The sequence below is a fragment of the Anthonomus grandis genome, chromosome 4, assembly GCF_022605725.1.
Source record: "Anthonomus grandis grandis chromosome 4, icAntGran1.3, whole genome shotgun sequence".
Taxonomy (NCBI): domain Eukaryota; kingdom Metazoa; phylum Arthropoda; class Insecta; order Coleoptera; family Curculionidae; genus Anthonomus; species Anthonomus grandis.
The window spans coordinates 9,505,636-10,077,807 of NC_065549.1; the positions used below are offsets into that span (position 1 = coordinate 9,505,636).

At 30.9% G+C, this 572,172-nt stretch overlaps 16 protein-coding genes and 1 long non-coding RNA gene across 73 annotated transcripts; 7 read left to right on the forward strand and 10 right to left on the reverse strand.

Moving 5' to 3' along the window:
* The first annotated feature begins 2,647 nt into the window (after positions 1 to 2,647).
* On the forward strand, positions 2,648 to 34,740 carry LOC126735204 (piggyBac transposable element-derived protein 4-like). Its single transcript, XM_050439157.1, has 3 exons — positions 2,648 to 2,803; positions 3,030 to 4,645; positions 34,557 to 34,740. Exons 1-3 carry the CDS (start codon positions 2,648 to 2,650, stop codon positions 34,738 to 34,740), a joined length of 1,956 nt encoding a protein of 651 aa, XP_050295114.1.
* Positions 34,741 to 55,896: 21,156 nt separating this feature from the next.
* LOC126735159 (uncharacterized) lies at positions 55,897 to 61,797 on the reverse strand. The gene is made up of 2 exons (XM_050439108.1): positions 56,112 to 61,797; positions 55,897 to 56,019 (listed from the first exon to the last, which is right to left on the reverse strand). The coding sequence occupies exon 1, from the start codon at positions 60,256 to 60,258 to the stop codon at positions 59,104 to 59,106; it is 1,155 nt and encodes a 384-aa protein (XP_050295065.1). The 5' UTR covers positions 60,259 to 61,797; the 3' UTR covers positions 55,897 to 56,019; positions 56,112 to 59,103.
* Positions 61,798 to 63,136: 1,339 nt separating this feature from the next.
* Positions 63,137 to 64,342, forward strand: LOC126735207 (uncharacterized). Its single transcript, XM_050439159.1, has one exon. The coding sequence runs from the start codon at positions 63,137 to 63,139 to the stop codon at positions 64,340 to 64,342; it is 1,206 nt and encodes a 401-aa protein (XP_050295116.1).
* A 1,403-nt stretch (positions 64,343 to 65,745) lies between these two features.
* LOC126735164 (uncharacterized) lies at positions 65,746 to 66,439 on the reverse strand. Its single transcript, XM_050439113.1, has 2 exons — positions 66,294 to 66,439; positions 65,746 to 66,174 (listed from the first exon to the last, which is right to left on the reverse strand). The coding sequence occupies exons 1-2, from the start codon at positions 66,383 to 66,385 to the stop codon at positions 65,760 to 65,762; spliced, it is 507 nt and encodes a 168-aa protein (XP_050295070.1). The 5' UTR covers positions 66,386 to 66,439; the 3' UTR covers positions 65,746 to 65,759.
* A 289-nt stretch (positions 66,440 to 66,728) lies between these two features.
* Positions 66,729 to 71,225, forward strand: LOC126735163 (deoxyuridine 5'-triphosphate nucleotidohydrolase-like). Its single transcript, XM_050439112.1, has 3 exons — positions 66,729 to 66,838; positions 70,551 to 70,790; positions 70,848 to 71,225. The coding sequence occupies exons 1-3, from the start codon at positions 66,775 to 66,777 to the stop codon at positions 71,051 to 71,053; spliced, it is 510 nt and encodes a 169-aa protein (XP_050295069.1). The 5' UTR covers positions 66,729 to 66,774; the 3' UTR covers positions 71,054 to 71,225.
* Positions 71,226 to 107,095: 35,870 nt separating this feature from the next.
* LOC126735123 (serine/threonine-protein kinase dyf-5-like) lies at positions 107,096 to 117,311 on the forward strand. Of its 2 annotated transcripts, none has more exons than XM_050439054.1 (10): positions 107,096 to 107,514; positions 107,568 to 107,735; positions 108,544 to 108,716; positions 108,775 to 108,940; positions 108,991 to 109,182; positions 109,245 to 109,395; positions 110,136 to 110,487; positions 110,540 to 110,661; positions 116,996 to 117,140; positions 117,198 to 117,311. In XM_050439054.1, exons 1-10 carry the CDS (start codon positions 107,359 to 107,361, stop codon positions 117,217 to 117,219), a joined length of 1,647 nt encoding a protein of 548 aa, XP_050295011.1. In that variant the 5' UTR covers positions 107,096 to 107,358; the 3' UTR covers positions 117,220 to 117,311. The 2 variants fall into 2 exon arrangements, with proteins under 2 accessions (XP_050295011.1, XP_050295010.1); XM_050439053.1 differs by having other exon boundaries at positions 107,097 to 107,514; positions 116,996 to 117,148.
* An 11,433-nt stretch (positions 117,312 to 128,744) lies between these two features.
* LOC126735062 (uncharacterized) lies at positions 128,745 to 138,506 on the forward strand. 2 transcript variants are annotated; one of them, XM_050438954.1, is made up of 12 exons: positions 128,745 to 129,031; positions 131,325 to 131,562; positions 131,614 to 131,700; positions 132,190 to 132,213; positions 132,250 to 132,315; positions 135,514 to 135,771; positions 135,839 to 136,135; positions 137,546 to 137,788; positions 137,846 to 137,959; positions 138,014 to 138,070; positions 138,125 to 138,338; positions 138,396 to 138,506. In XM_050438954.1, exons 1-12 carry the CDS (start codon positions 128,777 to 128,779, stop codon positions 138,403 to 138,405), a joined length of 1,863 nt encoding a protein of 620 aa, XP_050294911.1. In that variant the 5' UTR covers positions 128,745 to 128,776; the 3' UTR covers positions 138,406 to 138,506. The 2 variants fall into 2 exon arrangements, with proteins under 2 accessions (XP_050294911.1, XP_050294910.1); XM_050438953.1 differs by having other exon boundaries at positions 132,190 to 132,315.
* Positions 138,487 to 212,265, reverse strand: LOC126735060 (piezo-type mechanosensitive ion channel component-like). 3 transcript variants are annotated; one of them, XM_050438951.1, is made up of 42 exons: positions 212,125 to 212,265; positions 207,610 to 207,815; positions 207,461 to 207,554; positions 207,262 to 207,408; positions 206,855 to 207,110; positions 206,645 to 206,804; positions 198,832 to 198,915; positions 198,646 to 198,777; positions 198,364 to 198,580; positions 198,135 to 198,308; positions 191,988 to 192,172; positions 191,789 to 191,934; positions 191,548 to 191,738; positions 183,105 to 183,406; positions 182,743 to 183,048; positions 182,183 to 182,384; positions 181,765 to 182,029; positions 174,636 to 174,821; positions 174,466 to 174,582; positions 174,194 to 174,411; positions 173,974 to 174,138; positions 173,801 to 173,925; positions 173,652 to 173,747; positions 166,599 to 166,671; positions 166,389 to 166,543; positions 166,246 to 166,334; positions 165,933 to 166,191; positions 164,751 to 164,914; positions 164,585 to 164,692; positions 164,441 to 164,533; positions 164,190 to 164,340; positions 160,487 to 160,701; positions 160,288 to 160,431; positions 160,097 to 160,238; positions 159,799 to 160,046; positions 147,017 to 147,198; positions 146,705 to 146,959; positions 141,910 to 142,045; positions 141,702 to 141,797; positions 141,394 to 141,511; positions 138,784 to 138,899; positions 138,487 to 138,654 (listed from the first exon to the last, which is right to left on the reverse strand). In XM_050438951.1, the coding sequence occupies exons 1-42, from the start codon at positions 212,186 to 212,188 to the stop codon at positions 138,585 to 138,587; spliced, it is 6,852 nt and encodes a 2,283-aa protein (XP_050294908.1). In that variant the 5' UTR covers positions 212,189 to 212,265; the 3' UTR covers positions 138,487 to 138,584. The 3 variants fall into 3 exon arrangements, with proteins under 3 accessions (XP_050294908.1, XP_050294907.1, XP_050294909.1); XM_050438950.1 differs by having other exon boundaries at positions 141,702 to 141,854; XM_050438952.1 differs by lacking the exons at positions 191,548 to 191,738; positions 191,789 to 191,934; positions 191,988 to 192,172 and having other exon boundaries at positions 141,702 to 141,854.
* On the reverse strand, positions 148,706 to 150,728 carry LOC126735063 (jerky protein homolog). The gene is made up of 2 exons (XM_050438955.1): positions 150,045 to 150,728; positions 148,706 to 149,981 (listed from the first exon to the last, which is right to left on the reverse strand). Exons 1-2 carry the CDS (start codon positions 150,325 to 150,327, stop codon positions 149,932 to 149,934), a joined length of 333 nt encoding a protein of 110 aa, XP_050294912.1. The 5' UTR covers positions 150,328 to 150,728; the 3' UTR covers positions 148,706 to 149,931.
* Positions 212,266 to 214,600: 2,335 nt separating the features above from the next.
* Positions 214,601 to 215,329, forward strand: LOC126735209 (piggyBac transposable element-derived protein 2-like). The gene has a single exon (XM_050439160.1). It carries the CDS (start codon positions 214,601 to 214,603, stop codon positions 215,327 to 215,329), a length of 729 nt encoding a protein of 242 aa, XP_050295117.1.
* A 10,700-nt stretch (positions 215,330 to 226,029) lies between these two features.
* LOC126735304 (SCY1-like protein 2) lies at positions 226,030 to 411,290 on the forward strand. Its single transcript, XM_050439254.1, has 15 exons — positions 226,030 to 226,142; positions 252,082 to 252,420; positions 314,220 to 314,345; positions 314,399 to 314,614; positions 319,835 to 319,955; positions 329,496 to 329,591; positions 363,921 to 364,066; positions 364,777 to 364,907; positions 365,079 to 365,193; positions 382,237 to 382,786; positions 382,845 to 382,981; positions 383,036 to 383,249; positions 390,588 to 390,838; positions 405,514 to 405,870; positions 410,962 to 411,290. The coding sequence occupies exons 2-14, from the start codon at positions 252,253 to 252,255 to the stop codon at positions 405,787 to 405,789; spliced, it is 2,547 nt and encodes an 848-aa protein (XP_050295211.1). The 5' UTR covers positions 226,030 to 226,142; positions 252,082 to 252,252; the 3' UTR covers positions 405,790 to 405,870; positions 410,962 to 411,290.
* Positions 397,069 to 399,335, reverse strand: LOC126735302 (uncharacterized). 2 transcript variants are annotated; one of them, XM_050439252.1, is made up of 2 exons: positions 398,983 to 399,335; positions 397,069 to 397,993 (listed from the first exon to the last, which is right to left on the reverse strand). In XM_050439252.1, the coding sequence occupies exons 1-2, from the start codon at positions 399,310 to 399,312 to the stop codon at positions 397,982 to 397,984; spliced, it is 342 nt and encodes a 113-aa protein (XP_050295209.1). In that variant the 5' UTR covers positions 399,313 to 399,335; the 3' UTR covers positions 397,069 to 397,981. The 2 variants fall into 2 exon arrangements, with proteins under 2 accessions (XP_050295209.1, XP_050295208.1); XM_050439251.1 differs by having other exon boundaries at positions 398,983 to 399,327.
* Positions 411,291 to 418,776: 7,486 nt separating the features above from the next.
* LOC126735523 (uncharacterized) lies at positions 418,777 to 423,429 on the reverse strand. Of its 2 annotated transcripts, XM_050439564.1 has the most exons (3): positions 423,033 to 423,429; positions 421,639 to 422,443; positions 418,777 to 419,827 (listed from the first exon to the last, which is right to left on the reverse strand). In XM_050439564.1, coding segments are annotated over exons 1-3 (1,158 nt in total). In that variant the 5' UTR covers positions 423,385 to 423,429; the 3' UTR covers positions 418,777 to 419,826. The 2 variants fall into 2 exon arrangements, with proteins under 2 accessions (XP_050295521.1, XP_050295520.1); XM_050439563.1 differs by having other exon boundaries at positions 418,777 to 422,443.
* A 21,728-nt stretch (positions 423,430 to 445,157) lies between these two features.
* LOC126735513 (peptidoglycan-recognition protein LC-like) lies at positions 445,158 to 456,670 on the reverse strand. The gene is made up of 5 exons (XM_050439551.1): positions 456,225 to 456,670; positions 455,811 to 455,999; positions 455,542 to 455,716; positions 445,468 to 445,593; positions 445,158 to 445,412 (listed from the first exon to the last, which is right to left on the reverse strand). Exons 1-5 carry the CDS (start codon positions 456,532 to 456,534, stop codon positions 445,220 to 445,222), a joined length of 993 nt encoding a protein of 330 aa, XP_050295508.1. The 5' UTR covers positions 456,535 to 456,670; the 3' UTR covers positions 445,158 to 445,219.
* A 1,216-nt stretch (positions 456,671 to 457,886) lies between these two features.
* Positions 457,887 to 486,046, reverse strand: LOC126735095 (uncharacterized). Of its 46 annotated transcripts, none has more exons than XR_007660279.1 (10): positions 484,942 to 486,046; positions 480,778 to 480,892; positions 478,361 to 479,257; positions 475,621 to 475,828; positions 471,781 to 472,584; positions 468,030 to 468,743; positions 466,510 to 467,016; positions 464,486 to 464,991; positions 462,461 to 462,966; positions 460,446 to 460,940 (listed from the first exon to the last, which is right to left on the reverse strand). It is a non-coding gene; the product is annotated as an uncharacterized LOC126735095 (long non-coding RNA). The 46 variants fall into 46 exon arrangements; XR_007660290.1 differs by lacking the exons at positions 480,778 to 480,892; positions 484,942 to 486,046 and adding exons at positions 483,721 to 484,227; positions 484,734 to 484,862 and having other exon boundaries at positions 478,361 to 479,164; XR_007660285.1 differs by lacking the exons at positions 460,446 to 460,940; positions 480,778 to 480,892; positions 484,942 to 486,046 and adding exons at positions 457,887 to 459,264; positions 461,289 to 461,446 and having other exon boundaries at positions 478,361 to 479,331.
* Positions 486,047 to 488,620: 2,574 nt separating this feature from the next.
* Positions 488,621 to 507,560, reverse strand: LOC126735039 (peptidoglycan-recognition protein SC2-like). 3 transcript variants are annotated; one of them, XM_050438915.1, is made up of 6 exons: positions 497,552 to 497,993; positions 497,389 to 497,502; positions 497,163 to 497,328; positions 496,983 to 497,108; positions 490,050 to 490,068; positions 489,134 to 489,260 (listed from the first exon to the last, which is right to left on the reverse strand). In XM_050438915.1, exons 1-6 carry the CDS (start codon positions 497,829 to 497,831, stop codon positions 489,255 to 489,257), a joined length of 711 nt encoding a protein of 236 aa, XP_050294872.1. In that variant the 5' UTR covers positions 497,832 to 497,993; the 3' UTR covers positions 489,134 to 489,254. The 3 variants fall into 3 exon arrangements, with proteins under 3 accessions (XP_050294871.1, XP_050294870.1, XP_050294872.1); XM_050438914.1 differs by lacking the exons at positions 490,050 to 490,068; positions 497,552 to 497,993 and adding an exon at positions 507,441 to 507,560 and having other exon boundaries at positions 488,621 to 489,260; XM_050438913.1 differs by lacking the exon at positions 490,050 to 490,068 and having other exon boundaries at positions 488,621 to 489,260; positions 497,552 to 497,992.
* Positions 507,561 to 523,134: 15,574 nt separating this feature from the next.
* On the reverse strand, positions 523,135 to 563,146 carry LOC126735041 (peptidoglycan-recognition protein SC1a/b-like). 4 transcript variants are annotated; one of them, XM_050438919.1, is made up of 4 exons: positions 562,730 to 563,119; positions 538,101 to 538,345; positions 533,016 to 533,257; positions 523,135 to 523,863 (listed from the first exon to the last, which is right to left on the reverse strand). In XM_050438919.1, the coding sequence occupies exons 1-4, from the start codon at positions 562,860 to 562,862 to the stop codon at positions 523,611 to 523,613; spliced, it is 873 nt and encodes a 290-aa protein (XP_050294876.1). In that variant the 5' UTR covers positions 562,863 to 563,119; the 3' UTR covers positions 523,135 to 523,610. The 4 variants fall into 4 exon arrangements, with proteins under 4 accessions (XP_050294876.1, XP_050294877.1, XP_050294878.1 ...); XM_050438920.1 differs by lacking the exon at positions 562,730 to 563,119 and adding an exon at positions 557,999 to 558,165; XM_050438921.1 differs by lacking the exons at positions 523,135 to 523,863; positions 533,016 to 533,257; positions 538,101 to 538,345 and adding an exon at positions 545,666 to 546,470 and having other exon boundaries at positions 562,730 to 563,146.
* Between the last annotated feature and the right edge of the window lie 9,026 nt (positions 563,147 to 572,172).

The following is a 572,172-nucleotide window of genomic DNA, read 5'->3' on the forward strand; positions in this document are numbered from 1 at the left end:
TTATAAAATATATAAGATTGTAAGGAAAAAATACATAGAATATAAAAAGCACGTAAGACTAAATGGTAAGTGATAAAGATAAAAAAGTTTAAAATTGTAAATATAAAATGGTAATGATAATTATAGACTTTAAATTACACAAATTACAAAAGCACTGACGAAAACAAGAATAAAATAACTAACAAATTATTTTTAACATTTATCTAAAACAAATACTCTCCGTTTGAATAAAACAGTGTCGAAAAAAAATTACTTTAACTGCTTATAAGCTGTAACTTTGGATAGATTAAATAAGCTGATATTCCTAAACGACTATTATCAGAGACCGTCACCTACTGAGTGAAAGCGATCTAGTAAAGGAAGAAATACGTTTTTCAGGTTAATGAGTTTAAAAGTTTGTGAGGTTCATAAGGGCAAAAAATCAGCTAATTGCTCCACATTTTCTGTTGATAATTTTTTGTAATCAATTATCCAAATTATGTCAAAAAAATTGGGACAAATTTAAGCTGAGATATGCATAGCTTTGTTTTTTGAAATTACTCGAATATAACTTAAAAAACCCTTTTAAGTTATATTCTTTAATTAATTAATTTTTAATAATTAATGATTTGAGCATGACGTTGAGTGACTTATTACAGAGAAAAAAGTAGAGGGCAAATGATTAATTAGTATACTCCAGAATTCAAGATTAGAAAAAGTTTACATACTAAAAATTAAATTTCTATTGATCTATAGTATTGAAAAATCAAAATATGCTATTGTTGATAACTTGTGACCAATTTCAGTTTTCTTGAACCAAGTAAATCACATAAACAAACCTTTGGAATCAATTAGTCAAATAAAATTTTTGCAAAATATAAGAAAGATAATTGAAAAAATTATAAACAAAAATAAAGAGGTTTGTGTTTTAAATGTAGGTACTTTAAGCCTTTTTGACAATTAAATTTTTGTCCCTTTTTTCCATTTTATTAATTTAAAAAAATACATTAATTAGTACGGCATTAAAAGGGAAAAGTTGAGGGCAAAAGATCAATTATTAGACGCTAAAATTTAAAGGAAATGCACAGGTTTTTTTGTTAATTAATTTAAAACCCCTTTGAGAAATGATAAATAATTTAGCTCTGTTTTTTTTATTTATTTAAAAAGAATAATAATGCTGATTATTTTGGTGAAATATGTAGGTCTATATAATGGACAAAACGTGGTTTTTTTTCAGCAATCTTTGACCAAAAAGTCTCTTGAGTCTAGTTAATCGTTTAAAATCAATCAAATAGAATTTCGTCATTTTATTTTTATAGAAAAATATTGACAAATTGTAAACTGTGATGTATGGGATTTTTTTAAGTCGTTTAGTAGTTTTTTTATATACATGAAGTTGTATATACATACAATATTAAAAAATACATAAACCGTTCATCATTTTTTATTTATTTATTTTTTTGATATCAAATGGCTTAAAAAGAAGAAGACAAGGAAAAAAAAGAAAAAAAAAAGAAAAAGAAAAATAAAAATAAAAGAAAACGAAAAAGAAAAAGAAAAACTTTTACCAAATTGAGTTTCAACCATTGAATCACATTAAACAACTTACTTAAATCCTTTTTGAGATGCATTAATAATATTCAATTTTTTTTTAATTGATAACAAGACTAGTTGAATCTAAATTCAGAAAAATAGGAAAATACACTAAAAAATTTAACTTCTGTTTGTAACTTTTTGATAGATTTAAGTTCGTGTCAATCGTTAAATAACATATTTGTCAATAATCCTACTAATCAAAGTAGTGATATTTTCATAATCACTACTTTGAATTTGTAACTTGTACACTAAAACTATATTTGTTTATATAAAAGTAAATTGTTTTATAAGTGCTATTACCAAATAATAACAAAATAAAAACATAATTTAAAACATATTTTAATTATCAACTTTTTAATAAATTTTCTTGAATCCAATCAATCACATTAATTATAAGCCTTTGGAATCAATTATCTAAAATCTATAAAAAAGTTGGATGTAGGGTGGAGCGAAAAAAAGCCTATATGCGGAAAAGTTGCGTTTTGTTATTACAAATTCTTTTGCTTCTATTGCTCTTACTTTAATAGAAATATATTATTTTACAGATATGATTACAACATAAAAAAATAATTATGTGTTTATCATGCTTCCTAAAATACTTTTTATTGTCAAATTCTAAATTAATTTACATAATAAATATTCAATATAAAGTGAAAATACTAAAAATTTATTATTATAATAGTAAAATTATTATTATAAATTTGACATAATTAAAAACACAAACAAATGTATATTAAATAAACAGAAACCATATAACTATGTTACTGCCTAAAACACTAAAAATCACTTTATTTTCCATCTCTAAATTTTAAATTGATTTACAGAATAAATAAAAAAACATTAAAAAAAATACTAAAAACTCACTCTTTAGTATAAAAAACAATAATTAAAGGAATATTTCAAACTAAAAATATCCGATAATTTTTTTTGTAGCTCTCTAAAATATTTCAAAGAACAAACAAATTTTCCAAAGTCCTTTAATAAAAAACTTCCGTTTCTAACAAACTGAAATTTTATTTAACACATTCACTGCCAGCAACGCCTCAGAGGCGTTCATGCGCACTTCGTAAAAATGCCGGGACCGCCCGAGCGGCGTTCTCGTCTAACGCTTATTCATAGGGAGATAAATAAGCACGGTCAGTTTGAATTCGTTCACTATTATGATCGGATGTTTTGTGTACCTTATTTTTACTACGTGATGGCTTTGGTTTCTGAAAGTGTTAATTCTGTGTGTTTTTTTTATCAGTTTTTTGTAAAAGGTAGGTTTTTAATATTCTTCTAGTTTTTTTATTATTTTATTAGTGCAAATCATAGAAAAATACCAAAATCATGTTATTCTAGTAATTTTTTGTTAGATATATGAATATATAAACACGAAAATTAAATAATGACCGCCCGAGAGGCGTTCAAGGGCACAGGCAAATTTATGATAGTTTTAATGAATTTTCTTACAGATTATTATGGCAGACGAGCCTGGACCGTCAAAGAGGGTGAAGTATAATAAAAGGGAAGAAAGACTAACTGATGAAGAGTTGTTAGCTCTTTTAGAAGAGTCGGAAAGTGAAAACGATCCATTTGAAAATAGCTCCGACGAGGACCCTGATTACTCAACCGAAAACGAGGTTAGCGAGTCCGAAGATGAAGATCTTCCTTCTTTTCCAAAAGTCCTTCCCCCTCCTCCTGCCCCTGTGAATTCTCCTCCACCCTCTTTACCAAATATTCAAGGAAAATCTATGGATTTTTGGACTTTTGCTGAGGTTCCTAGTCAAAAGTTTTCTTTTACAAAGACACCAGGATTACTAGTCAATGTTAATTCCAACGAGCCAATAGACTATTTCAACATTATGGCCCCAGACGTTTTTTTTGACATGTTATGTAGTCGAGCCAATAATCATGCTATCGACCTAATTTCACTGGGCAGAGGTGATGAAGCGCGAATTACTAGATGGGTTGATGTTACTCCAAAAGAAATGAGAACATTTTTGGGTTTACTTTTTCATATGGGCACAATTAAAATTAATAGAATGAATGACTACTGGAAGAAAAACTATTTATTTAACCTGACATGTTTTTCATCATTTATGAGTCGCAATCGATTTTTGCTGATTTTAAGAAGCTTGCAGTTTGAAAACACAGACAGCAACGAACCTCGAACGCAATTGGGTAAAATTATGCCGTTAATAAATTATTATAATAATAAAATGGTAGAGATTTATTACCCAACTAACGAACTGTCCATTGATGAATCTATGGTGCTGTGGCGAGGCCGTTTAAAATTTCGCCAATACGTCAAAGGAAAAAGGCATAAATTTGGCATAAAACTTTATGTTTTATGCGAACCTAAAGGCATCCCACTGAAGATGCTGGTATATGCTGGTTCAGCAGATACAGAGTTATCTGGTGAACGGCATACAGAAAAAGTTGTGTTAGCTTTAATGGCGGAGAAATTGGACAACGGTCACTCGCTATATATGGACAATTTCTACAATAGTGTAAAACTTGCCGAGGAGTTGCTTACCCGAAAAACATATGTAACTGGAACACTCCGGTCTAACAGAAAAGGGAATCCTCAAGAAATAATTAAAAAAAAACTAAAAAAGGGCGAGTTAGTTGTTCAGCACAATTCGCAAGGGATTTGCGTGGTGAAATGGAAGGACCGTCGTGAAATTCTGGCTATATCCAGCCAATATGGTGGGCAACTTGAAAAAGTGACAACTCAGCGTGGTCAAGAAAAATTAAAACCTGCAATGATAAATAAGTATAATCAATTCATGGCAGGAGTGGACCATTGTGACCAAATGCTTTCTTATTATTCTTGTGAGCATAAAACCCTCATATGGTACAAAAAATTAGCCATACATATATTTCAAATGATGTTGCTCACTTTATTTTACCTTTACAAGCAAGGACATCCTAACAATAAGAAAAACCTCTATGACTTTAGATTATCTATAATTGAAAAACTACTAGGACCCCTTCCAACAGAGCCGTTGCCAAAAATTAGAATAACACATCTTCCTGAATTATGCCCTAAACCTGATGGAGAGAATACTAGAGTCAAACGGAGAAGGTGCGCTGTGTGCTGGGAACAAAAAAAACAAAGGAAGGATTCAATTTATTATTGTCCTTTGTGTCCTAACCAACCTGGGCTTTGCTTGACTCCATGTTTTCGAGTATTTCATTCCACAAAATAAATTTTGTTCGTGTTTGTCTCTATTTGACTATGTTCGTTTATTTGATAGAGTGATTTTGTATTTTGTTTTTGAGTTTTCATATTTTTCAACATAGAATTTTATTATGTTGGATTTGAATAAAGTTTAGTTTCAGTTTTTTTGTTGCCATATTTGTTTTATTTTTCTTTTATTTTCTGTGTTTTATTGTTTAACTTTAATATTTATCATAAATTAAAATATGTATGTGTATCGTCTTATTATTTACTTCGACTTTTTCGAAAAAGGATATATTATATGTCAATTGAACGCCGCAGAGGCGGCATCGGGCACAAGCTAAGTAGTTGGCTTGCCCTGTGCCTTGCCCGCCCCTAGGGCGGCCTTGTTTTTTTTACAAAAAAATGGCCAATATCAGCTAAGGGCACTAACCTAAACCTAACACTAGCCTTAAATTAAAAAATTATTTTAAAAAAATAGGCGGCACACATGTGACCGCTAGGATTTTTTTGGGCAGTGAATGTGTTAATCACCGGGTCCGTTTTAAAGCGAAACTCGGCAATTCGGAATAAAATTCTTTAGCGAAATCTGAAAGACACAAAACACAGTTAAAAGCGAATTGTTCAGCCGTAATTCCAATGACACCCGGAGGAGCTTCGATTGTAATGCAAATTTTAGAAATGCCACCATCCGTACAATGCGCGTGGGGATTTAATTGAATGATTTGTGTTTTAAGCGCACGAAGATTGAAAATTTGAAAACAAAAATTAAATATAGAAAAATGCCCTTTTAGACTTTATTAGTATTTTTGTTTAAAGCAATAAATTTAAACATTTTAATTTGGAGGAATCATTAATAATCAAATTGCCAATCGCCAGACCCTTCTATCAATTTACAACATGAATATAAATTCTCTGAGTGCCGCTTTTAGGCAAGAGTTCATTAGTTTTTTTCGTAATTGATTGAACTGTAATGTTTTTAGCATTTTAATTGAGGAGCTTTGAATAATGGATTGGTTCAGTTTGATTCTTGACTTATTCGTTTAATGATTACTGTATTTAGTTGTATTTTGATTTCTTCTTGATGAAATAAACCAGAAAACTACCCATTTAAAAACTGACACTCATTTAGAAAAATCTCTGTATATCTAAAACACGTTTTTTTTATAAGATATACTGTAAATTGTTTGCTTATGTAAATTTACACTAAAATACCTCTTAAATGGTCATTTTACCCATTCACACCCTTAACTTTTGGCCATTGCAGAGCAAATAAGCGAAGGGTTTCACAATATTAGTCAACAAATATTTTGAGGGTAAGCGGCAAGGATCATGAAGGTAATTTACTTGCAATTTGCCGCAAATTGCCCTCGGGTAGGGCGGGTTTCATTTTGACTGTGATATCGACATTTCCAGACGATATAACCTTATTGGTGGAAAATTTAGGGAGGTAAAATTTAGGATTCAATCGAGTATTAGGCAGTTAAAGTTTCAAAGGAAATATATCAGCGCAAATAGCAAAATAATGTGTTGTTGATTAGTGGCTTCTTTAAAAGAAAGGCACAAAATGACGAAAAAATACATAAGAAGTCTCCTAATCGTGATTTATTGTATATATTTGTTTCCTGTCTCTTCCTTTGGTTTTTTGGTTGCTAGGCCTTAAAAATCCAATAGGCAGAAATACGAATTACTTTTATTTTTTCTGCAGTCTATCTTGACAAACCTATTTAATAAATTTTAATAAAAACCGTTTTAAAATAATTAAAAAAAATGCATATCTGGATTGCACCAAAAATTATAGCCTATTTCTTTAACTTTTCACGGTTTCTTCATACTCTCATTTTTATTAATCTTATTAGACTACCCTCAACTACCTATCGTATGGTCTAAATAATTTGAGGAATTTAATTTATAATGTTTCGAATTCTTGGAATAATTTTTTTATTCTACCAGAAGGTTAGAAATCAATTTCTAAATTTCCTGGAAAAATTTTGAAAATAACCCTCAACTTTTTTGAAAAAAAAATTAAGTAGTTTTCTATAAATTTTAGGTTTCTTGGAGTAATGTTTAATTTCTTCCAGGCAGTTGTGGTTATTTTTTAAAATTATTTCTGGCAGGTGAAGGTGAATTTTAAATTTTTTTCAAGAAGCTTAGATAGTTTGCAATACCTTAATAGCATGTTATTTATCGTATAGTCTGAATAATTTCAGAAATTTATTTTATTTGTTTCGAATTTCAGGAATATATTTTGTTTCTTTCAGAAGGTCGAAAATAAATTATTAAATTTTTTGGCAAAATTTTAAAAGTGAACCTCAACATTTTGAAAAAGAGAATTAAGTAGTTTTTATGCATTTCAAGTACTCAGAATTTTTTTTAATTTCTCTTAGGTAGCTGTGTCTATATAACAAATTATTTCTGAATAAATTTTTTAATTAAGACTACCCACAAGATTGTAACTATTATAGTGTCCAATATTTTGTATTTTTAGATTACTATTGACGATTTTGGGATTAAAATAATAAGCCGATTTTTCTTCTACCTATGGGATATCATATTTAAAAAAAATATTTTGGTTAAAAAAAAAATTATGTTCGCAAGTACGTACGTGAGAGTACCCAAAAAATGAAAATATATTAAATTTTGAAAAAACGATAACTAAAAAAAGCATGGAGTTTTTTTTACATTCTAATGGTTTTCTCATACTCATTTAAAAAAAAAAACTTAATGCCATAACCCCTTTATAAGCTATTAGGACCAGGTTTAATTTGTGGTAAATATATTGTGAAATATTTTTTTTTAATTTTCAAGGAAATTTTATAGGCCTAGTTATGCATTGAATTATGTAAAATAGACAAATATGCTCAACTACTTAATGGTTAGACCAATCTATCAAATAAATCTAAAATAATATAATTTAAAATAATTTCAGGTGAACAAATTAAAAATTTTCAATAAGGTAACATCACATTTCTGTATTTTAAAATTAATTTAAATTGCGTAAAATTATTGATATCATTTACTTCCTTAGCTATAAGATAAATCCCTGCCAAAAATGTTGAATATATTTCAAGAGAATTTAAAAAAATAGCTAGAAATATGTTATATAAGGTTATATATAAAGTTAAAATTATGTGAAAGCATAACTTAAGTGCATGTGATGTCTCTTTTCTTCTTATAAACATATGTTTAAAGTTATAATGCAAGTTTAATTTGATTATTTAATGCAAAATATTACTCGCTCTTAAATTCCATGATAGTAGGCCAAGTCCAATTTTTTTTTTATTTTTGAATAACGGAGAATTAAGTGTAAGTATTGATTTTATTAATAACTAATTATGAATTTGGATGTTCAAAAAAATTGTTTTCTTATGATATATTTATTTAAGCTTACAATATAAGTTTTTATTAAGTTTGGAAGACGTACATCCAAGAAAAGCTTCTATGCAGAAAACGCCTTAGTAGTAAAATTTACCTTGCAATATTTCGGATAACTTACGGTTTTAAAAATGCTCCAATATTCCTAAGTTTCTAATATTTAAAAGAAAAAATTAGGGTCAAAAATTTATAACAGTTTGGTTTCGTTGAATACAAAAGTCAATAATTGTATAAAATAAAATATAGTATAAAATATAAAACTTGTAAAAATATTTAAATCAATTGGGATAATAATTTGGTTCAAAGTTGCAAGGAAGTCAATAACTGCCTTATGACATACAAAAAATTTTACTTATTTTTATTTATAAATTCTAGCTCATATATAAAATAATAATCGCTCTTATATTCTATGATAGGAAGTCAGAATTACAATTTTCTGTATTGTTAAATAAATGGAATTTAAATGAAAATATTGAATTTATATGCTCCGTTAGATATAAGTTGGAATCCTGTCAAAAAAATTATTTTAAGGGAAATTATAAGAACAATTACGTAATGCATAATTTAAATGGATGGGATATCTGTTTTCTTCATATTTTTTTAAATATACCTATAATTCAAGTTTTTGTTCAGTATTCAAGGAGATTATTACTTACAACAATTGTTTTTTAGAATCATCATAAGCTTTTTGTTTAATTGTAAATTTTAAGGTCTGTTATTTTTTGGTTTTTAATGGGGTATAACACCTGCTTTAGAAAAAGTTGAGTCCAAAAATTAAAAACTATCATTTTGCTTTATGTCATATAGAATTTGTAAATATTCTCTATAAAAAAATTTTACTTACTTTTATTTATAAAATATAAAATCTTTTGAGGAAATGGAACAGTTTTAAAAATTGTATAATATTATTTTTCAGAATATTCAATTAAAGATATGACAGAAAACAAAAAAATACTAGATATAAAACTCATGTTGAGCTAAAGATTGGATGATAAAAAAATATCCGGAAAACGTCATTATTTTTGTTTATACAGCCATGTACCAAAAAAATTATGGAAAATGTTGCAAAATTTAATATTCTACTAAATATAAGGCAAAGAAAAATACTAACATACTAAGAAAGATGTTAAATAAAGCCGTAAGACGTATGAAATAAACATATTAAAAAACCTGTAAAGCTATGCAAGAATTAGTAAATTTTATTTAGGATAATTCGAAGAGAAAAAATAAAATTTACATACAATATTAGAGGCTTAAGTAATTGCTGTAAAATATTATGAAGAGGAAAAATTCAGGAAAGGCATTGTCAGGGTAGAAGAAGAACTCTATATCAGAGAAACCTTAAAGGTGACTTTTAATAAAGGTCAATGAATTGTTAAGTGCAGCTGTAAAGAAAATGCACACCTATGTTGATAGTCAACCTCCGCTAAGAGATAATTATAGAAATTATGAAAAACCTTAAAGAATTGGTAATGCTATTCAAAAATAATGCAGAAAATAATGTAATAATGATGCTGAAATGGTCTCTGAAAGACGTCAAATTTAAAATATATGAGAATGGCGAAGATATACAACTAGACTCAATTTATGCATGAACAAAATAGTAAAAAAGGTTCTGAGAGATCTTATATTTTATGAATATATAACTTTGGATGAAAAATATACTACATATAGATAATAAACTACTAGAGATAATTTAACGTTTTTAAACCAAAACAAATTCAGATTTTTTTGAACATTTTCAAGATTGAAAAGAATAAATCCAAACAAATTTAAAATCCAATACCCTAAAACACACTGTCTTATATGTTTATAGGAGGAAAAAACGAAAAAGGGTTTCAGTCAATTCACACTCCGTTCCGCGATGCAGTCAGACAGAAAAACAAGCAAACGAAAACCGAAAATGGCAGCCGTGTAAACTAGAGAGTTCCCAAGGCTGAGCGAATTTGTCTAGGGAAAACAATATTTGAAATAAACTGATTTTTCAGGCAGTTCAATTCTCTTTAGGGGAATCGGGGTTTTACGGGCGATTCTCCATTTTATTGGGACACGTCCGTCGAGATAGCTTCTTTGGCTACTTTAATTTTATGCTTCACGAATTGATTTATTATTCCGAAACGTAAATGTCCAAGATAACCAGGTATAATTCTTCCATTGTCTCCACGGGTTCGACGTAAGATCAATATATATTATACCCGGGAATTAAAGTGTCAGATCAGGAAAATAATTACTCTTGGAACGGAAACGAACAATAGAGACTAACGCGGAAGCATCGGGCGTTCAGGTTAGTAAAAGGAAATTTATTAGGGATATAGAAAAATTGTTAAAGGCACGTTTAAGGCGGAAATTTAATTAGGGTCTATTATTATTTTATGAAAAGCACTACAGAGTGTCTTACTAGTATAGAATCTTAAGAGTATATTACATACAAAAATTGTTATATTTAGATCAAAGGCAAAATTAAGTAAGCAAATTGGATTTAATAATTGCAAGTATATCAATATTTTTGTATTGAATATGTTTTAGAATAATTGATTTAAAATACGCTAGTAGGAACCCGAAAAATTTTAAATACTAAATATGTCATTTTATTTATAATTTAAATTATTTTACTTTTAGAAAAGTAATTAATTATAAAATAAAGCTGACCAAAACGCTAAAATTAATAAAATAAAAATCATATGCAATTAAGATATGCACAGATATTACTTAACATGTAAATGAATAAAAATCAAAAAACTCTTTTTTATTTTAAAATAAATAAAAGAATTAACAATAAAAAATATTACTTTAACGGCTTAAAGTATTTAATTCTTAAAATTTTATAGATAGTCAATTATGAAAAAAAGACGTTAATTAAAATAAACAAAATCAGGAAAATAATAAGCTTATGCAATAAAATTATGCACAGATATTATTAAATGAATGAATGTAAGTTAAAAAGCTGTTTTTTAACATATCAGGATTTTTTTTTAAATAAATTAGATTTTAATACTCTGTGTCAGATGTTAACAAAAATTGAAAACAATAAATAAAAAAAATTAAATGAAGCATACACGTGATTGTAAATACTAATTATTTTTGTTAATGGTTTTATATTATATTTTGGGCAATATGCATTTAATTTTAAATTATTTATCTCTAATAGAGATTATATAATAAAGATTTTAAGAATTGTTAGCAATAATAAAAAAACTAACTAAAACATACAAAACTACTAAAATTAAATTCATATGCAATTAAATTATGAAAAGATGCTACTAAATATTTAAACGAATGTAAGTTAAAAAATTATTTTTTAACATTATAAGAATGGCAAGTACAAAAAAATTATGCATATATATTATTTTAAACAACATAAAAAAAAATTGAATTTGGGTTAAAAACAGACGATTTCTACTTATTTCTTTATCTAAACATAATTAAAAATGTTAATCGTCGTAAATAAAAAAAATAAATATAGCAAACACGATATTGTAAATATTTATATATGTTTCAATTATTTATTATTGGAGATTTAAAAAAATACACAATTAATAAAATGACAAACATATGCAATTAAACTATGCACATAAATAATTTACTATTTAAACGAATGGAACTCACAAAACAACTTTTTAGTAAAAAAAGAGTTTTTTAAAATATAAAAGTAAATAAAATAATAAATAATATTTTATCACCCTAAATTATTTAAATCTAGGGATTTCAAAAGTATTATTAGTATATCAATAACAAGCAATTAAGTTAATTTAAACTTACAAAATTAAGAAAATAATAAAGATATGCAGTTAAACTATGAATGGTCAATACTTAATATTTAGACAAATTTAATGTAAGTCAAAACAGTGCCTCTTTTCATATTAAGATTTCTTTTTAAATAATTGTTAATTAATGCTAAATAATTTAGATTTATTGGTCTATATATTATTAACTTTATGTTTGCTTGTTTTTTTATTTTTCTCACTTATAATTTATTATTTTTATAATTTTTATTGCAGTATATAATTTTCATAATTAAAGTTATTATTCCTAGTGAAAATTTAACAGAAGAAGCTTTTTAGAATTCTCTGTCAGAACTTCTGTATAGTTTGGTTTATCAGTTTTATCATTTGTATTATTAAATTACTTACAACATAAACATTTATTTCGTTAACAAAAAAAACATTTTTTTTCAAATCAAATATGTTATCTTGTTCTAACTTATTTATAATTTACATTTTTTTAATGTTATTTTCGTATATGGGCTGTTTAAATTTTTATTAATTTAATAAAAAAAATAAAACTCATTACACACTTTGAGAAAAAAACAACAAATAAATCAAACATTTCCTTCGTGTTTCAATTAGGTTTAAAATTTTTCTAGTTTAAATTTATAATAATACTTTTTTTCTCTAATTAAAAAATCTAGTTAATATTAATTAAATACTTAGAGAAAAAGTATTACATGTGCATAATTTAAAAGTATATGACTCCTTTTTTTTAATTTTTTGTTTTTTTTTCCTGTAAATAATAATTTGTAATTTTTATCATCATATAACTCATACTATTCAAATTGTAATATTTTAATTATCTGTTTTAGTGAAAATCAACATAAAAGGCTTTTTACAGTATTATGTCGCTTCGTAGGCAAAGCAATAAAATATTTTTTTGGTTTTTGATCCTTTTTAATATATATGTTTCTATATTTAATAAACTTGAAATTAAATAAATTTTAAAGAAATTAGTCAGAAAATATATTTAAAAAAATTAAATTTAAATCTGTGCATAATTTACTTGAGTTGGCTTTCTATTTTTTCTTATTTGATTTGCATAAATTTGCAGAGGATATATAAATTTAGATGCATAATTTGCTTTTCTTTAATAATTTATTGTTTTTACATATTTATTAATAAATACTTATACTATAAATATTTAAATAATTATTTCATTTTATTATAATCAAAAACAAATTTTAAAATACAGTGTAAGCTAAACTCCCCTAATTAAATTTCTGAGCATAATTTATGAAAATGTATTTTTTTTTTAATTTTGAATAACTTTATATTTAGTAAGTGATTTATGGCTTAATATTATTAATTTAAAAAGAAAATTCTTAAATCATATAAATGTCTAATTTTTACATTTACAATTGCAGGAAATTATAAAATAATTGGACCTTTATAAACAAAAGAACATCCAAAAAGAAATAAAAGATTTCAGAATGATCCGTTACAATATTTCTTTGGATGTTATTACCTTTATAAACTCCTCTAAACACAAAAACAAAGAGAAAAAAAACAAGAAAGACATCTCAGTTCCCTTTTAAAACAGACAAAAAAGAGCCAACCATGACAACGCCTTTGGGGACTAAAATCGATGAAAACTTCGTAAAGGAGCGATTAGGCCACGAAAGAGTAGTCATGTACACAAAATAAATTATCTTTCAGCTAAATATGGACAAGACAAGGCAAGATAGATGGACGGGACGCCACTTTCACAGTGATTTCTTTTGGTTTGGTTGTGTCCTTTTTCTTGGTCCTCTCATTTTTAGCTCGGGGTTCGCTGGAGCGAGATCGCTTAGGGCCTGTCACGTTTTTTTTATATGTATGGCCTCATTTAATTCAGTTAATTTAGGATTAGGGAAAAAAAAGATTAATTGATAGATTTTATGAGTTTTTGATTTTAGTTTTTTGATATCCTTTACAACGTGTTATAAATATGAAAAACAAAATCTGCTGCTGCTTTTATAGTTATTTATTTCACTTTATAGGATGCTAAATCAGGCCAGATTTAATTAATCCTTTAAATCTTTTTAGCAATGTATTGTATTTTTATATTAGACATTTTGAGAATAAAAATTTATTTATATGGAAAAATCTTTGATTCATCTCTCTCCTTCTTATAATGATGAAAAGTGTCGGGATAATAGCATAAATAAATATAATTGCTATATATAAAATCTCATGTTTGGTTCATTTAGAATTGACATTTTTATTTGTTTTGATATACAGATGCATATGGAAATTAATGGAAACATGCATTTTTTTATTAATTTGATTTAATTAAATTAAAGTGAGAAAAGGAGTACTGTGAAATAGTTTCATTTATTTCTATAAAAAAATTTTTTTTAATTAAAATTAAAATAATCTATAATATTAATAATAAAACAAATAATAATAAATTGTATTAGAGATAAAACTAAATAAAAACGCAATTAAGAAAATAATAACATATTTATTTAAACTGTGAACACTTTTTTCTTTTTTAAACACTAATTATTATTTCTTAAAAATGCATAGAACCTCATATTATAATATTTTAAATTGATCATATTATTTATTAAAAATTATGTTACTTAGTAAAAATTTTGCCTTTTAATATTATATAATGTATTTTACAATTATCTATAATAAGCTATAAATAAATAATTTAATTTATATTTATTCAAAATTCACAAGCATTTAAATTTTAAAAAAATAAAATTTATAGTAATATCTACATAAATTATGCATAGATCATCATTTAGGTGAACTAAATCAATTTAAATAATAATTAAATTCGGATTTTTATAAATTGTTGTTGATCACAATTTAAATATGTTTTCAAGGAGATAGATATAAAAAAATAAGCAAAAATAAATTAATTATATTTATTTTAATTATGCACACGCATTGCTTATCCTAAAATATGTTATTTATTTAAATTAGAATTTATTAAATTAAAGTAAGAGAAGCAGTAATAAAAATTTTAACAAAATTAAACTTAACGGAAATATTTAACTTGCTTTTCTGAGATCAACTATACAACTTTAAAGATTATTGTTCATTGCAGTAATTTAGACCAACAAAATAAAACCAAGAAAACCTGAAACTAAAATATTAATAATTATCATATCTATATCCTAGTTCAGAAATAAAAAAGCTATACCAGAAATAAAATTAAGAAGAGTATTTAAAATTATAATTATAATTAATTTAAATTTTGCAAATTTATTTTTTTAATACAGCATTTTCTTAAATATTTAATATATATGAGGGGTTTTATTCAAAAATTTGCCTTGTCCGCATTAAATTAAATTTTACAATTGACAAAAAACGTTTTATAAGAGCTATGAGTCTGATTGCAATTATTATATCTATAGAACTGCTATAAATTACGATAGCAATTTTAGCATTTACCTAAATTCTATTTCGTCAAAAATTGATAAAATAATAAGGATAAGGCAAGTTTTCGCATGACTGCATAAATAATTAAAATTTCTTTCAGTATTTAAAAAAAAACAGGACTCTTAAATTTTCTGGGATATATTTCTTAGAATTTAAGAGACAAGATATATCTCCATCGATTGTTCCTTCACAAAACTCATTGACTAAATTCTCTTCATTTATTATCCTAATACCTTCGTTAATAAAAAAATAAATGATAAAATCCAAAGATATTTCTCTCTTCCCAGGTGTCGCCAAAATAAAAGAAGTATAATTTTCTGGCTTCCGGGATTAAACCTTTAATAATTTAATACACCTCTACTGAACTATTGCTATCTACATTTAAATTTATTTTAGTTCTCCTAGGTCACTGTTGTAATATCTTATCATAATCGACATTCTAGAAGAATCGGCTTGTTTGCTTTTGCTCTCAACGAGACATTAAAAAAATATAACAGAGATAAAGCCAGGAAAATCATTTTATGTTCATTTAACTTATAGGTTATTTAATCTAAATTAATAGAATTAAAAAATAGATTCATTATACCATAGAGTAAACAAAGAAAACACAAAATTAAAAAAATATTTAACATGTGCATTTAAAATATGCACAGGATCTGATATGAGAGGAATCATAAAACTACTTTATATATAATGAACAAATTTAAAATTAATAAATTCGTATTCTTAAAAAAATGAAAAAACCATAGACAAGCTACATTATTTAACTTAAAGTAAATCTGAAAGTTTAGTGGTCGTATACAGATTATTACCAAAAAACACGTTTTAGATAATTTATTAATAGAGATAACAAAAATCATAAACCACAGAGAAAATAAATTGAAAACGTGACAATCTTATCCAGTTAAATTATGCCCAAATGATATTACTATCAAATGAAGTTCAAAGATATGCACATAAATATTCAGGAAGGCAACATGTTTTATCTTAAGGGCATCATTAGACCAGTCAACAAACACAACAATTTAGGCCTTTGACGCAGTAATTTTTTAGAAACTATTAATTCCTTCTAAGCGATGCTTTTTGTCCTTTTTACTCTATAACTTTAATTCCAACTTATTATTCAAAATTTATAAAAAGCGTGCAATCAATTCTTCATAAAATCTCGCCCTTTTCAGACGAGTGCATTTAAATTAGACGCATAGGAAAACTTAAACTTTGAAAAAATTCCTCGTAAACTCGGGTCCAAAATAAGTCTCGGGCGCAACTTATAAAGTTTCAAAGTATCGGATAACAAGTAGGGGCTAAAAAGTTGTTCGTTTTATATGCATGAAACGTCGGGCCAATGTTTTACGCCCGCCCGAGAATTTGTCAAGAAAGTTTAACAAAAAAAAAATAAAAATAAAAATAAGAAGAGGGATGGTGCTAAAAAGTATTAAAGCCAAACATGCTTTGAATGTTATATATGAGGTGTTTGGGTTGCACCAAGGAGCTTATAGATAACTGAATATTTGCAAGGTGTCGGGTATCCAAAAAACTTATTTTACTGTGATAAATAAAGCTCTAGGAGGATAAGAATATGGAAATTCTTATTCCTGAAAACTTAAAGGAGTATTCAGATTTTTTAAGGAATTTTCAAGCTCTCTTTTAATGTCTTATTAAAATATTTTAATCATTTTATTAACATTACTTTCCATATTTTTAGCCTTAAAAAAGGCAAAAACGTTAAAAATTCGGCAAATTAGAAATATCTGTTTTTTCTTTTGCCCATAAAAAAGTTTGTTAATTTTTTGTTTTTTTTTAACTTGATCCCATAATCAGAAATATTTCAAAATACAGACTATATATTGGGGTAGAAGGTTAAAGGTTTTTTCAAATTTAAATACTTTCTTTAGATATCTTCTAAAATAAAAGTCGAAAACGTTTTATTTAAAATTTTACATTTTGTTTATACATCCTCATGAGAAATTTTGTAAGTTAGGACATTTACGTCAGCAATAAAATAAGTATGAAAGCATAAATATCAAAATTATACCGCACAGCAATAGAGTTATTTTTATAAGCACAAATGTTGATGTTGTCGAAGCACTAATAATGCAGAAGGATAAGTCACTCTGGAACTGCAATACATGTATTGTGTGTGTGTGTGCTCTTTTGATAATTAGGACCCAGCTTAAAGGAAGGCATACATAAGGAATATGTTGTCAGAAAGGTATTTAGCGACAATAAGGGCGACGTTGAACCTTTGAACTCAACCTAATGAATATTGTTATAGCAAATCTGCAGCTGGAAAACTATGGTTTATTTGTACGGACAATATAACTCTTGAAACTTGAAATGAAATATATTATATTAATTGTATATCAAAATTTAAATTTATTCCAAATTTTCTGAGGCAAGATTTGTAAGGATAATGACAATGTCGTAAAAATAAAAACAGCAAACCATTTTAAACCTGTATTTTCTTTTCATTTACCCACCCATACTAATCAGTGGCAGCCTCTTGATCAATTTAGCCTTTAAATAGAATTTTGTCCTTTACTTTAAAAATACTAGTAATAATCATAAATAATAAGTAAAAATGATTGTGAGATACTTTATTTTGTTAACTAATTTTATTGCATTAACAATTTAGCCTTAAATATATTTCTATATACCTAAATATCCAAATAGTTCTTAAAAGGCAAATTGCTATACAGTTAAACCTGCTTAATATAATTTGGTGTACAATGTTATAGGTTCTTTTCTCTAATTAGTCTACTTACTACTCAGCATTTTGGTACCTCTACTTGGTTCAGTAGAGTAGCAATTGAGCTAGACTAAAGGTACGACATACACTGTGGTCCTAAAAGAGACAGATCCACTTTAGGGATGCGACCCTATCTACGCGAGACCTGAAATATCTCCCATACTTAAATCGAGAGATTTATAGATCCTAGCCAAAATATTTAATTATCCTTTCCTGTATCCTATAACTGCGTCACTTCGTCCCAAGAAGGTGATATTATGTTCAAATTACGGTGATGTAGGAGATCAGGCACATCATGGAAACTGGTTTGTGTTAACAACCATTGTTGTTATGGAACATTGTTGTTATGGAAACGTTTGAATTAACAAATTTAGAATATCTTTAAAGTAGGCATGTGGTCTGCTAGAATCGTAGGCTTATCAAAGACATACTGGACCAAGAAAGGACATTTTACCTCCAAGAATTACAATGACATTTATTTTGCTGGAAATGATAATCAATCCAGAAATAAAGTGACAGTAGTAGTTAACAAAGATACTAAACATAGTGTAAAAATGTACATAACAGTTAGTGATCGTAATATTGTTGTAAGATTTAAGGCTGGTCTAATTATTATAATAAATTTGAATGAAGTACAAATATCTGCACCAACAAGCAAAGCGAAAGAAGGAGAAATTAATGCATTTTATATTAAATTAGAAGAGACACTAGAAAAACTACTAAATAGAAAAATCTTGTTGGTATTGGGTAATTTTAATACTAAGAATATATGGGGAACAGGCAGGTTGTGGCAAGTTCTTTCCAAAATGTGAGTGCCATTTTACATGATTCTGGTTATCAGAAATCTATATAACGATGATGCTTGAATCAGAGTGAACGCAAAGCTAAATGGAAATTTATGTGTTAGAAAGGAAGTAAGACAAGATTATATACTGAGTTCAATCCTATTCAGGATATACAGCGAATGGATTATGCCAAAGGCCACTGATGGGTTGATAAGCGGTATCAATATTGGTGAACGGGAGAATTTCAATCTTAGATATGCAGATGACACAATCATTTTTGCTTAGTCTAAAAAAGAATTTTATCAACTATTTGATTGCATAGAAAACATTAACATAGAAGAGGGTTTTAAAATAAACAGTACAAAGACAAGAATCGACGAATCGAGGTAAGTTGAATTTATGATATCCCGATACCTGTATCAGGTTAGCGACTAAGAACAAAATACTATTTATTTAATTATTGAATTAACGGGTTACCACCCAATTTACATAAACATACAATTTTCAGGCTACTTTTGAAAAAAAATATTTATATAGCACTATAAAAATATTGGACAAAATAAAAAGCCTAAACACAAGATAAAAGAGAAATAAATAAGATATAAGATACAAGAAAAAAGAATAAATTACAATTTCAAACAAACTAACATTGGTACCTAAAACTTAAGTAATAAATTTTTATTAATAGGTACTAGTTACAATTCGGATTTTAATTTGCTAAGAGACATATTAAATATATCAAGTTTTGATTGATTTGTATGTGCATGATATCATTTTATTAAGAGGAGACAGTTAGACCATACAAGCTTCGTTAATAATTTGAGTAAAAACTATTATTTTCTCTAATATTAACCACAGGGGCATAAAGGTTTATACGGCATAACATATCTGGTGATTCAGTAGTGTTAATAAGTTTAAATATAAAAATTACATCAAGTTAAACCGCCGTTTGCAATTTAAGAAAAACAGACAAGTCCCCATAACTAATATGTTCCTTAGCAATGAAAAGTTTGTATCCAATATATTGCAATAACTTTTTTTAAATACGCTTAATTTTTTATATGTAGGTCAAATAATAAGAGGACAGATACAGGTGCAGTTATTTAATTATAATCTTACTAAACTGTTGATAATTATAATAATATGATGATTTTCAATCTTATGGGAATGTTCCTGAAGACAAAGACTAATTAAGCAGGATCCACAAAGGCCTTGACAGGACAAACGAGCAATTTCTGGAAAAATGAAGAAAGGAATAATACCATCAGAACCTAGTCCTTTAGAAATGTCGGTAGACGAGAGTTTTACAAAATATTATTAGATATTTTTAGATTTAAATCGGTAGTATAGACAATGTTTTTAATATTATCAGGCATAAGAACAGTGTATTCTCTATCTTGAAGGTTTTTATAAACACTTAAGTATAAACACCTGAAGTGATCAGGAAAAAGTTATGAGACTCCATTTCCGTCAAACGTAATTTTGTCATTAAGTGTTAAGACAGCAAAGATATCATTATTGTTTTTTTTTAGAATTTACATATTTCTAGAATCCATTGGGGTTAGTTTTAATGTTATCTTCAGTATATCCTCAGCTACACATAAAATAAAAATTGTTATACAGTTAAAATTGTGATAATCCTCAAAAGGCCTATTTTATATATTAGTATTTACTTCATTATCAAACTAGCATGGAATTTTAAAGTTATTTTTGCCTCTAGAACACATAGCTCAATGCCCTCATGTCTTAAAAATTAAAACATCAGCATTAACTAATGCCAGTTTCTGCAAATCACTACCCATTTATTCCATTGTAATATATTGTCTAAAGTTAGAAATAACACCTTCAAACACTATTACATGGGTTTTTCAAAAACATAATTCTAATAATAGAGCATGATGGTGGCTTTCACATATGATTAAAAGGTCAGTGGCTGCAGTGAGGCATCTTTTTCATCATCTGCAAAGATTAAGTCAATACCTCTCGCATTTAGAATCTGATTTATTTGGAACAGATTAATTAATAAAAATGTTTCAAGTATATTTGTTGCTGCTGTTGTATAGACATTAGTTATCAATAGATCATTTGAGATTTGGAGGGTTACTACCAGCTATATAGAAGCTGAGGTGTCTATATCTCTGATGGGCCATTTCTAACGCAATACTACCTAAATTATAAGTTCAGATTTTGATTCAGGTGGTAGGTAAAAGCAACAGAACTTTGTATTTAGTTTATTTTTTAGCTTAATTGATACCCAAATTTTTTCAAATAGCTCATCTGCAACTGTCACTAAATGTGATTTAATATTATTGTCAATTGCAATCATGACTCCTCCAATTTGGCTTTTATTAGTGGCTAACGTATTTCGATCTTTGCGGTATATGCAGTATGATTCCAAACCCAATTTAAAATCCATAAAATTAGGTGTGAGTGAAGTGTTAGAGAACTTATTTACATATTCTGCTAAATGATTTTTCCTTTCTTACCATACAGACTGACAACAAACATAAAATTCTGCAGTAACAAATTAATTCAAAACCTAATCAACAAAGTTTCATACTCCGATTCGTATTACGATAATAATTTCACTTCTAAAACTGGGTACGAGCCGGAAATGGAAATGGAAAGGCATCATGCGACAGTTCCGGACGAATAACTCGAGAGCCTTTCGAAAAGTTCATAATATGACACCGAGAATAATTGCCCCGTCATCGTCATGCGGGATGAAATGTTTTTCGGGCAGCACAAGTTCGGTCCGTCGCGACGCCGACGTCCTACATCCCCTCTTCCCCCTCGTACCCTTCCTCGACATATACAGTCACAAATATGTCGGAGTTTAAATTTATATCCGAGCATTTTAGTGTTGCTGACTGGCTGGATGAAAGTCAGCGATGTGTTTTGGACCGGCGAGAGAGAGGAATACGAGAAATTAAAGTTGGTTTTTCGGATCGGAAATTTATGTATTTTTGCTGGACTTTGCTCGGGTAACCTTTGAGGAAAATGATAAAATGTGCCAAGTTAGATTGTTAGTAAAGAAAAAGGTCAATAACGTGCTTTCTTGTGGCTGTTAGCTCTATATTGGGGCACAGATTGAAAAAGATGGAGTGAGAGAAAGATAAACCAGTTCAACAAGAGCAATAGAATCTTTACGTGATAAGCTTTTAGGCATTACGAAACCTCAATATTACTGCAAACCTGCTTAAAAGTGAGATGATGGCATTTATGTCCATCTTTACGCCAAATGTCCAGTTAGAGCTCCAGTACTATCTTGTAGAAATCACGCAGGGAGATTAGAATAAGCCGAAAAACGTTCCAATTGACAAAAGCATAAACGTAAATACATTATTTTTACAGATGAATCAAAGTTGGGCTGATTTAAGAAGGCTAAGGGTGGGGAAAACACCGGACAATGCCTCTCGCTTGCAAACCATTCAAGAAGTTGACAGATAGCATAATGGAATACTAATGATTTGGGTTGTGATGATGGAGTTTTGATAGCTTTTTAAACTAATCAGGTTCCCATTTAAGAGTTTTTACCGGCAATGGAATATGCATGGGAACTAAGGTGCTACAAAATTTAATGCAAATTTTGTACATAACTTCAATTGCAAGAAGTGGTACCTGGTAGTGGTAGCGAAGCTTATTGTGTTAGACAAGGGACCACCGCATCGGATTTAGGGGACGCTTAGAGCATAAAAAACTAGAATCAATAAACAATACTTTTGAGTTCAACACGTGTTTGCAAAAATATTTATCGATTCTCTGTTGTCAAGTTCACACACATTTTCAATAACGGAAATTTTCAGCTATATATTAACACATATAATAATGTTAAGTTAACTTATTTATGTTGAATTTTGGATTAAAAATAATAAGTATAAATAGATATAACCTACTCAAAGTAAAAGTAACACCTTCAAACAAAAAAAAAATTATTAAAATTTTTTTGTGCTTTTACTCGGCTGTGAAGTTCTTTGTTTTTTTCTTTAGATTATGGTTAGAAAAAAAATAGGTCTCATTTGAGTGATTTTGTGAACTGTTACGATGGTAAAAACATCTGTTGTTTGTGCCGAACTATGGAAAAAAGGCGAATCAAGCCGAGTTTTTTATAAGTAAATACACATACTATCATAACATCATGTCAAGGGAGTACCGTCCTCATAAACGTACAATAGGGGATCATAGTAATAAACTTAAATAAAACCTTGAGTGTAACGTGTATGTAAAATACAGGGTACTTTGTATTTTTAAACTTAAACCTTAAAAAAAAATACTTATTTTTTAATAGGCAATCAAGATTAAAAAACTCGAATTATGTCCATGGTTTTATTACCAGGACTAATTTTATGTTTTTTGGCAAATTTGAATAATATTATAAAGTGTTTCTTTTTCATCTCTATAATAAACAGGAAGTCCCATTTAAAACACGCAATATTTATGGAGAGAGTCTTTTATTTTTCGTGCAATTGTTTTTTAATTATAATATATATAAAATAATAATTTTTAGCTAAGTATATATAAACCCTTTAAATTAAAGTGATCTAAGTGCTTAATTAATTATTTTCTTCTTAAAGGTAGGTAAGAATATTATGTCAGAAATTAATAGCGAAATCTCTGCTACATAAGAGCAATCATATATTTCAGAATATAGTAAGTAATAAAACAATACACTTAGGAATAACCAATGAACGAGAAAATGGAGAAATCATATCTGAGCTTAAAAAAAACTTAGTTTTAGGGTATGATACTGCACTTTAAGGATGTGCTCAACTTTAAAAAAAAAATTAGTATAAAAACATTGATATTCCTATTAAGTGATGCGTTTATTTCGAAGAACTTAAAATTAGTAAAGCAACACCAATTTTTAAAGCTGGACAAAGTAATTGTTTAAATAATTACAGACCAATAATAATTATATATGTTTTTCCCAAAAAAGTAGAAAAAGTAATTAAAGGATTAAAACTTTATAAAAAAAAACATGTTAAAGTTGACCAGTTTCGGTATGGATTTGTTTAAAATAGCAATAGTCTTGGTACAGTTACGAACTTATTAAACCACATATTAGAACCACTTCATAGGAAGTTATTTTTTGCTGCGGTCTTCGAGGATCTACAAAAAGCCTTTGATGGTGTCCGCATTGTTACATTACTACAAAAACTACAAACAATTGATTCCGAAAGGACTATATATAACCTAATCATATCTTATCTAGTGGAAAGAAGGCAGTATGATAAAATTAAAATATTCATAGCGAAGTGATTTTTAATAAGTTTAAAGTATTTCAAGGTTCCAAATATGAAACTAAAATACTTCATTTTATAGTGCAGAAATCAAACACCTGAATATGCAATGCATTTTTTCTCTCACCATCAATATTTGTTTCTTCAAATAATAATTGGCAAAACTCAAGAAATACAAAATAAAATCTTGAAAGTGTTATATAATATTGTAGACAGACTCATACAGAGACTTTATATAAAAAAACTCAAAATACCAAAAATGTATGCAATATTTAATTTAGACCAAGCAAAGCTAATTCACACAATTTTATATAAATTACAAAAATTGAATGTACACTCCTATGTCAAATACTATTTATGACTATAATATAAAATCTCATCAAAAAATATGTATGGGGTAAATAATATATAAAAACGAATATATACTTACTGAATAATCGAGTGATACAAGCCAGTAAAGCATACAAAATTATAGTTAATTTATAAAGCAGTTAAATTTATATCTTAAGATATTCTAAGGAACTATTAAAGTTAAAATAATAGAGGGCATTCTTGAGATCAAAGCTCAAAGCACTACTTAGGGAATAAGTTTCATTATTATAGTTTGTATAGTTTAATATAAATAAGGGATGTTTAAAACAAAATTATGTTTTTCATATCAGTTATCGAATATGTATATTTTGGTCAAAAAGACTCAGTATACAAGTGTTGTTAAACTTTAGAATTCTCGTGCAGAAAAATAAGTGAAAAGCATTTTCTGGCGATAAAATTTCAGTGCTTCTTAAGAAAAAAATAATTTTTTTTCCGAGCATTCGCTCTTCTTTTATAGAATATCTAGGCGATGGAAAAGAAAACAACATTATTTAGTCTAAAATGAAACTTTTAGTCTCTGACAATACCTTGACGAAATTATTCCCTTATCAAAGTGTCCTTATCTTGACATTCATTTACCTTCCCTTAAAATTCTTCAGCAAACAGCAGCACCCTCATAATATATTCCTTAGGATTATTATGATTTACCCGAAAAAAAAAACAACTGAAACGATGCTATTTTCCCCCCAGCGGAAAATTTAAAGTCATCCCGAACGAAAGCCGTATTATACGAAACGATGTTTACCAACTTTGGCTTCTTTCAATTTAGGGAATTGTCTAATTTCAACGCCCCAATTTTTATTTTCCTACGGTTTATTTTCTTGCGCCAGTTTGTCGCTTTACGTCTCCCTCTTCTTGTTACGAAAGAACGGTGTTAAAGTCGTATTTTTCCGAATAAATTGTCCTTAAGTGGCTTTTAATGGCATTATATTTCTTTAAACTGATGTTTTCATATATACAGCTTCGTTAGAATTTGACCTAGTTGCATGTAATCCGCTTTTCTTGTGAAACAATATAAATCGGATCTAGTTAAGTTATGCATCATTTTTCCAATTACAAGAAGCAATCGAAACTAAAATTATATTTAATAATATTCCTTGAAACTAACTTTTTAATGCATATAGCTTTAATAAAACTTAACCCAATTGCTTTAACGGTAAAATAATTTCAAATTTAGTCAGTTAAGTTATGCATCATATACAATAATTGTCTTTTTCTCCATCAAAGATTCTACCAATTACAAGAAGCAATCTAAACCGAAATGTGACGAAATTATCTCTAAAACAACAAGCAAACAGAGTCGTGTAATTTCGCAGAAGCACCCGCTTGCAATAAGGGCTTTTCTTCGTCGCCGAGTATTTAAGTTTAACTCACAAATAGCTTTAGTCATAAAATAATGTCTTTACCTTTAAAAGTCGCAGATAAAGGTTTGCTTTTTGGGAGAGTAATAAAAGAGGAAATTAGTATTAATGTTTTTAAGTAACATTATTTTATCACTAGCTTTAGGGGTTTTTGGAATTAATCTGTGTTTTCTTTTAATTTAAGGTTCATATTTGTATCAACTGATGTGCTCCTATTGAAGCGAGTTAAACACGTCATTAGACAAAAATAATATTGCGGGTAAGTATTTTTTAGGTAGGTTAAATTGCCTATCAGTTCTACTGCTCCAAATACATTAAAAAGTAATGGATTATGGGTTATAAGGACATGATGTTAAAAGATTGTAATGACTTATAAGATACGCGCTGCATTAATCTTAAAAAAATTAGTGCATTTTTCAGTTCATAAAAATTTACTTTCAAGGACACCACCTCGTGTGGTATCGAAAACCTTGCTACAGTCAAGCATTATTTATATAGCAAGACAAAAACAGTTCTTTTTATTGCAAATCAGAATAATGTCATCAGTTATATGTAGCAATGCTGTTGTGGTTGTGCTGTAGCTTTTACGAAAGCCTGATCGAGTGTATAGAATAGTTTTAACAGAATTGCAGTATAACGTTATTTGGACTCCAACTGTTCTTTGAAGTATTTTTGCAAAATAGAGCAATATGCTTATATGGCAAAAGTTCGTCATTTGCTCTTAAAGATCTATGCCCTACTATTTAAATTAACCTCGTCATTGGATTTTAATCCAGAAATAATTTTTTCGATACCCTTATTCGAAACTGGAAAAAAAGAAATTACGTTAGATCTAAAATTTATGAGCATTTTTTTAAAAATAACGAATACATTATTTTATATGAATACATTATTATTTTGAGTATGCTGGTGGAAATACAACTAAAAAAAGAGTCATTGAAGACACTAGTAGATGTGTCAACCAGTTACAGATTATCTTTAAGTTTAAACATAAGCCTAAATATGGAAGCTATCAAGAACAAACAGGACTTATGTGTGTATGTATTTACAGAATATTATTTAATATGAATCTTAAAATCAGGATGCAAATAATCACCCCCGTACAGTGTTTATAGTGTGAACACATGTTTCCTGCCAATAAACTGAGCAATAGACATCGACTTCATTAACGTTTGTACCTCAGACGTCGTGGGAATTCTTGTTTGGGGTGATGTAATCGATGCAAGTCGCGTTTCCTCTATTCAAAGAAGGCAATAAGAATTCTTTTAAATTTAAATTTTAGGGAAGCATATTGACTTTTATTGTCTCTTGCATGTTAAGACGAACATTAATCTTTATGCACCTTTTGAAGACATACATATCCATTTCAAAAGAAATAACAATATAAATCTTGCATTTCATAGGAAACATCGCACTAACTATACAGGGTGTCCCATTAATAATGAAAAAATATTTTCACAGCAGATTGCTTTGAAAAAAAAAAAGAGGTCAAGTTAAATTTTTCTAATCCAAAAGTTAAAGACAACCAAGATACAGGGTGATAAACTTATTGTTTTTTTTTTGATTTTTGAATAAATTTAGCATTTTTATTGTTCCTTTTTACCAAAATTTGAAATAATGTTTTCTTTTTATATAAAAAAATTTTTCAAATTACCTTTTTTTTAATTATATTAGAAAGCGCGCCACTAGCAATATTTTGACTTTTTTCAAATTTACTAATTTTTTTAGGCTTGGCATAATTTTATTTTTTATTTAAAATATTGTGCAAACAGTTTTACTTGAAAAATTAGTAAGGTATATTTCAAAATTAATTGGCCTTGGCTTGTCTAGAAGACAATCTAACACCTAGTAAGCATTAAATTTACTTAATATTACCTAATTTAAAAAATTTGTAAGGCTTTAAAAGAAAAGAGGTTATTTTAATTAATATTTTAATAATTAATTAAAGAAAAAAAACTTATTTCATTATTTTTTGAATATAGTGAATTAATACTAAGAGAGGACTTTTCATCTTTATAAAAAAGAAAATTGTTTTTGTACCTTGTTTATCAGTGTTAAATAATTGAAATTTTGAATATTAAATTTCAAAAGCCTCGCTGCTACAACTAACCCTTTTTGAGACATTTATCTCAGTACATTTTAAAATTCTTTTACTAGCCAAATTTTAAGAGATAATCGCTCATTTCGAAATGATTATTTTATTATTTTCGTAAACAATTAATTTCATGTATTCCTATATCTAAAAATTCAACGGGCTAAAATCTGGACTTCGTGCGGGCCAAGATTGACTTCCACGTCATACGCAATAAATAGCAATAAATAACTATATTTGACAAAACTAATAATAGGAATGCAATAAAAGGTAATAGATATCTTACTAATTATAAAATAATTCTGTGAATTTAATTTTTCATAACCACTTATCAAAGTAACTGATAAGAACTTAAACCCTGATAGTGAAAATGACATTTATAGTAATTCATCTTCTTGTCAGTCACGACCTACATAACAATTATTTTAACTTGAATTAAATTTTTTTTAACGTATTGAGAACTTAAAATGTAAATAGCTTGAAACGGGTTACTCGTACCGAGATTTTTAAAGTATACTTTTTATACTATTAATAATGGGACACCTTATATATAGCATAAGACTATATAACGCATATAAACTAGTCTTTATTTTTATGGGTTACTGTTCTACAAATTGCCACTTTGTAATAAAATGTCATTTTTTAGAAGAAAATTAACGCAGTACTTTTAGAAATTAAAGTAAGAGAAAGGCAATATCACATCCACTAAAATTGTGCATAAAAAAACACCAAATCTGCAAAAAAAACATACTGTAATATTGCGTTACTTTGACTGTTTATCTTAAAGCAACCATGCAGACACCGACTAATCCTTCTCCATTTAACAAAGGTATATCACAGAAGAAAATTGTCGGGCGTTCATCTGCCAGGCTCCATGCCGTTCCCCATTAATGGAGCACCCCTATACTCTCTCTCTAACTCCACGCTATCAAATGCCAAAAGTGGTTTGTGTTAACCAGAGCAGTAAATTAGTAGCATTTGGGGGGACGGAAACTGAGAGAAAGATAGGTGTAGGGGCATGTGCATGTGCATCTCGCTTACATGTTAAGTATGTGCCGTTCTGTGTCACACATTTTACAATAATTACCGGCTCGGTTCGGTGGACATTGGGCCGGATTTCATTGCCCTGCAGGAAATGGGGCGTTGGGGATTAGTTATGGCGATTTTGGTTATTAATTTTGAATTGTCGAGTATAACTACATTTTGGTTGTTTTTGAGTAAATAGTATCCTTTTTTTTATCTAAGATGTATGTATCTACAAATATCAATTTTTTATGCGCTTTTTTACTATTTTTTTTAAAGGTTTATAATTTATTAAGCTTGGATGTTCAGCAAAAATAAAGTGGAGTCTGAATCGATTATTTCTATTGGTTTTTCTGAGACGTTGCTAAAAGGGGGCCTTTTTCTGAAGTTAGTATTAAAATTCCTGGTAATTCATTACGACGAAATGGTCGTTATGGCAGAGGAGCAAGGGTTGCGTTCTATACTAAATCCTAAGACTGTCAATTTTGCACCTACAATAAGCGGTATAAAAACATTTTGAGTTAAAGTAATTGCCGTAATAAAGTAAAAGATGCCCGAATTTAATAAACGCCTTCAATATTAAATATTTCTCACTGTTTTCAAGACATTTTACATAGGTACAACCATATTTATTTTGGTGAAGATTTTAGTGTCGATCTCATTTCTAATGGCAATGTAAAAAGTCTTGTTTCTGTACTGCTTATTAAATACGGGAAAACTAACCACAGAGCCTACTAGAGTAACAAATTCTTCAGAAAAACTCATTGATATTATTGTAACTAATTCTAATATCAAACTATTTGACAAGATGTAGTTACTAAAATGAATAACATCTCGGACCAGTCGTTGGATTTATGTACCTCCCACACCGCCTATATAAGTAAATTGTAGATAGATTTTTGATATTTTGATTATCACCTGTTTATTAAATACCTGTATATTATTAATTGGGATTATATTTATATGATAAATAACGTTAATTAAGTTTTATATTCTAGATATCGAAATTTATTAAACATACATGTTTAATAAATTTCGATTAAGACACCAAAATTTACTAAGGCACCTGCTCCATGAATAACCGATGACATAAAGTTACTAACAAAGCTTCGTAGGAATGCACTATCGTAATATAAAAATTAAAAAAAAAACTCTGGAAATTACTAAAAAAGCTTAGAAAATCTATTATTTGAAATCTATTCTTTGTCCTATAATGGGCGCTTAATTCGGACTAGTCTTGGACATATTTCCTCAATGGGTCCAAACCTGGGAAAAATTTAAAAGGAAATGAATTTTTTTTGGTAAAATTTAAATACTTTACAAGTAAATCTATAATAAAATATTTATTTAGGAAAACTCCATATATTAAAGATAAATTTATTCAATAGAATATGAGTTTTCTATTTATTGATAATATTGCTTTATTATAAAGTCAGGTATGCCATCTTTATCTGCAGATTTTTTGCTATTAGAAACATAATGATTTTAAGTAGTTCATCTTCAGTTATGCTTCTTACTCACCTAGTATTATCATGCCCCTGAGACTTGCATATTAGTATATTAATGACATATCCTGTACTGTTTTCCATAAAAAAATTATTAAACTCATTACCAACATTCGTAGAATAATTGAAAATAACACGCAGATTTATATATTTTTTTATTTAGCTACATAATATTTAAAACAATTTAAATGGCTATAATGACAATTTTTTAAATATTTTCTTTTTTAGTAAAACTCTCAAGAGATTCTTCGAAGATATAATTGAAATTGGTTAAATTTGTATAGTGTACAGACAATTTTTAAATATCATAATATTTCCGTATCAAATATATCATATTAAATTTAACAATGCATAACTTAAATGGCTATGATATACTTTTTTTTTAGTATTTCCGTATTAAGTGAAACTCAAACTCTGAATATTTATGGTTTAAAAAATTGTGTATTTTTCGGGGTATTTATTTATATTTTTTTTTTTAGTTTTTTGCACAAAAATAATTAATATTAAATCTGTATAAAAGGATCGCTAATTTTAGAGAGTTCTATACATTAACTAAATTAAAATGGTATTTCATATATTGTAATAAAAACTTGTTAATATTTACTCAAGATTTTTGACTTCTTACAATTAATAATTTTTTTTTGACGGGGTAAGAGAGATCAAAATATTATATAAAAATAACTAAAATATTTTTTAATTTTTTTTTTAATTTAATAATAAGATTATTTGAAAATATCAAATTTGAAATTTAAATTGCAAATAACACTTTTATAATATTAGGAATTTATAGATTTTTTTACAAAAATGTTTATAGGACGTTTGTTTAAAAAAAAAGTTATAAATGTTTTTATATCTGATTCGTTATTCAGTGACAAATAATTAATTGTAAAGATTTTTTATAGAATTCCTTGAGAAACATTCATATAACTAATAAGGTAAACTAATACATTAGCATAATTATTAATATTATTAAAAGTTTTACTATTGGTAGTAAAAAAAGTTATATTATTTTTGAATTATTCCATTTAAGATAAATTATAAATCAGTCGGGTTTTTTAATACAGTATATGTTATTATTAAATTGAATTTGTAATATTTAGAGCCCAACTTATAATTAAATTTTAATATTTAAAATTTTCTCTATGCATGGTCGTGCAGGAAATAAAACATAAAATGAAGCTTCTACTATAAAATGTATTTCTGTTTGAAACATAACAGTAATACTCCTTCAAAATCCATTTAGATAGTAATGTTGCAACTTGACTTTGAACATAACCATAATATGAAATAATAGATTCGCAACATTTGCAATAATATAGCAGTAATATTCCTAAATCCCAAGCGTCGGATTTAGAGAAGGATTTCCTAATAAATGGCAACTCGTAGAATAACTGGAATAATTCGACTTGGTATAATTGGATTAACAGATATACTGTTTTCGTTAAGTTTATTCATTATTTTTGATAGAACAATTTACTCAATAGTAAGTGTTGAAGAAGCAAAGTTTTACTAGTGTAACGTGTTATAGACGATCGTCTATTCCCTTAATAAAAACTATATAAAAATGCATAAATTTCATAAAAGTCTTAAAAATTCCCTCTTCCTTAAAGCACGAAAAGAAAAATGCAATAACAATCATCCCTCCTTCTAGAAAAAAAAAAGTTATATTTCGTGCAACGGTCCGAGCAAATGGTCATTACATAAAGAAAAAGGCTCAATTTTATGACCGTAAAAGAAGCAAAAACATAAGCTTTTGATGGTTTTCATTTATTTCGCCGCGTTTGTCCTAAAAGATGAGACGTTGCCATAAAAACGGAAGGAGAACCACCCCGGAAAAGGAATCGGACCGAGGTTCTAACGATATGCGCTGTATCATTTGTCATAAAAAGTTCCGAGGGTTTGACAATAAAACTTGATTCTTGCTAACATAAAAACTTCCTGATATGGCGAGCAACGAGGGATCGGCGGATGGGGATTTGGTTAAGGGTTTTTCTCGGAAAATATATCGAAGGGAGGAAATAAGATGTCGGTTTTTAAAAATCTATTGGTACGAAAGTATATGTAATAGTTCCTGCAGCTTGAGAAAAAATTTTAGAAATTTTTTGAAAATTTCGTTAGAATGCAGATTTTTGGACAAATTAGAGGAAATGCTTGATTAAGATCAGAGGATGAAGGAAAATAATTGAACAAAAAAGGAAGAGGACAAAAGAAAACTATATATCTTTGACATACTTAAAACTAATTTAAGAAAGAATCCGGTTTTATCATCCTTTTTCATAAAATAGTATAACCATATTTATACTGGAAAATAAAAATAACTGCCGTATTCTTATTTTGTTTTCTGGATCAGATATTAAGTCTAATTACTTATAATGTTAAGAAAAGAGAAATACTAATTGTTTGGAAAAATACTTCTCTAAAAAGACTTCTTAGTAAGTTCTTTAAGAGATGGAAATATTTTCCAGATAAAGTTAGTTGAACAATTTAAAATATGATATAGTTTTACAGCTTCGACTGAAATAAACTTAATTTATAAGAAGAAATATACTCAAATTACAGCAGCTCTTATAATAATAAACTTTCTAAACTTAATGCATAACTTAAATGTATCGGATTCGCCTTTTGTCATAAAAACGTAATTTAATTAACAAGAGCATTCACTGCTAAGAAAATGTAGGTAATGCCATGTATTTATAAGGATATTAAAGCATATTTAGACTTTAAATTTGACATGTTGCTCCTTATTTAATTCTTCTTTAAGAAACGATATTATTTGCCATATTAAATGATTCAAACCATCCATGACATAGGTTTTAAGGCCTAATTAAAACCAAAATATTTTATAAAAAAAGACATACAAAAATTATGAAAACTTCTAGGTATATAAAATAAACACTATAAACCTAATGCATAACTTAAATGTACTCAATACATATTTTGTCATTAAACAATAATTATGTATTTGGAGGAAACAGTACACCTGTATCCTTACCACATTTATTATGTAAGGAACTATTACAAAAAAAAAATAATTTTAATAACAATTAGATATCAAATAAAGCTAACCAACCCAAGGTAATTTTTAAGATATTTTCTAAGTCTATAAATTAATTTGTAAATTAGTAAGCAAATGATTTATTTAAATAAATACAATACTAAAAATATCGAAATAAAATTACTATTCAGCATCTAGATGAGTAAATACTAGTATATGCAAAAGAGGTACAATAATTAAATAATTTTTCTAACCAAACTAATCAACAATCAATCGCAAATTTCATTCCTACAATTGATAAAAAAAAATCAAGTCTTAGCCCCTTACCGCATAATGGGTCATATATAACACAATTACTATTCCTAAGTCTCACCCTTATTAATAAACCAAACCTCAATTTCATAAAACCGGTCACGTGACGCCATCTCAATACAGCAAGTTGAAGTTTTATGAAATTTTGCAAATGGCCGTTGTATTGCCAGGTGCTTCTAAATATAGTGAAATTTGATCTTCAATCATCAGAGTTTCTATTGAATATTTAAAAAAAAAATATCCACATAAAGGTGAGGCTTTCAAGAAAGTGATCCTGTGAGTATTTTTAAGTATTTCCTTATATTTTGGTATTTTTTTACTAAAAAATTATTTGTGCCATATATGCAGTTTTGTGCAAAACTGTCATGGACATATATAGCACAACATGCTTTCTGAACTAGGTATTATTTTATTTTTTCTGGTATTTTAGAAAAATTCATCCGAAAAACTTTTATGGCTCAAAAAAACTTGTGGTTATGGATAAACCACACCTTGGAATTATGGCGTAGTCTAATAAAGAATAGAGGTAAAAATCATCCAACAACTTGGAAACGAGGTCATTTGGTAACATCAGATAAAGATATAAAATTTCTCGGTTCTACTAACCTGCAACCTCAATTGAAGCAAGCAGATTTTCACATTTTTTGTAAGGGATAAAATCATAAATGATATAGTTTATCAAACTATTTTCTATGCAGTTGAAAAAAGTCCTCAAAAACCTTTAGATCTTCCTGAAAATAAGCTAGAACAGTTCATAGGAACCTGTTTTTATATGTCAATAATGCAATTGCCAAACGCTAGTAGTTTTTGGAACTCCAGACTGAGTCACCAATTGATATCAGATGTTATGTCATGTAACAGATGGAAGGAAATAAAACATTTTTTACATTTCGCGAACAATAACGATGCTATGGCTGCCGGTAATCCTAGTCAGGATAAAATTTTCAAAATCAGCAGAGAGCAGCCACTCAAAGTTTCAAAAGAGGAGTTTTTAGCTATAGATGAGCAGATAATTCCTACAAAAGCGCAAAAACTCCACAAATGAGGATATAAGGTATTTGTTCTTAGTGAATTCAGCGGTTTTTCTACGATTATGAAATTTTTGCTGGAAGTCAAACCAATATTTTACCCGAACGGCCGAGGAGTCATGGTAGAGAAAGTTGCCACAATTGATGGTACCAAAATATCTGTTGTTGCATGGTATGACAACAAATTAGTCAACCTTTTATCAACATATGCTGGAAGTATGCCAATAGTCCGAGATGAAGCGCTTTTTAAAAAAGGATAAGACACATAAAATGCTTCCATGTCCAAGAGCTGTAACGATCTACAATCAGTATATGGGAGGTGTCGACCTCCTGGATTCGATACTAGGATACTATAGGATCAAACTCAGATCCAAGAAAAAGAAAAGGTACATGCTTATATTCTTTCATATTATTGATCTAATGACTGTCAATGCATGGATTCTTTGTAGAAGAGGTGGCAATGAGCATAATTTAGCTCTGGCAGATTTCAAAATGGCAGTAACGGAGTGTTTGTTCAAAGTTAATAAAGCTGGTTCTACTAGAAAGCGAGGTCGTCCAAGTGGAGCTATGGAAAATTTCAAAACAAGAAAAGAAGGGGTTTAGCAACTGATTTTCCAATGCAAGATGTTAAAGCAGATAGATATGATCATTTTCCATTATTGTGTAATAAAAAGCAAAAATGCAAATATCCCTGTGGCGCAAAAAGCTCCATAAAATGCGAGAAATGTAATGTTTTTCTCTATTTAAACAAAGTAGGAACTATTTTTACAAGTTTCACACTGAATAAATTTTATTATAAAATAATAAAAGTATTTTTTACAATTTTTAAATGTTATTTTAATACATAATGTGTCATATCTGAACCACAAAAAAACAATAAAAAAATATAAAAAACTATTGAAAAATGAATGATTTAAATATTTTTAATGTAATCTTGAGGTCAAGTCTGTACTAGAAGATTTTCTTTATAAAATACAAAAAATTCATGCAGTAAGGGGTTAAATAAATCACAAAAGAAAAATCTATAACCACAATAAATCGAAACTAATCATTAGCATATGTAGTATTTCTTAAAACAATTTAGAAAACTTGTGCTTATTATGATAAGTATATGGAATTTCCTTTATTTTTTTATTTTTTATTTCCGCGTTTGTATCTTCGGTTTTATTTGTAGTTTCATAACTATGGTCATTATTTGGACAAAGTCCCTTGTTCTTATAAATATAGTGACCTAACATCAAAAATTTTCTTTGTATATAAAATGTTGGTTGGTAATTAATTAACCAAAGTCTTCATTAAGAAAATATAAATATTGCCACGCATTTTTAAGAATAATAAAGCGTATTTATTGTATTGTTTCTCAAGAATATATTATTTATTAATTAGGAAGATTCCAATACTCAAAATATGAAAGAAATGATCAGAGTTCATAGACTCATATTTTATGAAGAAACATAGAAAAAATATGGTTACACCCAATTATGTGAAACAATCTGAACTTAATATGTAATTTAAAGGTAACTGATGCACCTTTAGTCATTTAAGTGATAATTTAAAAATGACAGTTTTCATTGACGAGAACATATAGACATTGCTGTGTATTTGTAAGGATATTTAAGCATATTTTGACTTTATATTTTTTATGCTCAAACTAGTTTACTTTCCTACTAAAAAGATTCCAACAATCTAAAACCTGATAGAAATTATGTAGATTTATAGGCTTACCTAAAACACAAATATTGTATGTAAAAGGACATACAAAAATTATGAATACTGGCAATTATATGAAACACTTTAAACCTAGTGCATAACTTAAGTATATCTGATGCATCTTTTATTACTACAGTAATTATTAATTAGCAAAAGTCTTTCCAGCTTAGAAAATATAGATATTTCCACATATTTCTAGATATATTAGAGAATATTTTAACTTTAAAATAAATATGTTACTACTTGTTCATCAATAAACTATATTATTTGCCATTTAAAAAGATCCAAGGCATAGGAGAAATGACACTGGTTTATTAAGACAAAAGTGTCTTGTACAAAAAAGCATACAAAATTTAGTATGTATTTTCTACTGATATTGTTATAACAACACAACTAAATACTAAGTTACTAACGTCAGTTTTCATTGTTGTTAAAATATATGAGTTTTCCAGATAATTAGCTTTATTTTGACTTTAGGTCTAAAATATTCTTTCTTATTGAATTATTCTTCAAGGAATGATATTATATTCCATTTAAGGCATTTTATCAGTTTACACTGGAGAAATGACACAGGTTTTTAAATATAACTAAAACAATTTTTATTATGACAAAAGGCATACAAACATTATGGCGACTACTTATTATATAAAACTCTCTGAGCCTAGAGCATAACTTAAATGGACCTGATGCACCTTTCAATGATAAAAGTATAATAAACAAAGAATCTGCAATGCAAAGAAAACCTAGATTTAGCCACGTATTTCTTCAGATATTAAAGTAGGAAGTTTCGTAGATTCAACTAAAATAAAGTTATTTTCTGGCAAACTGCCTAAAAAAACTACATCTACTGCTAAAACCTCCCTGAATCTAGTGCATAACTTAAGTGTACTTGATGCACCTTTTATTATTAAAATTTTAATTAACATATTTGGAAATTCAGTGAGAACCCTTACCCCATAATTAAAATAACAGACGTACATTTACCCAATACCTTGAACGTTTAGGGAAATCCCAACAGATGTTTCTTTACCGTTTGCTACCATGTTATGACAGCCATGAGGCGCGCCATCGTTAATGCTCTTATATAAAACGACAAGCGTGAGTTGTTATGTTTGTAAATTGCTCAAAGGTGGTGCAAAATTATGGTAATATCTGCGGTAAGTAAACTAAGCGAGTGGTTATTGTTTGTTACGACGCGTTTTGAATAACATTCGGAAGGAAAATGGTAAATCGAGGGCGCTTAATCAAGATTATAAGGAGCTTATGATGAAAATGTTTATGTATGGATGAAATAATTACTGGTAGAGCTAGAGGCGGGCTTATACTGTGGGCGAAATGAAGAAAGATGTTTTAATTAAGAATTTAATGAAAGATATAAAGGACACTTCCTTAATTTTTAGGCCATATTTAAAAAACACCTTGTATATTTTTAGTAATATTGGATATAAGGCAAGAAATTCCTCTATAACTTTCCTAAAAATTCTGTGAAAATTTTTATTGGCCTTCCAAAGCATCTTCAGGTTTAAGTGGAATTCCTTCAAAATTTCCTTCTGCTCTAAATGAAAAAAACTACTTGCAAACACGAAACATCTGAATGAAAATACACGTGTATATCACCGCTCTAATTGAGCAAACGTTAGCTCGGCGATATCATGCCATAATTTCCATGTTTATTGTCCAATTTGTCTTTTGTGCGTCTTCCTTATTCACGATTATGATGATCCCCTTTGTTCTAATTAGTCTGCTTGATGATATATTGTGCCGTGCCATTAAACCGCTATACACTCGTGCCGCAATTAAGATACCTTTTGATTTGTGTATGCACCAAGCTGATATGATTTAGTTTTTTCCTAGACTAATAGAGTACAAAGAGCAAAAAAGTGAACTGCGCAATTTTCAAATAAAATCCATCGTTAAAAAAATACCCCAATTACATCCTTTTTATTAAACGAGCGTTTTCGAAAAAGCACTTAATGTAACAAACGTCCCTGCTCTCAATATATCAGGTTCTCTATCTACCAAAGCTCATTTGGAAAGGGTGCATATTGATGGTTTTAGTTAATTTGCACCAGCTCCCGTCGATATCTTAACGAGAATGTGATATTCCGAGCCTATCTGCCGTGTTTTATGACCTCCCATTAGCAATTTAACCGGAGAGCTACATTATGTATGTGATATTGAGTGTGTATTTACAAGGGGATTGAGCATCGTATAAACAATTTTGTGCGGAATAACCAAGTTTCGGAACGCTTGTGCATATAAGCGTTCCCTAGGACGAGGGGAGGAATTGGATTTTGAATAGTTAGGGTGGTGGAGTTAAGTGTTTTATTAAAGGGTAGTTGGCAATTATTTAGAACAAAAATTCACTTACATAACAGGTTTTTTTTTGGCGTAAATGTTAAATAATTATTTTACTTATTAGAGCAATTTCTTTACTCCGCTATGGCTTTTTAGAAATATTATGTGGTTCATGTATGTATTGTACTTTTGTTAAAGTTGGTTTGTGTCTGTTAGTTTTACTAATTATGTCTATTACTTGCTGAATTTTTTCTTTAATTTTGAATTATATTATTATTTATTAACTTGATACGTTTTACTGTCATCAGTTTAATTAAAATACTTTTTTTGTCAATATTTAAGTTTGTGTAAGAGTTTGTAATTTTTGGCACGAATAAATAAATAAGTGACAAATAAATAAATTGTGTAAACTTCCTGGTAGCATAAATGAAATTCCATAATATCGGCTAAAGTCTATAATGGAGTAGATTCAGCAACAGATCAGAAGCCAGTGATAGTAAGGTTCAAATATTCATTCGTTTACGGAGAACGGAAAATATAATTTTTTTGAAAATTTGGCATCATGGGTTTTAGCTAGTGATCTAGCAACTAAAAATATTTTAAGCGATGCAACGTTGCCGCTTATATGAAAAAGTAGTAGCAACTTTGTTATTTTAAGTAAAAAACCCTATATATTATTTTATTTTATGATCCGCTATCACTTTATAATTGTTTTTGTATAAGGTATTCCTATACCTATGTTTAGTGCTTTTCGAGAAATTAATTATTTTCTTTATTATTTGACCAAAACATAGCTCCAAATAAATTTTTATTATTACGGCACTGGAATGAGCAGAAAATTGAAATTATCTTGACTATAAAAATTTGTTCTACATTATACAGGGTTCAAAATTAGTTATTCTACCGCTAGATACTAAAATTGGGAAAATGCATTTTTTTAAATGGATTACTTTGTATATTATAACATATTCTAAAAGGAAAAAAAATTAAAATTGAATAAGTGGTTCGGTTTCTGAAATAAAAGCAAGTTTCTGTAAAAATCGAATTATTTTGATATATTTGCTTTAGGTCGCAATGAAACGTCATGATCAACTAATGCTATACTATTGACGTTTGACAGTTACATTTAGTTGATCAATAATAGTAATACACGTGGGTGTTTCTTTAAAATAATTTTATATAAATTAATTAAAATGGAAAGAAATAGTTATTCAAATGCAGTTTTGACGAATCTATTTATTATTCATGGACAATATGACGAAATTGTAGCAAGAACATGCCAAAAGTTCAACAAAATGTACCCTAATTTACAAAAAATGGATAAAAGAAAATTTGTGCAAATACAAAATAACAATTTGTTTCATACAAAGCAAAATAATAGACGAAGGGTCCTGTTTACTCTACAATCTTTATTTCAAAAATCCCGACGCGTTTCGGTTGTTAAACCATTATCAAGGGAAAACTATGTAAGTAGAATAAAAAAGGTTGTTATTAAACTAATAAATTAATTAAAAACATAGTAAAACTTACATGATATTATCACAAAATGTCCATAAAAAGGTTAAAAAACGGCAGACACATGGCATTAAAATAAATACAAAAACATCTTAGCAGACCGTATTTTCAGACAATAACGGATTTTGGTTTTTTAAAAATTCCATCTGGGTACCACATTATACACAGTTATTATAAGAGTATATATTATAATAGTACTTTACCCTGGAGAAATTTATGGTAATCTTAATTTGTTTCATAACCTAAGAATGATTTAATTAGTTATCCTAAGATCATAAGTAATTTACAATAAATTTTCAAAATGAGTGCCATTGACTTCTAAGCAGTTCAAAATCCTGCGTTGTACAGCATGTGTTGTCGCTACTTGTATTTTAGAAGGATCTTGTTGACCAATGCAATTGATAAGTCAATGACGTGGTTCCTCTTTACTATTTACCGGTGTATTGTATACCACTTGCTTCAAATTGCCCCAAAAGTAAAAATCAAGCGGTGTAAGATCAGGTGATCTCGCAGGCCAATCCGATGGTCCCACGCGCCTAAACCAGTGGCTATCGAATTTCTTAAATAACTCACGTATCACTCAGTGCAATGAGCGGGTGCCCGATCCAATTAGAATTAGCAAGTGCGATAATCTTCAAGCGTTAAATTTTCCAGGAAATCTTCTACTGCTGAGCGCAAAATTTCAAGGTGTTTATGTGGATTTTGATTAGCCTAAAAATGTTGATTTCTTCTTTTAAAAAAAACCCTCTCTAGAAGACTTTGCTTCATCTATCTATATTATTTTTTTTAGAAAGTTTGGATCGTCTTGAGTGCATGTCAGAAGTACACTCACAATATCAAGCGCGACGTTGGTAATTATACAGTTTCAGCTGATATACTTTTAAAAATTTAAAGAGATGCATATTATTGTCGTCCAGAATTTTTTGCAAAGAAAAATAATTTAGGCCTAAATTAGGACGATTAAATTAATGTAAGCTTGCGGATGTGCGTAAAAAAAGGCTAAACCATTCACGATGTTGTCCTCATCAGACGTTACGGGCTTGGGTAACTACTTAGATATAGGAACATGATACATCGTTAGAATGGGATTTTAATTTCCTTTTAGAATATATTATAATATACCGTGTGTTCCTTTAAAAGAAACGCACATATCACATTTTTTGTATCTAGCGGTAAAATCACTAATTTTGAGCAACCCTGTATAACGTAGAACAAGTTTTTATAGTGAAAACTAATGTATAATACTTCTGTAAATTACGTTTATATTTTCAATTTTCTGCGCGTTGCAACGCTATAGTAATAAAATTTTATTTGGAGCTATGTTATGGTCAAAAAATAAAGAAAATAATTAATTTCTCGAAAACCACTAAAGATAAGTATAGGAACAACTTACACAAAAACAATCACAAAGTGATAGCGGATCGGCAAATAAAATAATATATAGGGTATACTATTTAAAATAACAAAGTTGCTACTATTTTTTGGTATAAGCCGCAACGCTGTATCCCTAAAAATATTTTGAATCGTTAGATCACCAACTAAAATTCCTGATGCTAAATTTTCAGTTCTCCTTAAACGTCTAAGGTATCATCATAAATATATATAAAAAACAACAAAAAAAATAAGTGAAGCTAAAAATAGTTGCAGAAAGAAAAATGTACAGAATTTGAAGATTTATTAATAAAATAAATATATTAATAACCATGCTTACCATTTTTATCAAGACAAAAAAATTAAGGATTTAGCTGGTATAAAAAGACAAAACTAAGGCAATATCTTGATGATCACTTCATCCTTTTAAGTGAGTATGGGAAGAATGAATATACTTTTTGTCCATGTATATTATGTTGCGACATTCCTCCCTATACCGACGAATCCGTCACAAAAAAATTCTATTCTAAGCAATCTAATAGGTTGACTCTTCATTAATATTTTCCAGTTTTTGCTAAATTTTCTCTTTGAACAGTTTTCTAAACTCCTCTAAATTCGTTGGCCTACTATTATGCTGTTTATAGTCTCCTTAAGATAACCCTACAAATAAATGTCATTTGATGACAAATCGGGAGATCTTGGAGGCCATTTATTAATGCCAGTTCCACTAATAAAGCTATTAGGAAGAGTATTTGTTAAAAATTCTTTTACTTTGATCGCATTTTGGGCAGGACAGCCATCTTGTTAAAAATAAACTGATCCCAGGTCTATATCAGGAAGGAGTTGCACTGTAGAAAAAACTCAAGGTATTTTTCGACGTTCAAAGTACCATCAATGAGAAATTGCCCAATAATAAGGTCACTCAAGATACCAGACTTTTCCTCTTTATCACTTCTGCTTGACCAAGGTGAATCCAAAACTAAAGCACTACAAATCATTTCTCTCCGCCGTTCTTCATCTCCCGAACCCATATAATAGGTTTATCTTGAGTTTTGATGTGACAATTTTCAAATTCTTGGAAGCAAAAAGTTGTCTAAAAATTTGACAGGAGAATTAAAATAGTTTCAGTACAGAAAATTGGTCTATTTTCAAAATTTACTGAGAATAAATCTCTGCATTGAACTGCCGAATTGTCTCCATAAAATCATTAAATTAATTAAACTTTTTCGGAAGAGGTATAAACAGACATAATGATAAATGTGCATCTCAGAGGAAAAGTGGTATATGTCAGTATTTTTTAATTTTTGAGTTACGCCATTAATTATGTTTCTACTGGTCTAATATATTCAGTCGAAAACTAGTATAAGTCAAAATTTTAACTTAGCTGAGATAAGAGCTTCCTAACGTTATTCCTCTCAACATAATGGATTCGTTCGCTGGAATAGTGGTATAAGGCAAGGCATTACGATGTTCCGATGTCGCGCCAGGTCCTATTAAACTCGCGTTTTCTTGTTTAGTCAGGTTTTTTTAGTGTTATGGTACGTAGTATCAGTTACTGTAGGTAGCTAAGAAAAAAGATGTGATAGAACTTCTTCAGTGGATTCCCCCGATTTAGCATCAGTTCTTCCTGAATTTACTGACAAAAGAAGATGCTGTTGACAGTGGTCCATTATCCGATTCTGATGAAGATTAATTTGTTTAATAACTTGTTCTTACTCTCCTTACTGTAAGTTTAATATGTAAGATAGGTAGTAGAAATGTTTTGCTTTTCAAGCTCTATATTTTTTGAATACTTTTATCAGTAATAGATATCATAGTAAACATACTACAGCTATTATTTTTCTTTGGTTCATCAGTTTTGTGAAATTTGGTTAACTTTTACGAGGAAAAGTGATATAACTCTCCAAGTTATACCATTTTTCCGGTATGTTTTAAAAAAAAAACTTACTGGAAGAATGACATTGGGCGGCAAAAATGTAATTAATGAAAAATGTTTACCATATGAAATTTTAGTACAGGGTTATTAATAGTACAAAAAAGTAAAGAATATGTTACTGTGATTTTTTAATTCATCCAGATGCAAAATATCAATTTTCTAAATTTCTACTTTAAGGAAGTTGGACCACTTTTCCGCTAAACGGCTCAAATATTGAAAAAATTAAAATAGCACTTAAAGACTCAATAATGCAGTATGCAATCACACATCAAAATGACGTCTGCTGATTGTGCCATAACAAAAATACCAAATCAGACGTACCAGAAAGTAAGCGAAAAGCAGTGTTGTCGTTTATGATTCCTATGTGTAGTCTTTTATTCGCCAACCTGTATATAATGTTCATTCAATAAAACTTATATGAGTATTTTGAACGTAACAATATTACAAGAGAACGAAATAATGTAAAAAGTTTGGTTCTGTACGTTTGGCACCGTGACTGCGTATAAAATTACTCATTACGGTCTTGATTTATTATTCGTTAGGAATAGATCCGATCCCTAATTTTTTTAATACGCTTTATTAGCTCGGGTTGTATCTATGTATGTATGTAACAAAATCTTTAACCCAGATACCCCTAAAACTCTTAACGTTTGTTTTTTGTTATATACTTTTGTAAATCTACTTATTGGGTTAAAATAAACATATTTTTCTGGTAAAATTTTTTAGTTCTGCTTTTAGGTTTTTCTGTAAAAGCCGTCAATTTAAATATACGGTAGCAATATAAGGTACTAAAACTCAATTATTTTTTTAAACTTATAAAACTTTATTTAGAAACGAGATTTTTTTTAACCAATAATAATAGATTAGTTTTTTATATGGTAATTTAAAAAACACATTTTTGGATAAAGTGCAACATCACACTTCTGGCATCTGAATGCTGCTTGTTTATGGCAAAATGCGGAGCGGGTTTGCTTTTCCTGATAATTCACAAGATGATCCATCCGATCATATCTGGACTCATAATGCAGGTATTTGCCTGGTTTAGATGGCCCCCGTTTTGTTTTTTTCTTATATGTTTCTAATAATCCCGCAGTAATGCAAATGGTTCATTTTCCGCCAGAATGTTTATGAAGTTGCCATTCTGCCATATCCAAAGCATGTGAAAACAAGCAAAAATACCACTTCTTTCCTCTGATTCCTACGCGGTAAAGGCTTATATTTTGATCAGCCCTATCATCACCGCCCATGTTTTCATTGTATTTTTTGATCAAACATGGCTGCTCAACATGTATAATTTTCTTTTCTTTCTGAGAGAAGCGTTTGATTTGCTGTGTCGGAAAAGGAGATGTTACATTTGAGGCGATTGTAACAACACTATTGTCATTCCATTTACATACAATATTATTTTAGTTCTTCTCTAAAAGATAATCAAAACTACCACCGGATTTTTTCTTGAACATACTGGATTTTTCAAGAGGGCAGTCTGTTTTCTCGCAGAGTTCCTGTACATTTGAGCCCTCTGGAGGTCAGCTCAGTCAACAGACGTAATGACGTAAAAAAATTGTCACAAAAGATATGGAAAAGAGCTTTTTCACAATGAAACTGAATAATATCTAATAGGTACACTTTCGTTTACCCATTCTGGAAAATCTTGGTTGATGTCACTTTTTTCCAAGAGTAATTTGGTTTTGAGGTCGATAATTTTGGTCGTTTTTTTCGTAAGAAAGGTAGACAAAGGTAGGTCATCGTCGCTATTAAAATCACTAACTGTAGTTCGGTTAGATCCCTTGTTTTCAAATATTAGCTCAACTTCAGTCATCAGCTGACTTCCAGGGAGGTTGTTTATATCCACTTTATTTTCGTCGCCGGAATCTTCATCAGTGTTATATTCATTTGCGTTAACTGGCGGTAGAACGGCAATAGCATCAGGAATCAACTCATCGTCATCAAGGTCTTCAATTTCTGCCATGAGTTCATCAGTTTCAAGGGCCGCTTCCAATAACTGCAAATATAAGGAAAAAATCGAATAATACCGGATTTTCCTACTGTCTGTTAAAACGGACATCGGTATTTGAGGTTATATTTTTGACGGTGAGATGAAAATTTTTAACTTATTTGTTTACAAGTATAAAGATTGATGTTTTTCAAAGTTACTTATTTACAAGATGGAAAAATAATCTGAATAGTTTATCAGTATATTAACCTATAATTATCCATTATTTACAAGAAACTAAGCACCTGTTATTCCAAACACTTTCTCGCATACAGAACTCTCCCTTTAAGAGGTTTTTTAAGCTAATATTTATTATATAATTGGTGTAATAGGTAGATAATTGCACTCTGTTAATTTAAAATGGCAGTAAATATAAGAAAATAATTAGTTTCTTACCAACTCTATCGATTTGGCAGACAAGGACAATAAGCCCTAGGGTCAAAGAAATAAACGTTTCATTACATATTAAATTTTTTTGCTAAAAAAAATGCAATTCAATCTAAATCAAAATAAAAGACACTATACCGACACTTTTATCACAAGACGCATTAAAACCATATTTCCTCCACCGCAGGTATTATAATTCCGGCGCAATCAATCAAACCGATTTTAAAACGAGCAAACCATAAATTCCCGAGCCCATCAAAATGAAAAATCGATTTTTCTTCGGGAAACCTCGCCGATATATCTTTGTAAAAACAGGAATTACCTCGGATTAAGGGTAACTCGACAGCGATGCGGCGAAGCATCTCGCCGCGGCAGATGTTCCATTTATTTAACAAATTACCAAAATCAATTCTGACAAGCCGCAAAATGAGCGAAGAGACGACGGTCCTTCTATCCGGATGATATATTGCGCGATTATTCGTAACCTCTCCTCCCCTCACCGACACCCCGGGAAAGCATTTTGTACTTTTAACAACCGCCACCGCCGCACGTCGAATTTTATTTTTCGGGGTGATACCCCGTCTCCTGTTCACGTCTGCTACATTAACTGTCACCCGATGATTTGCGTGAATGATGGTTTCATTTTGAGGGAGCGTACTCTGACAGCTTGTGGAAAATGCGGGACGGAATTACTATAGTAAATTTACCGTTTTCCGCAAGATGGGAATCATAATAAAGATTTTTTTTTATTACTGTGGAGAAAGTACTCATCAGTCATTTACTTACTACTTAACCCTATTCAAATAGCTAATGAAAATTGGATGCACAGTGGCAAAACCCCTTGACGAATATTTCCTCATTTACGGAACTTGTAGAGGCCTGTTAGTTTACATCGCAGTGTTATAGCCACGTATTATAATCGAGATAAATTAAGTGATAGTGAAAAATGTTTTTTGGGAATTTTTTAAACTTACTAATTTTAAACGTCTCCTAAAAATAAAATAACTTAATAATTAGTCAAAGTCGTGAGATAACTAGCAATTTATTAAATTTTATAGAAATCAAAGTAGTGGCTAGAAAAGTCATCCACAATACAGTCAACATCATTTTCAACTTCCAAAAGAAGAAGCCGAAACAGAACCATTAAAACTCATCTTGATGATACAGATTTGGAAATTTTGCTTGATAATCATAATGTGAATGCAAAGGGATTTTTACGTTAAAACCATTAAAAAAAATAGTAATGAGATAAACTTTAAGTCACAGATCTCAAATTTATTAAATCAAAGTCAAAGGATTACATGTGTTTCGCCCATACTAGGCATCATCGGATCCACTATAAAAAGAACAAAAACAATAAGGTTTATAAAAACTTACTAACTAAACCTAATTTACCCTAAATTATAAGCTAGTAATTTCCTACCTTGTATAGATATAAATAAAACCTGTTATTACCGAAAATAATACCTATTTTAACTTAATTTCTACCCTTGACTTGTATCATATTATGTTGTTCTCTGCTTCTTTTTTGTTCTTTTTATTAGTGAATATACAAGGTGGTTACTAGCTTGTAATTTAGTTTTAATTGGTAAGCTTTTATAAAGCTTATTGTTTCTGTTTCTTTTTATAGCGGATCTGATGATGCCTAGTATGGGCGAAACACATGTAGTCCTTTGACTTTAATTAAGAGTTTATTTCATTACTATTTAATGTAAGCCAGTCTCTTTGAGAAATAATGGACTATTTCTTGGAACATTAAAAAAATTGTTAATTGATACTGGCTATCAAGTATGTGAAGAGACTCTCCGTAAGGAAATCTACAAAATTTGTTTCCATTGTGCATTGAAAAGTGCTAATGGAACATCAATTAAACAAATTGCTAAGAATTGAGTTTCATAGAAAAATGCGTCAGTATAGAGAAGAAAAGCGCGACATAATATACATGGACAAAACTTATATTAATTCATCACATACCCACATTAAATGCCAAAGTGATGAGAGTTTGGAAGTTATTATAAAACTGATATGCAAAGAATTACTCCTTATTATAGTGCATGCAGGTGGTGAAAATGGATTTGTTTCTAACCCATATGTATGTGTTAAATCAAATACCATAAGTGGCACATAACTTTTTTAAGAAAAGAGGAACTGCAAGAATGGATTTAATGGAAAGCTTCACAAACCAAAGAAAAACTGTGCTTGGAAAAAGATATGTGGCAAACAACAACAATATAATTATTGCAAAAAAACACTAAAAGATATTATTGTGAATCAGCTTCTTATAAAGGTAGATGTAACTGATAGCGAATCAGGGAGTAATACAGATTTTAAACAAAATTCTGAATTGTCTGGAATGCAGGAATTACATGAGCAGGATTATGGAATACAAAACTTAACCGTCGAAGAGCACAAAATCTATATTAATTTATAGATAAAGATTTGACTATAAAGTATATATTATATTTGTAAGCAATATTGTTTTGTTTTTTATTGATCGTTATTTTACTTAAAAATATTATATGTGTTAATAATACAAATATTATTAACTAGATAAATATATTACATTTAAATTTAGCATAAGAAAATTCAGTACAAACGAAATAAGACCTGGGCAAATACTACGTTATAGAGTTACCTGAAAAAACAGAATTAAAGAATTTAATATTAAAGGAAAATCGTTATATTAATTTAGTAAAAAAAAAGTAAGTGTTGGTTTTTATAACTTTGATTTTTTCCAAATAAACATTTTAAATAAAAACTTTTTAGTATATCTTGTATCTATTGGGTTATTAAAACCGCTTTAATTCTTAAAAAAAGTAAAAGTCGCTTTTTCCTGATGCCCAAAAGTCAAAATTAAAAAAAAATTAATTATATAACCTGTATTTTATTTCAACATAGCATTACTAAAAATTACGAAAATCCTAAAATTTCAGGGCTAAAATATGCCGAATATAAACTCAGTCAAAACGTGAAAACCTAAATTTGTATATTAATCTATTTATCGTTTTTTCTCCCTCTTGCACACTGACTTCTTCATTCTTTCATCTGCTTATTTTATTGGCTACTTGGATATGGTTAAGTTGTAATAATTTATCAAAATTATCAACGACATACAGTTTACTTTAATTTTATAATAGTTAAAAAAATTACACAATATAGTATTCTTATTAAATTACACTCTTATATATTTGACTTGGATCGTTATGGTTTAAAGGGCGCATCAGCATCTGCGGCCCTATACTTTTTCTTCATCCTTTTATGCTTGTAACATTTTTATATTTCATTATATAAATTTACTTATTTTAAAAACTTTATTATATTCTATTGTATTTTCTTTATTTCGTTTAACTATGAGTTTTAGGTTAGTGGTTATTGCTAAATGGTATTGCAATATGCAAAAATATGTTTTATGATAAGATTAAAGTTGTTGCAAAAGGGGTACATTGGTTGATGTGTGGATGTGTGGTTTTTGCGTCAGAATTCTGAAAATTCTTATTTGATCTTTGCTATTTAAATTTACTTATCAGTAAGGCAAAAGTTGTACTTGGGTTATCAAGAAGTTTATTATCGGTTTCGTTTAAATCTGGTCTGATTTGAGTAAATTTCTGTATTTTATATTTCTTTGCAGGAGTAAAAAGTATTTGATAATCTAGAACAAACGCTAGTTGCATTTTTTGACATGTAATTATCTGTTTTATTTCCATCTATACCTATGTTACTGAGAATCCAGAAGAAAGGCTTCTCGTAAACTCCTATTTAAATTAATTTGACAAGTTTGTGAAAAATATCTTGAAAAAAAGCCTGAGCTGGTATGCAAATTTGCCTTTGATCCATCTGTGAAAATAATGTTATGGTCGAAGTAATTATTCTCAATAATGGTGAATAATTTATTTCTTATAATTTTGTGATATACCAATTATTTATTAAATTCAGTTAGATTTAAGCGTATATCTATAATATTATCTATAATGACCTACTTCAGAGGGTTTTGTATCATAGATTTTAAGTAACTTCGACAGTATCATGTGGAATAATTTCATTGTTTTGAATGTATCAATCTTCTAGTATTTGTATTTGCAAATACTTTTTATACAATAGATAATAATAATAATGTTCATTTTCAAATGCAATATAACAAAAAAAATACAAGTAAATTTAATAAACATCGGCAATAAATACATAACGCCCCCAGCCCTCAGGAGCTAGTACGCTGTGCGAGGACTTGCTGGTATTTTTTTTCGCCTTAATATAAGCCTAAATAGCAAAACAAAACAAACAATCTAAACTATGAATCTATTGCAATTGCAGTGCTATTTGCAACGCATAAAAATTAATTAAAAATCATAAAACTAATCAAAACAAACAAAAAATCAAGCAATTCAACAAAACATTTTTATAACAGGATTACCAAACTAAAGACCTACTATAATTTGTAGTTCTTTGAAAAACTGTTATTACCGTACTGCACCAAAGCAAGACACAGATCAAGACTAAAATTAAAGGTCCATATAAGTGGACATGATAATTTCTCATATTTACCAAACCATCAATAAGCTGTCTATTTTGAAGAATAATAAATTTTTTGATCCTACTTATAACCAATCCCAATGAGTTGCTACCTAGAATAACACCTCTCATTTCTACTGGTAAAAAATTATAACATCTGGCAAGAAGATAAGTTAAACAATGTTGCTCTATTGTCTTCCTAGCTCTAATGGTTTGTGGGGAATTGTGTTGACGATTTCTTGTATTATACTGATGGGTATTTAATGAAATGTTTGACTTATATTTGTGTAAATATGTTAAAATATTATAAAAAAATATTTCACGAATATCGAAAATTTTTGTTTCACTGTACAGTAGATCTAAGGAATATAGTCTAGGTTTTTTATAATTTTAATGATAGTCTTCTGAGCAATTTCTAGGCATTTTAAAAATACGTCTCTAGCCCCTCCCCATCCTAAAATTCCGTATTGAAGACGAGATTCTACCAAGGCATATGAAATTATTTTTAAATGCGAAATGCTTAATATTCCAGCTAAAAACTTAAATCTACCCAATAAAGATCTTAAGGTATTTGCAACGTTTTGAATATGAATATTCCACTTAAGTTTTTCATCTATGGTAATACCTAAATATTTTATCCTAGGTACTGCTGCAATATAAGTTATCTTATCGTTCAATTAAATATTTAACCTATCATAATTTGGAAGACCATCTCTGTATAATGAAAAACGCAGAAATTTAGTTTTCATAAATCACACTCAATTTCCTGCTCGAAAACCAATTAAAAACATCCTTTAAAACCTCTTCTGAAATTCTTTTTACAATTTCCCAGTTTTTTTCGATAAAAAATAAAACTGTATCATCCGCGACGCTAATAATATCTGCTGAAAAATTTGTTTCCAATAAAGAGTTTAAGTAAATTATAAAAAAAAGGTCCTAGTATAGTGCCCTGAGGTACACCGCACTTTACAATTCTTGTTTCGCTAAAAATATTTCCTATGGCAACTCTTTGGGTGCGACCAAATAAATAATTTGTGAATAATTTATGCGGTATTCCCCGTATTCCAATATTATCCGAGTCCTCCAACAGTTTATGGTGGTTAACTATATCGAATGCCTTAGAAAGATTTAGGAAAACACATAGACAAGGATTACAACCATCGAGAGATTTGTAGATTTTTTTAGTTAAATTGCCTATTGCGTCTTGGGTACTAATGCCCTCGCGAAAACCAAATTGTCTGTTTGATATCAAGACGTATTTTTTAAGGTAGATAGACAATCTATTTTTAATTAGTCTTTCGTAAACTTTTACTATACTATTTATTAAAGAAATAGGCCGATAATTAGATGCTAGTTCCATATTTTTTTTTTTTTAAATCAGTTTTATTTTAGCTGTTTTCAATTCCGTCGGTATGGTACCCGTCTTAAAACTAAGATTAAAAATATGTATTAGATAGGTTCGGATATTAACATTTTTATTTCTTTAAGAGTCTTAGCTTTTATTTGATCATACCCAGGTGCTTTATTTGGTTTTAATAGAGTTATTTCTTTTTCAATTTCTGTCTTATTTGTTTCCTCAAGAAAGAATAAATTAGCAATTTTTTTTAGTTTGTTATGATTTGATTGACACCATAGTTTAGTTAAATATTTTAGAAGTAACTGTGTACATCTGATGTCAAGATGGCTGATTCCTGTTACACAGTTTAAGTTGGCAATTGTACTAGTTGGGAAAGTTCCAGTACATAACCATAAATTTATTATTGGTTTTCTTGCAGATATAAAAACTATACTTCCATAGTCCATTTTTGGTCTAATAATGGTACTGTATATTTTTAGGAGGGTCTTAAAACCATTCCGCCATTTTGAGTTTGCTAACATCTTTATTAGGTTTAAGATTATAGTGATACAAAGTCCTGCCCTGATTATGGTACCCGATTTGCACGGTAACGGTCTTATGTCTAAATCTAGCTGTATATATAATTTTTTTTACAATACTAAAATTAAATTTTACTACATATAGAAAATTAGTAGCGATTAGTGGTTTGTAAACTAAGAAGAATAAAAAAAGACATTACAAGAATTTTGAATATTACTTGCTTAAATTAATAATAAGGGCGCTTTTCTTTTATTTTAACTCAAAAGTCAATTTTGAGTTAAACACTAGTTGATTGATGATCAGTAAAAAATAACACACAACACATCACACATCACCCTCAGGATGCTTATATTTTTTTATATACATATTTTTTTATAGACATTGAGATATTTAAAGTCAAATTTAAAAAAAAATGTCATTTAGAATGAGGAACAGATGGTAAAAATAAGTTTTCAGAAAAATCAAAAAAATATCAAACTTCCGGCAATTTTCTACATGCAAATCATATATACCTTTTTACTGAACTTAACTTTAGCATATATCTTTATATCTCTTTTACTTCATTAAATTAAGAAATAAACATTTTTTTTAATAACTTACGTAAATATATTAAATAATCAGGAACAATGGAAATATTTCTGTAAAAAGTCAAAAATGATTATTCTTCTCTGCCTTTAGGGCTGATCTATCAGAGAACCTAAATTATTTAAAATATCATCAGTTTATTAATGATATGCAAGCATTTTATTCACTCTCTCCTATTAACGTAAATGTTGCAGTGTCCTTAATAAATCAAGAACTGCAAGTTCTAAATAAATGTTCGTATTGAGGCCACAACTCAGCTTGTGGTCTTGGAGAGTTAAAGACATGATGTATTAACTTAATTAAACTTTAAATTTTTAATTATTGGAAGCTTGTTAAATTTTTTTAATTGTGGCAGAAATCTAGAATTGATTACCGACAGTGATTTGCGCTTTTCAAGACTTGTCTCCAATCTCATGCAAAGAAAACTTAAGGCATATTAAAACTTTTTTAAGTAGGAACAAAACAGTTATTTTGTTGTAAGTTTTGACATATACTCAAGCCCTGTGTTCCATTAATGATAGGTTGTCCGAAACATAATGCGAGTTTTCCGGTCAGGTCCCTCTTTTTTACAGAAAGAATACAGAACTATATTTAAAATAAACGAGTTGAAGTACACTGTACGTTTTTCATTTTGTATGAAAAAAAACCTCGATCTAAATTAAACCATCTTCAAGACTGAGTAACTAATTTATCTATAAAGTTCCGTCAAACTACAAAATAGATGAACTGAATATTATCTAAAGTTGCATTAAAATTAATGCTTTATTTACATTTTACGAAAACCTTTCAGGGCATAGAGAAATGGATACATCGGTGAAAGAACATAGTGATAATATACAATATTTTAAGCGATAATCGGATATATTTATCTGCCAATATAAAATACTTGTTGTTGTAGTTCTTAACCTATATACGAATATATACGATATTCCTTTTCCAATATACACTTCTTTAAACGTATGTCAGAAAAACTGCTATAACATAATAATGGCATCGATAATAAAGCCTAGCTATATGTGTTCTGCAAACTCTAAAAACCCTAAAAGTTTCACATTTTAAAACCCATTTACGACCCGGAAAAAAAAGTACGTTTCGGCTTTACAGTCGTAAATTCTTGAAATGCACGCGATTCAATCGGATCTGAATCTCATCATTTCTCGCAACTTTAAAGCCATAAAAAATACACACCATTCCGATAAGCGTTAATAAAACGTCAATAAAAGGCTTATATGAATCTGATTTAGGGTGCGATAGCCGCGACGCCATTTTGGGGCAAAGCCGTTATTCCTAAACATTCGCTGATTTATGGGCTAAAGTTTAAATTTACCTTTTTATGGGCTTTGGGATATAGGTTAAAATCAAGGTGGGTACTTAGGTGTAGTAAGCTTGTGCTTTTATTTTTAACTTAAATACACTATATTAAGGATTAAATTATTAATAAGAAGTCCATAAAACAATCAAGATTATCGTAGTTTTTTTTTTAATATAAAAGAAGCGTCTATGTCTATCCCAAAAATTCACCTATGTACCTATAAACTTTTAAGACATATAAAGAACTCACTTTATGCAGTAATTTTAAATTATTACACATATTTTGCCATATTACACAATGAGAATAAAAGTTTTTACAACAAAAGTTACGATGTTTTTATTAATATACAGTTATGCTTCTTGGGCATAACTTAAATGGATACCAAATTGCTTTTTTTTTATTTTAAAGTTCATTTACGTTTTTCTAGGAAATTACATTCGGTAATATAAGCCGGTTATATGTATGTTTATGCCAGACCAAGAAGAAATTAAAATTTTACATGAATAAATATGTTGTATATGCATATATCCTGTTTTATAAAATATTATAAAAAATTTACTAATTTTAGCTAACTAAATAAGCCAGATATTCCATATTTTTTAGGTTTTTATATTTCGAATTTTCTTTTTAGGTTAAGAAATAATAAAAAATAAGTAGAAAAAATTAAAAGAAGTAGAAAAACATAAAAACTAATAAGAAAAAAACTTTTTTTTGTAAAATATCTAATTTTTCTTTTTAGTTTTTACACATATGAAGTACTTAGATTTTTAGTTTTAAAGGTTTTTAGAATTATCAGCAGGAACGAGTACTGAACTGTCTTTCCTCGTTGGTTTTCCCCAGAATTAAGAAATCTTGTTCTATCAAAAAAGGCTGCTCATGCTAAATTCAAAAATACTAACTTAGCTAAAGATTATATCCTGTTTGCTAACCTACGTACTCAATGTAAAGTTCATACTGAGCAATGCTATAGATCTTACATTGCTACCTTAAATCAGTCAATTCAATCTGACACCACACAATTTTGAAATCATATTAACTCCCTTAATAAAAGTCATGGTATCCCAAATGCTAGGCATTTAAATGATATTTCAGCAGATTCGGGGGAGGATATTGCAAACTTATTTTCTAGTGTTTATCACTCTGATGAGGTTGATCTCAGGAACTTTAATTTTCCAATAGCAAATTCTGTAGACATGCCCTTTATCCAGTTCACCCTGAGTAGTTATCTTACCACGTTTCTGTGACACATGCCATCCACATCTGAAGAAGTTGATGACACATGCCATCCGCATCTGAAGAAGTGGATGGTATTTGTTCTTGAGCTGTGCCGTCGAGGTCATGCAGATCTGAAGAAGACACAATATGTCGTCGACAGAAGTGCCCTTTAGGTGTAGCCGAAGAAGTGATGACGTAACGCTGAAGAAGTAGTAATAAGAAGAAGAAGAAGTTATGACTAATTGCCAAAGAAGTAATTATCTAAAGAAGTCATCAGCGTGTCTCATCAATTTCTTCAGATGTGGATGGCGTTCCGTAGCCGAAGAAGTTATGACGCAACGCCGAAGAAGTAATTAGCATAGGGTGTGGTCGGTGAGGGTGCCTGAGGCAACATATCACCTAACTTAATATGAAAACTCTTTGTGGCAAAGCCACTTTTTTTACTATTTGCGCATATTTCTGTTAATTGCCAAGGTTAAAAAAACCAATTTTGGTCTACCGCGCACCTACCAAAACGTCCGTACCGTTTTAGTATAATATTATTACAATCATATTTTACCGTCGAGTGCGAGCAACAAAGCGGTATCGCGACCTTGCTTAAATGTTAATTACTAATTTATATGTGAGTAGTAATACTACTAATAGGTACATACTTTTGATGAATACGTTTAATACCGAAACGACCTTGCTTAAATGTTAATTACTAATTTATATGAGAATAGTAATACTACTAATAGGTACATACTTATTTATTGATAAATACACATGATATTTATTATTCTCTTAAATTAAACGGTGTACATTTTGTAATTGTTTTTGTTGTTGTTGTTCTCCTAAATTATACAACATTTTACATATTATATTACCTAAAATTAGTATAGTAATTATAAAAATGGTCTGTGTTACATACATAAAGACATGGAAATTTGATCTTAAAGTATTTAACTCTAAGTAATTACCACTAGTATTAGAATTTAGATTAATAATTATAGAATTTTCTGTATTTAATCCTTTACTAAAAGTTGTCCAGTCCCTACTTTCAAGTATTGTTCCATTAATGAATCGAAATCTTAACCTATAGTGAAGTCTATGTCTAGAGGTCATTGAGATGTTAGTTGGAATCCATGTAAAAAATATTGGAACTGATTCATTATGAATGCGTTTGTATAGTAAGGGTATCCATGAATTATCACTTGAAAAATTTTCACCTTTCAGTTGAACAAATGCAGACACTATTTCCGGAGGTTTATGAACGTAGAAAACATTTTGTACTACTGCAACTAGTGTTATAAATGTAGGACTTAACCAAATCATGGTTTATTGTTGAATATTGGTTAATTTTGTTTAGCAAGAGCTTTAATACAAAAACAACATTTATTTTGTGGTGAAGGAGGTCCATCTACGTGTGTTCGCCAATCTGGTCTATTATAGTGAATAAAACATGGTAATTTTATTTGTAAATCAAACTCTTGTCTATAGTTAGCAGGTAGTTTGTTCCAAATAAATAATAAAGTCATGGGATCCACATATTTTAAAAAGAAATCCATTGGTAGATTTTCTAATTCCTTTGCATTCAATTCTCGCACATTTTTCTTTCCACCTATAATTTGTAATAATTGTTCACATAATATATTATGTTTTTCTTCATTATAAATGTTTGTCACACTATCACTATTATTTTTCACTACACACTTTATTCCAAATAAATATTTTAATGAATTTAATATTTGATTCAACATCTTTTGTGGTTATAGTTGATCTACTCAAAACCAAAGAATAATTTTGCTTTTAACAGATTTTATTACATAATCTTCTACTATGTACATGGTTTGGTTTAAAATTAAAAATTTAATAATAAAAAATATATTTAACTTAACTAACATTTTACAAAACATCTTTTTTTAGAATCCAAGAATTATGTGTCTTATCCATTCCCAACCATTTTACGTAAACTTGGTTCCCTTTACGCCGTAGAATTTTTTCAACCAAATAAACGTCAGGATGTTTTACTTTTTGCAACTCAGCCCCATAAAAACCACCTTGAATTTCCACATTATTTTCATCTTGTAGTAAATAGGTTGTAGGATTTGTTAGATTAATTTTTTTCACTTGAAAGATTTCATTTGACCAATTGGGTGTATATCCTTTTGTGAATGCTTCTCTTTGTTTACTTATACGTACATGATCACCAATTTTAAATTTAGGAATTTTTGGATCAACCATTTTTATATGGTTAAAGTGAAACTTTAAAATGTCTTGTTCATTTTTTTCGTTTACTTCATTTGGTTTTTTTCCAATGCTAGAATGTCTTGTATTATTATATTTTTGCACAATATCATCCAAGATATCGATCCACTTATAATTTCCTCTCAAACTAAATTTTTTCCACATTAAAGTTTTTAAAGTTCGATTTACTCGTTCCACAACACTAGCTTTTACATTTGAAAATGTACTATAATGATTTATTTTAAATTTTTTCATTAATTCCTGAAAATGTTTACCGTAAAATTCCGATCCTCTGTCGGTATGTAGGTTGTTTGGTGGTGTTTTAACATTGCTAAGAATATTTGCCATTGCATCAGCCACATATTTAGCAGTTTTTGACTTTATGGGTTTTGTCCATACGTATTTTGAAAAAACATTAATAACTACAAGTATATATCGATAACCTTTATTGAGCTTATGATATGGAATCATTTCCACTAAATCTGCCTGCCATAAATCATTAAGTCCTTTAACTATAACACGTCTTCTTGGATATTTTTTCCTACTTAATCTATGCAGCTCATTAACAACATCTTCTTTTATCTTGCTCATGGTTAATGTTTATTGTTCTATTAAAATAGGACATTTTATTATTAATTCTCCATAAAATTGGTCTATCTGAGATTTTGAATCCCGTCGAAATGCAATTAAATCACCTGCCTTTAGTTCTCTTCCTTCCACTCCACCTTGTTTACCATTTATTAATAAATTTACATGTTGTTTTGGAAATTTGCCGGCTATAATAACACCAGAGTCAGTTGGAAATCGATAGGAAACTCGTTTATCTTGGGTTAAAACAAAATTTTTTTCACTTGGGTCATGGTGACCAAGAAATGGCAATGTTATATGGTAAAATAATTTTAAATTTGCAATGTTGACTAAATTAACTTGATTATCATCATCAATTCTGGAATATTTATGAAATATGTGAGATCCAAACTTGTCTAAAGTCATCTTTGAAATAAACTTTATTTGTACTTATTTATTGTTTTATTCTACTAAAACGGGACATTTTATTATTAATTCTCCATAAAAAAAGTCAATTGAGGATTTTGGCTCTTTACCAAACTCAATTAGATCTCCTTCTTTTATTTCTCTTCCCTCTAATTTTCCTTTTTTACCATTAATTAATAAGAATATTTCTTTCTTTGGATATTCAGCCCCTATAATAACACCAGAACTTAATGGAAATTTAAAAAATGTTTTTTTATCAAATATCAAAGTAAATTTCTCATCGTTTGGAAAGCAGTTTCCCATAAATGTTAATGATATGTTGTAAAACAACTTTAGGGGCGTTAATTGAATGAAAGTAATTGTATCAGTTTTACTATAGTTTTTCCTATTTAAGTGAAGATGAGAACCGAACTTGTTCAAAGACATTTTTAAAATACCATATAGTGGTTTAAACAGTCTATAAAATAACTTTTGCTTCCTTTAGCTCTTCAATAATGGAGACTATTTCATTATTATGTCCGGTATGCCCTGCCATTTGTGATGATATAAGTAATTTTAACCGTTCTACTAACTCATTAGGATCATCATAATAGACATAATCAGTTTTTTTATTTGTTAAATTCATCATCATTCCTCCCCCCTTTTTCGAGGTTATTCTAGTGCTTCTCGGGCGTGTTTCTGACGGTGGTTTAGGCTTAGAAAAAGGAATGGCACTAGATGTGGAAGTAGATCTTAAAATTCCCTTTTTTATCAAGTACGGTTTTATTATTGTTAAGTATTTTGGGTCGGTAGTGCCTTGAATCTGTGCCTTTGGATCATAGTTTCTTCTATAAGCATTGCTTCTTTGCAATATATCCATGTAATTGTTAAGATCTTTTGAGGTATAACCGCGAGGTTCTTGAAAAAATAAAAGTTCATAGAGACCGGGTGTACCCTCATAGATTAAATCCTGAATCTTAAAATTTTGTTGCACAAAGTCAGCTTCACTGTCGCCAATTTTCCACTTTTCATTTTCTGCATCATGAAATAGGCCATGCGTATTATCTAAATCTCGTTCACTTTTTAAAGATGCATCAACAAAACCTCTTACAAGCGGATGAAATGCTTCAAGATATTGTTCGTATGCCGGACTTCTGGTTAACTCAAAAATACTCTGTCTAATTTCTTTTGTTGTTGGTTCAGTAATGGTAGATTCATCTAAATTATCTCGTCTCGTAGAACTTAGACGAGGCTCCCTTAAAGATGATTGTTGATTAAAAAATACATCATCGTCATTCTCATCGTTTATTTCAAATGTATCTTCTCTTGTTAAAAATGATGGTAATTCCGAAGGTAGATATTTGTTATAAATATTTGTTTGACGTCTTTTTTGCGGTGATAAATCGGTTTTAAATTTTTGAGGAGTAGAAAATGCTGGCGGTGTTAAGGGTTCTGTTTTAATTTTTTCCTCCGCTTTTACAGCTTTAATTAATTCTTTTAAGGGTTCTGTAATTGGTTTAAATTCTTTTTCTTGTCGAAACTGAGACTTGGCCACATCTGTTTTTAAAGATTTTAGTTTTCGTTTTACAGCTTGACGGGCTTGTATTAATTCTTTTACTAACTTTTCATTCATGTTCGCTTCCAAACTATAGGCTTTAAACTAATTAACTCCTTAGTGATATATCTTATTTATTTAAATGAATAAACTGGTCAAATTTATTTCGATACCTTCCAGTCTCAACACCACAATCTTTATCAATAACAATAAAATCAAAATCGGATCGCCAGCAAGTGGAACAGAGATCTTTAAACTGTTGAAATGACATGTCCATATTTACATGATCATCATAGATATGTTTTAAATTGGTTCCGTCTTGTTTAAATATAATTAGTAGGTTTGCATTATCTCTGATTAATTGTTTAGGAATCGATGAGTACGTTTGACATAGGTAAAAACAGTCCGTATATTTATGTCTACCAAAACAAAAATAATCTCGCATAATACTTTGATTACAGCACACAATATCATCAAATATTATTACTGAATTAGGTTTAACGTCAACTGGTGGTACAATATCCTGCTCAAAACACGACTCAAAATAACCTATTCCCCTAAGTGGTTTTAATAATTTTCTTAGAAATTCATATTTTGGTTGATATAATGATTTAGAATACACATAAACATTTTCAAATCGTAATCCGTTGGGGTGTGTTAATAATGTAATCATTACATTAGTTTTTCCACAGCCAGATGGACCCACTATGATTCCCCGTTTTGATTCACCTCCAAACAACTCCCCATGTTTCTTAAATATCTGCCCATTACTGATATTTAGGTCATAATTTTTCACTGGTAACGAAAACTTTTGTTTTTCCAACCACATATTCGAAGTATAAAAGGGTATTAACTATTATATAAAAATCTATTATGACACTAAAGTTCACACCGAAAGGTGGCTCCTTAAATACTGTAATTAATAAATTACCATTTGAATTACACATTCCTGGTTATAATTTTTGTGGGCCCGGTACAAGATTGGAAAAACGTTTAGCTGCCGGTCATCAAGGCGTAAATAAACTTGACGAAGCGTGTAAAAATCACGACATTGCATACAGTAAATTTTCTAGCGTAAAAAGTCGTAACAAGGCCGATAGGATATTGGCTGACCAAGCAATCAATCGGTTTAGGTCAAGTGATGCAGGTGTGGGTGAACGTTTAAGCGCCCTAGGAATTGCAGGTATAATGAAAGCAAAATCCAAATTGGGGATGGGTTTAACAAAAAAGAAAAATAGAAAAAAAGCGTCTGCAAGTAAAAGAAAAAAAGGTATAATCGGAAAGTCTTATAAAAAGTTAAACGTTACAACCAATGGTGCTTTAAAACGTCTTAAAAAAAGGAAAATTTCTTCAAAAAGAATAATTCCTATTCCAAAAATCAAAGGTGGTGTCCTTCCTTTAATTCCAATATTTGCAGGGCTATCTGCCTTAGGCGCTTTAGGAGGAGGGGCAGCAAGCATTGCTAAAGCCATTAATGATACAAAGGCAGCACAACAAAAATTAGAAGAAAATAAAAGACATAATCGTGTCATGGAAGAGATAGCTATTGGGAAAAAAGGAAGTGGTCTTTACTTAAAACCATATAAAAATGGTTATGGGTTATATCTAAAACCAAAAAACTATTAAATATATTACCTCACAATAAGCCATTAACAAACCTAGATATAAATAGGTATATTAAAAAATTAAACATTTCTCATTTTAGAGGCATCTTCATGCGAGATAAATTACCAAAAGTAATTAGAAAAATTGAAAGTGGAATTATAAACTTGGATAGTAATTCTGGTCCAGGTACACATTGGACGGCATACGTTAAAAAAAATAAAAAAATAAGTTATTTTGATAGCTTCGGTAATCTAAGGCCCCCTAAAGAAGTTATTGCATATTTTTTAAGTGATGGTAATAAAAATTTAATTAGCTATAACCATGATCCGTATCAAACATATGATAAATCTAACTGTGGACAGCTATGTCTACATTTCCTTTATAATAATAGGTAACCAAATTGTTTAATCCAGATAAAAAATAAACAGTTATCAAGAAGCATGTCATCGTTTACCATAACACTTTCAGCTAAAAGTAGCATACTTTCGGCAAATTTTAATCCACCTATTTATTTAGATGATAATTCAGATTATGTTGTGGGTTTGACAAATTTTGAGACATTTTATACAATTCCCAATATTGATTATTCAAATAATAGGGTTTATTATGGAAGTAAAGGAGATTTCATAGAAATACCTCTGGGAAGCTATGAAATTGAAGATTTAAATCAACTACTACAGGAGAAATTTGAAGAAAGGGAAATATCCTTTCTTTTACGTGCAAACAATAATACCCTAAAGTGTAAAATTAAATCATCTACAGATATCGTTTTTAAAAAGGGAACTATTGGAGAGCTTTTAGGCTTTAAAAGTGACCAAACAATTAAGGGTGATAAGAAATATCATGAGTCAGATTTTCCAGCAGAGATAATAAAAGTAAATTCTCTTTGTGTGGATTGTAGTATAGCCGAAGGATCATACCTGAACGGACAACCCGTTCACATTATTCATCAATTCTTTCCCAATGTTCCACCTGGATATAAAATTATTGAAAGTCCACAAAATATCATTTATTTTCCAATCGTTGTAAAGGTGATAGATAAAATTATTGTAAAAATTATAGATCAAGAGGGAGACGTAATCAACTTTAGAAACGAAACCGTTACCATTAGGCTACACATTAAAAAATTGGAATAATGGCTATCTTATATAATAAAAAGGAAAATGGAATGTTTACAAATAAAGTATATAAAGTTAAACATAAAAAAAATAAATTTAGTTATAACTTTAATTTGAAACCGTTAAGTAAGTCTAATAGAAACTTTTTAAAATCACTTGGATTTATCATATTGTAAAACGTAAATTAAAAAAAAAAAATGTCCTCAATTCTTAATGTTACGGAAAAGCTCATAATGGATAATTCTATTACACATTATGAAACACATTCCTATGAACCATACCTACCAACAAAACTGGGAAATAACGATGAAATAGTGATTCCCGTTAATGAAGTTGAAAAGTATACTTTACCTGGAGAAAGTTCACTCTATATAGAGGGAAAATTAACCAAGAGTGATGGAACAGTTTCAAAAAAAGCATCATTTATCAACAATGGAGTAGCTTTTCTATTTAAAGAAATGAGGTATCAGCTCAATGGTGTAACAATTGATTCCGTGCGAGATGTAGGTATGACATCAACACTAAAAGGATACCTATCATACAATAATAATGAAGTAAATAAGCTTGAAAATGCCGGATGGTATTTGCCAACAACAACTACTACTACTACTACTACTGAAAAAAAATCAATAGTGGATGAAAAAACGGGTTTTTTTAATGTAAGCATTCCATTAAAAACTCTCATGGGATTTTTTGAAGATTATAAAAAAGTGATAATAAATTCTAAACAAGAACTGATTCTAGTTAGAGATCATACTGATAATAATGCTGTTACGACTACGGAAGCAAATGAATCATTAAAGGTAACCCTGAGTAAGGTATCCTGGAATGTACCTCATATTTCTGTAGGAATATCACAAGAATTGCTTCTTACAAAAATTATTGATAAGAATGTCGACATCGAAGTTGGGTTTAGATGTTGGGAATTAATTGAATACCCAGAGCTTCTTAAAACTAATAGACACAATTGGCCAGTGAAAACATCAACTAAGATAGAAACACCCCGTCACGTAATTATTGCATTCCAAAGTGGTAAACGAGATCAGCTTAAGGAAGATATGAGTAAATTTCATGATATTAATTTAAGGTCTATAAGAGTATTTCTAAACTCTGAACGGTACCCTTATATAGACCTTAATTTAGATATCAAACAAAACAAATTTGCAACCCTCTATGAAATGTATTCACAATTTCAATCCACCTATTATTCAAAGACCGATGAACCGATGTTTAATCCCGAACAGTTTAAAACCATAGCACCAATCTCTTATATAAATTGTATTCATCAAAAAGAATTGCTTCAGTCAGGTCCGGTAGTTATGCGAGTCGAGTTTGAGTTAAATAGTGATTTAGACAAAGATACTTCAGCTTACTGTTTGGTGATATACGATCGCGTATTTACCTATAACCCTCTTACAAAAATAGTGAGGCAAATATAATTGTTTAAAAAAAAATATGAATTTTTTAATAGTGGATGTTCAAGGTTTTAAACTTGAAAACCAAAAGTTTCTTCCTAAAGAATTGGCTGTCTATGATGGAGAAAAAATAAGCCATTTTGTGTTTAAGCCACCATTTGCATTGGATCAATTATCAAATGAAATTATTAAAGAAGCCAAATGGGCAATGATAAATCAACACTGCATTCCTTGGTACGAAGGATATACCCCAGTTTATGAATTTTCTGAAATATTGAAAAATCTTACAGATAAAGAAAATATACATAGGATATATGTAAAAGGAAAAGATGCATGCAAATATGTAGAAAAGTATTCACTGAAACCTGTTATCGAAATTAAAGAGAATGTCGAGGAGAAGGAAAAAGAAGTGGAGATGGAAAAAACTGAACCTCTATGCTTTTATCACTCTCGATCACATTGTTTTTGTGCACTTGTTAATGTATATTCTTTATATAACAAACTAAAGCCTATGTGTTATTAAAAATAGATTTTATGATTTAAATAATGCATGTTGTATAATTTCTAACTTTAGTTTGCTAAAAGTTATAGTGAAAGATACACGCACGTTGTCCAAGGTAAACAACTAGCATCATGTATATTTTAGACGTTCAAGGATTTCAATATAAAAAAAGTCCATTTCTTTGTAAGGAGATTGCTATAATTGATATGGAAAATGGTGACGTTTTTCATCATTTTGTTAAATTTCCATTTCCATTTCACTGGTTTCAACGGTTTGATGATAATGCCAGTTTTGAAGGGAAACAAATGGATTGGATAACAAGAAATCTACATGGATTGCCTTGGGACTTTACTGACGTCAACTATTTACCCTTGGAAGGTCTTTATGCATTTTTAAAAGACACTATTAAACCAAATAGGACAGTGAATGTTAAAGGTTTGACAAAAAAAATGTGGTTAAGTAGTATAATTCCAAATAATATTATAGACTTGTTAGAGTTGGGTTGTTTAAATTTAAATTGTCTTATTAGTCAAAGTGGTCGTAAATACCACTGCAAAAAACATATTTATAATAATTTAAGGTGCGCCAAGGAAAATGTTTATATTTTAAGGGATTGGTATATGAATAAAATTGATTAAATTTCAATTATATACTTGTTTTATTTATTAATTTTAAATGTAAAATTAAAAACGTTTTTAATCACTTGCTGTTTAAAATAATAGTTAATATAGGTACACTTGTTTTATTACTAATCAAATAAGTACATAAGAAAATTTTTGTTTTTTTTTTTTTTTTATTGGTTTTATGTCAAGCCATTTTAAAAAAATAAAACAATGAATTTAATATCTCGATATTGGATATCTTTACTAGTTAGATTAATAAGAATTTATTTTTAGAAACTCAACCATTTAAAATAAAAAACTGATTTTAAAATATATTTTATTTATATTCATTTAAGTCAAATACAGAGTATTTTTGCGTCTCAAACTCATCTGCACCTTCATCAGGTATTTCAATTAATTGGGATGGTCCAGCTGTAGTAGTAGTAGAGTCTCGGAATGTTCGGTTTTCCAAAATTTTAATTTTTTTTTTATTCGGTTCCTCTTTATCTCTACCGTCCGTTAAAGCGTGACGTTCATCCTCTTCCAGTTCCACAGCTCGGTAAAAGTTTACCTCTGTAAACTCCCGCATAGCCTTGAGGAACAGTTGTAGCTCCTCTTCATCACTAGCTGCCACCCGTAAATATTTTACGGGTAAGCCCTTCACTTTTTGTGCAACTGTTTCGTTGCGGGGCGAGTAAGAGAGGTAGAGGTGAACTCTACCCTGTACTATTTTAATATCCTTCTTTCCAAATCTATGAAAAAAAAAATCAAAATTTTTATTTACAAAAATAAAAATATTAACTTTCAATAATAATAATAATAATAATAATGGCTAAACATTTTCGAAATTTTAAATTAAAAAAATACTTACTTGAACAAATTTTTTAACATCACCACTAATAGTTTATTGGATAACTTTTTTCGATCAACAGATTCGAAAATGAAGGTTGATTCTACATTCATTGTAGTAGTTAGTTGATGAAGTTGATGAGTTGATAAGATTAACTTTATGTATAAAACGATGGTGCTTTTATACTAGAAAATTTGCCTAAGCGAGTAATTGGTAATTATTCTAATAAGGTTTTACATGTTAAACAACATTTATGCATCTTAAAGATAATTGGAATTTATAATTATTGCAGATTTATTTATGTTTGCAAAATGACCTTAACATTTAGCAACGTGATGCAATTATTATAATAGGTGTGTAATAAAATAATACCCGTCTTGTTAAATGCGAAAAAAAAATGTAAATGGAATACATGATATTAGTATATTTATACGAGACATATGAAAATATCTGATTCAATTTAATTCTACAACGTAAACTTATAACACTTATTCTCATCATAATGTCTACTACAAAAGAAGTTAGCGAGTTGAGTGAAAAAATGTTGTTAAAAATTGGCGAACTTGGTAAGCTTATAAAAAATAAAAATGATTATTGCAAGTGGATAAAATTTTTAAATAAAAATATTTTAATTTTAAAAAAATTTTTAAGAAGTCAGGAAAAAATAGATAGAAAATCTATGATTAAATTAGAATCAAATTTAAGTATTTTTAAAAATTATCGAGAACAATTTAAATACAAAAAGAATAATAATAAAAAGGGGAAACAATTAGTTTGGACTGCATTGGAATCATGTTTTAATAATCGTATAAGAACTGGAGCAATTGTTAACTTTAATATTAAGGACCCGCTGATATTTTTCAAAAAAGCTCTTAGATCATTTTTATGTCAAGTACGAAAGGAACTCAAAAAATCTTTGTTAAAAATAAATGTTATATTTTTATGTAATTTTATTAAACCTCAAACTGGTGAAATTGAATTAAAACATTTTACCACCAAAAATCAAATAGTTGATCGTAACACCGATTTGAGAAAATTTTATAATGATTACATAAAAACTAATATTTTAACAAAGTTAGAGGAGTTTCAAGAGAGAGATTCCGGTTGGGCACTGTATGAAATTTTACAATTAAAAATTAATTTTAATAATTATACCCCTATAAATATTGGCTATTCTACTTACATTACGGTGCCGAAATTTATTCAAAATACTAAGGGGGTTCTTAATATTAAAAATAATGATAAATACTGTTTTCTCTGGTGTATTGTGGCCGCTCTTAATCCCTGTAATACAAATCAAAATCCATGTAGAACATCTTCATATCCTCATTTTAGTGAAATTTTAAAATATGACAATATTAGTTTTCCAATTAAAATAAAAGATATAAGTAAATTTGAGAAAATGAATAATATCGGAGTAAATGTATTTAGTTTGGAGAAAAAAGAAGTTGTACCTGTATGTCTGAGTCAATATGACTTTTTAGTTAAGGTTAATTTATTAATACTTTCTATAAATCAAGAGGATAATTTTAATACAGATGACGATGATGATGATGATAATGATGGTTTAGGTCAGCATATCTTACAATTTCATAGAACATATCATTTTGTATTAATTAAAAATTTATCAAGATTATTAAATAAGCAAATTGGTGATATTACTAATAAAAAAGTTTATTGTGACAGATGTTTAAATTATTTTTATTCTGAACAAGTTTTAAATAAGCATATGTTTGCCTGTAAAAAAATGAATAAAATTAAAGTATCACTTCCATCTGAAAGGGAAAAGAACATATCATTTTCACATTTTAAAAATAAAGAAAAAGTTCCATTTGTCATTTATGCCGATATTGAGAGTATATTAGAAAAATATGAGGATTTAAATGTTAATGAAAATAAATATCAAAAACATATTCCATGCAGTATTGCTTATTATTTATTATGTAGCTATGATAATTCTCTATCAAAATTTGAGCTATATACGGGGCAAGACTGTATAAGTTGGTTTTGCTTAAAACTACAAAAATTAGCACATCAATTAAATCCTATATTTTATAATATTGTTTCAATGTTACCCTTGTCGACATCAGAGCAAGAATCATTTAACACATCTACTATGTGTCATATTTGTCAAAAGCCTTTTAGTGAAGATGATATAAAAGTTAAAGATCATTGTCATTTTACGGGTAAATATAGGGGTAGTGCTCACTTTTTATGTAATCTCAATTATAAAGATGATCATATTATACCTGTAATATTTCACAACCTTTCTGGCTACGATAGTCACTTTATTATACGGAAATTGACAACCGAAATACCGGGCTCGGTTACCTTATTACCTGTTAACAAGGAAAAATTTATATCTTTTTCAAAATATATAGAAAATACAAGTATTCAATTTAGATTTTTGGATTCTTTTCGATTTATGTCTAGCAGCTTAGATCGATTGAGTTCCTACCTAAGTTCTTCTGAAAAATATATTACTAAAAGTTTTTGCAAAAATGAGACTGAATTTAATCTTATATCAAGAAAAGGTATATTTCCATATGATTATCTTGATTGTTGGGAAAAACTAAAGGAAAATAGCTTACCATCGATTGATGCTTTTTACTCCAAACTTAAAAAATCTAATGTAACACAGACTGATTATAACTTTGCTGTTAAAATTTGGGAATCATTTCAAATTCAAAATTTACAAGAATATTTAGAGTTATACTTAAAGACTGATATTTTACTTTTGGCAGATGTTTTTGAAAATTTCCGAAAAGTTTGTTATAAAACATATGGTTTAGAATGTCTAAAATATTTTACTGCCCCTGGATTGGCCTACGATTCTTGCCTTTTAATTTCAAAAGTTACATTAGAATTAATTACCGATATTGATCAAATAATGATGATTGAAAGCGGAATTAGAGGTGGAGTATCTCAGTGTAGTAATCGTTATGGTAAAGCTAACAATAAATATATGGGGAATGAGTTTAACCCCGATCTGCCATCATCATATTTAATGTACTTTGACATTAACAATTTATATGGAACAGCAATGAGTGAATCGCTTCCTACTGGTGATTTTAAGTGGGTTGACATAAGTGTCTACTATTCGGAAAATATTATTAATACACCAGACGATTCAGATGTAGGGTATATACTTGAAGTAGATTTGGAATATCCTAAGGAACTCCACGATCTACACAAGGATTTACCTCTATGTCCAGAACGCTTAATACCACCTGTCACATCATCAAAACAACCTAAATTATTGACAACACTTTTTAATAAGAAAAACTATGTTATTCATTACAGAAGTTTAAAACAAGCTTTATCTCTTGGTTTACAACTTACTAAAGTTTATAAAATTTTAAAATTTAAACAATCACCTTGGCTAAAAACTTACATTGATTTAAATACAAATTTGAGAAAACAAAGCCAAAATGAATTTGAAAAAAACTTTTTTAAGTTAATGAATAATGCAGTTTTCGGAAAAACTATGGAAAACGTGAGGAAATACAAAGATGTTAAAGTAGTAACTACTTGGCTCGGTCGATATGGAGCAAAAAATTACATTTCAAAACCTAATTTCCATAGTTTAACCATTTTTGATGATGACATGGTTATAATTGAAATGTCAAGGTTAAATATTAAATTTAATAAACCTATATATGCGGGTTTTAGTATTTTAGAAATTTCTAAACTTTTTTTATATGATTTTCATTATAATTATATTAAACCTAAATTTAATACAGATGCCAAACTATTATATACTGACACTGATTCTTTAATTTACCATTTTCACGTGGAAGATATCTATGAATTTATTAGAAATGATACAGATAGATTTGACACTTCTGATTATCCTGTAGACAACATTTATAATATTCCTTTAGTTAATAAGAAAGTATTAGGATTAATGAAAGATGAGAATAATGGCAAAATTATGAGTGAATTTGTAGGTCTTAAATCAAAAATGTATGCATTAAAACTGTTTGATTCAGATAAAGTTGTTAAAAAGGCTAAAGGTATTACTAATACTTCAATGAAAACAATAACATTTGATGACTATTATAACTGTTTATTTCATAAAGACACATTTTATACACAAGAACATTTAATTCGAAGTAAAAAACATGAGGTCTACACAATAAACCAGAGAAAAGTTGCTCTTACTCCATACGATGATAAAAGAATTATTAATTATATATATACCGATACACTACCTTGGGGTTATAATCAATAAATTTATTTTATCCATTTTCAATAAAATTTTTTTATACATTTAAGCCGATCAAGAAGTAAGTCCAATTTTAAAATATACAAAAATCACACCTCACGCATATACACCCGAAAAGGGTAGTAGACTGGCTGCTGGATATGATTTAAAAAGTAATCATGACACAATAATACCAGCTAAAGGAAAAACTCTAATATCAACTGGACTTAAATTTGAGCTACCGAAAAACTGCTATGGCAGGATTGCTCCAAGGTCTGGTTTAGCTGTAAACCACTTTATTGATGTAGGCGGTAAGTTTTATTTTTTTTACAAAAATATATTGTAATAATGAAATTTTTTTTAATTAGCTGGCGTTATCGATGAGGACTATCGAGGTGAAATTAAGATCCTACTGTTCAATCACTCGGATGAGGATTTTCACGTTAGAACTGGCGACATGATAGCTCAAATAATATGTGAAAGGATCTTCTATCCAGAACTTCAAGAAGTCAACAACATGTCCAGCACAGAACGTGGAGAAAAAGGATTCGGCTCCACAGAAAAAAATATGTAAAACAAATAAAGTGATTTGTTTTAATTTTTAAGAAATGATTTTTATAAAAATAAATAAAATTGTTGTTATTATTATTTTATTTAAAATTATAGATATAACTTAAAAATATATTTTTTAAATATCTAAATTCTTTTACTTAAATTAAATAAAAATATATTTATTTCTACAACAATGTGTTTTATTAAACGTGTTCATCAATAAATAAGTATGTACCTATTAGTAGTATTACTATTCACATATATAAATTAGTAATTAACATTTAAGCAAGGTCGTCGTCGTCTCGGTTACCGATACCGCTTTGTTGCTCGCACTCGACGGTAAAATATGATTGTAATAATATTATACTAAAACGGTACGGACGTTTTGGTAGGTGCGCGGTAGACCAAAATTGGTTTTTTTAACCTTGGCAATTAACAGAAATATGCGCAAATAGTAAAAAAAGTGGCTTTGCCACAAAGAGTTTTCATATTAAGTTAGGTGATATGTTGCCTCAGGCACCCTCACCGACCACACCCTATGCTAATTACTTCTTCGGCGTTGCGTCATAACTTCTTCGGCTACGGAACGCCATCCACATCTGAAGAAATTGATGAGACACGCTGATGACTTCTTTAGATAATTACTTCTTTGGCAATTAGTCATAACTTCTTCTTCTTCTTATTACTACTTCTTCAGCGTTACGTCATCACTTCTTCGGCTACACCTAAAGGGCACTTCTGTCGACGACATATTGTGTCTTCTTCAGATCTGCATGACCTCGACGGCACAGCTCAAGAACAAATACCATCCACTTCTTCAGATGCGGATGGCATGTGTCATCAACTTCTTCAGATGTGGATGGCATGTGTCACAGAAACGTGGTAAGATAACTACTACCCTGTCTGAGGTTTTTGAATCTATATTTGGTCTTAAGGACAAACTGAGTTATGGTCCTGATAATGTTCCTACCTATTTCCTAAAAATATGTGTTTATAGTTTGTCTAGACCTTTGTGTACCTTATTTAATTGGTCTTTAAAATTACAAACTTTCCCTGAGAAATGGCGTGACAACTTTATAACTCCTGTATTCAAAAATGGTGACAGGGATGATATAAAAAATTTCAGGCCCATTGTTATGTTATCTACTATCCCTAAGCTTTTTGAGTTTATCCTAAACAAATATCTTACTTGGCATTGTAGAGGTCTCTTGATCAACGAGCAACATGGGTTTAGGCAGGGTAAATCTACTTCTACAAACCTTGTATTATATAATGATTTCATTGTCAGGGCTTTCGAGAAGGGTTATCAGGTTATCCATCTATACTGATTTCTCAAAGGCCTTTGGCACAGTCATCCACTCATTGCTAACCTACGTACTCAATGTAAAGTTCATACTGAGCAATGCTATAGATCTTACATTGCTACCTTAAATCAGTCAATTCAATCTGACACCACACAATTTTGAAATCATATTAACTCCCTTAATAAAAGTCATGGTATCCCAAATGCTAGGCATTTAAATGATATTTCAGCAGATTCGGGGGAGGATATTGCAAACTTATTTTCTAGTGTTTATCACTCTGATGAGGTTGATCTCAGGAACTTTAATTTTCCAATAGCAAATTCTGTAGACATGCCCTTTATCCAGTTCACCCTGTCTGAGGTTTTTGAATCTATATTTGGTCTTAAGGACAAACTGAGTTATGGTCCTGATAATGTTCCTACCTATTTCCTAAAAATATGTGTTTATAGTTTGTCTAGACCTTTGTGTACCTTATTTAATTGGTCTTTAAAATTACAAACTTTCCCTGAGAAATGGCGTGACAACTTTATAACTCCTGTATTCAAAAATGGTGACAGGGATGATATAAAAAATTTCAGGCCCATTGTTATGTTATCTACTATCCCTAAGCTTTTTGAGTTTATCCTAAACAAATATCTTACTTGGCATTGTAGAGGTCTCTTGATCAACGAGCAACATGGGTTTAGGCAGGGTAAATCTACTTCTACAAACCTTGTATTATATAATGATTTCATTGTCAGGGCTTTCGAGAAGGGTTATCAGGTTATCCATCTATACTGATTTCTCAAAGGCCTTTGGCACAGTCATCCACTCATTGCTCATTTTTAAATTAAGATGCTATGGTTTCCCTAAGTCGTTTCTTTCTCGGCTAAATAGTTACCTACATAAAAGGATAAAATTCGTTAATGTAAGGGGTTCACTTTCAGTTCCTATTTTGGTTTCTTCAGGGGTGCCTTATTCTTCCATAGTCTGGTCCCCTTATTATGCTAACTATATTTACAGTCTTGATAAGCTCCAAAATAAATTTCTCAGGACTTGTGCCTGCAGATTGAATGTGCGAGATGAGTCTTTATTGGAACTTAAGTCAAGGCTAAATATGACTTCTCTTGAGGACTATCGAACTAGGTGTGATATGATATTTCTTCACAATTTGATTAATAATGCTACTGACTGCCCTGAATTGTTATCGCGGATAAACTTTAGATGCAATACCAGAGTCCTTAGAGAGACGTCCCTTTTTCGGGTTAAATATCACCATCATACAAACTATGGTAAATTTTCTCCAATTAATCGACTCCACATGTTGGGAAATAGATTTAATCAGGCTTTTGACTTAGTGGATTTAAAGCGTATCAAATAAATTTAATTGCTTTTACTTTTCTTATTTTGATAATTTTAATGGTATGTTTTTAGTTGCTTTATATTTTTGTTTGGAAGTTTTATCTTATTTGTATATCTTGGGCTGCTACATATTTATATACATTTAGATAGATTGAATTGATTTATAGAAAATTTGGATATTTAATAGATTCAGTTCATTATACAATATCTTATTAATATATTTGTTGATGGCAGAATATGTATATACATTTAGGGTTAGGATATAATTTATTTTGTAATTTTGTTAGAATAGGGACATCCCGTAAATAAATAAATAAATTTATTACACAAATTGCTTTTCTAATCAAAAAATTCTTATTGGAGGATTCATTTAGGTTATGCGTAAGAAATATTATTAAACTTTAAAATATAATAATAAAAAGCAATGGGTTCTTATAAAGAAAAGTTTTTTTTGTCAATGTTATAATAATTGTATATCTTGATATCTTAGAATATAATAATATATAAAATTTGTTAACATTAGAACATCGTCAGGTCCTCATTTGAAAACAATCTTTTTTTATAAACAATTGAAATTTAATAATCAAACTAAGAAGAAATTTATTATTATATATCACATTATTCCTCAAAGAGAAAATATACTTGAGAGGTTTAACCTAATATAAAATAATAAAAATTAAAGAATTTGTACTTATATAAAAGCAACTCTACATTTAAAAAAGTCAAATTTAATTTATTTAAGTTTAGTTATATAAATCCATAATTTCTCTGCCAGTTTTCGATTTACTTCTAGTTTTTTACATACTTCAATTTTTATATTATGATTTATTTGATAATTTGTTTTTGCAATATGTGTGTTTTTAAATAAATAAATATATCTTTTATAACATAATTTTCGTACTACATAATTCTTTTACAAGTGATAGCCTGAATACTCTTAAACACAATAGTAACAAAAATATAAATTACTATAAGAATCAGATTAAAAAGATTATATTATAATAAGTATTTTTACCATAAAATTAAAGATGTTTCTTTTATTATCTTTATATATATGAATATTTAAAATTTAAAATAATAATTAATTTAAGTTCTGTTAATTTTATATGCATTCATTTTAAAATGAACCACCTTTAATAAATATGTTAAGGTGGACTTGAGGAGGTTTTCATTAAATGCAAAATACTAAATTAACGTATTTCTTTTAATTATTAAAGGTGGTTCGTTTTGAAATTAAAGCACTGTATCCAAATGGATGGTAGTGTGCTTAAAATAAAATTAAAAAGTAAAAAAAAAAATAATTATTCGGCATGCATGGCAAATCTAGGAATATTCATTATATTAGAAAAGCATACAATTTATTACATTTTTCAGTTAATCAAACAAATTGCCAAAAAAGAAATAAATTTAATTAACGAATTATTATAAAAACACCATTTAAATCAAATTAAAATCGCTTTGGTATCACTTCGAATTATGATTTTTATGTATTAGCATTTAGAGAAGAAAAAAAAAGATAAAGTAAGAATTTAGTACCAAATAGACTTAAAATACGAATATATGAACAAATTACTTAGAAATAATCAAAAAAATTTACCTTAATTGCATTTCTAACCTAAAGTTATAAAAAAAACCTATCGTATCCATTTATGTTATGCCTAAAGAAATAAAAATAAAAGTCCAAGAATGACCTAATACGAGAACATATAGAAAACAATTTTCTTTTGTTAATTTCTTAATAATTTATCATAATCCTAATAAGTTAAAATATGCTAAATATTTATTTAAACAAATTCTTTAATTACAATAATTATTTAAACAATATTATATTTTACATTTATATATTTTACAAAAACTGCTTAAGGATTTATTATTAAATATGATTTTTTTGATCCTATATTTCGGTTATCATTAAAACATTGTTAAGGCAACCATTTCTTTTAATCAAAAGTATTTCTTAATAAACAATTGAAATTTGATGACCAAACTAAGCAATAATTATAAGATTTCAAATAGTAGCAAAAATAATATTTAAAGTCGAAAGTAAGGTTAACATATGTTAAATATAAATAAATTATTATTAAGTAATTACTGAAAAAGTTTTATTTGTAAAGCATAACCTAATTTTAAAATAAGAAGAATTAAGGAATAAATATTGATACAAAAATTAATCTGAGGTATATACAGGGTAGGCTTTAACTATTGCATTATATCTAGTTTAGTCTTGTTATAGTGAACATTTTAAAATGCTTATTGTTTCTAATAAGATCTCAATGCTGTAAAGGTTTTTTTCGTAATGTTTGCAAAATAACTAATACATTTTAAATTTTACAGAACAATATCTATATAATATAATTCTAATATAATATGTTAAAAAAAGAAAACGACAATACTTTACTAATTCCCTAATTTAGTTCTTAAAGATGCGTAACCCATTCTTTTTAAATTCGATATTCCAAAAGATAATTAAAACAGAAATCGGAAACAAAGTTTCATAATTTGATTTTTATAGTTGAATATAAATTCGCATATATACACAGTTGTAACCCAAATTATTTCAAAAAAGTTGCCCGCTATAACTGCTCGTAAACCGCTTGGCAGATTATCGTAAAACGAAGAGTTACGTCTCGAATTATGGCGTTAAAACAGTAAAATTTATGTCATTTCACCGGTCAAATCTGATTAAAAACGAATTAGATGTTTCCGTTATTTCCAAAAAGTTATTATCATTAAAATTATTATATTTTTACAAACTCATTTGGTGAATTATAAAAAAAGGAGGGCGTTAATAATCTTCCATTAAATGGCACTCCATTAGCCGCAACTCGTCACATCGAAAATTGCCTATCAAATTTTAATACCTAAATAAAAGAAACCTATAAATAAAGTTTTCTATTTAAGTTAAGGCAACCGTAGTTCCGTCACTTGAATCAGAGCTATAAAAAATATACTGGCTATATAAGGGGCCAATAAAACGATAATAAAACGCTTATATGACTCTAATTTAAAGTTAAAACTACTCTGATATTGTGCTCTTTAATAAAAGTCACGCTTAAACTAATTGGGAATTTAATTATAAATAAGATTTATTATTTTTTATGTTTTACTTTATAGTCGAATTATTATATATAAAATGGTTAAGTTCACTTTAATTGCTAAAATCAAACTACTTATGCTGTACCTGAGTAGCCAAACTTCCATATAAAAGCAATAAAAACAACACCGAGCATGAAACCCCAATAAAGCACTTATATGGACCCAATTTAACGTTGGAAAGCATAGCAACTAAGGGCGGACCGTTATGCTTAAATAGCTTCCAATTTACATCTAGTTTGGTGCAGATTTATGTTGATGCTTAGCAAAATTTTATCCTTACTTTAAAATTTGATTATTTTTTGAATGTTTCAGGTAGAGAAACCAAAGAAAACCAATTAAAATGGCGCAGTACTGAAGAAGAATATTAATAAGTTTTTTGGCGTTGATTGTCCAAACGCAATTCTTGGTATATTTGAGCAAGGATTGTGCTAGGACGTCATTGCTAGGAACAGAGGTCATCATATAGGAATATAAGTTCATATGTCGTATTTATGTGAAATTTGTAATATTACAAGTAGAATAAAAGAATATCTTTATAAAGTGACGTTTTTCTTGTATAATTTGTGGAGGCATGTCAGAAAACCACAGTTTCCAAATGATCCAGACACTATTTAGGTAGTAGAACTATGAAATATAAAAAAGGTGAAAAGTTTTAGTTTATATACCCTTGTCAAGGAATAAAAGAGTATTTTTATTAAGTAATGTTAGTCTTTTATAATTTTTCAAATAACGCCATAAAAAAACTAGTTTTAAACGATCAAAAGTCTATTTAAAAAATAGAACTATTATATAGGAAAAATGTAAAAAAATTGAATTATAATTGTTATGGCCTAAAAAAGTATAGAGCAGGTCTTATTTGGCAAATTAGGCTAGAAATACACTATTTCCAGATGTTCCAAACACTACGTTGGTAATGATAGAATTTGCGTTTCTACGAATCGTCTAAGAGAAAATTGCAGGCTTTGTTACATGTATCCTGCAAGACCACACCTGTACTACCAAGTATATTAAATACTGTTTGTACATACTTTCTGTGTACTGATACTGAGAGTGTTTTTTATTTGTTTATTTTTCTGAAGAAAATAGGTTGTGGTACGTTTACTAGAACTTGGGATCTTTTTTAGCAAAGTACGACGTTCTTTAACTTGCTGTGGATGACGGCTTTCACCTGAGGTGATAAATAAAATAATACAAAAATAATTTGGCGCTTTTCTTCGGTTATCTTTTCAAAATACTGGATCATCACTGTCATATTGTTCAACCAAATGTCTAAATTTCTAAAACCTAAAATCTCCAAATTTCAACATAGGTTTATAACAGATAAGTCCATTGTAACAAATCTACTAAATCTAAGTACTTTCAGAACATATAGCTGAAGCCATATTAAATAAGAACCAATTAGATGTTATTTATACAGACTGTGAGAAGGCATTTGATAAGGTTAAACATGATCTGCTGCTGAATGAACTGGTTAAATTAGGCATATCTGAGGATGCCTATTGTTTTTTGCGATCTGATCTGTTGGACAGGGTACAGCTAGTAAGAGTGGGAGGATGTGTGCCTGAGAGCCTTGTCCCCAACTCGGGATTGCCCCAGGGTAGCAATCTAGGGCCTTTATTTTTTATAAGCTTATTAACTCATTACCCGACTGCCTCTCCTGCTCGGCTGGCTTATTGTTCGCGGATGATTTCAAATTCTTTAAGACTGTTGCATCACGTGAAGACTGCGACAGCCTCCAGTTGGATATTGAGAGTATTAGTAACTGGTTCAAAACCTATGGAATGTCATTGAATGTTAATAAATGTTCTTGTATCATATATAAGAAAAAAAATCAATCCAGTAGAGTATAACTATCATATTAGCGGCATTAAATTAAACCGTTCCATTCAAACCAGAGACTTGGGTGTTGTTTTTATTTCGAATTTCAAGTTTAATAATCATTGCATGTACATTATACAAAAGGCTCGTAAATCTTTGGGTTTTATAATTAGAAACAGCAAGAATTTTGAAATACCAACTATAATAAGATTATATAATACCTTGGTGAGACCGCACCTGGAATATGCGTCACATATCTGGATGCCTATGGCAATAACACATATTGATCAAATTGAAAAAGTTCAAAAAAGATTTGCCAGGTAACTCTATGTCAGAAAGCACAATGAATATCCCTATACGATCTCATATACGAGTATACTTAAGACTTTTATGATGGAATCTCTTTTGGATAGGAGAAAACAACAAGCGGTGATATATTTGTTCTTTATTATAAATAACATTAAAACTGTGATTTTATAAACTTCATGAAAATAAATGTACCAAAAGTCAATTTAATGATTTGAAATCCACACAACTTATTTTGTGTTATTTCTGATAGTGTGTCTCCAATGAATAGTGTGATGGCAATTACGAACCAATTCCTTAATCAAGTTCATGTGGATTTATTTAATATGTCTTCTGCAGATCTAAGGCTGATCCTTAAAAATACATATAGGTATGTTATATTTTAATTTTGTTTTTCGTTGTATTTTGTAGCATTTTAGGGTTTTAATTTAATTTTTGTTGCTGCCTTTACATGTAATTACTGTCTACTCAGTGTTTGTAAAGAAAATCATAAATAAATAAATAATCTAGCGCAAAAGGATCCGTTTCCGATCAAGATGATGTTTCTTCATCAATAATTTCTTGCTCCACTCATTTTAGCACATTTGATTGACTCAAGGTATTTTGTCGTTCTTTAGGTCTTTCATGTTATTTTGACAACCATCGGAAATCCTTGTTTTGTTATTCAGTAAAAGCTGGCTATCTGGTAGATAGATATATTGATATAAAATAACTATTGCTCTTTAATAATATGTAAATTGTGTTAAACGCACGTGGTAAAGATGTGGCTTTGACTTTATAGTTGCGTCTCCATATTGAGAACAAATTCAGGTGGTTGCATATGGTTTGACATTAGGCTTAGATTTCTACTGTAATTCTCATCTTTGAAATTTTCAGCACATTTGGGGGCTATTTCTAAAATAAATTATATATATTTAGTATTGTAACTATTATTATTATTATTATTACTATTGATATTATTATAGTCTGATAAGATGTAGTTGGTGCTAGCTTCTAAGTAACTTTTAGACTAACTTTTATGCGTAGAAATATGACAAAAAAAATTTTATATAAGTAAACTTTTACAATAAATACTAAATAATACCATAAGTTTCCAATAAATTCTACATAGCCTGGAATTCATAAAAGAATAATCGAGATTCAACAAAAATTTTGAACCAAATTATAGATATTATGTATATACTTTAGTTGTTTGACTGGTACGTGGAAATAACCTTTTTTAAATTTTAGTGTAAGTTGGGTCAAAAAATTTCAAAATATTAAACTACATATATACAAGTATGGTTCGATTTAAATTTTTCCAATATTAAACTAATAAATAAAAATATTTAATTTTGTTACAAATTGCGAAAATCTTTGACATCGAGAAGAATACTGGATTTATCGGTGTTATTATTATTTTTTATTATTAAGGTAAAAGTAATTTTTTTATACATACCTGTTAATTTTTTCCGCAGCATATTAAGTTTTTCCTGCTCTGCTTAGTGTCATATTAAAAAAGTTCGATATAGCTTTTAGCAACAACAGAAAAGTTGTAAATTATGCAGAAGTATTTTTTCGCATAAATGCATTATTTAATTAAAGAATTTTAATATTTGAGTTATTTAATTTTTAAACGCTTATAGATATTTAAAAAAATCATAAAATGTTGATTTTTTAATTAATTATTTAATAATTACTTGATTACTTTTGAAACGCCATAAAAACCGCTGCGAAAAAAAAAACCTTAAAAAAAGTAAATTACAAAATAAGCCCTTACTCTTGCAAAAACTACTCTTCTCGATTTTAAAAATAATTATTCAGTACCAGCATTTGATTTAGGGTCAAATTCATAAAAGACATTTTTTTTTAGAGACTTTATCTTGTTTTTTAAGCCTACAATTTCAAACAACCTGTTTTTTAAACTCACCCTTTCAGTACCCTTAACTTCCTTAAAATGTATTTGCCGCCGTATGATTATAGCAACTTTTTTTGCTATTGTTAAGGGTACTATCATTCCCCGATATTTTTTATACCATTTCAATGACACCCTGTACAAACTAAATTGCATTCAAATTTTTGGATTATCTTTTTTAGGTCAATTGGAATATTTTATTGGTTTACTAGTTGTTTTTCAGGTAAAATTAACTTGACTATTGTGGCACTTGTGTTATTTGCTTCAATAGTATTTTGTTTATTGACTGTTGAGATATGTATTTTTTTTAACCTATCAAAATGGACTAACCCGAAAAATTCAAGCTGCTTATAAATTGGTTTAGTATAGTAGCTGTCAGGAAGCTACTAGACTGCGCCCGGTATAAGTGTCCATTGTTTTGCTTATACATTAATATTGTAAAAACTTTATGAAATTAAAAGCATAATTTATTTATTTACTTAGAACCCCGTTAGAATTACGAAAATACCGACCATAGGTTTTGAGAAATAGACCATCAAAGTTTGTAATTTTTGTTTTGGCGTACCTCTGGATATGGATTTTTTCATTAAAAGTTGACCAAAATTTCTTCTAAATATCAAACCAAACTAAAACCAGGGCTATTTTATGTCGTTAGGACACGATATAAGCCAATATAAATAACCAATAACCAATTAAAATTATACATTAACAGATATTATATAGAAATAATCATTTTAGTATTATACTATTCCAGTTTATACTGAGAAGTAGATATTATAAATATTAGAATTTAGCATATATCAGCATTTTATTTATTTAATAGTATTTAAATTATTTAGAAAGTATCGTAATTTTTTAAACCATACAATTTTATTGCTGTAATCTTTTATTACTCAGACTGCGATGATGATATAAAAATGAGAATTTTATACCGAATGCTGGGATTGCAACGGACTAAAGGTAGGCGGTAGATTTATTTATTTATCGAAAAATGAATGTCAAACAGACCGAGGAATTCTAAAATATTTATAACCCGACTCGTTATCGTGATTCCAATTTCCTATTCAGGCCGATCGAGGAACTGGTGGACGGACGGCCAAGCACCGAACCGGATCGAAACTTTTTTGTTATTTTTTTATATTTGTATTTTTATTTTAAATATTGCCTTTCATTGTGAAATGAAAATTAACATTTTTCTATGCCCAGTGCGCCGCTTTTTTAATTAAAAATTTTAATAACTTTGTTTGGTGTGAACGCGGGTTTATGCGGGACCCGGTTCGGTTCTCCCGCCGTTTTATATAAAATAAAAAGATTTAGTCGATTAGAAATGAGGTTTTTATTTTTAATATATTTCTCTCGCTTATTGGAGTTTTCAATTATTTTTTCAATATAAATATATTTTTTTAAATTTGGGACTAGGTTCTGAGTTAAATTTATATTACTGTGAAGAATGACATACATTTCTTTTAGACTCAGGCATGATACAACAAAACAATAAGGAAAAACTTGTTTTTGGACAAAAAATCGTATTTTTTTATGACAATGATTAAATATCAGTAGTGATTTAAAGGCAGCATTTTTTTAAGCAGGATTTAATATTTACTTTAATAAAGTTAAACAAGTTAGTTGTCCAAGTGACAGACAACTCGACGTAGTTTTGACACCTTAAAGAGTATAAAATATTTACCGTGCAGTGATTTTAAACATTTGCTAAGCATCAGAAATATTAATTGTTTTTTAACATATAGGCTTAAATGCTATAAAATGTTTATTTCAAATAAGATTTTTTAAAGAATTCGTTTACTTTAAACTAATAAACAGATTATTTAGTTTTTACCGACGTATAAACAAGATAAAAATTTAATCACGTCAGTGATTGCCACAGATCATAGATACAGATCAATTAAAATAGTTTTTATAAATCATCTTGAAAATTATATAATATTTATCTAAGCAGTGTTTTTAGCGGTCTCCTAAATACCTAATTAGATATTTATTTTACCAGTTATTTTGGAAAATTTATCAACTCAAAAGTTTATTTTTGTTTAGATTACTTTAATGAAATAAAAAATTAAGGTGATTTAAAGGGTAAGTGTTCTGAAACTAGTTATAACATATAGAAATAATAATAATAATAATAATAATAATAATAATAATAATAATAACAATAAAATATTTAACATAACAGAGCTCTTAAGGGTTTAATAAAGTTAAATGTATTAATCAAATTGGTTTTATTACAATAGTAACAAGTGTAACATGCACTTATATGCGTAAAATCCTGTTTGTGCATAAAGTTAACTATAATTTTTTTTGATATGTAACCCAACCAAAATCTATAACTAGTTACAACCAAGATCGATATTACTTGACCTATACTATTAATAGCAGTTATAAAAAAGAAAAAAAATTCAAACAACCCTATCGAACGTATATTAAATATCTCTTCAGAATAAAGCTGTTGAATAGAGATTTTTTTGGTCTTTTGTACATAACCTTTAAAATATATAGTTATATATATATTTTTTTTTGTATTTTATTACTAAGCAGGTCATCTAATTTAAACTAATTTTAAATTTTGATTTTGTTTTAGTGCAGGGTTTTATTGTAATTACGTGTGTTTTTCAATTTATTATAGGTCTAACCTCTTTGATGTCAATTGATTGAAGTTTAATTCTATGAAAAGTAGGTCGATTCGCAGCTGTAATTAAAAATTTAATATAGTTTATTTTTTGAATGTTTAGACTCAATTTGAACCAATCTAACCAATTCTTAAGTATCTCTAATCCAAGCTCTGTAGTATTTTTTATGTCATTTCAAGGAGTTTCATGAAACATCGCAATCGTATCATCTGCATGATATTAGTAATCCATTATAAATGTTAATATTAGTCAGAGCATTAATCTATGTTATAATAAGTATAGGGCCAATAACTGTTCTAACCTAATCTATACTAAGTTTTTGACCTCTCAAGTGCCTAGCAAATACCCTTATCACTTGACCCCTAATACTATATAATTCTAAAGTTTTTAGCAAAATTTCTTACGATACCGTGTCCAAGGCCTTTGCCAGGTCCAAAAACACTATTAAACTTTTTCTATCCCTATTTAAAGCTCATTTGCTTGCCTAATTAGTCCACAGATGGCTTGAGATATACTGAGCCCTCCAATAAAACCAAATTGATTTTGTGTTTCTTTATAAATACTTTACAAGTCTATCCTTTAAATATTTGTCAAAGAACTTGGCAAAATTATTGATTATGCTTATAGAGCGACCTGATTTATAGATGGAAGTAATTATTGACACTTTAAATTAAGTAGGTGCTATTACTATTTTAATTATTAAATTTATAATATAAACTAGTGGTTTAATAATATAATTTTGAAAATCTTATATAAATTCTAGGAGTGGAGCTGTTTTTCATAGAAAATGTGTGTTTAATTATTTCATTTTGACTAGTTGGCTGTAAGAACATTGAAGACACAGTGTTGTGATTAACTTTAAATTGTTGGGTTTTCTTATTTGATTTAGCATATTTACTGCAACATTTATAAAATATTGATTTCAATAACTTGGCATGTCCTTGTTATTTAAGTATTTTTATCATTTTTTATTTCTGCTATTTCTTTACTCTTTAGAGTAATTTGATTTGTAGTTTCATTTATAAGTTTATATATCTTGCGCATATAATTTATACATTCTTAGATAATAGTCAATTTATATATTTATTTATTATTTTATTCAAATAATTTCAGTATATTTTATATTATCCTTCTTTCTTCGAACTATATGTTTTAATTTTTTTTTCATTTTGTCCTATGTTTTATTGAGCAAATAATAGTAGAAGTTATCCAAGGTTTTATAATTTTAGTTTTTTTAAAGCTTTGTATAATATTTTCGACGATTTTATAGACATTTTTAGCAGCAATTTTTACATAATCATTTTTGAAGTGATACATGTAGGACCAAACAAAACAAAATTTTCTCCAAAAATCAATAAAAATGTAATTTTTTTTATTAAGTAACAAAAATGTTTATTAACAAGGTTTTTCAAATTTGTTGTTCATGTCAAACTTTATATGTGTTTTTTAAATAAAAATGAAAAAGTAGAAAAAAAATTATCGTAAAATAAAAAAAAAAACAAAATAACCGTATTGGTCACATAGAAGCGATTCCAGAGTGTAGAGTTCAGATAAAACAAATTTAAATTTAAACAATTTCTCTACTGTCAGATGGTTAACGAGGCTTAATTTGATCATAATTGCATGAATATTTTTTTTAATTTTCATATAATATTATGGAAATACTTTATAACGATAAAAATTACATATATTTATTTTAAGTCATTAATTGTATTTATTTAATGTTTTTTTATTGGTAGGAGTATAGATAAAAAAATCAAATTATTATACAAAGTGTCTACTATAAAAACCGCCAAACTTTAAAAGGTGATTAAACAACTCATTTGCAACAAAAAAAATGTATAACATTTTTTCGAAAAGTTGTTAGTTCTTCTGGTATTTAACATTTTTTGATTTTATCAAATTTCTTTATTTTTTTTCATATAAACAAGAATATCTCCGTTATTCTTACCACCACCTAAAATTTAGATATACCTTCTGAAAGAGAATTAAATTTGCTATAAGATGAGTATATTTTTTGGTAATTTTTTATACCGGGGGTTATCAGAAGTTAAATGTAACATTTGGAAAATGTGCAAAATTAGTGGTATCTTCTTCGTTGTCGTTTTTCTAAAATTTGGTATATAGGGACATGTTTTTTTTTCAGCAAAAACTACTGCATTTAATATGATTTCAAATGATATAATTACTTTTAAGATAGCTATTTATTTTCACAGCAATATCATGGGCAAATAAAAGAAAACAACAAAAATTTTTAAATTTTTTCTTGATTGACCAAAATTAAAATTTTATTAAACAAACCTTAAATTATAACAATTGTTCAAAATCTCTTTCCTCTTATTCAATACATTTGATACATTTTCTTCTGACACTATCAACAACCCGTTCAAGTTCAACGCGTTTTTATCGCATTTCATTGCAATACACACTAATTCGATTAATTAGTTCGTCTCGAGTATTAATGTTAATACTATAAACATTAGATTTTAACGTGCCACAGACATAAAAGTTAAGGGGCGTAAGGTCAGGGCTTCTGGGCGGCCATCTTACCGGACCGTATCTTCCGATCCATTTCTCCCCAAAGCATTGATTCAAGGAATTTTGCACAATTCTGCCATTATAGTTTTATAGCTGGGCATCCGTCCATTTGAAATCAAAGTTCCTGTCTAGCGGCTAAGGGGATTTCTTCCAGAAAGTCAACAAGGTCGTTATTTAATAAATTTGAAAACTCAATGGAATTGAGCCGATCAGGAAGTATTACAGGCCCGAAAAGGCGACTTCTTATTACTCCTATCCATACGTTGACCCTTATCTCATGCTGAACATATGAAACAACAGTCGCATGAGGGTTTTCGGTATGCCATAAATGGTTATTTCTTAAATTCATTATTCCGGCTCTTGTAAATGTTGCTTCATCTATCCAAAATACTTGAACTATTCCCCACTCTTGCAACTTATTCAAGTACCACCTACAGAATTGAAGCCTCACCGCACCATCCACTGGCAATAAATCCAGGACTTTTTTCAAATGAAACAGATGCACATTTTTTTTTTTAAGAACTATATTTACAGTGGAATGGTGAATCCCTAATGCAGCACCAATGCGGCAAGTACTTCTAGATCTATCTTCTGTAACAACTCTGATAATCGCAGGTTCTTTTCTCCAGCGTTGACCATTTTGACCACCTTCTCTAATCCGCAAACCTCGAAAGGAACCAGTTTCCCCACAGCGTCTAAACACTTCTGTAAATGTACTTCTATGGGGTTGCCGTCTATTAGGAAAACGATGCTACCTCCCGCGAGTTTCCATTTGCGATATCGTAAATAAATAAGATGTCCCGATATTCAATGTTTGTGAAACTAGGTATTGTTTTTTTAAGCACGTTTAAATCAAACTACTTATTTAACTACTTTAAGTCGAACTGAAAACTTAATGACAGTTCTTGTCAAATTGTAAATATCTATGCTTTTGTTTTAAAAGCAAGTAATACATGGTTTGTAAATTTCCTTCTTTTGCGGATTCATTATCATTTACAAAAGAAGGAAAACCTGCCTTTTTTCTGAAAGAATGAATATCGCGATACGTTATTTGTTTACGGCTTCTCTAATGGAAATTTGTGGAGTTGTTGCGTTAGGGAAGATAGATCTACAAGTACTCACCGCATTGGTGCTCAAAAGATCAAGAAATATAAAAATTGAAAATTTTCAATTTTTGTGGTTTTTTTTATGTTGCCCATGATATTGCCGTGAAAACAAATATCTATCACAAAAGTAAGTATATCATTGGAAAGAATATTAAATGCAGTAGTTTTTGCTGAAAAAAAACATGTCTGTCAAATGTTACATTTAACTTCTGATAACACCCGGTACAAAATTACTCAAAAACTTAAACATCCCCATCTTATAGCACATTTAATTCTCTTTTAGATGGTATATCTAAATTTTACATGGTGGTAAGAATAACAAAGAAATTTGATAAAATCAAAAAATGTTAAATACCACCAGAACTAATAACTTTTTTATTGCAAATGACTTGTTTAATCACCTCCTAAAGTTTGGCGGTTTTTATAGTAGACACCCTGTATAGTTGTGGTCTCCATATCTTTGACGTTAGAAAGCTTATGGAAAAAATGCTAAAAATAATGAAAAGCTTAATTAAAAGTAAGATATTTTGAAAAGAAGTAATACTTTCTGAAATATCTATTTGTAAAAAACCTAAAATTTTAATTATCAACAAATTAATGGAAAAACATAATTAAAAAGTATGTGTCATACGTAAAATAATTTAAACGTGCTCCCCTGCTTTTCAAAAAAAAAACAGTAATAACAAAAACTGTGGATTATCAAAATAGGATCGCTTTATACGTAGAAACTCGTACCGTAAAAATTGGATTAAACAGCTTAAAAATATCGCATTAACAAGGATTTTAGACGGACAAAAAAAGTAAATTATGATTTATCCCCGCGGAGCGCTTTAATTAATAACCACGGTGCAAATGTGCGATATGTCTTATAAATGTTTGGGAAAATGCTTGATATTTTTTTTTTTTTAAAAGCGAATTTAATTTTTTAATGAAGCTTACAAAGTGACCTCGATTAAAAATATATATAAAACCAGTTCTGATTATGTTTAACATAAACCAACCCTTCGTATATCATGTTCATGAGTCAGGTTAAAATTTTTGACGTTGTCAATAAAGATGTATTTCTGGAATAAGTATCTTCCACAAAGGAATGTGTTCCTGAATTTCCTTACAATTGGTGTCAGATGTAAGACATTAACTCTCTTTGCTTCGTCTCAAGATTTCTTCGAAGTTTGTAAATCTCGTTCTTGTTGTCGGTCCTATAAATTGTTCCTTAATTTATCCAAAATAAATTATATTGCATTTTCGCTAACAAGCACAAGTAGACCGAATTTTACTGAAATTCAGACAAGTGACGAAAACCACTATTTTATACCAGAGGTAAAGAAGACTAAATATTTAGGAATAGTTATTGATCAGCATTTAAAATGGACAGAACATATATCATATCTCACAAAAAAAGTTCGCACCTTAATTCATAAATTTGATCTTCTTAGAGAATTTCTCAGCATCAAACTGATCAAATTAGTATACAAATCTCTGGTGGAATTAAAACTATAAATTGGATTAAGATTGTTAATTAAAGGTGTAAAGACTTTATTGTAAATAATTATAAAAATTTTTCTAAACTTATGTCATAGGGTAGAAAAATAGGATTTACTTCCACACTTGTAAATAAATAGGAAAATGAATGATACATTTACCTTTTTAGGAAATAGTATATAAGTAATATTTCAGTGCACATATAGGGTATCAACCTCTAGGTGCCAATTGAACAAAATTTTTGATAAAAAAAAAATGTATATGAAAAACTCAAATATATTGTATGAATATTTAAATTTGAATAAAATTTGATTTGATAGTATGCCAGTTAATATCAAATAGGTCCCGCAAAAATTCCTGAAAGTTAAACTGTAAATAATCTCTGTATGTTCGATAATATATCTCTCGTTTAGTTTTGAATAAATTTAACTCAGTGAAAATCAAGCAGTGATCCGAAATATCCGTCATATCTAAAACGCGTGCTCTATCTAAAATATTAGGGTCCGATGATATAAAAAAATCAATTAGGCTAGCAGAATTTTGCGGTATTCTAATAAAGTACTTTACTAAATACGAAAAATTGTATTTGTTTAAAAATCGCTGAAAGTTATTACCTTCTAGATTTTTATTTAAGAGTTCCATATTAAAATCGCCATGGTCAAGCTAAGGGACAAAATCTATTAATAAGTTTTCTAAGCCTTCAATAAAAGATATCCCCGGTATGAAGGTGCCCCAACCCAGCCCAAGATGGCCGATTGATTTTGATTGACTAATTTTTGACGTACATCAAATATGACAATAGTGACATTTTAACTGTTGTATTTGACGATTGTCTTTTTTAAGTTCTCTTTGGGTGGAAAACAAGCCAAACCTCATGATTTTATTCCAATTTAAAGTTTTTAAGTAATTTTATAGCTTTTTATAGTTTTTTTGAGTCATGGAGTCATAAATTATTTTACAGATGTGCCAACATTAAATTATCGTGTAACTACATAAAGCAGGAGACAGGTAAATTTTAATTATGACATACCCAAGTATTTTCTAATAAAGTTGAGGTGCATATAGTACATCATCATTTTCCAGGGTATATTTATAGATTCAATCCTATTTTGGATATATCTATGTCAATGTTTTCAATTTAATATTCTTTTTACAAATCAGTTTTATTTCTTGGACCTCCACTCGAAAAATTAAAAATGTCTTCATCTAGATTAAGATATTCGTGCATAATATATTCCTAATATACAAACTTTATGCACTAGTATGTATATTAGGAATTGCTCAGACAGTCAGAAAAATCATAGATTTTTTAAACTTTCATTAAATCCATCTTTACAAAAATCTTGGAGGAAGATCTGTCATGTAAGTCCGACTAAAAATATCACCAATTATCGAGTTTGCTCCAAACACTTTTCTGGTTCTGATTTTAACAACCCTGATAATCCTGTGCGACTTAAATGGGATGCTGAAGTAGAAATTATATTTACATAGAAAGGATGACCAGATCCACATTAATATATCCTTCTCAAAAATGGTTTCTCTAATCGACTTAATCCACCTTAAGTTATACACATTTTTGGATATATTTATATTATATTTATATTATGCACATTTTCATTCTATTTAGTCAATTTAGAGAACTTCTCTTTTTGTGATCAGCATGACATTCTAAAACAAATTGTTCAAGGTAACACTAGCTTAATAATGTATAAATATTTAAAGGATGAAAATGAAAAGCCAACTTCAAAACCACAACAACAATCTTTAAGTGTTGGCCATTTTAAAAAACAGAAAAAGTTTCGACAATCTAAAATGTTTTCAAAAAAACAAAAATCTTGAATATCCTCATTTAATACTCATGATACACAATCAGAATCATTTTGTTTTTTTAACTTTTCAGCTAATAGATAGCACTAGATATTAGATAGATAGAGCTAGATATTACTAGATAATATCTTATTTTAAAAAAGTCAATTCCACTTTTTGAAAATCACTGAATTTAAATTATTTTAATTATCTTTTTAATATTTTAAAAATACCTAAGGTAAATTACTTGAGACATTTTGATAGTAAATGTTATGCTTTTTACTATGCTATTTACTTACTATGTCCTATTTTATTTATTAACCTATAACTAAAATTATGTTATTTGCTTAAAGTAAAATTATAGACTAATATAAAACCCTTAAAGTATTATTTAGAACCTTAGTTATAATTATAACTACTGTGATAATCAATACTTACTAATAATAAAGAGTTACATATTTTGGATCATTAGGATAAAATATTTATTAGGATAATTAATTTTAACCCAATTTGGATATAATATTGAATATACAATATACTGCCTTAATCTGTTTTATTATGTTTCATGTTCCACACTTACTGGAGACAACCCCTCTGACTTGTGACATCTTTACCGGATTGTGACTAACCAAAAATCAAAAGTTGTATTTTATTTTTATTTGCTTATTCTAAAAAAAAAAGGAAAAAACCATGCATATTAACTTATACCTTGTCATTATTAATTAATTTATTCACAATGAGAAGCTAGATTTATTTCTAGAAATAAGTTTAGTTCTTGTTGTTATTAGAGTTTAGATTTTATTTTCCATATGTTTTTAACTCTTATGAAAACAAAAAAAAGCAGGTAATTTTTTCTGAAAACTCAGAAATTATTAGGATTTTTAGTTAAAATATGCTTTATACATGCCACAATTCTATTTTTTACATAAAAGGTCTTATTAATACCATACTTACAATTTACAGTATTTAATTTATAATATATTGTAAAAAAGTTGCGTTTTAAAACCCTTTGTTAAATTATCATAATGTAATTATGATATTTTCTTTTAAGATAAATTATATAAAATATATAATGTAAATTTGGTTTTTTTTAAATTTAAAATTTGCTCCTATACCTATTCTGCTAATTTATAATTCTTGGTAAGTATCTATATCTAAATATCTTAACTGTCCTAAATAAGCAATATCTTAAAGATTAAATTTAAATCAAATAATATTTAAGTTGATGTATTAATTCTTAAATAAAGTGATGAGGGATGTCTGAGATGCAATATTAACTTTTTTATCAACACTTAAAATTAACAATTTTAATAAAATGTGGGTATTTCTAAACTGATAAGCATATTGTTAATTTTAAAATAAAATAAAATTCTATTATTTTTCTCATCACTCGTCAGTTAACACATCAATAGTCAAGTAATAGTACTTCTTATGCTCAAGAAAAATATAACAAAAGTAATGGTTATTAATAAAGTAACATTAGTAAAAAAAAGAGTTATTAATTAGAAGTATTTTAACATTGTAATTACATTTCATTCAATAAAAATAACGTATATATATATATAAACTAAATTCAACTACTTCAGTCGTTGTCGACAGCACCTGTTACATTTCTTTTAGCTATTACGACCTTAAATAAGATGATAAAATAAAATATTCCCCCCACGGATTTTTCATTAAACGGCCCGGGACCGTTACGGAATTCCATCCTCGTCCGGCGAACTTTTCAACTCATAAAGGAACAACACTTATTTTTTCATTATCACACTTGTCCGCACGTGTCCGAGTAAAGAAACTGGACTGAAGTTTTCAAACTTTCGAACGAACGCGGACATATTGTGCGAATCACCCAACTTTTAATATAAGATCGGAGGGGGTGTATTCTTTTTTGCGGAAATTACTTTCGGTTTTTATCTTCTTTTGCGCCGTCGGCTTAGAAACTCATAAAGGAGAGATTTCGGTAGAAGGAAGGGGCAGAATTACCGAAATATTGGGATTAGGTAAAGCCGCTAAACTTTTTTGGATTATTATTTTCTTTTCTAAGTAAAGAATACTAAACTCAATGCAAATCTATTACTATAAAGATTTTTGAATGCTTTCCAACTTGCTTTGTCATTTGCAACTTTATCTGTAAAATTTTTAACGTCAAAATAAAAGAAACATTTTAATAGAATAGAACTATACTTTGGACATACCAGTTGGATAATGTTGTACAATAATTTTGATTTCTTCATGAGATTTACTTACTTTTACTAAAAGAAAATTATTTCTAATAAGCATCGATGGGGTACAAACATTTGAATTACTCTTATTTGGAAATATATATCAGTTTAAGTAACAGCGAAAGTTAAATGATGAAAGACATTATTTTAATTAATGATTATATCAAACAAAAAAAAAATCATTTAGTAGGACTTTCAGAAATAAACTCAGGACACTGCTAAAGATGATATATACATATTTTTAATTTTTCAGTGTTTTATTTATACGGTAATAATAGCAATAAATGCTGAAGGTAATCGATTTTTCTAACTATTGCAGTAGCAAGCCATTTTTAAAATATCTTGAAACCTCTGATTCTTGATATGCTTTTAAATTGATATATTTTTTTATTATCTCATTTAATTGACTGCGATAGCTTATATAAAATTCATGCAACTCTGGGTTAAAACCTTTTTGTAGTTGCTTTTTTAATTTGTCTCTATTCTTTAGGGAATCTATTAATCCTATGGTTATCATTGTTATCAAGTAAATAATTTAAAAAATATAAGCATAGTAATTATTATGGTATTTAAGAAAATGTATAACTGACGACTTATTTTAAAACCCAATTTCCAAAAAATAGTAAGAATATTTTCATTAAACAACAAAAATAAAATTTGGAAAAATATTCTCTTAGGCAACCTTAAAAAGCCAATTTTAATTAAAAATTTCTCATATCCATTTAAGTTATGCATGAATAATATTAATTTGTTATTCTTGTTTTTGCTCTGGAATGCTCTATTTAGCTCATTATAATACAAGCAAATGTTTTAAAAATAAAAGATATTTTGAAGCTGATAATTGACTTAGCAAAATATAACAATAGACTTTCCAATATCTAAAAAACTGATAAGAATATTCTCTCATTCAATACAATGTACGATTTAAAGGCAAATGTTTTCTCCAAATAATCTATTAATATTTTAAGGTGAATATTCTTTATACATACTTTATTTAGCTTAAGCAAATTTATGTAGCAGTTTCATGAATATCAGTTTTTTTTATAGAACAGTTTCTGGTCTTCAAGGTAGCGAATCACATAAAAAATCAATATCTATGAAACTACTGAGAATATTTCTATGAAATATAAAGCAAAAGTTAAAATGTTTTTAAGAAAAAAATTATGTATACATTTCCTGTTATTTATTTAAACGTTCTATAAATGAAGTTACCTTTTATTACTTCTATATGCTCTATTTCATTAAAATAATTATTACATAAACAAAAAAATATCTTTACGGTTTTAATTTGTTTCTTATAAAATATTAACAAGAAGATAAAATATGTGGTATCTTTAAAAAGGTAATTAAAAGACCTTTAAAATATGGTATCACTGGACTCCCCTTTTCATTTAAAATTTTAGAGGTTATGTCCGCCCCGTTAGCGAGCTGCTGCAATTTGATTAAAACAAACCTACAAAATGTTCTCTCAAAAATAAATTTTACGTGTTTTTAGAAATTGTTAAATTCTATGCAGGATTTATACCCTGTATGATGTACTCTAATAAATAAATGTTCTATAGAAATACCCTACAAAGCCTAATTTTGTCTAGGTAAGTATATTCTCATTAATAAGTATATTCTCATAAAGATAACTTTAAAAAGAAAATTTTAGTTAGAAATAAATCATGTCCAATTGAGTTATGCCTGACTAATATTAATATATTCTTCTTGTTTTTGCTCGGCAAAACTTTATTAAGCTAAAATTTATTCATGCAAGAAATGTACATAACTGATTTTCTTTTTAAGCTCTAAAAATTTGGTAAGAATATTCTCATTAAATACAAAGTACGATTTTAGGGCAAATATTCCTTACAAATATTCCATTAAAATTTTTCGGTAAATATTTGTTATACATATTATATTATTCTTTATTATCAAAAATTGATTTACGGGGTTGTCATATTAATATCTCAGCCTGGTAAACTGAATTTACACTAAAACTAACATTAATTCTTGGTTAAATAATTTACGTTTAGATCAGAGACATTGATAGAATACAATTGTTTTTGAATATTTAGTTTTTACTAAGACTTTTGTAAAATGAAATGTTCTTACACAGGATATCTAAATATACCGTTATTATGGTATAATAATACATTAATTATTTGTATTACGCAATTTCTAAGCTTTCAATACCCTAAATATGTTAAAAGTAAAATATTTTACTAAATGTATGGCTTAAAAGAAAAGCAAGCTAAAAAAAATTTTACTTGTCATTTGCAATTTTATTTGTAAAATTTTTAACCTCAAAATAAAAGAAACATATTAATAGAATAGAACCGTACTTTAGACATACGCGTTGGATAATGTTGTACATTAATTTTGACTTCCTCATGAGGTTTACTTACTTTTACTGAAAGAGAATTATTTATAATCAGCATTGATGGGGTACAAACATTTGCATTACTTTGAGAAGATAAACGCTTATTTGGAAATATATCTTAGATTAAGTTACAGCAAAAGTTAAATGAAGAAAGGCATTTCTTTCAATTATTAATTAAATCAAAGACAATTTATATAAATAGCCCGTTGCTTAACAAAAGAAAATCATTTAGTAGGAGTTCCAGAGATAAACTCAGGACTCTGCGAAAGGTGATACATACATATTTTCCATTTTTCAGTGTTTTATTTAAGCGGTAATAGTAGTAACAAATGCTAAAGGTAATCGATTTTTCTATCTAAAACTTTTTGTAGTTGCTTTTTAATTTGTCTCTATTCTTTAGGGAACCTATTAATCCTATGGTTATCATTGTTATCAAGTAAATAATTTAAAAAATATAAGCATAATAATTATTAAGCTATTTAAGAAAATGTGTAACTGACGACTTATTTTAAAACCCAAATTCCAAAAAATACCTTAAAAAGCCAATTTTAATTAAGAATGTCTCATATCCATTTAAGTTATGCATGATTATTATTAATATATTCTTCTCGTTTTTGCTTTTGAATGCTCTATTTAGCTCAAATTTATTCAAGCGAAAGTGCTAAAAATAAAAAATATTTTGAAGCTGATAATTGACTTACCAAAATATAACAATTGACTTTCCAATATCTAAAAAACTGATAAGAATATTCTCATTAAATATAATGTACGATTTGAAGGCGAATATTTTCTACAAATATTCTATTAATATAATAAGGTAAATATTTTTTATACATACTCTATTTAGCTTAAGCAATTTTAGGTAGCAGTTTCATAAATATCAGTTTTTGTCATAGAACAGTTTCTGGTCTTCAAGGTAACGAATCACTTCAAAACTCAATATCTATGAAACTACTGAGAATATTTTTATGTGAATAATTTTTAAGAATAAAATTATGTATAAATTTACTATTATTTATTTAAACATTCTATAAATGAAGTAACCTTTTATTACCTCTATATGCTCTATTTCATTAGAATAGTTATTACTTAAAAACAATAAATATCTTTACGGTAATTTGTTTCTTATAAGAAATTAACAAAAAGATAAAGTATGTGCTATCTTTAAAAAGGTAATTAAAAAACCTTTAAAAGCAGGTATCACTAAACCCCCTTTTTATTTAAGATTTTAGAAGTTATGTTCGCCCTCGTCAGAGGGCTGCTGCAATTTGATTAAAAACTAAATCAAAAAATATCCCCTTCAAAAATAAATTTGACGTGTTTTTGAAAACTGGTAAATTTTATGCAGGGACAGAAATATAGAGGGTGAAACCTTTTCAAATTGACACCCTGTATAAGGTAATCTAATGCTACTAATAAATAAATATTTTATAGAAATACCCTATAAAGCTTAAGTTTGCCTAGGTAAGCATATTCTTATTAAATAGAAACTGTAAAATTTATAAGAATATGCTCTATATAAAGATAACTTTTAAAAAAAATTTAATTAGAAATAAATCGTGTCCAATTAAGTTATGCTTGACTAATATTAATATTTTCTTCTTGTTTTTGCTCGGCAAACCTTTATTAAGCTCAAATTTACTCATGCTAGAGTTGTAGATAACTGACTTTATCTTTCCAGTGTCTAAAAAACTGGTAAGAATATTCTCATTGAATACAAAGTACGATTTTAGGTCAAATATTCCTTACGAATATTCTATTAAAACTTTTCGATAAATATTTGTTATACATATTATATTATTCCTTATTATCAAAAATTAATTTACGGGGTTGTCATATCAATATCTCAGCCTGGTAAACTAAATTTACACTAAAACTAACATCAATTCTTGGTTAAATAATTTACGTTTAGATCATAAACATTGATAGGATATATTTTGTTTTGAATATTTAGTTTTTACTTAATCTTCTATAAAATTAAATGCTCTTACATACTTAATCTAAATATATCATTATTATAGTATATTAATACATTAATTATATGTATAACGTAGTTTTTAAGTTTTCAATACCCTAAATATTCTAAAAGTAAAATATTTTACTAAAAGTATGATTCCATAGGTTTTAAATTTCTTCATACAGTTTACAATTTACACAGTTTTTATTTAATAAATATTTGTTATTGGAATAAATAGTCTTAATATTCCTCTGACGAAGTAAAATCCAGTATTTTCAAGGTATATTCTTAATACATTTAAATATAATGCATCCTAATTGATTCAATGTATTAAAATATGCTATTAATAATATTATAGTAATATCTTAGGTCAATAAAGGTTGGTATATAAACATGAACGTTTTCCTACTATATTGTGACATCCTCAGATAAAAAAAAATTATTTAAGTAGCTTTAACAGATAGAGCTTTAACAATAAGAGCTAATTTTCTGTCTCTTTAAATTGATTAATAGGATCAGTACAAAATAATTTATTTTCTTTCAAGGCTTTATTGATTTTTAATGATATCAACTATTTATTTCAAAAGTGATTAAATTAATAAGATAATTATATTCTATTTAAATAAATTAAATTTTAAAAACTCGTCTTCTATTAAATTTTGTTTGCAAAAAAGGACTGCAAAATAAATAAAAAAATTAAATTTGAGAAAATTATTAAAAAAACTGTGAATTTTAATTAAGAAAGACTTTTTATTAATAAATATTTTTTTTAAAGCCAATTAACAAAAATTTGAAATTTTGCCCGTTTAAGTAAGGATTTTTTTTTTATAAAAGAACTATGTTAATATATTTTAATTAATAGAAAATTTAATTATCTTTAAGTTTTTGCCTAAAGCTTTCAACTAATTATATCCAAGATTAAAAAAATTAAATAAAAATGTTATTTAAAATTTAATTAAATAATGGATCTTAGGCTTTAATTAAAAAAAAACATTTAATATCTTCAATTTGTTAAATGTGATCAAAATCACTAAATATTTTTTAACATTAGTAAGTAGTACGCAAGAGCATTACGTAAGAGTAAATATTTCTGGAACCTATAATATAGGGTATACGAGTACAGGCCAAAGAATTAGTAACTACAGAAAAAGTTACCTTATCAAATGAATGTGGTTATAAAACATTTTTATTTTACATGTCAAAAAAATAACTGTACTTATGTTAAAGATTAATGTTTTAAAAATATTTGCAAGGACTACATTTAATAAATATAATAAAAAAAATATGAAAACATTTCCTTTGAAGGGAATAATAACTTTTACAGCTAACTGCTTCTGCTTGAATAAACTGTAATATGTTCTGACTTGGACCTGTACAGTAACTTGTATATTGTATTACAGTGTTACCACAATAGAATTTCGGTTTAATTTATGTTATTTTTATATTAAATTTAATTCCAGTTTATCATCATAATGTAGAGATCTAAATCTAAAGAATAATTTTATTTTTACATAGAAATACCGTATTAGGTAAAACAACTGCAACGTTATCGTCCAAAAGTGGCTAATAAATTGGGCGTGGTGAAATTTTAACATACAATATTTAACTTACAACAAAATTTGAATAATATTTTATTAATATTCCATCAATAATGTATAATAGTATCATTACAATCTTAATACTGATACAGTTCAACTAACAATGTTGCCACAACAGAATTTGGGTTATTTCTATACCAAATTTAACTTCAATTTATTAATATAATATTAATTATTTTATTTTTCCGACGGTAGAAAACGTAAATACCGTATAAGGTAAAGGTACTGCAATATTATCATCTAAAAGTTACCAACAAAGGAGGCACGATGATATTCAATCTACTTAACTTATATCAAAATTATTGTAAAATGTGATCAATTTAGGTTACTTTTTCAAAAATATAAATTCTGCTAAAAGAAATTTTCGGAGAGTAATATAGAGAATATCTCACTTTTGCGACCACTTGCTTTGAAGTTCGATAATTAGTACAAATTTAAAATAAAATTGGTAAATATATAGTACAAAATAATAATAGAATTTTGTACTATATAAACAAAAAATACTAAATACACTCTGTCTTGCAGTTCCTCTAATTATTGATACAAATTACATTTTAGATACAAATTGAACTACTTTAGAAATTTATTTGTGATACGAACACTCTACTCCGCCCAAGATATTTTTAATTAAATAATATGCTTTGCTTCTTTTATAACTTTTTATAAAAAAAGGTATTTGAAGATATTTGAAGTCCCTATTATTGTTTTTATTTATATCACTGTTGCTATTAGATTTCATTTTAATCAGAAAAAAAACATTTTTTTCACACCCAAAATATCCATTGGAAAATTACTAAAAAATATATTTTTTTTAATCAGGCATTACTTTAAAAATTTATTTAATAAGGCCAAAAAAATTAAGTTCTCTTTTTAAGCCACAACACACAACTAAAAACAATTTTATATATTTATTTACATTCTTCCTTTTTCTTCATATTCCTTTACGATTAATTTATATCACATGCAAACAAGAATCAATTAAGTTCATAGAAGCAGAAACATTCTTCAATAAAACACAAAGCATCCCTATGCCCTACTCAGTTATATATACACACGTAAACAGGATAATTTTCCAGAAAAACAATCCTCATATTGACCGCTACAATCCGCAGTGCCCTCTGTAGTTACATTTTAGAATTTTATAGAAGTGCGCACGTTATTGATTGCTTATTGGGTTTCTCAATAGCTCAATGGTATAGAGGCTCTATCTAGTTTAATTTCTTTGTTTTACCGTTTATAGATTTTAGGAAATCTATTTCTAGATTGATAAGAAGATGTTAAAGGTTGAGTGTAGAATCGATGAAAGATGTAATGAAAAATTAGTAGTCTTGCAGTATAGATGGCATCAAAGATAATAATTAAAATTATATAAACACAAAAAATAATAGCGTACAATTTTACTTAAAATAATCCTATATAATATGAGAAATTTAAGAAATATATCAGAAATATAAATTATATAAGTGCCGTCTAATATCTGCAAATAAATGTTTAATAAACCTTTTCCGATTTAAATAACAAGCGGTGATTAAAGCGTTTTGTTTGTATTTTAAAAGTCGCGATGCGTAAAAAGTAGGAAATAAGGTCGGGATCTTATACTTTTGTGTTGGCGTAGTCAAACCCACTACTTATCACGAATATGTTTAGTAGGGGAGCAACAGACAAAAATTACATAAAATCAATGTTAAAAAAATATTTTTTAAAAGCAATCGGACCTAATAAAGTCCGACATTAGCACTTGTTCTATTGTTGGCCTTGGTAAGCGCAGTTTGACGTAAAAAAGGCATCACTACTTAAGTGTTTTGAAAAAGAAAATATTGATTTATTTATTTGCCTAATATAAAAGTCCAATTATATAGTAAAAGGAGAACTAAACTTAAAAATAAAAATATAATAATAATAATAATACTAGTAACTATTAACTATATGACACTACCATAATATTACTACCGAAAACTAACAAATACAACGAAAAAAATTAGTTTTTAGAGATCGCAGCTATTTGTCTAAAAGAGCAGAAGTGTATTTCATCATTTAGCTAAATAAATCTTCATAAAATAATTAGAATAGAATCTTAATTGCCTGACAATAAGAAGTTTCTTGTAATCATAAAATTGCAATGAATTGCTGAAAAATGTATCATTGATAAAAGGTATGAGAATCAACAAAAATATGAACCATATTATACAACACTTGTTTCGTCCTTTCTCCTTTTGTTACTTTTTGCTAATTTTACTTATTTTTAGTTAACATAAGTTTTATTTAATAATTAGCTCGGCAATACTTTGTTTGTTTTGGTTTATTTACATTGATTTTGCATATAAAAGTTCACCCGGTATAACACACGCGATTCTTGGTAAATTGTTAATATTTAAACTCGACCTATCTTACATTTCCTTACTCTCTTACTCCAATGGTCCTTCCATAAAGCATTTTATCCTACTTTACCGTATGGACCCCTTGGGGCGAGAAGAGTAAGCTGTTTGACCGAGGTCATCCGCCAATCTTAAAATACGGAACAGGTGTGCGATACCGGAAAGCCGTAGTACTACGGCAATTATTGAATCGGTACCTAAATCTCATGCGAGATAATACCGAAGTGCATCACGTCTTTGTCGATTTAATGAAAGCTGATTGGGGTGTTCCTTATATCAACATCCTTTACTTCATTTATTACTAGGGTAAGTCGAGTCATTTTTTTTTCTTTCACGTTAAATTGTGTCTCTTTTTATTTTGTTTCTATTTTATTTCACTCAATACATAGTCACTAAGGGTGTGCGTCGAAAACAGAAGGATCACCTTATTTCAGTGTGACTGTAGCAGCGTCCCTATTTTTTTAAAGTCTGGCCTTGATAAATTGATAAATAATTAAGATCGAAATAACGTTGATTTAAGTAATTAAACATATAGCATAAACAGGCCCGAAACCACACTTTTAGAGAGATGAGGATTCTTTTAAATCTTAGTGATTGAATACTGAATAGTGAGTGATAGCAAAACACCATTAATAAATCCCACTTCTGGATAGACACTAGACTTTTTAAGCTATTAGAAATTATACTATCCAGTGCATCACTCGATATTTTAATAATTATCTTATTATTAGGATTTCTTTTCTGTTGAACAATAAAACTTTGAATTTAAAAACCTCGTTATTTGCGGTTTGGATCTCCTCGGACTTTCTTGAATTAATTTGCGAGTTTACCAAATAATTTTACCTTTAGATTAAAAGGTGCGGACAAACGATAACATAAGATCCACACATGTATAAAGAAATGTTTTTTTACTAATAGATTTGTACTGCTTACTAGTACCTTTACAACAAGCGCAACATCTTATGTCCGCATTTGATTGTTCGACTGTCAGTGAATCAAAAAGCGAAATTTGGAACGCAGCAGCATGAAATTCTCAAGTAACCGATATAAATAAATGTGGCGGCACAATTTATGTCTTTTTAATGCGAAATACAGAAAATTTCTGCAAAAATTTATTAACGCAAGATACCAAATACTCGGAACATCTGTATCACATAACTTAAGGAATTTAATTTTAAAACAAAATTGCTTAAAACGAATTTTGAAGCGCTAGCAAGCGAGAGGAATATGTGTAGAGACTACGTTCACGATTTTAAATATATTCAATAGTAAATTATTATTATGAGTGAATTAAATGAATTTGATTGTTCACTGGTTTATTGCCGGCTAGGCCTTATATTTTTAAAAAAATCATTCAAAAACTATATCAAAACATAAATTTTCTATTTAAATTGTATTAACTATTAGGCTTTAAAGCGAGTGTTCGCTGTTAAATGAGACATTCTACGTGATATCAAACCTAAATTGACGTTAATTTGGGTATAAAGTAAGTTAACTACGTTAAAATATTGACCTGCCAACGTTACTAGCCACTTTTGGATGATAACGTTGCAGTACGTAAATGGTATTTGAGTATTTTATCATAAAATGTATTCGTTGTTAAATTTCGTATACTAAGAAATTCTGTGGTGGCAACGTTGTAAGTAAATGTTACTTTAGTATTAAGATAATAGTGATACTATCAAAGTATATAGATTTCAACTTGTTAGGCTGTGATACTATTATAATGGGTCTACCAATAGAAGTGATAAAAGTTTAGTGGGCCATGTACGCAAAATGGTATGTTTCAAAACGCGGATCAAGCGTCAGTTGTGTTATACTTTGACATTTCATTCAAGGACCGCTGAGAATATCGCCGCTGCAAGAGAAACTGTTGACGCGAATAACAATGTGTCTGTTTTGCGCCGTTCTCAGCAATTAGGCATTTCACCAATGTCTTTGTGGCGCATTTTGAAGAAAGACTTAGGCCTACATCCATATAAGATGGTTCTAACTCAAGACTTGAAGCCTGCTGACCATGGTTTGCGAAGAACGTTTACCGACTGGGCCCTGTTGCAGTTGGAACAAAATGCCGATTTTGGGAAACAAATCATCTTTTCAGATGAAGCCCATTTTTCTCTTAGTGGCGTTGTTAATACGCAAAATTTCCGCTTCTGGTATCAGAACAGTCCCCAGAAATTAGTACAGGTGCCATTACACCCGTTAAAAGTGACTGTGTGGGGTGTGGTTTGCATGTCGGTGGAATTATCGGTCCATACTTTTTTGAGGATGCAGGGGGGCGTACTGTGACAGTCAACGGAGAGCGCTACCGCGACATGATAACAAACTTTCTTTGGCCTGCAATTGATGGTGGAGACTTCGAACAGAATTGGTTTCAACAGGATGGAGTAACATCACACACCGCCCGAGCCACAATTAATTTATTAAGAGAGCGTTTTAAAAAACAAATAATTTCGCGACATGGCAATATCAACTGGCCACCAAGGTCCTGTCATCTTACTCCCCTGGAACTTTTTTCTTTGGGGATATGTGAAGTCGAAGGTGTATTCTAACAATCCTCAAACCATCAATGAGTTGAAAGTTAACATAACTAGGGTTATTCGCGAAATTCATCCCAACTTGTTAGAAAAAGTAATTGAAAATTGGGTTCATCGTCTAAACCTCTGTCGCCGTAGCCGAGGTGGACATTTTAATGATATTTTGTTTAAAACATAATGTTACATAATAAACTACAACTTGAAACATCAATCATAGAAATTAACCAATTCGTTTTTATTGTTTAGCAATTTAAACTTATATCATTCTTATTGGTAGACCCTATATTAACCTATTTGAGCGTTAAAAGTAGTAGTTGACGAGATACCGATTTTGATTTTGCCGTAAGTTAATTAATGTACGTTGAAATATCATCGTGCTAACAATATATATTTTAACTTAAGTATCATTTATTTGGCTTTGAACATTGCAGAAGTGTTTAAAAAATAATTATAATATAAAAAATGTATAAAAACTATAAAAATGGGATTTCATATATCAAAAAAAAAAAAAAAAATTAGTATTCTTCACATTTTTGTTAACTTATATCAGCCTCTCAGTCTAAGATATGACTTATGTTGTACTAAAATGATGGATTTCGCATGTAATCGGATAAACTACGTGAATTTTTCTCACGTAACATTTCTAGAAACATCAGACAGCAATAGAAAAGGGAGAATATGTATGTAGCTAAAAAACTTAACAAATATATTTTTTTTATCGTATTAACCTTCGAGAATGCAACTTTTTGTACTAAAAATCAGCAAGTAGGCTTAATTAGAAAAATGCTATTTTTGATAGGATGACCTACATTAAAAATTAGTATGGAAACGTTTATTACACAGGTGTATACAAACTGCATGAGTGGAATGAACATGAATAATGTCACCGTTTTTTTAGATTCTTTACGTGAACTTTTCCCAACACTACAAAATAATTAGATTTTTAATATAAACTCAGTTTATTATTTATTTCAGATACTTTATGGTATCATCTGGAAACACACTAGACTTTATTTAAAAAATTTGAAAACTACATTTCAACCTCTTATCAAACATTTTTTCATATAAGCCTTTTATTTCTTCCCAAAATAAATCTTAAAATTTCAGGTGCGTGTAAAAACCATGAATAGGGTTGAAAGCTAAATTTTAACTTTTTAAAATTTCTTTTTATATGAATCTTTTGAATTTATTTTCTGTTCCTATAAAAAAGAATTATTAAAAAAGAATTTATTTCTGTATTTTAGACAATCTAGGATGTAGATTAGAAATATGAATGTAGAATAGAAAAACTGGTAGAGTTGATAAGAAAAATATTATTTTTGCTATAACTCAAGCCAAATCTAAGAATGGAAAAATTATTGAATTTTAATGATTTTAATGAATTAGTTGTTTTAAGTAAACTTTTAAAAATAATTTTGCTTCCAAATGAAAAAAATATTAAAATCTTAATAAAACCTATTTATTTTTTTACCTTAGACTTTTAACGACGGCAGGCTGAAAATCAGTATAGTTGATAAAAATTTTACTCGACTTAAACTAAATGTGACAACGTTTAAAAAACAGAATCATGCAAACTGCATGAATAGGATTAAAAATTATGAAACCTTAATGTTTTCATAAATATTTTTTCATGTGAACCTTTAGAATTCATTTTCACGGCCTAACAAAAAATATATTAAAATTTAAGTGAAAACTTATTTATTTGTTTACTTTATATACTCTATGACGTTATATAGAAGTTCAATAGAGTTGATAAAAAATTGTACTTATTTTGTGATCATATAAAATAAAACTAAATAACGCAGCGTTTAAAAAGTAGGTGCGTGCCAACTGCACAAATCAGAGTAGCACAAAAAAAACCTTAAAAGATCTTATGTCATATAGAAATCCAGTGAAGTTGACTAATAAAATTACATAAATCAGAAGTAAATGTAGCAACGTTTACCAAATAGACAAATTGCATGAATCGGGCTTAAAATAAATATATTTCAACCTTTTTTTTTTTAATTTTGTCACGTTAACCTTCTGAATTTTTATTACTTTTTAACACCAAAAAAATAAAATTTCAAGGAAAACATATTTATTAATCAAGAAAAAAAGTGCAAACTGATGACATGAATAGTGTAAGGTTGTAATGCTAAAATTCAGTTTAGAAAACGGGTTTAAACTGCATGAGTAGGATTAAAAATTATTAAATTTTAACCCTTTTGCATAGATTTTTTCACGTGAATCTTTCAAATTTGTTTTTTACAATCTAGCAGAAAAAAATACTTAAAAAAATTTTAATAAAAATCTATTAATTTATTTACTTTATATCCAGTAAGGATGAAAACAAGGGTACTTTTGCTATGATCTAAACAAAAACTAAAAGCGGCAATGCTCAAAAAATAGGTGCATGCAAATTGCACAAATCAGATTAAAATAAATACATTTTAGCTATTTATAATGATTTTTTTACATTAACTTTTAAAAATTTTTTTTCTAATAGAAACAAAAATTTAGTTCAAAAGACCTAACGTCGTAAAGAAATGCAATGAAATTGATTATTAATTGACAGTTAAATTTTTGACCTAATGACCTAAATTAAAAATAAATTCGGCTAAATTAAGTAACGCAGGGTAAGTACAAATTGCATGAATCAAGCTTCTGAAAAAAATTACTAAAAAAAATACATTTCAAGCTTTTTTTAAATTTTTTTTTTATGTAAGGCTTTTCAATTTCTTTAGCTTTTCAACGCAACAAAAAATCAAGTTTCAGAAAAAAATTATTTATTAAACCAGAAGAGGTGCGTGCAAACTACATGAATCTTTTTGGAGATTAATAAATTTTAAATCTAACTTTCTAACTTTCAACAATTATATAACGATTTCTTTTCTTTTCTAACAGAAAAAAAACATTTATTTATTTTTTATCGAAGTCCATTTATTTATTTACTTTAGAATTTATACAACGCAAATGTTCGTACATGTTGAAAACTAGTCGAGTTGATACGAAAAATAGTATTTTTGATATGATGACCTAAGCCAAAACTAAATAAGGCTACGTTAATAAGCAGGTGCATGCAAACTTCATATATAAGTCACAGAATTAATGAATTTAAATCATTTAGGAATGTTTATTGTATTAAACCTAATTAATTTTTTTGGCTTAGACACTTGACTGTATGTTGAAAACCAGTATAAGTAAAAACAGATCTTAACTGCACGTTGAAAACCAGTTTAATTGATAAAATTATACCTGCACTAAAACTAGATGTAGAACAAACTAACAACTAAACTAAAACAATCGGGTTTCATTTTTAATCTTACTCATGCAAATTCCATAAGTAGGATTAAAAATTAATATTTAAATTTCAACCCTTTTACACAATTTTTATGTCAACCTTTAGAATTACTTTTGCGTTGTAACACAAAAATTTATTGTTATAATAATAAATATTTTTTTATTTATTTGCTATATATACTCTTATTACATTTTTCGTATAACGACCCAAGCCAAAACTAAACGTGGTAATGTTGCAAACTGCATGAATCAGGTGGAACTTTTGTCACATGACCCATTTGAATCTCCTTCAATTTTTAGCACAATAAAATACATAAAACTTTTATAAATACCAATTTATTACCTATGCCTCCACACTATACATAATATTAAGGGCAAATTTCCAAGGAAACTGAATACAAACAATGAACGTCTAAAACTGTCTCAGTTCTTCTTAACCCTGTTTAATAAAACAGTCTATGTATTCTTTTTTTGAATATACACTTATAACATTTAAATAGTGATACCTAATACCTAAATATACCTAATGTGGCATCTTTGTCTGGTATATACCAACCCACACAGGATTTTCACTCTAATACAGCACCCCATTTATCGGTATTTTAAAGTGACATTTTTAAATTGACACTTGGGGAGAAATGTACTGTGAATGTAAAAGATGAACAGATACACGATATTGCACCAACTTGGTGATGGTACTTATGGTTCGGTGGTGCTTGGCCAAAGGAAGGATACTGGCGAAAAAGTGGCTATAAAAAAAATGAAGAGAAAGTACTACAGTTGGGATGAAGCTATGAATTTAAGGGAAGTGAAGGTTAGTTAATTGATGACTAATAATTTTTCATAATATGCATGATCATGTTTTAGTCCTTAAAGAAACTTCACCACTCAAACGTTGTCAAACTAAAAGAAGTGATTAGGGAAAATGATGTTTTGTATTTTGTTTTTGAGTATATGCAGGAAAATTTGTATCAGCTTATTAAGGACAGGAGGGTACCTTACCCGGAAGCTACTGTTAGAAATATGTTGTATCAGGTGAGCTCATAATTACTGCGATGCGGCAACAATAAACGAGCATATGATAACAAAAGGATAAAAAGAGATAAAGAATACAGTTTAGGTGGGCTCGTAGACAGTCGTGCTGGCATTGATGCCATATGGTGCAAAAAGTACGCAAATAAATATTTCGTATCTCAAAGTAATTTTCTTAATAAATTCTGTTAATATTTTAAAAGATCATATGAAAAGTTGATGAGATTGTAGTTTTCACTCAATTGAAAAGTCTTTTTCGAATAATTAGGTTATGTATAAACTAGTTTGGGTCTAAGTCTGAGCTAAAGCAAGTTTTGTCCGCCAAGTTTTAACTAATTATTAATTGGAATTTCTTGCTTCACCAACTGAATAATGTAAAAATTAGGGACTTGATAAATATCCGCCTAATGCTTCTACGTCGTTAAAACTGCTAAGCGTCTAATCTAATTTTAATGTTCTTTGGAAACAGAAAACTTTAATAGTCTAGTAACTTGCAAATAGAACTTGTTGTTTTAAATATTAATACTTAAATTGACCCTTTTCCATATCAATACCGACCTAACTTCCAACCAAATTATATACGATAAACAAATTTTTAATCCCATTTTTTGCCTCGATTACTTTATATCTTATTTTCTACCTATAGATCCGCCCCTCTGTCAGTTCAAATTCCTCTAATATATACGATAAAATATTCAAAACTCAATGAAACTCGTCTTAACTTTCGGTATCGATCGACCTATAACTTCGCTGTACTTTTATATCAGATATTTGAGCCATGGCAAAATATTAAAAAAAGCTCATTTTGTAGATTTTACAAGGGTTGGCTTTTATCCATCGGCATGGTTTCTTCCATAGGGACCTTAAGCCGGAGAATATCCTTTGCTCAGGCCCAGACTTAGTGAAAATTGCTGATTTCGGCTTAGTAAGGGAAATCAGATCAAGGCCACCATATACTGACTATGTTTCTACCAGATGGTACAGGTAACTCCGAAAAAAAACCTCAACTAACTAACTTATTGAACAAATCTCATAATTGTAGAGCCCCAGAGGTTTTACTGCATTCAACAACTTACAGCAGCCCAATAGACTTGTGGGCGGTAGGCTGTATAGCAGCAGAAGTTTATACTTATAGGCCTTTATTTCCTGGTACTACAGAAACTGATCAGCTCTATAAGATTTGTGCTGTTATGGGAACTCCTGATAAGGTATATTGAAACTTACTTAATTTAAGAATTTTCGTAAATGTTTTTGATAGAAAAAATGGCCTGAGGGATACCAGCTAGCCGGAGCTGTAGGCTTCAAATTTCCATACTTCTCCAAAACTCAGTTGAGTGAGGTGGTGCCTCAAGCCAGTAGTATAGCAGTGAGTCTTATGGACCAACTAATGGAATGGAATCCTGCGCATAGGCCCACTGCTCAAGGAGCTTTAAAGCATCAATATTTTCAGGTCAATTTTCAGCTTAAATGTCTAAAAGTTAAAGAGGAGGAATATGATTATGTTGCTTTTAGGTAGGACATCATTACAGCGCTACAACTCGACAAGTGTCAATTCCAAACTCTTTACAAGACAATTTTAAGAGTCAAGCTCGGATACACTTAATGCCTCATCCGATTCAAACAATTCATCCCTCTCCAGGGAAAAAGAGGAATGATATGGAACGTAAGTATGAATTACAACTATTAAATTAGTATTTGATAAATGCAGTTTATATCTATATAAAGAAGACTAAGTTTTATGGAGCCGTGCTTAAATACAGTCATTTTGGAAAAGTTTTTCAATGGATTTAAAATATATATTGATATTATCAAAGACTTTACAAAAATCCAGATATTTTAAAGGCTCATACATGTAACATTTTCAATATGTGTGGTTTTATAGGATAGTTGATGAGGCTTTTTACCAAAAATTACACCGAAAACTTTTCTTGTAATCACAACCGTTTTTGGGTTATCGGGTAGGGTTGCAATGGATTAAAAAAATCATGATAATGTTAAATGGTTAACATATATCTAAATATATTTTTTTATTTCATATAAAAGTTAATGACAATATTTGTCAATAATGTCCTTATAAAACTGTTACATTACTTATATTAAAACTCTTTTATAATTAGTAAGTAGCTTTTTGGTATTTCGAGTAAATATTAATGCAATCAAAAGCTTTACAAAAATCTAAATATTATTAGAGAACACCCTTGTTATTGCAATTATTTCAAAAGATTTTAATGGTTTTTCTAGTAACTGCATATTTGTTAGCCTCATCGGTATCTTCGTCATCACCTATTTGCTACTATTCTTCATCTGTTTCATTATTTCTGTATTTAATATCATCAAACACTTCCTACATCACAGAATTTTCTTTAGTTATTTCAAATATCTGCAAAAAATTGTATTTTATAGCTTCTTCTTTACAAATCCAAGCAAACGGCCGGAACATATTAAACGACATCCAATCCAATAATAACGGTCCAATGCCACCCAGTGTCCAAATTAACATTCAATCTCTGATCAAACCAATGAAGTCGCCTGATAAACCCCCACCTCAACCCATAGTCTACTCCTTTGGCCAACCAGAATTCGGCAAAAAGTTAATCATAGAAAATCAGAAGTTGTTTGAAAGTTCTGAGTACAACAGTAAATATTTACCGTCGGCTCTGAGCGGGGTGGCTCAGAACAGGAAGAAAATTTCCTGGGATTTTGGTATCGGGGGTAATTACGAGTATGCCGAGGACGATTTTGCTGATATCTTAGGGTATGTTTTTGTGAGATCTCTGGATGAATGTTGCTTGATTGCTGATTTTTAGGAGAAAAATCAAGTTGCCAAATCAAGAAAAGCAGTTGAATAAAGATTATCAACAGCAGAAATTGAACTTAAGCCAGTTTAATTTGGAGGATTTGTTGGAGCCGTTAGCCAAAGCTAGTGCAGGTAACATAGTTTTTCAGTAAGATGTATAAGGACGTTCCTTTAGTAAATTAAGCTTCAAGCTTAAATTAAATTTTTTGAATTCTTTGATTAATTGATTCTATCTAAATTTCTACAGAATCATCATTTGCAGATATTTTTTTCATTTCCTGAGTAGACCTTTAGGCCTACTTTCTATAAAAGCTCCAAAAAGTATACCAACATTTTGCTTTTTTTAATTTTCATCTTCAATTCACATTCTCACTCTTCACCATGCCAGTGGTCCCCAAGATTTATCTTTAACATGCCTTAACTTCAACCTCTGACTCTTTTGCTAAATGTTTTTGATGCTATAAATTGATTCTGACAAATAAACTTTAACAAAAATACTCCAATATGTCATACAGCAAGCTCTTTAAAAGAAAACTCGTTATTATAAAGCCTAATGCCTTTAAACGGATATTTAGTAGATCTCCTTAAACACGATCAGTTCAATAATTGAAGAAAAAATGCAATCTATGTTGCATACTTAAAGAGGATAAGTCATCTCTTTTTAGTTGCGATTTGTGTAGTGGAGTAATATATCAGAGATACCAAGCCAAACCCGAACACTAGTACATCTGTAATGATTGATTTTAGAATTTTGCCAAAGCTAGGTAAATCCCTCGGAGCAGAGATCAATGACCTTAGGGTCAAATTAGCAACATTGGAAACAAAAAATGATGCAACAAATCAGAACAGGTATAGACTACTAGGAATGCCTCTCATTCAGATGCTGCCATCAAGGAAATTGAGGAGATTACTGCTGTGATTAAGCAACAACTAACTGAACAATCTCTATAAATAACAAATAGACTGAAGTCTGTGTTGGGTGATATGTAAGGGGTGCAAATAAGAATCTTGTAAATTTTTTATTGATTCGGGTGTTTTTTCAATAAATAAGCAATAGCCTGAAAGAAATATACCAAGTTCATTGGAGAAAAATGTGCAAACGAATATAAAATTGCAATCTGTAGTAAAGCCCAATTTAAAGGGAATACTCTCTACTACTGGATCCGATGGTAGAATGTGCTTTAGTCTTGAGTGTCTTCTGCTAAAGGTTACTAATAAAAACATAGGTGTGAGGATGGTATTCTGAGTTTTTGAATGTCTACCAAAGTCATAAGTTAAGCTCATCAACTAAATTTTAATCAGGTGGTTATGTTGTTAAAGGCCAAGTACAGGATGGATGGTCTAAAATGCTTAGGGCATATCGCAAAAATTTTTCACATCCTACACACCATCGACACTGAAAGTAGATTAGTCAACATATGGTATTAACGACATTGGCCACAATATAGTACCTACTATAATTGTTCATCCAAACCCTTTGTCAGTTTGTAATAAGTCTTCTAATATTAAAGACTGAGATTTCTTAGTCGAGTTTGGAAACCTGGATGAACTGCTGGATGAATGCCGATGTGGCCTCTGATTTATACAGGGTGTCCCGAAATTACATCGCAATATTTTACCTGCCGCATCTTTGTCTTAAAATAAAACAAAAACTTCATATACAAGAATCTTGAAAATTGAATCGTTTTCATGTTACAGGGTGTTTTATAATTCCTATTCAAGATGTTTTTTTGTTAATATTTTCCTGGTCGTTATTTTTCGAAATTTTTATCGTATACTATTGCTATTGTTACTAACTGATTTTATAAAATTTTATGCAGGATCAATTAAAATTGGTGGTCAGCAAGGTTAAAAATGTCAAAACTTTTTTTCTAGGTACTTTTGGATAATTTTGATAATTCAATTAAAAAGAGCCTATATTTTTAATTAAAAAAGGTGCTCTTGTCTTACTTCGATAGGAGCGACTGTTTTTGAAATAATCAGACACAAATGTTTTGCAACCTACGCTCATAAAGTATTTTTGATCACGCTACATTAAATTAATATATGTTACAAATCATCAGGTATAAATATGACATAAGAATATTACAAATACTTAGTTTTAATCAAAAATTGTTTTCTTTATTTCAAAATTGTAAATAATGTGTAAATAAATGTGTAAATAATTAACTTATTAGCTAAGAAAAAACATTGAAATAAATTATAGCAAATGTTCGAAGTTGTTGCCATTTTGTTGGAGATATAATCTTACCCTACACCTTATTGCCATTTAAATGATCCCATAAATAGTAATCTACTGCAGTTAGATCTTGAGATCGAGCAGGCCAATTTATAGGACCACCTCGACCAATCCAACTTTCAGCAAAATAGATATCCATCCACTGACGAACATTACGTCCAAAATGAGCAGATGCTCCGTCGTGCTGAAATATTAAATTATATCGTATGTTAAGAGGAACGTCTTCCAAAAGCTGTCCAAAACTATGTTCCAGCATATTTAAATTTATTGAAAACCTGAAATATAAAATCCTCATCCATTTTCTGTAAAAAAAAACAAGAGACCGTGATATTGTTTTTTGTTTGTGGGGGATATGTGTGGCTCGTGACACTGTTCTAATGCTTGTTCCAGGATTTTCTTCGAAATAGTTTAAGACGTTTTCCAAGTTATGATTTGCTTGTGGCCTGCCTTGTCTATGAGCTGTTCGAAAACTTCCATTTTCACATAAGTTACGGTGGATGATAACAAAAACTTGACGATCTGGAATTCGTCTGAGGGGAAATCTTCGGTGATACTCACTGGCAGCAGCTAATAATTTGCCATTAGACAAACCATATACAAAATGCATATCGCTCAACTTTTGATTCTTAAATCTATCCATAGTTTCAAAGAAATAATTTACACAAATAACTATTTAACTTTAATAACGTAAATGTAAAATAATTAAAATGCCAATCGAAACATTAAACAAAATTCAAGCAATAAACAAATTGTCAACAAGCACTGTAACTATTCAATAAAAAGTGATGATTTACTTAAAACTTAAACATTATTTTTCTTGAAACCGGAGGCTTCTAACGAAATAAGACAAGAGTACCTTTTTTATGTAAGAATGTTGGTTTTTTGAAATTTTATGATCCAAATATTTAAAAAGTAATCAGAAAAAAAGTTATGATATTTTTATCTTTGCTGACCACTAATTTTAAACTACCCTGTATACAATGAAATTATTGGAATGCGTGCTTGTGTCCATATCGTTTATCGTCTGTTTTCTGTTTCATATGAAAAGTTGCGGTTCCTTTCTAACCTGTTGCCTAAAGTAAGTTTTAACTGTAAAACCGTGACTTAAAATTTTTGTCGCGAGACAGTCTGGATTCTAGGTTTATAAATGACATTTTTAATTCGTTTAATTTTTGTTAATTAGTTCCTATTGAGATCCTACTCAAATAAAAAGAAATAATCAGTCTTTCATAAGTTTAATTTTTGTAAACTGACTCGATTTGGTTATTGATAGTAGTATGTTACTATGTGAACCCTGTACAGGCTATTCATGAGGCCGTTTCTTACATTTTAAATTTTAAAAAGCCAAGTGGAAGGCGATTCTGGAAGATGGTGTTGTTTACAGCATACTAGTATGTTAAAAGACGAATATGCCCAAAATTGTCTAGCCAATGAGGGCATTTCGGCACCGCAGAGGCGTGACTTGCGTACCGCCAAAATTCAAAATACGAATTTTTCAATGCATGTAGTTGAACAGCGAGATTTGGCATCTCTTACTTATATATTTGCTAATATAGCAATTTGTTTTGTTAGACATTTATATTTTAGATGGAAAAAGAAAATGCGATATGGATATTAAAGACGCTCAATAAAGAAATATATATTAAATAAAGAAATAAATATGTAGCTGTTATAAATTAGTAAATTAATGATTTTTTATACATATTTACAGCGTGATCAAGATTTTTAAGGATATGCAAAAAGGTAATTTATAAATAGTTGCCAAATTTGATTTTTATAGATATCTATGTAGTATTTATTGAAATCATTTTATTATGATAGCGATATGAAAGCAATAGCCATTATTACTGGAGATAGTAACAGTAAGTTGTTGGATGGGGTCAGAAATAAAAAAAAAACAGTAATCTGTCATCCTTAGGACGCAAAGTATTTCTAGGGTTCTTTAGTTGAATTTTAAAGGTGGGTAATAGGGAACTGAGTACGGTGGGGCTGCTGTGTTAATTAGTAAACTAGTACAAATGCATGAGTGAGTACGGTATATATAAAACATTTTAAACAATCCAAAAATTATGGCATTATAATTAATGCTGACACTTCAAAGTTTGTATTTTTGTTTCGTATTTTAGCTTGTTTTAAAGATCTTTTTTAGTATAATATTAAAATTTGGTGTGAAAAAACCTCTAATATCATAGAAATATGTCATATTCCTATGATAGGTATCTATAATTTATAATTATTATTATATAATAATTGTCAATGAACGTTAACAATTAAAATCAAAATGTATATTACGAATAATCCTAAAAAATATGTGTGTAATATATATAATTTAAAAATTAGTTAAATCATTGTGATGACAGCGATATTACTTTGAATTTAAAAATTTCTCATCATATTTATCAAATATCTTAATGCCGACTAGCTTACTGAAATTTTTAAATTTTAGCAATATCGTATTTTATAATAATAATTTTTAAAATAAACTATACTATGGACACTATATTATATTAAGATTAATCAAAATGTATTATATAATATCAACATCTTAAAACTAAAACCGTAGAAAAGAAACTAAATCCAGATATCATTCTAGGTCTGTAGACTAGCACTTCTTTAGCTAGCATTGTCATCTCTGCTGGAAAATTTACTAGAAGTTGAAAGTCAAACACTAAAATATTTGTTTTTCAACTTAAAATTAGCGTAGAACCGAATATTATAGACAACGGAGTCAACACAAAACACTATCATTGTTGTGAGCACTCAAATAGTCGCAAAATCATTACAATAATAATTATCGATGGTAATTAGATAATTCAGGAATCAAAGCAAATAAAATTTGCAATCTAGGTTAAAAAAAACAAAATAAAAGTAATATACCATTCGCGCGCGAAATTTCACGGATGTAAACGAAAGGATCAATCGGTTTTCCGTCCCGTCTTCGATTATTATTGGATAAGCATATTTGTCTTTTAACGTATGCTGTTGTTTACTCCATTGCCGAAGGTAAATAATACATAAAATTTAAATGAGTTGAGGCCAATAAGTATATTAAGTATTAAAAGGTGGTAAGGTGTCAGATAATACAGTTTCTCTCTGTGAGGAACATATATGCCACAGTTTCAGTCAGACTCTAAGTCACATTACAAATTTGCTACCGCTCTATTAAGAATCACTAGTGAAATTTCCACTGCTTTTAACAATTTACTGTGCTGTTCTTCAGTGCTAGTAGATATGATTTAAGGTTTTGACAGCTTGGATCTAAATCTTCTGCTAGAACATCTAAAGCTTCTGCTTCCACTCCGATTTACTGTTTTTAATCTGGACCTTATTCATCAAATATCCTACTGTAAGTACCACACGTATGCTAATGACCTCCAAGTGTATTTACCTTCGTATCCAGTTCGTCTTTGTAAGACTGATAATATGTTTAGTAAGGATTTGCAGAATATACTAGACTGGGCAGTTAAGAATCCCCTTCTTAAAAATCGTAATAAAACACAAGCTATTTTATTGTAAAGAAGCAATATTGATGTTTCTTGCTACCAGGTAATACTTGACAATACTGCTAAGGTCAGGAATCTTGGACATAATATAAAGAGACTTTCATTTAGCCTACACGTTGGTAATGTTTTTTAAAAAGTATACTATAAATTAAAACTAATATATAAATTCACAAATACTCTTTCACCAGAAATTAAAAGATTCCTCACAGATAATATGGTTTTGTCTGTAGCATATAGGCCATTACTTACAAATTGTAACAAATATAGAGTGCAAAAGGTGCAGAATGCATGTGTTCCTTATATAAGACGTCTCTTCAGAGGTGAGCATGTAAGTATGTATGAGACATGAGACTGTACATTTATATGAAGTCCCTAGTTCATAAAGTCCTGAAGTCTAAGGAACTCATTAATTAGGCTGACCTAATAAGTTGCAGAGGGGACACCCATCAGCTCAATGTTAGTTTCATACATAACGTATCATATCCATACCATAACGAATAATTTTTTATATACCCAGTTGATTGTGATTGTGTTACACTATGATGAACCATTTTTATGCAACGCTGATTGCGTGTTTTATTAGCTTTAACCTATTTTATTTTATTTGAATTTAGGGGTGATTATTGAAATACGCTTTGCGGCGCTTTTTACTTTTGGAATACATACATTGTAATTTAAGAACATACAATAAAATGATTATTTATTTATATACTTATTTTTGTAGGTACAGCGAGGTCCCAATATCTAAGCGTATCCAGATACGTAGCGGGTCATCCAGTTTCTGGAACAAGAAGAGGTGATATGGGTTTGGGACAAAATTTTCCTCATTCGGGCCTTAATAGTGGAATCTATAGGAAGAAGTCTGGAGTGTTAGAAGGTAACTTTTATAAATTTAATCTTTTTTTGATAATTTGAATTTTTTTTAGGGTTATATCAATATCAAGGTAACGAATAAGGAGGGCTTTAATAGACTTTATAACCTAAATAACCGGATGTTAGAATTAATATTATTTAAATAAATTAATTATTTGTGTATCTAATATTAGTGGGTTTTATTTCATTTAATTTTATCTTAATATCTGAAATTATGTGCTAAAATTATTGGTGAAGGAGCTGGAAAGGTTTGAAAAGTTTGTACAGAAAATAAAGGCTTCTAAGATAGATAATATGTCTTTTATAGTTAAAATCTACTAATTTTGAGTTGCTAAGCACAAATAAAAAAAAAAACATTTCAAAGGAGTAAAATACTTATCCAATAATCATTGTACTAAAAAATATATAAAGTTTTTTCATTCAGGTAGTTAATTATCGACAATTGACGCAGTTCTCTTGTATTTCTAGAAAATTGAGGCATGACAAATTTTATAGAGCTGAAAAAAGTAAAATTTTAGGTGATCTAACGTAACAAAATTAAATTAACTAAATGAACCTATTTTAATAATGACTTGAAATTCGAAAATTATGTTACTACTGTACAAGAAATGTTTCTAAACAATCAATCCAATATTAAAATCATAGATAGCAATACAAACTAAGCCATTAAAGAAGTGGAAAAACAACTACAAATAAGAAAAACAAAAAATAATAAGCATATAAGTAATAAATTGAGGACAATTTTCAATTTTTTTACTGTAAACTTAAAGTCATACTCAGCTTTTTCATTTCTTATAAACATTTAAGATGTTTCCTCGGTATTTCCCGAGAGTTAATTTTTTTTGGATTTTTAATTTTTTTAGCAGTAATTAGAAAACCATTTCAAGGAAACTTTTTTAAATTTTCTATTTTTCTTTCAGGAAGTTAAACTCCTAATATTTTTTTTCCTTTTAGATAGTTCAAATGCTTCTTTTCAAAATTTAAAGTAATTTTTCATCACTTAAATTCATTTAATATATTCCATTTTTCAGCAGAAATGATTAAGCTTAAAAGTAATTTTCTATTTTTCTTTCAGGAAGTTTAAGTCCTAAAGGTAGATTAATCCAACGATCGTTTTCAGATAAAAATTAAGCAAAACTTTACAATTATCTATATTCCCAAACCTTTGTGTTAATAAAGTTGATGAAAAATTTTCAGCATTTTATTACATTATTCAGAACGCTAACCATCATACTTTTCCTCAGAAATAAACCTAAAAAGAAAATGCACGAATACACAATACGGATTTTCGACTACCTTCACCTAATGTAAGAGTATTTTATATTGTCAAGGTATTTTCAATTTAAGGCTCCAAGGAAGTTAATTTATGGTTGAATTTTAGTAATGTTAATTTATACTTTTTATAGAAATTACATTTACTGGCTCTATATTCTCCAAATTGTTGTCTCCATTTTAATTTATTGGTATCCTTAAAGCAAGGAAATATGTCATAGGATTGTAATCCATGAATATCCAGTAGCTTCTTTAGCTAGATGGCCAACAATTTCATTTTCTTAAATTCTAAAACGTCCTTTAACCCAGCAGAATAATACTCTGATGTAATTTTTTATTAGAGTTTAGACTTTTTTTAAGATTTTAACGATGATTGCATTTGTATAATACAGGGTGTTTTTTATATATTGCGACAAAATTCAGAAACGTGTTCTTTGGACAAAAATTCGCAAAAAAGTTCCTATAAATATAGGTCCTAAACCTTTTAGATTTTCAGCTACAGGGTGGTAAAGTTTTAACAAAAAATGATTTTTTTTTCGATAACTTAAATACCCCTGTAGATATTTGTCAAAAAGATTGGTATGCAGGTTCTGTGTATCCAGAGCCATTTACCAACATACACTCTGGCAAACGAGTTTGCAACAGCGAAAGAAATGTGTACCAAAGTTTTAAATGGCCAGATTTAGGTGTAGAAAGGCAATATTGCTCGGCATAAGATTTAATTTAATTTATAAACCTATTTATTAATTAAGTTTATCCTTTGCTGGGAAATATTGCTTTTGTCTACTTAAATCTGGTCATTTTAAATTTTGGTACAAATTCATTTCGCTGTTGCAGACTCGTTTACCAGACTATACTTTTAACATTTTTAAGTTCTCCAGTGGCGTGTGTGCGGGTTTTCCGCTGAATACTTTTATAAAGAAAAATGGTACGCCACCGGTTTTTCTTGTATTAAAAAATATTTTTAAATTCCTTGTTTCTGAATTAAAAGAATTCAAAAAAAATCCTTAAATTGAAGAACAGGTGCTCAATGAATTCGAGGAAGATCCCACCACAAGCACTAGGAAAATTGCTCAGATGGTACACATTAGTAACTAACTAACCGTATCATATTCAGCGGGTGCAGGCACTTTTGCCAGGCGATTTTCCGAAAAGAACGACTTTGTGTCGTTGGATGCAAGAACGCATAAGGCAAGATGCACATTTTATAAGAAAAATACTTTTCACCGATGAGGCTAATTTCTCTAGGGACGCAATTATGAACTTCCACAATAACCACATATGGCATTATGAGAACCCACATGCTGTGGCAGAAAACCGTCATCAGCACCAGTTTTCACTTAATGTATGGGTCGTCATTATTGAAAACTTTCTCATCGGTCCATTTTTTTTACCACCAAGGTTGACTGGACAAGTGTATCAAGAATTTCTTGAAAATGAATTACCAGCGATGCTAGAAAATGTCCCCATTCAGCTGACTGCAAATGTTTTTTTTACATGACGGTGCTCCAGCCCATTTTAGTTTAGTGGCTCGGCAGTATTTGGATATTACGTATCCAAATCGTTGGATAGGTCGGGGAAGTATTCACCCTTGGCCTCCACGGTTTCCCGACTTGAATCCGCTGGATTTTTTTTTATGAGGCCACCTTAACGTTTATAGAAATCCAATTGATAATGTGGAGGAATTGCGTAATCCCATTATAACGTCTTGTGACATAATTCGGCAGACACCAGGAATTTTTGAACGTGTCCGCCGATCAATGCGACGTCGATTAGATGCTTATATTGATGTCGAGGAGCACACTTTGAACAACTTTTGTAAAAATGATAATATTACTTAAATAAATGATAACAAATGAAATATTTTTTTATCACTTAAAAACTTGTATTTTAAATTAAAGATTGTAGAAGCAAAAGTTTTAAATCCTCAATTACATTTTTATTAAATTGGGCTGGCTTTTGTGCTAAATTAATTAATAAAAAATTTATTATTTATTATTAAAATTGTAATAAATTTAAAAAAAAAACGAATAATTACTAGAATAAAGAAAGTCTAATCAAATCTGAGCAACATGTCCATGGTTTTTAATTTTTTGTGCGAAAACCGTGCATCTAACGGACAAAGTCCAGGGGATCAAAAATGTTGCAAATAAAACGGAAAATTTAAAAATATTTTTTAATACAAGAAAAACCAGTGGCGTACCATTTTTCTTTATAAAAGTATTCAGCGGAAAACCCGCACACACGCCACTGGAGAGCATAAAAATGTTAAAAGTATTTTGGTAAATGGCTCTGGATACACAGACCCTGCATACCAATCTTTGGACAAATATCTACAGGGGTATTTAAATTATCGAAAAAAAATCATTTTTTTGTTAAAACTTTACCACCCTATAGCCCAAAATCTAAAAGGTTTAGAACCTATATTTATAGGAACTTTTTTGCGAATTTTTGTCCAAAGAACAAGTTTCTGAATTTTGTCGCAATATATAAAAAACACCCTGTATATTAGGTATATTTTTAATTCTATTGTTTAAGGCCTTTAAATAGGACATTGAATCTGTAAATAAAAAATACTGTCTAGATACTTGATGTTGAGTAATATAGTCTGGGGCATCAATAATAGCATAATAGCAAATCAAAATAGTTAAAAATATAAAATTTATTTCAGAATTATTAAAAATTAGGCATAAAAGAATTTTGAATTGAAAAAAACAGAAACTTAGTTTTTTAGAAAGAACCTTAAAATCACTGTTATTTTTTGTCAAGTTTCATTACAAGCTGATTAGAGAAAAAAAATATTTTAAGAGTTATAGGTTAATAAACCTTTAAAACAATTGCCGGGAAAAAATCACGGACTCTAATTTAACCATAAGACTACAAATTTATTTTGCTATTATCTTAAAATAAACATCAATACGCAGAACTTAAAATCATCATATAAAGCACGAACAAGACAATAAATACCGAAAACAAATTAAATAAACTATCGGTGTCCAAGTGAACAATAGATGGTGCTAAAAATCGCTAATTAACATTTTCAATTTGCATATAAACGAAACCGCAGAAATTGTATAAGACGTTCTGGCGATGATTTAAGTGCAGTTAATTGTTTATTTAAATGTTAACTTATTTAAATGATAACAGGAACCCATTTGTTTGTTTTGCGTTTGTTCATTTATTTTATAAAATTGCTTTTAGATATATGATGGAGATTCCCGTTCAAGGAAATGTACTTTTAATTAAAATTATATTTATAAGGTCGAATTTTCCCATTTTATATCCGTATAAGAGTCATTAAAGTTTTATAGTTTAACAATTATTAAATACATTATTGTTTTAGTTCCTCTTGTTTCGGTAATAATATAATGACATCAGTAATATATAAAGCAGATTTAATGATTGTTAAATACAAAATGATTTAACGTGAATTACTAACTATTAATGAGATATAAATAGATTCTTGTTCTATTAAATATTTCTTAAAATAAAATTTCTTGGATGCGGTCAAAAATACAGGGTAAGCAAATAAGCGGCTGTATTTCAGTACCTGTATGTCTGGCAACAATGGAGTTTTTTTAATATTATAAAAGGGGCCATTAGAAACTTCTGTAAATTATTTTTTAGTTATTAAAAGTGCAGGTGTTTTGAATATCTGATATTATTATCACCCTGTAATTCCTAATAAAAGAGTTAAACGACACGTTACTCGAAAAGTTTTACTACTTTATTAGATGCTATATTGTTGACATCACATTTCAACAGTAGTTTATATTTATAAAAATACATTTAATTAAGATTAAATATGCTGCTGGTTAAACCACTTATTTACCTGAGATAGACTAATATAATGTTGTTTATTATTACTATCTTACCAGTAAGTATTAGTGAAAGATTCAATTTTACGGGAGCCGTAAATTTGACCACATAGCTCAGTTATAATTATCTAATGGCCAATTAAAATCTAACTATAGTGTCAAACTTTACTTTTCTTTATTTATGAATAAGTTTATTTTCTCTATACCTGTCGCAATTCCTAATTCGAAGAAGTTATTTACATAATTCAAAGCATTTTAATTCAACTTTTCATATTCCTGCACATTATCGAGTTTTAAAGCTGTTTCACATATAGAGGTATTAAATTTCTTTTGAGATGAGTTTTGCCAACTAATAGGTAGTTCTAGTCAATATTCCTTTAGAACAACATTTTTAAAAATACTAAAACAAGACATACTATCGAGAACAATTTATTAAGGCTGCATTAGGACAAATTTGTATGTCTCTTTCCATGTAAAAGTTTAACTTAAATATTATTGTATAAGTTTTAACCTTTTGTGTAAGATTTTATGTATATTTTTTTAAATGTATTTTGTTTAAACTGGTGTTATGGAAGAATGCTTTTAGTGAATGTGTTTTGTATATTTATGCTTTGCACAATAAATATTTCTATGACTATGATTATGACTATTTGGTTACCTTCCATTTTTCAAGCTTATGATAAATTTTTTCTAAGAGAGAAATACTTTTCCTCTAAGCTAATGAAACTCTAAAATTACTGATAAGATTTTATATTTTGAATTTGATCAAAAATTATTTTTTAAATTGACTTCCATGTTAATATTTTTTTAATTTCTATGTACAGGGTGTCCCAAATTCGAGAGTGACCATTGGGATCTCGAAAACCGTAAGAGTTACGGGGTCGGTTAAATGGAGGCAAAGTTGCGTAATTTGGAGTTTGATAAAATGACGTTTAAAAATTTTAAAATTCCGGATACTTCCGAAGATATCCAAAAAAACCGAAATTTCTCAAAATCGTTTTTACCTTCTACCGACTTTATTTAAAGAGATAACTAAAACCAGTTTTTTTTGCCCCTTTTTATGCTCTACAACATAACGCAAAAAAAATAATCCGACGTTTCGTTTTTTTTCGATCATCATCAACTTTATTATTTCTTATATATATTGGATTTTCCCATTTTTAAATAGTATTTTTAATTGACTTTAAAATGAGGTATCGCACTTGCATGTCCGATTACTTCTTCTAGTACTTCCCATAAGCACTCAATGGGATTTTTTAACAAGTTTATCTAGGAAATTATCATGAACTCTGTTTTATATATGAACCAAAGTTATGAAATACCCTGTATTCAATTGATACATTTTCTATGAATTGGTTTAAAAAAGACTATATAAAATACAAAGTATAAGTAGTACAAAGTATTTTATAGCTTCAGTTCATATAAAATCAATTTATTTGGAAATCCCATTTTCAATTATTTAACTATAATTTTATTTCCAGATGTAAAGAAGCAGTACATATTGTGGACGCATTTAGCTCATATGGTCTTAAACTAGTTTTTTCTGAACCTTCTAGAACTCAAGGATCATCCGGTACCTTGATTGATAGTATATTCACTAACGCTGGCTCCTATTTTGTTCAATGTTTTCCTTGCGGCACTATCGATCATTGTTGACAGAAATCTAACTGCTAGAGGGATTGGAATCAGATATAGATATGATGGAAAGCTTTTCAATTTAAAACGTCTTAGAGCTAGAACAAGAGTGCGTTATATCACGGATCTTCAATATGCGGATGACTGTGCGCTGATTGCGTACACAGCAGAAACTCTTCAGGAAATTCTTGCTTCTTATGCCTGGGCATACCAAGCCTTAGGGCTAAAACTAAACACGTCAAAAACCAAGCTTCTTATAACTCCTGCATCAGATAATCCTTAGCTCATACAGGTCAATGGCGAGACTTTGGAGCAAGTTGAACGCTTTAACTACCTAGGTAGCGTATTTAGTACAAAACTAAACATAGACGACGAAATAGCAAACAGAATTAGCTCTGTATCAAAAGCGTATTGGAGTCTTAACGATCGAGTATTTTACAATCATAATCTGAGTCTTAAAACGAAAACGGCAGTATATAGAGCAATAATTGTACCACCGCTATTATATGGCTGCGAATCATGGATCCCATACAGACGACATATAAAGGCTCTTGAACAATTTCAGCAACGGCAACTGCGACAAATGATGAGAATCAGATGGTTTCATAAAATTTCTAATAATGAGTTTCTGCAAAGATCAAACTGTATCTCTGACACTATGGTACGAAGGGCAAGAATGAGATGGCTGGGTCATGTATACAGAATGGACGAACGGCGCTTACCAAAATCTCTTTTGTATGGAGAACTAACAGAAGGTGCAAGGAGGCCGGGAGGCCAATACAAACGCTTCAAAGATGTCGTCCACGATGATTTAAAGCTATGGGAAATTGAAAACAACTGGGAAGAGATAGTCAACAATCGTGCCCAATGGAGAAGAGCGACATCCGTTGCTCTTCAACCGACTAGAAGAACCCAAAGACCGGCTAAATATATATATATATATATATATATATATATATTCACTAACGCTACACTGTTTTCAACGGAAACCTTTGAAGTCGCGTTTTCTAGTCACGATTTAAGCAAATTTTCTATGAGTTCTAGATCCTTTTCTGATGAAATCATACGCTATTTTAACAACTTGTTGTCCAAAGAACATTGGCTGTCAGTTATTGAGACTCTGGATTTTGAAAGTAAATTTTCTTACTTCTTTGACACGTTCTCCAGTTTATTTATTATGAGCTTTCCTTATGTAAACAAATTAAAGCCATATCACAGAAAGTCTGATTAGATAATTAATGAGGGCAAGCAATTGAGGCTACTTCATACTTAACTAAAGACCGTTCATGACCATGAGTTACTGACATCCTATAGAAGGAGATTGAAGGTATATAGAGAAAATATCGTAAATGCTGAAAAAGCCTACAATTCAACAAATTTGCTTACTTCTAACAATATAATTCGAGCCTCATGAGAAATTATTAACTCAATCACGAACTTTTCAAATCACGGAACAAAGTGTGTTCCTAATTTGGTTACTGATAATGGAAAGAAAGTTACTGGCAACATTGGCATATTGCTAATACATTTAATAATTTTTTTGTAGAGTCAGTGCGAAAGATCACAGATAATTTTCAGGCACCCATGGGAATGAATGTGTCTTTCAACAGTTTATCCCAATCTCTTCTTCTATTCCCTATCACTGAAGGAGAAACACTTGAGATTATAAAATCTTCCTCTAGGAAAAAGTCATCCGGTGTAGACGAGGTACCTTGTTACTTATTGCTAGCATGTGCTAAGCATATTATCTCTCCACTTACCTATCTTGTAAATTTATCATTTCAGTTTGGCTATTTTCCTAAAGAGCTAAAATCAGCTGTTGTCTTATCTCTTCATAAAAAGCGGGAAACAGCGGAAGTGAGTAACTATAGGCCTATTGCTCTCCTCTCTGTATTCTCAAAGATCTTTGAAAAATCTTTTAAAAGAAGACATTGCATTTTTAGATTCTTTTGCTAAACTGTCATGTCATCAGTTTGGATTCAGGTCTGGACTCTTTACATCAGATGCTATAATATCTCTTTATACAAATATATTGAGTAATTTTGAATTGAAATTAAAATCTCTTGGTATCTTTTTTGATCTTACTAAAGCATTCGATACCATTAATCATGCTTTACTATTAAATAAGATCTTTCATTATGGTATCAGAGGTCCAACTTATAAATGGCTTGAATTATATTTGACAGGTAGAACCCAGGCTGTTAGATTGAGAGTTAGTGGTCAGGTGACCATATCTGATTGGGGAACTGTCGTCACTGGGGTTCCACAGGGTAGTGTTCTTGGGCCCATTTTATTTTTACTTTTTATTAATGACTTGCCTCTTCTGATTAATGACAGCTACATAACACTTTTTGCCGACGATACATCAGCAGTTGTCTCGGGTACTGACTATCAGTCTATCCACTCAAAAGCCACCAAGTGTATAGCTGATATTGCGAGGTGGTGCCAGAAAAATGGTCTTTGTTTGAATAGTTTGAAAACCAATTTCATTGTTTTCACTCCGATTCGAGCTATTCAGAACCGGAGCTTACTCCTTAGAAAGCAGTCATCAAGTAGCCTCATCCAACAACACTCCACCAAGTTCTTGGGAATTGTAACTGATCGACATCTATCGTGGGATCCTCAGGTGGAATCTGTGTGCAATAGATTATCCCGCAGCAATTATGCCATCTTGCAGCTTCGCGACTATGTGGATGCATATATACTTAAAAGCTTTTATTATGCCTCAGTTCATTCCACTCTATCCTATGCCTTATTAACTTGGGGTAATTCCTCCAGTATTGGGAGAGTGCTAATAAATCAAAAGCGCATTGTACGTATGATGTTTAGACTTTCCTTTAGAGAAACTTGCCGTGGTACTTAAAAAAGAAAAAAATCCTAACTATAATTAACTTGGTGTGCGCATGTCTAGTACATAAAAATCTTTCAAACTACATGAGATCTGGAGATCTTAATTTTTATGATACTCGAAATGCAGATAAATAATACATCCCTTTTACCCGGTTGTCGCAGGTACAGGATGGTCCGGAAATTACATCTCTCAAAATTTTTAATCATCTCCCATGTAGAATAAAGAGAGCTAAGACTTTTCCAAATTTTAAGAGGGCTCTTAGAACCATGTTAGCTGACTGTCCTTTTTATTCGTTGACAGAGTTCTTTAACTGTAGATTTATTGACTAAATTAAGTTAAATTTGTTTCCTTTCATATCTTTGTAATTTTATACTATTTTTATTAGCATCGTAGTTTTTTATTGACAATTCCTATACATTGTTATGATGTCGATGGCAATAAATGATTTGATTTATAATATCTTTCTCTCTTGCACTCATGGAGTTCTTATGGGAACTAGTAGAAGAAGTAATCGGATATGCAAGTGCGATACGTTATTTTAAAGGCAATTAAAAATACTTTTTATAAATGAGAAAAAATAAACTTAATGCTGATCGAAAAAAAAACAGTCGAATTATTTTTTTTTACGCCATGTTGTAGGACATAAATAGTGGCAATAAAAAACTGTTTTTAGTTTTCCGATGTCTTTTTAAATAAAATTGGTAGAAGGTAAGAACGATTTTGACAATTTTCGATTTTTTTCGGATAACTTCGGAAGTATCCGGAATTTTAAAATTTTTTAAACGTCATTTTATTAAGCTCCAAATTGCGCAACTTTGCCCTAATTTAACCGACCCTGTAACTCTTACGGTTTTCGAGATTCCAATGGTCACCCTCGAATTTGGGACACCCTGTACAGAAAAATATGATTTTTTAGTTTATTGAATTATTAACGTCATAAGGCCTAAAAATCACTGCTCACTTAAAAAAAAAGTTTTTACCTACAAATTTAATCCCAGCACCAAAATTAATTAACAAATAATTATTATTACAAATATTGCCTATATAAAAATATATTAATAAAAATATAAAATATCTTTTATTTTAACAATAAATATTTTTTTTTAATATGAATCTGTTATTAGAAAAATCTCGAAAGTTCATTCATCTCTATTATTATAGGTTAGAATATCACCTTTTACTATTAGTAGCAATTTATTAACGTATTTGACCTTAATATGGTATGTGTGGCACATTCTAAGCATAAGCAAGTAAATGCCTATAAATAAACCCTAATGTTTTACAAATATTAAGACAGGCCTGTAAGACAATAACTAAAAATACTTCAACTTTTAATAGACATTAAGAAAATATTTTCAAGTTAAGCACTTAAATATTACTAAAGTATATTTTCTTTATTGCGATATTAAATCATGAATTTTATTATTCTTTTTATGGTAATATTCTATTTTCTTATTAATAATAAATTTAGTTATTAAAGTACTTGAACGCCATAGCCTACACAATGAAAAACACAGTTACAAAAATCAATACACAAAAAGAATCTCACGTCATCCTACTAAATCTCTGCCTTGACTTTGGCTCTTGGAAATACCAGCGATGCTCATTATTCTCCTTGCTTACGTTAAAAACAATTATTAAAAAAAAATACTCACAAAAAACTTAACACAATAATTACTCGTTTGTGAATTATTATTAATTGTTAGTCAGCGTTTTATTGCCATCTCTTTTATTGCGAATAAGTGCGTTTGTTCCCTAATTTATAACAAGCAAAGAATACGACAAAAGCCATTTTTAATAACAATTAAATGTGGGTGGCTAATTTATTTATCAGCTTAAATTGGTTAAATGATCGAGATAATCAGATTGCATCTCTTATCAGTTACATGAATAAGACATATATTAAATGAAAACCCGATCAAGTAAACCCAGCCAATGTAGAGTAACATCTCACAATACAAAATCGTGACCAGACCATCTCAGCAAGCGGTACCGGTTTCTAATATAAAAATCGCCAATTCTATACTTCATACTTGTAGTTTAAAATTATATCACGATGTGGTACCATCATTACCTAGTGGTTCTAGTACTAGTGCCGTCGATTCGGTTGGAAACGCTCCCAAGCAAACCCGGATGGATACCTGTGTACCTCATAGACGATCTTAGTGATAAACCTCATAAACCAGTTACTACTGAGGATGGCAAAGTGACGAAACGAGGTACTCTTTTACAAAATCCCGTGAATTTCGATGATGCAGGAGACGGAGTATATTTTAAGCCCGCGGATGGAAAAGCTGTTCCTGAAGGAGAGGTAAGTGAACATTTATGAACAATACCCACAAATTAACTTAAAAGAAAGGCGCACAACTTGGCAACTCTCTCATAATATTATGAGATGAATCAAGATCATTCAGGTTTGTAGCAAAAGCAGTTAGTCAAGATTTCTGTAGGTGAAAGATTCCACCATTGACTAGGGAAGATGATTCCATTGCAATGATCGCAATGGACCAGGAAGTCTTGCTGGGTCAGATGTTTGCATCAAAGTCTACCGAAGACCGTAGGGTCTGCCAACATGGTTTTTGAGAGCCCAGGTTTACTAGGCTCTGAATTTTTCACAGGCATTCGATAGGTTCTGAATGAATCATAAAAACCTTTTAAACAAGTGGTATTCTTATGATTTTCGACCTATTCTCGTTACTTGGCTTGGAAGCTTCTTCGAGAACCGATCCATCTAGGTTATCGTTGATAGACACACCTCACAGAGGTTTCAAATTAACGCCGGTGTCCTTAGGAATACATCTTGCTCCTTATTTTTTACCTGTTATATAACAATGACCTTCACGACAAGACTTTTAGTCCAATTTATAGCTTTGCTGATGAGAGTTCATTGCTGTCTTCCTTTAAATCACCCAACCAGATGACTTCAAGCCTTATTGTGTCTGGGGTTACTATACCGCACTCTTCGTCGGTTCGCTTGATAAGTCTGATGGCTGGAAACTATCTCTCTTAATATGAGCATGTAGCGGTCAGAGATAAAGTAGCATCTCAAAAAGTTGAGGCTTTCTTTCACACGAAAAAGCTGTATGTAGCGCAATAGCATTGAATGCTTTACAAGGCCCAGATTCATCCAACTCTAAAATATTGCTGTTACGTACAGTGCAAATCTCTATCTTGGAATAAATTCACTCAATCAAAGGTGTTTTTTTTTTACAGAAATATGCTCGGCGACGTTTTTCACTAAAAATTGATTTTTTTCGAAATAGATCTTTCCCTACCAGTGCCATGCTCCCATCATCTACATCCCGAAAACGTCGGCTTATACCGAGATTCGAGGAGAATAAAGGGAATGACAGCACTTTAAAAATTCGGAAAAAGTCATTTTTCGACCTCGTTTTTGAGCCCTAATAATGCAAGATCTCGGCTAATATGAAAACTACAAACTTGCTGATAATCTTGTTGGATTAAGAAGGACAAAGCTATGTCAACGTTGTTGGAATTTTCCTGATAGTGTCCATAGAAGCCGAGATATCGCTCTCCAGAGTTTGGAATTTTTTATTTTTCGGGTATACCCTACCTTATCAAAATGTTTCACCAAAAATTGATTTTTGTTTAAATTGATCTAACTATACCAGCGACTTGGTCCCATTATCTTTATCACAAACACAGGGCTATAACGGGATTCGAGCAGAATTAAGGAAATGAGAGCACTTTAAAAATTCAGAAATAGTCATTTTTTGACCTCCTTTTTGAGCATAAAAATGATTCTTAAAAATGCGGGATCTCACCTAATAGAAAACTTTATCCTTGCAGATGATCCCGTCATCAGTTGGTAGTAGATTAGACTTTTGCGAAAAATTTGTACTCAATTTTTAAGAAAATTTGCAAGATAGTTTGTTCATCAACTGCCTGGAATAAATGAAATCCTATTGGATTCAGTACTTGAAAGGCCTGGAATCAGTTAAATGCTGCTTTTCTAGGTATTTGTAGATATTTTGTTACTCAGGTGCCTAGCGGTTTTCTTAAAAAAAATCGATGATGTTGAGACCGAGCATATTTGCGAAAAAAAGAACACCTTTGATTTATTCCAAGTTAGAGACACGCACTATATAGACTGCATGCAAACATACTTTGAAGCTGCTTGATTTCATCTAGAAGAGGGCCATACATCTTTTGGGAGATCCAGAGGTCATTGGAATCTTGGACAATTTGACGCATAAAAAAAAGGTGGTGGACCTGACTTTTTAGAATAGATTTACTCGAGAGGCAGATGCGACTCATAAATGAACGTCGCTATATCGAGTCTACAACTTGCAAAACTTTAGTAAAAATATACACAGACGCCTTGGTAGTACTGGCGATAGTTGTGATACTCGAGTACCATAGGGCTTGCCCTTTGGTAAAAAAGAACATGGTACTGCACAAAACGAATTTACCATGATTAAATCATCCTTCTCTATTGCAAGATGTTCTTTGTTCATTTACCCCATTCCTAGCATCATTACCATATATTACAATATCTTCAACAATTAAGGTTTCTTCTATGACATTTTCATTTTCCTAAACTAACTAAGAGAGAAAAAACTGAGACATATAATTTTTTATAGCATCTAATAGCATCTCGCCCCAAACGCTCTCCATACGGCTCAGGAGGCTCTGGAGCATACGGCGGTGGTACCGGAGGAGGCTTTGGAGGCGGGGGAGGAGGCGGAGGTGGAGGTGGTGGAGGCTTTGGTGGAGGTGGTGGCTTCGGCTTTGGAGGCGGAGCTGGAGGTGGTGGAACCGGCCTCTTAGGTAATCTAGGTGGTCTTTTGTCTGGGTTAAAGAGAGCTGGAGCAGGAGGAGGTAAGAATATCATATTTACTATACACAAAGAATAATATTAAACAATTTTAGGCGGTTCTGGAGGAGGTGCGTATGCTTCAAGCAGCAGTGGATCATTTGGTGGTGGTAGCGCCGGTGGAGGCGGATTTGGAGGCTCTGGTACTTTATTTCTATAAATTACATAAGCCAAGTCTCAAAACAGTTTTACCACTAACAAAACCAAACAATACCAAAATTATATTGCTTACCATAAACCTGGCAATAAAGTTAAACCAATTGTCTCAGATCCTAGGATTAGACCAATTATCTGGCCTCTCTAGGATCTCCAACTTACATTTTAAACTTTTTGGTGCAGCAATTTGAGACATTAAAATCACCTTATAAATGTTTTCAAGTTATAAACAGTCAACAGTGTATTTCAAAAGTCAATAATTTAATTTAAACTGAAAGTGGAATTTTGGAGGAGGGTATCTTCTTCATTCTTAAACTTTCCTATACCAGGGACTTTCGAATTTTAGTTTTAGAATCTGCCGAAGATGCTAACATGTTTTGGTTAGTGTTAAAACTGTTTTTTGATTTAAGTGTCACACTAAAGGTTCCAACCAGAGGTCTATATAAGCCAAGTTTGAAATAAATAATATATTTCAGGTGGGTCAGGTGGTGGCTTAGGAGGTGGTTTAGGAGGAGGCTCAAGTGGTGGCTTAGAAGGTGGTTTAGGAGGAGGCTCAGGAGGTAGCCTAGGAGGTGGCTCATCAGGCGGATACAGCGGGTCAGGTAAATAGTCTTTACATTGTTTACGGCACCTCTAAACAGTTCGGTCAATGTTAGTCCGGATCATTAGTGTAGGTTATGCATCCATGAGTGTCCTCTTCTTGTGGATCCCTTTGTACTGTCGACTCTTCCTTGAACTATTAACTGTAGAAGGTGAACTTAGTAAGCCTCATGATATGTCCGGGGTTTTCAAGCTTCAATTTTTTACAGTGAAAATTATTTCTTTGCTTTTGTCTGTTCTCTGCATTACTTTCATGTGAGTGATATGGTTCGTCCAAGAAATCCGGGAAATGCGGCAATATTTCCACAGCTCTAAGGATTATAATTTCTTTAAGGCAGTGTCCTTTGTTTGGTTGTTTCATGATAATTACATCCAAGGTGATTGTATTCTGGTGATGAGAATGCATTTAGTTTTGGTTGTATTTAGTTTAGTAAGAAGTTAACTTGACTTGCTGTATGTATGCTTTGCATAAGTCTTTAAAACTCGTTGGAGTTATTTGCGATAATAACTTATCATCAGCATATCTAATATTATTGGTTATCTCTCTAGTCAAAGTGATCGGAAACTTCTCTCTTGAAAAAGGGCTTCTCTGAAGATCAAAGTACCCCACCTCAAAATAGCGCTTTAAAACAATTATGGATCCGCACTAAAGTTAGTGGAAAAGTGCTATGTTTCTTAAAAATTCTAGTTACTAAAACTAAGGCACCGTGGATTACTGATAGCATTCGGTTTATGATGAAATTATGGCAGAATGAACTGAAGAATCACTTAATGAATAGAAACAACATCGTAACTTTGTAACTAGCGCTATATGTAATGAAAGGAAAGCTTATCTAAATCATAAATTTCAAGTAGACCCAGCATCATTTTGGAAGATCTTGAATGGGCGTAACGTTACTTCTAAAGCATCAAATTCTCTTGCAAATCATAAGCTTACAAACGCCGAACATTTTAATTATTTTTTTATTAATAGTATTTCAAAAGGTAATGTAATTTCCATAAATAATAAAATTAAAAGTAAATATAAAAACATATATGAATGCATTATGTTTATATTTAAAGCAATTGGTGAACAGAAAGTTAAAAAAATGATATTTGCCATTTCCACGAGACTATCATGGTTTACATTATCAAACCTTTTAGAGAAGTCCATGAAGTATAAGTGGACATCCTTGTGCTTAGACCATTAGATCGTAGTAAAAGATCGCGTCTTTTATGCTTAATGCGCTTCGGAATCCAAAATGTGACTTTGATATATTTGCTTGGCATTTGTTACAAATTCTATTGTATACGGTTTTGGTGGAAATTTTGATAATGAAATTTATCGGGCCCCCTTTGCGCTTGATGTTTTAGGCATGGCTACTAACTACTATTAAAGAATGATCGTAGCCATTCCTTTGGAATCTTCCCTTTGTCGTAAAAGGCAGGGCAGAAAATCGAGTTGGCGGTTGTTTTTGAGCGATAAAAAACCTTTTTCCGCCTTAACCCTTAGTATTTAGGGTTCAGACATTGTGGTCTTCTGTCACTCTATGTTCATCGTTAAAAGTCCTTCTACGTAATCCTTCCATGTATTAATGAGATTCAAGTCGTCTAATATAATGTTTCCGTCTTCATCTATTATTCTCAGGTGGAGATTATTGTTTTTTCTTTTAGTTGTTAACTCTATGATCCTTTAATATGTATTTTTTAGTCATATCTTCTATCACATTCTTCGATTTCACTGTATGTATTTCTCTTTTAGCCAACGTTCCTCCGCTTTCTTTATCGTTGTTTTTATATTATAAACTGTTTATTATTTATTACATTGAAGGACTAGAGTTAGTAAACAACAACTTTGTTTGAGTTTAACATGTGCTCAGGGACAAGAGGGTATTTTGTCTACAAAAATTAATACTGATTCTTTGTTGTCAAGTCTACACACATTTTCAAAAATAACATCTTTAAACCAATAAAAATTAATAACACTTTTAGGCCTAAAAGCGCTTCTAAAAAAATTGTAATGGCAACACCACAAAAAGCTCAACGATACGCGAAATGCCATGTTGTCTAATGTACACGCGGCATTTTTGAAGTTCTATGTTTTTTCTTAATTTTTTGATTAAAGAAAAAAAAAGGTCTCATAACTGTTACCATGGTAAAAACCTGTACTGTTTGTACCACACCATAAAAAAATGTGATTCAAGCTGATCTTTTTACAAGTAAATACCAATACTGTCTTAACATCATATCAAGGGAGAACCGTCATCATAAACGTAGAATAGGAGATCATAGAAATAAACCTAAATAAAAACTTAAATGTGAAGTATGTGAGAAATACAAGAGTCTCTATATTTTTAAATTCAAATATTTTTTTAAAACTAATTATATATTTTAATTGGCTATAAAGAATAAAAAACTCGAGTTTTGTCTATAGTTTTATAACAGAACGGATTTTATGCTTTTTTGTTGTCTTAACCGAAAAATGGCATATTAACATGTTAAAAATGTGTATCTTAGAACCTAACTTATTAAAAATATTATAATAAATATAAAATATTTAATTTTCGTAAAAATGCTTTTTATTAGATAATCTGTACGTTAAAAAAGAGCATAAAGGGTTAATAAACGATAATATTGTTTAGATTTAAAATATAATTTATTATTAATAAATATTTTTTGACGATGCCACAGGTAAAGATTCCTTGTGTCGATAGCATCAGCAATGCAATTAAGCGGCGTTGCGATGTTGTTGCACTTTTCTCTAATATAAGTTATCTACATTTATTTAGCTTTGTATATTGACTTTTGTTAGAGGGGTTTTAATTTACTGGGTTTCGAAGGACCACCTGTTCTCTCACACAACTTAAATACGATTGTTAAATGATATACATTGATTTGTTTTTGATAATTAGGCTACTAAACGTTTACGTTAATCGATTATATATAATCACTTCGCTTTCTGACAGACATGTTCTAATGATAATGAAGTCTCCCGTCTCCCTTTACCTCTACCGAAATTTTGTACAGGGCTTAACAACTTCTTTAGAGGGTATCTGATCATATTGTTTAAAAAAAATGCATCATATTTTACTAAAGAGTTTGCATCAGAGATGTTGCAAGCAAACAAAGTGAAAATTACCTTTCAATGTTCTAAGGTTTTTTGCTTTATACAGTAAAACATATCCAACAAATACGACAAACTATACTTTGATCTTTATTAGGTGGTGCAGGAGGTGGTCTCGGTGGAGGCGGAGGTGGAGGTGGTGGCAGTGGATTCGGAGGTGGCGCTGGCCATGGTACTTCTGGAGGACTTGGAGGTAGTGGTGGTTACTCCGGCGGAGGCCTAGGAGGTAGTGGAGGTCATGCTGGTTCCGGAGGTTATGCAGGTGGTACTGGCGCAGGCTTAGGAGGAGGCGGAGGATTTGGAAGTGGAGGCGGATTAGGAGGTGGTTTAGGTGGTGGAACTGGAGGCGCCACAGGTAATAATCCATGAAATTCTCTACAGCATTTTTTTGCAAAAATTCTTAATTTATGTAATTTTTTTAGGCAATATAATTATAACCGGAGGCAAAGGACATGGAGGTGGCGCCGGTAGCGGAGGCGGTTTTGGAGGTGGTCATGGCACAGGAGGCGGATCCTCTGGAGCCTATAGTAGTGGAGGCTCCTCTGGAGGCGGATTCGGTGGTTCTGATGGTTTAGGAGGTGGCGGAGGGTATGGAGGTGCCGCTGGTAAAGGAGGCGGATTTGGTGGTTCAAGTAGTGGTGGATATGGAGGATCCAGTGGCGGTGGATATGGTTCAGGAGGTGGAGGAGGATTGGGAGGCGGAGCAGGAGGCGCTACTGGTAATTACTTTATTTCTTATTTAATAATAAGAGAGAAAAATTAAGTGAAATAAATTACCATTTTTCAATATTTTCCAAAGGCTTAATATGAATATCTAATGTTCCACCCCACACTATTATTTCATAGGTTATGTGAGGCTAATAAGAGCCAGGTAAAGTATCTTTAGATAGGAAGGTTCAAAATATTTAATCGGTTCAACAATAGACTTCCTAATTGGTTTGTTGTATGCTCTATCTATATTAAATCGCAATTAAGTATATAATATAATGAATTTTTTTCAATAATAAGCTCTTGGTAGTGAAGAAGAGAGTCAGCGTAAGGTTCAAATGCTATAAAATATTTTTTTTTCAAACTTTACTGTCCAAATATGATGTTAAACCATTTAAAAATTATAGGTAGGTCTTGTTCAACTTTTACAGCTTTCCAGTATTTACTTCTACATAATATTTCAGTGCCATCAGCAAAGCAAATTAATTTTCCATTGGATATAATATTAAATTAATTAATTATATAGAACAAAATCATCATTGCCTTTAATGTTTACTTATTGGGTTCGCTCACAAAAGTAACTTTCTAGCGGAATAAGTGTAATGTGTAACCTCTAATGCCAGTCCCTTTCAGTATTTCCAGTATTTTAGGATGATCGACAATGTCGAATGCCTTGGCTAAATCCACAAAGACAGACAAAGCTTCTTTCAAAGAAAAATATTTATGTTATTCGTATGGTTAAGCAAGGCATCTTCCGTTGACTTGAAATCTTCTTTAAGTCTAGAAAATTTTTGACCAATTTTTCCTGGCTGTTTTTAATAATTAATAGGCTTGAAGGGTTGATGGAAGGCTTAGCGGTAGGTTTATGGATTGTTTAAAAATTTTAAGAAGTTTTCCTGTTTTAAAACATTCATTTATTAGATGTAAAACAGGAGCAGCTTAAAAATATTAGGATTTTTTAAAAGTTTCACGTCTAATTCCCTCGCTTTCAGGATTTTTGCCTTTTTTTAAATACTTTCCTCTCAACCTTTTTATTATAACGATATTAAATACAATAAATGACTATTGAAAGATTTTTGATTTCTTCTATTTTTCCTTCGCACCTCAATACCAACATTCTTGAAATATCCATTAAAACATTCTGTCATATCTTTTCTATTTGACAGAGTTTGCGCATTAATTTCAAGATCACATAATTCTTCTATTTTTTTTTCTCATTTAAAACCTTTTTAAAATTCTTCCATAGTTTATTGATTTTCTCCATATTTTTGTGCAATTTACCTATATAATATGTTATATAAGCCTGGTTCAGCACATTATTTAAAGTGTATCGGTAATCTTTATATTGACGCATATAATCTTGATTCGTTGAAATTTTTTTTGTTTTATTAAAAATATATTTTCTTTATATCGTTTGGTAGGTTCGGTGAATATTATAGGAGGACCCTCAGGTAGTTTGGGTGGTGGTGGAGGACACGGGGGTGGTCTTGGAGGTGGATTTGGTGGTTCAGGAGGACATGGTGGTAGTTCAGGAGGTGGCTTTGGTGGCTCAGGAGGTGGAGCAGGAGGTGGATTAGGTGGTTTTGGAGGTGGAGCAGGCGCAGGATTAGGAGGAGGTGGAGGTTATGGAGGTGGACTTGGTGGTGGACTCGGTGGAGCCACTGGTAAGGAATAAGTAAATTTTTTAAAAGAACATCAATTTACACGCGCTTGGTTCGTAGGTTCAGTGAATATCATAGGAGGACCCTCCGGAGGTGGAGGTGGTCATGGAGGTGGATTCGGAGGCGCTACCGGTGGCGGTTCTGGAGGTAGTGGTGGTTTTGGTGGCTCTGGAGGTAATCAATAAAAATTCCTTTAGGTGTAAACATTTTCTGAAAAAATATCTTTAGGATATGCAGGTGGTAAAGGAGGCGGTAGCGGAGGCTTCGGAGGTGGTTTTGGAGGAGGTTAGTCTCACTTAATCAATATAAAATAACACTTTTTAAAATAAACAATTTTAGGTGGAGGTTTTGGAGGTGGTGCAGGAGGCGGATTAGGTGGAGTTGGTGGCTCTGGAGGCCATGGAGGTTTAGGCGGAGGCGGTTTTGGACACGGCGATGACTCCGGAGGGTCAGGCGGATGCTCTGGAGGTTGCGGAGGAGGTGGAGGTGGTAAAAGCGGAGCGTATGCTTCTGCCAGTGCATCAGCTTCAGCATCCGCTAAAAGTGGAAGTTAGTAAGTGTAGGAGTTAAAATTATAAGGAGCTCTTTTTATTTATGTTCTTTTTTTTAGTGGAAAGTGATTCCAGAGCCCTACTGAACTTTAGGGATATAGCTTTAGTTAAATAAGATATTTTTGCTTTTGTGATAAATGGGAACTGACATTATAGTTTTTATATAATAATCTTAGAGTTTTATTTTCAAAAACTTTAACAATTAAACTATTATTTATAACATGAAAATGAAAAAAAAACTTCCTGGTTTATTTAGGGCCGGCTCTTCTAGTTCCTTTAGTAGCTGCTGGAACGATAGAACTCTCTTCGCTCTTTGATCTACAAAGAAAAAATATTCTGTTTATATTATTGCAGTGACCTATCCCAGAAATTCTTCTTAACTGAGATGAGGCAAGTTTAACTTAATAAAATAAAACAAGAGTGAAATAAAAATTTTCTCTTTAATACCTTGACATCCTTATAAGGGTTTCTCGGGAACGCATTATGAATACAAGTTCTGCGTAGAGTAGTTCTTCTAACTCGTAATATCCCATATCTCTTGCTATACACACCTCCATACATTTCTAAAATAAAGATAGACATAGACTCTTATGGTACAACTAAGGAGCTAGCGGCAACCCTGGATTCACCACACTAAAAAACGAATATACCCGAGCGATAACGGTAGCAGCTGCTCCTTCACCATTCTGTCCAGATGAAGCTTAGACAGGTTTTATAAAGAGACTATTTTAGAGTATATAAAAGGACAACGGTTTAGAATAAAGAACAATTATTTAGAATGTTTTAAGTATCTAATATGACCAGTTCAATATTCTGAAGCTATGTATAGTCTATCCGCAGCAGCGGTGTAATTTTTTCTATCATAATAAAGTTCTTTTTTGAAGTTTTAAATTAAATTATCACATAAATAAGTGAACTGTTTAAAGTATAAAAAAATATAATAATGAAATATGAATTAAGAAGAAGAGGAGAAGAAGTCAAAACTCTCACGTATAAATATGATGTAAGTGATGTTCTGAATATTTGCTTTAATACCGTGACATTCTTTTAAGGGTTTCTTGGGAATTTATTTTGTATACGAGTTCTACGTAGAGCAGTTTTTCTAACTCGTAATTGCATAAATTTCTTGTAATAAACACCTCCATACATTTCTAAAATAAAGTTGGACATAGAATCTTACGGTACAACTATAAATCTAGCGACAACCCTGGATTCGCCACGCCAAAAAACGAATATACCCGAGTGTTAACGATATTAGCAGATCCTTCACCATTCTATCCAGATTGTTCTTATAAAGCTTAGACAGCTTTTGTATAAAGACTATTTTAGAGTATAATGGTCCAGAATAGAGGACAATGTTTCAGAATAAAGCACAGTTAGTCAGAATGATGCGCAGGTGTTCAAAATGGATTTTAGTAGTAAAAGAAGATAACGTTGTAAGGATCTAATATCACTAGTTCAATATTCTGAAGCTATGTAAATAGTCTATACGCAGCAGGAGCTTCATTTTCTTTATCATAACAAAAAATTTTCTTGAAATTTTAAATTAAAATTTCAATTGAATTATCACATGAAAAAGTGAATTGTTTAAAGCATGCAGGACGAATATGATTATGATATATGTGTTAAGAGAAGAAGAGAAGTAAAAACTCTCAGGGTATTAAGATAGTATTAATGATTTTAAAACCTTGACATTCTATTAAGGGTTTCTCGGGAACGGATTATGAATACGAGTTCTTCCTAAAGCAGTTCTATAAACTCGTATATGTCTTTATTTATTGCTATAAACATATATTTCTAAAATAAAGATAAACATATATTATTATGGTACAATATGGAGCTAGCGGCAACCTTGGATTCACCGCGCCAAAAAACGAATATACCCGAGCGTTAACGATAGCAGTTACTCTTTCACCATTTTGTTCAGATTGTTCTTATGAAGCTTAGACAGGTCTTATATAGAGACTATTTTGGAGTGTGTGAGAGTACAATGGCCCAGAATAAAAGGGACAATTGTTTAGAATGATGCACACACAGATGTTCAAATCTATATCCAAGCTTTGTAAAGACTGTCCAAAGTAGAGGCTTCATTTACTCCATTATCATAAAGTTCTTTGTTAATTTTTTAAATAAAATTTCATTTAAATTATCATATAAAAAGTAAATTTATCAACGTATAAAGGACGAATATGATAATGATATATGGACTAAGAAGAAGTAAAAGCTCTCACGTATAAAGATATTTTTAATATTGTTCTTAATATCTTCTTTCATAACTTGGCATTCTTTTACAGTTTTCTAGGGATTGCATTATATTATAAAACGAGTTCTGCATAAAACTAGTTCTTCTAACTAGTAATTGACAGTATCTCTTACGGTATCTGTGTACGATAGAATCTTACGACACAAATATGGAGCTGCCAACCCTTGATTCGTCACTCCAAAGAACGAATATACCCGAGCGTTAACGATAGCAGTTGCTCTTTCACCATTCTGTCCAGATTATTCTAATAAATCTTAGACAGGTTTTATGTAGCGATTACTTTGAAATTTGTTTTAAATTTAAGTAAAGTTTGTTCACAGCACTTAAGATTGATGCTTAATAAAATTTGCTGTAACTTTTTTACTGGTGTAGTTAGGTACATGATTTTAGTAAACCTGAATAACCCAACATTTATCTGCTCTCATAAAATCCCCTAAAAGCTTAGTAAATTCATGTTAAAATTCAATCATATGAGCAACATAGTTATTTCAATTATATACGATGAGTATGATAATGATAATATTTAATTTAAGGAGAAGAAGCTCTCCCATAATAAAATATATTTAATAATGTTCTCAATATAATAACCGACTAAATTAATATATTAAGATCAATAATTTATGTTTATTACTACCTAAGATCAAACAGACCGATAATGTTTACCCTTTAATCCGTCTCTTGCCCTAATTACTATGTCGATAGATATGCAATTATTAACCTTAATAGGTTTACATATAATTATATTACATCTGACAAGCCTTAATTAAATTATTTTAAGCAGAAAGACTACTTACATCCCACAAACCGACCGAATCGGGTAAGTCTTCGACCCAAATCTCATCCACTTCTATCCTGAATCCTCTTATTACTTCTATGACCAAGAAAAAATAAATCAGGTATAGTCCTAAGATCCTAAAAAGTGATTTGTTGATATGTAATAAATATTTACGTATTGGTTCAAAGAAACCACCAAAAGCAGAATAGAGATTAAGAGAAAAAAATTAAATTTTTCAGTTGTTTTTTTTTAAATTTAATATCTCACAAAGAAATTATTATTAAAGGAGATATAAAGATAATGCAAGAGAAAAAGTAAAAAACTTACCCACTCTGTGTTAACCAATTCAAAGCATCACTAAAAACCCTCTCATTAAACACGTAAAGGACTATAAGATTGTCGCACCGATTATGCACAAGATCCCTAAGATAGTAAAAATAATTATTGTCAACTGCGTGACATTCTTCTCGTAACTCCCACCTGAGATAAAAATTAATATTGAACCAACTATTCAAAGCGTTATATGATTATTTACCATTTCTCACCAGTTGGACTAACAGAGAGTTTAAGCAAGAGATGTCTCATAACTCTGGGATCGCGTAATTTTTTATTGGCATCTACATCATCCAAATCTATTATGAGGTCATTTTCTTCATCTATTTGTTGGTCACCTTAAAATGAAGAAACATTAGGTTCAGTTTTTCTATCGAAGTTACAGATGGAAACTGTAGATTCTGGAGAAATCCATCTTAGGGTCCCAATGACCATGAAGAATCTTGCACATAACAATATAGAGATGAATATTAGGAATCAAAGAACTCTTTCAGAAGCTTCAAAAAAAAACAATAATATAAGGTAATTCAAAGGTTGATTGAACGAAAAAACTCGTGGTCAATATATTTGAACCTAGCGCAAATATTGTCATTGAGCCAAACAGATTTTATATGATCCAGAAACCTCTACAGTCCAAAAATATTGATTATTAAGGTTTTTTTTTCGTTTTTTAGCCTTGTGCTTGGCACATTTAGCCACGTGTTACAATATAAGAACTCATACATAATAGAACAGGTTGCTAATATAGTATTTAGAAAATTATACCTTTGGGTAGTAAGACATTGTATCTAATAAAAGGAGTATAAAAGAAGGAAGAGGTTATTAAGGTAATTATAAGAATAACTATCTACACTCTGGGATCGTCCTAAACCAAAAGCAGTTAGGGGCATCTAGATTTTAAGCTCTTTGCTTTGTCTTTCTCTCTCTCTCTTTCATCCAAAAGAACCTGCAATCAAATTTCGTTAGAGATGTGAGAAGTATAGGAAAGCTACTGTGGTCTTTGGAAACTTAAATTAAGAAGAATAGTTTCACCTAATTTACTCATACGTATTTTTTTAATCTACTACCAAGCTAATGTATCAAGAAGATGGAAAACTTTAGTCTTTTTTTCCAAACTAAATACTATTTTTCTTTATTTAATTAGAATCAATCAATCAATCAATTAATTAAAGGGTGATTAATTTTACTGTAACTAAAGGGGTCCATTCACTAGCGAGCGCGGTTGGACAACGAGGTTGGCCCAACGTTGGCGGTTATGGCGACTCAGTGGCGATCCACGCTGGCCAACGAAGTTGTGGTTATCTATTCTGTGATTGTTCGTATACACAGTGAAAACAAAAGTTTTGTATTATCATCGATTTTTTTATTGAATAAAGTTCTTTTTGCGAATCATGCCACTAACAAAAAAGCAATTACTAGCTGTCGTGTTAATTATGGAAAATGATGGTAATACTGTGAAAAAGAAAAAAAAAGTTTGGGTGAAAGAATGGTTAAAAAACAGAGAGCAATGTTCAGATTTGAATTTATTAAGAGAGTTAAGAATATCACACTCTGATGACTACCGGAATTTTCTGAGAATGGATGAAAACACTTTCATCAAGTTGCTGGAAATGGTAAGACCATTAATATCAAAGCAAGATACAAAACTTCGTCAGGCTGTATCAGCCGAGGAAAGCTTAATTACTATTTTAAGGTAAAATAATATTATCATTGTATGTAGTATACAAGTAGATAGCAGATTAAAATTTTAAGTTCGTAAAATTAGGTTTGGCATTTTTTCTAAACAAATTTCTTTTCTCTCAGATTTCTGGCGACTGGTCGATCCTTTGAATGTTTAAAGTTCTCAATGAGAATTTCTCCGCAATTATTAGGAAGAATTATTCCAGAAATATGTGAAGCTATATATCAGGTTTTAACAAAAAAATATATGAAGGTGAGATTTTTTGTTTATAATATTTTTAATACACATTATATTCAGTAACATAAATAAAAATTCTTATAATCTGTTCATAAGTCAAACTTAAATTATCTTCTATATTATATATATATTGTCATAAACTACAACTTAAAAAAAACGAAATTGCTTTTAGCACTAAAAGAATTCACAAAACAATTAGAACTTTTAGAATAACAAAAAGAAAATTCCGATCACTTCATTTTATGGAGTGAAATTCGTTAAATATTGTGTCACATTATGGAAAGTTTGGGATTGGGAATTGTCACAGTTTGAAGAATGAGATGAATTATGGTTCGGAGATGGTCGAGAGTCGTACATATCGGAGTCCAAAGATCCATAATTTGGGGATTCAGGGAAGATCATAGCTTTTGGGTTGACGAAAGTTATTTTTTGGAAATTGGATACCATCATTACGTTGCGATTGTGGAGAATGGTTATTTTGCTGGTGAGAAGAGTAATAGATATTGGATTAAGGATTTTGGGTTCTGGATTGTAAAGACCCATAACTTTGGTTTTGAGAAGAGGTAAAATTTTTAAATTTAGAAGAGTTAGGGTTTTGCGGTTGATTAAAATATTTTTTTTGAGATTGAGAGGAGTCACAAAGTTGCAGCCGTAAAGGATTTCCCAGAATGACGTGATGTGGGGCGATTTAGGGTTTGAGGCATGTCACAGTTTATATCTTGGTTTTGGGTTGAGGCCTGTCATAGTTTTGGGGAAACGGTAAAGGTGTCAAAGCAATAAAAGATTTTGGATATGAGCTGACCTGGCTATGCAAAACTGAATTGACATTAAATGTTGAAAACTGTTGTTTTGGAATATACGGGTTTTGAGGTTGAGTTTGTGACAATGTTGAATGTTCGCTAAGTTGATTCAAAGCTGCTTTAAACAGTGCCGTATTTATGATATTTTCACAATAAAGTCTTTGTTCCTCTGAAAGTTTTTTTAACTTGGCTGCCACAGTCACTGCATATGCATCATATTCATCTTCATTAGCTAACGCAGCATAGGCTCTCTTCAGAATCACCTTTTTTTTTATCTTTTGACCCCTTTTTCACATTTTTTATCACTGGCGTTTCTTCCGAATAATCCTAAAAACATATTTTATTTTTAATTTCCAAATACAGAAAACGAATGGATGGAAATCGGAAAGGAGTTTGAACAAAAATGGAATTTTCCAAACTGTGGCGGTGCGATTGACGGGAAGCATATTTGAATCAAATGCCCACCCAAAAGTGGATCATAATACTACAATTATAAACATTTTTTTAGTATCATATTGATAGCTATCGTAAACGCAAATTATGAGTTTAATTACGTGAACGTTGGAACAAATGGACGAATGTCCGATAGAGGAGTTATCGAACAGACATCATTTTATAAAAAATTAAACGAAGAAACCTTAAATCTACCAAAACCAGAGGAAAATGTTGAAAATTTGAATTTATGTTTTTGTTGCTGATGATGCATTTGGACTGCATAAGAACATCGTAAAGCTTATGAGCAAAGAGTATTTAATTACCGTTTATCACATGCCAGGCGCATTGTGGAAAATGCTTTTGGGATAATGGCAAGTAGATTTAGAATGTTGTCAACAGAGATAAATCTAATACCTGAAAAAGTTGATAAAATTGTACTAGCTTGTTGCATACTTCACAATTTCTTAAGGAGAGAAAGTAGTACTTACATAAGCACTTTGTCTGTTGACTATGAAAATACAGAAACAGGCGATAGTGTATATGGAGAATGGAGGAATGAATCTAAGTTAATTCACGGGCTAAAGAATACCAACAGCAAGAATTGCACAAAAGATGCCAAACAAAATAGATGTAATTATATGAATTATTTCAATACAATTGGTATTGTACCTTGGCAAAATAAAATGTTGTAGAAATATATATAATTAATCAATAGGTACCTCCGTCAAGTCTTCATCTTCATCGCCTATATCATTCGAAATGTTTTTCCTGGTTTCCTCCTGATCTGCTGTGAAGAGAAGTAAGTTTTAAAACCATAAAGTTGGTTCATTTTGTTCAGCTTCATCACCGCCCATTCCGGATTTAACATATTTTATTTTTTTCAACTCTCTTCGGAAGGAAGAACGTTTTGATTTTTCGATACCAAATCGTCCCAACCCAACCCTTCTCTTTTAGAAGTCGATTGGAATACTCAGGAGTCTTGATTTTCCACAATGCATTATGTTCTTTATAAATATTAATAAACTCTCTTATAAATTCAACTTCATTAAGTTTTTTTTGAGCCAACCGCACTCGCCAGTGAATGGGCCCCTTAAAACATTGCTTGTGCCTTGATTACTTTCGTATTTCGACGTAATATAATTAAATGCAAACAACTAATTAATTAGCTTTATTTCTGAATACATTTATTTCTGATTTCTGACTCAGCTAATTCATGTACGATAATAATTTAAGAACAATTAATTAGGTAAAAAATGATAATTTTATTGCAACTAAAACATTTTACTTGTTGCACTGCTTTCGTTGGCATTTGGACGTAATATAAATTAATGCAAATAACTAATTAATTAAAAATTCTGCTTCATAGCAAAACTAATTTATTTAGGGTTTTTTGTCTAGCTAATTCGTGAAAAATAATTTAAGAGTAATTAATTAATTAAAAATCATTAATTTATTGTAACTAAAACATCTTGCTTGGTGAACAGATTTACTTAGTGTTTAGACGTAATTTAATTAAACGTAAATAACTAGTTAATTAATGATACCGTTGCATGGCAATATTAATTTATTTACGGTTTTTGGCCCAGCTAATTTATGTAAGATAATTTAAGAATAAATAGTTAATTAAAAATAATTAATCAATCAAATGTCGTTAGAGATCTTGCTGACGAGTATCAAAAGGGAAATGTAAGGCCATCGAATAATTCAGAGACAAAAAGTAAAGAAAGACTGGATTAATCTACAGGAACATAATCCAATCTTGAAAAAAATAAAATAATGAATAAGTTCGATGAAAGATGAGCAGGAGCAAAAATTTTGTAATAATAATTTAGCATTTTACTAACTATATGACTCGGCCATAATACTCAAAGCCTCAGCCTCCCCCTCTTTAGTGATCAGTAGAAATTTGGGAAATGTATAGTCCAACCAAAGCTCAGAGTCTGCAGTTACGTTTGATTCTAACATTTTTAACAGCAGCTCTCTTCGTTTATCTGGTAGAGGATGAATTACGCTTCTTTGTCTGAATATTCCTTCCTTTACCTTACCGCCGTGACCCACGTGACTGAAGGTTATTTCTATCAACATCACGTAAGGTTTTTCTATAAGAAATTCGTGTTTGTTAGTCAAAGTATTATTAATTTTTTTTTTAATTTTACTCGATAAAAGTTGGTCTCTTAATTCCTTGAATGCTCCAGGTGATATTTTCCATGTGGTTAGACTTTGTGTGGACCACTTCACTGCTATTACGTCCTCTGCTTCATATCCACCGAACATATCTTGGGCGAAAGGAATGTTATTGAAGATGTTAGTAAGATTTTTGTATTCATCTGTGGTAAATCTATGGATTCAAGAAAACTGTAATTAATGAGATTTCACACTAAATTTGCGATGCTATTTTTTTTTTGTAAAAATTGGCTAAAGGCTTGCTAAGTAAATCGATTAATCCCTTTTACCTTCTTTTATATTAAAGACCAAATCAATATCACCCAAGATAACTAGATGATTATCAAACTGAAAGAATTTATTTGTGCCTTTTATTTTTCTCACAATCTAGATCTAGATTTTGGGAACGATGAATGATCTAACGGCAATTGATTAAATAGGAAGAAAAATTAAAATCGTTGAAATTTTATTTTAATTTTAAATATTCCTATTTTTATGAAGTTTGCATCAAGCGATTTTGATTTTTTAGTGATTTTAAAGAAAAAAAAAAGGAATAATTTTAAAATACATGAATTCAAATAAATAAATATAAAACAGTAAACATAATTTAATTGTAATTACCAAATTAAATTTGGTGATTTAAAGATAATGATAAAAAATATTATATTTTAAGTCATAATGAGTTTAACTTTTATTAGGAATTTTAATAAAAAAACACATTGTTAAAAAAATAATACTAGTTTAATGAAAGAAAATATATCAAGGTGATTTAAAAGATGGGATTTGTAAAATATTTATGTTTTAGTTATAATTATTTTTTTAATTAAGACTTTTTGGTCAACTTAATTAATTTCAGGTATTTTTTTTATTTAAATAAATAATTAATTTTCAAATAAATACTCAAATGAATATTAAAAAAGTTCAAAAGTTTTTTAAAAATTCAAATTGAATCAGAAAATTTTTTTTCAAAAATATTAATAAAATTATTTTTTAAAAGATATAAACTAAGAATTATTTAAAATTAAAAAAAAAATTAATTTGGGCATATTTTAAATTTTTTTTAATTGAATTAAAACTGACAAATTCAGTTTAAAAAAGAAATTCGAAGTTTTGTAAAATTAATGAAGAAAAATTTAAAAAAAATTACTTCCCAAATAAAAATCCTTATTATAAATCAATAATCTAAAAATAGTGTTATTAATAAATTGAGAAATTAAAGAAATATTTTAATTAAAAAAATTACCTTATTCAATTTAAACATATTTAATCAAACTTTCTACATATTAATGTAATAAAAGAAATAACTTAACAATATAAGCCTGTTAATTACTTGTTTAATTTGATCTAGAATTTTTTTAAATTAAAAAGAAACTTGATATTGATATATAATAATTAGTTATAAAAAATATTTTAAAGGCACAGTGAAACCTCTCTTGAGTGGACACTCATGGGACCTTCAAAAAGAGTCTGCTCAACGGAGGTGTCCGTTCAAGGTAAAAAGGTCACACAGAAGCAAAATTATACAGCATGTTATTTTTTTAAACAAGTTTAATATTAATTATTTAATGACAATAAGTATATAATTAGTGTTACAAAATAAATATAATTATGCAAAAAAAATAAACTTAAAAAACAAACCAAAACAAAAACTTATGAAATAACAAACCGAAAATAAACTAAACTAGTACATACATACATATCAAGGTTTTTGTAAGAAATACTATGTAAATACTGTGGAACACATGTACAAATTAAGATCATTGTTTATGTTTAAAATATTCTAATAAAGACGTTTGTCGATTTTTTTGTTGAGCAAAGTATCTTGGAAATGAAGATGAAGCTTAGATAGTAAATCTAGAGCAGATAGGTCACCCCTAGCCAGAGTGAAGCGTTTTAACTGTTGCGTCATATTAAAAGCCTGTTGATAGGTAGTCAATTCCTCTTCTTCCTCAACGTGTTCGTCTTCTGACTCATCGGATGATACCACTACTTCCTCTTGATTCGAAACCTCTAGAGGAAGTTCATCAATTTGCTCCAATATTAAATCATTGTCTACATTAAAAAATTCGTTGATATCATTATTGTTTATCATTTCAAAATTATCTTTATTCCTCAACATTTGAGCTAAAAGTGACAATGGAATGTCGTCTTCATTTTCCCAGATTTTCTGCTCTATTTTCTGAACCATTAGAGTGTGTTATAAAGCAATTTTGAACCGTTTTTTTTTGTCACTTGGTTCCATGCCATGTTTATAAAGTAAATTGTATCTAGGACGTGTAGTTTTCTTGCTAATTCTTGGGCTGATTCAGCGGTATTTATGGCTTATAAAAGTTTTTTAATAATGATTGTCCTATAAAATGTTTTAAAACTCCTAATAATGCCCTGATCTAAAGGCTGTACAATAGAAGTGCAGTTTGGAGGCAAAAATATCAATTTATTAGTTTTCAATCTTATATCCTTTGGGTGACAAGATGCATTGTCGAAAAATAATAAAATTTCTCGTTTTTCACGCATAATTTTTTTATGAAATTGATTTAACCGTTCGGCCCTTAGTTCACCGGTCATCCAAGCTTTTTTATTCCACCTATAAGTAACTGGCAATTCTTTCACATTAATATTTTTAAATGCTCTTGGTTTGGCCGTTTTTCCGAACACTAGAGGTTTGTTTTTGTCCCTCCATATTTACACAAAAAAGTATAGTCAGTCTCTCTTTTGAAAATTTACCTCCAATACATCTTTCTCGTTTCAAATGTAGAGTCCTGTTTGGCACTGCTCGGAAAAATAGCCTAGTCTCATCAGCATTATAGATATTTTTGGGAGCATAGTTCTTAATTATAGATGGTACTTTCTCCCAAAATGTCGTGACATCGGCAGAGTTCACACTTGCGGCCTCCCCACTCAAAGTTCTTTACCCCAAACCATCAGCGATTTCTTTGGCTTTCGTTTTAACAATTGTACCTAAAAAGAAAATAGGCACATATAAAATATATAGTAATATGTGTAATAATTGAAGTATATTACCTGATAATGGAATATTTTTGCTCCGAGCTCTAATGAACCACTCATAGCACTGTCTGTCAATATTTCTGCCCTTTTCTCTTAGGAAGCTTCTTTTTTCATTCACATTTACATTTAAGTGGAACTTACTTAATAAAACATCCTTATTTTTAATAATCTCAGCTGCCTGTGTTTTTCCCATTCCAAACCGTTTTGCTAAGTCGCGTACGCTTAGTTTGTCTTTATTAAAAATCTCAATTACGTCAACTTTTTCTTTAAGAGTTAGCCCTTTACGTTTCGACGACATATCGGTTGTTACGCTAATAACGCTAGAAGATACGACAATAAACTAAAGCTAAATGCATTAACAAAACAGTCAAAACATAAAAACATCCCGACAAACCGGCGCCATGCGAGGAGTACCGTCGTATCGGGGAAAACCCAGGCTCTGGCGCCAATGCAATCCCCGATTGCGTGTTTAAATTTTTTTTGTGTCCGCTCAAGAGAAGGTTTAGCGGTTCTTCGGACCACTTTTAGGTGTCCGCGTCCGCCCGAGAGAGTGTCCGTTAAAGCATATGGGAATTTAGTGTATTTGCAATGGGACGAAAAAAAATGTCCGCTCAAGGGAGTTGTTCGTCCATTGGAGGTGTCCGTATCGGGAGGTTTCACTGTATTTAAATATTGTGAAATTTATAGTAACTTAATGTAAGTCATAAATATTTTTTCAATAGGGTCTAATTGTTTTATTAAATTTACACGAAAAATTTAAATTGATAAGAATAATTAAAAAAAACAAGCTTCTAAAAAATAAATAAAATAAAAGTAAAAAACCTAAAGAAAAGAGAAATATGAGGCGTTCTAAATAAGAATATTAAAAAATTTTTAGTTTTGGCCAATTTAAGTTAAATATTTTTTTAAATAATTAAAAAATAACATCTAAAGAAAAAAAAATTAATAATTTCTTAAAAAAAATCAGAAAATAAAAACTTAATTTTATTAACGAAAAATAAATCAATTTTACAAATTGAAGAGTTGGCTCGCACAACGTTGTATAGTCCAGTTCAGAGATCTATTAAAATCTTTGATATGTTGCAGATGCCGCACTAACTAGTCCGTGCGCCTATGTCATATTTATTGTTGCATGATATATATGTTTAAATGGCAAAATTTTATATTGTCTATGAAATCATTTTAAATATACGTAAAACCCCATGTTTTATACTATTTTTTATTTTTCTTTTGAAAATGTCAATTTTTAGAAAGAAAATAATATCACAAGAAAATAATATCAAAAAATTGAACGCGGACTAAAATCCAAGCATCTTACAAAATATTTTAAACACTTCCAGCACTCACAGACTTGTCACCTCTTTTTAGCCATTCTATTAAACAAAGATAAAATACCTGCGTTCTGGCGATTCCTACTTTAGGCTGTGCAAGTGATTGTGTATCTCTCTCTATCCCACTGATTTTAAGAATTACGGGGCCGTACCCAAATAAATTTTTGGGCAGTTTTTGTATTACTTTCGACGTGTTTTTAAAGAGATCTTTAAGGATGGGTCTATCCCCTTTAAAATAGTTGTTGGATGGGTCTATCACCTTTAATAGTTGGGAGGGGGGCCATGTGAGGTTATTGTTTGATGTGTTTTGCCGGTTATGCTTTTTACACGTTTATGAAAGTAAAGAATTTAGAATTTGGCCTGTATTCGTCTAAATTTTTTGCAGTTTTTACTGTGAGGAGAGTGTTTTTTTTATTTGTGTTTGTGGATTTGTTTTGGTATTATACCTAACGACCTTAAAATGTTTCGACCCTGGGAAAATAGGCAGGAAACTTTGGCAAATGAAGAGGAAAGTGTGTGCGGGCTTATGGAGACCGTGGGTGTACAAGAAAGACAATAACATTTGTGATAAAAACAACAAGAGTGATCTGGTCAGTGATTAAGACATACATATTTCTGATAGTTCATTTTCTAGTATTGAGGAAGCAAAAAAAAGCAAGGGAAGTAGAAGCTACAGATGAAATCAAGCAGTTTTAAAACGTATTTGTTTAAGTACAGACGCCAAACAAATTTATCTAAATATCTATAACAATCTAAGGAATGATCCTCAGTTCACAAATGATTGTAGTGCTTTGCAAAAAACAGCGTTTTTAAAGGGGTTTCCTATAGTACAATATGCCTGTAAAAAAAGACACGGATATTGCCAAATTGCTAAGGGAAGTTGTGTATTCTAAATACAAAAACAATGAGGTTCTGACCATAGAGACACCTTATCGGCAAGGGACAAACATTTCTCAGTCTCAACCTTGCGGAGATACCTGATAAAACTTGGATTTAATCTTAAGATGGTTAACAAAAGAGCTGCTGTAAGGGAATTGTCAGGTGGTGTATAGAATATTTGAGGAAAATTAAAAAAATTTAGGAGGAAGAAAGATCCATATATTATTTAGCCGAAACATAGTATGATACATTTATGATTGATGTATGATTTCCATTCTCTGGGAAAAAAGTCCCTTCTTTGCCATAGTAAAGAAACCATATTTTTATTAATAAAACAAGTTTAAAATTTTGTTTTTTACAGCTTACTGCCCCTGTTTGTCCTTCAGTGACACAATAAAGACTGCTTCTTCCACTATTCTCTGGAAAATCTCTTTTTTGATATGGTAAGAAAAACACTGTTTTTATTAAGAAAACAAGTCTAAAATTTTTTGTTTTTACAGCTTACTGCCCCTGTTGTCCTTCAGTGACACAATAAAGACTGCTTCTTCCTCCATTCTCTGCAAAAAAATTCCCTTTTTTGCCATAGTAAGAAAACCCTATTTTTATTAATTAAACAAGTTTAAAGTTTTGTTTTTTCAGCTTACTGCCCCAGTTTGTCCTTCAGCGACACAATAAAGTATATATAATGTAATGCTTTAGTATCCATATGCTGATGTGCAAGATGAAGTTGGAATCCATAGCGGCAACAGAGAAACTGTTTCCTTCCTTAATGGAAGAAACTGCTAAAGAACAAAGGAAAAAAACACAATTTAGAAAATTGTATTAACTTTTTCGGCCAGAATCAAAAAAGCGGTTAAATTTATAAAAGTATTTAGTATCCTCACTGTAGTTTTAGGATCCAATATACTTAAAATATAGTGTTTTGCATATTATAAGCATTTATTTTTGTTAATTTTTATCTTTATCTAATCTCTCCTAATATGCATAATAACTAAATATGAGGCAAACAAATTAATAAATATTACATTCAGAATGTAAAGTGTGTTTTTTTTTATAACTAAAACTTGTGTCTTTTAAACGCATAAAGTATAGACAGCTATACTCTATTTCAGAAGTGTATAGAGCAATAAACTGGGGAATTCCGTTCTGTTTGGCTACATTTCGTGGTAGTTCATAGGCGCAGGTACTTATAATATTTATGAATTTAATTTTCACGAATTAAATGCCTTTATTTTGAAAGAGATTAAATACTAAATAAATACTTTTAATCCTTTTGTATAGGTACCTATCTTTTAACGCTTTGTAACATGCAAAAATGGGGTCAGGTAATATATACAGACTATAAATACTTTTAAATCATATTTTAAACGTTAGTAGTCACTGCTACGCTGTAGTGTAATCACAATATTATTATCCCAATATTTAAAAAATGGAGGTATTCAGTCCAACGAAAAGATTAACTAAAAATTCTCCACTATCGCTGAGTGAAAAAGTTATTATTTTAAATGTACATGATTGCATAAAACACGATTACCCTAGTTTTACTGTGCAAGAAATTGTTGAAAAATGTTCTCGAATGAGTGGAATTGGAAAGTCCACCATTTTCAAATTGTTGCGGGAAAGAAAAGTAGCAGGTCAAGTGGAATCTCCCAAGCAAAAGCCAGGACGACCTACAAAAGTCCTTGATGAAAATGCTAAATGTATAATTCGAAGAAAAGTTCACTCTTTTTATTTTAAAAAGGAAATACTTACCCTAGACAAAATTTTAATGGAGCTTGGCCGAGATGACAGTATTCCGTTGATAAGTAGAAAACTTTTATGGAAAACTTTAAAAAATATGGATTTTGCCTGGGAAAAGCATAACCGCAAAGCACTTTTACTGGAGAGCGACGAAATTGTTTGTTGGAGACGACAATACTTGAGAAGTATCAAACAGTACCGCAGGGAGCAAAAGAAAGTTTTTTATCTTGATGAGACGTAGATTAACGAAGGTTATATAGTCCAAAAAATGTGGCAAGACAAAAATATAACCAGTCCTCGCCAAGCTTTCATAGAAGGCCTGTCTACGGGTATTAAAGTACCTTCGGGAAAAGGAAAAAGACTTATAATCACACATATTGGAAGCGAAGAGGGATTTTTAAAAGAAGGTCTGCTAACCTTTGAGTCGACTCGCACAGGAGATTACCATGAAGACTTGAACTCAGACGTTTTCGAGGACTATTTTGGTGAAATGATAAAATTTCTTCCGGCTAATTCGGTGGTGCTTATGGATAAACCAAGCTATCATTCACGGCGAATAGAGAAGACGCCAACTTCAAGTTGGAGAAAGCAAGAAATTATCGATTGGCTGACTGCAAAAGGTATTGCGTTTGACGCAAATTTGATAAAAAAAGAACTGCTGGCAATAGCAAACTTACACAAAACTCGTTTCATGAAATACGCCGTGGAAGATATAGCCGAAAAATATAATATAACTGTACTGCGCTTACCGCCATATCATTGCGAACTAAATCCTATAGAACTGATATGGGCGCAGGTAAAAGGATTTGTAGCAAGACAAAACACGACTTTTAAAATGAAAGATGTTAAGCTACTGTTTGATCAAGCCATTACGGAAGCGACACCAGAGAATTGGCGAAAAGCAGTCCAGCATGTAATTAAGCAAGAGGACAAAATGTGGGATCTTAACAACCTCATCGATCAGACAGTCGATCCTTTAATTATAATGTCAAGAGGTGATGACAGTTCGTCAGATGACGAAGAAGACTACAATCTATTATAATTTAAAATTGTTATACACTGTTCAAAAAGTGCCAGATCCAAAAGTGACATTTTCAACTGTTTTACTCTACATATTATGTTCAATAAATTTGTGAAAAAAATATATTATTCCATTTAAACAAAAGTAACTTTCTAAAATAAAATAGCATTTAAGTACATTAATTATAAGGTAAAAAACAAGTCCCAGTTGCACGCCTTTGGCGAACCGTTTTCAATGTTTATCAGTGGGTAACAATGGGCAAAACTCATAAATTGACCCAAAACTGGGTGGCACTACCTGCAATCAACGAAAAGAAAGAATTTTACATTGAAACTAATACCCAACTAAGGTAGTGGCATAAAATATTGGTGGATCACCAGGTACCACTTTTGCATACCTAATGAGGTTTTATTGCTCTACACACTTCTGAAATAGAGTATAGATGATTTTTAATGTAAGTTGGTACTAAATAAATATATGGGGGATTTTCATGAGTATATTATTATAATAATATATCATAATATGTATTAATTAAAAAAAAAAAAAATAATAAAGGACATTGAATATGGCAGCCAAAATCCCCATTAATAATCACCACCATGTAGAAATAAATCTCAATTCCCAAAAAAAGGAAATATATAAAATTTAAAGACAAACCAAAACATTTTACACTTTTGTGTCAAAAAGTAAATATTTAATGCCTTAATCCACAGAATAAATCAGCCTAAGTAATTCGTATCACCTATTCTCTCATCACTTGTTATAAGGGACTGATGGCGCTAAAAACTAAACTTATTAAATTAAAATTTTTGGTTAAACTCATTTTACGTACTTAAATCTTATATTTAAATTAAATATTGTCTTGCTATTAACTATCCTGAATTGCTAACTTAATAAAACTAGACCCAAAAATCCCGAATAATAAAGTTTTAAATACAAATAAATTTTAAGGCCGGACCTGTTCAACTTTTCACACTTGAGTGGCTGTGACTAAGGTCAGGCGTTTAACAAAATAGTACGTGGGCGCATGTAGTCAAATTATACGAATCAAATGTATAAATTCTTAAAAAAATGCTTAAAACATTTATTTATTTAATGAAATGATTAAATATCGTTTAGAATATTACTTTATGACTCTTTCCACATAAAATTTTGCGATTTAAACATGCATGTCATGTGACAATACAAGCAACACCGGCACACGGACTATTCGCGGTACATCAAAGATTCTAATAGATCTCTGAACTGAACTATAACTCGCAAATTTTATGAAATCGACTTAAGCATGGAATAACGTTGTATGGCACCTAAAGCAACTGTATAATAGAAGAACATCTCTCTCTTTTTAAATATCCCCCCTTAAATCAAATATTTTAGTTTGCCATTTTGCCGAATTCCACGGTAAAAAGTTGTAGTGTACGAGATTGTTTGGGCGAATATTGTTACATTTTTGACGTCATGTCTGTGGTAAATTTATCGGATTCGTTGCAAAATACATTAAATCGTGGTAAAAAACGCAAATCTAACATTGCTTAGTGGCAAAACAATAAGTCAAAGTTAGCTAGAGACAAAGGAGAAGAATATCTAAGTAAAAGAAAGAAGATGATACCGACAATGGTCCCGACTATGCAGACAATACAGACTATGTACTTAAGAGTTTATCATTTTGTTGGAAAAGTTACTACCTACATATTTAGCATTATAATTTTTTTAATGTCCTTATGTCATTCATAATATTATTAGTACCATATCAATTTTCATCATCGTTTCATTATTGCCTTCATATAGACATATTCTCTTGCTTTTCAGAATGTTGTATGCCGCTGTAAAAGGGGATGTTTTGCTGCAAAGCTAGAAGGCAATAAACGTACGATTTTTTCAAAATTCAGAAGTCTTACTTATAATGAACAATCCCAATTTCTCGCATACCAATGTATTAAGATACGTGAACCGATAAGGCCAAAAGTAAAAAATCAACCAAATCCACGCCGGAAGTGTACAGTTTTTATTATTTACCTCTTGAGCAAGATAAGATACGAGTTTGCCAAAAAACTGTCACAGACACCCTTAGAGTAACACCCCGAAGAATACAAATGTTAGTAGAAAAATTAAAGAACAATATTGACATTAAAGATTTCCGAGGACGTCATACCAATCGGCCACATGCTATTCCAGAAAATGTCAAAGAGTTGATCAGGGAACATATTTCGTCTTTTCCTAAACAGGAAAGCCACTACTTACGATCAAAAACTCATACAGAGTTCCTGTCCGAAGATCTCAACTTAAAAATAATGCATTAGCTCTTTTGTGAATAATATCCAGAGCATAAGAATTTATCAATCAGGACATACAATAATACATTTTCGAAACTGAATCTAAAATTTGGATTACCTCGTTCTGATACATGCACATTTTGCGACAAGCATTATATTAAGTTATGTGCTGCTAATACTGAGGAAGAAAAACAGAAAATAACACACGACATGCAAATTCACCAGATGCGTGCTAAAGCAGGGTATGCACAAATCAATGAAGATACACAGCTGGCAAAAAGCAATCCATCTAATATTTTTGTTATATTCATTGATTTGCAACAGGTCTTATTCTGTCCCACTTTACATCAGTCCAGCGTATTTTACCAACGCCAGTTGTCAAATTATAATTTAGATATACATGATGCGACATCTAACGATGCATTTATGATGCTGTGGAATGAAACAGTAGCAAAACGAGGATCCATAGAAATTTCATCTTGTTTACTGAGGTACGTAAAACAACATTTCCATCCATTGCAAACAGGCGAAAGAGAGCAGCTAATAATATGGTCGGATAGATGTGTGGGGCAGAATAATAACTGGCGAATCATTACAACTTTAAAACTTTTGGTGGATCAAAAATATTTCACAGAAGTGCATCAAAAATATTTGTCAACTGGACATAGCTTCCTGCCCTGCGGAGAAAGCTGTAGAAGAAAAAAAGAAAAAAACTACGAAGGTTTTCGTGTCATTTGATTGGGTGCCAGTCATTGCCAATGCACGGGAAAGCAAGCCTTTTTATGTCTTGTGCATGCAAAGGGAAGATTTCAAAGATTTGAGAGATTTGGAAAAAGCGCTTTACAAAAATTCCAAATTTAAACTTACGGAATCACTATGGAATAAAATTAGTTCTGAAGACCCAAATACATTGTTTACAAGAGAGACTCATAACGTCCTTCGACCATGGAAACATATTACCATCGTGAAAAATATTGCAAAATATAAGGCTACTACTTTACAATAGTCTATTATATGCCAATGGCAATTTTTCCAGCATGGCAAATTTGCCGTTGGCATATGATAGACCAATACCCTATTTCGGCTGCTAAAAAAGGTAATTTAATAGATATGTGTCAGAGTATGAATCCAGTTTATCATCCTTTTTACGAAAATTTGTTAACAGAATGAGTATTATTTTCCCTTATATGTTTACATTTACAACATAATATACTATCAGTCTACTTTTAGTATTAAGATTATTAATGTATTTTTTGTTTTACTGTCATTTTTTCTATATTATAGATATTGAAGTAGGATACAGTATAGATTTAGTTATTGGTCTTACAGTTAGTTTTGTTGGTTTTTACGTAAGGCAGACTAAAAAATAAAAATATATTAGTTCACCACGTTTTTTATTTTGTATCCCAGACTTGTTGTAAGTTACAAAGCAGTTACAACGTTATTCCAAATTCTTCTTGTATAAAAGACTCTATAGCCTAAACTATGGATAAATCGTTTAAATTTAAGCCTAACAGCATGAAACAACGTTGTTACTGTCATGATCATGTAACGTTTTTCCATTTTAAAGTTAAAAAAAAAGGTATATAGGTTTTTGCTCCTCCTGAAAAGTTGAAACAATGTAAGTTACAACGTTGTTCGAGCCGACTCTTCAATTAACGAAATATTATTAAAGATTCGGAAACTGTAAGAGTATGACAACTGAGGCCGTTCAAATCAAAAAATTATATTTTAATATTTAAATCATTTTTATCATTAATATTTAAAAAATTTCTAAATTTTAAACAAAATAAACTAACTATTATTTGTTTTGTAATAAGAAAAATACATAAAAACTTTTAATACATTACAATATTTTAATGTGATTTGAAAATTGTCAATTTTATTATATTATGAACTTAGTTCTGAATATTTCAAAATAATTATATTTTTTCGTGAGAACTAAATGATATAAAAGAAGAAAAATAATATTAGTTCATAATTATAAAAGGTATCTCAATGTAACTTAAAAACTATAAATTTTAGGATATTTAGGTCTGAATATTATATTTCTATTAGTAAGTAGTAACAATTTTTTGAAAAAAATTTTAAATTTTTTCTTAAAAAATAAAACAAGTTTTTGAAAAATTGATTCAATTGATTTTCCGTACTTATTTAAGTATTGAGCAACGCTCATTGAGTCTATTAATATAATTTTTATTACAAAAACAAAAATTAATAAATTTAATATAATACAGCTTTAAATGTAAATATTTTTGTATTTTATTTTTTTTTTAAATTTAACAAGCCACTTAAATAAAAAAGGGACTATCAAAAAAACAACAAAATAAAAAAAAGAAATTTTATATATTAAAATGCGCCTTTAACATAGTTTCCAAGTCCTTTTTCGATAAAAAAAACACCCTAAGGAATCATTTCAGATATTCTAAGAATATTAAATTACATAATTCCAGGAATACCCATTTTTATGCTAGGATATCCTAGCATTTTGAATTAATTTAATTGTTTATGGAATATATGCTTACTTTACAATACGCTCCTCAGTGGCATACGTTTTGAAAATAGGCTCAGTACTCCCCATATAAACATCAATACCAAATTTAGTGGGACGCGTTGCTATACCCACTTGACTACCAAGAGAAAATAATATAAATGGAAATATCACAGACAGTATCAGTCCTATGATAAGCGGTGTGCCTACTATGTATTTTCTCACGTGTTTCTTTGGTTCTCCTGTGGGAGAAGTGTATTTTTCTTCATACACTTGCTCACACTAAAACATTAAAATTATGTAAAAAAGATATTTAAAATAAGGATTTTTACCCGTTGGTCAAACATGTTCTGAGTAATTTCTTCGATTTTAAACCACGCAGTAATAGCGAGGCAGCTTTCGCTCCACATCCAATCCAGGATAAGTCTGATTTCAAAGAAATAATAGATGCATGTATATAATTTGTATCCAAATCTGCAAAAAACAATTTTAACGGAATTTAATCAGCAAAGCTCGTACTTACCTATTTATCACACCATATCCATGCCAAAGTGTATGATAAGAAATAAGTAAGGGATACCCATTTCTAATTTGATAGGCTGATAATAAGAAGTATAATGCTTTGAACACGTAAAAAGTTTGAACTACTGGTGTTTCTCTAACTCTCCTAAAAAAACGTTATTAATTATTTTGAAGAGATCTGAGCAAAAAAGTTAGCTAACCTGTAAGTTAAAAAAGGAAAAAGGATAAAGAACCAAACGTGAATGAAAAACACTTGAAGGTAATAGTAGATGATTTTAGCGAATCGGTTTCGTCTCATGTAGATCGCCCTATCGATGATCATCAACAGTATATAAGCAAGAAAAACGATGATAAACGATACTGGCACCCGATTGGTCATGACAAACTGGTATAAACCATCTTCGTCAACTGAGCTCTAAAAAGAAAACAAAAAAGTTTTTATACACATTTTGTACATAAGTATATGAGAGCTACTGAAGTCTTTGGAACTTTAAAAACTTTAATTAAGATGACTAGTTTCACCTAATTTACTCATACTTCCAAAATTTGGACTATTTTTAATATATATCTTTTTAATCTACTACCAAGCTAATGTATCAAGAAGATGGAAAACTTAAGTCTCTTTTTCTAAACTAAATACTGTTTTTCCTTTTTCCTTTAATTAATTAGAATCAATTTATTAATTAATTAAATAGTGATTAATTTTACTGCAACTAAAACATTTTACTTGTTGCCCTGCCTTCCTTGGCGCTTCGACGTAATATAAATTAATGCTAATAACTAATTAATTGAAATTTCTGCTTTATAGTAAAACAAATTTATTTAAAGCTCTTTGCTCAGATAATTTGTGAAAAATAATTTAAGAGTAGTTATTTAATTAGAAATCATTAATTTTATTTTAACTGAAACATCTTTCTTGGTGAACGGATTTACTTAGTATTTCGACGTAATTTAATTAAACGCAAATAACTAATTAATTAATTATACCGTTTCATGGCAATTAAAAATAATCAGTTTTAATGTAAATTAAAATTTTTGCTTGCTGCACTGGTTTGCTTGATATTTTGAAGAAGTTTAATTAAACATAACTTACTAATTCTTTAATTAACAATTATTTAATTAAAAAAGAATTAATTTGACTGTTACTAAAACACGTTGCTTGGTGCACTGGTTTACTTGCTATTTCGATGTATTTTAATTAATCGTAAATATCTAATTAAGTAGTAATATTATTTCATTGCCATACTAATTTTTTTATGGCTTTTAGCACAGGTAAAATATTTTGTTAGGGGCATTGGTTTACTTTGTATTTCGACTACATTAAAATAAACGTAAGTAGATAATTAATTAGTAATACTCCTTCATGGCAATATTAATTTATTTACAGTTTTTTAACCAACTAATTAATCTAAGATAGTCAAAGAAAAATTAATTAAAAGGTCAATAAATTTACTGTAACTAAATTATTTTGTTTGGTGTAGTAGCTTTTTTCGTACTTCAACTTATTTTAATTAAACATAAATAAATAATTAATAAGTGATCCTGTTTCAAAATAACTTACTTAATTAATGGTTTTTGGCCAAGGTAATTAATGTAAGACAATGCAGGAACAAAAACTAATTAGAGAAATTGTTAAATTTATTATTTCTCAAATATTTTGCACTGGTTCACTCAGTATTTCGACGTAATAATTAAACACAAATAACTAATTAATTAATAATACTTTTTCATTGCAATATTCATTTATTTATTGTTTTGGCCCGTAGTTGTATCTAATGTGTATAAATATCAAATTTTATATTTATGTATAAATGTTTTACTATAAACTCATAGTCTTATCTAAAAAATTAAATCATTCTCATAAATTCATAGTAATTTAATATGTTCATTGTAATTTAATAGCTATATTTGGTGGATTAAATCTCCGTTCAATTTAACTGTTAATAACTCATTAATTAATTATTTTATCAGCAAAAGTACTAACTTAATTAAGATTTTTTCAGCTACTTTAAACTACTATGTAATAAAATCCTGTTTAAATAGTCAGTCAATCAATAAATAATGAACTTATGTAAATCTATTAATTGAAATAATTAAATTATTCTAATTCTAATAAGCAACACTAATTTCTCTGTTTTATTTAAACTAATTAAATTTCTATTTAATTAAACTATTAATCACTAAATAACTAATGTTTTTTTTCTTAAACAGCACTAATTTAATTAATATTAACCATAATGATGACACAAGTATTTATTAAACTATAAGACTTATCTAAATTAATTTTATTATGATGCAATTTAACAATGTCTTGATCTAACTGCCTCATGGCAGAATTCCATGTTACATAACTATAAAAAGCTAATCGATTTAGCTGCTTTATTACATTTTTAAATTAATAATAGTTGATTAGTAATTAACTATAACTTCTCAAGCATCTATATTATTGTACCCTCATTAACTAAAATTAAAGCAATAATTACCCGTTAAAAATCACTATATAATAGCGACACCAAATTAGTTAAATTATTAACCAGCTATTTTTATGATCAATTTTAGCTAAAACTAATTATTGCTATTAGTCTAGATGTGCTTTAAATTAAATATATCTTTTTGATTTAATTGAGCATTTGATATATTAATTGATTACATGATACAAGCAATACACAAATAATAATTGGCTCTATTTTAGGCGGTTTAAAAATATTATTGTAATTAAGTCATCAATGATTTATTATCAATATTGTTTTTATGTCAGTGATAAATTAACGACGCTATTTTTACCACTAGATGTTATTTTAATAATATTTTAGATCTATAACTAATTGTTCACTAATTAATTAATTTGGATCAAATAATATAATATTACATATAAATTAAAAATACCATTTGAAAGTACTATCTAATTAATTATAGCATTTTTTAAATTTAATTTTCTTGTTAGGGAGTTAAATGTAATTGAACCATCAATAACTAATTCGTTAATGTTATCAGTTCGAAAACTTATGATACTATTCATTATTTAATTATTAATTACTAATTTACGTTAGTACTATATAAATTACAGTTTTTTTAAATCCAATTTATATATTTAATACATAAATTTTTTACTAAGTAATTAAATAACAATATTATTTATGTATTTTAATAACTGTTTGATCTAATATGAGCTATGTCATTTATATATGACTAATTTTTGATAATGATTAGTTTATGATTACGATGCTACTACCTTGAAACTACTACCCTTAGATAACTACTGATAGGATTTCTGTACTACATCCAACTAATTACTGAATTATATTTTGTCATTTAAATAATATCTAATTACTTATAATCCTTGGGATCAGCACTAAATGAATTAATTGATCTTTTGCTTAAGTTCACTTCAATACCTTTAAACCCTAAATAACGAATAATAAAGGTTAATTAATTAATTATTGATATGATTTTATTCCAATACCCAAATAATTATTGAACTATATTTATTATATTTTTCTATTGATATAATAATTAATTACTGATAATGATTAGCAACAGCATTACTTTAATTAATATATTTTTTGCTTTGCTTTACTTAAATACCTTTGAATCATAAATAACGATTGAACTTATGCTATTCATTTGCTAATATATAAAATTAGTAATGATTTCGATAATGCTATATTAATTAATTAATCATACAATTTTATTATTACACCGAATCTTATTTTATCATTGATTAATTAATGTTATCAGATTACAACAGTCATAAATTAGTTATTATTTTTTGATCTAATTGTAGTAAGCTATTAATACGTTAATTAAACTCTTTATGTTTAAAACTTGGAAGTAACACCAATTAATTTAAGTTTTTTTATTTTAATTACAGTCTAATAAAAATGTTAACTTACTACTACTTACCATAAAGCTTCCATAGCAAAACGTTAAAAGAAGTAAATTTATCACATCACATAAGAACATGGGTGTATATACGTCAACTGGTATTTGCGCAGACGCGGGTTCGACTAAGTATTGAATGAATAATTTTACGCCCTCACCATACTTGCTAAGCCTAAATTAAAAAATTAATAAACGAGCCTCATAAAAAAAAAATCAAATATCTTTAGACCTGATTGATAAGAAGGTCAGCTGTGATTTTATTTTAAACTTACCCATGCACCAAGGATTTTGGAAAATATGTACCCAGGGATATATTCTCAGTTTTAACACTTAATATTTTCGGTTGCTTGCTGGCTTCCGGATTTCTGAAAGATAATCTTAAAACATACAATTTATATTTTGTAAAAAATTATTACTTAATTAGGGTAAATTTTCCCTTAGTAACTGTATAAGCACCATCAGTAATAAGGGAAATCGTACGGTAAACTTTTGGCTTCCAAAGACCCAACATCTGTAGGATACCCCTAAAAGCAATAAAGAAAATTAATTTAGAAGTGAAGCAATAAGAACATAGTAAAATACCTGTGCAAGAACAAAACAGCCAAATTTATCAAACTGATGTAAAGATTTATAGTTTTTGTCATTCCGATGAATTGAGGGGGAAAGAATAAATTTTCGCTTCGCCTGGGATTGAAGTCCCAATTAATAACATCCAAAAGGAAAATTAGCTTAATGCCTACCATTATCTAAAATTGACTACGTATATTAGTACAGATGCACAAAAGACAGTTCAAATAGAGTACAAAATATACAGGGCAAGGTACTAATAGCAGCAATCTTAATTAAAAAGAATACTCAACTACACTAGCTCTACACCAAAAAAGAATTCTGATTATGATTATATATAAACAATCTCAATATTACTTATGACTTATTCCTCACATTTCTTTGCTTCAGGTTTCTCGGGCAACTTACTTACAACTTACAATACAACAAAAAATTATTTCAAATTCCTGGTATCAAATGAAAAATAATTTTAATTACCATAAACAAATCTAAAACGACTTCAACTACCATGAACGAACGGACAATAACATCAAATATCTAAAATAAAATAAAACATTACTTTAAATATTTGAAATATATAAGAAGTGACCAATAAGTGTCCCGAAAGAAATAAGAAACTGCTTCAAATACCTACAAATATTTAAACACATTTTTATTTTAGGCATTTCAAGTAATTTTTAAAATATCCAGGTATTTTAATCAGTTCAAAGTTTATTGCCGGACTTATGTGAATTTACTTTAAGTTATTTTAGATTTTTTTTTATAATTTTAAACTAATTTTTTTAATTCTATTTAAGGCCAGTTACTTAATTCATGTAAGGTAATAAAGCAATTATTAGACTCTTCTCAGTATATAAAGTCATTCTTCATTTTAAGACAGGAACTTAAAGTAAGAAATTTTGCAAGCATTTTTAAAGGCTTTTTTAATTATATTCTGGGCATATAAAATAATTATTACAGATATTTATTGTTATTTTTTGTCTTGCTATAACCATTAAACTTATTCTTTATTTTATTTCGGCCGCTTAAAGTCATTTTTATTTTATTCCAAGCATTTAAAGCCATGAGTAATTTTTTTTGTACAGAAGTATATGTAGAAAGAAGGTCTCAGACAGAATATTTATCTAGGAATCTATGTTTTAAAGAGCTGCCTGCGAGCCATTGTTACCTCACCCTTAATGAATAATAACCACATACAAGAGTATAAGAGATAGAAACAATCCAAAAAGTCTTCGTGGGCCGTGGTACAGTCAATACTCCCCATCCAAAAGTAAATAAAATTATAGGCAAAGTCATCATATCGCCTTTTGTCGTCTGGATTAATATAATAACGCAATAGCACCACCATTCTGTATTAGTTATAAGCATGAACCAAAGTGCTCTTATTAATTTTAAGTATATTGAGTAAAGCATGCGCGGTTGATCTGGGTGTTGGTCGTGCACGTCCTGGGCACGACTAAAAAAAAAACATTTTTATAAAAAAAGGACTTTTAAATCGAGTAAAGCTTACGTAGCTTTTATGATATCGCTAAAAGATTCAGTTGGGCTCCACACTTTTGTTAACTCATGACGATGACCCTTATTAAAATCGGTTTTTTCCTGAAATTATATATAAGTTAAATAGTTTGATGCGCTTATTAAAGTTATACGAACCTTTAAAGCTCTTCTGTCCAAATCCATTTGGATTAAAATTTGTCTAAAAGGCTTCGTATTCCTATTTAAATACCCATAAATGCTAACGATCGAACACTCACTTAAGGCAAATAAAAGAATAAAAACATTTAAGATTTTTCTTGGAGTCGATGGGTCTTAAATATGATTTTTATAAACAGGTTATTATAAAATGGATTTTTTTATACTCACCATAATATACTGTTCTGGCTGCGGATTTGAAATAAGTTGAAGTAACGATAGTCATCTTCTTAACGACTTCTGGCTGAAAATGTTATATTTAATTAATTTTTTTAAGTAAATTTAGACTAAATAAAAAAAGAAATTAAAATGTCAAATATTTTACATATAGCCAATTTTAAAATAAGATCATCCAAAGAATCTAATTAAGTACAGTTTTGTACCTATTTTAGGCACAATTATTTTAGACAATTTGAGTTACTGTTAACAACTATTAATTCGAATTAAAATATTTATATTACAAAAAAAAATAATTGCACAATATTATTTATAACTTAACTGTATACAGGTGTACAAAAATATTAGTAAATATAATCTGGAAATGCCTAAGAATAAGTGAATTTTTTTTTAAAAAAAGATTTTTATTTGGTATGCATCTAATATCAAGCAAAAGCAAATTGTATAGTTTGGGTCCAAAATATGACAGGAATCATCGAGTCCTTGTTTTACTTAGAGCAGGCATACCTAGAGTCTCCACCAACCTACTTCTTGTCTGGTGATTTAAAACAGGTTGTCGTCTTAATTTGGGATATTTGTACACTAGTAAAAGTACCGATTTTAAATACAACTATTGCTGAGTTTTGAACTTCTGAGTTTTTTGAAACAGAAGTCTGGTAAGGTATCTGGCTTTTTTTTCTAAATAATCTTAAGAAGATATCCCTGAGTGACAGTTTAATTTTTAGTATAGGTGCACTCGCACCTCTCCATATTGGTCTGCTATATCGGACAAGTAACTCACTCTGTGTTCTGAAAAGTGTTTTAAGAATACTGGTGGTCAACCGGTTTTTAGGATAGTAAATTTTATAAATAGGTTTTGCATTTGTTACTTTAATGTGTTTATCCTACTTAATATTCTGATCTATTCTTAGAACATTAAAAGGCTAGAATTAGAATTGCCGTGGAACTATGGGTAGTTTGTTTGCCTGCAACATCTCTGATGAAAAAAACACACTTTATATTATCATAAAAAAATTTCACTTATTTTGACAGAAGCGAAATATTACTATTGGTCTTTAAGAAAATATGAAGCATTTTTTTTAATAAAATATGATAAGCTACTCTAAAAAAAAGTCACCATTTAAAGCTAAATAAACGTAGATAACGTTTATTAGAGAAAAAGGCAACAACATCGCAACGCCGCTCGATCACATTATTGATTCCATCGACACAAGTAATCTTTACCAGTGACGTCGTCCAAAAAAATTTATATGATGAATATTTATTTATTAATAATAGACTATACTTTAAATTATAAAGAATATTATCGTTTATGAACTCTTTATGCGTTTTTTTAACATACTTCATTATTATTCTACGTTTATGAGGATGGTTGTTCCTTGATATATTGTTATGACAATATCGGTATTTAATTGTGAAAAATTGTGACTTAAATCGCCTTTTCTTATGGTGCGGCACAAACGGCACAAGTTTTTACTATTGTAACAATTCACAAAAACACTGAATCAATTCAACCTTTTTTTTTAACCAAAGAATAAAGAAAAAACACGGAATTTCCCAAATGCCGAAAGTTAACACAAGGCCGTTGGTAAAGATGACACTTTGCAAGATGACATCAATTTTTGCCTACGGTGTTCCCGTTTCAAATTTCTTACAAGCAGTTTTAGAATAAGAATGTTAATAATTTTTTTTTTCCTTTGAAGATGTTATTTTTGCGCTAAGAATAATAAATATCTATTTCTACTTTTTATTTTTAATCCAAAATCTAACAATATCAATCAATAAGTTAAATTAACATTGTGATACGTCAGACGAAAAACAATGAAAAACACAAAGTCACGGTCTCACAACATTTACTTAAAGCTACACGTGTTTCGCTCCATTCAGAGCATCATCAGGCCTAAAACAATAATAATTAGTATTGAAAGAAAAAAAGAGGACATTAAAAAGACTAAAACCTTAAAAAGCCACTGACGTTGGCAAAACAGTAAATAAACATACATTTAAGGTTAGGATGACTATACAGTTATTTAGAACCAAAAAAATAAAAAATAAAAAGTTGTAAAATATCAACACCTATTGGGAATCGAACCCGCAACAACAAGCTTACAAGCCAGAGACTATAACCTATGGGCTACCGGAACACTGAGGAGAAGTTCAAAACATTTGTTGTTAAGGCAAGGCATTCTAACACAATATTAAACTTATTTCAGTTGGAAGAGATTATGTAAATATAAAATTGATTAAATAAGATTATTAAAAATAAGGTTGGGTTCAAAATTAAATACGTCGTTAACACAGACAAGAACAGGACTCTTCTTGGCTTTAGTAATTTCCATCCTCTCCAGAAGGTCAAGCTTTTTCCCTTTAGAGCATTCATGAAGTATTTCAGCTCCGACCTCTGGAGAAAAGTGATGTGTGGAAGCTAACAGGTGATTCGCAAACGCTGACTTTGTATCACGGACGTCTGTATTTTTAAATTTCTCAAACAACGCTACATGTTCTTTAACGCGTGTAGAAATTTTTCTTCCAGATTGGCCAATATATACAGCGTCACAATTTTTTTTTAGGCCTGATGATGCTCTGAATGGAGCGAAACACGTGTAGCTTTAAGTAAATGTTGTGAGACCGTGACTTTGTGTTTTCATTGTTTTTCGTCTGTTGTATACGTCGGTCTCTTTGTGAAAAATGGATGAGATTTTCTTATTAATTGTGATACGTGTTGATATACAGCTGAAAGTATGCTCTTTTAGAATATAGTGTAAACTTGACAACAGAGAGTCGATGAATATTTTTGTAAACAAAACACCCCCCTTGCCCTTGTGCACATGTTGAACTCAAACAAAGTTATTATTTCCTAATTCGAGTCTTTCAATATTCTAAGGATCAATAATTAAATTATATATAATACCTAATATTTAATGGAATTAATTTTATTTAAAAATTCGGAGCCGTGGCATGGTGTTTCCTTTAATAAACAGAGTATCAGTTTTCTTTATTTCAGATTCATATTGATGGGAATCGAGAATACTTAAGAGATTACATATAAAATTTAGTTTTTCAATGTATAATGTTAGTTGATTTTCTCCCGACCATTGATATATCTTTGCGAATTATGTAATGCCCTGGTTAATTGCAGAATTCCAGGTGTCTCCCTCCAACACTATCGTCTGCATAGGAAACCAGTTTACTTGATGTACCAAGCCTTAAAACGTCATAAATGTATATTGATAAACAGAGTGTGGTCTAAGCACGGTCCTCTGCGGAACACCACTTTATACCGTGTCGATATCACTATATCCATTTTCAAGCCTACCACACCTTTAACTTTTAAAGTAACTCCTAAATAAATTTGGCATCTTCCTCTTATTTCATAGTTTTTTAGCTATTTTAAAAATTTTTTATGTGAGACAGTATCAAAAGCTTTGGCTAGGTCCAAAAATATTGCAATGGGTCTTTTACTTTTATCTATAGCACCATAAATAAAGCTGTATATCTAATAGAAGGCATCTTTTGTTGATTTTCCTCAATCGAATACAAATTGTTTTGAAAAGAGGACATATATTTTTCAATTTCGTTTTTATGCAATGCTCGAATACCTTTTAATGTTGTTAATAAGAGAAATTGGGCAATATTTATCTGGTAAACAGGTCACTTTTTCTTTGTGGATTGGTACCATCATAGACTCTTTAAAAACACATGAAACTTTTCCGGCTCAAATTGAACGATTAAAAATATCTGAAAGGCGTTTTGCAATATGGTTCTATGAGTCTTAGTCCCATCTAATTCTGGTGAAGAGTTATTCTTTAATTGATTGTTTTCGATTTTTTTAGTACTTTATTCGATGTTTTTAGTATTACTAGATATTGGTATTTTAAATAACATAACAAAAGCCAAGTTAATTATGATTTTTAAATTTAGTTGCATTGCTCATTAATGCGCAATCATTAAGTAGTTTATTAATAATTCTGTATTACAGCTGGTTTATTGAAAAGTCACTACTAACTAATTAATTAATCATATAAGTGATATGCTGAAGAGCGCCAAATTAACGTTTTTGTATAAAAACAAAAGAAAGAAGAAAAAGAAGAAAGAGCAGAAGAAGAAGAAAAGGAAAATGAAAAAGATGACATTCGAAAGAAGCTACATGCTCACTTATACTAATCCATAAGGTAGAAGTAGTAATAAAGCAATTGAAAAACAAAAAGTAGTGAGACCAGGTCACAGAGGCTGAATGTCTAAAACGATTAAATGATGACATATTTAACAGATTTTATAACTCTGGAAATATCTCCAAAAAAATCATCTACAAAAGAATTTACAAGAAATGCAAAGAAGAGATGTTCGAAAATCAATTTGATTCTATAAATGCAGTCTGCACCAGAGAGGCCCTCTTTGAAGTTCAAACCCTAAAGCCATCTCAACTGTAATGTATACGCATGCCTAATCGATTATGAAAAATCTTTTGATAGCTTTTAACATTATAAAATAAAGCAAATAGCATGCTTAAGACTTGATGGAGATCAAATAGAATATGCGAAAATACAAGTTAGGCTGGAATGTGTCTTCTTACCTTTAATACTAAACTTGTATTCCGAAAAAATTTCTAACAAAGCACTCACTAAAATAGAAGAATGTATCCTTTAGAACGAATTCAGACTGAATAATCTTTATACATATATTACATTAATTTATTAATGATCAGTCAATTCTATGAATGACTTTCGAATCAAAGACGAATGCTGCATTTTCATCCATTAGTCATTTATAGTTATCATTTAAATCAATATCATTTTAATCAACTAAGAAATTAATATTATTTCGAGGTACATTTTATTCTAGTTTCATAGGAACTGAATCAATATATTTAGAAAGTTGTTTTTTACTTATTTTAAAAACATCCTTTACTTCTTAACCAATTACTTAATGATCTAACTTGGTAATTTATTTCGTGCATTACGAAGGTTGGCAAGAACTTAAAGGTAAGCAAGTGCCTTTAAAAATTGTCCATTTATTAAATTTTTTGATTTTAGTACGAGTACTTGCATCATTGCAAAGTTTTGCTATAGTTCGTGTCTCCTTTAACGGATTAAGAAAGATTATTTTCGTTATTTTTATCCTGGGTTTCTTCTTTATCTTTTTCTTAACTTGCTCTGATTTTGTAGATTTCTTAGATTTGATGATTTCTTTTATTTCTATTTCCTATATTACCTGTCATTTTCCTTCTAATTCTATATATCATCTTTCAAAAGTTCTTCATTACAACATGCACTTAATTGTTCAATATACTTGATATATTTGCCTAATCATCTCTGAAATTACCATTCTTAGTCAACTGGTTCTCTTTTGATTTTATATAGTCTATATTTCTATTATCAGAAAAATTTATTATTTATATTTTTTGGTACAGAATTCATATTTTGTTTCTCTTTTAGAAGTTCAGTTGTATTCAACAATTCATGAGGTGGTTTTAGATTTTCAGATTTATTAATATATTTGATTTATTAATATTGAATTGATTATTTCAATGTTTAAAAAGATCTGCTGTAGTTTTTGTCTCCTTTTTTTATTTAATTAAGTAAATATTTTTTGCTTTCTTATATTTATTCTAGTTTTTTTTTGTTTTTATTTGCTTTAATTTTGTAAACATATGCCGGTTCTTCTTCAGTATTTCCCACTAGATTTATTAAAATATCTTTTTTTTTATTCTGCATCAGCTTTCGGCTTATTTACATCTGTATCCATAGAGCTGTTTCGTAACTTTGTAAAATAGCTGACATTTTCTTAGAATAGTCTTTTAATATTCTATAATAAAAATAAGCTAATTTGTGTATTGTATCTGTTGTTAGGGCTTTATTTCTAATAATTATATCAGTAAGTACTAAGTCTATTTCGATGTTTCATCCCATACCACAGATTTATTGAACTTTTGACTAAAAGTAATTTTCTTCTATTCTTATAGGAGTTTACAATAAGATAAAGTACTCCCTGGATTTTCAAGACGTTGAATTAAAGAATTATTAATTATATATAATATATCTTTAATCCTCAGGGTAATAAGTTTATTATGGCTAGTTTTTCGTTGTAGCTACACATTTTGTCAGCTGCGGGTTCACTAATCCCACTTATGATATAAGTAGAAGCCTTACTATCAAAAACTGTGAATAACAAAAATCTTTTAGCCTTATATTGAGATTCACTTAAATTAAATTAGTCAGTAAGAACATATGCCAACTTTGATTGTTATATGATTAATTGATTTTTCTGGTAGTTGAGTAAAATTTTTTTAAGGAATGTAATATGTACTTTCTGGATTTTTCATCATGTTTTTATTTAGAATAATTAATTAAAAGTAGTCATCTATTTCAAGAGATTCACTTATTACAAAAAAACTACAAGTTTGGTTAAAAGTCTCAAACTTTTATTTGAACTTAAAACAGATTACACGTATTTTACTTTTAAAGAAAAGGAATATTAGTTTCAAAAGCTGTTAATTAGGTCTGAACACACCTTTAGGGGCGAAACACGTATAAATCATTTTTAGACTAAAAATAAGTTCTAGACTTTTGACCAAATATTCTTCATTAACTTTAGATTCTTCAATTGATTTTTGAGAAATCAGTAATTTTTTACAATTCTTTTAATATTCACAAAAATTGGGTAAATTCAAAATAAGGAAGATGCTAAAAACTCATAGTATTGGCTCTACTACTTATCCACTTACGTGTGCTGATTCTGCTCTCTTTTATTTAATAATCTCCTCAACTTCAACTTTTCATACTTTGATATAAGTTCAGATGTGTTAGTAGTCAATAAGTCAAAAAGAACTTAAAACTCAGATTAAGTCTTAAATGCAAGGAAGAAGTTGTCAAAAAACCTAATTACTACCTTAGATTAGGTTATTTGACATGGTTTTGTAGGAATCTTAACAAAACGAAAAAAGAAGTGGAAGGTGACAAGAGATATTGCTTAGGTCAAATAAATTTTGCAAAAAAATGAATCCTTTAAACTCCTTTTCTTCAAGAAACGCTATACTACTACATATACCTTTTTGCCTGCTTTAAGTGCCTTTGTTTGTTTAATTCTCACAGATCTTTCTGCTAAAAATGCTGATACACCTTTGGCAACAAGAAATTCTATAGCCTAAAAAATATGCGTTAAATATATTTAATTAATGATATTTTCGTTAGAAATACATGAGTTATGCGCATCGGATCAAACGGATCTACATCATCAACAGTTTCTTCTTTAGGTGGCAATAAAGCAATGTTATTTTTTAACATGTTTTCATTAAAGAGGAAATAGTCTGCACTCTTTTGCACTTAAAAAAAATCTTAGTGACTTCACTAGTGAAGAAGCTAATACTTACTATGCCAGTGATTCTGTCTTCTCTTCTCATAAACATCCCCAAGCGCTTTTTTATATGCATCATTGAGTTGCTCGAGCTTTTTCTTGCAATTTTCTTTGATTTTTGCATCTCTCGTATCGAGCTCATGCTTCTTCTTCTGCCTTATTTCTTCAATTAGGAGAGCACCTTCAATCATACTTTTTTAATTATATTCAATTAATTTAATATTAAAGTATTTAACCTCGATCTTCCAGAATAATTTGAGCTTTAGCATCGTTAACTAAATGGAAAAAGTGATAGCTTTTAAATATCCTTTGCTGAAAAGTGAGAAAAAAGAAGCACCAAAGGTCATAACCTAACCCCAGTACGTTATGGGTTGCATGGCACTCATGCTTTGTTGATAGATTTGGTATTATTTTACTAGTAGAGTATTTGTCCACGCAACCAATCGAGAAGATCCTAAAAGTTATTTTTATCATTTTTTACATTACAACTATTATACCTTTTACTTACTTTAACACCATACAGTTTATATAAAATTCCTTTTCATAAACTAAGATACAACCAATAATTTGATACGTGACCCGAATCATCATTACTACGATCGAATATCCCAAGAGAATGTTCCATCTAAAAACATTTTTTCTAGAGGAAATGTGTAACTAAATATTTATTTTCCGTACCTTCTTTGAATGGTTTTTGGATGAAACAAATAGATGTCACTTCCCTGCCATAGGAAGTAAAAGGCACCCAAAATATACCCAACGGACAAGAGGGTGGGCATTAAGGCACCTGCCAAAAAAGTTGACAATAGTGCCACATAAAACCAAGATGTGAAAAAGATTCGTTTGATGAAGTCCAAGTCACACCTAAAAATTTTACATAATACAGAGATAAAGTTGATAATAAAAATTCTGCTTTATATTTATGCATAACTTAAAAGGATCCGTGACCGTTTTTGTAATTGAAAAAATTGCCTTTAAAAAATATTTATAGTCATTCATCATAAGTTAATAGTTATAAAACGTAAGTTATATTTTAGTGTCAACTATTTTGTTAAGCATTGTAATTTATATATCATAAAAAATTATAGCCAATATTTTTGCCTTTAAAATGATCAGTTCATATACGTCATACTGTATTTTCGAATAACATGTTGGATACATGTTTTCAAAACTATTCGATGTTTTAATACGATTGTTACACACTAGTTATTTACGTTGTACGGCTAAATATTATTAGCATTTAATTCAATTATATAAGTTATTTCTGTCAGATTTCTAGAGGAAAAATTATGAGAATGACTTTAAATTAAACAACAACTATCATTAATGAAACCAAATTGATCAATTTAGCAATAAATATTAGAATTAGAATATTAAATATATAATAAGAATTAGAAGTCATTAACGAAGATAGAAGCAACTTTCTTGAAAATTCCTTTAATAGTCAGAGTATCAATATTGACTTTCTCTCCGGTGACGTAAAGTATGAAATTCTGCCAATCTTTAATAACACTGAATTATTGTATGAAAGAAGTGAGTATATGGCTAATTTGGAAAAATATAGAAGAGCCTGAAAACAGTTCTGATTCTGACTTTATACCACTTAAAAATATATCTAACCAAAAAATCGGGTCAGAATATGCAGTTGAAGACAAATCAATATAACCTAGGCTTAGTACAGTCGAAGGGTAAAATTTACCGCTAATAAGATACCGAATTCAGTTCATTATAATTTTTCTACAGACACGAAAATAGCTGAAAGAAAAAACAAGAAAAAACCAATACCGAATAGTGTGATAAAAAAATTAATTAAAGAAAGAAGATGGCGTGAGAAAAGTACGTTGGATATACAAGATCTAAAGACGGGAGGGTTAAACACAAAGCAAGAAGAAAATAAAAAAATTCTCGGACCTAAATGTAATTTAGTTTTTTGTAAAAAAGCAGCAAATCTTTTCTGCTATCTGAAATGATTCAATTAGCAGATATCTGCAGTTTGAAGAAATCCGACAAACTATTTTTTAGAAATTTTGGAGGATCTCTTAAGAACAAAAAAGGCTCTATATTTTTCACATGACTAGCTACACTGAAAGAAAATGAAGGTACACAAGAAATACATGGAACAGAAAAGAATCATTTCAACTGTATAAATATAACATGTTTAAACAAAAATAATCTGCTTTTATCAATTAGCACCTTTCTAAAGGAGCTTGATGAAATGAATCTTCATTATTCAAGCCTAAAAATATCAGTGCGATTTTTGCTACGGATACAAAATTCAACTAAATAAATTGTCTAGTAGAATCATATTTTAGCAAAAGACCATACTCGCCAAGAAAATGATTTGGATAAAAAAAAAGCACAAGACCAGGCGTCATTGGCGACAATGGATGAACAGACCGTCAAATTATGTCTAATTAGAAGGAAGCGCATTGTATTATAAAAGAAATTTGCATTTTTATAATCTAAAACTTATCAACTCATGCATGTAAACATTTTCTATGAAACGAAACAGAAGGAGCACTATGCTGTTTATGTATGCACTAAAAACATATTTTAAAAAAAATATATACACTTGTAAATGTTTGGATTTGTGGGATACATCCTTTTAGAATAATGGTATCGATATCTTCTATGCATAACTTAAATGAGTGTGTTGCGTCTTTTATGAACTATAGAGATAATTCCATTTTTGCTGTTAATAAGTGCAACATAAATTTAGAGCCCTTCCGTTAAATTATGCATATTTTGAATTGCCATTTGGCCATTAAATAGGTGTAAAAAATTATACGTATTGCCCAATAGTGAATTTAAAATATGAGTTTGTTTTGTTCTTTTTTTAAAAATAGATGCATTTGAGCTATAAATGGATCTAATGTTTTTTAATTCATAACAAAACTTAAAGAAATAATTTTTTTGTTAGTAGCATTAATTTAAATTATTGAAAAATTATTCTTGTCTTCTGAAAACGAATGTATAACTTAAATATATAACTTAGATATTTAAATTTGCTATACTTAAACAATTAGTTGCCTTTTTTCGGTAAATTATTGGATAATTAATTAACATAAATATTGTGGTAAATGAAATAAATATAATATTTCTAAATGAAAATGTTGCCTGTTTTTTGCAAATATAAAAAAATCTAAAACGATGTTTATTATTTACTATTTAAGGTATAATAAAAATATACATTAAATTAGATAAATAAAAAGGTATACGGGTTCTTAAAATAGATTTATAGCGTCTTTTTCATAAATTAAGATAAAAGTTCATTTTTTTCCATAAGCTGGTGCAACATAGATATATATAGATCTTACTTTTAAATTACGCATATTTTTTTTAAAACAACTATAAAATATGACATAATAATATATTGTCTGCATAACTCAAATAGATCTGTTATTTTTTTAAATTTATGAACAAATGTAAACAATAAATTTTTCTTTGTTCTTTTAATTTAAACAGATATTTAGATAATATAAAGGTATTAAAAAATCATTCTTGTTTCCTGAAATCGAATGCATAACTTAAACTTTACTTTATCATTTCGATATTATATTCAAATATTCGAAATATATATATTTTTCTAATGTTGTTAATGTGTTGGTTTTTTTATATAATAAAATAAGTAAGAAAGTTTTTTTTCTAAGAAATAAAACCCAGACATACATCGACATCTGATTTCTCTTTTAGACATATAAACACGACTTTAATGACCATGGCATCTTTTTTAAATATTAACAAAAATATAAAATGGTGAAAATTCACCATGAATCAATAAACTTGTCTGTAAATAATTGGTTAATTTAAAGCATCAATGCGTAATATAAATATAAATCAAAACGGTATGTTTTATTTAAATTATTATTTAGATGAACATATTGATGTAATTTTTTATATTTTTTTTTGGAAATTAACGCATAATTTATTTGGGCATTTTGCCTTATTTTTATTAGATATGCATATTTTGTGCGGCTATTTAATAAAGATTATATAGACATTTTTTAGTAAAATGAATTATACCTATTTTTCTGTAACTATTGCTGAAATTATAAATTTTTTGTTTCACCTAATTTTTGTACATGATGCTATAACTATAAAAGATAAATTGCCCTTAGGTAATATTAAATTAACTTTAATTTTTCAAAGTATTTTATTTATATTAATGCATAACTTAAATGGATCTGTGGTTAAAAATTAAGGCATAACTTCATATACTGAAAAATTAACTTTTTTTATTTAGTGTATAATTTAGGTAACTCCGATATCTTTTACCTTTTGTTATAATGTATGCATTATGGACATTCATATATTAAGGAATTTTTCTTCAGGAAATAAATACATATCATAAAAAAACTATGGAAATTAATTCAACATGTATATACAGGGTGATTTTCAACCTATGCGCATAAACTTGGGAAATGATAGCTGATGAGTAATAATGAGTAATAATCAAAAAAAATGTATTAAATAATTTTTAGTTTTGGAGATATCCATATTTTTTTAAATAAAAAACGTGTATTTTTTAACGTGTTTAATTTAAACTAATTTAAAGCAACTGTTCGAAGTTGTTTCCATTATTTTCGATACAGGCTTGAGCTCGTCGAATCCATGAAGACGTACATGCACGGGCCAAACCAGGCTGTAGGTGAATTGCGTCACTGGCAGCACTTATGCGATGTCGTAGCTCTTGCTCAGTATCAACTTCGTATACATACACCATTGTTTTCATATGATCCCACAAATTAAAGTCTAATGGATTAAGGTCAGGCGAGCGAGGGGGCCAACCAACTGGACCATCACGGCCTATCCATCGTCCGAGAAACACACGATCTAAATGTTGTCGCACTGGTCGTGAAAAATGTGGTGGAGCACCATCATGAAGAAACCACATGTTCTGCCTAACGTTGAGATTCACATTTTCAAAGAGCACTGGTAAATTGTTGCGCAAAAATTCTAAATACCGAGCACCAGTCAAACGATTTTCCAGAATAAAAGGTCCAATGAGCATCCCGTTCAGAATTCCAGCCCATACATTTACAGAAAAACGTTGCTGAAAGTATGTTCTCTGTGTAATATGCGAATTTTCCAAAGCCCAGTAATGAGTGTTATGAAAGTTGAAAATTCCATTGCGCGTAAAATTTGCCTCATCCGTAACTAAAATGTTCATGGTAAAGTTTGGGCTTAACTGCTGGTGATGTAACAACCACTCACAAAAATGTACTCGAAGCGGCAAATCTCTTGGAAGTAGGGCTTGTACCCTCTGCACATGATACGGGTACAGCAACTCGTGCCTTAAAATTTGCCAACTTGTAGATTGCGATATTTCAAATCGCGCTGCAATTGTCCTAGTGCTAATTCCAGGTTGTTCTTCGATAACTTCTAAAATATCCTCCTCCAGATTTAGAATGTGCCTAGGTCTAATAGTTCCTCCATCTTGTCCAGGCCGCGGCCGCAAATTGCCAGTTTCTCTACCCCGCTGAATAACACGTAAAAAAGCCCCACGTCTCGGGTAATATCTTCAAGGAAATCTTTGGGTATATAGGTCAGCTGCTGCCACTGCATTCTGATGCGTTTCTCCGTAAATCAAAACCATGTCGACAAGTTCTTCGTTTGTAAGAATATGCGCCATTATTTGACGCTTTTATTTTGTTCGTGTGAAAATAACGATCGAAAACGATCACAACCACCAACAAACTAAGTACTGCTAAAGATTCCAAACACTATGACTTGTTTACTATCAGTTATTAATAAACAAAATAAGTTCGTCTGATACACGTTCTGTTGACATTTGTTTAACTTTATTTCGGAAACCAAAAATGTTTTACTACATTTTTTTCTCATTATTACTCATTATTGATCTTCATCTACCATTTCCCAAGTTTATGCGCATAGGTTGAAAATCACCCTGTATAGCCTGCTTGTTTTAAATTCTGTATAATTTAAATAGTCATTAGGACATTAAATGGAGATAAGGAATTATGCATTTTTCCTAAAAACAACTTGAAATTATGCAAATTACGAGACAGTTTTACCACTAACCAAAACTCTTTATTTTTACTCTGCTTCGAGAGTAAAAATGGTGGTTAGTATTAAAACTGTCTTGTAATTTGAGTGTCACACCAAAGGTTCCAACCGTAGGGCGATTTAAAATATCCATTATTATCTTGTACTTTTTTCCGAAAATATAGGTATAAATATGCATTTATGCGATATTTAAATATTGTTGTACATGAAATAAATAAATAAATTAAAATTTAATATAAATGAAAATGTTGTCTTTTTTGGTGAATTATAGAATGACTAAAGCGCGGTTAAATAATTTATTAATTAATGTATCATTTAAACATACTTTAAGATCTATGAATAAGAAGATATGCTTTTTCTGAAAGCAGTTGCATAATTTAAATGGATATTGCGTCTCTTTGTAAATTATTTAAGAAATTATGATTAAATATTCAAAATAGATATTCTTTTTCCAAAACAAAAATAAACAATAATTATAGAATAAATAAATAAAATAAAGACATAATTTGCTTATTGCTCTTTTCTTTAAATTGTGACATAATTTAAATTAACATTAGGTTGGCCTAAAATATTTTTGTTTTTCGGAAAATGATAAAGTATAAATGGATATCTGATTCCTTTTTCTAGGAATGTCATATATTTAAGACACATGTTTTTTTAGTGATTATAAACATTTAACCAAGGCCAATTAGACGAAATTCTATAAACTGGCCTTTTTTAGTAAATTATTAAATTCACAATTTAAATGAACACAAGAAGAAATTTTAAAATATCTTTTTTTTTGTAATACAATTGGACATGAATAAATAATTTAATCGAGCATTTTGCAACGTTATTTTTATTAATTTCTGCATGATTTTTGCGAACATTTAGTGCACATTAAATAAATATTTTTTTAATAAATAAATATATAACTAAGAGAGATACGAGACCTTTCCCTGTATAACTTATTAACTAAATTAAACAGGATATTTGCGATATAACTGTATATTGCTTAGGTACAAATTCCTTGTTCTAAAAATCAGACAATTCAGATAAACTTGCCTATTTTAAAGTTGCTTAGTTTGATCGCTAGAGAGTGCCAAAATTTTAAAATTAATATGTTTTTTTTTAAGTAGCGTCTAAATACCCTTGTAATTCTGAATCAAATTTGGGATAAAGAATAACCATATAAATAATAACGTATTTTGATATAGGCACCATTTTAGAATTTTGAAAAGTGGATATGTTCATGATTAAATGGTTGTAGTTTTGTTGTTACAATTATAATCAATCTGTAAGTCAAGAAAAAAGTTGTAAGCAATGTACACTGATTTTGCGAACCCTCAGTATATTTATTTTGTTTACAAATTGATGCATGATATACAGAAATATTAAGACATAAGTAAGTTACATAAATAATGTTCTTTTTGTAAATGTTTTAACTTTTTTATATGTTTTTTATTAACGATAAATGCATATATTGCATTTTTTTAGACTCTTATGGTAAAATAATAAACAATTGCCTTTAATAAATGATTCAACAAAAATCAAATTTAAACAATAATTAAGGAAAAAGTTTCTATTTTACATTATTATCACTAAGGTGGAAATATTAGCCTTCTCCTTTGTAAATTATTTTCTCTTTTTTTTTACATGATACAATAACTGTAATCGATAAATTTCCTTATTCTGTTAATTCACGCATAATTAAAATAAATATTTAGGAAACAGTATTTCACTTTTATTTTTGTAATAAATATGCATAACTTAAATGGCTATGTTGCCTTCTATCGATTACCTTGTATACGTTACATAATCCGGAACAGGATTCTTATGGTTTATATCGTCAATATATTCAGACACATCTTCATTTTCTCCAGCTGCTTCATACCTTCCCAGAGTTTCCATTTTAAAAGCGTGCCGCTGTCTTGAACATAACAAATAAAGCCAAAAGTCTAACGTAAGTTTATGTTTAACCGGCGGATGGGCCATGTTACTTATGTGGCAAAATTGCTGGATTCTTAATTTTAAGTTCGTTTCGCTCCAAAACTGAGTCATCGATCCTAATAAAAATATGTTAAGGTATACAATCAATTTTAGGATTTTATGAAAATATGCTAAATAAGCAGGAAAAAGTCAGGTAGTAATGCAAAAGTTGACCCAATGGGTGCAAAATTAAAAAAAAATTTTTGGTGTAAGAATATTAATTAACTTACTGTCCCAGAATGTTGGCCAAAATCCGAGTGTTGCCAAATATTGAATGGGTACATTAAAAGCTGCTATTACAACAAGGAAAATCCATATACGTTTCAATTTGCGTCTAGGTAGGGCATAAATTATTAGTGTCATTACTGAGAAACATAAAGCTATAAAATCCATGCGTTCCCATATTACTATTATGCAAGCAATAGCGCAAATCTGTAATAACAATTCAATTGAAAATTATAAGAAAATTATAAGACTAGAATATGTGAAAACATATTATACAAAATATAATTTGAAATTAAAACTTCAGAAGAACTGCGAAAGTTGCATGTATGTGAGCAAGAAAATCTTTAATCAAAATGACTGACATTGCGATACTATTTTTTAAATAGCGTTTGAGTTTGAATGAAGTTTATTAAATTAGATACAATTTTATATATAATAACTTTATAACCTTAAAATCACTGCCGCGATTAGTATTTTATAACTAAAACAAGAAAATATGTTTTTAGTAAACTCACATCAAATATGTCTTTAAAAAATTAGTAAAACAATAAACATTTTCACTTACCTCACACCCAAATTTATAGAAGAAATAATTCACCCAAAACTTTATTAAGTCAATAACACTCGTATGATAATTCTCATAAGTCACTTCAGGAAAGAGAACCAGTTTAACCTTATCTGGGATTTCCCTGGATACTCTATAGTTACTCATTCTAATAGTGCAAACCCGCATTAAAGTGACCGCAGCAATAAAATAAAAATTCAACGATATTTGATGAAAGTCCGAATATCTAGGACCTAATCCGGATTTATGAAATCCTATCCAGTCCATGGTGTTTAAAGTTTTATTGTACGTCTTACCATTGCGTGTCTAAAATAAACAAAAAATTAGAAAAATAATAATAAACATAAAATATTCTAACATACATAGTAACCAACAAAATTATATTTGTCGTGTTGTGTATCCAAAACCATATAAAGCAGGCGCATGATTATAAGAACTTGCAGGAAACACGAGACAAAATAAATCGAAAAATCCCTGAATTTACTGGTAAATATACAGGAAATGGTAAAAAGCAAAACGACCGGGACAAATAGGGCTGACAGTTCGAATATGCACATGTACCATCCAATTAGTAAACAAATTTTACGCATGTGAAGTTCCATGACGCCAAATATGGTGTTTTTTATTGCTGTCAAGGCAATTCTTACTTTTTTAAACCAGGTATCTGAAAAAATAAAAAAATATTTAAAAAATCGTAATCCATTAACTAATTCCTTATAATTTTTGTGTATATTAAAATTTTTTATACACGTGACTCGTTTAATAAAAATCACTATTGAGATAAATATTTCACCATTTAAATCACTGCGCAGTTGAGTATTTTATTTTAAAAATAATTATTTGTATATTGGATATTGGACCCCTAGTAGTAAACATTTGAAATCTTTACTGAAATTGTTTATAAATATTATGATGTTTCAATGTGGTATAGAAAAAATAATTTTTGCCACAACAATTGGCATATAATCTACCACCCGACGGTGTAGGAATGGGTACTTAGGGTGTAGAAGGTTTTAAAAAAATAAACAAGTTAATTAGTTCAACAGAACTAATTTTAGTAAGTGCTAAAACTCTGTTATTCGCGAGACAATATTAAAGTCTGTTTTGAAATTCCTCATGAATACTGGCAAGTATTTGTCTACTAATATTTCTACATTCGCGAGTAATTCGATTCTTTAAATTATTAATATTTTTAGGTAGGGTTTTATAGGCTTTTCTGTTTAAATACCCCCAGAGAAAATGATCTAGTGTTGTTAACTCTGGCGATCGTGCGGGCCATTTAATTGCACTACGCCTGCTAATCCAGATTTCTGGAAACTGTTTATTAAGCCACTCTCCAACTGTCAAAGCGTAGTGCAGAGGAGCTCCAAATAGGAGAAATCCAAATTATTTTATCCAATTATACAATTTATTTTAGTATCCCAACACCATATGTATCCACTTGGTTTTTCAAAGATTGGACGATTCAAGAATATGTTGTATTTTCGAGGAGGTCTAAATGAATTAGTCCAATTAAATTACCTTTAAAAAAAAATTACTCGATGATTTTGTTATTATAAATTCCTGCCCATATAGAGATCGGGTACTTACTTTTACCATCTAGATACAAGCAGATATTAGAAATATCTGCCGTTTAACTGATATGTTGTACCCTTTATTTTAAATACGTAAAGTAGTTTAAATACAAAGATTGACAAAGAAAAAGTACTATCCTTATGCTTATAATAATTTTAGCACAATAGAAGCGAATCATTGTGATCATGTTATTCATAATTATTCGCTTTTCTCTGTTGAAATGAATCTCCTTCATTGACATAAATGCTCAGCATCACAGGATAACTTCCAAAGCTTTAACTAGTGTGATTAACATAATTATTGAGGCATGTGCTATTCTTTAAAGAGGCCCTGATCTAGTTTTTAGCCGCAAAAAATAGCACCTTACATTATAATATGTCTCACGAAAACTGTGCAGATCTATATAGAGGAAAGCCCCAGGTCTTTACATTTTTACGCCTGCACTTTCTGTACTTTCTTTGTGATATGAGGATTTCAGTTTTGTTTGCTTTAGAGTGTTACACTAATGCGGCTTGACTTTTGAAGTAGAACCTAGTAAATAACCTAATATTTTAGGTGCCAGTACAGGTATTAGTTTTCTTCTTCCTGGTTACTCAACATTCGCAACCAATTTAATTTTTGGCACTGTTGAATAGGCATTTTAATGGTGCTTACAATAATGTGTCACACTTATCAATTAAATAATCTTGATCAATTAAATAAACGTCCCCCTGTAGATCCATATTGACATGTTTTTTTTTTTGTTTTTTTTTTGAGAGAAGTTGTTCAGAGTTGTTTGTTTGAAACGAAGGCATTGTGTATATTAAGGACTCTAAAAGGATTAAAAATATTTTTTTTAAGGTATTAAGGGTAGTTTGTTTGGCAATAAAAGCTTACTTACCTTAGCATACTTATTGTGCAATAATTAATACAATGAAAAGAAATTGTTAGCAAAAAAGATTTCGTTTTGCAATGACGCTGTTGTCATATCGTATTTGTATTTATGGTGTAATTTTCTTTGAAAAGTTTTTCGACGATAAATAAATACTGTTATTTTTTGGCGTGTATTATATTGCCTGTGCGTTTCCACTTATCTTATCTTCTTAATTCCTAAATTCATTTGTTTTAGTGTGAATGAATTATTTATTATATTTGTGTTAAGTGAAAATGAATTTCGGGTGAAAATAAAGGCGAGCAGAGCCGTGGGTTAAGAATATAAAGTTTTTTATAATTTTACAATTTTAATCTGTAATTTTTAAATCATTTGTCGCAAGAAATTGTAAGTAATCGTAACTTGCCGAAATGTATTACTCCTGACATCGGGATTGGGATTTTATTTGTGAAGAAAAACCTTTCTCTACTAAACTTTTAAATATAATCAACACCTGGCACAAGGAGAGAACATTGGCATTTGCTCTTAAGTAGTGGCAGTCATAAAGACTGCTCATAAAATTTTCCATTCAAAGAGACCTCTTCCCATAAATGTTTTAAAGAATCCGTTGCCAATTTAACCATGGACAAGGTATTAAATTGTGACATCTTATTTACCTCCTTGTACAAGAATGACCTGAGTAGTACTAATTTGGTGCAGCATCGAATCAATACTGAAGACAATGCTCCGATAAAACAAGTACCTCGGAGAATTCCGATGATCACTAAATAAATAGAAGTTTCCTCAATGCTTTAAGAAATTAGGACAAAAAGATTTATAGATTTATTTTAGAGTTCTTGGATATTTCCAGTTGTATTAGTAGAGAAAAGCGATGGATCTACTAGATTTTGTGGTACCTATCGAAAACTAATAATATTAAAAAGAAAGAGAGTTTTGCCCTACCAAGAATTTACGATACCCTGGACACTAGATCTGAAGAGTGGATACTGGCATGTAAAAATGCATCTAGAATATAATAAAAACGGCATTCTCAACTAGAACAGGACTTTATAGTCATGTCCTTTAGATCCTGTAATAATCCAGTCATCTTTAAAAGGCTTATGGAAACTGTGTTACGTGGAATGGCTTGGGAATCATACTTAATTTATCTGGATAACTTCGTTATGCCAGGAAAGGCATTTACCATACGTCGAGGGATCTTATTTCATATATCAAAGTGAGGTTAGCTGGAAGTGAGGGGGTGATTGACAGAACTTGTCCTTTTTTTTTTTTTTTTTGAAGAAGTTATTAAAGATGGTTTGTTCTGAAATGAAATCATCATATGTAATTTGCTTAATAATTTAGAAGAGGGAAGTGGCTGTGTTGCTCGAAGGACAATACAAATTATTCAAACCAGATGTATTAGAGCAATTTTATTTTAAAAGCTTAGCAGAGCGCTTTCGGCGTATGAGCAATCATTAGTGCTATATGAAATAAGTTTGGTGTTATATGCGTAAAAAGCATTATAGTTAAAGGTGAACAAATGGAATGTACTCACTTGTCTGTTAAGCCCAGAAGTTTACCGTAGTGGAAAAACATTTGATATTATTAAAATTATACATAAATTTAGACACACTTAAGACTATTCAGAACACTAAACAGGACGGGAAATACTATGTTAAATTAGGTTAGCCATAATTTGACATAGTATTTCCCGCCATCTAAGAAACCACAATAAAATGTAAACAAAACACAAAGGAGACCAACGTTCTCCCCTTTTTAAATACTGTTCGTCCGGTTTAGTGTTCTGTATAGTCTTAAGTGTGTCTAAATTTATGTATAATTTTAATAATATCAAATATGTTCCCACTATAGTAAACTTCTGGGCTTAACTGATAAGTGAGTACATTCCATTCGTTTACCTTTAACTATAATAAAGTATATAAAGTAATAATAAAATAATAAACTAAATAAAGCTGAAATAAAGGAATTTAATTTTAGAAAGGCTAACTTTCCGCTTTTGTATCAGCTGCTGCTAGATACTGATTGGTCGCCTGTCATGATGCAGCAGGACGTCAACTCTGCATGTGATGTTTTTTATGATATACTGAACAACACTTTCGCTTGGGCGGTATCCTTCAAGGTAAAACGTAAAAGACGTTTCCCTTCCTGGTTTTCGGGGGACATAATTCGTAATATATATAAAAAGGAAAGACCATTTCGTGATTTTAAGATTTCCAAGTCTAATCATCATCTAGAGATATTTAGATCTCTGCGCAAGACAATTAAAGCTTTAACTGCACAAGCCTACAAAATGTACATCCATAGTATTGAGAACAAAATAACCTCCGATCCGAGTGAATTTTGGTCTTTTATTCGAAGCAAACGTAATCAGTCTCAAATCCCCGCCTCAATGAAGCTTTCTAACCAATCATACAATACGCCTGACAGCATTGTGTCTGCTTTTGGAGATTATTTCAGGAGTGTATACACGAACTCACTTCCCAGCGATCATCCTGTCGTCTCTGAACCTCCCTTAACTTGCATAGACGTCGTCGCGCTCGCGGCTACCGACATTATAATGGCGAGCAAGTGTCTTAAAAGCAAAATTCTTAAAAGCAAGAACAAAGCTAATTCCTAGTTTTTTAGCTAAGAACTGCTCTGTTGCACTTACAGACGCTCAGCTCCAAATTTTTAATCTGATCCTTAACATAGGTATTTTTCCCAATATCTGAAAGCAAGCCAAAGTTTACCCTATCTTTAAAAAGGGCGATGCTGAAACAATAAAGAATTACCGCCCTATATCCATTCTGTGCAATTTCTCAAAGTTATTCGAGTTGGCTCTTTATAAATTAATTTTTCCCAGGGTTAAGTCCATGCTGGCCAACGATCAACATGGCTTTGTTTCTGGCGGCTCATATACTACAAACCTAGCATTCTTCTTTCAGTTTGTGTGCGAAGCACTTAATGATAGAGGTCAAATCGATGTTATCTACACAGACTTTCAAAAGGCTTTTGACCAGATTGACCACTTCATCCTATTAAATAAGCTTGAACGCCAGTTTGGATTCTCCGATCGCTTGATAAAGCTTCTTAACTCCTATTTAGGTGACCGCTCTCAGTTTGTAGTGGTCGAAGGCTTTAGATCTGCTTGTTTTTCACCCACCTCTGGAGTTCCTCAGGGCTCTAACTTGGGCCCCCTTCTCTTTAAAGTCTTCGCTAATGACTTGATCTCCACCCTTAATTGCTCTCGGTTAGCATATGCTGATGACCTAAAGCTTTTCCATAGGATTGACTCTATAGCAGATTGTGGTCAACTGCAAGAGAACATCAATACTGTACACCATTGGTGCACTTTGAACCGGCTTAACCTTAATGTTTCCAAGTGTAATGTGGCCAGCTACTTTCGAATCAAAAGTCCAGTTGTCTTTAATTACTCAGTTAATGGAGAGTCTCTGGCAAGGTCTACCTGTTTTAAGGATCTTGGAGTCACCTTTGACCAAAAATTTTCTTTTATCCCTCACATCGAAGATACTGTTTCTAGAGCTACTCGTATGCTGGGCTTTATTATTAGAAATTGCAAACTCTTTTTGGAACACTGCCACTGCCAAAACTCTCTACTATGTATTTGTTAGATCCAGGTTGGACTACAGCTCCCTCATTTGGTCTCCCATTTACAACCAGCACATTCACCTATTAGAATCAGTCCAACGGCGATTCCTTAAATGTTTGGCATTTAAGGATGATGGAGTCTATCCTCCAAGGGGTTTTGACCATAACCTGCTGCTCTCTAGATATACTGAACGGTCACTTGCGAAGAGGAGAGAAATGCATTCGGTGAAATTCTTGTTTAATTTTCTTAACTATAAAATTGACTGCCCATCCCTTTTGCAAAGGGTTTGCTTTCATATACCACGCCCAGGATCTAGACAGTGTCCAGCTTTTAACTTGGACATAGCCAGGTCCAACATTTTGTACCAGAGTCCTATTCACTTTATGTGTCAAAACTTTAACACTATTGCTAATTCTTGTGTGACATTCACCATGACAATTTGGCACTTATTTTGAGTCACCTGCAAATGGTCGGTGGGGTAGGCTAGGTTATTTAGTTTTTAGTTTGAATACTTTTATTTTTACTAATTTTTTTCTGCTCTTTTGATTTAAATTAATTTTTGATTCTTATCCTAATTTAGTGTTGATTTTTTATTATTTATTTTCTCAAACTCACTATTTTTTTTTATTATATAGCAATTCTTTTATAGTTTAGTTGCATGAATCTAATACAGTTCATGCTTTCGTACTTGTACATTTATATATTTAATTGATTCTCCTGTAACTGGGTATATGTAACCTGTTGGAAATAAAGCTTATTATTATTATTATTATTATTATGTTTTTTACGCATATAACACCAAACTCATTTCAGTTAGCACAGATGATGGCTCATACGCCGAAAGCGCTCTGCTAAGCTTTTAAAATAAAATTGCTTTGAATACATCTGGTTTGATTAATTTGTAAAAATTATTTGCCTTTGCTTCTTGAAAATGTTCGTCTTTACTTAAAGCTACAGCTTTGGCTTATTGATGTTGGTACTCCAGCCCACTAGCATATTGGCTTGTGAGCATTTTAATAGAACCTACTAAAATCATTGGTTAGGCCACAATTTTGGCCACCTAGATCACCTGACCTAAACAGTCTAGATTTTTATTTGTGGGAACACCGTGAAACGTGCTTTATCTTACAGCAATTATGACATGAGAAGAACTCAAAAACATAATTATTGACGGCTGTGAAATTATACAAAACACACATGGAATTTCTAAAAGAGTTCGTAATTCTATGAGAAAATGAGTAGAAGTAAGTAGGGGCAAGAAGTGGTAATTTCAGATATTTTTTGTAAATTATGTAATAGGATTGTATTTAGTTGTTATTGCTTTTTGTTTACTTGGTTTGTTACAATATTTTTGTTGTTATTGTAATATAATTAGTTTTGCTATGTCTATAGTTAATTAATATTTTTTAGTTTTTTTTTCAAGTCAATGGCGTTGTTTTTTTTTGGTAAAATTGTATTGAAACTGTGTCATAGCTACGCTACTGCTTGCTGAAAAAAAATTAATGAACATCCAAGTATGTTTTTATATGTTAACATGTTGTACCAAAGTTCAGTTCAATATCTCAAACAGTCTTTGAAGCTTAATAAATATTGAAAATAAAATAGAGTTATTTGTTTGAAACGAATAAACGAAGGTATTGTGTATATTTAACGCTCTACAAGGATTAAGAAGGTTTATTTCATGTGGTCAGCAGAATCAGCTTTCAACCTATCTTTGAACCTGAAGTTGATTGATCTTTTAGGTCTTATTTGAGCTTCAATTGAGGTTATTTAGCTAATTTTATTTAAAAATCCTGGTAGCTTAAATTTTCTAGAATTTATATACTTGCTTGCTGTGATTATCAGTATTTTCTTGAAATAAATGATCACCATCGGAAAAAACAGTGTAGAAAATTCTAAGCATTTCCAAATCATTTCATTACTTAAAAGGGATTCGTGATATGTTCATCAGTTTTGTTGTTTATTTTAAAAACTAATAAATGATAACCAACACAAGTCAGGTTTAGATATTATCACTAAAAAGTGTGTACCTGACATAAAAGAATATTCCTGAAGCAATTAAGTGTGTTTCGGAAAGGAGTATGTTTCCGAATTAGATTACAATATGTATTATTTAATCAATATAAAATGACAAAATTACTGATTTTAAAACAGTTACTATTAAAATTAATGCTGAGTTATAAATCTACAGTTCAATTAATATTTTAAGACATTTTATAATTTCAATTCAACGAATCCTGCTGGAATAAATATTTCTCTATATAGAAAGCAAAGTCAATAATTCAGCTCGATTAAAATCACTGTTGTGATAAATATTTTAAGAAAAATAATTACGCGCTTAAAGTTCATTTTTGTTTAAAAAATGACGATTCCAATAAATACTTCATAATTTTTAAGGCAATAATATTTTTTGCTAATAAGATGAATACTTGAAATCACTGATGAAACTTTTTGAAAAAAGTTTCGAAGAAAACATTCTTTTGAAAATATTTTATTGTTTTTCAATCAGTAGAGAAAATATATTTTTTTATCGAATCTTATAATAATTAAATTTTTATCAAGCTTAAGCAATAACTGAAAAAAAAGGATCTTATAACAAAAAATCGCAATTGAGATCATTTTGTTCTTAAGTAAACGATTTTTTTGTTGCTTAGTTTTAGGTCACAGAAATATTCAAACCGTTAAACATTTGATAAGAAAAAAGATCTTTTCTTATATTCTCGACAAATAATTAGAAGTATGTTCAAAACAATTTATTTTAATTCACCTTCTTGCTGTCTAAACAGCTCCTCCTCAAATCTAACATCTGCAGGATCTCTAGGAGAAGTGAGTACATTAAAAGTATCTTGCAAATAATGTTGCTGAATCACCACCGCCAATTGAAAAAACAAAGGGTTCGCAAGTGCCAGTCCTAACTCCTTTTTGCGGGTAGATACCTCAAAGCCATACTGTTTAAAACTAAAAATTAGCTTTTAAAACAAAAATTACGTTTTGGCATTATTACTTACAGTCCTTGATTTACATATATATGCATAAAATTTCTTATAACTTTTATTTGATAAGCGTAAAGGACAAGTAAGTTAAAGGTTGAGTATAAGATCACCACCCACCAGTAACCTCTCAGGAACTTCTTGAAAAATGTATAAGGAAATATCTAAAATTGTTTACAAAATGAAGTTTAGGTTACAAAGTGTATTAAAAACTTACTTGGAACACCATGACTACGATAATGGCTAATCCAACGAAAACAATCCTAAACAAGCTGGTTGCCGTCCAAAAGTTCATCCAAATCATTAATATTATTACAACATATAACCAAAAATATGCCAGAAGTTTTAGGGCGATCGATTGAAACTTTTCCAGCTTATGTTTTCGCTCGCGATAAGAATTTGCTGTAAACGTAAAGTTTTAACTCAAATATTAAGAAAATTCCAGACTATTATTAGGATTTAAAGAGATGGGCTGAATGATTATAGTAGTTAATAGTAACTTCTTGATTGTATTTATTGATTAAGTGGAAAGAAGGAGGTAACATAAATAGGAAAGAGGCAAAAAATCTTAAAAGTAGTACTGGATAGGCTACCAGTAATAAATTATAAATAGATGATTATGTGTTCATAGTAAGTCATTTAAATATTTAATTTTCTCGTACATAGTCCAGAGGCTATATACATTTAGGCAAATTTAACAAAATGTCTAAATTTAAAACAATTGATCATAAGTATAAAGTAGTATATAAATTAAAGGTCTTTTAAAGGATTTCTATATTGAGTTTTGTTTCTTCCTCTAATAACTTTGAAATTTTGCTTTTTCGCATTTCTTTTTTGTTTTCTCTCCTTTGATTTTTATTTTTATAATGTGATTTTTTTCAATGAGTTTTCTCTTTCCCATTTTTTCTTTTTCTTCAATAAATTTAATTTTAGTGAAGAAATAGTCTATACTTGCAGTGGAGTCGTAGGTTAAGCCTCCACTTATTTAAATAAGTCCCTCTCCACTTATTTAAATAAGTGGAGAGGGACTGAAGAATTTTCATTTTACCCTAAATTTAATTTTGTTTTGACTTTGGCAGATTTTTTTCAATGCCAACATGCCATTCTTTCCCTTGTTTTTGTAATTTTATTTTTTATTTGCTATTTTTAGTGAAGCTTTTTATTTTTTCTATATTTTTTATAAATTTAAATTTCTTTTTAACGTTTTTATAAAATTTTTTCATTTTGTCTGTATTTATCTTCTTCATTTTTATTATTACATTTTTCATTTTGCTTATCTACACAAGAATATAAATAAAATAGGAAAACTGTCTTTGTAATTTTTTTGGTCCATTTTCTTTACTTCTTCTTCTTTAGTAAAAATATATTCGTATAGGTCTAGAATCAATATAGGTTCATTTAGTTTTTCTTTTTTGAAAAAAATAGCTTTTTGTTTGCTTATTTTTGGTTCTTTACTTTTTTCTTACTCTTTCTAGATAAATTTAGGTAATTTTACAAAATTTTAAGCTTCATTAAATTATATTTAAAACAAAAGCATGTTCTGTCCTTTAATATCTCTAAATTTATTTTTTTTATTTTTTTTTCTTTCCTTATATTTTCTTATTTATTCTTGTAATGTGATTTTTTTAAATTTTTTTCCAAGATTCTCTCTATTTTGTACTTTTGCTTTTTCTCTAATAAATTTGATTGCTTTTTTTTTGAAATTTTTTTCGCTTGTCAAATCTGGCATTTTTTTTAGTGGTACTTTTTTTAATGTTAAAATTAAATAATTTATGTTAGGCAAAATTTTCTTTTTTTTCTTTGTTTTTGTGATTTTATTTTTTTTTTCGCTCCTGTTCATAAACCATATAAATTTTAATCCCATATTTTTTGTAAATTCAAATTTGTTATAATTTTGTGTCTGAATGTGTTTTGTTCTTCGTAACTTTTACTAATACATTATTGATTTTGCTCATATATACAACAATTTAAACTTATTCTATTATAAAATGCAAAAATTCCTTTTTCAAATTTTTGGCTTATTTTTCTTTTAATTTTAATTTTTTTTTCTTTAGTTAAAAAAATTCTTATTACTATTTTTGAAGAAGTTCTCTCCTTAGTAGATTAAAATGTAATTTTTCTTTTTATAATATAACGATATTTCCTACTTATTTTTTATTTCTTGCTTTGTTTTTGTTCTTTTCATATATTTAATTAAATTACATTTTTACTTTATATGACAAACAATTATCTTAATCTGCCTAAATTTTTTGATTACTGAACTTTGTATTATTTAATTTTTTGTTTATAGTTTTTATAGAATAAAACCTGCCTCAATTGTAAGTTTAATTCTTTTAACTTTATATAAGTTTTTTTCTATCTAAATCTCTTGAAATTAATTTTTTAACGTTGTGATAATTTTTAGTTTTTATTAAAAAAGTATGCTTTTTATCTAACTAAATCTCTCTCGTTTACTTAATCTATTTAATTTATTTTTCAATACTCTTTTTTTTTAATTATGTCTGTCTTGTCCTTGTAATACTTCTTTTCCTTCTATTAAAAAAAAGCTCCAACTGCATTACATTAAATACTACTATTGCTCCTGTCACTTTCTTATTTTTTTCTCTGTTATTTATAATATGTTTTAACTCTTTTTTAGGATTCTTGATTCTTGTAATTTATCTCTTTCTGTCCCTATTAATCTTTAAGTTCCAGTTTTTGTCTTAAGTCTTGTTCTGACCTCTTAGATTTATATTTTTCTCTTTTATAACCCTGTCTGTTAAATCTCTTTTAATTTTCTTCTTTTTGTTAATAATATGGTTTTTTCAATAAGTTCTCTCCCTCCGGATTTTTACTATTTCATTATTATTTTGTGTTGACTTTAACGGATAAATTTTTCTTCGCTGCCAACCTGCTATTTTCTTAAATTGTACTTTTTTAATAAAAAAAATAATTTAGTTAGTCATAAATTATTAAATTAGTCTTACATATGAAAAATTAGTAATATGTCAATTGTTGTTGATTGTCATGTCTTCAATTGTCAATGAAGCCTTTTATTTTTGTGTTTTATATATTCTCTATAAATTCGAATTCTTTTTAAATTTTTCTTCTTTTTCGTGCGTCTTAGTATGTTTTTTGTTCTTGATTTTTATTAATACATTTTTACATTTGTTTATCTGCACAAGAATCTAAATTAATTTTTTTATAAAATAAGAATGTTGTCTTTTGACATTATTTGCTCTATTTTTCTTTTACTATTTTTTCTTTAGTAAAAAATGTATACGTGTTATTATTTTTTAAGTGGTTCTATAAATAACAGAAATTTATATATTTTTATCTTTTATAAAACAGTTATCTTTCTGTCAGCATATTTTTCCTTCTTCACTTTTTTGTCATCTTTATGATTATGATTTTTTTAAGGACGCTGCCTTTATTGAGTTTTTGAAAACTACCTAGACGAGGTAAGCGATTTTAATGGCACTATTATTAATTTGGGAGATTTTAATCTGGATTTACTTAAAAACTAATTTTATGCTGACAAAATAAAGGATGTAATATTTTCAGTGGACTTACGCAAATTGTAAAATCGCCTACAAGAATAGTACCTACGAGCCAGACGCTTATTGATTATGTAGTAACTAACGATAAAAATTTACCTCTTGAAGTTCATTTAACACCGAAAATCAGTAACCATTCCATTATCTCGATTAATGTTGATCATCAAAATATAGTGACTCCGAATATAACTACTTTGAAAAGATCTACTAAACATTATAACTCAGATCAATTGCAACATGATATTATTAGTACACCTTGGAACACCAGCATTTCAGATGTTAATTTACAAGCACAACCTTCATCTTCTCTATTACATCAAGCCTCAACGAAATGTGTCTTATGATCCCAGCTGTCACAGAACAATAATATCAAGACAAGAAGTGGATTAACTCGGAAATTAAAAATCTAATGCGTGAGAGGGATAGTCTGTATAAAAGAGCCATTTAACATAAAAGTGAAGACATATGGGCAGAGTATAAATCAAGACGAAATGCTATCGTGAGTTAAATTAGGAATGAGAAAGACAATTATTTTGCTGCAACCATAGATGAAAATCGAAAAAATCCAAGGGAGCTATGGAAAAATCTGAAGACCCTTCTGCCGGGTAAAACTGAAGCAATACAGAATGAAATTCTCTTTGGAACAAAGATTGAGACTGACGTGGCAGCAAAAGCACATCAATTTATTCATTTTTTCATAGATAGTATCAGTGAGATTATTCAAAATATACCGCAACAAAATATAGTTAGCAATGCCCCAAGAAGTCCAACCTCAACTAATATCCTCCAGAATTTTGAACCAATATCAATGGCTAAATTGAGACAAGACAATCTAAAAAATTTAGGCGGTGGTGAAGATGGCATCTCCAAACAGATTCTTTGTGATATCTTTCATGTTGCTGGAAATAGGCTGTTGAACGTCGTAAACACCTCACTTTCAACTGGCGTCTTCCCGGGGTCCTGGAAGATATCAACAGTTATTCCTGTCTCAAAGGTGCCAAATACCAAGTTGTCTAATGAGTTTCGTCCTATCAATACTGTTCCTATATATGAAAAGGTCTTAGTATGTGTAAAAGAGCAATTACTGCAGTTCTGTGATAACAACCAAATTATAGTTCCTAACCAGTCTGACTTTAGTGAACGTCATTCATGTGAATCTGTACTTCTGAATATCTGTGATAATTTTTTAAAGGCAATTGACTCAGGTAATTATGTGTTGGCTGTGTTTTTGGATTTTAAAAGGGCGTTTGAAACTGTTGATAGAGATATATTGCTGGGTAAGTTAGAGCACATAGGAATTAAGCTGAACGTTTTAAAGTGGTTAACGTCTTATTTGTGTAATAGGTTACGAAGTGTGAAGTTTAATAATGCTATGTCTGAAGCTGTAAATGTCGATGTCGGTGTGCCCCAAGGTACTGTTCTGGGTCCCTTATTGTTTTTATTTTACATTAATGATATGGTTAGGGTGGCTCAAAAATCAAATATTATTTTATTTGCTGATGACACTATGCTCTATATACTTGGTCAAGATCTACAGCGAATGGTTTGCGACATGAACATAGAACTTGGCAATTTGTTTGACTGGCTTTGTAACAATAAGTTAAGCTTAAATACCACAAAATCAACATTTTGTATATTTGGTAGACGGTCGAAGACATCTTCTATTGACATTGAAAGTGTAAGTGTTTGTGTGGATGGACAGAAATTAGTTTACGAGGATCAAATTAAATATCTCGGAGTAATTTTAGACTCTTTAAGTTGAAGAAAGGCCTTTTACCTAATTATATATGTGATAAGTTAGTGCTATTTCGTGATGTCCATAATTATAATACTAGGAATTGTACTCATTTTATTTTAGCTCATAAGTGTAACACCGTTCAAATGCTTAATTCCGTGCTCTATAAAGGTTTGCTCGAATTTAATAAATTGCCCAATGATTTAAAAATCTGTAATAATATAAATAGTTTTAAACGATTATTAAGAGTACATATTTTAAAATTGTATTATTAGGCCCATGTTTTGTTTTTTATATTTAATTTTTGTCGTTTTAACCTCTTTGTATTTGTATATGTAGCAATTTGCTAAATAAAGATTATTATTATTGTATTATTATTATTATTATGTTTCTCTAGTCTGCCTCATTCCCATTTTCTTAATAAATTCAACTATTCTTACCTAACAACATTTCAATTCATTCAACATGAACATTTCTCTTTGTTTTTCTATCAAAATCTCCATCTACTTACTGGCCTTTATTTTTTCCTTATTTTTGGTTAATTGATATTATGTTTTTTTTATCTATTTATTTATTTACATGTAAGACACTTTTAAAATTACAAATTTTTAAAAGTTTTCTACTTTCACATAAGTATCTTTTTATATTTAATAGTATTACTGTTAGTTCTCGTTAAAAGAAATATCCATTTCGTCTGTCTTAATTTCGCTATTTTATTTATCATCAATATTTTCTTTTTTTTTAATTGTGTGTATTTTATCCTTGTAATATATCTACCATCAATAATATTAAAGTTCGAGAAAGTCAACGAAAAGAAGAAATAATAATTTGCCCTTGATTTAATTGATATCCTAATCAATTAACTAATAAAAATGTAGATTTTGAAGCCTATGTGAGACATTTATTTATTTAAATATAGATCACTGTTCCTCACGGGTGACCTATAGTTTCAAATTTCTACTGTAGATAAATGCTTAGTTTTTCTAATTATATTAAATATTAAATAGGTACATGATTTGATAATATTGAAGCACATTATTATTATTTTTATTATTATTATTATTATTATTATTATTATTATTATTTAACCTACTTGATACAAGGGATGCAGTATTTGATCCTGCCAATTGAATAAGTTCTCTTTCGAGTTTGGCTACCGCGATTTCTTGGAACAGCTGACGTAGAATAAATAACATTAAGATCGCATAAAGGGATCGCAGTAATAAATTCTTATATCTACCACCCTCATTTATAACACGTGAGGTACCTGAAAACCCACATAAACTGATAAATAATATGACAACTGCTAACTACAACTGTACCTTCTGCTAAATTCATCACACCGAGATACGAAGGCAGCTCCTTTTCTGTTAAATTGATCGTATATGCGTAAGCTGTAACCGATAAAAAAATAACGAAAAGAACTAAAAACGGACTGGAATACAGCATCATTTTCTTTCTAAATGGAATAAGCCATATAAGATTGGCCCAGCAGAGCAAAATAAAACCCTTCCAGCCCACAAAGGTTATGGCCCAAATCTAAAAAAATAAGGCAAATTTATATTATTATTAGGTTATATATTATAAATTTAACGGGTACTTACCATCATCAAGAAATTGCCAATTAGGTACGATATGTTAATAAGGAATTGTAAGACTTGTTCCACAAATAGGCCAAATTTTTCAGCTTTAGTTCGTCCTCCTTCTCTTAAAATTCTGTCTTCTTCTTTCATTTTCTATTAGGATTTTTTTAAATATTTATATAGTCTATTTCAGGTATTTTTTCTTACCCTAATTTTATCCAAGCCCCTTCTCCATTTGGCATACTGAGGGTCTCGGCGGAAAAATTCTAGTATTAAATTGCTTATACCATCCTTAAAATAAAATTAATAAGAAAAGTGGATTATTTTAATGAAATATTAGGGAAAGAAAGAATAATAGCAAGACTTAAATTAAAAATAATAGAAAAAAGATCAAAAAATGAAATTTTCGATACAAAGTGGAGAGTAAGAAGTTTCCATGCAGTTGATAAAAAAATTTTTTTTTTTAATAGATCGTTTTCTTCTATTATTTTCCAAGTTAAAGTCCACTTTCTTGAATGATTGAAATTTTTTTTTTCCAGGCAGTTGAAAATATTTAAGAACGAATCATTTAACATAGTTAAACCAACCTTATTATGTAAATATCAGGCAATTTTTGATTCTAGGTTTCCTGAAATGTTAGTTTTTCAAGCAGTTTTATTTGAAACTATTAGTCAGACTAATTAATTAGATATCATACAATTAATCATGGTTTGCCAGGTACCTGGCAAAAAAAAATTAGGCAGGCAATTTAACTGTTGTTAATTCTAAACTGCCTAGAATAAATAAATTTGTTTTTCTTTTAGGCAGCTAAGGCAATAAAAAAATCGTATTTTAGATTCTAGAAGTGTATAAATTATGTTCAGGCAATGTTAACCATTAAATAACAGGCAATTTTTGACCCTAAACTGCCTAAACTTAATTTTTTAAATATTTTTTATGATGATGATTAACAATTTTTATTGCCTTTAAAGTAGTTCAAACTTTGTTAACACTCAACTGCTTGGAATACGTTTTTTTTTTCAGACAGTTAAAGAAAAAAAAGGTCTTACTTTCGGTAATTAAGAACCTTTTTAGGTAGATTTAATCTATGAATGTTGCCCTTTAAAAAATAAAACTTTGTGCTTCGAATAAATAAAATTATGCTTGTATTCCAGGCAAATAAAACAAAATACCTTTAGATAGTAAAACATCATTTTTGTGCAACCTTAATCTTTAAATATCAGTTAAAGAAGTGTCTTATTTTAGCTAGTTAAAGTCCTTTTCAAGCAGCTTTAATTATTAATTATTGCCTTCAAGTAGATTCAACTTTTGTTCAGGCCTCAAGTGCCTAGAACAAATAAAATGATGTTTGAATTCCAGGCAAATGAAACAATTTAAAAAATCCTATTGTATGTTCCTTTCAGGAGACCTTAATCTTTAAATAGCAGACAATTTTTGATCCTAAACTGTCTGAAATTATACTTGTTATGTAGTTCCTCTTAGGCGTTATAGAATAAGGAAAATTCAGGCAGATGGTTATCAATTTTTAGTGCCTTTAAAGTAGTTCAACTTTTGTCAAGCCTTAATTGCCGGAAATAAATAAAATAATGTACAAGCATTATTCAGGGCATTGAAGCAATAACAAAATCCTAACTTAGGTAGTTATGGTTCTTTTTGGCAAACTTACTCTTTAAATATCAGGCAATTTTTGACCCTAAACTGCTACCTGAAATTATATTTTTCATGTAGTTTGTATTAGACTTTCAGACATTATCCGATTGAAAAGAAATTCAGGCAAACGATTAAAAATTATTATTGCCTTTAAGGTAGTTTTTTAAATCTATTACAGGCAGTTGATGCATAACTTTTGTTAGTTTTCAAGTGCCTGGAATAAATAAAATTATGCATAAATCTCAGATAATTGCAGCACCAAAAGTCTCTTATTTGAGGTACTTTATGTTTGTTTCAGGCAATTTCTCTTGGATATTAAGCAATTTTAGACAATAAACTACCTGAAATTATATGTTTTATGTAGTTTCTTTTAGGCTTTCAGGCATTATATATAAAAAAGAAATGGCAGATAATTAATAATTTTGATTGTTTTTAAATTAGTTTAACTTTTGTTAAGCCTCAACTGCTTGGATTAATTTTTTTTAGGCAACAATAAAAAAAATCCTATTTCTGGGTAGGTATTGTTCCTTTAAAGAGACCTTAATCTTTAAATAGCAGATAATTTTTAATCCTAAACTGCCTGAAATTAAATTTTTTCATGTAGTTCCTCTTAGGCGTTATAGAATAAGGAAAATTCAGACAGATGGTTAACAATTTTTAGTGCCCTTAAAGTAGTTCAAATTTGTTAAGTCTTAACTGCCTGGACTAAATAAAATAATGTACAAATATTATTCAGGGCATTGAAGCAATAACAAAATCCTAAGTTAGGTAGTTATAGTTTAGGCAAACTTACTCTTTAAATATCAGGCAATTTTTGACCCTAAACTGCTGCCTGAAATTATATTTTTCATGTAGTTTATATTAGGCTGTCAGACATCATCCGATTAAAAAGAAATTCAGGAAAACGATTATTATTATTGCCTTTAAGGTAGTTTTTAAATATATTACAAGCAGTTGAGGCATAACTTTTGTTTGTCCTCAAGTGCCTGGAATAAATAAAATTATGTTTATATTTCAGATAATTGAAGCAAAAAAAGACTCTTATTTGAGGTATTTTATGTTTGTTTCAGGCAATTTCTCTTCGATATTAGGCAATTTTTGACACTAAACTACCTGGAATTATATGTTTTATGTAGTTTCTTTTAGGCTCTTAGGTATTATATATAAAAAAAGCAGATAATTAATAATTTTGATTGTTTTTAAATTAGTTCAACTTTTGTTAAGCCTCAATTGCTTGAAATATTTTTTTAGACAGTTAACGAAAAATAAAATGTCCTATTTTATGTACTTAAGGTCCTTTTCAGACAGGTTTAGTCTTTACATATTACCTCTCAAGTAGGTAAACTTTTATTAGTTCTCAAATATCTGGAATAAATAAACTAAAGTTTGTATTTCAGGCAATTAAAGCAATATAAAAATCGTATTTTAGGTAGTTGTAGTTCCTCTTAGGCAATTTTATTCTTTAAATATTTGGCAATTTTCGACCCTAAACTACCTAAAATTTTATTTTAAACTTTTACAATAGCTTGGAAAATATGAAATTATATATGTATTCCAGGCAATTATAGCAATAAAAAATTTTAGGTAGCTTAAGTTCCGTTCAGGCAGCTTTAATCTTTAAATAGCAGGCAATTTTTGTCCTTAAACTATCTTAAATTATACTTTAATCCAAAGCTGCCTGAAATTATATTTTTCATATTGTGTCTTTTCTTATTGCGACTTTCAGGCATTATAAGGTCAAAAAAAAAAATCAACCACATGGTTACAAATTTTTATGCTCTCCAAGTAATTCAACTTTTGTTCTTCTCAAGTCTCAACTGCCTGGAAAATATTTTGTTAAGAAAATTTAAAAAATTAAAAGTTGTCCTACTTTAGGTGGTTAAAGTCCCTAAGTGCCTTCAGGCAGAGTTAGTCTCTAAATATTTCCTGTCAAGTGTTTAATATTTAAGTCCTCAAATGCTTGTAATAAATAAATTTATGTTATTCCCAGCAATTAAAGCAATGAGGTTTTCAGGTATCATAAGATCAAAAAAAAATTAGAGAGCTGGTTAAAAATTCGTATTGCCTTTAAAGTAGTTCAACTTTTGTTCCTCAACTGTCTTGATTAAATAAAATTATGTTTGTATTCTAGGCAATTGAAATAAAAAAATACATTAATTTAGGTAATTAAAGTTCCTGTCAGGCAACGTTAATCTTTAAATATCAGGCAATTTTAATTACTAAAGTGCTCAAAATTATATTTCATGTAGTTTTTTTAAGCCTTTAGGCATCATAATATCAAAAAAAAAATTAGGCAGATGCTTAACAATTTTTATTGCATTGCGAGTAGATCAACCCTTAATAAATAGTATAATAGTCCTTAAACCCCTATAATAAATAATATTATGTTTTTTTCTAGTAAATTAAAAAATATCTTATTGTAAGTAGCTAATATTATTTTTTTTGCTAACTAATTTGTATTTTTTCTTTAACTACAAATTTCAGAATTCAATTTCTTTGGCCCTCAACTGCTCTTAAAAATCATAAATTTATGAGAACTAAAAGGAAAAAATTTAAAGGCATGAAAATTATTTTCCTAAGAGGAAGAAAGGAGAAAATTTGAAATTATAAAAACAAATGAGAAACAATTAAGAAAAAAAGAAAGATAACCATGTAGGTGCATTCAGACAGACAAAATATTTCTTTTTACATCAAGAGAGAGCAGAAATAGAATAAATAAAAGAAGGAAAGAGAGAAAGCATGTTAAAATAAAATGCTAAAAGAAGATTCTAAAAATATACAATAAGAAGGGTATTATAAAAAGAAAAGATAATCTTTAAAAAGATATAAATTTTCTTATTTTTAAATAATTATGAACAATTTCTAAAATTTAAAAAAAAACTTAAAAAAAAAAATTTTCTATGTACCATGTACATACATTTTTTGAGAAACCCTAAAATAGTAGTCTATTAAAATTGTATATGGAATTTCTGTATATGGAATTTTTCAAAATTTTATTTTGCCTAGTTTTTGAATTATGGACAATTCCTAAAATTCAAAAAAAAAACAAAAAATAATTATTTTTCATGACATTCTGTAGAAATTTTAAAAAACCTTGGAATAGGTGTCTAGTCAAATTATATAAGGAATATTTATACAAACTTTTAAAATTATATTTTGTATAGTTTTTAAATTATGCAAGATTTACAAAAAAAAAATCAATTATTCACAAAATATTAACACCTCATAAATTTTTCAAAAAATCCTAATATAGATGTGTCAACAAATTTTCAATACATATATAACGATACACCCATATTTCAATAAAATAAGATATACTAACAAATATGTATATATATTTTTAATTTATACACACTGTATATTTTTAGTTATGCGTCAACGCCGTTAACGCAATATTACAAAAAAAAATTATTTAAAAGAAAAAATATGTACAAGATGTGCTAACTAATATATACACATCAAAATGGTCTAAGGAACACTTAGAGAAATAGTTTTTTTCGCCTTATAAATTTTTATATATTAATATTTTCATACGGAATAGATACTACCTTTAATATTAAGATACCAAGGAAGTAAAATAAATATTTGGGTACAAAAAATCATGCCAAAACAGCGTTTTTTGCTACTTGCACATTTTGTCGAAATAACGCAGTATATAATTTTTAAATTCTAACGCAATATCGCATTTTCTGTGGTTCCAACCGAACAATTGTGATTTAGTTCTTATTTAATAAAAATGGAAAGACGACATTTAACTCGAGAGTAAATGCTAAGAGCAGTCGGAATGCTTGAGGCAGGAACAAGTCAAAGAGAGACGTTGCAAGAGCTTTGGATACATCTCCCAGTGTAATTAACCGTTTGTGGACAAGATATAGAGAGATAAATGATGTTAGAGAACGGCATCAAGGCCCGTCGCGAGTTACCACACCTCCCAAAACCGTTTTATAACTTTGCAAGCTCAAAGAAATCCCACGGTGAACCAAAACAGCCTCTGTTTTGGTTCAGCAGCTCTCACGAGTGCATAACGTCGAGGTTTTAGGTTAAACTATTAGAAACCGTTTGCATGAGAGAGGACTTCATGCCAGAAGACCCCTAAGGGTTCCTCGGTTAACTTTAGGAAATCGAGGTGCAAGATTAACGTGGTGCCAAGAACATGTTAATTGGAAGCAAGAAAGATGGGCCACAGTTCTTTTTACGGATGAGTCTCGATTTTCATTTTATCCTGATTCTGGTAGAATTCGTGTCTGGAGAGAGGAAGGAAATGAAAGTCGTTTGCGTCATGCCCGGGAAGTAGTAAGGCAACGTGGTGGATCACTAATGTTTTGGGGTGGCATTAGACTTGACGGAAAAACAAACCTCATTCTTGTGGAAAATACAATGACTGGAATAAGTTATAGGGATAATATACTACTGCCTGTAATTGTTCCATATTTACGCGAAATGAGCCCAAATTCGTTGTTGCAACAAGATAATGCCCCACCACATCGAGCACAGCTTGTACGAATTGCTATTGCGGAAAATCAAATCAATCTTCTACCCTGGCCCACTACCTTACCGGACCTTAGTCCAATTGAGCATGTTTGGGATTGGTTAAAAAGGCATCTTCTTCAACGATTTGACTTTTCTCAAAGCGCTCTGGAGCTTCGTCTTGCTGTGACACATGTTTGGGAGGAGTTGCCCCAAGAATTAATTAATAATTTAATTTTAAGTATTCCTAGGCGATGCCAAAGTGTTATTAATAATAGAGGTGGACCATCTGGCTACTTGCTTAATATTTAATCTCTTTCCTTTTTCTATTTATTCTATTTCTGCTTTCTCTTGATGTAAAAAGAAATATTTTATCCGTCTGAATGCATCTACATGGATATCTTTCTTTCTTTCTTAATTATTCTACTTTTGTTTTTATAATTTCAAATTTTGCTCATTTTCCATATTAAAAAAAGAAAAATTGCATTGACTTTTATGCTTTTTAATTTTTTTCTTTTTGGCCCCCTAAATTTATGATTTTTTAAGTGCAGTTGAGGGTCAAAATTTGTGTAGTTTGTAGTTAAAGAAAAAATACAAACTCATCAGCGAAAAAATAAATATCAGCTACTTACAACAATAAGATATTTTTTAATTTACTGGAAAAAAAAACATTTTATTTATTTATTTATTTCAGGCATTTTTCTTTTTTTGATATTATGGTGCCTAAAGAAAACTACATAAAATATAATTTTGGACACTTTAACAATTAAAATTTCATGATATTTAAAGATTAAAGTTGCCTGACAAGAATTTTAATTAGCTATAGTAATGTATTTCTTTAATTTTAATTGCCTAGAATACAAGCATAATTTTATTTATTCGAGGCAGTTGAGGAACAAAAGTAAAACTACTTTAAAGGCAATACGAATTTTTAACCAGCTCTCTAATTTTTTTGATCGTATGATACCTGAAAACCTCATTGCTTTAATTGCTGGGAATACAAACATAAATTTATTTATTTTAGGCATTTGAGGAGTAACAAAAGTTTAAATACTTAGCAATATATATTAAAAGACTAACGCTGCCTGAAATGGACTTTAACTACCTAAAATAGGACATTTTTTATTTTTTAAACTTCCTTTAATATTGCCTTCAAGAGTGTACCTTTTCATAAGTATTAATTGCATACATTATTGTTGCTATACTACTTATTGCTGTACAATTGACTAAGATAAAATATTGTTTAATGTATTTAAGTTTTACATACACATTTTTGTGTTTGAATTAATGCTGCTACGAAGCACATGTATGACCAAAAATGAACAGCTATCAGAAAAAGTTACCTTATTTAATGCAGATCTCATATATTTGATATATACAATTTACATTTTTGGGATTATGTTAATCCTAAAATGGTGAAAAATATTCGTTTCAGGTAATAACAAGAAATAATAATGTATCAGTTTTCAGCAAACTATTGGCGAGGATTATTGAAGGCAAATTAATCAGACCATTTGAACTATTTGGAAGACTTAATCGCGAAGATTATTTTCGTATCTTGCAACATAACTTAAAAAAAAGACGTATCTATTAATACGTCAAGACATGTAGCTGCAATACGATGGATCTCTTCAGGCCGAATCGTAATCTCGATACTACCTTTAATAATCGATGGATTGGAAGGGCAGGGACCATCCAAAGGCCGCCGTGCTCACCTGACCTAAATCCTATAGACGTTTTTCTATGAGGATATTTTAAATCACTTCAGTGGAATTGAAGAGAAAAAAAGGAAAATGCAAAACAAAAACAAATAGGAAAAAATAACTAAGGCATATTAGTGAATTAGGTAAAATGATCAGAGAAAAAATATCAATTATTTATTATTCAAAAAAAATATACTCACCTCTGCTTTAAATATTTGCCTTATAACCAAAACGCTAAAATAATACAAAAAATACAAGCAAATAGGTTCGGCATATATTTCCTGAGGTTGCTTCGGCACGATAAAACTATAAGGGTTTTTACAATCTTTATAGACCTTCAGATCAACAAAATTAAATAATCTGAAAAAATATTCTTTAAATATCTATTTTAAAAACTGCTTTCTATATACCTTCTCAATGTCCCATTGGGATCAAACACGTCTTTTCTATCTTGGAAATATTGAAACTGATACCAATAAAGGCAAGCCATATTTGTGAACAATACGGGTAGCATTACACATAATACTCTGGCGAATTTTTTTTTTAAGGAATTATTTAGGGCCCAGTATATTATGATTATTAGGAAAATTAAAAAATAAACTGCTCCCAGAATTGAGGGTCTTAGTATTGACGTAATACAATACAGAAAAGTCACCACGTATTTCCCTAAAAAAAAAAGAGAAATAAATATAACTGACTTTTGTTTCTTAGGATGTTATATACTATGTGTTCGAGAGAGAGACTTTTTCAGAGATGTAGAAACAGAAAATTATTCATAAAATATAAAAACAAATTGACAAAAAGGATATTTTTATACCAATCGATGTTAAAATTCCCAATATTTTAACTCGGCTCTCTTCTTTCTCTTTCAGATCAGTTTCTTCGTCTTCTAACATAAATTGGTCCACAGCAACATTCCTTAATGCAAAGAACATCACCACAGATGTGACCAACATAAGAGGTTCTAGAGCAAAACGACTTTAAAATATTAAACCTGCGGTTTATTTATTACTTACCTGGAAAAATCCATATTATACTATAGTTTAATTCTAGTTCGTCCAAGTTTACTATACCCACTGTTCTTAATAATGTTTCTAAGGGACTACAGTTCTACAAAAAACTCATGCTTTTATGGAAAGACTTTAAAATCTTATAATATATTTACCGTTAAACGAAATTCCTTATCAGTAGGAAAGAATATAACCATGTAACAGCTTAGGACGAATATAGACGTCAGTAAGGAACACAATGTGGATATTTTCATGAACATGTGGCCTTTTACGTTTTTCATAAAAGGCACTGAATAAAATGGAGCGTAACATGCCAACAGTAAGTACACGAAAGAAATGACAGAAGGGCGTTGTAAAGCAGCTAAAAAAAGTCAAATTTAAATATTTACTAAGTTTGTTCGATTACATTTTTATATATAAACACACGTTAATCGCCATATGTTTTTTTTACCAAGCCGCGCGACCTATATACGTGTCACAGTTAATAACTTGGATTTAAAGTTAACCACCTTTGCTTCGTATGAGCGACTATGTAATCTTACAAGACATGGATTTTGCATGGGAATAGCATAATCGTAAGGGATCTGGAAAACCTGATCGACTACACTACTACACCCTGACTATATAATCTTATGAGATAATAAAATGTATAGCTTGGTGAACTAGAATTATGGAGCTGGTGTACTGAAAATTAAAAATGTAGCACACAGATAAGTTTAAATTTATTTTTATTAAGTCGTTTATAAAAAATGTATTAGTTAGAAGTAAAATTGTTTTTATTTTTTTAAACCATGCGTTGGACGAAAAAAAACCAAAAAATATTTTTTTTTAGTTTAAGACAAAGCAGTGGCGTAGTATTTTTTCCACCAAAAATTTTCAATAGAAGACCTGTAGGGACGCCACTAGCAAAGAAAATATTTTTTTTTTGCACATCAAAAAATGCGTATTGACGCATAGAATATATTTATCCAAATTTAATAAAAATGTCTACAATATTGTTTACGTTATTATTAAAAAACTGATTTTTTTTGAAAACTTTAATACTCTGTATCTCAAAAGTTAAGACGTTTAGAATATATGTTCATAGGAACTTTTTTCTTAAAATGGGCCCAGGAATCACCCCCTTAAGATTAGCACGTCTTTAAGGAACACCCTGAATATATATAGCTAAGATTATCAGCAATACATGACTTAAAAAATATTTGTCTCTTAAATAGATAAGGTAATTTAACTTAACTGGCCATTAATTTAATAATTAATTTAATAATTAACTAGCCATTATTTAATTTAACTGGCCATTAAAATCACTGAACAACAAAAATCACTCAACTGAAACAATTTTTTAACATTTTAGGGCATTATTTTTCAGTAGAATTATTTTTCTCAATTAAAATCATTGCTAAGAAGTTGTTAGTCATTTATTTATTTTTAAACCTTTATAAGCAACAATTTTCGCCTTATTTAAGAAATTTTTTAAATTGTTTTTGGGAACTACTCTTCATGAAAATCAATATTGTGATAATTACTTTAATTCCTTTAAAATAATAATGTTTTTACTTTTAAGCTCATATAACTGAGTTATTTAAGATATGACTAAAGCATTCTTTATCGTAATTATTTAATAGTAAAGCAATTTTTATCGTATGCTACTATTATTATAACTAACTAATTTTATAACATTTTATGCTCAAATATATATAGAGTCGATTAGAATTAGTAGTCAGCATAGATAATAATGTCATAACTTTTTTCTGGTTACTTTTTAATTATGTGGATAGTAAAATTAGAAAGAAACCACACTTTTACATAAAAAAGGTGCTCTTGTTTTATTTCAATAGAAGCGCCCGTTTTTAAAATAATCAGACATAAATATTTTGCAACGCACATTCATAAAGTAATTTGGATCATGTTTAATAAAATTAAAAGGTATGTTACAAATCATCAGGTATTAACATGACATAAGATTATTACAAATACTTAATTTTAAGATCAAAAACTGTTTTCTTTGTTTAAAATTTTATTTCCAAATTGTAAATAATTGAAAAAAATTAAAACAATTAACCTATTAGCTAAGAAAAAAAAACTGAAAATAGTACCAAACAAAACAAACAAATCAAAAAAAATTCTTTAAATCAGAGGCTTCTAGCGAAATAAGACAAGAGTTCCCTTTTTATATTAAAATGTTGTTTTTTTTTCATTTTACTATCCAAATAATTAAAAAGTAACCAGAAAAAAAGTTATGGCATTTTTATCTTTGCTGACGACTTATTTTAAACGACCCTGTATACATTTTAGCATAACATGTTATAAAATCAGTCAGTAACAATAACAGTATCATATGACAAAAATTTCGAAAAATAACGAATAAGCGTTTCGAAAATATTAACAAAAAAAACATCTTCAATAGGAATTATAATACACCCTGCAACATGAAAACGATTCACTTTTCAAGATTCCTGTATATGAAGTTTTTGTCTTATTTTTAGACAAAGATGCGGTTGGAAAAATATTGCGATGTAATTTCGGGACACCCTGTATAAAATTTGCGAAATCTCATGCGTTAAAGTTACGGCTTCCTCTACTAGTGGAGGATCCACTGATGTTATTCCCGTTTTCAAACATTTTACTTTGTGACTTTGTGTCCTTTACTTTACGACTTTTACGAAACTTTAAAATAAATCATGACGGTTTTAACCTCACATAAGCATAATGTTAAAAAATTTGCGAAAACTCACGAGAACTGACAAAATACTCCAAGCACATAATTCGGAATAACCTCACATCTGAAACTGTAGAATCCTTCAGATTGATCTTAATAAAACAAGATTAACTTTTATTTACTTTCTCTTTAACTATTTGATCTAAAAATTCGAAACCTCATTCTCTCTCTCTCTTACATCATCTGGTTTAGGTCACGTCATTTGTCATATACACGACAGTTCGCGGGAGATTTAAAATATACAGGGTGTTCGAAAAATAGACAGAGATATTTCAATGGGTGATTCCTTGTAAAAAAATATGAGAAAAAGTTTCTATAAACATGGGTCCAGAAATGCACAGTTTTCAAGATACAGGGTGATAATTTTTTTTTAATTTTATTTTTTTATTAATATTAAAATAAATATTTACTCAATTTTTTTGAAATTTGGTAGTATTACTTGTTCTGTTAAGAGGCTAATTTACCTTTAATTAAATTAAAATTATAAGGTTCAGTGGCGTCCCGGGGGACATCTTAGCAAATATTATTGGCAAAAAAATGTACGCCACTGCCTTTTTTTCAACTTTAATATTTGCTCTTTGATTAAGCATTTAAAAATACAACTTTTTCGCCTCTTGTATTTTTTCGTATCTCACTTGGTTTTCGACAAAAAAAATAAATACCGTTTTATTGCATGCCACTGGACAAAATTGGTTTATTAATTTTTAGTGAAAAAATCACAGGTGCTTTGGAAAACAAAAATCATTTCTGCATAGAGGTTTGACATTGATAAGTGTCAGTTCTCCTAGAAAAATAATTATTATTAATAAAAAAATAATATTTAAAAAAAATTGTATCACCCTGTATCTTGAAAGCTGTGCATTTCCGGACCCATGTTTCTGGAAACTTTTTCTCATATTTTTTTACAAGGAATTACCCATTAAAATATCTCCGTCAATTTTTCGAACACCCTGTATAATACATATGATTTTTTTTTGTAACGTTAGAGTAAATTGTGTTTCAACTAATACTAAAAAGCTTTTTTTAAGGTCAACAAAAAGATCACTTGTGAAATAATTATTTTATGATTTTTTATTTTAAAGATTTATAAGAAAATAAATTAATATTTTATTGGCTTTAAAATTTTTATTGAAAGAACTTGTCCATTATCTCAAAAAATAAAAACTTTAAGTCTCGGTCTCAAAATATTTTTTAAAATCCCGAAGGTTACAGGTTATCAGACCTACAATAAACAAAAAAACATACGTTATTACAATAAAACCCTAAAACCATAACTAAAACAAAATCAAAGTTTAAAACTAGTTAAAATTGCCTTATAAACTAGTAATGACCTGCTTAGTACTGACAAATAAAATTTAAAATCGGAAAATGCCAACATATTTTATAATAAAAAACAATAACATGGCACAGAGATTTAATAAAAAATATAAAAAGAAAAAGAAAAAACGTGACTTGCGTAGGATTTTAAAATTTCTGCTACAAATTGAGTTTTGATAACCTTAAAGCTGATACAAAAACGAAACAGCATTATCTCTATTTCGCAGTTTGCAAGTCTTTAAAATCACTGCACTTTTTATTGCGTTTGTAGTTAGCTAAAAGTGGATCTAAATCCGCTTTATTAATAAACAAAAGGGCTTTAGTCCGACAAATAAAAATAATTCATCCGATTTTGAAAGTTCACGCTGTAGCTTACGCCGCCATAATAATAAGCCGGATAATTAGAGCGCGCCCTGGCGGTTAATAATTAACTCGATGTGGATACACTATGTTCTAATTAAACGAGCTATTCAATTACATATTGGTTCTGAAATATTGGATTCGCCCCTTTGCAGTTAACCCCTCGAGGTCACCTTTTTGTACATATTTTTTTAATCAGTGTGTCACTGGGGCACATTTGAAATATGTATAATAAAACTTAAAGAATTATGAAATTCTTGAATTTGGTACGTACCATAAAGTGCTACCGTGGGGTAAACTATCCTAAAAAGGAATGCGCGCCACCAATAGTTTGCCATATTAGAGACGTTTCAGGCTAAAATTAGGATGATTATACCATTTTTGGTCGTTTTTTTTATAACAGTCAGTTTGACATTGACATGTTTTTTATGTTGAACATAGAAACGGCTGAAGGGTTTTGGGAAATACAGGGTGTCCCGAAATAACATCGCAATATTACCAGCCGCTTTATCGGAATAAGTTTATTTCTTATTTTTAAACAAAGATGCGGCTAGTAAAATATTGCGATGTAATTTCGGGACACTCTCTATAAGGAGTGAAAGAACTTAAAGCAAAAACAAGGAGAGGGAAAAATAAAAGAACTCCGGAATAAGTTTTGGGAAGAGAAGAGAAGAAGTGTCACAGGTAAAGCCACCTTAAATAAGCCAAAACAAACCATAAATCAATGCTACTTATGTTTATGTAAAATTTTTCCTGGCCAAATTTTAAAGGCTTTTAAGAAATATAAACCTTAAAGGTTATTGGAGTAGAGAATAATTAAAAATCCTAACTTAGTCAAAACCTACTACTTTAAAGTAAGTTTTGACTAAGTCTTTTAAGAGTTCCTAATATCTTTAACTATAAAAGGAATCCACAATTCCAAGAACTTGTCTTACTTGGAAAATATTGGAGTAAGAAATCTTATTACAAACAAACTTGTTGCAGTTAGCATATCCTCGAAATCTCTGATATGTATTCACTTTGGTGCCGAATCTTGGATTAGTTTATTTTACATTATGGTGCTCTAACCTACTTTACTAAATCAAATTTTAATTTAGAGCAGTTTTTAGTTAAATAAAATTTTTACTACAGAAAATTGGGATATAGTATAGGACACTCTAAATTATGCCCAATTAACTTAAAATAAAATGTCTTTCCTATTTCAGAAATTCCAGTTACTCCAAATCTTCTGGTATAAAAAACTTGCTGGTATAATTTATAAAATCATTTTGAGCAATTGCACCGTATATCGGAAAAAAATATGATTTTGTTATTCAAGATACTTAACTTAATCCAATATTATGGTTATTGAAAATTTGAAATTACTGCTGTGATAAATATTTTATCGCTTTTCAATAATAATCAATCACACAAATATACATTAAAAAAAATTAATAGGGAACTAAGACATTTAAATATGACTGTTCTCAGGTCATTGAAGTCTTAAATGACTGATATATCATTTTTTTGGCACTGGTTAAACCAACTGGTATTTTAAGAAGATATTTACTTTAATGTTTTAAAATTAGTAAGGAAATTAAATATTTCTAGTTTAGTATGGTTCACACTAATTAAAATAATTGCTGAGATTAATATAATATGAACATTTTAAAAGACAAGGAAATTGGATAAGAAAATGACACCTAAAAATATTTTACGTTTGTTGGGCTGTAAGGACTTTACTAATGTCGGAAAGTACTTCAATCTATTTTTTCAGTAGCTAATTACTATACCTCTAAAATAGCTGCTTAACCCTTTCTCTCACTGTGTACACATTTGTGTACATGAATTTATCATCATCCTTCAAATTCAGAAAGGAATTTATTGTTTTGCTCATAGTGTCAACATTTATGTACATTAGGATCTTACATGTAGTATAGATGCCGTCCTCTAGGGGCTTTCAATAAAAGTTTGTTACTGTAATTTTAACAGCTGGCGAGCAATATTTGAGTAACTCGTGTAAAGTTATCTGGTAGATTATCGTGGTGTTTTGTTTGTGGTGAAGTAAAATTACAAGGTAAATTTAATCATACTTTTGTCTTTTTTATATTAGTAAATAGTTAAATATTATAGAATCCTCGTTTATAATGAGCCGAAATCGCCCGCTAACAGATAAAGAACTAGATTTAATAGAGGCCGGATTATTAGACATTGAAGGACTCAGTGACAGCGAATTCAATGAAGATGATGGCTTTAATTTTGATCCTGAAGGTATATTACTTGGAACTAGTATATTATATAATATGCGTAGCATATATACTTTTTATCTTGTAAAATTACAAGCAATGAGTGATGAGGAGGAAGAGGCTGAACCTGTTCCCAGCACACCTGTAACTCAACAACGTGAAGAGACTGAGCAGCTAGAATAAGCAGAACCTAAACCTGTTCCCAACATAATGGCAAAAACTCAAAACACAAAAGTCGAAGAAATCCAATATAGAAGACTATTTGGAAAACAATGGTATTTCAAAGAAAAATGATATATTCTGGTAAAAAAATGTGCAGTATATCACTCCACCGATAGAGTGGCACGTTAGAGAAGAAGAACCAGTAGTTCAACTAGAAAGCCCAGCGTTTTTCTTCTGTAATTATTTTGCAGATATTTTTCAACCCATGATGGAATATACAAATCTTTACGCTGTTCAGCAACAAACCCGCTTTGTTCCTACGACGGTTGAAGAACTAAAAACGTTTGTAGGATACATATCATCATGGGTAATCTAAATTACCCAAGAATTAAGTTATACTGGGACCATAAATTACAAATTCCACTGATTTCCAATAATATAACTGTTAACAGGTTTTATAAATTGCGACAACATATTCACTTCGTGAATATTCACGAAAAATTGGACAACAGTGACAGATTTTGGAAGGTGCGTCCATTATATGACGCAATTAGGAGAAGATGCCTTTCCCTTCCATTGGAATCAAAATTGTGTGTGGACGAGCAAATGGTGCCGTTCAAAGGCAGTTTGAACGTCAAAAACAAACCCAAACCATGGGGAATTAAGATTTTTGCGCTATGTGGCAGCAGTGGCATCTTGTATGATTTTATAATATATCAAGGATCTACTACTGAACTTGACCCACAGCAACTTGATGTATTTCGTGCGGGTGCTGCAGTGGTACTAAAATTATCTGAACGAATCTCGCACCCTAGGGTGCAGTTATATTTTGACAACTATTTTTCAAATTATAACTTACTTCAGTACCTTAGAAATAGGCAAATATATACAACGTGCACAGCAAGAGCTGAAAGATTTAAAAATCCGCCATTTTCGTCAGATAAGGATATGAAAATAAAAGGTCGAGGTTGTTCCGAAGAAATTATTGGCGGGGATGGGGAAGTCATAATGACAAAATGGTACGACAACCGGCCAGTTGTAATGGCATTAAATTATATGGGAGTTGGTGATAAAGACCAGTGCCGGCGATGAGATGAAAAAGGGAAGGACTATATTTACGTTTCAAGACCACAAGTAATAAATAACTACAACTCTAACATGGGGGTGTTGACAAGGTGGATTTCCTTATTACCTTGTATCGGACATTTATTAGGTCTAAAAAGTGGACTCTGAGAATGTTTGCTCATGCCATAGATATGGCATGCGTAAACGGCTGTTTGGAATATAAAGAAAAAGTTGCTAACTTGGGTGTGGCTAAGAATGATGTCCTAGATTTGCTTCACTTTAGAGCCTATGTTGCTGAGGTTTTGATCTTGGCAGGAAAAACATCTACTAGGAAGAGGGGGTGACCAGCAGCTGATAGTCTCGGTCCTTCAACGTCCAAACCATTAAAAGTAAGACCAGAAATTAGACCAGTGGCCGAAATTCGTTTGGACAGACTAGACCATTTGCCATCCATTGATGAAAAAGACTTTGCATCTAGGTGTAATGAACCAGGCTGTAAAGGACGGTCAAGAATTTTATGCCAAAAATGTAACGTTCACCTGTGCCTTACAAAAAAAAGCAACTGTTTTGCAATATATCTTACAAAGTATTATTTTTTTGTTTTAATTTTTCTTTTATACCATTGACTAACAATGTACACAAATGTGTACATAAGAAAAAACTAAAAACAAACAAAAAAATAAGAAAACTGTTTACGTCAAAAATTTTTAAAAATATTAAAGAGTTGATTTACAAAAAATCAATTTTTTAAGAAAAAAAATGAAAATTCATGAGCGAAAGGGTTAAAATATAATTTAAACAGGTGGTACAAGTTAATATTATAAATGATATTTTTCTTAAAAATATAATAGTTTTTTTAAAGTAATAAATTTACAAATGGGATAATAATGAATAAATAAAATTAACATAAATAAATAGATAAAAGACATTAATTTTGTAAAACTTGAGAAAAAAAAGAGGCAACCAGAATACGTACATATATATTATTTAACATGGTAAACAGTTATCACAGGAAGGATATTTTAAGTATCTATAAAAAAAGTCTGTTTATATCGTAATTCTAGAAGAGAATCATATTATTTTAAATTAATTTATGGTTTAATAAATCAAAAAAATCACTGCTAAGATGATAGTATTTTCTATTTTTGGACCGATGAGATATAAAATATTTTCTTATTTGTTTTGGATTACCAATTATTTAAAATCACTATTGAGGTTGTAAAACAAAATAATTTTTTGTTGATTTCAAGTAAACGGCTCATTAAAATCACTAACGAGATTTTTTTTAAAATATTATGTAGGTGAAAAATAAATATCAGCTTCTCACTGTTTCTCGGATTCCAAGCCTTTAAAATCACTGCCAAGAATAAGTATTTTATGATTTTTGTTGAATTATTAAATTGCTTAAAAAAGCTTAAATAACCAGACAAATGTTTGTTTATTCTGAATTATTAAATCTGTAAAATCAGGACAAATATTTTTTTGTATAATTGACGCCAATTGGAAAAATATCACTGTTGTTCTCTGACATAAAGAAAACAAGATGTGATGATTATTTTTACTTCTGAGTTACTATTTTATTACTTCAAAAGGACAGAAAATAAAAAAAAATATATTTATGTCTGGGTAATATTTTAAAATTTTAAAGTCTATCTTTTTATTTTTAACGCGATATAAAATAAATTAAATATTTGTTTTTCGGCATACATATAGTAGAAAATAATATAATTTTTTATTATAATTTCTGTGACTTCTATGACACACCAAAAAAATCACTACTAAGTTGATATATTTTTTATATTTTAATATCGACATAAACATGGTCATATATTATTTGCATAATCAAGTATTTAAAATCACTGTTAACATATAAATTTTTAAATTGTCAACTCTTAATAAAATAAAACAATATTTTTACTTGTTTCGAATTTCAGAAGGATCATAAATTTAATGTCAAAAAAAAGTTATTTTCTTGATTCCGAGTAAATGAAATATTAAAATCACTAATAGGATTTTTTTAAATACCTTAAGTAGATAAAAGAAAACACCTTTTCACTGATTTCCGGACTCGAAGTATTTGATAATTTTTATACCAAATAAAAAAGCCTTAATAAATGGACTTTATAATAAGTCAGGTGGTTACTGGTTCCAAATAATTTAGCCATTTTATTCAGGTCAGTTGGAAAAAAATACAAGTTTTGTGGTCTGACAGATGAGGAAATAAGAAATATTTTTTTATAAATTTGCGATTTAACCAGGAAAATCTGTGATGTAATAATTATTTTAACCTCTGACAAGACCCTATAATGTTGAATTTGACTTTATCGTACAACTGGGAATTTGATATGATTTCATTAAGAATTTTACTAATTTGTTGCATCCATTCCTGGCATCTTTTTTAATTAATGGCGTTATTTTACATGAAGGCCAAACTTCTGGATATACCGAAGATTATAGACTAAAATTTAAAATAGCAATAAGAGGTTTTACCAATAGGTAGTACATCAGGGTTAATAGATGAATTTTACTGAAGTTTTTTAATGACATTTGAGATTTTTCTTTCATTACATAATCCATTGCAAAAGTAATTTTTAATTGGAGACCTTAATAATGCATAAATTGGAAACAAACACAGAATTAGAATACTTTGTAATCATGTTTGAAATATTTTAAGTGCCAGATATAGAATTATTATTATAAGAAATATCAGCTGTTAAATCTCAATTACCCTTAATTAATCAAAATGTTATGAGTGTTCTTTTAAATTTACTTAAATATGTTTCTTTTTAAGCGACCGAATAATTTGACATGTATACAAAACTGGAAATCCTTTCTTAATTTGGGTATACATAGAGACACACTATACTAAAGCATCATTAACAATTCCATAATTAATAATTAAATAGAACATCTCAGTAAGTATTTTTATATAAAAAGTACATTTTCTTAAGATGTGCTTCTTTTAAAATTGAATTTAGCATTTTTTATTTGTTTGCACTACTTATCTTATCATTAAGGCTAATAACAACAGACAGCCCAGGATGCTACTTATATTAATAATAATACTTAATACAATATGATATTAAAAATATTCATATAAAATATGACACTGACACACACAAAATTAAATGTTTTATGTCAACATAATGGTAAAATCTAAGATAAACGTCAACATTATAGTTAGGTACAAAATAAACAACTACAACAAACATAAAATCAATGTGGTCTGTCTAATCTCATATTAGACATAAAATCGGGACAACTACCAGCAGCCAAAATCACACCCTCACAGCCATTCTTGCATGGTTGTGTAGAATATGCAGGATCAACAAAAGGACACGGAGAAACACGGTTGACCTACGAAGAAATGAACACGTTAATCCATCTAATTGAAGCATGCCTGAATTCCAGGCCACTATGTCCATTGTCAAATGATCCGACAGACATTGACGTTTTGACACCAGGTCACTTCCTTATAGGCAGACCATTGGTAGAATCTCCAGACATAATCACAACAGAAATAAACTTAAACCTTAATGAAAGATGGAAGCTAATTCAAAAGATTAAGAAAGACTTTTGGAAAGCTTGGACCTCAAACTATCTAAATCAACTTCAGCAATGACAATTGGACTGACAAAAAAGAATCCTTAAAAATTGGAGATTTGGTATAAATAAAAGAACAAGATATAAACCCAAGCAAATGGCCACTAGCAAGAATCATCGAACACACCCAGCAAAAAACAGTGATGAAGTTAGAGTAGTTACACTGAAGAAATCTGATGGAAATCCAATAAAACGACCAATCCATAAGCTAGTTCGTTTATTAGAAAACAAACCAAGCGAACAGGATCCAGAAGAAAAACCGCAAGAACCAAAATAATGTAAAAACAATAAGACCAGGCTATGGAGAATAGCCTGGTCTGATGATAAAAAATTGGACAGCCGCTGATTACAGTATTCATTATCCACAGCCTGAAATTTACATTGAACAAATTGGTTAGGCAAAGATAGACAGAGGCACATTTAGAATCGAACTGAAATTTGGGAAATTGAAGATAATCAACGATACCAAGAATGTGAACAACTCTATATCACAGCTTTGTGAGAGGGCAAGGGAATTAGTTCATAACACTCAATGTATTTCGCTAATTCATCATTTGCAAGAAAAACAGCAAGAAATTGAATGGATGAACAATGGAATACAGCAAGTAACTGATCACTATCTTCAAAAAAGAGGATTAGTTGGCAAGATACTAACTTCTCTTTTTGGAGTAAACGACGAAGTATACATGAATATTGACGAACTAGATAAAAACCAGAAAGAATTTATAAAAACATCCAACCATCAAACCAAATTCATGCTACATGCATTAGCAAAATTCAGTGAAACAGAACAGAGGATTAACAATCAATTGAGACGAAGCCAGGAAAAGATAGACGCAGGAATTCAAGCCATCAATGGAATGCAAAACTGGTTTCAGAGAATTGACGAGAATAAACTAAATATACAATTCTTTAGTGCGTATTAATTAGTACTAAATTATATTGAAGAAGTCACAGAATATCACCGAAAATTATTAGACATTCACTATCACCGAGGCCAAATATTTGAACTGATCTCACCAGCTCACGTTAAGAAGACAATTCTTAACATATTAATCCACTTGCCATTAAATATACAAATGATATCATATCCAATATTTCGAAAAGAAGTCAAGCACAGCAAAGAATTCATCCACATTTATGGTTATTTCATGATCACAGAAGTACGCAAGTTCCTTCTGATAAAGGCAACGCCAATTCCAAACATCAAAACGATTATTGGAGCTTCAGCATATTTAACGGACTAACAGCCATCGACTACATCAGTCAATCCTACTTTCATCTAACTGAAGAAGGATTAACCAATTGTTTTAATACAAATTACCATACATACATATGTACGCCAACTAGAATAAGAAATATTGAAACCAGTCCAGACTGCATTATAGATGAGATGTATCGGCGTACTGAAAATACTTCCTGTCCAGTCACAAAAGTGACAGTTCACTCAAGTATTTGGAAACAACTCCATGATTCCAACACCTGGATGGTTGTTACAGAGCATCAATTGAAAATTGCTATAATTTGTGATGGCATAAGAGAAGACGTACTGGTTAACCAAACTGGTATCATGAAGATAGCCCAGAGCTGCCCAATCAAGACTAAGAAAAATGTACTAATACCACAAAGAAGAGACACAATAACCAACACAACAGCAAGTACCTTGGTTCAACCTGTCAATTTAGACTTAAAAACATTGAATACAACAGGGCAAATCAAGAATATTGAAACTGAACCAGTGCTCTACCCATTTGACTCTATAAGCGACCTCATGAATGAAGAAACAGAAATAGAATATCAGCTACAAGGAACAAAATGGAGGCAGATCCACCACCATATGACGACCAATAGCACGGTAATATCTATATTGGCAATTATCACACTAATAGCTTCCGCTTATGCCTATTACAAGTGGAAGTCAGCCAAAAAGCAGCCAATACAACGAGAGAATCCAGATGTGAAAAATGGAATCCAGCTTGAACCCCTCCATTTGTACAGGAGCGTGTCAACCAAAGAAGATATCACTTTGTCGAGTGGCCAGAATGTCTAATCTCATATTAGACATAAAATCGGGATAACTATACAAAATAGTTCAATAATAATTATGGTAAAAAATTATGGTCAAGACTAATTCTAATACATAGAGTTACAAGATTTTCGGCAACAATTTCAGCATTAATATTTTTATTTAAGGCTAATAATATACTTCCACCCTGCCATTAACCCGTAGCATACTGTCCCTGTCTTTTCCAAAAACAATTCATTCAAAATTAAATTCTTCATTATAAACTGAATTATTTAGCCATGTTTCAGTAAAGCCAATAATATCACTATAATTATTAATTAATATGTTTAACTTTACGTCATCTGGCTTAGTTGTGAAATCTTCACAATTTTGATAATAAACCTACAGTTTATGCAAGTAATTTCTTTGATAATATTTATATTTTCAAAACTTCAGCTATACATTTGGAGTTTCGTTATTGACTGCTGCGTTATTGTAAAATCATTATTAAAATCAACATTTGGCTCATTGTCGGCTTCTCTATTAGACTCGAGTCTTGAGGTTTAGGTTTATTTGCTATTAGAGATTTTATGCGTCTTATTATTTTATATAATAATCAAGAAACATTACGTTTATCAAACTTTTTACCCATTACTATTATCAATATTAAAAAACATCACATAATTTTTAGAAAATTGCAATGAAGAAAACAGATTTTTACTAATTGGTTTAAATAATTTGTGAAAAACTGTTGAAATAATTATTTTGGCACTTCAAATTATTATCAGAAGTCAATAAGGAACTAAAACAATTGCCAAATAATTAAAATGGTCGGCGGTCAGGCATCCAGGGTGGAAAACCGCAAGGGAAAACACACCCTACAGAGGCTACTGACCTGCACTTTTTATTGAATAAAATAGGATCTGATACGGACATGACCCAAGTATAATTATAAATTATTAAAAATTAAAAAGTGTAGAATAGCATGTGAATATCAAAACATCCCTTTTTACCTTCCATGCCATTAAAAAGTGAAACATACCCTTTTAAATAGATATTTCATATGTTGTTTTCCCTTTTACGCTCTTACTGAAATATTAACTTTCACAAGAAAAACTCTTAGCTCCAAACGAATTCAGAACCCTCCACCGCAATCCTGTGAACCTTTCATCCTTCGGCACCCCTAGAATCAACAATTCGGCCTAAAATTTAAAATCACTCCCCTTTACCATCATACGTAGTTGACCTACTTCCTGGCAAATAAATCGCGAGGTGGCTTTCCCTTGCCCTTGATTCCCATGCGGCTGCCGTTTTGTCCCGATAAAATCGTGACTCGCTCCCACTGGATATGTAGGCCGTGGCGGACCACTGCAAAATGGGTCATCCTGAATCTATAAAATTTCCGATCTCTCTTGTTGCTTGTGTTTGGCGTATTGTCATCGAGGGGATCATGAGGGTGTGTTTTCACGAGGAAGTAACAGGTTTTGACTGTTCTTATATTGGAACTTTTTCATGCTACTATTACCTGTGGTTAGTGGTTAAACGATAAATATTGGAGAGGGTCGGTTGCTTGTTTTATTTAGTCGTTAGGAGTTGTTTACTGATCATTGTATTTGGAGGGTGTCAAAGTTGAAATCCTTTTTATTTATTTAGGTTTCTTATTTTGTCCAACAATAATATAGACAAAGAATCCATATCCTCCAGTCACTGCACCTTACGTTATATTTGCAACAACTGCATTTTGTCATTTACTTTCTTGCTCCGTAGCGCAACAGCTCTGGTAAGTCCTTGCTAATGCAACAATTGCCCTCCATTTGTCTTAGTCTTACGTAACTTCTAGACTATTTCTGAATCCCATTTTTCGAAGGTCTGTGTTATATTATCACGCAATCTCTCTGGCTGTCTTTCTACGTCGTGCCCTACCCATGTTAATGGGCAATGGGATTCAATTCTATAGTTCCACGTATCCTCGATACTTTCTCTCGAATCTTGGAATCAGGTCTTAATTTCACACCGTGTGGGTTCAGGTTTCGTAGCCATACATTACCAGAGATTTTATCATAATCTGGTACGCTGTGATTACGTAAACTCGATTGTTGAAATATGCCTGTACATGAGTGATTCTATTGTAGGTAAGGCATCGTTCATATTGCTTTTTTCTGTGAAATAAGGGCTATAATTGAGTCTATGTTTGTATTCCAATAAATAATGCCACACCTTAATACTTAGTGAAAATTAGCAAAATAGACAACATTAAGATGTTCTAAATTTAAATATCCTCTTAAGAAATAACAGGCAATTTTGAGCTTCTTGAAACAGCCACCAATAGCTACATCCAATCAAGATTCTGGTTGACATGCATCTCCTAAAATCTAGTGCTATTTCACAGTTAGTTAATAATATTTTCTCCGAGATACTGCTGTTTTCTTATTTTGTGCACAAAAAATCGATTTTCTTGTTGTTTAAAATGAAATTATTGTTTATAAACCAATTCTGGACAGTTTTTAGTCGACCAAAGGAGACATGGAGAAGCTCTGAAAGTGTTGAAGCTACCACAAGAAAATTTTATTCATCAGCGAAATTTACCAGATGTGCTTCATCCAAATTCAAGTTCATTCATATAGAAATCTTCCCATCCACCCAACTACTCAAAATTTCTTCAATGAAGTCATAGGTCCCAGTTTCAACAAATCTGCCACTAAAATAACCATGCTGTGAATGATGTATAAGTTTTTCAGTAAAAAAGAAGTGCATAAGCCTTGTACACGTGGCAGTTTCAAATATTTTTAAATCAATTATTCTTAAAAATATTTTCTAATAATAAAAAAATAATTTCAATTATTTAAAAAAATATTTTCTATAATATTCTGTACTGTTCGTTAGCCCGTTCTAGTTTGGAGTATGCTAGTTCCGTATGGTCTCCATTTTATAAATCGCTTATTGAAAATATTGAGAAAGTCCAAAATAAATTCTTAAGAAATTATTGTTTCTTCCTATTGTTGGAGTTAAGGCGTAATAATTCAGACTTGTGTATTATTTTTAAATTAATATCTGGCATAACTGATTGTGATTATTTTTTTAAAAAGGCTGAATCTTTGGGCGCAAAAATTGACTAGACTGAAAAAACTCTATGTAGATTTTGATAGTAGTTCTTATGGACAGCATAATCCTATAACTAGAATGCAACGTTCTTTCGATAGGTATAATCTTCACTTGCACGTTTCTTTTAGCAGTTTTAGGAGTTCTCTCAAATTAACTAGTAACTCGTGAATTTAACAGGTTTCTTTAAATTAATTTGTAACATTGATTTATGTCTTACTATTATCTAGCTTAAGTTGTATTAATATTAGTATCTTTTTTATTATTTTATTTTTGCAAAATTGGTGGATACCGTTAATAAATAAATAAATAAATAGATTTAATTCTAGTGAACTTATAAACTTCATATGGTTACTGTTCCTTTTTTTATTTAGCCTTTGACATATTGATAATTAGAGGTTAGGTTATTTTACAACTGTGACATTTCCCCTTGTTAATATACTAAAGCTGAGTTTACAGACTACAATTTATGTTTAATTTTGCGCATCTAAATTAGTCCAGGGCCATATTAAGGCAAGATTTGGTGTATCATTCCACGAGGGTACTAAAACATGTGGCCCTTACAGGTATATATATACATATTCGGTTAAGTTTATTCACACCACACTCATAGGCTAACTGGAGGCAATTTAAATCCCTGATATCTCTTATGTCGAAAGCCACCCTTAATTGGTAAATCCATAACTTAATATACACCAAAATCTTATTTTTCTGTATGAGGCTTGAATACATTACCATTTTCATTTTCGCTGAAAAACGGTATAATTATTCCTACAGATCATCAGTGTACAGTGACGCATCAATGCTAAAATGAGCGAATTATAGTCATCGTCAGTCATAAAATGAATGGATAAATCAACTTTAACACTGTTATGCTATGCTATGAAATTGAAGGTAAGTGTATGAAAATTAATTCTCACTTATTTTTTGTGACAATAGTCGGTACTATTGATATTAAAGAAATTTTTTATTGTTGTACCTCGGTAGGACAAAGTTCAAGATCTAGACTAAGACAACTTGCAAGCCTTTATCAAGAGGACAGTCCCACTCAGTTCATGCATTGGGAGTCAAGGCGTAAAGGTTGGTAATTCTTCTAAAGTTGGCGAAAAGGCAGGTTTTTATAGGCATATATATTTTGAGCTTCACTACAATCTACCAAGTAGGTACAAATTAATTATCTTGGATAAATAACTATAGATTCAATTTATTCAACAAATTATAGTGATCGATCCTATCAAAAACTTCTTGAAAATTGGGATATATAACCAGAAACCGGGCATTATTAAATTATGGCAAGGCAAGACAAATTGGTAATACAAGATTGGCCTCTGAGAACAAAAAATCAATATCAAAGGAGTTAGCAAAGTAGAAGTTGCTTCCTATTACCATTCTAACCACGGTGAATTTTATTGAAGCCGGTATAGGATTGTAGACTCTATCAAACGTCTACACTGGTGCTGAAACAATTGCTAAACTTGAAGATCGAGTCACTCCATGCTTCCTGATCCTTAGCTTAGCCTTCACCTCTTAATCACATTAAATTAATTTAACATAATATTAAACAAACTCCAGGAATTGAAAGCTTATTTCTGTTTCCCACACTCAAAACAAACCTGAACATTAAACTAACAAATGTAAATTTACCTAGTTGCTAATTTTCCATTGAGAGCATCAAGCTAAATACCCAGATTCAGTTCCAGGCCTCCTCACGCGTATTACGAATTCAAACTTGGTCAAGGCTAGGGCCATGGGAGACTCTCCCCCTCCCAATATTTTCCATGAAGTCTGGAAATAATTTTTTTGTCCAGAAATTGCTCGTGTCGCCCCATAGGGCGTCGGTGGTAGAGATCCAGGGTATCAATCAGGTGGCGGGAAGTGCGCAGGCGTCCCTCACAGGTACAGACCCCGGCTGCCATCTCAACAGGTAGTGTGAGGCCCGGCATCTTTCGGTAACAGATCGGAGCAAATCTGTCTCTAAATTCGACTCGCTCTATTATAAGTTCCGACGGGGAATTTGGCTCTTTTGTCGCGTCAGCTCTTTATTTTGCCGGAAGTATTTTTTATTGAACAGGGGGTTTGTATTCATGGTTTTTTTTGGGGAAAGCGTCAGATTGAAAATGTGTATATAAAAGGGTAAGTTTTTTAGTTATTTGAGCTCTTGTTGCGGTCTTATAGAAGTAGCTATAAGCTTAAAAAAAAATTATAACTGAATGTTTTTAAAATTTTTGTCGGATATAAATACTTTAAAAAACTTTCTTTTTTCATGTAAAATTTTACACTTTTTTTTTCAATATTATTTAGAATAAGACAGCGAAGATAAATTTAATTACTTTTTTTTGTTCACAAAAATTATTTTTTACAAAAAGTTTAGTTACAATTAGTTATCTGTTTTGTTATATATTAAGTCACGATTTCAGTAAATACCAATATAGAAAAAACTATTTCATACGCTTAATTTTTGAAAACGGAAATAAAATTTAAAAGACTTATTCATGTATTGAGAAGAAATATGACCTTAAATCTTTAACGATCTCTTTCGTTATATTTAATTTAATCGTTATATTTAATTTAAGTCCAATTGAATCGGTCATTTGAGAAACAGCACATGTCACTTTTAAACCATTTTACAGAAAATAAGAAAAACTAAAAATCTCAAAGAATGGATTAAAAAATTATTTTTAAATAATTAGCATTAAAAACTTGTTCGATTTCGGGCATAATACAATAATATTTAAACCTTAAAGTGCGCGATATGTGATGTTTCTGAAATGAACATAAAAACTCAGAATATAAGGATATATTTTTATTGAATAATACGTCAAAAAAACATAAAATGAAAAACAAAACTAATTAATGGTCTTCATTTTCAGTTCTCGGCCAATTTATTATCTCTGTATAAAAGCCGTGGTGTTCTTCTGGAATGTATGCAAAAAGTCGCTTCATGTCTTCAAGTTTTTTTGAATTTATCGGAACCTTTCCTTGTGAATAAGCTGGTTGTTGCACAGGGGTAGGAAGTTGTAATAAGTTGGAGGTGGCAAGTCTAAATTTATGGCTTGTAACCCCGTCTATAAAATTAAACGCCTTAACTACGCCAGGTTCATTTGAAGAATATCTAAAATGCGTAAAGTCTGAAATGTGTATTTTTGGTCCCTCGGCACACCTCTACCAAGAGATTCAATGGAAAAAGTGTTTTTTTTATACAACTTTGGACACCAACCTTTACAATCAGCAATATCTTCAGTTTTTGCAAGTTTTACAAAATATTTCGATTTTTTTCTTGAATTGACGATCATTTCGACGTATTCCATTATTGAGTAGATTCTATCATCTCTTTTAATCACTCGTTTAATGGTTGCAAAATTTCGATCATTTGGTAAACAAGAGTGTCCTCGTCGTGGAAAATACTAGTTAATGGTTTCGAATCGCTTCGTATGCACCAACGCCATTAAAAATCTGATTATAGTATGATTTTGATTCTGACCACTGCAACTGTCGGAGAAAATATGTAGATATTTAGTCCCGACTGGAATTTCATTTTGCAAAAAGTCTAAAAGAAATGACGCTACTTCGTTGGGGCCCTTTCTTGCGATACCCTCATGATAAAGGTAGAACTTGGCTTTCTGTTTTCCAGCTGTCTTAAATAAAAAGTTTCTTGTACTGGAACCAGTGGCAATTGAAGGTTCTGCATATAATCAAATGTTATTACGACGGTATCATCATTTTCGGGATTTTGGGAAATTTCAGTACAGAATTTTAGTTTGTTATAAAATTTCTTAGCTCTGCGTTTATGCTCCATTAATTCCGCACCTAGTTCTTCGCATTTGCAGCAGGTGTCCACTTGCGGTCATCCAAAAGAGACGAAAAATATTTCTTGAAAGATTTCAAGTAGAACTTGTATTTTATTATGGTTGACGGGTTCTGTATTTTAAATAAATCGTGCATAATTTTCACGTTAAGTTTCTCGTCAAGATAATGTCTTCCTTTGCTACTATAATGTGAAATTTTCGTAGGAAAGCTCCCGATATGATCCTCAATCTGGCAAACTATATTTCCTGGAATTGCATTTCCAGAAATACACTTGCCTCTTTTGTCATTAGGATGTTTGCCCTCTACAAGTAACTTAGTTAGACGTCGAACTCTAGCAGGTGTAATTGCGTGAATGTTAATAAAAGCCTTTTTGCACACCACGATTCGTCCAGATAAGAATGTTAAAAACTATTTAAATGTGTAAGATTTCGGTTAAGCTCGCCCTATATTCCTTCGCCTTTTAACTTTGATGCTTTGGCGAGACATTTACGCTTGTAAATATGCATCCTGCTCATTCTTGGTTGCCAAAAGCCTGAATTTTTGAAGAATCTCCTGACGGTCACCTTCGGAACATCGGTTATAAGACTTTAACTTACATCTACAAAAAAAATATACTTAACAAAAGCTAACCTAACCTTCAAAACCCGTAACAACTTACCCGCGGTTTTATATTCATATAATATATTCTTTATCAATATATTCTTCACCCTTTAGTCTAGCATTTTTTATTATTTCAGACTTGTATAACTTTCTTTTACCCTTCTTGTTTGTTAAAATAGTCTGAGCACTATCAGAGTCACTACCACTTGTTGACGGCATGGTTTACAAGAACAAACAACAAAACAAAAAATAGCACTACTTATAATGCTTTGAGGAAGAACACATGTCACTGACTTGTGTTGTTAATAAACGGAATCGAATATTAGGAGGAGAATAAAATCGTGCGAATGTTATCGGACAAGTGATGTTACTGTATGGAAAGATGTATTTACCCTTAAATATTGCATTATCGGTATAAAATCAAAATGGCCGAAAATATGACATGTGTTGTTTCTCAAATAACCGATTCAATTATTCTTAAATACAATAATTTACTTGAGGTATAAACAATTTTTTATGTCCACAAAAGCTAAGGTTTTATCTTTTGACTTTTAAGCTTGTTTTTTCTTTTCAACCTGATTTAGCAATTTATCAAAATTTAAAAGAACGAAAAACTTATTTAATGAACCAATCAACCAACATTTCGGTAGTTAAATATAATACTATATAATTTATCAAGATAAATAAAACAATATAAAATTAAATATATAAACTACATTTTTTCATTTCTCATTGATGCTTTTCGGAACAATTATTAAAAGTTTTTTTTTAATTTATTTGATTTTGATATGTAAGAAAAAAAATAATAAAAGTTACTTTTTTAGTAGTTGTGATAAAATACTTTATTTTATCACATATTTATCACAGGTTGTGATAAAATACATTATTTAATATAGTTCCAAGGGTAAACTTTATAGTGATTAACCATTTAAGAACTCTTTGAATATTTAAACTTAAAAAAATATGTGTTTAAGGCTAAGTTTTTTTAAATACAAGGAAATTATTTAATAAAATTATGTGTTTTATAATATTTAAATTATTTAAATGAAAATACTAATAACACTTATAATATTCAGGACAAAATTCTATCTAAAGCTAAATTTATAGTAATTCGTTAGTCAATTTCTGTTATTGGCCAGGAATCCTACTGGCCAATAATTTTTATAGGTGGCTAAATGAAAGAAAATGTACTTGGTTAATACTAAAGAGGTTTAATACTAACCAACCGATTTATTTACAGAAATTACAGCTTGAAAAGAGTTACCTGTTTCTACAACGTTTCACTATCTTCTACAGGTTTTGCATAGGAAAATTTGTAATAAACACGACTTTTGATCAATTATTTTTATAAGATTGATATAGTTCCACTTCATTTTTTTTAATAGACCCCTAGCAGCACCAAATATTATATAAATATTAAAAATCAAATATCTACTACGTAATTAATTGATATTTAGAAAATATTACCGTCAAATATTAATCCTGAACTTATTAATACAAAGGAAATAAAATTTTTAAACAAAAATTATATTTGCAACGAAATAAAAAAACGCATATTATTACGGTCTCAATACTTTGATACTTCTGGAATTTTCGGCATCTATAGAAATTAATAGATGCTGTGTTTGCGGGTAATTTATCTAAAAATTATAAATCAATACATTTTTTAAATTTAATCTTTTTATTCAACGTACTTAAAGACATAAAAGAGTAATAAGAATGTATAGTCAAGCACTATCATTTTCATATTATTTATATGTAAAACAGTTATTAGCCATTTGACCAATTCTAGAGTTAGTATAATTTAAAAAAATTTAATGGTATACAGTGAACTCCGGTTATAACGTACCCTCTAGGATGAATAAAATTAGTACTTTATAACCGGAGGTACGCTATAAAAGAAACCCATAAAAATAAATATGTAAAGATTTATTTGTTTTAATTAAAGAACTAAATTAACAAAAAATACATTTTAAGTATTAAATACAAAAAAGATATAATATTAATATGTAACATATAACATTGAAATAGGATACATATACATATGTAAACAAAATAAATCTGTACTATTTATTAGTTACGATTTTTTTTTAAAATAACGTGTTATTTTTGTTGATTTTTTTTACACAATTTGAAATTCTCGATGTGCTTCTCAACTTTTAACGAGGCTTGTAAAATTGTATCATCAGATCCGTAATCAGTATATTGTAAGAAATTCGTAACAGTTTTAATTGCACAAAGTGCTTCACAATAACTTGGAATGGGTTCGTCCACTGGTCCATCATCATCGCCGCTTTCGTTATCAGAACTTAAATCATTCGTTGAACAGTTTGATTCTATAACTTCGGCAATAATGTCGCAATTCGTTAAGGTCTCCGTTGCTACCAGATTATCGTCGATGGTCGTAAAATTATCTAGTTCAGGAAGATATTTTTCTACAGTAGTTACGTCTTGGCAGTGATTTTGCAACCAATAACTTAGCAGAATATCCCAGTCATTATCATCATCAACACTTTTATATTTCTCGTACCACTGATTCAGAGGCAAGTCATCATCTGAATCAAACTCTTCGATCGATTTCACTAGACCAGCATGTCGAAAGCAGTTTTGAATCGTTTTTTGTGAAACCTCATTCCGCATTTATTTTTATCGAGTCTAGAATTGTGAGATTGAACGTTTCCTCACTATCCAATGCTTGAATTAGGCGATACATAAAATATCTACGGTAATAGGTTTTTAGGCATTTTATTATGCCTTGATCCATTGGTTGTATGACAGAAGTGCAATTGGGAGGCAAAAATTCTAATCTGATATTTGTCAGATCTACATTCTTTGGATGAGCTGCACAATTGTCCACTAGAAGCAATATTTTTCTTTTTTGACGTCTTCGTTTTTCATCACACTCTTTCAAATAATTAATAAAAATGTCTGAAGTCATCCATGCGTGTCTATTCGATTTATAAATAACAGACAGGTTTTTAATATTTTTCATGCACCTCGGTCGTTTGTATTTACCAATGACAAGAAGTTTACATTTTTTACTACCTGTCATATTTGCACAAACCCAAACGGTGTATCTTAGCTTTGATTGTTTGCCTCCCACACACTTTTCTCCTCTAAATTTCAGTGTACGGTCTGGAGTATCTGGTAAAATAGTCCGGTCTTATTGCCATTAAAAATATCTTCACAGCTGTTATTTTGTGCATTACCTGGCCATTTCTCGGTTAACCAGTTTACCACAGCTTCCCTGCTAACATCTCCTGCTTCACCGGACACTTTGCCGACATTGATGTTGTGACGAACTTTAAAACGCTCGAGCCAACCCGTAGAGCACTTAAAATCTCCACCGTGTAATCCCTTAGATAAGTCTTCTGCTTTTGCTTTTAAAAGTGGTTCACTTATAGGAATATTTTCGGTTCTTCTCACCTCAAACCATCGAATAAGAGCTTTGATTTATTTTCACTTGCTTGCTTGATTTTTTCACGATTGCTCCAAATTGTAGAAACTGTTGTTTCTGCCATATTTTTTTTCTCGCAATTTCCGATTTGTTAATGCCACTTTCAATACTTTTAATGATGTCTATTTTTTCTTTCAAATTTATAGCTCTGCGCTTATCCGTCATTTTACCAAAAAAACTACTAAAACTCGCACTCGCACAATAACACGCAATGTCCAATCTAAAACTACCGGTCATCTGATTTTGCATGTTCTATAAAAATTCTCAGAGTCGAGAACTGGAAATCCCCGACAGAGGTGGAAAATTACTCTGCTTATAACGTACCTTTGTATGTTACAACCGGAAAATTACTGTCAATCGGGCAAAAATATTGAACGTTATAGCCGGAGTTAAAATTTTAGTTAGTACGTTATATCCAGTAAAATGACAAGACTATTTGGGCGGGTTCCGAATTATAAGTAAGTAATAACCGGAAGTACGTTACATCCCATGTACGTTATAAACGGAGTACACTGTATTTCGTTATGGTGATATATTGAAAAAATATCATTAAAATATCGCTACCATGTTTTTATGAAATGCATTAATAATTTTAGATTCAAAAAAAGAAAGAGTAGAACCTATAACATATCAAATTGTTGTTAATATTGAAAATAAGTAGTTTTACACAATAGTAGTACTGTCCATTCTGCCAAATTATTTTCATTCTCTAATTTATGTTTAAAAATATTTAAAGTTTTATCAACTGAGACATTAGTGAAAGGAACGTCAAGACCAAAAGATCATGTGGATTAAAAGAAATTGTAGAAAGAACTGTCATGAGCCTTTAATATATGAATCAATCAGAGTTATAAGAGTATAGAGAATATAGAGAAGTATTTAAAAGATAATATGCAAGAAAGTGAGTAGGAGAATTTACGCTAATAACTGTATGTTTTAAGAGTTCATTTAATGTATGTAATTAAATTTTAATTATTTAAATAAAACATCATAATTTTCTTTTAGAATCCTCGTACTAATATTGTTGAAGATAAATATCCGTGAAATGCCTTTAAAATAATCTCTTTTCCGCAACATTATTTAATGTATTGAATCTGATCAATTTAAAGTTTGGATATGTTTGAAGAATTTCTTATAAATTAAAATTTCCAGCAAATTGTCAAGATCTTGGAAACCGCCAGAGGCGCGACCTTCTAGATAGTACCATTAAATTCAGAAAATCGAGAATATAGAAAATAATTGTGGATTTATGAAAATTGATTTTCAGTCGTTTTCCAAAAGTTGAGAATTTTACACTTTCCGGAACATTATTTTCCTTGATTATCTTTTAATTATATCTTTTATCCTTTCATTGATTATAAAAATAGTGAGTTAAAATGGGGTCTAAGTAAAGTTTTATAAATTATAGCACCATTTTTAAACATTCAAAATTAGCATCAAATTATTGACGATCTCGAAAATACATAAAGGACCTTCCTGATAATATCATTGGATTTGAGAGATTGAGATTATAAAAATACAAGAATCGAGCGCTTAATTTTTTCATAATCATTTTGCATATTGACTAATATTTGTATATTTGTAAATTACTTTTTAAGTAATTTACAAATAGCGCTGGTAGTTATAGATTAGTTTAAGACGTTAGCAGAACGAAAAATTTGAGGCCATAACCATATCCGAAAAGGTCCTAATAAAATTATTCTTGAAGGGTTATTACAGGTTTTCTAAGGAACAAATATTGCTTTCTTGGTTATAAATATGTTTTTAAATTTATTTTTATGATTGTATATGCTTCTATTGTTTAGGATTTTGTATATCTATTATTTTTTTCAAGACTTTCTAGGTAAAGAGTCTACGTTTTAGCCTAAAATTCTCTCTAAATTTCTAGCCTAAATAGCTTATGTTACAAAAGCTATTTAGGCTAGAAATTTTAAGTATGCCTTTTTAGAGAGGATACAAGCAGTAGCTCACACTTTTGCTTATGAGGTTTTTTCTTACTCTCTTTTTTTAATTCCAACTGAGAGATTGCCTTACTACATTTTTTCAGACCGAAAAAATATTTATTTCTAATTTTTGGCTTTTTCCTTTAGGAATTTTATAGGTTGTTTCTTTGTTAGCTGTGAATTTCTCGTACTACAAAAATAAAATAGAAAATGTTAAAAGTTACACGCATATATAAAGCTATAAAGCAGAGTCTTCGCAGGTTTCTCCTAAATTATTTTTCCTATTAAAGTTTTAAAACTTGATAGCATGTAACTGATAAATTTAAATTAACATAGGAAAAAAATTATTTTTTTTCCAACTGTCGACCCTTTGCTTGATTACAGCATAGAAAGTAATAACTATTAATTCAACTTATATTATTATAGTTCCTTTCAAGTTAGTCTTTCACGTATTTAAGTTCATTTAATAAGCTCATGCAAAGTATTAGTTTTAATTTAACTGTCTGGAAGGATATTTCAGTAATAAATGATTAAAATCCATTTACTAAAAGCTAAAAAAAATATATTTTTTTAACGAGTGCCTTGTAAGAAAGAAAATAATTTGTCTCTTATTTGCACGCTAATATTCTTAATTCTAGTAGTAAAAATTTTAAAATTATTGATTAATGAGTTACACTGAAGACCATTTCAGTCTTTTTTGAAGAAACGCTTAAAATCTATTTACTAAAAGTAAAGAAAATGGAATTTTTATTCCAAGAGTACCTGCAAAAAATAATTTTTTTTTTGTTGACACGTTAATACCTATAGCTTCATTAATTACATTTTAAAATTAATAATTATTAAACTATTTTGAAGACCTTTTCAGTCTTTTCTAAAAAAATTACTAGTATCCATTTGTGAAAAGTCAAGAAATTTGGAACTTTATTCCAGGACTGCCTGTAAAAAAAGCAAATAATTAGTCTCTTATTGGCACGCCAATATTTTAAGTTCCAGTAAACAAAATTTTGTAGTTATTGATTTATGGACTACTCTGAAGACCTTTTTAGCCTTTTCGAAAGAAAATATCAAAAATAATTCACTAAAAGTCACGATATTGAAATTTTTATTCCAGGAGTACCTGTAAAAGACAAAACAATTTTTCTTCTATTGGCCTTCTAATATCGTGAGTTTTAGTAGTCAACATTTTAAAATTATTAATTTTCTTAGTTTCTTTTAGAACCTGCAGGTATTTGAATTTATTTAATAAACTCATAGAAAGTTACAGCCTTTAATTCCGTTTAAAATTTATGTTTTTATGTTAATTATTTATGTGTCTCTTTGAGAAAAACAAACGTAGCTTACAAAAATAAGACCCATACCTATAATAACTAAAAAGTGGTGTTCTCTTTATAGCGCATCGAAGCTTGACATTGCAACAGAAAATTTTATATTATGTAGTAAAAACCTAATTAATTTATGTAGAAGTATAAATTTCTATGTTCCAAAAAAATGATACTCACACAATATTCAAAATAAAGAAGAATTTCAATTGGCCAGACAAATTGTGGAAAAGTGTTAGGCATATCATAAAGAGATATCATACAAAATCTGACTTACACTATTAATTAAAAACTATTTTCTGAATAACTTTCCCAAAGTGAGAATACATGACTAATAACATACGTTATTAATGTTTTTTTAAACAAATAGTCATAAAAACACCGTATTATAAGTAAAATTGGAATGTGAATAGGTCTGTAGAAATTTAAGTCTTTATGATTTTTAACTATTTTTCTGATCTCAAAAATGCATTATCCTAAAGGCTAAGTTTTAAAACTTCGGTAAAATTACCATAATTAATGCGATAGTTTAATGGCACAAATTAATTAATTTTAAAAATCTATAACAGAAATCCTTAAAATAAAATATGCTTGTCATAACCACTTAAATTATGCATATTCTTTTAAAATCCCACATCAACTGCTTAAGGGCAAGAGCAATAATTAATTGGTTTGCCAAACATTATGTAAAATTAAAACAAATATTTATGGTAATTTATTAGGCCCGTTTAATTATTCAGCACATACCCACATTTCCGCATGAATTATTAGAATTTCATTAAACACAGAACCATAAAGATGTAACAAACCGATAACAAATATTGTAATTAAAACGCCAAATAAAGCCATGTTTTTACGTGACACACGCATATAACATATTTATGAATGTTGGGCAATTGAATTTTAAATAAGGCAAATAACCGTAGGTACCGTAAATGTTAGTTATGGATGAAAAAGTACACTTTGCCACATTTTGGTTGTTATTGTAAGGTATCTTCCTTACAATTACGAACAGATCATTGTAGTTTTTACAAATTTTCATTACGCTTTTAATACTGAAAACAAACATTAGCTATCCTTTTTGTTAATGAGATACAGGAGGAAATAAAAAATTTCCACTTTAAATGTTAATATAGTTTTTTTATTGACAAAAAAGTGGATCATTTAGTGGAAACCGCAATGTTCTATCTCGAACAGTAAGTGAGATACCTTGTATAATTACAAAATGGGACACACAGATTTTATCTACTTAGTCAAACACATTCTCGTAGCTTGATAAGCGGCAATGTAAGCACGAATCAACTTCACATTGCTTCATTAACAAATCTGCTTACTTAGCGTATTACTCCGGCTTAGGAGGGCCCCTTTAAATTTACGTAAACCGGCATGTCTAGTTGTTCCAACGATTAAACATTCTCACATCCACACTTGAATTTACAAATTATAGGCTTTATAGGCAAAATTATTAACTGCTATGTGTGCTGTAGCTGGATGAATATTATAAGAATTCTTGTTGAGCGTATGTGTTTTTAATTAGAGTAAATGTACAGCTGGGATTGGGGAAATTAGGGAATAATAGTTGACAGTTCTTTTAAAGCATATAGACAATGTTGTTATGTATAGGGTATCCCATAAATTAATGGACATAGAGTAACAGAATTTGTTTTTATTACGATTTGACTAAATTTGACTAGTTCGAAAATTGATAATAGCTGAGATTCAGGATCTTAAAGATTTAATATTGTTTTTATTATTTCTTAATACAACTCATACAAAATAAAACATAGAAGCACAAAATTTGCTAATAGTGTATTTTTGGTGTCAATAAATTCGAATTCAATGTTAATTTATGTGTAAATCCTAAAGAGCGCTCTCGCTAACATTCCGACTAAATACAAACTCGGAGAACTTTTTGTGCCCTACCGTGCATGAATTTTTTTGAAGAAATTTTAAAATTTTCATCACTATTACTTTAGAAACGCGTACCTTCGTCGAGTTGCTCAGGACAACCGACTTTATGATAACTGAATTTTCAATTTTCAATGCTCAATTTTTTTTTAATAGATAGTATGGAAATAAAATGTATATGTTTAATATGTTTTATAAGGACAAGATATTTTAATTTAATTATTAAATATGTGTCGAATGTAATGACTTATTACAAAATAAATAATATAATTTATTATAATATGATTACATCAGGATATTCTCGCTCGAAATATTCTCTAAAAGGTCTGAAGAAGTGACCAGGGACATCATCCTGTATAAAAATCATGCGACTCCGTAATTCCAAATAGAGATCGCTGTTTAAGTTCGGTGGTATTTCTGTTGGTTCCAAAAAGTAATTACTAGTAAGAGGACACCAAATATTTATTTTAAATTCATTGTGGAAGTGACGTTCTAATTTCAAGTGAGGGTTTTCATATGCCAAGCATGTTTATTTCTGAAATTGACAACTCTTGTTCTAATAAAAATTGCTTCGTCAATAAATATATTCTTATTTAAGAAAAATGGGTCGGCAGTTGGTAATATATAAGTTCTTTAACTGGTAAGAAGGCATTTTTCCTTCATGGAATATTCGAAAAATTACTGATTAACCGTGGTATAATGAGTAAGCTTATACATTATTGTATAAGGCCTGTGTGTGAAATTAAGTCTGCACTATTGTTATAAAAATTCTTTATTTCTGAAGATACAAGAATGGTTAAATTAGTAAAGTTAAAGCATTTTAAATTCTTTATAATTAAACTCTACTTAAAATCTATGTCTGGAGACTCTCTGTATATTATTCGTTAAGAACCTGTTTTACTTAAGAAAATTTATAGTTTTTGTTTTTGAGTTAAATTTGTTTGTTATAATATACTTAAACTTTTTCAGGGTCTTATATGAAATATTAGATTTTTACTTTTCTTTAAAAATGTATACATTAAAATAGAAAAAAATATAATTGCAATCACAATTTCTGCATAGTCTGTTATAGTTTTCTTTTTTATTAAAATTTCTTTGTTTTAGTAACCTTAAACTATTTTCATAAACGTTTTTAAAAAATTATCAAATAATTAATTAAATAGTTTAATTCTAAATACCATATTATCTTTTTCTGTTTTTATTCCTTTAAATATTAAGCGAATATTATTTATTTATTACCATTATTAAATTCAGTTTTATAATAAAAAAAGAATAAAATCTATTTACACCTAATGAAAATATATAAGAATTTTTTATCCTGTAATTTAGTCTAATAATTAATCTCTCTGTTATTTTTTCTCTTTAAAAGATTTAATACAATTTATTTACATAACAAAACATTCTAAAATGCTTGGTCTTATTTCTTGCTGCAAAAAAATCTTCTTTTAAACTCCTTTTTGTTTTTAAGTCCTTTTTTTCGTTTATAAATTTTTTATTACCGCAATCGATTTACTTGCCATATCTTAAAAGTCATTTGAAATTAAACTTAGGTTATAAAATTTAGAATGATATTTTTTTTCTAAAATAAAAAAATACTTTAATTATGCAAATCTATCCCTCCTAGGATCAACATAAAAAAGCACGGAATAATCATGTAGACTGTTACTTTCATGCATACCTACGTATTTTCCTACTTAATTCATAAATATCTCAATTTTCTTTTATTTTCTAAAAATAATTCGTATAATGTACATTAGCCGAAAACTTTTTCCCCAAAGAATATTTTCATTCGGCTCCTAAAAAAAAACATGCAAACTACCTTTCCCGCTTCCATTACCGTTGAAATGTTTCCATAAAACAATTTACGATTAAATTTTCCCTCGGATTTTATACCCTAAAGAGGGGTCCGAACTTTTTTTTTTTAAAGCGAGACCCTCCCGGATCCAATTGACTTGTTGCTTCGGGATAAGGTAGATTTTCACATTTTATCCTTCGCTTCCGTTATTTGTTAAGAAAGTTTTAATAGTCTTGGCCCTGTATTTTTTTCTTAAACGATTTTTTAATTAATAGGTTTTATATGCCGTTTTTTTGCTTTTATTTGTCATATTAAAGGTGCAATAATAAAATAAAATAGATGAGGTATGTAGACAAGACAAAATTAAAAAGCATCTAAAACAAGCCATAAAACAATAAATTTTACTTAAAATGGCTATGCTAAGTATATTATAATGTTCATTTTATGGTAAAATCCACTTACTGTCTTAAATATTAATTTTAAAAATAAGAAAATAAATTTATTTTAATAATTCATATAAACAATATAAATAAAATTGTAAACAACAAATATTACCTAATTATATTGTTTAACGAATAAATTTAGTTTAATGTTAATAAAAATAAAAAAAATTATTCTTAAATAGTTATTATTGGGTATGCATTAGTTAAAAAGATATGGTCTCGTCTACTTCTTTATAACTTTTACGCTTGCTTTATGTGATTAGCTTTTTTTATTTTTTCCTAATATGTTATGCCCATTTTATTTGAAGTAGTAGTTTCCAGGGGTCAGGTGTATTGAAGCTCACTTATAGTTTCAGGTTACTAATGAGACACATTTATTTGCAAAAAATTCATTTCCAAGTGACTTTCTATCCAGATTTTTAAAACAAAACCCTATTCCTATATAATATAATTAATTTGTAATAATTCTGAAATAACCTAATAATAACTAAATGTAAAACAACTTCTCTAATTTAACCCTATAAACACAGCTCTACAAGTAAAGCATTTTAAATTAACGGCTAAAGTATGAAGTAAAGCAAAATTAACGTACTCTATTTATTTCCGAACGCGAGCGCTAAATATGTTACGTAAACTACATTAAAAGCAAGAATTTAATTTGAGCCTGCATGTTGTTTACCTCATTTATGGCAGTTTGTAATAAAATTTGTCTCCGAATATGACGTTTACCGATTAATTTACGGTTGGCGTTAGACCCCTATTTAGGTTCCTTTTTTTGGTCATTTTCAGTTTTTATGCCGCCAAATCCATAACACTAATTTCCCCTGAAATTTTCCAATTTCCTACGAAAGGAGAGAAATCTCTATTTCTCAATCCATTAGGGACCCAAATGTTCGAATCCCCAATTTAGAGATAAAAAAAACGGACTTGCCGAAAACTGGGAATGTTTTTTTTTTCTCTGAATAAAATCCGCTTTATCTTTAAGGATCTGGAAATTCTCCCGAAGAACTTTTCGCCGGGTTTTAAGATTCCCTTTGGGCCTAAAAGACTTTCTCTTCGACGTAATCGGTTTTGATTGTACAGCGTTCTCGTTCATTCGGAAAAATGTAAAATCTTTTACATACAAATATGAGGAATGTCAATGCCAAGCAGGAAACAGAAATAATTTTATTTTTGCCCCCTAAACATAAAAAATGAGCTAAAGTATTAAGAAAAAGCGAATTAAACCCAGTTTTTTGGTAAAATAGCTTATCAAACGTAAGAAGGACGCACCCCTAAAAATTACTACGTCATTCTATTCTCAATCTCAGCAGTAAACTTTATAAACTTCTAGAAAATAAATTTAAATTTGAGATTCTCCCTTCTTTTATATTCTGAACGGAACTTTTCTTAGTGTAAATAGGGGTAAAATAAGACGGCAAATTGCTCCATTTCATTCCAGATGGGGCACAGGCCGCGTTTTAGTTTAATATTAGATACTCGACGGCCCCTTTGAAATTATCAACGTATTTGTTTGTTTTTGTCCTGCTTGTTTATTAGCGTAGGTAGCAGCTGTGAGACAAAGGATTTGCTGTTTACTTGGGGTAGTCATGTGTGTCAAATTACTATTTATTAAAAAAAATTGTTTCTTCTATGTTTTACTTAGAAGAAATTTCAAATTTTCAAAAAAATTAAGTTTAAATTAATTTTTTTTAATGACGTTTTTTATTTTAAAATAAGATGCACAAGTAAAATTTTATAGGTTCTTACTAAACTCGATAACAGATTTTGTTTAATAAATAAGTTTGAGAATGGAGCAAAAATCTTATGATGAAATTCTACTAATAAAATGTGTCTTTTTCATTTAATTGACTATAGTGGATAATTTACTTTTTATGAGGTTTAATGGGTATAACATAATTAATAGTATCTAATGAAAATCCGAATAATTAAGATATTTCTTAACGAAATACCGTAAAACTCAAACAAAATTTGTATAGCGATTATTGATTATTAAATATCTTTTGATATCAAGTGATTATCGGCAATTTAGGAAATATTGGAATTTTTAGGAGGTAATCTTGGTACAATATCATTAACTATTCTCTGTAAAAATAAACTAAAGCCTTAAAAAAACCATATTTCTTTGTCATAATCATCTTTTTTAATTAGTCTTAATAATAGAATTTAACCATTACAGTCTAAACTATCAAAAAATTATATTTTTATACCACTATAGCTAATATTATTTAATGATTATTAAAGTGCCTATAGTAACCTTACAACTATCCTATATAAGCACGAGTATATAAATATATTGTTATTTGGAGCGTAACCACTTTTATGTGCATAACCAAATTGGATACGGTTTTCATTTTGTAACATTTTTATAATGAAATGGAAATTGAATAAAAATTCTTATAAAAGTTTAAGGTTTTATAATTTGTATAAATTATTATACTGTACATTAAAAACATAGGCTAAGTCAATGAAAAAAATTATTGAAAAAATTTGGGAAAGATGAAAGAAGCTTAATAGTAGTTACTAATATTAATTACAATTCAAATTGTCTGCAATAGTCTTAAAATTCAAAAGAATATGGACTAAATTCCTTATTAACTTAAATGTCTCTATTAAGTCCCTAAGATACTCAAAAGCCTGGAATAACCTTCCAAACATATTCTAAAAGTAAGGTACAAGTATTCCATTGTCTCAGAAGAGAGGCTTATTTATCGTCTTGTCTTATCTTATCAAATCTATAAGTAATCCAAAAGCCTGGAATAACCTTTTTATTAATCCAAATAGTATTGCATAAGTATTCCATTAACTCACGAAGAGATGATTCGAGGCTTACTTAACGTCTCGTCTTATTTACTTAAAAGTCTTTGAATAGCATTTCGTTAATTAATTTAGTTAAAGCAAGAATCTGGACTAAGTTCATGATCAATTTAAGTACCTATAACTTGGCTTTAAGTTGCTATAGATCTCTAAATAACTTTCAAGTTAATCCAAAAGTATGACATAAGTATTCCATTGACTCATGAGAAGATTCTTTCAGACTTATTTATCGTCTCGTCTTATTTACTGAAATGCATGTAAATTGGATTAGATTGGCTACTTAGTTAAAGCAAGAATCTTGACTAAGATTATGATCAATTAACGTACCTACAATTTAATTTCAACTTCCTATAAGTAATTCAAAAGCCTCCAATAACTTTATAATAAATTAAATAATCTAAAATAAGTACCTAAATGTTTGTAAATGGTACCTTATTAAGTAACTTTAATCACTTAAAGTAACCTGAGAGTAATGAAACAAGAAATAAAAGTTCAAAAAAGATTGAAGTAATTTAAGAAATATGAAACAAAGTCTTAATATTAGTCGTTAATTTTAATTATAATTTAAATTGCCTGTAGTAGTCTTAACATTATTTCTGTATTAGCAGTAATAACAAATATCTATTTTTATTAAAATTAATCATCTTTAACTTATATTATTTTAATATTAAAATAAGTCAAATAAAGAATCTTATAAAGGTTTAGGGATTTATAATTGGTTTATTGTTCAAATTAATAAATTGTATATTAAAAACTCAGACACCAAAGAAAGCATTAATTAAATATTAAAAAAGTCTAACCTTGAAAATTAAAGAAAAATTTGAGAAAAATGAAAAAAACTTAATATTAGTTGTTAATATCAATTACAATTTGCGTAGCCTGAAATAGTCCTAAAACAATTTCTATATAAACAAAAACTACAAATGTATATTTTTATTTAACTTAACTATTATTCAATGCATAACCAAGCTGAATACAATATTCATTTTATAATATTTTAATATTAAAATGGACATTAAATAAAAATTAAGGGGTTTATAATTTATTTATTGTTTTAATGTGTATATTAAAAATACAGGCTGCAAATGAAGTAAAAATTGAAAATTTAAAAAAGTTTAAGCTATTGAAATAAGAATTATAAATTACAAACCATATTCCAAAAATTTAAGAAGGATGAAAAAGATTATTACTAGTTATTAATATTATTCACAATGCAAATTGCCTGGAATAGTCTTAAATCATTTGTATATTACAGACAAAACAAAAAAATATAAATTTGTATTTAAATTACCATAATCTTCTAATTAACTCAAGAAATAAGTGTCTTTACATTACGTTCAGTAACATACTCAACTAAGAACTTTGAATTAACAAGACAAGTGCCTTATTAATTCAAATGCCTGTAAATAGAACCATTAAGGAAATACCTGGAAGTAACTCAAATATCTGGACTAAGCTATGATCAATTTAAGGGCTTAAAACGTTCTTCGAAGTACTTATCATTAACTCAAAAGCATGGAATAACCTTCCAATTATTAAAAAAGTATAGCATACAAGTATAGAATTCCATTGATTTATGAGAAGATTATTTTAGGCTTATTTTTTACCTCGTCTTATTTACTCAAATACCTGTAAATTGCATTACACAAAACAACTTAATTCAAGTAAGAACCTTGACTAAGTTAACGGTCAATTTAGGAACTGGGCTTTCAGTTCCTATAACTAAATTAAAGGCCGGCAATAATTAATTATTAGAAGAACCTGGAATGCCTGTAAACAACGTCATTAAGTCACTTAAATCCTTGGAATCAACAAGATTGCTAGGCTAAGTTATGAGCAATATAAGTACGAAGAACTTGATTGAGTCTGGAATAAACCTCTAGTTAATCCAAGTACTTCACAAAATAACTTTAATCACTGAAAATAACCTAAGAGTAATGAAATAAACATTAAAAGCTTAAAAAAAGATTGAAGTATTTTAAGATGAAAAAAGCTTAATATTAGTCGGTAATAATATTTTTTAATGAAATTAACCATGTTTGAATGCATAATCAAAGTGGATATGATTATCTTTTTGCAATATTTAAATATTAAAATAAAAGTCCAATGACAAATCTTTAGGTTCTTACAATTTGTTTATTGTTTTAATTACTATGATGTACATTAAAGTACAATAAGAAGCAATAATTTAAAAAAAATAATTAGATGAATATTATAGATGAATTAAAAAAATATATATATAATATGGCATCAATTATATGTTAAATTGCTTAGAACATTTTTAAAGCACTTTATTATTTATTTAATACAAATATATATATTTTCGTTCGATTTAACGCGATTTTCCATTTATCGATAAATAATCTTTAAATATGCATAAGCAAAATGGATACGACTTTTACTTTGTAATATTTAAATATTCAAATAAAGCTCCGAAAAAAGCTAAGAGGTTGTAAATTATATCTCAATTATTTATGTTCATTATTCAAATTTATTATTTTTTATGCCAAATGAAGTAATATTTGAAAAGAAAAATTATAAATTAATCAAAAAGTTTATTTTTACTAAATGGCATCAATAATAATTTTAATTATAAGAAATAATATTAAAACAATTATCGAATTTGTCATCATTAAATGCATAACCAATTAGGATATAACTTTCGTTTTGTAATATTATAGTAATAAAAGAAAAGCTTATATTGTATTTTATTTGTCATCAGGTATTAAATTTTATATTAAAAATACTGACCGCAAATAAATATTTTAAAGAACATTTCATTAAATAATAAAAAACTGCTAATTTAATAGAGACAAATAATAAAAAATTAATAACAAAAATCTAAGTGTTTTGTGTTAAAATAATAAAATCATATATTAATTTTTAAATTTAATTACAATTTATGAATATTTCATAATGAATTACTGTTTCGGAACTAATAATACTATTTCCAAAATAAATTACTAACATAATATCCATTAATTCGTATTTGTCCCGCCATGTTGAAACATAAATTAAATTCTGATTAAATTTAATCGTAAATCAAACATTGTTCAGTAAATGAATTGTAAACGATATTCGTCCGAGTATTGGTTTTTACCCGTTCCTGTTGGTCGATTGAATTTTTATAGGTTTAAAAAATATTTTTTTATTAGGATATAAATTTATGTCAATTTAATACCAATTGTATGTGCTTATCAATAGAATCCTTTTTGCGCTTTTAATGTACTATAATTGTCCCGACTCTTTAAATATTCATATTGTAACATGGCGTGGAAAACTGCAATGTGCACCAAAGAGATATCCGATGCGCCAAGCCAAAATCAATAGCTATTAAAGAAAAGTATTTTTAGGACAAATTGCTCTATTACTAAAATAAAATCGGTTTAGTTACTTAAAGTTACGATCGATTGTCATTTATAGAATCGATAATGCTTAAGCATAAAAATTAAGACCGCAGCATGCAACAAATAATTACAAAGTAGTGTTATATAAACCACATAAGGCACCTTTCAATACCTATTAAAAACCACTGTGCCAATTTTTATTTTACTCCCGACAGTCACTTATTTTATATGGTCGTCCTAAAATATTATATTTGCTTTATAGCTCGGATATAAAGCAAAGAAGCATACACACAATGACGCTTTATTTCACTTATAGCTGAGTTTACGGCTTCATTTAGTTTTTACTGTGTGTTTTTGATAAAACAACGGTAATTTTGTCGGAAGCATAAACGTTACGACCACAATGGCGATCGTAAAGCATAATTTAATTGTATTTGATACTCACTTATTTATTAGGGATTTATAATGCTAATAATGGTTACTGTGCATAAAACATTTGTCATTTATTTTTGTGGTTAAATTTCTTGATTATTTTGAATGTTTTTTTTTTGACATTTGAGTTTCAGTAGTTCCTTAGATTTTGGTAACTCTAAAAAGTGCGTTTTTAGAACGGGGAAGATATTAAATTGAGTATCTATTTTGTAACTATCAGAAATAAAGAAGTAGCTTTGCATTTGGGTGCTAAATAAAATATTGTTAAACTATATAAAAATCTGGGTATTTTATTATTTAAGATGAAAGGAATTATTAGTTGGTAAAAATTAAATATTAAGAAGGAAGTAACATTTTAAGTTAAACATAACTTTCTCTGATTTTATTTGTGACTATACATATTTAATAAATATTTTTTAGAAATTGGCAAAAGACTGCAAAATTAAATAATCTTTCAGCTCAATTTTAATAAAAAAAGTGTTCAACAAAATATTTTTTTTTGTCAAAATCGCCTTTTTTATTAGAAAATTGCAATGAATTGATACAAATTAATAATATATATAATTTTTTTTTGAAGTATATTCCCAATATTTTTAAGCACTTGAGCATAGAGCTTAGCATATATTCTTGCTGATTATTTTGGTCCTATACATTTTTATGACTTTTACGAGATAACTCGTTTTTTCTGGTGTTCAATTCCTTTGGTTTGTTCCTATCCAAGATACTCATCGGTGTCTTCTTTCACCATTGTCTCTATAAGCCTGCCATCCCCTATTTGTGAGTCTGCCGATTAACATTTTCCTTTTTCTATATTTATGACCTTGCTAGTTCTAACTTATATATGATATTTTAAGTTTTCAGGTCACGTGACCATCTATAATACTTTTTTCCTATAAGTTCGATTTGATTGAAATTTAGTATTTGGGGTTTGTTTAGGAAATAATTATTGATTTTTAACAAACTTTTAAAATATTAAGTTTTAAAGTCACATGACAATCAAGACTTTATTACTATGGGTCCGATTTGAGTGAAATTTGGTATTTAGGGTTTATTTGGAAAGTTATTATTGACTTTTAACAATTTTTTAAAATATTGAGTTTTAAGGTCACGTGACAGTCAAACCTTTCTTCCTATGTGTCCGATTTGATTGAAATTTCGTATTTGGGGTTTTTTAAGGATAAAATTCTTCAATTTTTACAACGTTTTAAAAAATTGTACATAAGTCTTTACGTTAAGTACTGCAGTGATATTATGTATTAAAGCATACTTAAATTATAGTAGAGTTCTTATCACATCATGGTTCTTTGATGCGTGATACCCTAAAAATCGTAAATTCAAAACTTGTAAGACTTAAAACCTAGTGAGTAGCGTTGCCGGAGCAACTGCTCAACAATCTTCAATGAGTTTTTTGACTTAAATTGTATTTAAAAAAATGTCCACTGATAAAAATCAAGAAAAATTTCTACTGGTCCCAACTAATCAAAGCACTATGTTTAATAAATTACTGGCCATTAGACACATCTGTTTTTTTTATTAGTGTTAATATTGTTTGCTATTTTGCGTTTAATTTAATTTAATTAAATTATTATTTAAAGAAGTACAATTTTTAAATAAATAATACAAAGTCTGCAAAAATGTTAATTAATTCGCTACTTCTATAATTAAGCTCATAGTAAACTTTAGATAGATTGATGCAATTTTCAAAGAGAGGTAAGGAAGAGAAGAAACAAATTACAAATGGAAAAATAGGTTTAGGAGTAGTAAAAGAATTGTATTTGCTTTTTTTAAATTGCTAGGTAGAGAGTGAAATTAAGTGAATAAATTATGCACAAGAGCTTTCATTTGAGAAGTAAAATCTGCTCAATATTTTTTGATCTTCAAAAAAATATTAAAATAATTAGGATTAATACAAACATTTTCAAACATGTAAAAAAAATACATAATTTATAAGCTTATTATCTCTGTATTTTCTCTTCTTAGCATAATATTGTTTGAAAATGTATACCGTACAAAATCAAAACGTTTTTTTTTATATGAAATTGCCCCTTCCTCTTGTTGGCTATTTATGATCAAGAAAAGCGAAATGAATAATAAACATTTCATGAAAATAAAAAAAAAAAGAAATGATACTTATTTAAATCTACCCACATCTCTTCGACCTAGGCGGAGCAGCAACAGGCCCGCTCTAAATCCAAACTAAAATTAAACCATCTATTAAGGAAACCAGTCGGGAAAATAAATTAAGGCATCCCGGAGACGAAAAATAAAAATAAAGCTAAAAATTCCCGTTAAGGTATAAGTTGTTGCTTTCCCGTTCTGCTACGGAAGAAACTTTTAATGGACCTAACTTTCGTTAGGCGAGATAAAGGTTCATTTTCTGGATATTGTTAAGACTTAATTTATTAAGGTAAAAGGGATTCGAGGAAGGGTCTGGATGACGTCTTTTATAATATTCCTACTTAATTCTTAATATAAGTTCAAGCCGTATATTAAACTTTAAATGACCTAATCTGACTAATGACATAAAATTAGAATGTGATATACTAGGGCCGTGATATGCTCGGCAACGTCCTAATTTTCGTCGTCCATTTAATTAACATCATAACCTCTAAATAGTGTTTTAGTTCCCGAATAATACCAAAAGGCCCACGTGCCAATCGATATACAATTAACGCGGCTGTTTCCTCCTACCGATGCCGCAAATTTCATTAATAATCATCTGCATAACGTGAATTCTGTACATATGGGATAGCATTATTGTTTACTTAGGTTGGCGTTTCCTTTATTAGGCACATGGTGCTATCTAGAATTAATCTCAAGAGTAAAACATGAAGCTTAGAGATTGCAAAGCGACTGTCATATGTATTAAATTATAATTACGTTATTATAGAAGCATCTTTTTAAATTAAAGGGTCTTAATTGGTAGCTGAATTTATAAGAGACCTCCATCTGAAAAAGTAATTCTCGTTTTACACGGCTGAGGGAGGCAGAGAGGTATACCATTATATATAAATTCTCTATTATGTATATTTATAATGTTCTTTTTATATTTTTAGTTAAAGTTCGGTTACAATAAAAAAATATTTTTTTATGTAATTATACTCGATACATATAATAGGCATTACCTCATTATGTTTTGATGCCTGAATGTGAGATGGATTATCGTGGAATGAATGTTCAATTAATATCATTTCCAAATAGAAACTTTAATTTTTAAATGAGAGAAACTTTAAAGTCTCCTAGGGTATAACAACATAACAATAATTATTTAAGAAATGACCCTTTTAGCAGTTCAGCTTTTATGGTCTGCTACGAAACGAGAATTTTATCCTTTTTAGGCAACAGTTTCGGCACCCTTACGAACTAGTTCAAGCGCCATTTTTGAAATTGCACCAAACTCTACTGAGAAGTAAGGGTTAAAAATAATTCTAAATGATGTTTGGTACTAGATATATACAAATTGGGGTTTATTTAAATAGTTCAAGTTCTTATAAAATAATTTATTATTATAAAAAAGTTCAAGTTCTTAAGTCCGCATTAAACATTAACGAAACAGCTAAAATTACAAATAATATTTGTGTTACTGGGCTCCTACCTTCTATTAAAACTGAGAATAAAAAGGCTTCTATAATAAAATTATTTCAAAGCTTACGTCCAGAGATTAAGGAAAGTGATGTAAATGATATACATCACATAACAGTTAAAAATGGAGTTAAGTTAATAGTCACTATGAAAACTTTGGACCTAAAACAACAACTTCTTCGGTCTAGAGCTTTAAAGGAAAAAGTAACAGCACAGAATTCTGGCATGAGAGATTCAACAGTACCTATTTATATAGGAGAGCTATATTCATTTCAAGAACGCTAAGCAACAATTACAGGACATGTACAACTATATCTGGCACAGGAATGGAAGGATTTTGGCACGGAAGGCTGATGGGGAACGGTATATAGTTATTAGGAATAACATGGACTTAGATGAAATTGTTTCATAGCTACTTATGTTTTTTTCCTACTATTTTAAGTACTGATACTGTTTGTATGTGATATTATACTAATTATAGATATCTTTTATGGCTGATAAGTTAATAATAGGACAAATTAGTTTTCGCTCATTGGTGCCAAAATTTGAAAATGTATTGAATAGAAATAGATTGTAGACAAGAGACTCTAAACAGGTCCCTCTTCCAATATGGAAAAGACGAAAGGACTTTAAAAAACTTAAAAACTTTCAAACTTAAAAAATATTTTTTTTTCTTGAGCCTAATATATTTTTTTTTTTGTTAAAGAGGTTTAGGAAATCTGCTAATAGACATCCTGGACGTTGGATGGGGATTATTCCTGTCAAACGTCCAGGAAAGTGTGGGGTTGGAGTTGGCCATGCCCCGACCCACTAAAACCTATTTCTCTGCTCAAGTTTTTAAGGTTAAAGCACAGTGGTAACGTGCTGACTCAATAATTTAAAGAGTTTAGGTACATTGCGTACATGCTTAGTCAAATTTGCAAGGTAGGGGTGCACTGGCTAAGTGCTTTGTCAATATTTCAGGGGTATAAAGCCCATTGGTTACATTTTAAGGTGAAATTGCTGAGACTATCTCTCTTGTTAATAATTTTAATACTTATCTTGCTATAAATTTAACTCTCAAATTCAGTAGAGGATAGATTATCAGTAAATACAGAAAAATTACAGGTTTTAATTAGTAAAACTTAAAAGTTACTTCATATATTTAATGCTTAATAAAACTCCTTTAAAATTTAATATACATATTTGTCCTAATGATCTTATGCTAATAAAAAATCCACATTTCACATTTTAAATTACCAAGATTAAAAATAGGAAAACTGTAGATAGTAAATAAACTTAATTACAAATACTTAAAAGCTAATAAAAAAATTAAACAGTTTCAAAAGTAAGTGTAAGTATGTATAAAAAATTAAAATAAATGAAATAGATTACTAGCGCAATTTTAAACGGTTGGATGTATATTCATAGAATCAACAACAACTAATACTTAATTTGTTTACTAATTTTTATTGAATTTTTAATTTAACCTCCTAAGACATCACTTATCGCGAATAAATCCACTTTAAATTAAACTCGACTAAGAAGGAAGTTTTTTACGAATAAATTCCCGTAACTGCCAAACCGTTGCAACATAACCTCTTAAAAGAACAAAAGAAGATTCAATATCAGGAGGATCGTTAGGCAGCAAGCCCTATTGTACAGAACGATTACGACGTATCCTTCACCCCAAGTACTAAATTCTAGAGTGCTCTTTGGTCCACCCAGATATGATGAATATGCCAGATGATGTTTAAATTTTTGAGTGTTTATATTAAGTGTCTTATTTTTACTTTTGATAAAAACTTGGCCAATATAAATAATTGTTTTTTGGTATCTAACTCTTCTAAATCTTTTTTTGTTACTCGACCTGCTCCACATTTACCATAATAGGTTCTGAGCTAACTCTTTGACGGGCTACTTCCCTAAAAAACTGGAAGGCTAGGATTATCCATGGAATACTGGGACAATCGCTAATGTATCCATGGAAATTAACTTAGATGCCCTGTTTAATTTGGGTTAAGATTTACGACCTAGAAAATTCGAAACATCAAAACGAGCCATATACAACCTCAGCAGTACCATCGCTAGTAAAGTGAAATGCAAAGCTTAACAATTTAAGTGTATTATGTTTATTTTAATTATTTTGATTTTCTGTTATGTATGTAGCATGTAAAGAAATATATTAATAATATTATAATTTTTCGACTTTCTGGGACGATTCATATATCTTTTATATAAAATTGCTTGTCAGTATTTTTTAATTTGATAATTCATATATTTTGTAACAATTTGTTACATACTTTATATATATATATATATATATATATATATTTCCACAAAACCTTTAATTTTTTTTTATTATTTTACTCGAAGCAATTTTTTTTAGCTTTAGAAATATTCGTTTTGAGAGTTTTTAGTTATTATATTCAACTTTATACAATTACTTCAATTCTTTCTAAGCACTGTTTATAAATTTTATTTTAATAATTGAGCAAAAAAAAATTACTTATTTGTTCCATTAATTTGTTTTCAGTGTTTATTTTTCTAAAGACGTTTGTGTTTGGTGTGATACTTTGTAGAATCTATCTACCCAAAATTATATTTTAAACATAATAGACTCACTATCCCTATTTATTCCAGGTTCCACTGTAAAATGCAATCCGAAACCGTAATTTCCATTTCACCGGTGACCGACAGGCCGCCAAAACGTTTCGGCTACTAGACAGGGCGTCCTTTTTCGGGACGCCGCCCGGGGGGGCGCAAATATGCAACCCCCCGGCGAGCTCCCAACCCCGTGTGCCCACCTCCAACATGTTCTCCAAATTGAGAAGCGGAGGTGGTGGAGACAGAGGAGATCTCCGACCACCACTCGATACCAATCCCATCACCAATCATTACGAAGTTGGTAAACAGGTGGCCAATGCCGGACCCGAATTGGTTTGGAAAATATACGAGGCGTATAGGAAAAGTGACGGCAAGGTAAGTGGTAGTAGCGATGAACTAAAATTAAGCATATACCATAAAATTTACAAAGTAAAAGTTCTATTTACTTATACTGTTTACAATTTTGAGAAAATGTATGCATAATTTAAGTGGATACGATGAATAGTTTATTATATGATATAATTGTACGAGATTTCCTTAACACAATAATTAAATCTTATTCTTTTTTTTCCTTCTCTCGTCTACTGTTCGACATAAGGCTCCTCTAAATTAGGCGAATTTGTGCCGGGTGTTTCCCTTACGTCATCTGACCATTTCTTTTGTTAACGGTCTTTATTTCTTTTTGATGTTCTAAGTCCAAGTCGCCATCGTATAAGTCATTTTACCCACTCTTCCGAAAGTTTTCTCATGGTGTGTCCGACATATCACCTTTTTTGCAATTTTGTACATAACCTTCGTACGATGTCGAATTTCTGTGTTTCTTATTCGATCGAGTAATAATAGTAAATGTAATTTTGTACGTTTCCTGTGCGTCATTTTTATAGATATCTTTTAATAGCGTGATATAGTGAATAGCTTTTGCAAATGTTTCTACACTCTTCAATTCGTCAATCGCATTTCAATAAGTCCGCATCCAATTCATTCCTGCTACATCTTGGATATCGTTTTGCCATCGTCTCTGGGGTCTAATGATGCTCCATGTTATCTCTCTTGGGTGCCAAATAAATATTATATATGCTTATCCTTGATTATTCTACCTTGCTATATGACCAGTCCATTTCCATTTTAGTTGTTCTACAAGCCGTAATACATTCGTCACATTAGTCCTTTTACGCATTTCCTTGTTGCTTTATCCCTTGAAGTAATTTTTACTATGACCGTCTCCATTACTGTTGGGTGGTTTGTAGCCTATTGGCAAAATTGCAGATAATTGTCATTCTCTCGTGTCCATATGTGACCACCGACATCCCACAAGACTCAAAAAGTGAAAATTTGTCTCTTAAACTTATAGGACTGTCACGAGATTTAAGGATAAACTCTGGTTTTCTAAAAGCTGCTCAAAAGAGACTTATTTTTCTTGTAATTTTAAAGATCTTTGTTCAAAGTAAATATATTCTGCGACAACTTTTAGGGGTTGATTGTAAACAGTTATCTGGATGTCTTCTGTACTCATGATCTTTGTTTTGTTTAAGTTCATTTGAAGTCCAATTTGTAGCGATTCGATTGATTCGATGAAATTCCCGAAGCATGTTTTTAAGCATTTCGCCTCTGTTAGCAATGATCATAATATCATCATCAAATCGTAAAAAAATCTGTTAAAATTTTTCTGGTAGTCGACAAAGGCTAAATGAAGTCGTATATTATACTTGTGGTTTTTTAAATAAAAGCTTAAAGTGTCTGTAGGTTGTCGATAGTGCATAACTCTTTACGGAATGTCATTGTTCAACTGGTTTGTATGAGTCCATCTTGTTCGTCAACCGGTTGATTATAATTTGCACAAGCAATTTATATAATTATGATGGTAAGCTTTTTTTTGTATAAAAAATTCACTTATGTATTTTGCTACTTAGTTGGAATTTTTTATCCTGTTAAAGATTTATGAAGTAATAATCTTGCTCATGAGCATCTTACCATCTATTTGAATATATTTGTCCATCTGGACTTTTTTTGTCTTTAATTTGATTGATGCTGCTTTTGTCTCCAATTCTCCAAAGTTTAGTTTTGAAATCTTTTTACATCCTATTTTGTGTCATTTTTCCCTAATATTGACGGCGCTGGACTTTAGAACTGTACAGTTTTTGTTGAAGTGTTGAATAGCAGTTACCATTTGCCTACGATCGCTAAAACTATAGTGAGCTAATTAGAATGGTATACTGGAGGTCTGTTCTTGCACTGTTTAGTCCCTCAAATATTTATCAAAATTCGATGGAGTCAAAGTCAGTTTTGCTCGCATTTTTCAATCAATAATATTAAATGAATTTTGAATTTTGACTCGTACAGCTCAGTATTAAAATCTTCGATAAATTATAATGTGTTCTTATTTACTTTCATTTATTTTCAATTATATTATTTATTATTCTTGTATTGTAGTTTTTGTTGTATTTTCCGTTTTTACTGTTTAAGTTTCGTATTTTTTGTAAGTTTCGTCTCAAGTCTATTAGTTCTTTGGGTTTTGTTCTGGTAGCAACTTTTTTCACTATATACAATTTCAGTATATACATTTTCATAAGCATTCATTGATGTCATTTTAAACTCTAGTAATTATTGGGATATCTCTATTATGGTTCTAATTGCGAACGTTGTTGGAAAAAAATCTTTTGAATAAGTGTGAGTTATTTGAATTTAACATTCATTTGTGTTGTAGCCCTTAATAGTCTGTGTCACTTCCGGTGTATATTATGTAAAAACAGTTTTAATGTTTGATATGATAAAATCATTTTAATTTTTGGTTTTCCATCCTGGCTCTTTCAGATTAATTTAATTTTGGGTGGTTTCTTGAAATACGTGTTCATGCAATAGACCTGTTCATATTACAGGTAGTCTTTCACCACAATCGGTTCTGCTGCCAAGACCAAACTTTCGATCTTGTTAAAGTTGTCTATTTTTGTACTAAATTTCGCCTTTAAATCGCCCATAATCCTGCATTAATAGGTATTTTCTACTCTTAGCAATTGTAGTGACCTTATAAAATTTTTCCACGAAGTCTTCCTATGATGAACGAAAATCTTCTAGAAGCGTACACTTGCATGATCTGTATCGTATATGTTTATCAGTTATCACACAGTCTTTTTAAGTTAATCTGGATGGCCACCCCTCTATCATGTGATTCTGGTCTGAGCTCTTACCGTACAGTACAAGTCCAGATTGTAATGTGTGACAGTTTTCAGTGTTCAGTTCTCACTTGATCAGAGTTAGTTCTTGTGCAAGTTCCATTGAGTATTTTTATGTTCTCATTGTTTTTATGTTATATGCAATATGTGGTTTGTGGAATTGGTTTTTGGGTATGACATGGTTTCTCTTGGTTTGGAGGTGAAAGATAATCAAATAATGGCATACCACTAGAAAATAAAAATTATTTAAGCAAATTATTTTAATATTGAACTTTTATTTAAGTATAATATTTTTAATAATATATGCTAATGAAAGCAAATATTCCTAAAGAAAATTACTGATAAAATTATAGTACGAATTAAATTTGTAAACCTAAATTAATTTCGAGAGTAACAAAACTGTTTTTGTATCCACTTAAGTTATGCCTAAAATTATTTTTAATTTAAGAGCTTAAAGTTTAATGCATAATTTAAATGGTTGTGATTGACAGTTTATTAAATGTAATAAGTCTTTTGACATCGTCTGTTTATCTGCTCTGGGGTCGTTCTTTATTTTCCTAATTAGAGACCATGGACTCTACTATATTACTCTACTTATCCGTGGAGAGTTCTCAATATAAGATATATGGCCTACCTAACTCCATCGCAATTTACATCCGTCACTTTAGATTTACGCCAAATTTTCTTATTGTTTATTCGATCTATGAAAGATAAACCTATCTTTATCCTTTCTATTGATCGTTGTAGAGTTTGTAGTTTATAAATATTATCTTTGTTAATCGCCTATGTATCTGTACCATATGTTAAAGTTGGAAGAGCATTCCGATCAAAGGTTCACACTTTAAGAATGTTTACGAGATCTGAATAAGAGATATTGCTAGGCCCTTTAAAAGTTGACCATGCCAACAATATTCTTCAAGTTGAATATACTTTCGAAATATTTGTTGACAATTCCATTCTTTGACCTAAGAAGATATATAAAGCTGACTTTTCTGAATTTATATATATTTTTAATCAAAGTTGTGTACCGCTGGTCTACTCGACAATTACTTAGCGTCTTTAATACAGCTCATGGAGTCGAACGCTTATTTATAATCTTTAATTTGCCTTTTCTATGATCATTTTTGTAACTTGCAGTTAATCCAAAGTGCTATGCAAACTAAAGGATGATAGCTGTTAGGTTTTTTGGTTAATTAACTAACTAATTGATATGTAATTATTAGGTGTTTTTTCTTGCCCTTTTTTTAAATATAACACTACCAATGCACTTTTCCACTCCTCAGGTACATCACCTTCTTTAGGGCACTTAGTATCTTTAGGAGATCCATCATAGTCTCTCCTTTGTATATCACTATTTCTGATATTATCCCATCTTCTCCTGCCGCTCCTTTTTAAGCATTTTTTTTAGTTTTTTTTTTAATTCACCTAGCGATGGAGTAGTATTGCTTTCACCTAATCGATAGAAGTCTTCTTTAATTCTTTTTATTTCTTCCGGTCTTTAGACTTCAATGTTATTCTCTTTTTTAAGTTTTGTTATGTGGGCTTAATTTTCACACTTATTTCATCTTGCAACATCTCTTTAATTTGTAGATTTTTATATTTTCTTATCCCGCATCTAATTTTCTTTATTGTAGTTCTATTTTTCTTTAAAAGTAATTTCGATGCAACCTATCGTGTCTGGATCTACTGTTATGTGTTTTTGGATAAAGTCTACAGCTTCTTGCTGTGAAATCTCGTTATTCATATACTTTTTTTAATGCAGTTTTTCAGTTAGTCCTGGTATTGCTCCTGTTTCAGTTTTAGTTCCTCAATTTCGATACTTCTAGGCAATTTGTTGGTCACTTTTTGTTGGTCTGAAATATATCATTCATTCGGTGGTCGCTTCTCATTTTTAAGGAGTTAAAAACACTTGTATCTGAGACAATGTTTTTATTATTGCTCCATTTGGATGTTTCCAAGTTCAACAGTTATTCATTGTATTGTTTATGCTACGCTACATAAGGTCCAACCGTATTTTTATTTAAAAGAACGACTTTTTATTGAATATTAAGTTTGTTACATAATATCCTTGTCGTCTTAAATCAAATCGGCATTACAAGTGTAAAACCGACGATCTAAAAAGAAAAAATAATCAGACGGAACGGTTTCCCAGTTCCAAGAACAAAGCTTATCTGCTCCCCAACTTCCAGAAAATGTCCTCCGGACTCCTTTATCCGACAAATCCAATATTTGGAAAGTTGTTCGTGATGAAAAAAAAAATGCAACGTCACGCCGTCTATATTGTTCCCGGTGGAAAAAGCGTAGTAAAAACTACAAAAAAGTTCCTTTTATATATTAGGTGGAAACTTTTATATATAACTTTCGTAGTCATATCACATGAAAGCGGAGTCGAGGCGACGTAACCGTTGGCCCTCGCTTGTTTTTCTTGTGGATCTTATGAAGGCGTAAAATTTTGCTCGGATAATGAATGAGACGGGTGAGCCTGATAAAGGGTACGTTATTAGATATTTATAATATTTTTTTAGGTGAAGAAGGGTAAACGTGAGCAAAGGTCTTTCATGTTTATATTTTGTAACTGATTTTTATTTCATTTTAAAAGCAGCAAGGTGCCAGTGATTTTTTCTTTGGAATTAAAAAAAATCTAAATGGATATAAAGGCATTTTTCGATATTTATTTATTTGTATTAAATAATTAGGGTAAATTAATGCTGCTCAATCGTTACTTCATTTGATAAGCTACCGCACATATTAAATTTAATTTTGCATTGAATTTTATCGACTCGAGGATGCTTTAATTTGCAAATTTATCTTAAAGTTATGCATAACTTAAATGGATATGACAAACAGTTTATTTTATTTTTACTTGCATTTTTTTTAAATTGTTTGATTAGGCTAAATTAATGCTGCTCAATTAATATGTCATTTACAAGTTTTATGGTATGTTTTAAATCTTATGCTAGTTTTTTAAGCTGTTATTTTAATTAAAATACATAATTTAAAGTAGTATTAATTAGTGCAGAGTGTTATACAAGTTAGTGCTCCATTCTACATATGTACAAGTGTAAAAATGTACTGAAAAAACATTACATTCGCCAAAATTTAAATGTTTGCGATCGAGAATTCGTGAAGTTTAGGCCACCATAATAGTAATCGGATCAGCGGACATGCGCGAAATAAAAAGTGCTAATAATAATAATTTTTTTAATGAAATGGTGCAAATCAAATTTTTGGCGTTCAATACCAGAATAGCATAAATATTGAAAACAAACTGCTCGATTTATTTCAAAACACCACAAAAGTAAACATTAAAAGTAATAACATAATAAAATTCCATGGCATTTATAGCAACAATAGTGGCAATATTAGTAAGGTTCGCGATGAGCAAAACACGTTAATCGGTTATTAAAAATAAAAAAAACTTTGAAACTTTAAATATACAAATTAGGGAGAATTTAACAAAACACGATCTTGTGTTACTTAGGAAAGTAATCTAACATTTGTCTAAAAACAATGCGTGGGTATTTGGTGGAAAAGTGCTCTTCAAACATATGGTAAAGTTAATCCGATCGATTGTGCAAGAGTTGATAATATCTACTGTTAAAAAAAATTAATGTGATTATTATTAGTAAAGGTGCTTCTTATCTAGGTTTATATTTATGAACCTAAATAAGAAATAAGGTATTTAATTTTCTGTTTTAAACAACAAGAAACAATAAAAAATAGGGCCTTTACATATCAGAGGGTATATCATAATCATTATAACATCAAGAATAATTTACATAAAAAGCTAATAAAATATCCGAAAAACATTGGATAATTATGTTTGTGCTTTTTCAAAATAAAATTATAAGTACTAAAGCGATTATTTAATCTTATAGGCGTTAAATGGGTTGTTTTATTAAAATGTACAAGTCTTTAACCTCTATGTTAGGAAAGCGAGTATGTAGGAATAAAATCAATTATAATATTAAGTCAGGGAGGAATGTGCAGAGCAAGGTTCATGAATAAGATAATTCCTTGAATAAAAATAATAATTTCTTAGTGACTTACCTTAATATTAGACCCTTGAATTGAAATTTTATATGGAGGAGTATAAGTTTGACTTAATTAGATTAACTGAGACCTGGTTAAATGCAGGTAGGACAAATTTCTCCTAAAAGCTTCCAGGATACCAATTTATTCGGCAAGATAGGGCAACATAATTTTATTTTGAAATATAAGCACATAGTAATAAAATTCACTTTAAATATTAAAACATTTATATTTTTCAATGTATACGAGGCACGTACACCTCACTAAGTGAGGCTACTTTTTTGTATGATTTCGAAGATTTGGTTACTAAAGTTAAAATAAACTTTGAACCTGTTATATACAGGGTGGCCATTTGAAAACGAAACAGAGCCTATTTTGGGTCCCTCAGAATATTTGCGAAAAAATCCTCGAACCCGTCAATTTTTGATTCAAGGGAAAAATATTTTTTTGCTAGTTTCGCCCCCTGAGGGCAAAGCCCTAGCGGGGATAACAAGGGCCCCCAAAATTTTAAATGGAACGGGGGGTCGAGTGATACCTTATTTTGAAGGTATTTTTATGTGGATTATAACTCTAAAGTTTTAAATCGTTACTATTTGCCTAGTCAATACAGGGGCTAATAAAAGGTAACAAAAAAATGTTAAAAAGTATAATTTTAAATAAAGGGCTTAAAGATAAAATCAATCAAGTAAATGTTCAAAATGTTGGCCTTCGACTTCCGTGCAATAATACAGGTTTTGTTCAAACCTTTCCCGTACATTTTGCAAAATTTCTGGGGTGATTTGACGACATTCAACAATTATTCTTTGTCGCAAATGGTCTAGCGATGTTGGCTGACTAGCATAAATTTTAGTTTTTAAATGGCCCCATAAAAAAATCTAACGAGCTTAAGTCCGGGGAACGAGGAGGCCATTCAATAGCTCCTCTTCTTCCAATCCATTGTCCTGGAAACGTTTGGTCCAAATATTGACGAACCCTTGCAGCATAGTGGGGTGGCGCCCCATCTTGCTGAAATACTAAAATAAAAAGTAGTAACTAATAAAAGACGATTTTCCAAGTACTCGTTGTTATTTTCTAGTATATTCACTAATGCTGGATGAATTGTATTTTCTAATAACTCCAGGTACATCTCTCCTATTAAATTGCCAGGTAAAAAAAAGAAGTCTACGATACGTTTACCAAAAATGCCAGCCCAAACATTTAATTTTTCAGGATGTTGCGTATGCACCTCACGAAATATTCTGGGATTTGAATCAGCCCGATAGCGAGAGTTGTGACGATTCACAGTACCGTTTAGGAAAAAAGAGCATTCGTCAGAGAAAAACATACATTAAATAGAAAGTGTGGATCATTGGCGGCTTGTTCAGATATAGTTTTACAAAATTGTACTCGCCTATCAAAATCGTCTTTGTTTAGTATATTGCTGAGGCAGTTGATAATGGGGAACAGATGGATGTTATATACCTGGAAGGCTTTCGATCAATTGAATCATAGTTTAATTGTTGATAAGCTTAGTAATTTTGGACTTTCAGCTGTCTCTCTTCAATTGTTTCGCTCATATCTATGTGGTAAAAGTCAGTACGTGGAGTTATACGGCGAAAGGTCAAGCTCCTATGATGTAGTTTTTGGTGTCCCGCAGGGATCTGTGCTTGGACCGCTACTGTTTAACTATTTTATTAACGATATTGGTGATAAATTAGATTGCGATTTTTTACTTTATGCAGACGATATCAAGTTATATAATAAAATAAGAAATCTTGCAGATTGTCATAGATTGCAGTATAATCTTTACTTGGTAAATGCTTGGTGTGTAGAAAATGGTCTAAAGTTGAATGTTTCTAAATGTAATGTTATGACATATACCAACAAATTAAAACCGTTATTATTTAACTACGCTTTAAATACGACTACATTAATACGCACAAATTCTTTTAAAGACTTGGGAGTGTACTTTGATACCGAACTGTCTTTCTCATACCATATTGACACAGTGGTCTCAGAAGCGTCAAAATCATATGGATTTATTTATAGAAGCACTAAGGATTTCAGAAATCCAGATGCCATAAAAACATTATATTTTGCATATGTACGATCGCGATTGGAATATGCTTCGGTGATATGGTCGCCGGCTTATAATGTACACATTAACAATCTAGAGCAAGTGCAAAGGCGCTTTTTAAAATACTTATGTTTTAAGTGTGATAATGTATACCCACCTCAGGGTTTTCCACATGATAATCTGCTTCAACGTTTTAATATTTGTTCCCTAGAAACTCGACGAACCTATTCTGCTCTTATGACATTGCATAAATTACTTAATTATTTAATCGATAGTCCGCCATTAGTGTCAAAATTATATTTTTTTGTGCCTCGTCTCAATAATAGACATCATACCACGTTTCATCTCCCTACTCCTAGAACAAATCTACTTAAATTTTCACCAATTTATACCATGTGTAGTATTTACAATAATGATGCTCATTTTGACATTTTCAATATTACAAAGGAAGCCTTATGTCGCTCACTTGAACACTAAGCCACAAGTAACCTGAGTTTGTATTAAGCTATTTTTTGTAAATAATATAGCCATTTCCGTTAATAAAAATTGAGGTTTATAGTCAGCACATTAGGTTTAGATCGTTTTTGTTACTTATTTTCTATGCCTCTTATTACTTTTTATACAATTTTTTAGTTAGTTTTAGTTAGCTTAGAAGATTTTTGTAACAAGTTATATATACATTTTTCTTAGTTAGCATAAGTTATATTTATGTATTTGAAGGTCTTTCCTGCCTTGTAGATAGGTATTTATTTACCTGTAAGGCTTGTATTGTAAAATAAATAAATATCTTCTGAATGCTGCTTCTCTTAATACCAGACACGGTTGATAACTTCCTTGTGCTCAGTGTAGGATCTTGCACAATATGGCCTAAAATAGCTACTTCCGAAGCTTCATTCACCACTGGATTTTCCATTTTGCGCTTTTTATTAGCCACAGACCCAGTTTCCCTAAATTTTTGAACCAATTTCAAAATGTACTTGCGATGGACGTGTCGATTAGGGTGTTGTAGTGTCTTAAAGAGCTGGGCAGTTCTATTAGCATTTTCTTTGTTTGCAAAGAAAAGAGAAATTATTGCAACTCTTTCAGCAAGTTAATAAACCATTATCACACTCAATGTTGTAACTAACTAACTTTAAAGAACTATTTGTTTGACACACTATGATCTGACAGCAGTAATTGACAACCACTATTAAACTTCAAAATGTTGCTATAATAACAGTCTCAACAATAACCAAGAGTTCCCTTGCAGAATTGACATAGATACCTACGGGTATTAAAAAAAAACAACAGAAAGTACACAATGTAGGAGAACAAAATTTTTTGTATTTATTCAACTGCTAAATTTACAAGCATTTTTTTTAATAAAAAATGTTGACATGTTTTTGTAACTTTTATTAGCCCCTGTATCGACTACGCAAAAGTAACGATTTAAAACTTTAGGGTTATAATCCACATAAAAATACCTTCCAAATAAGGTATCACTCGACCCCCCGTTCCATTTAAAATTTTAGGGGCCCTTGTCACCCCCGCTAGGGCTTTGCCCTCAGGGGGGCGAAACTAGCAAAAAAATGGTTCCCCCTTGAATCAAAAAATGACGGGTCCGAGGATTTTTTGGCAAATGTTCTGAGGGACCCTAAATAGGCTCTGTTTCATTTTCAAATGGCCACCCTGAATATAGTGGAGGATTTCATTATAAATTTATTGAGTAGTAAATTTTACTACACCAAACCTTAAAATATATTGCACGTACTTCAGTTTTCACAACATGTCCAAGAATCTACGATTTAATTTTGTAACCGTTACTTCTAGCCTAATTGATGTAATAATTACGAGCCAAAACATACAACGTAATAAGTCTAAGGGTCATTAGCTATATTTCAATATATATCTGATCGTCATTACTCATACTATACATAGATTTAAACCCGATATTTAATATACTTAGCTACATGACATACGAAAACAATTACGTACATAAATTACAGAAATATTAATTGAAACCAATTTGTCAATAAAGGTAGAACGATTCATTGGGAGCAACTTTTACCTAAATATATTGAAACAAAAATAAATATTTTATATACAAATTTTATTCAAATTTAAAATAAACATGATCCTTTTAAAACTAAAAAACCTTATCTACCGCGGATTACTGAAAACAATAAAAAAATAATTAAATTAAGGGATAATGCTCATAAAAAATTGTAAGAACCAATACACTCCTACAATATTATAGAGAACTTAGAAATTATGCAAAACATGCAATTATAAGTATAAAAATGCCATATTTTAAAGAATTTTCTTAAAAAAAGAAGAAACTTCAATTAACTTTTAAGCAGGCTCAATCCTTTATCCCAGAAAGCATTAATCATGCATACAATATTTTTTTTTTTTCTAAAAACCAATAATAAATTAAATTTAGTATTTCACGAACTTATTAAATTTGACACAAAAAATTAATTCAATTATTGTATCAATAAACTAAAGTTTAAACTATTTAATCAAGACAATTTAAATAAAATTAAAACTAAAATAAAATCTAATGATGTGGGGAAAGATGGATTTTTAATAAGGGATATGAAGTTGAGCTTACCGTTTCGTGGAAACGCCATTATTAATATACTTACCATCAAACCCTATAAAAAAAGGCCAATATTCGCCCACTTTCCAAAATATCAGAACCAAGAGAGTTAAAAGATTTAAACCCTATAAGAATACTTCTTACTTATCAAACATTTTTAAAAAGCTTATTTATGATTAAACAGAAAGCTTTATAAAGTGATACAATATAATACCAGAATGCCAGTCGGGCTTTAGGAAACGCTATAGTACAGTAACAGCGTTAGTTAACAAATATTTGAAATGATATAATATAAAAGACACTACAAATCACATTTTGCTTTTAGCCAAAGTTCTTTATGTTGGCTTTTCTAATGAAGCTATCAGTCTTTTTAAAAATTTGATCACTCTACGACAAAGCTGCGTTGTAACTACCAATTAAATGGGTTTTTAAAAAGCAGATTGTGAATTTTCAAAAAAGGGTGTTCTACAGAGGTTAATACTTTCACCACTTTTTTCTGTAGCAGATGTATTATTGCATGAAATTCTGTAAAATTAAGAAGTTTGCAGATGATTCTCAACTTATAATCCCTGTAAATAGGCATAATATACTGAAGAAGAACCTGAAGAAGGGCTGACCCGGAATAATAAATAAATATTTGCCTAGAAAAAATCACAATTCAGATATTAATATCTTAAAGTTACAAATTCTTATAATCGAAAAAAATAGAAAAATAGTTTTTCAATTATTTAGTACCTCTATTAATACCAATTAAGTTCAATAGTTCAGAAAGAAAAAACTTTGGTATCTTTTGTGATAACAAACTATCTGTTGAATACCATATAAATAATTAATTTTCTCCTTCTACTCTATAGTAATAATCTTTAGCCTACTTTAGATTAAAAAATATTTATAAAATCAAAAACTGTTTGTCATCAAAGCAAAATTATTTTTTATGCCACACTTTGGTATTGTAATCTTTTTGCTTGGGGGGATGTATACAAGATATTCAAAACATCTGCATCAGATTTTCATGCAATATTACGTTTAGAAATTGGATAGCACCTTATCCTAATCAACAAAAAATCTTAAACATGTTTCATAGGAGAAAACAGCGTTTTTTAAATTTTGTATATGCAATACATCCGTAAAATAGCGGATAAATTCAATAAAAATGAAATAGACCGTTTTCGAAAAAAATGCCCGAACCCGTCGATTTAATTATTTGGTTTTGGGTTTTTCTACGTGGAAATTAAATATACAAGGTGACTCAAAAAAAAGATATGACGTCATCAATATGTTTTTTAAATGGAAACCACTATATTTTAATGCACAATCAGAAAGAACGCATTTTTTTACTAAGAATTTGGCATAAATGAATAGTCGTTACATAGGCATTTTTAAACGAAAAATTATTATACAATCTAAATTAAAAAAATACCTATCTAAATTAAATTTTCGAATTGAGCACCATTAACAACTTGACAATAACCAAGGCGATTTAAAAATTCTTTTTAAACGTTGTCAATGACATCTGGAAAAATATTTCTAATTTAATGGCGTATTTGTTCTTTTAAATCTTCTAAATTCGCTGGTTTAGCGACATACACTTTACTTTTTAAGTATCCCCATAGAAAGTGTTGGGAAATAACCCAACAACGCCCTTTTCTGTCATCGAGATGTATTTATTTTTTAATTGCTCTATGTTTATAATTTTAAGGACATCATCGATAGGTTCTCACAGGTCAGAAGATAGTCAATTTAAAGTGGTTACCTCTAAACGTTTCAAACTTTTAAAGAAAACAAATATAACCCATAAATTGCCATAAAACTGTAAGACTCTTAGGTCTTAAGCCCGTTTTCACATCCCTTGTTGATGAAAGATGCACTTATTGAACATCTTTACACGCACTAAGTAAAATAGGCTGGTAAAAAAGGTCGCACGTTCAAAAGTCACACAGTTGATCTCAGTTGTTGTAGAAATCAGGTTGGGTCACCCGTATTTCTTTTCCTCTTTAAACCCTAATATGGGTCTCTCTCTCACCAGACTCTTGATGGCTAAATATTAGTCCAAGAGTTGCAGTGTACAGTCGAGTTGAGGCACTGTCGTCGAGAAGTAGTGTGTGAGTCGAGTCGCGAGTCGTAGTCGCGATCGGAGTGAGAAGTTGCTCACGGAAGTTTTCCCTATTATCTCCATTAACCCTAATACCCAAGACGGGTTTTTCTATTCTCTCTATCTCTCTCTCTCTCTCTTTACACCTTTAGTGACCTAGAAAGTTCCGTAAGCACCCTTATAATTTAAACCCAATTAAAAATACCTGTATTATTGCCACTACTTATGAGTTCGGTCATCGTGTCTTGATACAATAGGTTAAAGTAATTAACCCATTGTAATTAGAGTATAAGCACCAATCACCATTGTTAGTAGTTAGTAAGAAGTGAGTGAAGTTACCTGCTAAGAAGCAAAGTGAGTGTAAATAAGGGAAAATTAAGTATACAAGAAGACAGCAAAGACGAACATGAACACAGTATGAACAAGTTCATAGTTTACAACTACTTTAATGAATAACTGTTCCATTTTCCTGTCTTCGGATCTAGCCAATGAGCATATGTTGTTTTGGTAAAGTTTTGTTTCATTTATTGAGTTAATTGATTCAGCGCCATATAAGCTGTGGTCCTTCGATAAACATACAAAATAAACAAGTACAGTCCACTAGCACTCTCCAGTGGCACAATTGAAAAATTGTGTCCCTCTCTATTTGTGGAAGAAGCCAAGCAGCAGTTCTCCCCCGAATAGAAAGTTTTCGAGGCGAGTTTAATCTGCCGATCTGGGTGGCCATTCAATAAACCCTCATCTACCTATCCAACTATCAGAAAATATTGTCAGAAAATATTATCAGTTTTACAAAATTAGTGTTAATATTACATAATTGCTGCATTTGCTCGCAAAATTCATTTTGGCGATCAAGTTCAACTTCCGATAGCTGTTGAAATAAGAATATTTTAAAACGGTAAAACTTTTTTCAGTACTTTGTGCACAGTAGACCACGATAAATTAACATTAGAAGCCGTGCCTGTAATTATGGCTTTGGGTTTATCGTGGACCGTTAACAGAACGTTAAGTTCATCTTCTTTAGTTATTGAACCCCGAGCAGCTTTTTGAGAATCCCGAACTCTGAACTTTAACTCTGCTTACCATGCTTTAGCTAATAGGCGACGAAATCAGGATGAGTGGCATTAACTCATTCAGGCACAAGATTTTTCACCGTTTCTAGTCCCATGTTGCACAGATACTAAAAGTTCTGATTTTTTTAATTTTCTCAATCATAATTGAACTAATTCATAAAAATTTAAAGATTCTTATATATTTTTTTTTGAATGAAATGTCAGTTTGACAGATAATTGGTGGTACGAAATGTGTACCACCGTGCAACTTGAACTAAGGCTAGGAGGCAATTATGAAAAATAAAAAAAACGATTATTCTATAGAACACCAGAAGTATTTTACTAATTGATAATCAAAATTAACAATATCTACTTTGTTTTGTGATATTCTTGAAAACAGTCTTTAGATTTGCCTAAGCATAACGGAATTTTACAGACTGTACAAGACCATTCAGTACGAACTTAATGGATTCTGAAACTACATCTGGCACATCTTCATCTTGTAGTCCTTACAGGCTGATGATCTGATGACATAAAACGCACTTGACGTAAGACGTGATCTGCACTAACTTGGACATATCGTTCTGCCAATAACCTATCAACAACTCTTCGACGAAAATCTTTTAGGGGTAACCTTTTTAGACTTCTTAGTCGATAGAGAGTGAACGAATTGACGACGCAGCAATCAATGAAATGGAAAAAATTCTCATCCACCATTTTTTACTTTTACGATCTAGCTCATAAGATGATTTCATTTGGTCGAAACGGTCCACAAAGTTCATGTTACAATTGTAGTCCACCAGTTCCATAGGACAGGGAACAGGGATTTTACTACCATCCTTTTGTTTTCGTTGCACAGAGCTTTTTACCGTTGGATCATGATAATTGGACTGACAATATCAAACTGATCCCATAAGAACTTATTGAATAATCATATTCACCTTGCTTCAAAAGTTTATCTTCAGTCATTTTTGGAAGATGTTTTCTGTTCGACTGAACCGTACCACATGCATGAATGCCCCGTTCTTTGAGAATTTTCAATAACATATACGAGTTGAAAAAGTTATCTAAGAAAAGCAGGTGATTTTTTTGTTGGAGATCCTCGGTAAGTCTAAGTATTACATTTTTCCCTAACAAATGTTCCACGTAGTCATACGGTTTTACCGGTATAAATATCAAAGTCATATATATATGCATTTGAGTCAGCCAAAGTCCAAATTTTGTAGCCTCGTTTTATAGGCTTTTTCGGCATATATTGCTTTAACGTACTTCGTCCCTTAAATTTTACCATTGATTTATCGATTGCGATGTTTTTTGTACAATCATAATATTTTTTAAAATTCTCCTTAATTTTATCTATAAAGGGCCTAACTTTATACAGTTTATCGAATCCTGCATCCCCTTTTTTTCGCATTACGCTATTGTCATTGCGGTGAACGTGGCTAAGCATCCAACCGAATCTATTTACAGCCATAAACTGGGAAATGTAATTATCGTGCATGTCTTCGTCGACACTCCAATAGTCTCTATAACTAGGTAGTGGTTTGATTCTCATGAGAATATTAAGACCAAGGAAAACCTTAATTTCTTTTGTATTTGTAGAATAATATTTTTTGTTGATTTTTTGAAATTCTTGTTCAGCATAGAGGTTTTTTTAAAAAACAATGTCTTCTATAAGCTCGTCACTTATAAACACATTAAAAAGGTGATCTTCCTTTTGTAGTAACTCAAGACATAAACCTTGATTCACAGTCTCAGTAAACGGCTGGGCCGGATTTATAAGATGTAAATTTTGAGTAGACCATGAAACTTTAGGTGGTTGATTATTCGATTTTTGTAAATACCTTGAAAGTGGGACGCCATCATCGCTGGAGTCATCATCACTACTGATCATAATATCATAAGGCTGTATTTCACAGAAATCATTTTTATTGTCGGACTCTTCTGAACTAATTGATTCCTGATCACTACTTTATTTATCATTTCTAATTCATCGTAGAACTCTTTTTCAGTCATATCGAAAAATTTTAAGTCTATAGGATATTTACTGCTGCCAGCGAAAGCCATAGCCTAAAAAAAGAAAATACCCTTATTGCATAGTGGTACAAATTAGGGACTCTTTAAAATTATGTTTTTTTCAAACCATAATCTTTAGTTTTTATTGCATTTATGTTTTTTACATAAATATATACATCGTAAAACGCAAATAAAATACAGAATAATCCAAAATGCTTACCTTATTAAAATAAAAACGACATTAAATATTTATAAACAAAAACACGTGCTTCTTGCAACATCTAATACGTTTAACCAGTCAAGACAGGAAATATTTATGGAGTATAGTAAAAATCCGCATCCCTGTTCATTAAATATATGGTAGGGATATGTGGTACAGAATATATGTCGCTCTGCCGAACAGGAAAATGAATTTGAAAGGTGGTTTATTTTTTGTACCACTATGCATCTTTTAGCTATTTTTGTGGTACGATTTATGTACCACACTGCTGAAAAGAGTTAAACAACTGAACTGCCTTTTGAATACGCGACATATCTCCGAAACCAATCATGCACAATATTTCGATTCTTTCACGTTGGTTAATTTTCTCATATTTTATACAATAACAGTAGGTTATAAAGTGTAGTTAAATAAACCGCAGGTTAACACTGATTTCGCCTCTCAAAAGGAATAAACACCACTTGCACCAAAATACATTCACTTTTTGACACTGATAACAACCACTAAAGAACCAAAATACCAACATTTAAGTCAGATAGGTATTTCTTTAATTTTACATTTTATCGCCATTTTTCGTGCAAAATTGCTCATGTAACCACTATTCATTTGTAAAAACCATATATTATAATCAACGGGTTCGGGCATTTCTTTCGGAAACGGTCCATTTTATTGTTATTCAATTTATTCGCTACTTTACGGATGCACTGTATAACGTTATAAATACAGGTCAACCTTCATACTTTTAACGCCGCCTAGACTGAATTTAGTGCTTAGCAAATGATCAATCTTTTGTTGTTCCATTACATTAAACCACCACATATAAACTACCCTTTAGCAACGTTTCTATAAAAATGTGGAATGAGGTACAATTAGATATAAAAAAATTAACAATTTTAAGAATCATTATTACAAAAGCAAACTTAACTTTAAGTTTTGAGTATCATATATCTTGTAGATGTTACAGGGCCTCCCCTACTGGCTGCCATCTTTATGTCAGATTTTAAAGAAAAACTATTTAACAGACAATACAATCTTATCAACAAGATTTTAATATGGAGACGGTTTGTGGATAATATTTTTTTAATTTGGACAGGTTCCAAAGCGTAATTGCAGAAATTTCACATTTTTCTCAACTCTTTAAATCGAAAAATTCAATTTACGGTCGAAATAGTATGCAATAATAAACTAATTTTTTTAGATCTAACTATTAATAGGATAAGTAAGAGCTTACAATACTCCATATATAGAAAACCAACACAAACCGACAATATCATTCCTGCAAAATCAAACCATTCTAGCAGCTTTTCACTCATTAATTCATAGACTCTTTACGATCCCTATTTCACCTTTGAAATTCTTAAAAGAACAGAACACTATCTATCAGATTGCAATTAACAATGGATACAAAAAGTCTTTAATAAATAATTTGATTTGAAAAAAGTTCAATAAAATATTATTTCAGTCCCTCTCTAGTGAGCCCCTTGATCAAACCATCCATCCTTACCAACCTCCGAAATATGTAAAAATTTCCTTTATTTGTCCGATTTCTTTAGGAATGGGTAATTTACTTAGAGTCCTTAGACAAAAATATAAAAATTGTGTATAAGTCCTTTCAAAATATAAGAAATCTTTATTTAAGATTAAAAGACTTTGTAAGCCCATTAGAAGGCAGTGGCGTTTACCTCTTATCATGCGACTCTTGTCCAGCCACATATGCTGGTCAAACCGGCAGAAATTTCAAAATAAGAATTAGAGAACATTTAAATTCTTAGAAGTCGCCTAATGATAAAAGATCTGCCTTTGGATTACATCTAAGAGAAACAGGTCATTCATTTAATACAGACAACAATTTCAATGTTTTGCACAACCTAAATAAAAGCAAAACATTAAATATATTAGAAAATCTAGAAATAGCAAAACTAGAAATAAATACACAAGTTAATTGTCTGAACGAACCTATTAACGCCCACTACCGAGAAGCGGCCAAAATTGTAAATTTATTTAAGTAGTTCCCACATTCCTGTGAATTTACTGTTATTTAATTAATTTAATAAATAAATAAATAATAAATAATATTAATAAATACATTTTTTTATAATGTTCTGTTAACCGCATTTAATCATAGATGCCCCTATTAGTAATAATATTAAATATCTGTGAATAATATAGTACCCATGTCATTTTTTTTTTTTAAACCAAAATCCGTTATTGTTTTGTAAATACGGTGTGATGACATGTTTTTAGATTGATGTATTGTCATGTTATGTGTGTGCCATTTTTTAACCTTTTTATGAACATTTTGTGATAATATCATGTAAGTTTTATTATGTTTTTAATTAATCTATTATTTTAATAACAACCTTTTATATTCTACTTACATAGTTTTCCCTTGATAATGGTTTAACAACCGAAACGCGTCGGGATTCTTGAAATAAAGATTGTGAAGTAAACAGGACCCTTCGTCTATGGGGGTCTGGGTGGTTGTTCACATTTATAGTACTAAATATGTTAACAATTCTGCCTGGCTCACTTGTTTTTCTTTTTTTTCTTAGTTTTTCAATCTCATTTTGTCCATATGTCAATATTAATGTTATTGCAATTCACTTATTTTGTCAAAATTAATGGTTTTTATATGCAACATTTTTTCTAATAAAAATAAATTATGGTTATGGTATACATTAGGTTGCAAATTTTAAATATTAGTTACTAATTTTTTTGCTCTGATTATATTATTTTTTTGATGATTTAATGTGCATATAAAAAACATCATTAGTCTAAATAATAATAATAATTTTTATTTAGCATGAATAGCTACATACAAAAACAAAAATTAATAAAAATAAAAATACATGTAATATTAATAAAAATGTTCATAAACCTAATTCAACAACATGCATACCATATAAGTAAACAATAAATATATCAAATATCAAATGCGCGGTATCCCGGTCTCCGACACTTGCAACGCCTTGGTTTTACCAGGAACAGCAGTATCCCGGTTAATCCAAGGGATACCGCATTATTCCGGTCTGTCTAAATACTGCCCCGTCGGCGACCTAAGCACCCCGCCACAAAAACTCGTTCAAAAGTTATTAAAAAATACCACATACATAACCCTAAAGCGCTCTTACTAACTTTACAATAATATTACTATTTATTAAATTATTAATATACTCTTATAAATTAATCAATATACGCATATCATGTAAAAATAATAGAAATATGCACTTAAGGTTTATTTTAACATATGGATTTAAACAAAACAATTGATGTAATCAAAATTTGCAGTGCTCGCAAATAACCATAAAATGTTACGCCAATAGGTGAATCTCGGTCATGGGGTTAATTACCTATGGGCTGGTGAACTAGATCGAATCCTGATTTCTTCTGAAGAGACCGTATCAAATCCCGTTAATCCATGAATAGTTTTTCAGTATCCAGGTTGTTCCATGGATACCAAACACAGCGCTCTACCCACAGATACCTCATCATTGTTCTCACCTCACTACAATATTTATCAGCACATCAATTTACTATAATAATTCAAGCCACATACTAAAATTAAACTTAAAAATAAGTGTTAAATAAAAATAGTAATCCTAAACAACATCCTATGAAAAATAAACAAAATGAAAACCAAAAAAAACAATTAGGCAAAGGTAACAAAAATCCTAAGACAATATATTATGTGCCGTAACTAGCCTTTTAAAAATATTTACAGTATCACAATCTCTTATGCTTGTTGGTAATCTATTAAAATCTTGTAAGCCTCTCTGTAGGACAGAATTTAACATCTGGTTAGAGTTACACCTATCAATCAGTATAAAATTGTTACAGTTTCGAGTTTGATAATGATGAAGATCTCTAAAAAACTTCACCTTCTTACAAATACATGATGATACCATATTATTTTTAACTTTATACAAAAAAGCGTAGATGCTAAACATAACTTTTTGCTTAACAGACAACACATTCAGGACGTTTTGCATCATTATTTGGTGAATATCTATTGCATTTCAAAATAGTTCTCATTGCTCTGTTCTGTACAAGCTGCAACTGTTCAATTTTAAAGTTTGGTAAATTGTATACAATTGTTGAGCAAAATTCAAAGAGCAAAGATGTGGAGCTGCAATGCTATTATACAATAACAGTCTTGTAGCCATGAATAATTTTTTCCCACTCTTGCAATGAAGCCAATTTTTTTGCAAATTTTCTAGTTATGTAATCAGCGTGTACATAAAAATTTACAATCAAATATTACTCCTAAATATTTAATTTGACTATTATATTCTATCTTTTCATTATTTACCACAATGTTAATATCTTTTACATTGATTTGCATTAATTTGCTCTTTTTCCCAAATAAAGAAAATTTAGATTTTAATGTGTTAAGTCATTACTGCAAAGCCATTTAAATAAATTATATAAATCATTAATAAGAATTATTTGCATTTCATTTAGATCCCTTCCGATTGAATAAATCATAGTGTCATCAGCAAAAAGCTCTATTTTACAATAACTTATAACACTAAGGATATCATTAATATATAACAGAAATAACAGGAGCCCTAAAACAGTTCCCTGAGTTAGTCCATATTCGTTTATTAGTAACTTTGACACGCTATTTTTGAACTTGACTTTTTGCGACCTGTGTTGTAAGTAAGTCTTAAACCACATTAAAACTTTATGTTTAATACCCATCTTTACCCATTTTTTTAACAGATTAGCTCTATTTACAGTCTCGAATGCTCTCTTAAAATTGAGAAACACAGCCAGAACAAAGTTGTCCGTCTCCAGTTCTTTTAAAAAGGTATCGCATATATTAATTACAGCAGATTCACGAGTGACGCTCACGAAAACCTGATTGATTTATCACGAAACACGAAAATATTAACAAAATCACAGTATTTTTGTAGTTGTTCTTTTACAGCAAGTTCTAACAATTTCTCATAAACTTCCACAGTATTTATCGGTCTAAACTCATTGTGAGAAATAGTATTTTGTACTTTTGGTACAGGGATTAATGTTGACGCTTTCCAAGCCTCTGGAAACACTCCGCATGAGAGTGATGTATTTACTATATTTAAAAGTCGATTTTCAGCTATACTACATACATCACACAAAACCTTTTTTGAAATTCCATTTTCTCCGACATTCTTCATGTTTTTCAGAATTATCCTTTATTCAGCTAGGGGTATTTCTTTAAAATTTGAGAACTCCGGTTATTGAATATTAGAAGGATTGACAAAGGTGTTATAAGAGAGAAAATAGTTTGAAATACTATTGATAATATCAATAATACAATTTATAAAATATTTATTCAACTTTGTTGCAATTCATTTGGTAATAAAATATTTTTTCCAGGAAGTAATTTTTTTTTATTTTGATCAATAACTTCTCTAAAATATTTATCTTTTTTATTTTTAATTGGATTAACAATTAAGTTTCGTACTCTTTTGTATGCTCTTCATACTCATTAACTTTTTCGACAACAGCCCTAACATATAAATTAGCTCTTAAATTCATTCTCTCACGGATATCAAACGTAATCCAATCTTTTTGCAAATATTTCTGTTAAGAATAATGGTTTTATTTGGACACATAGAATTTAATATATTTGTGATATTATTAACAAAAATATTTGCCAAATTATTCACATCTGCACTATTATTTGTCTATTCAGTATTATAAAGATTATCATGGAGTTGGTTTACATTGTAGCTCTTCATACATCTACGATTAATAATCACCTCACGGTTTTTAATTATTTTAAGAGCAGGATGTACAGCCAGAATACAATGATCACTTATCTTGGGGGTTAAATGAATCTTAAATGACAATTCGCATTATAGGTTACAATATAATCAATTAATGTCTGACTTCTATCTGTAGTCCGAGTAGGGGAGTCAACAATTTGAGAAAAACCATTTGAGTATATAGAAGATTGAATTTTTCACCATAAAATGAAGGTTTAAGTCAATCAAAATTAAAGTCTCCTACAATAATGTTGACACCCTCAAACGCACTAACCTGATCAAGATAATCATTAAAAAAGTCCAAAGAACTTTGAATTTTGCATTTGAAACTTTGCATTTTCAGTTTGAGGTGGATGATAGAAAACACTACAAAGATATTTGACTCTTGATATTGAAAAATCCAGAGATAGACACAATACATAATTTTGAACACACTGTATATATTTTAATTTATATTTGAGATCACTCCTTAGTAATGCCATGACTCCTCCAGTTCTTTTGTTATCTGTCACGCATTGGTAACCATCGGCATTCAACTCATACAAAATCTTTATTATTTAAGTATCCCTGACAATTAAAACACCTGAACTTAAGATTTCAGAATCTAATTGCTATTTAATAAATTTACCCTTTTGAATATTTTCGATTCTTTTAAGAGTTTCACAATAAGTTCTATCCCAAACTGCATGATTAATATTAAGAGACGAGCCATATTTTTTATTCGAAAACATACAATTTGAAAATTTTCACTACATTTTGTACATACTTTGTTTTTTGTGCAGTCTTTTTGCTCAGATGCCATTTTTACACTAAAATTTAGTATGATTTATTACAACCGTTGTTTTACTAAGTGAGTTATAATCTATAACATTTAGTTTCTTATTTAGTTGAACTCTTCATAAAATATAAAAGTATAACATAGGTTTTCTCCGCAAAACCTGATTTCCTTCTCTAATGTATGTAACAGATTAAAAGATAAAAAACTTAAATATCAAACCGGATTTCAATTAAATCGCAGGTAAATTAAAGGTACTAATCGGGTTTCCAGTGATTTTAAAGAAAATAATTTTAGATGGGCGAGAGAGAGTTGTCGGTGCTCGACGGCCCTTCGCCTCGGTCGTAATGCAATTTCGGGCCGCATCGATTGGCATGGTGGGCCGCAACATCCTACATTCCCGTCCGGTTCTTCCTAAGGGTCGTACGTTCGAGGTTTATTAATAGATTGTCAGGTAGATTAGATTTTATTCTTCGTGGGCAATAAAACGCGGGGGCTATCGGTATTTATTCTGCCTACATGTTTAAAAATGATGTCAATGTCTATTAATAGAGACAAAAAATAAAAGATAATTAAATTCTTTATAAATAAATCAAATAAAAAAATCTACAAGATTCACGTGGAAAATTAGATTTTGTTTTTTACATATCTTTAAAAAGAAGCAACAAAAAAATTTTGTTGTCATAACATGAATTAAATTAACAAAATCCTATAAAAAGATCAAACATTATAACAATGAGGAAATTCCTTAGAAACTGTTTAAATATTTTAATATTTATTTTTCAGCAAGCACCCTTAGATGTAATATAAAACGTTAAAAAGAACCTGAAATATGAGCCTGATATACCCTGAAATCCAAACCGCTTTATTCTATACCCAGGACGGAGAATGAAATAAAAAGTTTTTCAACCAGAAATCATCTGGTTTTGACGATTTTTCCACTTTTCTTCTTAAGCAGATCGTAAGCCCAATAGCGACAGTTTTAACTCACCTTAAAAATATTTCTTTTAATAAGGGTTGTTTTTCGACTATTTTAAAGAAAAATAAATAAATAAGTCCTAACAAATTCGCTTTATAGAAATATTGTATTACAGTACTTTAGTTTTAGTACTTTACATGATTTACCATTTGTATGATAATTGTTTAAAAAATTATTTCTGAATTAATCTTCGGAATAACTTTGAGATAGATAAAATTTAAATAAAGTTAAAAAAAAACAACTTCTGTGGTATCACTACATAATAATTGATGCAGTTGGCCTTTATAACATAAAATTAATTATATAATTTTGACGTAAAAAATTATCATAAAATTGTTAATTTCTCCCAATGCTCTATCTTTCAAAAGATCGAAAATATGCAGTTCCACTAATATGGAAAAAAGCGTGGCTTAATTAATGGTTTAGCCTCCATTTTTTAATCATTACTAGACACTTTATTGGAATAATGAAGATCTTAACTTTTAGGATGTTCCTCTTCAACTAAGAAAGTTGAAGGGCTTTAATTTATAATTTTTTTAACGGCCTACTCAGAATATTAAATTTAAGGTTGATAAAAAATAAAGGCTCCTTAGATTTTGTAAATTTTGAAGATTTTTTTATTGACAAAAATCTCAATTAAATAAAGGGCCGACTTATTTAAAAATATATTATATTATATAAATGCCTAACCGAATTTAAGGTAAATTCTATCTTTCTATGTATATTGAAATGGCGAAGTTACGGTTCGTTATCTATATTATTCAGTTAGTTTATTATTTATTTTAATAGTGACGTGATACTATATCGTATATTCTCAATTATTAAAATTGATAACTATTTGAGTCTATAGTCAATTGATGCTTAATAATTTTTTTATTAAAATTTTAAATTATATTTTTAAATTTTAGTTTAATGAAAAGGTAGTAAAAAAATTCTTTAAAAGATAATTCTTTAAAATAATATTCGTAAATAGCTTTTTTTAACCCTATATAAGATTTTGATTTATTCCATTTATAATTTAACTTATTAAAGAAATTTAAAATAAAATATACAACAAAAACTTTTTCTCTGAATGAAGAAAATCAAAAAAAAAATTAAATATAGAAACATTTTATTATTCCTATCATTATTATTAATAATAATTTTTGTCTGTATTATAATAAATAATTTAAAATTATTTTTGGCTGAGATACCTACATACAGGATAAACCATTTTAATGTGCGGAACCAATTTTTCAACAAAACGTGCAAAACAAATTTATTGAATGTATTGATCAATTTATTCAATTGCAAAAGTATCTCAAACTCTTATCATTGTTAACTGACCACTTATTTTATTTTAAAGTTGTATTTTTCATAAGGTCAAATCTAAGTCAAAATTTTTAAAACCATTTTGAAAGGTTTTTAAACTTTAATTTTAAAATTAATAATAAATTGAACTCGTTTTAAAACTAAACTATTTTAAATAATAACATATTCGAACGTTAGTTTGCGTGTTTTTCTCTTCATCTTTTGTATAAGCTCCTCATAAAAAAGTTGGTTCTTCAGCTTTAGATAAGGTACCATATTCTGAATTTCTTTGATTTTTGCAGCAGGCCATGCTTATTTAGGATTTGAATCAGAAAATTTTACAGCTAGGTCTTTAAAATACTCTATGGTAGTATGTGCCTTAAAAATATTGACTTTGCGGTATGCTGCTAAGTCAGAGTAGTTAGTTTTTACTTCAGCAGAACCCTCTTGTAACATATTTGCATCTATTTTAATCATTACAACCTGCGACATTCCAAGATTATCAGTTTGTAGAGTCTCTTTTGCCAATGACATCCAGGCAAAGGAATTTCCCGTGTGCTTGACTCTAAAGAGATTGTTTTGTCTGATGCTCGTAATTATTTTGATTAAATCACGTGGAACTTCGGGTTTCTTCTTTCTTCTCACTTTTTCGATTAGTCCGAAGTCCCTATCACAAGACAGGAACGTATGTCAATTTGTGCAGAATTTCATCAAAAACTCGTTTGGCCAGAAGAGTAATATAGACTGCTGAGATTCCTTGATTTTTATTTTGACCTCCGCAGTTGTCAGACCATACAACCAATGACTTTTTGGAAGTCTTTAGTTGATTTGTCAGAAAGTTAAAAATACAAGAACCTATTTCGTTGCAACCACGTTTTTCAGTAGTTTCATCCCAAAGGTAAAAGAATCCCGTTCCCTTATCTTCATGGTATACACCAAAGTTCACACAAGCTAATTGGCGATTGTAATATATCTGAGTGTGTGTCAATGAAGGTATAAAGAACTGTTTTTGTAAATCACAAGAAATGATGCGAGGAGACTCTTCCAATTTTGAAATCTTGCAATCATTGCTTATCATTTTTTGTGCAGCTTCTGCTTTCTTATGATGTAATTTTTGTTTCAATTCCACGTTCTTTTTTTCTTTTCTTTCTAGCTTTTCTCAAATCCACTTTATATAGGTCGCACTTGGGACAGGTATCGACCCTTGGAGGGCCAAAGAAAAGATTGAACTGATGTTTGAAGATGTTATTAAACCATTGCCTCAATACAGGTGGTGCAGTATTATTTTCGGTATATTTAAAAAAAAAGCTGCATGAAGTTTCCGGATGCTAAGATCTTCAGACAAATAATTTTTGGAACTTTTCTCTCTTCCATAATGACTTTCTCGTGTTGGGATTGAGGATATAAACTCAATGATTTTTGATTTCCACGAATAATCTCTTCATATATATTTTGACAGATAAGTTTCACTCTTTTTACTCCAATCGAAAAAGTATCACAAAATGTCTTTCTACAAACCTCCAACTTAGAGTTTCCAGGAAGAAGTAAATATAGTACTAGGTACGTTGCCTCCTGCTAGCTTCCGGGGTCTCATAAGTGCCATGTCTTCTGCGCTTTATGTTATCACATTCTATTAAATGCATCAAAAAATTTTGTTGTTCACCATATTGCCCATGGTTCCAGAACTTTTGAAAAACTTGCTTTCTTGCCTCGAGTGTCAACGCCTTGCAAGCAAAGTTGCACTTACAGGATACCTGGAAATTAAGATAAGATAACACAATAAGCTAAAATGTTGAAAATTGGCATACCTGAGAGGACGAAGGATTCTTTCTTTTTGAACGGTTGTCCACTGTTTCTGTTAACTTGGCTATCTTTACGAACGTCACCGGTTTTGCTCCTTTTTTTCCTTTGAATGTCTATTGGTATGTTATCGATGCTTATAGATGGAGCACTTTCAATATTTTCACTTATTATTTGCAATTTCTCACTCATTTTTAGACACAAAAAAAAATAGCAGCGACGAAAAAGCAATTGTTTACAATTTAAAACAAAAAGTAAGGTTAAAATGAACATGTGCATGATGTGCAATATTAAGGGCACTTGGGCCTGTTTGTAAAAGATTCTTAATAATATTATCAAGATGGCAGCACAGAAACATAAATTATTTAGTGCAAGTTTCTAGTGGCGCATATACCCCAAAACTTCATTAAAATGCATTTTGAGAAAAATGGCACTTGGACCCTTTTGCATATTTCATTCTTCAATTAAACGTTAAAGATACTTTAATCAATTAAATGAAATGCTGACATACCAGCTACCTCGTTTGATTGACTTTAAGTCAAACCTTAAAGGTGCTTTCTAAATCTTATTATTATTTTACATAATATGATAAGATAAGAAACATAATCCTCTTTTATTATTATTTTCACAATGCATAACAAATGTGACCACGTTACCATTTTACTTAATACTTAAATCGTTTAAAAAATCACAAGGAAGTTTAGCATTCAGTAAAACAGAATTGAAGATTTTTAAATACAATTCTTAAAATGTAAATAAATATATGGAGAGTGAAGAGCTAATAAGTGATCTGAACGCAGTAAAACCAATAGTGAGCAGAGAAAAGACAGATTGTTACATAAAATTGACCCTATACATTTACTATTTGATAAATTCAATTAAGTTTTTTTTTTTCTTGTAAAATATAAAACTAAATCAAATTGCTTGGCAAAATGATAAATTACAGGTGCTTTTAAAATTCGCAAAAATGCTAAAATAAAAATAAAATTTCTGAAGCTTCATGATCGATCAATCATTTCTAGACGCTTGGCTATAGTAAGCCAATATACGCAATAAAAGTCGATTTCAAGTTGATTTGAGCAGGAATAGCAAACCCAGTTGCCTGGATAAAATTAAATATCTTTTCCAGTTAGTGCCCAAATATCTTAAAGGGCCATTTATGCTCTACTAGAAAAACAAAATGCAGACTAAAAAAGTACTTTAAAATGAAAAATGGAGCTTAATCTACATACCTTAAACCAAAACCTATTTGCCTTTTGTAGTAATAATGCGTTATAATAAGAAATATGTTAAATACCAACAAGTTTTTCTATTTAAAATCGATTTATATTTTACTAAAATTAAGATTTAATCCGAATTAAGCTTTTACCATTATTTTCATAATGCATAACAAATATGATCATGGTAGCCTATTTCTTAATATTTATATCGTTTAAAAAATTGTAAGAAATTTTGGCTCCTAGTGAAACAAACAATAACCTTAGATCCTTAAACACAATTTATAAAAACAAAATGTGGGGTTTGAATAGAAATATTAAATGATGTGAATGCAGGTATTACAGCAGAACGTTCTATCCTTACTTATTTCCCTACCGAGGAACAGCTAGGTGTAGTCTCGTTTTCTTTAAGATTCTTATGAGTGCAAAAGGGTCCAGTTAAAAGGTCTTCTTATTCACCAGACCTTACATCAACTAATTTTCTTAAGGGAACCAAAAAGTGACGTAAATTTTTGCTCAATCGTATAAATTCTTTACCACTTCCTTCTTAACAATTGTTAAAAAATTAGAATTTGAACTAGCGTATTGATTAGTGTGACTTGGTTTATAGTTTTTTTTTATTTTTTACTGTCATAAAGAGAAAGTTATTAATTGTTTCTTTTTTGAGAACAAGTTTTATAGTAAGTTCTTTAGAGTTAATGCAATTTTATTATTTTTTAAATGTTTTTTATTGAGGTGATATTTTGGGAAACTATGCAATATTATATTATACCACATTAATAAAGATATTTTATCTAGAATAATTAATAAAATCGGTAAAAGAGGAGAACACAGAACCCTTTCGAAGTTTTGTTTATCATCTCTATTATTATATTAACAGCAGGTAGTTTTTTCACAGTAAGTTCGTATTTTCAATAATAGTTAAGATATATTTAAATGGATGGAAAAATAATGTGTATTAAAGAAAGCCTTAATTAGGTATTTTTAATTAGATTAACTGGGAATGATTTTTTTTAATTTTTGGTAAGGGTTGGTTGTAAAGCCCCTCGAATAAAATTTGACCGAAATTGAAGCACGTAATTGGGCTTTTGTGTACATGGGTTTAAGCAAATCCGTTCCCGACAGTTCACGTTGCTACGCTAGCGTTCATTTTCCTGATAGATTACATCCGCCATAAGTCGACTTTACCGGGAAAGTTCGGGTCGGTCGTGAATCCTTAAAATTTAAATTTTTGTATTATTTCTCATTTAAAATTGCATCTTAAATGGTTTTTAAACTACTTGTTCTTGTCTACATTTTGTTTCTCTACTGGAGTTTAAATGATCCTTTATGATATTTGGGTAATAACTAGAAAAAGTATTTAATTTTATCCTAGCATTTTATCCAATGAAATCAACTGGCGTGTGCGGCTTACTATATAGACCAAGCGTCTGAAAGAGACTTATCGGCCATGAAAATCCAGATATTTTATTTTTATTTCAGCATTTTTCGAATGTTAAAAGTGCCTAAAATTTTCCATTTTACACTGGAATTTGATTTGGGCTTAAACGTTTAAATTATTATGTTACAGTCTCTCTTTCTATTCCTTAATATTTGTTTTACTGTATTTACCTTACCTAATATCTCCTAATCGTATTAAAATATCTTAATTATAGTTTATTTTCTTATAACCTTATTGTAATTATTTTTTTAAACGATTAAAATATTAAAAATAGGGTATTATAGTCATATTTGTTATGCATTATAAAAATAAGTACAAAAGCTTGAGTAGGAATTTCAATATGGTCAGAGGCTTATATTTCTTACTTCATTTTATAAAATTATGATCAAGTATAAAATGCAAAGAGCACAAACACACACTTATAAAAAAACTATGAAAAAATATGACATAGCCATTTTTGTTATGCATTAGTCAATCGGTTTTTTTTTAATAAAAAGTGTTATTTTTAAACTTGGCTTTTTATGATTTTAATATCATATTACTCGATTTTGAATAAGAAAACTTGCTGGTAACTGGTCAAACTTGCTTGCTTATGGTATTTATCATATATATCTTTGTAAGCTATAAATACTACAAAGAACAAATAATTTATGTATAACTGATAAGGTATATAGCTTGAACTACTTATTGTTGTTTTTATCTGCATTTTGTTTCTCTTGTATAGCTTAAATGATTCTGTATAATATTTGGGTAATACTTGCAAAAAATATTGAATTTTGTCTCACCTATTTTCTATTCCTGCTTGAATCAGCTTGATATTGCCTTTTATTACGTATGCTGGCTTACTACTTATATGAGCCAAGCGTCTGTAAAAGATTTATCGACCATGAAGTTCTAGATATTTTATTTTAGCACTTTTGCAAATTTTAAGGACGTCTGGAATTTTTTATTTTACTATGCCATTTGGTTTTATATTTTTAAAATATTTTTGGGTTTTTCTTTATACAAGTTTATTTTAAAACGTAAAAATTTCAAAAAACAAATAATTTGTAACAATTGACCAAAAGAGATTGTATAAGAAGTTTGTGTAACAGTCTTTCTTTCTCTTGCTCACAATTTGTTTTACTACTTTCCCATCACCGAATGTTTCTGATTTATCCGATATGGTTTCTACATTTTGACATTTAAAGATTAAAAATTATAGTTTGTTTTGCTGGAAGCTAAACTTTCTGGTGATTTCTTAAACGATTCAAATATTAGGAAATATTGTACCATGGTCATATATAGTTATGCATTACAAAAATAATAGCATTGGTTTGATTAGGAATGTCAATTCATTCATTAAGTATTCTCGAGTAAGCAAAGCGAAAAGCGCAAATGCTTATACAAAAACTAAGAAATAGTATACCTTTGCCACTTTTGTTATGCATTAATCAAGCAATTTTCAATAAATACGAGAGATTGGATTTTCATAAAATATAAACTAATTAAGTGACTTGTTGGTATTTAACACATTTCTCATTATAATTAAGTCATTAATACCACTAAGAACAAATATGTTTTAGTTAAAAGTACATAGTACCAAGTTCTCTTTTTCAATTTTAAAATACTCTTTCTCACTTGCCTTTGGTTTTTCTAGTAAAGCATAAATAATATCCTATAATAATAATTATGGTTTTCTATTTCTGCTTCAAGCAGCTTGAAATTAACTTTTATTGCATATGTAGGTTTACGATATAAACCAATTTTCTTGATAAAAAAAATTTTCTATAAAGCTCTAGATGCTTTATTTATATTAGAGCATTTTTGGGAATTTTTCTGGAAATTTTAATTTTGCCATACCTTGTATTTTGAATAATTAGTATTGTTTGCAAATAATAAAACGTGTTTATTATTCTCTGTTTGAAACAAGTCAATATACGAAATAAAGAGAATTGGTTTCAGTACAGTATCATAATGAATACCACAAATTTGTGATTCAAAATTAGTATTGAGCAGCTGTAGTGGCAAAATTTTGAAAAAGAAATTCCTCTAATAGTATGTGTATGAGCATGAACTAGTATTAGAGCAAAACTCATTTTAACGAATCAGATTATCTTACCAAAGAAAAAATTAATAAACTCTGCATCATTTTTTTAAACCTAGAAACTTATATGTATTATGTATATCTAGTGTCTCCAACTGCTAACTGCAACACCTTATTCCTGAGTCTGGAGAAGCTGCTAACAGAAATTCCTCAAATAGGACATATTATCATGGCTAGAAACCTTAACATAAGTTATGTTGATAGAAGTTATTTAAGTCCTTTAATTTAAAAATGCATGTGAATTCACTTACTCGTATTACAAAATTTTCTTCTATGTACCATTGACTACAAGTGTATTTATATGTCATGTAATATAACAAAGTATTGAGTGAAAAATCTAACACTTTCTGATCAGGGGGCAATCTTTTGTACTGTATCAAACTGCGTTAAGCCCTTTAGTTCAAAGTCAATACATGATCGAATTTTCTTTAAAAAACTCTAAGAGTTTTGACAGTCAGGCTATGTCATCCACTTCTTTCAATCTCATGTAATTTTCTCAATCAAAAATAAATGAAATAAACCTCCTCATTACAAATCCTGATTCACCAGGGGTTTTATGGCTTTCTGCAAAAATGTACAATCTCTTTACTTCATAAGTATACTACATGCCATCGTTTTCACCAATATTTGTCCATATACTGTTCCATATATCATCGATCGACAAGAGTCTTAAAATGGTTATATTACACGAGATGGATCAGTGACTCTTTTAATAGGGCCAAAGAATGTGCCAAGTCCAGAAATCCCTCCAAATGATCTAAAAACATTTTCTTTTGCAATATTACCGTGAATCTTCAGTTGAGCCAATATTTTTTTCTTTTTGGCATCCCAATTGAAAAAATGGCTTCAGTCAATTTATTAATTCCTGTGAACAAAGGTGAGGTTAAAAAAGCACTATCCACTCACTATAAATACCAAAAATTTCTGTTGTGAGGATGGCTTGTTATGTGGGATCTTCCTAAGTTTACCAAACACTGTGCTAAATATACTAGCTGAAGTAATTAACACTTCTTGGACAATGAGAACTTTTCCGACATATCTTAAATCAACAAAGCTTATATCCTGTTCATGATAAAGAAGAAGAAGTCTTGATGATCTGTCAAATTTTTGATCCTCTTAAAACAAAGTGATTAAATACTAGTAAAGATTCTCTTAATATGTTTTCTGACTTCAAATAGCATCCTGAGCGAAGTTCAGTTTGACCTCCAGGAAAACTCAAACACAAGTAGTCCCATTTACAATTTTCTCAGAGAGCTTTATTTCTAGATAAATAATGGTAGAGCTTTCACAGCTATTTCGTGTGACTTCTCAAAAGTTTTTGACTGCGTTAGCCATGAGATCGTGCTTCAAAAGCTTTAGCATTATAACATAAGAGGAGTGGTGCTATCATAGCTTCGTTTTTATAATAAGGATCGTGAACAGCTTTCCTTTGTGGGCTCTAATTGCTTAGATTATGAAGATATGTTGTGGAGTATTTTTTAGAGGTCCGTTCTTGGCCCTATACTATTCCTCTTTTATATCAATGATCTGGCAAACCTGGGCATACGGGGAAAATTAACCTAATTTTTTGATGAAAACACGATCCTCTGACATTGTCCTAACAATTTGTTTACAACTTTAACTAGAGACCTTTTATAGGTTTAAATCTCTGAAGACTAAAGTTTTAGGATTTGGAGGAATCCAACCTAACCCAACTTATTCCTACATCCAGAGGTCAATTGACAAGTTATTGACTTAACCTCAAAAAAACCCAAATATCTCAAAAACTATTGAAAATAATCAAATAAAACAAAAAGTATTTGATTAACCAATAACCACTCTATAATTCTTCTAGAAGTTTCAAATAATTTCATCCAAATATTTTCTAGTTATCGAGATTTTTATGGAAATAGTGACAGTCCTTGACTTAATATCATAAAAATTCAAATATCCCCAGAACTACTCTTTAAAAGGCTAAAGATCTATAATCACCTCCTCCGTGTCATAAAAGAATTATAATCACTGAATATATTTTGGGCAAGCTTATTACTGAGTAACAAAGCCTACTACAGTCTGGATGAGTTTCACATAAATTTTTGAAGCTCTTCATTTTGAATGTACTTTATTCTTAATTTGCGATTTGCTTCGTATAGTATCCTCTCATGTTTTTAGTGGCACATGTGTCACATCTACTACTGAAATTCTGTATTCTATGTAGAACTTTACTACTTTGCTTTGTTAATTATATTTTATGTATTTTAAAAAAATAAAGTGATATTTGACTTTGACTTCTGTATTTAGAAATAAGAAACTCTATCAAACGCTTTAGCTAAGTTAACAAAGACACACAATAACGAAGTGAGCTTCAAGGTTTTATCAAAGTTTACAGAATAGAATACTAATAGTATTCTATTCTGTAAACTACTAGTATCGTATTCTGTAAACTTTGGTTTTATAAATAATTTTAATGTAAGCTCTGCCATTGTACTATATGTTCGCTAAATATGTAAAAAAATAGAATATCCAGGAATTCCAGATCACGGAAATAAAAGGTTAATATAGAAAAGAAAAAAAAAATCTAATCTCAGTCTATAGATTAAAGCTCCAAATAAGTCCTTTCTCTCATAGAACTATTTCTTTTTATCCTAACTCAACTTAACTCAACCCAGCCAATAGAAGAAGCTTTTATAGAAGCCGAGATATCGGCCTACAAAGTTTGTATTTTTTCATTTTTTGGGTATACCCCACCCCCCCGTATCGAATTTTTCAGAAAATTTTTTTTTCGAAATAGAATTAACTGTACCTTCGTCTTGCTCTTATCACCCACATTACAAAAACAAAGGGTTATAATGGGCTTCGAGCAGAACTAACTGAATGAGAGCACTTTGAAAATTCGGTCATTTTTTTACCTCGTTTTTGAGGCCAAAAATGGGCTCCAAAAATGCAATATTTCAGCTAATATAAGAGGTACGACCTCGCGGATAATCTCGTTGAATTCAGAATGACAAAAATAAGACAAAACCGTTGGAATTTTCCCGATAGTGGCCATAGATGCCGAGATATCGACCTCCTAAGTTTAGGTTTTTCCATTTTTCGGGTATACCCCCCCGTATCGATTTTTTCACCAAAAATTGATTTTTTTTTCGAAATCGAACTAACTATACCAGCGTCTTCTTTAGATCACCTACTTTACCAAAACACTGGATTATAACGAGATTCGAGCAGAACTAAGGGAATAAGAGCACTTGAAAAATCAATATTCGAAAAAAAGTCATTTTTCGACCTCGTATTCGAGAGCAAAATAGGGCTTCAAAAATACGATATCTTAGCTAATATAAGAGCTTTGACCTCGCAGATGATCTAGTTAAATTTAAAATGAAAAAACTAAGACAAAACCATTGGAATTTTCCCGATAGTGGCCATAGAAGTGGCCGAGATATCGATCTCCAAAATTTAGGATTTTTCATTTTTCGGATTTATGTTATGTTTGTTCATAATCACATATGTGCCCATCTACATATATTGTTCTGTTGCCATTAGTATATATAAAATCGACAAAAGAGCTTCTTCACAGTAAACCGCCTTGAAAAAAACGCCAATGAACGTCGAAGCCTCGGCACCTTTTCGAAAAAGAAAGTTTTTGATTTCTTGGTCCGAAACCTGCGAACTCCATCTACGCTACTAACTAAAGATGCTACTTTTAGTTACGAAAACACTATCGGCCAAAAGTGAAGAAACATTTACAAATTTAACAATAACAACTTAACATACAAGATATTATTTTACATTTTTAGTAGAAAATATTTAGCTCTATTATTGCAACATAAAAACACATCCTTTTTGTTTGTATTTACCTTATCAGTTGATCAAAAAATTATTTATGCTATTTTATGCGGATAAAAGTGAATAAACATTCCAAACAAATCTTATTTGGTATTTAAAGTGATTATTTATCATTAGTTTGATCTTAACGTTGAGTATTAAACTGTTATATACGATTTGTGCAAAATGCATCGCGGAATAGATCTGAGTATTGATCTCTGAAAATTAGTTGTTTCAAAATTTCAAGCTCATGTAAAACAAAGTGAAATTGCTAGGCAAATTAATCGTAATAGATCCGTAGTTTTAAAAACTATTGTCAAAGTCAAAGTCAAAAATACCTTTATTGTTAGGTAACATCATCTGTTGTTAACAAAGCATTATATAAAATCTTAAAGATAGTTGACAACATAATCTTTTACAAAAATATAAAAATTTTAACAATTCTTACATACATAGAATATAGAACACCCCCAAAGAAAGGGTAGTAAGAATTCACATTACGCTGCGCGAAACTCTTCACTGTCAAAAAATTGTATTTAAAAACTCGTCTACAGAATAAAATGCTCTAGCAAGCAAGAGTTTCTTTATTTTTTTCCTAAAACGTTTTTCACAATTTATTAGCCTTATATAAAAGGGTAGGTGGTTAAAAAGCCTTCTTCCCCCGTACACAAAAGAGGACTTAATCTTCCCAATTTTTTGGAATAGGCAGAGGTAAAGAGAAGGTTGTTCGGAGATTGTAACCCGAGGAGGGGGGGCCAAGTTGATGGCGATATTTTTTGTGGATAAGACAAACAGTCTCTAAAATAAAAAGGCATGGCAATGTCAGGACAGAGTGTTTTAAAAATAATGGCCTACAGGGGCTACGAAAGGGAGCGAACACATATAGCGTATAGCTCTTTTTTGCAAAATAAATAGAGAGCTGAACAAATACTGAGAGCACACACCCCAAAACACAATACCGTATCTCAGATAAGACTCTATAAGAGCATGGTAGGCAATTTTGGCCACATCAAGTCCCAGAGAATGTGTTATTACTCTAATAGCATAACAGTTGGATGATAACTTCCCTAATAAAGAGGAGATATGATTTTCAAATTTTAATTGCTTATCAATCGTCAGGCCCAAAAATTTGCATGTTTCAGAAGAACTTATTGTTTCATTTTGCAAAGTGACAGTTCCAAGGTTACATTTAAAAGTTAAAATATTAGTTTTAGAAATATTAAAAGTTAATCTATTAGATTCACACCATGACTTTACAAGAATTAAATCTTCATCAACAATATTCCTTAATCTCTTGGTGTCAGTGTCATGCCAAAGTATTGTTGCATCATCCGTAAAGATAGTAAATTTGCCCCTAATTGGAATTTGAGAGATATCATTGACATATAGCAGGAACAATATTCGTCCAAGAACAGAACCCTGGGGTACACCAGCGTCCATATTCAGACGGGATGACATATCATTGTCAAAGAATACCCTTTGTGTTCTTCCAGATAGGTAAGAACGAAACCAGTCGAGAGCAACTCCTCTGAATCCATAGGTTTCTAGCTTCTGTAGCAGTATTCTGTGACTTACACAGTCAAACGCCTTAGATAAGTCACAGAACACCGCCGCCGCACTCTCCCCAGTGTTCAACCCCATGTACAGACTCTCCAAAAAATTGAAAATAGCATCAGATGTACCCAGTTTCGTCCGGAATCCAAATTGCTGATGGTTAAGAACATTATGCCGTTTCAGAAATTCCATCATCCTAGTTTTTACCAATCTTTCTACAAGCTTGCCAAGCGTGGGAAGCAGGGCTATGGGTCCGAAATTTGATGGGTCATCATAGTTTCCACCCTTAAATAATGGTATAATCAAGGCATCCTTGAGTAAATGTGGAAAGGACCCACTTGAAAGTGAAACATTTAACACCTCAGCCAAAGAATCAAGGGTTGGTAGCGGTAGCGCTGTTAGGACCTTTAGTGACAGCCCATCCCATCCAGAGGAATTTTTTATTTTTCATTGAGGATAGAGCTTCCATTATTTTACTAGAATCTGTTGGTCTAAAGAAAAATGTTTCAGGCACCTTAATGTTGTGTAAGTATGAGCGCGGATCTCCAACAGACTGAGGCAATAATATTGATAGACCCAAAGCAACACCCTGGAAAAAATGATTGAGTGTTTCGGCCGACACCGTGCTATTAGAAACAGAAGGGTTCCCATGTTCGCCACGTAAGTCATTAACAATTTTCCAAGACTCTCTAGACTTATTTCTTGATTGGTTTATTTTACTTGAGTAGTATAAGTTTTTTGCCAATTTCACTGTATCACGGTAAATTTTGCGATATCTATTAAAGTAGGATATGAATTTGGAGTTGTCCAAGGCAAACTTTCTTATGGAGTGCAAACACCGAAGATTTTTACCAGAAACTAATAGACCCCTGCTATACCAGGGTCTTCTGCTTTTTTCCCTAATTGTCACCATGGGGAAATTTATTGCTGCTTTTAAAAAATATAATAGTGTGACTACCCGTCCAAGGTATGGACGGCCAAGGAAAACGAATAAAGTTATTGAGAGAAAAATGTTGGCAACAGAATATCCCTTTATGCCCGCCACAGAAATTTATAATGAAATACCTGGGGTTTCGGTATCTGTGCGTACTATTCGTCGTCGTTTGACTGAATTGGGCTTTATAGCCGTCGTCCAGCCAAAAAACCATTCATTTCTAAAAAGAATAAATTGGCTAGACCCCAATTTGCACAGGAACATCTTGATTGGACAACCCAAAAGTGGAAAATGGTTCTGTTTTCTGATCAAAGTAAGTTCTGCCTATTCGGATCTGATGGAATGAAATGGGTTTGTCGTCCTGCCAATACTAGACTTAATCCAAAGTACACCAGGGCAACTGTGAAACATGGAAGAGGCAATATCATGGTTTGGGGTTGCTTACTCCGGATCAGGAGTAGGACCATTAAGAAAAGTTGAAGGAAAAATAGACAGATTTCAATTTTTAAGAATTCTTTAGGATCATATGCTTCCATACGCAGAAGAAAATATGCTGCTTCGATGGTTTCAGCAGGATAACGATCCGAAGCATACCGCAAAAGTAGTAAAGAAATGGTTTGAAGGCAACAATGTGCCCCTTATGAAATGGCCCGCACAAAGTCCGGATTTAAACCCGATAGAAAACCTATGGGACCATTTAGATAGGAAAATCAGACAAAAAAATAAAGATAAATTTAGGAACCAGGATGATTTGTTCACAGCTCTTCAAGAGGAGTGGAATTCCATTTCAGCAGATTATATTGACAGCCTAATGAACTCTATGCGAAGTCGGTGTGCTGAAGTTATAAAAAATAAGTGTTTTGCTACACATTATTAGTCTTTGTATGTACAACTAACTAATTCATTGTGTATAAAAAATAAATAAAAATAGTGTTTCTCCACTTTTGTCCCCTGTAAAAAGAAGAATATAATATATTAGTTGTCACTTGTTTTTTTTTAAATTTTTTATTGAGCTACTGAAGACTAGAAACAAAATTATATTTAAAAAAAATTAAAAATTAATGATCAAATACACTAATATAAAAATAAATACAAAAGACACATCAGATATGTTGCAAGCAAACAAATTGCCCATAGTTCTACAGCAATACCAATTCTAGACATTCAATGTTTTAAGAATTTTACCGAATTGTACCGAAAAGAAAAATGTTTACGGATTCATCATTCTCAATGTATTGAGAGGCGATATGCCAAGAATCATCGTTTCGCTATCATTAAGAAAGTAAGTAAAGAAGGTAATAAAATATTGTTATTTTTAATATAATTAGGCAAACTATGCGAGAAAAATGCCAGAAGAATAGGAAGTAATAAAGAAATGAAAAAGTCATATAAAAAGTAAGAGAAAAATTAAATTATCTTTTTTGTTGCCATGATTGAGGAAATATATAAATAAAACACATTGTCCAGAAATTCCAGCAGCGAATATAGAAATTAAATGTAATATAGAAAAAAAAAGGAAAAGCTCAATTTTCATTTTTATATTGTTTTATATTTAGAATATACATAGAAGGCAATGTATAAAAGTGAGAAAATAAATTTTTATTCTCATATTGCCAACTTAATCAACGGTATAAAAAAAAAATTGAGTAACCTATGCAAAAAAAAACTCTTCTTAACATACATAGATATACTAAAAAAACTTTAGTAAATAAACGCTATTTACTAAATTTTTTATAAAACACAATTTGAAATTCGATGGATTTTATTTTGCATGAAAACCTACACGAACCCGCTCGGCGACAACCTGTCTCTCTCTCTCTCACACATCACACCTAATAATGTCAAACTCGATTTGTTCGCCAATACAGACATTTTCCCCGATTTCCTTACTCATGTATGTATGCATGAAATTTTCGAATAAAACCGGTAAAAAATTCCGCTTCTTATTGCCGCGGGGGCGTGAAAACAAATTCGCTCCGGCACCGAACTAATACCGGAAATATTCCCCAGTAATATTAAGTTCGAATATTTACCGAAGCCTGAAAATTATTTTCGGAAAATTCGCATTCTTCCACTGCTTAAATAAAAATAAAACATTGTTGCTGTTCGCGGTAAAAGCATTTTGAAATTCTAGTCCCCTCTTATTGAACACAAATACAGTATATAGATCGAAATAATGGGATTTTGTTTGGTTTATTTACTTTGTCTGTATTTTTCGTATTCTGTGAAAGTAGGTTTATATATAAGAAATGTGCAAAGTTTCATCAAAGTAAATAAGAAGATCTTGGTTTTATATAATTTCATTTAAAATGAAAAGTAGTTTTAAAGTATTTTTTATTTTAGTTTTTAAATACGACAAAGAAAAAATTATAGTTTTAATTTTATTTTATACGACCAAAAAGTCTTAGCACCTTGGTCATATTTGTTATGCATTACGTAATAAATGACAAAAGCTTGATTTTGAAATTTTAATATGATTCTTATTATATTTTATATCATAATTCACCAGTAATTAATACGAAAAACACAAATATAAGATTAAAAAAATAGCATACCATAGCCATTTTTCTTATGCATAAATCAAGCAATTTTTAAAAATTTAGAGAAATTAATGGTTTATAACCTTCCATTATTTAAATTGTTTTTTATGATGAATGAGAAACCTTGCTAGTATTTAACGTGTATTTCTTATTTTAATCTATTAAGACACTAAAAATAAATTTTATGTCTTACTACATTTTATAAGAAAATGTATGAAGAAACTCTGAAAATCATTGTATAAAAACTTAGAAATATGTACTTAATTTATTCCTGTTATGCATTAATCTGAATATTTATAAACATTAAGGCAAATTACAATGGTCTTTAAAAATTAGGAAATAATACATCATGGACATCTCTGTTTTGATAAAGTATATAAAAAAAAAATTAATAACTATTCGAATTATTTTAAAATGCTTTATTTAAATATAAATCAGAAAACGTACATGGTAATTAATGTATTTATAAGAGTAAGTCTCGTATAAAAATTATAAAATATGACAAGAAAATAATTTTTGTAATGTATTAATCCAGCAATTTATAAAAATAAGAAAAATTTTGGGAATATATAGTTGGTTTTTATATATTTATTTTTATATTGTATCGGTTTTAAATTAAAAAAACCGGCCGGTATTTACCGGATTTCTCATTATAACCTATCAATACTACAAAAATAAATAAGTTTTTTAATATAATTTGTAAAACAGTTTGCAAACCATACGAAAACTACAAATTATAATATACAAATTTACAAATCCACTTTTTTTTTAAGCAGTGATTTAGCAGTATTTCAAAATACGAAAAATAATTTAATAAAAATAAATAAATAAGAAAACTTGCATAGTATTTAAAGTATTTCCAATTAAAATACATATCGATGCTTGAAAGGAGAAAGGTCATAAGCGACAATTTATTGATTTTCTAGCAGGACGATTTTTTTTTCAAAATAATTCATAACTGTTCATGCCATTTATAATTTTGGCAACTGCAAATAAAATTTTAAGTTTTGGGTCATTCTTTCTCTTTTCCTTAGTTTAAATAATTATTAATTCCATATGAGGACGAGATAATGTCAGTTAAGTAAATTAGTTATTAAAATAAATTCAAGTACAAAGACTTAAATCCAACAATTATGAAATATGAATTGATGTAGAAAGTCTTAACCACCAATAAGACCTCGCATTTAAAGCAGTTAAAACAGGTTAGGTGCCACATAGAAAACGCAAAGCAAGAAAAAATTTGAGATAACCATCATGAAAAAAAATTAAAGATGATCTATATAAATGACTATCCGGGGGTGTATAAATAAATCTTGGTCAATCAATGGTACTCGTATAATTAACACATGCTAGTTTGGTTATAATAGTAAATTTTAATTGGTCTAAATATAAGTTGTGCTGTATTTGAAACGCATTGAAAAGTATCAAAAAACCATTAAAATTTTATTTTTAAATCTATGACAAAAAATGCAGAAAAAAGAACATTGAATTCTTTAATATTAAATCTTAAAACTAAAGTAACAAACTAATAATAAACAAAGTAAGCTTTTCACGTTTGGTAAATGAATTTTTTAGCTTTAAAAATCTATGACAGAAAAAACACAGGATTCTTGAATTGCTAGCAAAAGTAAAAAAGTAATATAAACAAAAAAAAAATTACATTTGGAAAATGTCTTCATCTTCTATGTCTGTTTCATTCAATGTATCCCTTACATTACTAATAGTAGGAATGTTGACATATTCATTATGAAACAGGGCTGGAATTACCTTATTCGTACATAATTTAACTAAATCATCATGTTTTAGCTTTGATATGGGAATAGGGGATTTATAACAACCTTTTGGAGTTACTCTTACTTTTGACTGAACTTCAATATCAAAGCTTGGTGCCTCCTTATCCATAGAATTTTTAATTATTATTGTATTAGGACCTTTCTTCTTAAATGTGCATATATGGATTTTGCTTATTTTTCCTGAGAGGTTTCCTTTAAAATATTTGTCTACTAGCGTATCCCACTTATTAAAATCTTTATAGGTCAAATATTGTACTTTATAGGGTCTTGGATTCTATCTTGCTGTCTCGAAAACTGTGTACCACTGGGAAGGAGCCTAAATTATGGAATGTTTTGTATTTCTCTCAATCACTGCGTGCACTGAATCCACCGGCATATATGTGTGTCCTGTGAGTAAAAAGTTTATTTGGATAGTTTTAATAAATTTACAATTTTGAAGGGTCGCATGTATCATAGCTAGAATAGTCCGGTTTCTGTTCTGGCCAGGACAGCAATCACAGTATAAGAGCAAGCGAGTAACAGACTCACTTTTGTCAACCAAGCAAATATAGTTGTGTAAAATAGTTGCCATTTCATTTGCTCCACGTTTTCCATTTACTTCGTCCCAATAGTAGCAAAATACATCACATGTGCAACTCTCATAAAAAGTAAGGTTATACACCGATAACTCGCGTGAATAGTATAAAAGCATACTTTTGCTTTTGGGTGTATTCAACACTTTTTGTAAATCAAAACTCACACATAGAGTTCCAGAGTCGCTTTTGAAAATGTTCTGGTGTGCTTTAAAACGGTTGTAGGTATGTTCCTTTTCAGCTAAATGCTTTATCTTTGCTTGCTGCATAACTTCATCAGTGATATCTGATCTCTGAAATCTGAGACATTGAAGACATTTATCTTTTTTAGGAATGTGGAATCCAATATTGTAATCTGCGTTAAAAACATTCCTAAACACCCTCTCCCCAACAACGTCTATTACTTGTGTAAGGTGAACCGTTTTGTAAACTTGATATAAATTAGACAAGTTTTTAAACTCCTGCGGCAAATACACACGATTTGAATCTTTTCGAGCATAGTGGGATGGAATGGCCGGAAGGGATTTAATAAAGTTATGTACTGCAACCTTGGCGGTCTCTTTGGTTTTGTTTGGTGGAATGCTCTTCCCTCGCATATCTTCTTGGGCAGGATCTAATGATGCGTTACTTATTGTATAATAAATAAATTTCTGAGACACATCTAACATACAAGCTAAGAATTGACCTTCACCTTCGTTTATAAAATACTTAAAAGGGTACTGGCGTTTTCTGATCCAGTAGATCTTTTTCGTTTAACTCTGCGTTAAGCCAACTATCCAGTCCTTTCGTCGTTCTGAAGAGAGGCTCCAAGAATGATCGAAAATTTGTTTTCTTTTCTCTTCAGTCACAATTTCACAGTTGTTGCCGCATTTTTTACCTGCACACGGATTGGGTCTTAGTTTTTTGGCAGAGACTAAAGTGCCGTCACTTCTTGTATTTTCCTGGCCGGATTGTTTGGCCTTCTTTTTACCTCTCCTTTTATTTTCTTTTTTAATAACACTACCCAGTTCTCCAACAATACTTTCCTTCTCCCCATTACCTGTTCCTTCATTGCCATTTTTTTGCTTCTGCTTCTTTTCCACACTTTCACAACTATTTCTAGATGAAGAATCAGATTCTTCTTCCCATAAATCCGAATCGTCAGTTCCATAAACCTCTGCTAAGAAAGCTTCGTCTTCAGATAAATAATTTATGTATGCCAAAGTTTTTCGTTTTTTATTTCGAAGTGATTTTCTTTTTATGACTGTTGAAGGACCATGACTGTTTAAAATGTTGTTTGCTTCCAACACGTTTTGTTCACTATGAGTAAGTTTTTAGCGAATTTTTTCTTTGCTTTCACAAGGTTTTGTTGAGCATTTAGCTAAATCCACCAACATTTTCCCTCTAACGTTATTCATTGTTTTCTAAAATCACACTGTTTATTAAATAAATAATAAAACAAGTTATACAATAGTTAAATTCTCTTCACTAATAATAAAAAAGAACTCACTTCACTTCACTAAGCCTAAATATATCACAATATTCATAGAGGTATTTTCCCAAATTCGTTTCCACAACGTTCACCTACCACTGCTGCCAGCGTACTAAGCGACTAAACAATCATTGTTTAATTACGACAGAACAACGAAGGCATATTATCTAAACGACAAGTCCGAACACACACCGATGTACTTTGTCAAAAAAACAGGTCCTTACAATACTGCAATAATGTCTTAACCAGCACATAGTTCTTTTATGGTACCAAATAAAATGACTTAAAAAGCATTTAGTTCGGAATTACTTTTGGGTAAAACAGGATAAGCGCCATAATGCTTGAATTTTTCATTCAGGTAAAACTACTTAAGTAACTCATAGATTTTTTTCACGATAAAGGAAAAACAGTTCAAGTGCCTTCCCTTTGAATAATATTTTCAAGGTAAACCAGGATAAACGCCACACATGGGAAAAATGTGGGTTTTTAAAAAGACCTTACTGTTTTTTTTTTGTTGGTAGATAACCTAAGTAACACTTTAATAAAATAAGTCAGAAATATGGTCGTTTGATAAATAAAAGATCTAATACTCTTCAAAATTCATGATTGACTTAAGCGACACAAAGATAATCGTAGCATGTTTAAAAGTAGTCCAAACGACGCAGGAAAAAAAATCGCATTTAGTAGTGTTAAAAAGTTTTTTTTGTAAAAAATGTCGCTTATGGCCTTTTTCCTTTCAAGCATCGATATATACTGTAATAAAAAAAAATTTTCAATAATTTTATAAAATTAATAATAAGAAATGCACAAAGTCTAAATTGAAAATTATTAAATATTACCCCTAAGTTATTTTTGATATGCATTAATTAAGTAATTTATAAAAACAGGAGAAATTATAGGCATATAAACTTAGATTTTTATAGTATTTAAATTGATTTTAAATTAAAAAAAATTGCTGGTTTTTAATGGATTTATTTCTCGTTATAATTCGTAAATATAAAAAAATTTCAAAATATAAAAAAAAAATAAGTAAAAAATAACTTTCATGTTTCATTATAATTTATAGAACTATATATAACTAAAAAAAGACATAAAGAAGCTTGCACGCATTAGAAATGTGCACTGATGCTAAAGATGGCCCAAATTAGCGTCCAAATACTCTTATTTAAAAAAGTTAAAAAAACTGCTATTTTAGAAAAGCTTGTAAAAAAGATATACAGAGAAGAAGAGACACATAGGGTAGGGGTAGTAAATACTTAAATTCTCATAAAATTTCATCAACAAGTCAAATACCATTCCTTTTTATATGTTTAGCCTAAAGTTCATGTCTTTAGGCTAAAAAAAACCCCAACAAAAAAAACCAAATTAATAATAAAATGGCTTAAATAATAAAAATGTCGTTCGTGGCGGCCCTTTCTGCCAGTAAGAAAAATACAACAAAAAGTGTCACAGAACAATTTCGGGATCATGTAGGGAGGGTAGTCGTCGGAAACTTTTAACCGCAAAGCCGGATACCTCGGGCTATTTGGGCTAATTACAATGTTCTGTTTCATTCGGGCTTTTCGCAGTTTCAGATAAGGCTGCCTTTAGGGTTTTGTACTGTGATGAAGTTAAATGCGGTCAGGAGTTGAGGTTTTGCCTTAATTATTCTGGAATTTTAATTTGTATGCGGTCTAGACTAAAATAACTAGGAATAGATGAAACTAGATTTCCAAGTTATGAATCCCCCTCTGAAAAATTCTTCAAAGGGCATTTTCTCTGATATCATTTTTAATAAATACACTTTATCATTCTGTGTTAATTAGAAATTTATTAAACGTATCAAAGTTTTATTTTCTGTGCATTATCGTTTGACCGTGCCCAATGAAACTAAATTGCCTATACAACAAAGATATTAACTTTTTTATTATTCTCGTTATTTATATACCATTTTCAATTTATCTTTTCATATAAAATCGTTTGCAACAAACTATATTTTTTATATTTTGGGTCGCATAATTCAACTTTAATAGCTTAATAATGATTAATGTTTCATTTTATGTATATGCCTTGTGCTAATAAAATCTAAAAGACTCATTTATTTATAGTTAAATATATTTGGCTAAAATATAGTCAAATATGCATTTTTGGAACCGTGCCTAGTGCCTAAATCTTAGAAATGATAACATATCTTTTTAACAAATACATGCATAACTTAAATGGCTACAACACAAATTTTCTTGCCTTCCTTATAAATTTGTTATAACATGAATTGGGGGTTCGGAATAAAAGTAACTAAGAACCCTTTTGCCTTTCTTGTTTTAATAATTTTATGATATTAAAAAACAATTAGGAATTAACGTTTATGATAAAAATAACAGAATATGTATTGCTATATTAATGTTAAAAGAGAATTTATAAGGCATAACTTAAGGAGATACGACGAATATTTTCAGGATTTTTCTAGTAGAAAAATTTAAAAAAAAACATTATTTATTTCTTATTTTTTTGCCCCGCAGGTATCATAAATCCCAAGAAAATATATTATTTCTAACTTAAATGGCTATAACCCTTACAGTACCGAGATAAAAAAAAATTGAGTTTGGGGTTTATATTTATTTTACGCCAATAAAGTTGGGTCAAAAGGTACGGAAAATTATTTAAAAAAATATTCGAAAGGGTTAAGTGAGGGATTTAGGGAGTACACAATTGTGTGTCTAGGGAGCCAACATTAGAAAAGCACAATTGTGAAACCAAATTTATTACTTTGTATGGAATGAAATAAAACAGCTTTTATCTTTGGTTAAACAAAAAAAAAACATTACATTTTAGGCAACGCATTCTGGACCGACTTTTGCACCCTTCTAACCTGCATTTAACTGGGTTCTTCATTTCTTCATTCTATGGTCAGTGTTCAAAACCATCAAAGCGTTTGTCTTCACAGGGCAAACTGGAAGGCATTCTTTTATTTTTTTATTTCATTTCCTTCAATGCTAGTCTCTTCCTCTATATTTTCTTGGCATTCTGTTTCCTCCAATACACGCTTCTTAGTACCGGCAATCAGATATTCCTCAAGATTAAGTCTTAATTCCAAAAGATCCATAATATCTTTGCTTCGAAGGTTTTGACTATAACAATCCCTTCGATATTCCATCCAGCTGTTTACTATTGCTAAGTCGAACAAATGTAGGATGGCTTTAGGAGTCCATTTCCGGGTTCGAAAGAAAGATCGATAGTATTTCATCATTTGGTCGCAAACATCTACACCAATAATGTTTTCGTTGCATGATTTAACAACAGCTGGGCATGCTATGCCTTAAGCTTTTTTTTTCTTCTGTTTTATTCCATCTTTGCACCTCAGTTTCCGGCTGTCTTCTAAAAGGTGTGGATATCATTAAAACAGATTTATTATCTTTCCACTTTCTAATGCAAAGTTAATTATCGGTTCTAACAAGTTCTTCTGACTCTCCCCTATTCATTAAACTGTCTTTTTTAAAATAAAATCCTTTCACTCTGTTGGACATAATTGTAGTAGTTGCATCCATATTCAAACTCGTCAATTTGTTCATCAAAGCAATAGTTGAAAAGTATCTGTCAAAATACAGGTAACTATTTTGAGGTAATGTTTCTGCTAGATGCAATATTATTGAGGGTTCCAAGCCTAAATCCCTATCTTTTAATGGGGTAGTATTGCCCTGGTAGATTTCAAAATCCAATACCAGTCCGTCGGATGTCGTAAGAATGAAATTCTTCAGTCCCACTGGTCTTGGTTTATTTTTAACAAATTGTCGAACCAGACATCTTCCCAAAAAAGAAATCATTTGTTCGTCAATAGAAAAAGCCATCTTTTATTTTCTTTTAATGGCTTTACATCTATTGTGAACCAAATCAATTACCGGCTGTATACTCCACAATCTATTCTTTTTTTGTTCCTCTTTTGATACTCTAAGATTGTCAACGACATGAAAATTTACACGTATCATGTAAAACCTGACAAAGGTTTTACATGATACGTGTTGAACCACCAATTAATGAGAACTTACATTTTCCATTCCAATACATATTATGTATCCTTGGAAGATGAATACATCCCATCTAAGCATTCATTCCAAAAAATTTCTTTATTTCTTGAGAGGTAAAGTTGTTTACTTTTGCATTTTGTTGCAAGAAATACTGCGAAGTGAAATTTGCGGCTGACTCAAAAAAATATTCGTTTGAAGTTTTTACGATGGATGGAGTATAGTCCTCTTTTACAGGAAAATCCTTGCTTCTAAAGTTTCCATGCTTCCACTGGAGAGTCTGGAAATGTATGAGGGGTAAATCATCTTCTAAATCTGAAGAGCTATCAGCTCCATTTAGTGCTAAAATTGGGATCTTTTCGTGCATTTCAAACTCATCTTCTTCATCCTCGGACTCTAAATCCGACCCAACTTCGTCTAGAAGTTGGAACAATGCCTCCTCGTTATCCCTTAGATGGTCCAAATCAATAATTCCTTACTTCTTCCTATAACAGAGAATTAATTGTATCCAACTTAATTAAAACCAAACCACGTTAACTCCCGTGGATCACAATTGTGATATACATAACAAAACCATTCTTGAAATCAATAATTTTAAGGATATTTTCAATCTCTGAAAACAAGACACTTAATTGAAGTTTATTATACCTATTTAATATTAAGCACTTTTTTTCCCCTAACTTCTATAAATAAATAATAACTTACCTGCACGAGCCATTGTTGAAAATAATCTGAAACTTTTCAGGTTATGACAAGAATGCACTCCCGGCAAAATAAACGATTTGCGCATGCACACCTATAAATTGCACTATTCACAATCATGTCGCACGGTTCTCTACCCAGATTAAACATTTTTTGACCCTTTAACACTAGTAAATAAGAAAGTGACAATTGTGAGATCGGGTAGCGGGATAAGATAGTTTTATATATCTTTTTCACTCCTTAATTAAAAATTTTGATGTGACTTTGTGCTTTAAGTTTTAGATGCTTTTTATGAAGCATCTGAAACTTATTTTGTAGTACCTAGAACAAACATTTTCTTATTTTAAAAACCAACTTTTAAAGAAAACACTCTACATACACATTTTTTATTATCTTATTTTAAGAAATCTAACGTGCATAATTTAAATGGCTGTGATTGTTATACCGTTTTCAATTTTAAATTGAAATTTTAATGTAATTTTTAAAGAAGTAGCTCATAGCCTTTAGGCATTTCTCATTTTATATTTATGGATTTTACGTACTGTAGATAATGAGCGCAATCTACGATCCTGTGTTTACAAGATGAAATAAATAATGATATCTAAAAATGGGTTTAAAAAAAACTTTTATTACAGTTAATTTTCCAATTATAGCCTGAATTACCTCTAAATTAAATTCTTTTGTGGTTATTGTTGTGGACGCTAAATGTTATTTTATTGCGATCTTTTTTAATTCCTGGGTAAGAAAAGGGTAATTATGTTTAAAAACTAATTAATTTTTAATTTTACGATATTGTTACTTTTCAATTACTCGGTCATGAAAATTCGGGCATAGTAATTTAGTATTATTGATGTAATAATTTTCAGTGGATTTACACAAATTGTAAAATCGCTTACAAGAATAGTACCTATGAGCCAGACGCTTATTGATTATGTAGTAACTAACGATAGAAATTTACCTCTTGAAGTTCATTTAACACCGAAAATCAGTGACTATTCCATTATCTCGATTAATGTTGATCATCAAAATATAGTGACTCCGAATATAACTACTTTGAAAAGATCTACTAAACATTATAACTCAGATCAATTGCAACATGATATTATTAGTACACCTTGGAACATCAGCATTTCAGATGTTAATTTACAAGCAGAAGCCTTCATCTTCTCTATTACATCAAGCCTCAACAAAATGTGTCCCATGATCCCAGCTGTCACAGAACAAAAATATCAAGATAAGAAGTGGATTAACTCGGAAATTAAAAATCTAATGCGTGAGAGGGATAGTCTGTATAAAAGAGCCATTTTACATAAAAGTGAAGACATATGGGCAGAGTATAAAACAAGACGAAATGGTATCGTGAGTAAAATTAGGAATGAGAAAGATAATTATTTTGCTACAACCATAGATAAAAATCGAAAAAATCCAAGGGAGCTATGGAAAAATCTGAAGATCCTTCTGCCGGGTAAAACTGAAGCAATACAGCGCGATATTCTCTTTGGAACAAAGATTAAGACTGACGTAGCAGCAATAGCACATCAATTTAATCATTTTTTTATAGATAGTATCAGTAAGATTATTCAAAATATACCGCAACAAAATATAGTTAGTAATGCCCCAAGAAGTCCAACCTCAACTAATATTCTCCAGAATTTTGAACCAATATCAATGGCTAAATTGAGACAAGTCAATTACTGCAGTTCTGTGATAACAACCAAATTATAGATCCTAACCAGTCTGGCTTTCGTGAACGTCATTCATGTGAATCTATACTTCTGATTATCTGCGATAATTTTTTAAAGGCAATTGACTCAGGTAATTATGTGTTGGCTGTGTTTTTGGATTTTAAAAGGGCGTTTGAAACTGTTGATAGAGATATATTGTTGGGTAAGTTAGAGCACATAGGAATTAAGCTAAACGTTTTAAAGTGGTTAAAGTCTTATTTGTGTAATAGGTTACAACGTGTGAAGTTTAATAATGCTATGTCTGAAACTGTAAATGTCGATGTCGGTGTGCCCCAAGGTACTGTTCTGGGTCCATTATTGTTTTCATTTTACATTAATGATATTTGGTGGCTCAAAAATCAAATATTATTTTATTTGCTGATGATACTATGCTCTATAGAGTTGGTCAAAAACTACAGCAAATGGTTTGTAACATGAAAATACCCAAGTAACAATTTAGGTTCTAAAAAGGTTATAAATAACTCCTAGAACCTGTTTAAGAAAAATTATTGATTATGCCATTAAGCACAAACAATTTTACTTATTAGCCCGCATAATCTCCTGTAGTAAAAAAAGGCCCAGCCTTAAAGAGGTTGTCGTTGCCAATAGGCTCTGGCCAATTTGAAACTAGATCGCATATCACAGAACCTATATAGCTAACAGAAATAACCTTTATCGAACCCGAAGATGCCTAAAAGTAACCTGTGTAGAACCTGAAAGCTTTTACGCCCACCTGTTCACAACCCTTTAGCAAAGTCCTTTTAGACTTTTAGGTGGTTATATAGTTTGGCCTGTTTGCCGGCTTTTGGCATTTCAGATACATTTGAAGTATTAAAATTTTGCCATTTAGTTTTAAATATGATACAGCCAGGGTAAAAATAAGACAACGCCAAAATAAAAAGCAATGGCGACATTTTCAGTAAGTATGACTTTATTTTAGAAAAAAATATATTATACTGGAATAGATGACCGATTTTCATTGCGCACACCAGTTTCTTAAAAAAGTTGGGTGTAATTTAACTGTAAAACACGCGTGCCTTTGATATCTTACAAATTAAACATTATTCAGTGCCAATAAAAAATTAATATATTTTTATTTCTAAGATGCTTTAGTGATAATATGTACTTAAATGCTCCAGTGTCTTTATATATTATCTAAATTGTTTACATATTACATTATTTTTGCCTGTATTTGAATAGCTTATTACATTTTTTCTTCAAAATGGACGCCTAGCAGGGTATGCTTTTAAGCTGCTATAATAACTTATATAAATATTTTTAAGCTGCTATAATAACTTTCCTCTTGAGCAGATTATAATCGATATAGAGTATGCCATTGGCCTTTCCAATAATGAAGAGTTAAAAATACAAATAAGAAACCAATCTATTAACATAATTACTAATTTTATAAACTCATCTATTCTGGATAAATTAAATAAATCTGAAAAAACCCTCCTAAAATACAGTAACGAAACGAAAGAATTCTTAAAAAAAACATAATAATATCTTAATAACTAGGGCTGATAAAGGCAATGTCACCGTCGCGTTAGATAAGGAAGAATACCTACAAAAATCAAACCTTCTTCTTTCAAATACAGATACCTATCAAATTTTAAACAAAGACCCCACTACGTCTATTCAGAACAAACCTAATAAACTATTAGACAACTTATGTAAATCAAACTTCTTTTCAAAAGATCAAATAAAAAAACTAAAATGCAATAACGGAGTGCCTCCAAAAATGTATTTTTTACCAAAAATACACAAAGAAAATACTCCTCTAAGACCAATTGTAAGTTTTGTAGGTTCTCCAATATATAATCTCAGTAAATATTTAGCAAATTTACTTAACTTAGCATTTGAAAAAGATCAATTCTACGCATAAGATTCCTTTGAAGTAGTCACGCAATTGCAAAATTTTAAAATTCCAAATACCTTTATTCTAATATCATTAGATGTAATATCTTTATTTACCAACATACCAACTGATTTAATTAAAAATATAGTCCAAAATAAATGGCACCCTATCAGAGACCACTGTAACATCCCTTTAGAAGAATTTTTAAGTCTTTTAGCCTTTGTATTTGAAAATAGTTATTTTACTTTCAATAATATATATTACAAACAAATCTATGGTCTTGGAATGGGTAACTGTCTATCACCTATATGTTCTGATCTGATTATGTCATAATTACAGAAATATTGTATGGGGAAAATAAAATTTAGGTTACCATTTTTTAAAAGATTCGTTGACGACATTGCCACGTGTATTCCAAAAACTGAAATAGAAAACATAAAAAGTACATTTAACAGTTTCCACCCTAAATTACAGTTCACTATAGAGTGTGAAACAAATAACAAACTTCCATTTCTAGACATTCTATTATTCAGAACAGAAGATAATACAATCATCACTGATTGGTATCACAAACCCACTTTCTCTGAGAGATTTCTTAACTACCAATCAAATCACTCATTTAAACAAAAATTAAACATAATTGGCAACCTAAAATCCCGCGCAATAGCCTTATCTCACTCCAGTTTTCATAAAAAAAATGTTAACAAAATTAAAGATATTTTACTAAAAAACAATTTTCCTCATAAACTATTAAACAAAATCCTAAACAACAACCCTACACCTATTAAAGTCAAAGAAAACCAAAACCATAAATTTGCAAAAATTCCTTATGTCAAAGGTTTGTCTGAAAGGCTATCAGGAGTTGTTTCTGATGATGAAGTCAGAATAGCGTTCAAAAATGAAAATACCATCAACAAATACTTCTCAAAACTAAAAGATAAAACACCAAATGAGTTACAAAGTGGCGTGGTTTATAAAATACCCTGTTCTGATTGTCAAGGTCTGTATGTGGGTCAAACGGGCAGGTACTTAAAAACCAGAATTAGCGAACACGAAAGAAGCGTAAAACCAACGAACTACGCAGCATCTGGGAAGACTGCTCTAGCAGAACACTCCTTCAATCAACAACACCAATTTGATTTTAACAGCACTCGGATCATTGGCAGAGAATCAAATTATAAAAAAAGAATTTTACTAGAAATGGTTAATATAAAAAAGTATAAAGAAAGCATAAATAAAAAACAAGACACCGATGATCTAAATGCAAGTTACTATAATTTAATTAATTTACTACCAAAAAGATAAAACTAAAACATAAAATTTATTTTTGTCAAAGAGCGTATGTCCCAAATTTAGATCACACAGTGTTTTAACAAATTAAGTTTCTGGTTTTGAACGTATAGATACATACATCTTCCTTATCTACTAATCCTTAACTTATCAACATAACATTGAATCATAAAAATTAAATAAATAAACGCTCGGAAGAATAAAAACATTTGTTTCTTGGCTTATTGTTGATTCTAGTTTGCCCACAGTAACACCTACAATTTAACTCATGTTAAAAATAACTCTACGCTCCTATTTTAATTATAACTTAAGAAACCTAGACTTAGGTAAGAGGTGTAATGTATATAAAAAAAAGAAAAATAGAAAAAAAAAAATTATTTTATACTGTTTTTTTTTTTTTTTAAATTTCTTTTAACGGATTGTACCTGAATGTAATTTTAACTGTGTCGTGGTTTTTGTTTTTTGTTGTTTTAATTTTTGTAACTTAAAGAACATTTATTTTAATAGTGTTTTTTATGTACTTGAAATTACTTTGTTTTATCTCTGTAATTACTTGAATCCATTTCAGTGTCCTGAGGATGACTTAATATAAGTCGAAACGTCGACATTTAGGTAAACAGGTTTCTCTTTTATTTCTGACCCCACCCAACAACCCTCCGCAATATTGAAGATATTGGGTCACAAACACGAAATTGAAAAAAATGCTATATTTTCCGGAATAGGCCGGAAAATGCCAAATAGTTAGGCAATTGATTCAAGACCATATGGTTCTGAATAGGTAATTTTAATGCTAAAATCGTTCTATATTGGAATTTTGATTGCCAAATTAATGCTGAAATATAATTTCTCCAAAACCTTATTATCTCAAAACCATCAAGCCCTCGTTTATGGCCATAACAACGTTATTGTTGATACTTGACTAGAACTAATTAGATTTTTAATTTACCTAAGGTTCCTAGTTCCTATTAGCACAAAATTTAACCTAAATAGTTCCATCAAGCAAGCCGATGACTATTGCAGAACCTTGATGCGGCTAAAAGGCAACTTTAAAAACCAACTGCTTGAGAAAATGTTACTTGGGATAGAACTTGGCAATTTGTTTGACTGGCTTTGTAACAATAAGTTAAGCTTAAATACCACAAATTCAAAATTTTGTATATTTGGTAGACGGTCGAAGACATCTTCTATTGACATTGAAAGTGTGAGTGTTTGTGTGGATGAACAGAAATTAGTTTACGAGAATCAAATTAAATATCTCGAATAATTTTATACTCGAACTTAACTTTTCAGGCTCATGCGGATTATATCATGTCAAAGTTTGCTAAAAAGGTAGGGTTCATTAATAGGGTGGGACAAAACTTATCAATGAATACAAAAATAACGTTATTTAATGCTACAGCTCTTTCGCATTTACAATTTTGTTCAACTCTTTTAAATTTTCCGCAATATAAAATCTCTCAATTGGAAAAAATTCAAAATAGGGCAATGAGAACAATATTGAGATGTAACCGCTATACTCCTATTAAAATAATGTTAAATGTCAAATATGTTGACCGTTCATCAACGAATTATGTTTAATGTTATTGTATTTATATTTAAGTTGAAGAAAATCCTTTTACCTAATTATATATGTGATAAGTTAGTGCTATTTCGTGATGTCCATAATTATAATACTAGGAATTTTACTGATTTTATTTTAGCTCATAAGTGTAACACCGTTGAAATGCTCAATTACGTGCTCTATAGAGGTTTGCTCGAATTTAATAAATTGCCTAATGACTTAAAAATCTTTAATAATATAAATAGTTTTAAACGATTATTAAGAGTACATATTTTAAAATTGTATTATTAGGCCCATGTTTTGTTTCTTATATTTAATTTTTATCGTTTTAATCTCTTTTTATTTTTGTATATGTAGCAATTTGCTAAATAAAGATTATTATTATTATTATTATTATTATTATTATTATTAATCACTGATTTTAGGGATTAATTCTAAACGTTCAAGTACAAACATGGTGTTTGGTTTCCAACGACTACAGGTTCAACACCTAACCATTCTAACATGAATAATACCATTAACTGCATATATGGTTTACTTTTAGCTTTACCAATTGTGCCTCATTGTGCAAACGTTTTTGATTAAGCATTAGTCTAAACAGTTCCCGATCTAGAGTCATGGTAATTTTTGCAAAATTGCTCGTTTTCATAAGACTCGATAAAAAAAAGGAATGGTAATTCTATTATAGTTTTAGATTTTAAATTAATTTTAAGTTAGATAAGTGCCATTCATTTTTAAGAAAAAATTAAACGAGCAATTTTTAAATTTTTTCAAAACGAAAATACGTCAACTGGATTTTATGAGGATCCTTGTTTTTAAAATTGTCATTTAAGAAATAGATTTTATGATTTTAAACTTAATGGAGATAAGAGAATAATAATAAAAATTCCAGAAAATTTGCAATGCTTAATAAAAGAAAATTAAGCATTGCAAATTTTCTTAGCTACGACAAACATTTTCTTACTTGTCCTTTTGTAAATAAAAAAATTTAGTAATAAAAGCTTATGAGAGAGTAAACCTAAAATTCTTATACGTTTCTTAGTTTATTGCCCCGTTTTACAAATTTCTGGAAAATATATAATGCATAACTTTAGCTTTAATATGCCTATTTATACCGTTTCTACTTTTAAATTAAAAACTGTATTTAAATTGCAAATAAATTTTTCATTTTATTGCTCTGGTAATATTAAAAATCCCAACGAAAATTTTAAATGTATATTTCTGTTGGTTACGCCGAACAGATCCTTTTTTGTTTCCTAAATATAAAAATTAAGAGTCCACGCTATACTTACACCTTTCTTATACCACAATATAATAAAACAACTGTTGTTTTATTATACTGTAATTATACCTTCTTAGGTATTATAAATCGCAAGAAAACTCATTGTGAATATCTCAAAATGGCTGGGACCCAACATTTTATATCTATATAAATTGAAATAGTAAACCCTTAACCCATTCAGGACGGTTGACGTACGGGTACGTTTTTCAAATCGGACATTGATGGCCTGATGCCGTACATATACTACCTTGTATGCAATAGCTTAGGACGACTGCCGTACATATTTTAAGGTTTTTAATTTTGTTCGGGACTGGTGCCGTACATCTACTGCTGCATTATACATCACACTTGGCCGAATGCCGTAGATGTACGTCAGTTATATCTTATTTGAAAGACTGCTGCCGTACCAGTACGGCAGTTAGAAAACTAATTAGTAGCAGGACAACTGAAGTACAGGTACGGCATTTTTTTATTTTTAGGGGCAAGTAAAAGGCATTTGTAATTCACATTTTTTTTTAATTCTGGAACTCGTAAATATCAAAAAACAAAAGTTAATTTCTTATATAGAAAATACAAAGAACAAACTAAAAACACAAACGAACGAAACTACAAATAACAAATACAGTTTTCTAAAACTTTTTAAAAGTTTGATACTGTTCAAAACAAGGGTGCACACAAAGTGCAATATTGCATTCTTTACACATAAAGCGGGTATCTGAGCGTTTTTTCTTTCGAAGCTGTGTGGTGGCACAAACATGACATCTTCTTTGTGTTCTCGATCCTTGAGCTGCAGTTGGTGGAACGGGGCTTGGAAAATGCCTTTCAATTATTCGAGTTGGATTATCAACACTACCAGGTGCGCCTCGTTTTTTCGTAGAAATGGGATATTTTTCAAATATTTGAGCCACAACTTGCAATCGAAAGTCTGAAAACGATGGTTTATTTCCTGTTTTGACTTGAAATAAAATATAAGCATTATACAAGCATAAGTCTTCTCTTCTTATACCACTTCAATGATTTTCTAGCACAATCAACAAAACTAATTTGCATGTCTATTTTGTCAACTGCTTCCATCTTTAAATTATATTCTAACACGCACTGAGGTTTCAAAACACGATCACCAGTTTTACGATTGAGTTTTCCGGTTTCCTTGAGGCATGGCTGTGATACTGAAGTTAACATGTGCACAAATTTCTTATCATGCCACTTCAGGGCTAACATGTTTTCAGTGGATGCACTCTCAACTTCTCCTTTTTTATGGGCTTACGAAACTCTGGCATCCCCTTTCTGGTGGCTTTCACAGTTCCAGTTCCTCCAGTTTCTTGCGTCACTAAGTACTCAAATAATTCTGGACTGGTGTACCAATTATCTACATACAAAATATGTTTTTTATTATAGTATTCTTTCATTAGGGTATCAATAATCTGTCCAGATTTTTCCCAAACTTTCCATTTTCTGATCCATTATAGTTGTTGAACCAGTGTATATAATAAACACCGAAATGTGTATAAGATAAAATAATCATGTCTAAAAATGGATTAAGAGTTACCTTCGTTGGCAGATAGTATTATTTCTAAAATTCTATCTCATTTATTTTTTCAATTACAGCTAAATCATCTTTTAATTATTTTTTTTGTGGTTAATATTGTGGACGTTAAGCGGTATTTTATTGGGATTTTTTCCAACTCTTCGTAACAGAAGGGTATCATCATCTAATTTTGTTCCCTACATGAGGTTATGTATAAAACAGATGACGAGCATAACTTTAATAACCTAAGGAGAAAAATTATGTTTAAATATGAATAATTTTTTTTTGTTTCGTTTTCTGGGGTAACCATTACATTTTTAAGTCATGGTCTGCACCATTTATCAGGTTTTTATTAGGACTTAAATTTGTTATTTAAAAAATCGATTTTATGAGTGATATTAAAAATTTCAACAAATTTGCCATGCGAAATTTTATTAGGTACGACAAACATTTTTTTAATTTTGTAAAAAAAAGTTTATGAGAAAGTAAATTAAAAATTTCTATACATTTTTTAGATTATTGCCCCGTAGGTTTTATATATCCCTAAAAAATTTAATATGCATAACTTAAATGACCATGATATAGCTTTTTGTATTTTTTCTAAAAATTGTATGTAAATTTGAAGGAACCACCTGACAGAGACTGACAATTTTTACAAGGCATAGAGTTGAACATTGGGAAAATGTATAACTAGGAAATTTGGAAATTGCTTGGAGAAGCATTTTTAAATACCTTGATATTATATTGGATCAAAAATTAATAAGAGAAAAGCATATCAATGGTATTATAGCTAAGGCTGAGAAAAATCTGAATTCTTAAAGGTTACTATAAAGCGCCATTATCTTAATCATAAAGTGTTATCTTGATCTTAGAGTCTATTTAATGTTTCATAGAGTTTACTTAATTGCTTTGATGGAATATGGATCCATTTTATATAGATCAGCAACAAAAATGAGAATAAAATATAATCGAAGCTTTTTCTACGATACCTATGCTGCCTGCGTAGCATCGCCACCTTTAGCAAAAATTGGAAAAACAACCATTGTACCTAAGAAGTCTGTATCTAACAGAAATATTTATTTTAAAAATCATTTTACAAGCAACTTAATTAGGTTATCAATACTTATAAATATAAATAAATATTAGATTAATTGGACCACAAATAAATATTAGAGCCTTATATGGAAAACTGCGTATTTTCATTCAGACCCCGTCAATAACCAAAACTTAATGATTATGTAAATATCCTTTTGGGTATAAAATTTTTAGTACCTACCTATGCAATAAAAATCCGGAATATAATAATAATGTAGCTAAAAAGATCCTGTACCAGCAGGAGACGTCCGTGTTTACACCGATGCATCCCAAGCATAAGAGGGTGTAAGTGCATATTTCATACATGACTAAAAACTCAAAAGATCTTTTGGAATAAATCAACGCAGCTCTATTTTAACTGCCAAGGCTTATGCTATTATTGCTATTCTATACTATATAACTTCAATTTATTACAATTCTATAACATAATCCCTTGCCTTAAGAAAAGCAATAGACATAGAGGCAAAAATTTGGTGAATATAGAGCCAATAACTGTAATCTTATACAAAGACCAAAAAGCAACTTACATTGGAGTCATCAATTAAAAATAACAACTTCAATAAGAGTAATATTACTAGGTTTATTAGACTTATCTGGTATATGTTAGTCAAACCAACAGGCATCCACTTTTTTTAAACTAACAAATGACACAATTGAATCTGATATCGACGAATGCATAAAATTTAGTAAATATATCAAAGGAAGACAGTAAAATTAATCATATATTAATTAATTTTGTTCAAATGATTGAACGAAAGCTTAAGTTGAGTTCTCCCATATGTTTTACTACCTTATGTAACAATCCTTAGCTTCCTGATCCTTTCCTTCAGTGATGGTCCAGTGTTGTGTGTATATAACTTGCCTTACCCTTGGTATAAAGGGTCCATGTCAAAACTCCCTTAAATAGTGCAGTACAGTGGAAAATATCTAACATAAATTCAGATTAGGTTAAGGTAGTGGCTTAATGCACTATGTGCAAAGCCATAAAAAAAAACCTGTGTTTTGGTATGGATCAGTTTTTTATCTAAACTAATTCCTTCTCTTTGGAATTAAGAATATACGTCTAAATTAAAAGTTAATAAGTGCCTTCATGCTTTCATTATCAAATTAAAAATTATAACCCTAAGAAAGTCTGTCACGCATAACTTAAATAGCTAGTATACAGCTTTCTTTTCGATTTTTTTATAACACTTAAATTCTAAATTTCAAGAAAATTATGTAAACTGGGAGGAAGCACCTGAAACCCATCATGCATTTTTCATTTATTTTTGTGGTGATATAACAAATCCCAAAAAGAAAACTGCCAGGCAGAGCTTAATAGGTTACGACAATTTTTTTTCACTTTTTTCTCTTATAAACAGAGAAACTTTATTAGAAAAAAAACTGAAAGTACTTATACATTTTTTAATTAATTGCCTCGCAAATTTTAAAAATCCCAAAGAAATTTATTGTGCATAACTTAAATGGCGATCGCACAACTTTTCTTACTTTCCCTTATCATTTTCGCTGTTAAATTAAAAATTTAACTCCGTTCCAGACCGTTTTAATATACACTCTAATGACTCCAGACTATAGTATCCGAGCCAAAATAAAAATAATTAAAGCATGCCGCCGGGCATTTAATAAAGTAAATGAAATTTTCACTAAAGTTTTTTTCCGATGCCATTAAACCGGCAATAGTTCTTTGTTAATTTTGTCTATTTTAATTAGCTGCCTTTTAATTATTCCGTAATTATAATTTATTATTTCAACGTTTTATTAAATCCGGCCGGTTTTGTTTTTACAATGAGGCACGGGAAAAAGGACCGGAGGCGATAATATCAATTTAAAAATGCCGATTGAAGGCCATTACGGCTATTTATTGTTTTAATAAATGCCAAAATGTAATTAATTGTTTTTTATTTTCAGGAATGCTCGGTGTTTGTCTTTGAAAAACGATGCGCCGAAAAGTTACACAAGCCGAAACGAAAAGAGACTGTTACCGAAATTTTACGGAATGGCATTAAAGAATTAGAATTGTACAGACATCCAAAGGTAAGGTTTTATTGAAATTATAATGAAACTGTATTAGTTGTTTATTTTATTAGCTGCTTCACGTTCTGCACACAATAGAAGAGTGCGAGAACACTTTGGCATTCGCTACAGAGCCGGTTTACGCCAGTTTGGCCAACATATTTGCATTTCAAGAGGCTGCTACCACTACGTCATCTCCTGGAGGTACACAACAGCCACCTTTAAAGCCCGGACTCATTCAAAGGGAATATAATTTTTTGGATATCGAGTATAAATATGGATTGCTACAGGTAACATTAGTCTGGGTTTTTTTTTCATTTGTGCATAAAGGCTTAAGAGGGACGAGTATAAACATTCTAAAACGAAAACGATCTTTAACCAATTGGACTTAATTGATTATAATTTATTTATTTTTGAGAATAGGTAAAAGAGAAAAAAATAAAGGAATTAATTAAAATTTGATTTTTTATGCCATAATCAAATTTTAAAAATAATTTTGTGCATAACTAAAGTGTCTCTAATACACCTTTTTTTGACTAGAAGCTAGAAAGGTACTTGAAAGTGATTAGAACAGCTTTTTTTTCTATTTAAGATGAAAAATGTAGCTTCTTCTTATCACACCCTCTACTCACAAAGGTTGATGGTCCACATGGCTAACGTTATCCTAAATACAGCTCTAAAAATCTCAATCAAAGTGCACCCGAAATATCTTTTGATGTCTTTGAACCAGGAGTTCTTACGTCCTTCAATAAATCTTTTTCCCTGAATTTTCCCTCAATTATCAGCCTCAGTAATTCGTATTTTTCGCCTCTCTTGATAGGGCCTATGTATCGACTACGTACTAAGAAAATAATTAATTTAGCTTAGAAGTATTCATGTGTAGTCCGAATCGTTTACTATTGTATAATCCAGTCCATTATTTTTTGCAAGTCTGATTTGTTATTTGCTAGGATCACGATGCTATCTGCGTATTTTATATTAGTAATGCCGACTTAATTCACTTTAATACTTTCCATATCTTCCAATAGCATTGCTATAAAAATGGCTTCCAGGTAAATGTTAAATAGAAGTAGATACAAAATGCACCCTTGCCGTAGTTTCTTCATTATTGACATAGCATCCGAAGTCTTCTCGTCTACTCTCACCTCTGCAGTTTGGTTTCTGGACAGCTGTGCTATGTTTATAATATTTGAAATCCTGATAATATCTCTAGCATCTTCTTATGTTTAACGCAATCAAATGCTTTACGATAGTTAATAAGACAATTTACCTTTATTCATGTCCCTACTTCTCTGTGTTAGGACGTTCAAAGAAAAAAGAGCTTTTTGAGTGCTGAATCCACTCTGAAATCCGAATTATGTATTACTTATTGGTTCCTCGCTTTTCTTATAAATTCGTGTATGGATTATGGTTAGGAATGCTTTGAGGATGTGAGACATCAGACTAATTATGCGGTAATCATTACACTGAAAGCAGTTTGTCTTTTTTTGGAATCTCCACGAAGGTAGACTTGAATTATTCGGAAGGGATTTTTCGTGCACGGTAGATGGTGTTGAATAATTCAACTATAAGCTCTAGGCGAGTGCCTTTTTAGTTTGCGACAGCTTTAAGCACCTCTGCATGCTCTATTTTATCTGATTCTGTAGTTTTTCTGTTTTTTTGAATTTTGGATAAATCAATGACTTCGGTCTTTGTAAGAATATTTCCTTTCTCTTTATCATCATTCACCTTTATGGAAAGTCAGGTTGGTCATCATAAAACAATTCCTCCACGGAGTTACTCTATCTCTTTTCTTCGATCCTATTTCATATAGCATTTGTATTTGCCAACTGCTTTTTCCTCTCTATTCCTATGAGCTCTTTTAACTTTTTGTGCACGTTGAACGAATCATGTTTTTGCTAATTTCTCGGCTTTTCTTGGACAGATATAACTCCATTGCTTTTCTATACATTCTCTTCATGGTCCTGTTTATCTCCTTATAATTCAGCGAAATTCGCTTATACTTCCCTTATTAATTTGAAGCTAAAAATTATAGCTACCTAAAAGTGAAAATTCTTATGTATTGTATGTATTAATTTATCGACACTTCTCAGATGCATAACATAAATGGCTGTGATACACATTTTCCTAAAATTTGTCCAAAACAGCTAAAAACCCTTATTTCTAATTTAAAAATAAAATGTTATAAAACCAAAAGGTCCTTAGAAAATTTGCCATGCATGATGTAGTATAAATCTTTCAAATACTCTTAATATAAACTTTATTGACTTTTTTTCTCACATCCATGAATTTACCTATGATTCAAGGTGTTTACACGTTGGCAGTATAGGCAATTATAAGCAATAATATTTATAAATATTTCAAATCAATACAATAGAAAATATACATTAATAACAAAACATAACATCTTGCCCTCTTTCAGTTTTTTCGTTTTAAAGTTCACGAAAATAATGGGTGCAGTAAAGGAGGTTTATTTTACTGACAAAATATGATATAATGTATTCTTTACAATAATAAATAGAAAACCATCTTTTATCAATTAGTATTCTTAAGAAAGAGAAGATTTTTTTTTTAATTTTTACCCATATCTCTAGAACTAAGTGCTTAAAAAATATTTTTTTACAAAGTATGTCAGAGAAAAAACAGTAAAATATTTTTTTTAAACTGTACTTTTTACTAATTTTGAAAAAAATATCATATATAATTGAACCGGCTATGATACACCTTTACACATTTTTTAGCTAGAAGCTAAGAAGGTTTGAAAACAAATTATATTTGTTAATATGTTATCTTGGTGACCGAGTTAATTATTTTAAGTTTTTCAGTTTAGTCGGATATGGGGCCAGTTCTTTTAAATTTTTTACTGCTAACTAATATATTAGGCCATTTTTACAACCATAAAAATAAGTTATTTTACTGACTTAAAAAAGGCATGACATAGGCCCAAACGCTGACAAAAAAAAATTAAAAGACTTGCAGTATTTTTTTGTTCAATTTTTTGTAGTCGAGTAAAATTTAAAAAAAAATCATGCATAATTTAAATGGACATGCAACACTTTTCTTATCTTGCTCCCGTTTAAGATGAAAATTTTAGCTATCTAAAAGTAAGTACTTTTATGTATTGCAGAGGGTGTATGTAATAAAATATGTAGAATAACTTTAACCATCGAATCCTTGGTCAATTTAGAAACGAAATGTTCATATGCCATTATAAATCCATTAGAGACCCATTTTTATATGAACATTTCATTTTCGAATTGACCAAGGACATGATAAATAGGTTTGTCTACATATTTTATGATTACCCTGTAATACAGATAATAATAAGATAATACATTATTGATGAGTTTGGCATGCATTAGTTAAATGGCTATCATACGAAATTTTGTACAACTCTTTTAAGACAGCTAAAAATCCCTGTTCCTAATTTAAAATTAAATAAGAGTTATGAATTTCAAGAAAATTTGTCGTGTTCATAAAACATATTTTTCTAATACTTTTAATATGCACTTTATTTACTTTTATTCACACATACAAAAATATCTCCATAATTAAAAAAGTTGCGCTGAAAATCGCGAACAGACCTTGAAACAAAAATATAAAAAAAATATTTGTCCTTAATTTTAAATTACATATTGGCAGTAACGATAATATTTATAATTTAAATAATTATGTCACAGGTTCTTTTAGCCATTCCCATTTAAAATTAAAATTCTAGCTGTTTAAAAGTAAGAACTCTTGTGTATTGTTTTATTAATAAATTTGGTATGCATAACTTAAGTAGATCTAATACAGATTTTTCTACAATTAAATGAATTAATTAATCAAAGTATATTTCTGATACTTGTAATATATGTATACTCAATTCATTGTTTTTTCACTCATACCTGAATATCCCCAATTACTCAAAGGAGGTACACTCAAAATATCAAAAAGGCCTTTAAACAAATATTGATTTTTATCGGTCGCATCAAAAAAATATGTTTTCCTATTGCTTCAATGCACATTGGGAATATAGGGAATATAGAAAGAATATTCTTCTAAAATACTTTTTGAAAATAATATGTTGCCACGTTTGCACCTTTAATGTTACATTAACAGTACTCCAGATATTTTATATTAAAAACTGGATCCAATGCATTCTGCTATAAGGACTAAGGAGTGAACCTGGACATATTGTTTGATTTCTCTGTTGTCAGTAATTTTATGATATTCTTTCTTATTTAGCAAAATTAAGGACAGTTAAATTTCCTTTAAAAAAGGCCTATATAGCTTTTATGTAACATACACATTAAATTAGATATTTTAATTAACTTGCTTCTCACTAAGGAGCATCCTTAAATAATTTGTAAATTTAACTAAATAATGATTTATCATCAAGTGAAAAAGAAATTGTATGTTATAAAATGCCATAATATTTTTGCTATAAAGGCATTTATATAGCGTGCTTGTGTGCAGAATCTTAAAAAGACACTTAAAAAGAATGTGATTAATATCACCATTTACTCCGCAAGAACAGTTTGGGTAGTTTGAAATTTTGATTTTATGCAAACGGGTGTGCCATGATTAAATCTGAATCTACAAAGCAGTGATATATCTATTATATTACCATTTTTATACCAGTGTTTGGCCGCAATATTTTTGTGAATTTTATACTACTTAGGGGTGTAATAATTGTCCAAATCGTTGCAATAATGTGCAGCTCTCAATAAATAGAACTTCTGAAATGATACGGATAAAAATGCTTGGGATGAAAAATTCTTACAATAAATAACTTTGAAGTAGAAAATAAAAATTCTAGCTTGAGTGAATTAAAAGCTTTAGATGAAAATATCTTGAATAGGATGAATTAAATACAGTGCATATTTTAAATTCTAAAAAAGTCCAAAAAATTTAAAGAATTAAAAAAAATCAAAAAGCTGCTGGCATAATTAAAAAAAGGCAAATTTTTTAAAAATTGTATTAGAAATTTTGTTAGAAACAAAGATTAAATGCTAAATTTTTGGCCAAAATTAAAAACATTAATTACCCTGTATTGTAGTTGTGTTTGAAATTCGAACTAGGAAATCGTGCTAAATTTCTTTGATTAAGACCATTAAAGCTTAAAATTTTACACTTTTTTACCCCAAAATTAACTATGTCAGACCAAGTCACTAAAACCCTCCAAATTCCTTAAATTTTCCATTATTATTGTCTCCATTCCGCAAGTTTTTTTTACGTGCATATATCGTAAAGTTTCAAAGCGTATTCATCCGACTATACATGCATTTCCTTTGATGTCGACCAGCCACATGCCTTTTGCAGTTTCGCTATTTTTTTAAATCTTGTTGTCGCAACTTTTATTCGAAGCTTAGGGGAAATTTTTAAAAATTACTTTATGCTCTTTCGAAACTTTTATGCTTCAAATTCTTCATTTATCAAAGGGTAACTTTTAAAAATAATCCCAACAGTTTTATTTGAGAACACCCTATTTGTGTCGAATTTAATACTTTTATGTGGCTATTTTTTAGATAACTGAGGCATTGGCTTTCCTACATTTTACTGGTCACGTTATCCATAAGAACGTGTGTCCTGGCAGTATATTGGTCACGAAAAGGGGCACGTGGAAGTTGGCTGGGTTAGAGTTTATTGGTATGTAAACATGAAACTGTTAAATTAGTTCTAAGCTGGTTTAAGTTACAAGTTCTTAGCAATGTTATTTGTATTTTTTATAATTGTATTGTTTTTATAATTTTTTTTACAACTGGATTATAGATATATAAGGATATATAGATATAGATATATTATAAATATCCAAACATTATTTAAAATAGAAATTTCACAACAACATTTGTTCTAAAATGGAAGAAAAATAGATTTTTTGATGTTATAAGCATGTCTAAACATAATAATTAATTTATATTTTTAATATTTCTAAGCGTATAAATAATTTTATTTATTAGAATTTTCTCACTTTTTAATTTTTTATTTCCTAGATAATTCTATGTAAGAGGGGACTTTGGTTGTTGTAACTATTTTTACAAACTACTTACAAACTCATTATGACGACATGACAAGTTCTTTTTTGCTCACTCTTGTTTCAGAGCAAAGAATTTAAAAAATCCCAACAATAAATCTGACTTAGCGACACCTAAGTCGGCCTATAAGGCAAATAATAAAAACCAACCATTAAAATTATTAAGAATGAACCCCTAGTTTTTTAACAATAACACTTCAGAGTTTCCTCAAATTACCACGACGTATACAAACTTTCCTCGCCTTAAACATCAAATTATATTTTAAATTGAGGAAACTTTAAGGAGTTTCGCATTTCATAAAGAAAACTGTTATTATATTGTTTATTTCTATTCATTTTTAATGTTTATTCTTTTTACTATTTTCCTTTAAAGGGGCGTTACGACATTTTTAAATATCTTTTTATCAAGTCAGCTGAAAAATCATTTTTTCATTTTAGCTTTTACATATAAATAGTTAAATGAATTGGGGGAATAAATAATAACTAATATTAATTCCTAAAAAAACTGTACGCATGTGAAAATTGCGAATTTCAATTATTAAAATGGCAGTTCTTATAAAGAGGCAAAGGTACGACCTTATTATTAGATTCACTTTCTAGATCGCTTTGTAAGAAAAAAAATTGACTATTAACACATTGAGTGCCGCCATTAAAAAAAAATGGTCCCGGAGGCCGTTACATTTTTTATATGTAATAGTGCTTACAATAACATAATAGTTAAAATATAATTTTAAAAATATTGTTTTTTTATTTAAAAGTTTGTACTTTTTAGATTTATTTTCATGGTAACACATTGGTCTCACGAGGCCTGGAAATAATTCAAAGGTTCAGGTGGCCGCATGAATCCAATGTGTCACCACGGTCGGTTATGTCCGTATCGCCACCGCACGCCAACAAGGAACGTGACATGCAGTAGCCCAAACAATATTGAGTGGAATGTAATCAAAAGATATGCGTAAAACGTGTTTGGTCCGCTATACTGGCCTTTAGAAGCGTGCGACGGATCGTTAGGAAATCCAATAATTCAGTTCAATTTAGTATTTGTAGTGGATAGCGGTTTTTGTTTCACGTGTAGTAACCAGTAATGTCGTACGATGATGAGCAAACGCGCCTAGATGCCTTATGGCAGGAAATGTTGTCAGATGAAGAAGATGATGCCTTTCAAAATGATGCATCTTCCGACGAATATCAACTATCAAGTTCCTCTGAGGAATCAGATGATAGTGAAATGGATTCGCCTCCCAGAAAAATAAAGCGCCAAACGAAAAAAATACAAGTTGATTCCCCTCGTGGGGCCACGACAATACAAGTTGATCCCTGTACATCTCGTGAGGGTACAAGCACACAATTAGTGAGGCCATAGAAAATGTTATACGATCATTACCTCCAATTGACTCCGATGAAGAAGAAAATGATTCGCCTGAAACTAATTTGTATGCTTCTCAGTCTCAACAAAAAAATGTTTATCCAAAGGCACGTGTGCATACATGAAAACCAACAAATCACGAAGAAATTAAAAAGTTTCTTGGTGTAGTGATGTGGATGGGTTTGTGTCCATTTCCAACACAACCGTCCTACTGGAGGAAGAAGAAAATCTACAAAAACCTTTGGCCAGAAATAATTTCAAGGAATAGGTTTCAACTTCTTCTGAAAATGCTACATTTTAGCAACAATGAGGTTATAACCGAAGATGCGAAAGCTAAATCCCTTACTAAAAGAAATCCGTGAAATTTTCCAGCGAGTCATTGTGCCCTCCGAATATGTCTGCATCGATGAAACCCTTGTGCCATTCCGAGGGCGATTGTCTTTTTTACAATATATTAGCAACAAAAAACACAAGTTTGGTATCAAACTTTTTAAACTATGCCTTAGTGGTGGTTATACTTACGATTTGAAAGTATATTGTGGAAAATCAAAAGATGAAAATGTTAGTGTACCAACCAAAATTGTTCTAGATTTAATGGATAATCTCTTAGATAAAGGAAGAATTTTATGCACCGATAACTATTATACGTCAGTAAGCTTGGCTTTGGCTCTTTCGAATCGCAAAACTCATCTTTTAGGAACATTGAGGGCAAATCGAAAATTCAACCCAAAAAATGTCACACAAAAGAAGTTACAGGTAGGAGAAACCGTGGCTGAAGAATGTAGACAAGGAGTGATAATTTAAAAGTGGAGAGATCGGCGAGATGTACTTGCACTGAGCACTAGACACGGAAGTGAAATGGTGGACGTCAAAAGAAAAGGAAAAGATGTGAAGAAGCCTAAAATTATTGTCGAGTATATTAAATATAAAGCGTACATTGATATCTCCGACCAGATGAAATCCTACAACTGCAGCCTAAGAAAGAGTCTGAAATGCTATAGAAAGCTAGCTATTGAAATTTTAACTGGTACAGCATTTTTTTTATGTAATAAGTTTTTTTTTCATAAAAAATATTACCTCTAATTTTTTTTAATATTTTATATTTCGCTTTTGAAACAATAAAGCTTATTTGTAAGAATCTAAGATGGTTTTATTTCCAAAAAAGAGAACAAATAAAAACAAAATTTAAAAAATCGTAACTACTGACCCAATTGTCCCATGGTGCCACGTCGGCTTCACTATTCACTGGCCAAACATATTTTCGGGATCCAAAGGCCGCCTACTCAAAGATCCCATGCATTTAAATACGCTTTGTGAAGCCAGCCGGGCACCACGCGGCAAAAATTACACATCAGTAGTATGAGACCACTGTGGCTTCACGCGGCCACATACTCCCAAAGCTTTATGAAGCCATATTGGTCTCATACGGCACTCAACGTGTTAAAAGTGAACCCCTAGTTGTTTTCCACAATCATCTTCCAAAAACTGAAAAATCTACTTTCCATTTTAGCTTTTACATATAAATAGTTAAATTAATTTGAATAATAAGTAATAACTAAAATTAATTCCTAAGAAAACTGTACCCATGTGTGCATTTTGGATAATGCGAATTTCAATTATTAAAATGGCAGTTCTTAGAAAGAAGCAAAGGTATGACTTTATTAATTTCACTCTCTAGATCGCTTTGTAAGAAAAAAATGGACTATTAAGAGTGAGCCCCTAGTTATTTTCCACAATCGTCTTTTTTAATTTTCTTAAATTACCTTAAGGCATAAATTGTTTTGCCTTAAATACGGTATGATGTACTTTCATGACCCTTAATACCTTTCTTTAAAAAAAAAGTTAATTTAGATATACAGGTCAATCAGCTTCTCACCAGCTAATTGTATTAATAAATAAAATACAAGACAAAATAAAAGCCGACAGTAAAAAATTGTATCCCTTTGTGACTTTAACTTTGTGTTTTTATTTACTTTTGTATTTCACTCTAATATGTTAAAATCGTGTGACACATTATTATAAGCAGCATACAATTTTTTACTCACTTTCTAAGTGAGCTAAGTCGGCTTATAAGAAAAAGAATAAAAACCAACCATTAAAATTATTAAGAATGAACCCCTAGTTTTTTAACAATAGCACTTCAGAGTTTCCTCAAATTACCACGACGTATACAAACTTTCCTCGCCTTAAACATCAAATTATATTATAAATTGAGGAAACCTTAAGGAGTTTAGCACTTCATAAAGAAAACTGTTGTTCTATTATTTATTTATTTTCATTTTTAATGTTTATTCTTTTTACTATTTTCTTTTAAAGGAGCGTTAAGACATTTCGAAATATCTTTTGATCAAGAAAGCTGAAAAATCTACTTTTCATTTTAGCTTTTACATATAAATAGTTAAATTATTTGGAATAATAAGTAATAACTAAAATTAATTCCTAAAAAAACTATACGCATGTGTGCATTTTGAAAAATGCGAATTTTAATTATTAAAATGGCAGTTGTAAGAAAGAAGCAAAGGTACGACTTTATTATTAGTTTCACTCTCTAGATCTCTTTGTAAGAAAAAAAATGGACTATTTAGAGTAAACCCCTAGTTGTTTTCCACAATCGTCTTCCAAAGTTTCCTCAAATTACCTTAAGGCATGAATTTTTTTCGCCTTAAATACGGAATAATGTGCTTTCATGGGCCTTAATACCTTTCCTAAAAAAAAAATTGTTAATTTAGATATGCAGGTCAATCAGCTTCTCACCAGCCAACCTCACGTTAATATTCGATAAAAAATTTTATGTTATGTAAGTGATTAATAAATAAAATCAAAAATTATATCCCTTTGTGACGTTAACTTTGTGTATTTATTTTTTTTTGTATTTCACTCTAATATGTTAAATAGGAATACTCATCGTGAGACACATTATTATAAGCAGCATACAATTTTCTTTTAATTTGATTGATAATAGCTCACAATTTTCCCAGACTACGTAAGAGAGATTTTCGCTTGATGTAACTATTTTTATTGACTTCTTCTTTATTTTGACTAACAAGCTCGTCGCGACCACATAACAAGCTCTTTTTTTCTTACTTTTGTTTCAAAAAAAAGTTTGAAATTTAGTAATAAAAACGATAAAAAATCTCACTTAGCATCCTAAGTCGGTCTGCAAGCAAAAGAATAAAAAATAACGATTAAAATGATTAAGAATGAACTACCAGTTTTTTAACAATAGCACTTCAGAGTTCTCAAATTACCATCATGGATACAAACTTTTCTCGCCTTAAACATCAAATTATATTATAAATTAAGGAAATCTTAAGGATTTAGGCACTTCATAAAGAAAACTGTTTTTATATTGTTTTAATTTTTTACGTTCTTTCTTTTTATTATTTTTAAGTAAAGGGACGTTATAATACTTTTACATAGCGTTCGTTATTCTCAAAAAAATTAGCTATTAATTTTAGCCGTTACAAATAAATTTAATTAAGTTATAAGATGACATCGCATTAGCCTTAAAAGATAAAGTAACACATTATATTATAATACGTCGTAAATTTAGTGCTAAGATTGGGAAAAGTACTGAGCCTATAGGAAGGATTCAGTTAAAAAAAAACTTATTCCAAATTAACAGTTTTTTCCAAAAAAAGGATCGATAAACCAAAAATGCAGTACAACTTTACTTAGTTTCCTGCCAGAAAATCTTCTACGACAAGGATTATCAAAGATGGACATAGTAGAGTCCTGATAGAGTAACTCAAAATTAGATTGATTTTATCATTACCAACAATAAGAAAATCTTTAGAGATATTATAATACTGAATCAGTTTTCAATGAGTAGCGATCACAAAATGGTAAGAGCCTGCATAAAAATAGACCTTGGAGAAGACAAGGATTGTTTAATTAACTTTATAGTATCATAGGCTTTGTTGAAATTCATGAATATCATTACTAAAGTTCTATTGTATTTGAAGTGTTTTAATGCTTTGGAGTTGGTCTTTCATTCCAAATCTACGACGAAAGCCTGCCTGTTCTATAGGTTAATAGAAATATAATTAATTTTCCAGTCGGGTAGTTAAAATTTAAGTAAATAGTTTGTAATTGTAACTTAAGAAGCCTATTAATAGGCAGTTCTCTAGTTCTACTATATTTCTTTTGTGTTTGAAAAATGAGTTATAAGACTTGGATAATTGCAAATTCCTGGAGAAGTTTCAAAATAACTTGAAATATCTGGAATAATAAGAAAAAATAAAAATAAGATCTGGCCTATTCCGAATGCCTAAATGAGTTAAAAAATTAGTAGAAATGCCTGGAATAAAAATAAAGAAAATCAAAGAACCTGGAAAAGTTTAATTATCTTAAACGTCTTGAAAAAAAATTGCCTTAAATACCTAAAACATAATAACAAATTACTTCTTGAGCCTAATTCGAAATTTGAAGCCCTACAAAATAGACAAAGCAGGATTACAATATTGGTGTTATACCAATTTTCGTAGACTTTTAACTATTAAAGAGGCATAGATTGAGAAGCTGTTTTATTTTTAGCAGTAGATGTTTTTATTGTATCTGTAACTATGTTGTCTACCCCTCGCGTTTTATTATTTTTTATGTTTATGCTAATTCTATTTCCTTCATAGTATGATTAGGAAGCTGTTCTAATCATTGGTTAGTTAGGTCCTTAAATCCAAATTGCCAGAGATAATCAAACCACTCAACGGAAGAGAAAAATTTGAAGGAAAACCTTGCCTATAAAGCTATATCAAATATCTTCACGAGAAACCTATGCAATCACCAAAAAAAGAAGATTTTTGACCAATGTGGGCTCCTAGGCATAACTTTGAAGGTGGAGAAAAATTTTCTTTAATCTAGGCCACAGCAATCAAATTCAGAAAAGACCAAAGAATAATGGAAATATCAGTACTGGGACTTTAGGAGAGTCAGAATAGAGAAAATAAGAAAAAGAAAAGACATCATGGATGTTATCGAGCACACAACATGACCACACTGATGGACGGTGGACTAGATCATGAAGTGGAAACCACGTACTGACAAAAGGAATAAAGGCAGACCATGTTAACAAATCTGTGGCTGAAAAGAAGCTAATACAACTAGAATAATTTAGGGTAGGCCTATGTTCAACTTTTTCTCCATTTAAAAAATTTTGAATTTTCTACTCTAAAAATGGCGCCTAGAAATTAGCAAACGTATCATCTTCGTAATAGTTTCACTCTCCAGATCGCTTTGTAAGAAAAAGAGTGCACTATTATGAACAAACCTCTATTTTTATTTATTTTATTATTGTGGATGATAGATTTTGTGTTTTGGTATATCCGTAGTCGACTCTCCATTCCTAATGTGCCTTCCACAATGCATTTAGCGCTATTGTATCGAAGGCTTTGTGGAGGTCTACGAATGTCATTACTAAAGCTCTGTTGTGTTTGATGATCTTTTCTATTTAAAGTGTTTTGACCCTTTGTCGGTGGTCATTTGTACCAAATCCACGACGAAAGCCTATCTATGTCATAGGTTGTTGGAAATCGAATTTATTTTCCACTCGGGTGGTTATAACTTGAGTAAACCGTTTGTAAAGGTGCCTTAAGAGGCTTGTTGGTCGAGAGTTCTCTAGTTTTGCTACATTTCTTTTTGTTGAAAAATGAGTCATAGGACTTGGACAATTGGAAATTCTCGAAGAAGTTGAGTAGAAATGTCTGGAATAAAAATTAATCCAAAAGCCTTGGAAGTTTATGCATTTTAAACGCCTTAAAAAAATAGCTTCAAATGCCTGAATAAAGATGACAAATTACTACTTGAGCTCTATGCGAAATTCGGAGTCCTGCAAAATAGGCAAAGCAGGATTACAATATTGCTGTTATGTCAATTTTCGGGGACTTTTTACTAATTAATAGGCAGAGGTTAAAAAGCTCTTTTATTTTAAAATTAGATGTAAGCGTCCTATTTTTACTACGTCTGTGACTATGGTATCTTTCTCTGGCGCTTTATTATTTTTTGGGTTTTTAATGCTTATTCTATTGCCTCTATGGTAATATCATAAATCTTTTCTAATTGGTTGATAATGCCTCCCTATGATGTCAGGACTTAACTAAATAAAACTTTTCCACAAATATAACTATTGAGGTAATGAAATCTAAATTGCCAGAAATAACCAAACCACTGAACTGCATTACCTTGGCATGGGCTGCATATGGAAGTCAGTAGAGGGTCTATAAGTATATAGAGCAACAAATCAAATTATATAAAAGCAAAGACCTTTAACCATTGCGTATTCCCAGTGATGACTTTGGGTGCCAAATTACTCTCCTTATGCAAGTCCATAGCTACCAAAGTCATAGTAGTCTAAAGAAACATGGAAAGGTCACTTTTATGACTTACTATCAGAGATAGAGTCAGAAACTCGAAAATAAAAAGAAGAACTTATGTCACGGATGTTCGCTGTTTTAAAAAAAATTATTGGCTATTGGCTTAAAAAATCCGAGAAGCGACACAACTGGAATAATTTAGTTCAACTTTTTACGAAAAAGGCTGGATGATGAATATGTGAAAAATTAAATTAATTTAAGAAAAACTGTTAATCATATTTTTAGGATTTAAAAAAAAAAAATTTCTTTATTTTGAGAATTCTGAAATTTTAATATTTCAAGTTTAAATGACATTTCTTAGAAAGTAGCACAAGTAGCATCTTCTAATAGTTTCGCTCTCCAGATCGCTTTGTAAGATAACGAACGGACTATTAGGAACGAACCCCTAGTTTTTCACAATCGCCTTTTAAAGTTTTCTCAAATTACCTTCAAGTAATTTAATTTTTTTACAACTTGTCCTTCTTTAATATACTTTTATCTTCTCATTTGTTACCATTTTCACCCAATTTATTCTTAAAATCCTTTTATATGACCACATCTCAAATGCTTTATGTCGGTCATTCATTTTCTTCTTTAATGTATAGCATTCCGTGTCTAAATATTGTAAGTTAAGATCTCTACTGTATAACACATTTCTTATTCTATTAAATATGGTTCTGGCTGGTCCAATTCTTAATTGACTTTCGGCAGTGTACTCATTATCTTCATAAACCATTGTTCTTAAGTATTTGTATTAAATGATTTTCTCTGTTAGTTTTTTGTTGATCCATAGGTTTACTAAACTGTCATAAACTTGATCTTATTACTATTTAATGTAAGTTTGCTCTCCTAGCTACTTATCTCTACTTGATCAACTAACCTCTGTAAATATTCTCTTGTTTACTTAGCCGTAACTTTTAAAATTAAATGGTTTGCCGTAAAAAGAAAGCAAGAATGTGTAGTAATAATACATATTTTATTGACGTTAAGCTAAAGCTTAAAAGCCAAAGCTATCAAAGTATGTCATATAATATCGTACATCATTTTAAAGTTATAAAAGCTAAATTAAATTAAACACATTTGCTTAAATTTTACATATAAATAATTATATTAATTTAGTTGGAATATTAAGTTTAAAATTTAACATGAAACGTAGCCCAAACGAAATTAACTAAACATTACCGTGTTTATTCACAAATCAATATTAAATGCAAAGTCTGCCCTCGCCCCGTGTGGAAAAGGGCCACTTTCCACTTAGTTTCACTTAAGCGAGGCATTTAGATATTAAATTTATAAGAGCCGTTTCCTCTCGCTACGAAATTATTGCTGATGGGTCGGTTTCTTCGGGAGCGTGATTCGAAATATTTGTTTAATATTAACCCCATCAAAATAGGTCAGTAAGAAATTATGTTCATTTTATAAAATTAATTATTTTTTTTTAGAAAAGCTACATGATTCGCAAGAAGGACAAGAGGTACAATGCCAACCGTGGACCTCTAGGTTATCGAAGATGGTACAACCCAATTTGGATTACATGGGTAAGTATTGATTTTCCAAATAAGCCTGGTTACTACATAAAGCTCAAATAAGCGGAAGGTCCCCGAATAGTTATTCGACCTAAAACTATCCGAGAAAACCACAATCAATCAATTGTCTTACTGTATTCACAACCCGTTTAAAAATTTATAAGATTCCGCTTGTACAAAGCACATCCATAAAACATTCGCCATAGGAAAATAATATGATGCCGCCCTCTAACATTTTCAACGAGTTCCGAGACGAATCGCTCGGTCCTTTGGGACCATCTCGCTAATTTTTTATTCAAAAACTCGGTTGAAATTTTTGTCTCCAGTCGCTTCTTGCTGAAACACGTAGTAGACGAAGTTTATTACTGGTGCTGAGGCTATTGGAATGGTTTTAGTGAAGTAATGAGAAAAACAATGTTATATACAATTAAATTTTGCTTAAATAATATTTGTTAAAATTTGGCTTTTATAACAAGTTGTAAAGTTCTAATTTTGAGTGAAAGTTTGTCAATATTAATAAAGTGAAAAATGTGTCATAAGGTAGAAAATTTTGCTAAAACCTAATAATTTGTTGACTTTTCTTGTTTGGCTCTTTTAGTAAAAAAATTCTATGTTTTAGCTTTTTATAATCAGATATTATATAGGTAGTAATTTTGATTGAAAATACATGAACACAAAAAAAATATATATTATAGTTCAGTTCAGAGATCTATTAGAATCTTTGATGTTCCGCGAATAGTACGTGTGCCGGTGTTGCTTGAATTGTCACACGACATGCATGTTTAAATCGCAAAATATTATGTGGAAAGAGTCATAAAGTAATATTCTAAGCGATATTTGATCATTCCATAAAATAAATAAATGTTTTAAGCATTTTTTAAAGAATTTATACATTTGATTCCTAAAATTTGACTACATGCGCCCACGTACTATTTTGTTAGACGTCTGACCTCGATCACAGTCACTCAAGCGTGAAAAGTTGCACAGGTCCGGCCTTAAAATTTATGTGTATTTAAAACTTTATTATTGGGGATTTTTCGGTTTAGTTTTATTAAGTTAGAAATTCAGGATAGTTGATAGCAAGATAAAATTTTATTTAAATATAAGATTTAAGCACGTACAATGAGTCTAACCAAAAATTTTAATTTAATAAATTTAATTTTTAGCGCTATCAGTGGGAGGTTTATAACAAGTGATGAGAGAATAGGTGGTACGAATTACTTAGACCCATTTATTCTGTGGATTAAGGCATTCAAGACTTACTTTTTGACACAAAAGGGTAAAATGTTTTGGTTTATCTTCAAATTTTATAATTTCCTTTTTTTGGGTATTGAGATTTATTTTTATTTGGTGGTTATTATTAACGGGGATTCCGGCTACCACATTCAATGTCCTTTATTTGTATATATACTCATGAAAACCCTCATCTCTATATTTAGTACCAACTTCTTTTTATAAAAAGTAATTATGTAGTCAGAAAAGTGGAAGTATATTTTTTAAAATAAACTTTTACATTAAAAATCATCTAGTTGTCTATATCTTATGTGTGTAAAAGACACAAGTTTTACTTATAAAAAAAACACACTTTGCATCCTGAATGTAATATTCATTAATTTGTTTGCCTCATATATAGTTATTGTGCATAATAGGAGAGATTAGATGAAAATTAACAAAAATAAATGCTTATACTAAAAATTAAAATTGTTATACAAAATCTTAAAATTACTCCTTTGAGTCTGGCCCAAAGAGTTAATACAATTTTCTAAACTCAATTTTTCCTTTTTTTCTTTAGCAGTTTCTTCCATTAAAGAAGGAACCAGTTTCTTTGTTGCCGCTATGGATTCCAACTTCATCTCGCACAGTCGCAATAAAGCATTTGGATACTAAAACAGATTTAAAAAGTGTACTTACACGAGTAGCAGAAATAATGTTTAAATTAAATTAATAATAAATTTACAATTTTTTTTAAATAGTTACAACTCAGATGTAAAATAAGCTTTTTTCTTTCAGTGAATTATGAAAGAAGTAGTCTTACCTCTCTGAGACAGAACAAGTGTAGCAGTAACTGTAAAAAAAAATTAAACTGGTTTTATAATGTCTCTATAAGTTCATCAGATCCATCATTATATCAATTTTTAATGAAACGGTCGCCTCCAATCAAAATAATCTGATGCAAATTACGATATTCCTCTTCATATCTTATAATTTTTTCCTCAGACTTTCTCCACTCTTCCTCTCCTAAATTCATACCTTCCTCTTTAATCAAATTTATAACTTTTTTATCAAATTTTGGATACTTATTTTTCCTGCGAATTCTCCTTTTTAATTGTTCCCAAATCAACTCGATAGGATTAAATACACAATACTATGGAGGAAGTTTGAGGACAGTATGACCATACTTTTTAGCTATGTTATCTATTACATACTGCTTTTCCCATGATTTGGTATTTACAACTTCCAATAATTGTTTCTTTGTATAAGATTCATGAAAATAGAGATCATGATTTAATAAAAATGTCTCAATTTCCAATTTATGTGAAGATAAGTTTGAGATTTTCTCAGAAAGCCTTGAATGGTATGATGCATTATCTATAACAATGACACTGTTTTCCTTTAAATTTGGAATTAATGTTTTCTCAAACCAGGTTTCGAATATATCTGCATGCATGTTTCTATGATAGTCCACATTGCACTCTTCTATTTTTTTGCCACACAATTTCAGTCCATCTTTCACCCAACCTTCTTTTGAACCACAATGAATAATGATCATCCGAGAACCTCTGTTCGGTGGAACATCTTTTAGGACACATTTGTTAGAACTATCAGTTTAACCCTTTTTTGCCATGTCATGTGTATCATACCAGGTTTCATCTAAATAATATATGGAGCTTTCTTCCTCCCGAAATTTTTTTATATTTTCCAAATATTCTATACGCCACCTGACAATTCGAGTACTTTCCATTACAGCAGCCCTTTTGTTAACCATCTTAAATTTAAATCCAAGTTTTATTAGGTATTTCCGCAAGGTTGAGACTACGAAATGTTTGTCCCTTGCCTATAAGGTGTCCTTAACCATCTCTATAGTTGGAACCTCGTTGTTTTTGTATTTAGAATACACAACTTCCTTTAGCAATTTGGCAATGTCCATGTCAAGTCCCTTTGATTGTCCTGCATCTTTCCTTTTTTTTCTGTCTTTAATCCCTGTTAAAAACGCTGTTTTTTGCAAAGCACTGCAATCATTTGTGAGGATTATTCCTTAGATTGTTATAGACATTTAAACAAATTGGTTTGGCGTCTGTTCTTAAACAATTACGTTTTAAAACCCCTTGATTTTCCCCTATAGCTTTTACTTCCCTGGCTTCTTCCTCTGCTTCCTCAGCACAAGAAAATGAACCATCTATATGAGTCTAAATCACTGTCCAGATCACTCTTATTGTTTTCACTATTCACAGTCAAATATTATTGTCTTTTTTGTGCACCTACGTTCTCCATAAGCCGGCACAAATACTGTCCTCTTCATTTGCCAAATTTTCTTGCCTAATTTCCCAGGGTCGAAACATTTTAAGGTTTTTAAGTATAATATTAAAACAAATCCACAAACACAAATAAAAGAAACACACTTCCTCACATTAAAAACTGCAGAAAATTTAGACGAATACAGGCCAAATTCTAAGTCGTCTCCACTTTAATAAACGTGTAAAAAAGCAAAAGCGGCAAAACACATCAAATAATAACCTCACATGACTCCCCCCCAACTATTAAAGGTGATAGACCCATCCAACAACTATTTTAAAGGCGATAGACCCATCCGTAAAGATATCTTTAAAAACACGACGAAAATAATACAAAAACGGTCCAAAAATTTATCTGCGTACGGCCCCGTGATGCTCAAAATCAGTGGGATAGAGAAAGATACACAATCACAATTACTTGCACAACTTAAAGTAGGAATCGCTAGAACGCAGGTGTTTTATCTTTGTTTAATAGACTAGCTAAAAAGAGGTGACAGTCTGGGAGTGCTGCAAGTGTTAAAAATGATTTGTAAAATGCTTGGATTTTAGTCTGCGGTCAATTTTCTTATATTATTTTCTTTTTAAAAATTGACTTTTTCGAAAGACAAATAAAAAATAGTGTACAACATGGGGTTTTATGTATATTTAAAATGATTTCATAGATAAATCATATAAAATTTTGCCATTTAAACATGTATATCATGCGACAATAAATACGACATAGACGCACGGACTAGTTAGTGCGGCATCTGCGACACATCAAAGATTCCAATAGATCTCTGAACTGGATTTTAATAAAATATTATTCAACAGATTATAATTTTTTATACCATTATACCATTTGGTCAAACTTATAGATTATTTCTTAAAAAAATACAACAAAATATACATGAAACTGTGTTATTGTCACGGCAGTATAGGATTTTTTCCCTTAAAAATTCCTTCTATTTTTGAATTAAATTTGACTTTATTACCTAGAAGAAAGGCAAAATATGGTCGGTCAATTTTTTTTATAGTTTATTAAGTAATTAAGTAAAAAAATATCCACTCTAGTGTAAGTATATAAAATTACATTGGCTCAAAAATTTCATTATTTATGTTTTGACCATTTGGCTGAAAATATGGCCATTTTATAACTTACATTATTAAGCTGAAACTTCTGATTACTAACAACTTAAAAAAAGAAATTTACATAAACATAACTGTCCGAAATTGGAGTATAAATTAGTAAACATTTGACTAAAAAATCTTGACATAAATAATGACATATTTTGTTAACCATATCAACATTAAGTTTTGGCATTTTCTAGTAATTTTTGCTAGAAATATGATAATTTTTATTGCATTTAGACAAAATTTGGCATAAAAGCCTAAAAAAAACAGCAATATTTTGCAAAAGAAATACATTTTTTTGTAGCCATTTTTACACTGACCGTTTTAATTGAAAAAAAAATGGATTTTAGAGATTTTTTTGTACAAAATATGTTTTTTTATGGCTCATATGATTTACTTAAAAATTTAACATAATGCATGAAAACGATAAAATTAGATCTTAAATCGTATAAAATAACTTACAGAATAGCAACTCTGGCTAAAAATGTATGATATTAAAAAAACATGTAGCAAAAATATGAATGTTTAATTTTGGCTTTTTTATTATTTAAAAAAATAAAAAGGAAAATTATTATAATAAATCAAACGATAGCAAAAATATTAGGTTATTATCAGAGTTTAACATTTGCTATTATTCATAACATAGTAATTTTGGCTAAAGATATCTTAATTTCTACCAAAATTTAGCGTAAATATCATTGTCATAATTAAAGTTTGGATAGTATTTATGAAATAGCTATTTTGGCTAAAACTGTTTAATACTAAAAGAACATATAGCAGATCTGTCAGATTTTGGCTTTTTTATTATTCAAAAAATTACCATTTTAGCATTTTTTAATAATATATGGTTTCGCCAAAATTTAGCATAAATATGCATGTCAAAGCATCTTAAAACCTCAAGATTTTAATTTTTAAATTAATTAATAAAACCTTAAATTTTTTCTTTGTTAGAGTTCACGTTTGTAGTTATAGTGCCCATTTTTGTAATTGTCATGTTAAGGAGGTCTAAATAATGCTTTAAATTAAATCCAAAAAAAATTAAAAATTAAATAAAATAATAAATTAAAGATTTGATAAAAAATTACTATTCTAATAAATTTATAAAAACTGTTTAGTATTAAAAGAATATATAGCAGATCTGTCAGATTTTGGCTTTTTTATTCTTCAAAAAACTAACATTTTGGCATTTACAGTGAGGGACAAAAGTATTGGCACACCATAATTTTATAAAGTAATTTATTAATGTTTACTATATTTATGTAACCCAATAAAAACTATTTAACTAAAAACATATAAAAGATTTAGTACAATAATAATAATAATAATAATGAAAAATAAAATAAATTTCCTTAAGCATAACGAGAGCATAACAAAAAATAAAAATTACATTCTATTTAAAATGGACATAACTATTGGCACACCAAATAAAAATAAAATTTATTCCCAGTTTCTTTTTATAATATGAGTGAGCCGCCTTTTCATTGAATGGACCAACTTTTGCATATAGGAAGGTTCAAAACTATTCCATTCTTGCAGCAAAATACGTTTAAGCTCTTCCTTACTGGAAATATGGTGTTTCCTTATTCGTTTTCCTAGCTCACTCCAAAGATTTTCGATCGGGTTGACATCTGGAGATTGAGGAGGTGTATTTAAAGTATGAGGGACATTAAACGCAATTCACTGCTTGACTATATGGGCTGTATGTTTCGGATCGTTGTCCTGTTGAAAGTAATAATCATTTGCCAAATTAAGTTTTTCCGCACTAGCTTTTAAGTTTTTTTTTAGAATAATTATATATACATTTTTGTCCATAATACCATCTATAAAAACCAGATTTCTGATCCCTCCCGATGATATACTGCCCCACACTAGTACACTACCACCACCATGTTTCACAATCTTATGCAGATTTTGTACATCTAGTTCACAATTGGGCTTCCTCCACACAGTCTCTTTCCCATCTGAATGAAAAATGTTGAATTTACTTTCATCAGAGAATATTACGTTGTCCCAAAATATATGATCTTGACGAAAGTGTGCATTCGCAAATTCAAGACGCTTTTTTTGGTTAACCTCATTAATAAATGGTTTATTCCGAGCTACTCTGGCACTATATCCAGCCCTATGAAGAATTCTTCGTACTGTTTTTGAGCTCACGTTAATGCTATCTTCTTCTGTCAATATAGCCGCAATTTCAGAAGCGCTAGTTCAAGGATTTTGCTTAATTTTATTCACAATTTTTCTTTCTTGCCTCTCCGCTAACTTTGGCGGACGTCCAGCTCTAGGCTTATTTTTGAAATTTTCTGCAGTTTCAAACCTTTTTAAGACACTACGCACAGTAAATCGACTTTTCTTCATAATTTGGGCAATCGCTGAATACGATTTACCCTCTTTTCGCTGCTGTACAATTATTTTTCGCTCGGATTCCATCGTTTCTTGGCCTTTGCGACCCATATTTGCAATGTATGCACTTAAAATAAGCACTAAACCTAAAGAAATATTTTACTTCATATAAATATTCTGTTAAAGAATGTAAAATAGATTCACAAATATGACTGGAAAGGTCACATAATTAAATTATGATCAAACAAAGATGGACCCAATCTTATTTTAAACAGTTTCGAAAAATTTCAGAGCATTAAAATTATAGTTGGCTCTCTCGTCAGAATTTCTTTTTAATATGAATGATATTTAATAACCTTCCATATATCTGGAACTTGCTCTGTAAATAGGATTAAGTTAAATATGTGAGTGAATGGATCGGTCAGGACACAAATCCAATCCTTATCTAAAAAGCTAGTCATTCTATCGACTTCAGATGTTAACTTGTATTTGAATGTCTACCAGCCAAAATTAAATAAAAAAAATTAACCAGGGATAGATTTAAAAGAGGCAGGTTATTGGAAGTCGAGGAACTAAACGTTATATAAAGTTAAACTATGGCTTGCGGAGCCTTAACCTTTGCATCATCAAGCAACTTCATTATACCTGCCTAAAGTGTCTTTTTCTTTTATTAGTAAAAGCCCAAAAACTGAAGATATGATATGATTTATAATCGTTACGTATTTGTAGCTTAACAAGGGATCCTGAGGAATAAAATTTATTGCGGATCTATTTAATTTAAGGCTCTAATGGTATTTTCTTTCTTTTATATGTTAATAATCAGCTCTCGAGAATAATAAGTAGGAAATCTTTAAAGTTTCTCTTACCTTCTTAAAGAAGTTATTTTTCATAAGTTGCTTTGTTTTTTTATGCAAAAAATACTATTTCTGTTTTAAAGGCTTATAAGGAATATTTGCTCATTTTTGAAAATTTTTGTGAAAAAAAAGCATAACTTAAATGGGTACGAACTACATTTTTATAAATTGTACGCATTGGGCTTCAGCTACGTTTATATCAAAGGATAAAAATATGTCGTTAAGTGCACTTGCAAAAATAACCCAGGCGGCAGTAGTAACATTATTGACAAAAATGTGAAAGTTCTCTTAAAATTTTATAATGTTTCTTTATATTTGGAAGTTGTCTAAGCATCTTAAAACCTTTACATTTTTATTTTCAAATTATTCATTAAAACCTTTTTTTTTTTGTTAGAGTTCACGTTTGTATTTATAGTGCCCATTTTTATAATTGTCATGGTAAGGAGGTCTGAATAATGCTTTAAATTAAATCCAAAAAAAAAAATTAAAATTAAATAAAATAATAAAATAAAGTTTTGATAAAAAATTACTATTCTAATAAATTTATAAAAATGCTAAATAAAAATAATGTTAGTTTTTTATATGAATATATAAGTGTTTTAATTTTAATTTTTTTTGGCAAAAATTAAAAATTATACTCATAAGTAGAGCATATTGTATAGAAAGAGTATAGAAATTCTACAGAGCATATATTCCAATCCAACCCAACCCAAACCTATTTGTGTAGTAATCTACATCCGGACTTTTCACAATAGTACATTTATGTTTGAGATAAATAATAATTCTTAAATCGTACTTGTTAAATTGCCAAAATAGAGTCGATATTATTATTATTATTATAAGTATTACCATAAGCATAAACATGCTATACAATTACTAACAATTATTATACAAATCAAAATTAAAATCAAACATGCAAAAGGAACTATGAGGAGAAAAAAGCGTGTGAAAACGGGTATCATTGTTTTAACATGCATAAGAAAATGAAAGATATGCCAGGTATAAACAAGCATTAATTGAGAAATAAAGAAGAAAAGTTAAAGATATCATTGAACAACTTTCAGAATGAACCAATTATTTCAAAACCCTATTTTTACAATTGTAAACCGGAATTAAGTCTTAATTTTCTAATAAACACTGGACCAGAAATCTTTAAAGAAGAAATGATTTATTTAACAGACCAAAAAAAAATAAACAAATGGTCCCAAAAAAATTCTCATTGAATTACAAAAGTTAATACCAAATACTGTTCTGAGTATCGAAAAACCTCAGTGATGAGCCATACACTTAAAGTTCTATTGCCAATCATTTACTATAGAATTTATGCAAAATTAGGTATAGAATTAACTAGGGTTTAAGAAGGGTCTGGGCACAAGGGAAGCACTGTTTAAATTAAATGTTAATCAGCAGAGATGTTTGCACGTAAGTCAAAATATATACCGACAGTTTTTTTGTTGTAGACTTTGAGAAAGTGTTTGACAAAGTTTAACACGAAAAATTAATAGAAATATTACAAAGGAAAAATTTCATTCAAGACTTCGTTCCATGTTGTTAAAATCACCTTTATATGTAATGTGCGAAGTATGTAATAAAGTTTCTGATTTATGTGACATAAATGTTTCTCCAATGAATGTGATTGCTAAAATCACTATATATTATCGTGACTGTGATTAGGGTTTATTGCGGTCAATTGTGTTTAAAATTTAAATTATATATTATTTTTAGATTTATTTATTATTTTAGTTTCAGCTAACTTTAGTGCCCGCTAGAAATAAAATCTTAAGTAAGTAAATTACCTTATAAAAAAACTGAATAACTAAAAATGAAAAAATATGAAAAAAACTAGTTTTAAGCAAGATTTTTGTACCAATCTTCTAAAAAAAAGAATATTAAAAAAATAAATAAGTGTGCAAAGTTAGAGCTCATTTATTTAGTCTTTTAATTAGTTTTCTAATTGATGGTATAAACACTTTTTCTCTTCTTCCTTTATTACCCTATAAAAGTATGCGAGTAATTAAATACAAAACAAATCAAAAAACTCAGTTTCAGACGAGATTTTCATACCGATCCTCTAAAAATAAAGGCTAATGAAATACCTTTAAGCCCCTTAATTAAAAAATAATAAAAATTTTAATTTGAAAATAATGTTTTTCGCCGTCTAACAGGATTAGAAAGTGAGTTAATTAATTTTATAATTGCATAAGCCGGTGCAGTAAGTTGGCAGAGGCATATCTCGTCCGAAATAAATGCATAACGTATATACCGCTGTAACTTCCCGTTGCGAGGCGAACTTCAAAATATCATTAAAACTTCCTGAGAGGAAATAAATGTGAAGTCTCAAATCAGTTTTGAACTCACAGGTGAAAATGATAAGCTTAGGAAACTCACGTTTTAAAGTTGGATATTGCTGGAGTTTTATTTTTTTTACTTCAATTACATCCGTATAGATTTTTGATATTACTTTTAAAACTAGAATTTAGGAAGGACGATAACCAATATCCGATTAATTCGGAATTCTAATATTTATTACTTTACAAATTTTATTTGTTCTAATTTGGCATTTATGTCTTTTTTTTAAGTATTTTTTTAAAATAAATTATTACAATTAATAAAACTTATTAGACTGCATGCTGTAACATTTTTACCAAATATTTATTTAGTTCTGTATCATTCTTGTTAGTTTTCCAGTGTATTATTTCCATTTCTTGTCAAAATTTTCCATTTTCAAATTCGGTTTAGTTGTATTTTTTTTTTAATAAAATATAAACATAAAAAAACTAAAATTATAGATTAAAATTATATTTTTCTCAAATATAAAGTTATAAATTTAAAAAAAAAACAAATATGCAAGAATATACTTTTTAAAATGCCTAACCGCTTTTCAGCTTCCAAAAATCTATTCCAGAAAATTAGTCAGGACTTACTACTAATCAGGAATCTAGAAGGACAATTAAGTTTATAAAAGAAATTGATTTTCAAATAACACAAATACCATGCTTATCAAATATCATATTAAACCAAAAAAAATTAGGAAGACTCCAGGAGGATATTTAAAGCTTAAATCAGACATTAAATGACTTTAAGTAGAGCTTGCTCTCTATTATCTATCATTTCTCTCTATTATCTAATATCTGGAATACCACACAAATCCAAAATACTATAACAAACTCTTAAACCGATCAAATTCAAGAGTACTAAAAGAGGTATTCTAGGAAGCTCTGTGAGGGTACTGAGGAAACTGGTTTTTCTGTCAAATACCAAACCTCTTGGTGTTAAGATCCTTTTAAATATAAAAATACAGGCAGATGATTCGATCATTTTACGATTCTCGTTAATAAGAGATTCCTTAACTTAAGGATAGTGTTAGAGGTAAATTGAGGATTTGACGAATACTTAAAGAGCGGTAGGAGCCTGAAGACTGCAGCAATTTTTAAAAAGAACAATAGATGTTTCCTAAGAATAAAAAGAGATTTAAAAGTAAAAATTTTTTGTGGCCGACAAATGAACAGAATTTTGCAATGTTTCGTATAGATTTTTGCCAAAATGGAGTTCTTTGACATATTTTAACAGATTCTTTGGTATCATCCTCATTGTTGAAATTATAATTGGTATCGTAAAAACTGCATGAATTCGGTCTTCAAGGTCTCTGTATTTTGCTATTTTTTTAGCATGCTTTTTCCCTACATTGATATTGTTCGCTATGTTTACTTCAATAAATATCGTTTTCTTGTTCTGTTTAAGAGTACAATGTATTGTCAGTTATAGTTTATTATATAACTATTTGATTTGTAAGCATTATCCCAATAGACCTCATACATATATTATAATATGTAAAATTATTTAATAACTACATAGTAAAATAGAATGCATAGAAAAAGGGTTTCGTTTAATGGTCTTTGATGCAAAGATGTTTATTTTCTTTTTTATACTTCGCTATAACTTACGCGATATATATTTACATACAAGAAATAATTGTTTAACTTATTTAAATAAATAGTAAAAAAATTACTGAAACCTATATATTAAAAATCAAAACATTCACAATTTACCACCGGAATTCCTGAAAAAAAAAAATTATCTCTGTTATTGGCAACTGAAGATCTTGATGTTTAGTGTATAAAATATTCTAATTATTCATTTCTAAGACACTCCAAGAGCTTCTGAAACAACTACTGAAAAAAATATTTGAAATCCATATATCAGATATTTTTCTCAGTGGAATGCCTAGAAGAAATAAAATAGTTAATCTCTTATGGGCAACTGAATATCTTGATTTCTAATAGCAAAATTTTGTAATTATTAATTTTTAGGATACTCTAAGGACTTTTTCAGCAACTGCTAAAAAAAGTATTAAAATCCATACACTAAAAATGAAAATATTCACATTTTTCTCACTAGAGTTACTGGAAAATATATAATAATTTGCCTCTTATTGGCAGCTAAATATGTTAGTTTCTGTTGGCTTAAATATTGTAGTTATTGATTTTTTGGATACTTCAGTGGCTTTTTCATCACTTTTTGAAAAAACTGCTAAAATCGATGCATTAACACTGAAATATTTACATTGTTCTCACTGGAGTGCCTGAAAGAAATAAAATAATTTGTCTCTTATTGGCAACTGAATATCTTGATTTGTAGTAGGTACAATGCTATAATTGTACATTGGTATAATTATATATTTCATTTCTGGGATAGTTCAGGGGCTCTTCAAGTAACTACTGAAAAAATAATTTTTACACAATCTTAAGATTTGTACACAAAAATTTAGGATATTTACATTTTTCTCACTGAAGTGTCTAGAAGAAATAAAACAATTTGTCTCTTATTGGCAACTGTATATCTAGATTTTTAGTGGCTAAAATGTTATATTTATTGACTTCTTGAATACCTTAATTTAAATTATTTAAATTAAAAAAAATACTTTTTTTTAAATTTTTATTATTAAAATTAAATTATTAAATCTCTTTTATGGCTTTTTGAAAAAACTACTAAAATCTGTAATCTAAAACATAATATATTTACATTGTTCTCACTGGAGTACCTGAAATAAAATAAAATAATTTGTCTCTTACTGGCAACTGAATATCTTGATGTTTAGTGGCGAAAATGTTGATTTCTAGGATATTTGTAGAACTTCTGAAATAACTACAAAAAAAATTTATTGAAATCCATATACTCTTAAAAGTCAAGATATTTTTTATTAATTTTTTTCTCACTGGAGTTCCTGGAAAAAATAAATTAGTTTATCTCTTATTCGCAACTGAATATCTTGATATCTAGTAATTAAAATAATGTAATTATTGAGTTTTGGAATACTCCAATGGCTCTTTTATTACTTTTTGAAAAAAATCCTAAGATCCGTACACTAAAACCTACCCTAACTTACCCTCCTACTAAAATGCCTAGAAGAAATAAAATAATTTGTTTCTTATTGGCAACTGAATATCTTAATGTATAGTAGCTAAGATGTTGTAATTCTTGATTTCTGGGATAATCCAAGAGCTCTTTAAGCAACTACTAAAAAAAATAATTAAAATCCATATACTTTTATATCAAGATACTTTTGATTGATATTTTTATCAGTGGAAGGCCTGAAAGAAATAAAATAGATAATTTCCTATGGGCAACTAAATATCTTGATTTGTAGTAGCTAAAATATAATAATTATGGATTTTTAGGATACTTTAAGGGTTTTACCAGTAACTGCTAAAAAAAATTATTAAAATCCATATTCACATTTTTCGCACTAAAGTTTCTAAAGAAAATATAATAATTTGCCTCCTATTAATAACTAAATATCTTAATTTGGAGTGGCTAAAATATTGTAACTAATGATTTTTTGTATACTCTAGTAGGTTTTTTATCAAAATGGGTTTTTTAATTGAAAAAGATTCTAAAATCGGTACACTAAAAAATAAGGTAACTTTTAAAAAATATATAAATAAAATAACTTTTCTTTTATTAGCACCTGAATATTTTGATTTGTAATGACAACAATATTATAACTATTGATTTTTTGGAGTTTCTGGAAGAAATAAATTATTTTATTTCTTATTTGGCAAACACATATCTTTATGTCTTGTGGCTAAAATATTATAACTTTGATTTTTCGGGATACTCTAATAGGTTTTATCACTTTAAAAAAAATACTAAAATCCGTACACTAAAAATTAAGATATTCAAATTTTTCTCAGTGAAGTGCCTAGAAGAAATAAAATATTTTGTCTCTTATTGGCAAATATCTTAATTTGTCACATCTTAATTTGTTAATGTCATATCTTAATTTGGGCCACAATATTATAATTATTGATTTCTCCGATACTCCAAGAGCCTTTTAAGCAACTACTGAAAAAAATTTTAAAATTTACATACTAAAAATCAAGATGTTCACATTTTTCTTACTGGAGTTCTTGGAAGAAATAAATTAGTTTATCTTTTATTGGCAACTGAATATCTTAATGTTTAGTAGTTAAAATATTATAATTGTTGGTTTTTGGGGATACTCCTGTGGCTCTTTAATTACTTTTTGAAAAAAATCCTAATATCCGTGCACCAAAAATTAAAATATTCAGATTTTTCTTACTGAAGTGCCTAAAAGAAATAAAATAATTTGTCTCTTATTAGCAACTGAATATCTTGATGTCTAGTAGTTAAAATGTTGTAATTATTGATTTTTCAGACACTCTAAGAGCTCTTTAAATAACTACTAAGAAAAATGATTGAAATCCATATAAAAAAATGTACTAAGAAAAATGAATGAAATCCTTTTAAAAATCAAGATATTTTTGACTGATGTTTTTCTCACTGGAATGCCTCAAAGAAATAAAATAATTAAGCTCTTTTTGGCAACTAAATATCTTGATTTATGGTGCTAAAATATTTTAATTACTGATTTTTGGGATACTGCTAGGACTGCTCATGCAACTACTGAAAAAATTATTAAAATTGATGCACTAAAAATGAAGATATTCACATTTTTCTCACTGGAGTTTTTGGAAGAAATAAATTAGTATGTTTCTTATTGGCAAGTGAATATCTTAATGTCTAGTGGGTAAAATATTTTAACTATTGATTTTTGGGATACTCCAATGGCCTCTTTATTACTTTTTGAAAAAAAAAAACATTCCCTAAAAGTTAGGATATTTACATTGCTCTCGCTGGAGTATCTGAAAAATATAAATAAATTTGTCTCCTATTGGCAACTGAATATCTTGATGTCTTATGGCTAAAATGTTGTAATAAATGATTTCTAAAATACTCCAAGGGCTTTTTTAAAAACTACTTGAAAAATTATTAAAATTAAAACTCTAAAAATGAAGATATTCATATTTTTCTGAATGGAGTTCCTGGAAGAAAAAATGAGTTTATCTCTTATTGGCAACTGAATATCTGGATGTCTAATGGTTAGAAAATTGTAACTATTGATTTTCGGGGTATTCCAATGGCTTTTTTAAAAAAAATATAAAAATCTATATACTTTTAAAAATTAAGATATTTTTGATTGGTATTTTTCTCACTAAAATGCCTGGAAGAAATAAAATAAATTCTCTCTGATTGTATTTGGGTATCTTAATTTGTAGTGGCTAAACTATTGTAATTATTGATTTCTTAGACACTTAATGGATTTTATGCTTTAAAATTGGGGCATGAAATTGTTATATTAACAGTACAAGTCAATAAACGTATTTTTTGTTCTTACATACCCTTAGAAGTCTATTAGAAATTTGAAAAAAAGGTTGTACAAAATCAGACACAATTTAAAAAAAAAAACATTTTTCTTTGTTCATATACGTTATAAAGTCAAAATTAAACAAAACTGAATTATGCCAGTAATGGGTTAACGCAAACTCTGTTATATAAAGAAATAACATATACGTTCAATGTATAATTTATATGTTTTCATATTTATTTCCAAAAATAAATGGAAAATAAATAAAAATACTTAATACTAAAGTAATATTTTTGATATTTTTATCAGTCATATTTTCTTATGCTAATCATTTAATTTTTACATACACTATAATTCGTATTAAACACAATAACCAATCTAAATAAAATATAAAATTATTAGAAAATATAAGAAGAAATACAAATATTTATTGTCGCTTTCATGTATCACCGGGAAAATATAAGTTAAATTAATAATTTGTATTTGAACTATACCCCTATATTATATGTAAAAGAATTATAAAGAGCGAGGCTACTTCACACAAGCTTGTATCCAACAAGTCTTCTGGATCGGTTATATAATCACGATCTGGTCCGTATTTGTCATATTTTTCTATTGTTATTGTGTTGTATCAATAACTCTGTATTTTACAGACAAATAAAAAAAAATTTAAATTTTAATTCAAGTTTTGACTTCTGTACATGCCCGAATATGACTAGAGATTTTGGAGATGAATGTGGCAAAACTGTTTTCATTGTTTCCTTGCATGTATAGATCTTGTCAAGTTTCGATTTTCATTTGTGCCTTTAATTTTCGCAATTTATTATTTGTTTATATTTGTTATATGAATATGAATGTGAGTAAATAGAAATTATTAAAGGAGGTCAAATCAGAAATTCTAGGAGGCTAAACTTAATATAATAGACTATTCACGACACGATAAATAAATCGAGGAAACAAAAATTAATACAGAAAACATAAAAAAATGCCACTGCATTTCTTTATGTTTTTTATTTGAGCTTTTTATTTAAGTTTTTCATAAAGGCTTATTTCCTATATATTTGATGGTTGCGTTAACTCATCACTGGCATAATTCAGTTTTACCTGATTTTGACTCTTTAAGGTTTATATAAACAAAAAAAATAAAAGATTTTTTTTTTAAATTGTGTCTGATTTTGTACAAACTTTTTCAAATTTGTAATAGACTTCTAAGAGTATATAAGAACAAAAAATACATTTATTGATTTGTACTGTTAATATAACAATTTAAGACCCCAATTTTAAAGCATAAAAACCATCAGAGTATCTAATCTATCATTTTATGGAATCATAGAGATTCTGATAATGTTAGAGCCCAGGTTTATAAGGATCTTAAGATTTTATCGGAGTGGTGTGCTGCAAACAGGCTTGTATTTAATGTGGGTAAAACCTTTTTTATGGGATTTAAGTGTGACGTTCAGGGCCTTATGTTTAGTGAAAAATGTCTTATGTTAAAAAAGCTATGCTAAAAAAGCCTTATGTTCAAAGAAAGCTGTAAGTTTCTTCGCTCTTCTCTAACACTGGTCATATGACTCGCCAGGTTAACGATTTTCCCTTACTAATCCCTACATCCTCCCTCACCAAGAACTCATTTATATACCTTAGCAAAAAAATTTACAACCATGTTTCTCTATGTATCAGACAAATTTTAAGAGTTAAGAAATTTAAAAAGAAATTAAAATCACTTTTATCCAGGGCATATTATAGCCTTGACGATTTTTTTAATGATACCTGTGCTCAGACATCATTTTAGTGTTTTAGTTTTGTTTCCTATTAAATATTTTAATTTACTTCCTCTAAATTCTGTCTTATTGACAGCTGTTTTGTTATAATTAATTTTGGTAATGTGTGTAAATTTTATTGTAAAATATTTTAGATGTTATGTTTGTTTGAAATTTAAAGTGAATTTGGAATTTTTTAGTTTTTAGGATGCTTGTACACAAGATTTTGTTTTATCTTACGTAATATAGCACATTTTTTTTTCTAAGAAAGCAAAAATTACAATATATTATCCACTACAAATCAAGATATACAGTTGCCAATAAGAGAAAAATTATTTTATTTCTTCTAGGCACTTCGGTGAGAAAAATGTGAATATCCTAAATTTTCATTTATAAATCTTCGGAATTTTTTCAAAAAGTGATAAAAGGGCCATTAAAGTACTTCGAAAATTAATAGTTATAACATTTTAGCCACATAACCTAAAGATATTCAGTTGCCAATAAGAGACAAATTATTATATTTTTCTAGATTTTAGTAGTTTTTTTTTAAAAGAGATGAAAAAGCCATTGAGGTATCCAAAAAAATTAATAATCACAACATTTTAGCTACTAGAAATCAACACAGTTAGTTGCCAATGAGAGGCAAATTATTATATATTTTCAAAAAACTTCAGTGACAAAAAAGTGAATATTTTCATTTTTAGTGTATAGATTTTAATATTTTTTTAGCAGTCGCTGAAAAGATCCTTGGACTATCATAGAAATGAATAACTACAACATTTTAGCTGCTACAAATTAAGATATTAAGTTGCCAATAAGAGATTAACTATTTTATTTCTTCCAGCCATTCCACTGAGAAAAATATCAATCAAAAATATCTTGATATAAAAGTATATAGATTTCAATTATTTTTTGAGTATCATAAATGTCAATAATTAGAACATCTTAGCTACTAGACATCAAGATATTCAGTGGCCAATAAGAGACAAATTATTTTATTTCTTTTAGGCATTTTAGTGTAAGGAAAATGTATATATCCTAATTTTTAGCACACGGATCTTAAGATTTTTTTTCAAAAAGTAATAAAAGAGCCATTGGATTATCCAAAAAATCAATAATTACAATATCACACAACATCAAGATATTCAGTTGCCAATAAGAGACAAATCAATTGATTTTTCCAGGTACTCCAGTGAGAACAATGTAAATATCTTATTTTTTAGTGTACGGATTTTAGTATGTTTTTTAAAAACTGATAAAACAGCCATTGTAGTATCCCGAAAATTGATAATTACAATATTTTAGCATTATATGAAGATATTCAGTTTCCAAAAAGAGATAAAAAAATTATTTCTTCCAGGCACTCCAGTGAGAACAATGCAAATATCTTATTTTTTAGTGTTTCAATTTTAGCAGTTTTTTCAAGCAAAAAGTGATGAAAAAGCCCATAAAGTGTCCAAAAAAATCAATAATTACAATATTTTAGCTACTAGAAACTAAGATATCTAGCTGCCAATGAGAGGCAAATCATTACATATTTTCCAGAGACTCCAGTGAGAAAAATGTGAATATTTTCTTTTAGTGAAAAGATTTTAATACTTTTTTGGAAAAATCCTTGTAGCAACCTAAAAATCAATAATTACAACATTTTAGCCACTGCAAATCAAGATATTTAGCTGCCAATAAGAGATTATCTTATTTCTTCCAAGCATTCCACTGAAAAAAATATCAATCAAAAATATCTTGATATAAAAGTATATGGATGTCAATAATTTTTTTCAGTAGTTGCTTGAAGAGCTCTTGGAATATCATAAAAATCAAAAATTTCAACATCTTAGCTACTAGACATCAAGATATTTAGTGGCCAATAAGAGACAAATTATTTTATTTCTTTTAGGCATTTTAGTGTAAAGAAAATGTATATATCCTAATTTCTAGTACACGGATCTTAGGATTTTTTTCAAAAAGTAATAAAAGAGCAATTGGATTATCCCAAAAATCAATAATTATAATATTTTAGCCACTAGGTATCAAAATATTTAGTTATAGCGAATAAGAGATAGACTAATTTTTTTCTTCTAGGAACTTCAATGTGAGTGAGAAAAATATGAATAAAAAATATCCTGATTTTTAAGAGTATATGGATTTCAATAATTTTTTTTCGTTGTTACAACAATGTAAGCGACAATGTAAATATATTATATTTTAGTGTATGGATTTTAGTAGTTTTTTTAAAAAGTAATAAAAGGGTTATGAAGTATCTAAGAAGTACAGACATAGTGTGCCGTAAGTATAACTCTGTATTTTAAAGACAAATAAGAAAAGTTTTAAATTTGAATTTAAATTTTAACTTCTTTACATGCCCAAATATGACTAGAGATTTTAGAGATGAATGTGTCAAAATAGTTTTCAGGGTTTTCTTGCATGTATATGTCTTACCAAGTTTTGATTTTCATTTGTGCCTTCAATTTTCCAGTAAGAACTGTTTTTATTTGTTATATGATAATGAATAGGAGTAAATAGAAATTATTAAAAGAGCTCGTATCAGAAATTCCAGGAGGCTGAACTTTTCTTATAAAAGACTGTTCACGACACGATAAATAAATCGAAAAGAAAGAAAAATTAACACAGAAAACATAAAAAATTACCCCGTGAGTTTTTCATCGGTACATTTTTTATCTTTTGTGACTTGGAGTGCTTCAAAAAAAAAACCTTCATGTTCCCCAAATAAAACCCTCACCATCCATCCCTTTTAGCGGCATCGTTTTTTTTTTCATTCAAATTACACTCTCCACTTTGACACACACCGGGTCTAAACACGATCTGATAGCCCAACAGGAAGCACCTGTCGGATGTTTAACACAATTTCGTGTCTGGAACGCGCCATTCTGGCCCCGTAGACACTCCCGGAAACTACTCGCAGCTCTGAAGCCGCGTTATAAGATAAAAGAGATCCCGTGTCAGGCACAAAATGAATAGAGCAGCCGAGAAAAGGCTTTTGGCTAAATTCTGTCTCGGGAATTAGAAGCCGACCCAATTTTACAGTTTGTATTATGTTAGGAATGTAATTAGATTAAGCGAAAACTTTCGGAAACGGTTGTTTTGTATTGTCCCTAGGAGAAAGGTAGATGACTCCATTTATCCCTTCTAGGGTGCGACTTACTTTATGACGTTTTGAAATTTGAACCGGGAGGCATAATTTAATTCTTATACATGTAATATTGTTGTCGTATAATGCAAAAAAAGAATTGAAATTATTAAAATATTTAAAGTGTATTTTTTTACTTAACAAAAGAATATTCCTGTGCGGTTATTAATTTTAAAAAAATGCAGGAAATTACCCGGAACAAATAACTTACAGGCGTCCTTCAGCGAACCAATTAATCCTGAGAAAACCGCACCGGAGCTCTTGGGGCGTAAAGAAAAATCGCTAATGTCGTTTACTAGAGTTGACATCAATTAAATGCCCTTTCTGCACTAAGAAATCCCGGTAATTATCTTGTCGTCTCATTTTACCGGTTACTTCATGCGGAATAAATGGGACGTACCTTTTTAAAGGTGTTTTATTTTCTAAATTGCTTTGTTTTTCTATGCTGAAAATTTTATTTGTGTTTTAAATGCTTACATGAAATATGTAATTTAAGGCATAACTTAATTGGATATGAAGTATGTTTTTTTAAGTTGAAGTCATATGGTTTTAGGAATGTTTTTTATTAAAAGACTAGCTGACCCTGTGAACTTCGTTGCGCCTTAATGATAATAAATAACCAGATTTCTGATTTTATTAAGTTAATTTTTTTATTATTCAAGTATTTCAATGATTCTTAATAGGTTGTACTTTTCAGATAAGCACCTTGTAATACACGACACTTTTTGTTTTAATATCAGACGCAAGTACAAACAACGCATATGAATTATGTTACATATAATTCACCATGTAAAAAAAACTTCCTCACCGTTGAATTTTCCTTTGAGTATCGCCGCGTAAATCACATTGTTCATCAATTTATCTATCACCAAACGCGTACCGTTTCAAAGTTTTGGTGAGTTTATGTTTCGAAGCATGATGACTGTGGAGCCAACCTTTAGGCGTAAATTATGTGGTGGTAAGCCAAGCACATCCAAAGAGTTAAAAATTCAATTGAATAGTTGATGGCTTCATCGTCATTTGTTACACAGTCAATGGATTTGAATGAATGGATTGTTTCAATGGTACAATCCTGAGATATGCAGTTAAGGTCATCTACATCTTTATTCTTAGCCGCTAAAATTAATCCCTCACTCAGCCATTCATTAATTTTTGTAGTTAGTAATGATGTCTGGGAATACTTCATTAATAAGTCCGTATTTCGATGAGACAAAGTTACAGAAATTTTGATGAAATGAAATTAATCCGCTTGATTCGTCAACAGATATTCGACCAATATCGATAGTCAGCAATTGCTCAGAGAAATCATCATCAGATGTATCATTAAGCAATGCAACTCTCATGTTTGTTGTTAACTGAAGTTTCTTCATATAGTGCCATAGATTTGATGATTTAAGACAAGTGTTTATTTTGTCGACAGCCGTTAATTTTGGAATTAGTAGCAGTGTTTGGCGGAAATCGCCAGACACTAAAATTATTATATCTCCAAAACATCTCAGATCATTGCGTATATATTTCAATGTTTGGTTAAGTGCCTTTAATGCACTTTTATGGGCCATTGTGCATTCGTTCCAGAAGATGATTTTTGATGCTGATAAAACTTTGGCCATTGCGGAGTTTTTTGAAATAATACATGTTGATTCCTCAATATTTTAAAGATTTAATGGCAATTTTAATGCTGAATGAGCCATACGACATCCTTCTAACAATGTGGCTGCTATTCGAGAAGAAGCAACTGCAAGCGCAATGTTGGATCTCGCACGAATAGTGGCTAAAAAAACTAATGACATGAGGAATGTTTTACCAGTTCCACCAGGGGTATCCAGGAAATCCGTTTTCATCATCAATTGCCTTCATTAATATAAATCTTGTTAACTTAAAATATTGAATATGTATTGAATATGGCATTCAATGTTTTAAGATTATTAATTATATTTACTTATTTTTGCTGGAGATTCGACAGTAGTACATTCGTTTGAAAAACTAAATCTAATTCCTGGTGATTATATTTACGTTCCCGTTCCAATTCTCGGTTAAAGGCATCAATAATTTGTTGATTTGGTACTGGTGTTCCTAACCTAACTAATAAACTACCGCACATAAGATATCAAAATGATGATAGCCAATAATATGAGTATCTGATTTGGAAATGCAGAGATAATGGCTTCAACAATTATCGTATCCCAATGGGTATCGTTTTCTAGTAAATTGAGTTATATACATGTAGCACGATGTGTTGGGAATATTGTGCCATTAGCCGTCCGTAGTGACTCAAATGACGTTGGCTCATGCACATTCACCGGCAACAATCCCAAATAGAAGCATTCAAGCGTATCAGTAGAACGCACATCCGGATAACCAGGAATAAATTACATTTAGCTGTCATTTGTGTTTTGTTATACTTCGTTTTATAGTGACTTAACGTAAACGGGGTGGAACGTGATAAAAAGTATCCTATGTTCATCTCCTGGTTCTAAGCCACCTCTCCGCCAATTTTCAGCCAAATCGGTTTAGCCGTTCTTGATTTTAAAATAAAGTAACTATTACTATTTTCTTTTATATATACAGGGTGTGCCAACAAGGTGTACGGCTAAGATAGCGCCTTAACTATACGAGGTAGAGCAAAAAGTTCTACAGCAAAGTTGTAGGGTTGACAAAAACCTACGAACTAAAAATATTTTTATGTATACCGGGTGTGTCACAAAAAAGTTACTATAAAATATGATTTTTTTTAAACGGTACGCCCTGTATATTATGGTACTAAAATGTGAGGCAAAAAGAGTACTTTACTTTGGTATAACGTTTTTAAAATTTCCGTGCGGCGTTGCAACGTAATTAATTTTTTTATGTTATTTTTTGCCTTTTAGAGGGTTCGTTTAAAAAATCATAATTAACTTAAATTTTATTTTGCGCCTATGAAACTTGTACCACAGTTAGTCTAGGATACCTCCTCTAGGCTGACTATGATAATTTGTAATTTTTTAATACAGGGTGTTTTTAAAGAACTTTCAAACTTACCCGTAACAATACCCGTTTTATGCATAGTATTTTACAGAAAAGTTAAAATATCTCAAAAAGTACTTGGTTTAGCTATAGGATATATTAAATAAAAAATGAAGGTATTTGAGGGACAAACTTAATTAGATAAAAATATACAGGGTGTTCTATTTGAAAAATTTGAGATATTGCGTATTTAATTTCAGCAAGTTTGAAAGTTCTTTAAAAACACCCTGTATTCAAAAATTACAAATTATTATAGTCATCCTAGAGGAGGTACCCTAGACTAACTGTGGTAGAAGTTTCATAGGCGCAAAATAAATTTTGGGTTAATTATGATTTTTTAAACGAACCCTCTAAAAGGCAAAAAATAACATAAAAAAATTAATTACGTTGCAACGCCGCACGGAAATTTTAAAAACGTTATACCAAAATAAAGTACTCTTTTTGCCTCACATTTTAGTACCATAATATACAGGGCGTACCATTTAAAAAAAATCATATTTTATAGTAACTTTTTTGTGACACACCCAGTATACATAAAAATATTTTTAGTTCGTAGGTTTTTGTCAACCCTATAACTTTGCACACCCTTGTTGGCACACCCTGTATATATATATATATATATAAATATCAAAATATGTCATTTATTGCATTTTGAATAACTCTGGTTGCGAAACATCTAAATGGCAGTAGCGGTACTGACAAAAAGATGAATGTTCCGTTTTCTTAACGGTCTCGAATGTCCTCCTTAAATGCCTGAATTATCTCTCTTGAATTTTTTGGTATAAGACACCCTTAAGATTCTTATTTTTGTGAATTGGTGACCAAAGATTTTGAATTAGAAGCGGTGGTTGGTGGGTAAATTGGTCAATTTCTGAAGAAAACTATTTGTTTCAAATTCATCTTAAAGGGATAAAAACGTAGATAGCTTAGTTAAAGGGCGGTTACGTAGAGGAGGTATTACAATTTAAGTAATAAAATATATTATGTGTTATATAAAAAAATATCCGAGTAGATTAAATAAAGCATTCAAGAATGCGATTCGAGGCTTTTAAAATAACAGAAAATTCTGGTTTTCCTAATACTTATCAATGGTTCTAAGTTGTTTGAGACCTTTGAAAAAGCCGGACTTAAAACCTAAACTCTTATATTTTTCATATGTTCGTTCAACTTTAGAATACTCCTGCTAAGTATATTCGCCATACTATCAGAACTAGATGTAAGAGCTTAAAACTATACAGCGTAAATTTCTTTTGATATAAATGCGAAGGAGTGTACTCGAAAGTGGGCTTTTCAAATGACCGTTTGCTTGGAAGATTTCAGTTAAGATCTTTGCAAAAAAAGAAGGGATTCAGCAAATCTCCAATTTAATACACAACTTAATTAACGGATTAGTTGATACTCCAAAGATCTTTCAACTTTACAACCAAACTGGTTAAGTTCTCTTACTCCTCGTCTGCGCATATTTTTTTCCATTCTATTATTAAAGTTTTTCTGTTAAGTGGTGTAAATAAATAAATGAGGGGGTCAGTGGAAAAGTGGTATAAGTAACATTGACATGATTTTGAGTAATCCAGGGTCAAAGTTAATGGCTAATAGTAAAATCCTAGTAAAAGTAAATCCAAGAATGGTTACGTATATCTATTTAAAAAATTCTAATGTTTTCTAGACTTATATATCCTGGTTTTAAAAATATTGTATTTTCCTGAAAAACTTAGTTTTTCTCATTTGTACCATTTTGCCATACATAATAATTTAGGGTAAAAGAAGTATAACTGACAAATAATAAATACAGTTTGTCTTATCTAATCTTCATCAGATTCTGAAATAATCCTGTCACTTTCATCTACTATATTTTCGTCGCTGTCACGTCGCTCTTCTGTACTGCCAGCACCTGCTTTGGTTTTCTTTTTAGGTGCCGTTTCTTGCCTGCTCCGTTTTGGACTTTTTGAATCTTCGTGTGCCAAATTCTTGTAAAAATTGTGGTATACCGGAGGTACAAACTGAAACAGCTCTTGATGATTTCGCCATTTAAGAAATTTTATTTTTGGTGCCTCATTATACAAGGGGCAAAGTTTTTGTGCCGATGGTCTTCCTTTGCTTCTTAGGGCCCAAACTGCTTCATAAAATTCAATTATTGCACTTAGAGTGTCTTTAAATTTTATTGTAAATGGTTGATCTTTTTCAAGTCTTATCCATCTAATTTGTCTCCAGGCAATCTTCCTTTTTTCTTTGTCATTGCGAACAATGGTAGTTATATCTTCAAGCTCTGAAAAGCAGAAAAAGTCAGCCGATGTCATTTGTGTTACAGAGAATTTCTTGCAACTCTCTTTAATGGCTTCATTCCATTCAGTAGGTACATATACGTACTGAACGTGGCGCTTGTGCTTCTCAATTAATGCAAAGTCTTCATCGCACTCCATATAAGTGTGCCCCGGTTCTAAGAATTTATGGTCCACAGATTGTATGTCAAAATTTTGAACAACGTACTGCCAAAATTTTAATACATTTTTATTCTTATTTTGGCCCCCGCAGGAGTCACTAAAGGTTATAATATTTTTTGTCGTCTTTGGCAGTTGCTTAACAAACTTCAATAAACAAGACGCAACCTCGAAAGATCCTCTACAAGCGATGATTTCGTCCCATGTATACATAAAAGCCTTATTACTGCCAAGGTCGTGGACAGCAAAAGTCTATAGAGTTCTCAGGTAATATACTTTATTCGTCGTTAAACGAGGAGTTGGTAGTGTTTTTTGAAGGTCGAAGCAAATGGCCACAGTTTCACCTGCAGACTCTTGAGCAAGCTTCTTCGCCCGTCTTTTTTCTTCCTGTGCATTCTCTGCTTTCCGTTGATGAACATCTTTTTCTATTTGTACTTTCCTTCTCTGTTCTTCATCTCCAGATTTCAGTAAAATATCAAAACTGTCGCATTTATTGCATGTATCAGTGTGCGGTTGATGAAATAAGAGATTAAATTCCGTGTTAAAAATCTCACGATAAAGTCACTCTTTAACAGGACGTTTCTCTTGTTCTTCACAAAACCGCAAATAGCATTTGTACATTTTTTTGACACTTAGGTAAGAAGGCCGGTATTTTTTATTGGGGTTATCCTTTCTACAATAGTGACTTGTATATCTTGGAAATCGGTTAATATGATTTTTGACCAGATCGCGGTCTTCGTCTAAAATTCTACTAGGATTTGGTGCCTTTCCTCTTCCATCAAGTATGACAAACCCGACATCTGTCTTTTTGTTAACAACTCGTGAGTATCTTCCGTTACCTATTTTTAACGTTTTTAAAAAGAAATCCTGGCAAACCTTTTGATTCTTCAAGGTCACACTAACAGATTTCAACTTATGGGATATTGCATTAGTTTTTTTTCTCAGGGGAGTTTCAATTTTAATGCAAGATGAAATAAATGCAGTCTGTAAATCCCAATTACCCAGTTCCCAAAAACCGTCAAAAATTCGCCGTGCATCTACTTCAGAGATGTTATTACACTTGTATCGACAATCGTGGACAAAGTAAGTAAAATTTTTAGCTCCTTTGATTCCGATGTCCCACGTATGCTTTGCCGCTATTCCACAACTTTTTTCGCACTTGCTTCTTATGGTCTTCTGGCCTTCTAACTCTCTTCTTTCCTTTATTTTTTATACCTTCAATAGTTGGACTGTTTGTGTGGCTCAGTGCTGTCAATGGCAAATCGTCACTGTCCTTAGAACCTCCATTGCTTGAATCATTACCAGGAAAATATTTTTTGTCAGCATCAGAATCGTCAAACTCTGAAAGTAAAGTTAGAAATTAATAGTTTTATTTTACGATTTTAAATTTGGATCTATCTACTGTTACGGATAAATCCCTGGGATTCGAATCCATCGAATTTTTAGAATGCAAGTCTAACATTTTACCCAAAACACCATTTCACTTCAAACGAGGATGCAGGCAAATAAAGTTTTTAAATCGTATACATGCTGCTATAAGGGCAGACACTTCCTTTAAATTTACAACTTCGAACTTTACCTTCAAAACTTGGACCCTGTCGGTTTCTTAATACTGATTATGGCAAATCGTCACTGTTTTGAGTATTCCCATTGTTAGATTTTCTATTAGGAAAATTTGTTTTGGAAGTACCAGGCTCGTTAAAAATCGAAAACTCTAAAAGTAAGGTTAGAAATAAATTTCGGCAATTTAAATTTTTACACGAACATGTGATGGTTACAAATAAGTTAATAAAACAAACTTACCATTCACCATTTTAGTAGAAAATACCAAGATTATTATTTGAAAGTCACTTTAGTCACTGGCAAAACACTAGAACGTATTCAAATATGCAAGCACTGTTTACTAATTTACTAAATAGAAAAATGGTATAAGTGCACTTGTACTACTTTTTCCCAAACGGAAAGACCGTTTAAGAGTTGAGCTTCAGCTACTATTTCATAGATGGTGATAGAATGTTGAAATAGAACTTGTACCATTTTTCTCCTAAACAAATATACCCTTTAACTATACAGTAGTGCACTTATCTCCAATTATGGAAAAATGTTACTTATACCGCTTTTCCACTGACCCCCTCAAATATAAATAAAAAGACAATAAAACTTTCAGAAAAATATACGTATATTTTTAAATATTTTTGTAATCAGAAATGCATAACCTTAATGGATATAAATTAAACACTCTTTAATAATTTTTTCTCTAGTACTTAAAAACAAAATTAAATAAATTGGCATTTTATTATTTTAATAATTCAGGTCTAAGTTTAAACAAAACACATAGTAGATATAGTTTATCTATATATATTATATATGTTTTTCATGTTCTGTATTTACTTTTCTGTTATTTTAAAATTTAATTTTTTTTATTTACCATTATTATTTGTGTGTTGATTTAACATTTTATAAGAACTCATAATCAATAAAATACAAACCTAAACATATGAAGTTATATTAGTTAAAAATGCTAATACAAATCATTTATAAAAATATTGAAACTTATTAAAATGCTCTATTTCAAAAATATAGGAAGTTTCTATATTAAATTTGAATGACTTTTTTGAATAGCTGATTTTATCCTTTTAATTTTTCGTGTATATATATAAACATTTTTGTAATCCTAAATGCATAACTTTATTGGATATAAATTATTAATGTCTTTTTATTTGTCGTTTTTTTTCTTCTGATAATTTAAGATTTATAATTATTTAGGTCTAAGAATTACTACTTTAAACGAAACATGTATTTGATATAGTTTCTCCATATAAACCTATATAATTTTCATGTCTTATATAAATGCATTTCTGTTATTTTAAATTTTGTTGTGTTAAATTTTTTAAATTTTGCTTCATCAGTAGCGTAATTTATTGTTTCATTAGAATTTAGAATCAATGAAATGGGTACATAAAGATGAAAATATTCAACATTTTGTACGATACAAACGCTCCTTCAGGCTTAAATCGTGATATATATGAAGCGAAATAAGTTAAAAATATTAATTAAACAAATCATTTATAAAAGAATTAAATATAGATAAACGTTAGTTTTTCACTACTGTCTATCATATTGTAACGAAATTCGGGAACACACTTTTATTGTCAACGCCAAAAACACTAACCTAACTCGCCTTGACTGTCGTTTAATTGTTTCCAAGGTAAAAACTTACTAAACAATTAAAACTGAATGAATTGTCATGAAGCGCGTCCTTTTTAAAACCCGATGGAACAGTTTCGAAATATTTAGAATTATTATCTTCATTGTTTTTGCCCAAAGAAACCAATAATTTTAGGAGAATACTGACAGTCAAAGCAAACAAGTATACTAATTCTAGAAAATTAGAACTATAGGGATTTACAATAATATAACCTAAATAACCTAAATTATGGCCAAAATTGGGCTCTCGAACAAGATGAACTACTTAAAAACTAAACACTATAAAAATAATAAACCAAACGTAAGTTTGGTTTATTATTTTTATACCCTAAGAAACCCTACGAATCAACTTTAACTATGGAATACTAATAAAATTGTACAAAAACTAGGAGAATAATTAACGTATTTACATTTTCATAATACTGCTCTCCTCTCAAGTTTGATCATCCCGATCAAACATGGGACCACCTGAGTCATGATAGGGCGCTAGACGGACGATGTTTACAATTTTCATCTTCATTGTCCGATGTCGCTGGATACGGTACACCACATCGTTGATTCTGGTGGCCACGTTGAATGGACCTTTCCAATCCTTCTGAAGCTTTGGTGACTTGCCCTTCATCCTCCGTGGATTGTATAACCAGACTTTATCCCCAGGATTAAAACCGGTAGAATTTGCCTTTATATCATAACGTGATTTCATTCTGTTACTTTCTAGATGAAGTTTATCCCGTCTTTGTTCGTGAACAATTTGTAAACGCTTTTGTAAATGGTCGACGTACTGCTCAAGGGTTTCAGACTTATGGGGTCTTCCAGTAATAATGTCCAAAGGTAAACGAAGTTCATCACCGTAGACAACTTTTGCCGGGCTTTTTCCAGTTGACTTGTGGATAGAAGAACGATATGCCAATAGGAATGGTTGTATACAGGTATCCAAGTCGGTTTGCTTAGAGTTTACCACCATCCTCAAATAGGTTTCAAATGTGCGGTTAAATCTTTCAACCATTCCATCAGACTGAGGATGTAGTGGGGTTATACGGGTCTTATTGATTCCCAGCAACTGGCATACTTGTTGGAATATTTCTGACTCAAAGTTCCTTCCTTCGTCTGAATGTATCTCTCTGGGTACACCAAATCGACAAATCCAATTCTGGAACAGCACTTCAGCTACTGTCGTTGCTTCTTGGTTTGGAATCGGATAGACCTCGGGCCATTTACTAAAGTAATCCATAGCAACAAGAGCATATCGGTTTCCGGAGCTACTAGTAGGAAAAGGTCCTGCTACGTATATGGCAATTCGTTCAAAGGGTGCACCAACAAGATACTGCATCATCTTTCCTCTTGTCCGGGTTCTTGGGCCCTTGCTTGACGAACACTGCTCACACTATCGACACCAGCGTTCAACATATTGATAACTATTCAGCCAGTAAAACCGTTCTCTAACTTTTTCCAAGGTCTTACTAACTCCAAAATGTCCTCCGCCGACACCGCCATAAACAGCTTCAAGAACTACCGGAATCCGTTTTCGAGGAAGGACTGTCAGATATGTCTTTTCTTTTCCATCTACGCTCTCCCAGACTTTTTAACAATCCATCTTTTATAACCAATGAATTCCATTGAGACCAATAAGCTTTTAGTTTTGGAGATTTGTCAGAAATATCTTTCCATTCAGGTTTTGAAATTTCTCGAGATTTCAGTTCGTAAATAAGACCAAATACTGGGTCATCACACTGAACTTGGATTAAACTAGCTACTATTGTAAAGTCATACTCTTGTAATCGTTGAAGCCACCTTGCTATTTGTCCTTCGGGGTTTTTAAACTGAAACAGCCAGTTCAACGAAGCATGGTCATTTCTAAGGATAAATCGTTGACCATACAAATATTTCTGGAAATGTTCAATAGCTTTTACTGCTGCTAATAGCTCTCGTCTGGTGACACAATAGTTTCATTCGGGTTTTGATAACGTTTTACTGAAATAAGCTATCACTTGCTCGAATTTGAACGGCCCCAATTCCAACATTACTTGCATCGATATCCAAAATAAAAGTTTGTCCAGGAATCGGATATGTTAAAATCGGAGATGTGCATAGTGCTCTTTTTAACCGTTGAAATGCTTCTTCACAGTCTGTTGACCAACTAAATACCATTTTGTCCTCCGTGAGCTTATGTCGAGGCTTTTCAAGATTAGCGAAATCTCTTACAAATCTTCTGTAATAGGTACAAAGGCCCAGAAAGCTTCTTAACTGGTGTTTGTCAGTGGGTCGTGGCCAATTTTCGATTGCCTCTACTTTATCTGGATCAGTCTTGACACCTTTTTCTGATATTACATGGCCAAGGTATCGAACTTCTTTTTGAAATAAGCAACATTTTTTAGGACTTAGCTTCAGGTTGGCCTCTCGCAGTTTTACAAATACCTCTTGAATATTCTTTAAATGATCTTCAAATGTTTTTCCCAGTATGACGACGTCATCCCGATAAACTAAATATGATTCCCAAGTCATTCCACGTAAAACTCTTTCCATAAGTCTCTCAAAGGAGCTTGCAGAGTCCAAAGGGCATTACTGTAAACTGCCAAAATCCTGTTCCAGTCGAGAATGCGGTCTTTTCCTTATCTTCTGGATGCATCTTTACCTGCCAGTATCCACTCTTTAGATCGAGTGCTGAGAACCATTGTGAACCTGATAGCGTGTCCAGAATGTCGTGAATTCTTGGTAAGGGATAACTGTCTTTCTTGGTAATGTCATTCAGTCGCCGATAGTCTATACAAAATCTAGTGGATCCATCCTTTTTCTTCACTAGCACAACTGGAGATGCCCAAGGACTCTAAGAAGGTTCTATCACTCCTTGAGTTCTCATTTCTTGAAGCATTGAGGAAACTTCTCCTTGTTTAGCTATCGGAATTCTTCGAGGTGCTTGTTTAATCGGAGCATTGTCTCCAGTGTTAATTCGATGCTGCACCAAATTAGTTCTTCCTAGGTCATTATCGTGCAAGGAAAACACATCTTGATTTTCTTCAAGAAGCCGTCGCAATTTACTACACTGGTCTATGGTTAAATTGGCAGAAGATTCTTCAAATAGGTTTTGTAAATATACAGGAAAAGGTCTGTTTGAATAACGACTTCTATCAGCATTTTTCATGACTGTCACTACTTCAGAGCATACGCCAATGTTCTCTCCTTGTTTCAGGTGTTGATCATATCCTTTTAAATTTACCATTCGAATCAAAACAGTAGATTTCTTCTGCGTAGATAACGTCTTAGCTGGAAAAATTCCTTGACCATATAGTTTGCAGTTTTCCATGGGCTCAATCAAAACAGTTTCTCCCTCTTTTCCTCCAGTTGTAGCATTAACCACCACCTCTGAATTTGCTGGTATGGTAATATCCTTAAATAACTTAACGACTCTGGTATTTACTTTATCTTCATATAGGTGGTATCCTTCATACATATAATATCTAATCCTAATATGATATCATCCATGATTTCTGCCACTAATACTGGCTGTCTTAAAGGCTTGGGGCATTGACGTTTAAGGTGCCCCTCCTCATTGCAATTCCAGCATTGCAATGGTCTTTTAGGTTTCCTCGCTAATAATGATTCAATCTTCTTTAGGCGCTCTTCGAGATCACTTTCCGAAGTTCTGATTTGTCTTATTCGTGTCTGCCTTCTAGTTGCTTGAAACGCTGCCTCATACTCTAGTCCATGGGCCAAAGCTTCTGATATACTTTTATGATGAGCCATCCTTAGAGCGTGGTTAGTATCTGGATCTCGAACTCCGTCAATAAAACAATTTATAGAAATTTGTTCTCGGAACTATGTTGGGGCTGAAGGGTAAGCCAGATTTACTAATCGAGCAACATCGGCCTCAAACTGTTGGAGTCCTTCCTCGGGTTGTTGTCTTCTAGATTTCAATTGAGCCTGGTACACTTTTTGTAGATGAGCTTCACCGTATCTCATCTCTAAAGTACGTACGTAAAGTACGTCGAAATTGAGCTGATCCTCGGATGGCACCATTCTTAATATTTCTGTAGCTTCTCCTCTAAGGCTTAGCTTAAGATTGATTGCCTTTTCTTTGTTATCCCAGCGATTTCCCCTAGCAGCGGCCTCAAATTGATTCAAATAGGTACTCCATGCTTCTTTGCCGTCGAATTTTGATGGCTTTACTTTCATCATTGTTTGCATTCCAGGATCGGGATGAAGAGGAGTCCGTTTTACTTTCATCTCTAGTTCTTGGATCTTTTTTTGTACTTGCCCCAATTCTTCTTCTACCGTTGCTTCAAAGTTAGTCATTAATTGTTTCTGATTCTTCTCCAGATCTTCTTTAAGTTGTAAAACTCATTCCTCCTGCTCCTTTTTAAGATTATCTTTTAAATTAAGTAAGACATCTTTTATGGTTCGAATCAGGTCTTCATTTTCTTTCTTTAGGTCAGATTTAATTGTCTTTAGTAAATCTTCCTGTTTCTTGTCTCGCCCTTCTTGTTCTTTTCTTTGTTTACGGTCTCGTTATTCTTGTTCTTCCTTCTGTTTGCGGTCTCGTTCTTCTTGTTTTACTTTTTGCTCGTCAAACTTCCTTAATAGCAGCTCCATCAATTTTTCGGTCTCCATCTTGGCCTGACTTCTTGTTAAAGGCATCCACTAAAATGAGCTTCCAAATATCCTTTACTTCTGACACCAATTGTAACGAAATTCGGGAACACACTTTTATTGTCAACGTTAAAAACACTAACTTAACTCGCCTTGACTGTAGTTTAATTGTTTCCAAGGTAAAAACTGACTAAACAATTAAAACTGAATGAATTGTCATGAAGCGCATCCTTTTTAAAACCCGATGGAACAGTTCCGAAATATATAGAACACTATAGATAAAAATAATAAACCAAACGTAATACTAATAAAATTGTACAAAAACTAGGAGAATATTTAACGTATTTACATTTTCATAATAATATTGTAATTCTTCATTGCTCCGTTGCATTTGCCTAAAACATCATCAAATATATTTTTTTAAATATTGATAATTCATGTTTCACAACACAAAGATTTTTTTTTATATATTATTCCCTAATAAGAAATCGATACAAAAATAATTAAATAATTATAATTATATAATATTTTAATCTGCTACCTTTAATGGATTCTTGAGATATCCTTATGCTATTAGTTACATATTATCGGTATAATTTTATAACTCTGAAACTTATCATATATTAGTTTACACTACTGTTTATTATTACGTAAATTTTTTTTAAAAATTAGACTTATTCTGATAGCATAACTTTTTTAAAAAATTTCAGCCCCAGAATGTCAGCAGCAATCAAAATGTAGCATGATGAGCGACATGTTTTCCCTCGGGATGATAATGTGCGCCATTTTTAACAGCGGCAGATCCCTCATCCAAGCGAACTACTCCAGCTCAGCATATTCAAAACAACTGGAATTGGTAAGTCAAATTATAAAAAAATTATAGTCATTGTTTCAAAACAAGAAGCCAAAATGAAACATCACTTATTATTAATAGCGTTTTTATGATAATTTCCCACACTCACACACACCCACACATCCACATAGAGAGATCAGAGAGAAAAACGAACTTTTCCCATTTAACCAGGGTAGTAATTTGTTTTCAACAGCGTAGAAAATAAATCACAAAGGCTACACCAGAGCGTGTTCCACGGAAAATTTAAATGCATTGAAACCGTGGTGCTGCCAAGTATTAAATTTTCATTAGATTTTGTGCGGGGGAGGACCAATGGTGGAACTACGGTTTTGTTTCCTAGAAATTAGTAATCGGAACTTGAGTATAAGGTGTAATAAGGGAAAATAACCCGAAATCGTAGTTTATTTCGTGCATTTTTTAATTAGTATTGCTTAACTTTAGTGGTTTTGAATACCCGTTTTTTAATTAAGGTCCTACGAACGTAGCTTATATCTCCTAAAATATCACGAATTTATTCATTTTATATTCTTAAGCCTCTTTATATCCTTTTTATTCAGCCGAAGTACAAATGTAGATAAACCCGATAATTCCAATAATCCCCTTAGTAACAAACCGTATAAAAATCCGCTGAGAATTCAAAGGAAATATAAATTGATATTAAAAAAGGCTGATATTTCCAATTTTTTATATATATTTTTTTTTTCATTTTTTAGATTGACGACCAAGTTCGTAATATCCTACAAAGGGTTCCTGCGGGATTACAGGAGTGCGTATTACGATTGGTCAATAAGGATATTAGGCAGAGGCCCACGGCGCAACTGTTAATGTTGTTAAAATATTTTGAGTAAGTTCATACTGTATTAAAAATATATATATAATTTAAACAATTATACCCGAAGCATTAAAAAATTTGTAAAAGTAAAACTACTTTATAAGAAAATTAGGAAAATATTAATTTTTTGAGACTATATTCTACTTATAAAATACTATAGGTATTTGTCCTTAAATTTTTTAGTGATCCTCTGGTGCAAGCTTTACAATACTTGGACACCATAATGATGAAGGATCCGACCCAAAAGAGTCACTTTTATAGAAATACTCTTAAGGACGCTCTTCCATATATTCCAAAGGTAAGAAGTCCTATTTTTGTATGTTTTTTTTTATTAGTTATTGTAGGAAAGTATTTTCTTATACACTTGTATTTTTTTTTATTGAGATACCAGTAGAGTTTCTTAATATTATTGACTTTAAAATCGAATATTGTTAGCTCTAAGATAAATGAGCATTATTTTGAGTCTAGATAGTTAGGACGCAACTAGCGCAGGGTTAAACAGTTTTTTCTAGTAGTTTTTTTATTTTAAACTGTTGAGTTAATTATTAGTATTTGGATATTTCATAAATTTCGTAGTTAAAGTTGTTCAATAGTTTTTAATTTCCAGAAGCATCATTCTAATTTTCGGTAATTCAGCAACCATTTTCCGTTTAATTTAAGGCCTCAACTGCCTGTAGGCGGCAGTGCTCTGCAATCGAATATGTAATTTTTTTTAAATAAAGCTTTTTTTTTAATTGTGTTAGAAAAAAGACTTATAAAGGTTCAATACTTTAGGCTGTTAAAATGCAATTTCAGTAATCAATAAAAACCTTTTTAATTTCACAGAAATGATCAAATTCGTAATTTTTGAGTAATTCAGTAATAGATATTTCATTATTTTTACATTTGCCGATGGTTTTGCCCTAATTTTTGAACAGTTGATCAATCATTTTTATTCCTTAACTGCCTGGACAAATAAATTCATTATTTTTGTATATCCCTGAAAATCTATTTAATTATGTTATTCTAGGCAGTTTAGCCTAAGCGTTTCTTTAATTTAACACGTTCGTGGATAGCCATCATGCATTTTAAATTTGCTAGGACTACTAAAACCGGCCTTAAAATTTAAGTTACGTGTTATTCGTGTGTCCCAGTAAACAAAGAAAAATAATATTCGTTAGTCACTTGACAAATCATTTACGGAAAAAATGATGATGAAGATAAGGCAATTGTTACCACCGTATGGCGGGAATTTTGAATTTTTTGAAATTTTAGCACTATCCGCAAATATGTTAAGCAAGTCACTGATTTTTTAAATTGAGTTAAGCCACAAATTTTTTTTTTTGGCACTGGTTAAACCAACTGGCCAGGTTCTCTCTTAATGATAAAGTAGGAAACAAAACAAAGAAATAAAAAAAATGAATTCAAATTTAAAACTAATAATATTTTATATCCACTGAAGTCAGACCAAATTCAACTGAAAAACAAATACTTTTTTTTAAATCCTGGTATCTGAGTAATAATTGGTTTTAAGCAATCAATAATATTCAAATTTTAGGATTTCAGGGATATTTTCTCTAAATTCGGATATAATTTCGTATTTGAATGAGCATGGCTCTAATGTCTTAAAAAGAGTCATTGAGCAAAAACTTTTTTCAAAAACAGCTTGTTTGTTTGAACTGGCATTAGTGGTTCCTAAGATATTTCATTGTAAAGTATCAGCTCTAAGATAAAAATTAAGTAGCTTTGATGGTTCAATAACTCATATAATATTCGTATTAAATCTGTATGAGTTAGTGAATCTTAAATTATTTGACTTTAAAATCAGTTATGAGCTCTGAGATTAAAGAGCATTACTTGATAGTATGGTCTCTGAGCTTGTATTTTTTAATAAGTCTCAATTTAGTTTTACTTTTATTTTTCAATATTTTTATAGAGAGCAATTTAGTATAGAAGCCGAGATATCGAGCTCCAAAGTTATCGCATTTTTTTAACCAAAAATTGACTTTTTTCAAATTCGAATCAACTACACCAGTGGCTTGTTTTCATCATCTATATCACGAAAATACCGGGGCATAATGGGATTCGAGTAAAACTAAGGGAATGAGAGCACTTTGAAAATTCAGAAAAAGTAATTTCTTGACCTCGTTTTTGAGCTTAAAAATTTAGCCCAAAATTGGGCCCTGAAAATACAAGATCTCATCCAGTATGAGAGCTACGACCTTGCGGATGATCTAGTTGGATTCAGAAAGATAAAACTAAATGAAAACCGTTGAAATTTTCTCGATAATGGCCGTAGAAGCGGAGATATCGATCTTCAAAGCTTTGGATTTTTTATTTTTCAGGTAAGGTGAGTTGGGGAAAGTGCGGCCACTTTTTGTATTAGTAACACTTAAAGAACCAATATTTTTTTTGAAATATTTAAAATAGGGCAGATAGTTTTTTTTGTATATTTTTGGAATGTTTGTAATCAAACTAACAAATATCAAATAAAAACCAAAAAATTTTTTTTTAATGCAATTTTTTCATTGTCATTGCCAAAATCGCTCTTGCCCTCTAAAAACGGGGCAAGTGCGTTTTTACATGCTGCCGACATAATCTAATGCTGTGGAACCTTTGTTGGGGGAAGAGCGTTTTTCTGCACACTGTAAGTTTTTATGTTGTTTTTACTGCTTAATTTTATCTTTTACTGTTACCATTTTACAAACTTTTAAAAAATTAAACTAATTTTTTTTTTTTACAAAATTAACAATTTTATTTCTAAATTCACAAAACTTCAGGAACTAACAAAAATAATTAAGGAACGTAAAAATTATTTCTAAAAATATACGTTTTTTTTTAAACTATTAGTAAATGGTTAATTTATTGAATATTGTAACTGTCAAACGAAATAGCAAAACTTACTTTACCCCTTCGACCAAATACTGGAACAGGCAAAATCGAAATAATATCAGCCTTCTGAACATCTGAAATATCCTCGATTAAAGGAAAGATAGAAACGGTTTTGTTCTTAAGAAAATTGCTTTTTCTCAAGTATTTAACGGTAACCTCATCGTGTTCTACCTTGATTACCTGAGCCACATAATGTTTAATAATTTTTTTTCCTAAAAACTTTACAAGCAGCAAGTCATTAGCTTCTACACTAGAAATGGCTTTAGAAAAGGTAAGCAAGTCTTCATCATTTTGTAAAAAATCTTCAGAAGATTCAATGTCATCCAAGTCATCTTCACTTAAAAGAGGAACGTCACTTAGGCCTTCTTCAGAAGAGGTATCACTTAAAGCACGTCTTTTTTTTCTTAAAGTCTTAATATTATTTTTTTTGTTTTTATTTGTAGGTACTCTTATAAACTTGGAGAGTGGAAATTCATCTTCAGCGTCGAACAATTTCTGAGGTGGTTCTGATCTGCTGGTCTTTGTTTTTGCTTTGTCTTTTAGACGTTCCAACACCTGCTCACTTGTTATAACTTCTGCACCATGACAAACTTTCTTTTTTCTCTTTTTTTCGCCTGATGATTGAACCGGTCTTTTCATATTGTCGAGCAATAAACTCTCAAAAGAAATTGCGGAAATATTAGTATTTATATCGGACTTATCATTTTGCAGTTCTTCAATTTCTCCTGGTACCGTTATAATAAGTAAAGACTCATGGTTGGAAGTAGATGCAGAAGAGGTTTGAAGTATTTTGCGAGTTTGTGGCTGAATCGTTAAAGCCTTCCATCTTTTAAGAGCTTCAGGATCGTAAATTTCGTCGGCTATAATATCCCTATTAAATGGAGAAATTCCGGCTTTTTTAAACCCATTTTTTATTATTTCTGCACTGGCTTCGGCCTACATTTTCCCTATTAGATGACAACACTCCTTTTTTGGAATCTTCATACCAGGATTTTTTCTTTGCCAGTCTACTAGCTTAGCATCCCAAGTGATTTTAAGGGATCTAAATACTGATAGATCAAGCGGTTGCAGCAAATGTGAAGAATGTGGAGGTAGCTTAAGAATTATTATATTTTCTGCAATAGCCTTTTCGATTATGTTAATAGTTATGTGAGTAGAGTGGTCATCATAAATCAAAAGTGCTGGTCGTTCTGGTCCTAAAGCATTAAAAAGCGTCTTTTCTAAGTAATTTTCAAAAACATCGGTCTCCATCCAGCCTTTTTTTGTGGCAGCGTACGAGGTTCCTGGAAATTCGAGTTCTCGGGATCCCACCCACTCACTCCAAATGCTTTTCCCTTTAAAAATTATCAGTGGAGGTGCTTTCGCTCCAGAAGCACTACAGGCTATAAGAACGGTAGTATTTTCACGACCTGGTCCACTAGTTGTTCTTGTAGACGGAACACCAATTTTTCCAACAACTTTTGTTTTGGAGGGATCGGTTGTAAAACTTGACTCGTCCAGATTCCATATTTGGTGTGGTTTAGTATCTAATTGAAACTCATCTAATGAGATTGTAGAAGATCAAAATAATGGTGTATAATAAACGGGTCGACGCATTTTTTTCTTGCGATTTCTACGCTTTGAGGTTTTTAAATGGAAAGTCCATTTTTTTTTTCGAAAATTAATAAATCAGTCGGAACCCGGCCTATCATTTTTAAATTGCGTTTTTAAATGATTTGCCTTGACATACTGCTGTACAAGATTCAATACCTCGGTTCTGGATAGTCCAGACCCCCATTTTTCCATAGTAGCAAGACTTGTCGCTAATCTTCTCTCCACCTCTAGGGTTAAATCAGTGTATCGACCGTAACTTAAACTTTTTGTGCCTCTTTTCCCTTTAACATGATCTTTTAATGTTGTTTCAGGTATCTTGTAAGCCTTACTGGCCATGCGATATGTTAAAACAGATGCCTTTATTTCATTCACTGCCCGCTGCAGGTCCTCTTTACTATAAGTACTACCCCGTGTGCTTTTCCTATTGAAATTCCGTACCATTTTTAATTATCTGAAAAGAAGAACAATACTTAAGTTATTGTTAATTTTGTTTTAAAAAAAAATAGGGGGCAAGTGCGCCTACTAAACGCACTTGCCCCAATAGCCAAAAGCGCACTTGCCCCTTAGTGCAATTTGGCAGAGGCAAGTGCGACCTTACTTATATTCTGCGAACTGGATAAGAAAACACAACAAGCAATATCAAATGATAATAGATGCACCAAAAGACTTACTTTAACTATATCAAGCACAAATAGTCACAAGAAATATTGGCACGAAAATTGTTTAAAAAAAAAAACGCATGTACTCGTTTCATTAGTATAACGGACGCCACCGCAGACAAGAATCGACTAACGTAAAAATTCGGCGCGGTTCGTGGCGGGTCTAGTTGCCAAACATTGTAGGATATCGTTAATTTATATCCAATTTTACTATTGCACATGGTTTGATTTTTAGGGTGAGTGATCGCTCTTGCCTCTTAATCGCTCTTGCCCCAACTGACCTTACACGTATAGATTTTTTTCACCTAAAATTGATCTGTAGCAGAATCATGGTTTTTCACTTTTCAAGAATTTTTTTGGAAAACACTTGTATAGCTTGTCTATTTTAGGCAGCTAGGATGCAATTTCAAGTAGTTAGGCCCTATAAACTTGTTTTTTTTTTAATTCCACATAGGTAATTAAATATGTAATTTTTGGATATTCAGCAAATTCTGTGCTTAAGGCAATTCAGTAATTTTTCAATTTCATTCAATTTTGTTTTAATTTTAGGCAGTTGATCAATATCTTTCTTTTTAATTCAAATCTTAAACATCTAATAGTAACTAATCAAACCTCTATAATAAAAAAATCCGGCTCTATATCAGAAAATATAACTGACCATATGGTAGTATCAGTATTAGATTTTCTTATGAATAATAATAGCATTCAGTTGATTATTGACAACTATGAAATCAAAACATTACAAAAAATAATAAAAGAATTAATTATTTTGATTTAAAATTAGGCATTATTATTAATTGTTGACTAAAGTCAAATAAAAATTAATAAGATACCTTTTTATTTTATTAAAATCCGACCCAGATTCTTCGAGAAATTTAACATTATATTATAGTTTTTGGCTTATTTTTAAAATAAAATTGTTTTAAACAGTCTTAAAGCTTAAATATCAATTGAAAAGCGCTTAATTAGCTTAAACAGATCTCTCTTAAGCAAATTTAACATTTTAAATAAATTAAATAGTATTTTTTATACTTTGAAAGTTTAGGGTACGAGGGAAATTTACAAACTAATTTGATTTTGTTAAGTCAATTTTAAATGAACCTAAAAAAAACCGTAACACAAGTATTACATAAATTGACTGAACTAAAGTGGCTGCATATGTCTAACGTCAGGTAGATGCATTGATTATGTTTTTATTATAAAATTAAAAAAAAAATTGCCCACCATACCTTTATCGTAAGATTTCCTTTAGTACTGATTTCTGAATTTTCGAAGAAAAACACTTCAAATTCCCAGACAACGGAATTCTTTAAACGGTCATTTTCTTACAATATTTCTAAAAAAACTAATGTTTTTGATATCAACTTAAACTCTTTACATATTTCAGTTAGCGCGTTTAGAAAACATATATTTACAGTGCTGTTTGATGGTCAGTAAATAGCCTTCTAAAATAATTAGATAATTATGTTTAATAAAATCACTTAAACCTCGCTTATAATCAATCATTAAAGGATTTTAAGTCAGTTGTTAGATACATTAATCCATCTGTTATTTGATTACTACAGGATATATGGATGTGTGGTGGTTACAAGATAAACGAATGGATTTCTTAGGATAGTTTCTTAAAACCAGTTCAACAATTTGAACTTCTTGCATTAAGCTTTTCTATTTCCTTTTTCCTGAATCAAAACTATTGACAGACTGTTTCTCTGCAGCAAACAGGAGACAAATAAAACTGTCCGACTTTATTTATCAAAATGACCCTATCCAATCAATATATATTTGCGTATAGACTACAACGTTTAAACAGATTAAACCCGAAATGGAATGTAAAAAATCCTGAATTGCCGCGCCAAGCAAACACCCTCCTCGTTTTAACTTTATTTAACTTTCCAAAATGAGATCCGGCATTTCATTTCATACAAAATAGAACGGTGTTTACCAAAACAGATTGATTTCCTATTCGGGCGGAATTTTCGTCTGTCGTTTAATTAAAGTGTCATTTTTATACGGCCCAAACTGCTATTTTCACTGTCATGAAACATGCAAGAAAAATACGTTTTAGTTTCAAACGTAAAAGCTTGTTTAGGCTCCATGTTTTTTTTTTATTTGAAACAAAACATGCCCCATCAATTTCCAATTTATTTCTAATCTCGATAAAAGCATTAATGTAGAAAATTCGTATAAAAGGCTATTATCAAAATAACCGTAAGACAAGCAATAACCCGCAACATTTTTATCATGAAATCGTTAAAATATCAGGATATGTTTTTATAACAATTGATGATTTTTTTGACAATTGATTTAATACAATTAAAATCCAATGTTAATTAACGTCAAGCCATTGAATATTTTTATTGGATTTAAATGCTTTATTTGGTTGAAAAGATTAGTTACATTTTGCTTGTATGTAAGGATATTGAAGTTGATGAAGCAAATGTAAAACATGATGTTTCTATACAGCTAATAATAAGTGAAGCTCTTGGTTTAATTAAAGATGATACACAGTACCTTAGATATAGGAGAGATAGGTGAAGTAACATTGAGAAAATCTCTGAAAAAAGTTGGTGTTATTAGAAAATGTATTCTATTGGAGCCAATAAGGAAATAAAAATTAATAAATAGTAACAAATTATTAATATTACTCAATCAGGAAGTAGATAAGTAAAGGAATGCAGAACTTTTTCTGAAAAAGTAAACTTAGTGTTAACCCAAATTAATTACTCAATTAAAAATATTAAAGTGGAATCTATGGAAAAAGGGTCAAAAGAAACCATGCCACAGGATATCTGAAAAATTGATACTAATGAATCAGTGTGAAAGCAACCTGTACTAGTAATAGCAATTGAAATTTGAAAATAATCAAAAAACAAGCTTGCAAGAGATTATAGAAAAATTTGAAAAAACTAAAAAATTAATATTCTAAAAAAAAAACATTAATAGTAAAATTGTTATAAAAGTAAGAACAGTGGCAATCAAGAATTCTAAGTCTAACTAAAATTGCTGTAAAAAGTTTATTTTTAAAGTGAGTTGGATGTAATTAAACAGTATATTAAGGAGATTTCTGGTGCGTTGAATAAATATGAAGATACAAAAGTGGATGAACGAACTATCGAACTTGGTTTAGTTAGATCATCTACAGTTTTAAGATTCTGTGTTATAAGTAGTACTTACTATGGTATATTGGTGTAGAAGATTAATTTAATTTAATTTTTAGAATTACTATTTTTTTTATAAATTAAATCTGGAGTTCTAGTAATTTTGCGGCAGCTACTGCTAATAGATTTTTTTGTAATTTTTTTTTACTTATTTTTTCTTCTGTTAAGGATTGTATTCTTTTTAAGAAACTTATTAGGTTAAAAAATATATTTTTTTTATAATTATTATATAGAGAGTAGTAAATAGTCACGTATAATACTTGTAATTTATATACCATATAGGAAAAAGTGACTTTTAGAAAACTTTACGACCGGATCAAGCTAAATTACAATTATTACATATATATTATAATGAATATAATAATATACGTAAATTATTATTAAAACGGTAAATGGAAGTTGGGTAACTTTTTTTGGTACATTTTTCAAAAAAGTTTCAAAAAGATTTTATTACAGCCTCGTGGGCGATTGTAAAAAAAAAATTGAATTTTACGATTTTTTTTTCAAATTTTCCAGCCAAAGATTTTCCAGTTAGATTTTCCAGTTTTTTAAAAATGATTCAAATTTTTTTTGTTTGTAATAAATGATTAAATGTTATTTAAAATGATTTGTTCTGTGCTTGATTTAGATTCCAATGTTAAAAGAAAATGATCAGTATTTTCATTTGTTTCCAAGAAAATTAGGAAAAACTGTTTAAAGGTTATTCCAAATTTTCTGGAAAACTATTGGACATTTTAAAATAATTTTGTTGTTGCATTTGACGCACATTGACATTCCAAACAACTTTTGTTTTAAATAATTGTTCTATCCAATAGTCTTCCATGAAAAAAATAAAAGCCAACATATTTAACATTTTTCAAGTTGTATCACTTTTAATTTTTTAGAAAAAGAAATTTTGTATAAATAAGATATAATCTTTTTTGATAGAAAAACACTATTTTTAGGCGATCCAAACACTATTAAAGAAACCAAACGATGATATAAGAAATGGGTGAAAAACTGGATTCTCATTTATATATCTTTATCTTAGTTTAATAATTAGAAGAGTATTGGAACAAAGTAATGTTTTTCTGGTATAATTTAACAAACCATGCCAGAAAAACACTATTTCCAGAAGATCCAAAGCCTATTGAAGAAACGAAACGATGATATAAGAAATGGGTGAAAAACTGGATTCTCATTTATATATCCTTATCTTAGTTTAATAATTAGAAGAGTATTGGCACAAAGTGATGTTTTTCTGGTACAATTTGACTAATCATGCCAGAAAAACACTATTTTCAGAAGATCCAAACACTATTAAAGAAACGAAACGATGATATAAGAAATGGGTGAAAAACTGGATTCTCATATCTCATCTCATTCTTAATTTAATAATTAGAAGAGTATTGGCACAAAGTGGTGTTTTTCTGGTATAATTTGACTAATCATGCCAGAAAAACACTATTTTCAGAAGATCCAAACACTATTAAAGAAACCAAACGATGTTATAAGAAATGGGCGGAAAAACTGGATTCTCATTTATATATCTTTATCTTAGTTTAATAATTAGTAGAGTATTGGAACAAAGTGAAATTTTTCTGTTATATTTTGATAAACCATGCCAGAAAAACACTATTACCAGAAGATCCAAACACTATTAAAGAAACGAAACGATAATATAAGAAAAGGGTGAAAAAACTGGATTCTCATTTATATATCTTTATCTTACTTTAATAATTAGAATAGTATTGGCACAAAGTGATGTTTTTCTGGTATAATTTGACCAATCATGCCAGAAAAACACTATTTTCAGAAGATCCAAACACTATTAAAGAAACCAAACGATGATATAAGAAATGGGTTTAAAACTGGATTCTCATTTATATATCCTTATCTTAGTTTAATAATTAGAAGAGTATTGGCACAAAGTGATGTTTTTCTGGTATAATTTGACTAATCATGCCAGAAAAACACTATTTTCAGAAGATCCAAACACTATTAAAGAAACCAAACGATGATATAAGAAATGGGTGAAAAACTGGATTCTCATTTATATATCCTTATCTTAGTTTAATAATTAGAAGAGTATTGGCACAAAGTGATGTTTTTCTGGTATAATTTGACTAATCATGCCAGAAAAACACTATTTTCAGAAGATCCAAACACTATTAAAGAAACGAAACGATGATATAAGAAATGGGTGAAAAACTGGATTCTCATATCTCATCTCATTCTTAATTTAATAATTAGAAGAGTATTGGCACAAAGTGGTGTTTTTCTGGTATAATTTGACTAATCATGCCAGAAAAACACTATTTTCAGAAGATCCAAACACTATTAAAGAAACCAAACGATGTTATAAGAAATGGGCGGAAAAACTGGATTCTCATTTATATATCTTTATCTTAGTTTAATAATTAGTAGAGTATTGGAACAAAGTGAAATTTTTCTGTTATATTTTGATAAACCATGCCAGAAAAACACTATTACCAGAAGATCCAAACACTATTAAAGAAACGAAACGATAATATAAGAAAAGGGTGAAAAAACTGGATTCTCATTTATATATCTTTATCTTACTTTAATAATTAGAATAGTATTGGCACAAAGTGATGTTTTTCTGGTATAATTTGACCAATCATGCCAGAAAAACACTATTTTCAGAAGATCCAAACACTATTAAAGAAACCAAACGATGATATAAGAAATGGGTGAAAAACTGGATTCTCATTTATATATCCTTATCTTAGTTTAATAATTAGAAGAGTATTGGCACAAAGTGATGTTTTTCTGGTATAATTTGACTAATCATGCCAGAAAAACACTATTTTCAGAAGATCCAAACACTATTAAAGAAACCAAACGATGATATAAGAAATGGGTGAAAAACTGGATTCTCATTTATATATCCTTATCTTAGTTTAATAATTAGAAGAGTATTGGCACAAAGTGATGTTTTTCTGGTATAATTTGACTAATCATGCCAGAAAAACACTATTTTCAGAAGATCCAAACACTATTAAAGAAACCAAACGATGTTATAAGAAATGGGCGGAAAAACTGGATTCTCATTTATATATCTTTATCTTAGTTTAATAATTAGTAGAGTATTGGAACAAAGTAAAATTTTTCTGTTATATTTTGATAAACCATGCCAGAAAAACACTATTACCAGAAGATCCAAACACTATTAAAGAAACGAAACGATAATATAAGAAAAGGGTGAAAAAACTGGATTCTCATTTATATATCTTTATCTTACTTTAATAATTAGAATAGTATTGGCACAAAGTGATGTTTTTCTGGTATAATTTGACCAATCATGCCAGAAAAACACTATTTTCAGAAGATCCAAACACTATTAAAGAAACCAAACGATGATATAAGAAATGGGTGAAAAACTGGATTCTCATTTATATATCCTTATCTTAGTTTAATAATTAGAAGAGTATTGGCACAAAGTGATGTTTTTCTGGTATAATTTGACTAATCATGCCAGAAAAACACTATTTTCAGAAGATCCAAACACTATTAAAGAAACCAAACGATGATATAAGAAATGGGTGAAAAACTGGATTCTCATTTATATATCCTTATCTTAGTTTAATAATTAGAAGAGTATTGGCACAAAGTGATGTTTTTCTGGTATAATTTGACTAATCATGCCAGAAAAACACTATTTTCAGAAGATCCAAACACTATTAAAGAAACCAAACGATGATATAAGAAATGGGTGAAAAACTGGATTCTCATTTATATATCCTTATCTTAGTTTAATAATTAGAAGAGTATTGGCACAAAGTGATGTTTTTCTGGTATAATTTGACTAATCATGCCAGAAAAACACTATTTTCAGAAGATCCAAACACTATTAAAGAAACCAAACGATGTTATAAGAAATGGGCGGAAAAACTGGATTCTCATTTATATATCTTTATCTTAGTTTAATAATTAGTAGAGTATTGGAACAAAGTAAAATTTTTCTGTTATATTTTGATAAACCATGCCAGAAAAACACTATTACCAGAAGATCCAAACACTATTAAAGAAACGAAACGATAATATAAGAAAAGGGTGAAAAAACTGGATTCTCATTTATATATCTTTATCTTACTTTAATAATTAGAATAGTATTGGCACAAAGTGATGTTTTTCTGGTATAATTTGACCAATCATGCCAGAAAAACACTATTTTCAGAAGATCCAAACACTATTAAAGAAACCAAACGATGATATAAGAAATGGGTGAAAAACTGGATTCTCATTTATATATCCTTATCTTAGTTTAATAATTAGAAGAGTATTGGCACAAAGTGATGTTTTTCTGGTATAATTTGACTAATCATGCCAGAAAAACACTATTTTCAGAAGATCCAAACACTATTAAAGAAACCAAACGATGATATAAGAAATGGGTGAAAAACTGGATTCTCATTTATATATCCTTATCTTAGTTTAATAATTAGAAGAGTATTGGCACAAAGTGATGTTTTTCTGGTATAATTTGACTAATCATGCCAGAAAAACACTATTTTCAGAAGATCCAAACACTATTAAAGAAACGAATCGATGATATAAGAAATAGGTGAAAAACTGGATTCTCATTTATATATCTTTATCTTAGTTTAATAGTTAAAAGAGTATTGCAACAAAGTGATATTTTTCTGGCATACTTTGACAAACCCTTAGTCTATACAAGGTGTTCGAAAAACAGACGGAGATATTTTAATCGGTGATTCCATGTAGAAAAATATAAGAAAAAGTTTCTATAAACATGGGTCCGGAAATGCACAGTTTTTAAGATACAGGGTGATAAATTTTTTTTTAAATATTATTTTTTTATCAATATTAATTATTTTTCTAGGAAAACTGACACTTGTCAATGTTAAACCTCCATGCAGAAATGATTTTTTGGTTTCCAAGGCACCTGTGATTTTTTTTATCAAAAATTAATAAACCAATTTTATCCAGTAGCATGCAATAAAACGGTATTTATTTTTTTGTCGAAAACGAAGTGTGATTCGAAAAAAATACAGAAGGCAAAAAAGTTGTATTTTTAAATGCTCAATCAAACAACAAATACTAAAGTTATAAAAAAGGCAGTGGCATACATTTTTTTGCCAATAATATTTGCTAAGATGTCCCCCGGGCCGCCACTGGACCTTATGATTTTAATCTAATTAGGGCTAAATTAGCCTCTTAATACAACACTTAATACTGTCAAATTTCAAAAGAATCGAGGAAATATTTTTTTTATTATTAATAAAAAAATAATATTTAAAAAAAAAATTATCACCCTGTATCTTGAAAACTGTGCATTTCCGGACCCATGTTTATAGAAACTTTTTCTCATGTTTTTCTACAAAGAATCACCCATTGAAATATCTTCGTCTATTTATCGAACATCCTGTATTTTTAAAAACAGTCCTCTTATAAGATTAGCACAAATTAAAAGAATTACGAATAAGTCGATTATCCTTTTCTATATTTTTTCGTTTAAATATATTACATTTTCTTTTATTCTTTAATGTTTTAAATTTAATAAAGTTCCTAACGCCAACAGTGTCAACGCTATTTGAAAATTCGCTAATCAAAAAATCTTTAGTTTTTGACATTTACGAGAGTTTCTTGTTGTTCCTTTGCCAATATTCTAAATATAGAATCAAACATTAGTTCTTTAAAACCCTGTATGTTTTCCAAATGATGCAGTTTAAAAACAAGTACAAAAATGTTTTTAAACACACAGATCAGCAGAATCTCTTGCAAAATTATAGTTTTATCCTCAGCAATATTAAAAAACCAAAAAAGACTATTTTAACCCATTTATGGCCAGTGATGCGTATACGCAACACTGCACTAATGATTTATTTACAAAAAAATAGTGTTTTTTTTTGCCTGAAACATGGGCTGGTACCATTGACGCAAGGTTGAACAAAAGTGACAGAATTAAATTTGAACCATTTGCTTTCTTGTACGAATTTTTTAAAAAGCCGCATTTTTTCTTATATATGGCCGCACATTTTTAAAAATCATATACTCCTATTTAATGTTTTTATTTTCAAAGTTTTGTATTTTTTTAACACTAATTACATTCCAAACTACACCATAAAATTGAAAACTGGGGCCTAAAATTATATTTATTATTATGTTTTATATGTTTTATTTAACGAGTCTGCATCTAATCGAGTGCGTGTTATTTGTAATAAGAGTTGCTTGTTGAAAAAAATCCGAAAATTTCTTACGCAAAAGGAGTTAGAGTTGGCCTTGGAGGAGGTTGTAAATGAGCTTGAAAATGAAGTTGGTAAGTATTTCTATTACCTTTTTTTCGCTTTTTTTTAATTATACATACAATATTATACACACAACAATAATTTGTGATTTTTAGAACAAGTCGACGCTGTCTACATTCCACCCGAGTTAGATCAACTCACAGACGAGGAAGAATTTTCAGAGGGCCCGGAAAATATCGAAAATAGCCAGAGTGGAGATATAGCGGGAAATTTCGAGATCCACACCGTTCGAGACGAGATTTACGATGAATCTGACGCAGAAGATTTGGCAACAAAACGCCGAAAAATCCTAGAAAAAAGTTACAACCCGACTTGGAGATCTGGATCATTCAAACACAAGAATTTACCTCTATCCAAAGAAGAGGAACACATTCAAGAACTTAGGGGCGAATTGGAGGGTTTGTCACCGTTGGACATTATTTTTAAATTTGTCGATGAGAATCTTATGGATTTGATCATCCAGTTTTCAGAAAAATACGCACAGGACAATAACAGACACGAGTTTTATCTATCACGAGAAGAATTGATGAATTTTCTTGGGATCCTAATTTTGTCTGGATATTACAGCTTACCCCAGATAGATATGTATTGGTCTTTAGATGAGGACAAAACTGTGCATATTGTCAGAGACTGCATGAATAGAAATAAGTTCAGATCGATAGAGCGAAATCTACACTCGAGTGATAATAATAATCTGGATAAAGGAGACAAGTTTTCACACAAAAATTTTCACACAAAACTCCGCCCTTTCTTTGATGCAATGAATGAAAAATTCTTACAGTTTGGCATTTTTTCATTCAACTTATCTATTGATGAGCAAATGGTTCCTTATTTTGGACGCCATTCTTGTAAGATGTTTATAAAAGGCAAGCCTGTGCGTTTTGGTTTCAAACTTTGGTGCATTTGTTCTTCAAGTGGATACTTCTACAAGTTCATTCCTTATGCGGGAGCAGCAGAGAAGAACAGTGATATTGGACTTGGTGCGACTGAAGTTGTTGAACTTTTGTCAATTGTGAAAAATCCGCAAAATCATAACGTCTTTTTTGATAACTTTTTTTCATCCTACAAGCTCTTATCTCTTTTGAAAACCAAAGGCTATTTTGCCACAGGAACGATTCGCGAAAACATAACCAGTCATTGTCCTTTGGTTACCAATTTGATGAATCCACACAAATTTCATTGGTAAAATGGAACGATAATTCTATTGTCACGGCAATTAGTGCCCATCATCATGTAGAACCTCTTACTTCTGCTAAAAGATATAATAGAAAATCGAAAAAAGAAGTGTAAATCTCACAACCAGCTGTAATTTGAAGATATAACAAATACATGGGAGGAGTAGATTTGCATGATATTGGCGTGGCAAATTATAGAATCGGTGTGATGGGTAAGATATGGTGGTGGCCACTATTTAAAAATACATTAGACAGTACTCTTGTCAGTTCCTGGAAATTCTACAACGCGGTGGATCACAATAAAATATCACAACTGAATTTTAAATCATTCATCGCCGTACGCTTATTAAAAACAAAGAACTTTGTCTAGACCACTTCCATTAGAACCACCCAGTGAAGTGAGGGTTGATCACTCTGGACATGTAATCAGTAGGACTGACTCTCGAAGAAGATGTCGTGTATGTAGAAGTTAAACAATTTATATTTGTGAGCGTTGCACCATTTATTTACACGCTGACTGTTTTCGGCAATATCACTTAACACTATAGGCTGTTAATGCGTTTACGCAACACCACTTATTTCAGAAAGTAGCAGATTTATTTCTTTTTTGATTTCACATATGTGTCTTTGTTATGTGTTTTCATAATTAAAATATATAATTTAAAAATTTTAAGTTTTATTTCTATCCTTGGCCGTAAATCGGTTAAAAAAAAAGCTATATTTGACTAAAATAAGAATTTTCACAATCCTAAACACAAAAAATGTTCCGTGTGTCATCTAGTTGTTTCTTATCCAAACGTAGGTTTTAAGAATTTGACGTAAAAATATATGTCTTGAAGATCATGTTTTTGTTCTTTAAATACATACAAATTACATGACTGATAGATATCGATACTGATACTATAGTTTAATTTTTAGTTTTTCTGTAAATTTTTTAAGTGGAAAGACCTATACTGAAGGTTTTACACTTCCGGTCAACTTTTGTTGTTTACATGTTTGTGTGTATCCTAAGTTCGCATGTAATTTTCTAAAATTTTATTTTTATTATTTGTATTCTCGTAACAGCCATTTGAAGAAGTCTCGAATCCAAGACGAAACGTCATGCAATAACAAATAATAGTAAAGAGAAATTAAGGCTGTATTTATAAAAAAACATTATAATACTCTTTATAATAACCCTTTATTTATAAAAAACTATACTTGTGAGTGTTTAGAACAAACCTCATTCTAGAAAAATCACAAAATTGATGAAATCGCATTAAATAACCTAAAAGTAATCTTTCGTACATTTTCCCGGCAATCTATCCATACAGAAGGTTGAATTCCATCCTGAAAATTAACTCGTTAATAAACCCTAAGTGCCGACCGCGAAATTATGAAAATCCCGTAGCTAAACCGAATTTCAAGATAAAGTTGCCCTCCGGTTTCTTGGCTGGAAACTTGCTTGCTACGACGAATAGTTCGGATTTTATAATAGACTTCAGAAATGCTTCGGAAATTTAAGGGATGATAAACTTCTCTTGCGGATTAAGCCGAGGGGATGCGGTTAAACTAAAATCACGTTCAAGACATAGACACTGTTTAAAACCACTAATTACAACTTAATTCCGTAGAAACTTTGGTACCAACATGTTTGGCCCTCCCTTCGTCAAGAAATGTGCTCTCAAGAAGTACTAGCAGCAGTTCTCCAGCCAGTCCTCGCAATAGTCCAAGACTCAACAGTAGAAGAATACGAAACCTTCATCTTGCATAACTTCAGACCGATATTTGCCGCACCGAAGACTGTCCAGGCCGCCGTCACAATCCTGGAAAACCTCCATATTATTCTGGAAAAGACCCCGAGAGAAGAAATCAAAACCGAAGTGCTTCCGATGCTTTATAACGCGTTCGACAGTCCGACCATACAAGTGCAAAATGCCGCCCTAATTGCCGTTACTAATATCTCTGAATACCTCGACGAAAATGCCATAAAGAGTATCATACTTCCAAAAACGAAGATAATTTACCAGAACAATCAGAACGATTTAAAACTGGTGTCCAATGTATTGTCTTGCATTGAGAGAAGCCTGGACCGGCTGGATAAGAGCCAGATTATTGATGAAATTATGCCGTTGCTCCATGAAATCAGACTGAATGACCCTATGGTTATTTTACGAGTAGTCAGTAAGTATTTTCCTCAAAAAAAATTAATAATTTGTAATAAAAAACTTCATAATTACAGATATTTACCGGCTTATGCTAAGTGACAAAAAGTATGGCCTGAGTATCAATCTGATGGCCACAAAAGTCATGCCTCACCTCATACCTCAAACAGTAAATCCTTCACTGAATTTGGAGCAGTTCACTGTACTTATAGAGGTGAGAATATTAATATTTAAAGTTATTTTGGCTTACGACCCCTAAATTTTGTAGGTTTTGCAAGATATGCTGGACCAAATAGACCGCAATCAAAGAAACAAGCTTAAGCTGGATAATCTATCCCTACCGAGTCCCGAAAGGATGCGACCCTTGAGACATCAGTTCAGTTCGGATAATATGCATGTGCCACCCTTTAACATCCCCAATTTGAGGATCGAGCAAAGAAAAACGTCGAGTGCCGAAGATATGCAAAGGAAAAATTCCACTGGTGAGTTCTAATAATAAAATTCAGTTTATTTTAATGGGAAATAGAAATATTCTGCACAAGAAAAGTTTGATTGAAAATATTTTAGGAATCTGGAAAAATTACGTTTTCTATTGAAAATGTTACATATTTTCTGTAGTTTTCCTAAATTAGCATTTATAATGGTTGTAAAAGGAAACTTTAAAACGAGAAGTTTTTATTGAGTTTACTCGTGTAGTAACTCGTAGACTCTAGGTACAAAATTAAGTTGAGTTTTTTTTTAGGAAATATACAGGGTGATTCAAAAGTAAGCGACATCCTTTTAGGGGCGTAATCCTTGTATGAAAATAAGGCAAAAAGTTCATATTAATATGGGTCCGAAATTGCTTCCTAAGGGAGCTATGCCCCTTTGAATAGGACCCCTTGAAGACAATTTTTTCTCTATAACTTTAAAACGCTTTAGAATTAAATTTTAAAAATTGGTGTACTGCATAAACATTTCGTTGTGAATAAGATTCTAAATTCAAATTTTTTAAATTTTATTCAGGTGCGTCACATGCGGGGGTTGGTAAGGGTAAAACATCCCTTTTTCTTTTACTCTTTAGGTTATTGTGATTTTGCTTAAAAATTATAAAATTTTAGAGTCTTATACGTAAAAAAGGTACTCTTAGTTCAATTCGATAGAGCGTACCATTTACAAGAAAAGCGACGAGTACTATCCACTAATCGCTGAGCTCCTTCTTTGCATAACAACCTTGCTAAGATTGTATAAAATTCGGAATGTAATTTGCAATGTACATCTCAAATTACCTTATATTCCATGAATTTTTCCATAAGCTTGTGGATTTCCATTACCTTACAATTCATAGGAATCCGTTAGGTATTCTACAGTTTGTTTTAATGATTCCCTCTTTTCCATTTACCATATACTTCACACAGTAGTGTCGGTAAGTAGTATTCTTGTGAATTAAGTAGTATCACATCTACTTACTTCGAATCTCATAATAGTAATTGATTCTTGTTCTGTCTCCATATGGGATATCCAAGACTTTGTTTTTTCACTTGGTCTTCATAACCATAATACAGTGCACCTTTAAGTAGTCGTATCTTTCTCACACACCTCTAACTTTTTAGCCATCTCTATTTCCTAAATCAAAAAGCTTCTCGAATTAAGAATTATGAAAGTAATCTTACTTTGATATGGATTCTGATGATCAGAAAAAAGTGTGAGTTTCTCTATTTGAAGACCATTGGTTAGGGCTCCTGCTAGTTATATCCACGTATAGTAAAGCCAGACTCTTTATGTTCAAGACTCCTTAGAATTATTATACCATATGATGTAGAATAGGATGTCTGGATATTGTGTAAAAGAATTTATTAAGATATACTCTTTATAAAAAATTCTTACCATTAAGCTCAGCAAAATCAAACCTTTTTAAGAAAAATGTGGACAAAAAGATAGCATTAACATATAAGCCTGCTATGTGCTTGTACTTCACTAACCTAAGTAATGGCAAACTGTATATGGAGAACATATACGTATATTAAACTTCGATCTCCACTATTTTATTATAATATTGTTCTGGCTCTTTGGAGAATATTATAAGAGCTAATGGAGACTTAGCAAATAGAGATAGCAGAGATGATAAGCGTTTCTGAAAAAGATATAATTATCTAAAGGTACAAGGTTACTGTGATTATAATAATGATATAAATAATAATATAAATAATAATAATAATAATAATAATAATAATAATAATAATAATAACATTTAGTATTTACAATGAAAATTACATACAAAAGTTACAGTTCTATTTAACATTTGAGGTAAATAAGAGCCAATGAATCTCCTTCACAGTTGATGCAGGTTCTGCTCTATCTACATGGCTATGACATACGAGTATAAAAATTGTCAAAAAATATTTTTAACTAAGCTATTTTTTAAAGTAAACTAACCTAATATTACATAGATGAATTTAAATAAATTACGTAATTAGTCAAAAGTCGAAGAAATGAAGAACAGTGTCCCAAAATTGAAAAATTCTTTCAACTGGGAGTTAATAAATATTAAAAAATTATAACTCGATTGAATTGATTTGAATTTTGATGACCAGAAGAAAGTGTGGATTCTCTAGCCTTTAAGACCATATAATTGCTGGTAGAGTAGAATCTATAGATCTAATGTAAAGGAATTTATTAAGGTTTTTAAGGAATAGATTCTTGAGATTCGACAGGTAATAAGGATTTCGGAAATAAAGAAAAAGACTGTCACTCTAGTTATGAAGATCATAATCGCAAATTTAATTTGAAAAACTGTTGTTATATCCCCGTCTAGTAAATCCAGATTCTTACGTCCAAGAATCCGTAAAATTGATATGCCATAAATACCTTGTAGAGAACCTTGCATATGGGACCCTTAATATATTATAAAGGAACTTATTAAGAAATACATTCGTAAAATTCAACACAGGATAGAGATTTGGGAAATAGAGATGGCTAAGAAGATTTATTTATTCAGAAAAGAGCTCAGCATTAAGCAATTAATAGAGTTGGTACAATATTACACGAATCAATAGAGAATAATTATTAATACAAAGTACTCTGACAGTACAATTATATAAGTTATAAAGGGTGTTTTTTTTAGAGGCGGAGAAGTTTAAATTGAAATTAAACACAAAATATTTTATTGATATGAGCGAATTTGCTTTTATATTAAAGAATTTTTTTTGGCATTAATATTTAAAAATGAGTTTGGGTATGTGACCCCCACGGCTGGCGCGTACGTGGCGTAATTTAGAGGTCCAATTTTCACACACCTTTCCAGTACTGCAGGCTGTATTTCGGCAATCACGCGTCGTATGTTGGCTTCCAAGTGCTCAAGTGTTTCGGGTTTATCAGCGTAGATATGCGACTTAATATAGCCCCAAAGAAAATAATCTAATGGCGTCAAGTCGCACAAACGAGCTGGCCAGTTTACAGGTTCATTTCTTGAAATTATTCGTTGCTTGAATATTTCTTGCAGTTAATTAATTGTTTGACATGCTGTATGGCACGTGGCACCGTCCTGCTGAAACCACATTTCTGCAACGCCTGCAACGGCTTCCAATTGAGGCACAAAAAAGTTGGTTATCATGTTTCTGTATCGCTCACCGTTTACTGTAACGTTCTGACCATCAGCATTTCTGAAGACATAAGGACCAATGATTCCGCCGGCCCATAAAGCGCACCAATCGGTTAGTTTTTCTGGATGTAACGGTTTTTCGCTAATAGCTCGTGGATTCTCATCCCCCCAAATTTGGCAATTCTGCTTGTTTACATAGCCATTTAACCAAAAGTGTGCTTCATCACTGAACAAAATTTTCATATGAAATCATGGATCAGCAGCAATCTTTCCTTCTGCCCATTCAGCTAATGTACGGCGCAAAAGATGTTTCTGGGGTTTCAACTCTTGGACAAGTTGAATTTTATATGCTCGCAATCCGAGATCTTTGCGCAAAATTTTCCATAAAGTGGATGGACATAAGCTAACTTGTTGAGAACGACGACGACTTGACACATTTGGATCATTATCAACACTATGCTGCACAGCAGCTATCGCTTATTGTGTGCGCACTGTACGGCGTCTTGCGGGATGCGTATTGTCGACTAGAGTAAAAGTATTGCGAAAACGATCAACAGTTTCTCGAATTAGTCTCTCTGAAGGACGATTATGAGCACTATAAAACTCACGTAATGCCCGATGTATTTTTCGAATAGAACCATGTCTTTCAAAATAAATTTGAACAATTTGGAAACGTTGCTCCGGCGTGAGTCTGTTCATGATGAATTGCCAAACTAAACTAATCTAAAAATAACCCAGAACTGTCAGGTCGGCTGTCATAAAAAACAGTGTTGCCAAATGAAAGTTCTCCGCCTCTCAAAAAAACACCCTTTATAATTAAATTGTATAGTGTATGTGTAAATTGTATTAAATGAATCTCGAGTAACGCCAACTCAGATCAAGTTGGTTTACAACTTATTGATTACTGGCTCCATACAAGCTTAAATTAAGTTAGTTAGAAAAATTTGCCTAGCAGAAGTCCTTGGAACAATATAATAAATGCCACTCAACAAAGAGGGTCACATAGTGACACCACTATAAACATAAAGCAGATTTAGTGTAATTGTCTGCGCTTAAGTAAACCTTAAATGGTTAATCTTTGTATTAGTTCTCTACTGTCTGACACTCTTGGAGGATAAACTAGTTCCTCTTTAAATGCCAGGTACTTTAAAAATTTCCTCTGCACATTCTCCAAATCATATACATATCTCTGATATATAGGTGACAAAACAACAGAGTTAAACTATAGTCTACTTCTAACTAAAAAGTTAAACAGAACTGTAGGGGCGTTGACATTGTTAAAAGATTTACAGTATAATATGAATTGAACAATCTCACCGGAATATAGTAAGATCATCAGATCTTACTATATCAGGTCATCAGATTCTTTGAATCTGAATGACCAAAAGGAAATGTAAGCTGCTCTGACCAAGACCATTGGTTTCTGCTCGTATTGGTTATTTTAATGTATTGTAAATCTAGATTCATATGTCCAGGACTCCATAGAATGTAGTATGCCATATATTCTTTTGCAGAGCAGAATCTCCACTGGAGATAGAGTAACCAAATTTCTTAAGGAGTAGATTCTTAATAGAAAATAAATACCTATAAAGCTCAGTAAAAGCAAATCTCTTTTTGGAACTCGTGGATAAAAAGAAAACCTTAGCACGTAAACTTGCAATATCCTTTTAATATGCCATAAAAAAAAAGAAATAAAATAAGTCTAGGGCAACTTATAGTGAGACAGAAAAACGATCAATTATTATAATGAGAACCTAAATTATTAGACGTGGTACTACTAACTCATAAGAATATTGTTATTTAAGAGAAGACAGTGGCATCCAAACGTTTAAAATATTTACATCATGATAATACTAGCTACGTTTACAACGCGCGGAACTATTAGGTTCATGTATCAATTGATGATGATGACTATTTTTATTTACGAGGGCGGGTCAATAGGTCCGTGACTTTTTGGATAAAAGACAGGTTTTTATATAAAAAGTTATTTTATTTTTCAACATAGTCTCCTTTGAGTTCTATACACTTAGTCCAACGTTTCTCCAATTTTTTTATCCCTTCGGAAAAATATGATTTGTCGAGGTCATCAAAATAGGCATTTGTTTGAGAGATGATTTCGTCGTTGGAGTCAAATCTCTTTCCGCCGAGCCATTTCTTTAAGTTTGGGAATAGGAAATAGTCACTGGGGGCTAAATCTGGAGAATAGGGCGGATGAGGAAGTAATTCGTAACCTAATTCATGAATTTTTGCCACGGAAACTGCACATGTGTGGACCCTTGCATTATCCTGGTGGAAAAGAACTTTTTTTTTGGCCAAATGTGGTCTTTTTTCTTTCAGTTCCTCATTGAATCTATCCAATAAGTTGGTATAATATTCTCCATTGATTGTTTTCCCCTTTTAAGGATAGTCAATGTGAATTATACCGCGTGCATCCCAAAAAAGAAAAGAAAAGAAAATGGTCGCCATGACTTTATTGGCTGACAAACCCACCTTTGCCTTCTTGGGCGCCGATTCACCCCGAGAAATCGACTGTTTTGACTGCTGTTTGGTGTCCGGCGTGTGGTGGTGGATCCACGTTTCGTCCACGGTGACAAAACGACGCAAAAATTCGTCCATATTGCGGTTGAATAACGCCAAACACTCCTGGGAAATTGTCACACGGTTGCGTTTGTGGTCGATTGTGAGCAAACGCGGCACCCATCTTGCGGAAAGCTTTCTCATACCCAAATGATCATTCAAAATTGAAACTACTGAACCATGTGAGATGCCTATGGCGTCCACAATCTCTCTCACTTTCAATCTCCGATCGGCTAAAACCATATAGTGAATTTTTTCGATTGTTTTGGATGTAGAGACCCCGACTAGGCGTCCAGAACGTTCGGCATATTCCGTGCTTGTACGGCCACATAGAAATTCAGTAAACCACTTCTTTACCATGGAAATGAATGGTGCAGAGTCCCCATAATCTTTATCAAGCTTAGCCTTGGTTTGAGTGATGGTTTTTTCCGTACAAAATAATGCTTAATGAGCACACGAAATTCACTTTTTTCCATTTTCTTCTCAAAACGAGTGGTAGTCTGCTATCAACAGCTGTCAAACACAAACTAAATGACGCAGCTTGTTCAAATTTTGACAAGCTTTAATTGACAGTTCTCTGTTGACAGGAGCAGAGTTGCCATTTCCATTAAAAGGCGGGAAATTCAAAAAGTCACGGACTTATTGACCCGCCCTCGTGGTATAGCCCTGTTTACAAAGATTAATTTTGAGAGTTAAATTAGTCCAGGATTATCTCTAGGATCAAAATTTTAGTTGAAGTGAGTTTAGACGAAGAATTTTAGGACATAACCTTTAAATTTTTAAAAGTGTTATTGTTTAAAGATAATAAAAATAAACTAATAATTTCTTTTCCAAGGCTTAAGTCCTGTCCTGATTATTTTCTTCTTAATTTTTGTGTACAAAAATAACAACCTCGTAAACTAACATCCATTAAAATGTCAAACTTGTCATTTTGGTACTTCAAAATAGGTCCTAGGTGTTTACACCGAAAAAAAACTAAATTTAATCTAATATCCCTGTTTGGGAAGCATCAAATTTTAGTGCGCCGCCGTTTACACCGAAAAAATAGTCCTCGTGACGTCATTTGATCCAAGTATTAAATATTTGGTACCCGCATTATAAATGTAGTTAGATCAAATCCTAAGTAGCCTAATTCAGACAAATTTTTTCTAAGTCTTGAACATCAAAATAAACACTCTATATGTCTAGTATAAAGCTCAATCTCAATAAGAAACCGATCCAGATGAGGAGAATTATTATAACTATACTTATCAAAAAGCTGTTCTGACTAAATGATTAATGGCAGATCAATAAATAGTTTACTGAGCTTAGTAAAATTAGATTTTCTCTTGAAGTACTTTAAGACGAAAGCAAAAACAAGCTACAAAAATAATGCAAGCAGGAATTGAAAGAGATAAGCTGAATTTAGTTTTAGATATCTTTGACTTACTCTTTGGTGACAGGTTTGCTAAATAAATAGTTTATATTTCATACTACCTTAAAAGTCTTGCTTATCTAATAAGTATCTTATACAGAATATAGACAATCAATATATAGATAATAAAAAACTAGTTACTGCTTTTTTAAAAGATATTCACGAATCAATTTAAGGGTCTTTCCAAAATTATTTAACGGTCTGTTCACTCTTAAGAACGATAATGCATTTTAACTCGCGACCTTTCAGGTGGTCTACTAAGTGGTTCCTGGTGGTTCGGTGCCCCATCTTCCCCAGACTCCAACTTCCTGCGAGTAGCTAACGCATTCCCCAACCGACGACTTTCAGATAACACCTTGATGACCCCAAAAATTAGGATAGCGCCCTCTTGCGCCTCCTCTCCAGGAGGTACTCCCGGAGGAGGTCTGCCCATCAGGAGGCATTCCAGCATTGGACCACAAGAGAGAAGAGGATCCACCGTTAATTTATCTCCACCTACGGTAAGTCCTTTAGGTTATATTAAATTTCATTTAAAAATGTTTGTTGTTATTTATATAATAATAAATGATTGTAGCAATTTGTTAATATTGTTGCAATTATTTGTGTTAGTTTTGGAAAAGAATGAGTAATAGTTATTTAGAGTACAAGGCTTAGAGATCAGAGAGTCATTTTATAGGTTTTTTTAGGTTATTTATAATGCATTTTTAAAGTAATTTCAGGCAGCTATTATTAATTTTAGTTAATAATTAATGCGTTATTAAAAACCTAAATTTCATATTATAAAAGCAGGTTTGCCTTAATAGTTGTAGCTTTAGGATAGCCCTAGATTCCAACCTAGTTGTACAGCATTAACTAGTTTTAGCTATAATGTGACCAATCATTACATACTGTAAAAAATTACACTAAATGACTATTACACACCAACTATAGATACTGCAAATATAAAAAAACAAACGAACTCTTTTGTTGCAGTAATTTTTTTGTTGCTTTCCTATTGATTAATTTTTAAAAGGGGGGTCATAACGGAGCATTTTTTGTTTAGGGGGGCTTTTCTCCTAATGGTTATGTTCCAGGAAGAGGCTCCCATGGGAGCCTAATGTATCACAGAAAATACTCGGGCGTGAGTTCAATGTTCTCTATTGATATTATCCCCTTTTTTATATTCTCAATGTTGAAACTGCCGACCCGTTTGCTGTCTTACGTATTATATGACTGTTTATTTGGTTATTTTTTTTTGGATGTATATGCTGTTTTTGTTAGTGAAGTCATCACGAAATCAGCTAGTTCTTAGGTTATTTAGTACTACATTTGAGTGAAAAAGGCTAAATTGAACGTACATTAAAATTTTCCTACATTAGTTAGACGATTTATTTTTTTATGATTTTTTGCATAAATCTACTTATTATATATTTATATTTTTATTATATATTTGTATACGGTTTGTTATAAAAGTTCCAAACCATCCCTATAATTCATGAACACGCCCATTTATCAAAAAGTATTTTGTATATTTCAGATTTACATTAGGAAGAAACTTTGCATATACAGGAGGCATCACAACAGTGGTAAAGACCAAAGTTACCTTTTTTTAAATGGGAAATTTTAACACAACTTCATGTAACATATGCTATACCTAACTTCAGCAGATTAAAAGATACCATGGTTTAAAAAATTATTATAAATAAAACATGCAAATACTAACACATAAAAAAAGAAACGATAAAAAAAAAGTATTTAAACAATTAGGTTTGAAGATGTGCCAAATTATAGAAAAAAAGCCTTAGAAAATTGAAAGGCTAGAACAACATCGCAACGCCGCGTGATCACGTAATAGAAGTTAGCAACAGAATCAGAAACGAAAATCAAATTTTTACAGTCGCCCAGATAAGTTCTGCACGCAATCTGTTTTTTTGCATATTTAAGGATTAAATCTGATTTTATACATCTAAAATAAAGTTAAACTATTTAAGAAAAACTATAATTACATATAGACAAAAAGGTTGTAGATTTGATTTTTTTTCAGAGGATGAAGGGGTGTAAGCCACCCCCATATAACTTAAAAAATCGTAGTAGTTAGTAATAATTTTGTTATACCTTCAAGCTTGGCATATAAATGAAAGATAATAAAATAAGTGATATATCTCAGAGACACACGTTTGAAGGTGTAACAAAATTTTTAACAATTACTGTGATTTTTTTAAATTATTTATTATTTTTCAAACATTTATCTTTTATGTCCAAAAAAAATCAAATCCACACCCTTTTTGTCTATATGTAATTATAGTTTTTCTCTTAACTTTATTTTAGATGTTTAAAATCAGATTTAATTCGTAAATATGCAAAAAAAAAACAGGTTGTGTGCAGAACTTATCTGGGCGACTATAAAAATTTATTTTCCTTTCTGATTCTGTTGCTAACTTCCATGACGTACGTGATCTCATTTTTTATTCCACCGACACAAGGAATCTTTACCAGTGACGTCGTCAAGAAATATTTACATGATAAATATTTATTAATAATAGATTATGCTTTAAATTATTGACAATATTACCGTTTATACGAACTCTTTATAGGTTTTTTTTAAGTACTTCATTAGAGTTAAACCTATCTAATAAAAAGCATTCTTATGGAAATTAAATATTTTATAATTATTATAGATTTGTTAATAAGTGTTTATAATTCTACGTTTATGATGACAGTATTATAATGTTATGATATTATGGATATTTTTATGAAAAGAAGTTTGACAAGATGACATTTCGCAAGATGACATCAGTTTTTGCTTGCGGTGTTGCCATTTGAAATTTGTTAGAAACGGTTTTCGGAAAGATAATAATTTATTTTGCTTTGAAGATGTTATTTTTGCGCTTAGAATAAGATATATCAATTTCCACTTTTTATTTTTAATCCAAAATCTAATACTAATAAGTTAAATTAACATCATTATATGCATTGATATATAGCTGAAAATTTTCTCTTTTGAAAACGTATGTAAACTTGACAACATAGAATCGATTAATATGTTTGTAAATAAAACACCCGCCTTTCCCCTGTGCACATGTTAAACTCAAACAAAGTCGTTGTTTACTAATTCTAGTCTTTCAATGTTCTAAGCAAAAAGTCTTTGCTACGTTTTCCAAGTCGTTGAATTGACAGAAAAATTGAAATTAAATGGCCAGCAAGAAGCCCTGATCTTACACCCCTAGACTATTTTCTCTTGAGGTTATTAAAAAAATAAAGCTTATGCGACAAAGCCGGAAAATATAAACCTATTAAAAGACAGAATATGAGCAGAATGTAAATTGATAAATCGATATGTTGAAGCTACTGTTGTGTAAAGCCTCCTGTATATTCAAAGTTATCTTTCTAATGTAGATCTGAAAGAGATATCTTAATCAAGAGAGGTATCAAAGAGGTTATTTTAGACATTTTATTGTTGAGAAATGTATAACTTAATTGGGTACAAATTACTAATATTTAAAAATTTTTAGTTATAACATATCTTAGAATTTGTTGAATGTTTAAGTTTTTGACAAGCTGATAAAAAGTTTTTTAACAAGCTGATAAAAAAAATTTTCTACTAGTTTTGATTTAAAAAAAAATAGTTAATTGTTTTAAGACTAGTATTTAAAAAAATATTTTGATTTAAGGCTTTTTGATATCCCTGTTGTGATAATTTTTTTTTTGGTTTAAACCCTGAGATATAAAATGTTTTATAAGAACAATAATAGTATTTTGTATATAATAATATTTTGTACTAGTATACGATAAGCCAAATAGTCAGATCTATAATATAAATTTAAAAAAATGAATTACCTAAATTAATTTTAACATAAAAATTTAATTAAAAAAGAAAACATACTTCTTTTTTGTCGACAGACCCTCAAAATCTATGCTGGGATTAATACTTTCTATACAAATTTCAAAACAAATGACTAGTAGTGATCAAGTTACAAGGAACAAAAAAGTTTTTAACTAATTTCTTGATCATCATCATTGGAAATCATAGCAATGATTTTTATGAATATTCACTTTTTCTTCGGGTCTACCAACCTTAAAAATGACTGTTGAGTTAAATATCTTATTGTTCTTAAAGCGAAAAGTAAAAAAATAAAATTATATATTCATAGATTACAATTAATTTTATTAAAAAATATATCAATGTTTGAGATAAGTTTGTAAAGTAATAAATCATTATTTAAATAATTAATCATTTCAATTAGTAATCACTCATGTAGTATTTTATCAAAAAATAGACAAACTAGTTGATTTTAAAACTTAATCAGTGATGAATTTTACAACTGTAAATACACGTCTCATGCACTTTTTTTTTATTTTTATTTAACCGGAAATAATAATTTAATAAACTAAGACATCATTTAATAAATCTTAATGTTGCCTATGATTATGTTTTACACGAAATTATTGTGATGCCTACTGCCTTTATTTTTGTTTGGTGTTTGTCTATTTTATATGTCTTATTTTTGTTACTAAAAAAATATAAACCACAAATAGGAAGAAAAAAATTATTAATAACATTTATTTATAAAATCCTTTTGTGTTTTATATTTAAACCAGTTTCGTCACAACAATTTTATTTCAAAACAACATTCGTGTGCTTATCAATGTAAAGACACAATAACATTTTTAAAAAGTAAAAATGATTGTAAATAAATTTTAATAATTACATTGAAAAGCACGCAAATACTATTGATCACGTGATACTGAACACACGATATGATTGGCTCTTAGGGCGGCTTCGGGTACAGCTCGGTGTCCCGAGAAGGCTCGAGCCTCTCGGTTCCATCAACGACACACGTAAGTCACCCCCCACTCTCTCTCTCTCTCTCTCTCTCAAATATGTCAGTGTTACGTCATTTTTGTACCCTCTCACCACATACATCTGTGATTATACATACCATTGTTAGTGTTTTTGTTTTGTTTTATTGTTTGACACACTGTATAATATTTAAAGAAGAATACAAACTGTTAAAGTTAAGAAAAATTAGGAGCTCTATAATATGTGAGGCTGAATACAAGAAATCTGCTCCAAAGGCAACATTTTGTATTTAAATTAATTTTATGGTTGCCATGTTCGATAAAAGAATTTTTTACGTATATTTTATTTAACCGATAAAAGTTTCTAAGAAAAAGTTTTAAAAATGCAAAATACCTAAGGCGAGAGGTCAAAAGCCTTTTATGGACTTACTTTTACCATAAATTTTGTGGCATGTTCATTTAAAATTTTTCCCTGACTCAATTTTATAATTTATTAAAATTGTTGTTCTATTTTTATAGCCTAGGTCGGTAATTGGTTTCCCTTTTGTATTCATTTTCATGTTACTAAATAGATTTTCTAGAAATTGCATTTCTTTTATGTAGTTCAATCTAATGACATAGAAAATAAATTTCATTACAATTATTTGCTAAGAATAAAAACACTGAAGAATATCTTAAGTGTAAAAATATTATTCTATATAAATTTTTTTCTAAGGGTTTAATTCTAGTGAATAAAAGCAAATAATAAAAATTGCTTATACAGGTTGGGGAATCGGTCAATACGCACAAAGAGGTGCTTTAAGGCAAAATATGGCAATCCGCACGCATGCATTTCATGCGTTCTGTTTCATCATTTTTCAGGATGACGTTAATACACAAAGCAACTACTATGATAGAGTTAATACCCATTTCGCCAAACACTACTGCATTAATGGCAGAACATAAGTACTTTGCAGACCAAAAACGCCTTTCGGGCACATTTCGTTTGCGAGTATACTGATTGGGCATTATTATCCTGAAACAACAATCGTTTATTATATAGGTCCATCTCTCCTATCCTAAAAAAGAAGGCTAGGTGGACCAGTAAACCCTCAAGCAAATAAACATGTGAACGCTCTATTTTTGAGGTTAAGTGCATGCCGAAATACATATTTGCCTATTACATGTCTAAAACGTAACTTAAAACTTACCTTAAGTGAAGTAACTGTTCAAAGAAAAAAACCATTCAAAATTTCGATGACGATTCAGAACAAAATAACTCGATAACTTTTAAAAAACGGCACACACACGCGAGTAGCTGTACTACCGATCAACAACTAAAGGCCCCCTTTCACGCACCAACATGTTTGCGCAAACTGGTTTGTACAAACTGTTTTGCGCAAACATGTTGGAGTCGATGTTTGCATTTTGATGCTCAAATATTTTAGTCCATTCGGTCCACGTCTTGTTAACCGTCGCGAAAAAGTCTCCTGTGTTTATGGAATTAAAACAAAGAAAAATGGATATTGATAAAGAGGAAGAACTACTGCTACTAGGACTTGCTGCTGTTTGTATTATTAAAAAGAAACTTATCTTGCAGAAGAAGAAAAGAAGACCAACTAAATCGTGGCTAGAAAAAAAGACTTTTACTGGCTCATATTTCTTTAATACGAGAATTAAGAAATGAACCCGAAGATTTTCGTGACTATTTGCGAATGGATGAAGAAGCTTATCTTCAATTGTTAAGTTTAGGTACGCCAATCATTATAAAGAAAGATACTGTCATGAAACGTGCAATTACTCCACATGAACGGCTATTTGCTACATTGCGGTTTTTGGCTACCGGGAGATTCTACGAAGATCTTAAATTTTCCACGTGTATTTCGGCATATCACCTAAGTCAAATTATTCCCGAAACCTGTGAGGCTATATACATTGCATTACGAGGTGAATATTTAAAGGTACGTAAATATCATTTAACAAATAAAATATATTTCTCTTATAATAATACAGGAAATGTCAAAAAACTATGTTCCTTTATCAAAAAGAAAAACAAACAAATAAAATTTTCTTAAAAATCACTTTCTCTAAGAAAAAAAGAACAACAAAAGTTAAACATCTTTAAAATGTTGAAACTATGTTGACACTGAGTTCTCACCCTTTTTTTGATTGCTGGGTTCATTCTGCAGTAGGGGTTCTTTTGTCAAGTGTTGTTGTTCTTGTTGAAACTGATCTTTTATGTTTGTTTGCTCTGGTGAATGGGATAGACATGAAGTGAGATTGACTTCTTCTAGCATGTGTAGATATGCTTGTTTTTGCTGTAGTTGCGAATAAGTTAGCTGTATTGACACTGGCCATTGTTGTCCGTGAGATGGTTGATTATACGGTTGTGTATGGTGCTGAAGTGTTTGTGGTTGTAGGTATGGCTGAGTCTGGTGCCGATAAGGCTCTATGTTTTGAAAATATGTTTGATTCTGTAACCGATTTGCAGGTTGATAAGTGGTTTGAAAAGCAGAGTTAAGAGTCAACTTTTCTAAGTGGGCCTTGTAAAAAATATCATTAATTAATTTTTCGGCATAAACCGCTTGAAGTGGAACAAGTTCCTTTAACTTCACCGCCCATGTTTTGGCTATTATTGTGAATTTGTCTTCAACGGCCGCCGGCGGCGGCGCCGTGGCTATAAAACGTTTCCCAATTACATGTAATATATCATCGCATTTATCCAGCTGCCGTTTCATGGTTCTAGTTATCTGAGTGGATGGGCGTGTGGATGTGGATGGTCCCAACGTCAAAGAGTGTGGTGTAGAGGGTGGAGAAATACTTGGCGACTCCCTTGGTGAGAATAATCCTGATTCACTAGTTGCTTCATCACGCTCAGCCGTAAATTAATGAAGTTCCTGAAAATCATACGAATATATCAATGTACTTTTTATAATATACTTTTTATAAAGAATTGTGAAACAGCCGTGAGTAATGAGGTATTATTTTGGTTACAGTTTCCTAAAACTACGACGGACTGGAAGAGTATCGGTAGAGAGTTGAAGCAGTGAGCAAAAATGGAATTTTACATATTGCTTGGGAGCTGTTGACGGCAAGCATATACAAATTGTAGCACCTCCTCGATCTGGATCATACTACTATAATTACAAAAAAACTTACAGCATTGTGCTAATGGCCATTATAAATGCAAACTGTGACTTTATTATGTGCGATGTTGGAACTAACGGTCGAGTGTCTGATGGTGGTGTGTTAGACAATACAATATTTATGAAGAACTTAATGGAAAATAAATTACATTTGCCAGCTGCAGAGGCAGTTGTCGACGGAGACTCCCCCTTGAAATTCGTCTTCGTGGGAGATGAGGCATTTGCGCTGCGACCAGACTTCCTCAAGCCTTACAATCAAAGGGAATTGGACTATAATAAAAGGATTTTCAACTACCGATTATCCCGTGCCCGCCGAATATTCGAAAACGGATTCGGCATTTTAGCTGCCAGATTTCAAATTTTTCATACAAAAATCAATTTGAAAGTTGAAAATATTGATAAAGTACTGTTAGCATCCTATGTTCTTCACAACTTCCTACGAAAGCATGCAAATGAAGCGTATGCTCCTATGGACGTATTCGACGTGGAAGACGTAACAACTGGTATCATTACGTCTGGCCTTCGCACAGCTGATTATAATTTATTGGATCTTGCTCGCGGCCATCAGCGCAATGCCAGTTCAGAAGCAAAAGATGTAAGGGAGAAATTTTCAAACTATTTTAACAATTCTGGCAAAGTTCCATGGCAGGATAAAATGGTTTTTCCAACAATTCAAGGCATTTAGAAAAGTAGCTACCTATATCTACTATTACATACCTACGTAATAAAAATTTACTTACTGATTCTTCATCTTCATCTTCAACATTGGTTTGCGTCTTTCGTGGAATTTCTTGATCCCGTATAAAGTTAAGCAAATCAAAATACCACAACTGAGGGACGTACACGTCTTCTTCATCAGCACCAGACATCTCCGAATCAACAACTTTTTTTAATTCTCTCCTGTACGTGGTTCTTAAAGAGTTAATTTTTTTTACTACAGTTTCTTTGGTTGCTCCTACATCGAACTCCCGCATTTTTTCAATCATACTTTCATAAGCCTGCTGTTTCGCATTACGATCACTGTACTGCTTGGATTTTATCTTCCAGAGATACGGGAATGATCTGTACATTTCAATAAACTCACTTAAAAACTGTTTTTTTTCTTTGACATTGTAAAGCAGAACAAATAAAGTTTCACACAGTATTAAATGTGAGCGTTAACTGACAGGCCGCAGATAACTGAGCACTACATGTGCTAGGTTCGGCATAGCACTCCGAAAACTCTGAACTAAAAAAGAAAAAATAAAATAGAAATATTCCATGCACACGAATTAAAAAAGAATAGATAGTCTTGACACAGCTGATTAACGTCAAAAATCAGGTTTATCTGTCCTCCATTCACTCCTGATAATGAGCAGGAGTGAAAATATGACAGATAAACCACATTTTAGACGTTAATCAGCTGTATCGAGACTATCTATTCTTCTCTAACTCGTGTGCATGGAATATTTCTATCCTTTTTTAGTTCCGAGTTTTCGGAGTGCAATCCCGAACCCACCTAGTGTCAATGCGCAGGCACTGGGCTTAAAACATGCAGAAATCGGTTTGATTTGTCTTTTCACGCTCATACCAATGCACCAACCTCAAACAAAAATTCAAAACTCGACAGATTCGTTCAAACCCAACATTTTCGTATGTACAAACAAGATGTTTCCTCTTTAACGCACAAATTGTTTGCGCAAAACAGTTTGTACAAACCAGTTTGCGCAAACATGCATGAAAGGGGACCTTAATAGAGAGGTTTCCTAAATGTTATGCCTGGAAAAAATATTAAGCGCCACTAGTGGTTATTACTACTACCATATTCGGCGGGAAATTTGAATTGTTCATTCTTTTCTAGCTATAGTCAAGTTTTTAAACTCACCTATTTATTTTATCAATGTGATGAAATAAATAGATAAGTTTACATGGCCTATAATGAAGAATAGAAAAATTTCAGTACAGTCAGAAATTCATATATTGATAAAATGTGCATTAATCTTCGTTTATTTCAGACTTTTTAGAACAGAGCTCTTGCATAATAGTTGGTATAGCTTGTAGAAAAATAAAATAATTAAATACATTCCCTTATTTACATAGCGAGTCAAGGAAATATTGCTTATATAACAAAATAAATTTCAGAAAAAAATCATCCTAATTCGAACGTTGGAAGGATTGTATTTCTCGTTTAATGAAAAAAATACTTATTTAAAAATAGAATATTTTGTAAAAAAAATTTCTGCAAATCATCAAGTATCTGCCACTTGTTATTATTTTTATCATACCATATGATACAAAATGACCAATATGCTTAGGATTGAAGCCTTGGTATCTACAGGTCAGGTTAATGTAATACAGGGTGTTGAAAATTGTCCTTTTTACTACTCTCAAAGAGGCTCCGAGAATAAGAACTAGAGTTAGTGACTAAATATTGACAGCAGAGTAAATTTAAACAAAAAGATTTAAATTAATTCAGGACATAAATGAAAAAAAAACGCTCCAAGGGAGATATTGCTAAATATTTTGTAGTGTTTGAAGGCTATAGGTTTACTAAATACTCATGATGTAAAAATAAATATTGTTTTAAAAATCTATATTTTCTTGGATTTGAAAAATTAAGAAATTGTCAAAAATCGTTTATAAGACCTTTTATGCTATGCCCACCACCAGTTTGGAAAATTACTTTTGAATTAATTAATAATAAAAATCTTTAATCAATTATTAATGCAGCGTAATAAATATTCTTCTTTAACATATACAGTGTGTAGAAAAAAACATTATGCCACCATTCACATCAAACAAAATACTTCACAAATCATTTACTTACTGTGCGACCCAGTACTGTTATGGCGTTGTTGATCATATTATTATCATGAATTCGTAGGAGATATTAAATATTTGTCAATTTTCAGCCTTTATTTAACATTAAAACTGATTTTAGTTAAAAAAAAACATATATTTACTAGAAACAAAGGCTTAAAATGGACTTCATGCTGTTGGTAATGTAGGTATTCATCTTAAGACCGAATCCCCCAAAAGCTTTTAAATGTGGCCGCTTTTAGACTTAGAATTCATTAATTAACATGCAATTTCTTTTAACAGCTTGCCAGGAACATGATCGTAAGTATGCTCTCAATTGTCGTGAACATTTAGTGTCTTAATAAATCAAATTTTACTTCTTAGCCACGTCCTTATATACAACACTATGTATTAATGCCTCTGGTGTTGGTTGAGAACTGAAAATATGAAAGAGAGAGAAACAAATCTATCACAACCATCCTACGTTTGATCGTCATTACATTTTAGTTCGTTGTGCTATTTACTGTGTTTTTTTCTTTGCTGTGTTAGAAAATATGCCGAAAAAGACAAAATACAAGCGGTTTAAATAAAAACTTTTGAACTATAATAGCTAAATATAAGTACAATATAATTTAAAATAATCAACCTTATAGGTTATTATAACCTAAACAAACGTCGCTGCTTATACATAATGAACACTCAAAGTCATCATCATGAACTTCATTAATCATGGTGAATCTTATAATAATATTTCAATAAAAGATCGAATTATTTAAGCAGTTTGAAATTAAGCGTATTATTAAATAATCATCTTCTGACTCTGAAATAGAACGAGATGAAGATCGCAGGAGACCGACAGGAAGAGTACTTAATACCCTTAGCACTCATCCATCTGACAATTTGACTGTAAGGGCAAGATTTTATAAAGCATACTTAAGAAAGAAATGTGCCAAAAAACAATAAAGTAATTTGAAACAGTAAAGTGAAAGATAAACACTAATTCCAGTGATAACCAAGACTAAGCATACTCTTGTTAATAATATTCAAAATGTGCGGTAAAAAGGTAACTTGACATCGAAAAAAACACCTAAATCTTTAACTGTATCAATTCACCTAAGTTCATTATTGTGGATTGTGTATTGATAATTAATAATTTTATTAGATAATTAATACTTTTAACATTTATTGCCAGAGTATTGTTATTACACCACTCAGGAATGTCATGTAAATCCAATTGAAGTAGCTTAGTATTAGGATATGACTTAATGAGTTCATAAAGTTTAGGATCATCAGTAGAAAAAGACTATTTCCAGACACTATTCCGTTTCCGTATCTCAGACTTCAAATTAGATAAAGATTGGAATAAGATAATGTTTTTCAAGTATAATTAGACACATAATGGGAGGAAAAGACTGTTTCCAGGCAATCTAAACACTATTTAGAAAATGAAGCAATGATATAGAAAATAGGTTGAAAAATCGAATTCTCATTTATATATCCGTATCTCAGTCTATAAATTAGATAAGGATAGAAATAAAATAATGTTTTTCAGGTATAATTAGACACATTACGAGAGAAAAATACTATTTCCAAGCGATCCAAACATTATTTAGAAAATGAAGCGATGATATCGAAAATAGGTGGAAAAATCGATTTCTCATTTATGCATCCGTATCTCATTCTAAAAATTAGAAAAGGATGGGAATAAGATGATATTTTTCGGGTATAATTAGATACATTACAGGGGAAAAATACTATTTCCAGGTGACCCAAACACTATTTAGAAAATGAAACGATGATATAGAAAATAGGTGGAAAAATCGAATTCTCATTTATACATATCTATCTCAATCTAAAAATTAGAAGAGGATGGGAAGTAAATCATATTTTTTGGCTATAATTCGATACATTACGGGATAACAACATCATTTCTAGGAAATCAAAACACTATTTAGAAAATGAATCGATAATATAGAAATTAGGTGGACAAATCGAATTCTCATTTATACATCCTTATCTCGATTTAAAAATTAGAAAAAGATGGGAATAAAATGATATTTTTCGGGTATAATCAAATACATTGCAGGAGAAAAGCACTATTTTCAGGCAATCCAAACACTACTTAGAAAATTAAACGATGATATAGAAAATAGGTGGAAAAATCTATTTATCATTTATACGTCCCTATCTAAGTTTAAAAATTAGAAGAGAAAAATTAGATGTAAATTAAATGATGTTTTTTGGGTATAATTAGATACATTACGGAAGAAAAACACTATTTCCAGGCAATCCAAACACTACTTAGAAAATTAAACGATGATATAGAAAATAGGTGGAAAAAATCGATTTCTTATTTATATATCTTTATTTCAGTCTACAAATTAGATAAAGATGGGAATAAAACAATATTTTTTATTTCACAAATTTAAGAAGAAAAACACTATTTGCAGACGAACCAAATCCTATTCATAACATGAAACGATTATATAAAAAAAGGTAGAAAAATTGGTTTCTCATTAATATTTCCCTATCTTAGTATAAAAATTAAAAAATGATGGGAATTAAATAATGTTTTTTGGGTATAATTAGACACATTTCGAGAGAAAAACACTATTTCAAGGCGAGAACTCTGAGGCACACTTCAATACCAGTAGAAATATTCATCCTAACTGTGTGTGTCCAGCCAAAAACTGTGAGAAAATTCGACCAAAGTTTCATAGCCCCAAAGTTCCTAAACAAATGATTATAATCAACCCTATCAAAGGCCTTTGAGAAGTCTATAGACACATTATCAACCTGTACAACCAATTTAAAAGCACCGATCAAATCATACTGGTAAGTCAATAAGTTAGTCTCCGTAGATAGAGGTAGCCTAAGAAGAACCATGCTGATCACGGAGCAATTGCCTACAACTGCCAAATAGCTTAGGAACTAAAGACTGAATACATACACCTTTATAGTTGCAAATCTTAGTTTTGTCGCCATTTCTATGAGTTGGCGTTTAACAAGCTGACCCTCCAATAATAAGAAAATATTATATAGACAAGGTGATACAGAGGGTTACTCAGAGTACAGGGTGTCTCATTTTGGGTACTTTTGCGGGATATCTCCGTTATTTTTAGAGATAGATAGTTGCGGTTTTCGCGACACTGTGCTACTTTTTCGTAAAACTAAAGATGCTGTTAACAAAATTTTCATAGCCCTTTTATTTTTTAAGATACAACGCATTTTTGAAATTTTTGCATTTTGGGACTCCCGTCGTATCTCCGTTATCTTCAAAGTGTTTGTAAAAGTAAAAACTAATTCTTATAGATTTTTAGAACCCACAGGGTTCTATATCGGGACCACTACTTTTTTTTATTTATGTGGCTGATAAAGAGGACTGCCTACAACATTGCAACAATAGGCAGACGACCCTCATGTGTAACTGTCTTTTGACATACCAGGCTTGATCATAGCTCAAAATTAAATTAACAGTGATTTAGAAAAATTGGCTTCATTGGCTTAAAATCATCATTAAAAATTAAATGCTTTAGAGTTTTGTGTGATTTTTGTAACAAATATTAAACATCAATTAACTGAAGTTATGGATAAAATAAAAATCTACATTAGTACAAAAATATAATACCATCAAAAATAAAATATTGGCTGTGTGATGTGCTCTCTTTTATCATTTCTCGATTACGGTAACATTGTGTATGGTGATTCTATAATTTATGTATTTATTTAAGTTTATTTATTTAACAAGAATCAAAAATTACAAAATAGCTGTATGAGGTATTCATTTAAAAAACCATTTAAAATTCAATAACAATACTGAACTACCCTTCAGCTTCTGAAAAATCATTTGAATATACAGAAAAACCATTTTGAATATAAAGTCTTCGTAACCTAGAAGTTTTTTACTAAATATAAAGAATCATGTGTTAAATGCACAACGTGCTGTAGTTATATGATATTTGAAAGGTTCACCTGTCATACACTTAACCTATTATCTGTTAAGTTATTTTAGAGTATAATGCGTACATATTGTTATTTCTAATATTTTGTCTTTACACGGGTTCTACGACACATGCGCTAAGTCACACACAATAACTTATGATAAATAGTGGTTAATTATTATTCAATCTTTAAAAGCATATTCTTTGTGTAATTTTTTATATTTCTAAATGGTAATAAGCCTGTTTTGATTTTATTTGATTTATAGGGAATATCTAACGGGCGATTTGTTTTATAATCTGCGCTAATTCCATTCCTATAAGAATTATAAGAATATTATGAAAGTGTTTGATTTTGTAAACTAAAAACCATTGAAAAACTAGAATTTTTAGTTGAGAGTGCTCGTGCTCAAAAACATAGCCGGTAGGGACCCAGGTTCATATAGACATTTCGTCTTCAAATTATCTGCATAAGGACGTGGCTACTCTTATAATAAAGATTGAACTTCCTTACAGATAAGTCTTTTTATGTTACATCTATTGTTTCTCCAATAGGGCGGCTCGATGCCGAACACGAGCAGCAGCGTGCCATTCCTCCTAAGCAGCAGCATGCAATCGATCCGTTCGAGACGTCCGTCGGCCGCCCTCGGAGGCGGCTCACAGGGCGGCAGCAGTAATTTGCTCCAGCAACTTGGATCCGGCATGGTAAGGCTTCCCCCCACCCCACCACACCAGTACCACCGCGGAGGGGGCGGAAGGGCGTCGGCCGGCCACCTCTCGCCCTCCGCCCCAGTGCGCAAGTGTCCGTCGCTCAACATTACGTTCAGCTGAACACTAAGCCGCCCCTCTTGCCGCTGGACCGCCCTTTTAGTTAGTGCGCAAGCCGTCGCCCTTTGCCGCCCCTCGAATCCGGTAACGTGGACTTTGATTGTCTGAATCTGACCCTCATCTATATATCTATGTCTCGATACACCACCACCACCACCAATCCATCTGTACGCCTTTGGTGATGCACGATTTGTCTTTGTGGGGGTGAAGGTTTTGAAAAATTTTGGCTTGAACGCAGTGAAATTATACGCGTTTTTTATTAGCGAATTTTAAAATTTATACGCGATAAATATTTAAAGGAAAGGAAATCATAGATGATCATAAAAAAACTGTGACTCTTCTGTAAAGTAAGTTAATTTATGCGAGAAAATTACAGTTTTAAAATGATGTAGATAATAATTAAGCAATTAACTGGAAACTAAAGAAAATTTAAATATTCGGTATTTTTCCCTTAGAACACTGAAAAGCTGGAATAAATATTACGTAGAAATGGCAAAAAAGCACTTTATAATATCATAAAAATTTGTCCTTTATTATGACAAGCACAAAACAATACTATTGTTTCTCTTTAATAAAATATGAAGCATTTTTTTATTAAAATACAAAACCTATATTAGAGAAAAGGGCAACAACATCGCAACGCCGCTCGATTGCATTGTTGATGCTACCGACGCTCTCTACCAGTGACGTCGTCAAAAAATATTTACATAATAATTACTTATTATTCATAAATTATTCTTTAAATATAAACAATATTATTGCTTTAAACTCTTTATGCGTTTTAATAAATTACTTCATTAGAGTAAGGGAACTTATCTAATAAGCATTTTTATAGAAATTAAATATTTTATAATTAATAAAGATTTCTTAAAAATTCGTATTTTAAGATAATTTTTTTTAACATTTTAGATTAGCATTTGTCTGCCAAGATAAAAAAAAACATAAAATCAGTCCTGTTAATAAATTCATGGGCAAAACTCGAATTTTTCATTCTTTATAGCCTATTAATAAATAAGTATTTTTAAAAAAATATTTGAATTTAAAAATATAAAGATTTTTGTATTTTACATGCACGTAATATTCAAGTTTTTATTTAGGTTTATTTCTATGACCCTCTATTCTACGTTTATGATGATGGTTTTCCCTTTATATGCTGTTATGACAGTTTCGGTATTTACTTGTGAAAAGATCGGGTTGAATCATCTTTTTTCCATGACGCAAAATCTATTTTTATTTTTAATTTTTAATCCAAAATCCAATACAAAAAAGTTCAATTAGTATTATTATATGTGTTAATATAATAGTTAAAAATGTTTTTCTCGAAAAATGTGTCTAAACAGAAAATAGGTGTATATTTTAATATATAGGTTTTTCAAGATGGTATGTTCGGTAGAGATGTACTTTGGGAATTGGTTTCAGAGACTTGCACATCTCCATAACAAACATTTCCAATATAGTGACGTTCTAGATATCTGCTCTAGGTGGAATGATATTGGGCCAGTTCAGAAGAGTATTTATCGTGATGGTATCGGTAAAGCAAAGACAATCCGCCCTCTTCCTCTTACGTATCAAACTGTTTAAGCTTCTAGTTATGTTTGGATCTCCTCTAAGACATATGGCTCTCTTTTGCCTGGTTTCAAATTGTTTTTGGGTGCAGAGCTCCATGTGTAACAGCAATACTCAACAAACGAAAGAATCTGAGTCTTTAAAGGCTATTGCGGTGTATATTTTCTTCGTTTTAAAGAGAGCCCCAGTTTTTAAGGCAGAGGCAGTCTTCTTTGTAGATACAGCAGCCTGAGTCTTAGCTGCGTTAAACTCAATTTGATTACACTCATCCCAGTCCGAAATTATGTTCCTTCCTTTTTGGCGTGTTTAGCATAGTGAACCAATGGTTTGAGAGGCTAAGAACCACCTCGTGTTGACTGGGTAAAAGATGATGCGAAAATAATGTTAAGATCGGCACTAATAGTTGTTACCTGGCGACGCTTATGGTAATTAGTGTAAACTAAAGTCATTTGATTGGGCGACTTGAAGAAAGAGGCCAATGTACTGTTATAAGCAATTTTATAAATTGGAGTATAAGTTTTGCCATGAATATATAAAAAGAAGATAATACAACAGCGTTAACTTCCAGTCTCTTTGAGGTGTGTCCATCAACGACAACCTAGAGGGATCGGTTCTCGAGGAAGCTTTCAAGCCAAGCATCAAGAGTTGGCGAAAAATCATAAGAATACAGTTTAAGAGGTTTTCATGCCGAATTCCATGAAAAGCCCTTGAAATATCCAGAGATATTGCACGGAATTCATAATATTTTTCGATAGCTTCAGTTCAAACATGCGTGACAAGCAGCAACAGATTGCCAGTAGACCTGTGTTTTCGAAAACTAAACTGACGATCGCTAATAATGTGGTAGACTCCTATCTCAAAATTTGCTGGTTAACAAGATTCCCCGTTACCTCGGACGGTAATTGATGGGCACCGTTTCTTATCCCTTTTTGGGTATCGGTTGTATTCGCGCAAGTTTCCAGTCCCCAGGGAAGAGGCCTCTTCTGTATAAAAAAAGAATCAGTCAGCAGGACCGCACACTTTCTTAATAGTATTGTAAGGCCGGTGATCTTGTTAGGATTTAAGCCTCTGAGAACTTCAAAATATCTGGCATCGAAGAAGCCTTTCTTTGCAAAGTCGATGATGTTTTGCTTATACGTCTACGGTAGAGTTTGATGTAAACATCTGACTCAGCAAGTCTACCTTTTCCATTGCAGCCATTGCAATGGAACCGTCGTCCCTAGTCCTAGGTGGAATTTTTGACCTACAGAAAACCAATTGCTTTTGCTACGGAACCAGAAATTCCCTACATATTTCGGACACAGTGGTGTCCATCATCGGGAGATAAAAGGTTTAAAATTGGTATTGGATATAGGCCCCAAGGTTTCCATGTCAAAAAACTCTCTATTTATTTTTTTTTACATGTTAATAAATAAAATTAAAAATAATAAAACTAAAAAAAAAGAATAATAAATAGAAGGTTTTTTGACATAGAATCAAACCCTGGGGCGTAAATAACTAAATGTTTAATAAATAAGTGGAGGGAGACTGCAGGATTTTTATTTTACCTTAACCTACGATTCCACTGCAAGTATGGTCTATTTCTTCACTATTAAGAATCCTTCTTGTTGAGTACCTTGATGCAACTTTTATAGAACCACAGTTTGCTGTCTGAAAAGCTTTTTAAAGTATAACATACCTGCCAATGTCACCTCTGAAATCTTGCTTGCCTACGCTGAAAATTATCCCAAGGAAAGGAAGATTGGAACTATTTTAAATGTCTCTAGTTAGCTTATCTATAATGCCAACTCTATGCGGCATTGATGGATCCTGAGTTTTAATTTCTAGCTCACATGTTGCGGTTATTCATTTGTGACTTGATGTTCCTAGTGGTGCATATACGGTCATATTATACTAGAGGAAAATTAATTTTCCAACAAAAAAATAGCAAAATGTAAAATTTTTCAAATGCCTGGAAAAAGAGAAAATATTTGGCAATAGAAGCCAACCTTTAAAGAAAAAACACACAATATAGATTATGTGTGTTTTTCTTGATGCATTTTTGTTTTTCATGCATGTAAAAGAAAAGGAACAAATTGAGAAATATAATTTTTTACGGTGGTATTCGAACAATAACGTGGTACGTTAGGTCAATTCTATTGAATATAAGTTTCACATATTTTTTTGTAATTAAATAAGTATTTTTTGTAAAACATATATTTTTCTAGTTATCATAATTTTTTTTTAACCAAATTATTTCAGTAGTACCTTCGGATTCAATATCTATGCATAACTTTAATGGACATAATAGTCATTTTCTTAATTTTGATTATAATAATTAGACAATATAGAGTTGACATTTTGTGTTTTGATATGAGAGGACTGGAGAATAATATATTTAAAAAAAAATATGAATAAATATCCAATAAGATATAAAAGTGGTAAAAAGGGCTTGATTGAATCTCTCATTATTATTAAGACTTAAATTAATAGTAATTAAAAACAAATAAAAGTCAATCATACTTTATAAATTTATATTTTATATATATTATAAAATTAATGACTGTCTTTAATTAAGGACTTTGCACATTATGAACAATTAATTTGAAACCTTGATCAATCATAATTTACAAAATTATTAAAATTTTTAGTTAGTTTAAAAATTTAGTTAAGTAACCAAAATACAATTTTAAGACAATTTAGACAGCAATAAAACAATACAATTATATTTTCTCTAATTTCTGACAAGATTACTTATTTTAGACCACGTTTCTTCATTCATCTGTTTTAAATTCTTTTTTTTCGACTTTAATTTAGGTTTCCGAAAAGTGACGTTATGGAACAATGGTTTTTGTAATAAGTGATGCAAAATTTTTTCAGACTTTTTCTAATTTAAGTAGAAAATTATGCATCAAAAGCTCTTTTTTACCTAAAAAAACCATTTCAAATTTAAAAAATGAAGTGAAAAACTTTAAAATGAAGAACCGATAAGAAATTACATTAAAATTTAGCCAAAATTCTTCAAAACCATTGGGCTGCGTTCGGGAGAGCGCTCGCAAAAGAAAAACCGTAAGATCGTTTTTTATCCGTTTGTTTTTTTCTTGTTTTTAATTTTTTGGTGTTAGATAGTGTCAATAGAGTAGATTCTTTTTAAATATCCAGTATGTAAATACCTTTTTTATATATTTATCGACATTTTAAATTTAACTTGAAACAAACAGGGATCGTTACCGAGTAAACCACATTAACGCTCTTGGACCCTTGAATGTTTCAAATTAAATAAAACATCAAATGACACATTGTTTTTCAGCGTGTTTTCGAGGTTTTTTAATCTCGAACGCAACCCGGATTTGCAGTTGTATTGCGCCTATTTTACAACCGTTTTAGTGGTTGAATAGGCACAAACAACCTTGAAAACATCCCTTATGTCAATCACGCACACCTCACCACTCTCGCTTTATCATTTTTATTTAATGTTTTACAAAATTGCATGCACTATTAAATAGTCTTGTTTCTTATGAGTTTTTCGTAATTTTCAGCCTCTTTTTGTCGCATCCATATCTGTCGTAGTTTAGTTGTAAATATCCCAATTATCCCAGACCATTTAGACAATGTTTATTTATGTTTCAGTACCAAATATTTGGTGGGCGTCAGTAAATCTACCCTTAGGCCTTAACACTGCACAACCAACAACAGTATTAATGCACCCCTACCTACAACCCTTCGGTCCAGCCGTAGCATAATGTTATGTTAATGCAAATATGACGTCAGTACAGTAGCCGAGTACTTAATTAATTAAATTACGACCTTTGAATCAAAGGTCGTGAAGTGGCAATCGAGCGACAATCAGAACGAGAGAGCGATGTTGATATGACCTACTAAACTATTAGTTTCTGTATTGTTTGTGGTGTTTTTTGTCCAAATGCGAAGAATAGCAGCAAAGGGTTTATATTAATTAATCATTCGTTTTTTTCTATATGTTCTAAAGAGTATGTAACTCACCTTAGACCAGCATAATTTAAGAGAACGTGACGGTCAGTTTTTTTAATTATGCAGGTTTATCAGTGTTTGTTTACTATATTCGTCGGTTATTTACTTTAACGCTCATATAGAATTTCTAAATTTTTTGTTCTATACGATATAAATTATTTTTTATTCACAAAAGTCTAATACTACGTCGATCGCGTTTCAGATATTATCATTAATTTGTTAAATTATTTTCGCATTTTCTTGGTAGACCAATGAAAAGCCTTATTAGTGCAATCCTATATCACTACATTCCTGGAAAAAATGGCAAAAGTCCCTATCAGATGCAATAAAAAATCATCAAAAACAATATGATTAATCGACGTCTCATATTTGTTAAAAAGTATTCTTATGATATGATGATAAAATTATAATTACGATGACATCAATTAATAATAACCTTTATTTAATTCAATAATCTGGAGCAATTTAAAAAATGACAGGATTCATTTATAAACCCTTATCAGATGCAAATTGAGTATTATTATTAAATAGACTCTAAATAATCACCAATTTAAAATCAGTAAAATAGTTGTTTTGATAAATCTACGAATTGATACAATTTGCATAATTCGAATGAAATTTGTAAAAATGCAAATGAAAATTGTAATGTACCTAATTGTACTTGAAATTATAAAAATGAGCTTATAAACCTTCATCAGCTGAGATTAGATAAACTGTATTATAGAAATCATCTTTAAAATTAATATAAATCGTACTTATAGTCAGTAAAAGCAATTAGGTTACAAACTAATAAAATTATGATCATAATAACATAAATGAATATCTTATCGCCGAATAATTCATCATTATTCGGCAATAATTGCTGTAATTCAGCAAAGCTCTTATAAGATTCATTTAATTAACTAAGTTATGATATTTTGTAATTTGATCTTAAATTAATTCCAAATATTGTCTGATTCAGATAAAAACTTCACCTGCAAATTAATATTGTCGTTATAATGCCCATGAATGTTCAACGATCTATGGTTAGTGGAAAAATACTTAACTAGCACCTAACAATTGAAGCTGTTATAATTAAAATATGCTCTTATCATCAGTGAATTGATAGTAAAAGATATCATAATAACCTTTATCGACCATAGACAGAAAAACTATTATGAATTAAATAGCATCTATGAACTAAAAATTATCATTAATTAATATTAATAAATAGACTATAAATGAACGTTAATCTAAAATCAATTGAAATAATTGTTATAATTCATCTGCGAATTGATAAAATTGTCATCATTGATTCGGTTTTCATGAATTGAAAAAATCATACTTATAAGAATTCTAAAATATCATCCACTTAAAATTAGTCACTTAAAATGAGTTAATGAGCAATAAACAACAAATCAACAAATATCATCCACTTAAAATGAGTTATCAACAGGGTATTATTGATCAAAAAATTATTAATTATTAAAAAAAATTAAGCATTAACATATACAGTAGTGGAAAAAAGTAGAGCAACATTTGAAAATACTTTAATTTTTCAAGCAGTAAATGTAAACCAGAAGTAAAATTAATTCCAGTAATTTATTATTACACAAGCAATTTAAAATTAAGAAAAAAAAACATGTTTCCTTGTCCTTAGTATTTTTGTATTAAAAAAATATTTTTTAGGTGGAAAAAAGTAAAGAAACATTTTTTAATATTCGTTCTTATTTCATTTCTTATAAATAAAAAAAAACATAAGTTAATATCTTGTAAAGTACCCGTTATTCTTAATTACATCTTCACAACGTTTTGGCATAGATGTTATTAGCTTAAAAATAATCCCTGGATCCATATTCACCCATGCTTCCTTCAATGCTTCAAACAATTCTTGCTGATTTTATAAGATTATCCTTTGATTTTAAAATCTAAAATGTCCCACAGATTCTCAATCGGATTGAGATCAGAAGATTGTGAAGGCCATTCCATTACATTAATGTTTTCCTTTCTGAACCAAGCTTTTACGAACCGAGAAGAATACTTGGGATCGTTGTCCTGTTGAAATAAATGTCTTAAAGGCATAGTATTATCTGCATATAGAATCATTTGGCTCTCTAATATGTCCTTATATTGAAACTGGGCCATTATACCTTTTATTTTATACCGGGGGCCCATACCATAGCCCGAAAAGCATCCCCAAACCATTACTGCTCCACCACCATGTGTCACTGTTGGACAGGTATACTTGGGGTTGGGTCTTTCATTGACAGGGCGTCTAACTTATATAATTCCATCACTTTTGAACAAACAAAACTTAAATTCATCGCTCCAGATTACCTTTTTCCAATCATTTTCTGTATAATGTAGATGCGTTTTGGCAAAACTTAAACAGGAACGTCTATTTTTTTTGACAGCAGCGGGTTTTTGGCAGGTCTTCTGGCAAATAACTTGGCCTCTAATAGTCTATTTCTCACCGTCCTCAAAGTCACGTTTACTCCAAGCTCTTCGGATATGCGGTTCTTTATCTTATTGGATTCCAGAAAAGGCTCATTTTTAGCAATTTTGATAATTTGTTTATCAAAATTGGAGTGGTTTTTCTACGTCTCCCTGACTTTTTCTTAACAGATAAATCGCTATTTAGATGAAACTGCTTAATTATACGAGACACGATAGATCTATGTAACCTAAATGTCTTTGCAATAGCAATATGCTTTTGACCACTTTTGTATAAATCAACAATTCTATTTTTAATATCGACAGATAAATGTTTACCGCGAGACATCTTAAGCAGCCAAATACCGTCAACTTATCAGTTTAAACTAACACTAAGTAAAATATTTTGCATGATTTGAGAAATATTTCAAAAATGTTGCTTTACTTTTTTCCACTCTGAAGTATTCTTTTTTGTGTCCCTTGGTAAAACGAGATAAGAATTAACAGTTTTTATTGGCAAACCATTTATAAGTACCATGTGTTTTACTGTAGGTGATTCTCTGAGATTCCTAAATGATGGTTTTAAGGACAAGACCTAATAAATTTATTTTGTACTCTTTCAAGAGTTAAATACTTGTTTCTGTAACAAAAAGACGAGATCGTCGAATCATTCCAACACTAAGACTACCAATGATAGGTATAACCCTATGTATGATAAAACAGGGAATTCCCTACAATTACGCAACACAAAGCTCAACACTTTTAAAGCCTTAAGAACAATATTGCTGACATGTAAATTAAAATTTAGTTGCTATTTTAAATATATACCTAGTATACCCAAGATTAACACTATGCATGTTATATAAGGAGCCAAATTCCTTATTTCTCTTAATTCTTTTTTAAGGTTCAATGTTAAACCGTTTTCTGTGCACCAATCTATTAACCAATTTAAATCTTGCACTAAAAATATATCTTCAACAAAGCCAATATCCCTATAGAATTTCAGATCATCAGCAAACAATAAAAAAATGTATTATTCCTGAAGCAAACTATGATATCATTACTAAAAATAAGAAACAATAAAGGCGAACAATGGCCACTCTATGAAACACGAGATAGTGCACTGATAGGGCGTCATCTAGCACTACCTATCTATACCTGCTGACCCCTAGAAGAAAGAAATAATTCAAACCAAGAAACCAATACCATGAGAAAAACCAAATTGAGGTAACTTATCCAACAGAATATTAGTATCAACTTTGTCCCCTTTTTAAGGCTCGAAGCAAATTATCCTGAAACACTAGTAAATTGGTCACACTAGACTCACAATGACTAAAACTATGTTGTTACCCTATTATAAAAAATATATTTGGTGATAAATTAAGCTGTCCATAAGCTTGGGAATGGCTGACTCTATACACACACTCCTGTAATAACTGATTAAATTATCTTCCCTTGATTTAAAGTCTTTCAATGAGTTAGGAATGTTGCTAAATTTATTGATCTTTTAAAAGGGATAAACAAATGATAGATAAGAGTACATACACAATTTCTCAAAAAGTAATTGGGTACAGCGCCCTACCCTAAACTTAGCCTGGTGGCAATCATAATCCAGGATTAGGAATGACATACTCTCATTAACCTGTTAAAAGGACATCTGGTTGACATTTTGACTATAAACTATAAAGAAAAATTAAAAATAAAACCTTCTGAAATCTCGTCGAAATCAACAAATTCTTGATTATTATAATACATCATCCATGGAGTTTTATTGATTGCTCTTTTGTTGTTTATCCTAAACCAGAAGCTTTTAGGCCTAGTATATAATAGGTGATCTAAAGTCCAAATATAGTTTTGGTAACAAATATCTGTCATGACTTTACATCCCAGTCCTGAGAACACTACAAAATCAACCATACTATAACTACATTGATAATTTATATGGGCAATTTTCTTTTGCTGAACCAAATATATAGATTCAGTTGAAAACCATCTAGGACAATGATACGTTTTAAATCTCTTAAGAGGAATAAATGGATCTATGGCCGTATGTATAATATACTATATCAAGAAATCTGAGATTGCTAAAATCATGTGGGATAAACTCAGAACGAAATCCTAATTAATTCCACACAAATATAAACTATTGATCTTAATATAATTAACATTTCTAAAGTCATTAAAAATTGTACACAATTTAAAAAAAATTTCTCCACTTTGATTAACTTAATTTTAAAATTATAAGCCAAAAGCTTCAAAGCGTAGTCAAAAGCTTCACTTACAATTATATTACTTTCTTTAGTAAAAAGGAGATCCATATATAAAAAACTTAATAAAAGTATAAATTTGTCTCAAAATTGACTCTATTGAATGAAAGGGGGCACCTAACAATTATGCCAGAATCATAATTTTCCAAAAGGCATCCGGTCTACAGTGTGACAATGTGTTTCATACAAATTCCCATTAGAATTTGGGGGAATATGTATCCCACTTTAATAAAGTTATTGCAACCTATTGTACAGAGTAAAATCAACTGCTCTACTGGATCATATTTTAGACTAGGTTTCTTAGCACTAATGTAATCTTTAACATAAATAATTACATTTCTTCCACGACATTTATTCCTTGTAGCTCTTAACCTATTACAGCCTAACAAGTTGAAAGAATTTACAGCTAATTCAGGATCTATATACAACTTTCAACAAACACAAGAACATCATAACTACAGCCAAATATTGAACTATGTAGATCAAATTTTGTTCTCAAGATACCTAAATTGGAACAGAAAACTTGTAATGGGACTAGATTCAGTTTTTTCGTTGGTTTCTAGGGATGGTGGAATTGGATATAAGGAACATTAATTTTATACTTAATCAATTTCCCTTTCCCCTTTCGTTTAATAAGTTTATCAACCACCTTCATGAACAATGGTAAGGCCTTTCTTCAACTTGTATGCATGAGCTGAAGGCTGATTTGCTGTGTTCAGTACATCTCGAGCAGTCACACAATACGAAAAGGTAATCTTAAACAGACGAGGCTTATTTTCTGTTTGTTTACCCAATAACATAACCACCCTAACAATATCCTGTTAATTGAAGCTAACATCTCACTCACTTTCTGCTGGTCATATGTCCTAATTAAATTAGAAGTAGACTTAGGCGACACTATGAATAACGATATTGTTTGCTCTTTCTACACTATCATTGATCTCCATTAACATAGAATATAGATTCTAGATTAGATATCTCTGTTAGCCTATATTGATACTCCACCAGAGATGTTTTTACACATTAAATTTCAATTCTAAGAATAAACTTTAAAAAGAATAAGCCTAGTGAATCCTGATATTAAAATTTAAAGAATTATTTCTTATCTCCAATCCCAAGGCTATGCATAATTAGGGTAATCAAGAGTAATTACAATAGCCTGAATTTCTTGGAGGATCCCTACCTAGGTACATTACAGATGACACACATTTACTTAAAAAGCCAAGGTTATGTTCGTAATTTCACTTTGAAAAGCGATACATATCCAGTCACTACAAAAACTAACTGTCAAATGGCATCAGTCACCCGATAACCTGCTCCAATCCTACATATTTAATTAGAATTTTTTACTTAGAAAAATTATTGTGAATATCACAAACAATTCATATTTGAATACACATTATTATGATGTAAACATCATATTTTCGTAATTTGATCTGAAATGAATGCCAAAATGTTCCTGATTTAAATAAGAACTTTGGCTACAAATTCATATTACACTATAGTGCTTATGATTGGTCAACGATCTATTAATAAGAAGGAAATGTGTAATTAACCTATCGCTATTGAAGTCGTAGTCAAACAAAGATTTTGAATTGGTGCAAAAATGCACGAAATATGTTTTTATAGACTAAGAATAACTATTAAAATATTCAACAAGTTCTTATTAATAAAATAATGAACGTGAATTAATTTTAATTAATTATTAAAATAATTAGAGACAGAGAACAAAAAATATATTATGATTCAAATAAAATATTATGGAGTAAGAATTATCATAATATTGACTTTAAAAATTTATTCACTCTTAATAATAAGTGGTTATAAATAAAAATAAAGAGCTATCAGGGATAATGAAGAGCCAGATATTTAAAATTATTGACTTTATAGGCTAAGAATTGATAAAAATATTACCATAATTATAATTGGATTAAATTAATAATATTATTATCACATTTATAGTCATCTAACTCAAAATAACCAAAAAAATTTTTATCGAGGTGAATATAACAAGTCATATCAGTATACAGATCGCAATTAATCGTTCAATTGATAAGAAAATTAATATGATTTAAATGAAACCTTTGAGATAAAAATTATCATAATTTTTACTATAAAAATTTATTGCCTCGTTATAATAAGTGATCCTTAAGAAGAAAAAAAATATTATCATAGAGATTAATAATATAATACTTGGATTGAATTGGATCGATACTATTATCATATTTAACATATCAAACGAACTTACCTGTAAGTGAAGTTCGATATTAATTATATGAACCACCTTTTTCCTCAGATCATAAACAAACGTAGTCCCTGCTACTTGGCTAAAGGCCACAAGTTTTAAAGTCCTCGTTTTTTTTTTTTTTGACGTAGGTGGCGTTATTAGCGCCACCCGTACCATCCCCACCATACCTACCAAAATCATTTCTTCAAAGTAGATGTCTGCAACTAAAGACTCAACATACAGGGTTGGGCGTTTTTGCATGTAAGGGAGGGATATGATCTGAGGAAAAAGGTGGTTCATATAATTAATATCGAACTTCACTTACAGGTAAGTTCGTTTGATATGTTAATTATATTCCCACCTTTTTCCTCAGATCATAAACAAACGTAGTTGTTCAAAGACCCTATTAGTTGCAGGCAACAACATGTGCTTAAGTTTTTATAATTAAAATTCCTATATTTTAATATGCATAATAATATATTATTTAATCAAAATAACAAAACATAACTTCTTACAACCTAGTTTTACATTATTCAACGACATAATTTTATTAACGTATATTTATAATTTAATATTTATATACTTAAATCACACATCAAGAGTTATTTGTAACTGCGTTCGCAAATGTTGTCCTATCGTCTAAGAGAGGCTTATTATAGAAAAGAGAAAATACTTTGGACTCTTTAGTCCAACCCGCTGACTGTTTAATAATATTAATGTCAACCCCTTTACGATATGCAGCTGAGGTTGAGGCATGTCTCGTACTATGTGCGGTGAATTTTTTAGTATCAATCCCACTATTGTTCATTACTGTTTTAATCCAACGGCTCAAGGTTTGAGGCGAAGCTGGTTTATAGGGTTTTTTAAAAGTTAAAAAGAGTGTTGAATTATTCCCCCGATGTGATTGGGTTACTTCTAAATAATGTTTTAACAGAATACTAATGCATCTTTTGGGAGAAGTGTGTTTTTCTATATAAAAGATTGGTTGATATTCATTTCTATTGGTTGTTTTTATCCTATCCGGTACCTTTATTTCATATTTACCTTGAGTCATTTTTATATTATAGATATGGATAAGAGAAAGAGTTTGCACTCTATGACCTGTACTTAAAGCCAATAGTGTTACTAATTTAAAGGAAATGTCTTTTAGAGACACATTTTTGTAAGGATAAAATGACTCAAGATAAGAGATTACAATTTCAGGATCCCAAGTATAAGAGTATTTGGGCTTTAACGGCCGTAAATTTAAAGCACCTTTGAAAAATCTCTTAATTCGATTATCTGCCATCAAGTTAGGATGAACAATTAGGTTAATAGCTGCTCTAATATTATTTAAGGAACCATACCTTTTTCCTTCATCAAAGCATTTCGTGAAAAACTGCAACAATTCTAGTACAGAAGGACTATACATGCAAATATGAGCATCCCTGCAGAATTGCCACCATAACTTCAAGGCAGAGTCGTATTGTTTAATGGTTGATTTGGTGATCGAAGATAAAATTATTTTTATGGCATCAGGGGGCACTCCTCTGCGGCGGTAAGCTTCTTGCATAACACCCCAACCACCAATGAAAGCTGCCTCCACAGTGGGTGAGGGGATCTATCAATAGAAAGGAGAAGATCTTCTTTAGGTTTAAGAATTAGCATCTCCGAGTCAAGCATTTCCTTGAATTTAGGGAACCATGCTTGACTAGGCCAATAGGGTGCCACAACAATGCCTCGAGCATTTTCAGTCGAAATCTTTCTCAGAAACTTTGGTATCAAATTAAAAGGTGGAAAGGCATAGAAGAAGTAATCTCCCCAAAAGACTGTAAAGGCATCTACCAAAAATGCCTCCGGGTCCTTAAACCAAGAGGCAAACTTGGAGCATTTATTGTTATTACGGCTAGCAAATAAATCTACATCTGGTAATCCAAATTTATTTGAAATTTGCAAAAAGGCTTTTGGGCTAAGAGACCATTCTACCTCCGCTCGACCTACCCTTGACTGATAATCTGCCTCTTTGTTTTCTTGGGAACTGATATAGGAGGCAAATATAATTATGTTGCGATGTTCACACCACTGCCAAATTTCTCTAGCAAGTTTATTTAATTTTTTGTATTGAATTCCTCCCATTCTATTTATGTAGGAAATTGCAGTGGTGTTATCTATACGTAAAAGAATATTACAAAAAGAGAGATTTTTGGCAAAACATTTTAACCCGATAAAGGCGCTCATTAGTTCCAAGAAATTTATGCTTTCAAGTCTTTCCTTGGGGCTCCAAAAACCCCTTGAGCTTTCCTCTCTACAGAAAATGCCCCAGGCGTCCGGGGTGGCATCTGAAAATATTTCTATTTTATACTCGAAGGTAGGAAAAGGACAAAAGGGATTTTTCAACTTTTCCATCCACCATTTTGCTTCTGCATGCAATGGCACTGGGATTGTCATTTTTTTATCGTACTGCCCCCCATTGTTTTTTAGAGCTAAAAATTTTTCCCTTTCAAATTTTTTAGTGTATACTCTGCCATAAGGAATAGCCGGACATATTGATGCTAGAACACCACAAAGTTTAGCAAATTGTCTTATGCTGCACAGCTTTGTCAAAAGGAACTTTTGTAAAAGACTATAAATTTTTTCAGTTTTTGTTAAAGGAAGGCTAAGCCCCATGTTGATTGAGTCAAAGTTAAAACCTAAGAACTTACAGTATTGACTTGGTTGCAAAAGACTTTTTTCAAAATTTATAAGAAAACCTAGTTCTGTAAGTAAATCACATGTAGCTTTTATATTTCTTTCACACTCTTCTATTGAGTTTCCAAGAAGAAAAAAGTCATCAAGATAATTTACTGACAAAAACCCCCGCTTTCTAAGATGAGTCACTACTGGTTTAAGCAGTTTTGTAAATACCCAGGGGGCTGAACACAAACCAAAGGGCATGCAGGTAAACTCGTAAACCTTTGATTCAAAATAGAATCTTAAAAATTTTTGATGACTCTTACTAATAGGTATCAGGAAATAAGCCTCTTTTAGGTCAATAGTGGACATATAACAATTTTTTGATATTAAATTTATTGCCAGCTTTCTATCCTCTAGCTTAAAATGTTCAGTTTTTACAAATGTATTTAGGTTTTTTAAATTAAGAATAAATCTATATGAACCGTCTGGTTTAGGGTGTAGAAAAATATTTGAGATAAACTGATTTGATAAGGGTGTGCACTGCTGCACTGCACCAATATTTAATAAGTGATCTATGGCCAACTTCAGACCAGTTTTTTCTTTAAGAGACCAAGTCCTCTCTTTTGGAGGATATTTTTGGACCACTTTAGATAAAAAGGGGATCTTATACCCCTCCAACCAGGATAAAATATGTTTATCATTACAGTAAGGTGTCCATTTATTTTTAAACATGGCAAGTCGGCCAGCAAATTTACTTACCATTGTTTTTTCCGGTTCTCCTTCTGACTCTGCTTTTTCTTTGGATCTGACCAGCGCTTGCTCCTCTGCTGCCTGTCTTTTGGTTGAGCATTTGAGTGCCCACCCCACCGAGGCTGGAACCTCTGGCCGGAGGTGATCTGTTTGGAAACCATCTTCCGAGGGGGTGGGCTCTTGAAGTTTAAATTCTTCTTTTCGACAAGAACAGAGCTATTTTTCTCCAAGGTCTTTGCTTGCTCTAGACGTTCGGAGAGGTTATCCCCAAAGAGTAACTCGCTAATTGGCGCCTCATGTAAAATCTTTTTAAAATTATCTTTTAATTTTTGCTTAAACCCCCATTGCAAAATGGAAGTTTTTCTATGGACAGATTGGCCGTGGAAAAGATTGCACAAAATTCTACCTGAGTCACTTAACCACTCAAGCAGTTCCAGATTTTTTTCATGGGAAAGAGGGGATCTAATTAATAGCCTTGACAGAGCCTTACCAATTCCCACAATGGCTCCGCTCAGCTGCAATTGGTTTTTCAAAATCTTGTCGTCCCTCTGTATGGCAGAATCGTTAATATTTAATTTAACTTCAGGATTCAGCTCTGGCGTCTTTAATGGACAGCAGTTAGCAGGCACTGGATATTTTTCCGCCAATGTTGTTACTTGCTCATCAGGCAGTCCCTTACAAAGAATATTTCCCCACTGGTGTCCAACTGTGGGGAAAAATTCGTCGGTATTTGCAGGAGAAGAATCGCAATCCTGTCCCAAAATTTTTGAGACCAACGGATCCAAGTAAATTCCGCGGATTGGTTCAGTTTGACCTAGAAAAGGGAAATAACCTAAATTCTTTGATTTGCTTTGAGCTCAAGTCCAGAGCCGCATTTTTTTTTAAAATAAACATTTCGCTTGTTTACTAGTTTGACAACTGACAGTTCTACCGTCAGTCGTCAGCGGTGACAGCTGTCTACCCCCCCCTTTTTTTTTTCAGAATAATAACATAGTCGTAGTTGGGATTGTATCTACGACATACGTACTTATGTTGTTTGACAGTATTTCGTAGAATGTAAAAAAGGCGGATTTTTTAACTTGGAACTTGGCTTCAAGGGATATTTTTCGGACTATAATGTCAGAAAATTTTATTTTTTAGGGCTACGGTGCCCCTGTTCCCATACTAGGAACAATTTTTGACGAATGTCAAAATTGTTTGTTTGAGCTATGGTGCCCTAAACATTATTTTTTACGTTTTAAAGCTACGGTGCTTAAAACGGCCTCTTCAAACTACGGTGAATGAAAAGGATTCTAGATCTAGCTAGAATAATATTGCCTGACAGGCAATAAGAATTTTCAGACTACTGTGTCAAGAAAATTCGTTTTTGAGCTACTGTGCTCAAAAACAATTCTTTAACCTACCACTTTCGTGCCCGCCGCCATCTTGACTCGTTGTTGTCTGTTCAACAAACGAGAGATCGTCATTGTCGTCGGCCTCGAACCATCCTTGATCGATAGCGTCGGGGACGAAAGATGTTGAAGGCTGCGGGTCTTGTGGTGGTAACGGCGGCGGTGGTGGCGGAGGGGCCGTATACCACGCCGGTGTGTCGGGCACGGCTTGGCCGCCATGTTTGACGCTACACGATGGCGTCCCCTTGTTCTTTACCTTCCTCAGCATCTTTAGTCTATCTTTTAAGAGATAAATTTCTCTCTCAATGGCTTCCTCGTCCGAAGAATCTGATAAACTTGAAGAATCCGAATTTTTCCGCTTCATTATCACTTTTTAATCACTTAAGCACTTACGAAAACTTAGAACTTGTTGACGCGTCAACACAAGAAACAGGAATGATTTTGGTAGGTATGGTGGGGATGGTACGGGTGGCGCTAATAACGCCACCTACGTCAAAAAAAAAAAAAACGAGGACTTTAAAACTTGTGGCCTTTAGCCAAGTAGCAGGGACTACGTTTGTTTATGATCTGAGGAAAAAGGTGGGAATATAATCATAGTCATCTATCTACCTGAAAATAATCAAAAAACAAATTATGATGAACGTGATAAATATAACATAAGAATCATATCACTAAGAAGATAATAATTAGATAATCACTTAATTAATCAGAAAATGTTTATGATTTAAATAAAACCTTATGGACTAAGAGTTTTTATAATAATGAGTCGTGACAATAAGTGGCTATTAATAAAAATATGGAGACATCAGGGACAGGAGCCGAATAAGAGTATTATCATCAAGATTATGAATATAATACTTGGATTAAATTAATATTATTATTATTATCATATTTATGATGTATATTTATAATTATCACAAAGGTGATCATTAAGGGTCATATCACTACACAAATTATAATTAGCCATTTAATTACTTAAAAAATTGTTATAATTCAAACAAGATCTTATGGGCTAGGATTATAAACGCTTATTAATCAGAAATAACGACAAGTTATAATGATTTTTATAAAATTATTATTTTTACATACAAAAAAGACAATATAACGAAATACAAGTGGCTTTCAACTTCTCAATTAATATAAATACGAGTCATGGCCATTTTAGCCTCTTATCATAAGAAAAATAATTCATAATAATGGTTATTAATAAGCCACTATGGACGACAAAAAAATTAATATGAATCAGATCTTATCAATGGGCACTAATTATAGGTAATAGTTCATAATTCTCCAATATTCAAAATAACGAAAACTCCATGCACGTGTTTCTCCTATATGGGCATTATCAGATCTGTTCATTATCAAAAATAATTCCCAATAAGCCAAAAAAAATTTACATATGGGTTGTAACACTGTTAAGTAAAATATCTTAAAAATTATGAATGTTTTATTTTATTAGTGATTTTTTAGATACTTAATTGCTGCTATTCTTCATTTAATCCCTATGGTTGTCAATGTACGTTAGTATTTAAAAATATGTGTAGTTTTTTGTGGTATAATGTTACACTACCAGCCTTTACAAGTTTTAAATCTGGAAGGCAAAAGTTTAGTGAATTTTAAATCTTTCTTTAAAATAAAGGACACTCACATTTAAATGCATTAATTTTCCGTAAATTTAAAGGTGAATGTCCTTTATCTTTAAATAAAATAAGTGTGTCTTTTTCCGCCTTTTAATATTAAATAATAAAAAGAAGATTATTGTATAAATCTTTATAGTATTCTCTTACATTTCGACAGACAATCGCCTATAAGATTAAAATTAAAAAAAAAAAACTAACTTTACGTATCCTCGTAAATATTATTGATATACAACTTCATATTTTTCATAAAACATATTTTCATTAATAAGAGTAAATGTTTAAATAATCATATAGATACGTATATTGTACATTGTGATCACTGTTTAAGTAGTTTAGAATTAAGAATTTCCTCCTTATAATGTTCTTCCTTTATATTACAGCCATCTCATGTATTTAAAAAAAATATATATGAATTTTCTGTATATTTTTTTTTAATGTTTGAATGGCTTTACACCTCTAAAATTTAATATTTTTTTACAAATTAACCTTTTCTCCTATATGAGGTTGGGGGCTAAAAAAGGCTACTTTGAGGCTCAAGTATTAAAAATATTTGGCTAGTAGTAGTGGATTCTCGAGAGACTGTTTATATCCTTCCTAATTAAATTCCTCATTATTTGTAACCATTGTCTTTAGCCTAATTAATTATTAAGCAACCATTTTGCTAATTTAATTCGCACATTTCCTTTTTAGTTAAGGAAATACCCAATGCGGATGTATACAGGGTCAGTAGGAGATCGCTTCCATGGGTTAAATAACCTTCAATATTTTTAATTTGATTTTTGTTTTGGGTTAGCTTAAACCAATGCTTCTAATGAGCTTTATATTTAGGCTATTGAGTATGTAAACCTAAAAAATTAACATGTTAGAAGGGATTAGAATTTTAAGAATCTAGGGATTTTAGGGTAGTTACACAATAGCCTAAAAGTGTGTAAGTTTTTGTTTCATTTACAAGCCTTTTTGATACTACCAAGGATATTTTTTTTACCACGTCAAGCACCTTTTTGAAATGTTTATAACGCCAGTGTTTTTTAGCGATATTTTTTTAGACGACTTAGAAGCACTTTTTATATTGTTACCAGTAACATAACATGTAAAAATTTCAGCATGCTATTTTGATTTAAATAATAATATTTTACTAAGGCCGGAGTTTATTCTGCAACCAATCTAACAGTGTACCCGAGTTTATTGAAGAAGATTTCATGTTTGTTTGAGCCTGTCAAATGTTTTGGAGAAGTCAACATTAACTCTCTCCAAGGCACCTTTTACACCCATATTCATAGTCGTTGGTCGAGCGAATCGCCAGCACGTTGTCAACGGGCGCCTCGCCAGCGTGTTCGATATCAAGTTCATATCATAGTAGGAATGTGTCATTCGTGAATGATTCGGTCAAAATGACCGAATCTTTGCAACGACCCGCGACCCGTTTGATCACGCTTTGTGACCCTATCGTTCAAACAACCTTAAACTAAACTTAAACTAGACCCCGGTCGCATATTTATATCTATCACACGCTATCGCTCATCCCGAGAGCCGAACTTAGTTTCTTATCTATCACATGTTATGCCAAACGCGCCTTCTTAACTATCACCTGTAATCGCTAAATAAACTGTATTTTAATTTCCTAGCGAAAACAAGAATCATATTTTTGAATTTTGCACTGAATGAGCAATCTTGCAAGAAAGATTCTAATATAGGTAGACAGCAGCCTTGCCAGCAGCCAGGTGTTCTCACCTCCAGATTACAAGAGGCACCTTTTTTAGGAATAATATGAATGATGACATATTATTGGAAATTTGTTATTCCAAACTCGATTTTTGTATCCTATTATACAGGGTTTAAATAAATAGGTGCGAAAAAAATCAGGGGGTGATTCTTGGGTAAAAATATTTGTGAAACCCCTGGAGATATTGTAGTATAATTTGGTATGCATTTTCTGTACATCCACCCTGTATCTCAAAAGTTAGGACTTCTAGGACATACGTTCATATAAAGTTTTTTTTCTTAAAATTAACCCAAGAGTCACACCCTGAATTTTTTCGTAGTTATTTATTTACACCCTGTATAGTACCACAGTATAAAAGTACACCTATAGTACTATATAGATCAAAATAACAACGACAATAATCTCTCAAGTTTTATTTGACATGAATAGTACATGAAACTATCAAATGAAATAATAAAATAATAATAATAATAATAATAATTTCTTTATTGCTTTCAAGATCTAATTTAAATAGACAATAGCAACGTCACAAAACGAACAAAATTAAAATTTGATAACATCTACACAGTACATACTGCTAATAAAAATAGTAAGAACAAAAAGATAATGTTGGACATAATATTGGGTGCATTACCTTACCACATATATCTCAAGTATGATACGTTATGAAAATAAATAAATTAATAAACAAACCCTTAATATTAATCATAATACACATTTAAAATTGTAAATCGAAACTATAGATACACTTGCCCAACAGATACCTTGCAGTGTCTTTCCTAAACTTCATGATATTTTTCTCTTGCCTTAGGGCGAGAGGTAATCTATTATATGTTTTAATAGCAGCAAAGGCAGGAGATCTTTGAAAAAAGGCAGAGTGATGAGTTGGGACACTCAGTTCAGCTCTCCCCCTTGTCACAATAGACATACCCTCAGCATAATGATCTTCATTAGTTTGAAAAAGATGCAGGTGTTTCTTTGCAAAAATAGCTAACATAAGAATGTACAGAGCTGGAACAGTGAGTAGACCAAGCTTAGTAAAATAAGTCCTACAAGACGTTTGTGGTGTGAGTCTGAGCATGCATCTTATGATCCGTTTTTGTGCTATAAAGACTGACACGGCGTCAGTTGAAGATCCCCAAAACATCACACTATAAGTGATTAGAGATTGGACCGATGCATAGTAAATTTGCTTCAGACAATTTAGGGAAAGCTCTTCTCGTAGACGCCTTATTAACGCGCAGAAACTATTTAGTTTTTTGCCAAGAGTGTCTATGTGTGGGACCCATATGAGACAGGAGTCAATTTGTATACCAAGGAATTTTAAGGAAGCTACCTCTTGAAGAGACTTTTTTTCAAACTTTACAAGTAGGGAATTTTGAGGTAAAGTTTTGGAGAATGTCACTAGCCCGGTTTTATCAGCATTTAGCTTCAGAGCATGATTGTCACACCACTCCTGCATCCTCTCTACCACCTGAGAAGCTCTGACAGATAGTTCTTCAATCAGATGTTCTGACAAGATTATGGAAGTGTCATCAGCATATTGGTTGATAAAACACCCTGGAAAACACTCACTGAGACCATTTACATATAATATGAATAGTACTGGGCCTAGGATTGAACCCTGAGGCACTCCCTGTACCACCAAGGATGACGCTGAGTAAACATATGTACCATTACCAGAGCCAAGGCAAACTGTTTGTTCCCTCTGATCTAAATAAGAGGCTATAAGTCTGGCACAGTTTCCCCTCAGTCCACAATTTTCAAGGATTGACAGCAGTAGACCATGGTTGATTGTGTCGAATGCTTTCGATAAATCGAAAAAGAGTCCGGCAACTTTTTCTTTTTTGTCAACATTTTCAATCACAAAGGATATAAGCTTGTAAACTGCCAACTGGGTTGAATGATTGGGCCTAAAACCAAACTGGCTATCTGAAAGAATAGTTTGCCTTTTTAAAACATTAGGAAGATATCGGATTAACAAAGGTTAGTTACTTTTATTTACGTTGACTTTTGACACAACATTTATACAACAAACTACCCTTTATTTTGAACAAAAAATTACCTCTTAATTTTTTCGCATATTTTTTTAATAACCTACATACTACTCGTATATTATACAAATATAAGAACCTGACATTATTTAGCTATTTTTCTAGCTCCTAGAGCTCGATTTTGGGTGACACAACTTTTAAGGCTATGAGGAGCTAGATTCTCGTTATTGGTTGATTTTTTCGGTTTTCTTCCAGACTGAAATCGTCTTCTTCCTGTAAATTTGGTCTTTCTCCTTGCTACACTTGTGGGTTGGACAGAAATTTTAGTACCTTTTCTAGTTGTGTGTACCACTTTCCTATTTAAAGACGAACAGCAGGGTTTAAAGGCTGTGTGCAATCTACTCAGAAGAGACGACGAACTGTTAATATTTTTTTTATAGTTTTGCATGAATGCCTTACCCCACCTACAGTTCTCAGGATCATCTAAAAGATTTTGTTGAACGTTAAGATCCAATTCGTGTACAAATTCGGCTAACACGTCTGTGACCTCAGTTTTTTCAATATCTTGTTCCGCTGGGTGCCCAAAATTAACAACAAAATCGTTATTGGGCTCTACATTCTGACTTTCTTTTATGGTTGAAGGTACACTCTGTTCTACATCAGTTACAAATTTTTTTAGTAGAAGGGGTTTAAGCAAATTAGAAGGGGGTTGGTTCCCAATCGCTATTTTATAGATAATGTGTTTCTGTTGTTCCGAAAGAACATTACAGGCATTCGTAATATTATATTTTTTAATGACCGCCGATTGAAGCTTACAAATTTTTCCTGTGCTACCCTGCAGACAAGAACATACACCAATTTCCATATCTACAAAGTAAGTGTGTTCCGTGGAAGAACTCGAAACAGTATATTGAAGACCGCTTATCTGTAGAATTTTATCGGGATCGACATCTTTGTTGTCGGCGATATATCTTCTGATGTCAACTCTGTTCATAACTACATTAAGTAGTCTCTGTTTGTAGTAACAATTGAAATTAACCACAATAAAATCAACAAGTTGTACAAGATTATATGCTTTGGTCCTCTCTAGCGGTATATCCTTAAATAGTCTAAAAATTACTTCTATAATGTTGTTCGTATTTGATCCTCTGGTAATAAAATCTTTTCTGTAAAACAAGCACCAGTCCTCTTTTATGTCTAATAGTCTTTTAACATAGCTCTTGTACTTAGGATATTGATCACAGCTTTTGTTTAATATAGAAATATTTTCTTCTACTTCTTCCTCACTAGTGCTACTTTTTAATATGTTTCTGAAGTAGATGTAAAGCTTCTGTCTGTCCTGAATTGGTACACCGTTGCTAAATGTACAGAGGCACTTCCAAACTGCTTTTAAAACATGGAACGTGCATAACAGTAACGTGGCATTTGGCCAATATTCTTTGAGTACCTTCCTTTCTTTAAGATCATCATCGGTTATAATTACTGCAGGATATATTTTTGTAGGCATTATGGCTATTAAATTTTTTACCGCAATTCTGAAAACCTCGCTTTTTTCAGTTGTTGTAATCACACATCCGATTGGTATTCCCTCAATAGACGACTGGGTAACAAAAAAAAATAATTTATGGTTTTCAACGTCGCAATTCCCAGTTGCATCAACAAACAATATTTCGGATGATTGAATCAATAAATCTGCCACTCTCTGCATCATTGGAGTGCATAAGGAAATGGTATAATGCTCTGAGATTTGTTAAATTTTAAATAAATTGTCTGTTTTGGATAAATTTTTTCCAAGGTTTCTAAAGCATCCTTTCCCGACCTAGAACCAAAGGATTCTTGAAAATACCTATGCCATATATTTGAGAAATCAGTTTTTGTGAGAAAATTTTGTCGATCAGCCATTATTTCTTCATATTTGTCGCCATGTTCTTCCGTTTTTGAAAAACAAAACTGTGGTAAGCTGATGCAACCGAGTGACCTCTATTAAAATACTCTAGGACTTCATTTATCGTTTTATCGCTTATAGGACGCTTACTTAAAGCTGCAGCGCTGTCTATCGTGTGGTTGTAATTATTTTGGAATGAAATTAGACATGGCCAAGTTTTTACCAAGTCAGCTGTTTGGACTTGGATGCACGCGAATTTTTGCTAGGAATCTGATTTATTATAAGGATTCATTTCGCTGGATAGTTAATATTTCGAGATATGTGCTTTCGCTTCCTTTGATTTGGTTGGACAAACTGTGTTTGCCTAGTATTAAAATGGCAGTAATGGGGTGGATTTTACCCTGTCAGCGCCTCAAAATTTATTTTATAGTCCTTTTGCATCGTACAAGTTTCAAGGTATAACAAAATTTTCTTCTAAATTTAATGATTTTTTAATAGAGATATATTTCACGTACCGACACCGATATTCAGTAAGGATAAGTCTTTCCTCGTAGAAAACCCACATCCATTACTTTTTTACCGCTATTAAATATCTAATAAAATCCTTTTTGTTGCTTAAAATGTAATTTAAAAGCTCTAATATCTATCCAAAAAATAATATAATCACCAAAACTTGTCTGGGCGACTGTAAATACGTGATTTTCATTTCTGATTTCGTTGTTAACTTCCACCACGTTTTCTAGGTTATGTCTTATTTAAATAACAGTAATAAAATAATGTACCTTCGTTTCTTCTTTTGTTGACAAATTCACTCTAAAGGAACAATCATCAATGTGATTATAGCTATAGGCTATGGGTAAGGATAAGTTCATCTTTAGGTTTATGCAAAATTTAAAAAAAAAAGTAATAAACCTCGGATACAACTACAACAGGTGAAGAACTACTACTGTCTACTTCTGCATTTAATCAGAAAGACAACATTTTTGGCGATCGCGTGTGCTAGTTAAAGAGGTGCGTTTGCAAAACATGTGATAGATAAAAACTGCGTTCGGCATCGCTCGCTTTGCAATAGCGCGTTTTAGATATATGTAAATAGCATTACTATTTTTTTGTAAATGTAGAATGTCAGAAATAAGACTTTTATTTAACTTATTAAATCTTTTCTTATACTAAATGTTAGGAATAAGAACGTTAACTTGACATTTTTACCTTTTGAGTATCTCGTTTTGTTATATAAATTAATGTACTACTAGTTTTGGGAAATTGGATTAAAAAATATTGGTTTCAGTTTGTGCCTTTGAATTTACATTTAATTTAACAACAAAATAAATTGTTGAAGTGACGTTGTATTAAAGCACGCCTAACACCAAATCCTAAACCTGCATTCCATGCGCGCCTATTAGGAATTTGTTGAAGCTCATTTACAGCATCGTGTTCAAAATCAATAATAAATTCATCATTTGTCATTTTTCCTATGTTATATAAAACTGGACAAGCAACTATTATTGTGCAATATTTTTCTGGTTTGCTGTTTAACGTCCTTGCCAGGCACGGAAATCAGCGTTTCCATACGCCAAATAATCTTTCTATAGTTCTTATTTGAGAACGATTATATCCGTTTTCAGCAGCAGTAATAAAATTATCCAGTGGAGTCATAAGATATGGCAAACAGGGATATCCACTATCTCCTAAAAGATATCCTCTCAATCTTCCGCGTTCAAATTTAGTCCTTACTGAACTAAAATTAAAAATAGTTGAGTCGTGTTCCCTTCCTGGCCATCGTGCAACAATATCGAAAGTTTGTAAATTTGGGCCACAAACAACTTGGGCGTTTATTGAGAAATAGCGTTTTCTAAAGACTTTTGCAAAAGGTCCTCCAGGATTTTTGATCCGAACGTGGGTGCAATCAATACATACTGAAACCTCGGGAAATTGTGCAATATTATAAAACATCTGTCTTGTCTGATTAATTTCTTCCGCTGAAGGAAATCGGATGAAACATTGACATTTTTCAGCAATTTGTCTGGATACGAAGTGAACACTTCTACAAACAGAAGGCTGTGAAATGCCCCTTAAGTCACCACACACAATCTATAATTATAATACGTTATTTAGATGTATTTACATCACACTATATAAAACAAAATAGTACCTGAAAGTTACTTGTACTGTAGAAACGTAACGTTGCAAGAAGTGACAAGATAGGTGGTAATGGTAAACCTCTATTGTTTACGAACTGCGGCCAATTTATCAAATGCATAATACAGTCCATCACTGTGTGCTTCTCAAAACGATAACGCATTTTAAACTCTTGGTATCACCCCTAAAATCTTAAATAGAAAGAGGGATCATGTGATACCTTATTTTAAGGGTCTTTTAATTCTGAATATAACCGCCAAATTTAAAGTGGCTAAAATTTTTTATCCGGATATGACAGCTTGTCAAAATTGTAGAAACAGCGAAAATGAAAAAGGTATTTTGAACTCTGTTTTGGATAATATTTTTAAAAGAATAAGGAAGTCCTAATTTCAAAGGGGTCACTTATTAATTAAGAGGCCACCCTAATACCTGGAACCCTTTACGAGGGGTTGAAAGCACCTATTAAATCTTAAATAGAAAAAGGGGTCGTGTCATTCATTATTTTGAAGGCCTTTTTACTCTGAATTTAAATGGTGACTTCTGAGTGACTGATGGATATCTGGTAGATATAAAAATAGCAAGAAATACAATCTTTACTGCCAGTAAAAGTGGAGAGATAAGAAATACCTACCCTTTTCCTTTTATGTCTTTTAAATAAAACAAGTTTATTTAAATTACGTCAATTTATTAAATGTTCAAATTCTGCCCCGCCTACTTCCATGCAGGAATACAGGTTTTGCTCAAAACGATGCCTGACGTTTTGTAGAACTTCAGGTGTTATCATCTGACACTCATTTATAATTCTCTGGCGTAAGTCTTCTAGGGTGTCTGGTTGGGTAGCGTAAACTTTTGTTTTTAAATGCCCCCATAAAAAAAATCTAATGGGGTTAAATCGGGTTACCTAGCTGGCCATTCCATAAAAGGTCCTCTCCTTCCAATCCAACGATCAGGAAATATCTCATCAAGATATTGCCTCACACCAGCAGCATAATGTGGAGGCGCTCCGTCTTGTTGGAAAACGACTTGATCATCATCAGAATGATTTCCGCCTTCCATTATTTCTACTATTCTTAGATATACGGCATTTTCCAAGAGATCTCGATACATTTCTCCATTCAAATTTCCGGGCAGAAAAAACGGACCAACAATGGAGCCGCCCAAGATTCCCGCCCAAACATTTAACTTCTCAGGGAACTGGGTATGAACTTCACGAAACTGGCCCGGATTTGCATTTGACCAGTAGCGGCAGTTATGACGATTTACGTTGCCATTAAGAAAAAAAGTACATTCATCTAAAAAGCAAATGTTGTAAATAAGACGTGGAACAGTTATCATATCACTAAGCGATTCACAAAATTGCACTTGTCTGTCAAAATCGTCCTCATTCAGTTCTTGCACCAGATGAATTTTGTAAGCATGGAATTTATTATGCTTAAGTATCCTATGAACACTACTTTTGCTTACTCCTGTACTCGTCGCCAATTTTCTGACACTTATTCCTGGCTCGGCATGAAGTTGACCTAGGACAGTTATTTGCATTGCTTCATTGACAACAACAGCATTTTGAACCTCACGCTTTTTATTTAAGACACTGCCAGATTCCCTAAATTTAGCAACTATTTCTAGAACGTATTTTTTGTTGACTCGTTTTTCTGGATGAAGGTCATTAAATTCTTGTACCGTTCTATTGGCACAATTGTTATGCCGAAAAAAAAACTCTATCATCTCAACCCTCTCTGCAGTAGAATAAACCATTGCTAACAGTGTTTCAACACGTAAAAGACTGGGTAATAATTTAAAACTATTTAAATAAATGCTGCTTTATGAAAAAAGTAACAATGATATTTAGCAAGCTAATTAAATTCTTCAGATACTTGTGTTTGCATTTTATTTGGTATTTTGTTTTTATTTATGATATGCTAATAAGGTGTAATAACAATAATATTAACAATACTAATAAATTTTTAATCATGTTTTAATGATCCAATAAAAAAAATTGTAAGAAAGGGTTTCAGGCATAAAGGTTTATTTAAAGCATTTTTTCCAGAATTTTATTTGGCTTTCATATCCAGAAGAAATCCATCAGTTACTCAGAAGTCACCATTAAAATTTAAAGTAAAAACGCTTTCAACATAAGGTATAATACGATCCCTCTTTCTGTTTAAGATTTAAGGGCTGCTTTCAACCCCTCGTAAAGGATTCCAGGTATTAGATGGCCTCTTAATTAATAAGTGACCCCTTCGAAAATAGGATTTCCTTGTTCTTTTAAAAATATTATCCAAAAAAGAGTCCATAATACCTTTTTCATTTTCGCTGTTTCCGCAATTTTGACAAGCTGTTTTATCCAGAGAAATAATTTTAGCCACTTCAAATTTGGCAGTTATATTCAGAATTAAAAGACATTTAAAATAAGGTATCATACGACCCCTCTTTCCATTTAGGATTTTAGGGGTGATTTCACCCCCGCGAAGGGGGTTGCTGGTATGAGGGTGCCTTGGTAGGGAAAAGTTGTCCCCCTCAAAAATAAAATCGACGTGTCCGAGATTTTTGAAAAAAATTTTTTTTTTCATACCGAAAATAGCTCTGTTTCGTTTTCGCTGGGACACCCTGTATATCTTTTTGGCAATCTATTATATTCCATGTCACTAACAACATTAAAATCGACAATTACGGCATGTATTAAATTTAAATCACCTTTCATTATTATTTTTCTTGGTTCGCAAAAATGCAACTACTGCAAGGTGTGGCGAGTGGCTGGAGAAGGTAAAAACTTCCTCCGGCGAATTGCTAAAAGTTATTTTAATGCGCATGTTACGTTTGGCGATGCGCCGTCTATGAAGTGGACTATGCGCGATTTCCGCTGGATTTCCACTAGCGAATCGCCAGAGATTGAATATGAATATGGGTGTTAGATGTTCACATGCATAGGTTCAGTTCAGTTAATAAAGTTTACTTGAAACTATATTTTTCCAAAATAATAAAGTGACCAGGGTTTCTTTGTGAGGATAAGGAATCCTCAATTCTGTATAAATATTTGAAATTGCAATGGTAATACTACAAGAATTAAATGAATTTGGTTCAATTTTTAAATTTATTTAATACTAGCATGCTGTAATTTAAAGTTTTTTCGAAAAATACCAAATACTTGCCTAGATACTATTCTATTTTATAAACCAAATACACTTTTTGACAATCTTTTATCATGTTGTGCACAAAGTAATTAATCCTCTTTGTGTTTAGATAAATAATATATTATATATCCCTAGTAAAATAATCATACTCATCAATGTGTACATTTTTCAGAAAAAATAAATAAATAAATAAAAAGTGAAATTATGCCAATTCTTAAGATAACAATTTAAAGTGAAAGTCATATCAAGATATTTGTAAAAACATATTTCTTATATTCGGTGTATATAGATCGAATAGAGTATATTATTCATCTTGTATGTGTGATTTTTTTTGAGGAAAAAAAACTAAAATCAAAGAATGATAGTACAAACCAACAATAAAAGTGGCAGAAAGAAAATCTCACTATTTTGCTGTAAATTTTGGTTTTTATTGTAAATTTATTTTTTTGTTACTATTCTAGCAGTAAAAATGGTTAAGTGCTTTGTTTATGAATTATAATCTGCATAAAATTATAAATTAACTAAATTAAGAAAAATAAATAAATAAATAACTTAGAAGTGGTGTTTTGAAATTGAGGCGTGTTTTACAAAAAACACATATGTCCAAAATCCAAAATTTTCAGAAAATGAAAAAAACATTTTGTTTTAAAACAAATTCATTTCTTCATATTTTTTTATTAATTACAGCGTATATTAAGCTAATATATTTAATTCTTGTTTAAAGAATAATAATTCTAATATATTTGTCAAAAATTTGAAAAAACTGTTGGACATAAGTTGTTTTTGCAAGAAACAAAAGTTAAATAAGAAAAAACATACGTTTTATTTAACAAATTTAAACATAAAATAATTTCTAAACAAGGATTAGTTTAATAGTTTGTAGTAAATTAATCTTCACATCCACTACTATTATCATCTTCTTCATTAATGTCCATGTTATCAGGGTAAGTATTATCCAGAATACATTCATAGTAGTTTTTATTAGCTACAAATCTACTATATCTACTAGCTACTATCTGAAATTCTCAGCTTTATTTGAAGCAAACGGAAGAGGTTCCTTGTAAAGCCTTTCCAGTTGGATGTTGCATGATAAATTTGCTTTGGCCACAATACTGCTTCTGAATGAGCCAGAATGATGTTTGGTTAGGTATTTTCATAATCCTAATTTCCTTAATGTTGATAGCTGGCTTTGGAGTTTTTAGGAAAAAGTTGCAGGTCGCAGTTTTTATATCAAAAAAATCGTATTGCTTCATTTTTATCAAATTAAATTGGTTAGGTTTCATTCTGGCATTTTAAATGATATTATCCCAATCCTCTGGTCTCTCGGCTCTCTCCAGGCGTCTTTTCTTTTTCTCTATCAGGGCAAAATCCGAATCGTCTGGCAAAAAGGAATGACTCCTCATTCGAAACATATATTCTACTGAATCAACGATTTTTAGAATATTGACCAAGGTGTACAAAAAATGAGCCATTACGTAATTTTTATTTTGCCCTGGGCAACCGTCACTAAAAATAACCAAACTGCGGTTATGGATGTGGTTTTTAAGGAAATGCAGTAACATCGAAGTGACTTCATTGGCACCCTTATTGGCTTCATTTTCAAGATAAGTGTACATCCAAACATTATCAGTTCCAAGGTCATGTATACAAAAAACATTATACCAAAGTTGACGGCTATAAAAAACAGGGTCAGATGGTATGTGAGGAAGGGACATTGCATAAAATCAAAACTAATACACATTACTTCTCCAGATTTTGCTTTGATTTTAAATTTTCGTTTTAGGTCAAAAAAAGCTTCAGTTTTACGAAGGTGTATCTCCTTTTCTAATTCTAATCTATTTCGTTCTTCTATGCTAAGATCTATACGGTTTAGTTGCTAAGCAAGTTTGTCACATTCTGAACAAGTGTCAGATGTTGGAAATCCAAATTTAATGTTAAAATATGTCTTAAATACTTCTGGAGAAGCTCCAGTAGTCATAAGGGAATCTCGAATTCGCCTTAAACGAGCATCTTTAATGCGATATAGGCTGAGAAAAGCTTTCTTACACACTTTTATTTCAGATTCATCCACCCTTATTTTGTAAGTAAAACTGGCACCGTGCGTTTTTTTATTTATTTTAGATCGGGGACGTCTTCTAATAATATGGTTCATTGATATGAGACCAGTTAAATGAGAATCTTGATTATTTTTGTCAGTCATATCAGTAAACTGGGTAAGAATGGCAATTCTTTTTTTTCAGCAACTTTGAAAAAACAGGAATTTTTGACTTCTAGTGTTCTAGTGTTCTAGTGTTCATATTTTGGAGTTATTTATCCTACTTGCTCTTAAAGATATTTATGTTATTTTGAAATGCATTTTAGATGTACGCAAGCCTATTGCTTGTTGTTTTTCTCTCTTTGCGATTTCTTTGAATTTTCATTCTACTTAAATTTTAATTACTTTTAAAGGATTCAGTTAGAATATTGGAAGGTCTACTAATACACTAAGACGGATTTCTCGTAGTTTTGCGTTGCACTCTTTCTATTACTGCGATCTTTCCACAAAGTCGGAATTCAACACTGAGTGAGCAAACTCGAATTTGGGTCTAATATATCAGGTGTACAATCTCCTTATCACTTCAAGTAGTTTCATTTATATTAAAATTTTTACATGATAAAGTGGTTCCATTTATATTATAGGCATTGACTGGGTTGTTGTGGTTGTTGTTTATACCTGGTGTTGGCTGGTGCATTTCTCTTCAATAAGGTTTATTTGCCAAACTGCTGACCAGTTTGTGATTTATTGCGGATCAATCAAGTGCTTGCTTTCGTGTTTTGCCAAGATCGTGAAATGTTGCCAAGATCAGTAATATTCGTCAAAAAACAGCAGGGGTCCCAGCATTGAGCATTCCATACCCTGTGGTTATCTGACAGTGATTCGTTCGTTCTTACTCAGAAGTTCCATTAACCTGATGCTTAAGCTTGAGTAGAAGTCTGTTCTAATTAACCTTGTCGAAAGCTGTCTCAAAGTTCAAGTAAATTATGTTTTTGCTTCATCCATTGCATGTGTTCACTCATTAAGACATGTTAACAAATTTTCTTTGTTAAATCATCTAGGAAAGAGGCTATTTTCAAGTTGTTTCTGTTGACAAGTGAGACTTATCGGTCTCTAGTTTTCAGTCAGACTTTTATTTCCTTTTCAAATAATTATATTTCTCTAGTATTGATGATATATTCATCTATACACATTACTTACAAGGAAAGATGTATCTTAATAGAAATGTAACTCCTGTTAATGCCGTCCCTTCAAGAGAGTTTTGACACTCAGCAAATTGGATTTCTTTCCAAACGCGTTTTGTCTTTTACCAATTCCTCATGCCCTTGAATACTTACATCTTCCATTACATTTGGATCCTTTATATATTCTTTAGTTGCACCAATCAAGCCAAAACCAACTTTATTACATTTTGGTTCTAACTGAATTCCTACAAATGGTTCTTCGTCAGATTCTAAATCAGTGTCTTTATTATCGTTAGTTTGAGAGTACATATTAATGCATGTCATTATCAATCTATAAAGGGCTAGGAAAATTTACCAGAACGGTCGATTTTTGTAAAATATACAGGGAAAGAATGATATTTTTTAAATGAAACATCTGTATATTTTCATTTATTTTGATTGTCGACTAAATTTTAAACATTTTTTATTTACCATGTGTTCTAACTAAATTCATTAATTTCCTATAAATCGACATTTCAAATAATAACTGACAATGGTGCTATTTTCGAACTTAGTCACAATGTAACACAATGTGCACTCCTGAAGACTATCTACATCCAACAAAGACTTCTTGACAAAGCCTTAACTATGAGGTAAAAAAATATTAATAAAATACAAATATCATGTCGTTCTTGAGTAAGTCGTAATGGAATAAGAAACAAAGTATTAAAATTTAATTAAGGCACGACTCATAATAGCCTATTTTAGACAGAAAGCGAATTGTTCTATGTTTAAGTATAAACAGTGAGTCAAACCTATATTGAGCACATGAGCCCCAAAAACATATGCCATAGCTCAGGTCAGACTTTACACCTATTGCTATATCAAAGTCTAAACTATAAGAAATTACTCTAAGAGCATAGCGACTAGAAGAAACCTTATTAGATATAGGTTTTGATATCAATTGTCGGACCCAAAAATTTGCTGGGATGTTTCATTTGAATAGGTTCATCAGTTTTCGAGGAATTAAAACAAAGGTATTCTTCTGAATTTTTGAACTATAAAAAAAGATTTTTTATTGGAAAACCCTTACTTAAAAAATATACCCTCTAACATATCTGCGTGCTTCGCCAGTTTTGCGCGCTAAAACACGTTTTCCCTTGTGATTTATGTGCTCTTCACCACGAACTTTTAACTCTTTGATCACTGTCTCCTTCTTTATTTTCTTCGGCTTTTTTGTAGGCCAATTAGTTAACACTTCTTCACGATCTTGAATTTTTTTAACTATAATTTTTGAGCAAGAAAACGCAAATTCTAATCTCGAGTCAAAAATCACAAGAACACGTCTGGTTTATAGACAAAACAATAACAAACTGACTAATAATTCGAGCGCTTCAGCGAGATTTTACGACAAAAAGCACACATGTCCTATCCTGTCGCACAGACTAATGCTGTATTTGGTGGAAAAACAATGGACATGTGTGTTTTTTGCAGAAATACCGAATTTTCAATTAGCTCTATCTTAGTACTTATGCCGTTTTGAATCTTATTTTAGGATATTAAAAACATCATATTTTTAAACTAGATGGTGCCACTAGCTCAATTTCGTTGATTTTGGACATGTACGGTTTTTGTAAAACACGCCTCAATTAAACTGATCAAATGCTAAAGAAAACTATTTGTATCTAGCAAGGCTTCTTTAGCATTTGATCAAGTTACCCAAAACACACCACATTTAATTTAGAATTGTGAAGAATGTAAGAAACTACTGCAGTAAAAAAGCTAAAAACAAAATAACAAGAAAAAGAAGAAAAATTAAAACAGGAACAGGAAGAAAAAATGTTTAAAGGTGTCTAGAATTTTTGATTATGAACTCTTAAGTAAAAAAAGTGAGCGATAGGACAAGGAAGAAGAAAAAAGAACCAAATTTGAAGAAAGCAACAATAATTATAATTTTTTAAAAACTCATTTAATATTTTGGTAAATTAAATGATTTTGTTAACCTTTACTATAAGGAAAAATCTGTATAGAGCTTGGGTAATTTTATTGACAGAAATTGCAAAAGTCAATAAAAAAAGCAATTAAAAAAAATGAAAATCGATGATGTAGAAAAAATACGAAATTCTCAAATTTAAGGATCAAAAGAGAGAAATAATTAAAGAAAGCAAAAAAATACAAAAGAACGAAAAAAAAATTATTTATTTTGTTAAAAAAATGAAATAGAGTGACAAATTTAAAAATTGCAAAATTAGAGAGAAAAAAATATTTTTTTTCTAATTATTAAAAAAAGCAAAACATAAAGAAGAAAAACTTTTAATGACATGTTTGCAAAATTCTAGTTTATAGCAAAATTCCTAAAGTCTGTATTAAAACAGTTACTATTTATTGTCGAAAATTTGACAAATAAAGATGAACAAATGGGCAATAGAAAAGAATCAAAAACGGGAAAAGCGAACATGATACAATATTCACTTTCACCTTTAAATTTTTAGAAAATTGTTAATTTTTTACGAAAATAAGAACAAAAAAGTCAAGGGAAAAGTGATAATATCTAAATAATTTTTAGGCAGCATTGGTTTTATTAATTTTGATGATCATAAAAACAACAAAAATAATTATTTTAAGCAATTGGAATTAATTTAAAAAAAAACACTAAAAAGACAGAATCTTTACTGAGAATTCTCTTCGGTATATCATTTTTTGAGGAAGAGATTTTACTGATGAAAATTGACAAGAAGAAAAAAAATATTTATGAGATTTGAAAATTAAAAAAAAAACGATGACATTAAACGAAGAATACAAAATTATCAAATTTAAGAGTTAACGAAATATAGAAGAAGCTTATTTTAAGTGCTTGAATTCATTATTACTAATATTAATATTATTAACTGGGAATAAACCAGGTTCCTGGAATAAAAATTAATTATTTTATTTAAAGAAAATTTGAAACGATTTAAAGAGAAAAATAAAAATACAATATTCAGTTTCACCCTTAAACTTTCATTTTGTAAAATTCATTTTTCCCGAAAATAAATATAAAAATTAGAGAGTGAAAGGGTAATATTTCTTTGTCATTTTTTAAGCAGTGTTGATTGAATTATTTTAAAAAATGAAAGCAAATAAAAAAACCAGGACAAGAAAGATTAAAAAAAAAACTGATGATATTAATGGAAATATACGAAATTAGCAAATTTAAGGCTGAAACATGGAAAAAGATAAAAAAGAAATTTAAAAGACGCCACAAAAAGTTTATACTATTTTGATAAAAAAATTAAGGGTCACTACTTTAAGGATTAAAAAATTATGAATTAAAGGAGAATAGAAAAATAATTTTCCTAATTATTAGAAAAAACTATATATTAAGAAAAACTTTACCTAAAATGTCAATAAATTATTTATTTTTTACGGGGTTAAGATGAGAAAATCAAAGAAAAAAGTGATAATTTCAATTAAAAAAATTTTTAACCAATGTTGGTTCTATTGATTTTGATAATATAAAAAAAGTTAAATAAACATTTTAAGCAATTGCAATTAATTAGAAAGAAACACTAACAAGAAAAATAAACAGAAAAAATTCTTAAAGTATATCGTTCCTTGATATTGTATAGGTAAAAATTGTAATAAAGACAAAGAAAAAAAACATGGACAAAAAGAAAGAAAATTTTTTTGATTTACTAGTATTAAAAAAATATATAATACATATAATTCTTGTTTACGATATTTAAAAATAAAAAAAATAAGAAGAAATAGCGAATTAAAATTAAATAAAACTGATGATGTTAATGATTAATCATTTTCAGTAATAATTAATGTAGGCAAATTATAAAAAGATAAATATAAAGAATATATAAAAAAAATTTTAAAAGAGAAAGATGAGTTCATGGTGTATACAGTGACCGCCTAAATTTCCGCATAAATTCGATAAAAATTAGAGACATGATTTTTTGAGAAAACGCTTGAACCCATCTATTTTTATTTTAAGTTGCACATTATTTCACATAAATTTTTGTATACAGGGTGGGACAAAAAAAAAAGATATGACGTCATATTTTTAAATGGAATGCTATATTTTTTATTGCATTTATGAAATATAGGCGAGATTCCAAGCAAGTTTTGTATAACACACCCTATCTCAAAACTCAACTGTTTCAGAAATATTTACATTTAATCAACAAGAAAGCAAGTAAATATGTCTATTTAAAAATTAATATAAAATGGGGGATAAAATGTTATAAACTGTGAAAACTCTTATTAATGTATCAAGTGTTCAAACTGATCCCCATTTACTTCTTGGCAGAAAGCAAGACTTACAAACTCATGTAAAACACTATCGATTATTTCGGTTGATATACGTCTAATTTCATATCAAATTCTATTTTTCAAATCTTCTACATTGTTTGGCTTCTCAATATAAACTTTAGTTTTCAGGTACCCCCCATAGAAAATAGTCGCAGGGATTTAGGTCTGGTGACCTGACCGGCCACTCTACTGACCCTCTTAGTCCTATCTATCTTCCTGGGAACACTGTATCCAAGTAAACCAGAAATTATCTGTCAGGACAGCAGGGTCTTGTTCGTCTGGGTATACGGCAGCCAAAGCAGTGATAAAATCTTTTTGAAGATAATTCAAATAGCGTTGTCCTGTCAAGTTTTATTCGAAAAAGTATTGCCCTATTACTTTATTTTCTACGATACCAGCCAAAAACATTAATAGATTTACGGTACTGTGTATGAGCCTCAGTTGCCCAGTTTGAATTTGACACTGACCAGTACCGACAATTTTGCCGATTTATGACACCGTTTAAACAAAATTTGCTTCATCCGAAAACAAAACTCGTAACACAAACTGACGGTTATTACTGCAAATGTTCATCATTTGCTCGCAAAATTGGTTTCTTGAAATAGGATCGTCTTCATTTAATTCGTGTATTAGTCTAATTGTATAGGGGTGGTATTCATTTGCTTTTAAGATGCGTCTTACTGACGTTCTTCAGAAATATTGTTTCTTCAGAAATTTTTGAACGACCTGATCTTGGCAAATCCCTTACATGACCTGAAGTTATGAATTTGTGCTCTATTTTAATAACTGTTGACTGAGATATAGGATGGTTTGGGTATTTGGCATTAAACAGTTCACTTACTTCTTTTTGCGTGCGTACTCGATCCCCGTAACCTAGCATTAAAATTTCAATTCGTTGGATTTCCTTTAAAGTAGCCATAATTTATTCTGATAAAAACTATTAATTTTCGAACTGACAGCGACTTTCGAAAATAGAGATTCTTTACAAGTTCAAACATGCAAATAGAAACAATTGGCAGTGTTTATAACATTATTTTTATTCTCTATTTTAACTTAATTTGTAAATAGATGTACTTATTTGTTTTCCTGGTATTTAAATGAAAATATTTCGGAAACAGTTGAGTTTTGAGATAAGGTGTGTTATACGAAACTTACTTGGAATTTCGCCTATATTTCATAAATGCAATAAAAAATATAGCATTCCATTTAAAAAAATGACCGATGACGTCATATCTTTTTTTTTGTGCCACCCTGTATACAAGAATTTATGTGAAATAATGCGCAACTTAAAATAAAAATCGACGGGTCCGAGCGTTTTCTCAAAAAATCATGTCTCTAATTTTTATCGAATTTATGCGGAACTTTAGGCGGTCACTGTATATATACCACATTACCTAAGATTCTTGTTTTTGTAAAATTCAAGAAAAAAAATTAATGAAATAAAAAGAAATAGAGTAGAGAAGAAAGGAATAGAACAAAAAGCAAAAAAATATATAGAAATATAAAGTTACATAAAACTTACATAAAGGTTCACAAAAATGGAAAAAAAAACAGCAAAAGAAAGCAGAACAATTTTAAGAGAATTACTAGAATAGTAACTTCCAGTTTACTCATAATATATTACGGTTATAACCGAAATAATTCTCAGTCATTAAATATAAGACAGAAATTAAAACAATATCGAAGGTAAAAAATATTTCCCATAATAAAAACTTAAATAAAAAAACAATAAAAAAATATTATAAAGCATTATAGTAAATAAACAAAGCATTTATCCCCTATTTAAAATGAATTATTTAAACCATTATGTATATTCTTTAAAAAACAAAGTATTATTTATGAATGAAATATAGTATATTACGTAATAGATTTCAGTGTTGATCCTGATGTCATAGATACTAATTTAATTTATAAATTAGTACTTAGGACATCATCACACTTTAGGAACGACAGAAGCAATGTTCGCTAGCCTTACCATGCAAAGTACATACAAAAAAAATATATTTCTTTAAAAAGTCGGTGTTACCTAAAGTAAATAAGCCTCTATCCTACGTTATATTTATGAGATTTTCTGTAACATATCAAACAAAATGGGATGTTGATTATCAGAAATATAAAAATGTGATAATATGTTTTAAACTGTGTTTTATTTTATATATACATTTAAAAGAGGTCCACCCTTATATTATATCACAATATAGTTCTTAACGTATCATTTAAAACTAAGTCCGACGATCCTTTAATTAACTTATAATCCTTTTTTATGTACTTAAGGTCTAATCCTAGTTTTATCAGTTTTTTACAAGTGAATTGTTGAGTTTTTGTTGGAGCTTCTTTTTTAAACGTTCCTATGAAAGCTATGGAGATGCTTTTTGAATAATTCCTAAAAATTTAATTTTTTAACAATATTTTAAAATTTATTTATTAAGTATACTTACTCTAAAATACTATCACATTCTTTGGTCCAGCCTCTACCCTCGTAAGCAGCACCATCCCCTCCAATAAGGAAATTATAGGGAATATCTTTCATACCGCGGCTTTCGATGTGGTAAGTTTGAAGTTGCCTAAAAGTGAATTTATAAGGTAAAAGGTCAAAGGGAAAATGTAAAAAAATTTGCTTAAAATAACAATGCGGTTAAAAAATAAGTCATTAGAAGGCTATTCAAACATTATTTGTTACGGTTCTTGCTAAATCAATTGAAAGTGGGGTTGAATAAAACTCAGGTTTTAGGTTTTATTATTGCCGACGTTTTCACCTATATTAGGCCATCTTCAGGGCGATAAAAAGTAAAAACTTATTGTCCATCAACATTATAATTAAATCATTTAATTGTTCGGCTTTTGTTTACCAGGACCATTGTTTCTAATTAGAAAAATGTATGGTTCAGTAGATTTTTTTAGGCCTATAATTTTATGGTTTAGGGACAGGTTTTTTATATATTACAGTGGCAGCTCGTGGGAATAGGCAAGGTAGGCCGGGCCTACCCTAAAACCCTATATTACCTTTATTATCTTAACCCGGAAATATATTTTATTTAACGCAAAAAGCATCAAATCGCTTAAACGCACTTAAAAAACCACTAATAGGCCCGAACGAATCTGGCCGACCCCATCCACAATATATCCCTATAGAAAAATCGCGATGGATGGATTTTATATGCGCACTTACGGAAGTCATTTAGGCCCGACACGAGGTGGCCTGCGTTTGCTTTCGCGGTTGAATGTTTGTTTTTAGCGGAAAAAATTTATCGATTTGTACTTGAATTTGTTCTTAATTTGCTAATTCGTAGTTTGAGGGTTCGTGGTTAAATGTTTTTGTGAATTAAAAAGTTGTAGTGTTTTTAATTTTAAAGTTGTAGACATTGGCAAAGTGAAGTTGGTGAAAAACCTAATAATTAAATCCAGAAATTTGCAATGTTTTTACAAAGCTTTTGCCTATTACGTTTTTTTTTTTTTTTAAATTTAACACTAGTTGGTTGTGTAATTAAGATAAAGGCGTAAGAGGCCAAAGCCTTTTATTAGGCCTTAATTTTAAATTTTTATTTAAAATTAAAGGCTAAGTTTGAGGACTTAAATATTACTTTTTTTGGAATAGTAAGATAATATAATAGTCAAAAATGAGTTTATCTGAGCCTGAAGTTTTACCAAATTACAGTACTAGTACCAATAATGTTATGTTGGTACTTGGCAGTGGATTGGACATTATTGTTTCGTTGTTGGAATTACCATTGTCTAAAAGACCTGAGGCTGAAAGACGAAAAATTATTTTGAGTGACAGGCCTACTCCAAAACTGTGTATTGACCAAAAAGATGGGAAAAAAGTACGTACTTTTAATATCTCTTGGTATGATGTGTATAAATGGCTGTGTGGAAGTTATATTACAAAGAAACTGTATTGTTGGCCATGATTGTTGCTTTCGAATAAAAAGTGTGTATGGAATTGTGAAGGATACTCCAATTTAAAAAATATATCTGCATCGCTTAAGATACATTCAACTTGTAAAGAACATTTAAATAGTTTTTTGTCCTTTAAGGATGTACAAAAAAGAGAGTTTTCTGTTCATGACTTGTTAGACGAACAGTCAAAAATTCAAGTATAATGTCAAGTATAATGCTGAAGTTAAAATAAACCGAGAAATTATTAAAAAATTAATTGCTTTAACTTGTACTTTAGCTAAACAGGAACTGGCTTTTCGTGACCACAATGAGTCAGATGACTCTCTAAATCCTGGAAATTTCAAAGCAATTTGGGAATTAATGTTAAATTCAAATCCAGAACTAAAAGATCACTGGCAAAAAAAGACTTATTTTAGAGGCCTCTCAAAAACGATACAAAATGAACTCATTGACCTGATTAAAGATGAAATTTCCATTTTTATTCAAAATGCCATAATTAATTCCCCATTTTTTGCATGTATTGTTGATGAAACAACCGATATATAACTGAAAAGGCACAGTGTTCAATTGTATGCAGGTTAGTAGATGCAAATGGCATAGTTCAAGAATATTTCTTAGGATTCTTTGATTTAAGGGAAGATCGAAATGCTCCAGCGTTTCGCGATTTACTGTTTAGTGTGATTGGTAAATTTTACTGTAAAGCGAAACTAATTGATCAAACCTATGATGGAGCTAGTGTTATGTCGGGCCAACTAAACGGACTACAAAAATTAGTAAAAGACTCTGCACCATTAGCTATTTTTACCCATTGTTTTGCGCATCGCCTTAATCTAGTTTTACAGCAAAGTTGCTCCAATATTACGGCAGTAAAATTATTTTTTTCGACTCTTTAAGGAATTCCGGCTTATTTTCACCATTCCTCCAAAAGATTCCATTTCTAAAATATATTCCATAATAAAAATTTCATTTTTTAAATTTGTCGGAAAACGAATTCCTAGTGAAACGAAGTCTGAAGTGAGATGGAACTCGAATGCTAAAGTGTTAAATGCCATATTACAGGAGAGAAAAAAATTAATTGAAGTATTTCAGGAGATAATGAATTGTCCAGAATCAAATGCGAAGTCAATTAGGCAGGCAGATGGGTTTAAAAGAAAACTGGATGATCTGGATTTCGTATTTTTATTAAACGTTCTTAGCGACATATTTCAACAAACAGAGCTCTTATACAATGTGTTACAGAAAAAAAATAATGACATCCAGTTTTGTAACAATTCCGTTTCCAGATGTCTTGGAGTGTTAAAAAGCTTTTCTAAGCATATTAACGTTGCTCTTAGTGAGACAAATACAGAACTTACCTTAAATCGTAATGAACTTGGTGGTTTACCTAAAAATGATGGTAATCAAATCACTTTGGATAAAGCCAAAACTAAATTTAGACGAATATTTTTTGAAATTTTGGACAATAATATAACTCAATTAGAGCAACGTTTTTCGGACTATAGCAAGTTTCAATTTCTGCAGTTGGGTGATACTAAAAAATTTTCAGAATATGGAGGAGTATTTCCGCAAAAACCATTGGACTCGTTAATAAATACTTATGGAGCACTTTTTGATAAATCATTATTGAAAACAGAACTAGAAACCATTTTCTCACCAATACACCGTGAACAATTTTACGATAAAAGTTTGTTGGGTCTAATTAAAAGTATGCATGATAACGACACAAATGAAATTCTTCCTGAAAGTTACAAGTTGTTCTGTTTACTATTAATTTCAGTTGAAAGGACTTTTTCTACGTTAAAGCGAATAAAAACATCTTTGCGGAACACAATGACTCAAAATCGGCTTTCATCCTTATCTATTTTATCAATCCAAAAGGACATTCTCGCTCAATTAGTGGAAACTGGGGACACATTTTACGATAGGGTAATTGACAAATTTGCACGAAACAAAGATAGAAGAATTAACTTGCTTTATAGGTAATAAAACTCAAAACTGATAATTTACATATTAAGCTTAATTACTGTCGTTTCTTTTCATAGTGTCCCCCTTTTTAGTTCTCTAGTTCTCCCAAATTTTTTAAATTTGATAGAAAAAAAAACGTTTTTTTTTTTGGAAAAAATTCTTACAGTTAATGTTTTAAATGTATAATTACTTGACAACACCGGCCTATTATATGATTTTTCGGGCTTCATCGTGAGTGGGCACTTCTGCTATGGCCTACCCAAAATTTACCCCCACGAGCCGCCACTGATATATTACTCTTGGGATGGCCTAAGATAAGTCTATATACAACATTTGCTACTTTATGATCCTAGTGGTCATAAAAGAAAAAAAAAATATGGCTTAAACACTCTTATTTGAATGACGGCTTATTTAATTTTCAAGTCTAATATGCTAAATTAAGCCTAAATTTTCCTGGTTTTTAAGTCAAATTTAAACACTTTTTATATTAAGTGATATTTTAAGTCATGCTGTGTGTAACTATTTTTTTTTGATTTAAAGTCATCAATACTTGTTCTTTTCTTGTTAACTAAATTGTTTTCTTTATATTAAGAAGTTAAAGGAATATTCTTCAGGCTTAAAAGTTGAAGTAAAAGTAAACAAATTTAAAAGTATATAAATTTACTTAAACTAAGGTTGCGGTAAGGAGAAAACTAAAATCATACTTTATTAAAAATTAAGTTTAATGAAATTAAGTATAAGAAAATACAATCTAATTAATAAAAAATCGAAAAATCTTGTTTATCAAAATTTAAAAAAAAACATTTTTTCTAATCTTTTAAATTCAACTAAAAGCACAAACATTACGTATTTAATATTTAAAATAAAAAAAATATTTTTTCTTATTGAAAATAAAATAAAATACATGTTCCATTGACCATAATCAATATATAAAAATAGTTTACTTCAATATATATCTTTAAGATTACATTATCTTTTGTTATTTAAACCATAGTGGGTTTAAAACAACAAAAAATTTTATACATAAATTATAAATATTAGTACAAAATCTAAATACAACCATTTAAAAACAATAAAATTTAATGTAATGAGTTAATTTTTTTAAAGATTTATGACAGGAATAAGTGTATACCGTATAAATAAATTTATAAATTAAATTAACAGAATTGAGAAATTGATTCAAAAACCTTAGGAGAAGCTTCATTTTTTCATAAGTTTGAAATAATTTATGAGATATAATACATTTTTTGCGAGTACTCATTTTAGAAATGATTCTAATTTAATTAAAGTATTGTTTTTACCAGTTTGTTAGGTATGAATTAAAATACTCGATGAACAAAAATAGTTCACTGATTTTTACACACTTTTACTACTAAACACGATCACTAAAAATAATAATTTTCACGGTATTTATTTACTACTATTTATGTCCGATTTAAATATCGCACCAATATTCCAAACTAAGCCTTTCAGAGCGACGCGGCTCCTTATATACTCGGCTGACCATGGTTACGTAAGATTCGCTGAGGTTCGATGTGTCACAATGTCGGTGAACAGCTGGTATTCACGGCCTATATACTCGGCAGAAGGTTCCTTTCTTGCAACTGGATCTTTTGTAGAAATAACAATTAACTCTTTTCTCCAAAATATGTTATTGATAGTATAACAGCACAACAGTGCAAGCTCTGGTGTCTTGCACGTTTGTAGATCTAAGGACTACTTTACACTTAACCAGATACGCATCATTCTCCAGCTCAGGTTATCGAGTTACGCAAATCCTGCTTTAGAGAATACAAAGCGTCCCAAATGTTCTGATATGACGCCTCTTTGGTAACCAGGAAAAAGATCTTCCTATCAGTCTCTTCATCGGTTATCTTAAGTGCTTGCCTGACTCTGGGGTGAGACCTCAGAAAAACCTCAGCTCTTCTAAATTCCCATATTCCAGCACCTATTATGAAAGCAGTCTTTTACCGGTGTAGCATAAAAGAGATCTTCGATCCAGCCACAGTGTCCGAAGTGTCATCAATGCGAGGAAAAGGATAGTTGACCTTTTTAATCATGTTAAGGTGCTGGTAATTTACGCAGAGTCTGGTCGAGCCGTTTTTTTTTCTTTACCAGTACCACCAGTGAAAACCATGGACTGCTAGATAGTTCAATGGCGTGTTCCTTGGCCATACTTTCAATAATCTTATCAGCCTCCTCTCTCTTTACTAGTGGTAGTCTTTGAGCTGTCTGCCATATAGGATGAGAACTTCTTGTATTGATTTTGTGCTGGACTAGGACTCGAGACTAGGTTGATCCTCTAGTTCTTTTCAGTATCAAAAACATCTTGATATCTGTGGACTAAAGGTCTTAGCCTTGACGAGTTGTTGCGTAACGTATATCTAAATATCTTAAATGTCCTAAATAAGCAATGTCTTAGAACCAAATTTAAATTAAATAATTTTTTAGTTGATGTGTTAATTCTTGAATAAAGTGATGAGAGATGCAATATTTTTTTTAAAATTAACGATTTTATTAAGCGTATTATTAATTTTAAAATAAAATAAAATTCTATTTAAGTAAATCTCTCATTACTCGTCAGTCAACGCATCAACTTCTGTAATTCTACAAATTACTTAAAATTTAAATATCGCTCAATAGATCAGGCTTAAATTTCCCGCCATACGCCACCCAAGATGGCTGCCCCTGTCTTTGTCAACAACGTCAATAAAGCTGTCAACGGATTTTCTGTCTGTTCATTAGGCAACCCGCATTTCTCTATATTTGTGTTCTGTGTTTTCCACTTTTAGTGTACGTTCACACTGCTTGCTATACGACGCTGTGCTACGGTAGGCGATGCGTCGCTATTAGAATAAACATTAAGTAATTTATGCAGCTGTTCATACAGTTGGCTAGTGTGAGTGAAGCGATGCGATGCGATGAATAGCGTAGTTGCGCGATGGTTTAAAAACAAACTTGTTTGTTTTCGTAGCTCGACTCGCACAGTATCGTCGGAGATATTGCTGCAGAAATAATTGAATATGGATGCCGAAAAATTAATAATAATTAGCATCCAAACACGTGAACCATTGTGGAATCAACAATCAAAACAGTACCATAATAGAGACATTATTAGTGAATTATGGGATGAAGTAGCCAGAGACATGAACTCGTCAAGTAAGGTCTCAACTAAGGTTTAACTTTTTCTCTCTCTAATGATGATACCAGGTCTTCTAATTCTTTAGGAATAGCTTCCTGGTTGGCTTCCACATCTTTCCTTTGGAAGTACAGTAGACTCAAACATTGTAATCTTTTTCATGATGCACAACATTTTCCTCATTTTCTATCTTCAAGAGTACCACCTTATCGCTTTATCCTCAACCTCAGCCACTATCACAGGATGTTCAAATATGGCGTTTACTATGGTAAAGGTGACGTTTGTTTCACCATGGACTTAAATATCGCGGCAATATTCCGAGGTGAACTTCAAGTAAACTGTCAACTACCTGTCAGCTGCGACGTGGCTCCTTATATACTCAGCTGATCATGGTTCCGGAAGATTCGCTGTCCTTTCATGCGTCTCAACAGATGTCGTGGGGTGTGTCCGCTGGTTCCAGAATGACAGAGAACAGCTGATATTTTAACCCTGAACTACTACCGCCACATTTTTTTTTACATGTACTACTGATGGGTCCTCAGGACATATAATAATAAAATTGCCATAAAATCAATGAAAAAAAACTTTTATTCAAAAATTTAAAATTACGTGGGTATATCATACAGTACATAAAACGAAAAAAACCTAAAATTATTTTTCAGAACACTTAAGGCACAATTTTTTTCAGCATTGATTGCAAATGGGCAACTTACATATGTCACACTGGATAGCAGTTTTCCTATCCTTGTTGATGGGGCACTTGGCACACCTTTTTCTTTTACTTTATTCAGGAGGTACTTGAGGCTGCTCAGAAACTGGATTCGCAACCCCCAAAAGTTAAGCAATGAGGATTCGTATATTTGAGTGCACCTTCTTGTTGACCATTCTGAGTCGCAAATGAGTATCGTTTTATTTCTTTACCTTTTGATGCAAATTGGTACAATACTCGAGAATTTACACCTGCAATGTTCAATATAGCAAAAAAAATGGCCATTGGCCAACGGTTAGTTCTTCTGGATACTGAATACAACGCACATTTCGCATCTAATGCGTCAACTCCAGATTTTGTTTCATTATAAAAATGAATTATCTCCGGCTTTTTGGTTGTTTCGTTGACAGAATTGTCATGATGCATGCTAGTAATTAATATAACGCTTTTACTTTTTTTTGGCACATAGCTCACTATAGTGGTTGAAGAAGTAAATCCAAACGTTGATGAATGAATTGCACGTTTTCGCTTCGGTAAAAATTCAGGTGGCACAGATTTTTTATTTTTTCGTAAGGTTCCCGCGTACGTCAAACTGTTTTTCTTGAGTTCGTCGACGAGTTTCACTGAACTGTACCAGTTGTCCCCGGTGATGTTCCTGTTGGTGCCCTTAAACACTCCACAAGCCTAAGAACCACTCTTTTTGGATTTGATAATGTAGGCTTTTTTGTACCATCAACGGAACCGGCATAAATCTCTGCATCTACGAGATAATGCGTTTTAGCGTCAGCCAAAACCTGCACTTTAATTCCATATTTGGCAGGTTTGTTCCGAATATACATCCGAAATCCACACCTTCCTCGAAACGGTACAAGCATTTCGTCTACAGTTAGGTAAATTCCCAGTGAATAACATGACTTTGATCTAGCTACAAACTCATCAAAGAATTCCGACACAGCGGCCCACTTATCAGTTTTTACTCTTTCTTTTCGGGTTTCTACATTGTCAAATCTGAGACAGCTGAATAAAAAATCTGGCCAGACTCATAGTAGCACGAAAAATAGGTCTTCCTGTCTTATCTGTTGCCCACATAGAACGGACGTCTTCATGTTCAGATTTAAAGATGGACTGAAGATACAACAACCCAAAAGACGCCTTGATTTCACATATGTTGGTATTTTCAGTAAACGAAGGCCAAAATTTAGTTTGTGACTGAGCAAACCTTTTAGACTTTTTATCGTTTTCTCTGGTGGAGGTTATCTTCAAATTGGTAAAATCAACTAACTTTTGTATCATCTCATTAGAAATTAGTAGATTCCAAGCATCTACAGGCTCACGTGGAGGATTATTACGAGCAGGGCCAATAAGGCCAGGCAAGATAGTAACCAAATTATGAGCAGGGGTCGTACCTCTAATACCTGCTGTTTTTGACCATTTGGTATTGTCTTTCCTATACCAACTGTTCCTGATGGGCAACTCTTCTTCTTCCGAATCGGAGTTTTCTTGCTCTGTTTCGGAATTGTGCATTCTCGTCATTCTCTTCAGCCAATCTTTCTAGTTCCTCTAACACAGCTTCTCTGTTTGGAAAACCAACGGATACACTTTTCTTGCTCGAGCCCATTTGGTTTGAGTCTTCCATACTTTTCCAAAAGTCTTCAGACTCTAAAATATTTCTTAACGCATGTTCTGACAATGCCCTAGAACTGGACGCCATTGCGTTGCATTTACTGAAAGATAGTAAAAAAATACATTTTATATCTATTAACTTATACCTTATGGCCACTAGTACCTATTCTTGTGAAATAGATAAATACCTTGCAAAAAAATACAACGAAATAGATACTTTCAAACCAATAAGCAGTTAATTACAACTGTACAGTTGTAATCTAGTATGTAGTCTATAGATTACAGTTGTAATCTATAGACGGTGCTACGGGTTAATATCGCTTCAATATTTCACCAAAATTAAATTAATTAAAAGAAAAAAATTAATTAAAGCTTACTTAATTTTTTTAACACTTTTTAAATTTTTTAAGTTTAAATAAAAAACCACATAAGAAAGTAGAAGACTTCCTTGAAGAAAACCAAAAGAAAAATAACTGAAAATGAACGCAATATTATATTTTTTAATAATTAACATTTTTTAAGTGTCGTTACATTATTTTTTTTCATTTAAATAAATCGGTTAAAAAACTGAATAATAAATTTTTTATTATTTTATAAATGTAACTGAATATACATAAAATCATAATTTATATTAATAAACTTGCTTAAAAATAATCGTAATATTATAATAATTATTTTTTTAAAGATTTGATAAATATGTTTTTAAAGTTAACTGAAACAAGTAGAATAAAAAACTGAGTATATAAATATATTTTACTTACAAATTAATTTTATATCCTTTTAATATAAATTTTCAAAATTTTAAATAAAAATAAAAAAACCTTTTTTAAAGCATAATAACCTGGACTTAAAGCACAAAAATTTGTATTTAGAACTTGTAATTAAAATAAAACTTAAAAACTATATGTTTAATAAAAAGTGGGAAAATCCCAGAATTGCTACTAAATTTTCATATTTTGTGTAATTAAAAATTTGAAAACATCATTAACACGTCTTGATAAGTTAAATTGATTTTAATCTACTTAATGATTAAACAAACAAGTTTGGTCAAAGTCCCAAACTTAATCACTTATTAATAGTCACACTTTGGAACGTTCTACAAATTCAAAGCCGGCATTTCTCGCATTTAAATAATTTTATAAAATAAATAAAATATTTTATAAGTGAAAGTCCATTTACCTGACATGAAACACACATTGGGCCTGCGAACTACAATTTTCCGTACCAGTATGGTATAACATAACATAAGGCACAGGTGTAACTAATGGCAACGTTTTATTTGGCGGTTGTGCCACCCATTCTTGACGTGAAACCAACCTAATTTTGGTCTTAAGCTGACTCTCATCTGTCCAGTCTAAAAAACGATGTAACTTTAACCCATAATCCAAAGAACTATCTTATACCTTTAAGTTATGCATTATAGAAATATATAATGTATTTTGTTTTACCTGGTTCGTAATCAATAGGTTTGATCAGCTCCGGTTCCTCAATATAAAATTGGTCCTTTGAGGAGCCTTTTTTATTGACTAGAATTTCTATTGTTAAGACTATAGTACATATGAAGACTATTCCTAATAGTAGTAGAAGTTTTACTGTTCTATTCTGTTGGAGCTTTTGTAGGCATAGGCAAGGTAAACCTGAGAGAGTAATATTATTAGTTGGATAAAACATTTTAATACTTATTAATTTAGAAATGATGGAAAAATCTTGTACGCAATTATCTAAAAATAGGGCAAATATATTTAGAAAGCCAATAAAATAATTTAACTCGACACAATAAGGTAAATATTAACATAAGGGAATCCCCTTAGATACAGATAATTTAAAGTCATAATACCACATTAAAATATTGTATTACTAACCTTTTTTCTTTTGCGTTTCCTTATTAGTGTTTTCCTTAAAGCTGTGCTTCTGTTCCTGTTCAACTTCCTCTTTAACATTCTCATCATCAACAAACCCTATGTTATCACATTTATACAACTGTATAGTGACTGGTCCATGATAAATGTGCTTATCACCAATATGTACATCATTGGAATCTTGTATGAGAACTGCTCCAATATTCGGCTTGAGTCCACGAGGTTCTCCTAAGAGTTGCACAATGGGGTCAGGGTTGTATTGGGATGATAGGGCTAAACTCTGGCTTACTGGGTGGGACTCTATTATTGTCATTCCTCTGGTTGGGTTAAGATTAGTGTTTTGGGGTTGACAGTATCATAATGAGCTGAAAAGGTTGGTGGTAGTATTATTAATAGTCAATAAAAATCAAAGAAGTTATATTTTAGTTTGATTAATAATAATACAAATATGTTTATTTATGCATTTGAGCAAATTGCATCAGGAGGGTACAATATGCGTAGGATCTAGATAGTGGTATTACAGAAAAAAAGTTTAAAAAATCATTCTCATATTCCTTCTTCGTCCGAGGTATCACACATCTTAATGATAAAATGAAGTTTTTTCTCAATATTTAGGTTAAATATGATGCTATGATGTTATATAATACCAATCATATAGTTAGGAATCAAATTTATTATGTCTTAAATAATAAGGGTAAGCGAAATGTTATAATATCGGCTAAGTCCTATCCTGGAGCAGACACAGTAACAGATCATAATTTAGTAAAGAAACCTCAGCAAAACAAAACACATCTGCAAACCTTAAATTTTAAAAGCTCAATAATGAGAGATCAATTAACCAAGAATATTGACACCAAACTAAGTAAGAACTAAGTAAGATGACTGACGAAATTTTAAAGCTAAAAGAGGGAAGAAGATCGTACAAAAACATGGACAACATGGCATATAACCAACCATACATATGGAAATAACGAACAGAATACGCAAAGCCAAAGAAAAATTGTATAGAGAAAAATGTATAGAAATAGAGGATTCTCTAATAAAACACAATAATCTTAGTCTCCATAAAAAAATTAGGGAGTGAGCTGATGAAAAAAGCCTTTTTAATTTAGACGAATTGTAGAAATATCTACCAAAATAGTTCCTACGAGCCAGACATTCATCGATTTTATAGTGAGTAATGACAGACATCTGACACACATGGTACATCTTATACCTAATATTAGCGACCACTCAATTTTCTCTATTTATCTCAATCAGTAAAATAAGAACCAATAGGTACTTATTTTCCTGATAGAAGGAATAGAAGACGTTAAGCATAAAAAAACTTCTAGGGAAAGAATATTTCGTCATAGATTTACTAGCTGACTCATTGATCACTAATATTGAAATAATGTCAGACCAAATGTAACCTAAAGTTCAGATTATCCGGAATCAAAAATATGTGGATGAAAAATGGATAACGTCTGACATTAAAAATATGATATGAGAAAGATTCTTTATACAAAAGGCCCGTTTTAGATAAAAATGACGGTGTCTGGGAATAGTATAAAACTAAAATAAATATTGTTCATTAAATTAAAGTAAAGAGAAGGAAAAAAATTATGCAGAATGCATTGGCGAAACAAGAACAATCGTAAAAAATTGTGAAAAAAAAAACTAGTCTCTAGGCATAATTTATCATCGATTTATCAAACTTTGCATAAAAATTTAATAAATATTCTTTAAAAAGAATAAGTATCAAAAATTCCATATCTCTCCGTTTTTGAGGCCAAAAATGGGCATCAAAAATGCCATATCTCGGCTATTATAAAAGCTACGACCTTGCGGATGGTCTTGTTGAATTCAGAACGACGAAACTAAGATAAAACCGTTGAAATTTTCCCGATAACTCCCATAGAAGCCGAGATATCGGCCTTCAAAGTTTGGGTTTTTTCATTTTTCGGGTATACCCCCCCGTCTGGATTTTTTCCAGAAAAATTCTTTTATTTCGAATTCGAACTAACTATACCAGCGGATTGTTCTCATCAAGTAGATCACGAAAATACCGGGATATAACAGGATTCGATCAGAAATAAGGAAATGAGAGCACTTTAAAAATTCGGAAATTGTCACTTTTTGACCTCGTTTTTGAGGCCAAAAATTGGCGTCAAAAATGCCATATCTCGGCCATCGTAAAAGATACGACCTTGCGGATGGTCTCGTTGGATTCAGAAGGACGAAACTAAGTCAAAACCATTGGAATTTTCCCGATAGGGCCCATAGAAGCCGAGATATGGACCTCCAAAGTTTAAGATTTTTCATGTTTATGGTATACCCCCCCGTATTGAATTTTTCACCAAAAATTGATTTTTTTCGAATTTGAACTAACTATACCAGCGGCTTGTTCCCATCACCTACAACACAAAAACACCCGGTTATAATAAGTTTCGAGAAAAACTAAGGGAATTATAGCACTTTGAAAATGCGAAAAATCGATTTCCTTTAAACCCGAAAATAGCTATAGAAACCCCTATCAGCGGCTTATTCTTATCACCAATATTACGAAAACACCGGGTTATAACGAAATTCGACCAGAACAAGTGGAATTATAGCACTTTGAAAATTCGGAAAAAAGTCAATTTTCGACCTCGTTTTTGAGCCCAAAAATGGGCCACAAAAATGCGAGATCTCAGCTAATATGGGAGCTACGACCTTGCGGATGATCTCGTTGGATTCAGAAAATCGAAACTAAGTCAAAACCGTTGGAATTTTCGCGATAGGGCCCTATAGAAGCCAAGATATGGACCTCCAAAGTTTGAGATTTTTCATTTTTAGGGTATACCCCCCCGTATCAAATTTTTCACCAAAAACTGATTTTTTTCAAATTTGAACTAACTATACCCGCGGCTTGTTTCCATCACCTGCAACACGAAAACACCGGATTATAATGAGTTTCGAGAAAAACTAAGGGAATTATAGCACTTTGAAAATGCGAAAAATCGATTTTCTTTAAACCCGAAAATAGCAATAGAAACCCCTGTCAGCGGCTTATTCCCATCACCTTCATTACGAAAACACCAGGTTATAACAGAATTCGACCAGAACAAGTGGAATTATAGCACTTTGAAAATTCGGAAAAAAGTCAATTTTCGACCCCGTTTTTGAGCCCAAAAATGGGCTATAAAAATGCGAGATCTCAGCTAATATGGGAGCTACGACCTTGCGGATGGTCTCGTTGGATTCAGAAGGACGAAACTAAGTCAAAACCGTTGGAATTTTCCCGATAGGACCCATAGAAGCCGAGATATGGACCTCCAAAGTTTGAGAATTTTCATTTTTAGGGTATACCCCCCCGTATCAAATTTTTCACCAAAAACTGATTTTTTTTGAATTTGAACTAACTATACCAGCGGCTTGTTTCCATCACCTGCAACACGAAAACACCGGGTTATAATGAGTTTCGAGAAAAACTAACGGAATTATAGCACTTTGAATATGCGAAAAATCGATTTTCTTTAAACCCGAAAATAGCAATAGAAACCCCTGTCAGCGGCTTATTCCCATCACCTACATGACGAAAACAACGGGTTATAACGGAATTCGACCAGAACAAGTGGAATTATAGCACTTTGAAAATTCGGAAAAAAGTCAATTTTTGACCCCGTTTTTGAGCCCAAAAATGGGCTATAAAAATGCGAGATCTCAGCTAATATGGGAGCTACTACCTTGCGGATGGTCTCGTTGGATTCAGAAGGACAAAACTAAGTTAAAACCGTTGGAATTTTCCCGATAGGACCCATAGAAGCCGAGATATGGACCTCCAAAGTTTCAGATTTTTCATTTTTAGGGTATACCCCCCCGAATCAAATTTTTCACCAAAAACTGATTTTTTTCGAATTTGAACTAACTATACCAGCGGCTTGTTTCCATCACCTGCAACACGAAAACACCGGGTTAAAATGAGTTTCGAGAAAAACTAACGGAATTATAGCACTTTGAATATGCGAAAAATCGATTTTCTTTAAACCCGAAAATAGCTAGAGAAACCCCTATCAGCGGCTTATTCTTATCACCAATATTACGAAAACACCGGGTTATAACAGAATTCGACCAGAACAAGTAGAATAATAGCACTTTGAAAATTCGGAGAAAAGTCAATTTTTGACCCCGTTTTTGAGCCCAAAAATGGGCTATAAAAATGCGAGATCTCAGCTAATATGGGAGCTACGACCTTGCGGATGGTCTCGTTGGATTCAGAAGGACGAAACTAAGTCAAAACCGTTGGAATTTTCCCGATAGGACCCATAGAAGCCGAGATATGGACCTCCAAAGTTTGAGATTTTTCATTTTTAGGGTATACCCCCCCGTATCAAATTTTTCACCAAAAACTGATTTTTTTCGAATTTGAACTAACTATACCAGCGGCTTGTTTCCATCACCTGCAACACGAAAACACCGGGTTATAATGAGTTTCGAGAAAAACTAACGGAATTATAGCACTTTGAATATGCGAAAAATCGATTTTCTTTAAACCCGAAAATAGCAATAGAAACCCCTGTCAGCGGCTTATTCCCATCACCTACATGACGAAAACACCGGGTTATAACAGAATTCGACCAGAACAAGTGGAATTATAGCACTTTGAAAATTCGGAAAAAAGTCAATTTTTGACCCCGTTTTTGAGCCCAAAAATGGGCTATAAAAATGCGAGATCTCAGCTAATATGGGAGCTACGACCTTGCGGATGGTCTCGTTGGATTCAGAAGGACGAAACTAAGTCAAAACCATTGGAATTTTCCCGATAGGACCCATAGAAGCCGAGATATGGACCTCCAAAGTTTGAGATTTTTCATTTTTAGGGTATACCCCCCCGTATCAAATTTTTCACCAAAAACTGATTTTTGTCGAATTTGAACTAACTATACCAGCGGCTTGTTTCCATCACCTGCAACACGAAAACACCGGGTTATAATGAGTTTCGAGAAAAACTAACGGAATTATAGCACTTTGAATATGCGAAAAATTGATTTTCTTTAAACCCGAAAATAGCTAGAGAAACCCCTATCAGCGGCTTATTCTTATCACCAATATTACGAAAACACCGGGTTATAACAGAATTCGACCAGAACAAGTGGAATTATAGCACTTTGAAAATTCGGAAAAAAGTCAATTTTTGACCCCGTTTTTGAGCCCAAAAATGGGCTATAAAAATGCGAGATCTCAGCTAATATGGGAGCTACGACCTTGCGGATGGTCTCGTTGGATTCAGAAGGACGAAACTAAGTCAAAACCGTTGGAATTTTCCCGATAGGACCCATAGAAGCCGAGATATGGACCTCCAAAGTTTGAGATTTTTCATTTTTAGGGTATACCCCCCCGTATCAAATTTTTCACCAAAAACTGATTTTTTTCGAATTTGAACTAACTATACCAGCGGCTTGTTTCCATCACCTGCAACACGAAAACACCGGGTTATAATGAGTTTCGAGAAAAACTAACGGAATTATATAGCACTTTGAATAAGCGAAAAATCGATTTTCTTTAAACCCGAAAATAGCTAGAGAAACCCCTATCAGCGGCTTATTCTTATCACCAATATTACGAAAACACCGGGTTATAACAGAATTCGACCAGAACAAGTGGAATTATAGCACTTTGAAAATTCGGAAAAAAGTCAATTTTTGACCCCGTTTTTGAGCCCAAAAATGGGCTATAAAAATCCGAGATCTCAGCTAATATGGGAGCTACGACCTTGCGGATGGTCTTGTTGGATTCAGAAGGACGAAACTAAGTCAAAACCGTTGGAATTTTTCCGATAGGACCCATAGAAGCCGAGATATGGACCTCCAAAGTTTGAGATTTTTCATTTTTAGGGTATACCCCCCCGTATCAAATTTTTCACCAAAAACTGATTTTTTTCGAATTTGAACTAACTATACCAGCGGCTTGTTTCCATCACCTGCAACACGAAAACACCGGGTTATAATGAGTTTCGAGAAAAACTAACGGAATTATAGCACTTTGAATATGCGAAAAATCGATTTTCTTTAAACCCGAAAATAGCTAGAGAAACCCCTATCAGCGACTTATTCTTATCACCAATATTACGAAAACACCGGGTTATAACAGAATTCGACCAGAACAAGTGGAATTATAGCACTTTGAAAATTCGGAAAAATGTCAATTTTTGACCCCGTTTTGGAGCCCAAAAATGGGCTATAAAAATGCGAGATCTCAGCTAATATGGGAGCTACGACCTTGCGGATGGTCTCGTTGGATTCAGAAGGACGAAACTAAGTCAAAACCGTTGGAATTTTCCCGATAGGACCCATAGAAGCCGAGATATGGACCTCCAAAGTTTGAGATTTTTCATTTTTAGGGTATACCCCCCCGTATCAAATTTTTCACCAAAAACTGATTTTTTTAGAATTTGAACTAACTATACCAGCGGCTTGTTTCTATCACCTGCAACACGAAAACACCGGGTTATAATGAGTTTCGAGAAAAACTAACGGAATTATAGCACTTTGAATATGCGAAAAATCGATTTTCTTTAAACCCGAAAATAGCTAGAGAAACCCCTATCAGCGGCTTATTCTTATCACCAATATTACGAAAACACCGGGTTATAACAGAATTCGACCAGAACAAGTGGAATTATAGCACTTTGAAAATTCGGAAAAAAGTCAATTTTTGACCCCGTTTTTGAGCCCAAAAATGGGCTATAAAAATGCGAGATCTCAGCTAATATGGGAGCTACGACCTTGCGGATAGTCTCGTTGGATTCAGAAGGACGAAACTAAGTCAAAACCATTGGAATTTTCCCGATAGGACCCATAGAAGCCGAGATATGGACCTCCAAAGTTTGAGATTTTTCATTTTTAGGGTATACCCCCCCGTACCAAATTTTTCACCAAAAACTGATTTTTTTCGAATTTGAACTAACTATACCAGCGGCTTGTTTCCATCACCTGCAACACGAAAACACCGGGTTATAATGAGTTTCGAGAAAAACTAACGGAATTATAGCACTTTGAATATGCGAAAAATCGATTTTCTTTAAACCCGAAAATAGCTAGAGAAACCCCTATCAGCGGCTTATTCTTATCACCAATATTACGAAAACACCGGGTTATAACAGAATTCGACCAGAACAAGTGGAATTATAGCACTTTGAAAATTCGGAAAAAAGTCAATTTTTGACCCCGTTTTTGAGCCCAAAAATGGGCTATAAAAATGCGAGATCTCAGCTAATATGGGAGCTACGACCTTGCGGATGGTCTCGTTGGATTCAGAAGGACGAAACTAAGTCAAAACCGTTGGAATTTTCCCGATAGGACCCATAGAAGCCGAGATATGGACCTCCAAAGTTTAAGATTTTTCATTTTTAGGGTATACCCCCCCCGTATCAAATTTTTCACCAAAAACTGATTTTTTTCGAATTTGAACTAACTATACCAGCGGCTTGTTTCCATCACCTGCAACACGAAAACACCGGGTTATAATGAGTTTCAAGAAAAACTAACGGAATTATAGCACTTTGAATAAGCGAAAAATCGATTTTCTTTAAACCCGAAAATAGCTAGAGAAACCCCTATCAGCGGCTTATTCTTATCACCAATATTACGAAAACACCGGGTTATAACAGAATTCGACCAGAACAAGTGGAATTATAGCACTTTGAAAATTCGGAAAAAAGTCAATTTTTGACCCCGTTTTTGAGCCCAAAAATGGGATATAAAAATGCGAGATCTCAGCTAATATGGGAGCTACGACCTTGCGGATAGTCTCGTTGGATTCAGAAGGACGAAACTAAGTCAAAACCATTGGAATTTTCCCGATAGGACCCATAGAAGCCGAGATATGGACCTCCAAAGTTTGAGATTTTTCATTTTTAGGGTATACCCCCCCGTATCAAATTTTTTACCAAAAACTGATTTTTTTCGAATTTGAACTAACTATACCAGCGGCTTGTTTCCATCACCTGCAACACGAAAACACCGGGTTATAATGAGTTTCGAGAAAAACTAACGGAATTATAGCACTTTGAATATGCGAAAAATCGATTTTCTTTAAACCCGAAAATAGCTAGAGAAACCCCTATCAGCGACTTATTCTTATCACCAATATTACGAAAACACCGGGTTATAACAGAATTCGACCAGAACAAGTAGAATTATAGCACTTTGAAAATTCGGAAAAAAGTCAATTTTTGACCCCGTTTTGGAGCCCAAAAATGGGCTATAAAAATGCGAGATCTCAGCTAATATGGGAGCTACGACCTTGCGGATGGTCTCGTTGGATTCAGAAGGACGAAACTAAGTCAAAACCGTTGGAATTTTCCCGATAGGACCCATAGAAGCCGAGATATGGACCTCCAAAGTTTGAGATTTTTCATTTTTAGGGTATACCCCCCCGTATCAAATTTTTCACCAAAAACTGATTTTTTTAGAATTTGAACTAACTATACCAGCGGCTTGTTTCCATCACCTGCAACACGAAAACACCGGGTTATAATGAGTTTCGAGAAAAACTAACGGAATTATAGCACTTTGAATATGCGAAAAATCGATTTTCTTTAAACCCGAAAATAGCTAGAGAAACCCCTATCAGCGACTTATTCTTATCACCAATATTACGAAAACACCGGATTATAACAGAATTCGACCAGAACAAGTGGAATTATAGCACTTTGAAAATTCGGAAAAAAGTCAATTTTTGACCCCGTTTTTGAGCCCAAAAATGGGCTATAAAAATGCGAGATCTCAGCTAATATGGGAGCTACGACCTTGCGGATGGTCTCGTTGGATTCAGAAGGACGAAACTAAGTCAAAACCGTTGGAATTTTCCCGATAGGACCCATAGAAGCCGAGATATGGACCTCCAAAGTTTGAGATTTTTCATTTTTAGGGTATACCCCCCCGTATCAAATTTTTCACCAAAAACTGATTTTTTTCGAATTTGAACTAACTATACCAGCGGCTTGTTTCCATCACCTGCAACACGAAAACACCGGGTTATAATGAGTTTCGAGAAAAACTAACGGAATTATAGCACTTTGAATATGCGAAAAATCGATTTTCTTTAAACCCAAAAATAGCTAGAGAAACCCCTATCAGCGGCTTATTCTTATCACCAATATTACGAAAACACCGGGTTATAACAGAATTCGACCAGAACAAGTGGAATTATAGCACTTTGAAAATTCGGAAAAAAGTCAATTTTTGACCCCGTTTTTGAGCCCAAAAATGGGCTATAAAAATGCGAGATCTCAGCTAATATGGGAGCTACGACCTTGCGGATGGTCTCGTTGGATTCAGAAGGACGAAACTAAGTCAAAACCATTGGAATTTTCCTGATAGGACCCATAGAAGCCGAGATATGGACCTCCAAAGTTTGAGATTTTTCATTTTTAGGGTATACCCCCCCGTATCAAATTTTTTACCAAAAACTGATTTTTTTCGAATTTGAACTAACTATACCAGCGGCTTGTTTCCATCACCTGCAACACGAAAACACCGGGTTATAATGAGTTTCGAGAAAAACTAACGGAATTATAGCACTTTGAATATGCGAAAAATCGATTTTCTTTAAACCCGAAAATAGCTAGAGAAACCCCTATCAGCGACTTATTCTTATCACCAATATTACGAAAACACCGGGTTATAACAGAATTCGACCAGAACAAGTGGAATTATAGCACTTTGAAAATTCGGAAAAAAGTCAATTTTTGACCCCGTTTTTGAGCCCAAAAATGGGATATAAAAATGCGAGATCTCAGCTAATATGGGAGCTACGACCTTGCGGATGGTCTCGTTGGATTCAGAAGGACGAAACTAAGTCAAAACCGTTGGAATTTTCCCGATAGGACCCATAGAAGCCGAGATATGGACCTCCAAAGTTTGAGATTTTTCATTTTTAGGGTATACCCCCCCGTATCAAATTTTTCACCAAACACTGATTTTTTTCGAATTTGAACTAACTATACCAGCGGCTTGTTTCCATCACCTGCAACACGAAAACACCGGGTTATAATGAGTTTCGAGAAAAACTAACGGAATTATAGCACTTTGAATATGCGAAAAATCGATTTTCTTTAAACCCGAAAATAGCTAGAGAAACCCCTATCAGCGGCTTATTCTTATCACCAATATTACGAAAACACCGGGTTATAACAGAATTCGACCAGAACAAGTGGAATTATAGCACTTTGAAAATTCGGAAAAAAGTCAATTTTTGACCCCGTTTTTGAGCCCAAAAATGGGCTATAAAAATGCAAGATCTCAGCTAATATGGGAGCTACGACCTTGCGGATGGTCTCGTTGGATTCAGAAGGACGAAACTAAGTCAAAACCGTTGGAATTTTCCCGATAGGACCCATAGAAGCCGAGATATGGACCTCCAAAGTTTAAGATTTTTCATTTTTAGGGTATACCCCCCCCGTATCAAATTTTTCACCAAAAACTGATTTTTTTCGAATTTGAACTAACTATACCAGCGGCTTGTTTCCATCACCTGCAACACGAAAACACCGGGTTATAATGAGTTTCAAGAAAAACTAACGGAATTATAGCACTTTGAATAAGCGAAAAATCGATTTTCTTTAAACCCGAAAATAGCTAGAGAAACCCCTATCAGCGGCTTATTCTTATCACCAATATTACGAAAACACCGGGTTATAACAGAATTCGACCAGAACAAGTGGAATTATAGCACTTTGAAAATTCGGAAAAAAGTCAATTTTTGACCCCGTTTTTGAGCCCAAAAATGGGCTATAAAAATGCGAGATCTCAGCTAATATGGGAGCTACGACCTTGCGGATGGTCTCGTTGGATTCAGAAGGACGAAACTAAGTCAAAACCATTGGAATTTTCCCGATAGGACCCATAGAAGCCGAGATATGGACCTCCAAAGTTTGAGATTTTTCATTTTTAGGGTATACCCCCCCCTTATCAAATTTTTCACCAAAAACTGATTTTTTTCGAATTTGAACTAACTATACCAGCGGCTTGTTTCCATCACCTGCAACACGAAAACACCGGGTTATAATGAGTTTCAAGAAAAACTAACGGAATTATAGCACTTTGAATAAGCGAAAAATCGATTTTCTTTAAACCCGAAAATAGCTAGAGAAACCCCTATCAGCGGCTTATTCTTATCACCAATATTACGAAAACACCGGGTTATAACAGAATTCGACCAGAACAAGTGGAATAATAGCACTTTGAAAATTCGGAGAAAAGTCAATTTTTGACCCCGTTTTTGAGCCCAAAAATGGGCTATAAAAATGCGAGATCTCAGCTAATATGGGAGCTACGACCTTGCGGATGGTCTCGTTGGATTCAGAAGGACGAAACTAAGTCAAAACCGTTGGAATTTTCCCGATAGGACCCATAGAAGCCGAGATATGGACCTCCAAAGTTTGAGATTTTTCATTTTTAGGGTATACCCCCCCGTATCAAATTTTTCACCAAAAACTGATTTTTTTCGAATTTGAACTAACTATACCAGCGGCTTGTTTCCATCACCTGCAACACGAAAGCACCGGGTTATAATGAGTTTCAAGAAAAACTAACGGAATTATAGCACTTTGAATAAGCGAAAAATCGATTTTCTTTAAACCCGAAAATAGCTAGAGAAACCCCTATCAGCGGCTTATTCTTATCACCAATATTACGAAAACACCGGGTTATAACAGAATTCGACCAGAACAAGTGGAATTATAGCACTTTGAAAATTCGGAAAAAAGTCAATTTTTGACCCCGTTTTTGAGTCCAAAAATGGGCTATAAAAATGCGAGATCTCAGCTAATATGGGAGCTACGACCTTGCGGATAGTCTCGTTGGATTCAGAAGGACGAAACTAAGTCAAAACCATTGGAATTTTCCCGATAGGACCCATAGAAGCCGAGATATGGACCTCCAAAGTTTGAGATTTTTCATTTTTAGGGTATACCCCCCCGTATCAAATTTTTCACCAAAAACTGATTTTTTTCGAATTTGAACTAACTATACCAGCGGCTTGTTTCCATCACCTGCAACACGAAAACACCGGGTTATAATGAGTTTCGAGAAAAACTAACGGAATTATAGCACTTTGAATATGCGAAAAATCGATTTTCTTTAAACCCGAAAATAGCTAGAGAAACCCCTATCAGCGGCTTATTCTTATCACCAATATTACGAAAACACCGGGTTATAACAGAATTCGACCAGAACAAGTGGAATTATAGCACTTTGAAAATTCGGAAAAAAGTCAATTTTTGACCCCGTTTTTGAGCCCAAAAATGGGCTATAAAAATGCGAGATCTCAGCTAATATGGGAGCTACGACCTTGCGGATGGTCTCGTTGGATTCAGAAGGACGAAACTAAGTCAAAACCGTTGGAATTTTCCCGATAGGACCCATAGAAGCCGAGATATGGACCTCCAAAGTTTGAGATTTTTCATTTTTAGGGTATACCCCCCCGTATCAAATTTTTCACCAAAAACTGATTTTTTTCGAATTTGAACTAACTATACCAGCGGCTTGTTTCCATCACCTGCAACACGAAAACACCGGGTTATAATGAGTTTCGAGAAAAACTAACGGAATTATAGCACTTTGAATATGCGAAAAATCGATTTTCTTTAAACCCGAAAATAGCTAGAGAAACCCCTATCAGCGACTTATTCTTATCACCAATATTACGAAAACACCGGGTTATAACAGAAGTCGACCAGAACAAGTGGAATTATAGCACTTTGAAAATTCGGAAAAAAGTCAATTTTTGACCCCCGTTTTTGAGCCCAAAAATGGGCTATAAAAATGCGAGATCTCAGCTAATATGGGAGCTACGACCTTGCGGATGGTCTCGTTGGATTAAGAAGGACGAAACTAAGTCAAAACCGTTGGAATTTTCCCGATAGGACCCATAGAAGCCGAGATATGGACCTCCAAAGTTTGAGATTTTTCATTTTTAGGGTATACCCCCCCGTATCAAATTTTTCACCAAAAACTGATTTTTTTCGAATTTGAACTAACTATACCAGCGGCTTGTTTCCATCACCTGCAACACGAAAACACCGGGTTATAATGAGTTTCAAGAAAAACTAACGGAATTATAGCACTTTGAATAAGCGAAAAATCGATTTTCTTTAAACCCGAAAATAGCTAGAGAAACCCCTATCAGCGGCTTATTCTTATCACCAATATTACGAAAACACCGGGTTATAACAGAATTCGACCAGAACAAGTGGAATTATAGCACTTTGAAAATTCGGAAAAAAGTCAATTTTTGACCCCGTTTTTGAGCCCAAAAATGGGCTATAAAAATCCGAGATCTCAGCTAATATGGGAGCTACGACCTTGCGGATGGTCTTGTTGGATTCAGAAGGACGAAACTAAGTCAAAACCGTTGGAATTTTTCCGATAGGACCCATAGAAGCCGAGATATGGACCTCCAAAGTTTGAGATTTTTCATTTTTAGGGTATACCCCCCCGTATCAAATTTTTCACCAAAAACTGATTTTTTTCGAATTTGAACTAACTATACCAGCGGCTTGTTTCCATCACCTGCAACACGAAAACACCGGGTTATAATGAGTTTCGAGAAAAACTAACGGAATTATAGCACTTTGAATATGCGAAAAATCGATTTTCTTTAAACCCGAAAATAGCTAGAGAAACCCCTATCAGCGACTTATTCTTATCACCAATATTACGAAAACACCGGGTTATAACAGAATTCGACCAGAACAAGTGGAATTATAGCACTTTGAAAATTCGGAAAAAAGTCAATTTTTGACCCCGTTTTGGAGCCCAAAAATGGGCTATAAAAATGCGAGATCTCAGCTAATATGGGAGCTACGACCTTGCGGATGGTCTCGTTGGATTCAGAAGGACGAAACTAAGTCAAAACCGTTGGAATTTTCCCGATAGGACCCATAGAAGCCGAGATATAGACCTCCAAAGTTTGAGATTTTTCATTTTTAGGGTATACCCCCCCGTATCAAATTTTTCACCAAAAACTGATTTTTTTCGAATTTGAACTAACTATACCAGCGGCTTGTTTCCATCACCTGCAACACGAAAACACCGGGTTATAATGAGTTTCGAGAAAAACTAACGGAATTATAGCACTTTGAATATGCGAAAAATCGATTTTCTTTAAACCCGAAAATAGCTAGAGAAACCCCTATCAGCGGCTTATTCTTATCACCAATATTACGAAAACACCGGGTTATAACAGAATTCGACCAGAACAAGTGGAATTATAGCACTTTGAAAATTCGGAAAAAAGTCAATTTTTGACCCCGTTTTTGAGCCCAAAAATGGGCTATAAAAATGCGAGATCTCAGCTAATATGGGAGCTACGACCTTGCGGATGGTCTCGTTGGATTCAGAAGGACGAAACTAAGTCAAAACCGTTGGAATTTTCCCGATAGGACCCATAGAAGCCGAGATATGGACCTCCAAAGTTTGAGATTTTTCATTTTTAGGGTATACCCCCCCGTATCAAATTTTTCACCAAAAACTGATTTTTTTAGAATTTGAACTAACTATACCAGCGGCTTGTTTCTATCACCTGCAACACGAAAACACCGGGTTATAATGAGTTTCGAGAAAAACTAACGGAATTATAGCACTTTGAATATGCGAAAAATCGATTTTCTTTAAACCCGAAAATAGCTAGAGAAACCCCTATCAGCGGCTTATTCTTATCACCAATATTACGAAAACACCGGGTTATAACAGAATTCGACCAGAACAAGTGGAATTATAGCACTTTGAAAATTCGGAAAAAAGTCAATTTTTGACCCCGTTTTTGAGCCCAAAAATGGGCTATAAAAATGCGAGATCTCAGCTAATATGGGAGCTACGACCTTGCGGATAGTCTCGTTGGATTCAGAAGGACGAAACTAAGTCAAAACCATTGGAATTTTCCCGATAGGACCCATAGAAGCCGAGATATGGACCTCCAAAGTTTGAGATTTTTCATTTTTAGGGTATACCCCCCCGTACCAAATTTTTCACCAAAAACTGATTTTTTTCGAATTTGAACTAACTATACCAGCGGCTTGTTTCCATCACCTGCAACACGAAAACACCGGGTTATAATGAGTTTCGAGAAAAACTAACGGAATTATAGCACTTTGAATATGCGAAAAATCGATTTTCTTTAAACCCGAAAATAGCTAGAGAAACCCCTATCAGCGGCTTATTCTTATCACCAATATTACGAAAACACCGGGTTATAACAGAATTCGACCAGAACAAGTGGAATTATAGCACTTTGAAAATTCGGAAAAAAGTCAATTTTTGACCCCGTTTTTGAGCCCAAAAATGGGCTATAAAAATGCGAGATCTCAGCTAATATGGGAGCTACGACCTTGCGGATGGTCTTGTTGGATTCAGAAGGACGAAACTAAGTCAAAACCGTTGGAATTTTCCCGATAGGACCCATAGAAGCCGAGATATGGACCTCCAAAGTTTGAGATTTTTCATTTTTAGGGTATACCCCCCCGTATCAAATTTTTCACCAAAAACTGATTTTTTTCGAATTTGAAATAACTATACCAGCGGCTTGTTTCCATCACCTGCAACACGAAAACACCGGGTTATAATGAGTTTCGAGAAAAACTAACGGAATTATAGCACTTTGAATAAGCGAAAAATCGATTTTCTTTAAACCCGAAAATAGCTAGAGAAACCCCTATCAGCGGCTTATTCTTATCACCAATATTACGAAAACACCGGGTTATAACAGAATTTGACCAGAACAAGTGGAATTATAGCACTTTGAAAATTCGGAAAAAAGTCAATTTTTGACCCCGTTTTTGAGCCCAAAAATGGGCTATAAAAATGCGAGATCTCAGCTAATATGGGAGCTACGACCTTGCGGATGGTCTCGTTGGATTCAGAAGGACGAAACTAAGTCAAAACCGTTGGAATTTTCCCGATAGGACCCATAGAAGCCGAGATATGGACCTCCAAAGTTTGAGATTTTTCATTTTTAGGGTATACCCCCCCGTATCAAATTTTTCACCAAAAACTGATTTTTTTCGAATTTGAACTAACTATACCAGCGGCTTGTTTCCATCACCTGCAACACGAAAACACCGGGTTATAATGAGTTTCGAGAAAAACTAACGGAATTATAGCACTTTGAATATGCGAAAAATCGATTTTCTTTAAACCCGAAAATAGCTAGAGAAACCCCTATCAGCGACTTATTCTTATCACCAATATTACGAAAACACCGGGTTATAACAGAATTCGACCAGAACAAGTGGAATTATAGCACTTTGAAAATTCGGAAAAAAGTCAATTTTTGACCCCGTTTTTGAGCCCAAAAATGGGCTATAAAAATGCGAGATCTCAGCTAATATTGAAGCTACGACCTTGCGGATGGTCTCGTTGGATTCAAAAGGACGAAACTAAGTCAAAACCGTTGGAATTTTTCCGATAGGACCCATAGAAGCCGAGATATGGACCTCCAAAGTTTGAGATTTTTCATTTTTAGGGTATACCCCCCCGTATCAAATTTTTCACCAAAAACTGATTTTTTTCGAATTTGAACTAACTATACCAGCGGCTTGTTTCCATCACCTGCAACACGAAAACACCGGGTTATAATGAGTTTCGAGAAAAACTAACGGAATTATAGCACTTTGAATAAGCGAAAAATCGATTTTCTTTAAACCCGAAAATAGCTAGAGAAACCCCTATCAGCGGCTTATTCTTATCACCAATATTACGAAAACACCGGGTTATAACAGAATTTGACCAGAACAAGTGGAATTATAGCACTTTGAAAATTCGGAAAAAAGTCAATTTTTGACCCCGTTTTTGAGCCCAAAAATGGGCTATAAAAATGCGAGATCTCAGCTAATATGGGAGCTACGACCTTGCGGATGGTCTCGTTGGATTCAGAAGGACGAAACTAAGTCAAAACCGTTGGAATTTTCCCGATAGGACCCATAGAAGCCGAGATATGGACCTCCAAAGTTTGAGATTTTTCATTTTTAGGGTATACCCCCCCGTATCAAATTTTTCACCAAAAACTGATTTTTTTCGAATTTGAACTAACTATACCAGCGGCTTGTTTCCATCACCTGCAACACGAAAACACCGGGTTATAATGAGTTTCGAGAAAAACTAACGGAATTATAGCACTTTGAATATGCGAAAAATCGATTTTCTTTAAACCCGAAAATAGCTAGAGAAACCCCTATCAGCGACTTATTCTTATCACCAATATTACGAAAACACCGGGTTATAACAGAATTCGACCAGAACAAGTGGAATTATAGCACTTTGAAAATTCGGAAAAAAGTCAATTTTTGACCCCGTTTTTGAGCCCAAAAATGGGCTATAAAAATGCGAGATCTCAGCTAATATTGAAGCTACGACCTTGCGGATGGTCTCGTTGGATTCAAAAGGACGAAACTAAGTCAAAACCGTTGGAATTTTTCCGATAGGACCCATAGAAGCCGAGATATGGACCTCCAAAGTTTGAGATTTTTCATTTTTAGGGTATACCCCCCCGTATCAAATTTTTCACCAAAAACTGATTTTTTTCGAATTTGAACTAACTATACCAGCGGCTTGTTTCCATCACCTGCAACACGAAAACACCGGGTTATAATGAGTTTCGAGAAAAACTAACGGAATTATAGCACTTTGAATATGCGAAAAATCGATTTTCTTTAAACCCGAAAATAGCTAGAGAAACCCCTATCAGCGACTTATTCTTATCACCAATATTACGAAAACACCGGATTATAACAGAATTCGACCAGAACAAGTGGAATTATAGCACTTTGAAAATTCGGAAAAAAGTCAATTTTTGACCCCGTTTTTGAGCCCAAAAATGGGCTATAAAAATGCGAGATCTCAGCTAATATGGGAGCTACGACCTTGCGGATGGTCTCGTTGGATTCAGAAGGACGAAACTAAGTCAAAACCGTTGGAATTTTCCCGATAGGACCCATAGAAGCCGAGATATGGACCTCCAAAGTTTGAGATTTTTCATTTTTAGGGTATACCCCCCCGTATCAAATTTTTCACCAAAAACTGATTTTTTTCGAATTTGAACTAACTATACCAGCGGCTTGTTTCCATCACCTGCAACACGAAAACACCGGGTTATAATGAGTTTCGAGAAAAACTAACGGAATTATAGCACTTTGAATATGCGAAAAATCGATTTTCTTTAAACCCGAAAATAGCTAGAGAAACCCCTATCAGCGACTTATTTTTATCACCAATATTACGAAAACACCGGATTATAACAGAATTCGACCAGAACAAGTGGAATTATAGCACTTTGAAAATTCGGAAAAAAGTCAATTTTTGACCCCGTTTTTGAGCCCAAAAATGGGCTATAAAAATGCGAGATCTCAGCTAATATGGGAGCTACGACCTTGCGGATGGTCTCGTTGGATTCAGAAGGACGAAACTAAGTCAAAACCGTTGGAATTTTCCCGATAGGACCCATAGAAGCCGAGATATGGACCTCCAAAGTTTGAGATTTTTCATTTTTAGGGTATACCCCCCCGTATCAAATTTTTCACCAAAAACTGATTTTTTTCGAATTTGAACTAACTATACCAGCGGCTTGTTTCCATCACCTGCAACACGAAAACACCGGGTTATAATGAGTTTCGAGAAAAACTAACGGAATTATAGCACTTTGAATATGCGAAAAATCGATTTTCTTTAAACCCGAAAATAGCTAGAGAAACCCCTATCAGCGACTTATTCTTATCACCAATATTACGAAAACACCGGGTTATAACAGAATTCGACCAGAACAAGTGGAATTATAGCACTTTGAAAATTCGGAAAAAAGTCAATTTTTGACCCCGTTTTTGAGCCCAAAAATGGGCTATAAAAATGCGAGATCTCAGCTAATATTGAAGCTACGACCTTGCGGATGGTCTCGTTGGATTCAAAAGGACGAAACTAAGTCAAAACCGTTGGAATTTTTCCGATAGGACCCATAGAAGCCGAGATATGGACCTCCAAAGTTTGAGATTTTTCATTTTTAGGGTATACCCCCCCGTATCAAATTTTTCACCAAAAACTGATTTTTTTCGAATTTGAACTAACTATACCAGCGGCTTGTTTCCATCACCTGCAACACGAAAACACCGGGTTATAATGAGTTTCGAGAAAAACTAACGGAATTATAGCACTTTGAATAAGCGAAAAATCGATTTTCTTTAAACCCGAAAATAGCTAGAGAAACCCCTATCAGCGGCTTATTCTTATCACCAATATTACGAAAACACCGGGTTATAACAGAATTTGACCAGAACAAGTGGAATTATAGCACTTTGAAAATTCGGAAAAAAGTCAATTTTTGACCCCGTTTTTGAGCCCAAAAATGGGCTATAAAAATGCGAGATCTCAGCTAATATGGGAGCTACGACCTTGCGGATGGTCTCGTTGGATTCAGAAGGACGAAACTAAGTCAAAACCGTTGGAATTTTTCCGATAGGACCCATAGAAGCCGAGATATGGACCTCCAAAGTTTGAGATTTTTCATTTTTAGGGTATACCCCCCCGTATCAAATTTTTCACCAAAAACTGATTTTTTTCGAATTTGAACTAACTATACCAGCGGCTTGTTTCCATCACCTGCAACACGAAAACACCGGGTTATAATGAGTTTCGAGGAAAAACTAACGGAATTATAGCACTTTGAATATGCGAAAAATCGATTTTCTTTAAACCCGAAAATAGCTAGAGAAACCCCTATCAGCGACTTATTCTTATCACCAATATTACGAAAACACCGGATTATAACAGAATTCGACCAGAACAAGTGGAATTATAGCACTTTGAAAATTCGGAAAAAAGTCAATTTTTGACCCCGTTTTTGAGCCCAAAAATGGGCTATAAAAATGCGAGATCTCAGCTAATATGGGAGCTACGACCTTGCGGATGGTCTCGTTGGATTCAGAAGGACGAAACTAAGTCAAAACCGTTGGAATTTTCCCGATAGGACCCATAGAAGCCGAGATATGGACCTCCAAAGTTTGAGATTTTTCATTTTTAGGGTATACCCCCCCGTATCAAATTTTTCACCAAAAACTGATTTTTTTCGAATTTGAACTAACTATACCAGCGGCTTGTTTCCATCACCTGCAACACGAAAACACCGGGTTATAATGAGTTTCGAGAAAAACTAACGGAATTATAGCACTTTGAATATGCGAAAAATCGATTTTCTTTAAACCCGAAAATAGCTAGAGAAACCCCTATCAGCGACTTATTTTTATCACCAATATTACGAAAACACCGGATTATAACAGAATTCGACCAGAACAAGTGGAATTATAGCACTTTGAAAATTCGGAAAAAAGTCAATTTTTGACCCCGTTTTTGAGCCCAAAAATGGGCTATAAAAATGCGAGATCTCAGCTAATATGGGAGCTACGACCTTGCGGATGGTCTCGTTGGATTCAGAAGGACGAAACTAAGTCAAAACCGTTGGAATTTTCCCGATAGGACCCATAGAAGCCGAGATATGGACCTCCAAAGTTTGAGATTTTTCATTTTTAGGGTATACCCCCCCGTATCAAATTTTTCACCAAAAACTGATTTTTTTCGAATTTGAACTAACTATACCAGCGGCTTGTTTCCATCACCTGCAACACGAAAACACCGGGTTATAATGAGTTTCGAGAAAAACTAACGGAATTATAGCACTTTGAATATGCGAAAAATCGATTTTCTTTAAACCCGAAAATAGCTAGAGAAACCCCTATCAGCGACTTATTTTTATCACCAATATTACGAAAACACCGGATTATAACAGAATTCGACCAGAACAAGTGGAATTATAGCACTTTGAAAATTCGGAAAAAAGTCAATTTTTGACCCCGTTTTTGAGCCCAAAAATGGGCTATAAAAATGCGAGATCTCAGCTAATATGGGAGCTACGACCTTGCGGATGGTCTCGTTGGATTCAGAAGGACGAAACTAAGTCAAAACCGTTGGAATTTTCCCGATAGGACCCATAGAAGCCGAGATATGGACCTCCAAAGTTTGAGATTTTTCATTTTTAGGGTATACCCCCCCGTATCAAATTTTTCACCAAAAACTGATTTTTTTCGAATTTGAACTAACTATACCAGCGGCTTGTTTCCATCACCTGCAACACGAAAACACCGGGTTATAATGAGTTTCGAGAAAAACTAACGGAATTATAGCACTTTGAATAAGCGAAAAATCGATTTTCTTTAAACCCGAAAATAGCTAGAGAAACCCCTATCAGCGGCTTATTCTTATCACCAATATTACGAAAACACCGGGTTATAACAGAATTTGACCAGAACAAGTGGAATTATAGCACTTTGAAAATTCGGAAAAAAGTCAATTTTTGACCCCGTTTTTGAGCCCAAAAATGGGCTATAAAAATGCGAGATCTCAGCTAATATGGGAGCTACGACCTTGCGGATGGTCTCGTTGGATTCAGAAGGACGAAACTAAGTCAAAACCGTTGGAATTTTCCCGATAGGACCCATAGAAGCCGAGATATGGACCTCCAAAGTTTGAGATTTTTCATTTTTAGGGTATACCCCCCCCGTATCAAATTTTTCACCAAAAACTGATTTTTTTCGAATTTGAACTAACTATACCAGCGGCTTGTTTCCATCACCTGCAACACGAAAACACCGGGTTAAAATGAGTTTCGAGAAAAACTAACGGAATTATAGCACTTTGAATATGCGAAAAATCGATTTTCTTTAAACCCGAAAATAGCTAGAGAAACCCCTATCAGCGGCTTATTCTTATCACCAATATTACGAAAACACCGGGTTATAACAGAATTCGACCAGAACAAGTGGAATTATAGCACTTTGAAAATTCGGAAAAAAGTCAATTTTTGACCCCGTTTTTGAGCCCAAAAATGGGCTATAAAAATGCGAGATCTCAGCTAATATGGGAGCTACGACCTTGCGGATAGTCTCGTTGGATTCAGAATGACGAAACTAAGTCAAAACCATTGGAATTTTCCCGATAGGACACATAGAAGCCGAGATATGGACCTCCAAAATTTGAGATTTTTCATTTTTAGGGTATACCCCCCCGTATCAAAGTTTTCACCAAAAACTGATTTTTTTCGAATTTGAACTAACTATACCAGCGGCTTGTTTCCATCACCTGCAACACGAAAACACCGGGTTATAATGAGTTTCGAGAAAAACTAACGGAATTATAGCACTTTGAATATGCGAAAAATCGATTTTCTTTAAACCCGAAAATAGCTAGAGAAACCCCTATCAGCGACTTATTTTTATCACCAATATTACGAAAACACCGGGTTATAACAGAATTCGACCAGAACAAGTGGAATTATAGCACTTTGAAAATTCGGAAAAAAGTCAATTTTTGACCCCGTTTTTGAGCCCAAAAATGGGCTATAAAAATGCGAGATCTCAGCTAATATGGGAGCTACGACCTTGCGGATGGTCTCGTTGGATTCAGAAGGACGAAACTAAGTCAAAACCGTTGGAATTTTCCCGATAGGACCCATAGAAGCCGAGATATGGACCTCCAAAGTTTGAGATTTTTCATTTTTAGGGTATACCCCCCCGTATCAAATTTTTCACCAAAAACTGATTTTTTTCGAATTTGAACTAACTATACCAGCGGCTTGTTTCCATCACCTGCAACACGAAAACACCGGGTTATAATGAGTTTCGAGAAAAACTAACGGAATTATAGCACTTTGAATAAGCGAAAAATCGATTTTCTTTAAACCCGAAAATAGCTAGAGAAACCCCTATCAGCGGCTTATTCTTATCACCAATATTACGAAAACACCGGGTTATAACAGAATTTGACCAGAACAAGTGGAATTATAGCACTTTGAAAATTCGGAAAAAAGTCAATTTTTGACCCCGTTTTTGAGCCCAAAAATGGGCTATAAAAATGCGAGATCTCAGCTAATATGGGAGCTACGACCTTGCGGATGGTCTCGTTGGATTCAGAAGGACGAAACTAAGTCAAAACCGTTGGAATTTTCCCGATAGGACCCATAGAAGCCGAGATATGGACCTCCAAAGTTTGAGATTTTTCATTTTTAGGGTATACCCCCCCCGTATCAAATTTTTCACCAAAAACTGATTTTTTTCGAATTTGAACTAACTATACCAGCGGCTTGTTTCCATCACCTGCAACACGAAAACACCGGGTTATAATGAGTTTCGAGAAAAACTAACGGAATTATAGCACTTTGAATATGCGAAAAATCGATTTTCTTTAAACCCGAAAATAGCTAGAGAAACCCCTATCAGCGACTTATTTTTATCACCAATATTACGAAAACACCGGGTTATAACAGAATTCGACCAGAACAAGTGGAATTATAGCACTTTGAAAATTCGGAAAAAAGTCAATTTTTGACCCCCGTTTTTGAGCCCAAAAATGGGCTATAAAAATGCGAGATCTCAGCTAATATGGGAGCTACGACCTTGCGGATAGTCTCGTTGGATTCAGAAGGACGAAGCTAAGTCAAAACCATTGGAATTTTCCCGATAGGACACATAGAAGCCGAGATATGGACCTCCAAAATTTGAGATTTTTCATTTTTAGGGTATACCCCCCCACGAGAGTGTTTTCACCAAAAACTGATTTTTTTCGAATTTGAACTAACTATACCAGCGGCTTGTTTCCATCACCTGCAACACGAAAACACCGGGTTATAATGAGTTTCGAGAAAAACTAACGGAATTATAGCACTTTGAATATGCGAAAAATCGATTTTCTTTAAACCCGAAAATAGCTAGAGAAACCCCTATCAGCGACTTATTTTTATCACCAATATTACGAAAACACCGGGTTATAACAGAATTCGACCAGAACAAGTGGAATTATAGCACTTTGAAAATTCGGAAAAAAGTCAATTTTTGACCCCGTTTTTGAGCCCAAAAATGGGCTATAAAAATGCGAGATCTCAGCTAATATGGGAGCTACGACCTTGCGGATGGTCTCGTTGGATTCAGAAGGACGAAACTAAGTCAAAACCGTTGGAATTTTCCCGATAGGACCCATAGAAGCCGAGATATGGACCTCCAAAGTTTGAGATTTTTCATTTTTAGGGTATACCCCCCCGTATCAAATTTTTCACCAAAAACTGATTTTTTTCGAATTTGAACTAACTATACCAGCGGCTTGTTTCCATCACCTGCAACACGAAAACACCGGGTTATAATGAGTTTCGAGAAAAACTAACGGAATTATAGCACTTTGAATAAGCGAAAAATCGATTTTCTTTAAACCCGAAAATAGCTAGAGAAACCCCTATCAGCGGCTTATTCTTATCACCAATATTACGAAAACACCGGGTTATAACAGAATTCGACCAGAACAAGTGGAATTATAGCACTTTGAAAATTCGGAAAAAAGTCAATTTTTGACCCCGTTTTTGAGCCCAAAAATGGGCTATAAAAATGCGAGATCTCAGCTAATATGGGAGCTACGACCTTGCGGATAGTCTCGTTGGATTCAGAAGGACGAAACTAAGTCAAAACCATTGGAATTTTCCCGATAGGACACATAGAAGCCGAGATATGGACCTCCAAAGTTTGAGATTTTTCATTTTTAGGGTATACCCCCCCGTATCAAATTTTTCACCAAAAACTGATTTTTTTCGAATTTGAACTAACTATACCAGCGGCTTGTTTCCATCACCTGCAACACGAAAACACCGGGTTATAATGAGTTTCGAGAAAAACTAACGGAATTATAGCACTTTGAATATGCGAAAAATCGATTTTCTTTAAACCCGAAAATAGCTAGAAAAACCCCTATCAGCGACTTATTCTTATCACCAATATTACGAAAACACCGGGTTATAACAGAATTCGACCAGAACAAGTGAAATTATAGCACTTTGAAAATTCGGAAAAAAGTCAATTTTTGACCCCGTTTTTGAGCCCAAAAATGGGCTATAAAAATGCGAGATCTCAGCTAATATGGGAGCTACGACCTTGCGGATAGTCTCGTTGGATTCAGAAGGACGAAACTAAGTCAAAACCATTGGAATTTTCCCGATAGGACCCATAGAAGCCGAGATATGGACCTCCAAAGTTTGAGATTTTTCATTTTTAGGGTATACCCCCCCGTATCAAATTTTTCACCAAAAACTGATTTTTTTCGAATTTGAACTAACTATACCAGCGGCTTGTTTCCATCACCTGCAACACGAAAACACCGGGTTATAATGAGTTTCGAGAAAAACTAACGGAATTATAGCACTTTGAATATGCGAAAAATCGATTTTCTTTAAACCCGAAAATAACTAGAGAAACCCCTATCAGCGGCTTATTCTTATCACCAATATTACGAAAACACCGGGTTATAACAGAATTCGACCAGAACAAGTGGAATTATAGCACTTTGAAAATTCGGAAAAAAGTCAATTTTTGACCCCGTTTTTGAGCCCAAAAATTGGCTATAAAAATGCGAGATCTCAGCTAATATTGAAGCTACGACCTTGCGGATGGTCTCGTTGGATTCAGAAGGACGAAACTAAGTCAAAACCGTTGGAATTTTCCCGATAGGACCCATAGAAGCCGAGATATGGACCTCCAAAGTTTGAGATTTTTCATTTTTAGGGTATACCCCCCCGTATCAAATTTTTCACCAAAAACTGATTTTTTTCGAATTTGAACTAACTATACCAGCGGCTTGTTTCCATCACCTGCAACACGAAAACACCGGGTTATAATGAGTTTCGAGAAAAACTAACGGAATTATAGCACTTTGAATATGCGAAAAATCGATTTTCTTTAAACCCGAAAATAACTAGAGAAACCCCTATCAGCGGCTTATTCTTATCACCAATATTACGAAAACACCGGGTTATAACAGAATTCGACCAGAACAAGTGGAATTATAGCACTTTGAAAATTCGGAAAAAAGTCAATTTTTGACCCCGTTTTTGAGCCCAAAAATTGGCTATAAAAATGCGAGATATCAGCTAATATTGAAGCTACGACCTTGCGGATGGTCTCGTTGGATTCAGAAGGACGAAACTAAGTCAAAACCGTTGGAATTTTCCCGATAGGACCCATAGAAGCCGAGATATGGACCTCCAAAGTTTGAGATTTTTCATTTTTAGGGTATACCCCCCCGTATCAAATTTTTCACCAAAAACTGATTTTTTTCGAATTTGAACTAACTATACCAGCGGCTTGTTTCCATCACCTGCAACACGAAAACACCGGGTTATAATGAGTTTCGAGAAAAACTAACGGAATTATAGCACTTTGAATATGCGAAAAATCGATTTTCTTTAAACCCGAAAATAGCTAGAGAAACCCCTATCAGCGACTTATTCTTATCACCAATATTACGAAAACACCGGGTTATAACAGAATTCGACCAGAACAAGTGGAATTATAGCACTTTGAAAATTCGGAAAAAAGTCAATTTTTGACCCCGTTTTTGAGCCCAAAAATTGGCTATAAAAATGCGAGATCTCAGCTAATATTGAAGCTACGACCTTGCGGATGGTCTCGTTGGATTCAGAAGGACGAAACTAAGTCAAAACCGTTGGAATTTTCCCGATAGGACCCATAGAAGCCGAGATATGGACCTCCAAAGTTTGAGATTTTTCATTTTTAGGGTATACCCCCCCGTATCAAATTTTTCACCAAAAACTGATTTTTTTCGAATTTGAACTAACTATACCAGCGGCTTGTTTCCATCACCTGCAACACGAAAACACCGGGTTATAATGAGTTTCGAGAAAAACTAACGGAATTATAGCACTTTGAATATGCGAAAAATCGATTTTCTTTAAACCCGAAAATAGCTAGAGAAACCCCTATCAGCGACTTATTCTTATCACCAATATTACGAAAACACCGGGTTATAACAGAATTCGACCAGAACAAGTGGAATTATAGCACTTTGAAAATTCGGAAAAAAGTCAATTTTTGACCCCGTTTTTGAGCCCAAAAATGGGCTATAAAAATGCAAGATCTCAGCTAATATGGGAGCTACGACCTTGCGGATGGTCTCGTTGGATTCAGAAGGACGAAACTAAGTCAAAACCGTTGGAATTTTCCCGATAGGACCCATAGAAGCCGAGATATGGACCTCCAAAGTTTGAGATTTTTCATTTTTAGGGTATACCCCCCCGTATCAAATTTTTCACCAAAAACTGATTTTTTTCGAATTTGAACTAACTATACCAGCGGCTTGTTTCCATCACCTGCAACACGAAAACACCGGGTTATAATGAGTTTCGAGAAAAACTAACGGAATTATAGCACTTTGAATATGCGAAAAATCGATTTTCTTTAAACCCGAAAATAGCTAGAGAAACCCCTATCAGCGGCTTATTCTTATCACCAATATTACGAAAACACCGGGTTATAACAGAATTCGACCAGAACAAGTGAAATTATAGCACTTTGAAAATTCGGAAAAAAGTCAATTTTTGACCCCGTTTTTGAGCCCAAAAATGGGCTATAAAAATGCGAGATCTCAGCTAATATTGAAGCTACGACCTTGCGGATGGTCTCGTTGGATTCAGAAGGACGAAACTAAGTCAAAACCGTTGGAATTTTTCCGATAGGACCCATAGAAGCCGAGATATGGACCTCCAAAGTTTGAGATTTTTCATTTTTAGGGTATACCCCCCCCGTATCAAATTTTTCACCAAAAACTGATTTTTTTCGAATTTGAACTAACTATACCAGCGGCTTGTTTCCATCACCTGCAACACGAAAACACCGGGTTATAATGAGTTTCGAGAAAAACTAACGGAAATATAGCACTTTGAATATGCGAAAAATCGATTTTCTTTAAACCCGAAAATAGCTAGAGAAACCCCTATCAGCGACTTATTCTTATCACCAATATTACGAAAACACCGGGTTATAACAGAATTCGACCAGAACAAGTGGAATTATAGCACTTTGAAAATTCGGAAAAAAGTCAATTTTTGACCCCGTTTTGGAGCCCAAAAATGGGCTATAAAAATGCGAGATCTCAGCTAATATGGGAGCTACGACCTTGCGGATGGTCTCGTTGGATTCAGAAGGACGAAACTAAGTCAAAACCGTTGGAATTTTCCCGATAGGACCCATAGAAGCCGAGATATGGACCTCCAAATTTTGAGATTTTTCATTTTTAGGGTATACCCCCCCGTATCAAATTTTTCACCAAAAACTGATTTTTTTCGAATTTGAACTAACTATACCAGCGGCTTGTTTCCATCACCTGCAACACGAAAACACCGGGTTATAATGAGTTTCGAGAAAAACTAACGGAATTATAGCACTTTGAATATGCGAAAAATCGATTTTCTTTAAACCCGAAAATAACTAGAGAAACCCCTATCAGCGGCTTATTCTTATCACCAATATTACGAAAACACCGGGTTATAACAGAATTCGACCAGAACAAGTGGAATTATAGCACTTTGAAAATTCGGAAAAAAGTCAATTTTTGACCCCGTTTTTGAGCCCAAAAATTGGCTATAAAAATGCGAGATATCAGCTAATATTGAAGCTACGACCTTGCGGATGGTCTCGTTGGATTCAGAAGGACGAAACTAAGTCAAAACCGTTGGAATTTTCCCGATAGGACCCATAGAAGCCGAGATATGGACCTCCAAAGTTTGAGATTTTTCATTTTTAGGGTATACCCACTCTCACGAGATGTGTTACCAAAAACGGATTTTTTTCGAATTTGAACTAACTATACCAGCGGCTTGTTTCCATCACCTGCAACACGAAAACACCGGGTTATAATGAGTTTCGAGAAAAACTAACGGAATTATAGCACTTTGAATATGCGAAAAATCGAATTTCTTTAAACCCGAAAATAGCTAGAGAAACCCCTGTCAGCGGCTTATTCTTATCACCAATATTACGAAAACACCGGGTTATAACAGAATTCGACCAGAACAAGTGGAATTATAGCACTTTGAAAATTCGGAAAAAAGTCAATTTTTGACCCCGTTTTTGAGCCCAAAAATGGGCTATAAAAATGCGAGATCTCAGCTAATATGGGAGCTACGACCTTGCGGATGGTCTCGTTGGATTCAGAAGGACGATACTAAGTCAAAACCGTTGGAATTTTCCCGATAGGACCCATAGAAGCCGAGATATGGACCTCCAAAGTTTGAGAATTTTCATTTTTAGGGTATACCCCCCCGTATCAAATTTTTCACCAAAAACTGATTTTTTTCGAATTTGAACTAACTATACCAGCGGCTTGTTTCCATCACCTGCAACACGAAAACACCGGGTTATAATGAGTTTCGAGAAAAACTAACGGAATTATAGCACTTTGAATATGCGAAAAATCGAATTTCTTTAAACCCGAAAATAGCTAGAGAAACCCCTATCAGCGGCTTATTCTTATCACCAATATTACGAAAACACCGGGTTATAACAGAATTCGACCAGAACAAGTGGAATTACAGCACTTTGAAAATTCGGAAAAATGTCAATTTTCGACCCCGTTTTTGAGCCCAAAAATGGGCCACAAAAATGCGAGATCTCAGCTAATATGGGAGCTACGACCTTGCGGATGATTTCGTTGCATTCAGAAGGATGAAACTAAGTCAAAACCATAAAGCATATTTTATGAAAAGGAAATAAAGTACTTGTGTAAAAATTTAAAATTTCTTAAACATGCAGATTACGTTATAAAAAAAATTTTTATTGATAGATTTGTCAATGCATACTAAACTTATGCTATTTCTCTTCCCCATTTGCAGCTTTTTTCCATATTATTGTTCAGTCTACCTCAATACAAAGTGAAAGAGTTTAAAGTAATTTAAAATAGAGCAACGAAACTAATCCTTAAATGTGATCAATACACTTTTGCTATTTTCATGTTAAGTGTTCTAGGTATATTGCCTATGAAATAAAGGAATATGTTTAGTGTGTACGTATTTATTTTTAAATAAAAAACAATATCTACTACCCACTATATACATAAATGTGATAAAATAATAGTATTAGAAGATGTTCAAAATTACAACACTAGAAATAATACAGACTTTATCCTTGAAAGATGTAACACTAGTTAAATGCTGTTAAAGTTATGCACTCTACAAGGGGCTTATTGAATTTAATAGGTTGAAAGCTCAAATCAATCATTAGTTTTATTTATACTTTTTTTGTATATGTGACTTGTATATGTATGCCATAGTCCTTCTTTTATTTATAATTTTAATAATTACATTTTTTGAGCACCTAAGTACATACTTTTCTTTAAAAAAAACTTTTCTATTTATTATAATATGTACCTTTCTTAGTCATAAATATCGAACCTATTTCTTTGTATTCTTTTGAATTGTAGAAATTTTGTTTTTTTATTAATTTCAATTTCTATGATTTATATATTATGCATTACCTTTGTATGTGATGCTAAATAAATACATTATTATCACCACTATAGAGCAATATAGGGTATTACTCTATAACGCGATATCGCCGTTATTCCGTAGAAATCGTTCAGTGGGTACTGAAGAAAAAAACAATGGAAGTAAAGGTTATGGAATATCTATTAACAATATTCGGTATGCATACGATACGGTGCTAATTGCCAAAACAATAGAAGAATAACAGAACTTGGTTGATCAAGCTATGACATTGACATATAAAGCGGATCTACCTTTAATATTATTATGAAAATGTAAATACGTTAATTATTCTGCTAGTTTTTGTACAATTTTATTAGTATTCTGTAGTTAAAGTTGATTCGTAGGGTTTCTTTAGGGTTCTACTTACGTTTGGTTTATTATTTTCATCTATAGTGTTTAGTTTTTAAGTAGTTCATCTTGTTTGAGAGCCCCATTTTGGCCCCAATTTAGGTTATTTAGGTTATATTATTGTAAATCCCTGTAGTTCTAATTTTCTAGAATTTGTATACTTGCTTGCTTTGACTGTCAGTATTCTCCTAAAATTATTGGTCTCTTTGGGCAAAAACAATGAAGATAATACTAAATATTTCGAAACTGTTCCATCGGGTTTTAAAAAGGACGCGCTTCATGACAAATCATTCAGTTTTAATTGTTTGGTCAGTTTTTACCTTGGAAACAATTAAACGACAGTGAAAGCGAGTTAGGTTAGTATTTTTGTCGTTGACAATAAAAGTGTGTTCCCGAATTTCGTTACAATATCAAAAGGACCAAATTTATGACCATTATAAAATCAGTTCAATAACAAAAAAAACCTATACATCAACGGACAATTAGTAGAGAAAGACAGTAGATTCAAATACTTAGGAACAACGCTCAATATAAAGGTAATGAGTACACTGAGTAAATTAAATCGTGAATAGGGTCAGAATATTGAGATGGTAGGGTGCTGCTATAGGGGATGGAATCCGGGATGTTAAAGAAGAATAGGTATAAGTGATCGACTAGAAGCATTTAAGATGTGGTCATATAAAAGGACCTTAAGAATAAATTAGCTGGGCATGGTAATGAATGAGGATGGAAAAGAAATATTAACCACAATTAAGATAAGAAAGCTGCAGTATCTAGGCCATTTGCTGACGGATGCAGAATATTATGCTGGGAAAGATACAGAAAAAAAAGAAGCAGTGAAAGAAGACGCATTTCCTAGTTAAATAACCTGTGAAAATGGTACAACTATAGTTCTGTTGATTTGTTTATGAGCTACAGCAACAAAAGTAAGAATAGTGAATATAATGATGCCAATTTTCTAAGGAGATGGTACATTGAGAAGAACATGAAATCAAAACCCTATTTCTACAAGATTCAGAGACTATGATATAAATGAAATGGTGATACATAAAAGTAGGGAAAAAGTTCAATTTTAATTCCTGTATCGCCATCTTAGTCTAATGCATCATGAAGAATTTCAATAAAATTATGTTTTTCTATACATTTGGAAAAACAGTGACTCATTTATATATTTACGTCATGAATTAAATAGAATTACTATAAAAATTTATGGTCTAGTAAAAACTTAAGTATTTTTAACCACGACCGATAAAACATATTGCCAAACTCGTCATACCTGTTTCAATTCCTATTCAAGCTTATTAACACTCATAAAAATCACAATTTTTTACACCACTTGCAATAAAAATCACTAAAAAAGATACACTTCCTTGATGTAACAACACCATTTTCACCATAGAAACTTGGATTTTTAAAAATTTCTAATTGTTTTATCATCATTCACTGTTAACATAGTATCAACCTTATGATTTATAGCGCATAATTTAAAGTGGAAAATGTGCTTCCCATTGAAATTTAAATAATAACAATAAAGTTAAAAATAATTCGCGTATCTTTGTTCCCTGCGTTGACGAGGTCACGCTGATTTCGTGTGGAATGCAAAGAGAATACTAATTAAATCCACTGCTTGCTTTAGGAAAGTTGTTCATTTTACCGGGGCAAATCAAATAGTTCCTACATTGCTTTAATAACTTTATTAATTTAATTTAACATGTAAATATGGCACTTACTTACTAAATATCACAACCATATATTTAACATTACATATAACTGTAAGCTCAAACCTGATACCTATGTAGTGTGAGCAAATTTTTAAGCCAAAAATAAAGGAAGCAATATCGATTATAATGTAAATATGGCATAAGTCTATCTCATAGTGGGAAAATCACTAATGCGTATGCGTCATACCCGTTTGCTATTATTCCAATGCAAGGATTGTTAAAGCTCTGGCCAATCAACTATTAAAGCATACGCAGATTGCTCAATCCCATTGTAAGTTAGACAGGTCCTCTAATATAGCACCTATTATTATTGGCTTAATTTTTTACGGAATCATTTTCAATATTGACTTTTTATGTATATGTAACATTAGGAATTTTAGCCCACCTATCCCATGTTTTAATTTCAGTCATAAGGGCAGTACCGGGACTTTCAGTTCCGTAGAACTGCTTTGCCCCAAATAAATGATAGTCTTTCTTAATATAATTTAATTCTATTCCCAATTTTATGAGATCTTTACAGGCTTGTAATTGCTGGACAGGTGGGGCGATCTGGATGAATGTTCCAATGAAGGCTATTCCTATGCTTTTAAAGTTAACTCTAAAAAAAAGGAAAAAATGGTTTAGAAAAATAAATAAAATGTACAAAGAAAATTATTATTATACATACTTCTAAATTTCAATACAAATCTGAATGACAAACAGAGCAAAATATGGCCGAAGACCTCGCCTCACCAAATATAGAGCTTTTTCAATATAATTTTAAAAACAAAACTCAGTGACAAATAACTGAAATATTTAAAAATAAATGATACTATTAAATATTTGTACTAAATACATCTTGTGCCAGACCTTGCACCACCAGATCATTTTTCCAACAATGAGTGTTTTTGCATGTAAATCGAAATACTTTAAAAAATTCTAAGAGACGCATTAACTCTGGCTACGCATAAAGTCTTTTCAGTACAATTTTAATAAAAAACTTAGTGACAAACAAGTGAAAAAACTATGTTCAAGATCACAACTATGTTCGAGACAAAGCTTGGGGTAACTGGTGTGGCGTCTGTATTTTGTCAACGGATGGGATCTCCGCATAATAAAAAAAGTGGAGCGGTAGTGGTGCACTTCAACAGCTCCGTAGACCGTGACAAAATTTTCCACCAAAAGAAGAATCTCAAGGGAAGCAAAGTTGTAATCGTAGAAGAACTGACCAGAATACGATATGAACTAATGCTCCTGACACAAGAAAAATTTGGTAAGAAGGCAGTATGGACAATGGGCGGTAATATTTTTGCAAATGTTGATAAGAAAAAAATACCAATTAAATCTGAGGATGATGTAATGAAAGATAATGAATAGGCCAAAACCGCAAACTTAAAATCAAAATTACCTTTGTTTTTTTTGGTGTGCTGAAAAGAGAAAAAAAATTCTTATTATTAAAAATAATTTCTTATATAGGCAAAATTTGTTGGGGAAAGAAATACCATATATCAGTTGGTTATTTTTATTTATAAATCTGGGTTTTCATACATACGTTCCATTGTAGTTCGTAACTACATTATTTTAATTGACAAAATATATTCAGTAGTAGCTCATTTAATAACATAAATATTTATATACATATATTTTTGTCTTCTTTTTTTTATTTTTAATTTTTGTTGAGTGCATATTTAGATTTTGGCTGTTAGCTTAATAGTTTACTTTAGTGGCTATATATGCATACAGTGCTTTTCTTTGAAGTCCCCCCCCCATTTATTTTTTGAACGGGTCAAAAAAAATTTTTGAAACTTGGAATAAGTATATTGGTCTAAAGATACTATTTTTCACTGTAAACTAGGTAGTTGTAAATTCCAAGATGGCGGCTGGGCGACATCTTGAGAAAAAATTTTAAATAGAAAGGGGGGTCGTGTGGTACCTCATTTTAAAGGTCTCAATGAGTACTTTATAACCCTGAAATATTAGACCCATATCTTAACTCGTTTCAAAATGGCGGCCTAATAAAAAAGTATTTTTTTTTATTTTAACGTTTTACATTTTTATGATTTTTGAATAGGTAAAAATCAGTGTACGAAAATAAATGTGTCACTATTTTATTTTGACATAAAAACGACAGTTCTAAATGTCAAAATAACCTTTTTGATTTAACTTGGTATGTAAACGTTCAGCGCAGAATAATTCTCGCTGGGTGATTTTAGAAGACTAGTTTACTAATATTATGTTATTGTTCTAGGCTAACGGTTGCGGGAAGACAGCAAATGACGTCTCGAGGCGAGACTTCGGTAGAATTGGCCGACTACATAAAACAATATTATAAGGGGTATAAGACTATAATGGCGCGTCCACATTATGCCGAAAGAGGCCGATCGGCCTGTGCCGCTCAGCACGTTCGGTTCGGCATAATCGAGTCGGCATTGCGTCTATATTGCTTTGTACTGTGGACGTCCCGATCGGTGCCGGCTGCCGAATCATCATTAGTGCACTGCGTTTGGAACGTAGTAGTGTCGCTTTCCCATCTGCGTATGTTAAAAGTGTTTTAAAATCATTAGTGATGACGAAGACGTTGTTTTAGCTGCTGCTGCAGCAATCATAATTGGAGTAGTCGCTAGTGAACGTCGTTGCATTCGCCCTCAGAGATTTTGGATTCGCCCCAGTATCCTTAATGGTAGAAAGAAGTATAGAGCTAGTGAATTTATGAAAGATTTACTACTTGATGAGGTAGATGAGTTAAATTTTGAGTACAGAAACGACGCGGGGTTCAGCAACTTTTTCAGAATGAAAATTTTTGATTTTGAGGTTTTATTGAATATGATTGGACCAAAAATCTTGAAAAAAACTACATCCTTCAGGGAAGCTATTCCTGCAAGTGAACGCCTTGCAGCCACACTGTGTTTCATTGCGACTGGAGATTCGTACCATTCATTGATGTACACTATGATGATATCCAAGCAAGCTATTTCTCGTTTCGTGCCAGAAGTTTGTGACGCCCTTGTCGAAGCTCTTCAAAATTACGTCAAGGTAAGAAAAGTAAAAAAAATAGAACAAAAAACTTTTGATTTATTTATGACACTGGAGAAAAAGGCATCAAAATAAGACTACATTATGTATTATTAAACAAACACTGTCCGGCATCAGACCTTTAAATCTAAAAACAATGTGGTTAGAGATTTCTTCTTTTAAAATTGTCTTAAGAAACCATACGTGTTAGTAGAAAAAGAGTACTGAAAAATAGTTTTACAAATTCAAAAAGAAAAGTAAATAATTGAAAATTAGAAAAAGAAAAATGATGTTTGAAAAGATAATCCAAAATGGTAGCGATCTTCATGTGCCAGAAAGAAGCGTTAAGTATGTAGAGTCATCCTCATGGCTGGATCGTTCTTGAGAGTGCTGCTGGGAGTAGTTGTCCATAAAGCCATCAGAGAAAACAGATCCAGGTGACTGCGCTTGAGAACATGCAGGCGACGGCGACTGGGAATATGCAGATGATGGCGACTGGGAACATGCAGGTGATTCCATCATTGTATGAGTCTGATTGAGCACCATGCTCGATGATAAGTGGTACGTCATGGGGAAAAATGACTTGGAATGTTTGAGGTAGAAAGTGCCATGTTACTGTATGCAGCCCTAGTTGGTGCACTGTATTGTTCATACATCCCCATTTCTGCGTCAAACAGTATGGTATTTTGCACCAAAAATCTGGTTCGCGGTGTAGCAAGTCTGCGTATCTTCATCACTACCTGTTCACCAAACAATGAATATTCATCTTTGTTGTCCACTCTTTTTGACTGAATGGATCTCATGAGATTCACCGCTTCATCAAAGATAGGTGCCTTAGCAGAATTACTTAATGAAAGTTTTGCGGATTTGCTTTTGGGGGTTTTCGGAGATGTAAAAGCTTTGGGTTTGAGTATTTGTGTAGGAGTCTTCGCTGCTGCCTGTTTCTCTTGGGAAGTTGATGGTTGAGTTGAAACTTGGCCTTAACTTCTCCTCCATTTCCAGTGTCTTCCTCTTGTAAATCTTTAAGTCCATAGTTTTGAAGAAAAAAATTCGTGAAAAAAAATATTTTTGTTTTGTTTCGGCTGTTTAAATTAATATCACAAAGTTATTTCAGGTTGACCTACTAACGGACAAACTTAAATTTTCAAATCGACAAATTTAAAAAATAAAAATATGAACTTACCTCAACATTATCTACTGTTTTTCGTGGTCTATTCTTGTCGGTTAAGAACAACATAGCTTGCGTACCAAGCTATGTTGTTTTTACTTACCATTGAACCATGAACCATTTGCTTACGTACGCTTCGTCAGTAACACTTCTAGTTTTTTTGCTTTCGAGTTCTTTCTTTCTTTCCCTCGAAAAATGGCTTTATAAATTTTTGATTTTTCGCTCAACCTCCTGCTTCTCTATACCAAATGAAACAGCAATTTCCATGAGAGCGTCATGTCTTCGGTTTTTATTTTTGTAATCGGAATTTTAACTGTTCCATAATGAGGAACGAACACGATACATATCAATAAAGGCCAACGTTTCTTCGTCAGTCCACGTCATAATTCTGAACTAAAAGCAAAAACTCCGAACTCAATGCAAAAAATAACGCACTGTCACCAACTCTAAACATTTAAAAAACAAATAAAATAAATTTGCACGCATGCGACTTTCCTTCGACTGAGACTAAAGCCGCCCGGCATGTACACACTTGTGGATTTTGATTTCATTCGGTTCGGTTTTCTTTGAAGGAGACCGACTTTAGTCGGGTTGAATTCGGCATGATTCGGGCCGGCTTTCGGCAAGTCGGCAAGGCCGACCGGTACGTCTACACTAATTCGGTTTTGTCGACCGGCATAAGTCGAATGATGCCGATTGGCATAGTGTGGACGCGCCTTTGGCAACTTTGGCGACGGCCGGCTCACTGCCTTATCAAGGAGGCCGATATGGGAATGTGTACTTGTGTAGTGTTATGCTATTTAAAATATTTTGAAGGTTTTGCATCTTAAAGATTATAAAAAGAAATATAAGAGTGAGTCTATCGATTCGTTTGTAAAAGACCGGAATAATAATTAGTTTTGTATTTGATTCGTGCGTTTTATTTGAGGGTATTAATATTATTATTATTAATATTATTATTATTATAAAAAAAATTATTCTATTAAATATTTGTACTAAATACGTCTTATATATAGTCACATGCCTCGCACCCCTTCGCCATTCTTCTGATTATCACCACTTTTACATGTAAATTGAAGCACTCTTAAAAAAAATTCTTAAATTTCTTCATGATAGGAGGCCTCTGGACACGCATAAAACTGACTGACAAATAGTACAAAATTAACTATGATCCAACCTTACATACTCTAAGCTAACCTAGTCCAATCTAGAGCAAGGTTACCTAACATACTTTATTTCAAACTAGCCTAATTTGACTTATTCCAATCAAACCTTCCCTACTCTATCTCAATTTTATCTAAACTTATTTAACTTACTCCAATTAAAAACTAACCTAACACTAGCTATAATAAGCTAACCAAGTCAGCTTAAGCCAACCCAATTTTATTTGCTCTAGTTCAACATAATCAAATCTAAACTAAGCTTACCTAACTAATTACAACCTTACTCTAACTCAACCTAGTCAAATCTAAAGCAAGTTTACCTAACCTACTTTATTTCAAACTAATCTAATTTAACCTATTCCGACCAAACCTTCTCTACTCTATCTGATCTAAGCTAATCCAAGTTACTCCAATCAAAAACTAACTTAACTTTATCTACTTGAACTCAAGACTTAGGCCAACCAAATTTATTGTTTACTTTAATCCTACATAACCCAATCTAAACCAAGTTTACCGAACATACTTCAAGCTAATCTAACTTGAACTACTCCAACCTTACGCAATCTAAACCAACCTAATCCCATCGAAATTAAGTTTACTTAACTTACCGCAATTAAACTGAACTAACTTTACCTACTTTAACTCAACTTAAGCTAACCCAATCTTATCTACTCTAACCGAATATAAATGGAAGCAGGAGAGAGGACGTTATTGCCTGAACTTAGTTGTCGGGGGACAGAGATGAAGCATCACCTTTGAATATTAAGGGACTAGTGAAATATTTGAAATATTGTAGATGCTATGGAATGACCGTGAATATAGTATGGGAAAGCATGGACCCGAAGAAAAGAGATAAGTCATCCCTAGAATACCTTATACTCACTAACATGGAAATTGCAACTAGGGGGAATAATCTAACATTCTACAACGCCATTAGGCAAAAGGTTCTTGATCTGGCCCTCATAACTAATAAATCTCTTGATATGGTCAGGGAGAGTCTCTGAAGAGGACTCCATGTCGGATCATAAACATATTCCTTTAAAGTAATGGAATCGATGAAGAGTCAATCGTTTTACAGAAACCCCAGGGCAATAAATTAATTAAAATACTCGCAAGATCTGCAATCTAGAATCACTGAAAACACATTTTCTATTACATTACCTGAAGAATAGGATGTTTCCTTAAAAAAGAGATCGCGAAATGATGCGACATTGGAATGACACCAATGAGTTGGTTTATTCCAAAAAACTCCTGAGCTTCGACGTTGAGATGGCGAATCTAGCTCTAAGATTATACAGGAAAAGCCTACGGCGCTACTACTCCCAGGCCATTACACCTGCAATGGCCACGTATACAGAATGGGCTTACGCGACACAGACACCTGCAGATTCTGTTGTGAGGAACAGGAGTCGATGGAACACTTGATTGCATAATTATGGATCATTGAGCCACAGGAGATACAGGATTCTATACACATATACGCTGAGTAAAGAGAGGCTGAGGACGCTCCCAATGAAGGTGCTGATCCTGTTAAAACATATTGATTAGAGAGGGATAGGGGAAGCATAATAGATCAACAATTGTCGCAGTGCAAAAAACCATCCTGGGCCAGATCTATTACATTAATTCAACAAAATCCAATCTTAACCAAACTTACTCAACTTACTTCACTTTAATCTAACTTAACTTGAGTCACACCAAGCCAACCTAATCAAATCTAAACTAACTTATCTTTACTAACTTTAACACAACCCAATTCGAGCTATGGAGGTCCTTATTAAAAGACTGGATCGAATGAAAAAAGCCTAATTGAAATAAAATAAATAGGTTTTTCAGAAACAACTACCTGAAAGTAACTGCATGACCCCTTCCAGAAATTTAAAGGTCTGAAAAGAAATAAATAGGCGTTTGTAATATAATATCTAGGAGCACGTTGCCACTTAAAATTAAGTTTTTTCAAGAATAATCAAAAATCATTCTTGAGTTCTGGCCTAGTTTTCCAGGTTAATAATTTTTTGGTCCCTAAGTATTAAGCAAAAAATAATTAAAAGGGGTTTATAACAAAATATCTAGGGGTACGTTGCCATTTAGCTTTTTTTAAAAATTCTTTCAAGAGGTTGAGGTTGTTTTTACATTTACAGTCAATATTAATTTTAAATTAAATTCAAAAATTCAATTGTCAGAATATTCCTAGAATAAGAGCTAAATAGATATATCGAATATTCCTATGAACTTCTTGATTATTATTCACAGGACATTGTATTTTCAGTTTCTTCCTCTAGAGGATTAAAAAGAGAGATAGTCCTGTGATGAAAACGAGGATGCAGAACACACAATTTCTAGTTGTGGGAAGGAAAGAGACAAATACTATCAATGAAATAGGACGAAGTTAATCCAGATAATATTGTAAATAAAATGTTGATATCAAAGAATCTGTGGATAATAGTTGGAACTTACTTAATGGAAATTATGACTGAAAGAACCGATATTGACAAACAAATGCAGTGAGAACTACAAAACTAACTAGGGAGAGGGCGAGTGGAATCATTCCAAATGAAATTATACTGAGGCCTTATTATGGTAGCTAAAGACTGATGGTACCAGAGGTTCAGTTTTCGTCAAACCAGTCCCTAGTGTCACAATAGTAAGAGGGAAAAACCGGTGTTTAGTGGACATTGGTTCATAGTTCTGACTACGCATTCTATCTTAGTAGCCAGTCTGCGTAAATACATTGAATGCGATACAAAAAAAACCCAAACTACCAAAGTCTAATCCAACTGAAACCAAAACAAGCTTGCAATTGATAACTTTACATACTCAAACCAAACTTTATCCAACTTAACCTAACCTTATCGAATCCTTCGTATATAAAATCCTATAAAATACAAAAGACCTAAATTATAAAATACTTGTATATAGAAACTACAGAAATCTGTCTTTGATTTCCAATAACAAATTTATATTTAAAATTTGATAATAATTGTTTTTTAATTATTACCCTAATGTGTGCGCTCCCTCTTCGGTCCATCCTCGTCCTTCATAAACTAAACCGTCACCCCCAACCATAAAATTGTACCCTATATCGTACCAAGCTCTGCTATTAACGTGAAATGCTTGAATTGCTCTAAAATAAAACCAGTAGATTTAATTAATAATTTCTAAAAAAAAACTTATTTACCTCAAATGCGAAGCACATTCCGCCAAAGTACTGCAGTTCTCAGTGGCAGTATGATGAATAATCACGTATGGTACTGGAGTTACTAGAGGGGTAGTTTTATTTGTGGGTGGGTTTCCTTGCCATTCTTTCTTTGTAACAATTCGGAATTTGGATTCATTTCGAGTGCCTACGAGTCAATGTCATTATGGCATTTTCTTTGTAAGACCATTATAATTGAATGTATCACCTTGTTTGAGGCAAAGTAATGTGACAAGTAATATTATAAATAAAATAATCATTCCCAAAGAAATTCCTAGGAGGGACGAATTGTACTTTGGGACATTTTGTAGCCAAATATAACCTAAAAAAAGAATAATAAATTTAAAAAAAAAATAAATATTCAAATAAACCTTTGTTTGGTGCTATATTATTGGAAATAACTTCTTCATTTTTATCACAATTACTATTAGTTTTCGTATCACTTTCACCACTATCACGCTGCTTTAAGTCTTCTATATTAAGAGGACCGTGAAACTCGTTTTTATCACCAAAATAAACATCCCTAGAATTATCTATTTGCACTCCATTAATCTGTAGATCATAAGGGTTTTCATCTGATCCAGAAGCTTCAACAAGATCACTTTTATTTTCTAGATTGGATGGTTGGTCAGGGATTGTTGATAAAGACATTGTACTTTATCACACTTTTTAACTTAAAATTCTAGTTTCAGGCCCACATTGTTGCTATTTAACTGGTGCATTTTTTTGAATTTTAATTCAGGTTTGTATCAGAACACAAATAACGCAATAAACGTTCGCGAGGTCAAACCTGATATGAAACTGGTTGAATATATTCAGCCATTTCACTATATAAACGTTTATTGGTTCTTATTTGATCGTACGAGGGATTATCCAAAAGATTGCTAAATTGTATTATCGTATCTTATTGTTTTATTATGGTTAATTGTTAGAAGCCTTTAGAAATGACCTTAGTGATCTCGTACATTTTTGTTTGGCTAATCTGTTCGCGGAACTAACTTTTATGTATAAACAGAAATCAATAATGAAATAAGGAAGAAAAAGGGAAAGACAGCAAGGAAAAAAGTATTTGCAGACGACAATAGAAATAAAAGCAGAAGAACAAAGATGTTTTAAAGTAACTGGATTACATTTGCTAAGCTCTTCTCTCTAAAATTACTTTCCAATTAACCAGTTCTTATGCTGCAATACCAGCTTGACACATACTCTGGCTCCACTAAGGACAATGCGACATTGTCTGCATAAAGACCAACAAATCCAGTAATGTGTTTTCTACTCTCCTTATCTCCACTTCAGGCCGCAATACACATTCCCTCTCAACCACTGCATAATTTCCTAAACGTCAAAGTTTCAAATTAATTTGTAACACTCAGGTATCTCAATATCCTTTTTCCAGCATTCCACAGTTGTAACGTGGATCTATCCAGATATCTGTTCAGAACTGAGACACTATATTTAAATTTAGACTTATTACAATTGATAGAGTTGAAGATACATGAGGCTACATATTGGTCTTCTATAAGGAGTATATTTTAATATAGGTTGATTTTCTTCCACCTGACAGTTCTGTTTCATGACCATGTTTTTGAGATTAAATATGTCATATGAATCTTGCAGCAATTTTGTGACTTCGTGTTTGGGTCTTAAAATTAGTGCATCACCAACAAACAATACCAAATGAACATTTTCATTGATAGAGAGACAGTAGTCATAATCTGACCTTTTGAACGTGAACTTCATCATGAATTTCCCCGTAAATTTAAAATTCCAGCACTTGTGGGCATTTCTGAAACCACAGATGACTCGGTTTAGTTTAAAATGCTAAAACTTGCTATTTAAGCCTTCAGGTTTCTTTATAAAAACCTCATTATCTAACTCTTAATTCCGGAATGCTATTGGTAAATTAATTTGGCTTAGAGTCCAATTACACCGAACAGACAAACTAGTCTTATAGTTTGAAGTCTACAAACAGGTGAGTAGCTAGATTCATCTGAATCAAATTTCACTTATCTTTTAATTCTAAAAAAAAACTTATTTAAATAACTATTGAGTTTCTACGGCTACTTTTTCTGATGGTTGTGTAAGTGTTCATGTCTAGAGCTATCCATGTGATTCCAATTCACTATTAATGGTTGCCACTCTTCTGACTCGATAGCTCATTTATATTATTTTGGCTCTTTATTAAACTCTAATAAGCAATATCTATATGTATCTCATAATCATTCAGATTTCCTTTAATTTCTGGAGGTAAAGATTCATTTTCAATATCCTCTTCATAGCTCTCCGTGTCTTCATCTTGATCTGTATATTCGTCTGAAATTTCTCTTACTCTCTTCATGCTCTTCTATCATATTTTCTTCGGCAGAATCTTGTTCTTTTATTTCAGATGGAGCTTATATCAGGCTAGATACATAGTTTTTAATATTCAATTGTTCATGTTTAGTTTCTGAATTTTTCTGCACAAATTTCATAAGACTCTCGTCAACATGCACATCTCTAGATTTATTGATTTTTCTCTCCTCTGAATCATAGTCAGAGAAGAGAAAAATTCTCTTTCTCAATATCCAACCACTACAGCTTTAAGTACTTTTGGTTCCAGGTTATTCCCTTTGCGTTATACAACATAGAAACCCCATTATACAACATAGATGGTGTCTGACCTCTTGGAAGGACTAATGTCAGTGTCCTATTTAGTTCATAGGCTGAACATTTTAATGCTTTTCCTCATAAACTGTTTTGAAAACTTGACACTCTTCATTATCTAATCTAAATCTTCTGACTCTAGCTGAAAAAAATTTTCTCCATCAAAGTTAGTTGGTATAATAGGACCGCATATGTCGGTATGTACTAGCTCACCAATCATTTTTGTATAATTTTCGTTGCTAGAAAATGGTGATCTTGTACCTTTTCCGTCTACACAAGGTCAATATATGCTTTTAGATATTTTTAGTCGATGCCCCAGATTTTCTACCACAACCTATATATTGCTTTACATTTGCTTCACTTCATTCAGTATGAGAATAAACAACTCATTCTTTCTTTCGGATATAAATTCAAAATTATCTCCATTTATGGTTGTCATTAATATGTCAAAGACCCTGGAATAAAGTACAATAATAAATTGTACTTTATTCCAGGTATGATGAGAGCTTCGATATGTATTTTTGTTCTTCGGTATCATGCTTGCTCTCCACTCTATGTCCACTGATCTCTTCCTCGTTATTCATTCATGATCTTTGTTACTTGTTGGTTTTAACTTTTTGTTCTCGTTTTTTATGTGTTTCCCTCATTGTGGTTCTTGTTAATCCTTCCCATTCTCCTCTATTTATAGTTATTCGCTCTGATTCTCGTTTTTCGTTATCGAATTTTTGTTCTCATCCTCCTTTTTTGTGCTTGTTCTTCGTTCTCGCCTTTATCCAAAACAACCAATAACTTCATTTAATAATTCATCATTCTTCCTTCTCCATCTAGGTATGAACAAAATATGTCCGTATGAAAAAAGAACGAAGAGAGTGCGGGCGATGTATAAGGATGAAAGAGAATGGAAACAGAATAAAGAAAGAAACAATCGAATAAGAAATTAAAAACGAAGAGAATGTGCTCGAACACAACGAGAATAAATGATAAAATGAAAGAATGAGGGTGAAAATGAAAAGGAAAAAACAATAAAAAGACGAAAGAAAAATGGAAACCGTAAATGAATAATGAGAAAAAAAGAGACGAGGATTAAAAAAAACATAAAAGTAGATAACAAGTTTGAGAAAGAAAAGAAAAAACGAGCAGAAGAATAATGATAATAAACTGGCAGAAGTGAAATGGGTGGGACCCAGGACAATAACAAATAATAAAATCAAATCATGAAATAGAATACAAAAATTAGCTTGAAAATTAACATAAGAGACTAAGAAGAAAATAAAGAATAAAAACGATTAATAGGAGAAAATAGAGAAATTTAAAGGAAGAAGGGGTACGGGCGTACTATAGGTTTTTGTTTTTCTCTCACTCGTCAGACCCCTTCTCGTTCCTTCATTTTTAATTCTCGTCTCTCTTTCTAGTTTCTTAGTTTTATCGCATTTATACTGGTTTTAATTCTCCTTCCTTTGATGCTCCTTGTTCTCGTTTTCTGTGTCTTTTTAATATGTGTATTCCTTGTTTTTTTCTTCTTATTCATCCTTTTTTATCCATGTATGAACAAAATATGTTAGTATAAAAAAAGAATGATAAAGAAAGTGAAGGCGATTAATAAGCATAATGTTAATGATAAAAAAAACATAATATAAAACAAAAATAGAAAATGAAAAAATCTAACAGGATATTGAGGACGAAGAAAAGGAGTGTGCTTGTTCTACTCGAGCACATACCCCTTTTTCAAAATGAAATCGCATAATAAAATCGAATCACGAGGATAAAGAAAAAAATTAAAGATATGCGACAATGAAAAGTGAGAACGAAGAACAAAAAAGAAAATGATGAATGAAAACGACTAACGAGAAGAGAAATGGAATGAACAATAAAAATAAACAAATGGGCATCAAGAAAAAAACAGAAAAGCAGATAATACTAATAATGAGAATGAAAAGAAAGAAAGAGTATAGAAGAATAATGACAAATAACAAAAAAAGGTGGAACGGGACCGAAAACAAAAACAAATCTTAACAAGCAAACACTGAGAAGGGAGAGCAAAAAAGGTAGCACGAGAAAAAAGATGAAGAATGTTAAGGAAGTCCGTGAATCAGCTCGTCGAAGAATGAGAACGACAAATAATAAAAACAAGGACGAAGAAGAAAATAAAGCAACCAGATGGAAAAACCGAAGAAAGCGAACGATAAACAGAAAAAGCTTGATTAGATGGCAGGAGGGGAATGGATAGTAAGCCTATTTATTTTTCCCTCTCACTCATCGGATATCTCATCGTTCGTCAACCTTCGTTCTTCTCTATTCTTCTAGTTCCTTCTTTTTTATCGCGGTCATACTAGTTTTGATTTTCCTACTCTATTCTTAATTCAAAACTATTATTCTTTAATCTCTTTCTTGATATTCATTGGTCTTTGTTCTTGATTCTTGTCCTTTATGTTTCATGTCGATCTGGTTCTTCCTCATTATTGCTCGTACTTATTTTTCCTTTTTCTTTGATTCTCCTTCTTCAAGGAGACAGTTTTTTTTGCTATCTGACTTGTTTTTTTATTCTCATTTCAGTTGTTGTTCTTTCAATCTTATTCTTTGTCTCTGTTGTCATTCTGCGTTATCGCACTTGCTCTCCATTCTATATCTTGTGATCTTTTCTTGGTATTCCTTCATGATCTTTGTTACTCGTTCATTTTGCCCCTTTTTCTCGTTTTTTGTCTTTTCATTCTCTTCAGTTTCTCCTTAATATCTGCGCATTTGCAAAGTGTATTTTAACATAATTAGGTATTTTATTAACATTTTATATGTATTTTTCCAATCTGTCTTGGACAACATCCTTACTGGTCCCTGAGTCAATGACAAATGCATATCTTCTTGTTTCTGTTGATAGTTTCCCCTAGAGTTATGACTTCCTCCTCGGTAGTTCTACGTGAAACTCCCTATAGTTGCTCTTCTATTTGCTGGTTTTCTTTTTGCGCAATAAAACTTTGTGTAAAGGATACTTTCATGTATAATAACCGCTAAATGTACTGGCTTCAAATACTATCTTCTGGTCAATATGTTGTGTAGCATTACGTTAAATTTCTTTATCTAAGAACCTGGATTTGACAAAATCTATCTTGTCATCTGTTACTGTGTCGATAGCGTCACTTGAGAAAATTGTCCTCTAGTAGCAGTATCAATTTCATAAGGAATTTCCAATTATTGTAATTATTAGCCTCTAACAATGGCATTATGTTAATATTTTTGGTCATCCTAGCTCGCTTAACATTTACTCTCTTTCAACAAAAAAGTTTTTTACTATTACCCGTACTTATATCCAACTTATTTATTTGGCTTACAATCTCACAGATTATCAGATTACTGGGCCCATAATCTTTTAAAGATGGGCTTAATAAAGATAAATGCTTTAGGTATTTTATCTACAAAAAAATGTTAATAACGTCTAGATGACCAAAACTGAAGAATAACTTATGTCTAATATAATATTTGGGATTGTCTAAATCGTCTTTAAGATCTAATTACACCAGTGTAAACATGATATTATTTATCAAGATGAAGTCAGGATGTGTAAGAACATACCAATTCTGACATCCAGATGCACTACAGAAAGTGGCAAACTAAGGTTAAAGAAGGGGTTTCAAGTCGAAATCCCGACAAGGGAAGAATGGTCGGCGAACCAAGTTAAAGAGCCAAGTGGTTTCCAGGCCTGGTATGTGGATGGATCATGGATGAAAAGCACCAATTCAGCCGGAGCCGGAGTGTACAGGATGGAAACGAACACAGGAGAATCCTTTTCGCTAGGGAAACACACCACAGTTTTCCAAGCGGAGGTGTTTGCTATACTCGAAGTAGCGAACAAACGAGACGCATTGGAAGGTGACGGGGGGATTTGCATCTACTCCGATAGTCAAGCTGCCCTCAAGGCGATTCAGAAACCCAGGGCCAGCTCAGCGCTAGTCCAGTAATGCAGAGTAGTCCAGTAATGCATTGGAAAGGCTTACAGCACACAAGAAAGTGAGACTGAGGTGGGTCCCAGGACACCAAGGTGTTGACGGCAATGAGCGGGCCGACGAACTGGCAAGACAAGGTTCCGTTAACCCCTTCGTAGGCCCCGAACCTTGTCTCGGTCTTAGCAAAAAACAAATCTTCCAGGCATTTAATAATTGGGCCTGCGAAAGGCCCAATTATTAAATGCAAGGCCACTGCTAACAAAGACCCGACAAAGTATCAAAAACTTGGTGGGAATCCTGACCGGGCACAAAATTCTAAACAGGCATCTACACCTTCTTGGTATAAGAGAAAACCCACTTTGTCCGAATTGCGGTACAGGGGAGGAAACTTCATACCACATACTAGGTATTTGTGATAGGTGGAGTCGCCTAAGAAGGAAAATTTTCGGAGCAACGATACTCCAGCGGAAAGATCTTAAAGATCTGGACTGGGACAACGTGCAAGCCTTTATTAAAAGGACGGGCCGACTCAGTGAAGACCGCGCATTGAGAGTGGAGGCGTAGGGGTGGGTGATTCTGGGGTTGGCGAAAAGGGACTGCTCAGGCCTACTTGCCGAGGTCTAGCTCCCCCACCCTGACTACTACTACTACTAACAAGATGAAGAGATAAAAGGGAAGATAAGAGGCAGAGAAACATAAGAATAAGAGAATTGAAATGAAAAGTGGAAGTGAATAAAATAAAATAATCAAAAAAGCAAGCCGTTATACATACATACGGTAATAACTTGAAAAGAAAATTGTGTATAAATAAAAAATTTAAGAAAATAAATAAATATAAAAAAAACATACGACAATTACAAATTAAAATATGAACACTATATCACTGGAAAGCAAATAATATAATTATTAAAAAAGCAGAAGAGTAAAAACAATAAAAGAATCATAATTAGAATCGTTTAGAAATAAAAACTCCAGTATTACCAAAAAAAAATCGAAGAAAAACAAAATGATAAAGCAACAGAAAGGACAAAAATGACGAAAGGTAAAGATAAGGGTTATTATAAAAAAAATCAAAAGAAATGAAAGCAAATATTACAAACTAAAATACAATCTTTTTAAAACAAGCATCACAGACAAATAGATGAACATGAGGAACTTGTCTAATTCAAACAAAAAGGAGAACTATAAACAAATCTGGTTCAAAAAGTAAACCAGATTCTTCACTAGCTTTTCTTGTCTATTTTCCTGTATTTATCCCTATGGCATTTTAAGTAGGCCAAGTTCTCACGTAGATTCTTAATGAGGAGCGATCAAGCAAAACCAGATAAATCCATTTTTTAACAAAAATTATTTTATCATGAATTCCTATTTCATTTCGCCAGATAAATCCAATGGTGAACTCAGATTTGAGCAAAACCGGTTAAATTCCCTTTAAAATGGAGTCCAAAGTCAGGTCAATCAAGCAAAACCAGATAAATCCACAAAATAATGTTTTGTTCGAGGTCATAGTTTTCTCCCTGCGGATAGGGTTTTCGGTCGTGTTGAAAAACGTTTACGAAGAAACACAACAATAATAAGCAAAGATGAATATTTAGAAATTTATTCTCAATTTGGAACAGTGAAACAACTTGGCGTTGAATGGTTTCTGTACGACATTAAAGATTTGCAACATTCTCTAAAGAAGATCACAGGTATTTCCGACTACAAGCGAATTTTAATCCTGAAATCTCAAAACAAACAAGAAAAAAATACTGTAAAGGTACAATGTCATAAGAATTTTAAAATGGCATTTTTAGATGAAACGCCCCATCAGATTCTGAAGGCAAAACATGAAGTTCCAAGTGTATTTGAAGAAATTCGTTTATCGCGATCTCCACCTGAAAAAAAGAAAAAATCCCTAGCTCACCTGATGATACAACAATTTGGACCAACCTAGGAAAATGATGAAAGTCTAGTGTGATACAAAAATATATTGCTTGAACCAGAATTTCCCTTTTTTTGTGGTGTTTAAAAATAAAAAAATAAACGTGTTAACTTTTATATCATTACGAAAACAAGTAAATTTAAAAACGCTATTTTTTATTATCTTTCATTTTTGTAATAAAAAAATTTGTTTTTTTTTTAAATAAATAAATTAATAGATACATTATATTTAGCTTAATAAATGTGAATAACTACATACCCAAAATAAAACAAACACTTTTACATTATAAAATATCCGATATATATTTAACTCAAGCAAAAAGAGATAAATCCATTTTTTAATTAGCAATTATTCTTATGTTAATTAATTAATAAGGTCCAAAATATGGTCTACGAGATCTATAATATTAAACCTTTCACGTACACCATAATTTATTTTGATAAGTTCACGGACACGTTATTGGCACGTTTTTTGCAAATATCTCGGAATGTTATAAATTGGATTCATCTGGTTTTGCTTGATCGCTCCTCCTTTGATGTTTCATCGACATCTTAAAATAATTAAAATTAAAAAATAGAGCACATGCTGACAAAATCATAGAAAAGGAGAAAACTGGCAAGACTATGTGTCAAATATCAAAATATTATTCAAATTCTAGGCCATCTAAGAGAAAAAACTACAGCCTTTGAGTCTGACTTGTTTAATTTTAAGGTTTAGTTGGATAAGGGGTTAATTAAAATCCAAGCTTTTCAGAATTTTTTTCTTTTAATTGCGAACGTTTGGGGCTATATTAGACTTCTTCAGGGCGAACAGAAAAACAAAGCTTCTCTATAAATTGTAAAAAGTGGAACATAGCTGTATGTTTCAAATGATTGCATTTGGTTTATTAAATTTGTTCTTGAGGATACATACTAATGTATCATTGTTGTGACTTACACACCAGCAGCTATATATCCTGTGTAATCATTTGTCGAAACACGTAAGGCTAAGATACCATTCCAGATATATACTACATTCGCTTAGGATCAAATAAAGAGATGCCCAAAAGTTACGTTTACTGAGTCTTTGTAAATTTAGCTCACTATAAATGGCTCTTAAAGTATGGCCAAGTTCTTTGCTATCTATTGTTATGTCAAGCGAAAACAAGGACACCTGCAAAGCTTGTACAAAGATCATTTTAGAAAATCCTTTGAATTAAACAGATATTAATGGATTCATGGTAGTAGAGAAAGGAACGAAGTAATAAGGGAGAAAATCTGAACAGAATGAGTAGTGATATTCGGCATTCGGCTTCTTTCTTCATCAATCAGACCATATTGACAATCTCTTGGATTATTATTGGATAACTTATAAAATTGATTGTGATAACATTGGAAAAGTATCTGACATTTACTATTTGTCTATTGTAGAATGGATTCTATGGTTAAATTTATTTTATCAATTGCTAGGTGGAGCATATTTTGGTATTTCTTATGAACTACTTATTGTTTGAAGAATAACCATGAAATACAATGCCATAAATGTCTAACTAAATTGGAAAGTTTTAATCTTTTTAGCTCAATTGAGGTTTTTATATGTGAAGACATGAATGGATTCTAGTAACAGAATAAAAGACCTGTAAGATCTAACCAATGCAAAAACAACTCTTAAGCTAAAACCTATTATAACCTCCTCATTCATTATTCAATTTAACTATTCACTATTTATTTCTACTTTTATCACTCCGTGTCGTATCTTATTTATAGATCCAAGTCTTACCTCGACTGTTGTTCCGTTCGAACTGTCTAATAATCAAAACGTCACTTCTATATACACCTTTTGCCATATTAAGATAAACAGTTTAACCTATAGGTTTGTAGAACTCAAGACTAAATTATCTGTTTATTTGCGTTTTATTAAAAACAAAAATTAAGATATCGCTTGCGGTCAAATCAAAAAGTTATCGCTATAAGAGAATAACAATAAACTCGTAGAATAGATAGTGACAAATAGATCTTAAGAAGTCGTAACTAATCAAAAGTTTAAAAGTTCATGAGACAAAGTTGAAAGAACTAGAGGAACTTTATCTTTATCAAGTTCTTTAGTAAGGAGTCATTGAAGATGAAAGTTGTAAAAAGAAAAGACTGAGCAAAAGTGAAACTACTCAAAACGATTGAAAAAAAAAATATCACTGGTTAGTATAGGCTGAGGGAAAACCAATTTTAAAGAAGTACTTTGAAGAAGTTAAGAGATAATGAAGTAAAAATTATAATAAGAAATAATTAACATTATAATTATTTGTTGTAGTAATTCTTGAAAGAAATATGATAACTTCTGGAAAATACAAAACCTTTAATATTTCAGAAAAATTTATAATAATTTCTTGTGGACCCAATAACACTGTTACTTGAAAAAAACCATTTTCAATTTAATCTATTTGCCTAAAATAAAAATAGTTTTTAAATAAAACAATCAATTTTTATAGATCTGCAAAAAGGATAAGTTCCTGAAATAAGAATTGGAAAACACTAAAAAATTTAATTTGACTAATTTTTTTCAGTGGTTAAAGTAGAAAATGACATCTTAAAGTAGAACTCTTTCGATTTTACTCCCTACAAAGTCAAAGCTATAAAACTCTTTCACTGAATCACAATTTTTTTCACAAAGAATATTTAATACATGTTCTAATAAAATAATTTTATTATCAGAATCAGAAGATTTCTTAACTAAACCAGAGGGTCACACCTGTAAAAACAAGCTACATTTACAGCTCTAGTTGATTATGAACATAAATCACTTACTTACCAAATTAAAGTCAACAGTATTATAAAAGGATTTGTTAATAGTATGGAAGTAAGAATGAAAAGAAGAACTTTAGAAAATAAAATTTTTGCATAGTGACCAAGATCATGATATCAATACCAGACAGAAAATTATGTAGAATATAGTCAGCACTTGGATCAAAATATACAAAGAAATGAAAAATTGTATTAAGGGTCAATTTAGTTTCAAGAAAAATGTGAAGGAAAATTATAATTTCATTGTCATAGAATGCGTTAGAGACTATAGTAAATGAGTAGTTGAAAATAACGATTTTTGACTTTTGAAAAAGATTTGATAATTCGATCTGAAAGATACTGAATATTGATGATACCATTAGTATGACTGTTGATGTATTAGTCCAAGTAATCTTGGACTAACATTTGGATTATAATGGACTTCAACTTATGTCTGGTCCAAGAAATCGCTTATGAGAAGGAATTAGGAACTATAGAACTTTCAGTATCAAGAGGGTTAAGAATTGAAAAAGAGACAAGATAAAATAAAATATTTATTGAATATTTGCTGCCAATAACATTAAGTTATAAGCTGCTAAGATTTTGCTATCACTACAGCTACAATAATAATCATATAACATAAAATATAGCGATCAAAATACAAATTCAATATGTCATTTAATTATAAAAATATCCAGAATAATAGTGCGGCCATAACTTAATTTTCTCAAATATGTTCAGTCCAGGGCTTAAAGTGTTTATGGTTTGATTTTGCGCTACCACAATGTAATCCGGAGTGATATAGCCCTCCTTTCTCAATTTCTCCACTAGCCTTCGTCCTGCTAGGTCCATTTTTTCGGTCATTTTATCATATGGTCCCAAGAAGTTCCCGATGTAGCCAATGTCTATGGAGTCGTTTCTAAAAATCACCAGAAAATGAGATACGTATTATACAGGGTGTCTACTATAAGAACCACTAAACTTTAAGAGGTGATTATATAAGTCATTTGCAACAAAAAAGTCGTATAACATTTTTTCGAAAAGTTCTTAGTTCTTCTGGTATTTAAAATTTTTTAATTTTATCAAATTTTTTTGTTTTTTTTTCATATAAACAAGAATATCTCCGTTATTCTTACCACAACATAAAATTTAGGTATACCATTTGAAAGAGAATTAAATTTTTTATAAGATGGGTATATTTAGGCTTTTGAGTAATTTTTTTATACCGGGTGTTATCAGAAGTTAAATGTAACATTCGGAAAATGTGCAAAATTAGTGGTTTCTTCTTCGTTGTCGTTTTTCTAAAATTTGAGAAATAGGGACATGTTTTTTTTTCAGAAAAAACTACTGCATTTAATATGCTTTCCAATGATATACTTACTTTTGTGATAGCTATTTGTTTTCACAGCAATATCATGGGCAAAAGGAAGAGAAAGCACAAAAATTGAATATTTTCAAATTTTATATTTCTTAATCTTTTGAGCACGAATGCGGTGAGTACTTGTAGATCTATCTTCCCTAACACAACAACTCCACAAGTTTCCACTTACAGTAGTTAACTAGTTAACTTACTTAACTTCGACTTAAAGTAGTTAAATAAACGCGGAGGCAGCAAGGGAGTATGCGCTTCGTTTTCCTAATAAACGGCAACCACATAGAAGTACATTTGCAGAAGTGTTCAGACGCTGTGGGGAAACTGGTTCCTTTCGAGGTTTGCGGATTAGAGAAGGTGGTCAAAATGGTCAACACTGGAGACAAGAACCTGCTATTATGAGAGCTGTTACAGAAGATAGATCTAGAAGTACTCGCCGCATTGGTGCTCTATTAAGGATTCACTTATTCCACTGTACATAGACTTCTTAAAAAAAATAATTTGCATCCGTTTCATTTGAAAAAAGTCCAGGATTTATTGCCAGTGGATGGTGACGTGAGGTTTCAATTCTGTAGGTGGTACTTGAATAAGTTGCAAGAGTGGACAATAGATCAAATATTTTAGACAGATGAAGCAACATTTACAAGAGCCGGAATAATGAATTTAAGAAATGACCATATATGGCATACAGAAAACCGTCATGCGACTGTTGTTTCACATTTTCAGCATGAGATAAGGGTCAATGTATGGATAGGATGAATGGGAAGTCGCCTTTTCGGGCTTGAAAAACTTCCTGTTCGGCTCAATTCCAATGAGTTTTCAAATTTATTAAATAATGCCCTTGTTGACTTTCTCGAAGAAATCACCTTAGCCGCTAGACAGGAACTTTGGTTTCAAATGGACGGATGCCCAGCCCATAATGGCAGAATTGTCCAAAATTCCTTGAATCAATGCTTTGGGGATAAATGGATCGGAAGATACGGTCCGGTAAGATGGCCGCCCAGAAGCCCTGACCTTACGCCTCTTGACTTTTATGTCTGGGGCACATTAAAATCGAATGTTTATAGTATTAACATCAATACTCGAGACGAACTAATTAATCGAATTAGTGTGTGTTGCAATGAAATGCGACAAAAACGCGTTTAACTTGAACGGGTTGTTGATAGTGTCAGAAGGAGATGCATCAAATGTTTTGAACAATTGTTATAATTTTAGGTTTGTTTGATGAAATTTTGATTTTTTAATTTTAGTCAATCAAGAAATATAAAATTTGAAAATTTTTAATTTTTGTAGTTTTCTTTCTTTTGCTTATGATATTGCTGTGAAAACAAATAGCTATCACAAAAGTAAGTATATCATTGGAAAGCATATTAAATGCCGTAGTTTTTGCTAAAAAAAACATGTCTCTATTTACCAAATAATATAAAAACGACAATGAAGAAAATACCACTAATTTTGCACATTTTCCAAATGTTACATTTAACTTCTGATAACACCCGGTATAAAAAATTACTGAAAAACTTAAATACACTCATCTTATAGCAAATTTAATTCTCTTTCAGATGGTATATCTAAATTTTATGTGGTGGTAAGAATAACGGAAATATTCTTGTTTATATGAAAAAAAAACAAAGAAATTTGATAAAATCAAAAAATCTTAAATACCAGAAGAACTAACAACTTTTCGAAAAAATGTTATACGACTTTTTGTTGCAAATGACTTGTTTAATCACCTCTTAAAGTTTGGCGGTTTTTATAGTAGACACCTTGTATAAGGTATGTTTAAATTGGGATTCGCGAATGCAGTCGCGACAACACAAGCTATTTAGAGGGATACAAATAAGGGCCTATTTTCGGTATACATAATTATGACCAATAGTCTCCACAAGTCTTTAAGTGTCCTCTCTATGATTGCAGTATTTTATTTGTCGTAAAAACTTGAGCATACTATGCAAACTCTCCATTGCCATGAAGTCATTTCATAGTTCAATAAAAATAGGCAAAATGATTCTAATGTTTAAAGGTGGTGAAACCAAACAACTTAACAACTCTAAGGCATTTTGACTTATAGAAGACATATCAAAAGTTCAGTTTAGGAAAGCATCAAGCACAACATCAGCTGCAACTATTTGGCTTACAGAAATATTTACAAAAATAGATAAGGGCATATATTGCATTTTGTTATCACTATATTTACAGATTTTTTTTTGATACTGTCAATCATAGTATTCTTATTTCAGTTTAGGAGAAAAATGGAATATCTGACTTTGCTTTAGAGTGGCTACACGAATATCTTTTTAAAGAAGAACGTAGCAAGTCTGTGATATTTAGTATTATTGTGAAGCGGACTTAATATCTTCTAATGCGTTTGCTTTATGTTCCAATTAGTAGACAACCTAAGATATCAATGTTGACAAATGTACAGCGCATGTCTTGTAGCATTTCCACGTCTGATAAAATAAAGATGAGTATATTTTGTTTTGGCTTGCCCCCGAGTAGGAGTGCGTTTTATTTCTTTTACAACTAATGTAAGCTAGTATTTAAACTAAGCCAATAACAAGAAGATTACAAAGTCTTATATCAAAATACCTTCATCTCAACCAACCACATAGAAAGTAGTTTTCCACAAGGCTCTATACTGGGTCCAACTTTGTTTCTTAATTAAATGAACTCCATTGCAAACCTGCCTCTGAGAACGAGTCTATACTTATAAGACGACGACAACTGCCTCCTATATTGTGGGAAGAATTTTATCATACTTCAAGATGCCATAAAAGAAGATCTAACACTAATGCATGATTGGCTGGCTCTACTATCATATACTCATACTTAATTTTAAAAAATTTAGGTATTTGGGTATTTTTAATAACAATGCATAGCTAAATCAAGCCTTGAACTTGGTAAGGTTTACACAAAAGAAAGAAGTTTGCATAATAAGAAACGAGAGGCTGACCTGAGGTAATCATATTTAACATATTATACCTTAGAAAATTGCTGCTACGTTGAGGGTATTGAGAAGAGTTGCCAGATATATCAATGTAGAACAACGTTAAATGATCTGCTATGCTCTCATACCTCTAATAACCATCTAAGACACATAAAAACTCTACAAAACAGAAAGCCATAAAGAAAATGTTTCAACTCCAACATGTCCATCCCACTTCTGAATTGACAAAAATAGACATCACTTTTTATTTGTTTATCAGACTTGTTGTTTTATACATTTTACTAGACTCTTGAATATTTAGACTAACATCACGTTTACATCACAACTACCTCTCAAGAAGTCCACAACTACAATAGAAGACTAATCAATATACTTAGGACTGAGCTGATGAGAATATCTGGAGCTAAAAAAGCCTGCTATCAACAGGACTGCAGTTATATAATAAGCTTATACTTACAAGTCCCAAACCGTAATTTATTTAAGGCTCAACTCAAAAGCTTAATTTTTAATGGGTTTTTCTGATACCATATAATCATTGTTTTATCTCTGATCTTAATATTAAATGTTAATTACGACCCTCAAATAGGTCCGGTCTGCGCTCATAAGAATTGCATATAGTAAATTACTTCTTTTTTTTTGGTAAACAATACTTTTGTAAAATATCTCATTTTTTGCAAACAATTTTAAGAAATAGTAATGGAATTAAAAGGTGAAATAAGTGGCTTAAGAAGTGAAGTGTCAACTATGAAACAATCCCTTGAATTTTTTAACTCTTTATATGAAGAACAAAAACAAGCAAATAAAGTTATGAGGGAGATGATGGAGGAAATAAAAAAGGAGAATACCAAAAATTCGTTCTGACTTAACGTTGATGCAAAATAAGTTTTCTGATATGAAAAACAAAAAATGCGAAAAGTCCCTTTTAATTAATGGCGCATTTGAAATTGGAGATAATCCTGATGTCATAAAGAAAAATGCTTTTTAAGTAATTAAATTTATAAGTTTAGAGTTTTCAAAGAGTATTGTAGAGAACTTAGGACTTATCATACCCAAAAAAAAATCACCAGCAGCAAGTGTGACTTTTAAATCCAAGGCCGTAATGCAGGATTTATATAAAATTCGAAAAAAAGGGGGATTTAAGTACAACTGTCTGTGAAATCAATCAAAAAATGAAGCGTGTTTTTGTTAATAAAGAACTCAATAAAATCATGTATCAGTTGCTTAAAGAGGCCAAGCAACTTCGTTAAGACAATATTATTGATAAATAAGAGGAAAATATAGACCGAAGACATGATAGAAAAACGCAGATATCTTAAAAGTCTTCCTTAGTCTTCTGCTTCAGATAACTTTCCTCAACTAATTCTATACTTAAACCAAACATTTTTTTTCATCAATCATTTACCTCATTTCGTTGACAACATCAGGTCCTCTACCAATGTAAATATTTCCATCGCCTCCAATCATATAATTATACATAAGGTCAGGCATGCCTTTGGTGTTAATCATCCACCCTTGCAATTTCTTTACTTTAGATGCACATACTTGTTGGCTGCTACAGTTTGTGCCCCCCGTGTGCATTATCCGGACCATTTTGACTGGACCCGGTAAATGGGTGAAGTTCAAGGGTGGTTGAGCATCCCATCCCTAAAAATGTTTAATTTTTATGCGTGTGTATAATTATGTTTTTAAATATTTTTAAATAAAAAAGCTTTGATGCTGAAATATTTATTAAGCAATAAAAGATATTCGACATATTACTAATACAATATGTATCTATAATTCAAAATAAGATCCACTGTCATAATGGGGCCAATGGATAATGTTCTTATAAACATTGTCTCCAGGGCTGGTGGTGGCCTTGGTTTGATTTTCAGGTACAACAAAATAGTCTTCTGGGATTTTGCCTCTTTGAAGAAGCCTTGCTATCAGGCGTTTTCCAGCTTCGTTCATTTTTTCAGTCATTTTATCATATGGAGCTAAATAATTACCCACGTAAGCTATATCTAAACATTTAGGCCTGTAAGACATTGAAATCAGCATGTTAGTTAAAGCAATTAAAATCTTATTGAACCTGTCATCATTGGACACTTCCTCGCCTCTTCCAATATAAACGTTGCCATCTCCGCCAATCATAAAATTGTACGCGATATCAGGTTGACCACGCACTGCCACGTGTACACTCTGTAAACCTAAAACCTTGTTTGCGCAAGTCTGGTAGTCCGAACAGTTACTGCTGTCGCTATGTAAGATTCGGATCATTCTGGGTAAAACTGTCATTTTTCTTGTGAAAAGTGGTTCTCTGGCCAGCCATTCCTAAAAGAAAAATCTAGTAAAATTTACTCGGAAGCACAGATGTGAACAAGTACAAACGAAGAGAAAGAATAATAATTTCTTCGCTTGTTCAATGGACATCCAAAGTTAGTTCCATTATTATCCAGTATGTCCAAGTACAATGAATATTCATTTGATAGTCAATTTTGGACATGCAGTGGATTACCGGTTTAGGATATCCATTTGTATTTTATGTATGGTTGATTTTTTTAAATTGTTAACAGGACTGAGATTTTTTGGGTAAAAATTAGAAAAATTAAAGCAATTCATAAGTTTGAAAAGTCGTCTATAACTTTTGGTCATCTAGCTGCTAAATGATGTTGTTTGTAAAAAAAGCGTCTTTAGTGATTAGTGTGCTCTTTCGTGATTGGTGAACCTCCATTGAGTTCGCTCTTTACTAAGGGTAAAATAATAGTTACTTGTCATGCCAAAGATCCATTATTAAAAAACTAAGGAAACAATTTATTTAATGTTGTAAATATTCAGATAGTTGAAATACTTTCTGTCTCTTACGTCTCTTTTAAAAATCCATTTAGTAATGACGGTTGTAGTAGAACAAATATTAGAATGAAATATCACATGGTTCCAGAGGTAGTATTCGTAGGTTAAATATGTAATGCGAAGTGTCCCGAGGATTGTAATATTAAAATGATTAGTAATAAAAAATTTTAAATTAACTTGAGCCTTGCCCATGAACATGCCAAACCTGAAGAAAGTCAGGTTTTAAAAAGAAAGACAATTTTTTTTTTAATTTTTATGGCTATGCAATGAAAAGCATTGAGTTTCACCTCTCTCTCTTCGTATGTATTTTAGTCTCTTAATCAATTTTGTATTTTATCATGTAGATATTTCAGCAACGTGGTTTTGCGTTATGTAGGCAGCTTCCAGAAATTTCCTTTATCGTCAGTGTAATTCCTTCCTTAGGATTTTTGTTTCACACCAGTGAATGTTATGGCCGTTTGTCTAAGCATGTTCAGCAATGCCTGATCTGGCTACTTCTCCAGTGGTCGTCCATTTGCGATGTTCCTTGGTCCTAACTGCCAAAGGTCTTTTGATTTCGCCAACATATGAGTCCCCACACTCACAAGGGCTCTGGTAGATGTAGTTTTTGGTGTCTGCTGTAGATTCTAACTTTGTTTTGGAAACAGAAGTTCTTATTGTATTGCCAGAACTAAAGGCGGTTTTTAGATTAAACTTCTTAGCAATTCGTCGGATTTTCTCGGATGTACCTTTTATATAGGGGATTGCGAGAAGCCCAGTTGATTCATCCTCTTGCTTGGTTCTTAATTCCTTCGCCATTATCCTCTGGATTTAGTAAGAAGTGCAACTTCCGCCTTGAAGTCTGCGTCGTTATTGCAGCTCGGTTGTACAGAGACCTTATGATTCCAACTTTAGTCGAACCAGAGTGATTGAAATCAAAGTGTAGGTATTGTCCAGTATGTGTGGGTTTTCGATACACAGACGTTCTTATAATGCCATTTGTATTCCTTATAAGAACATCTAGGAATGGCAGCATCGAATTTTTCTCCGTCTCCATGGTGAATTTGATACTTGGCACCATGTTGTTCAGGTGGTGTAAGAAGCCTTGAAGTTTGTCTTCCCCTTCATCCCAGATGATAAATGTATCATCAACGTATCGCAGCCACATCTTTGGCTTTTGTCGTGAGGTGCTGATTGCCTGTTCCTCAAACCATTCCATATATATGTTGGCTACCACCGGAGACAGCGATGATCCCATAGGCAGACCCTATCCTGAGCGTAAAACCTATCTTTCACTTGAAAATAGGAATTACGTAGGCAGATCTTCAAAAGTTCCATCACTCCTCCGAGCAAAAGTTTGGTTCGAGACGGAAATGACGCGTCATTGCTCAGTTTATCCTGGATAATCTTTAGGGAATCTCCAATCGGGACATTGGTGTAAAGACTTTCCACGTCAACGCTAACCATTCTATCCTCTGGTCCGATGTTGATAGGTCGAAGTAGATCCACAAAATGACTAGAGTTCTTAACGTATGAATCAGTATTCCCTTGGAGTGGTTTGATTATTTCTAGAAGGAACCTGAAAAGTTCTGACGTTGCTGAATCCCTTGAGCTAGTAATGGGTCGCACTGGCATCAATTCCTTGTGAACCTTCGGTTGTCCATAAAGATGTGAAGACTTACTGTGATGTGAAGTAAGTCTTGTACGTACGGCGTCCGTTAAGAAAAAGGAATAGTTTTTTAGTGTTCTGTACACTCTTCCTTCAATGGTCGCCGTTGGATCTTTTAATAACAACCTGTATTTTCCTTTCTGTAGAACCTCTTTGATTTTGGTCTCGTAGGTATTCACATCCATTATAACTGTTGCAGTATCCTTATCCGCTGGTAGAATTTCAATGGTTTTTTCCTTCTTCAGATCTTTCAGTGGTGTATAAATATACATCGTGTTGTACGAAAACAAAGACAATGTCAGTCCGACTACCTGTTTCTACATTACCATTGTCTACCACTTTCCAAAACATTTTTTTTTGTTTTGTTAATATTAAGCTTATGATATTTTATAAGGTAGTATCACCGCCTTCCACTTTGAGTAAGGTGGCATCGGTTTTAATAAACTTAATTCGATAAAATTAATTCGATTAAAAATTAAAAGGTGACTGTGAAGCTGGGTCACTTATTTTAAAATATCTCTTTAAGTAAGACTAGAAAAAAATTACAATAAGTCAGAAAAACTCTATTTTCTTCATTTTTTTTTTTATTTAAATTACTGAAATGTGAAACATTTTTTAAAAAAAGAAGGTCTATAGAATAGCTGGTTTGTCCAAGTCATAGTCAGTATCCAACTAAAGACTTAGTTTATGTAGATGCTTCTATTAGTAACTAAAATAACTTGTAGTTGTTCTTTAAACTAGAGAAGTTTAAGCTTAATCCGAGAAAGACAGAAAAGATATTCAGCACACATAAAAGAAGAGAAAATAATAAAAGAGTTCAATATCTCTTTATTCGTATGAAATCTTAGGAAAAATTTTTCTACTTAAAAAAAATAGGGCCATAACTCTGATGGAGTGTAACTTGAAGATGAAGAAATGACATCTGCTAATTTCCAATAAAAAAACTTACTTAAAGTTATTATTACTTTCAGATACTGAAGTAACATGAAGTTGATCAGGCTTCAAACTAGAGGATTCACAAAAACGAGGGTCAAAAAATAGATGACCATATTTTTTCTTATATGTTCCATATAGATTAGAGATATACTGCTTGGGTGAAATGGTAATTTGCAAATGAAATATGATAATTATGAATCGTCTGCAATAATAATAGGCAACGGTCCTAAATCTAGTAATATCCAAGCGAAATTTGAAGAAAAATCATTTCCAGGAAGGACATGAGAAGAAATCACCCGTAGAAAAAATTAAATATTATGATTTGAAGCTAAAGAGATAAAATGAATTTCTTAATTGATGATAAAAAAATGGCAACTGGTAATTACCAATAAAAAATTAATTTTAGTTACTGTTACTTTCAGATACTTAAATAACATTGATATAACCAGAAAGTGGCACTAAGATCTGTGGATTGGCTCATTAAATTCTTGTTCCCCATACATGTTCCAAATCTGGAAAATTCAGTAATGTTCTATGAATATAGGGTTGTTAATTTCTCAGGTACTATAGGAGTATCAGAAAGAAAAAAGTCAAAATTTGCCATATAATCAATAAAGGAGATAATTCAACAGAATTGATACAAACAGAAATACAGCACTCACATAATGTAGAAAGCTTACGGTAACTCAATGACACCAATAGTTAGCATTAGTTAACTTTAACTTTGGTTAGTAGCACAACCAAATTATGACTATTCTGCGTCAGATTCCATTACAGATATGGAAAAAAATGATGAGTTAGAGTCAAACTAGAGAAGGTTATGCTCAATCCAAAAAATATGGAAATATTTAGATATTACGAGAATCATGAATCGTCTGCAATAATAGGCTACTATCATAGAATTATTAATGTCCACGGTAAAAATATTATTTCCAGGGAGAACATGAGAATAAAACCATTGATTTAGTAAGAATTTGGCTTAAAACAATTAGTAATCCTGATTTAAAGATAAAGCGATAATGAATTTCTTAATTCATGATAAAGAAATAACATCTGCTAAGCCCTTAGTTAATATAAATGCCTACTTGAAGATATTAGTGTACTAAATTTCAAGTCCTGACTTCAAAATGAATAAATGATATCTGCTGATTTCTTTAAAAAAAATAGTTGTTATCCTTATTTTAACTTACGAAAGAGTTGATCAAACTAGAGAAGGCTAATCTAAAAAGATGGAAATATTTTATAAGTCACAAAGAGAAAGGCAAAAAAATATATGATCAAATTTTTTGTCATACGTTCCCTATAGATATACTGCCTGGCATAAATGGTAATCTGCAAATCAAATACGATAATTATAGATCATCTGCAATGATAAGGGATTACGGTCTTAAATCTAGTAACAACCACAGGAAATATAAATAAAAATTGTCTCTAGGGAGGACATGAGAAAAACAGTTGATTTAGTCTAAATTTGGGTCAGAAGATTCAGTGGAAGATTCCTGTTTTGAAGATGAAGATACTGCTGTTGCTAAGCCATAAATTAATAAGGAAGATACTTTCTTAGGAGGAAGTCTTTTCTTCACAAATCAAAATGCCAATCTTGTTTCAAGAGTGATGCATTTCAATGATTATCAGACTCAACCCTTAGTTTCACTTATTATACAACATCAAAAACATGTTTTGTTTGTAGTTTTTGATGGTTTGTAATTAGTAAAAGTAAATTTTAAATCCAATTGTTGAATCCAACTTAACACTTTGTCACAGCATAAAAAAAGTTTCTTTATGCTGTGACTTTGTTTTACTGATTACAAACAATCAAAAACAATATACAAAATTTTATTTATAATCAGTAATATTAAGTGTTGACGCTGATGATCATCCAAATGCATCATTCTTCAGATTGGCTATTTATTTTGTGGAGAAAATACTTCCTTCTAAGAAAATATCTTCCTTAGTAGTCATTCATTCTGTTTCCAAAATAGATTTCTTCTATAAAAGCCTTAAGTTACATGAATAGGAAAGGACGTTAGCCTACTTATTGTATTCTGTTTCTGAAAAAGTGCGTATTTAATTTTTCTTGGACTAAGCTTATCCAAAAAATACATATATTTAAAGCAGAAGCTGAGCAAAACAAGGCTTCCTCTAAAACAAGAGAAAAGCTCCAAGAAATGAACAATAATTTAGTTACCAGACTAAAGTATTAAAAATTTATGGTGTTTTATTAAAATATTAGAAAAAATCATTTTGATTGTAAAGGGCAACATCAGAAATAGGATATAAAGAATAAGCCGTTTGCTCAAGAACCTCAACGATAAGTTGAAGACGTTGAGTTCTACTTGAGGATATAGAAATGGCATCCACTGAGCCGTTATTTGAATAAAAAGGAGAAAATTTTACCTTACTTGTAGCAAGCTAATTTTCAAAACAACCTGTAGTAGAAGTTGTTTGATAATAGTTGTTGAAAGATAGATGAGACGGTAAAATGACCTCTGCTGAGCACCAAATGAAACTTATAGCAAACTGGTTTCTAAAACAACAACTAATATTGTTTTTTTCAAATGAAATACTAGAGGATAGTGTCAGAATGAAAACCAGAATCTTTAGTGGAAGATGAAGAAATAGTATACTCCGATTATTCTCAAGATAATAGAGAAGAAGGTAAAATGACATCTGCTAAGCCCCAGGTTAGATGAGAAGGAGACTCTGCCTACTTGTAGTAGACTATTTTGTTAATTGAAAAGTTATTTATGAATTAATTAATTAATCCACTTAATACCGGTAGCCAAGTATAGGGATAAGTATTAGGGATAAGTATCAACAAAAACTAGAAAACTGATTATGCTTCCCTAAAGATCTTAACGAAAGAGAGAAGATCTAAATAACCAGAAGTATCCAAGATTCAGTAAAAAAAATCTGCTCGCGAAAGAAAGGATTAAGTAGCAAGACAAAGAAAGAAATAATAGAATTAATGGTAGAATAAAAAAGATGCAGACAAGGTACTGATCGACATAAGCAGCGTAATAAAGATATAAAGAAAAATGTATTAAAGGATGTTCCAGAGTACAACACCGGTCAAATCAAGAGAACACTATCGTCGAATGGAAAAAATAATAAATATGAAAGGCAACAACGGATCAATTATATTATTAAAAATCAAGTTTCTTCCAGGATCTATACACCTCAAGAAGACCAGACCGTACCTCGATGCCGGCACATATTCTCAACGTAGGAAGACATGCCAGAAGAAGGTAGAATACCGATCGCGTGGAAGTAATCTTACTATTTAAGAAGGTTGATTTCAAAAATAATTAAAACTATCACCTTGTTAGTTCGCTATCACCTAAACATATGTAAACTTCTAACAAGAATTATTACTAACAGACTAATAAAAACTAGACGTGTACCAGTCAAACGAACAGGCTGGATTCAGAAGAAGATATGGTACACTACACCACTTACACGTTATACGAACTTTGATTAAGAAGTCCTTTTTTACAATCTATAAAAAATTACCCTGGAAACATTTTGATGCTAATATCAATATATAGAGTTACATCAACCACCTCAGTTTTGCTGCTAATATTGTACTTAGTACTAGCAAAGTAATTCAACGTCAAACTATTTTGCAACAACTAAGGAAACACGAAAAAACAAAAGAGTTTTTAAAACGAAATTGACAACAATTGTGTTTATTGACAACAAAAAATGCAAAAAGTCAGCGAGTATATATTAGAATAGAAAAGGAAAATCAGGCAGAAGAAATTAAAAGAAGAATTGCAATAATGTGGGCTGCATTTGGAAAGATGAGATGAATACTTAAAAATAAAGATATACCAATAAACTTTAAGAGAAATGTGTATGATAGCTGTACCTTATCAGTATCAGGCAACTTACGTACTGGAAACCATGACTATCACAGAAAGAACAGCAGAAAAACACAGATTTTCTCCTTAGAATATTGAAAGGCCTTTCAATGTTTTAAGAGTTTGTCAAAGAGCCATAGAATCATCGTGTTGGATATCAGTCAAATAGACAAAATATCAATAAAGAAATAACAGAAATAACCAAGGTAAGATATGCAGTGGAAGAAATAGCTAAATTTAAATGACAATGTACGTATGGCAAGAAGTGACACAGATAGATGAACATCAAAACTAACAAAATAGAGATCGAGACAAACAAAAAAGAAGCGTAGGCAGACCTTAGAGCAGATGAGCTGATGATGTAAAGAAAATTACGAGTAGAAACTGGGTACAAGTAGCACTGGACAGAAATATAATAAAGTAAATTGGAGAGGCCTATGTTCAGGAGAGGACAAGCAATAGCTGAGGAAAAAGAAGAAGAAGAGGTTTCAGAATCCAGATGAAAGTTCATAATTCTTAGACTTATTATTCTTAGTTCATAATTCTCACGTCATTAGTCTTAGTTCATAATTCTTTATGATTTAGTAAGCTGGTTTCCAAAACCGCTTGTCGTTGTTCCTTTAGGAGAAAAAAAGATTTATAGATGATACAATCAGAGTACAAAAAGAATCTTTAGTTGAGGATGGAAAAATGCATATTCCGTTTATCCCCAAGATAGATGAGAAGGTGAAATAACATCTGTTAAACCCCAAGCTTTTAACAGTTCTTGAAATTAAAAGGATATTTATGAACAATAGTATCAGAATGTACATAACGACACTGAATCATCATTTGAAAATGGAAAAATGGCACCTTCTGATTTTCCCTGAAATAGATAAGAAGGCCTAGAAGGTGAATTACTATAAATTATAGACTTCTTAAATAACTTTGGAGAAGGGTTTATACGAGTGAGCCCAATGAATGATATGACGACAAGTATGTACAAATTTCGCTAGTTTAATTGTAAACTGTGCGCTCTATATAGAGTGCGCCAATAATACCTATTTTCTTTATTCTATGTACAAATCTAAAAAATCGTTATTGAAAATAATAAATTCCTTAAGCATGAATTTCTTTATTTATATTATATAACAGGTTATATAAAATATGGCACATTACATGTTTTTTTTGGTTACTTTAATAAAATAAGTAAATTTTTAGATAATAAAATAGGAATAAGTGCAATAGCAAGAAAATATTTGAGTAGCGCGAGATTACAATAGAAATAATCCTTAAATAATTAAAAAGTATTTAAAAACAATTGTTTTTAAGAGTATTGGGGAGATCAAGGCCAGTGATGTATAGAAATTATTAATAAATTTTGCATTATAGTTTTTGAATTTTAACACTCTAAGAAAAATGTGTCTACATCTTTATTTTTCCAGTATTTAAAAAAAAATGTGTTTTTTTATAGTACTACTCTTATACCATATACAATATATATTATATAATAAATATCACCCCTAGATTTTTATATTGCCTAATCCCATAAAAAGTTTACTACATATTTATTCCCCAACTAACTGTTAGTTATATTAAGTTTCAGTTTCATTGAAATGCGGCCCGGGATCATAATGCGGCCATTTAACGATTTTTTTGAAAATATTCTCTCCCGGACTAAGAGTATTGAAGGTTTGATTTTGAGCGATTACGATGTAATCCGGGGTCAAGTAACCCTCATTTCTTAATCTGGCGATAATTCGCTTTCCTGCAGTTTCCATTTTATCGGAGAGTTGGTCGTAGGGTCCCAAGTAGTTGCCTAGGTAAACTATATCATAGGCGTTTTTCCTGAAAAAAAAATACCAATAATAATATATCTTCAAGGGGTATTTCATAAAACAGCTAAAATTCATTTATAATGAACTCGTTTATATTCAAATTTTGCTTATTTGGTGATTTCCAGGTTTTAAGAAGATGCCTTAGTAGAATATTTTCTAATGTAAATACATTTTTTCAGCATATGACAGAAGAAATCAGGGTATAAAAGATACAGTAGAGGCTCTATGCTTTGTACAAGTGAAGAGAATGTTAATTTGTAAAAAATATATTTAAAAAGGAACCTCCACGAGTTAAAATTGGTTTTCAGCAAAATGGCGCTCAGCTACCATTTTTATTAAGATACATAATGCTTTATAGGAAAGGAAGGGAGTAAAAGGTAAGACTACGATTTTTGCTTATCAAGCATGAAGCATTGACGTAACTTTTTTTATTTCTAATATATTTAATTCGAGCTTGGCTTACTATTGACTTATTAAAACTATTGGCTTGGACCTAATTTCAAAGTGGCGGACAGATGCCATCTTTGGATTACAAAATTAAAGATATTGTGATCAAAATTTAAATAATTATACTATTTTTTTCTTGGAAATAATGATAGAATAACTATATCCAAGTCAAATGACGTCATACGACGCCCGGTATTATTTTGGGCGTGGTATGGTTATTTTTGGCTTGGTATAGTTGCAAAATGGCGGATGGGTGCCATCTTTGAAAAAATATGGGTACTTTTAAATTTGATTCCAAGATGGCGCCCAGTTCTTATATTTAATAATTTACATTGTTCTTCACATGAATCATCATCGCGGAGGGAAAGTAACGATAATTTCTTAAATTTAAATTATCTCCACTGATTATTTCTTCTGCCACTTATTATTTCTTCGATAATTTTTCTTTCTCTTATTTTTTTGTTATTTTTAACTTATCACGCTTCTTAATTTGACACATGAAATACATTTTAAAAAATTTTATTTATTTTATATAATAAAATTAATATATAATATAATTATAAATTTATTAATTTTTTTTTCGTATTTTGTCTTTAAAGAAAAAAAAATACAGTTTATGTCATGCTTATGAATATTAAACAATATTTATTCTAAACTTAAGGGTGCTTTATAATACAAGAATAAGAGATTTAAAATAATAAATGGAGGCCATCTTAAAAACTTGTCAATATATTTTTTTTTCAAGATGGCGCCCAGTTGTCATATTTGTTGAGACATATCGTTCTCTGCATCAGCTGAAGTTGTAAAAGTAACGACAATTTCTTAAATTAAACTTATTTTTGTCACTTTTTATTTTTGACCAATTTTTTTTTAATTAAATTTTTTATTTAATTTTGCCTGACTTTTATTTTATTTTTATTTGATATGAAAAATAAAAAAAATAATAAGGCATATAAAAAACATTTATTCTAAATTTAGGCGTATTTTAGTAATGTAACTCTTAATGCAAAAATAACAGTTTTAAAATGGCGGATGGAGGTCACCTTGAAAAAATTTATGTAATGCCAAGACGGCGCTTAGTCATCATATTTCTCGAGCATATTGCTGTCACTGATAATATAATAAATTAAACTGATGGTACAGTGGCGTCCCTGGTCGAACCTAAACCCACATTTTTGACAAAAAACTAAGCCTTTTTACTTATTTTTAAGTGTTTTTAAAAAAATTTTACTAAATGTTTTTTGTATGTTGTTCTCGAAAAAAAAAGTAAATTTATTGCTTCATGTCCATGGACACCAAAATATTCAAAAAGTAGTATATTCTTTAATGCAATGGAGTGAAGTAAGTAAAATCATAACAAACCAGTGGCGTTCCAGAAAGAACCTTAACCCATATTTTCGATGAAAAAAACGTACTCACCATTCTTTAAATTTATTTTTGCATTATGAAATATACCGTTATTCAGGATATGTGTGTTTAACTTTGTAGAAAAAAAGTGTACGTTACTGTATTTTTGGATTATTACTAAATTTTCAACAAAAAAAAACTTTTGAATTTTTGTGCTGCGACGTATCCTTTTCATGTAAAAAAATTAAATCCATACAAGGGTCCTTTACTTTAAAAATAGTAATAATTTAAACATTTTTAAGAGAATTCTGCATAAAAAAGTCCAATTATTTCGGAACAATTTCATATATAAATATTGTTTCTACCATAAACATGTTTGAGTTCAAGGCAATTTTGTCATTCAAGGTCTAAAGACAAGCAAATTTGAAGACTTTAAAACCTAATTGTAATTGTATATTTTTGGTCATATCTTGGAAACAACTGGAAATATTGTCATAATTATTTCACGACAAAATAGTGGGATTCCTGAGGATGAATTGGAGGGCGGAAACGTCACTTATTATAAAAAATTTGGATTGTTAGGGCGTTTTTAAATAAGCCACTTATTTTGCTAATTTTTTATATCAATTATTCACTTTTACTGAAACTAGTCCTATGAAATAGTTGGAATATTTTTAAAAACATCACACATAAAAAAAGTCAATTATTTTCAAATAGTTTTATATATAAACGTTTCTTATGCCTAAAAAACTTTTTGAATTAAATGGGATTTTATTATTCAATGTCCAAAAGTCACCAAATTTGATGATTTTAAAACCAAATTGTAATTTTATGATTTTTATTTTTTATCGGACATTTTTGATCATAGCTTGAGAACCACTACAAATATTTTCACAAATTTTTCACAATAAACTACCGAAACTCTTGAGGACAGAAACGTCACGTGGATTAAAAAATTTGGATAATTAAAACATTTTTTGGTTGGACCACTCTTTTTTGCTAATTTTTTACATCAGTTGTTCCAATTTCACGATCAGTTGAACGGGGATAACCTGTATTGCTTTTGCTTATGCATATAAGAACATTAGCAAAATAAGGTTTTAGTTAATAATTTTCCTAATTGAAGGGTGGTTTATTAAATAAGCGTATACAGGTTGGGGAATCGATCATTAGGCATAGAGGGATGCTTAAGGATGAAATAAATAATAAAATATGAACTCAGAGTTAAAGAGATAAATAGTCTCATAGATAGTAGTGGAAAAATTTAAACACTATACAAAAATAAAATTTAAACTGTTAAAAATAAACTTAACAAAAATTAGTCATTTAAATAAAATGCTCAAACAGGCCTTTTTCTTACAACAATAAGATAATACCTTTTCGTACTTCTAAAAAAGCTTCTGGTTAAATGAAATTGGAATATTTAATGATTTTCTCTCGTAATTTGTTGGCCTACTAAATTCGTTTCTCCTTACGACTCTCAAAAATAAAAGTCAATTAGGGATAAATCCGGAGATCTAGGGAGATATTTACTATCAGCAATCTCACCAACAAGACGATTAGGAAAAGTATTTGTTGAAAATGATTTTACCATAACTGCACTATGAGCCTAGGTCTAAATCAGAGATGATTTAAATGGCAGGAAGAACTTGGTTTTCAGCAACTCACGGAAATTTTAGGCGTAAATAAATAACTGCTCTATATTATGATCGCCCAAAATATCAGCCCAAAGATTTAAGTTTTGAAGTACTGAATACAGAATTAACTTAATTTCATCCGATATTTATAGTTGAAGTTTAACCAAAAATGTACAGAAAATGTACAGCTGGTGCAAACCAAAAATAAACGTTTATGGAACTATCGTGTGTTGTTTGGCAATATTTAATATTCTATAAGACTCTCTACAGAACTAGAATCGTCAAGGGCAGGCCGAATTATTATTTTGGGGTGTGGGTGGTAGAACCGTATATTCGTTTTCTGTTTTAATTATGCGTTCTACCCAATTTTTCACTTTCGAATTCTGCAATGGCTTGGCGTATATTGTCAATAGCTACCGCACTCAATAATTCTGAAGTGTAAGTAAAATAGTATGCTTATTACTTTTGACAATATTGTCAATAAGATTACTTTTTATATGATTTTCTCGAGACCAATATAACAACGGAAGGAGTCGGTCTATTTTTAAATGTAATTAAAAACAAATCACTGCCGAATTGCCTCCAAAAAACAATTTAATAATTTGAACTTATTTGGAAGGTGTATAAGCAATCATAATAACTTGAGAAAAAAATAATAGCGCTTTAAAATTCAGTAGTCACACAGAAAAATGGGGCATAATATACAGTGGCCGCCTAAAGTTGCGCATAAATTCGATAAAAATTAGGGACATGATTTTTTGAGAAAACGCTCGGACCCGTTGATTTTTATTTTAACTTGCGCATTATTTTACATAAATTTTTGTATACAGGGTGGAACAAAAAAAATATATGACGTCATCTGTCATTTTTTCAAATAGAATACTATATTTTTTATTACATTTATGAAATATAGGCGAAATTTCAAGCAAGTTTCGTATAACACACCTTATCTCAAAACTCAACTGTTTCAGAAATATTTTCATTTAACCAACAAGGAAGCAAGTAAGTACGTCTATTTACAAATTAAGATAAAATGGAGGATAAAATGTTATAAACTGTGAAAACTCTTATTAATGTATCAAGTGTTTAAACTGATCCCCATTTACTTCTTGGCAGAAAGCAAGACGGTTTACAATATCATGTAAAACACTATCAATTATTTCGGGTGATATACATCTAATTTCATATCTAATTCTATTTTTCAAATCTTCTACGTTGTTTGGCTTCTCAATATAAACTTTACTTTTCAGGTACCCCCATAGAAAATAGTGGCAGAGATTTAGGTCTGGTGACCTGGCCGGCCACTCTATTGGCCCTCTTCGTCCTATCCATCTTCCTGGGAACACTGTATTCAAGTAATCACGGATATCTCGAAAGAAACGGTGCGCCGTCTTGCTGAAACCACAAATTATCTGTCGCGACAGCAGGATCTTGTTCGTCTGGGTATAGGGCAGCCAAAGCAGGGATAAGATCTTCTTGAAGAAAATTCAAATAGCGTTGTCCTGTTAAGTTTTCTTCGAAAAAGTATGGCCTATTACTTTGTTTTCTACGATACTAGCCCAAACATTAAGATTTACGGTACTATGTATGAGCATATTTTAAGATGCGTCTTACTGGACTTTTTGGACGACCTGATCTTGGCAAATCCCTAACATGACCTGAAGTTATGAATTTGTGCTCTATTCTACTAACTGTTGACTGAGAAATAGGATGGTTTGGATATTTGGCATTAAACAGTTCACTTACTTCTTTTTGCGTGCGCACTCGATCCCCGTACCCTAGCATCATCAAAATTTCAATTCGTTGGGTTTCCGTTAAATGAGCCATAATTTATTCTGATAAAAACTATTAATTTTCGAACTGACCGTAACATTCGAAAATGGAGATTCTTTACAAGTGCAACCATGGAAATAGAAACAATTGGCAGTGTTTATAACATTATTTTTATCCTCGATTTTACCTTATTTTGTAAATAGACGTACTTATTTGTTTTCTTGTTATTTAAATGTAAATATTTCGGAAACAGTTGAGTTTTGAGATAAGGTGTGTTATACGAAACTTGCTTGGAATTTCACCTATATTTCATAAGTGCAATAAAAAATATAGCATTCCATTTAAAAAAATGACCGATGACGTCATATCTTTTTTTTTTGTTCCACCCTGTATACAAAAATTTATGTGAACTCAAAATAAAAATCGACGGGTCCGAGCGTTTTCTGAAAAAATCATGTCTCTAATTTTTATCGGATTTATGCGGAACTTTAGGCGGTCACTGTATAATTATTGGTATTCTGTAAAATAAAAAATCACCAAATATCTATCAGACAATCGGAGGTGGCTACTCATTGACGAGAGGAAACTGTGTTGTCATTATTTTGGACAATTATCGTAATCTTTAATTCTCCAACCTGTATACTCGTATAGGTCATTGTTCTCCACGTAAAGAGAGAGAAAGATTTCGAAATTTTTTTAGTTTAAATAATTTGAGTTACCGTAAAACGGGGTTACTTTGCACTGAGCAGGGAAACTTTACACCGAACATGTAAAATTATATTTTCTGTAATCCTCCTCATAATTTTGTTCAGATATTTCTACTACCACTAGAACATATAGGCAACATCGCAATACGTCACCAACACGCGCGCGAATATCCTCCTGGTCGCCAGTTGTTTATCAGCAACCGTCCGAAGATTAACCTAGAAATTCTATGATTTTCTGTCTTTGCAAAATCATACTGTGCAGAAAGTCCCAGAGTACAAAAATTGGTAAGTACACGTCTAAAGGCTTATACTATAACCGATTGCGATTTGTAGTTAATGTAACGGGTTTAAACAAGGATAGCAATAAGAAAAAAAAACATTGTTTACATGTGCACTTATCACGTGGAATTGGGTATACTTTGCACCGCTCAAGTGGTGCAAAGTATCCGTCACGTCCAAACTATTTTCATTCGCAAGAGTAAGTGCAATAGTGCAACAAAGTGAAAAAGGTAAATGGTTTTCAGAAAATGCCCAGACGTTAAAAAAGGAAACTGGGATCTTGCAGATATGCAGACTACTCAGAAGAAGATTTGAAGGCATGTTTGTCAGCAATACAAGATGGCATGAGTACCAGAGTTGCCGCTGAATCCTTTAACATTCCAAGGAGAACTATTTTTTACAAATTAAAAGAAACACACGCTAGAAAACCTGGATACTCATCAATATTCTCTTATGAAGAGGAAAGATGTTTCGTACAATGCATTCATAGCCTTAGTGATTCTGGTTTTCCTGTTACTGGAATGGAATTGCGATAAATAATTAAGAGCTATTTAAATCGCAAAGGAATAAAAATAACTCGTTTTAGGGATAATACTCCAGGTATCGATTGGGTCAAATCATTTTTAACTCGTCATAAGGACCTTACTGCAAGGATAGCCTCGAATATAAAAAGAAGTAGAGCAGCACTCAATGCAAACCAAATGACTGAATACATAGAAAATCTTAAACAAACATTAACTGGTGTAGAGCCGCATGCTATTTTTAATTATGACGAGACAAACTTAACAGATGACCCCGGTCAAAAAAAGATATTAACTAAACGTGGTGTTAAGTATCCCGAACGAGGTAGCATTTCTCTAATGATTTCTGAAAATGCAGCTGGTGAGCTTCTACCTCCTTATGTGGTGTACAAATCCAAGCATTTGTGGGACACCTGGACTGAGAATGGTCCCCCTGGTACGTTATGCGAATACTGCATCTGGTTGGTTTGAATCACAGACATTTGCAAATTGGTTCAGCACTCTCCTATTGCCCAGGCTTAAAAAAATTCAGGGAAAGAAGGTCGTTTTAGGAGACAATTTGTCTTCTTCTATTAATGATGAAGTCCTCGATCTATGTCGAAGACACGACATTGATTTTGTATGTTTGCCTCCGAACAGCACCCACGTTACATAACCGCTAGATGTTGCATTATTTGCCCCCATGAAAAGAGCCTGGAGAGACATTTTATCTCGATATAAAGAAACTCATGTAGGGAGTAGATCAAATTTAATGTACTTGAGAAACAGCATTTTCCAATGTTTTTACGATCATTAATGGAAAAAATTCAAAAGAATAGCGCTGAGATATTAAAGTCGGGATTTAGGAAATGCGGTATCGTCCCTTGCGATGTAACACCGCGCAATTTAATATGACAGCTGCTAGCGACACAAATAAGTCAAGTTCGTCGGATATCGAAAACACTTTCATTAAGTATTTAGAAGATAAAAGACAGGAAGCCACACAGTTTAAGCCAGTAGGAAGAAGAAAATAACGGCTTCAGCAGGATACAGTATTGCCCATTCTGAAATTAGTTTAACAGATCTAACTGGAGTATCTGCATCCACACCTCTTCAAGCTGTTGAACCAGAAATCGTAGATGATTCAGAGGAGGACATTGTTTTGGACGACCACTTTCCACTAGGCAGGGATTCATCAGATGATGAAATAAATGAGATGCAAGAGATGGAAGAAGAAAAAGAATTTAATGAAAAACTCGTCTTAGGTTTTCTTGGAACAAATATTATCGAAAAAGTCAAAAACTCTGGATTAGATGATGTTAAAAAAGTTGTTGGGTAGTACGTTTTATTTTCCTATGAAGATCATGTTTATTCTGGAGTGATAACAGCAATAGAAAACGATGGAGCGATGATCAATGCTATGGCCAGATCGATAAAGTTTTGGAAATGGCCAGAAAGACGTGACGAAATATGGTATTCGTGGGACAACGTAATTGGCGCCATTAGCCCTCCCAAGAAAATGTCCAAACGAGGATTGTACATTGTCCCAGAATGCGACAAATTGTGGTGGGATTAGTTTCAAACGTTGTATTTTTACTATTATAATGTTATAATAAAGTTTGTTCATTTAAATTGTAGCAATTTTCTTTACTTTTATGCTTGTTTCATAAATATATGTAGGTAGGTAAATTTAAATTCACAAAACTTGGCCCACGAACATTTTTTCGCATTTAATTGGTGCAAAGTTTGAAATAATAAGGGGTTTCTATGCACTGCACCAGCAAGAATTTAGTAGCTAAATAATAATAAAATATTGAGTGGTGCAAAGTATGACTTTTTTGGGGTATATTTTGCACCACTAATAAAACTAGGTTGTTCTCTTGATTAGGCAATATACGTAACAAATAGCTATAATCAGAGTTATATTACAACCTGCTCAATTGATATTTATAATAAAAAGTTCAGATCTTCTTTCGAGTGACGTTACATCGTAACTAATAAAATAAAACTAAAAAAAATGGTGCAAAGTAACCCCGTTTTACGGTACTTAATTCTTCTTTAAAAATGTCTCAATCTTTCTTAATTTTTGTGTAATTTCTTTCTAACTTTTTTCAAACACATTCACTTTGTTATAATATCATATAATTGCCTTAATTCGGGGGTGGTTTTTTTGTAGAAAAAATAAAGTGCTCAATAGTCATTTCTACTAAGGCATTATAATTCCCAACGAAGAAATGGATTTTCATCAAAATTTAAACATACTTTTTTTCTCTCGGAAAATCGATAATAATCGAATACAGCTAGAGGAAAAAATGCACAAAGACAAAGAGGTTGGTTTCTTAGTAACTTGAAGTTCATTATAAGCAAATTAAACCATTTTCAAAAGCAACTTAAGAGGTTATGAAGACATCTCAAAAAACTCTTTTTTATCCCATATACAGGCTGCGCAAATAAAGAAAAAGTTTGACTTACTGCCATTGATTCTCGACTTCCGGTCCTCGTCCAACATAAACATTACCATCACCACCAATCAGGTAATTGTAAGCGATGTCCGGCATGTCAAACTGTGATACCTGCCAACCCTGTAATGTCTGCACTTGACTGGCACACTTTTGATAGTCCTTGCAAAATGCTCCTGCGGTATGCATTATCCTGACCATTTTTAGTGGTCCTTTTAGTTTTTTGATATGACGGGGTGCGCGGGCCAACCATTCCTAAATTAAATTGTATGAAAATTAATGCAAAAATAAATGATATAAGTATGAGGAAAATAAGGTTACATAAGACCTAATTTATCAGGGTTTGTAATTAGGCTACACTATGAATGTCATTTGTTAGCTTCATCTTTAGTAACAAAAGGGATTTCTAGGATTATGCCACAAAATAATTCCTGATTTTTTGAGCACTTATATTTATTTATATGTTTTGTATCGGATATCTCAGGAATAGACTTGAACATTAATTTACTCAAATATTCCACTCTATTGGCTCTTAAAAAGTTTTATAGAAAGTATGTAAAAGCTTATTTAGTTTTTTTTTTTAAATTTGGTAATAATATTAATACTGTTAAAATATTTTAATAATAATAATTTTATTTAACGGAATACCTTATAGATTCCTGAATTTTAAGATTATAAATAAAACTCCCAGAAATTTGAGAAGTTACATTTTACTTCAAGAATATTCAAGAACAACTTAAAGAACATACAAACTCCATGTATAGTGTGTCAGAAAAAAAGACACCATTTAAGTAAAAATAAAAGAAAAGTGGTTGAAAACCTTTAAACTCTTAACTCTATTTTTTAAACTTAAGAAAAAAACGTGTAAACTAAAAAAAATAAATATAAATAATTTTAATAACTTCTTTAATACTTCTTTATGAAATGTAGTACACGCCCTTGAAATATCAATAGGATTTTATTATGTAGAAGACTTTTCACTTTTGCATGAAAATCGATGGCGTCTGTAGAGGTTGTCTCAGTTTTTTGTTTTTAATTGTACGTATGCTACTGGTTTTTCTCAAAATAAAAATATCTTTTTTAATCTACGTTTACTTTAGAACAAATTTGATTCTGAAAGGGTCTGTACTAAATTTAAGAAAATTATCATTAAAAATTTACGTAATAAAATTATAATAAGAAAAACATGTTTCTATTTTTTTATATTTTTAATTTCCTCATCTCAAATGTTTATTAAAAGTTTTGGCATGAAAACTCAATGGCCTCAGGAGACTGGTTATCTGGATTTCTTAAGCGTCATCCAAAGCTATCTTTGCGGACTCCCGAAGCAACCAGTCTGAGCAGAGCAACGAGCTTCAATCGGGAAAATGTATACACATTTTTTGATGTGGAGGTCATGGATAGGTACAAATTTGAATGCCAAGATGTTTACAACGTAGATGAGACGAAGATTACTACGGTCCAAAAACCAGACAGAATAATAGCAAATAAGGGTGTAAAACAAGTGGGGAGTGTGACTTCTGCCGAAAGAGGTGCTTTAGTTACAATAGCCCTGGCTGTAAGTGCTAGTGGAAATACTGTTCCTCCAATATTTGTTTTCCCTAGAAAAAATTATAAAAAGTTATTTTGTTGCAAATGGCCCAAGCGGATGTATTGGAACTGCAAACAAATCAGGCTGGATGATCCAAGAGGACTTCGTCAAATTTCTTGAACATTTCATAAAGCATACAAGGTGTTCAACAGAACGACCACTTTTGTTAATCCTAGACAATCACGACTCACATCTTTCAATTAAAGGAATAGATATTTGTAGGCAAAATGGTGTTATAATTTTATCTCTACCTCTACACTGTTCCCATAAACTTCAGCCCTTAAGACAGGTCCGTCTATGGCCCACTGAAGAAATATGTTAATAGTTTGTGCGACTCCTGGTTAAGAAACAATCCCGGCAAAACCATGTCAATCTACGACATACCTGGTATTGTGCGTGATACTCTACCATTAGCAGCGACACCAAAGAATATTCAGTCAGGTTTTCGAGTTGCAGGAAAATTGAATAGGCACATCTTTAATGATGATGAATTTCTCTCTAGTTCTGTAACTGATCGCCCTGATCCTGTCATTATCCAAGAAAATTATAATAATCCTCCCGGAAATGAAGAAACTGTTATAGAGAAGCCAATAAATAATATTGAAACCTCCAGAGATGGCTTAAAAACGCCTGACCCTAAGGAATTTGAAGTTGTTGCCGTTTCAAAATCCCCTACTACTTCAAATATCCCGCCGTGTTTTGCCCCTAATTCCAAACCTAACATCCTCCAAATACCAACTAGAGTTGAGTCGCCGAAGACTGGTTCTTCACATGATATATTGCCGAAGCCTGGTTATTCACGTGATATATCGCCGAGGCCTGATTGTCCACAGGATACCAAAAGTAACGCTCTATTTTAGCACTTCAGATATACGTCCATTTCCAAAAGCTGGAATTCGTAAAACTAATTTCAGAGGTCGTAAATGGCGCAAAGCCGCTATCCTAACCGATACTCCGAACAAAACAGAACTTGAATTGGAACAAGAAAAACGAAATGCCAGAAAAAAGAAACAAGAGTTAAAAATTATCAGAGTTAAGAAGAATCTTACAGGAAAGTGGAAACACAAAAGGAAAACAAATAAAAAAGTGTAAAAAACCTGCTGAAGGCGAATCGAGAGGTGATGAAGATGACCCCTTTTGCTTGGTTTGCTTTGGACTTTATTCAAAATCAAAGCCGGCTGAAGAATGGATCGGATGTACCAAATGTCACCAATGGGCTCATAGTCTCTGTGTAGATGCCGATTTGTTCTTTGTATGTATCAACTGTGACTCAGATGACGATGCTTAATGGTGTAACAACCAACTCGAAGGATATAACAACCCAACCCAACCCAACCCAACCCAACCCCGTTACGGGGTTGGTTGTTACATTTGTCATTACTTGTTATAACCATTGACAGTTTATTTTGTGTTTGATATATATTTATTTTGCATTATTTGTTAGTTACAGAAAAGTATAAGCTAAATAAAACTATTATAAGATGTTCATAAAGTTTCAATAAAATAAAATTACAAGTATTTTTCTTCAAATTGTAATAACCAACCCCGGTCTCCCCTAATGATTTATAAAACCGACAGTAAATTAATATTTTGATTTAAGTTTATAAATTTGTATTAAAACTCTCTACTTCTGATGTTTGTATTTTAATTTTAAATTTGAAAAGCTTTTATTAAATTATTTATTATTACAAGATGTTTTATTAAGGGTGGCGAAGCTTTGGAAGTTGACTATAAAAAGCCACCAAAAAAAAAAGTCTATAAAATTGCTAATTTGCGTAATTGCTATTTAAAAAACAAATGTTTTTTTTTAAATATTCATAAAAAGTACAAGAGATGTTACGTCGATCAATTTACTATAATTCTACATATTTTTGATATATGTCAAGAGCAGGAGGAGAGAGCCAAGAATGTCTTTCTTCGGGAAAAATTTTCTTTATTACTGAGATATGGTATCTCACCATCGTTAAAAAAAAGACCTTATAGCCCAAAATTTAAACAAATTAAAAAAAATATAATGTAAGAAAAAATATATATTAGTTTTATATTATACTCTTTAAAGCAGGTGGGATAGCTCAGAAAACCGGGATACACATTTACAATTATTTTTTCAATTAATTATACAATTTTTTTTCACGTATCAGTATTTGTTTGACATTTAAAACAAAAAAAGTATTTTTAAAAGGGCAAAAAATTAATATATTTAAGAAACAAAATACCACAACATATAAAAATTATTATAAATGAAAATTAAAATGCTTATTTTAAGGGATAATTCGTAGTTAAAAAATCATTATAAAGTGAATGAATTGAGGTTAAAATTAAGATTTACTCACTTCATATTTAATTAGTAGACATTTTTTAATCGAAAATATTTTTAACATGGTCCTTTTGTTTTTGCAAAATATGAACCTGTCTTTTTTTATCACACAAGATGGCTAATGGGTAACGTCTTAAAAACAAGAACTATACAGCTCTAAAAAATTTAATAAAAACGACTAAACGATTTTAAAAATATTTAAAACAAAATGGTGGCGTTTTTTAAATCGTACAGAATTTTTATTACGATCTGTTTGTTAGAATTTGTTGCGAATATGGCGTCCATCTACCATTAAAAAAGCAAACAGCCAAACCATCCCATACCATCACAAAAATGCTAATTATTTAGTACTATTAATACAATATCATTAAGAAAATAAAAAATGTATATATAAAAAAGTACTTCTTTTACTAATATTCTGAACTCACCTGAAATCCTTTCATATCGTTTTATCAAAAATAATTAGTACATATTTTGTGAATTTTATATATTTTCATTTGCTCTTATCATTTTTTTATTTGGTTTACTATTACTCTGAAGGTTCAGAAAGTATATTTAATCTGAAATAAAATAAATAAATTTTTCCAGTCACCAAAAATATCAACAATATTAACTTACTTTAAGCACCACGTTTACACTAAGTAAATCACTATTGAAAGGCAATTTTTTTCACAAATATTTAAATTTTTTTAATTTTTTGTCAAAATAACAAAAAATTAATCGTAGTTTTCCAAATCTAGGTGTTTAATCCACGCTATTTAATAATTCGCTTAAAAATCTACTCACAATTTACTGATCAATTAAATTTATTTGGTAAGTTTATGCACTACGGTGCTTTAGTGAAAAATATAGTTTCCATTATCATTAAAGCGTTCATACTTTTTGAAAAAAAAATTGTTTGATTTTGGAACATTTAATATGATATTCTGCATCAAATTTTATGATCCACTTTTAAAATTAAAAGGAATAAATTCTAATATATTAAGACAAAAGTAAGTCTTCAGTAAATATTATCTTTAGAAAGAATAAACAGACCTTTATTTAATTTAAAAATAACAATTATTTTATTGTCTTTGATATTTGTTTAATTCATTTGCATTTATAATGTATGCATAATTTAGATCTTGGAAAGGTCATAAATATTGGATCATCAAATTTTTTAACATAAAACTAATTTTTTTGTTTCTTACCTCTCTATTTATAACTTGTATCCCATCTCCAAGATCGTCCCCATGTCCAAATGTTGGAGGACCAACAGGTGCACCTTCATTAAACTTGTAAAGGCAAAAAAAGAGGACAATCGAGGAGATTATCATTAGAGCAAGCAACACTCCAGCGAGCCAAAATTGTGTTGGTTTATCTTTGAGAAATTGCTTCAGTCGATCTGAGATGCTGATGCTCTTACACGGGGTCGGATCTTGGGAATTTAGTTGTTCTAGAAATAAAAAAATAATCCTAATAAAAAAGGGAATAATATGCATAAACTGAGGTGTTGCACTTTAAGCCTTTTAATCTATTCTAATAAAAATGCTTTGTGTTTTATCCTAGTAACCTACTACATTTTTCAATTAATAAATATTTTGTTTATTTATTAGCTTGGAATAATTAAATAATCATTTCAATAATGATTTTACGATTCATTAAAACTGAGCAGGTATTAAGATGTTTTTCTTTTACTGGGATCCAAATGATCATTTATCTTAAAGGTGATTTTTGTTCAATGATCCTGATCTTAAATCACAGTTAAGATCCATATGTCGACTAAGAATGAAAACTATCAAGCAGCAAAATTTTATTTTTTTTAATTGAGTAAAATATTGTTATGCATGAGATTTTTAGAAATTTTTCACTAGAAGAAAATTTTTAATTTTTTAAATATTAATTCCAGTAATATTTTTGGAAAACGTAACGACCTGGACAAGTGTAGAAATTATTTTTTCATATAAACATCTTGAACAAGATAAATTAATTATTTCAGCATTAATCTTTAACGTCTTGTCGACTGTATCAATAAAAAACTTTTATTTTCTAGAACTACTGTGAAAATGATAAAATATTTATCTCAGCAGCTATTGATAAATGTATAGACATGAATCAAATTATTTTCTAGTTTAAATGTCTTGAAAATATTAAAATAATTATCTCATGAGTTATTTTTAACGACTAATCGACGAGTACCAGTATAAAAATGTTATTCTTTTAATTTGTAAAGACCAAACGACCTGTACTGCTATAAAAATTTTGTTACTTTTTAAGTGCTTTGTAAATAATAAATTATTTATCTCGGCAGCATTTACTAAGAGCTTATCAATTTTATTTATTTAGTACATTAATAGTAATAAAATAATTATTTCGGCAGTGATTTATTGTGAACTAGTGTAATTCAGGATCAATTATTTTCCTCTATAATTGGCCTGAATATGGCAACATTATCATTTTAAATATTATTAAAGGATAAATTTGTGAAAAAAATATAAAGTCACAAGGCGTGGAACACTTAACACTTAAGAAATTATGTGAAATCCGGTGGTCATCAACATTACTATTTAATCGAAAATACTCAACTTTATGACTTTAACATTAAATCTTCTGCCATTTGAAACGGCAGAGATAACAGTTACTCTTAGATTTTTTGAAAAAACTCGTAATAATCTTTAAGAAATGTTATTCAAAATATTAGCAGAAGTAGCAGAAATAGCAGAACAATGGGATATACAAATAAACGAATAAAACGCATAAAAAAATTTACGATGAGCTTAGTTGCGACGAAAAAATACCTTATAGAAAAAAAAGTTTCGGTGTTAATGTTTTCAACGTAAATTTAGACATAATATTGCAACACTCACAAATAGGTTTGTGGAACTAAAAGACATTTATAATAGGTTTTTTGTGTGTATTTCTAAAAAATTTATCAACATTAGATGAAAATTCATTAAAAAAAGCTCTAATATTATCAATTTTTTACGTTTTATTATTTAAAATACGAGGGTGGTCCCAGAAGTACCCGGCCTGACCTAGAGATGTCGAGTAGTAGTTTGAAAAATATCAGTGTATTAGAAAGTATACAATCTATTAAGCATATATTTCAAGTTTGAAGACGCCACGTTGTTTAGTATTTGTTTGGCAGCCATCAATAGTGAACGTTTTCAGTGAATTTGTGGAAATGGAGAGAATTGGTCATCGTTATGTGATACAATACTTCTATTTGAAAGGCCTCAGCCCAACCAATATAAAAGCTGAACTGGATTCTACTCTGGGTGAAACTGCTCCTTCGTTAACAACAGTAAAATATTGGGTAGCAGAGTTTAAACGAGGCCGAGCTGCCAAGACGAGCATCGCAGTGGTCGACCAAATGAGCTGACGACTCCAGAAATTTTAAAGAAAATTCACAAAGTGGTACTGGATGATCGCCGACTGAAAGTTCGCGAGCTAGCGGAGCATAGTAGGCATTTCAAAAAGTGCGGTACATCGCATATTAACTGAAAATGTTGACATGAGCTGTGTGCAAGATGGGTGCCGCGTTTGCTCACACTCGAGCAAAAACAGTGTCGTGAAGATGTTTCAATTGAGTGTTTAACGAAATTTAATAGCAACAAAGCAGAATTTTTGCGTCGTTTCATAACCATGGATGAAACATGGGTCCATCACTTCACACCTGAGACAAAAGAACAATCAAAACAATGGACTCAAAAAGGAGAACCGGCTTCAAAGAAGGTGAAAGCCGTTTCATCTGCAGGCAAGGTCATGGCGTCGGTTTTTTGGGATGCGCGAGGGATAATTTTCATTGACTATCTTGAAAAAGGTAAAACTATGAACGGCGAGTATTATGCGAACTTATTGCAACGTTTGAGCGAAGAAATCAAGCAAAAGCGGCCGCATTTGGTTAAGAAGAAAGTGTTGTTTCATCAAGACAATGCACCAGCTCACAAATCCGTTATTGCAATGGCCAATATTAACGAATTAAAGTTTGAATTGCTACCTCATACACCCTATTCGGCAGATTTAGCCCCCTCAGATTATTTTCTGTTTCCAAACTTAAAAAACTGGCTCAGTGGTCTAAGATTTTTCAATGAATCAAGAAGTGATGTCTGCAGTAGATGGCTATTTCGAGGCGCAAGACAGTTCTTATTATAAAAAGGGTATCGAACTTATAAAACATCGCTCGGAAAAGTGTATAGAGCTAAAAGGAGATTATGTTGAAAAATAAATACATTTTTTTTTCCAAAATTTTCGTGTTTTCTTTCTTGGGTCGGGTACTTCTGGGACCACCCTCGTAGCTTATATAAAGAAAAGTATACTACTATAAAAGAATTAGAAGAATTAGATCATATAAGTCATTGTTACCTTCTATTCAAAATGTTTTTCTTGCATTAAAAATATACCTAATAATTCCGTTTAATGTCGCTCTTTTTCTAAACTCAAAATTATGAATTCTTATTTGAGGAACTCCATGTCACACACCAACAAAATTTGTTAATAAATAATTTTAATATTTAATATTCTAATACTCTCGAAACTAAATGATTTAACTCTAATTTGTTTCTTATTATTTCGTTAAACATATTTTAGTAATTATACTGTTAATATTTACTTATTTTTATGGTTTTTAGTAGAGGATTTTTCTTTTTGTGCCAGAAATGATAGAATAAATATTTCCGCGGCCATCTTAAAGGTCATACCCAAAATTTTTTTAAATACAGTTTTTTTGTTTATTGTTTTGATAATAAAGAAAGGTTTATCTTTATCTTTAAGTGGTTTTAGAGATTTTTCACTAAAACGATGGTCCGGTTTTCATTTTAAAAAAAATTGTCTAGGAGATAAAAATAAATCTAGGAGATGTACTGATCACGACATCTCCTAGATGGCTCTTTGACTAAGGTGATATTTCTGTCTGTCTTTGTCATTGGTCATGTACGCCATGCTTAACAAGCAACTTTTACGTATTGGCATTTTCGATACCGAGCTGTTGTTGCCATTGTTTTTCCAGTAATTTCAATACTTTGCCTTTTGGGATTAGGTTGATGACGGTACTCGCTGCAAGTTAAAGATAAGCAAGGCATCATTGTATTGTCAATTCTTATAAAACTGGGCCTACGTGGGATTGATTATCCATCGCAGAGGTATCCAGAAATTGCGTTTTAGCTTTCTTTCCAAATGGTCTGGTCTTCAGGTTAACAAGTTTAATTGCTCGAGGTTGAATTTCGACCTCATAGTTACCTCGTGGCAGTGGCGGCTCGTGGGAAAAAAAGTAGATGAAGATCTGCATGGCCCAGAAAACAGTATTATAGTTAGAGCTGACTTACCTAGTTTTTATAAATCAAGTCGATCCTTCGGTCCTTTAGGGAAGCGAATCGGTTCCCTAAAGAACCTTCGTAAATCCTTTTTTGACGTAAATCTTTCTTGTGAAATAGTATTTATTGTAAATGCTTTTAGCCTTTTTAAACATGAAAAACTCTTTTCTACGGACACGCTTGTCGATGGAATGGTGAGAATTAGACAAAATAAATTATAAGCTTCCGTAAAAATGTCTTTATTTGGTTTTAATTTTATTATTAGTTCTTGCAAATTCACATTTTTATAATTTTCATCGGCATACAGAAGGCAAAGTTCGTTTTTTAGTCTTTGTTGTTTTGTGAACTTTGTGCCATAAAATTCCAGTAAATTTTGAAAAGCGTCCGAAGGAAATGTTAAAATCCAACACACTACTAACTAATATTCAAAAGCCAAAAAATCCCAAACTAACCACAAATAAACGCCCGACACCGCGAAAAACAATAGGTGAATATCAAACTGATTGATCTGCACCCGCCTCAGTTTCTTATGGCCGATTATGCGATGCCGCGCGAGGCTGACGCGAGGCTGCCATGGCAACGGTGAAGGCGATCGCGGATATAACACGGGATCTTCACTTGGACATAAATTAGTATATTGGGGTTTTGCGGGTTGCGGTGCGGAACTGATTAATAGAATTTATTGTTTATTGGATAAACTGATATATTATTTAATAAAAACTAGTTATTTTGGTACTTTTTCATAGTCTTAGATCAAAAAAAGAATACTCATATGTTGTTTTTATTTTCTTATTTTATTTATATTTTCTGGTGAAGCTCACCTTCCCCTACTTCACCTGACGAGCCGCCCCTGCCTCGTGGTGATACTAGCCATGTAATATAAAAGATTACTTTAATACACTTTATTAAAGACTTTCAACATCCGTCAATTTTTATAAAAGACAGAAATCTAAATAAAAAAAGTGGTTACAATGTTATCTTGCAAGAAATTGACTGAAATATAATTAATAAAGAGATTGAAATTATATTTTTGCTTAAACTTATAGAAACTTATAACTTAGATGAAGCAGTTCGAAAATTATTTTCTTTACTTTCCAATAATCATTTTAACTATTTCCTTTCCTTATCAGCTTAAAACGTATAAATTTTTTTGCATTTATTTTAATGATATTACATTGAAGTGATAATACTTTAATTTCAAAAAAAAAAATTAATGTCGCATCTCGTATATTTATTAATATTATTTTATATTTATTCATAATATAGACATCTTACAAATAACACAGGTCTACAGCAAAAATGATTTTTTTGAATCAATATCTCTTCTTAACTAATTTTGACCTCCTAAATCCGAAAATGACCTTAGTTTTGTCTTGTCACATCCTTATTTTTCACAAACTGATATCTTAATAAAATTCCTTATTTTATAAGAAAATAGTATATTTATATTCTGCAAAAAGTTTTTTTAGCATAAATATAATATGACAAAAACGAATATTTGAAAAACATTTAATTAAAATACTGAATTGTAGCAACATTGTAATATTTGTTAACTGGCGCTAGTTCGCTCTTGCAGCCGTAACTGAACTTGGTGTTTTGCCGTGCTCCGTATACGTTGCGTTTTTTTGAGCCATGGAAAGGAGACACTGTGTTAATAAAACAGACTATTTTTGTTATATTTGTGGTTACAAAACAGAATATAACCTCATTTGTGCGTAATACATATTATGCCTACTTTGGAGTAAAACTAGGAGATCAAGACAAAGGGGAAAATTTGTTCCTTCGATTTAAAAGGTTTTAATGCCAAGAATAAAAAGCACATTTTATACACCAATCTAAATTCCGCTATTAGGCCTATTCCTCATAGTCCTGATGTACCCATACCTGTTCCACATAAGGCAATTGAAAATGTGTTATCATCTGATTCGGACCAGTCTGTAGTTGACTCCACTGACGTCGACTTCACTTCTGAAACCGCCAGAGCTATTTAATTAAATGGAATTAAATTATTTATTAAGAGACCTTAATTTTTCCAAAGATGCCTTAGAACTTCTAGCATCCAGACTTCGTGACAAGAATTGGCTGGCTCCAGGAACAATAACCAGTTTTTACAGAAATCCAGAAAAAGATCTAAGCCCATATTTCAAGAAGATCCTCAATCTTCAAGAAGGATCCTTATCATATTGTAACAATATACCTGAAGTAGTTATAAAGCTAGGAAGAATAGCCACTTTTTATTGACTCTAGTAAAAGACGTCTCAAAGGTGTTTTGTTACACAATGGTAATATGCTAGAGTGTTCCTGTTGCTCATTTTGTTCACCTGAAGGAAAATTGCGAACATTTAAAACTTCTCTTGGAAAAAATAAAATACCGAGAACATAACTGGATACTTTGTGGAGACTTGAAAGTCCTCTGTATGCTTCTTGGGTAGCAGTCAGGATATACTAAACATCGGTGCTTCATTTGTGAATGGGACAGCCGAGCACGAGATAAACACTGAAGTCAAAAGGAGTGGCCTTTTGAAAAGAGAAAAACCAGACCACAAAAAAATTTTGTTGCCTCCTCTGCATATAAAATTGGACATGATGAAACAGTTTGTCAAAGCTTTTGACAAAAACGGAAACTATTTCAAGTATATTTGTGCAAAGTTTCCCAAGTTGTCTGATGCCAAATGAAAGGAGACAGTTTTTGTAGGTCCCGATATTAGGGCTTTATGTAGGGACCAAGACTTTCGAAATTCTATGACGCCTATCGAAAAGAAAGCCTGGTGCTCATTTAAAGAAGTCATTGACAAGTTCTTGGGAAATAGGAAGGATCCAGACTATAAGAACATAGTCAGGAAAATGTTGGAATATTTTCGTGTATTAGGCTCCAACATGAGTTAGAAGGAAGACTTTCTATTCGCACATCTATCCGGGAAATCTTGGGGCAGTTAGCGAGGAACAAAGAAAACGTTTCCACCAAGATATTAAAGAGATGGAAAGGCGTTACCAGGATAGATGGAGTGTATCGATGATAGCTGGATGCTACAACATGATAATCCGCGTAAAATTCACAGTAGAAATTCTAACAAAAAGGCGAAGATTTCATTAAGGTAAGCATTAAAATTACGTTATATTTTAAGCATAACTGTGTATTTGTATTTATGACTTATATTATTTATTTTTTGTTATTTGCAATAACATCTTATATGATGTATAAAGATGGATGACAAAATTGATATCATCGTACCAAATTTATATTAAATCACTCATCAAATTAAAAACTCAAAAATTTTATTTACCTGTGTAATTGGATCAAATTGCAGATTGGAATTCCATTTTTTTCTTAAGGAGGGGAAATAAACATTATTTATTTTAGTAGTGATTTTTAGATTAAAGGTGTAATTAATAATATATAAAACGTTTTTTGGTACCATTATATGCTCTCATGCCCAAAATTCGTAAAAATAAAAGAAAAATAGTATTTTTAATTTTTTTACTGCTACAATAATTAGTACATTTAACAACTTTATAAAAACTAAAATTTAACACACATATCACATAATAATATACTTATTTAAATATCGGTTTACAGCATAGTACCAGGAAAATAATGATTAAACTTCTTAATAACCTCAACCATATGATACCCTGGACTATAAAACCTCTGAGCACTAGTCTGATTCTCTCCGATCAACTTGTAATCCTCACGTATTTTCCCTTGCCTCACTCCCTCACCAATCAGATCCAATGAAGCATTTATAGCCTTATCAGTGGCATACCCCTTACTAAAATCCCCAATAAACGATATCACCACACTTTTAAATCTTATAGTGTTTTCATATTGCCAGCCACGTCCAACATAAATCCCCCCTTCACCACCAATAAGGAAATTAAAATTAATATCACCAAACCCTTTTTTGATATGTTCAAATTGAATCGCTTGAGTAATATTTGCGCATTGCGTAAAATCGGTGCATGGCTCAGTGCCTGAGTGGCTAATTATCACCAGGGAGCTTGGCAATGGCAGTTCACTGAACTCTCCCTCAGGATCCAGAGCTCCCCAATTGCTTCTATTATAAACAGGATGGTCGTTAATGAAATATTCGGTTTTAGAGTTAACTGGTTGAAACTGAAATCGTTTTGGGAAAATTTTACTCCAAAAGACACCCAAAGAGATGATTAGGAGAACTAGGAGAAAGAGAGCGGTAGATGGTAGGTAGACGTAACGGAAGCGATGCTGCAACTTTTGAATACGGAGGGCCGATTGGTGGGCACGAAGCTTCTCTGAAACAAAAGAGAAAGCTTCGTTAGAAATTTAATGAAAATTGAAGGAAGTAGAAAGAGACAGCAATGTTATGGGTGTCTTGGATGGAAAATTAGGTGAGAAGAGTAGTAGGCCTTAAGAGGAGCTACTAAAAAAAGCAAATGAACAGATATTATGTTATAGTAGAGATGTATATCAACTTAACAATCTAAAGCCATCCACTGATTAGATTCGTAAAGAATGCATAGGAAGAAAAACTATGAAAAGCCAAATATATAAAAAGAGGCGAAAAGAGAAACCTGAAGCAGAAAAACGAAGGAAGAAGTATGATGATGCCAAAAGAGCTATAATTAACAAGTGCAAACACACGAAAAGATATAAGGATGCTTAATGTATTAAAATATATTTGAAAAAGAGTGGAAAGAAAGAAAAATTGATAAAAGAAAACCATAACTGACATGAAAGAGCGAGAATATGAATACATAAGTCTTGAGAATTAATACGATTCAAGTAAATAAAATTTCCATTGGTTATAAGACAGATCATGAGATATGAGAGAGTGAAAAGGTAAGAAATTAGAGAGAAAGAGCTTGTTTAAACATCAGTTCATGAATTTGATTCTCCATTGGCTGGTGAAGATATGATCATGAAAGAGAAAGATAATAATACCTTAAAGCTAAATTGTTGAAATGAAAGGAGACAGATACCAAGAAGCAGACAATAAAAGGTAAAAATATGAAGAGATATTTAAAGAACTTGAGGGGTTAATTTATAACAATAAAAAAAACATGAGCCAAATAAGGGTAAGGAAATAAAACTCGAATGAAAAATAGCACAACTTTTTAGAATACTTTAAAAGCTGCTTTAGAACAACAAGAGAAGACCGATAAAAGAGAACAAAAATATGAAAAATCAGAATTCAGAATCAAAAATAGCAAAAAATATTAAACACATGAATCTAGGATGGTCTTATTAATCTTATATATATTATTCATAGGATAGTCATCGAGATGAAATAGATAATTTAACAAAAACTCGACAGCTTAAAGAATTGATTTATGGTAATAATAAAAAACAGAATGAAAAAGAGGTGCCAAGAAACACCAAAATATAAAGCACAGATAGGGATGTAAATAAATGTTGAAGAAAGCGAAGATACAGAAAAACAGAATAATAGTAAAAAGTACAGTGAAGATATAATAATGAATAAATTTGTGGATTCAGGATTTCCTTGCGAGTAAATTGAAAATAAAAATATGACCTAAATACTTGCAAGGTTGATTTATATTAATGGGAAAAAATTATGAGATCTAAGAAATGGAAGACTTAAAATATAGTGTCAAATAGAGGACTCATGCTGAGAAAAACCCAAATGAAGAATGAGGACCTAAAAAGCATAGATTTTTAAGCCCTGAATCAAGGATATAAAAAGAACAAAATGATAAGGAGTTAAAAAGCAGAAAGAAAGAGCAACAAACTATTAAAAAAAATGTTTCTATTTGTAAAAAAATTAATATGAAATAGAAAATTAAAAGATTCGAAGGTCATGAAATGGAAAAGATACAAAAATAAGAAAAAAAATAAGTGCCAAGAAAACCCAAATAGTAGAGCAATAGGAATATTAATAGATTATGAGAATATAGATCCATGATATCATTAGCAATAGAGGCATAAAGAAAAATACCTGGATAATATAGAAAATCTAAAATAGAAGAATATAGGACTTTAAAGCCTATAAAGTTGATTGGTACCTTTGAATATTACCTTGAATTGAAAAAAATTGAACATACAAACAAACGAAATGAAAAGCTGGAGATATGCCAAGAAATAAATCAGGCGAAAGAGCAAAGATGGATATAAAATGTTTCTATTAATGAAAGAATGAAAGCAAAGTCGAAAATTACAAATTGAAATACAGTTTGAATACTTAGCACATAGATTTGTGTCACGAGATAATCATGAATTGGAAGAAAGCGAATAAACAAAATGACAAAGAAAAAAACAGACCATAGTAAAGACCATAAGATAAATTGATAAGACATTGATCGAGGATGTTCCCATTGGTGAATAAATAAAATGGAAAAAAAATATCTCGACTTCATTTTTTTAAAAATCTGACAGAAATACGGAAGAATCATATAATAATAATTAATCAATATTCTTATAATTAGTAATTATGAAATCATTAGTTAGAGAAAAAAAGCTTATTTAAATATGAATTTAGGAATTTAGTTCTCCATTTGGCAGGTAAAGATATCTCGTAAAATAGAAAATAAAAAAGAAAAAAAGGATAATATCTGAAAGATATTCCGTTAAAATAAGAAGAGACAGATGCCAAGAAATACCAAAAGATCGAGCAAAGGTAAAAATATAAAGACATATTGAAGAGACTAAAGTACTTGAAAGGTTGATTTGTGACAATAAGAGGAAAAATGAGATTAACAAGGCAGGAGAATAAAAATGAGAACAAATGTTTAAGAAATATATTTTTATAGCGTTATTAAAGTTTACGGACGTTAACTCCACGTTAATAGTTTTATTATGGGTACCGTAAAGTCGGGTGACTTTGACCCAGTTTTAAAGTTTGTCTAAATTTTTTTATATACAAAATCACAAAAAATGCAAAATTTTTATTAGTTTTATTTGAGTCTTAATGTATTTAATTGAACTATCTACCTAACAGTATGTAACTAAATCCTATTTCAAAAAAAAAAATAAAAAGTGGGTGTGCAATGTCAGCCTCAAGGATCGGGTGACTTTGTTCCATACAATATTTTGTGCTTCTTTAGGTTTATTTTATAGACTGGGGCAAAAACACCCATTCGGATGGATATATTTGACTCATTTCAAAAATATAATTTGATTTTTTTAGATTTTCAGAGAAAGTATGTTTGGTAAAACATAATTATGGCAAAAAAATTAAAAAATATGAAAGCCAACAAATGTCTTTATTTAAACAACGTTTTAAACATGAAATTATCCCTGTCTATGATAGATGGATCTCCACAGACATCAAAATATGCCACATGGTAGGAATTTCGTAAGGGCTGTTCAGGCCACTTCTAAATATTTTTTTTAACATGGACCATTTCTAAAACCCAGCCAAACCGAATGTCCTTGGCATACCCATCAAAATTGCCAGGAAAAGAATCTAGAGAATTGCGTTCGATAACAATTACGTAGTCACCGATAGAAAAAAATTCTTTATTTTCTGACAAATTATCCATGTTAACTAAACTGGAACTAGAAATACTTGTGTCTGAATCCGATTCATATTTTGTTTTCTTCTTTTTGTCGATTTTCGATAAGCCGCTGGTTCCAGGCTCATTAGCATTTACAAGTTCAATTGGTTCAGGCATATTATCTATTTCTGCAAGAAAATTATCAATTTCTTCTTCAGCAGCCTCCAAGGTCATCTCATCTATATTTTCCCTAGAATTCAGTATCTGTATGTTATTTTTCTTATTGTTATTTGTGTTTGTTTTTTCCTTTTTTTTATTTTTATTTTCATTTGTTTCTGCTTTTTTGGATTGTGTTTTCTTAGTGACCATTTTTTTTTAGTTTTTTCAGTTTTATTAAGGCTTTCTGCTATCTTGCGATTTTGAAGATCATCCGAGCTGATACTTTTTCCAGCAGTTACCTCAATTTTCCGTCTGCGTTTTTATTTTGGTTCAGAGTTTATTTCTCTATTTTTTTCCAACAAATTAATAATCACATCACTTACCCTCGCTGCTATTTCGACGGGATTCTGCTGATTTCTGTTGTAACTTGGAATTCTCTCTAACACTTTTTCTTTGTCGAGTGGGATAATTCCTCATTTTCCGAAGCCATTTTCAAGATTTTTTCCACCCTGTTTACTAACAGCCTCCACTAGCTTTTTAAGGAGTTGAGGAAAAATGCTTTTGGGGCTGGAGCTAGTATTCATGTTGTGGGTCTTGAAATCGAGTAGAATTTTCCGCCAAGCTACCTTCATGGGATGAAAATAGGCTACGTCTAGGGGTTGCGGTAAATGGATGGAGTTGGCAGGAAGACACAAAAATGAGATATTTTCTCGTTCGCAATTCTGAATAACTGGGTGGAATATGGGAGGATAAGTTGTCGCCTATAATCACTTTTTTCCCAGGAATCTTTTTGAATTTGGGCAGAACCAGAGAAATAAACCAGTCTTCAAAACACAACGAATCAAACCAACCGCTCTTCGATCTGTTATATCGCGAATTATCTGGACCATTCTCTATCCAGGTTGACCATAGCTTGTCTGATTTATATACAACGTAGAGAGGAAGCACGTCGCCAGCAGCGTTACCGCAAAAAATAATGGACACCGCAGATTTGCTAGTATTTAAGACCCTCTCTATATATTTGGTCCCGCGTTTGGTCAGAACTCTTTTACGACCCGGATCGTCACTTAGATTCGTTTCGTCATAGTTCCAAATACAATTTGGCGGAACGTCCTTAAGTGCTTTCTCCAAATTATTAAATAAATTCAGTTATGGTTTCTTCTTTTATTTCGGCCCGTGTTTTTTTTATGTTACTCGCAAACCGTTGCGTTAATGTTTGTAGTGGTTTCTTAGAAGAAAAGATTTAATCTAATCTTCTTCCGGGATGTTTTCTGGAAACTGCTTCACCGTTCTGCCCTCGCGGTCTAAGTAGTTTTTAACTAAATATTTGAGGTCGGTTTAGTCGATGGGGAACCCATAATGAGAAAGAGTGCAAAAGTGTGAAGTAAATGCATCTTCTTCAATTTTTGTAAAAACCGGCTGACCACCTATTGATTTTGTGTGTCTATTTTTAATTTTGTTTTTTATTGTCCCATGTGGAACTTTAAATTGTAAGGTAGCCTTTCTCTAAGAGAGTTCTCCGTTTTTTACTGCTTCTACGGCTATATTTAAAGTCTCTTGGGTGTAGTTAACATAACTCTTAGCACCGGCTGTGCGTTTGTAGGTCGAAATCATAATTTACTGAAAAAAGCCATTTTCAAAACCGTTGATAAAAACATTAGAAAGAAAACGTAAAATATTGTTATCAGATAGGTAGGTATTTAAAGAAAATTTAAGCTCTAGGTAGGCTTTACCTACGACTAACTTAGTTTAAAATATTAGAAACTCACCTATTTGTTATTAAACACAATAAACCAGTATTTTTTAATTTGAGCCAAAGTCACCCGAAAATTGTACTAAACGGCACGCTGTCTAATGAAAGACTAAAATAAAACCCGCGTGTTATTCGAATGCTTTTTTTGATGCTTTTCGATCATAAAAATAGAGTAAAGAGTAGACTTAGTCTATAGGCAAGCCGAAATACATTTATGAACTTGCTGCATTACAAATTATATGACCTTCAAAATATAAATATTTCGCTCGTCATATAAAATATTTTTCAAATATGTGTGAAATGGAAGAAGAATGTGTTACTTCGTCATATATGAAGGTTTATGTATACATTTAAGAATTTTTTAAGTTATTTTTGTTATATTTATTTTTACAAAAAAAAAACACAATTTTAATCTTTTTCCTTGTTTTGAGACAAAGTCACCCCCGTGAGTCAAAGTCCCCCGACTTTACGGTACTCATATGGATATGAATTGGATATTCTGAGGAGATTGACCTAAAACTTGTTGGTGACATTAAATGGGCTTTAAAGGTAGTTTATTTGGAATAAATTATAGTTTGAACCTAATGTATATATAAAGGAAAAGATGCCTGAGAGGCATAGGAATAATTGTATTTTTTTTTTAGTGATTTGGTCAATATTAACTTTTTTTTGAAATTACTAGCAAAATCTTCAAGAAATTTGCAAAATGTTCAAAAAAACTCAGTTTTCAACATAACTTTTTTAAACATTGTCTGATTTTCTAGCACAAAAAACAGATTTTTGACAAAAATTATGTGCTTCTTCATTTTCGTGAAAGAAAAATTTCTTATATATTCAACAAAAATTATTTGATGAATTTGAGAAAATTCAAAAGTTTCTATATGCTCCAATAAATTTTTATTAGAATACTGTTTTTGCTTTTAACAAATTTAAGCTAGTTTTGCCTGAAAATCCGAATATGTCTTAAAGTTATTTTTTTTTTAGTTTGTGATTCTTCTAAATTTTTCAATATATTTTTGGTAAATTTCTCAATTTTTTAAAAAGACTTCTTTATCACCTTATCATAATATGTAGTCTATACATAAAAAAAGTTACATAATTAGAACAGTTCTAACTACAATTTCCTATTTTTTTTTGGATTTAACAGAAAAATTATATATTTTCTCCATATGGAACTATATATTATCCACAAATGTATTTTTTTTTAAATCTTGTAAATCTAGATTTCTTATTTCTCTATATATAAAGACATATCTCTAATAAAAATACAGGTACACTATAACCACAAATATCTATGGATTTAGATATGTACGTATTTTAATTGCATCAATTAAATGCATATGATCAACGCTTTCCTATACAAAAATTAACTTTAACATTAGTTGATATTAATTAGGTAATGAACCTTGTTAAAAGGGTTATATCCAAGTGAGAATTTTCAACGTTAAAAAAATTAACAATTAAAACCTTATAAAATTGCAATTAAATTATTATTAGTAATGTTGAAATATTGTAAAAAATTATAGAAAATGATGAATAAAAAAAGGAATAATAAAAAAATAAGAAAACAAAAAAAGAGTTAAGAAATAGCAAGAAATTAAAGCATTTTAACTAAAACTACACACACTTAATGGCAAATAATGGGTCTACCAATAGAAGTGATAGAAGTTTAGTGGGCCATGTACGCAAAATGGTATGTGTCAAAACGCGGATCAAGCGTCAGTTGTGTTAAGTATACTTTGACATTTCAACATGAATCGTTTAAGTCAAGAGCAACGTATAGCTATCGTGAAAAGGTATTACGAAAATGCGCAATCGGTTAGAGCCTGTTATCGTGTTCTTAGAGAAGATTTTGGCCATCGTGGACGGCCTTCTGAGCTTTCAATAAGGCGCACAATTAATAAGTTTGAACGGGAGTACACTCTTTTGGATAATAAGCCACCAACGCGACAAAAAAGTGCAAGGACCGCTGAAAATATCGCCGCTGCAAGAGAAAGTGTTGATGCGAATAACAATGTGTCTGTTTTGCGCCGTTCTCAGCAATTAGGCATTTCACCAATGTCTCTGTGGCGCATTTTGAAGAAAGACTACATCCATATAAGATGGTTCTAACTCAAGAATTGAAGCCTGCTGACCATGGTTTGCGAAGAACGTTTACCGACTGGGCCCTGTTGCAGTTGGAACAAAATGCCGATTTTGGGAAACAAATCAACTTTTCAGATGAAGCCCATTTTTGTCTTAGTGGTATTGTCAATACGCAAAATTGCCGCTTCTAGTATCAGAACAATCCCCAGAAATTAGTGCAGGTGCCATTACACCCGTTAAAAGTGACTGCGTGGTGTGGTTTGCATGTCGGTGGAATTATCGGTCCATAGTTTTTTAAGGATGCAGGGGGATGTACTGTGACAGTCAACGGAGAGCGCTACCGCGACATGATAACAAACTTTCTTTAGTCTGCAATTGATGGTGGAGACTTCGAACAGAATTGGTTTCAACAGGTCGGAGCAACATCGCACACCGCCCGAGCCACAATTAATTTATTAAGAGAGCGTTTTGAAGATCGAATAATTTCGCGACATGGCAATATCAACTGGCCACCGAGGTCCTGTGATCTTACTCCCCTGGACTTTTTTCTTTGCAGATATGTGAAGTCGAAGGTGTATTCTAACAATCCTCAAACCATCAATGAGTTGAAAGTTAACATAACTAGGGTTATTCGCAAAATTCAGCCCAACTTGTTAGAAAAAGTGATTGAAAATTGGGTTCATCGTCTAAACGTCTGCCGCCGTAGCCGACATCTTAATGATATTTTGTTTAAAACATAATGTTACATAATAAACTATAACATGAAACATCAATCAAAGAAATTAACCAATTCGTTTTTATTTTTTACCAATTTAAACTTATATTATTCTTATTGGTAGACTCTATATATTATTTGTGATTCTAATTTCTCAAAACGCCAAAAGGATTACAAATGCATAATTTAAATGGACACGATCATCGTTTTCTTACATAAAATTTTAAGTAATTTTTAGTTTTAAAGCATTTTAATCAAAAATATATACTAATTTTTTAATAGATACTACAAAGACTACTAATGCATAATTTAAATGAACACATCACTATTTCTTACACAAAAATTTAAGTGATTTTTAATTTTTAATGCTTAAGCAAGTAAGTTGGTTTCCTTTTTCTTTGTTATAAGGAAAAATTTATAATATCATAAAAATTACTGATTTTTTGCATGCAAATTATAATATATATTATAGTTAAAAAATATACAATATTGACTTTGGAATCATTTGAATTAATGTAAACGCATAACGTCGTTCAATAAATAGACACATAATTATTTTTTAATACACAACATACACTAGAGTACAAATATAAAAAAAAAAACGAGAAAATGTGTAAAGGCATGAAAATGAAGTTGATAATTAAAAATAGAAATACAACTTTAATACTTCAGAAGCCAATGATTTGTGCTAATAAGAGACAAAAGATCAAAAGACAAGTATATAAAGAGATATTAAAAATATGATGGTCGCATTGCTATAGTCATAAAGATCAAATTTACAAGTTAAAAAAAGCTCGAGTACCTACATTTTTGTAGTTAATTAATTTGTGATAATAAGAAAAGGCAGAATAAAGGAGAGATACCAGGAAATACTAAAGTTAAGACAAAAGTAGGATTATAAAGAGATATTGAAGACGTGAATCCAGTATCTTCTTATAAGTGAAAGCATAAAAACAAAAGAGCAAAGAGTAAAACGAATTAGGAACTTGTAAAGTTGAGCAGCTCATTCAATAACACAAAACAGTGGGATGGAAAAGAGCAAAGATGCATAAAGATAGAATAGGAGTACAGATTCCAGTGATAAATTGATTTTTTAAACAATAAATAAATTTGTCATTATAATGGCAAAGTAGATTAATGGTAATAAAAAAGGATGATAAGATTTAAAAATTGAAGAACTTTAAACGAAGAGCAGAGAAAAAAAAAGAACGAGCAACAAAATATTGGGAGAAACGTATACGATAGAGAACCGAGTTGTTTCTATTTGTCAAGAAATTAATGTAAACGAGGAAATTGAAATACTGAGATCTAAATTGGGGCCTTAAGATGGAAAAGATATTAAAATTAGGAAACGAATAAATGCCAAGAAAACCTAAATACCAGAGCGAAGGCAATAATATAAATAGATATTAAATTAAGAATCTATTATATCATTAGTGATGAATGCATAAAAAATAAAAACTAACTAGATATGTAATTTATAAAATCTAAGGAAAGTTATCAATAGGATAATATCATGAGTTGGAAGAAGTTAAAGATTTAAACAAACAAAATAAGAAACAGCGGTGATGCTATGAAGAAAAACCCAGAAAGAAAAGCAAATACTAAAAAATGAGAGAAATTGATAAAAGATGGATCCAAAATGTTCCCATTGATGAAAGAATGTGGATCAAGTAAAAAATTAAAAATATAAATACAGCTTAAATATTTAAATAAATAAATAAATAAATAAATAAATCTGGCCTTTATTTGAAAAACTATACAAATTTATGGCGAAGTCTAGTAACAGTACTATTCTACTTAACCACAAAAATTGAGAAAAATAGAAACAATCTTATAAAACACCTATTATTAGATAAAATACACACATTCAAAAAAAAAACAGAAAAATACAGGTACCCTTACACTAGCTAACCTAATAACATTTTAAAACACATTTCACCATTGTAAAAAGAAAAAATAATAATCATCACAATTTTTAAATTTTTTTTATTTTAACTTTTTCTTTTTTTTCCCTTTTTTTTCCTTCCTTTTTCTTTTTTACTTTTATTTTTATTTGGATGGCAACAGAAACATAATTATCGAATCATATTATCCAAATAATGTCAACATTCAGTTAAAGCTTTGAAAAACTAAAGGAAAAAAAAACTTTTATTTTAGCCAAGTTGTTCAGCAAATAAAATTTCTCTAAGTTTATATTTAAACTTTAAAATGTTGAAAGACTTCATGTTTTCAGGTAATAAGTTAAGCAAAATTGAATTATACGCAAACGATTTTCTAAAAACGGAAGTACGGAATTTGAGAATTGTGTATTTATGTTTGCGCCTAATGTTAATATTGTGAACTGCAGACCTAGTAAGAAAAAGACAATCTAACTGAGTACTATTTATTGATAAATTCATGGTCTTATGTAAAAAACTACCCAAATGAAGTCTCCAACGATTTTCCATTCTGAGCCATTTAAGCTGGTTAACCTTATGTGATATATGATCACGTCTACTCAAGCCAAATATTAGTCTGCAACAGGCATTTTGCATAACTTGTATCTTATTTTTTTCAAGATAAGTAAGACATGGAAAGTAAATAAAATAACAATAGTTGAATCTTGATAGTACTAGTGATTCAGATAGCATTTCTGCAAGATTTTTATTGAGATATTTACGATTTGCGTAAAGCAGTTTTAAGTTGCAACATGCTTTTTTTCTCATATCTGCAACGTGATGTTCAAATCTTAGCTGAGAGTCCATTATCAAGCCCAAGTTACGAGTCACCTCAACAAAGTTAAGTGGCACTTGATTAATAGAAATATTAATATTATTCTTTAGAAATACTGATTTTTTTTATTTGCAAATAACACAACGTTAGATTTAGAAGAGTTTAATGTTAGATTATGCTCAGTTGACAAATGCTGAATAATATCTAATTCTTGATTCACTAAGTCACTAACAATTCTATATTCATCAGGTTTGAATGAAATGTACAGTTGTGTGTCATCAGCATAGGTAACCTTTTTACAATGTTTTAAGGAAGCGAGCAAGTCAGACGTATAAATTATAAATAACAGTGGGTCCAAAATAGATCCTTGTTAGACTCCAGTTAAAATATCAATCCTATCGGAAAGGATTGATATTTTAACTGGAGCTTAAGCGGTTGCTTTGTGTCGACAAATAAGCATGAGTTGAAAGAAAGCGAATGAACAAAAAAAAACAAAATGACAAAGAGAACAGAAGCAAAAAAAACCAAAAAGAAGATCAATTTATAAGATAAATTTATAAGAAACTGATTGAGCATGTCCTTCATGTTGATAAATGATTACAAATAAAATTTTAAAAAAATAATATCTCTACTAATAAATGAACTATTGTAAATTCTTAAAAAATCTGATACAAATGCGGAAGAATCATATAATAAAAATTAATCAATAATGTGATAATTGATAATTATCAAATCGTTTTATGTTATATTATATGGATCAACAACAATGCGATTGTATTTGTTTATGATAACACAAAAAACAGTAATATCATCAGAAGTTTGTTTAATAAAATTATCAAAACGTGATGCTAGATAAGATACCTTGTATGTTATTACTAAATATTTGTACCACCAATACTAATAAAAAAAACAATGAATATTATTGTGTTTATGGCCTACCTACGATACACTTTATAACCAGTTGCTGTTGATAAATAAGAAACTTCTGTTCCTCCAAAATGTCATATTTTGGCACCCTCTGATCCGCCTTCTCCAACCCTTTATTCACCCCAAGAGATTTAACTAACATGGTCAGAAATTACACACTGTCATAACCACTTAAAGAACTCAACTAGTAAATGCGCTGTTAAAAGATCCATGTTGATAATATGACAACAATCTGGGGAAGTACCTTATGCTAATTATAAATTGTTGTGTTCTTGACCTTACAGTTGTTAATGGAAAGCCTGTTTACTATTAGAATATAGTGCGGCAGCTTATGAATAATGTATGAAAGAAGCTTTGAAGATTTTTTATATCGTGACCATTAAAAGATTGATGTAAATAACTTTTTGCATGCTCAGTCTTCGAGATAGGTGATGATTAATAGTGAAGTATTAAGAAATGAGTTGCAAGTGCTTTTGCGCATCTTAAGTAATAATTAAATCTTTATGATAGTTATATTGATAAGAATTGAAAATCTGATAAATGTTTTTCATTACAAAAAAAATTTAGAATCTGACTACTCACGATAGAAAAATACTGTATCAGTTGTTGATGAAATTAAAGAAAAACAGAACATTTTATTGACGAGGAATATATATACTAAGTTTTATAACAATGCATGTAATCAGCAGTTAAGGTACCAAGGACATTAATTTAGAAATAAATAATGTAGAGGGTGTTAGTGAAGTATATACAATAAATTTGACAGACGATTCTTTGAGTAATTTTAAGACAAAAAAAAGTTTAAATAAACATGTGTCTGCAACAATTAAATAAATTAAAAAAAAAGTTTTTCTAGAATATATTAAAAATTCTGTATCCAATTTTGTTGTAAATTGGCGGTGTAATTTACTCTAGTAAGGTGTTGATTAAGTCCTCGTTTAATTATGTTTTTTTAGAGTCCACTGGCGTCCCTAGCACGCCACTGACCTTTAAAGATTTTTTAAATTCTTTTTAAATAAACCAATTCAATATACAGCAATTTGTTTATTCTTTAGTTTCACGAAAAAAAAATTAAGAACTGTAGATCACAGAAGAAACATGGGATAAAGATTCTTTTGAAAATTTTTATTTTTTATAATTTGTTTACTAACAATGATGTAATAGCAACAATAGATTTTAATAGATACTAAATTAAATTGCATTAAATTAACACGTTGTCACCAAAAAATAAGGAATTATTGTGTCGTGAGAAACTACCTTCAAGCAGTTAAAGTTTTAAGCTACGAAATAATTTCAAGAGAATTACTACCTTGAAAAAACCAAAATTTTTCCAAGCAATTGAAGTCTTAATATGTTTAAAAAAAAAGAAACTTTAATTGCCTGGACGGAATAAAACAATATTTGTATAATTTTTGTTGTGTAGTTTAGGAATATGAAATTAAGAGCATTTAATTTTTTTTTCTCAAAAACTAAGCAAAATACAAAAAAAATTTAAGACTAACCCAACCAATTTCTTCGAAATTTCTCTTAAAAATTGTTTTTAAATTTTCTTGGAAAAACTATTGGCTATGGCCTAAGGAGTTTTGTTTTCTGAAAAACGGTTACATGTAACCCCTTTTCAGTCATTTCATTGATGTCCTCTAAACATGTTATGCGCTCCTACATATTTTATTATTTACGAACCTCTAGTTCTTTTAATACAAACCCCTATACAGTGCTTTCATTTCAAAACGATCCACCCTTAATAACTTTCTGAAAAAAAAAAAACACGTCAAATTAGATATACAGGGGGACGCTTAATTATGCATTTACTGAAGTTCTGTCAATCATCTCCTCGCCTCCAGCTAACACTTTAATATGTCAAATGGGAATCCCAATCGTGTGATACATCATAGTAAGCAGCGTAAAATTCTCTATTCAACGGTACCAAAAAAATGAAATCGGTAAATGTGTAAGAAAAAAGTTAGCGAAAATGTCTAGAAATAATGAATATTTTATTTACGCCAAACTTTGGTATGTCAAATGAATACTTTTAGTGTGGTACCTACATCATTTTAAAATTCTTTACATTTTTTATAATAGATCATCAAAAAAAATACAAGCAATTTAGAAGTGAAAATGTGTGGTAACAAACAGTACATTTAGTTCAAGCAAATTATTTATTTTTTTAAGTGATGAAATGTGTACCGTTATTTGCGGGAAAAAAGAGTGTATTTAAATTTTTTGCAAAAATCTTTGCAGTCTTATAACTTTGTATGTGTATTTATTTCACTTATATTTTTTGCGAAACCTGCCTAATAGGTACAAAAGAACACTGCAATACCTTACATTTTTAAGGCGTTTAAAAAGCAGGCGATTTATTATTGTTCAAACTGTCAGTTTGACGCGTGCAATTTTTCAATTTTAGTTAAAACACTGAGTTAATAAAATGGTGTATACGCTAGCCGAAAGAATAGAAATAATTTTCCTTTATGAAGCTCAATATCGGTGTGCTCGCAGAACCGCGAGAGCATTTAATGAAAGGTATCAAGATAAAAACGTGAGCCATAAATACGAATTAGAATTGATACGAAAATTTGAAGAGACGGGATCGATTTGCAATAAGAAAAAATATGAAAATAGAGTTGCCGATGAAGCATGCCAAGTTGAAGTACTAGGACAATTTGCTATGGATCCAACTTTGTCTATACTAAAGGCCGCAAAACTAACAAATATTTCCACTAGTTCCGTACATAAAGTTTAAAAAAAAAAGTTCTTTCCTTATAAAATTCATATTCTTCATGAACTCGGAGAAGATGATTTTAATAGGAGAATTTAATTTTGTGAAGTGATGGGCCAGCGAATTGACGACAATCCCCATTTGGCCTGGTGAACAGATATAAGTGTAGATACTGGGATAATGAAAATCCGCATGTTTTTCGGGAAGGCCCCAATATCCCCAAAAAATTAATGTTTGGGCAGGAATTTATGGGAATGAAATAATCGGGCAATTTTTTTTGGAAGAAAATTTGACTGGCGAAATTTATTTAAACTTTTTAGAAAATGCAATATACCCTTCCATCATCCAATCTATGGAATATCAAGTAAATCAACATGGTGCTATATTATTGAATGAAAATAATATATATTTTCAGCAGGATGGAGCTCCCGCGCACTACACTTTGGTAGTTCGAGAGTGGCTTGATGAAAATTTTCGAGAAAAGTGGATTGGCAGATGTGGTGCAATCGAATGGCCTGCGCGGTCTCCGGACCTAGCCCCACAAGAAAAAAGTCTTTCTTTGGGGCTACTTAAAAAGCAAAGTTTATAAAACCCCACCTGAGAGTATTGAGAATTTAAAAAATAGAATATTTCAAGAATGCAGAGAAATTAGCGGGCAGACCCTTGCCAATGTTCGTAAGAAGTTTGAAAATAGGCTTTTTTATTGTCTTGCTAATAACGGCGCGCATTTTAAACATTTAATAAAATAAATTTGTTAAACTAATTAAATTTGTTTTTCTACCCTACCGATTAACACTTTAATTGCTTCTTGGTCACACAATTTTATTTTTTTTTTACAACCGTTGATAGCATAATGAATGCCCTTTTAAAAGCTATTTTATATACCAAAGTTTGGCGTAAATAAAATATTCATTATTTCTAGACATTTTCGCTAACTATTTGCTTACACATTTACCGATTTAATTTTTTTTGGTACCGTTGAATAGAGAATTTTACGCTCCTTACTATGATGTATCACACGATGGGGGTTCCCATTTGACATATTAAAGTGAGGTTAGCTGGAGGCGAGGAGGTGATTGACAAAACTTCAGTAAATGCATAATTAGGCGTCCCGTATATCTAATTTTGTGTAGTCTGTATATCTAATTTTGTGTATATAGACGTATTTTTTTTTAAATGTTATTAAGGGTGGATCGTTTTGAAATAGAAGCACTGTATATATACGATCCTTAAGGATACATTGGTGTTTTATTGGTTTTAAAACAATTTTGAAGAATAAAAAATACTGGAATGTTTTAATATTGCTAAAATTATATGGATAATTAAAAGGATCAATAAAACACAACTTTAAAGACAAAAAAAATCTGAATAATGAAATCGTGCGAAATAGACAAAAAATTATAATAACAACTTAAAACGGGAAAAAAATTGCTTAAGGTATAAAAATGGTGAAACATTAAAAATAACTAAAATTAGTTATATATAATGCGACATTTGCTGAAAAGCAAAACAAGAATTGATGAATATAATTCTTAAGCAAAGGCCCTAAGATAAGCCAAAGATACCAGTAAATTGTAAATAAACTTGAAAAGATGAAAAAACTTGAGAAAAACTGATAAGGAAATGTTTATAGCTTATGGCTTAAGTGTGCAGTTATTCGATTTTTAATATATTTAAAACGTTTGAATAAATTCCTGATTTAAAAGTATTTAACTGGGTCATGTCATTGAAGATTCTTAACCAAAATAAAAGCAGTTTGACCAGATTTGATATTCATTTAAGCAATTTTAATTAGATATTTAACGTAAGCAATATTTTTAAGGATGATATAATATGAAATAACTTTTTGACGTTTTTTAAATTTTTGCATCGCATACTGCCAAAATACTGGTCAGAGTCAGAGTCAAAAATGTATATATTTTTTTGAAATAGGATTATGATAAAATTGTCTAAATAAATGTGATATATGAAATAGATTTTTAATAAGAAACTCAAATAAAAGTTTGCAAATAAATAAATTGTACCTGTAAGCAATCCAATTAAATTCGTTTGTTGATCTATCAACGTTTTCTGAGCCATTACCAACGTCTCCACTTTATTAATATTCTCTCCATTAATTGTTTCCATTTTCGGTTTTACGACAACACCAGCTAGCATGACAAGTTATACGCAGACACTAAATTAAAACAAAAGAAACTATTTTTTTCACACCAGCGCTATCTTGTGACGTTCCCCGGGTGAAAGATCACTGTATTATCACCTCTTCCTTTACGCAAATAATCCTTTATCAGAATATACCGCGCAAATATATATGAATATACAAGGGGGAACTACTCCCTAATCGCCAAAAAGCCGCAAAGTTTAAATTTAAAACGAAACCACTATATAGCCGGTCTTTTTGTTAAATGTATCGGTTGTTTTATTGCAAACAGCTTTATAATCTCTCAATGGTGCCGATGCTGGCGGGATGAGTTTTTTATGTGGGAAGTACCTTATAAAAGAGGTGGTACTTGTGTCGTGTGATGGGAGGTCATATTGATTATTTTTACATTAGGATTGGATTTGGACAGCATTTGTGTTACAATAAAGTACACAAGATATGCTAGGTTTTTATGTGTTTACAGACTTTGCAACATGTATATTTTATACTGAAAATATTTATATAATTAATTAAGGATTATCGTTGAGTTAAACGTTATTAAAAATTATGAAATTGATTTAATCCAAACAGTTTTCTAACTCACTTTTACCAGATGAATCGATTAAAGTATTCTTCAAGTTTAATACAGTAACCATAAATAAGATTAAAACTATACTTAAAAGTTTGAAATGTTGGAGATGGATGGTGGTATATCGATAATTCTTTGCGATGTATTTTGTGCTGTCAGTAACTGTCTCCTATATTTTATTAACACTTGCCTAAATAATGGAATTTTCCTGGATTCATAGAAACTGTCTACTGTTGTTCCTTTTTCCAAGGTACCAAATACCCTCCAACATAATGAGTACAGACACATTAATACTGTTTTTCATGTGAGTCTGTTGTCTGTAATTTCCTTAAAGCCGTTGATACTGATAACTTTGTCGTTGTCGCATTTTAAACTAATTATAATTTTTTCACATTTGGCGATGTTTTGCACTACTTCAGATCTTATTTGTATAATAGAGTCCAGTATGTAAAGTATGTAAATAGTCTGTCTTACTGTCTTATTATTTGAAACATCAGCGACGTGGGCGGTTTTCAGTGTGGTTTTCCAAAAACATAATTAACAAAAGTTTTAAAAACGAGAAAGCATATCGTGATTTTAAATTATTAATTATCTCTTTTTGGTCCTTTATTAGAGCAAGCAGGAGCCAGTCTTTGGTGCCAGCAACAGTTTACGATTATTTTTGGTAGGAGTTTTGAGGGTACTGCTTATATTGTTTCAACATTTGCATATTTTTTCAGACTGCATATAAAGATTCTAATCGAGCAGATGAAACCTATTCTTACTCTTGTTCCTCGGATTAAGATGAAGTTTCCTTGTTAATTTCTGCTGATAAAATTGCAGCTGCAGGTAAAACATTAAAAAACAAAATGACCGTTGGCCCAGATGGAATTCCCAGTTTAATTAGCCTTTAGTTGGAAAAATTGCCAAAGTACTTCCCATACAAAAAAGATGACCTACAGAATATTTAAATTATCGTCCCATATCCATTCTAAGTAACTTTTCCAAAATCTTTGAGATTGTTATTGCCAATTCCATATTTCCTCAATTTCAATCGAAGCTCTCAACAGATCAACATGGTTTCTTTACCAAAAGATCATGTATAACCAACCTTTGTACCTTGTCCCGATTTCTCTCCTCTACCCTTAATGAAAAAAGCCAAGTTGATGTAATATACACTAGCTTCAGCGAAGCCTTTGACCAAATAATAATAAAAACGTTTAATAATCCTCAATAAAATATTAGTACATCTGTCAGAGAAAATAGGGACATGGATTAAAAGGCAAATTTTAGCTTCTAAACAAAAAGTTATGAGCTGTTACAGCCTGGTAACTAAAATACTAACCTACAACAAACACAAGTCACAAGTTATAGGTGTAATATAAATTTGTAAATCTAGGAAGTAATACAAGTTCAGACATAGATAATAAAATTCGTATAATAGTACCAACTAAACCTAACTCTTGCTACTTAATATTTAATTGACTATAAGCAATAGGTATACAAGAATATAAAGTTGTATGGACACAAGTATATTGTGTTAATATTAGAACAAAGCAGTTATAAGCCTTTTCCTTGTATTATTTTGAAAAGCACTGATAGATGGCGAGAGGTCAAAAAAGAATGGAAAAAGCTGCATTTAATTTTTTTTGCGATGCCGTAGGATCTAGAGAATTTCGATGTCTTATATTGAATCGGCTAGTAACAGCCCTGCACTTAACTCTATCTATTAGGTAGGGAGAACATTTATTTTTTTAAGATTCTATAGCAAAACACACTGTAATTTAATTCTCTTCTTTGAGACATATTCAGCAATCAGTGCAAGTCCTTCAATTTGTGTGGTATAACTCATGTGGTCTTCGTATTCCAAATATGTATCTTACACAAGCATTTTGAAGTTTTTGCACATGCTTTTTGTCCTTATGATCAAAACAAGGACCATAAACAGTAGCATAGGAATTTAGATGTGAAAGAATCGGGGAATCGCAGAACATCTTTCTTATTTCTATATGCAACACATATCTTTGGGAATAAAGGGATTAATGCATGGAATAACCTTTTTCTAACTTTTTTGTGACATGATAAGAAAATTTCAAGTCAATATTCATGTATACACCAAGATTCCTACTCATGTTTTGAAATGAAATTGGTTCATTATTGATGTGTAACTAAGTGCGATTAAGAAGGTTTTGTCTTAAAGTATATTTAGTAAATAATATAGCGACAGACTTCTTCGGATTTAGCTGCAAACAATGCCTTAAGGATTGGTCATACAGCAATTTTAGGTCTTCATTTAAACATGGTTGGCATATTCAGGATTAGAAGGATCAAAAGAAAAAATTATTTGGTGTCGTCAGCGTAAATATAATGTTTTGAATATATTAAACACGTAACAAGCTGACACGTATAAATAGAATAAAGAAGAGGACCCAAAATACTTCCCTGTGGTACGCCAGATGAAAGACTCCCATCGTCTAAATATTTCAAAATCAAATCAAAATCAAGTTTATTGTGCATTAATATAGCATATATACACAAAAGGTGTTATTCGCGTAAAACGATCTTCCATAACACCATACATTATACATATAATTACGGTACTGTTAAAAAAGAATAATAAGAAGCAAACAGTTAAATAAAAATAAATATACAGACAACTTAAGCCTACTAACACAACCCAGACGTAGAGTATTGAGAAAAGCGAAACAAAAAAAAATTAATCATCTGTTTTAAAAACTTGGTGTATTGATTCTTAAAAGAATAATGACCAGAGTCAGCCACCAGCAAATAATTTGAATTGAGAAATTCCACTGCACGGTAGGCAAAACAGTTTTCAAATTTTGTTGTGCGATGAAAGGGAATATCAAAATGAGCCACATTTCTAAGGTTAAGGTTATGAAAAGTGCCCCTTGCAGTCAAATATTCTGTAAGATAAGATGGAGAGTTGTGTTTTACAATTCGATATACAAACATAGCAAAGTGGAGGTCAATACGAAAATTGTAATTTAAATATTTATTATTGATATATAATGGAGTAATGTGGTCAAACTTACGACCTCCATAAGCAAAACGCATACACATATTTTGAGCCAATTGTATTTTAGTTTTATACTCTTCTGTAAGGTAGCTGTAGTAAACCGAGTTACAGTAGTCTAGCTGTGGCAGGATTAAGGATTCCACCAAGAGGTATTTAATATGGTCAGGAAGAACATATTTAAAAGAATAAAGGCTCTTTAGTTTTAAGTAAACAGAGCACAGATTTTTCAAAACATGCTGCCGAAAATTCATCGCAACATCCATTACAAGGCCCAGATTTCTAGCATATTCAACAGACGGGATAACTACTCCTTTTATATGAATGGTTGTAAAATTGAACCTAATGAACTTAGCTCTGACAGCCTCGGACCCAATAATCAGGTGTACACTTTTTTGTCATTAAGCAACAAACCATGCCCAGAAGACCAGTCGGAGACATTGTCCAGATCAACATTGACACCAGCAAGTCCCTCGCAAGAATCTTCAGGATAAAATGAACATAGTGGCTGAGTGTCATCAACATATAGATGTGATGAGTATTGATGAATCTGATATGGTAAGTCAGCGGTAAAAAGGGCAAAAAGTATGAGACCAAGAATGGACACTTGAGGCACTCCATGTTGAAGATATTGAATGTCAGACCTAGCCCCATCAAGGTCCACAACATGCCTTCTGTGCTTTAGATATGATGAGAACCAGCCACAAGCTTGATCAGAAAATCCAAAAAAGTGCAGCTTAGCAATCAGCATATCATGGTTAATAAGGTCAAATGCCTTACTATAATCTAAAAGTACTAGAGAGGAGACCTTTGATTTATCCATGTTTTTAGATATGCAAGTAGTAACCCTGCTAAGTGCCGTTGCTGTGCTATGACAAGCTCTAAATCCAGACTGAACATCTAGCAGTATGTGTTGAGAGTGAACAAAATTGTTCATCATGTCGGAAACCAATCGTTCAAGCATTTTCCCAAGGATCGTCAAGAGGCTAATTGGTCGTAATTCATCCAGACTACCGACATGTGTAGTCTTGGGCGGTGGCTTTACTAATGCTGTTTTCCACATGATAGGATATTCGCCATTCTGTAAACAGTTATTGTAAATAGACGTTATCACAGGAGCCAAAAAATCAATGCTCTTAAATCGTAACTTATCCCATCAATACACATACATTTTGATTTAATCTGCGAAAATGATTTATAAACATCAACTCTGTAACGATTGATAATTTAAAGGTGTTATGCAATGAAGGTGATGTAGTGTGACGAATAATATTTGACCAGTTCCGGGTCCACTAGGATGGCCCTATCGCTTATGCTGGCAAAGTAATCGTTAATTCTTGTGACATCTTTCAGGCTACCAGGGATTTCAAATGAAGCCCTAGAATGAACATTCCAACTATCAAGCTTTGACCAAATCTTTTTAGAATTATTTTTAACCTTATTCAATTGAAAAGTCAGGTAAGGCTTTTTTTCATTTTTTATTGCAGTTGATAAGTAATGCTTAAGATCCAGGTAGTAATTTTTATCAGACGAAGCAAGTGAGTGCTTGTATCTATTATATGTTTTTTTCTTCAATTTTATAATTTCTTTGATTGTGTCAGTTATATATGGTTTAGGTCGTGTTCTAAGCTTTATAGTTTTTAAAGGCGCAAAGTAATCAAAAATTTCAATTAGTTGCTTGTTCAGTATTTCGACGGAGTTATCAATAGAGCCTTGGGTCAATATTTGGCCAAAATCAGTATTACTCATAAGAGCCAACAAATCTTTATCAAAATGTGTAAAATTTCGAAAAGTTATGGGTTTAGGTTTCTGAACATTGAGGCTTACATTTAAGAAAGAATAAACAAGCCTATGGTTTGTTACATCGTACATTTCCACTGTTCCCGATTTAATAACCTGCATACCTCAATCCACACCTATAACATCAATCAGAGTTTCAGAAAATTCACATACTCGAGTTGGTTCGTCAATCACCTAGACTAAGTTGTGGGTTTCTAAGATTGATTTAAAAAATAATTTTTTGCGACTAGTCTCTAAGAGTAAATTTACATTATTATCTCCTGTTAAGATAATATAGTCATACATGTGGCCCAATGCGAAAAGCAATGTGTCAACAGCCCCTAGCTGTGTATAACTGCAAGAAGGAGGCCTGTATAGAATACCCAGCAAACAGTGCAGCCGCTGCACCCTAACAGCCAACCACATATGTTCCAAATCAATAATTTCATCAAAAAAAATAGGCGGTTAGCAATATAAGCACACAGTCCACCGCCACGCGACAAGGTCTTTACGAAATAGCTGATAACCCGGTATACTTACCAAACTGTCTGGGTAAGCCTTGGGTAGCCACGTTTCAGTTACTGCCAGTATGTGATATTTCTTGACATCGACCAATTCTCTAACATCAATAAAGGAAGGAATAAGAGACCGAATATTAACATGAGAAAAACTAAAATGCCGGGACATCTTTAAATTTGTTTAAATATTTGCCATCCCAACAAACTCTCTGTTTCCTCTCAGTGACAAAGCTTTTCATGAGATCCACTGCCTTAGTAGAAAATCTTACAAAACCAAGAATTGACAACAAGATCTCATGATTAAGTGTGTCGAAATCCTTGCTGTAATCCAACATAATCAACACCGTCGACATGCTTTCGTCCAAGGATCTGAAAATGTCATCGGGTACATCACAAAGTGCAGTCGCATAGCTATATTGGAGTGAAAACCATATTGTTTTATAAGAATTACAAAACTATTTGTCAAGCAAAATATTATAAGTCCCACATTTAAATTATCGCGACCAGAAGCATTTGACCTTTTTTTGAGTTTACTCAAAATATCCATAATGCCGATCTGTGATATCGGAGCAAAATTAAATGAATCCTTTGTTAACCTATTATATCGATAATAATTTAGAAGTTCAAGATCAGTGTTAAAGGAGATTCCGTTGGTGTAAAGTGAGAGACATTACATTTCTGTACATTTCTAAGGTTTCCAGGAATGAAAGAACTTTCTGATTTACAAAATCCGATTTTTCTCATAATATTCAATTTTTCTTTGATATTACTGTTTCTTAGTTTAAAGTTTAAATAAGCCTTTTTTCAGCTCTAATAGCTGTAGTGGTGTAGTTTCGTAGTTGTTTGTAATATGTCCAGTGAACAGGATTTTTTTCAGGAAGGTGCGTAAGGCTTTCTTTTACCTTTTACATTTCTTACTGGTGCGTGACGATCAAATAGCTGAAGAGTGTTTGAGGTGAAGAAATTAACTTTATCGTTAATATTTGCAAGTTAAATATAATGTTCCACTTAATGTTTCTTCACAAATGAAAATGTTTACTTCAATAGCTTCAAAGGTTAAAAAATTAAGTTTATTTGATTTGAGAGTTACCAGAAAATACCTAATAGATTATCTTATAATTATTTTATGGTCTTGATAGTAACTTCATCAAGCTCTGAGGCATCCCTAACATTATACATTTTGGATCAGAATAATCACGATTAATGCGTAAACGTCGGATCCGTTCCTACAAATAAGTTTTAACAAATGATAAAGATAAATCAACACAACCAAAATAAGTCAACTTGGAAGTAATCGAAAGGGCACTACACAAAGTCTCGATCTCAAAAGTATTTATTAATTCTAACAGTAAGTTATACGTGTTTCGCTCATATTAAAAGGATCATCAGATCTAAAAATTTGTAAAACTTTAAAAATTGAAAACAAAGAAACTAAATACAATAACCTTAAAGTTAGATATCTATCTACTGCTAGAATTAACAAATACTTTTGAGACCGAGACTTTGTGTAGTTTCCTTTAGATTATTGAATCTAGGTCTCTTTGAGAAAATGGACGACTTTTTTGAACTTGCAAATGTAAAAGTACATCATGGTCGATTACAGCACATGCTTTGAAGTAACTTCTCTTATCTTTAGAAATATTGGAGAGGCCGAGAGATTACATGATAAATTAAGGCCTTTGATGTTTAAGATTGATATTATTAATTGTTACTTGTGAATAAATCCGTTCAGTAGTTACTTGTGAGTAAACCCGTTCATCTATTGCTTGTGAAAGTTTGTATTTATTTGTTTGTCATTCCTAGAGTGATTTAGTTTTTTTGAGATACTGAAGCAGCGGCTTAGTGACATAAAACCAAACCTTTTTTTTGAAAAATTAGCCAAAGTTTTGACGTTTATTTTACGTCTTTTTTAATGCAAATTTTCTAGCTAGTGTTCATTCTAGTTCTCTTAGAATTAGAATAAACGTAAGCTATTTGTAATGAATAAATCTCTAGCTAGAAACTAAGAAAGATGTAAAATAAGCATCAAAACGTCGGCTAATTTTATAATAAAATCTAAGATGAGGATTTATTTTATGTCCTTAATCCGCTACTTTTTACCTACTACTATTGACTATTATTGAATAAATTAATCATTTTAGTCAAACAATCTTATGCACTTTAGAATTAAAATCGAAACCACTAAAAACATAAAAAGCACATATTTGAAAATCATCTGAACTGAATTTCATCATTATTTATCTAACATTAAAGCTGCAATGTCATGTTTTTTTTTAAATTGGGCAAGAGTAATTCCCCCGTTGAAAATTTTCCAATATTAATTAAACTTTAAGAAATATTTGCAGAAGATACTGATCCCTCTTAAAATCCATATTAATTAATTGTAATTAACTCGTCAAATAAAATGAAAACAATTAATATTTAGTTATCAGGAAACGTAGGTTGTGTATCCGGGATTCAAATAATAATGATTAATATACACAAGTGCATATTATCGGTGTTTTGTGCATTTTTTTTTTGTTTTATTTAATTGCGCATATGATGTGTCAATTGTATTAAAATGCGGATCAGGAAAATTTTCAAAAAAAAAATGTGCGCGATTCAAAACATGACATTTTCTCCCACTGTATGATTTTATTCAAGAAATCCCATATCTGAACTAATTCAATTTTAAGATTTGCGATAAATTTTAAGAAATCTTGTCAAAAAGCTGTTTGCAAAGCTTAGATTGGAAAGTCTATGGTCAAATGGCAGTTCCCTTTTTTTCAATTTTGATGTTTTAAAAAATTACTAACTGCAGGTCCAACAATCCAAAAAGGACCGAAAATGCTTATAAACTACTCTCCAAAATAATGTTAAGCTCTTGGTTTGCTGATTTCTTCTATAATTGATGGAATAAAATAAAAATTTTATAGATCAGAAAGTCAGTAGCAGAACCTGAATAGACTCAACAAATTTCCAATATTTTGATCTCAACTTGATAATTGACAGGAGTATGTTTGTAATTATGTATCTACAAAATTTTTATGGTCAAAGGAGAGAAGCTTTAGTTGGAGGTTTTGCAATGGAAAAATCAGGTAAAAATAGAAACATTAAGAAAAGATTACCAATTATATTTGAAAAGCAAAGGAATCTATAACTCCTGGGCAACAAAAGGTTTGACCTACAACTCCTTATAGATTCGCAAGATAACTTTGATGAAATATGATGCTATGCTAAATGTTTCTGCCAAAGAGAGCAGTCGACTTTAACATGTCAACTTAGAGATTTACTGCGATCAAAAAGCTTTTTTCGAAAGAAAGACGAGGATGTAACACCTGATTTTCAAACTAAGCTATTACTAAAAGGCGTAATAGAGGTTTTGGATTTTCGTAAATTTAATTTTTTTAAACGATATTCTAGTCCAGGGCTTCTTAAACTATGAGTCA

Bases quoted from the DNA above. Each gene is read 5' to 3' on its own strand.
- LOC126735204 (XM_050439157.1), top strand. From the start codon at position 2,648: ATGCCGGGACCGCCCGAGCGGCGTTCTCGTCTAACGCTTATTCATAGG. The intron at 2,804-3,029 runs GTGTGTTTTTTT...ATTTTCTTACAG, and splicing joins TTTCTGAAAGTGTTAATTCT to ATTATTATGGCAGACGAGCC. The intron at 4,646-34,556 runs GTGCGCTGTGTG...GTCATGTAACAG, and splicing joins ACTAGAGTCAAACGGAGAAG to ATGGAAGGAAATAAAACATT.
- LOC126735159 (XM_050439108.1), bottom strand. From the start codon at position 60,258: ATGAATGAAAAGTTAGTAAAAGAATTAATACAAGCCCGTCAAGCTGTA.
- LOC126735207 (XM_050439159.1), top strand. From the start codon at position 63,137: ATGGATAATTCTATTACACATTATGAAACACATTCCTATGAACCATAC.
- LOC126735164 (XM_050439113.1), bottom strand. From the start codon at position 66,385: ATGAATGTAGAATCAACCTTCATTTTCGAATCTGTTGATCGAAAAAAG. The intron at 66,175-66,293 runs GTAAGTATTTTT...TTTTTTTCATAG, and splicing joins ATGTTAAAAAATTTGTTCAA to ATTTGGAAAGAAGGATATTA.
- LOC126735163 (XM_050439112.1), top strand. From the start codon at position 66,775: ATGTCTACTACAAAAGAAGTTAGCGAGTTGAGTGAAAAAATGTTGTTA. The intron at 66,839-70,550 runs GTAAGCTTATAA...TATACATTTAAG, and splicing joins GTTAAAAATTGGCGAACTTG to CCGATCAAGAAGTAAGTCCA. The intron at 70,791-70,847 runs GTAAGTTTTATT...TTTTTTAATTAG, and splicing joins CCACTTTATTGATGTAGGCG to CTGGCGTTATCGATGAGGAC.
- LOC126735123 (XM_050439053.1), top strand. From the start codon at position 107,359: ATGAACAGATACACGATATTGCACCAACTTGGTGATGGTACTTATGGT. The intron at 107,736-108,543 runs GTGAGCTCATAA...CTCATTTTGTAG, and splicing joins TTAGAAATATGTTGTATCAG to ATTTTACAAGGGTTGGCTTT. The intron at 109,183-109,244 runs GTCAATTTTCAG...TGTTGCTTTTAG, and splicing joins TAAAGCATCAATATTTTCAG to GTAGGACATCATTACAGCGC.
- LOC126735062 (XM_050438953.1), top strand. From the start codon at position 128,777: ATGTGGTACCATCATTACCTAGTGGTTCTAGTACTAGTGCCGTCGATT. The intron at 131,563-131,613 runs GTAAGAATATCA...AAACAATTTTAG, and splicing joins GAGAGCTGGAGCAGGAGGAG to GCGGTTCTGGAGGAGGTGCG. The intron at 132,316-135,513 runs GTAAATAGTCTT...GATCTTTATTAG, and splicing joins AGGCGGATACAGCGGGTCAG to GTGGTGCAGGAGGTGGTCTC.
- LOC126735063 (XM_050438955.1), bottom strand. From the start codon at position 150,327: ATGTCGTCGAAACGTAAAGGGCTAACTCTTAAAGAAAAAGTTGACGTA. The intron at 149,982-150,044 runs GTAATATACTTC...TTTTCTTTTTAG, and splicing joins CAAAAATATTCCATTATCAG to GTACAATTGTTAAAACGAAA.
- LOC126735060 (XM_050438950.1), bottom strand. From the start codon at position 212,188: ATGGCAAACTATTGGTGGCGCGCATTCCTTTTTAGGATAGTTTACCCC. The intron at 182,030-182,182 runs GTAAGTTAATTA...TATTTTTATTAG, and splicing joins TTGGCCAACATTCTGGGACA to GATCGATGACTCAGTTTTGG. The intron at 164,341-164,440 runs GTAAGTTTAAAA...TTTTTAATTTAG, and splicing joins CCAAAATCCTTGGTGCATGG to GCTTAGCAAGTATGGTGAGG.
- LOC126735209 (XM_050439160.1), top strand. From the start codon at position 214,601: ATGGGTAATCTAAATTACCCAAGAATTAAGTTATACTGGGACCATAAA.
- LOC126735304 (XM_050439254.1), top strand. From the start codon at position 252,253: ATGTTCTCCAAATTGAGAAGCGGAGGTGGTGGAGACAGAGGAGATCTC. The intron at 314,615-319,834 runs GTAACATTAGTC...GCTATTTTTTAG, and splicing joins ATAAATATGGATTGCTACAG to ATAACTGAGGCATTGGCTTT. The intron at 319,956-329,495 runs GTATGTAAACAT...ATTTTTTTTTAG, and splicing joins GGCTGGGTTAGAGTTTATTG to AAAAGCTACATGATTCGCAA.
- LOC126735302 (XM_050439251.1), bottom strand. From the start codon at position 397,834: ATGAAACGGCAGCTGGATAAATGCGATGATATATTACATGTAATTGGG.
- LOC126735523 (XM_050439563.1), bottom strand. From the start codon at position 423,384: ATGAAGCGGAAAAATTCGGATTCTTCAAGTTTATCAGATTCTTCGGAC. The intron at 422,444-423,032 runs GTAGGTTAAAGA...TCCCTTTTCTAG, and splicing joins TGGCGGCGGGCACGAAAGTG to GTCAAACTGAACCAATCCGC.
- LOC126735513 (XM_050439551.1), bottom strand. From the start codon at position 456,534: ATGACAATAATAGAGTCCCACCCAGTAAGCCAGAGTTTAGCCCTATCA. The intron at 456,000-456,224 runs GTTAGTAATACA...TTACTCTCTCAG, and splicing joins GGAAACGCAAAAGAAAAAAG to GTTTACCTTGCCTATGCCTA. The intron at 445,413-445,467 runs GTAAGTATACTT...TTAAATTTTTAG, and splicing joins GAATGTGATAGTATTTTAGA to GAATTATTCAAAAAGCATCT.
- LOC126735039 (XM_050438913.1), bottom strand. From the start codon at position 497,831: ATGTCTTTATCAACAATCCCTGACCAACCATCCAATCTAGAAAATAAA. The intron at 497,503-497,551 runs GTTTATTTGAAT...TTCTTTTTTTAG, and splicing joins TAATATAGCACCAAACAAAG to GTTATATTTGGCTACAAAAT. The intron at 497,329-497,388 runs GTGATACATTCA...ATTGACTCGTAG, and splicing joins ATTACTTTGCCTCAAACAAG to GCACTCGAAATGAATCCAAA.
- LOC126735041 (XM_050438919.1), bottom strand. From the start codon at position 562,862: ATGCTAGCTGGTGTTGTCGTAAAACCGAAAATGGAAACAATTAATGGA. The intron at 533,258-538,100 runs GTAAGAAACAAA...AATTTAATTTAG, and splicing joins TACAAGTTATAAATAGAGAG to GAATGGTTGGCCCGCGCACC. The intron at 523,864-533,015 runs GTAAGTCAAACT...TTTTTTTTTCAG, and splicing joins GAAGTCGAGAATCAATGGCA to GAAAAACGCCTATGATATAG.